This window comes from Bufo gargarizans, chromosome 4, assembly GCF_014858855.1.
Source record: "Bufo gargarizans isolate SCDJY-AF-19 chromosome 4, ASM1485885v1, whole genome shotgun sequence".
In the NCBI taxonomy this organism is placed as follows: Eukaryota; Metazoa; Chordata; class Amphibia; order Anura; family Bufonidae; genus Bufo; species Bufo gargarizans.
In genome coordinates this window covers 276,982,016-277,432,396 of record NC_058083.1, presented here as the reverse complement: position 1 = coordinate 277,432,396, position 450,381 = coordinate 276,982,016, and the positions used below count along the sequence as shown (strand labels likewise).

Sequence of the window (450,381 nt, the reverse complement as noted above, 5' to 3'; positions counted from 1 at the left end):
TTTCACACTAGCATTTGGGGCTCCGCTTGTGAGTTCCGTTTAAAGGCTCTCACAAGCGACCCGAATGCATCCATCCAGCCCTAATGCATTCTGAGTGGATGCGGATCCGCTCAGAATGCATCAGTCTGGTGGTGTTTGGCCTTTGCTCTGCAGGCGGACACCCGAACCGGCCGTGCGGAGGCAAACGGATCCGTCCAGACTTACAATGTAAGTCAATCGGGACGGATCCGTTTGAATTTGACACTATATGGCTCAATTTTCAAACGGATCCGTCCCCCATTGACTTTCAATGTAAAGTCTGGACGGATCCGTCTGCAGCTACTTTCACACTTAGAATTTTTTCTACAATATAATGCAGACGGATCTGTTCTGAACGGATCCCATCGTCTGCATTATATGAGCGGATCCGTCTGGGCAGACCCCAGACGGATCCGCTCTGAACGCAAGTGTGAAAGTAGCCTAACTAGTGCTCTGTAGAGCGGCATGAGCACCTCCCTCTCTACTGGTAATTCCTCTCCCTATACACCCAAGCATTCTGCTAGCATTTCCTGCTGGTCTATGACATTGTCTGCCTACCTTTAAAAGATAACTGTCACATTTAGACCCCAATTTCAATTTTCATTTATGTAGTTACTAATAACATGATATTCCAGAATCAGTTACTATTAGACTGACTTACCCCATATTTAATAAGATTCAGCCCTTAGCAACCAGTCTGCATAAAACTGCAATTTCACTATTCAGTTAAGATGGCCGCCACTTCCCTCACCCTGAGGCTAATCGCGCCTGCCCTCACTAGCCAGTAACAATAGCCCCCAAAAGTGTCAGTAACCAGAGCCCTCCCAACTAAAAGGTTAATCTCCTGCAGCACAAAGGGGTCCTCTTACCACATGTTGCTTTCATTTATACACTGAGCAGATGGTAGATCTCCCTTCCCTTGTCTGCGCTGATTCAACTCTGCATTCTCCAGCTCTGCTGAGTGAGGGAGCGTCTGCCAAGCGCAGGGACAGGGAGAAGTGCACACAGACCAGGCACTTAGCTGCTGGGGAGGACCTGGCTTTAATCATTTACTTACAGTCCCTGGCTGTCAGTAATGTGACCTTGCACGCAGCGTGCTCCGTCCTTCAACAGAGAGACAGACCATGCATAGCAACCCTATTTTAAGCACAGGTAAAAGTAGGCAGTACAGGGAACAAAAATGTGGAATGAAGGGGTAATTGAATACACAGTGAAAAGTTGAAATACGGCCACCAAGGTGATATTAAATCACCACAATCCAATGCAAAAATAAATAAATTTTTATATATATATATATATATATATATATATATATATATATATATTTATTTACATACATACACACACACACGACAGTTATACTTTAAGTCTTCTGAAATAATGACCCCTAAATCCCTAAGATACTGAAGTTAAGAATGTATCACTGATTTTATATTCTGCTCTTGGGTTTTTATGCATTATCTTGCACTTATCAACATTAAATTTTAGTTGCCAGATTTTTGACCATTCCTCCCATTTATAATTTTTATCCTGCTTCCCACCACATTGTATGCAACCATCAATAGTGCCATTAGAAAGGACATCTTGCGCTGCAAAAAAAAAAAAGCTATCATACAGCTATGTGAACAGAAAAAATAAAAAATAATTAAAGTTATGACGTTAGGGGGCTCGGAGTAAAAAATGAAAAAAATAAAATAAAAAATAAAATAAAAAATAAAAAAAAATAATCACTGGTCATGAAAAGGTTAATGAGTGTTTGTCTGTTCATGGGCGGTACCTTAACACAGGGCAATTCATTGGAATGAGTGTTTATACGAATGCATGTTCCCAATAATTCCAAATGTAAAAAGGGCCATAACAAGTGTTATATTCAAAATGTTCCTGGCCACTATTCTTTGGATTTTCTCATGTCAAATGTTTTCTTAGTTTTCTCACTGGTAGAGAGATATAATAACCCATTTAAACAAATGAGGATAAAAAACGATCCGGTTATTTTGCAGATGGAATAGATACGAAAAAATGCAACGGTTATGTGAAAAAGCCCTTAGTTTGCCATTTCACAAGTTATATAAAACTAATCTCATAATGTGTATATTTACAGGTCTGAAATTTGCTTTAATTGATTATTAGGCCATTTCCACATTGTTTACAAGTATTAAAAAATTTCTTCCGCAGAGATGTTGAAACCAGACAACCCTAGAGCCTAAAAATGAAAAATTAAAAAACAGACTGATAAAGAAGTCTTGGCCATTTTTTACAGTTTCATAGAAATGCATACAGCTTTATACAAAATACATGGCTAAAGTCTTTACATACACAAAAAAGTTGACTTCAACATAATGTTGGATCTGTACAGGGATTTACAATAACATGAATGAACTAAGGTGAAACTCACATTTATAATAGCAGTACCTTCAAAGTAAAGGCATGTTAGAGGAGGAAAATAGAAAACCTAGAAATACAAGAGAAAACAAACTGTGCATTTAAAGGGAACCTGTCACCTGGATTTTGTGTATAGAGCTGAGGACATGGGTTGCTAGATGGCCGCTAGCACATCTGCAATACCCAGTCCCCATAGCTCTGTGTGCTTTTATTGTGCAAAAAAACCCTATTTGATACATATGCAAATTAACATAAAAGAGTCATATCTTACTTGTGTGACCAGAGAAGAGTCATATTTTCAAGCTCTGACTCATCTCAGGTTAATTTGCATATGTATTAAATATTGGTTTTTATACACAATAAAAGCACACAGAGCTATGGGGACTGGGTATTGCATGTGTGCTAGCGGCCATCTAGCAACCCATGTCCTCAGCTCTATACACAAAATCCCAGTGACAGGTTCCCTTTAAAGCTTTGTAGCACCTAGGCCTCAATTTATGGAACACTTCTTAAAGAATTGGTATATTGATCAGCTCACCAAATTAAATATTAATAAATAGTGAATAACGTAAGACCCTACCTTTAACACTGAAAAAAAAAGTGTTGAACGTCAAGATTCTACAAAAGGGGAAGCTTTACTGGGGCAATATACATACAGAATATCTGGCCAATTAAGCCTTGGCTCTGCAGAGCTTGGGTGCACAGAGAGGCTAGCGCCAAACCCTAAGGCACACGTATGGCTGATGCCAAGTTTAAGATCCTGCTGACGGATGCTCTTTAAGGCTGCTTTTCACACTAGTGTTTTTTGCGTATCCGTCATGGATCTGCAAAAAACGCTTCCGTTACAATAATACAACCGCATGCATCCGTCATGAACGGATCCGGTTGTATTATGTCTTCTACAGCCAAGACGGATTAGTCATGAACACCATTGAAATTCAATGGGGGCCGGATCTGTTTTCTATTGTGTCAGAAAAAAATGATAACTTGCATTGTGTGCCAGGATGGATCCGTCTTGCTTCGCACCACATTGCGGACAAAAAAAATAATAATGCTGCTGCTTGCAGCGTTAATCTGTCCGCGATGGGAATGCAACCAAATGTAACAGAATGCATTTTGGTGCATTCCGTTTCGTTCAGTTTTGTCCCCATTGACAATGAATGGGGACAAAACTGAACTATTGAGATCCTATGACTGATCTCAATAGCGGAATTGAAACCGCTAGCGTGAAAGTAGCCTAATAGTGTTTTATGGCTATGTTCTTGAAGCTCTCAATTTGCATCAGCCCCAACAGAAATGTTATTTGTAAATTATGATTTCTTGAATCAAGGTGACTGCCTTTGCATACTCAGACAATGGATTTAAAAAAAAAGTATGTAAATGTTAACATCAGGACAGAAAAACATTTTAAACAGTTGCTTACCATCATCATGTAACACATGTTTATACTGGAATATGTAAAGGGGTTTTTCGTCAGATATATATATATTTTTTTAATTGGCAGTATATCAATGAAAATCACCTTACCTTTTAAAAAAGTTTCCACCACTCTGATCCCCATTGGGCTTGCACCAGTCATGAGCTGTTCATCGTTGACGTGATCACTGCAGCCAATCACTGGCAACAGTAGTCACGTGTGCATAAAATGAGTAGTTATGTAAAGCAGTCACATGAATGGAGCGGGACCAAAGTTTTTTTTTTTTTACTCCGTCCAATGCTCTCTGCCAATTTTTGATAAATATTGGAAAACCACTTCAGGTAGGTTATACAAACTTTGGGGGGGGGGGGGGGGGGGGGGGACGGGGACTGCAGTTTTTGAGGCACAACCTGACGTGGATTCAAATGAAATATAAAGGAAGGATGGATACTGCTCCATCCTGCGGGATCCACTTCTTGCCTTGGCTCCAGAAACTGCAGCTTTAAAAAAAAAAAAAAAAAAAAAAAATGGTTCTGATGCAGTAAACTTACTTTGTTACAACTAATACAAGACATCTTGCCTTTACTGCAGTTGATACTAGCAAGATATAGTGACAGCATAATACAGTGACAAACTTGCCCATTTCAGCAGGCTGTCATTTCCGGGCTCGTATTCAGTACCGATAGGGTGACCCTCACATTGTGTGCCAATAGAGACGCGTGGCCCTGCTCTCTCCATAACGGGCAGGTTTCTTTCCTATGAGCAACATTAAAGAAACCTGCCAGTCATGCTCAGGAGGCGGGGAGGGTAGGGCCACAAGTCTCATCTTCCTTGCAGCGTAGGCCCGTGCTGCGAAGATCTCACCGTCAGTACTGTAAAATCAGCAGGTCTGACACTACATGCACGAGCAGCATAGTAGAGGTGTCAGGTTCCCTTTAACATCTAAGCAACCAATTATTAGTTACAAATATTACAACTTTACTAATGCCAAATAATGACCAGTTTGTCAACTAAACTGATTAATTACCTGCAAAGTTATTCATACATACAGATAGACACAAGTGCAACATAATGTGGATGCTGGAAATGGATCTGAAGCTGTCCGAATCCCTACACAGCTTCTGTTCAAGGAGTTTCCTAGAATACATATCTTACGATATTTACAAAAATCAGAAACATGTTCCGATTGTCATCAGCCAACATTTAGTCTCTTCTTTGTGTCAAACACTGGAGGCACATGAACAGGAGCATTTTCAGCTGCTGGAATTTCTGCTTTTCTTGAAGAGCTTCATTAACTGTCGGAACCGTTCTTCCACCTGAAGTTATAAAAAGCAGTGTTAGTTGTACTGTAATACAAAGCACCCAGGAACATAACATTTATTATTTAATTAGGGTCCATTCACAAGTCCGCAATTTTTTTCCAGATCCGCTCCGGATTTTGCAGACCCATTCATATTCAACGGAGCCGGAACGGATGCTATGTGCTGTCCTATTCTTGTCCACAATAGCGGACAAGAAAAAGGAGATTTTTTGTGAAACTCACCTGCAAAATCTTTTTTTCTCGTCTTTTCCATTGGGGGACACAGACCACGGGTATAGCTTAGAGGTATTAGTAGGAGGGACACTATGCAAATATAAAAGAGAGCTCCTCCTTCTCGGGCTATACCCCCAGGCTCCACCAGGAGAAACTCAGGCGTTGCAAAAGCAGTAGGAGAAGGAGACAAGAAAAAATAATGGAAGACATCAGACCAAAGCTCATGAGGTCCAACCACAAACAGAACTGAACCCCTCCTGCAACAGGCAGAATGGGTGGGAGCTGTGTCCCCCAAATGGAAAAGACGAGAAAAAGATTTTACAGGCGAGTTTCACAAAAAAATCTCCTTTTCTCATACTTTTTTCCATTGGGGGACACAGACCATGGGACGTCCCAAAGCAGTGCATGGGGTGGGAAAAAATATCAGCACCGCCAGGAGGAACGTCCAACGGTCAAACAAGAACCACAGCCTGCAAAACCCTGCGGCCAAAGACAGCATCAGCCGAAGACAGCAAATGCAACTTATAAAACTTTGTAAAAGTATGTAAGGACGACCAGGTGGCCGCCTTACACAGCTGAGACGCAGAGGCACGATTGCTCCTTGCCCAGGAAGCTCCCACCACCCTAGTGGAGTGAGTGGTAATCCGAGCCGGGGGAACCCTACCACGAGCGCGATAAGCCGGAGATAGCCGATCCATCGTGCCACAGTGACCTTGGAGGCCGCCAGACCCTTACGAGGTCCCTCGGGAATCACAAAGAGGGAGTCTGAACAGTGGACGGAGGCGGTAGCCGTCAGAGATACACCTTCAGGGCTCGGACGACATCCAGGGAATGGAGAGCCCGTTCCTTGGGGTTTTCCGGAGAAGGACAAAAGGAGGGTAGGACAAGATCCTCGTTAAGGTGGAAGGGAGAGACCACCTTGGGCAAAAAGGAGGGAACCGGACAGAGCACCACCTTATCCTGGTGAAAAAACAGAAAAGGCTCCTGGCAGGAAAGAGCGGCCAGCTCCGATATCCGCCTGATGGAAGTTATGGCTACAAGTAAGACCACTTTCCAGGTGAGAAAGTTCAGGGAGACCTCCCTCAGAGGCTCGAAGGGGGCTGTCTGGAGAGCGCGAAGGACCAAATTGAGATCCCAAGGAGGGACCGAATGCGCCACCCCCTGAAGAAAAGTCCTCAGAGGACCCAGGAGAGCAAGGGACTTCTGAAAAAAGACGGCCAGAGCCGAAACTTGACCCTTCAGGAACTCAACGACAGTCCCATCTCAAGCCCGGACTGAAGAAACGATAGCACCATAGCGGTGGAAAAACAAAGGGGAGGGAAGATCTCACAAAAGGACAGGAAGGCCTTCCAGGTACGATAGTAAATCCGGGAGGAAGCCGGCTTCCCCTCTCTGATCATGGTTCTAATCACCGAAAAAATATATACAACCATAACCACCGGAAAAAAAAGGTGTCCGGCGCCAAGCACCCCTAAATGTACAGTAGTAGCTAATGGAACCTACCATTCTACTTGCGATCCAGGCGAGGGGGGAATATCCAGTAGGGGTCTTGAGCTTTATCCTATTGGATTCCTCCCTGGTGAAGTAAGTTTGAATATATTGCTGATTTTATGGATATTTGAGGCAATTCCACAGAGGAATCATAATAAGGCCCTCCATTTAGGGTGTGTATTCTGCACCTCTGTGTTTGTTTATTTACCTTTTTGTATACATCCATATCTGCATGGTTGTTCTCTACTCTATTATTAGAGAGTTCCATTTACAATATAACAGCTTCCATTAGCTACTACTGTACATTTAGGGGTGCTTGGCGCCGGACACCTTTTTTTCCGATGGTTATAGTTGTATATATTTTTCCTGCTCTTTATTCTACCAATTGTGACAGTGCCTATACTACACACCAACCTACACTGGCAGCCTGCTATATCCCTCTCTCCTACATCCTTCTGCTTAATCTTTCATAGCACAAAATATAAAAAAAATTGTTTCCTCCCATCTCCGTCTGACCTCTGGCGCCCTTCTGTGCCCTTCATTCATGATCCTCTTATAGATAAATTTCCAGAAGAGGTAATCTGTTTGATTGTCACACTCTAATTTTTCTTTTTTTCTCATCTCTAATCACCGAATCAGAGAACCCATTCTTCCTCAGGATGGCGGTTTCAACAGCCACGCCGTTAAACGAAGAGACTGTAAATTCCGGTGGAAGAGCGGGCCCCGAGACAGTAGATCCTCTCTGACTGGAAGAGGCCATGGGACGTCCGCGGCGAGGCCAATCAGGGGCGACGAGAACGGTCGGAATCCCTTTCGCCTCGATCTTGCGTAGAACCTTCGGTAACAGAGGCTGAAGTCCTGCCACGGAGACACCAGCGTGTCCACCCAGTACGCCTTCGGATCCCGGGCGCGAGCCAGGAACACCGGGAGCTTGTTGTTGAGCCTGGACGCCATCAAGTCCACATCCGGACGGCCCCCATCTGCGGCAGACGTCTTTGAATACATCCGGATGCAGAGACCACTCGCCTGGATCCACCTTGTTGCGGCTTAGAAAGTCCGCTGTCCAGTTGTCTACTCCTGGAATGTATACCGCTGACAACATCGGAACCTGCGACTCCACCCACAGCTGAATTCTAGTCACCTCCTGCATCACCATCCGGCTGCGGGTCCTGCCTTGATGGTTGATGTAACCCACAGCCGTGGCATTGTCCGACTGAATCCTCACCGGGCAGCCCGCAAGGAGAGGGGAGTCCAATGTGAGAGGGAGTGGAAAATCTCCCTCAGCTCCAGAATGTTGATCGGGAGGCGAGATTCCGCCGCCGACCAAATCCCCTGAACCGTGCATGACTGGAAAACACCGCCCCAACCCAGGAGGCTGGCATCGGTGGTGACGATTGTCCAGAAGAACGGGAGGAAAGATCTTCCCAACCTCAGGTTCATCGGGGACAGCCACCAAGGGAGAGCTATCTGAACCTGCTGAGACAGGCGGATGCGATCGTCCAGCCCACGAGAGGTCTTGTCCCAGAGGGAAAGGATCTCCAGTTGTAGCGAATGAGTGTGAAACTGGGCATATGGAACGGCCTCGAAAGAGGCTACCATAAGCCCCAGGACCCACATGCACTCCCGGATGGAGAGACACAGGGAGCGCAGAAGATGCGACACCGACCCCTGGATCTGGGAGGACTTGGAGTCTGGAAGAAACACTTTGGCGGCCAAGGTATCCAAGACCATCCCCAGGAAGGAGAGCTTCTGGGAAGGGAGGAGAGAGGATTTTGGGAAGTTGATCAGCCAGCCGAATTGTTCCAGAGTCTGAACAGTGATCCGGACGCTATCCTCGGCCTGCGGAAGCGAGGGGGCCTTTATCAGGATGTCGTCCAAGTAGGGCAGCAAAGGAATGCCCCTGGTGCGAAGAAGCGCCATGAGCAGCACTAGAATCTTGGTAAAGACCCAAGGGGCGGTCACTAACCCGAAAGGAAGGGCGACAAACTGATAGTGCCGGCCACCAATGGCGAAGCGCAGGAATCGTTGGCAAGATTCTGCGATAGGGACATGCAGATAGGCGTCCTGGATGTCTACGGACGCGAGGAACTCCCCTGGAAGAAGAGAAACAATAACGGAGCGGAAGGATTCCATTCGAAACCTTCGCACCCGCAGAAACTTGTTGAGCAGCTTCAGATCCAGGATCGGACACACCGACCCCTCCTTCTTTGGGACCACGAACAGGTTTGAATAGAAACCTGTGCCCTGTACTTCTGCAGGAACTGGGGTAATAACCCCCCATTCCAGAAGGGAAGAAACTGCCATCAAGAGATCCGAGGCTCGGGCTAGGATCCCCCGGAACGCGAGAAGGGAAAAAAACGTTCCAGCGGTCTGGACGCAAATTCTATCTTGTAACCCGACGTTACAACTTCTAGAGCCTAGGCGTCCTGAACATGAGCCCTCCAAACCTGCTGATAAGAGAGCGAAGAGGGCAAAGAGGGAACCGATGTCCATGGAAGCCTCGCAGAGGAACTTGGAAGCCTGAGACATCTGGAGAACCAAATCTAGTGTGTCAGCAGACGTATCTTGTTCCGCCAGGTCTTGGTGGTGGCGCTGCAACCACACCGAAAGAGCTCTGGCCACCCATGCCGAGGCAAAGGCAGGTCGCAGGACGTGCCCGCCAGTGAGAAAATGGATTTGGAAAGAGACTCTAGGCGCCTGTCCACAGCGCCCTGCAGAGAGGAGCCGTCAAGGACAGGGAGGGCAGTGTTTTTAGCTAACCTGGGGGGATCCACCTTAGGGGGAGAAGACCACTTCTCCACACTGTCCACCGGAAAAGGATAAAGAGTATCGAACACGCCTCTAGATGAGGGGGGAAAGCGGAGTCATCCGAGGATGGATGCTGCCGCTCACGCTGCCTCTTAGTAGTCAGGCGTCCTTTGCGGGAACCACTGCGAGGAGACGGAGTGGTTGACGCCACAGGACTGGAAACTGCCATACATTCCAAAAAGGACATGGCTGCCTTGGCGACTAAGGCCAAATCAGCGGCCACACTAGGCATGGCGGATGCCCAAGCGGGAGCTGCAGGGATGGGGGGGGGGGGGGGGGGGGGACTGGTCTGGACAAGAGAAGGGGGAGAAGGGTGATCCTGTCCAGGGGCAGGGCAGGAGGCACAGGTAGCAGTGACAGAAAGTGGAAGAAGACACTTCATACAGGACCCTATTGGGGTCTGAGAAGAGGTCTTAACAGACTTAGGCATGATGGCAACCCACAAAAAAAGATCTAGAAGCTGCAGCAATAAGCTGAAAAGTCCTACCACCCAGGCAACAGCACAGGAAACAACACCAGAGAGGAGCAGGGGAGCAGCCACACGGCGTGGGGAGCTTCTCAGTAGACGGAGGAAAGAGCCGAAGCGAAAGGCTCCGCCCCAGGACACGTCATAGAAGCGCGAAGAGCACGCACTCCACTCCCTGCACTATATGAAAAAACAGGCACAGAACGCAGCGTAGCGGGGGTTAATGAATTGTACGGCACCCCCTGCAGTGGTGTCGGAGGGCCCCCGAGAAGCGGGAGATCCGCCGCTGGTGTGTGCTGCTGCGATTGTAGAAAGCAGCGCCGGCACCGCTCTGAGAACAGACATGCCGCATAGAAAAGTGGGAGCCAAGTGATTGAGAGTCCCAGTATGGGTAGATGCCCTCAATAAAGTGCCCCCAAAAGCCCCAGCGCCCCAGCCAGAAATACACCCAATTCCCCATTCACCCAGGCGGCCCATAGGTATCAGGCAGGGTGGGGAGGGAGGGAGGAGGGGAGCAGAGAGGATTGTAGTATACTTATCTGCTCCTGAAGTCTTCTCCCTCAGATCAATACCAGCTGGGCTCACCTCTTCAGACATCTGACTCACCTGAGTTCAGTGCTCTAGATGGAGGGCAGCAGCAGGTGACCCAGGGGCTGGTGGGATGCCGGAGCTAACAGGTCAAGCCTGGATCCACTTGTCTTCTTGGGGGAAAATGGAGGCAGCGTCCGAAAGACGGAGGCGGGCACTCCGCGGGGGACCAGGAAGGCACTATGCCTACCTGTGTCCCCATCTAGAAGAAAATAGCAAAAAGGAGTAGAATAAATAAGTGTCATCCTCCTTCACCAGACACTAAGCAAAGACCGAGTTCCTCCTGGTGGAGCCTGGGGGTATAGCCCGAGGAGGAGGAGCTCTCTTTTATATTTGTATAGTGTCCCTCCTACTAATACCTCTAAGCTATACCCATGGTCTGTCGTCGTCCCCCCCCCCCCCAATGGAAAAAAGTACGAGAAATTTCTATTATAGTGCCAGCGATGTCAGTGTTTTGCGGATCGCAAAACACCTACGGACGTGTGAATGGACCCTTAGCCTGAAACTATGCAAATATTTTACATGAATGCTTTATGTAACTGACGTCACCTTTCAATTACACAATGTCTCATCTGCTGAAGATTCCATTACTGTGGATTCCGGGCAAACATACAGCAGAATTTCTGTATCTTTATTATTACAATAAAGTCAGAAATACACAAAATATAAAGCAAACAAGTATACTACTTGTTTTTAATCAGATCCTTGTACATGCCCCCAATTCAGAGAGGTAATGCTCTATATATTATGCTAATTAGACCCAGGGCACAAAGCAGCGGAGCCATTACATCTCAGGCTCCGCTCACTTGCCTTGATGAGGCCGCAGCAGCCATCTTGATTGAAGATCCCGCATTTGGTGACACATGATGCCACCACAGCAGTCGGTGTGATGACACCACGCACTGTACGAGATTTCATGTGGAATCTTCAAATCAGGATGGCCGCGATGACCTCTTCGCGATAAGGAGAGTACTTTTTTTTTAAACCCCTGAAAAGGTCTCCATTTAACATAAGATGCTGTGATCAGCAATGAATGTGGCATCTGAGGGCTTCAATGATGGGGGGGGGGGGGGGGGGTGTGAGGCGCAATCACTATTCCCCCATCATTGCACCTGCTACTTACAAAGAAATGCGCTTGACAAAGTAATTCAGAACAAAGCTAATTTCTTTGTGAAATTCGACGAAACAGCCAAATCGAAGTTTTCAAAACTTTACTCATCTCTAGTTTATACACACCTGATGTGGATACTTATGCATACTTGAAGATAAGAAGAGAAATGTCTTTTTAGTCGGCCCAAGCCTTTGACACTCTAGGAGAATAGTACGGTCTTCATCTCTGTAATAAAAAGCTAAAATTACAGCTACATAATCAGGTAGAAGGAAAAGCAAGGGTAAGACTAGACAATGGCCCCTACTGCACCACTACAGGCTCTGGAGGCATCATGTGATATGGACACACATTAAAGAGCACCTTTCTGCAAGGTAAACCCTATTATACCAGGTATACTGCATGACAGATCTAATTGTAATCAGCAGGACCAACCCCATCTTGTGAAAATCTGTTAGCGTTTCCAAGAGGAAAAAATAATTATGACTAGTTGCAAATGAGGGCTTCAGTACAGGAAGGGGCATGGCCAGCACTGAAAAGCTGACTAGCAGCAAGAGGCAATGAAGCCCACTTCTGTCTAAAGAACAAAATGTTATTTTCTCGGGAACGCCACAAAGGATTTTAACAAAGTATCATATTAAATCAGCATGATCAACCCCATCAAGCAGTATGCTTGGTTTGATAGGGTTGACGATACTGACAGGTGATCTTTAAAAGGAACCTGCACCATATAGAGCAGGAGGAGCTGAGCAGATTTTAAGTAGTTTTATGGGAAACCATTCATTAACATGGAATACAAATGAATCATATACACTTCTCATGCTGATCTTTGATGTCAAGAAAACAGTCCTATCAGTGATTGACAGCCTTCCCTCTATGTATATAAAGAGATAGCTGTCAATCATTGATAAGATGTCATCATGATGTCATTTAACAAGCGGACTGGACTACATCACCGTTGGGAGACAGAGGGGTGGCTGTTCAAATGGGTGAGCAGCCAGACACCGGAGCTATAACCCGCTGACTGTTACAGCAAGCAGCAGCCGAGGGAGGCGGAGTTACATAAACGGCTGAGTGACTAGCGCTCCTGTTTCCATAACTGCCACGGAAAGGAATCGGAGCTATGCAAATAGAGCACGCTATGTTGTTGTACTGTCAGTTTTGCGGCTCAAAAAAGTTGCAAGTCAAGGCACCTACATCGTTTTCTGTGACATTTTGGTATTCCTCGCCACTTTTCAAAGTGGTCCACATTACACTCACCACACATATTAAGGTGTACTGGTTCATACATTTGGGGCAGGCACACAAATCAAAGACAGACTTATAACCGATACAAAACAACCACAAATGATAAATAGTTCACTAATGTCCAGACACTTTCTACAGCAAAAAGGCAGACTTGGCTGGTGATCATAAGGCTGGGTTCACACCTGAGCGTTTTACAGCGTGTTCCTACGCGCTGTAAAAACGCTCAACAGGCAAGAACCAATGATTCCCTATGGGCATGGTTCTCACCTGAGAGTTTTACAGCGCGTACGAACGCGCTGTAAAACACCCTACGCCCCAATAAGTACAGGAGATTCTTTGGGGCGTAATGTCGCGCGTTCCCGCACATGGACTTCCGGGAACGCGCAACAATGGGCGTTTGCTTGTTTTCAGAGCCGCGTATGTAAACGCCTGATAAAATCGCGCACACAGAGTACGCTCAGGTGCGAACCCAGCGTAAAAGCAAAAGACTCAGCATTTCTGTACTTAAAGGGATTCTGCTTCCACCAAAATGGTCCCCCAGAATACCTTACAGTTATGAAAAACCACTTTACTACCCCATCCTACCCCATTTACAAATCAACTGTTTGAAGTCAAGGGGGTAGCAGTCTTGTGAGCTCTCCAGTATGAGGATCTCTAAGGTGCAGAGTCAGACATAAACTGCAGAGAACCAAGCCTCGTTTTGGCAATTCCTGTACACCCCAATAGCACTCATTCATTTTGTTTTTGTCTGTGCTCTGAAAGGAATATAGGGGGGAGTTTATCAAAGACTGCCATTTTACACCAGTCCTTGACATCTCCTGCGCCACCTAATTTATGGTCATTTATGATGCCCTACCCACACTTCACCCACAACATACCCCCTTTTCAGAAAGTGGCTCGGGTGACATTCAAAACGCCACCTGCACCTAGATTTAGGCATTCAAAAAAGTCAAACACTGGGTTCGCGTTTTGTAATTTTTTTTACACCAGAAAACTGGATGATTTCTTCCCCCTATGACACACAAACCACCTCAGAAACTTGCTGTGGATGGTCTAGCCTGAAATAATTAATAGCCCTGGTATGTTAATCAATGCAGACTTTAGCAGGCAAATATGAAACAGTATACATGTTCGTTAAGTAACTGCTGACGCCAGATAATCTAGTTCCTTCAGGCCAGTACAGAAGAAAATATTTGTACTACTTGTCTGCAATCAGTGAAAAAATGAAATCACAATTGAAGGGAACCCATTCTTCCAAAGAAGAACGATGAGGATTTGAGGTTTAATGCTGCTCATTGTTGGACAATTTTTACCCCTGCAGCTTTGCTGCTGACTGTAATCTTGCATAAGCTGCAAGTGCTCTCAGAGAGACAAATCAATAATTGGAATGTATGCAATAAGAATTTATACCAATTCAAATAAAACCACAAAAAACGTGCAAGTAAAATAAACACTAGGGAACATTTACCTTGTCCAAGAAATGACTACTTCTCCTTTCTTTTTGATGACGTTCTTCGCAGACAAGTTGGTTGGAGAGACTTTGGAGGAATGGAAGTTTATAGCCCCATCACTAACAGCTCTTGTGTGTCTCTTTTTATCGGCCTTCTCTAGATGTAAGCCTTCAGTTTTATAATGCTTGGTACTTTTATCCTCATCCGGAGGCAAAGTTTTTTTACGTTTGGCTGATGGCTCCTCATCTAGCGATTTCCTTTTCTTCTTCAAATTTAAATCCACAGTGCCGGCATCAGAAGAAGTTTTTTTAGGTAATATGTCAGCAGGCACTTCTGCATTGCAGGTTTCTTCTATACAGCTTGTAACACTCTTCTCAGAATGTTCTACAATATAATTTGCTGTTCTCTTCATTGCAGCTGGGGACTCTAGGTGGCTTCTACTAGTAGGCAATTTAAATACAGATTCGTCTGGGACTGAGACTTCATCAGGTCTCATTAAATCAATTAAATAATGGTCTGCGAGATTAGTTAAATGTAAGGGATTTGGATGGAGCTGTATGCTGCCATTATGTGCTTCCGACATTGTGTCCAGTCTAGTTTCCATTTCATGTTTATTACCGTTGACAGTTTGTAAAGATTCTTGGGCAGTATTATCAGTCCCTTCAGATGAGGAGTCACAAACTGGAGAGCTAGAAGACACAGCACGCCTTATTTTAACAATAAAATGGTCATTCGATTTTTCCATTATAACTGCCTGCATGGGTTCACTTGGATGGTACTGAAAGCTGCCCGATTGACCTGTATCTTCTGAAGATCCAGTGCTTGAGTCTTCAGAATCCAAAGTTAAATGTATGTCTTGTTCAGTTGCGTCTTCATTAGTCAGTTCATCCAAAAATGAACCATCACAGTATTTTACATCAAGTTTTGACATGGGCTCTGTATCACAACATGGTCTAAGAAAACTGAGATGTGAATCTGATTTCAGAGGTGATGGAAGAGTTAAAGATACTGCAAGATCCTCCATAAGAACTGAAGAATAGGATTTCAGTCGATCCTCAGAGCCATTAAAGGTCTTGCTGGAAGAGGAACTGGTAGGAACCTCTAGCAGGCAGTTTTCATCAAAGACATCAGGGTTTAGTATGGTGTCAAGTCTAGAAAAAGTGTGCATATGTGGAGGAGAGATGGAAGACCAGGAAAAAGCCGATTTTGTTGGCGTTTTATTTTCAGACAGTGAATCCACATTCTCAAATTTCTTACTTGATGACGCAGTTTTTTTTGGAGTTTCTAATATCCACTCATCTTCTGTGTTAGATGGCAAATTATCTGAGCTGTGAAGCAAACTCTTAAAAACGTCCCCCATGTGATCATCACTCACCAAATTAAAAGACAGACCTGAAGAATTTAGTTGACTTTTGGGACACGGTGCATTAGATGCAGAAGACTTGGAGGGTGAAACATGGGGAGGCTCTGATGTTGAGCTGACGTTACTAGAAGGAATATCAACAGTCTCAGAGTTAAAACCAATTCCTGTTAACTCCTTTACAAGTTCCTTTTGCAGCACAGTGTTTTCATTATTTTGATTTGTTACTGTTGCTTGATTGTGAAACTCAAGTCGCCTTAGACAAGGCATTGATCCTGATGAAGGCAAACATACCTTAACCATATTTTTGCATCTCTTATTTCGAGAATTTTCCACAGGATCAGATTTTTGGGCGTTTGTACAAGATACTATATTTTTTTCAGCTTCAGCCTTATCACAAAGTTTTAAAAGCACTGCTTTAAGGATGTCAAACAAAGAATCAAGCTGCTCATCTACGAATTTCCACAGTCTTTTCTTCATATCAATAAGATGTTTGTGAAAAATTCTGTCTACAATCCCATTCTTTTTCAACATTTTCAGTCTGGTCTCAATGTGCTTACAAAGTTGTTTTTGCAATCTTTCTGGTAAGGAACACAAGCTGGACCAGTCTAGACTTCTTACCAGACTAACAAAATATAACGCTGCTCTTTCAATTACTAGATTGAACTGATTAAGTGAAAACTGAATCTTAAATTTCATGTATTGTCTTCTTATATGTTTCCTTATAATACGTAACATCTGTAGAACATCTTGTATACTTGATGGAGTAACAATTTTTAAAATCCCATCAAAGAAAGAATCTACACTTACTTTTTTTTGTTTACTAGTTGACAATGCTGCTTGTTTGTCAATTTTAGTTTTACTTTTAGTAGATGTTTTTTGTGCTGTAGTCAGTGTTTCTGGCTTGGGCAAAATCAGTAGTTCACTATCCTGACCAGACTGACTTTTATTCACACTTGTCACTTGGTCAGGGCTACTTTTGGACTGGATTGTTTGCTTACAAAATTGTTCATCTTCGCTGACTATCTCCCCCTCTTCAACTTCATCAGTAGAGGTCGCTGCAGGAATTTTACTGCCAAAGTCTGACGTATTATCTGGATGACAATTTTCTTTGTTTAAATCTTCAGATACTAACAAACAGGTAGGTTTGGCGTTTGTCTCTGGTAGTGATTCTAAAGTAAAAATGGCATAGATATTAGCATACTGTAACCACAGATAGACCTAAACTTATAAATGTATTTTACATAAATGTTCACAATTAACAATAGTGTAACAAATTCCCTGCGGACGCTCAGTCCATTCAATTCAGTTGACAAAGGCTGGACGGGCCAAAAAACGCATCCTTTATTGGATACACCGATTGGAATAAAAACATATGAACTGAATAGACTGAGCATCCGCTGGGAATTTGTTACACTGTTTTCTAGAGTTTGCTCCTTCTCATGCCGACGCGCACAAGAATCGAGTGCTGACCATCTTCAAAATTCACAATTAACAATAAGCATTAACAATTGTGTTTTCCCATCATGCAGCGCAAGGTCTATTTACTACTGGTGATGTACCGGGTTTCACATCACTATGCTAGGAGGAGAGCCCAGTGACATTACCGGCACAAATGGGTGGTCTATAATGCTGCCCTAAGAACTTTTGGAGGAGGGTACTATGCAACGCAGCATAGCACCCGATTCAAAAACGGTCTCTGGCAGCACTATTGACCACCCATTTGTGCCAATAACTTTACCGGGCTGACCGCTAGGCAGAAGTCTCCTCCTTGCATACTGATGTGAAAACGGGTACGTCACTGGCAGTAAATAAACAGGCAGAGCATCAGGAGAAGGAAATGTCCCAATCCTCCACTCATATATAGTGAAAGAATAAAGAAGTTAATATTTGGTAATAAGTTTAGAATGCTTTTACTTATCCAAGCAATTCTAAGACTCTTCTCGTGACAGATCGCACTTCATGTGAATTTAAAGGGTTTCTATCACCTCGTTTTGACATAATTAGCTATCAGACACTAGCGATTGCTAGTGTCTGCTCTACCAAACAATGCAATTATAATACCTTTGTGTGCAGCAGTTTGCATAAAAAAAACGAACTTTTATTGATATGCTAATGAGCCTTCCAGAGGAGATGGACGGGCTGGGCGGCATTTTGCGCGAGTAGACCGAGCTCTAGGTGCTGAAAAGACGCCCCCATAGCACCTAGAGGCACGGTCTACTCACACAAAATGCCGCCCAGCGCGTCCCTCCAGCCCGCCCATCTCCTCTGGAATGCAATCCTCCCTCTGAGCCAGCGGACGAATTCTCGCGCCTGCGCGTCTGTATTCGGCGTAGTGACCGTCAACGTCCCTGCGCCAGCATCTCCACTGCGCCTGCGCCATCTGTTCCTCGGAGCACTGACGTAATCGGCGCAGGCGCAGTGGAGATGTCTGTGCAGGGAGCGGTCAGACATTCACTGCGCCGAATACAGACGCGCACAGTAGCTGTAACAGCACCCCGATGGGGGAGCTTCCTCCCTCTGTTAACCCCTTACATTAGTGGCTGCTACTGACTGCAGCATGTAAGGAGTTAAAAGGCTGGGATCAGTGGCAGCACCCACTTCAGCAGAGTCCTCAGCCACTGCCATCACTGTGCAGTAACAGGGGTGGGGGGCTGTGATCTCCAGATTCACAAACAGAACGAAACCACAACTATTAGAGCAATACTCAAACTTGTAAGGAGTAAGTTTAACATGACAGATCTGCTTTAGCACATTAACGGTAAAACAGATCCAGCAGGATCAGTCCTTGCCAGCAATCCGTCCGGCCCCATTGACCATAATGGGTTCCGGAGAAGATCCAGCCGCAACCCGGCACATATGCCGAGGAGCAGCCAGACATATACTGCTGCACGCAACAGTTTTCATCTGGCTGCTCCTCTGCGTATTTGCAGTGTTACGGCTGGTTCTCTGCAGAACCCAACTATAGTCAATGGGGCTAGATGGACACACTGAATCAAATGAGTACATTCAAATGGGCAATTTTAAAGACTCTTTCACAGCTATGAGAGGGTGACTCATTAAATTACATCTTTAGGTTCAAATGGGCAATTTTAAAGACTCTTTCGCAGCTATGAGAGGGTGACTCATTAAATTACATCTTTAGGCCCTAATAAGGCATGAGGGGGGCTTGTCTACCATTTTAATGGATCAGATGAGATCCATATATCTTGTGCCTAAAACAGGAAAAAGATAATGTCAGAAAACAAAATCCATAATGTACCAGGACCCATGGTTGGGAGTTAACCCATTTTAACTTTTATATGTACACCGTTATGGCCAGTTCACAAGCCTCAAAATCAGCTGCTAATAAAAAAATAAAAATAAAAAAAACACCCCCCCCCCCCCCAACCTTGAAACATCCTCCCATTTTTTTTCATTGGGAAGCAGCACTTGTTTCTTTTCCACATGCAAAAAAATAATAATCAGCATGACCCATCTTGGGGCAGAATCGGCAATGAAAACACCAGCTGAAAATACAGTTTTGCAATGCACTGGTTAAAAAGAGAACATTTTAGATTTCAGAGAAGAAATTGCTGCTAGTAGAATCATTGAATAGGCATTTACACACTATTATACATGCCCCTCATAACCAAATACTTTGATTTGATGGAATGGCTCAAAGATGGTTTAACCGGACCCTGCAGCAACCTAATCTAATTAATCATATTTTACCTGTTAAATAAAGTTTCCAATATACCACATCAAAGTTGCATGGATCAGCAGCTCTGGAACCAGGTCATGTGACACTCCTCTTCAGAAAATCCTACATTCACCGACGTGCCATCCTTTAACAAGTTTCCGATCTGGTCTATGGACAGAGGAAACTTCCGCAGCCCACATCCAAAGTCGATTCGCATGAAAAACTTTTTTCCAATACTGTACGGAGCAGGAGCTCATCGGAGCCAATACATTCTAATACTGTACAGAGCTCCGGCTCTGTACAGTCTTAGAACAAAAGTGTTATGTGAATCGACTTCGGATGTTTCATCCGAAGTCAATTCGCTCATCCCTAGAAGTGACATCCCGTCAATAGACAAAACCGAAAATCTGGTAAGGGATGCGAAGTCGGCGACTGTAGGATACTAATAAGAGGACTGTCACGTGACAAGGTTCAAGGCGGCTGATACACATAACTTTGAGAGATATGACTAATTTAGCTGGGCAGCTGCATCCCAGAAAACCCCTATAAATATTTATTTACCCATAGGAATGAATATTGAAATATTGTCAGCATTGCTTTGAAAATATAAACAAAATAAAATATGGGGCAGGGTGTGTTTTTGGTTATAAAAATTGGATTTTTGTCTTACCTGTAAAATCCTTTTCTCACCGAGTTCATTGGGGAACACAGAAGACCATTGGTATAGCTGCTGCCACTAGGAGGCGACACTAAGCAAAAAAGTGTTAACTCCTCCTCTCAGCTATACATCTCCTGTAGACACTGAGCTAATCAGTTTGTACAAAAGCAGTAGGAGCAGCCAAGAGAAGCCAACAGAAAATAAAAAGTAAGAAAGCCAGAGATGGGTCCGAAACAAGAACCGGAGGGAACGATCAAGGAGAGCCAGCAATGTACTTAAAGGGGTGGGAGCTGTGTCCACCAATGAACTCAGCGTGAAAAGGATTTTACAGGTAAGACAAAATTCCTACTTTCTCGTATCATTGGGGGACACAGAAGACCATGGGACATTAAAGAGCAGTACCATGGGGAGGAAACAAGACCAGAACAAATCCAAGGCTGGTCATAAGGCCCCGCACAGAATTCTGGGGGAAGGACACACCCGGAACCCTGAAAAGGGACAGTAAGGGCCATTCCCAGGAAGGCCTGCCAGAGAGCGTTTGAATACACAGATGCCCCAGATGGGCAGAAGAACAGCCCCGGGGACATAAGACGTGGCTTGGGAGACTTTGGAAAAAGTGGAGAGCATACAGAATATCCGCAGATGGACTAGAATGAAAACAAGTCAGTCGCCAGAACAAACGGAGCGACTGTGGAATATACCGGAGAGAGAAAACATAGCCTGGGCCCAGAAGACTTCTAAGGAAAGTGATACCCAAGAACCAACACCCCAGGATAACACCCTAGAGTGATCAACAGTCACAACATAGCATGAGAAGAAAACAAACTAGAAATGGTGTCTGGATACCAAGGGCCAAAGAACTGCGGACGTGACAAGTCTTGCCCCCGCAGTAGACGTAGGAGTGCCAGAAGGCAATCCCCAACTCCATACCAGGCTGTCATAGGAGAAGAACTCTCCAGCAGAACTATTAAACAAATCAGGGCTACAGAACCTGGATGTCAGGCATGACCATGGCCCACAAGAAAAGAATATCGAGGGCGAGAAGAGACAATGCAAGGCAGTGGAAATAACCCCCAAAAAACTACAAATAAATTGGTTAGTAACCTGGTAGGAAAAGAGTGTCCTCCGGGATAAAAAAAAAAAAAAAAAGCCCCCTTTAGACTTACGGCTAAAGGGTTTGTCTCACAAGAATGTTCCTCAAGGAGAATGACAATGTGGCAAGCAGAATCATGGAGAGGAGGACCTTAAGCTCCATAACAAGATTTTTGTGAATTCACCTGTAAAATCTCTTTCTTGCTTAGTTACTTGGGGGACACAGGACCGTGGGTATGACTGCTTGCGACACTAGGCTGAAAAGTGATAACTGCTCCCTCCCCTGCCGGCTATACCCTCTCCAGCCTGGAGAGAGCATATCAGTTTGTGCCCAAGCAATAGGAGTAGGAGAAAAACCATATGGTAAACAACCAAAACCTAACCAATGCCAGTCGGACCGAACTAGAACTGAGGACCATACTGGCCCATCAACCGCCATCGTTTCGGCAAACAGAAATCACTGGGTGGGAGCTGTCCCCTCCCAATGAACTAAGCGAGAAAGATTTTACAGGAGAGTTCACAAAAATCTCGTTCTCTCGCTTGTATCATTGGGGGGACACAGGACTGTGGGACATCCTAAAGCAGTCCACGGGGAGGGAAACAAATCACACGCCCATGGAGAAAACACCCTCGAGGATGCGTAATCCACTGCTGCCTGCAAGACCTGGCTGCCCGGAGCAGCATTCGCCGATGCCTAGGAAGGCACCCAGTAAAACTTGGTGAACGTGTGCCCGGAAGACCAAGACACTGCCTTCTACAACTGGAAAGCTTCTGCATGGAGGAGATTAACCCAAGAGGCGCCGACCACTGGTCGGGTGGGCCATAACTCTGCTGGGCGGTGTATTGCCCCAGTAGCGGAATGCCCGAGCAACTGACAAACAGATATACCTGGATAACATCCCTTTGGGGGCTGCCAAGCTTTGACAAGGACCTCCAGGAATAACCAAGTAACAGTCAATACGGCAAAAAGCACTAGTCATGGAGAGGCCAAATCACATGGCTGATTGAGAGCTCGCTCTCTATAATGCGAGGGAGAAAGAATAGACACCCATGTCTGTGATGACGTGGAAGGTGGAGACTACCTTCTCCCAAAAAATACTGGGCGGAGCACTGCCTTATGTTTATGACAAAAGAAAAATGTACGTACAAGAAGGCACCATCAACTACGAAAAACGCCGGGTGGATGATCTCGCCACTCGGAATGCCGCCTTCCCAGAAATAAAAAGGAGAAGACTACGTCCTAGAGGGATGACCTGTTCCTCACTGAAACGCCAAACAACCCACAGGTCTTTTGGACGAAGCCGGCTCCTGGCCGTAACTGTGGAAGCAGAACCAAAAATCGAGGTCCACAGGATCCTCCTCTGGTGAAGAGAACGCCCTCTAGGAAGCGGTAAATTGGTAGACCAATGCCCCTAGAGTTGTAGAGGCTTGTGGTAAAACTTCTAGCAAGAGAAGCTGCTTGAGAAACCACAGAGAAAAAAAAAAAAAAAAGCCTGATACAGGCATGCCCAACTGCAGGTCAAAGAACCAATACCTCGGAGAAAGGTAGAAGTAAAGCCGATTTAGCTGGTGATGGAAAGCCCCGCCAGTGACCATATATTGACAATTGGCAACCCTGCCTGGAAGGACAGATGAGTAGGACCAAGATGAGAGAAATACTATTGCCAGGTGGAGTGCGAATAAGACATCCAACGCCCTCACCGTAGCCGAGGAACCCTGGTCACGTGAAAAAAAAGAAAAAAGAAATGCGATTCCAGAGCCGTACAACCCATGGCTACTGGTCAGCTAGAGAGAAGGGGATAAGTGGTCAGCTATCCAGCTTGAGGAGGGACCAGAAAAGAAAAGGGGTGTTCCGTTAACGAAACGCCTACCAGCGGTGGCAAGGTGTGACAGACACCCGCTCTGCTCGGCGTGGGGAGACTCTTACTCCACCCCAGGAATGAGCAGTGAAAGGAATGACCACCATCTGCTTGAGGTGGAGTAGACATCACTCATATCTGAAGAGAGGTAGCACCGATGGCATCACGGCATCAACTATTAGCACCCAAGTCCCGTTTATAATGGCAATCTAGTGGTAGACAAGTGCCGCAGGGACTAAGCTACCCAGTAGAGTGCACCCAAAGATAGGCGATGATCAGCTATAGCATTAGGCAATTGCAAAGACAGAAGGACAACAGTTGTCAGAGCAACAGCCAATTATCGGTAGTGTAAACCAGTAAGAGGCCAGGGCTAAAGCCCATTCCCATCTGAGACTGGTGCTCTACAGAATCTAGTGGTAATGCAATCCTCTGCCTGAGGAGGAGGCCATACAAGGGAAGCCACAAGAGTAATGGTAACCGGGGGCTGCCCCACTGCAGTGACCACAATCTCTAGCCCTAGTGTGAAAACTTCCCCTGCAGAGGAGAACAAGCTGTAGTAGCCACTACAGATTGCCAGCATAACACCCTCACCTAGATAAGGAAGAGCGGAGGACAAAGAATACAGTCAGTGCATCGTAATCACAATATTTTGTGTAATACTGTGCGCAATACACGTTGTCGAGGATTAATACCATGACCGACCTGAACGGTGGAGGCCCATGGGGATGGGGGGTCTTGAGGACACAAGTGTTGCTGGGTGACCCCCCTGAGAGCACAAAGGTCGACATATTTGGGCCCCGAACCAGTGCCGGAAGAAAATAAAGGATACAATATGGACGTAGCAACAGTAATACTTACCTAGATGGTTTCTGCCCACCCTGATTCCAGCAGTGTCACTGTCTTCAGTGTGCTGCCCCTTGGGGTGGGCAGCTACACTAGTAACAGGGGGGAAGGACTTCTGGAAGTAGCAGCAAGGCGACTATTCCAGAGGTGGGAAACGAGCAGCGAGCTTGAGGACCCATTGGTCTCCCCCCTCTGTGGGTAAAAACAGGTGGTTGGAGGCCGCCTGTAGTATATATATATATATATATATATATATATATATATATATATATATATATATATATATATATATATATATATATATATATGTATGTATTACACTCACCGGTAATCCGGTTTCCTGGAAGTCTCCATGACAGCACAAACTGAGATTGCCTTCCTCTGATAGGACAGGAAAAAGCACACAGAGAGGTTAAAAACCCCACCCCCACCCCTCATCGCCAGTGTATTATAACAGAACTAGGACAAGGGGTAGAACGTAAAACTAGCCAAATAGCCTCTTGACAAAGAAAACAAGGGTGGGACAAAGTTGTGCTGTCATAGAGACTTCCAGGAAACCGGATTACCGGTGAGTGTAATACTCATTTCCCCAGTCGTCTCCATGACAGCACAAACTGAGAACTAACAAAGTAACTTAGGGGGGACTACAGCACCTAGGACTTTACGTCCAAAGGCCAAGTCCTCGTCAGCAAACACATCCACCCTATAATGCTTGGTGAAGGTGTGGGCCCTCTTCCAGGTAGCTGCCCTGCAGATCTGTTCTAACGAAGCAGAGGCTCTTTCAGCCCAAGAAGTGGAGACAGATCTAACCGAGAGGGCTCTAAGAGATGGAGGAGCCTCCTTACCAGAGGCTTTATAGGCCTCGGAGATGGTGCATCTAATCCAGCGGGAAATAGAGCTCTTAGCTGCTTTCTTACCCCTATTTGGACCTGCAAACTGGATAAATACATTTTTGTCGATACGCCACTCCTCTGTGGCGTGTAAATAATGAAGAACTGAACGCCTAACATCTAAATTGTGGAATCTAGATTCCTGCTCATCTTTAGGGTTAGGAAAAAAAAGGACGGGATAACTATATCTTGCGACTTATGAAAGGAGGAGACCACTTTGGGGAGAAAACAGGGGTCTAATTTGAAAACAAGCTTGTCGTCTAGCACCTTGAGGAAGAGTTCCTGTATGGACAGAGCCTGGAGCTCGCAAACTCTCCTCTGAAATAAAAAAAACTAGGGAACCCAGAAGGGCTCCCAGCACCTCTCTGGCATTCCTTCCTTGACAGGACAGGAAAAAAACACTGGCGATGAGGGGTGGGGGTGGGGTTTTTAACCTCTCTGTGTGCTTTTTCCTGTCCTATCAGAGGAAGGCAATCTCAGTTTGTGCTGTCATGGAGACGACTGGGGAAATATATATATATTTATTTATTATTTTTTTATATAAAAATCTTTGGAAGACCTGCAGAAAAACATGTCTGCCTCCTACTGACACTAAGCTAAACCAATTAACTCAGTGTCTGCAGGAGGTGTATAGCTGAGAGGAGGAGCTAACACTCCTTTGCTTAGTGTCACCCCCTAGTGGCAGCAGCTATACCCATGGTCTTCTGTGTCCTCCAATGATACGAGCGAGAAAAACCTGTCTGAATGGGAAATTATGGGGCAAATTCATAATCGGTTTTATGCACCTTTTATGGCATAAAAAGTCTAAACAATTACAGATTAAGCACAAATGCTGTGTGGCGTGACTTAACACTTCCTGCTATTTTTAAAAAGTTTTGGGAAAGTGGCATTAGCTGGAAAGGCTTGGCCTCCAGCTACCTGGCAAAAATCATAACTTACGCCAGAACTGGCATAAACTATAGCTCAAATAGACATCAGCTCACAGCTGGCATACATTTGACTTTCTGCCACACACACACACTGACTAAAAATGTGCCCAAGTCATAATAAATTTGGTGAACTGTGCTCCAACTAAACTCTGGGAAAGTATGTGCGACTACATAGTAGTGGGAACCCTTACAATCAGGCCTCATGCACACAAACGTATTTTCTTTCCTAGTCCGCTGTTTTTTTTTTTTTTTTACGGACCGCATTCACTTTAAAGGAAAAAAAAGGAAGTTACTCCATGTGCATTGTATTTCCGCATTTCCTTTCTGCAAAAAAATAGTACACGTACTATTATTGTCCGCATTAGTACAATTCTATGAAGGGCCAGCTGGTTCCGAAAAAAAAAAAAAAAAAATACGGCTGTGTGCATGAGCCCTCAGTCGACACCGCCTTAGCAAACAAATCAAAGTATATAGTTTAGAGTCAAGTAAAAAAAAAAAAAAAAAAAGCAAAAATACCTTTATATAAAACGCTCACTACAGAAGCCTTAGCTGTGCGCTCAAGTGTATGCTGAGCTTTAGGCCGGACTGGGCTTTTCAGCGGGCTGAGGACTTTTGGAATATATCTTAGAGCGTTTAAGTCGATAGAGCCTTCATCATGGAAACATGGCTTATTCTCACGTCCTTTTGAGATTACATTTATAAAGTCATTACGTGGCGTTTCACATATACCTTTTGGGGTTTCAGCTAGATTTGATTTCAGTTTAATGGCTTTGTTGTCTGCACCTTCACTTTGATCCAAGACACTGTCGTCGTCTTCACTCTGTTCAGCAAGCACAGACACATTAGGAGTGTCAGAAGAAGGACTACCACTGCATCTGTCAATTTCTATGAATGAATCAAGATCAAAAATTTCTGAATCATCTACAAGACAGTGTGTGTCCTTCACTTCAGCGCTCACTGTATCTAGAACAGTAGACCCAACCTGTCTATCGTCTAGTGTTAATTCTGCCATTAACTCGCTGTTCTCCTCAACAGTGGAACTTGGTTGCTGCTCATTTAAACACATTATCTGGTCTACAACAGGTCCAAATTGAGACACTAGACTGGTGTCTTCTTTGGTTGTGTTGTTATCCATTGAAACATGTTCACTGGGTTTCAAATCTGTCTTTTCAGGATGTAGAGAGTCGGCACTGTCTTCAATCACACATAGCTGGGAAGAGCCTTCAGCTACTTTCCCCTCCATCTCACATTCCATACTGGATGCACCGGAGACAACTTGCTGTGTGTCAGAGTTTTTTTTAGCAGGAGAAAGTGTTAAATTAAGGGTTTCCATAAATGACAGTTTCAAGTCTTTCTGAATGCTGTCCTCTTTAGCTTTTTCTCTACTTTTGTCCTTGTCACTTATTTTAGAATGCAAGCCTTTATCTTTGCTTGGAGACAGATGCATGTCTTTATCTTTCGTTCGGTGCCCTTTATCCTTTCGATCATTTCTACTTCTAGCTTGTTCATCTCTAGATCTTTTCTTTTCATCTCTTCTATCACGATCAGATCTTTCAGTTTTATTTTCACTATTGGGTATATTTCTTGTTGAATTTTCAGACTTACTTGGTTTTGAGTCTTTGTTTTCATGTTTGGACTCGTACTCTGAAGAACGCTTATCCTTTCTTGAAGCATCACTGCTTCTTTTGCCATAGCTCAGCTCTGAAATATTTTGGGCACTATTATCCTTTTTTGAAGCATCACTGCTTCTTTTGCCATCGCTCAGCTCTGAAATCTTTTGGGCACTATTATCCTTTCTTGAAGCATCACTGCTTTTTTTGCCCTCGCTCAGCTCTGAAATCTTTTGGGCACTATTATCCTTTCTTGAAGCATCACTGCTTTTTTTGCCCTCGCTCAGCTCTGAAATCTTTTGGGCACTATTATCCTTTCTTGAAGCATCACTGCTTCTTTTACCATCGCTCAGCTCTGAAATCTTTTGGGCACTATTATCCTTTCTTGAAGCATCACTGCTTCTTTTACCATCGCTCAGCTCTGAAATCTTTTGGGCACTATTATCCTTTCTTGAAGCATCACTGCTTCTTTTGCCCTCGTTCAGCTCTGAAATCTTTTGGGCACTATTATCCTTTCTTGAAGCATCACTGCTTCTTTTGCCATCGCTCAGCTCTGAAATCTTTTGGGCACTATTATCCTTTATTGAAGCATCACTGCTTCTTTTGCCATCGCTCAGCTCTGAAATCTTTTGGGCACTATTATCCTTTCTTGAAGCATCACTGCTTCTTTTGCCCTCGCTCAGTTCTGAAATCTTTTGAGCACTATTATCCTTTCTTGAAGCATCACTGCTTCTTTTGCCCTCATTCAGCTCTGAAATCTTTTGAGCACTATTATCCTTTCTTGAAGCATCACTTCTTCTTTTGCCCTCGTTCAGCTCTGAAATATTTTGGGCACTATTATCCTTTCTTGAAGCATCACTGCTTCTTTTGCCATCGCTTAGCTCTGAAATCTTTTGGGCACTATTATCCTTTCTTGAAACATCGCTGCTTCTTTTGCCCTCGCTCAGCTCTGAAATCTTTTGGGCACTATTATCCTTTGAAAAAGGTGTTCTTTTTGACCTTCGAGGTTCCTCATTTTTGTCAGTTCTGTGTCTAGATTCTGTATTTTTTTCTTTTTCATGTGCTCTAGACTCCCTTCTGTGTGGTGATCTTTCATGCTTTTTTACTTGCTTTTCTTTAGAGTATTCCAGATCTTTCACCTGAGTCTTTTCTTTAGTGGAGCTTGAATGGTATTTGTGGTTTTCTGCCCCACAGCCAACCTCTGTCTTTAAATTTCTATTCTCCTGAGAGGATTCATTTTCCCCACATTTTGGTGATGACATGTGGGTCTTTTCTTTGAGATCAGACCTTTCATTTACTGAATTGGAAAAGCTACATCTGGGTCTTTCCTTTGTCTGACTTCTCTCAGTGTCCATAGTCTGGCTATCCAAGTCCACTTCTTTGCTATTCTTATCATTTACTTCCAACCTTGGAGATTCCAAGCTTCTTTCCTGTGAATGGTATACTGGGCTCTCCTTGGACTCTTTAGCAATAGGATTTTTTGGTGTACTTGTTTGGCTACTTTCCATACAAGTCGTCTTCTCAGAATGATTTTTAGAATTGCGACTTGTGAGGTCTTTAGATTGCGAAGTGATGGCTTTTTTTGGCAACGTTTCTGTGTATCTTATGTTGTTTGAGTGGTCATCATTATTAGATTTTGTTTTCACTGTACGCAAAGGTAGTGGATTGAGTTTGAAACTGTGGTTCCTGCCTGGACCACTCGGCCTATTAAAGAGAAGCATACTATTAAAAATGCCTTTATAAATTAAGACTAAAATAAATACAAGCTTAGGCTAGTTTCACACTAGCGTTCGTCGGTCCGCTCGTGAGCTCCGTTTGAAGGAGCTCACGAGCGGACCCGAACGCCTCCGTCCAGCCCTCACGAGCGGACCCGAACGCCTCCGTCCAGCCCTGATGCAGTCTGAATGGAGCGGATCCGCTCAGACTGCATCAGTCTGGCGGCGTTCAGCCTCCGCTCCGCTCGCCTCCGCACGGACAGGCGGACAGCCTGGCCGTGCGGAGGCGAGCGGATCCGTTCAGACTTAGGCTACTTTCACACTAGCGTTCGATCGGATCCGTTCTGAACGGATCCGATCATAATAATGCAGACGGAGGCTCCGTTCAGTACGGATCCGTCTGCATTATTTTAGCATAAAACAGCCTAAGTGTGAAAATAGCCTCGTACGGATCCGTCCAGACTTTCAATGTAAAGTCAATGGGGGACGGATCCGCCTGAAGATTGAGCCATATTGTGGCATCTTCAAACGGATCCGTCCCCATTGACTTACATTGTAAGTCTGGACGGATCCGTACGGATCCGCACGGCCAGGCGGACACCCGAACGCTGCAAGCAGCGTTCAGCTGTCCGCCTGTCCGTGCGGAGGCGAGCGGAGCGGAGGCTGAACGCCGCCAGACTGATGCAGTCTGAGCGGATCCGCTCCATTCAGACTGCATCAGGGCTGGACGGCTGCGTTCGGGTCCGCTCGTGAGCTCCTTCAAACGGAACTCACGAGCGGACCGACGAACGCTAGTGTGAAAGTAGCCTTACAATGTAAGTCAATGGGAACGGATCCGCTTGAAGAGGTCACCATATGGCTCAATCTTCAAGCGGATCCGTCCCCCATTGACTTTACATTGAAAGTCTGAACGGATCCGCTCAGGCATCTTGCGCACTTAGAAAATTTTCTAAGTTATTAATGCAGACGGATCCGTACTGAACGGAGCCTCCGTCTGCATTAATATGATCGGATCCGTTCAGAACGGATCCGATCAAGCGCTAGTGTGAAAGTAGCCTTATCTAAACCTTTACACTTTTTCAACACTGGTTTAACAGTTTTTGTAACCTTTTATTTATTAATTTGTTTCTAAAGCAAAACAGCCACCTGAAGTTGGGGTCTTTCTATAATGCTTTTTATTGCAGCACATACAGGATACGTACACTGTAGCCATATCTGCGGTGTACAGATATTGCTCCTGCAGCAAGCAAAGGACAGGTAGGAGCTCTCCTGCCTGTGCCATCTGCGCTGACAGGTCTTCATAGCACATTGGTGTACTACCGCTCCACTCAGACTAGAGTTATAGACCCCTTTTTCTCAGGATCCTGGGGCCCCACAAGTAACTACCTGCGATCTGAGATATATCACTTATGCCATGGTTAGATGATTACTATAACGAGATAAACCCTTTAAAGAGGGCCACTCTAGGTATGACTAGAGTTGCTTTATTGTTTAATTAACAATTCTGGAACAACTGTATTCCTCCGTTACTCCTATGGAGAAGCAGGTTTTACAATCTAAGGTTAAATCCTTACACATTCTGCCAGTGTTTGCATTGTCAGATTGTGTAGGAATAAACCCCATTTATAAGAGGTGACATCCATAACTGTATTTTAACACTGTGTACGGTAAAGCACTAGAGGGGATATCTGGAATGCTCAGATGGGTGAGGTAAAAAGAATCCAGAAAAGCTGGGTTCTTTCAGCAACGTGTAGTTTGCTGAGGCAAGTTTCTTTATTGTGTTTTTTGGAATAGTGAGTAGGTTGGTAGAGGGACCTGCCATTCCCTCCCACGCCAGTTACTGCGGGAATAAAGACAGGGCTGAGAGCCTCATTCAGGGTCACAGCCTGGAAGCTGCATGACTTGTTGGATGTGCAAAGCCTGTGTTGGTGTACCTAAGCGAGGTAACCTGATGTATAGTTCTAGCACTCAGACGTGCAACTAGATTAATTTTATTTATGTCATATACATGTGGATGCTCAAATGTGACTAATAAATATCTTGTGTTTGTTTACACTTTAACCACTGAAATCTGATACTCTGTTATTGCTGACCCCACCACAAGATTTATAAATATCTACAAAGAATAACAGGTATAGAACACCACAAAGAAAACAAAAACACTGCAATGATTTGGGTAAATTATATTACTGTACAGTATATAATGTAGTTTATTGTAATTTAAAACAAAATTTGAAAGTATTACCTCTGATTCAGTCTGTTGATCTCTTCTTCTTTACGTGTAATTTCAACCCTTGCAGTTTTAATAAGAGCAGAAATATTCTTTTTTAAGCACTGATTTTCATTTTGCAAGCTGGAGTTCTACAATAAATAAAAAAAAACAGCAATTATATAATAATTATTATATACCGTAATTATAATTCAAGAGCACTATTAAAAGTTTGTATGAAGTGTCAATGATTCCATTTTGAGGACATGTAAGGGGTATGCCCCAGTGACAGATTCCCTTTAAAGGTGTTGTCTCTGGCGGACTTGAGCCATGTAGTACATGTTGACATTAAACATTTGAACAGGAGACATGCAATACGGATGTGTATAGTAATTCCTCTGCACATTTTGTGACTGGTCATTGGCAGTATAAGTTGACTGGTGAGGATTTCAAGAGCTAGACTCACATTAAGGCTCCATTCACACATTGGCAATTCCATTCCGCATTTTGTGGAACGGAATTGCGGACCCATACATTTCTATGGGGCCGCACGACTAGTCCGCAATTCCAATCCCGAAAAATATAGAACATGTCCTATTCTTGTCCAATTGCGGACAAGAATAAGCATTTTCTATTAAGTGCCGTCGATGTGCGATCCGCAAAATGCGGAACGCACATCGCCGATGTCCGTGTTTTGCGGATCCACACACACGGACCTTAAATCTGCTAATTGTCGGGGCAGATCTGAGAAGTTAATTGCCTTGTGGAATCATATCTATCAGTGGCTTCTTATTAGGGCAACATAGGTATATGTTTCTTTTAAATATTTAATAGAAAATTAAAGAGACTTCAAGGTATCTTGTGGTACTTTTATCTTGATAGACTACTCCCAGGATAAGCCATCAATATCTGATTGGCGGGCTTTGACTTCAAAGATAGCAGCGCTGCAGTAACTAGCTCAATACACTACACAAGGAGCTACTGTAGAACTGCTAATTGATAGGGGTGTCAAACACCCACCGATCAGATATCAATGGCATACCTGCAGGAATATAACTGTAAAGGGGGACTATTAATTACCAATATTTATGCAAATAATGAATATTCATAAATAGGAGGGGTGGTCTAGTGATGACTCTGCCTATTTATACCTTTATAATTAACAACACTTTCACTTCCCTTACGCTAAATCACTAAACTAGCTGCAAGTTACTAAATCACTAAACTAGATACAGTAGGTATAATACAAATAATACAAGATATTTATTATCAACCTACAGTACTCAATACACACAATACAGTACCATAAATACAGCACTAAACTACACTACACAATCCCAAATTCCACCCCACACACTATCTATAATACACTCACACACACACACACTAGCAACCCACCCAACCTGGACTGGAACTATCCCTACAGGGCAATGAAGGATTAAATGCCACAGTAGCAGTGGACAGCAGTGGGATTATATGGGTTAATTGTAGGACAGCAGGGATAGGGGTATATAATAGGGGTAGGTTGGGGGTACAGGTAGTTGCTGGGATGGGGGTTAATTAGGGTACGTTGGTGGGATAGGGTTGAGAGATAAGGGATGGTATAGGGTTAAATCGTTGGTGGTATAGGGAGGGTTAATATGGGTATATATGTAGGGGGTCCGTAGGGGCTATAGGTATAGGGTAGGTATTCGTTGGTGGGATAGGGTAGTTAGGGGTTAATTATACTTCTGCTCGTCCTCCAGGGGGGTTGCTCGTCTCTAGGGGGGGGTCCGGGCTGCAGGCTCCAACCACCCTGAGTGCAGGGCTGCCCGCGCTGTGTTGTGCGCGCGCCCCGGGCAAAGACACGTGGGCCGGTGCGGTGATATGACATCACCGCACCAGCCCGCGCGTCCCTGCACGTGCACAGCAGGGCACTTGCTGACAAGTGGGAGAAGCCTTTGATCTGCCGCCTGTAACACCTGGCAGGTTTCTCCCCACTTCCTATTATGCATAATTATCTCCAGCGGCGCTGGAGAGAATTAATACAAAGGACTCCCATTCTATTGAATCGGAGTTCTTTGAAGCATACAGGATGACCAGACTCTTGTCCGGTCATTCTGATGCAATTAACCAGATGGCATCAGTGTGAATGCTTGGAGCACATTCACACTGATACCTCTGGTTTTAGGCGACATATTTCCCATCAATGGGGCCTATGGATGAGGGGATAATGATTATAAGGGGACATATACTATAAGGGGACACATATTCCCCACAGGGGCCAACAATGATCCCCCGTGGAATACTAAGGATAGATGTTGGATATATATATATATATATATATATATATATATATATGATACATGCACGCACGTTTGTGTATATATTATATATATACCTCTCTCTATATACACACACACACACACACACACATATATATATTTCAATCCTTCAACAATAAATATACTGGAAAACCCCTTTAAAATGATTGCTAATTATTCTTTACCAAAGACTGCATTTCCTTCATCTTTGCAATCAATAGTTTCATTTGTTTCTGGCAATTCTCATATTCAGCAGATAGCTGTCAAAGAAAAAACAAAAAGTTAAGATGCAAAACATGTGTTTAGTTCATATGTAGCTTTTTGCTGTCATTTTCCTGCACTTTTGCATTTTTAGTGGCTTTTTTTTATATGTAAAAACACCATCCCTAGGTGTTAGCTAATAGGTCTATGGGAAATATGAAATGCAGGACACAACAGCATTTTTTTTTTGCAACCGTTTTTGTTAACCCCTTCAAGGCTAAAGCCATTTTTCACCTTCGTGACTAGGCTTAATTTTGCAAATCTGACATGTGTCACTTTATGTGGTGATAACTTTAGAATGCTTTTATTTATCCAAGCCATTCTGAGATAGTTTTCTCGTGACATCTCGTACTAGATGTTAGGAGTAAATGTGGGTTGATAACTTACCTTTATATTATAAAAAATCCCAAATTTACAGAAAATTTTGAATAAAATTTAATTTTCTAAATTTGAATTTCTACACATTAAAAGGCAGATAGTTTTATTTAAGATTCCCTATATGTCTACTTTATGTTGGCATAATTTTAAATTTTTTTTTTTTTTTTTTAGGACATTAAAAGGCTTAAAATTTAAGAGGCAGAATTCAAAAGAAAAGGAGCAGCATCTGCATTTTCTGTGGAATTTGCTTAAATAGATTTGAAGGGCCATAGCCTTTTTATTTTTTTGTTGATTGAGCTGTGTGGGGGCTCATTTTTTGCAGGATGGGCTGTAGTTTTTAGTGGTAATGGTACAATTTTTGGGTACATACGACTTTTTGATTGCTTTTTATTTAATGTTTTGTGAGGTGAAGTGGGCTAATATTGCAATTCTGCCAGTGTTTTTTTTTTTTTTTTTTTTTTTATGAGGTTCTCCACGTGGTACATTTCATAAGATAATTTTATTCTGTGGGTTGATTCGGTTATGGCGATACCAAATTTATATTGTTCTACCACTTTTATATGATAAAATCGCTATTTATTAAACATTTATTTTTTTGGATCACCAAAATCTAAGACCCATAATATTTATTTTCCTTCAACATAGTTATATGAGGCAAGGCTCCAGATGGCGACCAAAATGGTCGCCAATGCGACTTAGAATTTAAAAATGGCGACAAGACTTTTTAGTCTTGTCGCCATTTGCGACTAGACCGGCTGCCGCACCTCTGAATACGGCGGCGGGGCACAGGACCTGATCGTTCTCTGCCCCGCCGCCGCCAATGTTCTTCTCAGCAGCGCAGTGGAGAAGGAGTCTCTCCCTCCCCCCTGTGCTGCCGCCGCCTCCGCCAATAAGAAGAGAGATGGGAGGAGGAGAGGGGGGGGGGGCTGTGGTCACTGTGCCACCAATGAAGATAACTGACGTGCTAATACAAATACAGGAGGCGGGTGCAGGAATGAAATAGCCGGCACCCGAACTCTATGACAGGGAGTGGCACCTGAGGGGTTAACTGCCACTGATCGCAGCCCCCTGTCATAGAGGCCGGGTGCCGGCTATTTCATTCCGGCACCCGCCTTCTGTATTTGTATTAACACGTCAGTTATCTTCATTGGTGGCGCAGTGCGCCCCCCCCAATATAATAAACATTGTTTGCACCGCCCCCCCCCCCCCCCCCAGTATAATAAAACATTGAGTGTGCCCCCCAGTATAATAAACATTGAGTGCACCCCCCTCCAGTATAACAAACATTGAGTAAAATAAAAAAAAATGAACTCACCTCCTCCAGTTGATCGCATAGCTGCCGGTCTCCTGTTCTTTCTTCAGGACCTGTGGTGACGTCACTGAGCTAATTACATGGTCCATTACCATGGTGATGGATCATATGATGTACCATGTGATGACCACAGTGATGTCACCACAGGTCCTAAAGAAAGAACAGGAGACCGGCATCTACGTGATCAATTGGAGGAGGGGAGTTATTTATTTATTTATTTATTTTTTAACCCTCATTGGCACTGCCCACTGCGCCAACAATGTTTATTATACTGGGGGGGGGGGGGGGCGCGCGCACTACGCCACCAATGTTTATTATACTGGGGTGTATATAATGTTTATTATATTGACCTTCTACTTAGCATTCTGTATTAAAGAATGCTATTATTTTCCCTTATAACCATGTTATAAGGGAAAATAACACATTGAATAGACTTTCATCTTAGCAACCAAGCGTGAAAATCGCACTGCATCCGCACTTGCTTGCGGATACAATGCGATTTTCACGCAGCCCCATTAACTTCTATGGGGCCTGTGTTGCATGAAAACGCACAACATAGAGCATGTTGCGATTTTCACGCAACGCACAAGTGATGCGTGAAAATCACCGCTCATCTGCACAGCCCCATAGAAGTGAATGGGTCCAGATTCAGTGCGGGTGCAATGCGTTCACCTCACGCATTGCACCCGCGCAGAAATCTCACCCATGTGAAAGGGGCCTAAGGGTGAATAGGACAAGGGTTCCAGACCCTAAGGGGGCTAATAGTAAGTAAAAATAAAACAAACAGTAAGGCTACTTTCACACTTGCGGTAATGTGATCCGGCAAGCAGTTCCGTCGTCGGAACTGCCTGCCAGATCCGCCGATCTTGATGTGACTGAAAGCATTTATGAGATGCATCCAGATGCGGATCCATCTCACAAATGCATTGCAAGAATGAATCCATCTCTCCGCTTGTCATGCGGACAGACGGATCCGTCTTGTATCTTTTTACACATTTTTACCGGCATGCGCAGACCGGAAGGACGGGTCCTGCATTCCAGCATTTTAAATGCCGGATCCTGCATTCCAGTATTTTGAATGCCGGATCTGGCACTAATACGTTCCTATGGGGAAAAATGCCGGCATTCAGGCAAGTCTTCAGTTTTTTTCGCCGTAGATAAAACCGTAGCATGCTGCGGTTTTATCTTTTGCCTGATCAGTCAAAATGACTGAACTAAAGACGTCCTGATGCATCCTGGACGGATTACTCTCCATTCAGAATGCATGGGGATATGATGGATCAGTTATTTTCCGGTATAGAGCCCCTGTGACGGAACTCTATGCCGAAAAAGAAAAACGCTAGTGTGAAAGTACTCTAAAATATTAAGTTTAAATCCCCCCTTTCGCAACTTTACATATAAAAAATATATACAATAAATAAACATATTACATAGCTCTGCGTCCGAAAAGTCCAAACTATTAAATTATTAAAAAATATCTCCTATGCGGTGAGCATTCGCCATTTTTATGTCACCTTCTCACCCCAAAAAATAGGATAGGACTGTTCTATTATGGGCCGAACGTTTCATAAAATGCGAAATGCACGTGGCTTTTTTGCGTGGTATTGAGTATTTCAATACTTTTTTATGGTGACGAAAGCGAACCAAAATTTTGGCATTGAAACAACCCTACGCCTATCTGATCGGCGTAGCGTTGTCACAATACCAAAATTTTCATTCGGTTTCGATTTGGCGACTAAAAATTTAATTTGGCTCCTAAATTTTTCAGTTCAGGAGCCAATGGCTACTAGGTATTTTTTTTAGTCTGGAGCCCTGTGAGGGCTTAATTTTTGCGGGATAGCATGTAGTATTTAATGATATTATTTTGGTATGCATATGACTTTTTGATCACATTTTATTAATTGTTTTGGGGAGGAGAGGCAATAAAATGCAATTCCGCCATAGTTTTTTTTATTTTTTTAGCATTTACCATGCGGGATTAGTACCATAATCATTTTATAGATCAGGTCATTATGGACGCAGTGATACGCAGTTTGTTTTATTTGTTTAATCTCTTATAAATGAGTGGATATATGTGAAAAAGCTATTTATTTTTATTTTTATTTATTTTTTAACATATTTTTTTTACCCTTTTTTTTTAAGTCCCACTTGGATCTTAAAGATCCAGTGGGGCTGCTGGCTGTACTATACTTTGCATTGCAAAGTATAGTACTATAAGGTTTCCTGGTAGATAGCAACATGTCCGGTTGCCATTGCAACCATCTTGCCAACTGCCATTTCTCAGTGCAGATCAGAGCCCGAAACAGGCATTTTAACACTGCCGCACTCAGATTGGTTAGTCTGCACAGACTAATCAGTCGGAGTGATCGCCGGCAAGGGACCACTCTAATTGGTTCCTTGCCAGCATTACTGTGCTCTGCACTGTCACTGACAGCAGCAGAAGCTTTAATCCAAGCGCTTTGATTAAAGAGGTGCCATAACATTTATATACGGTACGTGCTATCTGCACTGGGTATGTATATAGCCGTATAGAAGTCGTGAAGGGGTTAGTTAGATAGTGTTTTGTTTTCATCTGGCCTCTTTTTTACAAAGTTTTGTTACAGATCAAGCCACTGCAACAATTTTGCTGATTGAGTATAGCAGGAATATGATGCTCACCGATTTAGCGCCGTCATATTAGGTAAACCGGTTGTCAACGGCAAGCAGTAATATATATATTTATTTTTTAATATTTTAGGAGGTAGGTGTTTTAGAGGAATACACATTTTATTTACTTTATGTTCAGAGTCGGACCTTATGTTAAGTACAACTAATAGGACAGATCTCTGCCGGAAGTGATTAATGTGTTTAACGTAATGAAATAATTCATACATCATTGAATGAAGCTTCTTTAGCAGTTCCCTCCTCTGTTAATAGTTCTTCATAAAGGTCCAAACAGTTTCTTGAAGGACTGCCCGTTTCAGCTACTTGATCTGAAAGAACAAAAAGAACTGTTTTGAAGTGTAATATGTGAATATAGGGTAATCAGGGCTAGCTATTTTGACTTTTACAATTTAATTATTTAGAATTATGACCCAAGCATGTGCTAATGTTTTGTTTTTAAAAACGAGATTTTTGTATAACTTACCAGTAAAATCTCTTTCTCGCTCTTTCCTTGGGGGACACAGAAGACCTTGGGTATAGCTCATCTCCATAGGAGGCGTGACACTAAGTGAGAACTGTTAAGCCCCTCCTCCACAGCTATACCCTCAGCCTGGAGAGAGAGACTGCCAGTTGCGTGTCCAAGTAGTGAGAAAAGGCAAAGTCCAAAAGTGGAACCAACAAGCCAACTACCCAACGGGTAAAACAAACTCGGAAACAAAGAATGGGTGGGTGCTGTGTCCCCCAAGGAAAGAGCGAGAAAGAGATTTTACTGGTAAGTTATACAAAAATCTCGTTTTCTCGCCCAATTTCCTTGGGGGACACAGAAGACCTTGGGACGTTCAATAGCAGTCCAAGAGGGGAGGGACCACAGCACCAGGGCAAAGCACCCGAAGGCATCAAGAAACCGCCGCCTGCAGACCAGGCGGCCCAAGGCAGCAGACGCCGAAGCCCCAGCGCGCACCCTGTAGAACCCAGTAAGGTGTGCAAGGAAGACCAGCGACCGCCTTGCACAAAAGCATGGCCGAAGCCTAATGCCTCCGGCCCAGGAGGCACCGACCGCTCTGGTGAAATGAACGGTGACACCAAAAGCAGAACCCTGCCCTTGGTGCGGTAACCACAGCAATAGACACAGAGAGCGAAGGAAGCCACCCTGGAGGCCGTCAACCCTTTGCGCGGACACCCTGGAAACACAAGAGACCGAACGCCGACAAGAGCCGGAGATCTCCAAGGAATAACTGCAAACCCAAACAATCTCCAAGCGGTGAAGCGCCCGTTCCCGGAGACGGGAAGGGGATGACCAAAGCCTCGTAGATAAGAAGGCAGATACCACCCTCAGAAGGAAGGGACGGGATGGAGAAACAGCCCCGTCCTGGAAAAGGACAGAGGGCACAGAACACGAAGGGCCACCCATCAGGCACCCGTCAGACATGATGGCAACAGAAAACACAACTGTACAGGACAGCAGGAGTAGGGAGAACTTCTACAACGGCACCAAGGGAAAGAGTGGAGCGCCAAGAGCTCAGTGTGTAGTTCCCAGGGCGGTACCAGGGAACGGTACAGAGGAACCAAAGAGCCACTCTGTGGAAGAAGGTCATGACAGGCCCAGGAGGGCCAGAAAACGCTGCAAGGGGAAGGACAGCGCCGACACTTGACACTTCAGTAACAGAGTCCCAGTCCCAGGCCGGACTAGAGAAAGACAAAACCAAGGGAGAGAAAAGCAGAGTGGGGGAATGCCCCACTTACCACAAAACCTAGTCAAGAACCCTAAGTCCGACAACCGAACCCGGACGAAGCACAGTCGGGAGCGAACACTAGCGCGCTCGCAGGAATCGCCTGGCAAGCGGGAAAAAAACCCAATGTGATCAGGCGCAGACCAGTAACACGGCCCAAGGGTCGGAAGAAAACTCCCGTCGGCCCCCGAACAACATAGTCCCGTATCCAACCGGAGTGGGTGAGCAGAAGGACAGACGGAAGAAACCGGAAGGGTCCGCCCAGCAGCCGACAGATGCCAGGACAAGACAGGCCAAAGTCCAAGTCGACGTAGCCACCACAGGAAGGAGTTCTACAGTCCTGGTGAGGGAAAGTCAAGGACAACCGTGACCGAAGGGTAGTCCTCCCAAGTTACCGAAAAGGTAAGTCCAGCAGGACCATATGCCCAGAATGGAAAGGCAATCTGCACCCAGCGGGAGGACAGAACGCAATAGGCCTGGCAAACAGGCACACAGCTAGTACTGCCAGCGAAAACGAGGGAGACGGTACGAGACCACAAGTAACACCGGAACCATCCAAATGAACAACCATGCTCACCCCCGAAGGGGAGGGGGCAATGACGAAACAGCCTCTGAGGCCTGGCCGGTGCAGAAGCCACCTCGGAGTGACAAACTCAGAAAGGAAGCCAAAACAACCGAGCCGCCGAGGAAAAGCAGTCGAGACAGAGGTCGGCATAACACCCTCCGAACCGAAAGGAGGAATGGCAAACAGGGAAGCCACAGGACAGTTCAAAAGCCGAAAACCTGCTACTCTGTGAGACGACCTGCACATCGCCTCGCAGAAGGCGAAAACCCGGAAGAACCCAAAAGTGGAGGTCCCTCAGACCTGGATAGACTAGCACCCAAGAGAAGTTGGGTGACCTACCCGAGAGGAGCGGTCTGTTCCTGGTAGCAGATCAGACTGAAGTGCAGAAGGCGCCAAAGACAACGCTCTCGACCCGACGGCTTGTGCGGGGAAGCAATGTCACGGGAGGACGAACGGGTACGCATCAAGGTACCCCGAACACCCCCAGGTGGAAGGGCCAATGAACATGGCTGGTGCAGTCACAACGGGACCACACCAGAGAATGAGTGCCACCCAGCTCGGTGCAGTAGCGAGCCAGCAGAGCCCGTCTACATATATACAAGGTATACAGCGGTGAATACATTGGGCATTCATTTGTTGTGTGTTGGACAACACCTTAGGCTCATACAGGTGGACAGAATGACCTCTTCAGAAAAGAGTGCAAAGCTAGCGACAAGCAGCCTCACCCCAAGAGAAAAAAAAAAAAAGTATGTCGCAGGAGGAAGGGAGGCATACGTACTAGCAAACCGCAGGCAGCGAGAAGGCCAACCCACCCACGGGAGGAGAAGGGAAACACGGCCCAAACAACGCAAAGAGCGCACAGCCAAGCATCCCACAGTATCCATGGAAGTGCAAAGTGCAACCCGAACGGGAGTAATGCACAAGGCTAGTACAGGGGGCATGCTATGGAACGCAAGCAGTCCGCCCAGAAAAGGGGGAAGAAAGGCACCTGGCAAACTCTGCAGACGGCAAGAGTGCAAAGGCCCGCACCAAAGGACCTAGTGAAGGGGGAAGGGCACGCACAGGATTATCCTGGCATTAAATTATTGTGCAATAATCCAACCAACACCGAATTTTGTGAGAGTGCAACGAGTAGTTCGCCAATGAAAGGGAAACGTCCAGTACAGCATATAGAAGGACAGCCGTGAATCTCATGAGCGCGCAAATTACCGCCCACGGAATAAGAAGTGGTCATGCACAAGGCCAGCACCGTTTCCAAAGGGAGTGCAAGCAGCGCACCCATGTTTAGAGGGCCATGCTCCCGGCCAGCAACGTATTCGGTGAGGGTGCAATGAATCGCACACGGCAGCATCGCATCCCAGGAGAGCGCGAGCACCCCGCCACGGACGGGGCCATGCACATGGCCAGCAACGTACTGGCGCAAGAACAAACACCGTCAGTGAAGGTGCATGTATGTCGCCTGAGGAGAGGAGGCATGCCCATGCCGGCAGCAAAGCCAGCGAGAGTGCGGTACACCGCCCAAGGAAGGGGGGGGGGGGGCCATGCCTATGGCTGGCAGCGGATCCGGTGAGAGTGCAAGCACCCCACCATGGAAGGGGGTCAAGCACGTGGCCAGCAACCTACCGCGAGAGAACAACCCCAGCCAGGAAGAGTATGTATGCCGCCCGAGAGAAGGAGGCATGCTCAAGGCCGGCAGCGAAACCAATGAGAGTGCAGCCTACCGCTTATGGAAGGGAGTCATGCACAAGGCCGGCAGCGAATCCATTGAGAGTGCAGCGTTCCGCTTATGGAAGGGGGACGTGCACATGGCCGGCAGTGAACCCAATGAGTGCAGTGTTCCGCATATGGAAGGGGGACGTGCACACGTTTTATACCCATGGCCGACAGCGAACCCAGTGAGAGTGCAGCGTACCGCCATAGAAGAGGGTTACACACATGGCCGGCAGGAATCCAGTGAGAGTGCCGTGCTCCTCAAGGAGGGGGGTCGTGCACATGGCCAGCACCGTATCCGGTGAGAGTGCAATTCTTCTGCCCCAGAAGGGGGTCATGCACCTGTCCGGCATTAAATCCAGTGAGAGTGATGCACATGGCCAACCTGTAACTGGAGAGGCGACGTTCTGCCTATAGACGGGGCGCTTGCCCTTGGTCAGCGCCGTATCCCGGGAGATGGCAAGGGTCCGCCTAGAAGGGGAACATGTAGCTGGCCAGAACCGCAGCCGAGGAGCGCAACATGCCGCCTACGGAAGGGGGGCATAGCGTGCGGCCAGCACTACTGCATCAGGCTGCAGCGTCCTGCGCAACCATTCCGTTATTTATTAACTTTATTCCTTATTTTTTTTTTTTTTTTTAAAACACAGCCACTCTGAGGCAAAAAAAAAAAAAAGGGGCCACCATACAGGGGCACAATCTCACACAGGCCCACCAGGAAGCCCAGAACATAGAGGGTGTCCTCTAGATGGGAGCCGGCCCCTGGTGGCCGGTACCCAACAGGTTAACAAACCTCCGGCCTAGGGGGCGGCGCTGCGATCCCCTGGGGGCGGGGGACCTCCAGGCGGGAAGAATTCGCGCCGCGAGAAGTTCCCGCCCCCTCCAACCGAGGCTGGAAGTTTGTGGCCTAGTAGGCCGTGAAGCCGGGGCCTAGATTTTCGCGGCGCCCGGCCGACCGGGAGTACCGGCGGTCGGCCGGGACCGGGAGGGAGCCGGCTGACGCATGCACTAACGGCCGCGGGTGCCCACCCCGCGGGCCGGCAGAGACAAAGGGCCGGATTGCGGCCGTGCAGGCCGAAGCCTGGGTCAAAAGTTTGCGGCACCCGGCCGGGAGCCGGCTGACGCATGTACTAACGGCCGCGGGTGCCCACCCCGCGGGCCGGCAGAGACAAAGGGCCGGATTGCGGCCGAGCAGGCCGAAGCCTGGGTCAAAAGTTTGCGGCTCCCGGCCGACCGGAAGCCTCAACAGTCAGCCGGGGCCTGCCGGAGCATCGCGCCCAGTACATGCAGGCCGTGAGGGCCTTGCGTCCGGCAGCTTCTGGAGCGCAGCTGGAGCGGCCCTGGCCCTAGACACCGGTAAGGAGAGCGGGGGGGGGGGGACCCTGAAGTCCAGCACTGCACCCCCTGCCCTAACGGACCAGGGCAGTCAGCGCGGGCCCCCTGTACTGAATCTGCGACCGGTAAGGGGGAGGGCCGGCATAACCCCTGTGTCAGAGGCAGCTAGGAGCCGGACTCCGGTCCTAAAGCAGATTCCTCCACAGCAATCCATTGCTCACCCCTGTGCAATGCCCTATGAAGGGGCAGTGTATAGTCGCCCCGCGGTCACCAGTATGGTGGTGGTGTGGGGCTTGGGCAACAGCTGGACATGAGAGACAGCCCTGGAGCCAGAAACATGGCTGTTCCCAACGACACCTCAGGGGCCAGCCTAGGTCCAGCAGGGACCAGTATGGGGGTCCAGCACGCAGGAGACCGGGGAGGGAATGAGGGGAACGTAGGGCTGGAGAAGCCTCTCTCTTACCACAGCCGTCTTCACCCTCGGTCCGTTCCAGCAGGGTCGCCCCTTCAGCTACTGGCACCGTAGTGGCAGGACGCTGGAAGAGGGGCTTGGCGTGCGGGCGACCCTTGCGCTGGCGGGATGCAGGGGAGCTGGGCTGCCCTGGTCCACCTTGCCTTCTGTGGGGGAGGCAGCAGTGCGGATGACCGGCACTGGCGCAGCTCGACCCCGGGAGAAACAGAGAGGTCTAGTGCGTCTCTGTTGTCCCTGATGATCTGAAGAAAAAACAAAAGCAAAAATCAAAACTAAAAACCAAACAGGAGAAAAACAGCCCTGCAGTAGCAGGGAGTGTCTTGCCTCCTTGGACACTAAGCAAAAACTGGCAGTCTCTCTCTCCAGGCTGAGGGTATAGCTGTGGAGGAGGGGCTTAACAGTTCTCACTTAGTGTCACGCCTCCTATGGAGATGAGCTATACCCAAGGTCTTCTGTGTCCCCCAAGGAAATTGGGCGAGAAATATACATTGCCTTGGAAAAGTATTCAAATCTCCGAACTTTTCCACATTACACCCACAAACAAAATGTTATTGGCATTTTAGGAGATAGGCCAACACAAAGTTGCAAGTATGCATGAAGTGAAACTAAAATGATACATGGTTTTTAAAATTTTAAATAAAAACCTGAAAACTGTGGCATTTGTATTCATCCCCTGTACTTGGATTCCCCTAAACAAAATCCAATGTGTCCAACTGCCTTCAGAAGTCATCTATTAATAGAGTCCACCTGTGTGTAAATTATTCTCAATATAAGTACAGATGTTCTGTGAAAGCCACAGAGGTTTGTTAGTGAACATCAGTGATCAAACAGCATCATGAAAACCAAGGAACACACCAGATAGGTCTGGGATAAAGTTGTGGAGAAGTGTAAAGCAGTGTTAGGTTACAAAAATAAATAAATGAACATTTGCAGTTCAATCCATCATCCAAAAATGAGAGTATGGCACAACTGCAAACCTACCAAGACATGGCAGTCCACCTAAACTGACAGCCCAGGCAAGGAGAGCATTAAATTAGAGAAGCAGCCAAGGGGCCCATGTTCACTATGGAAGAGCTGCAAAGATACACAGCTCAGGTGGGAGTATTTGTCCACAGGACAACTATTAGTCGTGTACTCCACAAATCTGGCCTTTATGGAAGAGTGTCAAGAAGGAAGCAATTTTTGAAAGAAAACCATAAGTAGTTCCCATTTGCAGTTTGCCACAAGCCATGTAGGGGACACAGCCACTATGTGGAAGAAGGTGCTCTGGTCAGATTAAACCAAATTTGAACTTTTTGGCCCAAATGCTAGATGTTAGAATGGCCCAGTCAAAGTCCAGACCTAAATCTTATTGAGAGTCTGTGGCAAGGCTTGAAAATTGCTGTTCAGATGCTCTCCCCATCCAATCCGACAAGCTTGAGAAATTCTGTCTCTATATGTGCAAGCAAAAGGTGGCCCTGCTAAGTATTGACTCAGGGTGACTGAATACAAATACACCCCACACTTTACAGATTATTATTATAAATTTCGAAAACCATGCCTCATTTTTTGTGCAAACTCCCTGTCCCTTGAATATTCCCTGTGGTAGCGCTGCAAGGAGCCGACCACTTACTGCAAGGTTCTCCCACAGATTAGAGATGATTGCTTGGGAGTCAAAAGACTAACAAGTAGGGATTGACCAACGGGGAGAACACCTTGCTTAAAGGAAACCGGTCACCTGGAATTTAGCAAAAGAGCTCTGAGGACCTGGGCTGCTAGATCGCCAGCAATATCCAGTCCCCATAGCTCTCTGTGTTTTTATTGTGTGGAAAAAAAAACCACAATTTGATATGCAAATTAACCTGAGATGAGTCCAGCGTGAAGGTGCCCAGCACCTTCCCGCATTCTCCGAATCTCCTCCTTGCTCCCAGACGTCAGAAAGCTAGAGCGCCGTGATCTCGCAATGCGCGAGCTAGCGTATGCGCAGTGTCAGCACAGTGTTCCTTCCCTGTGTTGGCATCAGCCTCAGGGAACGAACTGCGCATGCGCTAGCTCGCGCATCGTAAGATTACGGCGCTCTAGCTTTGTGACGTCAGGGAGCAAGGAGGAGATTCGGAGGATGTGGGGAGGTGCTGGGCTCCTTCATGTTGGACTCATCTCCGGTTAATTTGCATATCTATCAAATCATTTTTTTCACACAATAAAAACGCAGAGAGCTATGGGGACTGGATATTGCGGATGTGCTAGCGGTGACCTTGCAGCCCATGTGTTCAGCTCTATTGCCAAATTCCAGGTGACTGGTTCCCTTTAACCGCCTCCGGACCGCCTAACGCAGATGTGCGGTCCGGAGGCGGCAGCCCTGCGCACGACGACGCATATACGCGTCATCTCGCGAGGGCCGGGATTTCCTGTGAACGCGCGCGCTCACAGGAACGGAAGGTAAGCGAGTGGATCTCCAGCCTGCCAGCGGCGATCGCTCGCTGGCAGGCTGGAGATCCGAATTTTTTAACCCCCAACAGGTATATTAGACGCTGTTTTGATAACAGCGTCTAATATACCTCCTACCTGGTCCTCTGGTGGTCCCTTTTGTTAGTATCGACCACCAGAGGACACAGGTAGGTCAGTAAAGTCGCACCAAACACTACACTACACCCCCCCCCGTAACTTATTAACCCTTTATGAACCCCTGATCACCCATGAACACCCCATATAAACTCCCTGATCACCCCCCTGTCATTGATCACCCCCCTGTCATTGATCACCCCCCTGTCATTGATCACCCCCCTGTCATTGATCACCCCCCTGTCATTGATCACCTCACCCCCCTGTCATTGATCACCCCCCTGTCATTGATCACCCCCCTGTCATTGATCACCCCCCTGTCATTGATCACCCCCCTGTCATTGATCACCCCCTGTCATGCTCCGTTCAGACGTGCGTATGATTTTTACGGATCCACGGATACATGGATCGGATCCGCAAAACACATGCGGACGTCTGAATGGAGCCTTACAGGGGGGTGATCAATGACAGGCAGGTGATCACCCATATACACTCCCTGATCACCCCCCTGTAAGGCTCCATTCAGACGTCCGCATGTGTTTTGCGGATCCGATCCATGTATCCGTGGATCCGTAAAAATCATACGGACGTCTGAATGGAGCCTTACAGGGGGGGTGATCAGTGACAGGGGGGTGATCACCCTGATCACCCCCTGTCATTGATAACCCCCCTGTAAGGCTCCATTCAGACGTCCGCATGTGTTTTGCGGATCCGATCCGTGTATCCATGGATCCGTAAAAATCATACGCACGTCTGAATGGAGCCTTACCAGGGGGGTGATCCGGGAGTCTATATGGGTGATCACCCCCCTGTCATTGATCACCCCCCCCGTAAGGCTCCATTCAGACATTTTTTTGGCACAAGTTAGCGGAAATTTTTTGTTTGTTTGTTTTTTCTTACTAAGTCTCATATTCCACTAACTTGTGTCAAAAAATAAAATCTCACATGAACTCACCATACCCCTCACGGAATCCAAATGCGTAAACATTTTTAGACATTTATATTCCAGACTTCTTCTCACGCTTTAGGGCCCCTAAAAAGCCAGGGCAGTATAAATACCCCACATGTGACCCCATTTCGGAAAGAAGACACCCCAAGGTATTCCGTGAGGGGCATGGCGAGTCCATGAAAGATTGTCATTTTTGTCCTAAGTTAGCAGAAAGTGAGACTTTGTGAGAAAAAAAACAAAAAAAAAAAAAAAAAAAAAAATCAATATCCGCTAACTTATGCAAAAAAAAAAAAAAAATTTCTAGGAACTCACCAGGCCCCTCATTGAATACCTTGGGGTGTCTTCTTTCCAAAGTGGGGTCACATCTGGGGTATTTATACTGCCCTGGCTTTTTAGGGGCCCGAAAGTGTGAGAAGAAGTCTGGGATCCAAATGTCTAAAAATGCCCTCCTAAAAGGAATTTGGGCCCCTTTGCGCATCTAGGCTGCAATATAGTGTCACACATCTGGTATCGCCGTACTCAGGAGAAGTTGGGGAATGTGTTTTGGGGTGTCATTTTACATATACCCATGCTGGGTGAGAAAAATATCTTGGTCAAATGCCAACTTTGTATAAAAAAAATAGGAAAAGTTGCCTTTTGCCAAGATATTTCTCTCACCCAGCATGATTATATGTAAAATGGCACCCCAAAACACATTCCCCAACTTCTCCCGAGTACGGCGATACCACATGTGTGACACTTTTTTGCAGCCAAGGTGGGCAAAGGGGCACACATTCCAAAGTGCACCTTTCGGATTTCACAGGCCATTTTTTACACATTTTGATTGCAAGGTACTTCTTACACATTTGGGCCCCTAAATTGCCAGGGCAGTATAACTACGCCACAAGTGACCCCATTTTGGAAAGAAGACACCCCAAGGTATTCCGTGAGGGGCACGGCGAGTTCCTAGAATTTTTTATTTTTTGTCACAAGTTAGCGGAAAATGATGATTTTTCTTTTTTTTCTTTTTTCCTTACAAAGTCTCATATTCCACTAGCTTGCGACAAAAAATAAAAAAAATTCTAGGAACTCGCCATGCCCCTCACGGAATACTTTGGGGTGTCTTCTTTCCAAAATGGGGTCACTTGTGGGGTAGTTATACTGCCCTTGCAATTTAGGGGCCCAAATGTGTAAGAAGTACCTTGCAATCAAAATGTGTAAAAAAATGGCCTGCGAAATCCGAAAGGTGCACTTTGGAATATATGCCCCTTTGCCCACCTTGGCTGCAAAAAAGTGTCACACATCTGGTATCGCCGTACTCAGGAGAAGTTGGGGAATGTGTTTTGCGGTGTCATTTTACATATACCCATGCTGGGTGAGAAAAATATCTTGGTCAAATGCCAGCTTTGTATAAAAAAACTGGAAAAGTTGTCTTTTGCCAAGATATTTCTCTCACCCAGCATGGGTATATGTAAAATGACACCCCAAAACACATTCCCCAACTTCTCCTGAGTACGGCGATACCAGATGTGTGACACTTTTTTGCAGCCAAGGTGGGCAAAGGGGCACATATTCCAAAGTGCACCTTTCGGATTTCACCGGTCATTTTATAATGATAATAAAAAAAAAAAATCATCATCATTTTCCGCTAACTTGTGACAAAAAATAAAAAGTTCTATGAACTCACTATGCCCATCAGCGAATACCTTAGGGTGTCTACTTTCCGAAATAGAGTCATTTGTGGGGTTTTTCTACTGTTTGGGAATTGTAGAACCTCAGGAATCATGACAGGTGCTCAGAAAGTCAGAGCTGCTTCAAAAAGCGGAAATTCACATTTTTGTACCATAGTTTGTAAACGCTATAACTTTTACCCAAACCATTTTTTTTTTTATCAAAGACATGTACCACTATAAATTTAGCGAAAAATTTATATATGGATGTCGTTTTTTTTGCAAAATTTTACAGCTGAAAGTGAAAAATGTCATTTTTTTGCAAAAAAATCGTTACATTTCGATTAATAACAAAAAAAGTAAAAAATGTCAGCAGCAATAAAATACCACCAAATGAAAGCTCTATTAGTGAGAAGAAAAGGAGGTAAAATTCATTTGGGTGGTAAGTTGCATGACCGAGCGATAAACGGTGAAAGTAGTGTAGTGCCGAAGTGTAAAAAGTGCTCTGGTCATGAAGGGGGTTTCAGCTAGCAGGGCTGAAGTGGTTAAGGACTGAGCTGGGTTTTTCATTAGCGTTTGGCATCCACAAATCTAGTGGGTGAGGATTCCCAATGGGTATATTACTTATATTATAGTGAGACACTTATCCAGGGCGGGATTCCAGAGTTTCCTGTCAGAAGATGGAACTTTGTACTATCTGGTAAATATGCAACATTTTTTATTGTTTCCTGACTACCTCGGCAATAGCATGACAAATGTATGCAATTAAAAATTACAGAAAAAATAAATAAAAAATAAAAATGATTACCTGTTGACGTTCCCATGTCCAATCCATCATATATATCAACTGAGCTTGCATCACTTTTTGCAGGAGAAGCTGTAATAAAGAATTGCAATTCCATAAGTGCCAAGAAGATGCTAACATAAGGCCGTCACCTCAGTAGGATGTCACCATTACTGCATCAGTCTTACAGGTCCGTACTACTTATGGGCTTTGGTCTAAGGAGAAGACTGAATTACACAAGACAAGCCCTTTGAATGTTAATACAATGGGGATGACAAACAGATGCAGCCATATTTTTTAAGCTCTCAGACTTATATGGGCGTTTTTTCCATGCATGGATTAAAGGGAACCTGCCATCAACTTTATGCCGATCTCACTGAGGGCAGCATAAAACAGTGACAGAAATGCTTATTTCAGCGGTGTGTCACTCATGAGCTCATTGCAGCCCAGGCCTTGAAAATAGTCAAATCTACCTGAGAAGAGTCCTGGTTATTCATAATCTCCTGCATTCTCACCCATCTGAAGATAATTGTCAGTTCTCTCCTAGAGAGAAAGGGAGAAAACTAGGTAGAAGCCTGCCAGTCATCAGCAGGTGGGCAGGAGTTGATGAATAACCAGGACTCTTCTCAGGTGGCCGGGACTCTTTTACAGGCTCAGTCTGCAATGATTGTGATGTTAGTTCTCAGCAACCATTTACTTTTAACTTATAAAGGACAGACCGCTGAAATCAACTCCCCTGTCTCTACTTTATGCTGCCGTTAGTATGGGCAGCATGAAGTTGATGACAGGTTCCCTTTAAACTAGTGCATCCTTTATACACTTGAGTAAACAGTGACAAAGACCATCATTAGCTCTGTCATTACTACAAGGCCCTGAGTGAGAGAGGCCTAACTTTGGTGGTTACTCATACCTATATCAGGTCCGGAGAATGGGGACAGGGAAGTATGGTTGCCACAGCATGCACTAGTGCTGGGCTTCACCAAATGTAAGGTCAGACAAGAGAGGAAAGTTACAGTAATTCCAGATATTAGCTGGCTATTAACGGAGTTAAACCACTGCAAACATTTCACTGCCATACACAGAATATTTTACTTTCTAATGGCACCATTTAATAATGCATATGAGGAGCTGGGGAAAAAAAAAAAAAAAGAATTACAAATGTGGTGGAATTGAAAAAAGGTTTTCCATTTTATGGGTTTCATTTTTACGGCATTCCATATGTGGTAATACTTTCCTGCATTCTTTGGGTCAGCACAATTACAGTGATAGTACATTTACATTGTTTTGCTTGTGTTTTAATACTGAAAAAAAAAAAAAAACTTTTGAAAAAAATATTTTTCTCTTTTCATCACCATATCTGATCCCCATAACTTTTTTTGTTTGTTTTATGAGGGAGGTGAAGCAAAAAATAAATAAAAATAAAAATTTAAATCAGCCTTTTTGATTTTGAGGGGTTAAATGTCTGTTCACTTATCACCAATCGCAGACATTAGCCCCGAGTCTCTGCTGCGCGCTTGACATCATTAGAGATCCGACTTCCACCACACACATGTACAGCGACAGTCAGGAAGGTGTTAAGGTAAGGTCAACATTAAAATAAAATATGCTTTTTATCATATTTTGAAGCTTTACAATCCTAACAGACTGCAATGCTGATAAGTATTCCATCCTGGAGCCAGTTCCCCCCCCCCCCCAATCAATCTTATAAAATAAAAACTAATTGTTTACCGGAGACCGGAGCAGTGGATCGGCGACGAGCTGGGGGCGTGTAGCGGCAGTGACTAGAGTTAAGTGAACCCGAACCGTAAAGTTCAGGTTCGTACCGAACTTTACGTTTTTGGTACACGGACCCGAACCTGGACTTTTTCACTGAAGTACGGGTTTGGTGTTCGGTTTATTTTATTCTAATATAGATGCGTTCCCATGGTGATGGGGACACTTGGAGTTAAAATATACCGTCGGATTAGAGACAACTCCGATCCGATGGTACATTCTAAAACCGAGGCGTTCCCATGGTGATGGGGACACACTTCTGACAGGGCGCTGCCATCCGCAGCACCTGAGGGGTTAATTGCGGGGACGGCAGCTCCCTGTCAAAGGTCAGGTGCACAGGATCGCAAGGCACATTATGCCTGCAGTCCAGTCCAAATAAAATGGTGCAAGCAGCATTTTGACCGGACCTCAGGCATAATTGTGCCTTGCGATGCCGTGCATCCGATCGCCTGCGGCTGTGGCTACGGTGCCATTCACTTCAATGGATCGTCACGCCCCCTCCTGCACCACAACATAGTAAGCCGGCCGCGATGTAGTGCATTCTGGACAGAATCATCAGGTGTGAATGAGGACTAAACTTATTGTCATTTTCATACCACAAAGTGCAGTCAAATGGTGTGCCAAATAAGCACTCCACAGTAACAACATTAACCCCCTCAGGACCCTGCCGTTTTTAGCAAGTTTGAGATGTTTCACTTTATGTGGTGATAACTTTAAAACGCTTTTACTTATCCAGGCCATTCTGTGATTGTTTTCGCGTCACACATTGTACTTCATGACACTGGTAAACGTGAGTCAAAATATTTCATTTTTATTTATAAAAAAAAAAGCGGAACTTGTGGGTGTACCCGGAGCTACTCTGACAAAGTTTTTATATTTTTATGCTATACCTTGCCCGTTTGCTAGGCAGGTACAGGCGGAATCTAACCCTCCCTTGTAAAAGTAATAGGGACTCATCTACACTAACATTTTTATCAGGGTTGTACACCTCAGCAAACCTGGTGTGAAAAGCAGTCAATGAAAGGCCAAACCTTGAACAGACAGTCAAATGTCGGGTCATTTTGGGATCGGCACTGTGCATTGTCATTATAGTGTAGGAATTTCCAAATTGACTCCATTCGCTTCCGGGTCATGGTCTTACTGTAAATTGGAGTCTGGTGAAAAAAAAAAATGTCTGTTTAACGTTAGTTTTTTTTTTCTTTACAACGCCCATTTGCAGCAAGAGTCCCCAAAACGTCAACATCTCTGCTGCACTTACTGGGGTCCAACCAAGGGTCTAGCATATGGCGATGTAGAGTTCTGAGCAATGAATTGTTGGGCGTATAAATTGGTTTGGGCCACCATTACATTCACAAAATCTTCAGAGAAGAAGATTTAGAAAAAAAATCTAGCTCAGTGAAGCCCGCCCTATCGTAATTCTGGCCTCAAAATCCAGAATTTGGGGCTGATAATAGTCAGGGGGTTGAGTCCATAAGGATTCACTGTGGGGGGCTGCCTCCGCTGCTACCCTTGGGGCACCTTCTAGAGGGTCCCTCATCACCTGATGATGATGATGATTAGGGGGTTGAGGAATAGAGGAAAGTGGCATTCTCTTCTCCCTCACTGGCAGACTCAGTATCGGATGCAAGCATGGCGTATGCCCTTTCAGCCAAGTAATACTCGTTGGGATGGACTGGCCATTTTTATTTTATTGGGGTGTGATGTGTGAAAACTTTTAATTTATTGTGATGGATGTGTAAGTTGTGTTTTCACACGTGAAGGGGCTTGTAATAAATTTGAAATACAGAGAAAAGGAGTAGAAAAAAAATAATTTCTGGATGCACGCACAAGGATGTTGTGTGCATGCAAAAACCTACACTAACACTATTAGCCGATATAAACGATATGCGATAATATAGTCAATTTGGCGGACAATATAGATGTTTTATCGCCATATCGCAATAGATGACCACGGAGTGAATTAAAGAGGCTTGTCACTCACCGCTCTGTGGCCTCCCGACTCTGTACCGCGCTGTAGGGCCTTGCATTCACACATAGTCAGCTCGCTAGCTGACGCTGTGTGTGACGTCCGGTCCCTCCCAGTGCATGCTGGGAAGACGACTTGGCCCGTCTCACCTCCTGCGGACTTGTGGTGCATTTTCATAAATGTACAATGTATCTGATGATACTATATTCAATATGGATGATCATTGCCTTTAACAGCATGTGATCAGCATGAACCTAAAAAAATCCAAGAAGGGTTCATGGCAAGTTCAAATGTGTTAAAAGTGAATATATAGAGAACATTATACTTTTAATTGTTGTTTAGAGACATGGATCTATAGGGAATGTAAGGGTTTCTTCTAAACATGTCTATCTGAAGAACAATACGTGTTTCATGGGTGAGCCATGATCTAATAAGAAGGGATATCCATAAGACATATCTGGTGTGGAATACATATCTATTAATATATTCTCACACACACACACACACATATATTCCTGTGTACAATTATTTAGCGTTTGAACTTATTAATGATTCATATATAATATACAATATTGATATAGTTAATCAAATATTGTTAATGTATATTTTATACCTTGTGTATCTCAATAAGTGAATATATAATCTTAGGAGACGTAGAAGAGCATTTAAGTTGAATTTTCCTAATAGGATCCACTCAGAAGAGCTGATGTTAGGGGTGTGGCCTGACCGGGGATGTGAGCGGCTGCAGTGAGTGTCTGCTCCCGCTAATATTGCTCAAATAGCCTGCTCCCTGGGCTTTGTTGGCGGCACAAACTTATCCAAAGGTATCCTCTGCAAGAATACTCACCCTGGTCCGCATCTGAAAGAAATCCCATGGCCGGAGGCACTGGTAAAAAGCACAAGGAGGCGGCTGGTGGTGCCAAATGGGAGACACAATGTGGCGCCGGCACACTTCCAGTAAAGAGGCATAGCAGGGCGGGAGGTATTCCGGCTGCAGCACAGAGTGCGATGACCTCCAGGGCTCCACAACAAATGCCGGAGCTGAAGGGGCCGCATATGGAGGAGGAGGAGGAGAGGATCCCTGACCTGGAGACAGTTTCTGCAGGAGGAGATCATGCTGATATGGAGGTGGTGCAGCGGTGGTTGTGACGGCAGTGGTAGCAGAGGAGGGGGACCTGTCTACCCATAGTGCAGAGCCCACATTGAAAGACGTTTTCCAGGCCGTTACTAAGTGTGGAGTGACCCTGACTGCACTACAACAGCAAGTGGGGTCCCTAAAGCAAGAGCTGTCCTTTATACGTCATGACCTACAGAAAGGTAATTAAATAATAGGGGAGGTGGAGGGCCGTGTAAGTAAGGTGGAGGATAAGCTACCCCCTCTAACCTGGGCGACCCGCATCCACGAACAGCAAATCTCAGAACTAATGACCAAGTCTGATGTTTAAGGCCTCTTTCACACGGGCGTTGCGGGTGCGTAGCAGGAAAACACGCACGATTTTTCCGCACGAGTGCGAAACATTGTAATGCGTTTTGCATCCGCGTGAGAAAAATCGCGCGTGTTTGGTACCCAAACCCAAACTTCTTCACAGAAGTTCGGGCTTGGGATCGGTGTTCTGTAGATTGTATTATTTTCCCTTATAAACATGGTTATAAAGGGAAAATAATAGCATTCTGAATACAGAATGCATAGTAAAATAGCGCTGGAGGGGTTAAAAATAAAAATATATATTTTTTTTTAACCCACCTTAGTCCACTTGATCCCGAAGCCGGCATCTCCTTCTGTCTGTCTTCTGTGCAGGAAAAGGACCTGGGGTGACGTCACTCCAGTCATCATATGGTCCATCACATGATCTTTTACCATGGTGATGGATGGATCAAGTGATGACTGGAGTGACGTCACCACAGGTCCTGTTCCTCCACACAGCACAGAAGACAGACAGAAGAGATGCCGGGCTGCGCGAGCAATTGGATTAAGGCGAGTTAAATTATTATTATTGATTTTTTTAACCCCTCCAGTGCTATTGTACTAAGCATTCTGTATTCAGAATGCTATTATTTTCCCTTATAACCATGTTATAAGGGAAAATAATAATGATCGGGTCTCCTTCCCGATCGTCTCCTAGCAACTGTGCGTGAAAATCGCACCGCATCCGCACTTGCTTGCGATTTTCACGCAACCCCATTCATTTCTATGGGGCCTGCGTTACGTGAAAAACGCACAAAATAGAGCACGCTGCGATTTTCAAGCAACGCATAAGTGATCCGTGAAAATCACCGCTCATGTGAACAGCCCGATAGAAATGAATGGGTCGGGATTCAGTGCGGGTGCAATGCGTTTAACTCACGCATCGCATCCGCGCGGAATACTCGATCGTGTGAAAGGGGCCTTAGAGAACCGTCTTAGATGCAATAATGTGCGGCTTCTGTGGAAAAAGCCGAGGGGCAAGACCCTACATCATACTTTGAAAATTGACTTAAAGAAGTATTTGGCACTGAGGTGCTTTCACCGTTGTATGCGGTAGAACGGGAGCATCGAGTTCCCACCAGACCGCTGCCGCCAGGAGCGCCCCCGCGTCCTGTTTTGATTAAACTACTTCACTACCGGGACCGAGATGCCATATTACGGGCAGCCAGAAACCCTCCTGACATTGCTATCAATGGGCAAAACGTTGCGTTTTTTCAGGACTTTTCCTCAGAGGTCCAAAAGAAGCAGAGCCAGTTCCTAGATGTCAAACGGTGACTTTGTTCCTTACAAGTGTGCTACTCTATAATGTACCCGGCACGTCTGCGGGTGGCTGCTTTGGGATCTGTTCATTTCTTCAATGCACCGAAAGATGCGGCCACGTGGATCGACCAGCATGAACGTCAGGAGGAGAGATGATGGTCGTCCGTTTATTTCAAGTTTTCATCCTTAGTTTTTACTAGGTGACCTGTTGGAAGGTTATCCCTCTACTGTTCCACTACTGAACTGCCCACGGAGCACGTGTATCCTTTTATGGCAGGGGACAATCTCGCTCAGCAGAAGTAGAGAGGTTGTAACGTTACTGTTCTACCCGGTTTCATGGAGGACTTGTGCCTCAACCTGTTAGAAGACGCAATACAGGCATGATTTTTTGGTTCCAGTTTTTACAAATTTTTTGTTTTGGGGATTATTTACAGTATATCTGTGTTGATGCTCTGTATCTGTGATATCATGCCTGCTTGTCGGTGCACTATTGCCATAGTATTGTTTGTACCTACAATACCCACGTTACGTTATTAGCTGGGTCATGTTCCTAATATTTAAATATGGCTAATGTATTTAATATTATGAGCTGGAATGTGCACGGCCAGGGTGATCCGTCAAAGCGATTTGCCGTGATGGATTATCTACGCCCGCATTTTGCCACTATTATATGTTTGCAGAAAATCCATTTTCTGCAGGAAGGGGCACAGGCATTCCATAGGTCATGGAAGAGCCATACATTTCACTCAGCGTTCTCTGGCCATTCCCGTGGGGTTAGTATCCTGGTTCATAAGTCAATTCCTTTTCAGGTCCAGTGTCGACTCTGACGGCCGCTTTGTGTATACACTGCACCATCTACACGCAGGAGTACCTGCTGGTATCACTATATATACCTCCACCTTATAGTAGTGTGGCGTTAAGAGGTGCCCTGACATTTATTAATAGTAACCCTGACATTCCAGTTATTATGGTGGGGGACGTCAATAACACTATTCACCCCTACTGGGATAGATATGGGGGGGGGGGGGGGGGCGCAGGTGATTGCTGAGGGTCCCGTTTCATCATTTGGTAGATTGCTGGAGGAAGTGGCCCTGATAGATTCTGTCATCCCAAGGTGCGTCAGTTTTCTTGCTATACCAGATCACATGAGGCTTTATCACGCATTGATCTGGAGCTGGGATCAGAGTTGGTGTGTAGGCTAAATACCTGGCTGGGGCTCCGTCTGACCATTCTCCTCTGCTTTTGCGTCTGTCCAACGCACCCGTGGTTCCGGTCTCTCAACGGTTGTGGACATTTAACTCTTTAGGTACAGGTGATTGATTGTCCCCACCTTAGCTCCACTATACAGGAGTGTTTTACTCTAAATGTAGGCTCAGACGCAAGCGGGGTGGTATGGGACGCCATGAAGGCCTGTCTAAGGGGGAATGCTTATTCAAGGGATTAGTAGGGACAAGCTTAAAAGCAGAAAATTTGGAGAATTTTTGAGGGATTGGGTGGGGGTGACTGAGGCGCAATATGTGGAGAAGGGTGATCAGTTATCTCTATCCGTATGGAAGGAGGCACAGGATGCATATAACTCACACGTTGTGGAACTTGCACGCACAAAACAATCCTTTCAGCGACAGAAGTATTATGATGAGGGAGAGAAGGCGGGCCACCTACAGGCCATTGTGGCTAAGGCGCAGTCCGCGTCAGCATATGTTACAGCTTTACAGGGGGAGGATGGGAGGGAAATAGTGGATAGCCAGGCCATAGTGTTGGCGTTTAGTGCCTTTTATGCCGATTTGTATCAATCACGTCTAGATTATAATAGGGAAGATATATCAAAGTATTTGCATGGGGTATCCTTGCCTAAGTTGTCAGACACAGATAGTGCATATCTCAATGGCCCGCTACAATTACTGGAAATCAAGGAGGCGGTGGCTTCTATGGCAAATAAATCACCAGGTACTGATGGGCTGCCGGTAGAAATCTATAAGAAGTTTGGAGACATCTTACTGCCCCAGCTGCTGAAGGTTTACCAGGAGGCCTCAGAGACAGGGTCGCTTCCTGCATCAATGCAAGAGGCTATTATTGTGGTTCTCCCTAAACCAGGGAAAAATTCGCTTCTTCCGGATTCCTACCACACAATCTCATTGTTAGGCCTCATGCACACAACCGTTGTTTCATTCCGTGTCCGTTGTTCCGTTTTCCTGCGGACTCATTGACTTTCAATAGGTCCGTTGAAAACTCGGCTAATGCACCGATTATCATCCGCGTCCGTGATCTGTGGTTCCAGTCCGTCACAAAAATATAACCTGTCCTATATCTTTTCACGGAAAACGGTTCGCGGACCCATTCAAGTCAATGGGAACGTGAAAAAACGCGGAGGCACACATGGACATTGTCGTCCGGGTCCGTTTATTTCCTATAATTTGCATGGCAAACTTGACTTAGACTTTTTTTTACTTTGCTTCATGTCTGGTGATCCTCCAAAAATAAAGGAAGACACACGGAAACGGATCACGGAACCCCATTTTGCGGAACGGAACACAACAACGGTCGTGTGCATGAGGCCTTACCCACAGATATAAAGATATTGGCTAAGGTGCTAGCTTTGTGCCTTTCTAAGGTCACCTCCTCCATTGTACATATGGATCAGTCAGGATTTTTACCGGACAGATCTACAACGATTAACATCCGACGCCTCTACCTTAATATGCAGATTCCGGTAGATAACCCAGGGGATAGAGTCATCTGTTCCCTAGATGCCGCTAAGGCGTTCGATAGTATTGAGTGGGAGTATTTGTGGGAGGTACTGGAGAGGTTTGGTTTGGGGGATAACTTCATAGCATGGGTACGGTTGTTATATGGTGGGCCTACAGCTCGAGTACGGGTGAAAGGATGTCTATCAGAAGGATTTCGGCTTTATAGGGGAACTAGGCAGGGCTGCCCCCTATCTCCGTTGCTATTTGCCCTGGCTATCGAGCCATTAGCGGCTATTGTTCGGAGCCATGCTGGCATCATAGGGCTTAATCGAGGCGGGTCTCAGGAGAAAATAGCATTGTATGCGGACGATGCCTTACTGTTCTTGGCCGAGGCTAGAAAATCCCTACCAGTAGTTATGGATGTGATTGGCATTTTGGGCGGTACTCTGTCCCGGTTATCAATTGGAGTAAATCGTCCCTCCCTATAGATCGTGTAGATCACTCTGCGGATTATGCTCAGTCAGGATTACAGGTGTTGAGTGAATTTAAAGAGGACCTTTCACCGATTATTACACTGTGAACTAAGTATACAGACATGTAGAGCGGCGCCCGGGGAAGTGTCAAAACGTTATCCCTCCTAATTGATCTACGTTGGGAAAGGTTAAAGTTTAAGTTGTGTAATGAAGCCATTTGTGTGTGTTAATTCTTAAATGTCTGAAATCATTATGCGGTACAACAGTGCCATCTGAAGGTAGATGTATAATAGTATGTCATTTTCACCAGTATTTCAAGGGTTAAAATGACGTCATTGTTATCTGCATACAAATACACCCACCTTGTCTTATAGGAAATCCCTAATCTAATTCCGCCCGGCAGTGTGTTCAGTGACGTCACCGGCTCTGATGGGGGGGGGGCTTTAGCGCTGCCCTAGCCGTTTCACTGGCTAGAGCAGGGCTAAAGCCCACTCATCAGTGCCGGTGATGTCACCGGGCTCCCTGAGCAGCCGGAAGAGGAGGCTTCAGCGCTCCTGCAAGGGACCCCGTACGTCACCGAGTCTAAGAAAACTTCACTTCCGGCTAAGAATTTCCTAAAAGAGAACGGGGCTTCAGAAATATGTGGAAAAGGTAGGACATGGATGTATGTTATATGCATGTCTGTCTTGTACTAATGGAACAGTCCTCAAACCCAGACAACCCCTTTAAGAGTTACCTGCAGGCACTGGATGTAGAAGAAGTTGACCCACTGATGTGGTGAAAGGCTGCACCAGGCTAATTTTCCCAGGGTGGCAAGCCAAGCCAAGAAATAATACCTTTGCATTCCTGCCACAAGTGCCCCCTCAGAAAGGGCATTCAGCACCAGTGGCAACATAGTAACATGCCACCGATGCGTACTGAAGCCCGAGACTGTGGACAAACTTGTGTTCCTGGCGAAACACCTTGTCTGACGTGCAAGATGTTTATTCACAGCACGCAAGGAGCATAAATACTGATGTTGTTCAGTCATGTTTATTTGCACTACATACTGCAAACAAATTTGATGTATATTTACAAAGAACCTGTCATCAGTTTTAGGCTGACCTAGAGGGCAGCATAAAAGAGTGACAGAAATTCTGATTTCTGCGGTGTGTCAATGATTAGCTAAAAGTAAGTGGTTGCTGAGAACCAGCATCATAATCATTGCAGCCCAGACCTTGAAAAGAGTCAAATCTACTTGAGAAGAGTCCTGGTTATTCCTAATCTCCTGCATTCTCACCCATCTGCTGATGGTTGGCAGTTCTCTCCTAGACAGAAAGGGAGACAACTAGGTAGAAGAGCAGGAGATCATGAATAACCAGGACTCTTCTCAGGTGGCCGGGACTCTTTTCCAGGCCCAGTCTGGAATGATTGTGACGTTTGTTCTCGGCAACCACTTACTTTTAAACTTATAAATGACAGACCGCTGAAATCAACTCCCTACTTTATTCTGACGTTAGTATGGGCAGCATGAAGTTGATGACAGGTTCCCTTTAATGGAAAAGAAACCTGTTGAACTTGAAGGGTTTTTAGTTCAAATATGTGCAGCTATTTTTGTGCAATATAACTAACTAAGGCTACTTTCACACTTGCGTTGAGAGCAGATCCGTCTGGGGTCTGCACAGACGGATCCGCTCCTATAATGCAGACGATAGGATCCGTTCAGAACGGATCAGTCTGCATTATAGTTTAGAAAAAATTCTATGTGTGAAAAGTTGCTCAGACGGATCTGTTTGAAAATTTAGCCATATTGTGTCAACTTCAAACTGATCTGTCCCCGTTGACTTACATTGTAAGTCTGGACGGATCCGTTTGCCTCCACACGGCAGGCGGAAATCCGAACGCTGCTGTCCGCCTGCTGAGCGGAGGACAAATGGTGCCAGACTGATGCATTCTGAGCGGATCCGCATCCACTCAGAATGCATTAGGGCAGTACGGATGCGTTCGGGGCCGCTTGCGAGAGCCTTCAAACGGAACTCACAAGCGGAGCCCCGAACGCTAGTGTGAAAGTAGCCTTATCAGGACAGCAGGAAGAAATGGAATGTTTATTTTTTACATTTTGCACTTTATTTTAAACAATTTTGTGTTTTACTAACACTTCATCTTTACATTGTAAAAGATGAAGATCTGTTACACAATACACATCAATTTCTTGAAAAGTGTTGTAATTTGTATACATACAGACGAAAATTATATATCGTGATATATCGTTATAACGCACATGCTTTAACCGCCTAACGCATGGTCGCGTTCCAGAGGCGGCTAAATCAGGCACCTTCACGTGCCGGCACGTCATCTTGCGAGACTACGCTCACAGCCGGCCCGCGCATGCGCTTCGCGGCCCGGCAAAAGTTAGAGGACACGTTCGTCATCAGCCTGCCAGCCAATGATCCTTGCTGGTAGGCTGATGATTTTCAAAAAAACGAATCAGAAGCCATATAACACCTTATATCTATAAAGGTGTTAAATGGCTGCTGTGCTCCTCTGCTGGTTCCATCAGAGGAGCACAGTTCACAGTGAGTACACACCAACAGTACACTTAGCCCCAGATCACCCCCCATCACCCCAATTAACCCCTTGATAGCCCCTGTCAATCACCTAGTGAAAGGGAAAAAAGTGATCAGTGTAAACTGTCACTTTTTTTTTCACTAGTATTGACGGTTAGGTTTAGGATAGTTTAGGCCCCTTTGTTAGGCAGTTGGCGTCGGTTAGGGCCCAGCCCACCGCAGTCACTGATTCGCTGATTAGCGTATCGCTAATCAGCATTTGTACTTTTATAGTATCTGTAAGTGATCAAAACTGATCACAGTCAGATCTATAATAGTATTAGTGTCACCTTAGCTCGCCCTCCACCCAAAACGCAGTGTTTGCCCGATCAGGCCTGATCGGTTGCCCACATGTGCGTTCACCCACGCCCGCCGCAGTGACAAAATTTTTTATTTTTTTTGATCACTGCACAATCACTTCACAAGTGCTGCGGCGATAAAAAAAAAAAAAAAAAAAAAAAAACAGTTTTTATATTTTTATCAATCAGAGCAGCTTCTGGTACTTCGCTAGCCTCCCATTTGTAAGACAGGCTTGCTTTTTTTTCTTGGGTAGTCTCAGGGAATACCCCCTAAATTTAGTTGACCAAATGGCAAATAAGGGGTATTCTTCTGAAGAGGCCTACAGGCTTCTGACCCAGTCGGATGAGGAATGGGAACCCTCATCTGACAAATCCAGCGGGTCAGAATATGAACCTGTAGAAAGCAGTAGCAGTCTGACCCAAAGTTCGGACGAGGAGGTTGAGGTCCCTGATACCACCAGGCGTACCCGGCCCCGTGTTGCTAGACCACAGGTTATATATAAGCTTCTTATATTAAAAAAAGAGCCCAGGTGCTGAACAGTGAAGTACGGACCGATCAGCACTTGGCGTTCACAGCTTGCAAACAGAAAAAGTGGTGCAGAGCAGGAAAAAACTAAAACAAAAGAAAACAAAAAAAACGGGTTAGTGACAAAAAAAAAGTAGCAAAATCAGATGGTGGGGGGGGGGGGGGGCGAGAGATAGGGACAGGGATTAGGGATCTGGAACTTCTGCTGCAAAAAACAAAACAAAAACAAACACTGCAGCAGATGTTCTTTCTTCTTCTTTACAGGAGCAGTAGTAGTCGCTGTGGTGGTGAAACACAATTCCCAGCAAGCCAACAAGCAGCACAGAACCTCTCCGCATGCAGTCACTAGCTAGAATGGCTGCATGCAGGGAGGTTCAGCCCTTTCCTATGCTGTTACAGCGCTGCCATTGGCTAGAGTGGTTTTCCAGCCAATCGCAGCGCTGGCAGGGGACGCCGAACACTGGAGTCCCCTGCCTGACCTCAGAGGAGACAGGTGCTGACCAGTTCAGCACCGTCACTTTCCCCTGACCTCCCCGGTACCCACTGCAGCTCCATCCTGCTTCCGGCGCTGCGATGTGCCAATCTTCACTGACAGGCCAAACGCAGCGCTTGGAGCTGCAGGTGGGCGGAAATACGCAATACTGCTCTTACCAGGCACGGATGCCTGCCAGTAAAATCAGCCATCGTGCTCCGATTCGCCCGCGATCCTTGACCCGTAGATGTACTGCGCTGGTCCTTAAGTCACGTCCAGCAGTGTTGATTATAGAGGGTATTTTTGACAGCAAGAACAGTGCAGTCTACAGTGGTAGACATCAGAACAGACAGATCTATTTTAAAGTCAATAACTAATATAGCTGCATCGTACCATGTGACTGTTCTGTGGGCGATATCTATCCACCAGTAGAGCTCTATTATGACATCATATTGATGCTCTAATGTTAAGAGTAGTGATGAGCGAAGCAAGCTTCGGAAGCTACACCTGAAGTCGCTTTGTTCAAAACTTCGGATTAATACGGTATGGAGATCCGTCTCCGTACAGTATTAAAAAGTATGCGCTCTGATGATCCGAAGTAAGTTATTCGCTAGGTCGCGCGTGACTTCATTGAATAACTTCAGTATTTGATTTTTAAAGTGGAAAACCACTTTCAAACTTGAAACCGAACTCTGCTTCGGTTCCGAGGTACCAGGTTGCTTCGCTCATCACTAGTTAAGAGGTCTGTGATGTGATCTCTTATGATCTAGGTTAGAATGCAACTATCTATTCTGCATGGACCACTTACCAAAAAAATCCTGGAAATGCATTCTGTTCTCATTGCCGTATTCTTCTTTTAATGCCATCTCTCCATCCATCTATAGAAGGAAAAGATTAGAATTAGTTCACCAAAATAACAATGACACGGCCAACAAAACTATATGGTTCCTGTCAGGTAAAGAGAGCACAAAAAAGTAGAGCACTGTGGGCTCCTCCTTCATCGGCCTTGACACAGAACATAACATACAATGGTTGGGGTGGGATACATTGCTGACACAATTTGGGGAGGTAAAGTCTAGAGTTGTTGCCATACCAAATTTTTTATTCGATTTCGATACCATAAAAAGTATTGCGATACTCGATACCATTCGATAACACGCTTAGAAAATAAACCAAAAAAGCCAGGTGCATTCCGCATTTTTAAAAAAATGGCGAATCGTGCCACCCTCCAAGCACAAGGGGTTGCCCGCTTTTTTAATATTGACGACCTATCCGAGCGCTGCTTCTCTTCATTGTTTACCTGCTTGCCGTTGCAACCGCAGCAGTGAGTAGTGCAATTACACCTAAACCGTCCCTATCACTTCAATGGGACAGCTCCTTCCGGTTCAAGTGAATACTACAGAGCCATCCCATTGAGTGAATGGGACGGCTTAGGTGTAATTACACTTCTCACTGCTCTGGTTGCAACGACGAGCAGGTAAACAATGGATACATTTGGCATGCTCTTCAAAAAGAGCTGATCTGTGGGGGTGGCAGGTGTCGCCGAACCCCCCCCCCCCCCCACCCTTTCCCCCGTTCATCTGATATCGATGACTGAGGTTAGGTCATGAGTATTATTTAAAACACACACAAGCCCTTTAACCATGGGGACCCCAGGGAGAAGGTAGGGACAGTTCCCGGGGCCGGGTGAGTGCAGGAGCTGACGGGTCTTCCACAGACCTCGATCAGCCCTGCACTGAGGGTAGGGGTGGGCGGTATAGGCGATATAGGCGATATGCGATATGAATTTGGGCCACGATATGGATTTTCGCCATATCGCCGGACCGCGATATGATCGCGCGCACCATGTTCTGAGCCGGCCGGCACAGTGGAGGGAGGAGGAGGGAGTCTCTCCCTCCCCACTGTGCGCGGCTGCCGCTGAACACCAATGAGGACAGAGTAGGAGGAGGAGGGGAGGGACTGTGGCCACTGCACTACCAATGAATGTGCCGGCCATATCCCTCAGGGTCCCCCTCCTCCCCCCCATCATTGGTGGCAGTTTGCAGTTCCGATCGGAGCCCCAGCAGTGTAATGCTGGGGCTCCGATCGGTTACCATGGCAGCCAGGAGTCACGCTGCTGAAGTCCTGGCTGTCATGGTATGTTAGTGAGCAGAGAGCAGCGCATTATACTCACGTGCGCTGTGGCTGCCGGTCGCTCCTTCTTCTGTCTGTGCGGCGGATAGCTAATGCTTACAGCATTAGCAATGCGCCGCACAGACCTATGAGAAGAAGGAGCGACCGGCGGCCACAGCGCACGTGAGTATAATGCGCTGCTCTCTGCTCACTAACATACCATGGCAGCCAGGACTTCAGCAGCGTGACTCCTGGCTGCCATGGTAACCGATCGGAGCCCCAGCATTACACTGCTGGGGCTCCGATCGGAACTGCAAACTGCCACCAATGATGGGGGGGAGGAGGGGGACCCTGTGGCCACTGCCACCAATGATTAATACTGGGGAGGGGGGGTTTGCGTTACCAGAGGGGGCAGATCAGAGGCTGGGGAAGGGAGGCAGATCAGAGGCTAGGGAGGCAGATCAGAGGCTGGGGAAAAGGGGCAGATCAGAGGCTGGGGAAAGGGGGCAGATCAGAGGCTGGGGAAAGGGGGCAGATCAGAGGCTGGGGAAGGGGGGCAGATCAGAGGCTGGGGAAGGGGGGCAGATCAGAGGCTGGGGAAGGGGGCAGATCAGAGGCTGGGGAAGGGGGCAGATCAGAGGCTGGGGAAGGGGGGCAGATCAGAGGCTGGGGAAGGGGGGCAGATCAGAGGCTGGGGAAGGGGGGCAGATCAGAGGCTGGGGAAGGGGGGCAGATCAGAGGCTGGGGAAGGGGGGCAGATCAGAGGCTGGGGAAGGGGGGCAGATCAGAGGCTGGGGAAGGGGGGCAGATCAGAGGCTGGGGAAGGGGGGCAGATCAGAGGCTGGGGAAGGGGGGCAGATCAGAGGCTGGGGAAGGGGGGCAGATCAGAGGCTGGGGAAGGGGGGCAGATCAGAGGCTGGGGAAGGGGGGCAGATCAGAGGCTGGGGAAGGGGGGCAGATCAGAGGCTGGGGAAGGGGGGCAGATCAGAGGCTGGGGAAGGGGGGCAGATCAGAGGCTGGGGAAGGGGGGCAGATCAGAGGCTGGGGAAGGGGGGCAGATCAGAGGCTGGGGAAGGGGGGCAGATCAGAGGCTGGGGAAGGGGGGCAGATCAGAGGCTGGGGAAGGGGGCAGATCAGAGGCTGGGGAAGGGGGGCAGATCAGAGGCTGGGGAAGGGGGGCAGATCAGAGGCTGGGGAAGGCAGGCAGAACACAGGCTGGGGAAGGGGGGCAGATCAGAGGCTGGGGAAGGGGGGCAGATCAGAGGCTGGGGAAGGGGGGCAGATCAGAGGCTGGGGAAGGGGGGCAGATCAGAGGCTGGGGAAGGGGGGCAGATCAGAGGCTGCCGCCATGGTCAGCTCCCTGCTGTTGTGTGCACTATGCACAGGGCAGCAGGGAGAGTGTAAAGTCCTCTATAGAGCTCTATTAGGGTGAATATGACAAGGGTTCTAGCCCTTAAGGAGGCCAATAGTTAATAAATAAAAAGTAAAAAATAAATAAAATTTAAACACCCCCCCCCCCAATATAGAAAACAATATATCGCAATATATATCGCATATCGCACATGCTTAAAATTATATCGCAATATAGATTTTAGGCCATATCGCCCACCCCTAACTGAGGGTGTACAGCGTTGTATTCTGCTGTACAGCCCCTATGGGGGCTTTATTTCCACTAACTGGGGCTACTATGTCAGCCCCAGTTACAAGAGAAATCAATAGTGAAAAAAAAGTTAAGCTAAATGTCCCCCAGAGGTCTTGTATGACCTTATGGGGGACAAAAATGTGTAAAATAAAAAGGTTTCATATGTTAAAAAAAAAAAAAAAAGACGAAGTCATTTTATGTTTCAATCATTTTTATTGAATATTTTCAACACAAGCGATAATAAGACACCATCAGATACAGAAGGCAGTTGGTCATACATACAAGTACACATAGATGGCGGTGCATTACAATCAGCAATAGGTAATCTAATACAAGTAAACAAGTATTAGAGAGCAGAAAATAATAATAGAAAAACAACAAACAAAAACAGAAAAAAAGTCATTGCCTTTCATATGGAATAACATTATAGTCATACAGAGTACAGACAACATCATAGAGATACGTCATAGGGCTGGCCCTGGACCCTGGGCAGGAACTGCATCCACGACCCCCATTGGTACAAGAACCTATCCACTCTATGTTCCTTATAAGCCATAATTTTCTCATATGCACAATTGTTATGGACTCTAGCTACTTTTTCAGCCTCACACGGGATAGAAGCTGATTTCCAATATTTAGTTAGCGTTAATTTAGTGACCAGCAATAAATGCGCTACTGGGATTCTGCACTTAGATGGGACTTCACGTATACCCCTGAAAAACAAAGCCGTGAACACACTTTTATTGACCGTGAAACCACAGAACTTAGAAGCTATCTCGAATATGTCAGCCCAGATTTTTAATATCAAGGGGCACTCCCAGAGGATATGCAGTAACGTACCAGAGTAACCACAACCACGCCAACAAAGAGGAGACGTGCCAGGGTACATTTGGCTCAGTCTGTCAGGGGTATAGTACCACCTCAAACATGACTTAACGGCCGCCTCATACAAGGATGTGCTCCGAAAAGTCTTGGAGATGAAGTTGAACGTTGCTATCCACTCTAACTCAGGGATAATTACATTTAGTTTCTTATCCCATGCTTGAAGTGGTGCAGATTTAGAGAAGGTGGATTTCAAGCCAAGTGCTTGATATAGAGATCCAATCCCTTCTTTGCGGTCATTACTAGGTGGCCGGGCCCATATCTCAAAAATCCCCTTATGTGCAATCACTTGGTAAGGTGGTTTTGATTGTAAGAGGTGTCTAACCTGCAAAAATTTAAAGAAGTCTCCCCTGGGGATCTCAAATTCCTCTTGCAGCTCGCTAAAGGATTTTAAAGAGCCATTATTATATAGTTGACTAAGCGTGTTGATACCTAAGGGGCTCCATGTTGATAGATCTAACTCAGGAATATGTAATTCCACTAATTGCAAAGGTGCAGTTTCTAACAGTGAGAGAGGATTCGGCTTACAGTTTTTATGAAATAAACACCAGTGATGTAGTGAAGTCTTCATTACAAGGGGTAAAGGCAGAACCTTAGATCTGGAGATAGGCTGTCAATCAGAAGAGCTTTGAGATGGCCACTTGGGGGTTGATGCAGCTTCTATCTGTACCCATGGAGTATGAACGTCTAACAGGGCTCCAGATGGCGACCAAAACGGTCGCCAATGCGCCTTAAAATTTGCAGATGGCGACCAGACTTTTTAGTCTTGTCGCCATTTGCGACTGTACCGCCGCGATCCTGCGCAGCCTATGTTCTCTTCAGTAGCACAGCACAGTCAGTGGAGAAGGAAGGAGTCCCTCCCTCTCCACTGTGACGCGGCCGCCACTACCACCAATGGGGAGATAGCAGGGAGGAGGAGGGGAGGAGCTGTCGCCACTGCGCCACCAATGAATGTAAAACATAAGTATAGGCAGCGGTATCACAGACCCGGCACCCGGCCTCAATAACAGGGCATGCGATCTGCGGTAATTAACCCCTCAGGTGCCACAGATCGCATGCCCTGTTATTGAGGCCGGGTGCCGGGTCTGTTATACCGCTGCCGACAGGAGTTAAAGAGGACCTTTCGTGGGTCCAAAGAAGAAAAGAAAAAACAACTCCCTCTCTCTGCGCTGTGATTGGTCAGCGCTGCTGTCAGGGGGAAGGACAGACACTGGCGTCTCCTCCTCCTTGCTCTGAATGTTGAAATTACCGGGGGCCACAGCGGGTGAACGGAGCGGCGCCCAGGACTAATAGTAAGTGCACTTAGATCCCTGGGCGCCGCTCTATGTAGCCTACTACTAATAAGTTAATATTCTTTGGACCCACGAAAGGTCCTCTTTAATTACATTCATTGGTGAAGCAGTGCGCCCCCCCCAAAGCCTCTCCCCCCCCCCCCCCCATTATCACTGGCCACAAGCCCCCCCCCCATTATCACTGGCCACAAGTCGTCGTCCCCATTATTATATGGTGGCCACAGGGCCCCATCCACTCCATTGGTGGCAGTGGCAGATTACACTGCTGGAGCTCAGATCGTTACCAGGGCAGCAGGGAGATGTGTGAGATCCTATTCACCCTGATAGATCTCTATCAGGGGGAATAGCACAAGGGATGAAAAGATCCAGGTTCTAGTCCTAAGGGAAGAAATTGTTATTAAATAAAAAGTTAAACAAAAAAAACACCAAAATACTAAAAAAGTTTAAATAGCCCCCTTCCCAGTTTTACATATGAAATTTACAAACAATAAAGAATTAACATATTACATATCGCCACGTCCCAAAAAGTGTGAGCTATTAAAATATAAAAAAATATTTCCGCTCGGTGAAGGCCGTAACAGAAAAAAAATAACTCTAAACCACGCAATTCGCCAATTTTTTTGTCACCTTGTCCCCCAGAAGATGTCCCTGGATGTGAGAGCTATGTGGTGCTGTTTTCTCCTATATGTAGTGCTGGCTCACTACTGTGACCTGCGTCTCATCTTCTCAAAGTCCTTTATTTTTAAATTATATGCATTTTAAATTTGGCGACTAAAAAATTTAATTTGGCTCCTAAATTTTTTTGTTTAGGAGCCAATGGCTCCTGGTCATTTTTTTTTTGTCTGAAGCACTGTCTAATGTCCACCTTTTCTTCAGCACCTGGATTTGGGTGGCCAGGAAGTAATCCCTAAGATCTGGAAGATTAAGACCTCCATTGATTTTACTTTTTGTGAGAGTACTTGTGGCAATCCGAGGCCTACTTCCAGACCACACAAAGTCACTGAGCAGGCCTTGTGCCTTCTTGAAAAAGAAGATGGGGACTTTAATAGGGACCATTCTGAAGATAAACAGAAGCTTTGGCAGGATAAACATTTGGAAGGTCGCAATACGTCCAACCCAGGATATTTCATATTTGCTATATGAAGCAAAGTCACTCAATCATCTCCAGCAGGGGGAGATAGTTAATCTTGAACAGATTTGGAAGAGACGGAGGTAAGTTTATACCCAGGTACTTAATGCTATCCTTTCTCCAATCAAACGGGAAGGTAATCTTTAGGGATTCTACCAGGTTGCTCGAAAGGGGACACCCCTGACGTATTCCATTAGTTAAGGGAAATGACCCAGATAGTGCCCCATTAATAAAAACTTTAGCCGAGGGATTAGAGTAAAGGGCTCGCACTGCCTCTATGAACGCCTCCCCCAGCCCCATTACTTTCAACACAGAGAAGGCGAACGACCAGTTCAGTCGGTCAAACGCCTTCTCTGCGTCTAGGGCTACCAGTAGCGCACTAGTCCCACTACGATTAATAGTATCTATGATGTTTAGAATCCTGCGGGAGTTATCAGTGATTTGACTACCTTTGACAAATCCTGACTGGTCAGCAGATGTTAGGAGTGGTATAATGTCTGCTATTCTAGTGGCTAAGATCTTAGCATAAGTTTTCAGGTCCGTGTTCAACAGAGAGATAGGTCTAAAATTTTGGGGTCTGTCTGGCGTTTTACCTGGTTTTGGCAGAGCTATTATGGTAGCAGACAGCATCTCGGTTGGAAGTGAACCCTCTGTGAACGCTTTATTAAAGACCGGCAAGAGGTGGGGAATAAGTTGGTCTTGAAAGGTCTTAAAGTAAATATTGGTTAGACCATCCGGTCTTTTTCTGCATTCCGTATACGGAACCATTCATTTCAACGGGTCCGCAAAAAAATAAAATAAAAATGAATGCACTCCGTATGTATTCCGTTTCCGTGTTTCCTTATCTTCGGTCAAAGATAGAACACCTATATTTGGTCGCAAATCGCGTTCCGTGGCTCTTTTAAAATCAATGGGTCCGCATAAAAGAAAAAAAATATATATATAAAAACACGCAATGCATACACAAATGTAGGGCTGAAACGATTATTCGAATAACTCGATTAAATCGAGTCAAAAAATTCATCGATGCAGTTTCCCTGCATCGAGGAATCGTTCAGATCACGTGATCACGGAGCGGGAGTGAAATTAAGCGTCTCACTCACCGCTTCCGTGTCCTCCGGAGGCCAGAGAGGCAGGACTGAGCCGGCCAGCACAGCGGAGGAGGAGGAGGGAGGAGGAGGGAGTCTCTCCCTCCCCACTGTGCGCGGCTGCCGCTGAAGACCAAGTAGGAGGAGGAGGGGAGGGACTGAGTAGGAGGAGGAGGGGAGGGGAGAGACTGTGTCCACTACGCCAACAATGTATGTGCCGGCCATATCCCACAGGGTCCCCCTCCTCCCCCCCATCATTGGTGGCAGTGTCAGTTCCGATCGGAGCCCCAGCAGTGTAATGCTGGGGCTCCGATCGGTTACCATGGCAGCCAGGAGTCACGCTACTGAAGCCCTGGCTGCCATGGTATGTTAGTGAGCAGAGAGCAGCGCATTATACTCACGTGCGCTGTGGCCGCCGGTCGCTCCTTCTCATAGGTCTGTGCGGCGCATTGCTAATGCTGTAAGCATTAGCAATCCGCCGCACAGACAGAAGAAGAAGCGACCGGCGGCCACAGCGCACGTGAGTATAATGCGCTGCTCTCTGCTCACTAACATACCATGGCAGCCAGGGCTTCAGTAGCGTGACTCCTGGCTGCCATGGTAACCGATCGGAGCCCCAGCATTACACTGCTGGGGCTCCGATCGGAACTGACACTGCCACCAATGATGGGGGGGAGGAGGGGGACCCTGTGGCCACTGCCACCAATGATTAATACTGGGGAGGGAGGGGGGGTTGCGTTACCAGAGGGGGCATATCAGCGGCTGGGGGAGGCAGATCAGAGGCTGGGGGGAGGGAGATCAGAGGCTGGGGGAGGGGGGAGGCAGATCAGAGGCTGGGGGGGAGGCAGATCAGAGGCAGGGGGGGGGAGGCAGATCAGAGGCTGAGGGGGGGAGGCAGATCAGAGGCTGGGGGGGGGGGGAGGCAGATCAGAGGCAGGGGCAAGCAGATCAGAGGGCGGGGCAAGCAGATCAGAGGGCGGGGCAAGCAGATCAGAGGGCGGGGGCAAGCAGATCAGAGGGCGGGGGCAAGCAGATCAGAGGGCGGGGGCAAGCAGATGGAGAGAGAGTGGTTAATGGAGGCTGCAAGCACCACCTTGGCATGTATAAAGTTATTGGTTTAGAGAGGGGTTAATGAAGGCACCTCCAAGGTGCTTTCATTAACCTCTTCAGACCAATAACTTTATACATGCCTAATGCCAAGGTGCTTCCATTAACCCCTCCAAACCCAATGGGCATGTATAAAGTTATTGGTTTGGAGGGGTTAATGGAAGCACCTTGGCATTAGGCATGTATAAAGTTATTAACCCCTTCAAACCAATAACTTTATACATACCTAATTACGTACGTTACTTTAAGTAGCTTTTTCTTATTAGATTACTCGATGAATCGAGAAATATAAATCGATAGAATACTCGATTACAAAAATATTCGTTTACTGCAGCCCTACACAAATGCATCCGTATGTCTTCCGTATCCGTTTCCTTTTTTTTGCGGAACCATCTATTGAAAAGGTTATGCCCAGCCCAATTTGTTCTATGTAATTACTGTATACGCCATACGGAAAAACAGAACCGAAACAAAAAAAAAAGAAAAAGAAAAAAGAAAAAAAAAAAAAAAAGAAGAAAAAACTGAACAACGGATCCGTGAAAAACAGACTGCAAAACACTGAAATAGCCATACGTTAGTGTGAAAGAGGCCTAAGGGTGATGTCACACACAGTTTTAAAGGGGTTATCCGAGACTAAAAAATGTCCCCCATATGCCCCGGCCCCTCACAATTTAATCTACTTTTCTGGCTCCCTGCACTGCTGCCTCTCCCAGTGAGAGGATGAAAACATGTCAGGGTGGGGTGTGGGGAGAGCAGCCAATGGCAGGATGAGATGGGGGAAGGGGCTCCCTAGCGTCACCAGCTATGCTAGGGAGGCTCATTTGTGTCTGCCATTGGCTCTAACCCCCCGACCCTCCCAACACCAGATGTTTTCATCCGCACACAGAGAGAAAGGCACCAGGAGCGGCGCGGGGAGACAGGTAAGTAGATTCAGTGTCATGGGCCCAGCATAAGGGGGGACATTTGTCAGTCTCTGATAACCCCTTTAACCACTTCAGCCCCCCTAATGACCAGACCACTTTTTACAATTCTGCACTACACTACTTTCACGGTTTATTGCTCGGTCATACAACTTACCACCCAAATTAATTTTACCTCCTTTTCTTCTCACTAATAGAGCTTTCATTTGGAGGTATTTCATTGCTGCTGACATTTAAAAAAAAAATAAAAAAGATATCTAAATTGACATTTTCACTTTCTGTTAAATTTTTCAATTAAAACTCCATTTCTATATAAATTTTTCTCTAAATGTATTGTTCTACATGTCTGATAAAAAAATGCAATAAGTGTATATTTATTGGTTTGGGTTAAAGTTATAGCGTTTACAAACTATGGTGCAAAAAAATTAATTTACGCACTTTGACTTTCTGAGCACCTGTCATGTTTCCTGAGGTTCTACAATGTCCAGACAGTAGAAACACCCCACAAATGACCCCATTTCGGAAAGCAGACACCCTAAGGCAGGCATGTCCAAACTGCGGCCCTCCAGCTGTTGCAAAACTACAACTCCCAGCATGCCCTAATAGCTGTAAGCTATCCAGGCATGCTGGGAATTGTAGTTTTGCAACAGCTGGAGGGCTGCAGTTTGGACATGCCTGCCTTAGGCCTCTTTCACACGACCGTTTTTTTTTTCCGTTTTGCGGGCCGTTTTTTGCGGTCCGTATACGGTCCGTATACGGAACCATTCATTTCAATGGTTCCGCAAAAAAAAACGGAATGTACTCCGTGTGCATTCCGTTTCCGTATTTCCGTTTTTCCGTTCCGTTTAAAGATAGAACATGTCCTATATTTGGCCGCAAATCACGTTCCGTGGCTCCATTAAAGTCTATGGGTCCGCAAAAAAACGGAATGCATACGGAAATGCATCCGTATGTCTTCCGTATCCGTTCCGTTTTTTGCGGAACCATCTATTGAAAATGTTATGCCCAGCCCAATTTTTAATATGAAATTACTGTATACTGTATTTGCCATACGGAAAAACGGAACGGAACAACGGAACGGAAACGGAACCACAACGGAAGCAAAAAACGGAACAACGGATCCGTGAAAAACGGACCGCAAAACACTGAAATGGACATACTGTCGTGTGAAAGAGGCCTTAGGCTGGGTTCACACCTGAGCGTTTTACAGCGCGTTCCTACGCGCTGTAAAACGCTCAACAAGGAGAAACCAATGATTCCCTATGGGAATGGTTCACACTTGGGCGTTTTACAGCGCGTACGATCGCGCTGTAAAACGCCCGACGCTCCAAAAAGTACATGAGCGACTTTTGGGGCGTTTGTGGCCATAGGACACTGTAGTGAATCACACAAACGTGCGTCAAACGCGCGTTTACTATTACAAAAACGCGCATAAAAATGCGCGTCAAAAACGCGCGTTTGCGCAACGCTCAAGTGTGAACCCAGCCTTAAGGTATTCGCTGATGGGCATAGTGAGTTCATGGAAGTTTTTATTTTTTGTCACAAGTTAGCGGAAATGGATATTTTTTTTTTCTTCTTACAAAGTCGCATATTTCACTAACTTGTGACAAAAAATAAAATTTTACATGAACTCGCCATGCCCCTCACGAAATACCTTGGGGTGTCTTCTTTTTAAAATGGGGTCACTTGTGGGGTATTTATACTGCCCTGGCATTTTAGGGGCCCTAAAGCGTGAGAAGTAGTTTGGAATCCAAATTTGTAAAAAATGCCCTGTGAAATCCTAAAAGTACTCATTGGAATTTGGGCCCCTTTGCGCACCTTGGCTGCAAAAAAGTGTAACACATGTGGTATCGCCGTACTCAGAAGAAGTAGAGCAATGTGTTTTGGGGTGTATTTTTACATATACCCATGCTGGGTGAGAGAAATATCTCTGTAAAATGACTACTTTGTATAAAAAAAAAAAAGGGAAAAGTTGTCTTTTACAGAGATATTTCTCTCACCCAGGATGGGTATATGTAATAATACACCCCAAACCACATTGCCCTACTTCTCCCGAGTACGGAGATACCACCTGTAAAACTTTTTGGCAGCCAAGATGCGCAAAGGGGCACAAATTCCAATTAGTACCTTTAGGATTTCACAGGGCATTTTTACGCAATTGGATTCCGTGAGGGGTATGGTGAGTTCATGTAAGATTTTATTTTTTGTCACAAGTTAAGCTACTTTCACACTTGCGACGGATCCGCTCATATAATGCAGACGGTGGCTCAGTTCAGAACGGATCCGTCTGCATTAGGCCTCTTTCACACTAACGTTTTTTTTTTCCGTTTTGCGTTCCGTTTTTTGCGTTCCGTATACGGAACCATTCATTTCAATGGTTCCGCAAAAAAACGGAATGTGTTCCGTATGCATTCCGTTTCCGTATTTCCGTTTCGTTGAAAAGATAGAACATGTCCTATATTTGGCCGCAAATCACGGTCCGTGGCTCCATTCAAGTCAATGGGTCCACAAAAAAAACTGAACACATACGGAAATGCATCCGTATGTCTTCCGTATCCGTGTTATGCCCAGCCCAATTTTTTCTATGTAATTACTGTATACTGTATATGCCATATGGAAAAACGGAACGGAACAACGGAACGGAAACGGAACCACAACGGAAGCAAAAAACGGAACAACGGATCCGTGAAAAACGGAACGCAAAACACCGAATTCAACATACTGTAGTGTGAAAGAGGCCTTATAATTGTTAAAAAATGTAAAAAGTAGCCTGAACGGATCCGTCCAGACTTTACATTGAAAGTCAATGGGGGACGGATCCGTTTGAAGATTGAGCCATATTGTGTTATCTTCAAACGGATCCGTCCCCATTGACTTACATTGTAAGTCTGGACGGATTCGCTTGCCTCTGCACGGCCAGGCGGACACCCGAACGCTGCAAGCAGCGTTCAGGTGTCTGCCTGGTGAGCGGAGCGGAGGCTGAACGCTGCCAGACTGATGCATTCTGAGCGGATCCGCATCCACTCAGAATGCATTAGGGCAGTACGAATGCGTTCGGGGCTGCTGGTGAGCCCCTTCAAACGGAGCTCCCAAGCGGACACCCGAACACTAGTGTGAAAGTAGCCTTAGTGGAATATGAGACTTTGTAAGAAAAAAAAATATATATAATATATATATATATATATATATATATATATATATATATATATATATATATATATATATATATATATATATATATATATATATATATATATATAGAGATAGATAGAGAAAGTGTGGGCAGCACCACTATCTGTAAGGTATATGCGGAGTGCCAGCGGCTGGGTAGGCGATCCACCTCCAAATGTATAAAAATAAGAAATTCCGCAGCACATCCAGGTTGTAAGAAAGTAAAAAAAGACTTTATTCACCAAGCATGCGACGTTTCAATCCTCTCAATGGGATTTTCCTCAGGCAGTGACTGAGGAAAATCCCATTGAGAGGATTGAAACGTCGCATGCTTGGTGAATAAAGTCTTTTTTTACTTTCTTACAACCTGGATGTGCTGCGGAATTTCTTATTTATATATATATATATATATATATATATATATATATATATATATATATATATATATATATATATATATATATATATATATATATATATATTTCTGCTAACTTGTGCCCAAAAAAAAAAAAAAAGAAATCTATGAACTCCCCATGCCCCTCACTCAAAAGTGATCTTTATAGCGCCGCAGCGATTTTACGGTGTTTTTGCAGTGATCAGAAAAGAAAATTTTGCGGACAAGAAAAGGCATTTTCTATATAGTTCTGGCAATATGCGGATCCGCAAAATGCGTAAAGCACATTGTCGGTGTCCGTGTTTTGAGGATCCGCAAAACACATACGGACATCTGAATGGAGCCTTACAGGGGAAAGATCAGGGAGTCTATATGGGGTGATCAGGGGTTAATAAGTGACGGGGGGGTGTAGTGTAGTGTGGTGTAAGTAGCACCAGTGTCCTCTGGTGGTCGATCCAAGCAAAAAGGGACCACCAGAGGACCAGGTATATTAGACGCTGTTAACAAAACAGCGTCTAATATACTTTTTTAGGGGAAAAAATAAATAAATAAATAAATAAATAAATCACATCTACAGCCTGCCAGCGAATGATCGCTGCTGGCAGGCTGTAGATTAACTTCTCAGCACGTTCACGCGAAATCTCAACTCTCGCGGGATGACGCGCCGCGTCAAGGAGGAATAACCCGGCCGCCCGCAGGACGCATCCCTGCGTTAGGCGGTCGGGAAAAGGTTAAAGCCAAAGCGAGAAGTGGGTTGGAGGGAGTAAGTAATAGAAGAGGACATTCACATGACAGCTGTGGAACTTCGGAATGGACAGCCGTGCTGAAATTCCGCCAGCGTCGAGAGTTCCTTCTGCCTCCAGTCCTTTTCACTGGGATGCAGTGCTGAGGATGGCAGAGCAGTGGCTTAAAGTGAACCTGTCACCGGGATTTTGGGTATAGAGCTGAGGGACATGGGCTGCTAGATGGCCGCTGGCACATCCGCAATATCCAGTCCCCATAGCTCTGTGTGCTTTTATTGTGTAAAAAAAAGCGATTTGATACATATGCAAATTAACCTGAGATTAGTCCTGTATGTGAGATGAGTCAGGGACAGGACTCATCTCAGGTTAATTTGCATATGTATCAAATCGTTTTTTTTTCCATAAAAAAAAGCACACAGAGCTATGGGGACTGGGTAATGCGGATGTGTTAGCGGCCATCAAGCAACCCATGTCCTCAGCTCTATACCCAAAATCCTGGTGACAGATTCCCTTTAAAGGGAACCGGTCATCAACTTTATGCTGACCTCACTGGGGGCAGCATAAATTAGTGCCAGAAATTCTGATTTCAGCGGTGTGTAACTAACGAGCTAAAAGTAAGTGGTTGCTGAGAACCAGCATCATAATCATTGCAGCCCAGACCTTGAAAAGAGTCAAATCTACTTGAGAAGAGTCCTGGTTATTCCTACTCTCCTGTATTCTCACCCATCTGCAGATAATTGTCAGTTCTCTCATAGAGAGAAAGGGAGAAAACTAGGTAGAAGCCTGCCAGTCATCAGCAGGTGGGCAGGAGATGATGAATAACCAGGACTCTTCTCAGGTGGCCGGGACTCTTTTACAGGCCCAGTCTGCAATGATTGTAATGTTGGTTCTCAGCAACCACTTACTTTTAACTTATAAAGGACAGACCGCTGAAATCAACCCCCCTGTCTCTACTTTATGCTGCCGTTAGTATGGGCAGCATGAAGTTGATGACAGGTTCCCTTTAAAGCTGTAGCTCTCTGGAGAAACATGTCCCTACTCAGTTTGGCCATAGGCCGCCGTTCTGCGATAATTAGGACCGCCTCCCATTGAAAAAACAAAATGTAAAAGCCGTTGTGTGAACGTTCCTTTAACCCCTTAGGGACCGGGCTCATTTTCACCTTAAGGACCAGTTCTGCAATTCCATGCACTGCGCCACCAATTATACTTACCCCTTAATACAGGAGGCGGGTACTGCCAAATCAGTGGAGGTTAACCCCTCAGGTGCCGCACCCGAGTGGTTAACTGCCGCTGATCGCAGCTCCCCGTCAGGGGCAGGGTGCCGGCAATGCGATTATGTGTTAAAGACTGACTACTTTATATGGGACTCCAGATTTTAAGTATCAGGCTACACAGAGCAGCGCCCAGTGATGTCCCAGCACTTACCATTATTCCTGGGCGCAGCTCCCTTCGCCCGCAGTACTCCATTACTGTCTCCTCTCTTGCTCCATATGCTAATTACTATCGGAGCAATGGGGAGGAGACATCAGCTTCTCTAGTGGGCTTCGATAGTAATTAGCATATGGAGCAGGAGAGGAGACAGTAATGGGGCACTGTGGGCGAACGGAGCGGCGCCCAGGAATAAAGCTAAGTGCTGGGACATCGATGGGCGCCGCTCTGTGTAGGAAGAGTCATTGGTGGCGCAGTGCGCCCGCCCCTCTCTCCGTTCATTGGTGGCAGCAGCAGCACAGGGTTGGAGGGAAAGACTGCTTCCTTCTCCCCGTGCTGCTGAGGGTTCCTAATATGTAGCGATACCCAATAGGTAAACAAATAATCATGTAATCATGTTTTAGTGTTTCCATAGTCTAAGAGCCATAGTTTTTTTCAGTTTTTGGGCGATTATCTTGGATAGGGTATGATTTTTGCAGGACGAGATGATGGTTTGATTGGCACTATTTTGGGGTGCATATGACTTTTTGATCGCTTGCCATTACACTTTTTGTGATGTAAGGTGCCAAAAAAGATGGTTTATTTAGCACAGTTTTGATTTTTTTACGGTGTTCATCTGAGGGCTTAGGTCATGTGATATTTTTATAGAGAAGGTTATCACAGACGCGGCGATACCTAAAATGTATACCTTTTTTTTTATTTATGCAAGTTTCACACAATAACAGCTTTTTTAAAACAAAAAAAAAAAAAATTTTTTACTGTCTCCATAATCTGAGCCATAGTTTTTTTTTGGGCAATTGTCTAAGGTAGGGGCAAATTATTTTGCGGGATGGGGTGACTGTTAGATTGGTACTATTTTGGTGGGCATACGCATTTTTGATCGCTTGCTGTTGTACTTTTTGCCATGTAAGGTGACAAGTTTTTTTTTTATTTAGCACAGTTTTTATGGTGTTCATCTGAGGGGTTAGGTCATGTGATATGTTTAGAGTCGGTCAATACGGACGTGGCGATACCCAATATATTTCCCCCTATTTCTTACCATTTTTTTCACTTTATTTGGGGAAAATTAAGTTTTTGTTTATTTTTACTTGAAACGTAATTGGGGGGCTTTATTTTTTCAATTTTTCTTTTCACTTAATTTTTTTATCACACTTTGGGACTTCAACTGTTGGGGGTCTAATCCTTTACAATGCATTCCAATACTAATTACTCATACAGCTTCCGGCCTGTGAGATCCAGGGGGCTGGATCTCACAGGCTCGTCAGAGGAAAGCAGCGCCGATGCCTCAGGAAGGCAACGGGTCCCCCTTACAGCCCCACAAAAATCCGATGGTACTGCCGCCGCATGTACAACATTGGATTTAATTACAACCAAAGCAAAATGGAAATCCCTCCTGCTACGTGCTGCAATCGGGAGACTGCACTGCAAAACACTGCGTGTGATGGATTTTGGTGGAACCCAGCCTTAGGCCAGACACACAAAAGCAAGTTCTATTCGAGAAACTCACAGCTTGTCAGTGACAGGATCGCACCGCATTATAATGAAATATAATGCTGTGTAACCCTGATGGTCCTGAAATGTATTGAATTAGGCTACTTTCACTCTTCCGGCAGAGGATTCTGGCAGGCAGTTCCCCCAGGAAATAGGGGGAAATATATCCAGCTTTCTGGCCATCCGTACGCAAACTGATGGCATTTGTCAGACGGATCTGGATCCATCTGACAAATGCATTGAAATACCGGATCCGAAATGGATCCAGTATTATTATTTTTTTTGCATTTTTAAAGGTTTGCGCATGCGCAGACCAGAAAGCTGGATCCGTTTTGCTGCAACACTTGGGGCCGGATCAGGCATTCCAGCAAGTGTTCAGTATCTTTCGCCGGAGAGAAAACCGCAGCATGCTGCAGTATTTTCTCCACCCAAAAAATGTAAGAGGGACTGAACTGTTGCATGCTGAACGGAATGCTCTCATTTAGAATGCATTAGGATAAAACTGATCAGTTCTTTTCCGGTATTGAGCCCCTAGGACGGAACTCAATACCGGAAAACAAAAACGCCAGTGTGAAAGTACCCCAATTCTGACATAATGCCGTCAACACAATATCTGTAAAGAATAAATCGAGGCAACTGGACTTACTGTAGATTTCTTGAAAACGTTTCACTCGTTATTCCAACGAGCTTTCTCAATTCTGAGTGACTATACAAGAATTTTCTGGGAATAAATACGTTGCTGATCAACATCTGGTAATTATACCCAGCATGGGGTCAAAGGTGTTGATTCCATTATCCTAATTGGAGTCAGTAAGTTCCAGGATTCACAGGGATACACAGCATTATAAATCATGACGCGGTGCAATCCTGTCAGAGGAGGGGAGGCCAGAACGAGACCTGTCACTGACACGCTGCGAGTTTCTCGAATTGAACTCACTTCAGTGTCTGGCCTAAGGCCACTTCCACAACGACACCTATTTTTGTTAGCCATTAAAAAGGTACCAAACCTGCAATACTCTTGTTTCTCTTAATGAGAGCACTAGACACCCATGACAAAACGGTCATCTGTGAAGGACCCGTGTTTGGGCCATGTGTCCGTTTTTTTGCGCCCTGTGTGACAATTACACTGCTTGTCTGAAAATGGATTTCCAAAGCATCTCTCCTGCCAGTAGTCTGTGAAAACCACTGGCAGGACAGTAGCCTAGAGACAGCTGCCAGGGGCAACCACTGTATTTGTGACTCAAGTGACAGAACTTGGAATCTGAATGACAACAGTCCTCATGAACTTCATGGCAGTCCCACAAGCCACCATTTAGAGTCCCTGTGCAAATAGAAGCCAATGCCCAGTCACTTCTCGCCTGAACGCTACAATGTGACACACTAGAGCAGAAACATGTCTACCTCTGCAGCCTAGTGCTTTGTGCGCCAAATGCTCACGGCCTTCAGCTCCCAGAGCACTCACCGTATTTCATGCCCCACCAACCACGACAGGTGGAGGTCCTCTTCCGCTTTCCGTCATCGGTCAGCTGTCCCCGGTTTCGCCCACCCCCGTACTCAGACCCGCTTACAGCAACTTCCCCCCCGGTATAACCGACATCCCCCTCTCAGTCTCACACTCCGCCATCCAACCAGAGAGGACGCAATTACGTTCACGGAGCTACGTCCCTTAGCCACGCCCACCCCGTGCAGTGTCTTTGGCGGGAATACTTTTCGCCAGGCACACAGAGGCGGCGGATGGTGTGCTGCAGTAGGTTGCTCTGTGGTGTGGTGCTGTTAGGCGACTTTGTCCTTTAAGGTGTTTATACCTACCTAGCGGTTAGGTGGCGGTTTGTTATACAGACGCTGTTATAAATGAGAATTCGTGATATTCCCAGCCACATTTGCATTAACTTTGGGGGCGAATTCACACCTGAAGTATTTGTTCTAGCGTTTAAGTTGCAGAATGCGCAAAGATGTTCTTCAACAAAATACAGTATAATGTAGTAAATGGGGCTTTAAAGGGGTTCTCTAACTTCAACAAATAGCATTTCGCATGTAGCGGAAGGTAATACAAGCCACTTAATGTATTGTGATTATCCATGTTGCTTCCTTTGCTGGTGATAGGGTTGAGTGAGTCGGGTTCGAATTGCTGTATCCGAACCAGATTCTTATAAAAACGACGTTAAGAGTATCAGCTCGGTCCTACTGTAAAATGTATTGATTCCGCGTAGGTAGGGTTACCACTCGGCCGGTATTTTGGTGCCAGAATTTTTTTTTCTACTGGTAATATTAATTGCCACTATTTTTCTATAAGGCCTGTTAATAACTGAGCGCCTCACCTCATCCATTTGATAGTGCTGCGGATTGGATGTGCTAGATAGGACCTGCAAGACGTCCTCGCGCTGGAGCGCAGGGCCTGTACTGTGCACATCCAGTGGGCAGTTGTGTTCACAGCGGTGAGGGCAAATGGAGGAGTTGAGTTTTTTTGTTTTTGCAGAGAAGGGGGCACTATTAATTCTGGGATGCTCTAATGGGGGCACTATTAATTCTGGGATGCTCTAATGGGGGCACTATTAATTCTGGGATGCTCTAATTGGGGCACTATTAATTCTGGGGTGCTCTAATGGGGGCACTATTAATTCTGGGGTGCTCTAATGGGGGCACTATTAATTCTGGGGTGCTCTAATGGGGGCACTATTAATTCTGGGGTGCACTATTAATTCTGGGGTGCTCTAATGGGGGCATTATTCTTACTGGGGGCATTATTAATTCTGGGGTGCTCTTAATGGGGGCATTATTCTTACTGGGGGGCACTAATGGGGGTATTATTCTGGGGGGGCAGTATTGATATCTGCAATGCATGTCAATTTCTGCACAGAAAAAAGTGTACATGAGATTTGTGCAATCTCATATACTTTGCTGATACTGTAACACACTGCGGTTTTTCTGCACAATAATCTGAGTGGAAAAAACGTATTTCGCAACGTGTACAGGTGGACTTAGAGGCATGACATGCTACACGCACTGCTGGTGTCTGTTCATGTGCCCAATTTGCTGCAAAGGGCATTTTGTACAAAAATATCTAAACTTTTTATATTTCTCTCTACTTAAAGTGGGTGGAGCTTAGTGAAATAGGGTGGGGCCAACACATTTACAATAATTTACACTGATGAGCAAAAGGGTAACCTTGGACTTTTGGGCTTCATATCAGGCTCCACTACAGCTTTGAACATGAGACTACCATCATTTTATAGACAATCATTTTGCCTATTCTATAAATTGGACTATTTAGCACATGATCAGTTATGCAGATTTATGTCATGTAACTGCATTGTTAGGCCTCTTTCACATGAACATGTGTCCCCCGTGGCCGTGCTGCGAACTGCAAATTCGTGTCCACAATGCATGGGCACTGACCATGGACCAGCTGCACGCGGATCGCGGACCCATATCTTTTTGCGGAACGGAACCCCACAGAAGCACTCCGTAGTGGTTCTGTTCAGCACTGCATCTCCGGATTTGCGGACCCATTCAAGTGAATGGGTCTGCATCCGTGATGCGGAATGTACATGGCCGGTGCCCCGTGTATTGCGGACCCGCCATATGAGAGCTGCAATATGGCCATGGGGGACACACGGTCGTGTGAAAGAGGCCTTAGGCCCCTTGCAGACAAGCATGAGCGGATTATGTCCGGTTTCGTATGCGGTCAGTGAAAACTGCGCGATTTCGTAAGCAAAAGGAAAGACATGGTTTTTGGAAAGCAGATTTTGCTGGACTGGTTTTTTGACACCATGTCCCATTTGAAGCCCCCCTGATTCACCCCTAGAGTAGAAACTCCAAAAAAGTGACCCCATTTTGGAAACTACGGGATAGGGTGTCAGTTTTGTTGGTACTATTTTAGGGTACATATGATTTTTGGTTGCTCTATATTAGGGATCGACCGATATTGATTTTTTAGGGCCGATACCGATAATTTGTGAACTTTCAGGCCGATAGCCGATAATTTATACCGATATTCTGGGAATTTTCATTTTTGAAAAAAAAATAAAAAATTCCCACAAATCTGCTGAAAATTAATGTTTATTTTTTATTTTTTTTGTAAATCTTTCTTTTTCATTTATATTGAATATTTTGATGTTTTTATTTTTATTACTTTTTTTTTTTAAACTAACTTTTAGCCCCCTTAGGGACTAGAACCCTTGTCCTATTCATCCTGATAGAGCTCTATCAGGGTGAATAGGAGCTCACACTGTCCCTGCTGCTCTGTGCTTTGTGCACACAGCAGCATGGAGCTTACCATGACAGCCAGGGCTTCAATAGCGTCCTGGCTGCCATGGTAACCGATCGGAGCCCCAGCATTACACTGCTGGGGCTCCGATCGGAGGAGCAGGGGAGAGGGAATCCTGTGGGGGGCGCACTGCGACTGGGGTGGGGGAGGGGGGGCGCACTGCGCCACCAATGCTTAATACTGGGGGGGCTTGGGGGGGGGCGCACTGCGCCACCAATGCCTAATATTGGGGGGGAGGGGGGCGCACTGCGCCACCAATGTCTGATACTGGGGGGCTCGGGGGGGCGCACTGCACCACCAATGAAGCTTAATCTCACATTTATTCGTATACAGGAGGCGGGAGCTGGCTGCAGGATCACATAGCTGGCTCCCGACCTCTATGAGCTGTAGCTGCGATCCGCGGCACCTGAGGAGTTAACTACCGCAGATCGCAGCTACAGCTCATAGAGGTTGGGAGCCGGCTATGTGATTCTGCAGCTCCCGCCTCCTGTAAGTATATGAATTAATGTGAGATTAAGCTTCATTGGTGGCGCAGTGGCCATAGCTCCTCCCCTCCTCTTGTCCCCTGTCCTCCCATTGGCTGGAGCGGCAGCAGCAGCACAGGGGGAGGAGACACTGCTTCTTCTCTCCTGTGCTGCTGCTGAGGGAACACGGAGAGCGCTGTCAGCAGCGCGATCTGTGTTCCCAGGACGTTATCGGAATATCGGCAAAATAAATGCCGATACCGATAACCTTCAAAATCCTGAATATCGGCCGATAATATCGGTAAATCCGATAATCGGTCGATCCCTACTCTATATTACACTTTTTGTGAGGCATGTTAACAAGAAATTTTTGCACCTTTTTTATTTGCAACATTCATCTGACAGGTTAGATCATGTGGTATTTTTATAGAGCATGTTATTATGCGGCGATACCTAATATGTCAATTTTTTATTGATGTACGTTTTACACAATTATTTCATTTTTGAAAACAAAAAAAATCATGTTTTAGTTTCTCCATAGTCCGAGATCCATATATTTTTCAGTTTTTGGGCGATTATCTTGGGTAGGGTGTGATTTCTGCGGGGAGATGACGATTTGATTTGCACTATTTTAGGGTGCGTATGACTTTTTGATCGCTTGCTATTACACTTTTTGTGATGTAAGGTGACAAAAAATGGCCTTTTTTACATTTTTTTTACGGTATTCACCTAAGGGGTTAGGTCATGTGATATTTTTATAGAGCAAGTTATTACGGACACGGCAATACCTAATATATGTAGTGCATTTTACTCTTTTTAATCGGTGATAAATGTGTTTTTATTTTTACACTTATTTTTTTTTTTTTACCCAGACCCACTTGGTTCTGGAAGATCCAGTGGATCTGATGTGTGTGTATAATACAGTACAGTAATTATATAGTGTACTGTATTTTCACTTTACACTTAGACTGATCAGACTTCTGCCTTTAGCAGAAGTCTGATCAGCACCATAGAAAGCCGGAAGCCTATGAAGGTGTCCGGTTGCAACAGAGCAGCGGGTGATGGGGAGGGAGGGGGGCCCCCTCCCTCTGTGATCCTTTCAAGAATCGGGGGCTGAAATGGCACAGCAAGCCCCCGCAGGGAGAGGGGAGGGAACTCCTTCCCTGTTAACCCCTTCCATACAGCGGTCCCTACAGACCGCGGCATGGAAGGGGTTAAACGGCTAACATCACAGCACAGATGTCAGCCATTTCAAGCGGAGTGTCAGCAATGTGCTGACACTCTGCTTGCTAACTGCTCGGCCATCCTGGAAATGAGAAGGGACGGGCGGAATGAATCCACTGCCTGCACCCCCCCCCCCCCCCCCCCCTCCCTGCACCGCCCGCCGGCAGATAACAATGAGGGCTGCAGCCTTTAGTAGCTCTTCTCTGAACTCTCTCCAAAGTATCAATATCCTTCTGGAGATATGGTCTCCAGTACTGCGCACAATACTCCAAATGAGGTCTCACTAGTGCTCTGTAGAGCGGCATGAGCACCTCCCTCTTTCTACTGGTAATGCCTCTCCCTATACACCCAAGCATTCTGCTAGCATTTCCTGCTGCTCTATGACATTGTCTGTCTACCTTTAAAAGGGGTTCTGCACTTGCATTTAACTGATGATCTATCCTCTGGACAGCTTCTGATCGGTGGGGGTCCGACACCCGGGACCCCCGCCGATCAGCTGTTTGAGAAGGCAGCGACGCTCCAGCAGCGCCGCGGCCTTCTCACTGTTTACCGCCGGCCCATTGACGTCACGACTAGTATCAACTTGCGTGGGCGGGGCTAATCTCTGTTCACTTGAATGGAGCTTAGCTAGTTGATACTAGTCGTGACATCAGTGGGCCGGCGGTAAACAGTGAGAAGGCCGTGGCTCTGCTGGAGCGCCGCTGCCTTCTCAAACAGCTGATCGGCGGGGGTCCTGGGTGTCGGGCGCCTGCCGATCAGAAGCTGATGTAAATGAAAGTGCAGAACCCCTTTAAGTTTTCTCAAATAATGACCCCTAAATCCCTTTCCTCAGATACTGAGGTTAGGACTGTATCACTGATTTTATATTCTGCTCTTGGGTTTTTATGCCCCAGGTGCATTATCTTGCACTTATCAACATTAAATTTTAGTTGCCAGATTTTTGACCATTCCTCTAGTTTTCCTAAATCCTTTTCCATTTGGTGTATCCCTCCAGGAACATCAACCCTGTTACAAATATTTGTGTCATCAGCAAAAAGACACATCTTACCATCGAGGCCTTCTGCAATTTCGCTGATAAAGATATTAAACAATATGGGTTCCAGAACAGATCCCTGAGGTACCCCATTGATAACAAGACCACGGTCTGAATATACTCCATTGACTACAACCCTATGTTGTCTGTCCCTCAGCCACTGCCTAATCCATTCAACAATATGGAAGTCTACGTACAGCCTTATTCTAATAAAACTAATCTTTATTTCATGATGGAATAACCTTTGGATGGTAATATATTTTCCTCAAAAAGCATTTTATATTTAAAAAAAATCCGATTTGAAATAAAAAAAAATCCGATTTGAAATAAAAAAAAAAATCCGATTTAAATCCAAAAAATCCCCCCAAATTTTTTTAATCATTGATTTTTATCTACCCTGGCTGCAGGTCATTTTGAAGTTTCTGATCTTCGCGGTCATGGACCGCGGGGATCAGAAACTTCCGAAAGCGCTGCAAACCACAGGTCTGAATTGACCTGCGGTTTGCAGCGATCGCTGATATGGGGGGGGGGGGTCGGGGTCACTTGCTTTTTAGTATAGCTGTTGCGGGACGGCTCTAACTGGGTGTAGGCAAAGTGCTGGGTGGGTGACTACTCCCCACGTTCCAGTCTTGTGCCAGGCTGGAAGCCAGAATCCGGGAGGACTGCTCTGTCCTGTGCTATGCCGACTGGGTGTGGATTAACACCCAGGATAAAAGGTGACTCTTTTTGCTGTATGAATTGTCTAGGTGTGAATGAACACCAAAACTGCAAATGGACTGTCGTACTGTTTTGTTGCCATAAGTGTGAATAAAACACTGAAGTTTTTGAGTTACAAGCTGGTCTTTGCCTTTATACTGCTTCCGCTTGTCCTGTCTACAAGAGCGAATCCCCACAACTGGTGGAGGATGCGGGCCGAGCAGTGAGGTTGGCGTGAACGCCGATATATTTTGGTTTCTGCATATTTTTTTTTCTGGCACGGTTGTATGTCGTACATTAAACCAGCTGTATTACAACCAGTGCCCCACGACAAAATGGAGACTGTTGTGAAGGCCCTCGTGGAGGCTAATCTACAGCAGCGGGAGACAAACCTGTACCAACGAAAGGCTAATAAGCAGCAGCAAGAGACCAACCAGTTGCTGCTATAACATGTGATGGCTTTGCAGATAGCAGGAGCAACTGTGAGTGTCCACGATGCCCGGAAGGCAGTCCGCGCAGCGTTTCCTAAGATGACACTAGCAGACGATGACGAAAACTACCTGGCGATATATGAGAAAGTGGCCACAAGGGAGAAGCTACCCCAAGACCAGTGGGCTGAGGTCGTTTCTCCATTCCTGGTGTCCGATTCCCAGCGAATATATTTTGACTTGCCGGACAATCAAGCCGCCGACTACCAAAAAGTAAAGGTTGAGATTTTGGCCAGACTGGGGGTGAATGTGTTGGTCCGGGCCCAGCGGGTACATCAGTGGGGGTTTAAAGGGGTATTCCCATCTTGTTCATCATGTTTGATTCAATTATATACCCCCCAGTGAGCCTTCCGCTAAATATAATGTCTTTTTAAATTCCTAGTTTTCTTCTAAAATCGGAAAATCCCATTCTATTGTTTATGTTCGCTGCCCATGGATACGGTCACCGATCATCGGCCACATCCATGGGCCATGTTTGCGCAGAGCTTACCCTGGTGATCCAGTGGCCGGCCTCTAACACTCAGGGAGCGCGCACGTCGGGCCGATGCGCTTATGCATTTTCCTTCGTGCCGCGGCTCCAACGCAGCACAAAGGAAGATAGTTTAGTGCATGCGCGGCCACCCGAACACTTCGTGGGAGGAAGAGACGAGTCCGGACAGCGTCAGAGAGCCAGCTGAGGACCGGGACACTACTTCAGAAGGGGTGAGTATTTTTACATGCACCACCAATTCCACCAACGTTTGGGGGCTGATGGATGTAGCAGTGCTGAATATGCTGCTGTTCAGCCAAAGTTCTAGTGGGAAAGGGAATAGACAGATGTAGCAGAGCTGTATATGTGGTGGGTCAGTATCAATGCTAGTGGAAGAGAGAAACAGATGTGGCAGAGCTGAATATGCGGCTGTTCTGACACAGTGCTGGTTGAAGAGATGAACAGACAGATGTAGCAGAGCTGTATATGAAGCTTTTCAGACACAGTGCTAGTGGGGGAGTAGAATAAAGATGTAGCAGGGCTGTATAGAAAGCCAATCAGCCAAAGTGATGTTAAGGGACTGGAGAAGACACATGTAGCTGAGCTGTATATGCATCTATAAAGATACATAGTGTAAGGTTTATACAAAACTGGAGTACAGCTGTAATGGAAACAAATCTGCATCAGTGCTGGTGGGTGGGGGTTGGTCAAGCTTTTGAGCTAATGTATAATATGGAATTATCGTTTTTGATGCACAGAATGGATTTGTAAAAGATCAGACTGAGATTTTGTGTGTAAAACTGTGCAGAAGAGACTTGTGTTAGTGTACATTGAGCTCACTTCACATGGCCTTCTGATTCCCCAGCAAGGGGGGGGGGGGGACCTCAAAGACACTGCAGGCTGCCAGACTGATGAGTCATAATTGTCACATGAACTAGCAAGCAAGGACTGAGTTCTCAGTGTGATGTCATAAGGAGGTGTGGCCGGCCTTCACTCAAACAGCCTAAGCCCGCCCAGCCTTAGCAGCAGAAAACCAGGAAGTGAACAGCTAGCTGGCAGCAATTGAGGATGAAGTAGCAAGATGAGAATACCCCTTTAAGCCGGCTGAACCTGCGAAACCCCAATATTATGACTTACTCCACCTTTTGCAAAAGTGGCTACAGCCTTATGTGCCGAGTCTCACGGCTATGTTGGATAGACTATTGCCGATATCTTCTGGAGGGCACTGCCATCCCCTCTCCAGCATTGGATCGGCCAGGTGGCAATGCCTTGGAGATGGTGGACCAGGTAGAGCGCTACAAGGCTACTATGAATTTTAAGGAGGGTTCTTTCGGGAAGGGGGCAGTCAAACCCCATAAATCTCCACCCCAGACCAGGGGACTTGTGCCAACCAAACCCGCCCGGGATGTACCCCCTATGGACCTGGCTCGGATGGTCTGTTGGCCGTGTCAGGAGCCTGGCCACGTACGAGCTGACTGTCCCCATCAGGTGAAACCAATGGACACAAACTATGGCTTCCATCATTTGTTATATGCCAGGAAGATGTGTGCAGCAGGCACCCCAGAAACGCTAAATCACTTGTACCGGGTGGAAGTGGGAGACACTTAAGCGGCCCTGATGGACTCGGAGTCTGGTGTCCCTAGTAAGGGCTGCCCTGGTACGGTCCGCTGAGTATACTGCCACAAACTTACACTACGAACTTATAATAGGGAGAGACTTTCCTGGCACTGTGGCCTGCTACAAAAGTGACTGAGAACCATGAGACGAGGTAGCCCCAGCAGAGTGGCCTTGCTCCGGGGGGAGGCCAGAACCCTGGAAACCCGAGGCCGAAGGGCCAGCGGTAGGGGTGACAGCCACTTCGGTGGAAGAGGGGGAAGACGACCCCACTGAGTGTAATCGTGGGAGATGTGGAGGACTTGTCACCAGGGCCTGAGCTGGCGGACCTCAATGTCTCCAGGGATAATTTTGGTACTGCGCAACACCGAGACCCCACCCTACCCTGAGCCTGGGAAAATTTATTATTAGTAGATGGTGAACCTTGGTGTTTCCCCCGTTTTGTGGTTCAGCAGAATATGTTGTTTCGAGTGAACCAGCTGCAGGGTGAACCCATTGAACAGTTGGTGGTGCCCCAGGCTTAGCGCAAACTCGTGTTAGTTAGCCCACCAACATGTTCTCGGGGGTCATCTGGGAATGCAGAAAACACAGAAGCTGATACAACGGTTTTACTGGCCCTGTGTGATTAGGGAGGTGGATGAATTCTGTAAGTCTTGCCTATTTATATCCAAATCAGGTGATTGGTGTAGGAATTACAATAGTTTGCATATGTGGGAGATTCAGCCCGCACAGCCCCTAGCAGGTGCAGATTGCTAAGGCGAAATACAGATATAAATGTAAAAACACAAAATGCAATCGCACACTGCAACCAGCACTCTGCCCTGCCTTTATGCTGGATGTTAAATAAGGCATTAGTGTACATTTTGGCCAAAGCGTAATAAGCCACTCACCACGTCAACGTCGCCTTCATGAGTGGTCCCTAACACTAGTTCCTACCTTTTATGGGCCATGACAGGCACATAAAGTCCAGGGAGCGCAGGTACAGCATGCACGCCAAGCACACTCTGCTTTTAACCCCGTCCGGTGCCATGGACTTTATGTGGCAACTGTCTTCAGTTTCTGCTTGTTCTTGGGGAATTTTCCCTTCAGTTTTGTCTTCAGCAAGTGAAATGCATGCTCAATCTGATTCGGGTTAGGTGATTGACTTGGCCATTGCATAACTTTCCACTTCTTTCCCTAAAACTCTTTAGTTGCTTTTGCAGTATGCCTTGGGTCATTGTCCATCTGCACTGTGAAGCGCCGTCCAGTGAGTTCTGAAGCATTTGGCTGAATATGAGCAGATAATATTGCCCAGAATTCATCCTACTGCTTTTGTCAGCAGTCACATCAATAAATACAAGAGAACCAGTTCAATTGGCAGCCATACATGCCCACGTCATGACACTACCACCACCATGCTTCACTGATGAGGTGGTATGCTTAGGATCATGAGCAGTTCCTTTCCTTCTCCATACTCATCTCTTCCCATCACTCTGGTACAAGTTGATCTTGTTCTCATCTGTCCATAGGATGTTGTTCCAGAACTGTGAAGGCTTTTCTAGATGTCGTTTGGCAAACTCTAATCTGGCCTTCCTGTTTTTGAGGCTCACCAATGGTTTACATCTTGTGGTGAACCCTCTGTATTCACTCTGGTGAAGTCTTCTCTGGATTGTTGACTTTGACACACATACACCTACCTCCTGGAGAGTGTTTTTGATCTGGCCAACTGTTGTGAAGGGTGTTTTTTTCACCAGGGAAAGAATTCTTTGGTCATCTACCACAGTTGTTTTCCGTAGTCTTCCGGGTCTTTTGGTGTTGCTGAGCTCACCGGTGCATTCCTTCTTTTTAAGAATGTTTCAACTTGTTGTTTTGGCCACGCTTAATGTTTTTGCTATCTCTCTGATGGGTTTGTTTTTGTTTTTTCAGCCTAATGATGGCTTGCTTCACTGAAAGTGACAGCTCTTTGGATCTCATCTTGAGAGTTGACAGCAACAGATTCCAAATGCAAATAGCACACTTGAAATGAACTCTGGACCTTTTATCTGATCACTGTAATTGGGAAAATTAGGAAATAACACACACCTGGCCATGGAACAGCTGAGAAGCCAATTGTCCCATTACTTTTGGTTCCTTAACAAGTGGGAGGCACATATGCAAACTGTTGTAATTCCTACACCGTTCACCTGATTTGGATGTAAATACCCTCAAATTAAAGCTGACAGTCTGCAGTTAAAGCACATCTTGTTCGTTTCATTTCAAATCCATTGTTGTGCAGAGAGCCAAAAATGTTAGAATTGTGTCAGTGTCCCAATATTTATGGACCTGACTGTATATGGCAGACATCCTTGTGGTTTGTTGGACGTAGCCAAAGAGGCGTGGGAACAGCAACCCACTCCACATAAGTGTCCTTAAGTATGTTACCAAGATGCAACAGCGTATAGAGACTGTTTTGCCTCTTGTCAGGGAGCATATGGAGACCGCTCAGCGAGCCCAGAGTCTGATCTATAAAGCGGCAGTCTCGGGTCTGGATCTTTAACCCTGGTGATCAGGTTTTGGTTCTGGTGCCGACAGTGGACAGTAAGTTCCTGGCCAGGTGGCAGGAGTCCAAGGTACTTCAAAAAATTGGAGAGGTAAATAACATGGTACACTAGCCAGGAAGGCGAAAGCCAGAGCAGGTGTACCATGTGAGTCTACTGAAATCATGGAAAGATAGGGAAACCTGTATTGAAGACAGCCCACGGCCGGATTTTCTAGGGGAAGCGGTTTTGGCTCCTCCCTGAAGTAACAGGAAGCTGCTGCCACAGTAAGAATTGCTGACAGTCTCTCTAAGGAGGCCAGGGAGTTTATTGGCCGGAACACGGATGTGTTTTCGGATCTCCCTGGACGCACTTCCACAATTCGACATGACATTGTCACTGAGCCTCAGGCGAAAGTCTAGCTTAAACCATACCTGGTGCCCGAGGATCTACGACAAGCTATCTCAGAAGAAGTGCAGATGATGCTGAGACTAGATGTCATTAAGGAATCTAAAAGTGAGTGGACTAGTCCTATAGTGCTAATACCCAAGCCGGATGGGACACTCTGGTTTTGTAACGACTTCCGAAAACGAAACGAGATCTCTAAGTTTGATGCATATCACATGCCTCGGGTGGATGAGCTTATTGAGAGGTTAGGCCAAAACCTCACCAAAGGGTACTGGCAGGTACCCTTGATGGAGGCTACCAAAGATAAAACTGCCTTCATCACACCAGAGGGGCTGTACCAATATAAGGTGTTACCCTTCGGTCTGCATGGCGCCCCTGCCACTTTTCAACAGCTCATGGACATTGTGCTGCGTCCACATCGTCAGTACGCTTCGGCTTACCTGGCCGATATTGTCATCCACATTACCGATTGGGAAAGTCATCTACCCAAAGTGTAGGCTGTGGAGGATTCCCTTAGGAAGGCTGGACTGACCGCTAACCCAAAGAAATGCCCGATGGGGTTAGAGGACTAAGTACTTGGGGCATGTCATTGGGAGCGGAGTGATCAATCCCCAAGTGAATAAAATAGAGGCGATTAGGAATTTGGCCCTGACCTGTCACCACGAGTCAAGTAAAGTCATTCCTAGGAATTGTGGGGTATTATGAGGTTCGTTCCTCATTTTGCCACTTTAGCGACTCCGTTGACTGGGCTCTTGAAGGGACGGAAGTCCCTGATGGTCCGCTGGAATGACCAGGGGAAAGAGGCTTTTTGCTCATTGAAGTCGGTCCTGGGCAGGTCACCGGTTTTGGTGACGCCCGACTTCAAGCGGGAGTTTGTGGTACAGACCAATGTCTCTGAAGTATGCCTCGGAGCTGTACTTTCTCAGGAAATCAATGGGGTGGAACATCCTTTGTTTTCCTGAGCCACAAACTCGCCCCAGCAGAGACCAGGTACAGTATAGTGGAGAGAGTGCCTGGCCATCGAGTGGGCACTTGAGTCTCCGCTAATATCTGTTGGGGAGACGGAAGGTATGTGTCACGAGGTTCCTGGCCTCGGTGGAGTAAGAGACAGTTTTCATGTGTCAGCAGCAGTTGCTGTTTGACACCTTGCTATTTAGTATAGCTGATCCTGGACGGCTCTTACTGGGAGTAGCCAAAGTGCTGGGTGGGTGACTACTCCCCACGTTCCAGGCCGGGTTTTGAGAGGCCTATAAAAAACAGCCAGCAGTGTCAGGTAGTGGTGATGATCTCTCTCTGACATTGGAGCTCTTGCAATCTCTGTGGAATCTGAGCCTTGTGCCAGGCTGGGGGCTTGAATCTGGGAGGACTACTCTGTCCTGTGCTATGCCGACCGGGTGTGGATTAACACCCAGGATAAAAGGTGACTGTTTTTGCTGTATGAACTGTCTAGGTGTGAATGAACACTAAAACTGCAAATGGACTGTCGTACTGTTATGTTGCCATTAGTGTGAATAAAATAATGACGTTTTTGAGTTACAAACTGGTCTTTGCCTCTATACTGCGTCCGCTAGTCCTGTCTACCAGAGCGAATCCCATATATATATATATATATATATATATATATATATATATATTATAGTGTACACACCCCTGTTAGAATGTCATGTTTCTGTGCTGTAAAAAAATGAGACAAAGATAAATCCTTTCTGAACTTTTTCCACCTTTTGATGTGACCTATAAACTGTACCACTCAATAGGTCGAGGGAAGAAAACCCTCGTATTACTGGGGATGTAGCTGTCATGCATTTTCATAAGTGTACAGTCTTATCTGAAGATATTATAGTATAAATATCAATACTCATTGCCTTTAAGTGTAAAGTCAGAATGAACCAGAGTCTAAAATCTTTCTGTAGGATTGAAATGGGCCGAGATGAGTTCATGCTGAGTTCAGTTTGGGTAAAATGTTTGTAGCGAACATAGTGTATTTGTCTCTTAAAAATTATTGGGAGCAGATGTAGTGTATCTGTTAATAATATAATGGGTCCTACAGACATGTGTCTGTGAGAGATAACTATTTAAAGGGCTTCTACCACCAGATTTTGACCCATTTAGCTGCTGACACTAGCAAATCGCTAGTGTCAGTCAGTACCTAACCGTGTTCTTTTATCAACTTTGTCTGCTGCCGTTAACCTTAAAAAGTACTTTTATTGATATGCAAATAAGCCTCTAGGTGCTATGTGGGTGTCTTTTCAGCACCTAGAGGCTCCTTCCACTAACCATTTCTGCTGCCCATCGCGTCCCTCCGGCCCGCCCTGCTCCTGTTGATTGACGTGAAACTTCTAAGTATTTTGTACCAATTCCTGCGCCGTGCGCTTCTGTATTCGGCGCAGGCCCAGTGAGTGAATGCCGCGCTCCTGGTGCCGGCTTCCTCACTGTATATTTTATGCCGTATGCATCTCAGTGATTGAATATAGCCTTTTTAAGGTCTAAAAAGTATTGAAGTTGTTTTCCTACTAATTGGATTTCATGAGGAGAGCTGAATGTTACTAGTCATCCATGTGGACAAGTTAGCTATATGAACCCGGATGCCAAGTAAGAAGGCCCATTGTCCATAGTGTGTATCCTTTTTATATTCAATGTTGTATGATATACATTTCATTGGTCTTCGGACAATGTTATGCTGGTGAGAAAGCAATAGTGGGTCACACCACCATCAAGTGGTGGTTTGTTGGTACTGCGTCAATTTGTCCATCCATTTATCTTATGTCTGTTTTGTATTGGATTTTACTCATTATAAATAAATTATTACATATATTTTTACATAAATATCTGTCCCTCGTTTCTCTGATTGCACAAAACGAATTAAGATTTCTTATCAAAGAACTTAGAGGTGATATGTCAGCCTAGAGCAGTGTTTCCCAACCAGTGTGCCTCCAGCTGTTGCAAAACTACAACTCCCAGCATGCCCGCACAACCAAAAGCTGTCCGGGCATGCTGGGAGTTGTAGTTTTGCAACAGCTGGAGGCACACTGGTTGGGAAACACTGGCCTAGAGGATCCGATCATTTTTATATTTTATTTTTCTGAGATCTTCTCTTTTATATGAAGATTAATTTTATATAGAAGATAATTCGACATGGCTGTGTTCAGAATTAAGCAATCACATTCAAAATCATGTTAAATAGGAGTCAACATACACCTGCCATCATTTAAAGTGTCTCTGCTTAACCCCAAATAAAGTTCAGCTGCTCTAGTTAGTCTTTTCTGAAACATTCTTAGTTTCATCCCACAGCAAAAGCCATGGTCCACAGAGAGCTTCCAAAGTATCAGAGGGATCTCATTGTTAAAAGGTATCAGTAAGGAGAAGGGTACAATTTTTTTTTCCAAAGGCATTAGATATACCATAGAACACAGTGAAGACAGCCATCATCAAGTGGAGAAAATATAGCACAACAGTGACATTACCAAGAACTGGACATCCCTCCAAAATTGATGAAAAGACAAGAAGAAAAAACTGTTCTGGGAGGCTACCAAGAGGCCTACAGCAACATTAAAGGAGCTGCAGTAATATCTGGCAAGTACTGGCTGTGTGGTACACGTGACAACAATCTCCCGTATTCTTCATATGTCTGGGCTATGGGGTAGAGTGGCAAGACAAAAACCCTTTCTTACAGAAGAAAAACATCCAAGCCTGGCTACATTTTGCAAAAACACATCTGAAGTCTCCCAAAAGCATGTGGGAAAAGGTGTTATGGTCTGATGAAACCAAGGTTGAACTTTTTGGCAATAATTCTAAAAGATATGTTTGGCACAAAAACAACACTGCATATCACCAAATGAACACCATACCCACAGTGAAGCATGGTGGTGGCAGCATCATGCTTTGGGACTGTTTTTCTTCAGCTGGAACTAGGGCCTTAGTTAAGCTAGAGGGCATTATTAACAGTTCCAAATACCAGTCAATATTGGCACAAAACCTTCAGGCTTCTGCTAGAAAGCTGAACATGAAGAGGAACTTCATCTTTCAGCATGACAAGGACCCAAAGCATACATCCAAATCAACAAAGGAATGGCTTCAACAGAAGAAGATTAAAGTTTTGGAATGGGCCACCCAGAGCCCAGACCTGATTCTGATTGATAATCTGTGGGGTGATCTGAAGAGGGAGGGCTGTGCACAGGAGATGCCCTCGCAATCTGACAGATTTGGAGTGTTTTTGCCAAGAAGAGTGGGCAAATCTTGCAAAGTCAAAATGTGCCATGCTGATAGACTCATATCCAAAAAGACTGAGTGCTGTAATAAAAGCTGCCTCAACAAAGTATTAGTTTAAGGGTGTGCACACTTATGCAACCATATTATTTTATTTTTATATTTTTTTTTCTTCCCTCTACCTAAAAGATTTCAGTTTGTTTTTCCCTTTCATCCTCCATGACGGCATACCATGAGAGATGACCCGCCTCCAACCAGGTAGGGACAGGAAGTATAAATTTGACTCTCCTCCGGCTCCTCCTCAGTGTCTTCCTGTCCCTCCAGGTAGGAGATAGGGTTTTCCCTTATGGTCGCCGACCATAAAGAAAGAAGGATTACCATGTGAGGAGGCAGCAGAGTCCGGGCCCTGAAGACCTGTCTCTTACCTGCTGCTAGCACGGGCAGACAGGTCCACGTGGGACTGGACACTCAGGGAGTCCCTCCGGTCGTGTGTTAAACTCCACACTGCGATCCGGCATGGCCGGCGCTCACAGTGTCGTCACCGGAAGTGGACGCGCTCCATGCGTTCCACAGGCTTACTTCCGGTACGGGGCCTGAGAGCACTTCCGGGCGGCGGATCGCATGCCGGCGGCGGCGGGAGATTCAAGATCGCGCAGGATTATGACGGAGGTCGTCCTCTGATCTGAGGTCTTAAGGTAAAGCTATTTAAGGGGGAACAGTGAGCTGGCTTGTTACCCTAAAATCATGCTGGATCCATGTGACGTTATGGAGACCACTCAGGGATCCGTACCAGTGAGTAATGTCACCAGGACAAGGGTAAAGGCAGTATATTCTGTTATTTAACCCTTATGTATTTTCTTTTTTTCTGTATGTGTGCAGAGTGAGAAAGAGAGTGCTCAGAAAGCAAAATATAGTCAGAGGGCAAAAAAGTGCAGTCTCTGTTCTGTTAAACTTTCAGATTCCTCTACTAGGAAAGTTTGTAAAAAATGCACTGACAAGATTTCTAAGGAATTAGTTCCGTCCCTAAAAGAAGAACTTAAAAACACAATTAGGGAAGAAATCAGGGCTGCTATGTCAGATACCTCATTAATCCCTTCCTGCTCCAAACAGGCGCAGGGACCAGCGACAAAAACGTCTGATTCAGAATTAAAGGAGGATTCAGAGTCAGGAGAACTCGGGTCTGAAGATTCTGGATCTGATTCAGAATTTAAAAACTATCTCTTTTCATCTGAGGATACCAGAGAGTTAATTAAGGCAGTTAGGGCCACTATGGATCTTTCTGACGAAAAAATCTGCAGATCAGTCCATGACGAGATGTTCAGTGGATTTGAGCAGAGGTCTAACCGAGGCTTTCCGGTACATAAAAACATGCACGATCTAATTAAAAGGGAATGGAGATCCCCGGATAGGAAACTGTTCATTCCTAAGACAATAAGGTGACGGCTCCCCTTTTCTAGTGAAGATGAAGCTCTTTTAACAACCTGTCCTAAGATAGACGTTTCCCTATCTAAATTAGTGAAGGGTCCAAACGCCTTACCATTTGAAAATATGGGATCATTAAGGGACCCCATGGATAAAAAGACGGATCAAACCCTCAAAAAGACATGGGAAGCTTGTGCGGCCCTGTTTAAACCAAACCTAGCTGCAACATCTGTATCCAGATCACTAAAGAAATGGCTCACGCAGTTAGAATCCTTACTGAAAAGCGGAAATGCATATGGTAATCTAAAATATTATTTTCCGCTCTTAATTAAAGCTGTGGATTTCCTATCAGACTCCACTGCGGAATCTGTCAGGATAGCAGCAAAGGCATCTGGGTTAGCGGTCGCGGCAAGAAGGTCCCTCTGGTTAAAGTCTTGGTCAGGTGAAGTCAGTTTCAAAATTAAAGTTATGTACCTTGCCTTTTTGTGGTAATTTGTTGTTTGGAGAAGATTTAGAGTCCATCCTAGAAAAGGCTTCCGACTCAAAGAAAACCTTTCCCAGGGATTCCGGGAAAAGGAAATTTCCCTTTCGGAGGGTTAAAAAAGGGACCCCCTTTCAAGCAAAGAAAACGAATAGGGATTCAGGCTGGTCAAGGGGAAGAAACCAGAAGAGTAGAGGGTACCTGTTCTCTACAAAGAATACGGAACCGTCAAAGCAATGACGCCAGTGCTCAGGTAGGAGGGAGATTAAGTTTTTTTCTAGACTATTGGGAAAAGATTACAACAAACCCTTGGGTCTTAAATATAATATCAGAAGGCTACAAAATAGTTTTCCGTCTTCCTCCTCCCTTAACCTCTTAAGGACATAGGGCGTACAGGTACGCCCTTGTGCCCTGGTACTTAAGGACACAGGGCGTACATGTACGCCCTGTGCATTTTCGATCACCGCCGCACGGCGGGCGGTTATCGGAACCCCGTGCCTGCTCAAATCATTGAGCAGGCACTTGGAGCAAATGCGCCGGGGGGTCCGGTGACCCCCCCATGTATGCGATCGCAGAAAACCGCAGGTCAATTCAGACCTGCGGTTTTCTGCGTTTCCGGGTTATTCGGGTCTCTGAAGTCCCGATAACCCGGAACAGGATGGTGATGGTGGTGTGATTTCACTCCACCAATCACCATCCAGCGATCCTGAGTGGTGATGGTGACATCACCACTCAGGATCGCTTTCTGATTGGTCTGTGGGCAGTCCGGCGGCAGATTCAAAAGAGGCAGGCGCCCCTCTCCTCCTCCTTTTGTGTTCCGGAGGAGAGAGGAGCTGCCTGCACGTGTCTGCTGCACCCGATCTGTGCCCCCCAGGACCCGATCTGTGCCCCCCAGGACCCGATCTGTGCCCCCCAGGACCCGATCTGTGCCCCCCAGGACCCCATCAGGTACATAGGGACAGCTAGGGAAAGTTTGGTTTAGGCAGGGAAAAAAAAAGGGAAAGTTCGTTTTTGAACTTTGATTGCATCACCCTAGTTAGGGTGTCTGGGGTCCACAGCACAGCTGTGTGACCCTAGACCCCCCAGGGGTGCTGCCACTTGCCCCCCCCCTGCCCCCCCCCCCCCACCTTTTTTGGGGTGCATATTTTTTTTTTTTCGTGTACGCTGACTGTGGCCGGCACTTAGTGTCCGGCCACTGTTAGCGCATCGCACACCCCACCGCTGATCAACTTCGGACGGTTGATCAGCGGTTTTGAATTTTTTTCCCCACATTTTTTGCCCTTTTTTTAGTTAGTTTATTTTATTTTTTTTCTGTTAGTTTTAGGGTGAGTTCGTGAACACCCGTGCCCCCACACACACGCACACAAAATAAAGAGTTACACACACGCACATATACACGCAGACACACACTCCCCTATGGCCCGCCGGACGTTCTCGGCCGAGGAGGCATACGCCCAGATTGCCTCTGACTCCGAGAGTCCCAGTGAGGATGAGGATGACCCCACATTCCTGTTGTCATCCGCATCCTCCTCATCATCTAGCGATGATGATGAGCCCCCAAGGCGGCGGAGACGCCGCCAGGCGGAGCAAGGGGACCGCCATGTTAGGGACCCTGTGGCCCACACTAGTACGAGCAGCTCTGGGGCTCGTACTGGTTTCCCGGCCCACCAGTTAAATCCACCGGAGCCCCCTGCCGGTGAACTTGTCTGGTGTAGCCCAGAGCGATACGAGCCTGTGATTCCTGATTTTGTAGGCCAATCAGGAATCCAGATTTCCACAGTGGGCTACACTGAATATGACTTTTTTTGTCATTTTTTCAGTGACCCACTGGTAAATCTGATGGTGGAGCAGACGAATCTGTACGCCCAACAGTTCGTCGCTCAACACCCGGGCTCCTTTTTGGCCAGGCCCGGTGGCTGGACGCCGGTCAGTGCAGCCGAAATGAGGACATTTTGGGGCCTCGTGCTGCATATGGGCCTGGTCAAAAAACCCAGTGTCAGGCTGTACTGGAGTGGGGACGTCCTATACCAGGCCCCACTTTACAGTACAGCCATGACACGCTCCCGGTTTGAGGCCATCCGGAAATGTCTGCATTATTCCGATAATGCAGCATGTCCCCCCCGAGGTGATCCTGCCCATGACCGTCTGTACAACATACGGCCGGTCATCGATCACTTTGGGGCCAAATTCATGGAGGCCTATGTACCTGGAAGAGAGGTCGCGGTTGATGAGTCTCTCATTGCGTTCAAGGGGAGACTCATTTTCCGCCAGTATGTGCCCTCCAAGCGGGCGAGGTATGGCGTGAAGCTATACAAAATTTGTGAGAGTACCTCAGGGTACACTTACAAATTTCGTGTATACGAGGGGCGAGATTCCCGGATTCAACCCCCAGAATGTCCCCCCACTCTGGGTGTTACCGGGAAACTTGTGTGGGACCTTATGTACCCACTGCTGGATAAGGGTTACCACCTTTACGTGGATAACTTTTATACCAGTATCCCCTTGTTCCAGTCCCTTGCCGCCAGATCCACGTCCGCTTGTGGGACCGTGCGGAAAAATCAACGCGGCCTCCCTGCCCACCCCCTCCAGGTACCTATCCCCAGGGGTGAGACCCGTGCCCTTACCACTGGAAACCTGTTGCTGGTCAGGTATAAGGACAAGAGGGATGTCCTTATGCTGTCCACAATTCATGGTAACGGCATCACCCCTGTCCCTGTGCGAGGTACCGCGGCAACGGTCCTCAAGCCCGATTGTATCGTCGCTTACAATCGGTATATGGGAGGAGTTGATCTCTCTGATCAAGTCCTCAAGCCATATAACGCCATGCGCAAAACCCGGGCATGGTACAAAAAAGTTGCGGTCTACTTGGTGCAGGTTGCCATGTACAACTCTTTTGTACTATCCCGAAGCGCTGGCAGCACAGGGACATTCCTCCAGTTCTATGAGGCAGTCCTCAAGGCTCTGATCTTTTCGGACCGGGAAAGAGCAGGCCGGAGTACCTCGAGAACTGTAGGTGCCCGGATCGTCCCTGGCCAACACTTTCCAGGTGTGGTCCCCCATACTGGAAAGAAGGGACGAACCCAAAAAAAGTGTAGAGTGTGTCGCAGGAGGGGGATACGGAAGGACACGACTACTCAGTGCGACACTTGCCCCGATCATCCGGGCCTCTGCATTGACGGTTGCTTCAGGGAGTATCACACTTCCATGGAGTACTAAATTTATATCCCAATTTAGCACTGACATCGGATAAAAAAAAATGGTTCTCAGACTTGAGACACCCAAAAAAACTAAAATAATTTATTAAAAGTAGACATAGGTATTGCCGCATCGGTAATAATCTCCTCTATAAAAATGCCCCATTACCTAACCCCCCAGATTAACACGGTCCAGAAAAAAAAAAAAATGGTGCAAAAAAAGTTTTTTTTTGTCACCTTACATAATAAAAAGTTTAATAGCAAGCGATCAAAAAGTCATATAGCCCCCAAATTAGTGCCAATAAAACCGTCATCTCATCCCGCAAAAAATGAGCCCCCACATAAGATAATCAGATAAAAAAAAAAATAGAAAATGACTCTTAGACTTTAGAGATACAAATTTTTTTTAGGGTATCAAAAAGGATAATATAGTCTAAAACCTAAATAATTGTAAAAAAAGTTGACTTATTAGGTATCGCCGCGTCCGTAAGAATCTCCTCTATAAAAATACCCCATGACCCAACCCCCCAGATTAACACAGTAAAAAAAAAAAAAAAAAATAGGTGCAAAAAAATATTTTTTTTGTCACCTTACATAACAAAAAGTTTAATAGAAAGCGATCAAAAAGTCATATAGCCCCCAAAATAGTGCCAATAAAACCGTCCGCTCATCCCGCAAAAAATGAGCCCCCACATAAGATAATTGGCTAAAAGAAAATAAAAAAAATGACACTTAGACTTTAGAGATACCCAAAAAAAAATGTTGTATCAAAAAAGATAATATAGTCAAAAACCTAAATTATTGTAAAAAAAAAGTAGACTTATTAGATATTGCCGCGTCCGTAAGAATCTCCTCTATAACAATATCCCATGACCTAACTACCCAGATTAACACGGTTAAAAAAAAAAAAAAAAAACGGTGCCAAAACCGCTATTTTTGGCACTTTTCCATTTCAGTCCGTTTTTTCCGGTAACAAAACAAGGGTTAACAACCAAACAAAAGTTAAAATTTATTACCCTGATACTGCAGTTTACAGAAACGCCACATTTGTGGTCGTAAACTGCTGTATCCGTAAAAGGGAGGCCGCAAAAGGAAAGGACCGACATGGTTTCTGGAAGGCCGATTTTGATGGCCTTTTTTATTGACACCATATCCCTTTTGAAGCCCCCCTGATGCCCCCCTAGAGTAAAAACTCCCTAAAATTGACCCCATCTAAGAAACTACACCCCTCAAGGTATTCAAAAATGATTATACAAACTTTATTAACCCTTTAGGTGTTCCTCAACAGTTAATGGCAAATGGAGATGAAATATCAGAATTTCTATTTTTGGTAACCTTGCCTCACAAAAATGTAATATAGAGCAACCAAAAATTATATTTGCCCTAAAAATACTCCCCCAAAAAATGCCACCTTATCCCGTAGTTTCCAAAATGGGGTCACTTTTAGGGAGTTTCGACTCCAGGGGTGCATCAGGGGGTTTGAAACAGGACACGGTGTAAATAAACCGGTCCATAAAAATCAGCCCTCCAAAAACCAAACGGCGCACCTTTCACTCTACGGCCACATATTGGGTGTTTCTGTAAACGGCAGAGTCAGGGTAATAAAGATACAGTCTTGTTTGGCTGTTAACCCTTGCTTTGTTAGTAGAAAACATGGGTTAAAATGGAAAATAAGGCAAAAAAATGAAATTTTCCAATTTCATCCCCATTTGCCAATAACTCTTGTGCAACACCTAAAGGGTTAACGACGTATGTAAAACCAGTTTTGAATACCTTGAGGGGTGTAGTTTCTTAGATGGGGTCACTTTTAGGGAGTTTCGACTCCAGGAGTGCATCAGGGGGGTTGAAACAGGACACGGTGTAAATAAACCGGTCCATAAAAATCAGCCCTCCAAAAACCAAACGGCGCACCTTTCACTCTACGCCCCGCTGTGTGGCCGTACAGTAGTGTACGGCCACATATTGGGTGTTTCTGTAAACGGCAGAGTCAGGGTAATAAAGATACAGTCTTGTTTGGCTGTTAACCCTTGCTTTGTTAGTGGAAAACATGGGTTAAAATGGAAAATAAGGCAAAAAAATGGAATTTTCAAATTTCATCCCCATTTGCCAATAACTCTTGTGCAACATCTAAAGGGTTAACGACGTATGTAAAACCAGTTTTGAATACCTTGAGGGGTGTAGTTTCTTAGATGGGGTCACTTTTAGGGAGTTTCTACTCCAGGGGTGCATCAGGGGGCTTCAAATGGGACATGGTGTAAATAAACCAGTCCATAAAAATCAGCCCTCCAAAAACCACACGGCGCACCTTTCACTCTACGCCCCGCTGTGTGGCCGTACAGTAGTTTGCGGCCACATATTGGGTGTTTCTGTAAACGGCAGAGTCAGGGCAATAAAGATACAGTCTTGTTTGGCTGTTAACCCTTGATTTGTTAGTGGAAAACATGGGTTAAAATGGAAAATAAGGCAAAAAAAGAAATTTTCTAATTTCATCCCCATTTGCCAATAACTCTTGTGCAACACCTAAAGGGTTAACGACGTATGTAAAACCAGTTTTGAATACCTTGAGGGGTGTAGTTTCTTAGATGGGGTCACTTTTAGGGAGTTTCTACTCCAGGGGTGCATCAGGGGGCTTCAAATGGGACATGGTGTAAATAAACCAGTCCATAAAAATCAGCCCTCCAAAAACCATACGGCGCACCTTTCACTCTACGCCCCGCTGTGTGGCCGTACAGTAGTTTGCGGCCACATATTGGGTGTTTCTGTAAACGGCAGAGTCAGGGCAATAAAGATACAGTCTTGTTTGGCTGTTAACCCTTGATTTGTTAGTGGAAAACATGGGTTAAAATGGAAAATAAGGCAAAAAAAGAAATTTTCTAATTTCATCCCCATTTGCCAATAACTCTTGTGCAACACCTAAAGGGTTAACGACGTATGTAAAACCAGTTTTGAATACCTTGAGGGGTGTAGTTTCTTAGATGGGGTCACTTTTAGGGAGTTTCTACTCTAGGGGTGCATCAGGGGGCTTCAAATGGGACATGGTGTAAATAAACCAGTCCATAAAAATCAACCTTACAAAAACCATACGGCGCACCTTTCACTCTACGCCCCGCTGTGTGGCCGTACAGTAGTTTACGGCCACATATTGGGTGTTTCTGTAAACTGCAGAGTCAGGGCAATAAAGATACAGTCTTGTTTGGCTGTTAACCCTTGCTTTGTTAGTGGAAAAAATGGGTAAAAATGAAATATTAGACAGAAAAATGAAATTCTCACATTTCATCCCCATATGCCAATAACTCTTGTGCAACACCTAAAGGGTTAACAACATATGTAAAATCACTTTTGAATACCTTGAGGGGTGTAGTTTCTTAGATGGGGTCATTTTTGGGTGGTTTCTATTATGTAAGCCTCGCAAAGCGACTTCAGACCTGAAATGGTCCCTAAAAATTTAGTTTTTGTAAATTTCAGAAAAATTTCAAGATTTGCTCCTAAACTTCTAAGCCTTATAACATCCCCAAAAAATAAAATATCATTCCCAAAATAATTCACACATGAAGTAGACATATGGGGAATGTAAAGTCATCACAATTTTTGGGGGTATTACTATGTATTACAGAAGTAGAGAAACTGAAACTTTGAAATTTGCTAATTTTTCCAAATTTTTGATAAATTTGGTATTTTTTGGTGCAAAAAAAAATATTTTTTTGACTTAATTTTACTAGTGTCATGAAGTACAATATGTGACGAAAAAACAATGTCAGAACGGCCTGGATAAGTCAAAGCGTTTTAAAGTTATCAGCACTTAAAGTGACACTGGTCAGATTTGCAAAAAATGGCCTGGTCCTAAGGTGTAAAAAGGCTGTGTCCTTAAGGGGTTAAATATTTTCAGGGTAACTCCTATTCAAAAAACAGCTGTTCTCCAAAACAAATCTGGAAGAAGGGATTCGGAAGCTACTGGCTCAAAAAGCCATAATTCCGGTTCCCTATTCTCAAAAAGGTCAGGGATATTATTCAACCGTTTTTCTAGTTAAAAAAAAAACAGACGGGAAATTTCAGTTAATAATAAACCTAAAAAACTTAAACAAGTTCATACAGTACAACAAATTCAAAATGGAAACAATAAGATCAACCGTGAATCTGCTGAAAAAGGGAGACTTCTTAGCCTCCCTAGACTTAAGAGACGCATACTACCATATTCCGGTATGCAAACTGTCGAAAAATTCCTGCGGATAGCGGATTTTTGGGGGAAAGATCTGCTCCATTTTCAGTTCCAGGTATTACCCTTTGGGATAACCTCGGCCCCCAGGGTCTTCACAAAGGTGATGCTGGAGCTAGTGGCCCACTTGAGAAGGAGAAACATCCTGATTATTCCTTATCTAGACGACCTACTGATAGTAGGCGAGTCAAGACAGTCACTGGAGAACAATCTCTTAGTGACTTGCCAGACGCTGTATCTAGCAGGATGGCTGATAAATTGGGAAAAATCAAAGCCAGTCCCGTCCCAGGAAATAGTTTTCTTGGGTCTCTCCCTAGACACCACTCGTCAGAGTACGTCTCTTACAGAGCAAAAAGTCTCGGGAGTGGAAGAAAAGGTCTCAGGTTTTCAGAGTCATCCATCTTGTTCGATACGAGAGGCTATGTGACTACAAGGGACCTTGACCTCTTGCATCCCTGCAGTAAAGTGGGCTCAGTTCCACTCTCGAACTCTGCAACATTGGACATTAGCCTGCTGGGACAGAAACCAAAGTTCATTGGAACAAACAGTGCTGATTCCCTTTACAGTAAACCAGTCTCTTCTGTGGTGGAAACAAGTAAGTCACCTATGCCAGGGAATTCCATGGAATTCGGAGGAACAGGTGTTCGTCACTACAGATGCAAGTCCTTGGGGGTGGGGAGCGCATTACTCTCATCACTATTTCCAAGGGGTCTGGGCAGACCACCAGAAGACTTTGTCCTCAAACCAAAAGGAATTGATGGCAGTTTGGGAGACTATAAAAGTGGCGAGTCAATACATAGAAGGAAAAGATGTCCAAATAAGATCAGACAACACAACAGTGGTAGCATATTTAAACCATCAGGGTGGAACAAGAAGCCAATGTCTGAGCCAAATAACAGAAAAGATTTTTTCCTTGGCAGAAGGAAATATAAGATCCCTTTCAGCAGTCCATTTAAAAGGAAGCTTAAACGTAAAAGCAGACTTCCTAAGCAGGGTCAAAATAAATCGAACAGAATGGAGTTTGAAGTTTTTCACCAAATAACCAAAAAGTGGGGGGTTCCTCAGATAGACCTCTTTGCATCAGCCACAAACGCAAAAGTAGGTCGTTTCCTTTCCCTCAATTCAAGAGACAAAAGCGAAGGCATAGATGCCTTTTCAATAAAATGGAATTTCCATCTAGCTTATGCCTTCCCCCCCTACAACTTTCTCGAGTGATAAAGAACATAAGGCAAGACAGGGCTCAAGTTATTTTGATAGCCCCCTTATGGCCCAAAAAAATCATGGTTTCCTCTATTGAAGATCATGTCCATCCAAAGTCCATGGATCCTTCCTTGGGATCAGGATTTGTTGTCGCAGGGTCCACTTCTCCATCCCGAGGTGGAAAAGCTGCATTTGGCAGCCTGGAACCTGAAAGGTTGATCTTAAAAGCTAGAGGCCTGACAGATCCTGTCATCAATACTATGTCTGCTAGTAGAAAGGAGACAACCTCAAAGATCTATAATAAAGTATGGAGAGCCTTTAATACCTGGTGTATAAAAGCGAAAGTATCCCCTGAAAAATTTTCAGTCCTTTCAGATCTAGGTTTTTTACAATCTGGGCTGGAGAAAGGTCATCGTCCCAATACACTGAGGGTTCACGTACCTTTCTGTGTTATTTCTTCAGATAAAATTACGTTTATATTGGATAACTCCTTCCTTCCCAAAGTTGTCTAATTTCCACAGGCAAGAAGAAATATTGGTTCCCTCGTTTTGTGACAACCCGAAAACAAAAGGAGAGGAGAGGTTTCATAAATTGGATGTGCGGAGAGCAGTTCTAATATATTTAGAGGCCACGAAGGCTTTCAGAAAGATGGACTCCTTATTTGTTCAGTTTCTTGGCACAAATAAAGGGCAGAGAGCGACAAAAAATACTATTTCCAGATGGATGAAAACAGCGATTTTAGAATCATATAAAGCGCTTGGGAAATCGCCTCCTGAAGCCTTTACAGCCCATTCTACAAGATCAGTTTCTGCCGCTTGGGCAGAAAGGGCTAACGCTTCACTAGAGCAAATCTGTAGGGCGGCCACTTGGTCTAGCCCTAACACTTTTATCAAACATTACAGAATCCATGTTAAGGCAGGTCAAGATCTAGCCTTTGGGAGGAAAGTCCTTCAGGCTATAATCCCCCCCTAAGTGGTTTAATATGTTATATCTCATGGTATGCCGTCATGGAGGATGAAAGGGAAAAACCAAATTACGTACCGGTAATTTCCTTTTCATGAATCCTCCATGACGGCATAGGGGTTTTCCACCAAAAAAAAAAAAATATATATATATATATATATATATATATATAAAAAATATATAAAAATATATATAATGTATATACGTTCATAAGAATGATAGGCCTACACATAGGTGATGGTGTGCAAAAAAAAAATAAAAGGTATAAATGAAAAAAGATTCGAAAGAACACTCTCTAGGCTGTCGATCCAGAAAGACACTGAGGAGGAGCCGGAGGAGAGTCAAATTTATACTTCCTGTCCCTACCTGGTTGGAGGCGGGTCATCTCTCATGGAATGCCGTCATGGAGGATTAATGAAAAGGGAATTACCGGTACGTAATTTGGTTTTTCAATTGAGTTGTACAGTTTATAGGTCACATAAAGACCGGAGTGCTGCCCTCTTTTCATCGTTTCTAGTCTACTGTTCCTGGTCCACGAATTATTGTGGGACTTGCACCTGGCATACCTATAGAGTGCTGCTGTTTTGTTTTTCTTTTTCATATATATATATATATATATATATATATGTATCACTTTTAGTTAGGTAGTGTTAGTGTAGATTTTTGCACGCAACATCTTTGTGTGTGCATCCTGCAATTTTTTTCTACTCGATTTCTCTGTATTTTACATTTATTACAAGCCCCTTCATGTGTGAAAACACAACATACACATCCTCACAATAAATAAAGGTTTACACATTTCACACCCCAATAAAATAAACATGGCCGGTCCGTCCCACCGAGTATACTCAGCTGAAGAGGCATACGCCATTATTGCCTCGGATACTGAATCTGCTAGTGAGGGAGAAGCGGATGCCACTTTCTTCTACTCCTCTAGCCCCTCATCATCATCCGCTGATGAGGGACCCTTTAGAAGACACCCCAGGCTAGCAGCAGAGGTAGCTCCCCAGAGTGAACCTTTATGGACCCCACCCCCTGACTATTATCAGCCCCAAATTCTGGATTTTGAGGGCAGCTCTGGAATACAGAGATTGTGCAGACTTCACTAAACTAGATTTTTTCAAAATCTTCTTCTCTGAAGATTTTGTAAATGTAATGGTGGCCCAAACCAATTTGTACGCCCGACAATTTATAGCTCAGAACCCTACCTCGCCATACGCTAGACCCCTAGGTTGGACCCCAAGGTCAGCAGAGATGATGACATTTTGGGGATTCGTGCTGAAGATTGGCTTTGTGAAGAAGCCAAACGTTAAACAATATTGGAGTTTGGACATTTTCTACCAGACTCCAATTTGCAGTAACACCATGACCCGGTAGCGATTTGAGTCAATTCGGAAATTCCTACACTATAACGACAATTCACAGTACCCACTTTAAAAGGACCCGACATTTGACCATCTGTTCAAGGTTAGGCCGGTCATTGATCACTTTAACACCAGGTTTGCTGAAGTATACAACCCTGATTAAAAATGTCTGTGTAGATGAGTCCCTGTTACTTTTCAAAGGGAGGGTTAGATTTCGCCAGTACCTGCCTAGAAAACGGGCACGGTATGGCATAAAGATTTACAAACTTTGTGAGAGTACACCCACAAGTTTCGCATTTACGAAGGGAAAGATTCCAGCATAGAACCCCTAGAATGCCCACCCCCCCATCCTAGGAGTTAGTGGGAAGATTGTGTGGGACTTAGTGCACCTACTGCTGGACAATGGTTACCACCTTTATGTGGATAACTATTATACCAGCATACCCCTATTCATGTCCCTAACTGCCAGAGGTACTGTGGCTTCTGGCACAGTGCGCGAACATCATAGAGGCCTCCCTAGATCCCTGGTAGGGCAGCCACTGAGAATGAGTGAAAGTAGGGCTCTCCTTTATGAGAACATGCTGGTGGTTAAGTACAAGGACAAGAGGCACGTCCTTGTACTGACCACCATTCACACTAACACCAGCTCCCCTGCCCCTGTACGTGGTACTACAACCACTACCCCCAAACCAGTTTATATCCTGTACTACAACAGGCACATGGGAGGGGTGGATCTTTAAAATCAACTTCTGAAGCCCTACAGTGTAACATGGAGAACGAAAGTGTGGTACAAAAAGCTGGCCGTACACATTGTACAGATGGCAATGTGTATGTGCTATTTAAATCTGCAGGCCACACAGGAAATTTCCTTCAGTTCCAAGAGGTGTTTATCAAGGCACTCATTTTTCAAAGCCAGGCCGGGGAGAGTCTCAGTACTTCAGGAAGTCATGGTGCCAGTGTTGTACCAGGGCAACATTTTCCAGGTCAAGTCCCCCAGAGAGCAAGGAAGGGGGGACCCAAAAAGAGGTAGGGTGTGTTCCAAAAGGGGGATAAGGAAAGACACCATTTACCACTGCGAAACCTGCCCTGAAAAACCTGGCCTGTGTATGCAAGAGTGTGTTAAAATCTACCCCACATCCATGGAGTATTAATTAAATTTCATCCTTGATGTTCCCTTTAGTTTTACCACCTTATATCTCTGATTTAGTCTGCATAGCTTACAGATCCACCTTTCACCAACCAGTACATATTCATTTCTGTGAAACACCTGTTAGGTCAAAAGTTCCCTTTCCACCCCTTTAAAATATTTCATACGGGTGTGCACTTTCCAAAATGGGGTCACTTCTTGGGGTTTTTAATTTCTGGGGGCCTCAGGAATTTTTTAACTGCGACATGGCACCTAACATCAATGTCTGCCAATCCAGGTCAGAAAAATCCATATTTTGCTGTTTGAGTCTAGAGCCCCGCTGTGCGCCCATACATCATTTTTTGAGCACATATGGGGTGTTCCGTATGGGGGATGAAATGGGGAATAAAATGTGGCGTGCATTTTGTCCTGGGAAAGGGAAAAATGTGGGTGTAAAGCAACTTTTTTGTGAAAAAATAGCCATTTTTAATTTTTACTGCCAAGTGTTTTCTAATTCTAGGAAACACCTTTGAGGTCAAAGTGCTCACTACACACCTTGAGGGGTGTAGTTGCTAAGGCTACTTTCACACTAGTGTTGCGCATCAGCGGATGCAGATCCGTCTGACAAATGCATTGCAATACCGGATCCATCTCTCTGGTGTCATCTGGAAAAGCGGATCTAGTATTTATCTTTTTAACAGATTTAAAGGTCTGCGCATGCGCAGACAGGGAAACCGGATTCGTTTTTCTGGAACACTTGGTACCGGATCCGGCATTAATACATTTCAATGGAAATTAATGGCAGATCTGGCAATCCGGCAATTGTCCCGGAATTTTGGCAGGACATGCTGCGTTATTTTCTCCGGCCAAATACCGGAAAAGGGACTGAACTGAAGACATCCTGATGCATACTGAATGGATTGCTTTCTATTCACAATGCATTTGGACAAAACGGAAGCGTTTTTTTTCCTGGTATTGAGCCCCTATGACAGAGCTCAATACCAGAAAACTTTGACGCTAGTGTGAAAGTACCCTAAAATTGGGAGTGTTCATATGCGACATAGCTCCCAATTACCATTCCAGCTAAATCAGCTCTCCAAAAGCCATATGGTGCTCCTTCCACTCTGAAGCCTGCTGTGTGCCCATACATCAGTTTTTGAGTTCCAGAATCAGGGTAAAAGATTTTGAGTTTTGTTTGGCTGTTAATCCTTGATGTGTTGCAGGAAAATGGATTACAATTTAAAATAATTCAATAAAAAGGAAGGGAAATTTTGAAATTTCATTCCCATTTTCCTTTAATTCTCGTGGTACACCTAAAGGGTTAACAAAGTTTGTAAAATCAGTTTTGAATAGCTTGGGGGATGTAGTTTCTAAAATTGGGTGATTTATGGGTGGTTTCTTATATGTAATCCCCACAAAGTGACTTCAGACCTGAACTGGTCCTTAAAAAATTGGATTTTGGAAATTTTCTTAAAAATTTTAAGATTTGCTTCTAAACTTCAAAGCCTTCTAAGGTCCCAAAAAATTTCATTTTCAAAATGATCCAAACATGACAGACATATGGGGAATGTAAAGTAATAACTATTTTTGGAGGTATTACTATCTATTTTAAAAGTTGAGAAATAGAAATTTGCTAATTTTTCATTTTTTTTGTAAATTTGGTAATTTTTTTATAAATAAAAATGAAATATATTTACTCAAATTTACCACTCTCATGAAGTACAATATGTGATGAGAAAACAGTCTCACAATGGGTTGGATAAGTAAAAGCGTTTTAAAGTTATCAGCCCTAATTTACATATGAATAAAAGTCAGTTTTTGCCTTGGGAGAACTTCACAAGCAAACATCAAAGGTACCATTAGAATCATAAACTGCTATGCTAGAGCGCTATGTGAGCGGTCTATAAGGTCACAATCTGGTGACAGACTCCCTTTAAGTTGTTTTATTTACTTTTTTGTCTGATATAACGCCTGAGGAAGACTGGGGGTCTGATCTGAGGCCTGAAAAGGAAGCTCCACGTGGGCCCAGGCTGCTACTCCCACCCTCAGTCTGTCACAACATGTTGACCGGCTCTACTGACTGGGTATGAGAGAGCGCCTCAGTCAGTTTTAAGGTGCAGGCAACGATGACTGCAGTGTAAATTCAAACATGGACTACAAGTAGCAGCACACTGCGCCATGTGCAAAGACACATACAAACACTGGAGACATGAATAAAATAAAGCTGCATTACTGCTATGCTTACTGAAAATTATAAGTTCAAAATTGTGTTAGGCCCATCTGCCAAGTATGTTTCATATAGTACTGTAAGTATAGAGGTAACTTTATTGCCATACACTGTGTGTGCATATATTGTTACACTCTAATGTGGGAGGGAAACCCCACACCAAACATAGGAGGGAAAGGGGAAAGGAAATAAGGCCTGAAAACTAGGGAAGGAAGATGGACACCTTTTAGTGAAAACCCTAACCAAAGCCCTGACTGACTACCGGAGTACCTAAAGTCCTATCTAACCCTAAAGGACCCTGGTAGTAATGACAGGAATGAGACAACTGTTCCTCCAAAAAGAAGGGTGAACTGGAGTCTCCCTAAAGCCTAATACAAAACAACAAAGAAGTGCAACACACAGAAAAGTCTAAATAAAATACAAAGGGAACGGTAACACTTAACGTCCAAGAAGCTATGGCAGCACCAGGAACATAACTGAGATCCAAACACCAGCTATCCACAGGTCCAACTGAAGCTATAAACCGCACAGCACAGAAATAACTATAAATAGGGAAAGTTAAATGACCACAATAGCAACACCTGGAAGTTAAGGGTGTGGCCAGAAACAGCACAGACGCCTATTGATCCACAAAGTAAACATGTCAAATCAAACCACATGTTGCCAGTCTCAAAGATCTCCTTTCACTCACTGTATCGGGGACGTCCGTATGTCTGGGGACGTCCGTATGTCTCAGTACGTCCGTGACATATATACAGTGTATATATATATATATGTCGGACTGGGGTGCCTGGGGCCCTCCAGTAAAATTCATTCTGGGGGCTCACTGTTAAGCTACATACAAATATTATCTGCTCACACAGAGGCAGCAGCAAGATGCTATAAGATGATTATGGGAACCCCTGCTGTAACTTTTAGAGGACCCCTGGAGAAAGAAAATACTGGTGGACCTGCCTCTGTGCCAAGAAGTCAGCCACCAGACGCATCTGTAATAATAAGTGTTTGTGTATGTCTTGACGTTCGCTGAAAGCAGACAAGGGGGTGGGTAGGGACTTAAAGAGAACCTGTCACCAGGATTTTGGGTATAGAGCTGAAGACATGGGTTGCTAGATGGCCGCTAGCACATCTGCAATACCCAGTCCCCATAGCTCTGTGTGCTTTTATTGTGTAAAAAAAACTGATTTGATACATATGCAAATTAACCTGAGATGAGTCCTGTACGTGAGAGGAGTCAGGAACAGGACTCATCTCAGGTTAATTTGCATATGTATCAAATCAGTTTTTTTACACAATAAAAGCACACAGAGCTATGGGGACTAGGTTTTGCAGATGTGCTAGCGGCCATCTAGCAACCCATGTCCTCAGCTCTATACCCAAAATCCCGGTGACAGGTTCCCTTTAACCCCTTAAGGACACAGGGCGTACAGGTACGCCCTTGTGCCCTGGTACTTAAGGACACAGGGCGTACATGTACGCCCTGTGCATTTTCGATCACTGCCGTGCGGCTGGCAGTGATCGGAACCCGGTGCCTGCTCAAATCATTGAGCAGGCACCCAGGCTAAATGCGTGGGGGGGTCCCGTGACCCCCCCATGTCGGCGATCGCGGCAAACCGCAGGTCAATTCAGACCTGCGGTTTGCTGCGATATCTGCAGTTTATGATCCCCGCGGTCCCTGACCGCGGGGATCAGAAACTTTAGGATTCAAAACTTTGTCCAGTATTCCTCCCCCTGCACCCCTGAGTTATTTGGGCACGGTGGGAGGTGCAGGGGGAGGGTTGCGGGCGGTGCGGGAGGCGGGCGGTGCGGTAGGCGGGATCGCGATCCCCGCCCGCCTCCCATTGCATAATCGTTGGCGTCTAGTGGGTATACCAGGGTGCCAGCACATTGCTGGCACCCTGGTATAAACGGCTGACATCGGTGATGCGATGTCAGCCGTTTAACCCTTTCCATACAGCGGTCCGTACGGACCGCTGTATGGAAAAGGTTAACAGTAAGAGGGAGCTCCCTCCCTCTCCCATCGGGGGGCTGCTGTGCCTTTGCAGTCCCCCGAATGGAGAGGGAGAGAGCTCCCAGGCAGCCCCCCCAAGCCCCGTCCTTACCCTTCCCCGTCTGCGCAGCTCTGGCCACTACTGAGCAGACGGGGAAGGTTCCCATGACAACAGGACGCCTGCTCAGGCGTCCTGCTGTCCATGGTGCTGAACAGATCTATGCTGAAAGGCATAGATCTGTTCAGACAAAGTGTAAAATACAGTATAGTACTATATATTGTACTGTACTGTATTATGTAGACATCAGACCCACTGGATCTTCAAGAACCAAGTGGGTCTGGGTCAAAAAAAAAGTGAAAAAAGTGAAAAAATAAAGTAAAAATCAAAAAACACATTTATCACTGATTAAAAATGAAAGAAATAAAATTCCCTACACATGTTTGGTATCGCCGCGTCCGTAACGACCTGATCTATAAAACGGTAATGTTACTTTACCCGAACGGTGAACGCCATAAAAATTAAAAATTAAAAACTATGATGAAATTGGAATTTTGCCCACCTTACTTCCCAAAAAAGGTAATAAAAGTGATCAAAAAAGTCGCATCTATGCCAAAATTGTAACAATCAAACCGTTATCTCATCCCGCAAAAATCATACCCTACCCAAGATAATCGCCCAAAAACTGAAAAAGTTATGGCTCTTACACTATGGAAACACTAAAACATGATTTCTTTTGTTTCAAAAATGAAATCATTGTGTAAAACTTACATAAATAAAAAAAAAGTATACATATTAGGTATCGCCGCGTCCGTATTCACCGGCTCTATAAAAATATCACATGACCTAACCCCTCAGATGACCACCGTATAAAAATAAAAATAAAAACGGTGTAAAAAAAGCCATTTTTTGTCATCTTCCGTCACAAAAAGTGTAATAGCAAGCAATCAAAAAGTCATGTGCACCCCAAAATAGTGCCAATCAAACCGTCATCTCATCCCACAAAAAATGAGACCCTACTTAAGATAATCGCCCAAAAATTTAAAAAACTATGGCTCTTAGACTATGGAGACACTAAAACATTTTTTTTGTTTTAAAAATGAAATTATTGTGTAAAACGTACATAAATAAAAAAAATTGTATACATATTGGGTATCACCGCGTCCGTGACAACCTGCTCTATAAAATTACCACATGATCTAACCTGTCAGATGAATGGTGTAAATAACAAAAAAAAAAAAAACGGTGCCAAAAAAGCAATTTCTTGTTACCTTGCCGCACAAAAAGTGTAATATAGAGCAACCAAAAATCATATGTACCCTAAACTTGTACCAACAAAACTGCCACCCTATCCCGTAGTTTCTAAAATGGGGTCACTTTTTTGGAGTTTCTACTCTAGGGGTGCATCAGGGGGGCTTCAAATGGGACATGGTGTCAAAAAAACCAGTCCAGCAAAATCTGCCTTCCAAAAACCGTATGGCATTCCTTTCCTTCTGCGCCCTGCCGTGTGCCCGTACAGTAGTTTACGACCACATATGGGGTGTTTCTGTAAACTACAGAATCAGGGCCAGAAATAATGAGTTTTGTTTGGCTGTTAACCCTTGCTTTGTAACTGGAAAAAAAAATATTAAAATGGAAAATCTGCCAAAAAAGTGAAATTTTGAAATTGTATCTCTATTTTCTATTAAATCTTGTGCAACACCTAAAGGGTTAACAAAGTTTGTAAAATCAGTTTTGAATACCTTGAGGGGTGTAGTTTCTTAGATGGGGTCACTTTTATGGAGTTTCTACTCTAGGGGTGCATCAGGGGGGCTTCAAATGGGACATGGTGTCAAAAAAACCAGTCCAGCAAAATCTGCCTTCCAAAAACCGTATGGCATTCCTTTCCTTCTGCGCCCTGCCATGTGCCCGTACAGCAGTTTACAACCACATATGAGGTGTTTCTGTAAACTACAGAATCAGGGCCAGAAATAATGAGTTTTGTTTGGCTGTTAACCCTTGCTTTGTAACTGGAAAAAAAATATTAAAATGGAAAATCTGCCAAAAAAGTGAAATTTTGAAATTGTATCTCTATTTTCTATTAAATCTTGTGCAACACCTAAAGGGTTAACAAAGTTTGTAAAATCAGTTTTGAATACCTTGAGGGGTGTAGTTTCTTAGATGGGGTCACTTTTATGGAGTTTCTACTCTAGGGGTGCATCAGGGGGCTTCAAATGGGACATGGTGTCAAAAAAACTGTCCAGCAAAACATGCCTTCCAAAAACCAAACGGCGCACCTTTCACTCTACGCCCCGCTGTGTGGCCGTACAGTAGTTTACGGCCACATATGGCGTGTTTCTGTAAACGGCAGAGTCAGGGCAATAAAGATACAGTCTTGTTTGGCTGTTAACCCTTGCTTTGTTAGTGGAAAAAATGGGTTAAAATGGAAAATTAGGCAAAAAAATGAAATTCTCAAATTTCATCCCCATTTGCCAATAACTCTTGTGCAACACCTAAAGGGTTAACAAAGTTTGTAAAATCAGTTTTGAATACCTTGAGGGGTGTAGTTTCTTAGATGGGGTCACTTTTATGGAGTTTCTACTCTAGGGGTGCATCAGGGGGCTTCAAATGGGACATGGTGTCAAAAAACCAGTCCAGCAAAATCTGGCTTCCAAAAACCATACGGCGCACCTTTCACTCTACGCCCCGCTGTGTGGCCGTACAGTAGTTTACGGCCACATATGGGGTGTTTCTGTAAACGGCAGAGTCAGGGCAATAAAGATACAGTCTTGTTTGACTGTTAACCCTTGCTTTGTTAGTGGAAAAAATGGGTTAAAATGGAAAATTAGGCAATAAAATGAAATTCTCAAATTTCATCCCCATTTGCCAATAACTCTTGTGCAACACCTAAAGGGTTAACAAAGTTTGTAAAATCAGTTTTGAATACCTTGAGGGGTGTAGTTTATAGAATGGGGTCATTTTTGGGTGGTTTCTATTATGTAAGCCTCGCAAAGTGACTTCAGACCTGAACTCGTCCCTAAAAATTGGGTTTTTGTAAATTTCTGAAAAATTTCAAGATTTGCTTCTAAACTTCTAAGCCTTGTAACATCCCCAAAAAATAAAATATCATTCCCAAAATAATTCAAACATGAAGTAGACATATGGGGAATGTTAAGTCATCACAATTTTTGGGGATATTACTATGTATTACAGAAGTAGAGAAACTGAAACTTTGAAATTTGCAAATTTTTCCCAATTTTTGGTAAATTTGACTTTTTTTATGCAAAAAAAAATATTTTTTTAACTTTATTTTACCAGTGTCATGAAGTACAATATGTGACGAAAAAACAATCTCAGAATGGCCTGGATAAGTCAAAGCGTTTTAAAGTTATCAGCACTTAAAGTGACACTGGTCAGATTTTCAAAAAATGGCCTGGTCCTAAGGTGTAAAAAGGCTGTGTCCCTAAGGGGTTAAGGTCTCTTTAAACAGGTCAATACAGCAGGCGATTGTTAAGAGGCGATTGCTCGTCAGCACTGCATTTACATGTAGCGTTCTCCTCCTCAGTATAGGAAGGAACGATTGCTAATACCATCACTCTTACCAATGCAGACTCTTATGCCAGCAGCAGTGTTTACACAGCACGATCTGCTGCCGGCAAACAATGAATTTTGTGAGGGCATCTATTACCTGATGAATGGGCCTTTCACTCTTTCATCAGCGGCACTTTTACAGCGCCAGATAATAATTCCTATGAACGCTCTTACAGAAACTCGGACCGTGCAAAGGGCCCTTCAGGGAGCAGGAAACAGGAACTGCTGCAAAGGAACAATAAAAAATACTTTCAATTTTCCTTTTTTTACAGGAACACAGTAAATTGCAGTGGTGGTGCACAACAAGTCCCTGCAGGCCACATCAATTGAAGTGGCAGTGTGCAGTAAGGCTCTGAGTATGCTGTATGCCCCTCTAGTACTGCAATTGGCTGGTATAGCATAGTTTTTCTTGTGTTTTAATACTTAAAAAAATAAAAACTTTGAAAAAAAATAAAATCTTCCCATTTCCAAATTCAGACCCCCCATAACTTTTTTATATTTGTGTCTACGGAGCTATGTGAGGGCTCATTTTATTTTGCAATCAGTAGTTTTCAGTCGTACCATTTTGGAGTGTGTATGCCTTTTTATTTCATTTTTTGGGGAGGTGACACAAAGAAAAAACGGAATTTGCTATTTAGATTTTTTTACTTGTTATGACGTTCACTGTACTTTTAATAGTTTTGCCATTTTGGGACGTGGCATTGCAAATGATGTTAATTTTTATTGTTTATTTTTATTATGGGGAAAGGAGGTGATAGGAACTATCGCTGTGGTAGCCTTGGAGCAAGGTTACCACAGGGAACAAATAGGTCCCCCAGTCACGTGCTCGGATGAATTTATCGGGCCCAGGGAGTGCAGTATCTGAGGGGTTAAATGTCCGATCTAAGACATTACTTCTGGGTGTCTGCTATGTGAAACAGCAGACTGGCAGGAGCAGGACAGGTGCAGTGATGCTGGAGGAGGGAATGTTTTTCTCCTGTATTTCTTCTCCAAACACTCAGTGGGTGAAGGACCTGTGATGATGCCTTTGCAGGTCCTTCAGTTATTCTAACATTAGAACTACATTGATATTGTAAGGTTTGCATTATCAGAGCATTCCTGCTTAATCATATCAGACTTCAACCTGAAAGACCAACACATTTGTACTGACCTGTATAATAAGGTTTGTAATGTCATTAGCGCATAGTGAACACCGTAATAATAAACAAAACTAAGCAAAATTATGTTTTTTTAAAAGAGCATAAAAAAAATAGGTACTGTCGTTGAAAGCAATCTGCTTTGTAGCCTGAGTGGAATGATTTAGAAAACATTTATTGAAAAGCATTAAACTATCCATGTCTCTGACCAAAATTGTCCGGCTTACAATAGGTAAAAAGGAACCGCAGGTAATAATGTTTCAAACACCCGCTTTTATAAGGCAGCAGGGTATATCTGTGTGCATCCACTGTGATTGGACAGCTCACAGCCAGAAAGAAGGAGACGCCCCCTAAGCAAAGCTGTTGTCTCCTCCTCCCTGTACCAATGTTATTGATTAGCATATGGGTCAATGGAGCACCGGATCAGAAAAAAATAGCGATATCACATCTAGTAAACCGGCTCTACAGTGCCAGGTATGGATATTGTAAGGTCAGAACAGGTGAAAGGTGAGTACAGCACCGTCAGGGGCTAAATAGTATTAGAACAGTACATTCAGTAGCAGTGTAACCAGACACATACACCCTGGTGCAGAAATGGGCAGGATGGATTTTGGGGATAGAATTATGTAATTATTGTTCAGTTTAGGTAAAGGTGTGATTGGAAGTAAGAGTGCGTCTTATAGGAGTGGGGGAAACATTATAACCTGCAACTCCTTTCTACCCTCTTTACTCCCTATTGTCAGCCTATGTTTGGTCAGGAAGAGGAATATTTTAACACTTTTCAGGCTAGATATTTCCAGTTTTTTTAAAATTTCACCCAACAAAGATTTTTTTCCCCCAAATTTCCAAGATATGGTAACTATAAAGGTGCCATAAAAATGCAACTTGTCCCACAAAAAATAAGCCCTCATTTAAATGTAAAATTGAAAAAAAATGGTGGCTCTTAGTATGCAGGTGGGGAAAAAACAAAAACTGCCATGGTCCTTAAGAAGTTAAAGGGGTTGTCAAGGATTTTGATATTGATGGCCTAGCCTTACGATACGCCTTCAATATCAGATTGGCAGGGGTCAGTATACTTAGTTGGTAAAATTAGGGCATCTAAGCCCCGCCCCTAGGAACGCCCTGACCCACCTAGGAACACCCACTTACAGGCGGGGTTTGAGTTAGCACCCACCCACTTTAGGTCTGGGACAGCGCAAATTTGCTGGGGCAGTTGGCAACTATGGGTGAGACACCCAGCACCCCTGTTGACCTGCTGTTATTTTATAGGAAGTTGACACTGGAACTGCACAGCTCCTTCATTGTGTAGTGGGTGGAGCTATTGAAGAATAACTAAACTTTGTAAAAATGTTCTCTTAAACTATTCTAAATAGCCCAAATCATTTTTGTAATATACTTTATTAATTATGATGTTTTAAAAAGGACCCAAAGTCCTGTATTGTACAGGTTTTTAAAACCATTCTGGTACAGCGCTGGCTTGTCAGTGCTGCATCGGTGTACGGATTACTGGCTGCTGTGTAGAACTCTGCACAGATCACTGCTCCTGCCTGCGCTCCCCCCAAGCTAATTCTGGCACAGCACATTGGTACCCCGAACTGATGTGCTCTGCTAGGTTTTAGCTGATCGGAGCGGGCTCCTGCCTGTGCCCGTTCCCTCCAGCTCAAGGCTTCTATACCAATGTGTAGAGCCTTGAGCTGAGAGGAGCAGGCACAGGCAGGAGCCCCCTCCCCTCAGCTTAATCCTAGCAGAGCACATCGGTAAATGGTACCGATGTTCTGTGCCAGAATTAGCTTGAGGGAAGCGCAGGCAGGACAGCGATCTGTGCTCCGCCCTGTGCAGCGCTCTCCACGGCAGCAGCCACAATTTTTGGGGGGCTATTTAGAACAGTTTAAAAGAAATATTAAAAAAAGGTCAATTTTCTCTTTAACCACCTAACGCAGGATTGCGTCCTGCAGGCGGCCGGGTTATTCCTCCTGGACGCGCCGGCGCGTCATCTCGCGAGAGGCGAAATCAACGAGTGGATCTACAGCCTGCCAGCGGCGATCATTCGCTGGCAGGCTGTAGATGTGATTTTTTAACCCATAACAGGTATATTAGATGCTGTTTTGATAACAGCATCTAATATACCTGCTACCTGGTCCTCTGGTGGTCCCTTTTGCTTGGATCGACCACCAGAGGACACAGACAGCTCTGTAAGTAGCACCAAACACAACTACACTACACCCCCCCCCCCCCCCTGTCACTTATTAACCCCTGATCACCCCATATGGACTCCCTGACAGGGTGGATTTGATTTAAATAAAACCGATTTAAATCACTAGTCAGTAAGGCTTGATATAAATCATAGTTTTTTACATAAAGATTCATATTTGGACAATTTTTCTGTTGTACTTAGGAAGGAGAAAAATAATCATTACCTTAATAATAACAATTTAAATAGGATTTATTCTACTGAAACAATAACATTACAGCATGTTATTTGCTTAAACATCCATGTTTGTTAACTAATTTGGCTAAAGAAAATATATATATATTTTAAGAAACTTAGACTGTCAGCCCAGACTACACAAGAAAAGCTTAATAATGTCCTCTGTAGCTCACTCGTCATCTTCTTCTTTGTTCATAATCTGGAAAAGAAAAACAAGCTTTCCTGCTTTATCGGGACCCAAACGATTTCTTAATTTAGAATGAACGAGTCCAAAGGAAGAGAATATTCTTTCAACGCCCGCAGAAGAAGCTACTGCTGTTAAAAGTGAAATCATTACTTGAACAGTCTCTAAATCCAAGTGCTTAAGTGCCTTCCACCAGTTCACTGGTGTGACTTTCTTTAAAATATCTTCAGCAAACATATATTTCTTGAATGGTTCCCCCTTGGCTTTGAAGTTCATTATAGTTGGCATTACAGATGGATGATTGCTGGATACCCATGTCATAGCTAACTCCTCTTCCTCAGCACTTAAGTTTTGACCCTGATACTGGATATTGACAATATTTTCCCAAAAATGAGCTGGAGACAGTGCTTGTCCCATTCAATTTTTTAATGCTTGTAATTTAATTCTGTCCATGTGTAGTTCTGTTTTTAAGTGTTCACTCAGTTCCTTCCAAATTTCAACAGCATCAGCAATAAAACAGCTGAATGGATTAATGGAATTTAACAAAAAATTAATCATATACAGCCCTATTCTACATAATTAAAAAAGTAATCTTTATTTCATAATGAAATAACCTTTGGATGGTAATATATTTTCCTCAAAAAGCATTTTATATTAAAAAAATCTGAATTAAATAAAAATAATCAGATTTAAATTAATAAAATCTGATTTTTTTTATTTATTTTAAAAAAAAATCATTGATTTTTATCCATCCTGCTCCCTGATCACCCCCCTGTAAGCTCCATTCAGACGTCCGTATGTGTTTTTCGGATCCACAGATCCACAAAACACGGACACCTGCAATGTGCTTTCCGCATTTTGCGGATCCGCACATTGCCAGAACTATATAGAAAATGCCTTTTCTTGTCCGCAATTGCGGACAAGAATAGGACATGTTCTATAGGCTCTACAAAAAACGCAGTGTTCGCCCGATCAGTCCTGATCTTGTGCGCACACTTGCGTTCAGTCCGCCCCACCGCAGTGACAGAATTTTTCTTCTTCTGATCACTGCAAAAACACTGTAAATCGCTGCGGCTCTATAAAAAGATCACTTTTGAGGGGCAGAAGTTAGCGGAAATTGATTTGTTTTTTGTTTTTTCTTATAAAGTCTCATATTCCACTAACTTGTGACAAAAAATAAAATCTCACATGAACTCACCATACCCCTCACGGAATCCAAATGCGTAAAATTTTTTAGACAATTATATTCCAGACTTCTTCTCACGCTTTAGGGCCCCTAAAATGCCAGGGCATTACCCCACAAATGACCCCATTTCGGAAAGTAGACACCCCAAGGTATTCGCTGAGGGGCATATTGAGTTCATGAAAGATTTAACTTTTTGTCACAAGTTAGCGGAAAGAGAGACTTTGTGAGAGAAAAAAAATATATATATCATTTTCCGCTAACTTGTGGCAATTATATTCCAGACTTCTTCTCACGCTTTAGGGCCCCTAAAATGCCAGGGCATTACCCCACAAATGACCCCATTTCGGAAAGTAGACACCCCAAGGTATTCGCTGAGGGGCATATTGAGTTCATGAAAGATTTTCCGCTAACTTGTGGCAAAAAAATAAATAAAAAATCTTCTATGAACTAGCCCTGCCCCTCACGGAATACCTTGGGGTGTCTTCTTCCCAAAATGGGGTCACATGTGGAGTATTTATACTGCCCTGGCATTTTAGGGGCCCTAAAGTGTGAGAAGAAGTCTGGAATCCAAATGCCTAAAAATGCCCTCCTAAAAGGTACTCATTGGAATTTGGGCCCCTTTGCGCACCTATGCTGCAAAAAAGTGTCACACATGTGGTATCACCGTACTCAGGAGAAGTAGGGCAATGTGTTTTGGAGTGTATTTTTACATATACCCATGCTGGGTGAGAGAAATATCTCTGTAAAATGACAACTTTGTATAAAAAAATGGGAAAAGTATTTTACAGAGATATTTCTCTCACCCAGAATGGGTTAATGTAAAAATACACCCTAAAACACATTGCCCTACTTCTTCTGAGTATGGTGATACCACATGTGTGACACTTTTTTGCAGCCTAGGTGCGCAAACGGGCCCAAATTCCAATGAGTAACTTTTAGGAGGGCATTTTTAGGCATTTGGATTCCAAACTACTTCTTACACTTTAGGTCCCCTAAAATGCCAGGGCAGTATAAATACCCCACAAGTGACCCCATTTTGGAAAGAAGACACCCCAAGGTATTCTGTGAGGGGTATGGTGAGTTCATGTAAAATTTTATTTTTAGTCACAAGTTAGTGGAATATGAGACTTTGTGAGAAATAAAAAAAAAAAAAAAAAAAATCATTTTCCGCTAACTTGTGACAAAAAATAAATCTTCCATGAACTCACTATGCCCATCAGCGAATACCTTAGGGTGTCTACTTTCCAAAATGGGGTCATTTGTGGGGTGTTTCTACTGTCTGGGCATTGTAGAACCTCAGGAAACATGACAGGTACTCAGAAAGTCAGAGCTGCTTCAAAATGCGGAAATTCACATTTTTGTACCATAGTTTGTAAACGCTTTAACTTTTACCCAAACCAATAAATATACACTTATTGCATTTTTTTTAATCAAAGACATGTAGAACAATAAATTTAGAGAAAAATGTATATAGAAATGTAGTTTTATTTGAAAAATTTTACAACCAAAAGTGAAAAATGTCATTTTTTTGCAAAAATTTCGGTAAATTTCAATTAATATAAAAAAAATATAAATTTCAGCAGCAATGAAATACCACCAAATGAAAGCTCTATTAGTGAGAAGAAAAGGAGGTAAAATTAATTTGGGTGGTAAGTTGTATGACCGAGCATTAAACTGTGAAAGTAATGTAGTGCAGAAGTGTAAAAAGTGGTCTGGTCATTAAGGGGGTTGTCCGGGTTCAGAGCTGAACCCGGACATACACTTATTTTCACCCCGGCAGCATCCCTGAGCCTAGCATCGGAGCATCTCATGTGTGTTCGGTGACGTCACCGGCTCTGAGGGACGGGCTTTAGCTCTGCCCTAGCCATTTTACTGGCTAGGGCAGAGCTAAATCCCGCCCTCCAGTGCCGGTGACGTCACCGGGGTTCCTGTCAGCCCCTACTGAACTCCTAAAAATGCCTTTGCCCTGCGTGATTTAGCGCAGGGCAAAGGAGAGCATCGGAGCATGAACTGCTCCGATGCTCATGTCAGGGGGGCTGCCGGGGTGAAAATGGAGGGATATCCGGGTTCAGCTCTGAACCCGGACAACCCCTTTAAGCTAGGGGAGCTGAGGTGGTTAATAGCAGGGCTGCTCCAATTCACTTCAATGGCAGGAACACTGCAGTAATCTGGAGCAACGGTACAAAGGCTGGGTGGCAGGGACACGGGGTGTCAGACAGTGATGGCCTGTGCTGCGGACTGTCCCGTCCCTCAGTTATAAAGGAGTGGACAACCCCAGTATGGTTGGATCTATAGAGACAGTGACGTCTATGGTGTAAACCGCTATATATAAGGCGCAGAATCATACATGGGGCAGATTAAAAAATCCACACAGCAGGTCAATACTACATGGAAAAAATGTGCAAAGCGTCCATTGGATTTGTGAAATCACATTGATCCTGCTGGTACTGTAGTATTAGGGTACTTTCACACTTGCAGCAGAGGATTCCAGCAATCTGGACACAAACGGATGCATTTATAAGACGGATCCGGATCACAAATACATTGCAATACCGGATCCGTCTTTCCGGTTGTCATCCGGAAAAACGGAACCAGTATTTATTTTTTTCTCATTTTTAAAGGTTTGCACATAGGCAGACCGGAAAACCGGATCCGTTTTTGCGGGAACACTTCTGGCATTAATGCATTTCAATGGAATATCCGGCAAGTGTTCAGGACTTTTGGCCGGCGAGAGAACCGCAGCATGCTACAGTATTTTCTCCGGTCAAAGAACGTAACAGGGACTGAACTGATGCGTCCTGAACGGATTACTCTCCATTCAGAATGCATTAGGATAACACTGATCAGTTTTTTTCTGGTATTGAGCCCCTAGGACGGAACTCAATACCGGAAAACTGAACATAACCTTACACTGCACGGGAATCCAGGCTATGTGCAGGCCTGGGAGATGGACATGTCATACTACAGCTGGTACTCTCAGCGCTCAGAATAAAATACTAACAATGAAGATGTTTTTGCACTGTTCACACTATAAACCAGTTTCCGACCAAGGAAGGAAACAAACAGAACGAACACGTGAGCTCTCCCCGTCCCGCCTCGGCCAGCTGCTGGAGGATGTCGCGCCGCTGATGACGTGCGGCGCTCCCGGAAGTGCTCCGTTCCGCGGGTGTCTTCCCCACGTGTGGAGCGCTGCTGGTGGTTGCTGTCCGGCCTCTTCCAGTCAGCGGTGCCCCCGGAGATGGAGCACTTCCAGCTCAGCCTGTCGGCGCTCGGCGCTGTCTCTCAGAGGAGCGGCGGAGACCTCAACCAGTACCTCGCCAAGCAGGTGAGAAAGACAAAACCATCCTGCTCAGCCCGAGGCCCAGAGAGCCGCTCCATTGTCTGCCAGTGTGAACGTGTGCAGTCAGGAGCCGAGGCGCCGTCTTCCATGGGCGCCACAAAGCGACGGCCTGACGATGGGCTCAGAGGTAGCTGGGCTCCATTATGTGCGGCTCTAGGCTCAGGGTATATATAACACAAGCAGGCTGACTACACAGCGGGTCACGTGGTCTGGGGCAGGGAGAGCACCTGCTGGTCTACAAGCCACATAGCCTGCACCTACTGGAGTACATGCTGATTGTTCCTATCATGTCTTTATGTGGTGTTCCCCAGGGAATGACAACCATGGAGACTTAGAACTGGCAATTTAGAACAATAAACTTTATATGGTGCTTAGAAATAAATCGGCCACTGAAAGTCGATGCCACCCATTGTGGGGACACATTGCTTTCACAAGGTAGCGCTTCGTTCTCAATTTAGTCATAACAGCACAAAGTTGTGAAAAATTATACCTCAGAATGACGTCATGAGGAAGGCCATTAAAGGGGGTATCCAGCTGAATAAAAAGTGATGGTGGTGGGCTCTGAGGGGCTTATAAACATGAAAGGAGAGACCCTGAATGTTCCAGCGCTGTTGTCGACTTCCTGTCTGTGACACATTGGACGTACCAGGAGGTGACCCACCTCAGCCAGTAATGTTCTAGTTTGGGTTGTTACAGACGCTTACTTAAAATAAAGCTTTTTTAATAAGAACTTTTTTTACTTTTGTTTATATATTTTAAACATTTTATTTAGCGAATCACATGTAGCACTGATGACAGATGTCCTATCTGCCTCGCACCGGTCCCAATAGGTATACTAAGATGGCTGCCTTGAGGGCCATAGGTATTCTTCTAGCTGCCATAGCAAATTATCAGTAGTTACATCATAGGGAGACGACGAGGGAGCCCTTGCCCTGAGTGCTTAGATACCACAGTGCCAGTGTGGATAGTTGCCTAAACCCCTTGGTGGTTTGTGTGTGTGTATGTGTGTGTATATATATATATATATATATATATATATATATATATATGTTGCTGAAGGGGTCAATTTTCTTTAAAAAAAATTTCTGGAAGTACTAGTATATTTTTTTTACTGTTGTACTATGATGGCACCAGGAGAGAGGGTCTGCCTACCAGCACAGGAAATTTGATATAAAAAAAAAGAGGATCCTCTCCCTCATTTAGTGGTTTCCTGTCATAGTAAAGGACCCCTGCAGGTATCTGCAGTGCCAGTGTGTACTTGGGTGTAGGCAAGAAGGGAGTAGTTTCTCCCCAGGTATATATGTGACTGGCTGGGCAGATGTGAGTTTCCCGCTCCACAAGCCTTGAAGATAGGGGTTCGCGACTTACGATTATAGAAGGAACCAAGCGCAGGGCAAAAAAAGCGTATGGATGCGGAGGAATTGACTAAAGACGAATTTCATATTATGAAGTTTGTTCATGCTTTGTTTGGTGGTAAAAGCAAAATTGCGTTATGCATTCAGTTACCACAGACCATAACGCAATTCGATGACTGAGTGCATAACGGAATGCCTTTAGAGACACTCCGTCATAATAATGCATTAGAGGACTCCCCTGCATGACGGAATGAATAACGGAATGCGTCATAGAATTGCGTTATGGTCCGTAGTAACGGAATCCATATCGCAATTCTGCTTTCACCAGTAAACTAAGCGTGAACAAATCTAGAAGTGACGCTGTAATATCACGAGACCTGCGCGACCCATCAGTCTTCTCTAAGGACAAGTTGGAAGACTCAGCCGAAGACTTTTTAAAAAGTCCTATCAGTCAGCCATAAGATCCCTGTCAGGCAGGTCTGCATCCAAGGCAAACAGGTCATCTAATACGACTTGGAGGGGTCTGGCGAGACTCAGCAGGACCCCTCCAAAAAGGCTGCCGCAAAGATATTGCATAAAGAATGTGGGTTGTGTAAAGTCAAGCAAGCCCCATGTTATGTTAAATTGCTCTGTTCATGCATTGAGAACACTATTGTATCTATTCTATCATGAAGTGTAAGAAGAAGATAATTAGGGAACAGGTCAGTAGTGCCCTGAAGTCCTAAAAAGAACCTCCTCATTCCAGGCATAGGCACTATATTATTTGGATATTTCTAGTTCTGAGGAGGAGCTGGAAAGCGGAGAGGTTGATATAAACTCCTGATGGAGAAAAGGGTGGTAAACAATTTTTTTCCAATTCAAGATGTGGACCAGGTATTGAAAGCTATTGGGTTGACCATGAACTTTGAAGAACTTAGAGGTTCAGTCAGTCCAGTTTGTATGCTTAGAAGGGAGATAAGATCCATATAATATTATTATTATTTTTTTTTTTATAAAAATGTGCTAGTGCTGCTTACTAGGGAAGAGACTGGATAAACCTTTTATACCAAGTTCAGTCAAATGGAAATACCCCTTTTGAGGAGGCTGATTGTTGGGACCGAGCCCCTAAAATAAATGTCCCTCTAGACATAGGTATTACGTGGAACTTCCCTCCCTTTTGATGATCTGGGGCAGCTGAAGGATGCCACTGATAGGAAAGCTGATAACTTAGGAGTCTATTGGGGCTTCATTTAAACCCACATTGCAGGGACATGTACATCCAGGGCTCTTATTTTGTTGGTTAAACAGTTGGAAGCCAAGATTAGAGCTATAGCCCCTAGGGTTTCGTTGCTAGAATCCCTCCCAGCCATATCAAAGGCAGTGGGTTTTTTGGCAGATGCCTTTGCGGATGCGGTTAAAGGGATTCTGTCACCTCCCCTAACCCAAAATCCGATTTTAAAACAGTCATGCAGCACAGCTTACCTTGAATAGGCTGTGCTCTTCTATCTTGTAATCCGCCCAGTAGTTTCTGTAAAAAACGACTTTTATGGTTATGCAAATTAGCCCTGAAGGTGCCCAGAGGGGCGTTTTGTTCCTCTTAGTGAGCCCAGTAACGCCCCTCTTACAGTGCCCAGCCCGCCTTCCTTGCGACTGTCCTTGCAGTCACTAGAGGAAGTTCAAGTTATTGAGGAGGAATTCTAGGTTCAAGTTAGAATTCAGACTTGCCCCTCCAGAAAGATTTATGATTATGAGGGTAGAAAAGGGTACACAGCAGGCTCTAGAACAGTAAGTATTCCTAATTCTTCAAAAATGATTCCAAATTCATTGCTTAAGAGCAGTGGGAATGAGATTTTTACTCAAGAGTAGAAGGAATGAGATTTAATTCCATGCTTTTCTTAGTAAAAAAACAAAACAAAAAAAAAATGGATGGCACAAGATCGTAATTTAAAAAAGGCTTAAACAGATTTCTGGCATACAAGAAATTAAAGACCGGAACAATGAAAAACAGTCGTATGTCTTCTCTACAAAGATTGCTTAACCCCTTCAGGACCTTGGACGAGTATACTCGTCCTGGAGCAACTGTACTGTAGTATACTCGTCCTGGCATTAAACTGTTACCATGTCTGCAGACATGGTGACAGCGCTGAGTGCCGGCTGTTACACACAGCCAGGCTCAATGCAGAGGGGGGTCCTGTGACCCCCCCCCCCCCACATATCGGCAATCGCTGCAAACCGCAGGTCATTTCAGACCTGCGGTTTGCAGCGCTTTATGTAGTTTCTGATCCCTGCGGTATGGTAAGGGTAAGTCAGGGAGCTCCCCCCCCCCCCTCTGCCATCGGGGGGCTGCTGTGCCTTTGCAGCCCCCAAATGGATGGGGGGGGGCAGAGGGAGGGAGCTCCCCTCCTTCCCCTTCCCCGTCTGCTCAGTTGTGGCAGACGGGGAAGGTTCCCATGGCAACAGGACGCCTTCTCAGGCGTCCTGCTGTCCATGGTGCTGAACAGATCTATGCTAAAAGCATAGATCTGTTCAGTGTAAGTAAAATACAGTACAGTACAATATATACAGACATCAGACCCACTGGATCTTCAAGAACCAAGTGGGTCTGGGTCCAAAAAATGTAAAAAAAAAAAAAGTGAAAAACAAGTAAAGATAATAAACACATTTAGCACTGAATAAAAAAAAATATACTACACATATTAGGTATCGCCGCGTCCGTAACTACCTGATCTATAAAACTTTCTTCGCACGGTGAACGCTATAAAAATAAAAACTATCAGGAAATTGACATTTTGCCCACCTTACTTCCCCAAAAAGGTAATAAAAGTGATCAAAAGAGTCGCATGTACGCCGAAATAGTACTAATCAAACCGTCACCTCATCCCGCAAAAAAGGAGCCCAAAAAATAAAAAAACTATGGGGACACTATACTACGATTTGTTTTTTGTTTCAAAAATATTATTGTGTAAAACTTGCATAAATAAAAAAAGTATACATATTTGGTATCGCTGCGTCCGTATCGACCAGCTCTATAATATCACATGAGCTAACCCCTTAGATGAACATCGTAAAAATAAAAAAATAAAAACTATTCTAAATAAACAATTTTTTGTCACCTTACATCACAAAAAGTGTAATAGCAAGCGATCAAAAAGTCATATGCACCCCAAAATAGCGCCACTCAAACAGTCATCTCATCCCGCAAAAATCATACCCTACCCAAGATAATGGCCCAAAAACTATGGCTCTTAGACTATGGAAACGCTAAAACATGATTTTGTTTCAAAAATTAAATCATTGTGTAAGGGCTCTTTCACACCTGCGTTATTGTCTTCCGGTATAGAGTTCCGTCGTCGGGGCTCTATGCCGGAAGAATCCTGATCAGTATTATCCTAATGCATTCTGAATGGAGTGAAATCCGTTCAGGATGCATCAGGATGTCTTCAGTTCCCGACCGGAACGTTTTTTGGCCGGAGAAAATACCGCAGCATGCTTCGCTTTTTGCTCCGGCCAAAAAAACTGAAGACTTGCCGCAAGGCCGGATCCGGAATGAATGCCCATTGAAAGGCATTGATCCGGATCCGGCCTTAAGCTAAACGTCGTTTCGGCGCATTGCCGGATATGACGTTTAGCTTTTTTAGAGTGGTTACCATGGCTGCCGGGACGCTAAAGTCCAGGCAGCCATGGTAAAGTGTAGCGGGGAGCGGGGGAGCAGCATACTTACCGTCCGGGCGCCCCAGGCGCATGGATGACGTGATCGCATGGCACGTCATCCATGCGCATGGGGCGCTCTGACGTCACTCTGGAGCGCCCCGGGAGCCGCACGGATGGTAAGTATACCGCTCCCCGCTCCTACTATGGCAACCAGGACTTTAATTTCGTCCTGGGTGCCATAGTAACACTGAAAGCATTTTGAAGACGGATCCGTCTTCAAATGCTTTCAGTACACTTGCGTTTTTCCGGATCCGGCGTGTAATTCCGGCAAGTGGAGTACATGCCGGATCCGGACAACGCAAGTGTGAAAGAGGCCTAAAACATAAATAAAAAAATATACATATTAGGTATCGCCGTGTCCGTATCGACCGGCTCTATAAAAATATCACATGACCTATCCCTTCAGGTGAACACCGTAAAAAAATAAAAACAGTAAAAAAAGCTATTTTTTGTCATCTTATGTCACAAAAAGTGTAATGGCAAGCGATCAAAAAGTCATATGCGCCAATCAAACCGTCATCTCATCCTGCAAAAATCATACCCTACCCAAGATAATGGCCCAAAAACTGAAAAAACTATGGCTCTCAGACTATGGAAACACTGAAACATTTTTTTTGTTTCAAAAATGAAATCATTGTGTAAAACTTACATAAATAAAAAAATTGTATACATATTAGGTATCGCCGCGTCCGTGACAACCTGCTCTATAAAAATACCACATGATCTAACTTGTCAGATGAATGTTGTAAATAACAAAAAAAAAAGGTGCCAAAAAAGCTATTTCTTGTTACCTTGCCTCACAAAGTGTAATATAGAGCAACCAAAAATCATATGTACCCTATACTAGTACCAACAAAACTTCCACCCTATCCCGTAGTTTCTAAAATGGGGTCACTTTTTTGGAGTTTTTACTCTAGGGGTGCATCAGGGGGGCTTCAAATGGGACATGGTGTCCAACAAAACTGTCTAGCAAAAGCTGCCTTCCAAAAACCGTATGGCATTCCTTTCCTTCTGCGCCCTGCCGTGTGCCCGTACAGCGGTTTACGACCACATATGGTGTGTTTCTGTAAACTACAGAATCGGGGCCATAAAGAGTTTTGTTTGGCCGTTAACCCTTGCTTTGTAACTGGAAAAAAAATTGTAAAATGGAAAATTTGCCCAAAAATTTAAATTCTGAAATGTCATCTCTATTTGCCAATAACTCTTGTGGAACACCTAAAGGGTTAACAACGTTTGTAAAATCAGTTTTGAATACCTTGAGGGGTGTAGTTTCTTAGATGGAGTCACTTTTATGGAGTTTCTACTCTAGGGGTGCATCGGGGGGCTTCAAATGGGACATGGTGTCCAAAAAAAACTGTCTAGCAAAATCTGCCTTTCCAAAACCGTATGGCATTCCTTTCCTTCTGTGTCCTACCGTGTGCCCGTACAGTGGTTTACGACCACATATGGGGTGTTTCTGTAAACTACAGATTTGGGGCCATAAATATTGAGTTTGGTTTGGCTGTTAACCCTTGCTTTGTAACTGGAAAAAAAATTATAAATGGAAAATATGCCAAAAAAGTGAATTTTTGAAATTGTATCTGTATTTTCCATGAATTCTTGTGGAACACCTAAAGGGTTAAAAAAGTTTGTAAAATCAGTTTCGAATACCTTGAGGGGGTGTAGTTTCTAGAATGGTGTCGTTTTCGGGTGGTTTCTATTATATAAGCCTCACAAAGTGACTTCAGACCTGAACTGGTCCCTAAAAATTGGGTTTTTGAAAAGTTCCGAACAATTTCAAGATTTGCTTCCAAACTTCTAAGCCTTGTAACATTCCCAAAATATAAAATATCATTCCCAAAATGATGCAAACATGAAGTAGACATATGGGGAATGTAAAGTAATAAATATGTTTGGAGGTATTACTATGTATTATAGAAGTAGAGAAATTGAAACTTGGAAATTTGCTATTTTTTTTTACAAACTTTTGGTAAATTTCGTATTTTTTTATAAATTAAAATTCATTTTTTTTTACTTCATTTTACCAGTGTCATGAAGTACAATATGTGCCGAAAAAACATTCTCAGAATGGCCTGGATAAGTTAAAGCGTTTTAAAGTTATCACCACTTAAAGTCACACTGGTCAGATTTGCAATAAATGGCCTGATCCTTAAGGTGAAAATGAGCCGGGTCCTTAAGGTTCTGGATATTAAACATGCCTACTATCATCTTCCAATATTTCCTGATCACAGGTTTCTGAGGGTGGCAATACATTTCCTGGGTCAGCTGAGGCATTTTCAGGTACTACCGATGTCTTCAAGAATATTCATGAAACTGATACTTGGAAATAAGGGGGGGGGGGGGGGGGATTTTTGGGTAAAAAATATTCTATTTGTGCCGTACCTAGATGATTGTGAGTTGTGTGTCTTAGCTGCAGCAGGTGAAACAGATTCTGTAGTCATTAGGTTGGTTTATGAACAGAAAAATCTAGACTAATTCCCCAGAGGGCACAGTGGTTTCTAGGAGTATTACTGGACTCGGAAGTTGTGGGACCTTTACCGACCACAGACAGGTTCCTAAAAGTAAGGTCAGTGGTTCAGTCTCAGAGAACCCTTATGTTTCTATAAGAAGGGGGGTGTCAGTTCTAGGAACACTAACATCTTGCATGCCCGCAGTTCAATGTGCCCAGGCTCATTCCAGAGCATTACAGTCAGAGATTCTTCAGTCCTGGACAGGAGAAGTATCTAAACAGGAAGGTTGTAATATCCACCCAGTCGTGTCAGTCTCTAGATTGGTGGCTATGTTCAGAAACCTGGTACAAGGAGTCCTGTGGAAGACTATAGACCCATTAGTAATAACAGATTCCAGCCCGACAATGTGGGTATTTAATACTGGGGAGAGACTACTTCAGGGTTCTTGGGAAGAGTCAAATGTGGAGCAACTGATGGTATTTTAGGCCCTGTAGACCAATCTTTCCCTACTTCCCAAGTGACACTTAAAGTGTAACCGTCATGTTTTCATAAAAAAAAAAATCTAATTGATCAAATGTTACTGCTGTAGCAACATTATGCATAAAGCAATCTTGAGTTTCTTTCTTCACATACCACTGTTTTCCTTTAGTTGTACCCATAGTACGGCAATATGAGGACCTTCTCAAGATGGCTCCTCTGCCAGTTCTGAGACCAAAACTGCTTTCTCTCACTTAACATACACACTTGCTGTAGCCAGCAGTTCCCTGCCAGCGAATCTGATTGGATTACTGATACATGCCTCCTCACTCTGAAGCCTAATGCAGGCATGCAATGTGAAGGACCACCCCTCCATCTTCCTGCCTAAGCCATAGCCACGAGGGATAGCAATGGTCTTTTAAAGGAGCAGTGGAAAGGGACAGGGGACATTAATGAAAGCTGTTATAAAGTAATTACAGATCTTTTGACAATCATTGACAGACTCTTTCAGGTATACATGCCTAGCTCTAATAACCTAGCAAAAATAAATACAAAAATACGATTGTTACACTTTAAAAGTGTTATCAAGACAGCAGTTCCGTAGTAGCATATCTGAATTGGCAGCTTGGATCTTTTCCCTAGTGAAAGGAATGACTTTATCACTGTCAGCTCTGCATATCAAAGGAGTAGACAACTGGAAGGCAGGTTATTTGAGTCGTCAGAGGCTACATCAGAAGGAATGGTCTGTGTCGGAAGGTGTTTTCCCAGATAGTTCAGCCTCTGGATGGATCTCTTTGCTGCGAGAGTAAGCCGGAAAGTGAGAATTTTGTTTTTCTGATCCGGGCTGTTTAACCCCTTACATGCCACCGGCAATAGCATCCACTGCATGTAAGCTGTGACAGGGAGCGGATAACGCAGCGTACTGGTTAATATCAGTATAGCACTGACAATAAAATACAATGTACTATAGGGATCAGGGCTCCAGATGGCGACCAAAATGGTTGCAAATGCGACCTAGAATTGCTAAATGGCGACAAGACCCGCCGCTGCTCTGCCGCTTTCACAAAATGCCATGTTCTCCTCAACAGCACAGGGGAGAAGGAGGCAGTCCCTCCCCCCTGTGCCGCTGCCACCAATGGGCTGATAGAAGTGAGGGGGGGGGGGGGCTGTGGCCACTGCACCACCAATGAATATAGTTTATGCTTAATACAAACGCAGGCTGCGGGTGCCGGACATATCCCATACCTGGCACCCAGCCTCTATGATTGCGTGCTGCAATCCGCCGCTATTAACCCTTCATGTGAGGCACCTGAGGGATTAAGAGCGGCGGATCGCAGTGCGCAGTCAGTCTCCCGCAGCCTGCGTTTGTATTAAGCATAAACGATATTCATTGGTGGTGCAGTGCACCGACCCCCACCCACCCCAGTATTATAAAGTAAAATCATTGGTGGCGCAGTGTGCCCCCAATCCCCCCCCTCCCCCCTAAATATTATATTAATTGGTGGCAGAGGCCACAGGGTCCCCTCTCCCCTCCTCCTCATTGGTGGCAGTGGCAGTTCCAAACGGAGCCCTAGCAGTGTAAGCCTGGGGCTCCGATCGGTTACCATGGCAGCCAGGACGCTACTGAAGCCCTGGCTGCCATAGTCAGCTCCCTGCTGCTGCTGGGTGCACAAAGCACAGAGCAGCAGGGACAGTGTGAGGTCCTATTCACCCTGATAGAACTCTATTAGGGTGGATGGGACAAAGGATGAAAGATCCCAGGTTCTAGCCCCTAAGGGGGGAAATAGTTATTAAGTAAAAAAAAAAAAAAAAAAAAAAAAAAAAAAAAAAAAAAGGTAAAAAAAACCCCCACCAAAATATTAAGTTTAAATCACCCCCTTGCCCAATTTAACATATGTAATTTTTTTATTGTTTATATATTTTTATATCGCCACACCCGAAAAGTGTGAACTATTAAAATATAAAAAAAATATCTCCTATGCGGTGAACGCCGTAACAGAAAGAAAAATAAAAATGTGTAATTAGCCATTTTTTTTGTCACCTTGTCCCGACAAAAATTAGGTTAGGACTGTTATATTATGGTCCAGACATTCCATAAAATCTGGAATGCACGCAGCTTTTTTGGTGTTGGTATCGTGACAACCCTAGGTAAGTCGTGTGTGTGTGTTTTTTTTGTATTTTTTATTATTAAACCGTGTATCGTCTAGCACCTAACGGATCGCCTAGCTCCCCGACCGGGTTCCCCTGTTGATAGATGCTCCTAGTGCTTCCAGAGGACTCCAAGCACTCCACTTGACACAGTCAGCGCTGCAGACCCCACAAACCTCCGAAGCTTGGTGGAGGTCTCGCCGTCTCCTACCCACCCTGGACCTACGACAAGGCTCCAGGCTCCAGTGGGTGAACCTCTCCTAAATGCAGAGACAGGAACAAGCTCTTACAAGAGCTTATACTCAGGGGAGTATTGTGATATAGCAATCCCCAAGAGTGTAGTTATCGCATTCCCCAAACATGAGCCAAAAACTTCATGAAGGTATAAAAGCAGCCTCTGACTGTACCTGCACGTACAGCCTTTTATTCACAATCCACAAACATAGTACTGCCCACAGGGTTTTGAAATACAACCAATCAATATATTACAACACATACAATGTAAGTACAGCAACCAATCAGACACAGGACAGATATGTAGCAATTCAGGATACAGACATCACACATCCCCACAATGCATCATGGTTTCCTCCTCTCTGCCCTGGAGACAACCGAGGAGCAATCTAATTATCTCTCAGGACAAAGGGAAATCGCCAATACACATGTGGAGACAACAGGACAGAAATCGCCATTTAAACACCCAATGGGACAATAGAAACACACCCAGCATATTCCGCCCCTCCGTCTAGGAGATAATTGAGTCAATTTCTGTATCTACTCAGCTATCTCCTACGCTGAAAAGTTACACTTCTTATAAATTGTTACAACTTTGTGAGTTTACATTGTACATACATATAACTTATATCAATTTAACCAGTATAACTTGGGGACAAACCTATCCAAAATTCACTTGAATAGGTTCAGGGGTTTAAAAGTTAGTAAAAGTATCTTAAAAGGCCATAATCCTGAGGCAAGAGGCTGGTAAACAGGCCTCTCTAAAACCCAGTGGCGAGGTTGGTTTCCCCACATACCGTAATATGTAGTTTAAATTTGGCGACAAAATTTTTTAATTTGGCTTCTAAATTTTTCAGGTTAGGAGCCAATGGCTCCTTGATATTTTTTTTTTAGTCTGAAGCCCTGGGTATAATGCATTGTATTTTTAAAGCAATCAAAATATTGCCTGTTATAGTCCTCTTAACTTAAGTGGTAAAAAAAAAAAAAAAAAAAAAAAAAAACTTTATTTAAATATAAAAAAATTGTAATAAACTCTTTTCTATTCAAAATATGCTTTTCAATGGTAAACAAAAATTGCAAAAATAAAATCTCCCCCAGATGTTTGGCATCACCACATCAGTAATGACCCTCACTGCACAAATCATGTAAATTATCCCCTATGGTGCACACTGTTAAAATTTGACAGAATTGCTCATTCATTCTTAGTCACCACCAAAAAAACTTGTTACACTTTTTGACCACTTGTTATTATCACAAGACAATGCCAATGTAAAGTCATCCTCCAAAAATCAAGCCATATTACAACCCCTTAGAAAGAAAAATAAAAAAGTTATGGGTCTTGGAAAGCTGCGGTGCAAAATGATTTTCTTCCTTTAAAAAAAAAAAGGGGGGGGGGGGTTTATGTCACAAAAGTAGTAAAACACCAAAAAAAAATCCAGAAATTGTTAATATAACTTAATCAGAAAGTTGTGTACCCCAAAATGACACCATTAAACACTACAACATGTCCTGTAGAAAACAAGCCCTCATACAGCTACATAGAAAAATAAAGTTATAGCTAGTGGAAGGTGACGATGGGAAAAAAAAAATAAACGCTTGGTCAGTAAAGCCCAAAACAGGCTAGTCACAAAGGAGTTAAAAAAAACAGAAGCTATAAACGTACAAGCTAGAAAGTACTTTCCAATTACCGGAAAGTGTGGCTTAGATTGAAAGGCAGCGTCTCTTCTCTGGGTATATATATATATATATAGCAACACACATCATCATCTTGTGATCCAATTGGAACAGTGGGTGTTACAAAATTAGCATACACAACAATAAAAAAAAATACATCAGAATATACAATGTGCATTACACATTAATAACAGTGTAGCTCTGGTCATACAATTATTGTGCCATAAAATATAATCTGATGTCTATCTAAACATGTGATCATAACAATCACTAATTCAAATGTTGACCATAAAAAGTGACACATGGGGAGGACCGAAACAGCTGACTTACCCAGGCAATGCGGCACACGATCCACACACCATCCCGGCGTTTTATACTATCCAATGTGCCTGCTCCGGGGAGTGCCAATCAGGTGCACTGCTGAACACGTCCTGCATCAGAGCAAAGAGCCTGCGCGGGCGCATTCCCCTTCCGCCGTTCTGCTCGCTACAAAATACTGTACGCATGCCCAGTTTGAACAGAACGCACCTGCGCCACCTTGGTTCCTGGTCAAATGCCCAAATTGCATATACCAATACTATTCATATCGGAAACCAGCCGTATAATAGAGTATAGAGCCGCAAAGAAGTAGGGGCAGACCCCTTCACAGGGCTGCAACCCTACTCTTCTATGTAACAACCCGAAGACCACCACATATCCCGTGGCTATCTGGGGGTAGTAACATCAAAGTAATGCAGGCTTTCTTCTACTCGAGGGATCTCCCCAGGCCGATAAATCACTATATATAAAGGGCAAAATAAAACGCTTAACAGATGTGGGCTAAACACATAATTTATTTTTTATATAAAAATAGCTTTGTCACTTCAACTCCTCAATAATTTTTTTTTACAAAGTTGCACACACTTTAAAATGTTATCACTAAAAAGTACAGATTGCCCCACAAAAAATAAGCCCTTAACACAGCTCCGTACACATAACTACAAAAAAAGTTATAGGGGTCAGAATATGGTGATTAAAAAAATATATTTTTATTAAGGCTTTAATTTTTTTTTCCAGTATTAAAACGCAAGAAAAATTCTACAAGTGTGGTATAATTGTAACAGTACTGACCTGGAGAATGAAGGTGACAGGTCAATTTTACCGCATCCTGAACAATGTAAAAAAAGTAGAACTTATCCTGCAAAAAAAAATAAGCACTCATAAGTAGAAACTTAGAAAAATAAATAAGTTAGGACCATGGGAAGGCGGGGAGTAAAAAACAAAAACGCAAAAATGAAAAATCACAAGGTCCTCTAAGGGTTAAAAAGGCCACAGTGTTGGGACTGCCAGCAGAGGGAGGGCAAAGGCACCCCAGTATGTTCCTACTCCTCGCACATTTAACCCCTTAGTGAGCCTTATTGACCTCCCGTTTTTCTTAATTTTTTTCAATGTCGCATTTCAATAGCTGTAACTTCTTTATTTTTCCATCTATATAGCTGTATGAGGGCTTCTTTTTTTCAGGACAAGTTGCAGTTTTTAATGGTGCCAATCTTTTCTGAAACTGAGATGGGGGGGGGGGGGACAGCAATACTGCCACTGAGTTTTAATGTAATAAATTTTGCGGCATTCATTTTTTTAACTACTACTTTTGTGCAATAAACCCCCCTTTTTTTCTATGAGTTGTATGAGGTCTTGATTTTTGTAGGATAATCTATCGTTTTCATTGGTATCATTTTGGGGTAATTAACACTTTGGGGGGGCGGGGGGGGGTTTTCAATACGGAAGTGGCAATATCAAATGTGTTTTAATTATAAGTTTTGTATTATTATTATTTTTTTTATAACCATTTATTGAGGACCTGTCACTGCTCCTGACATGCCTGTTTTAATAGCTACATGCATTCCCCATGTAATAACAATTCTGGAGCCTCTATTCTTATGGCTATATGTTGTGCCGTTCCTTCATTATCTCCAAAATCACAGGCTATTACTCATAAAATATAACTTTTATTAGGTATATCTAAAAAACAACCCAAAATTAACTTATGGATAGGATAGTGGTCCGATGTGATTATGGTATCCCGTATAAACGGCAGGGGTCAATGTACTGTAAGTACCTGGCAGTATCCCTAGATCTGACCCCAAGACTGGAGACCCTGCCTAAATAAACAGAGTAGCCGCCCCGATATCAGGAACTTCCTGAAGTCCCTGATTCGGGACAAACCTATAATGGAAAATGGCTTATCACTTCTGGTATGACCCAACTCATATTTATACTTATCATAGATGCATGAAAATAATAATTGTGTAATTGTGATAAAAAAGGTGTGTGTGTGTGTGTGTGTATATATAATATACACACACATTCTGTATATTTAGTACCAGCTCTATCGGTATAGTGACAAGTAAAATATCAGTACATAGGTGGTTTTAATACTGGTTGGTTAGAATACGGCATAAGGTCTCAATATTTCAAATACAGTATGTTTATAACTAGTTCCAACACATTTCGCCCTGCTTAATATAGGGCTCCTCAGGGGACAGCAAAGCAGTACACCAAAGTCGGTGTTACAAACACAGATTCAAAATTGACCTGATTAGTATTTGATTGAGTACGGTCTGTTAGTACTTTAGCAGTATAAGGTAATCACATGCTGAATGTATACATATACCTCGGTCAAGTAAATTAATATTAGAAATAAATTGGTAAAAACCAAATAGATTGCATACTGGTTATATATATACACTGATTGTATGCCAAGTACAAATCTCCATCAACGTTGGTCACATGGATTTTATATACTCATTGCACACGGGGTATATGCTGTGTGTGTGTGTGTGTATATATATAAGATAGAGAGATCTCTCTCTCTCTCTCTCAAGTGACCTAAAGAGTATTTAAAAGGTCAATCAATTGCTGATCAATAGTCTCATCAGTTCTGTTATCAGCTGGATCCAATGCAATGGTAGATACTGCTAGATTCCCTTTGACCAGCTAGCTACATGTTAGTTGCACACATCAAGTTAGAAGCGTCAGGCAGACACAAGCACATGCATGGCAAAGACAGCTGAGAGATAAAGCCGTGGGAGAAGTTCGCCATGTCAATAAGCTCACACGCAGACAAATAATTATAGTGAAAATGAGTCCAGAATGTGAATAGAAGTCAAGATTCATTGACTCAAACCAGTGTCAAATAATGCCAGTCACGGCCAACAGGACTGAACACTTGCGTGACGCCAGAGATGAAAACTTGATGTTAAAGCGGACCCATAAACCGCAGATGTCAATAATGCAGCAAAGCTGCCGGCATGACGATAGTGTCTGTTTACAAGATAGATGGATGGACAAGGCAGCCCCGAGTGTTTTTAATAAAAGAAAAAAAATTCAAGTAGGGCTGCAGTAAACGATTATTTAATTTTTTTTTTAGTATTCTATCGATTTATTAATTATGATTAATCGAGTACTCTAATAGGAAAAAATTAATTGACTGTTTTCCTTTATAAAAACTTATCAGACCCCAGTGCCATCAGCTTTTCCCCACCCTAGTGCCATCAGCTCAGCAGGGATAGTGTGCTCGGTGATGTCGGGGTGCAGGTATATACCCGCATCAGAGATGGGTTTAGGACTGTTGACACTTCCCTTCCCCCACATGCTTCAGTAGGTTGACATGTAAGGTCACCAGCAACCTGAGGCAGCAGAGGAGCCCTGTGAGGGAGCCAAGCAGAGAATAATATATCGGGTTATAAGGACTAAAAGGAAATAAAACCAAAACCGCCCTGAACCAGCCACTAACGACAGGTGGTGCTCTAACACCCTATGTTACCAGTCATCAGCCCCTCTGAACAAGACCAGTGAGCACTACTACCCCTATCATCCTCTGGCCATACCAGCACAGGTGACACAGCTCTAACTAGAAGTCCCTGCTCCACCACTGGGCGGTAAACGTGTTATCATAGGGTTTCTCCGGGTCGGGACACTCATAGCGAGCACTAATCACCCAGTGCCCCTCCACACATGCAGCCACTTACGAGCCTTCCGCCGATAACCAACAGCTCTCATCTGTACTGCCACTCGTGCCCCACCTCCTCCGCTGCCAGTCGCTCTGCACACAGTCACATGACAAACGAATCCTCGATGCAAAAAAATTTGCATTGAGGATTGTCTTGTGTCGAATTACTCGATTCAATCGAGTAATTGTTTCGGCCCTTGTTTCAAGTAAAAATAGAAAAAAACTCCCCTTTCCCCTGATTTTATAATAAAAACTAGAAAAAAAAGCACACATTAGGTATCACCGCGTCCGTAACGACCGGCTCTATAAATACTTTCATGCGTTTTTTTTTTTGTTTTTTTTTTATATTAGGGGATATATATATATATATATATATATATATATATATACACACACTACACACACACATACATACATACATACATACATACATACACACACACACACACACACACACACACACACACACACACACACACACACACACACACCTGTCCAGCCCCAAACCAAATTTATGACTATCATGAAGTAGAATGTGTCACGAGTAAACAGTCTCAGAATGGCTTGGATAAATAAGTGTTCCAAAGCTATTACCACATAAAGTGACATGTCAGATTTGCAAAAAGTGGCCTGGGCAGAAGGGGTAAAAGGGGTTAATGTCAGTGCTATATTGACATTGACCAACGAGGCGCAGCCTGCTGGGGAACACTCGTATGACTTCACAAAAGCTGAATTGAAAAATAATTTATTTTTTCTCTATTAATGGCCAAGCCCTACCCCAGTGTTTTCATTGTACAATAAATATAGTTTATTTGAATACATATTGAACCTCCTATAACTATTTTTGTTAATATGGGACAGTACATCACACTCTAATCAGCCATTTCTGGCTGAGAAGAGTAATATTAGCAATCTGATTGCTGTCTGCTTTTACTACTGTCATATTTCAGCTGGTCTTCTATGTATCAATGGTGATTTTGGTGATGATCTGCACAGAACTGCAGAAATAATGCAGGATGCCGCACATAACTGACCCGAACAAAGCCAAACAGATCCCTTTGACTATAATGCTGAAATTAAAGGGCTGTCTCACTTCAGTAAATGGCAGTTATCATGTAGAGAAAGTTAATACAAGCCACTTACTAATGTATTTTGATTGTCCATATTGCCTCCTTTGCTGGCTGGATTCATTTTTCCATCACATTATACACTGCTTGTATCCAGGGGTTGCGACTACCCTGCTTTTCAGCAGCAGTAGCCATGCTGTACACTAGAATAAATGCCATCCTGTGTGCTTTCCCACATTCCTGGCCACCAGAGAGGTCCGCTCCTTTTTCTATAGCGTTCAAGCACGTCAACCACTGCTGGATTGAAGGCTGGTTGTAACCCCTGGAAATGAGCAGTGTATAATGTGATGGAAAAATGAATCTGGCCAGCAAAGGAGGCAATATGGACAAACCTTAAATTAACTTTAGTTTAAGCGAGACAACCCCTTTAACTGCAGTTTTTTGTGAAATCTTCAATTGAGGCCCCAAATGGAGCCTCTGACACAAGTCCTAAGTGGTTTCACATCCAGTGTCTTTTGGAAAAACACTGGATTTTTTGTGGAAGTTTTTGATTTTAGGACAATGCATCTTCCTAGGACTGTAAATTGGTCACTTGGCTTAGTTGCAGCTCAGCCTGTTTAAGTGAATGTAACTGAGCTGCAATTCCAAGCACATATGGTGCTGTGCTTGGAGAGCTGCCGGAGCTCCGGTGAGCTCAGTGGCTCCTTGAAACAGCCGATTGTTTGGGGTGCCGGGACTCGGACCCAGCTTATGTCGTTATGATGACCTATCCTGAGGATGTCAAAACCTTTACCTCTTTAAGCTAAAGCCGGATGATTTAAAAGGAATGGGAAGGGAAATATATAGGAAGGAATTGATTCCAATTTGGTTAACCTGTTTGCTACCAGCGCTGGAGTCATAGGCAAACATGGAGCCCCCCCCCCCCCCGTTTCAAACAGCAGAGACCTGCCGCTAATTACAGTGTCTGGCAATAATGCCGATCGCAGTAATTAAAGGCTTTAGATGCCGTGATCAAGTGGTATCTAAATGGTCAAATTAGGGCTGCAGCTAACGATTATTTGAATAATCGATTAGTTGCCGATTAATTTCTACGATTAATCGATTAATCGGGAAAAACGACAAAATTACAAAACAGAGGTTTATATGATCTTACTTGAAAAATTATGTTCAAAGGCCATATTAAAACAAATTGTGGACGACACTTATGTGGGATCTGTGGACGACACTTATGGGGGATCTGTGGACGACACTTATGGGGGATCTGTGGACGACACTTATGGGGGATCTGTGGACGACACTTATGGGGGATCTGTGGACGACACTTATGGGGGATCTGTGGACGACACTTATGGGGGATCTGTGGACGACACTTATGGGGGATCTGTGGACGACACTTATGGGGGGATCTGTGGACGACACTTATGGGGGATCTGTGGACGACACTTATGGGGGGATCTGTGGACGACACTTATGGGGGGATCTGTGGACGACACTTATGGGGGGGATCTGTGGACGACACTTATGGGGGGATCTGTGGACGACACTTATGGGGGGGATCTGTGGACGACACTTATGGGGGGATCTGTGGACGACACTTATGGGGGGATCTGTGGACGACACTTATGGGGGATCTGTGGACGACACTTATGGGGATCTGTGGACGACACTTATGGGGGATCTGTGGACGACACTTATGGGGGATCTGTGGACGGCGTTTATGGGGGATCTGTGGACGACACTATTATGGGGGATCTGTGGACGACACTATTATGGGGGATCTGTGGACGGCGTAGTTATGGAGAGGGGGATATGTGCACTGTTATGGGCATAACAGTGCACAGATCCCTTTCCTCATAACAGTGCACAGACCCCCCTCCCCATAGCAGTGCCATACACAGACCCCCCCTCCTCCCCATAGCAGTGCTATAGACAGATCCTCCCCCCTCCCCATAGCAGTGCTATACACAGACCCCCCTTCCCCCTAACAGCCCCGGCGCTTGCATCTTTATTTTACCTTTTTACAATGACGCTCCCGCTCCTGTAACAGCCAGGCAGAGCGGACGGCGGCGTAACGTCACTCAATCACGTGACGCGCCTGCTCCGCCCACTTCATGAATGAAGGAGGCGGAGCAGGCGCGTCACGTGATTGAGTGACGTTACGCCGCCGTCCGCTCTGCCTGGCTGTTACAGGAGCGGGAGCGTCATTGTAAAAAGGTAAAATAAAGATGCAGCGCCCGCCCGCATAGCAACGAATCGGCGATTATTCGATAACTGGATTCGTCGACAACGAATCCAGTTATCGAATATAATCGATTACATCGATTAATCGTTGCAGCCCTAGGTCAAATACTTTGAAGCTTGCGCTTATGGGCTTCCTACCGACGCCCCCTGCGGCCAATGGCCAATTGCTTTTAATGCTGTGAGTCTTGCTGACGAGACTTGCAGCATTCATGCTACAATTCTTGTTTTGGCCAACATGCCAACATAAGAAATGAGCAAATGACAGTAAGTCATTATAAAAATACACTATGTTCAAAATTAAAAAACTGATTTTATAGGATCATATATGAGCATATATGAGAAATTATTACAAAAAATGTCAAAAGTTAAATATATTAAAAAGTTTAAATCGCCCCCCTTTCCTTATAATAAAAAAAACCTTAATAAAAAATATAAATATCATAGGTATCACCGCAACTAAAAATGCCCGTACTATTCAAATATAAAAACGTAAAAAAAAGTATCAAAATGGCCAATTTGCCATTTTTTTCATTGGTTCTCTTACCCCAAAAAATGTATAAAGTGTGATCAAAAAGTTACACAAACTCCAAAATGCTATCAATATAGAGTACAGATTGGCCCACAAAAAAAATTAGCCCCTATATAGCTCAGTAGACCTAACAAAAAAAAAAAAGTTATAGGGGTCAGAATATAGCGAATTAAAAAAAGTTTTTTTTTTTTTTTTTTTTTTTTTTTTACATTAGATATAAAAAAACACTTAATTTGCCCCTATTTAGCTTTCAGACACTAGGATCCGCTAGTGTCTGCTGTACCAAACAATCCTAATCTAACAGTTTTTTGTCCAGCCGTTTTGCTAAAAAAAAGAACTCTTATGGATATGCTAATGAGCCTCTAGGTGCTATGCGGGCGTCTTTTCAGCATCTAGAGGCTCTGTCTACCTTCACATAATGCCGCCCAGCGCATCCCTCCAGCACGCCCATCTCTGATGGAATCCGAACCTCTCTCTGTTCCAGCCGTACGAAATCTCGCGCCTGCGCCGTGCGCGTCTGTAATCGGCGCTGGCGCAGTGAATGTCTGACCGCTGCCTGCTCAGACATTTCCGTGGAGATGTCTGAGCAGGCAGCGGTCAGACATTCACTGCGCCTGCGCCGATTACAGACACGCACGGCGCAGGCGCGAGATTTCGTACGGCTGGAACAGAGGGAGGATCGGATTCCATCAGAGATGGACGAGCTAGGCGGCATTATGTGAATCTAGACGGAGCCTCTAGGTGCTGAAAATACGCCCGCATAGCACCTAGAGGCTCATTAGCATATCCATTAAAGTTCTTTTTTTAGCAAAACGGCTGGACAAAAAACTGTTAGATTAGGATTGTTTGGTACAGCAGACATTAGCGGATCGCTAGTGTCTGAAAGCTAAATAGGGGCAAACGAAGTGGTAGAAACCCTTTAAGTTCCTAGAGTTAAAAATATATGGAATACTAGAAGATATGGCAGCTCCATCTGTGGATTTGAATGGGATGCTCCCTTTCTTAATCTGTGACGGAATTACATTTTGTAGTACCATATAATCATATAGAGGTGTGGGTTGTTCACAAATTTCACAAAGTATGGGGCCTGTGGTGCTCATCGTCTTCTACTTTGTACATAGCTGATTCTCTTTTGGCCTCCTTAAAGGGGTTCTATGGGATCTACATATTGATAAACTATCCTCATTTTAGTTTATCATTATGAGATCAGCTCCGTTGATCAGCTGCAGTGCTCGCCAGAGCCCTGGTGTGTGCCTCCGTCTCATTGCAGTTTACCGAGCGCTGCACCGTCCATTTAATCTGCTGTGCATGGTACTGAGCCTGATATCTCCTAGGAAGAGGCCTATGTGCTGAAAGGGGTTCTCTGGGAATTAAGAAAATGAAAATACTTAAATATTACTTTATTATAAATATATTCCCAAATGCCTTTCATTAGTTATAATGGCTCATTTTGTCTAGGGTCAATCTCATTGGGAGAAATAAAATGGTTGCCGTCCTATTAGTGCACACAAAACCTGTCCTAATCACACAGGAGGAGAAGTTACTTCAGAACACTGCGCTAAAGAGCTGCCTCATCCTCCCTTCAGCTCTACTTGTTAGGGGTTATGATCCTGAATACAGTTAAATATGATCTTCAGCTGAATCTCTGTAGGAATGGAGTTCATGAGGAGATATGAAGTACAGAGAGGATGGACAGGACAGATTTTCATAATGTGGGGTTGTGATGATGGAGACTGCGTACAAGTGCTGCTGCCTATTAGCCATATCCCTACCCTCCTTTCTGTACTCCATGTCTCCTCCTGAACTCCATTCCTACAGAGATTCAGCAGAAGATCTTACCCTCTATAATCGGGATCATAATCCCTGACCAGTAGAGCAGAGAGGAGGATGAGGCAGTTCTTTGGCTCAGTGTTGTGAAGTATCTTGTCCTGTCGAGTCATTAGGACAGGTTTTATGTGTGCTAATAGGAAAGTGGCCATTTTATTTCTCCTAATGACTGCTCCCCTAATGAAAGGTATTTGGAAATAAATTGATAAGTATTTTCATTTTCTTAATTCCTGGAGAACCCCTTTAACCCTTAGGATACCGAAAGTTTTTTCATTTTTCTTCCCTATTTTTCTTGAGCCATAACTTTTTTTTGTTACTGTTCACATAGCTGTATGAGGGCTTATTATTTGCGGGACAAGTTGTACTTTCTAATGCCATCATTTTAATATGGCATACAATGTAGTGGGAAACGTGAAGAAAATGGGGTGGAATTGGGGGGGGGGGGGGGAAACGCAATTCCTCCACCGTTTTACAGGTTTTGTTCCCACTGCGTTCCATTAACAGCAAAACTGAAAACTATAATAAATGTACAGGTTTTTTGTGTAGTGTAAAAATAAATGTAAACTTTGAGAAAAAAATGATTTTTACGTCACCATATTCTGCCACCTTAACTTTTTTATAGTTATGTCTACTGTGCTGTGTCATTACGCCATTCACCATATTGGAAAAATATTTTTATATTTTAATAGTACGGGTGTTTTCAGATGCAGTAATGCCCTTGATGTTTTATGTTATTTATGTATTTTTTTTATTCTACAAAAAGGGGGGTGATTTCGACTAAAGTTTGTATTTGAGCCTACAAAACCCCCTTTTTTTATTTATTTTTTTATTCTGAACCCTCATGGATCTTTTAGACCCATGATTTGAGGAGAATTGCTCATTTCTTATGTTGGCCTGCCACCTGCTAGCCAAAGTAAGAATTGCAGCTTCAGAGAGACCCAGCATATTGAATTCAATTAAAAACCGCTGTGGCCTCTTCATACATCTGGTCGGCAGCCCTCCCATGAGTCAGACCCCTGCCTATTTAATATTGATGACCCATTTTGAAGATGGGCCATCAGTATGTAAATCCTGAAAAACACCTTTAAAATTTGTTTACCAGGTAAATATCACAGGCTGCCTAGACACGGAGATTCATGCCTTTTGTTATTCTTATGCAATTGCTGAAGCAGCATCGTATTATGTTTTTGCTGTATAACGTATGGGAGAGTTTCCCTATACTCCTTCCTTTATATAGTATTTCTAAACTATGTGGTAGTTTATCATTCTTTCCATGTCAGTTCTCTGGTGTAAAAAAGCCGCAAATCCTGTGTTAGCGACTTTTTAACCCCTTAGCGACCAGGCTGTTTTTGGCCTTACTGTGTTTTTTCTTCCTTTTTTCATTGTTTCCTTCCAAGACCTATAATTTCGTTGTTGTTGCTGTATGAGGGCTTGTTTTTTCCCGAACAAGTTTTGGTTTTTAATAGTGCCATTTAGGGGTACACATAATTTTGTGATTAACTGTTATTAACTTTCCTCTATGAGGAAAAAACATCAGTACTGCCACTTGATGATTGTGTAGTGCATGTTACAGACACGGCAATACCAAACGTGGGGGAGATTTTCTTTTTGATGTTTTATTTTTTATTTTTTTTATTTGAAAAGCATTTTTTTTTTCCATACCACTTAAAAGGGAGTCTTTTTCAACTATACTGACCATTATAGAACACTTAACACCATTATCAGCATTATCGTCCCCATATTGGAATGCTACTTTACTGTTCAGCTGTCTGTCGCTTATTTTCTTTATTTTTTTTTATTCAATATGCAAATTAGGTCTCCCGATGCCATGGCCCCTTGCCGCTATTCATATGAAACCCTTCCCTTTTACCCCTCTGGCCTGCCCTAGGTTCTTCATAAATCCAGCGCCAACGCTGTTCACAAGCTTCGCCGCGCCTGTGCACTTAATTCCCCATTATGGGCAGAGGCACAGGAGCGTTTACTGCGCCTGTGCCGGAATGGGGGATGAAGTGCTCAGGCGCGGCGAAGCTTGTGAACGGCGCTGGATTTCTGAAGAATGGTCAGTATAGGTGAAAGACTCCCTTTAAAGGGGGTTATCCAATACTACAAAAATGTCCCTCATACGCTGGGCCCCTCACAGTGAATATACTTTTCCCGCTCCGCTCCTGGTCCACGCACTTCTCAAAGGATGTGGTATATCAAGAAGGGTAACTACTTGGCTCGAAGAACACTGGCATTAAATGGATGGATAATGGATAAATCTTCTTTATCAGGGCTCATTCAGACGGCCGCATGCTGTCAGCAAAAATGCGGATCCTTTTTTTTGGGCGGATTAGCTGCTTTCTTCCATTGCACGGCTCATCATAACAAATTAAACATGTCCTATACTTGTCAGTGAAAATCAGGACATGGCCCAATTGAAGTCTATGAATCAGCAAAAAAAAACGTAATGCAATCCGTTTTTTTTGCGGACATGCTTAACTGTCCACAAAAAAACGGATCCACATTTTTGCGGACAGCATACGGCTGTCTGAATGAGCCTTTAGTAAGATTTCAGCATAACAGAAACAACGCGTTTTGGGGATACTCCAGTCCTCTTCATCAAGTTAAGACTTAGCCTGATTATCATACTAAGGATTTCAATTCTGAACTACAGGTCAAATTAGGCTGCAGGTTTTCTCGGTGTCAATGACCTTTCTTAATCTTGTCTACATTTTAGTGCTGTAAAATGCAGCAGGTTTGCTCAGCCAAATCCACGGTACTACTTGCAGACATATCGTAACTGCAGTTCACAGCTGTACATTGCCAATAATTTTCTTTTTTCTTTTTTTCTTATTCAAATGTTTATTAAGACCAGTACAGCAGGGACAAGAATATACAATGTAGGGTAACAAAACAGAAACATTGTCCAAAGTACACATGCTTGCAGTATCAGAATACGGGTGATCCTTGAATACAGTGTTATGTCAATGACATGTCAGCCCAGTCTCATGAATAGGAGTGAGGAGAACCTCAAAGCAAGAGGACAATGAAAGAAAAGAAACAAAGAAATAAACTATGAAAAAATAATAATCAGTAACTCCCAGTCTCTCCAATGCGGAGTCTAGAGGTATACACTGCCAAATTTGATGTGAAAACAATGCCCTGTATAACTCGTGTCAGGTGCAAAGTGGCTCTCTAAAGTAGCCTTCACTGTCACATCGGCTGAGTATCTTGAAATGTGGATTTATTTTATTTACTGTTCTAAATTTTTTTATTTTTTTTTTTGCTGTCTTTCAGATATGGACTCCTCAGGACAGAGAATCCATTTTGAGCTTGCTTGCACAGTTGCTCCTAGACAAGGAATGCACCCTGCTGATTGGGCGACAGCTTCGACCTTTGCTTTTAGATCTTCTGGAGAGAAATGGGGAATGTATCAAAGCTGGAGGTCAGGTGAACCACGATCTTCATGAAAGGTTGTGTGTTGCTATGAGCAAATTGGTTGCCAGCCACCCTGATGCCCTTCCGTGAGTATCAAGCGTAACTATGAATACTGACTTTAAAAAAATAAATAAATGATGGGATTGTAATACAATATTCCAATTATACGTCCTTCTATAATGTTCAATCTATATCAAGTCTTTTGGATTGGGAAGCATGATGGCTCAGCGGTTAGTGCTCCTACCTTGCTGCAAGGGGGTCTTGGATTCACATATGACCAAAGCCAACTTCTGCATGAAGTTAGTTTTTCTTATTTTTTTTGCCAGGCTTCAAATGCATATTAATATTTAATAACTTTTGAATACAGTTTGTGTGCTGCAGTGGAGATGGGGACAGAATGTTAGCGCGATATAAAAGAGTAAAATACATACTGTATTTTTGGACTATAAGACGCACCTAGGATAAAATATATAAATGATCCTCAGAACCCCAGATGAGACAGAAAAAATTAAATAAACTTGACTAATCTGGTTACAATGGAACATTTTCAAGCTACAGCGTCTCTATAGGATTCAAGTCAGGGCTTTTGACTTTGTCACTCCAAAATCCTAAAGGCATACAAGGCACATACTAATGTATTGTGATTGTCCATATTGCCTTCTATGCTTGCTTCATTCATTTTTCCATTATATTATGCACTGCTCGTATCCTGGGGTTATGCCCCCACCTCCCTCCCCCTGCAGCTCATTAGTGGTGGCCGTGGTTTACACTAAACGGAAAAGCATCTGCCTTTCTGATGGGCAGGACTGCAGGAGTGCGCATAGACACACATGAGCAGCAGCTCCTGGGTTGGCCGCCTTGTATCCACGCTGCATCGGTGGCCGTAACCCCTGGAAATGAGCAGTGTATAATAGTAACATAGTATATAAGGCTGAAAAAAGACATTTGTCCATCCAGTTCGGTCTGTTATCCTGCAAGTTGATCCAGAGGAAGGCAAAAAAAAAAAACTGTGAGGCAAAAGCCAATTTTCCCCACTTAAGGGGGAAAAATTCCTTCCCAACTCCAATCAGGCAATCGGAATAACTCCCTGGATCAATGAAGCTATAGCCTGTAATATTACGCTCCAGAAATACATCCAGGCCCATCTATGCCCCTTTTGCTGCAACCCATTATCTTATTGGCCTTGGCAGCAGCTGCCTGATACTGGTTTTATATGCTTAGTTTGCTGTTTGTTAAAATTCCTAGATCCTTTTCCATGTCAGTGTTACCCAGTGTTTTACCATTTAGTATGTACGGGTGACTTGCATTATTCCTTCCCACGTGCATAACCTTACATTTGTCAGTGTTAAACCACATCTGCCACATATCTGCCCAAGCCTCCAATCTATCCAGATCCCTCTGTAGTAGTATACTGTCCTTTTCTGTGTTACTTTACACTGTTTAGTGTCATCTGCAAAAATGTATATTTTACTATGCAAGCCTTCTACAAGATAATTAATAAATATATTGAAGAGAATAGGGCCGAATACTGACCCCTGAGGTACTCCACTAGTGACAGTGACCCAATCTGTGTGTACCATTAATAACCACCCTCTGTTTTCTATCACTCAGCCAGTTACTTACCCAAAGGCCTCATGCACACAACCGTATTTTGTTTCTGTGTCCGATCCGTTTTTTTTTTTGTGGCTAGGATGCGGACCCATTCATTTCAATGTGTCCGCAAAAAAACGCGGACAGGACACTGTGTGCTGTCCACATCAGTATGTCCGTCCCGTTGCTTCGCCAAAAAAATAGTGCCTGTCCTATTTTTTTTCTGGTTTGCGGACAAGGATAGGCATTATTACAATGGATCCGCCAAAAAAACGGATGCCATAAGGAACGACATTCTTTTTTTGCGGACCGCAAAACACATACGGTCGTGTGCATGTAGCCATATACAGATGTTTTCTCCCAGTCCGAGCATTCTCATTTTATATACTAACCTTTTATGTGGTACAGTGTCAAATGCTTTCGAGAAGTCCATATATACGACATCCATTAATTCGCCGGTGTCAAGTCTAGAATTCACCTCCTCGTAGAAACTGATTTATATAAGTTTGACATGACCAATCCCTCATGAAGCCTTGCTGATATGGCATTATTTGCTTGTTTTCATTGAGATCCTCCAAGATAGAATATTATCCCAAATATCTTGGACGTCATCTACATATTTTTGGTAAATGCAAGATGAACCTTTTGGGTTACTTTTTGATGAACATTGGTTTGCGTCTTGTAGCGCTGACACACGTGTCATTTAGCCCAGTTTCTTTCTTTCTTGTGGAATTCTGTACATTAACTGAAGCAAGTGAGGCCCATGGTCCGTTTGATGTTCATCTGGACTGTTTTGTGACCGTATTTTTGGTCCGCATCCGATCCGCATTTTTCACTATGTGCTGTCCACGTCCGTATATCCATTCCACAGTCCCGCAAAAAAAAAAAAAGATAGAATGTGTCCTGTTTTTTTTTTTTTATTATTCATTTTGCAGACAAGAATAGGGTTAATTACTCTTAGGCTACTTTCACACTAGCGTTCGGAGCGGGTCCGTCTGATGTTTCATCAGACGGATCCGCTCCTATAATGCAGACGTTTGCATCCATTCAGACTTTACATTGAAAGTCAATGGGGGACGGATCCGCTTGAAGATTGAGCCATATGGTGTCATCTTCAAGAGGATCCGTCTCCTTTGACTTCCATTATAAGTCCGCTCGCCTCCGCACGGCCAGGCGGACACCCGAACGCTGCTTGCAGCGTTCAGGTGTCCGCTCACTGAGCGGAGGCTGAGCGCTGGCAGACGGATGCATTCTCAGTGGATCCGCCTCCACTGAGAATGCATTAGGGCCAGACGGCTGCGTTCAGGGCCGCTCGTGAGCCCCTTCAAACGGAGCTCACGAGCGGACACCTGAACGCAGGTGTGAAAGTAGCCTTACCGGTAATTGGATTTTCAAATGGCCTCCACAACAGCACTCAGGAGGGTGTCCCCGCCTCCCCAGGACGTGAAACAACACAGAAGCTCAAGTTTAAAAGGCACCCTCCCTTTACCTGCTTCAGTTAATGACATAGGACTTGTTAGTAGAGCCATAAGTGTATTGAATATTTAACAATATAACACAACATAATTTACATGAAATAATAAGGGTTGGGAAGCCCCAGTACCGTTGTGGAGGCTATTTGAAAATCCAAGTAACAGTAAGAGTAATTAACCCTTTTCCCTGGCGCCTCCACAATGGCACTCTCAGGAGGAGTAACAGAGAAACAAAAGTCTTTTAGGGTGTGACTACCGCAGATAATACTTTTCTGGCAAAAAATAAATTGTGGTTATGGAGTACATCCAACTTGGGCCTCATGCACACGGCCGTTGTGCGGCAATTGCGGTCCCCAATGCACAGGCAACATCCGTGCAGCGGGCCGGACCCATTCAACTTGAATGGGTCCGTGGTATGTCCACACCTCGCATTTTTTTTGCGTTGCGGAACCACGGAAAGAAACACCACGGAAGCACTCCGTAGTGCTTCCGGTGTTCCGTGACTCCGTTCCACATCCTCGGAATTGAGGACCCATTCAAGTGAATGGGTCCGCATCTGTGATGCGGAGTGCACACGGCCGTGGATTACCGACCCGCCATTTGCGGGCCACAATACGGCCACAGCCGTGTGCATGAGGCCTTAGTGTTTGAAAAAAGTATTTGGGTTTGCCCACGTGGCTGCCCTGGAACAGATATGTTCCACCAACGCAGACACATTTTCTGCCCATGAGGCCGACACCGCCCTGGTGGAGTGAGCTTTAATCCTCATATGGGGGAGTGAAGTCTTTGTGAAGATGGCAGAGTTCTGTGGTATTTCTGATCCACCGTGTGATGGTACTCTTGCTTGCTGCTGATCCTTTATGATGACCTTTATATTGAACAAGAAGGTGATCTGAGCTCCTGAACTCTGGAGATCTAAAGGTATGTTAATATACACAGTCTTACGTCCAGTTTATGGTATTTTTCCTCCATTTTTGAAGATGGATTTGGGCAAAAGGATGCAATTTTGAAGCTACCTTAGGTAGAAACATAGTGGCATGTCTGAGAAAAATACTGTCCTCCAACACCGTGAGGTAAGGTGCCTTACAGGAAAAGGCCTGGATCTCCCCCACCCTTCTGGCTGATGTAATTGCCAATAAAAAGGTGTTTTTTAAAGGGAACCGGTCACCGGGATTTTGTGTATAGAGCTGAGGACATGGGTTGCTAGATTGACGCTAGCACATCCGCAATACCCAGTCTCTATAGCTCTGTGTGCTTTTATTGTGTAAAAAAAAATGGTTTGATACATATCAAAATTAACCTGAGAGGAGTCCTGTCCCTGAGATGAGTCAGGGGCAGGACTCATCTCAGGTTAATTTTGATATGTATCAAATCGTTTTTTTTTTACACAATGAAAGCACACAGAGCTATGGAGACACTGGGTATTGCGCATGTGCTAGCGGGCATCTAGCAACCTGTGTCCTCAACTCTATACACAAAGTCCCGGTGACAGGTTCCCTTTAATGTTAAGTTTTAGTGGGATAGTCTGTAAGGGTTCAAAGGGCACATTCATCAGAACTTTCAGCACCAGGTTCAAATCCCAAGGTGGAATAGTGCAATGAACAAACGGGAATTTTCTTGTTATACCTTTTTAGAAATGTCTATCAGAGGTAGATCTGCCAGCTTTATTTCTAAAATAAATTGCTTAGTGCCTAGATTTGCACTTTAAGGGTGTTTGGTCTGAGCCCCTTGTCTAGACCGGACTGAGGAAAATCCAATACAGGTCCTTCTAAAAAAAATTAGCATATTGTGATAAAGTTCATTATTTTCTGTAATGTACTGATAAACATTAGACTTTCATATATTTTAGATTCATTACACACCAACTGAAGTAGTTCAAGCCTTTTATTGTTTTAATATTGATGATTTTGGCATACAGCTCATGAAAACCCCAAATTCCTATCTAAAAAAATTAGCATATCATGAAAAGGTTCTCTAAACGAGCTATTAACCTAATCATCTGAATCAACTAATTAACTCTAAACACCTGCAAAAGATTCCTGAGGCTTTTAAAAACTCCCAGCCTGGTTCATTACTCAAAACCGCAATCATGGGTAAGACTGCCGACCTGACTGCTGTCCAGAAGGCCATCATTGACACCCTCAAGCAAGAGGGTAAGACACAGAAAAAAAATTCTGAACGAATAGGCTGTTCCCAGAGTGCTGTATCAAGGCACCTCAGTGAGAAGTCTGTGGGAAGGAAAAAAGTGTGGCAGAAAACGCTGCACAGCGAGAAGAGGTGACCGGACCCTGAGGAAGATTGTGGAGAAGGACCGATTCCAGACCTTGGGGGACCTGCGGAATCAGTGGACTGAGTCTGGAGTAGAAACATCCAGAGCCACCGTGTACAGGCGTGTGCAGGAAATGGGCTACAGGTGCCGCATTCCCCAGGTCAAGCCACTTTTGAACCAGAAACAGCGGCAGAAGCGCCTGACCTGGGCTACAGAGAAGCAGCACTGGACTGTTGCATGTCATTCGGAAATCAAGGTGCCAGAGTCTGGAGGTAGATTGGGGAGAGGGAAATGCCAAAATGCCTGAAGTCCAGTGTCAAGTACCCACAGTCAGTGATGGTCTGGGGTGCCATGTCAGCTGCTGGTGTTGGTCCACTGTGTTTTATTAAGGGCAGGGTCAATGCAGCTAGCTATCAGGAGATTTTGGAGCACTTCATGCTTCCATCTGCTGAAAAGCTTTATGGAGATGAAGATTTCATTTTTCAGCACGACCTGGCACCTGCTCACAGTGCCAAAACCACTGGTAAATGGTTTACTGACCATGGTATTACTGTGCTCAATTGGCCTGCCAACTCTCCTGACCTGAACCCCATAGAAAATCTGTGGGATATTGGGAAGAGAAAGTTGAGAGACGCAAGACCCAACACTCTGGATGAGCTTAAGGCCGCTATCGAAGCATCCTGGGCCTCCATAACACCTCAGCAGTGCCACAGGCTGATTGCCTCCATGCCACGCCGCATTGAAGCAGTCATTTCTGCAAAAGGATTCCCGACCAAGTATTAAGTGCATAACTGAACATAATTATTTGAAGGTTGACTTTTTTTTGTATTAAAAACACTTTTCTTTTATTGGTCGGATTAAATATGCTGATTTTTTTAGATAGGAAATTTGGGTTTTCATGAGCTGTATGCCAAAATCATCAATATTAAAACAATAAAAGGCTTGAACTACTTCAGTTGGTGTGTAATGAATCTAAAATATATGAAAGTCTAATGTTTATCAGTACATTACAGAAAATAATGAACTTTATTACAATATGCAATTTTTTTTAGAAGGACCTGTATAAGGCAAAATGCACACGAACGGCCGTGTGCATTCGGCCTTAGGGGAATGTCGGGTTCTTGACTGAGATTCCATCTATCCCTTGCAAATCTTAACGTTTGCCATGTTCTTGAATAGATTTTGGAACTTACTTTTTTACTATATAAAAGTGGAAATTGCCTGTTCTGACAGACCTTTTCGTTTTAATAGAATTTGTTCATTCTCCAGACTGTTAGGTGCAACTGGTATACACTTGGATGAAACATTGGGCCCTGACGCAGTAGACCTGAATAGGATGGCAGGGACCAGAATTCACCCCCCCATCCCCCACCCCCGAACAGGAGAGGAAACAAAAACAAGGACCTTTTCATTTTCGGCCAGAAGGGGGCGATCAGTATCAATTGCGCCTTTTTCTCCATTGCCATCATCAATACCCTCGGAATTAGGCTGAAAGGCGGGAAAGCGTAAAGAAGGCCCTTTTGGCCATGGGGAAGAGAGAGCATCTATTATCAGAGGCTTATCCCAAACCGAGAGGGAACCGCATTTTTCGACCCGTTTGTTTTTTCGATCCGCAAAAAGGTCTATAATCGGGGTTCCCTACTCTTCTGATATTTGTTTGAACATTTCTGGATCTAGCGACCATAGAAACATAGAATGTCTCGGCAGATAAGAACCATTTGGCCCATTTAGTCTGCACAATATACTGAATACCACTCTCCTTCTTTCAGACTTTTCCTGCTGATATAGTCTGCTACTGTGTTATCCTTGCCTCTTGGATTATCTGCTGTCAGGGTCTTTATGATCTTTCCGGCCCAGCAAAAAATTCTTCTTCTTGAAAGATCTTGCAGCGCCTTGCTTTTTGTACCCCCTTGCCGATTTAAATAAGCCACGTAGTGGCGTTTTCAGACAGAATTTTTACATGTTGAAATCTTACGGTTGACTGTAGAGAAAGTAGTACTTTGTATATACAGCCATGAGTTATTTTAGATTTGATGATGCTTCTGCCATCTTTTGACTCCAAACACCCTGTACTTGCTTGATCTTGGGTGTGGCCTCCCCAACCTCAACCGCTGGCGTCGGTTGTAATAACTATTTGAGTTGTATGTCACCAGAACACACCTCTTTGAAGACTCTTCTTTATAATCCACTGAAGGAGAGACTGTTTTACACTTAGTGATTTTTTATTCTATTGTCTAAAGCAGGGGTGCACAACCTGCGGCCACCAGATCCATGGTTTGTGGCCCCCGTCCTACTGGGCAGAAACACAGCTGATCGTGCGATCAGATGTTTCTGCTCGGAGCCGCACAATTGCAGGGTTACAGCTCCTGCAGTGTCAGACAGCAAGTGGCCCGAGGAGATGGCAGAAGCAGTGTATGAGCGCTTCTGCCTTCTCCTCACAAAGGTGAGCGGTGTACTGTGCAGATTAGATCCAGTGATCTCGTGATCATCAGGTCTCAGGGGCAGAGGACTGCAGAGCCTCACCAGCTCTGCCCTGTACAAAGCCTCGCCAGGAGGCTGGTTTTCCCTTTAACTGGGGCTCCTTTGGATGCTCCAGTTACAGTGGAAATAGTGAAAAAAAAAGTTGTCTTCCCCAAAGGTCTTTTATGGACCTTTTGGGGACAAATTGTGGCAAATATATACAGTACAGACTAAAAGTTTGGACACGCCTTCTCATTCAAAGAGTTTTCTTTATTTTCATGACTATGAAAATTGTAGATTCACACTGAAGGCATTTAAACTATGAATTAACACATGTGGAATTATATACATAACAAAAAAGTGTGAAACAACTGAAAATGTTATATTCTAGGTTCTTCAAAGTAGCCACCTTTTGCTTTGATTACTGCTTTGCACACTCTTGGCATTCTCTTGAGGAGCTTCAAGAGGTAGTCACCTGAAATGGTTTTCACTTCACAGGTGTTCCCTGTCAGGTTTAATAAGTGGGATTTCTTGCCTTATAAATGCGCTGTGGAGTTGCGCTGTGGAGAAGTCAGGTGGATACACAGCTGATAGTCCTACTGAATAGACGGTTAGAATTTGTATTATGGCAAGAAAAAAGCAGCTAAGTAAAGAAAAACGAGTGGCCATCATTACTTTAAGAAATGAAGGTCAGTCAGTCCGAAAAAATTGGGAAAACTTTGAAAGTAGCTCAGATTAGAGACCAGGTCAATGCCACACAGTGTTCTAGCAGCAGACACATCTCTAGAACAACTGTTAAGAGGAGACTGCGTGAATCAGGCCTTCATGGTAGAATATCTGCTAGGAAACCACTGCTAAGGAAAGGCAACAAGCAGAAGAGACTTGTTTGGGCTAAAGAACACAAGCAATGGACATTAGACCAGTGGAAATCTGTGCTTTGGTCTGATGAGTTCAAATTTGAGATCTTTGGTTCCAACCACCGTGTCTTTGTGCGACGCAGAAAAGGTGAACGCGTGGACTCTACATGCCTGGTTCCCACCGTGAAACATGGAGGAGGAGGTGTGGGGGTGCTTTGGTGGTGACACTGTTGGGGATTTATTTAATATTGAAGGCATACTGAACCAGCATGGCTACCACAGCATCTTGCAGCGGCATGCTATTCCATCCGGTTTGCGTTTAGTTGGACCATCATTTATTTTTCAACAGGACAATGACCCCAAACACACCTCCAGGCTGTGTAAGGGCTATTTGACCATGAAGGAGAGTGATGGGGTGCTGCGCCAGATGACCTGGCCTCCACAGTCACCGGACCTAAAACCCAATCGAGATGGTTTGGGGTGAGCTGGACCGCAGAGTGAAGGCAAAAGGACCAACAAGTGCTAAGCATCTCTGGGAACTCCCTCAAGACTGTTGGAAGACCATTTCAGGTGACTACCTCTTGAAGCTCATCAAGAGAATGCCAAGAGTGTGCAAAGCAGTAATCAAAGCAAAAGGTGGCTACTTTGAAGAACCTAGAATATGACATATTTTCAGTTGTTTCACACTTTTTTGTTATGGTGTTCAATAGATTTTTATTGAGTTATAACAATTGAGGACAGCACAGTTTACAGAGGCGCGAATAGCGCATTCACAGCATTACAAGTAATAACAACAGAGTGCAAAAGAAAAGAAAAGGCGTACATTGGAAAGCAAGTGCAGCACATCCTGAGTTCACATATATGAAGCAGCACATCCAGTGAGAACTACAATGGCAATGCAACTCTATCAGAGTATAGAAAACGGTAGGGGGGTGGCATAACTGCTAGACAGCCACATGACCCACTGATTATGTATGCGTATTCTGGAGCATACATTCTCCGCAAAAACCATTTCACAATGCATATGCTCATTAACAGATTGCACTACCGCGGCTACCTCCGGGGACTGCGCCAACTTCCACTGGCGGGCTATAACATTCCTGGAGGCGCTGAGTACATGTGCTAAAATCCCCCTTATCTTGGGAGGGGAGTTATCTAATCCGATGCCTAGAATTGACAGTTCAGGAGAGAGAATTATTTGTGTGGCGGTAATTTCTCTAAGGAGAGATCCGACACTTGACCAAAAAGTGGTAACTGAGGGACATGACCACCACATGTGCAAGGGAGTACCCACCATCCCGCAACCTCTCCAGCAGAGGGGGGAGTAACCCGGAACCAGGTGGGCCAGTCTATTGGGCGTCAGGAACCAGCGTAATTGAATCCTCCTAGCCTGCTCCACATGGTTAATACATCTGGTGGACTTGTAGGACCAGTGTAAGGCTGCGTTCCATTCCCGTACAGAGAATATTTTCCCCAGTTCCAATTCCCATCTGTGGGCGAAGGGTTGCTTAACCTTTAATTCCGCAGGGAGTATGGCAGCATAGAATGTAGAGATTTTAGGTCTAAGGGGGCAAGACTTCCTAATAAAGAGCTGGAAGGAGTTAGGAGGTGGGGGGTGACGGTCAGGCAATGAGTTTAAAAAATGTCGGATTTGCAAAAATTGATAAAAACAGAAGTTTGGTAGGGCATACTTGGTGTGCAAGGTGGCAAATTCCACTAGAGCATCCCCAGAGTACAAGCAGCCCAGACATTCAATACCCTTAGATCTCCATGTGCCTAGGGACAGATCAGGGACATGATATTCCAGCGCAGTCAAAGGGGCAACATTTAGGGGCACACTGAATAATTGAAAGGAATCAATAAGCTGCTTCCAAATATACATCATAGCCCGAGTGGTGTAGAGTAAAGGGGAGAACTGAACAGCTTTCAGACTACAGGCTGCAAGCAAAGCTCTCAGAGAGCGGGCTTTTACTAAGGATTCTTCTATCCCATGCCATTTTTGAGGGGAGGCGGGGGACCACGCTTCAAATGCCTGTTCCGCCAGGTTTGCGAGATAATATTTGTATAGATCAGGTACTCCCAATCCTCCGTTTCTGATGGGGGGGTGCAATGCCTCTTTGGATATTCTGGGTTTTTTACCACCCCAAATAAACGTCATAAGGTCTCGTTGGAGCTGAGTAATCTGGGCCTTGGGGACCAATATTGGTAGGCACCTTAAACAATACAGTATTTTAGGGAGGGATAGCATCTTAGCAGCATTAATTCGGGCTATCCACGATAAGTGGATTTGGGACATCTTCGCATAATCCTTTTTGAGATCAGCCCTCAGATTGGACAAATTAATGGAGAGGGATTTGGGGACAGAGCGTGCCAGCTCCACCCCAAGATAGGTAATTGAAGTGGCGGCCCACTGGAAGGGGAATCGCTGTTGAAGGACAGATCTGGTTTTATCATTAACATGAAAATCCAGAACATTGGTTTTCTTCTCATTTAGTTTGTAATAGGAGCATTGTGAATATAGTCGGAGAACATCCGACACAGCAGCTAGCGAGTCTTCTAGGTTTGTTATGGTCAGGATTACGTCATCAGCGTAGAGCCCTATGACATGTGAGGAATTACCGTCTGAGACTCCTTGAATTTGAGGACAGGTGCGTATATGAGATGCTAGGGGCTCTATAACCAGAGAGAATATAAGCGGGGACAAGGGGCACCCCTGGCGAGTACCATTCGTTATTGGGAATGGGTCGGAGATGAAACCAGAAGCCAAGACCCTTGCAGAAGGCTCAGAGTATAATCCTAGAATCGCCTCATATATAGGTCCGTGAAACCCAAATTTACCTAGGACTTGCTCCAGGAACCCCCAATGCACCCTGTCAAATGCTTTTTCTGCGTTGAGGGAAAGAAACAATGTGGGGCTCCTGGAACTGCCCGCAAGTTGAATCAGGTCTAGCATTCTTCTGGTTCCATCCCGACACTGTCTCCCAGGAACGAAGCCCACCTGATCCGGATCTACTAAACACTGGAGGTAAGTATTAATACGAGATGCCAGAATTTTAGCAAAAAGCTTTAAATCTGTGTTTAATAATGATATAGGTCTAAAGTTTGCCGGTTCATCAGGAGTTTTGCCTGGCTTCGGGATGGTTACCACCGTAGCGACCAGCATTTCTGGGGGTATACCTCTAGAGGTGAAAAAACTATTAAATAGTGAGGTCAGGTAAGGTGTCAGCTGTTGCTTAAATATCCTATAATAATTAGAAATGAAGTCGTCCGGACCAGGGGCCCTACCCAGGGGAGTATTGCGAATGGCAAAATTAATTTCCTCCCTAGTAATGGGCAAGTTCAGTGAATCTCGCAGCTCTCTGGTTAACGCAGGTAGGTGAACTGAGTCCAGGAAGGTCTTTATTATATCAGAGGAAGGCTGGAAGACAGAAGGATCATCCGCTAAATTATATAGTCGTTTATAATACGCAGCAAATGCATTAGCTATCTCCTGAGGATGCGTGTGGGTGACATTATCATGACATAACTTGCCTATCCTGGACTCAGCCACTCTGCGGTGTAACCTGCGCGCCAAAAGTGCCCCCGCCCTGTCGCCCATATGGTAAAAGGAGGTGCGAAGTCTCCCTAACGTCCTCTCATGCTTGTAGAGAAGGAGTGACTTCACCACCGAACGGGCATCTTGGAGGGCTTTTAGGTTTGCAGGGGTAGAGACCTTCTTACACATCTGGTCTGCCGCATTCAAAGCAGATAAGGCCGCTGTCAGTTGTTGGTCCCTACATTTCTTTAGACGAGCAGCTGATTGTAATAGGATCCCTCTCATATACGCCTTGTGCGCCAGCCACAGAGTCGAGGGGGAGATTTCAGGGCTTACATTCAGTGCAAAGAAATCACAGATTTTGGATCTAAATTCCTCAACTCTCTGCTCACTTTTAAGTAGGTAGGGGTTAAGTCTCCACTGAGCAGGAGAGCAGCCGGGAAGCCCCGAGTCCAATTCCAGGGTTATGGGGGCGTGATCGGATCAGGTGGCGCACCCAATGTCAGACTTGATTGCCTTATGCAGGAGGTCCCTAGATATCAGAAAGTAGTCAATACGAGAGTGGGACAAGTGAGCAGAGGAGACATAGGTAAAATCTCTCTCATCTCCGTGATGATACCTCCAAATATCATGATAGGGCAAAGTACTTAGGGTGGACCTTAAATCATCCTACTTGACCCCCGGGGCCGTGTGACAATCAATATCCGCATTTACCGGTATGTTAAAATCGCCTCCTATAATTACTGCACCTTTCGCCACCTTGCTGAGCTTTCTAAAGAATCTGTTGAGAAAGGCTTTCTGTCTGACATTGGGTGCGTACACTGAGGCAATGGTGTATAAAACATCATTAATAGAGCAGATCAGAATAATAAACCTACCATGTGGATCTGATACAGAGTGGTGAAGGGTAAATGTTACCGAGGCTCTGACCCCAATAAACGTACCAGCCTTACGCCGTTTAACTGAGGGAGAAAAGAACATATGAGGAAAGAGCCTGTGAGCGCATCTATGCTGATCCTTCTCCAACAGATGACTCTTGTATCAGAACCACATCACAGCGAGCTTTTAGTACATCAGACCATAATTGAGAGCGTCTGAAGGGAGAATTCAGACCCCTCACATTATTAGAAAGGAACTTTAGCCCCATAGTACTCGGTTGTAGTATACAGTGTGAAACAAAGGCTGACTGCTGCTACATAGGGGTCCAATATAAGAGCCCCATGACTGCAACTGTTCCAGGGATAGTACGCCATAAAACAAACAAACAAAAAAAAAAAAGAATAGAAGAGTACAAGTACAACTTAAACATTTGAAAACCAAAGCGGGTGGATCCCGCAAATAACCTCGGTGTCCATAACTGTTAACATAGCGGTCTGCGGAGATGGTATGGCAGATTTCGGGGGGGGAGAGAAGTAAAAATGCGGATGACAATCTCGCATGCGTACCGCTTCCCCAGTACCCTAACGTGACAATAGGGACAGGACATGAAAAGATTCAGATAGTGTCCCAATCAGAGGAGATCTTATCTGGTTTGTTGGAGTCACCTTTCCCTCTCTGCTGGAAATCCGGTATTAGACCCCATTTATGCAGAATGAGCGCCGCTTCTTGAGGAGAGTTCCAGAGATACTGGGCGCCTTTATGCATCACTATTAATTTTACTGGGAAACCCCATCGGTAGCGAATTTGCTGGTCTCGCAGGACTTTCGTTACTTGAGAGAACTCCCTCCTCTTAGCCATGGTGGCTGCTGATAAATCAGGGTAAATTGTGATCCCTGCAAAGGACGAAGATGGAGCGGGGTTCTGCCGCAGTGCTCTGAGAAACTGATCCTTGATGTGGTAAAAGTGAATCCTTGCTATCACATCACGGGAAAGGGATGGATCCAGATTTTTGGGTTTAGGAACCCGGTGGATACGGTCCACAATAAGATCTGCTTCTGAGGCATCAGGTAGTGCTTCTTTGATCAGACCTTTAAGAAGGGGGCCCAATCCCTCAGGACCTACTGCCTCCGGAACACCCCTGATTCTCACATTGTTTCGCCTGTGGCGATCCTCCAGGTCTTGCATCTTTGCTCTCAGGGCTACCACCTCTTCCTCAAGCGCTTCATGGGCATCTATTAATGAGTTATGCGAGGTGGCAAACTCAGACATTTTTCCCTCCATGTGCGCAGTGCGATCTCCCAAGCTGTGGAGTTCGCGCCTAAACTCTTTCAAGGCGCGGGAGATGTCCTCCTCCGTTCCTCCAGCATGGTGCGCATGAAGTCGGTGGTCAGAGGCTCGGTAGGAGGAGGAAGTTGAGGGGATTCAGCATGGCCCAGGGAGGCTCTCGAGGATGATGCCGGAGAGGAGGCTGCAGGAGAAGACAGGGTCGGCGCACTTACTTGTGCCGGGCTGCATGGCGCCGCCAGTGAGAAGAATTCTGTAAGTTTCTTCGGCGCCTGCCGCTTCCGTAGTTTGCCCATGATAGCAGCGCTGCTGAGGGACTCTGTGTGTCACAAATGCCGTCCAGGTAGTCGCTGTGGAAGCCGGTGTAGGGTGCTAGGAGCGGAGCTTCAGCTCTAAGCGTCCGGCACCATTAGCGAGCAGGCCACGCCCCCACACTTTTTTTTGTTATGTATATAATTCCACATGTGTTAATTCATAGTTTAAATGCCTTCAGTGTGAATCTACAATTTTCATAGTCATGAAAATAAAGAAAACTCTTTGAATGAGAAGGTGTGTACAAACTTTTAGTCTGTACTGTATATTTTATTAAAAGTAAAAAAAAAAATTTTTTAAACACAATAAAGACCTCTTGGGGGACATACAGTGCTGCAAAAATATATAAAAGTTAAAAAAAATTGGGAAAAAGATGTAAAATAAATTTTAAAATACAAGTAAAAGAAAACTGTAAAAAGTGCTATAAAATTGTTCACCGTCATATTATGTGGCAAAAATAGATTTTAAAAATAGTGATAAAAAATTAAAATATATAAAAGAAAATGAGCAAAATAAAGTATGTGTCCCCAAAGGTCTTTTTGTAACAGAAAAAATAAATATAAAATTATATATACGGTATATTAAAATACACAAAAGGAAAAAACACCCGCACCAACCAAAACCATTACAATTATCACCCCATTCATGTGAAACTATACATATTGTATAATAAAACGATCCAACACATATTGGGAACTAATTATAATAATTTGCATATTTAAATAATGAGCTAGAGTTTGAATAAAAATGACTTAAAAAAATATAAAATTGTACAGTTTCTCCCTAATAAAACAAAAAAATATATATCTGTGTTATGTAATAAAAAGCTGCAAAAGTTATGTTGGTAGTCCCAAAAATTAAAGGGACTGGTCATTAAGGCTTTTTCAAGGGTTAACCAATAAGTGCTAGTAAGGCCTCATACACACGACCGTGCCTTTTTCTTTTGGTCCGCAGGACACCAGCCATGTGTGTTCTGCATTTAGCATAATGGAGTAACAGATGCAGACAGCACATGGAGTGCAGTCTGCATCTTTTGCGGCCCATTTGAAGTGAATGGGTCCACATCCAAGCCACATAAAATGCGGCTCAGATGCGGACTAAAACAATGGCCGTGTGCGTGAGCCCTCAGGGGTTCTTACTGGTATATCTGGGTGTGCAGGAGGCGGTAATTGAGCGCCGTCCTCTGCAGTGAAGTAAAGCGCTCATTTGTGAATAGGAGGCATGAAGGAAATGTTGCCACTTAAGAGTTTCCTAGTTAAGGGCTCTTTCACACTTGCGTTCTTTTCTTCCGGCATAGAGTTCCGTCTGCGGGGCTCTATGCCGGAAGAATCCTGATCAGTTTTTGCCTAATGCATTCTGAATGGAGTGAAATCCGTTCAGGATGCATCAGGATGTCTTCAGTTCCGGAACGGAACGTTTTTTAGGCCGGAGAAAATACCGCAGCATGCTGCACTTTTTGCTCCGGCCAAAAATCCTGAAGACTTGCCGCAAGGCTGGATCCGGAATTAATGCCCATTGAAAGGCATTGATCTTGATCCGGCCTTAAGCTAAACGTCGTTTTGGCGCATTGCCGGATACGACGTTTAGCTTTTTCTGAATGGTTACCATGGCTGCCGGGACGCTAAAGAGCAGGAAAGTATGAATCTTCTGTTTCAGGCCTATGCTGCAGGAACATGTTAAAAATCTTTTTTTGCCAGAAAATCTCTAAGCCCCTGTTACATGGCACGATATTCAGGACAATTACTTATCAGCCGATAAAGAAATCGCTCGTTTATCAGGATGAAAGATGTATGATTATGGTCAGCACATCTCACAGTGTAATCAGGAATGTGCTACCAATAATCGATAGAAGTGAATGAGGGAGGAATGACTGTGGTAGTGATCATGCCTCCCCAGTCACTTTGCATTAGCCTGTGTATTAGGCTGATGCAAACAAGCGCTGTTTAACTTTCTTGCGGCCCCTTGAAGTGCGATGCGAAAAATGCGGCCCCCAGACCCAAAAAAAGTTGTGCACCCCTGGTCTAAAGTCTCCTGCTTTCCATCCCAGGTCTTTAGGAGGACAATCTGTAGCATTCTTGTATGATGCTGGGCCCATTTCACTGCAGGGATTGCGGAAGTTAAATGGCCTAACAGCATCATGATATCTCTGATGGACACTTCTGGACTCACAGAATAGTGCCACTTTTTGAGAGAGAGGTTTGCTTTTCTTGCGGGAGGAAGGACATAAGATTGTGGGAATCTAGCATGACTCCCAAAAATACCTTTTGTTGACTGGGAACTATGTTTGACTTCTCTTCGTTTATTAACCAGCCTAGTTCCAGTATTTTTTTCTTTCACAACCCGTTAATGAGCTTGGAGATCTTGGAGGGATGGAGCTGCCACCAGAAAGTCGTCCAAATATGGAAAGATTAGTATTCCCTGGAGATGAAAAGAACTAGTTACTTCTGCCATAATTTTTGAAAAGACCCTGGGGGCTGACGACAACCCGAAGGGAAGGGCCTGAAACTGGAAGTGATATTTTCTCCCCTTAAAAAAAAAAAATCGCAATCCTCAGATATTTTTGATATTGTCTGTGTATGGGAACTGGGAACATGATGATATGCGTCGGAGAGATCCATAGTTACCATGTGGCAATCGCAGGTCAAGAGATTTACTGTCTATTTTATCGTTAACCATTTAGAATTTCTTGTAAGATATGTTTTTGTTGAACTATTTTAGGTTTATTATTACTCTGAAGGATTTGTTTGGTTTTTGGATGAGAAAGATGGGTGAATAAAACCCTGTTCCCTACTGATCTCTTGGAACCGGGATTAAGACATGTTTTTGTAGGAGAGCATATCTCGGATTCTAGAGCATGTTGTTTTTCCTTCTGAAGTGATGGTTTGTTGAGCATGAAATAATTTGGAGGAGGTGCACTGAACTCGAGCTTGTAGCCTTCTCTTACGCGCTGTAAAACGCTCAACAAGGAGAAACCAATGCTTCCCTATGGGAATGGTTCTCACCTGGGCGTTCTACAGCGCGTACGATCGCGCTGTAAAACGCCCGACGCCCCCAAGAAGTACATGAGCTTCTTTGGGGCGTCTTGTCGCGCGTTCCCATACATAGACTTTCGGGAATGCGCGACAATGGGCGTTCGCTTGTCTCTGTATGCGCAATTGCAAACGCCGGTACAATCGCGCATACATAGCGCTCCTTTCAGAACGCTCAGGTGTGAACCCAGCGTTATAGTGCCTATTACCTAAGGAGAGCTAGTAATATTTTCCCAGGCCAAGACAAATTTTGTTAGTCTGCCTCCTACCTGAGACCTGGCGTCCTTGTGAGGGTTTTGCAGAGGTTTCTGGGGTGTATAGGAATCCTCTTCCCTTCCCTCTAGAGCTCTCTTTGCTCTTCTGGTCAAATCTGGGTCTCCCTTGGTTACGAAAGGACCGTCTGTTGATAAAATTTTGAATCTGACGGGAAACCTTTTTTCTTTTGTCTGATGCCTTATCCAGGATATCATCCAGGACTGAGCCAAATGGCTTATCTCCTTCACATGGAATGGAGCATAGACTACTCTTAGAACTGTCATCCCCAGACCAGGACCAGTCCATATGGCTCTCTGCGTGGCATTTGAAAGGGCAGAGAATCTAGCCAAGAGCTTTACAAGATCTACTGAGACATCAGAAACAAAATATTTGAGGCCTGTTTCATAACAGGAATGGAGGCCAGGTTGCCACTATACCCGGCCTTAACATAGCTGTGTTTGGTTCCCATGCACGTTGAGAAGACCCTCATATTTTTTGTCCATAGGGTCTTTTAAGAAGCCCATATCTTCAAAGGGCAGCGAAGTCTTTTTTTGATACGTAGCCAACAGGGCCATCTTTCTCGGGAGTCTTATCCCACAAAGCTGAGTCTGAATCCGCAAAAGGATATTTCCTCCTAAAGGCATTTGGGATTGCATACCGCTTCTCAGGATCTTTTCATTCCTTTGCGATTTAGCATTTTTATATAGTTATGAACAGGAAAAACTTTTCTTCTCTTTTCACCCAGTCCCTTGAACATTCTATCTTAAATAGACTGGGGCTCTTTAACTTCTTCAATTTTCATAGTGGCTCTTATAGTTCTCAATTTTTGTGTCCTGAGGGCTACAGAAGGGCTTCCCTAAATCATCCTCAGAGGACTCAGAACCTACCGTATTCTTTGCCTTATAAGACGCACAAAAGTGGGGGAAAAATGGCACTGCGTCTTATGGGGCGAATGCGGCAATTTTACAGTGATACATTGCTGCTGCACAGCGCGGCCGGCATATGTATCAGCGGGAGGGAGGAGGGACTGGAGCCGGCATCTTGTTTTGTAATGGCAGCGGGGCCCTGTGCAGTCACTGTATTCTACTACATAGGGCCCCGCTCACTGTAGTAATCATATAGGCAATGTTAATTCAAACTACTATCCAGGCTTTAGTACGGTACTTACTACTAACTTGCATAGCAGGCAGGACGCCGGGCGAGTGGGCGGACGTCGGCAGCGTAACTCACTACGTCATAAGTGTGCCATCCACAGACCACCGTTAATTCAAAAGCGCACCTTTTGGTTCAAATTTTTTTTCCTTATTTTCCTCCTCAAAAACCTAGGTGCGTCTTATGGGCCGGTGTGTCTTATAGGGTGAAAAATACAGTACATCAGAGAATATTTCCCTATAATCAGTCAGGTTTAACTTGGAATTCCGACGTCTGTGATCTTTGAGAGGTGGATGGTTGGGGTAAAGGAGAGGAAGGAGACTCTTCAATCACCACTTTGTACATCTGGGACAGGGTGCTTTTTCTTTGACAGCACAGATTTTTTGCAGATTGCAAATTTATTGCCCTGATTCTCCTCCAGAGGATTTAATGGTGCTGGTAGCATAATATTTGGAAGGAGGCTTACCGGGCTCTGGGCGGTGGCAGAAGATTCCACAGGCTTGTGGGACATATCTGGCACTTCCAGTGGAGCTGACATGCTGCACGTGTCAGGAAGACACTGGGACTGCAGCGCTCCTTCCTGCAGACATATCCTCTGATGTCCTCCAGGCCTCTGATGTTGTGCGCTGGCGGAAGTGATGCACAGGGGCCTGGCAAACGGAACTCTCGGCCCTATAGAGCTCTGGCCTGTTTTTAAAGCCAAAGTGGATTGAAAAAAGCAATGAAGTTGTATCTGCCCTTAATACCTTCTCTACCGTTATAATCCACTCCTGATTTTGGATTCAAAAACTGCATCACAAAGCCTGAATGTGTGGCAGCACCCTTAGGCCTGTTTCACACTGCCGGCAGACTGTTCTGGCATAGAATGCAGGGAATCGGCCAGACCCCACTATAGTTCATGGGGCTGGATGTCATTCTGGAATAGCCTGCTGGATCAGCAAACACAAGTGTTTGTACATGTCAAAAATGCATGAATTGTCCTGGTTACAAAAAGTTTAAAATGTGTTAAAAATAAAGTAAAAAAAACCTCTGATAGCAAAACAGTTAAGGCCTTTGTTAATATATTATAAAGTGTACATTCAAATTATTTTGGCAATTTTGTAATGTTCTTAGAGTTTGTGGCATTGAAAATAAGTGATTTTTTGCAGCTACCAGTCTTTTGTCTTCGTTACTAATAATACAACCATCTGCATCCGTTAAGAACTGATCCGGTTGTATTATCTTTAACATAACACAGCGTCATGAACGCCATTGAAAGTTAATGAGGGACTAAGGATAATACAAGGCCCATCGTGAAAAGTCCTTCAGAACAGGACTCAACGGATTGAGGCACAAAATGTCCAAAACATTCATTTTTGTGGATGTAAAAAAAAAAAAAAAAAACCCTGTAGACCCATCTGACGTGTTGCAGCAGAATGTGCATAAAGCACTGATGCAAAAGTTGTATCTGCAAGATGGACACTAAAATCTGTCTATTACTGCACTTTGAAAGTTGAACTAATAATACATTTTGATTATTTCTGTGGAAACTTGCTTATTTTCATTCTCGTATACATTTTTGTCTGGACAGATTTGCACTTCGGTATTTCCAGAGTGCTCCACCGGTGTTTAATAGACTGTTCTTGGAGAGCTGTGACTCGAGCACTGTTCGTTATGGCCGAAGACGAATGAAACTGCGAGATCTAATGGAAGCAGCCTACCGATTTCTGCAACAGGATGAGCTTTCCTTTAGAGAAATATGGGACTGGAGCGTCTGTGTGCCTTTGCTGAAAAGTCACGATCTAGCTGTTCGCTGGTGGGTTCCTTTTTTTTTTTTTTTTTCTTTTTGTCAATTCATTTTTCTCATTTCAGCAGAGTGAAGTTAAGATGTTTAGATTTTCACTGCACTGTGAGGTTTCTGTCTTTTTGTAGGATGGAGGACTTGACTCTATACAGCCTCTGAATGGCAAAGTGGAGCTTTGGGCCAGGAACAGCAAACTGATATGCTTGTTTCACTCTTTTGCTGCTTTGTTGATTTGCTGGTCCATAGAACACAACTGAGGAATCTATTAATCATCTATTTTTGTCAGTAATTTGCCAAAAGCCAGTATGAAGCCTGGTAAATTGGCTAATTCAACTTAGAGGTTCTCTGCGAATTAACAAAATGAAAATACTTAAATATTGCTTTGTTATAAATATATTCCCAAATACCTTTCATTAGTAATAATGGCTCACTTGCTCCCCAGACAAATTAGGAGAAATAAAATGGCCACCATCCTATTGGTACACACAAAACCTGTCCTAACCACACAGGACAGGTTACTTCACAACACTGAGCTAAAGAGTTGCCTCAGCCTCCTCTCTGCTCTGCTTGTCAGGGATTATGATCCTGAATACAGATAAGGTCTTCAGCTGAATCTCATTAGGAATGGAATTCATGAGGAGACATAAAGTACAGAGAGGATGGACAGGACAGACCGTGGTAATGGAGACTGCATACAAGTGCTGTTGCTCATTACCCCCACCCTCCTCCCTGTACTTAATGTCTCTTCATGAACTCCATTCCCACAGAGATTCTGCTGAAGATTTTATTTAACTGTATTCAGGATCATAATCCCTGACAAGCAGAGCAGAGAGGAGGCTGAGGTAGCTTTTTACCTCAGAGTTGTGAAGTAACTTGTCCTGCTTTGTGATTAGGACAGGTTCTGTGTGGACTAACAGGATGGCGGCCATGTTATTTCCCCTGATTGCTCCTCAGACAAAATGAGCCATTATAACTAATGAAAGGTATTTGGGAATATATTTCCAGTAAGGTGGTAATTAAGTATTTTCATTTTCTTAGTTTCCGGAGAACCCTTTTAATGAGCAGCAAATTAGTGGAACAGGCATAATTGCTCACCACTAGTCAGGAGCTTAAATCTAATTTCTTATAGAGAGTTATTTTATAAGCCGTGTAGTAAGACTTCCCTGTGTACTGTAGTATTTCACTCAGCTAAAGGAAGTGAATATTGCTGCATGTAGAGGTAAATATATGGATCACCAGATACACCCAGAACCAAAACCAGTGGCCACTCACTGAGGAGAAAGTACCATAGAGCGGTTGCATTGTGCTTTTTCTTTTCTTTTTTTTGTCCCAGAATTGTATATCCGCGCAGCTTGTGTAAAGTCTGTGCAGTCCCTGCTGCCTGTACTATTAATCTTGGCGTGGCAGCAGGGACTAAACACACCCCACATAGACTCCAGATAACCTAGGGAGCCTGACACTGAATGAAGCTAGGCTCCCAATATATCGGCCGGGATCAGAGATAACACTGATCCTGGCTGCTTAATCATCTATATGCTGTGATCAATAGTGACCGTGGTATCTAATCTCTTAGGAGAAGGGGAGAGGAGGCTCTCTGTCTTAATTGACTAACCTTCAGTTCTTAAAGCTGATGCTAGCTCAAAGGCAAAAAGCATGAAGTGATTTTGGGAGATGGCAGCATGAGGATCGCCAAAGAAACTGCAAGCCAAGAGTTGTATGAACTGCACAGAATAATTTTATTAAGTTATGTGCACATTGGACAGATTTGTTGCAGACGTTTTTTGTGAGTGAAATTGTTTCTCATACATCAGAATAAAATGGATTCTTTACCTTTTGCATGGATGCTTACATACCACTTTTTGATGTATGGGGCGGTCACAGAAATGTTTTTACAATATGCTGCTTGTAGACATACAATTGTACTGCTAAACGTAGTATTAAGACAGACCATTTCTTTCAGGTACACGTCCCATTGCTTGGCTCTGGTTACTTGTATGTCAGATGAGAACAGACAGAGCTTTCTGAAGAAATTGTTTGTTACAGATGAATTAATAAATTTCAAACTTCAGTAAGTATCCATTTCTCTGCCTCAGCTCTATTAATATTTTTCCAGAGATCATCTCTGACAGCTGCTTTTTGTTTCAGATTACTGGATGAGCTGCATAACCAGAACGTAGAGCAGGCTCTCCTATTAACCAATCCAGAGACTTCCTTGTGGTGTAAGGACAAAACCCAACAATATACACAGGGCCAAATTGTGTCTGGAGATCTGTGTTCACATGTAGTACCGGTCTGCGGAATAACTCTTACAAAAAAAATGCTTAAAACCAAGGAGCAGGTAATTTTCTTATTTTTATTTATTTTTTATTTACAATTTTTGTTAGTACACATCATCATGAGGGTACACAGACCCTAAAATAAATAAACATTTTGCAGTACATCAGTGGAACTAAAAAGTAGGGTACACAGACACCGACATTTGCATTTCAAATAGAAGAGGTAAAACATCCTCAAACATAATGGCACAACTTCAGGGTACATCTCAGCATATCATTGGAGTACTTGAACAAAAATGAAATCCTACTTTTTTTTTTTCAAATAAAGACACGGGTAATTTCTTGTATGTAATAAACAAAGCGCTTAAAAACCGTGCAGAGCAATGCATTAATGAAGTGACTTTTTCAATAACTTTACAATTAAAATGTAAACTTTAAAGCAGTTATTTGAGCAGGCTTAGGCTACCTTTCACACTTGCGTTCGGAGCGGATCCATCTGGTGTCTGCACAGACGGATCTGATCCTATAATGCAGACGATGGGATCTGTTCAGAACGGATCCATCTGCATTAGACGGATCCGTTTGAAATTGAGCCATATTGTGTCAACTTCAAACTGATCCGTCCCCATTGACTTACATTGTAAGTCTGGACGGATCCGTTTGGCTCCGCACGGCCAGGCGGACACCCGAACGCTGCAAGCTGCGTTCGGGTGTCCGCCTGCTGAGCGGAGGCCAAACGGTGCCAGACTGAGGCATTTTGAGCGGATCCGCATCCACTCAGAATGCATTGTGGCTGTACGGATGCGTTCTAAGCCGCTTGTGAGAGCCTTCAAACGGAACTCGCAAGCGGAGCCCCGAACGCTAGTGTGAAAGTAGCCTTAAATGGACTGGCCACATCATGAAAATCCTAAGTGCTCCTAAGCTGCTTGTTGTCACACAGTAAATGGTGTAGTTGCTTTTCCTTTAGCCTAGCAGGTCATTAGAAGCCCCCTGGCTTCCTGTCTGCACGCCATGTAAACAGTGTGGAGCTACGGTTCTGACATTCATAACAAGATGGCGGCTGCAGTGTGTTTTACCCACATGGCGCTTGCTCGACGAGAAGTATGGTGTCCCCATTCACTTCTGTGGGATGGCTGTGTCTGTTCAAGTGACTACTACAGAGCCATCCAATCAAAGTGAATGAGTATCCAATACTTGTAATTACACCCGCTCACCACTGCAATTGCTGGTGTATGAACGCAGCCTTCTCTTTAAACAGTTGATCGACAGAGGTGCCTGGACTCTGACCCCTACCAATCTGATATTGGTGACCTATCCTGAGGATAGGTCATAAATGGTAAAAAGCGGACAGCCCTTTTAATGTGCATCTGGAATCAATGGGGAGTACATGTAAATCCACAGATATGCCAGACCCTTCCGAGTGGAGCACTTTTTGTAGCCTCTTGCCAGTATGCCGATCAAAGAATATTTAAAGGGATCCTGTCACCAAAATCTAATGTAATCTGCGGGCATCTTGTTATAGAGCAGAAAGGAGCTGAGCTGATTGTATAATTTTGTCTGAAAATATGAAATATATATTTTTAATTTTCTGCACTTTCTGAGCTCGAGATGGCCCATTCGGCTATTATCAGTAACTGATAGCATTCTCTGTGTACGTGCATGCAGAGATATAGCTGTCAGTCACTGATTCCATGGCTCCCATGTAAAACTGAACTCAGAAGAAGCTGAGACTTAAATGGACACTTCTGTCAGTGTTTTTTTTATTTACTTTTTTATTAATTCTTAGAAAACTGTTTTTTAGAATTTGACTGTTTTTTTTATTTTTCCCTTTGGCAGTACTATATCATTATAAATTAAATAAAAACAATTTTCTATCTGTAGCAGTCAGGACACAGATGTATAGATAAGTAACCCAGTTTTAGTTTCTGGTTTCTATAAGGCAGGGGTCAGCAACCTTTGGCACTTCAGCTGCTGTGAAACTACAACTCCATCATGCACACTTTGCAGTTCTTTCAACTCCCATAGAATTGAAAGGATGATTCTGGGAGTTGTAGTTTCAGAACAGCTGGAGTGCTGGAGGTTGCTGATCCCTGCTATAAGGGAAAGATAATGGGGCACTTTTATTAAGACCAGCGTTTTAGACGCCGCGCTTAATAAAGCCCAAAGCTGGCGGTGGATCTTCTGGAGTTATGAAGACTTCAGCGGCTCCTCCACAAGTTCTAAATGTAAGACACCTAATTATAGATGTATAATAGATGTAGAATCGGGTCGCAGATAGAGTATTTGTACTTAGTAACGCTAGGATGATGGGCTGTATATGAAGGTGCATTGCTCCGAATTGATATGCAAGTGTCATGTAACCCTTCATTTGACTGTCATGTTGACAATGACTGGATCTGTATTTTCTGTTGTATTTTTTTTTATTGGCTTTAAACTCAGAAAATAAAGTATAAAAAATAAATAAAAAATTGGGGTAGCACTATGACAGCTCAATTGGTCTTTTGATAGCCTGAGATAGAGATTCCCACGGTATTGCACTTATCCGTGTGATGCTATAATTGATGCACTCATCCCTTCCCCCTCTGGTCGCATTAGATTTGCCAGGTCAGGAAGTGACAAAATGATATCCAAAACCCATCCACCAGTGTTTTTTTTTTTGTGAAAAACAAAATTACATAAAATATTCACATGTAGGCTATTAATTTGAGAACAAATGTTTGAACGAGACTATTTAAATGTATAAATTGCAAGATTTGTTGAATATTTTCCCTGCAGACTGCACTGCATTTCATTGTAACGGGTCATGTAAAAAAAAAAAAAAAATATTGCAAAAACTATTTTGTCAATTCTCAGTTTATTGTGAGATATATTGGTTTCAAAGTTACAACATGTAATTATATATATTTTGCTGTTTAAATGTCCTTTTGTAGGAAGTTAGCAGTAATCGGCTAATCTTAGTGGAAACGACTTGCAGAAGTCTCCAGAGTCTTGCTCATGCAGTCACCTATCAAAATGCTGTGCTTTTGGAAGGGCCCATAGGATGTGGGAAAACTGCTCTGGTAGAGTACTTGGCCAGGGTAACTGGACGCTTAAAACAACCTGATTTATTGAAGGTGCAGCTTGGGGATCAGACTGATAGCAAGGTAAGGAAACCAATGCGTGGATCTCTTCGTGGGGGTGGGGCATTTCCAAGTAAATATGCTGGCGTAAAATGCGCCAATTTTATTAATGGGCATCTTTGGTGGTGCTGCTGTCTGACATCAAGGGGGACCCACATGGTTGCCCAGTTTGTGTATTGTCCAAAACCACCCTTGGTAGCCAGAAGTGACCTTCTGCTATCACACATTTGTTTCCCTTCTTGTAGTTAACACAAGTATTTCAATGTTCGTTTTGGGGCTTTTATGTGTGCTTTAGAGCTTCATTATGTGTTATAAATCCAATTATGAATCTTATACAGGTCCTTCTAAAAAAAATTAGCATATTGTGATAAAGTTCATTATTCTCTGTAATGTACTGATAAACATTAGACTTGCAGATATTTTAGATTCATTACACACCAACTGAAGTAGTTCAAGCCTTTTATTGTTTTAATATTGATGATTTTGGCATACAGCTCATGAAAACCCAAAATTCCTATCTAAAATTTTTTGCATATTTCATCTGACCAATAAAAGAAAAGTGTTTTTAATACAAAAAAAGTCAACCTTCAAATAATTATGTTCAGTTATGCACTCAATACTTGGTCGGGAATCCTTTTGCAGAAATGACTGCTTCAGTGCGGCGTGGCATGGAGGCAATCAGCCTGTGGCACTGCTGAGGTGTTATGGAGGCCCAGGATGCTTCGATAGCGGCCTTAAGCTCATCCAGAGTGTTGGGTCTTGCGTCTCTCAACTTTCTCTTCCCAATATCCCACAGATTCTCTATGGGGTTCAGGTCAGGAGAGTTGGCAGGCCAATTGAGCACAGTAATACCATGGTCAGTAAACCATTTACCAGTGGTTTTGGCACTGTGAGCAGGTGCCTGGAATAAATTGAAATGATATATTGAATATACGCCTATAAATACAATAGAGCAAATAACATGGGGATAGGCGCTAAAACAAAATAATAATGTCTTTATTAATTGTCTGATTAAGAAATAAGGGGTATCAACCGTCAGTATAATGTGCAAAACTGACTTTAACAATTGTGAAAACACTGATATATACCAAATAGCACCACCATCTCGATTGCCAGTGTAGTCTCACAAGCTACTAGCATAAGGGGCTCATTCAACCACAGGGTTCAAGATGTGTATCCCAGGGTGAAAGGTATCAAGGGGATGTATTGGTATGGGAATTTCACCAAACACCACTCCAAAACAGTGAGAGCCAGCGCGCAGACTCTCACTGCACTAATAATCACAGGTGCTGGACTATGGCAGAGCAATAGCATTCACTCCAGGTGGATTAAAGGAGCAATGGTTGCCCTGACATATCCCTTATTTGCAACAGCTCAACGCTGCGTTTCCATGCATTGGGAATGCATTTCATCAGGAGCTATGTGCACCAGGTTAATACTAGAGCCCAGAGCCTCAGTGTTGTTTTAATAACCGAGGTAATGGACAAACAAACAGTCAGTGATAGAGATCCCTGCCTAGCACCGTTTTCCTCTAGTGTGAGGTACGGAGCTTTACAAACAGTCACTATCCTGCCTGAGCTAGCAACCTCTAGGCTGAGGTGCTGCGTGCTAGTGTGCATGTAATCCGGCACTGTGATGGCCGCAAAGCGGCCCACAGAACACCGAGCTTTACAGGGTGAAACCCCGCCCTGTTAGACACGCCTCCGTCAATCAGCCAATCCGGCCAGGAGGCACGGCACAAGGCAAACTAAAGGCTGAAGGGTGGAGGAACAAGGTGAGTCACAGGGAAAGCGCAGCAAGCGCCACATAAACAAAGCAAGGAATTTACAAAGCGGCTTTATATATTTATCGCAGCATGGACATCTTTATTATAATATACAGTGAAGGAGAGTCACTCCAAGAGAAGTGTGTAAAAAAGGACAGACACATAGATTCATGTGTGTAGCCACTTGTATCAATGATCACACACATGAATCCACTTCTCATAGTGCATTGTACAGTAACACAAAGAAATCAGCCTGGTCACTAGATGAACGGGACGTATGAGATCGCATCATTGAGGCCGGATGGTTTGATGGTATTCAGAGAAAAAATCCATCTCGCCTCTTTTTGCAACAATATGCGATCATAATCACCGCCCCTTGGTGACGGCTTCACAGAGTCGATCACTTGAAATTTGACCGAAGATGTATCCCCCCTGTGAAGGTCAAGAACATGACGAGCAATTGGCGTATCTTTGAGATTGGTAATATCCAAAATATGCTCCCCAATCCGTCTTCTTAGCTCTCTGATGGTTTTACCCACATATTTGATGCTGCATATACATGTCATTAAATACACAACACCAACTGACTTGCAATTGTGGAAAGACTTAATGAAGAACGTTTTATCCGCAGTGCTGTTAGTGAAGCTTTTGGATTTTTTAATGAACCCACAAAATTTACAGGATCCACAAGGAAACGTACCTGTAAGTGGGTTTCGCAGCCATGACTGCGGACGGGGGCTGATGTACAGACTATGTGTCAACATATCACGTAAATTATTGTTGCGGCGATAAGTGACTGAAGGGTTGGCTGAAATCATCCCACCAATATCCGGATCGGATTTCAAAATGTCCCAGTGCTCGTTAAGGACATGGCGCACCTCGTCATGGGCGCCGTCAAAAGTCCCAATGATCCTCACAATATTCTCACTATTGTCCCTCTTTTTCGGAGACAACAACCGATCCCTGTTAGTACTCATTGAGTGCTGGTAAGCCTGCTTTAGACACTGCTGAGGATAACCACGACACTGAAACCTCTGCTGGAGATCTTTAGCAGCCACCCTAAAATCACTGAGATGAGAACAATTCCTCCTAACCCTCAAGTATTGGCCCTTAGGGATTCCTCTCCTAAGGGCCACAGGGTGCGCACTGTCCCATTTCAAAAGGTTATTGGTAGCTGTGGGCTTTCTGAAAACGTTGGTACTAATATGCCCATCAGCAGACAATGAAATGGACAGATCCAGGAAGGAAATGTTCTTCAAATCCATTTCTGAGGTGAAAAAAAGTCCCACGGTGTTGTTGTTGAGGACCGCAACAAATTCACGGAACAATTCACTATCGCCCCCCCACAGGATCAGCACATCATCGATGTACCTGATCCAGAGGGGGACAACATCCGTGAATCGCTCCATATCTTCACAAAACACTACCTCCCTCTCCCACCAGCCCAGGTAGAGGTTCGCAAAAGTCGGGGCACAGGGACTGCCCATTGCGACCCCCCTGAGCTGGTGGAAGATAGAGCCATCAAACAAAAATACATTGTGTGTGAGTATGAAACTCAACAATTCCATTACAAAGGCATTATGGGCCCTATATTGTTCACCCCTCTGCTGAAGGAATGTTAGGATCGCTCCACAGCCCAATCCGTGAGGGATTGAGCTGTAGAGCGCCTCCACATCCAAACTGGCCAGATAGGTACCACTGTCACATTGGACACCATCCAAGCGTCCCAGCACATCCATAGTATCCCTTACATGTGAGGGCAAGCTGTTAACAAATGGACGCAGGATGGTATCAACATAAGTACTGATATTGGCTGTCAAACAATTGTTTCCAGACACTATCGGCCTCCCCTTTAGAGGTTCATACCCCTTATGAACTTTGGGGAGACAATAAAAGGCCGCAGTGACTGGGTGTGAAGGTAACAAAAAGGCCAATTCAGTCTTGTCAATGAGTTTCTTCTCAAGGGCTTGGTTCAAAATACAGGACAATTCCACCTTATAAGTTGGCGTGGGATCAGACGGAAGTAGTTCATATGTAAGCTTGTCCCTGAGCACGCTCATACACATATTACGATATTGTTCGTGCCCAAGGACAACAATATTTCCGCCTTTGTCTGATGATTTAATCACCACTTCTTTGTCCTGTTGCAATAACCACAAGGCCCCTCTTTCTTGGTCATTCAAATTGTCACTGTTAAGTCCATGCATGTCAATCTGACTCAACTTATTAGACACTATAGACACAAAAGTATCAATTGGGGTGCAATCACCAATAGGTGGCATTTTTGTTGAGGGTAATCTAAGCTTGGTGAACGGACCATCACCTGGATCCCTTTGTCCCTCAGCCAGAAGATCTGATAAGATTTGGACATCTGGCAAGTCTGATATATCAATTCCTAGCTCTTCGCATTTCCTGCGGTCATTATTGACAAAAAATTTTCGCCACTTGAGCTTACGCGCAAATAAATTCAGGTCTTTGACCCACCCAAAACAATCAAACCTGCGCATCGGGACAAATGAAAGGCCCTTTTGCATGAGCAGGTGCCAGGTCATGCTGAAAAATGAAATCTTCATCTCCATAAAGCTTTTCAGCAGATGGAAGCATGAAGTGCTCCAAAATCTCCTGATGGCTAGCTTAATTGACCCTGCCCTTGATAAAACACAGTGGACCAACACCAGCAGCTGACATGGCACCCCAGACCATCACTGACTGTGGGTACCTGACACTGGATTTCAGGCATTTTGGCATTTCCCTCTCCCCAGTCTTCCTCCAGACTCTGGCACCTTGATTTCCGAATGACATGCAAAACTTGCTTTCATACGAAAAAAGTACTTTGGACCACTGAGCAACAGTCCAGTGCTGCTTCTCTGTAGCCCAGGTCAGGCGCTTCTGCCGCCGTTTCTGGTTCAAAGGTGGCTTGACCTGGGGAATGCGGCACCTGTAGCCCATTTCCTGCACACGCCTGTACACGGGGGCTCTGGATGTTTCTACTCCAGACTCAGTCCACTGCTTCTGCAGGTCCCCCAAGGTCTAGAATCGGTCCTTCGCCACAATCTTCCTCAGGGTCCGGTCACCTCTTCTCGTTGTGCAGCGTTTTCTGCCACACTTTTTCCTTCCCACAGACTTCCCACTGAGGTGCCTTGATACAGCACTCTGGGAACAGCCTATTCGTTCAGAAATTTCTTTCTGTGTCTTACCCTCTTGCTTGAGGGTGTCAATGATGGCCTTCTGGACAGCAGTCAGGTTGGCAGTCTTACCCATGATTGCGGTTTTGAGTCATGAACCAGGCTGGGAGTTTTTAAAAGCCTCAGGAATCTTTTGCAGGTGTTTAGAGTTAATTAGTTGATTCAGATGATTAGGTTAATAGCTCGTTTAGAGAACCTTTTCATGATATGCTAATTTTTTGAGATAGGAATTTGGGGTTTCCACTTCATCACCACGACGGCTACAAGGAGATTGACCCCTGACCTCTGTAGGGGCAGGAACAGAGAGAGGGTTTAAATCCCCCCCTCCCACCACCAGCACCAGTGTTTCCTGTCCCTACAGAGGACAGGGGCAGAGAGAGTCTCCCTGCGGGGAGATGAAGATGAAAGCGGAACTTCCTGACACCTACCGGGTGTTCCCCCTGCCCTCCTGCGGTCTCCGTACTAACGCTGGGCAGGGGCGAAGGAGGGAGGCCTCGCTCCATTATTATATGTGAGCCTGCTCCCGGTCGCGATCTCCCGCCGGGCCTGTTTGGCTATCGCCGGGTGCGCGCCTAAGCGCTTCAGGATAACGGCCGTCGTCACTTCCGGGTGCCGAAGGAAGTGACGTCATTCAGAAGCGTCTCCGAGTCAAATTTTCGCGCGCAGCAGCGCCGAATGTCTCAGTGTACCGGCGTACATCGGAGCCAGCGTGCAGTCATGTCGGCTGAACCCCGCTCCCCTGGAGACCCTTCTGTGCCGCCTGTAGTAAGTCCCCTGTGGGGAAGCGCTTCTTCCTTTACCCTGTACTTGTCTATACACTGTACCAGGTTGCTTGTTCCTCCTCCTCCACATCTCTGGCTTGGGGCTATAACCTGCTGTTGGCATGTGTACTTACCATAGCTAATAAGGGTTGTTCTCCCCAGGTCACTAAGGAGGCTCAGAAAAAGATCAAAAAACAGTCCAAATGTGTGTCCTGCCTCAAACGGCTACCGGACGACTACCGTAAAAAGCTTTGTAAGGACTGCATATCTAATGTGATCGCCGAGGAACAGCCTTCTTTCCTTAAAGATCTAAGGTCCATGATCCATGAGGAAGTTAAAACCTCCTTATCCCAGATACCTTTACCTAGGGATGCACCCCCTTCAAAAAGACATAGGGGCCCATCCCCTTCCCTATCTGATCCAGAGATTATAGAGGAGGAGGCCTCGTCCTCCAGAACACGGGAGGACGAGGCGGTCTCCTCTGATCTTGAGACTTCAGAATCAGATCAAAGATTCTGCTTCTCCTTGGACGAGATGCCAGACCTGCTAAGGGCAGTCCGGGCCACTATGGGGGTCGAAGAAACCCCTAAAGCACACTCAGTCCAGGATGAGATGTTTGGGAGACTCAGGGTTAAAAAAACCCGGGTGTTCCCAATCAATGAGAACATACGGGATATGGTGTTGGACGAGTGGTCCAACCCAGAAAAGAGGTTGGGGGTGTCCAGGTCCTTTAAAAACCGGCTGTTGTTTGACACGGACGAAGTTAAAATCTTCAGTGAAACACCGAAAATCGATATTCAGGTCGCAAAGGTCAATAAAAAGACTGCCTTGCCCTTTGAAGACACCTCTCAACTGCGTGATCCCATGGACAGGAAGGCAGATAGCCTCTTAAAAAAATCATGGGAAGCAGCGATGCTTATCTTAAAAACAAACATCGCAGCTACCTCAGTTGCAAGATCCATGAAACTGTGGCTAGAGGAACTGGAATCTCGTATCAGAGATAATACTCCTAGGGATGAGATCTTGAGATCCCTCCCCCTGTTAAAATCCGCCACAGCATTTATGGCTGACACCTCAGCGGAATCGGTCAGATTCGCTGCAAAGGACGCGGGACTCTCCAATGCGGCCCGTCGCGCCCTATGGATGAAAAGCTGGTCGGGTGACAACACATCAAAGATGAAGCTTTGCTCCATCCCGTTCTCAGGGGAATACGTCTTTGGCCCCGTCCTAGACCGTATCCTGGAGAAAGCGGCTGACAAGAAAAAGGGATTCCCAGAAGAGAGACCCTACAAAAGGAAATATCCCTTTCGGGCCCCCACTAGCCAGAACAATCCCTTTAAGGGTAAAGGGAAGTCAGGACGCTGGAGTTACCCCAAAGGGGGCAGGGGTAGGAATAACCCCTCCTCCTCCCAGAGTAAACCCTCGGATAAACAATGACGTCAGAGTGGGGGGGAGATTGAAGAATTTTCTGACTCCTTGGGAGTCCATTACCCCGAACCCTTGGGTCCGGGACATCATAAGATCCGGGTACCGGATCGAACTCTCTTCATCTCCCCCAAACCGCTTCATTGTTACCAACCCACATTCCCCCAAAGTACGCGGAAAGATTCTGGAAGGAATTCAAAGCCTTCTGGCAACGGACGTAATAGTACAAGTCCCGCCAACACAGCAAAAACAAGGTTTCTACTCAAACCTGTTTTTGGTAGAGAAAAAAGAAGGCTCTTTCCGTACAATCATAAATCTGAAAGCCCTGAACAAATTTGTCATCTATCGAAAGTTCAGGATGGAATCCCTGAAATCCCTGATTCCGTTGATAAAGAGGAATGCCCTGATGTGCTCAGTAGACCTTCAGGACGCATACTATCACGTCCCAATTCATCCAGAGTCACAAAGGTTCTTGAGGTTCGCCATCCAGGACCACAAGAGGGTAACCCGTCACTACCAGTTTACGGCCCTTCCCTTTGGGATATCATCTGCACCCAGAGTGTTTACAAAGCTGGTAGTCGAGATGATGGCCTTCTTGAGACACAAGGGACTGGTGATCATACCGTACCTGGACGATTTCCTCCTAATTGGCAATTCAGAGAAAGAACTCAGAACAGACCTACAAACCTTTCTGTCTCTCGTTCAGGATCTGGGTTGGTTGGTGAACTTGAAGAAATCAAACCTGGTGCCCTCCAGCACTATCCAGTTCCTGGGTGTTATCCTGGATTCCCGAACACAACATACCTTCCTTCCGCCAGACAAGGTCAGAAACCTTCAATTAAAGGTCCGACGATTCCAGCACAGGAGGTCCTGTCCTATAAGAGAAGCTATGAGCCTCCTGGGTCTTCTCTCGTCCTGCATCACGTCCGTCCCATGGAGCCAGTCCCACTTCAGATCCCTCCAGTCGTGGATCCTCAGAGCTTGGAACAGACAGCAGGCCTCCTTGGATCAGAAGGTCCTGATCCCTCTGGCAGTAAAAACCTCCCTAGATTGGTGGAAAAACACAAGCAATCTGTCCTTGGGGGTCGTTTGGGAGAAAATCCCCTACATTCAGGTACTTACAGACGCAAGCGAGAAAGGATGGGGAGCGACAGTGGGAGACCGTTGGTTTCAAGGTTCCTGGACCCCAACTATCCGCTCTCAGTCCTCCAATTTCAGGGAACTAGAAGCGGTCTGGAAAGCCCTGAAAACCGCAGAGATACTTCTGAGGGGTCAACACGTAAAGATTCTTTCAGACAACACGACGACGGTGGCGTACCTATCTCACCAGGGAGGCACGAGATCGGAGAAACTGATGTCTATTACAAGGAAGATCTTCAACTGGGCAGAATCCCACGTGAATTCCATCTCCGCAATCCACTTAAAAGGGATACTGAACGTGGAAGCGGACTATCTCAGTCGCCAGTCGATAGACCAGACAGAGTGGTCCTTGAATCCAGAAGTGTTCCAGCTACTGGCAGAAAGATGGGGCACTCCACAGGTGGATCTGTTCGCATCCAAAAGAAACGCAAAGGTACCGACGTTCTGTTCGTTAAACCCACGGGACAATCCCTGGGCGTTGGATGCGCTCACAATTCGTTGGGACTGGGATCTCAGTTATGCGTTCCCACCATTGCCTCTACTTCCCAGGATAATCCAGAAACTCTACCTAGAAGATACGACACTAATCCTGATAGCTCCCTATTGGCCGAAGAGGAGCTGGTTTCCTGCTCTAAGGAATCTATCAGTAGAGGACCCATGGCCTCTTCCTACCAGGAGGGACCTGCTTCACCAAGGCCCAATACTACATCCAGACCCAAGCTTCCTCAAGTTGTCAGCTTGGATCCTGAGGTCCAGAAGTTGAGGTCACAGGGGCTCTCGGACCAAGTGATAACTACCCTTAAAGCGAGTAGGAAGAAGGTTACCTTCTCAATTTATCTAAAAATTTGGAAGAGATTCTGTACATGGATGGGGAACCCGGCCCCAAACTTAGAGCCGCCCAATTTCTTGAAGATCTTGGACTTCCTCCAGCAGGGACTTGAACTAGGTCTCAGACCCTCTACCCTAAAGGTACAGGTCTCGGCACTAGCCTGCTTCTTTGATCGAGATATAGCCAGTCATCACTGGATCAGGAGATTCATGAAAGCTGCCTCCCGTCTACGTCCCTCTCTAAAATCTAGGATCCCCAGCTGGGACCTTTACGTGGTACTCACTGGCTTAACTCTCGCTCCATTTGAACCCCTATTTGATTGTTCCATCAAACATCTGTCGTTTAAAACTGCTTTCTTGGTGGCCATCACGTCCGCAAGAAGGGTAGGCGAGATCCAAGCATTATCGATACAGGAACCCTATCTCCGTATCACCGATGATAGGATTATTCTTAAATTGGATCCGGGTTTCTTGCCTAAGGTAGTATCGGACTTCCACCGAAACCAGGAGATAGTCTTACCCTCCTTTTGCAATAATCCCTCTAACGATAGGGAATCTAACTTCCACTCTCTAGACGTAAGACGCTCTGTCTTACGGTATCTTGAAGTGTCAAAAGGTTTCCGTAGATCCAATAACCTGTTTGTCCTCTTCTCGGGGAAGAATAAGGGTCTAAAAGCCTCCAGATCCTCTCTAGCACGGTGGATAAAAGACTCCATTTCCATTTCTTACGAGTCCCAAGACCTGTCTTGCCCCTCAAATTTAAGAGCTCACTCTACCCGGGCTATGTCCTCCTCCCAGGCAGAACGGGCCGGAGCTTCCCTTGAAGACATTTGTAAAGCCGCTACGTGGTCTAACATCCACACCTTTACAAAACACTATAGGTTAGACCTATCTAGCTCAGACTTGTCTTTTGGACGAAAAGTCCTTCAGGCGGTCGTCCCCCCCTAAGCTATAATTTTTTATATCTCCTTGTAGCCGTCGTGGTGATGAAGTGGAAAGCCGGAATTAGACTTACCGGTAATTCAATTTCCACGAGATCACCACGACGGCACATATATTCCCTACCCTTCCTTTAGCCTTACCTGGGAGGTTATGAAGTAATACCCTCTTGGTTTATTATGTTTGTTCTCACCACCTTTTTTCTGTCTCTGTAATTTTGGACACACTGGTGCTGGTGGGAGGGGGGGATTTAAACCCTCTCTCTGTTCCTGCCCCTACAGAGGTCAGGGGTCAATCTCCTTGTAGCCGTCGTGGTGATCTCGTGGAAATTGAATTACCGGTAAGTCTAATTCCGGCTTTTCATGAGCTGTATGCCAAAATCATCAGTATTAAAACAATAAAAGGCTTGAACTACTTCAGTTGGTGTGTAATGAATCTAAAATATATGAAAGTCTAATGTTTATCAGTACATTACAGAAAATAATTAACTTTATCACAATATGCTAATTTTTTGAGAAGCACCTGTATAATGATTCATTTTGTTTGCGTCAATTGCAACAAAAATGAGATATTTGCAGTGTTTATTATAAAGAAGCACTGTTATTAACTGAAAAAAAGCATGCACAACTGTGGCATACTATAGGAAATTCACCTTGGCACCTCCTAAAAAATGTAGATTGTTGTACAGTTAACTATTCCATTGTGTGTTCCTCAAAGTCAGTCCTCTAACATCAACTTTATAGCTTTTAGTTTTTGGAGAATCATGTAGACCCATGGTGCAGTCAAATCAGCAGGCATTTTTCAAGAAGACATGGTATACCCATAACCTATAATTTTCTGTTCTATTTTTACCTCCTTAGATGTTGCTTGGGATGTATCGCTGCACAGATATTCCAGGGGAGTTTGTGTGGCAGCCAGGAACCTTAACACAAGCTGTTGCCAACGGCCACTGGATTTTGTTAGAGGATATTGATTATGCACCACTTGATGTGGTAAGGAAATGTCATTTCTCCAATACTATTTGTCTTTTATATGCTCTGCAGTATTAATGAAATAAATACATGTACGTGGGGGAATGTTGTGCCTTACTGATCACGTACATGCACATGGGAATGTGGTAACAGCCGGGCCCCTGCTGCATGTTTTGGCATCACTGTATGCGGTGATGCCGGCAGATTAACCCTTTTACTTGCCACGGTCAACAGAAAGCCCAGGAGATCCAGCCTGAGGGCTGGGTCTCCTAGGCAACTGTCAGCGTCTTACTGTGTAAGAAGCTGACAGTTCAGTATTCAGTACAAAATAGAATGTATTGTACTGAATTAAAACTGCGATCAAACCCTGAAAAAGAGAAGTCCCATAGTAGGATAAATATTAAGAGTGAAAAAAAGTTTTTTTTTTTGTTTTTTTTTTTATAGGGAAATTAAGAAAAGTAGACATATTGGGTATGGCTGCGTCCTTATCGACCGGCTCTATAAAAAATACCACATGATCTAACCTGTCAGAGGAAATTTGTAAATAACAAAAAATAAAAACTGTGCCAAAACAGCTATCTTTTTTTTACCTTGCCTCACAAAAAGTGTAATATAGAGCAACCAAAAATCATATGTACCCTAAACTAGTACCTACAAAACTGCCTTAACCCGTATTTTCCAAAATGGCGTCTTTTTTTTGGAGTTTTTACTCTAGGGCTGCATCAGGGGGTCTTCAAATGTGAACTTAAATTTATCCCAGTGAAATCTGCCCTCCAAAAACCATATGGTGTTCTTTTCCTTCTGCGCCGTTTGCCCGTACAGCAGTTTACAGAAACACCCCATTTGTGATAGTAAACTACAGAATCGGGGTAATAAATATTGAGTTTTGTTTGGCTGTTAACCCTTGCTTTGTTACTGAAAAAAATGGATTAAAATGGAAAATCTGCCCAAAAAGTAAAATTTTGAAATTCTATTCCCATTTTCCTTTAATTTTCTTAATTTCGTCGGGCACCTAAAGGGGTTAAGAAGGTTTGTAAAATCAGTTTTGAATAGCTTGATGGTTGACTTCAGCCCCAGAAAGTGACTTCATAACTGAACTGGTCCTGAAAAAATTGGTTTTTGGAAATAAAGATTTGTTTCTAAGCCTTCTAACGTCCAACCAAAAAAAATGTAATATTCAAAATAATACAAACATGAAGTATGGGAAATGTAAAATAATATTTTTTTGGCGGTATTTCTATCTATTATAAAAGTAGAGAAACTGAAATTTGGGAATTTGCTAATTTTTCAAAATTTTGGGTAAATTTGCTATTTTTTTAATGAATAAAAATGAAATATTTTGACTCCGTTTAACCACTGTCATGAAGGAATGGCCTGGATAAGTAAAAGCGTTTTTAAAGCTATTACCACATAGTGTCACATGTCAGATTTGCTAAGTTAGGCTGGGTCCTGAAGGGGTTAAAAACAGTCCATCTTTATTGAAGTCAAATGATTAAAAACCACATTGTGTCAGTTTAGCAGTAGTCAGTGCAGAAAATGCAGCCATCACAGGGTTTCATAGACTGGCACGTGCTTGTCTGAAATCAGCCTAAACGTAAGTGTCTCAAATCTGGTAGATTTGCAATAATCTTTCTCGTACATTCCATTGGGGGACACAGACCATGGGTATAGCTTAGAGGTATTACTAGGAGGGACACTATGCAAAACGAAACTCCTCCTCCTCGGGCTATACCCCCAGACACCTCCAGGAGGAATTCAGTCTTTGCTTAGTGTCCGTCCAAGGAGGTGACGCTTATTCTTCTCCTGTTTGTTATTTTTTTCTGTTTTCAGATGGGGACGCAGGTCAGCATTGCGCTTTCCTGGCCCCCGTGGAGTGTCTGCCACCGTCTTTTGACGTGTCCTGGCTACCTCCCATCCCCCCACAGAAGAAAAGTGGATCCAGGCTCAACATGTCAGCTCTGGCATCCCACCAGCTGCTGGGACGCCTGCCGCCTACCCTCCTCCAGAGCACTGTTCTCCTGGATTGGAGTCAGAAGTCTGAAGAGGTGCATCCCTGCTGGTCTGGACATCGAGGGAGCATGCTGAGCAGATAAGTATTGCCCAGTCCCTCCCCCTCCCTCTGTGTCTGTTTGTCTGTGGCTACCTGGGTGAGCTTGAAGAAGGATCCTGATGGGCATCTCTTCCCCCTTAAACTTCCATCATAACTGTGGGCTTCAGCGCTTCTCTCTTCGGGCCTTGGCTGCTGCGCTCTCTCAGCGCCCGCCGGCAGGCCGCTCCTCCATGGCCTCATTAACCCTTGCTGCGGCGCGTGAGGGGAGACGGGGTGTGTGTTCAAATCGCGCTTATTTTCGCGCGCGCGCTTGTTTTCCCGCGCGCGCCTTTTTCGCGCCATGATGACGCGTTCGGGGGGCGGAGCCTCGGCATGCCGCTCTGACTCTCCTTACACCGGAGACTCTGTTTGCTCACGGCAGTGCAGCTCCTCATCTCTCTACACCGGAGACTTCTGCTAGCGTTGCCTGGGTGGTAGGATAACAGCTTGCTCTGCTCCTGATCTTTGCAGCAACTGGTAGGAGATCTTTTACTGTGGGGTTCCATCATGCCAAAGCCTGGGGCACTTAAATCTGCCAAGGCCTCCTCTCAGGCTCTTTTGGGGTCATGCAAGGTGTGCCTTCTGCCTTTTTCTGCCTCTGGCACCTGTGACTCTTGCCCTGCTCCTGAACAGGATCAGCCTCCTTCTCTTGCTCAGCCCAGTCCTCCCTATGCCCCTGCGGAACCGGCGGTACCCGCCTGGGCTTCCGCCATGTCTAGTGCGGCAGCGGATCTGGCCCTAGTTGCCAAGGCAGCCATGTCCTTCATGGAGCGTATGGCAGCTACTACTCCAGTAGCATCCACCGCTCCATCTCCTCTCAGTGATTCTCACAGGGGGCGTCTGACGTCTAAGAGGCAGCGTGAGCGGCAGCATTCCTCGTCGGATGACTCCGCTTCTCCCCCACGCCTTGAGGCATGCCCGGTTGACTCTCCCTCTCGTGGGGAGCGCAAATCCGAAGGGGAATTGTCCGGATCGGACGAGGCCACGGAGCGGGAACCCCTGCCTAAGCTTTCCACCATGGTATCCGAATTGGTGGAGGCTGTCCGTGACACTTTTAATATCCACGGAGATTCCACTCCCTCCACTAGTCGGGAGTTCTCCCTCTTTCCGCCCAAAAGGCCCGAATCCGCGGTGTTCCCCGTTCATGAGGAATTCACAGCGGTCATATCAAAGGCTTGGGACCGACCCAATCAGAAATTTTCGGCCACCAAGCGCATGGATACGCTTTACCCTTTCCCCTCTGACTCGGTGGAAAAGTGGACTTCTTCCCCTAAGGTAGATCCTCCGGTGGCCAGGTTGGCCAAGAACACGGCCCTCCCTGTCCTAGACGGTTCCTCCCTGCAGGATGCGGTGGACAGACGCCTGGATTCACTTTCCAAGTCCATCTTCTCTCTGGCGGGCGCTTCCCTGCGACCGGCTTTTGCGTCGGCTTGGGTTGCCAGAGCCCTTACGGCGTGGTTGCGGCGCCACCACCAGGATCTGACGGAACAGGGCGCCCCTGCAGACACTTTGGAATTTATTCTCCAAATGTCTCAGGCTTCTAAATATCTCTGTGAAGCTTCAATGGATATCGGTTCCCTATTTGCCCGTATTTCGGCCCTCTCGGTCATTCAGCGTAGAGAGGTTTGGTTGAAGGTGTGGGATGCTGATGCTTCTTCCAAGCGTTCCCTCGCTAACCTTCCCTTTGAAGGATCTAGGCTCTTTGGAGCCCAGTTGGACAAATTCATTTCTGCCGCAACGGGGGGCAAGAGTACGCATCTGCCTCAACCCAGATCCAAACGGCCCTTTCGATCTCTGGCTTCAGGGTTCCGGGTCCAGTCCTTTCGTCGCTTCTAGACGGCCAGGGCGTCTTCGTCCTCGTCGGCTGGGGGATCCCAGGAATCCTGCAAGAAGCCTTTCTTCAAACCCCAGCCCTCTTGGCGACCACGGGCACAGTCAACCCGTCCCCCTGCTCCCAAACAGCCCTCCGCATGAAGGGGTGCCCCCACCCCTCGTGGTGGGGGGCCGTTTGCTCTCCTTTCAACAGGTTTGGAGGGCTCACGTTCAGGACGCCTGGGCTCTGGAGATTGTGACGTCCGGTTACAGTTTGGAGTTCGCGTCCTGCCCGCCGGAACGTTTTTTCCCGTCTCGCGTTCCGGGGGATCCAGCCAGGGCCTCGGACCTCCTTTTGGCGGTCTCCTCTCTTCTGGACCGGGGTGTCATTTTTCCCGTTCCCCCGGAGGAACAGGGAACAGGTTTTTACTCAAACCTGTTCGTCGTTCCGAAAAAGGAGGGGTCGGTGCGCCCGATACTGGATCTGAAGCTTCTGAACAAGTTTCTACGGGTGCGGAGGTTTCGCATGGAGTCCCTTCGCTCCGTTATTGCTTCTCTGCTTCCAGGGGAATTTCTCGCGTCTGTGGACATTCAAGACGCCTACTTACACGTCCCGATTGCGAAGTCTCACCATCGCTTTCTGTGTTTTGCCATCTGGGGTCGTCATTACCAGTTCGTCGCCCTGCCTTTTGGGTTGGCGACCGCCCCTCGCGTTTTCACCAAGGTTTTGGCGCCTCTCATGGCGCTTCTTCGCACCAGGGGCATCTCGTTGTTGCCCTACCTGGACGACATCTTGATAAAAGCCTTGTCTCTTCCACAGGCCGAGGACAGCGTCCGAATTACCGTTCAATCTCTAGAACGGTTCGGGTGGCTGATCAATCTACCAAAATCCTCTCTGCACCCTTCCCAGAGACTCTCCTTCCTGGGGATGATTTTGGACACCTCGAGTTCTCGGGTGTTTCTTCCGGATTCCAAGTCCTCTCAGATTCGGAGGGCGGCGTCGCTCCTTCTACAAGCTCCTCGTCCCACCATTCGGGAGTGCATGCGGGTTCTGGGCCTTATGGTCGCCTCCTTCGAGGCGATTCCGTATGCCCAGTTCCACACTCGACCGTTACAACAGTGGATTCTTGCCCTATGGGACAAGACCTCTCGGGGTCTAGACGCTCCCGTCCGCCTGTCCCGGCAAGTTCGGATGTCTCTCCCTTGGTGGCAGGCCTCCCCGAATCTCTCATCAGGGAGGTCCTTCCTTCCGTTCTCCTGGACGATAGTCACCACCGATGCCAGCCTCATCGGTTGGGGAGGCGTTCTCCGGAACCTCACAGTTCAGGGGGTCTGGTCGACGGAGGAATCCCGTCTTCCGATAAACGTTTTGGAACTAAGGGCGATCTTCAACTCCCTCTCCCACTGGACTTCCCTCCTTGCGGCTCGGCCGGTGCGTGTTCAGTCGGACAATGCCACGGCTGTGGCCTACGTCAATCATCAGGGCGGAACGCGCAGTCGGGCAGTGATGCAGGAGGTGGCGAGGATCCTCCTATGGGCGGAGTCTCATGTTCCAGTGTTGTCGGCGGTGTACATTCCGGGCGTCGACAACTGGACGGCGGATTTTCTGAGCCGCACCAAGGTGGATCCGGGAGAGTGGTCCCTACATCCGGAGGTGTTCGAGGACATCTGCCGCCGATGGGGCCGCCCGGACGTGGATTTAATGGCGTCCCGGCTAAACAACAAGGTGCCGGTGTTCCTGGCCCGCGCTCGGGACCCAAGGGCGTTCGGAGTGGACGCGCTGGTGTCTCCTTGGCCGCGATTCGACCTCCTCTGTCTTCCCTCCACTTCCTCTGTTGCCGAAGGTGCTGCGCAAGATCGAGGCGGAGGGGATACCGGCCATTCTTATCGCTCCGGATTGGCCTAGCCGCGTCTGGTTCTCCAACGTCCGAATGCTAGCGGACATTCCGTGGCCTCTTCCCGACAGAGAGGATCTTCTATCTCAGGGGCCGCTCTTCCACCAGAATTCACGTCAGTTGCGTTTAACGGCGTGGCTATTGAGACCTACATCCTGAGGAAGAGAGGCTTCTCTGATGCAGTGGTAAGAACCATGATCAGAGCTCGAAAGCCGGCTTCTTCGCGGATCTATTATCGCACCTGGAGGGCCTATCTAACCTTTTAGTGAGAAGTCGGGTTTTCCGCCGCTTCGTTTCTCTGTTCCGGTGGTGCTGGCCTTTCTACAGTCCGGCCTTGAGGTGGGGCTGTCGCTCAGTTCTTTGAAGGGTCAGGTTTCGGCCTTGGCGGTCTTTTTTCAACGGTCTATTGCCTTTTTGGGGCCTGTGAGAACCTTCCTGCAGGGGGTGGCGCATTCGGTTCCTCCGTATGTTCCTCCCTTACCCCCCTGGGATCTTAACCTGGTCCTGCGCGCCCTTCAGGAGGCACCTCTGAGGGAGGTCTCCCTAGTCTTCCTCACCTGGAAGGTGGTTTTTCTGGTGGCTATTACCTCCATCAGAAGGGTTTCGGAGCTGGCCGCGCTTTCCTGTCAGGAGCCTTTTCTGGTCTTCCACCAGGATAAGGTGGTGCTACGGCCGGTTCCTTCTTTTTTGCCCAAGGTGGTTTCCCCGTTCCACCTTAACGAGGATCTTGTCCTGCCCTCTTTTTGTCCTTCTCCGGCGAACCCCAAGGAACGTGCTCTCCACTCCCTGGACGTCGTCAGGGCCCTGAAAGTGTATCTGGGGGCCACCGCCTCCTTTCGTCGTTCGGACTCCCTCTTTGTGGTTCCCGAGGGGTCTCGTAAGGGTCTGGCGGCTTCCAAGGTTACTGTGGCGCGGTGGATCCGTTCCGCTATTGCTGTGGCCTATCGCGCTCGTGGTCAGGTTCCCCCGTCGCGGATTACCGCTCACTCCACAAGGGCAGTGGGAGCTTCCTGGGCCAGACGCAATCGCGCCTCCGCCTCCCAGTTGTGTAAGGCTGCCACTTGGTCGTCCTTGCATACGTTCGCAAAGTTTTATCAGTTGCACTCGCTGGCATCGGCTGATGCTGTCCTCGGGCGCAGGGTATTGCAGGCCGTGGTGCCCGTTTAACGGTTGGACGTTTTTTCTCCTGGCGGTGTTGGTTTTTCCCACCCCATGGACTCCTTTTGGACGTCCCATGGTCTGTGTCCCCCAATTGAATGTACGAGAAAAGGAGATTTTTGTGAAACTCACCTGTAAAATCTTTTTCTCGTCTTTTCCATTGGGGGACACAGCTCCCGCCCACTTTTTTCGTTTATGCTCAGGGTGTGTTGGTGTGATGGTTTCCACTGTGGTTTTTTCAGTTCTCCTTCTCCTACTGCTTTTGCAACGACTAAATTCCTCCTGGAGGTGTCTGGGGGTATAGCCCGAGGAGGAGGAGTTTCGTTTTGCATAGTGTCCCTCCTAGTAATACCTCTAAGCTATACCCATGGTCTGTGTCCCCCAATGGAAAAGACGAGAAAAAGATTTTACAGGTGAGTTTCACAAAAATCTCCTTATCCCAGTGCTTTCATTAACTTGTTACATGTATTATGTGTTGTTAAAACATGGTGCTTTTGCTCATTTCTCTCTAATATTGCTCTTACATTGGCATTTGCACTTATATGTTTTAATGTAATCTTATATTTCTAATTTTTTCTCTCCAGATATCAGTGTTAATCTCAGTTTTGGAAAATGGTCAGCTGCTTATTCCTGGAAGAGGTGACTGCATCAAAGTATCTCCGGGTTTTCAGCTATTTGCTACTAGAAGGTTAGGAATTCACGGCTAACTTTTTACGACTGTTTTTGACGCTATTAATGTTGGCCATTGCATGAACTGCAAAAAAGTGCGTATGTTTTTTCTGGCATATGTAACACCCCTTCCTGTCCCAGACTAATCTGTTAGGCTCCATTTACACGTCCGCAATTCGTTTTCGCGTTTTGCTAAACGGAATGGCGGACCCATTTATTTCTATGGGGCCCACATGATGTACTTTATGGATCCGGAAATGCGGATCTGCACTTTCCGATCCGCAATTCCGTTCCCGAAAAAATAAATAAATAGGACATGTCCTATTGTTGTCTGCAATTGCGGACAGGATAAGGCATTTTCTATTAAGTGCCAGCGATGAACACTATATAAACCTGGGCATAGTCTTGTATGCTTCATACTTGCATTGCCATTCCTTTTTTTTTGCTCCATATATTGTTTTAGCATGTTAACAAATGAAACCTTAATTTAGCTATTGCCGGGAAATAATGATTTATTTTGTTCTAGGTTACTAACTTCCAATTCTGGATTATGGTACAGACCACAGACTAGCCATGCTTCATTGCTTGACAAATATTGGACAAAAATACATCTTGATAACATGAACCGAAGTGAGCTGAAAGAGGTACAGTAGAAATGTAAAGATGTTGCTGACAAGATGCCACCCTTAAAGTGGTTGTCTTACTTCAGCAAGTGGCATTTATCATGTAGACAAGGTTAATACAAGGCACTTACTAATGTATTGTGATTGTCCATATTGCCTCCTCCTGCTGGCTGGATTCATTTTTCCATCACATTATACACTGCTCATTTTCATGGTTACGGCCACCCTGCAATCCATCAGGGGTGGCTGTGCTTGCACACTATAGGAACAAGCTCTGGCCTCTCTGGTGGCAGGGACTTTGGGAGCATGCACACATAGGCTGGTGCTTTTTCCTGTAGTGTGCAAGCATGACCACCACTGCTGAATTCCAGGCTGGTCATAAACATGGAAATGAGCAGTGCATAATGTGATGGAAAAATGAATCCAGCCAGCAAAGGAGGCAATATGGGCAATCACAATACATTAGTAAGTGGCCTTTTTCTAAAGTTATCTCCATAATAAATTCTATATGCTGTAATGAGACAACCCCTTTAAGCAACAATCGCGCATACAGAGACAAGCGAACGCCCATTGTCGCGCGTTCCCGAAAGTCTATGTACGGGAACGCGCAACAAGACGCCCCAAAGAAGCTTATTTACTTCTTGGGGCGTCGGGCGTTTTACAGCGCGATCGTACATGCTGTTTAAAACGCCCAGGTGAGAACCATTCCCATAGGGAAGCATCGGTTTCTCCTTGTTGAGCGTTTTACAGCACGTAGGAACGCGCTGTAAAACGCTCAGGTGTGAACCCAGCCTGAATCTACCTGAACACACATTATATACCATTAATGTCTAGTTACACTTCTAGGACTCCCATCTAATGGGAGAAATACATGAAAAATACATGTGAGCAGCCACAAGACATAGGCATACATGTCTGTTACCAGATGGTTGGGGGCCGCACAGAATGGTATCAAGGGCCGCATGTGGCCCCCGGGCCGCAGGTTGTGCACCCCTGCCTTAGACCATATAACACAATATCCTAGGGCAGTGGTGGCGAACCTATGGCACGGATGACAGAGGCGGCTCTCGGAGCCCTCTCTGTGGGCACCCACCATCCGGAAACATTCTATTGTGTGCCAATATACCTTAGACTATTCCTGTGATTAATCAGCACAGGGTGCACTATGTACAGCACAGGCAGCGGATTAAATGTAGGCAGGCTAAAAAAAATGTGGGGTTTGGATTACAGTTTAGGCACTCAGTCTGTAAAAGGTTTACCATCACTGTCCTAGGGGGCTAGTCCATAATACAAGAGCACCAATAGTCGAACCAACCAATAGCCCCATACAAATACACGTGAAACACAATACATAAAATGTAATACAAAAGTTTATTGAGCATATATTAGTACATATGTACTAATATATGCTCAATAAACTTTATTACATTTTTATATATTATGTTTCATGTGCATTTGTATGGGGCTATTGGTTGGTTCGACTATATCGAGAGAGAGCTGCTGGTCCGCTTATCTCTTGTCTGCTTGATGTCTTCCATAGTAAATATCTACTTCCTGTTTAATAGCATTGAGTAACAATTATTATTTTTTTCCAGGTTCTTCAACAATTGCACCCTAATATGGACCTTGCCATAGACCGATTACTTGACATCTACATCCAGCTTACCGGCGATAAGCACCAGTTGTTGCCCATTGACAGCACTGATACACAGCTGAATATGCCTGGCACGGAAGGCCTGAAATTATCAGACAAAAGACCTAGTCTTGAAGGGAGAGGCTTATCATTACGGTAGTTAATTTATTATGTTTTACACATGCATTGTACTTCAATGCAGAATTTTTATTTGGATGTACATTTTTACTTTATATAACTATATACTGCAGTATGAGGTTATCCTTATATTGTTTAAAGGTTTTTCCCACCCTTCAGTATTTTCTTCCACTGCCTCACTTTTTCTCCTTTATCTGCTGTGCTGTTGTGTGAGCGGGGTTATGCTGTTGGCAGGTGACAATTATGAAACCCTGCCAGACTCTAGGTATGCGTCTTCTATACTGCTATACAGTAATGTATGCAGCATCAGGAGTTTGCAAAATGTGAATATGGTGACTGAACAGGGAGTACTAAAAGTGGCCCCGTTTTCTAGTCTGGTTCAAATTGATGGAAGGCACGGCCAGCAATACCATATTGTGGCACAATATACCACCCCAACAGAACCAAATACAACAGCCAATCACAAAATACTGCTAGCAGCACAAAATACATCCCCCAAAACTTCCACTGCCCGGCCATGAGGAGGGCTCAGGTGGCCCCCTGGGCATCGGCTCACCGGGTAATTTCCCTGTAAGGTCTATGGCCAATCCGTCCCTGGTATAGACAGTGCACATACAGACACAAAATACTTTAGTCGCTACATCCGAGCCCTAGCGCCAAACCTGAAAAGAATTCCCCAGCTGCCTCATTCTGCTGAGTCCAGTACCAGGGATGGAAGTGTTTGGCACAGAGTGATGCTGTGTTTCATTCTTCCCATTAACCTAGTATATATCGCTGCTTGCTCAGAAGTGTTAAAACAGCTGCCTATATATCACAAGTATGACAACTGCCTGGAGGACACTCTGGTACAGTGCATATAGCTAGGTAAGAGAGGCAGCACTGATTGTGGTGTGTGAAAGACCAATTATTGGGACATCTAAGGCTAGTTTCACACTACCAATTTTCCTGCCTTCTACCATTGCCGGAAGCTACCCCATTGCTGTGTGGCCCCATCCACTAAAATGGAAATCGGCAAATAACCGCAACCCTGATGAAATACTGATAACATTGTGGCTTAAATAAGTGTTTGACCTCTTAGTAGTTTAGAGATAAGGTTTTTTAGATGAGGAAAGTGAAAGTACCAGCCACACAGCTAGAAAAACAGTTAACCCTTTGTGACAGAACAGCTCAATATTAATAAAGCTATTAATCCTATTGAAAAAAAAAAAGAAAAGATTTTTAGCCAAAAATGACTAACATACAATCATAAAAAAAAAAATTGCATCTGAAGGTGTACAGAGCCTTTTATATTCAGCAGTTCTTGGGTACTGAATTGGAATTGTTACAAAGTACAAGCATATAATGTTCATCGCCAGTCATTTTGTCTGTGAACCACTTTAAACAGCATGGAGGCTTAGTGCTTAGCACTGTTGCTTGGGTCAGAACTGTAGAAGCCTCAGTGTAGAATGGCAGAAACCTATTAACAAATCAGGCGCATCTTCCCCCAGGTGTGTGCCAGAAAGTCATAGTAAATGCGGCGGTAGTGCCAAGACACGCCCCCTTCCACAAAGTTGTGTGCAACTTCAATGTAGGGCTACAACGAGTACTCGATTAAATCGTGTTTTTCGACACAAAAAATCCTCAATGCAAGTTTTTTGCATTGAGGATTCGTTTGTGTCGCGTGACCAGCTCTGGCTATTACTCCCGCTCCGTGGTCTCCCGCTGGCCCGCAATGCGCTCTGAATACTCACCTTTCCAGCAGGGGGCCTCTGGACACTCCACGTCCATGGTCCTGCGCTGCACTGACCTCCTGGCGTCACTGACCCACGCCACGACCTGATGCGCTGTGTGGCATCAAGCACAGAGCAGCGCGGAATGATGGAGTGTTGGCCGCGCCCCTGCTGTAAATGTGAGTTGGTGACACCGAGGGGGTGGGGGCACGACTACGGCCGGACGCCCGGAGTGCACGGCGTCATAGCAACTAATGACGCTGTGCACTTCGGGTGTCAGGAGGATGGCAGGCTAAGCTTTCACGGACCATGCGTCCGTGGTTTAGCTGAAGTGTCTGGCCTTAGGGGAGCAGAGACTGACACAAGGGGGAGAGAGCTGATGGCTCTGGGGTGGGGGAGAGAGCTGATGGCTCTGGGGTGACGAAGGGTGTTAGGGACTGATGGCAGGGGGTCTGAGTTTTTATAAAGGAAAACAGTCTAATTCATTTTTTCTTACTAGAGTACTTGATTAATCGTAAAAATAATTGGTAGAATACTTGATTGGTAAAATAATAGTTAGCTGCAGCGCTACTAATATGTCCCCCACTGATTGCTTAACTGGCTTCCTGTGAAATTTGCTTTACTGTGTGTCTGATGTAGGGAAATTAGATTGTGACAGAGCTTTCTGTATAATTTGAAACCTCTCTACAGAACTGCAGCATACAATGCTGTTATATAATAAGCCGTGAAATGTGTTAACCATGTACTTTTTTCATTTTTTTTTTTAAATAGAGATTTACTGAAGTGGAGCAACAGAATTGCGTATAATTTTGATAGCTCCTCAGCAAGCACTGCTTTAAATATATTCCAAGAGGTAAAATATTTTTAAAAACTTTTCTATTTATATGACCTTTGATTGTAAAGTAAATTGCATGTGGATACTTATTTCATACTAGGCACTGGACTGCTTCACTGCAATGCTGTCATCACCAGCGGTCAGACTTAAGATGGCAGAAGTAATTGGCAGCAAACTGAACATTTCCAAGCAAAAGGTGAGCTGCATATTTTGATTGATTTTATTTTTCCTCTTCATGGTTTGTGTTTATTTTTATGTCACTATTTCTATAATTAGAAAATACATTTTGACGGATTGCAGATTGCATTGGCTATTGTGCCCTTACAAAGGGATGACACTTCTGCTCTGTAAAGGATTCTTTAGCTGTTCTGTGTTCGCTGGTATCAGGGGCTTCTCAACATAAGCAGCATGCTGGGTTAAAATGAGTGTTACGTCCTCTGTTATAATGCTGAAGGTAGATCATAAAGAATCCCACCACTGAAAATATGATGGAAATTTCATCACCTCTGCAGAGTCATTTCTGCACATCATAGAGCATACAGTGCTGATCATAATTGCCTGATCCTCCCTGCTGGGTTCCGGCTCCATGGCCACTTCAGCAGGTACCAGGTCCCTGGAATTAACAGCCTGTTGATGGAGGTCATGTGTCCGCTGCAGCCAATCATTGGCCGCTGGGGTAACCTGTCACCCATTTGGTATGTCCCTGGGTCACATGCCGCAGGGCAACAGGTCACTGCTGCCAGTGATTGGCTGCAGCAGTGATCTAAACTATGTCAACCGTATGTTGATTCTAGAGAGACTCGAGCCTTGCATGCTCGCCACACTCTTTCATATAAGTCAGCAGTTAGTTTAGTAGCACATAAAAAATTCTATACATGTGCAGCTCCTAAATTTTCTGTAGGGGTAGTGACAACCATTTCCAGAATAAAAGTACAATGTCCTACAGTCCTCTGGTAGCCACCAAAAAGCAAGTGTTCTCCAGTATAGATGGGATGGGATCTTCCTAATTCATGCAGAGAAGGGGGAAAGAAGCCCCCTCCAACCTAATTCATGCAGAGAAGGGTGAAAGAAGCCCCATCCAATAGGTATCTTTCACACAAGCATATTGAACCCGGTCCATATTCCAGCTGTGATATATGCATGGGTTCCGTATTGTCAGACAGTATTGCATCAGTAATGCATCTTGGTTTACATGCTTATTACTTTCTTCCTGCTTCTTTTTATGCACTTTCATAGGCTGTTAAGTATATATTTTTCTCACTTGTATAGCACGGACATAATCTGCTGCACTTTGCAGACATTATGATGGGTGTATTTGGAACAAGCGCTGCATATAACTGCAGTGTTTCCTGATGAGCAGGCAGTTATCAGAACTGAATGGTTCTTTCATAATAATTGCCTGCTCGGTTGGACTTGTGAAGGGATCAGGTTATGGTTACAGTAGAAATTCTGAGATAGTCTTAGACAATTCCCATGGGCAATCTGTGCTGGCGCTTTATTTTCTTGAATTGACATGGACAGGTTGAATTTTTGTCTAGATAATATTTAAATAAAGTTGCACCTTTATGTTAACTGCTGTTTTTACTACAGGCAGAATTTTATTGTCAGCTTTATAAACCCGAGATTGTGGTGCGAGAACTGGATGTCTCTGTCGGTAGAGTTGAGATGCTTAGAAAGCAAACTGAGAGCATTCGAGTTCACAGGTATGTCGTAGCATTGTTTCTCTCGATATTATGTATAACAGTGAATTTTTAAAGTTAGGGTAAAATACACTCTGAATGTAAAGTCTATCCTATGAATCTTCTCATTCATTCTCAGGCATTAATGCTTTGTTTAGTAACTGTAAAGCACAGCTGTTGTGATATTGATTCGATAAGTAGGAGGTTGAAACAGTGGGGATGCTCTTGGCCAATTCTTTAGTCTTTTGTGCTATTGCAACATTGATTAGAGGAGAACTGACTGACATGAGTCGTCTCCTGAAGCATCTACCGTGTGTCTTTTTAAGAACTGTGAGATGTGAGAACAGTGTGCAGGACTGTACAGTTTTGGCCACTGTCTTAAAGGGGTTATACAAATATAAACTTTTTTTGTTTAACAGACCTCAAAGCGTGGCCAGAGCCACGGTGGTGATCATACTTACCTGGTCTCCACCGCTGGGTTCCAGCTCCCAGGCCCTGGAATCGACAGCCTGTTGACGGAGGTCATGTGACCGCTGCAACCAATTGCGGTCACCCATTTGGTATGTCACTGGGTCTCATGCTGCAGGGCGATAGGTCACCACTGCTGCCAGTGATTGGCTGCAGCAGTCATGTGAACTATGTCAACAGGATGTTGATTCCAAAGAGACTCAAGGCTTGCGGAGATGGCCATGTAGCCAGGACACAGCAACAGGACCAGGTTGATCACCAGTACGGGTCCAGCCATAGGTCTGCTTAAAAAAATAAAATAAAGTTGCACAACACCTTTAAGCACTTATGGTTGTTTTACTTATGTCATAGCAGTGGTTATTTAATAGGGATACAAAATTGGAGCAGGCTCTTGATGATGGCAAAAGGTAATTATTATAAAATATACTTAATAAAAATCACAATTATTTACTGTTGTAATTGTAAAATAATAAAATTCATAAAATTAATTGCCCACTAAATAGAAGACATGTCTTAGAAGTATATCAGAATAGCATAAATATATGGGTATTTTGAATGCGGAGCTCACGCATATACCCAACTAGCAGGAGTACTCCAAAGGGATAATAGGACCACTTGATTATGCTGTGTGGTATCGGTCAGTAGCGCATTGGATCCGTACTTTAACAATGTTCAGATGGTTATAGAATAACTTGCTAAATGTTCAACATACCAATCGGTAAGTAGATATCCACCCTGCGGCCCACGGAATGTTCTTATAGTAACCAGAGGGTACTTTGTACCTGTTCTCGTAGCGGTGTCTGCTAGCTACCTCCTGCCACGAGGTACAAGCACCGCTTCTCCTTCTCGGCGTCTCACGTGACCTGACCTGTAGATGGTTTTACTTGGTCGGTGATGACATCCACCTGCGCCTGTCGGAGTAGCGGGATATAGCAGAACTATACCGGTACGGGATTCGACTCCCCTTCACAGGGACTGTTTAGGTGGTGGTTCAATCAGTCCTCTTTAGAGATTAAGTCGCTGCCGTTGCCGCATAGATTTTTCTCGGGTGGTTCTAAATAGTAAATAGCACGGATCCTTTTTTGTGTGCTATTTACTATTTAGAACCACCCGAGAAAAATCTATGCGGCAACGGCAGCGACTTAATCTCTAAAGAGGACTGATTGAACCACCACCTAAACAGTCCCTGTGAAGGGGAGTCGAATCCCGTACCGGTATAGTTCTGCTATATCCCGCTACTCCGACAGGCGCAGGTGGATGTCATCACCGACCAAGTAAAACCATCTACAGGTCAGGTCACGTGAGACGCCGAGAAGGAGAAGCGGTGCTTGTACCTCGTGGCAGGAGGTAGCTAGCAGACACCGCTACGAGAACAGGTACAAAGTACCCTCTGGTTACTATAAGAACATTCCGTGGGCCGCAGGGTGGATATCTACTTACCGATTGGTATGTTGAACATTTAGCAAGTTATTCTATAACCATCTGAACATTGTTAAAGTACGGATCCAATGCGCTACTGACCGATACCACACAGCATAATCAAGTGGTCCTATTATCCCTTTGGAGTACTCCTGCTAGTTGGGTATATGCGTGAGCTCCGCATTCAAAATACCCATATATTTATGCTATTCTGATATACTTCTAAGACATGTCTTCTATTTAGTGGGCAATTAATTTTATGAATTTTATTATTTTACAATTACAACAGTAAATAATTGTGATTTTTATTAAGTGTAATAAATGCAAAAATACTGTGAGCCAGTCTAATTGTGTTTCAATATATTTTTGGTTCTCAGCTGGTATCTGAAAGACTGGGCTCCAGTAGGTTGCTGGTGAGCTCCTCTAAATTGTCTATTATAAAATATAAATTGGAACAGTGCTGTAGTAGCGAGCTCCCTCAATTACAGTGATGAGTGCTGTGTAGCTCTGGTGATGACTTCTGTATAGGCCTTCACTTAAAAATATAAGCTGGACAACCCCTAATGATATAGCATCCAAAGACATTTTAGAGAAATGTATGCTTTTAGCTTTGTGCCAATAGTTTGGAGAAAGCCTTTCCTGTGTCTGCATGGCTGTGCCGCAGTACACAAAGCAGGATCCTTATAGGCATGGTTGGGGGACTTTGTTGTGAAGATACCTGAGTGATCCACTTAGAGCCCTGACCTCAACTCCTTCAAACAACTTTGGAATTAATTGACATGCCAATTGCGAGCAAGGCCGGCTTGTACAATATTTCATGTCTGTTCTCACAAATGTGCTTATGAGAAACCTTCCCAGAACAGTAGACTCTGTTATGGTGCACTACATTGCAGCTTTGTTTCTGTGTGTATTGTATCTTTAATATACATTTTATGATTTATGCCTTATTTTTGTTGATTTCACTGTCTATGTATTTTTCTTTCTGTACAGGGACAGAATATCTTTTGCTGCTACAAGACCATCTTCAATATTAATTGAACAAATTGCAGTGTGCGTTAATAAAGCAGAGCCTGTCTTACTTGTTGGTGAAACTGGCACAGGCAAGACCTCCACCGTTCAGTATCTTGCTCATGTTGCAGGTATATTGCCACATTTGTGTTTATTAATAATTTTCATAAGAATAAGCTTAGCATTCTATGTTCTTAAAATCTAGACAAACAAAATCTAGAAGAGACTACTTTGTAACCTGTCATAAAATTGGATAGTGTTACCTCCCCGTTATAAAGCTAATATGCTTTGCCCTGGTGGCTGTCAAAGAACAGCTTGTTGCCCCAGGAACAGATATGGGAACCTGTCAGAAGCTTCATACTGCCCGAACCACAGCAGTTTGAGATCCTTAGGAGTTACAGACATTTCAGAGAAAACATGGTTTAAAAAATGAGCTGAAAACAAGGGTGAAGCGTCGAGGGCGGCTGCCAGCCTGGGTCAGTTTGATTGACAAGTCTCCTCAATTGCTGTACAGGTAGACACCTGTCAATAAGGCCGAGCTGGGTGGGGACAAGCAAGAGTGAATCCTCCCCATGATGTCTCTCCCTGTTTTTGACTTCTTTTTAAATGAGTTTTGCTGCAGTGTTTAAGACAAAAAAAATATAGTGGTGCTGTCTGTGGTTTGGGCAACATGAACCCGCTGATAGGCTGTTTTTGAACAGCTGTACATGATCATTCATGTGCACGTTTTTTTGTTTTATGCCTTAAAGTATTTCTTGGATTTGCAAGGGGAAGTAAAATCATTGTTTTATGTATTAGTTCATGGCTGCCTTTGTGTTTTGACATATTGTTTTAATAAACGTTTTTATTAAACTGGACAGGTCAGCGCCTTCGCATCGTCAATATGAACCAGCAGAGTGACACCGCTGATCTCTTAGGCGGGTAGGTAGATTGTGCAATTGGCTCCGTCTATGTAGTGGTTCCTTAAACTATGGTGGCTAATGTTCATGCCAATCTTGAGTTCAAACACCGGGGTACATAAAGTAACTTGGACGCATACTCATTGTGTGTGTTCCTTGTCCTTATTTCAAAGTGGTTGTCTCATCTTGGTGAACCCTTTCTTTGTGTCCTGTTAAGGCATTTGGGCATCATAGGGCAGTCCATGTATTAGCTGTTCATTTGAAGTAAGTACTACATTTACCCATTGAGATGCTACTGCAGTATAAATGACCAGCTGGGGTAACTTCTGTTAAAAACCCTTTAAATAGACTTTAGAATTGTTCAGATATGTAGAATTTTAAATGCCTAATTTAGAGAGAATTATAGAGCCATTATACTTTAAATAAACTTTACTTAGATCAGCTGTACAAATTGTACATTTTGTAATATATTAAAGTAAAATGCCTCCACCTCCACTTATCAGCCTATGGCATTTCAATTGCCGATTTGTTCAGTTTCCCGCAGTGCCTCCGCAGGGAAATTGAGTGTTAAACATTGGCCATTTGTTTGTGTAGTGCAGACAGGTCCTCCTAAATGCACCTGATTTCTATTTCTGTGTCAGAAGTAAAACTGACCACTATGACAATATATTAAGAAATATAAAAAAGGTAGACATTAATTTATTGTTCTCCTTTAATCGAAGTAGAAATGTATTTGTATTTACCAAGAAATAGCCATGTTGTAGGATCTTTTCATAGAGATTTGCATTGTCATTTCTCTTGATGTCTGAATGAATTGACCACTGGGTATTACCTTTCTCTTTGGGGATGTCTATAGAGCACTTGTTAGGGTAAAGGTGAATTCACACTCCACAGATTTGTTGCAGACATTTCTACAGCTCTCCATGGGCTTGCAGATGAATGGAACTGATTTTCAGCCATAGAAGTTTCTGCAATGATGTTGCAGTGTGTGAAGGTTACAATGTGGACCTCAGTACAGACATAGAGGAAATTATTTGGTAATACTGTAGAGTATGTTGTCGGTATATATATTTCAATAACACACATTGTGTATTTGCAGTGTAAAGAATTATACTTTTCTCCAAATGAATGATGCTTAGTGGAAAGTGTTTTTTATTTGCTTGCTTTAGGTACAAGCCTGTGGACCACAAACTTATATGGCTGCCTTTGCGTGAGGGCTTTGAAGATCTTTTTGCACAGACATTCTCAAGGAAACAAAACACTGCATTTTTGGGTCACATTAACACATGCTATAAAAAGAAGAGGTGGCAGGATCTCCTTAAATTAATGCAGCATGTTCTTAAAAATGCCATGACTAAAGTTCAGACTGGAGACACAGGTAAGCTATTGCAATAATTACTTTGTGTGATTACGTCCTTGGTTTTCAAATTGCCAACAACATCCTTTCCCCACTTACATTAGACAGTTCTTTTAATTCTTGCTTACTTCGTGTTCCCTTTAGAATTCTTGTTAAAAGAAAAATGGGAAGCGTTTTCTCTGCGTCTTAATCAAGCCCAGCAGCAAATGAGGATGACGGAAAATGCTGTGCTTTTTGCATTTGTAGAGGTATGTTTCTGATACATTTTGTTTTATATCCCAAATTGTTACTATGATAAATTTGAAATTCATACTTCGTTTCAAGTTGCTTCTGTGCGTTAAATAAAGACAATAACACTTGAGAACATATCTTTTTAGAAGGGTTTAAAATGAAACCTTTAAGATTTAATCCAGGACAGTGTTCCACAATGTTCCTTAAGCCAAATACTCCCAGAAATTCTGATCTGAAGAACTTTGAAGCCTACAATTAGTTATTAATAGTTCTATAACTGAGGCATAAAAATGATGGAGAACATCGCTGAAATGGACGAATTGCTCTCGTGGGAGATGCCCCAACTAGCATTGTAAAAGGAAAATCTTTTCTTCAATCCTACCTTTGCACTGTTCCCCTTATGCTTCTCAGAAATGTATGAATAAGGCTACTTTCACACTAGCATTAAAATTTTCCGGTATTGAGTTCCGTCAAAAAAAGTTTGTTTTGTCCCCATTCATTGTCCATAGGGACAAAACTGAACGGAATGCTCCCAAATGCAAACAGTTCCATTTAGTTGCATTCCGATACCGGAGAGCAAACCCCAACTTGTATTTTGCTTTCCGTCCTGGGAAACTGATCAAGACGGATCAGTTATGACCCACAATGCAAGTCAATGGGGACGTTTTCTCTGCCACAATAGAAAACTGACTTTAGAGTTCAAAACGGATCAGTTTTGGCAATGTTAAAGATAATACAACCGGGTCCGTTCATAACGGATGCAGATGGTTGTATTATCCGTAACGGAAGCGTTTTTGCTGAACCCTGCTGGATCCAGCAAAAACGCTAGTGTGAAATTAGCCTAATTTTACAGCTGGGTGTGTTAACAGTTCAGGTGTATCCTTACACAGAAGGGGACACTAACCTGACATTTGGCTGCAGTCACACGACTTTGGAAAAAAAAAAAAAAAAAAAAAAAAAAGCATTAAAACGGACACACTATCAGTTTCTCACTTGATTCAAATTCTGGCTGTTAGTTCGTATTAATTGCGAATTTACAATTAAATCAGGCCTTTAAAAACACCCATAAATAATATATATATATATATATATATATATAATTTTTTTTTTTTTTTTGCAGTGCCCTCATTGTAAATAATAGCCACCATATTGCCCCCAGTATCTATAATGGCCCACTCTGTAATGCTGCACTGTCCCTTGTATATAAAATGCCCTACAATTGTGCCCTCCAGTATAAATATTGCCCCCAATAATACCCTCCATTCTGCCTGGTCCAACCCCCCAAATAAAGAGTAAAAAAAAAAATCATCCACTTAACCTCTTAAGGACATAGGGCGTACAGGTACGCCCTTGTGCCCTGGTACTTAAGGACACAGGGCGTACATGTACGCCCTGTGTATTTCTGATCACTGCCGTGCGGCTGGCAGTGATCGGAACCCGGCGCCTGTTCAAATCATTGAGCAGGCACCTAGGCTAAATGCGCCGGGGGGTCCCGTGACCCCCCCATGTCGGCGATCGCGGCAAACCGCAGGTCAATTCAGACCTGCGGTTTGCTGCGATTTCTGCAGTTTCTGATCCCCGCGGTCCCTGACCGCGGGGATCAGAAACTTTAGTATTCCTAAAATGCATCTGTATCCCTCCCCCCTGCACCCCTTAGTGATTTTTGCCGGGTGGGAGGTGCAGGGGGAGGGTTGCGGGCGGTGCGGGAGGCGGGCGGTGCTGCAGGCGGGATCGCGATCCCCCGCCCGCCTCCCATTGCGTAATCGTTGGCGTCTAGTGGGTATACCAGGGTGCCAGCACATTGCTGGCACCCTGGTATAAACGGCTGACATCGGTGATGCGATGTCAGCCGTTTAACCCTTTCCATACGGACCGCTGTATGGAAAAGGTTAACAGCGCAGGGAGCTCCCTCCCCCTCCCATCAGGGGGCTGCTGTGCCTTTGCAGCCCCTCCGAATGGAGAGGGAGAGAGCTCCCAGGCAGCCCCCCAAGCCCCGTCCTTACCCTTCCCCGTCTGCGCAGTTCTGACCATAACTGAGCAGACGGGGAAGGTTCCCATGGCAACAGGACGCCTTCTCAGGCGTCCTGCTGTCCATGGTGCTGAACAGATCTGTGCTGAAAGGCATAGATCTGTTCAGACAAAGTGTAAAATACAGTACAGTACTATATATTGTACTGTACTGTATTATACAGACATCAGACCCACTGGATCTTCAAGAACCAAGTGGGTCTGGGTCAAAAAGAAAGTGAAAAAAAGTGAAAATAAAGTAAAAATCAAAAAACACATTTATCACTGATTAAAAAAAAAAAAAAATGAAATTCCCTACACATGTTTGGTATCGCCGCGTCCGTAACGACCTGATCTATAAAACTGTCATGTTACTTTACCCAAACGGTAAACGCCATAAAAATAAAAAATTAAAAACTATGATGAAATAGAAATTTTGCCCACCTTACTTCCCCAAAAAGTTAATAAAAGTGATCAAAAAAGTTGTATGTACTCCAAAATTGTAACAATCAAACAGTCATCTCATCCCGCAAAAATCATACCCTACCCAAGATAATCGCCCCAAAACTGAAAAAACTATGGCTCTTAGGCTGAGTTCACACGGGCGAGATTTCCGCGCGGGTGCAATGCGGTAGGTGAACGTATTGCACCCGCACTGAATCCGGCACCATTCATTTCTATGGGGCTGTGCACATGAGCGATTTTTTTCACGCATCACTTCTGCAATGCTTTAAAATCGCAGCATGCTCTATATTCTGCGTTTGTAACGCAGGACAGGCCCCATAGAAATGAATGGGGCTGAGTGAAAATCGCAAGCATCCGCAAGCAAGTGCGGATGCGGTGCGATTTTCACTCATGGTTGCTAGGTGACAGTCTATTCACTGTATTATTTTCCCTTCTAACATGGTTATAAGGGAAAATAATAGCATTCTGAATACAGAATGCTTAGTACAACGTCAATTGAGGGTTAAAAAAAATAAAAGAAATTAACTCACCTTGTCCTCTTCATCGCGCAGTTCCCGGTCTCTTCTGATGAGCTGTCGGCTAAAGGACCTTTGGTGACGTCAGATCACATGCTCCAATCACATGGTACATCACCGTGGTGATGTACCATGTGATTGGAGCATGTGATCTGACGTCACCAAAGGTCCTTTAGCAGACAGCTCATCAGAAGAGACCGGGAACTGCGCGATGAAGAGGACAAGGTGAGTTAATTTCTTTTATTTTTTTTAACCCTCAATTGACCTTGTACTAAGCATTCTGTATTCAGAATGCTATTATTTTCCCTTATAACCATGTTAGAAGGGAAAATAATACAATCTACACTACAACTAACCCAAACCTGAACTTCTGTGAAGAAGTTCGGGTCTGGGTACCACAGTCGGTCTTTTATCACGCGAGTGCAAAACACATTGCACCCGCGTGATAAAAACTGAACATCGGAACGCAATCGCAGTCAAAACTGACTGCAATTGCGTACCTAATCGCGCGGGTTTGCCGCAATACACCGGGACGCATCCGGACCTAATCCGGACACGCCCGTGTGAACCCAGCCTTAGACTATGGAAACACTAAAACATGATTTTTTTTGTTTCAAAAATGAAATCATTGTGTAAAACTTACATAAATAAAAAAAAGTATACATATTGGGTATCGCCTGCGTCCGTATCGACCGGCTCTATAAAAATATCACATGACCTAACCCCTCAGATGACCACCGTAAAAAAAAAAAAAAAAAACGGTGTAAAAAAAGCAATTTTTTGTCATCTTACTTCACAAAAAGTGTAACAGCAAGCGATCAAAAAGTCATATGCACCCCAAAATAGTGCCAATAAAACCGTAATCTCATCACGCAAAAGATGAGACCCTACTTGAGATAATCGCCCAAAAACTAAAAAAAACTATGGCTCTTAGACTATGGAGACACTAAAACTTTTTTTTGTTTTAAAAATTAATTCATTGTGTAAAACTTACATAAATAAAAAAAATTGTATACATATTAGGTATCGCCGCGTCCGTGACAACCTGCTCTATAAAATTACCACATGATCTAACCTGTCAGATGAATGTTGTAAATAACAAAAAAAAAACGGTGCCAAAAAAGCTATTTCTTGTTACCTTGCCGCACAAAAAGTGTAATATAGAGCAACCAAAAATCATATGTACCCTAAACTAGTACCAACAAAACGGCCACCTTATCCCGTAGTTTCTAAAATGGGGTCACTTTTTTGGAGTTTCTACTCTAGGGGGGCATCAGGGGGGCTTCAAATGGGACATGGTGTCAATAAAACCAGTCCAGCAAAATCTGCCTTCCAAAAACCGTATGGCATTCCTTTCCTTCTGCGCCCTGTCGTGTGCCCGTACAGCAGTTTACGACCACATATGGGGTGTTTCTGTAAACTACAGAATCAGGGCCATAAATAATGAGTTTTGTTTGGCTGTTAACCCTTGCTTTGTAACTGGAAAAAAAAATATTAAAATGGAAAATCTGCCAAAAAAGTGAAATTTTGAAATTGTATCTCTATTTTCCATTAAATCTTGTGCAACACCTAAAGGGTTAACAAACTTTGTAAAATCAGTTTTGAATACCTTGAGGGGTGTAGTTTCTTAGATGGGGTCACTTTTATGGAGTTTCTACTCTAGGGGTGCATCAGGGGGGCTTCAAATGGGACATGGTGTCAATAAAACCAGTCCAGCAAAATCTGCCTTTCAAAAACCGTATGGCATTCCTTTCCTTCTGCGCCCTGTCGTGTGCCCGTACAGCAGTTTACGACCACATATGGGGTGTTTCTGTAAACTACAGAATCAGGGCCATAAATAATGAGTTTTGTTTGGCTGTTAACCCTTGCTTTGTAACTGGAAAAAAAATATTAAAATGGAAAATCTGCCAAAAAAGTGAAATTTTGAAATTGTATCTCTATTTTCCATTAAATCTTGTGCAACACCTAAAGGGTTAACAAACTTTGTAAAATCAGTTTTGAATACCTTGAGGGGTGTAGTTTCTTAGATGGGGTCACTTTTTTGGAGTTTCTACTCTAGGGGTGCATCAGGGGGGCTTCAAATGGGACATGGTGTCAAAAAAACTGTCCAGCAAAACCTGCCTTCCAAAAACCATACGGCGCACCTTTCACTCTACGCCCCGCTGTGTGCCCGTACAGTAGTTTACGGCCACATATGGGGTGTTTCTGTAAACGGCAGAGTCAGGGCAATAAAGATACAGTCTTGTTTGGCTGTTAACCCTTGCTTTGTTAGTGGAAAAAATGGGTTAAAATGGAAAATTAGGCAAAAAAATGAAATTCTCAAATTTCATCCCCATTTGCCAATAACTCTTGTGCAACACCTAAAGGGTTAGTGAAGTTAGTAAAATCAGTTTTGAATACCTTGAGGGGTGTAGTTTCTTAGATGGGGTCACTTTTATGGAGTTTCTACTCTAGGGGTGCATCAGGGGGCTTCAAATGGGACATGGAGTCAAAAAAACAGTCCAGCAAAACCTGTCTTCCAAAAACCATATGGCGCACCTTTCACTCTACGCCCCGCTGTGTGGCCGTACAGTAGTTTACGGCCACATATGGGGTGTTTCTGTAAACGGCAGAGTCAGGGCAATAAAGATACAGTCTTGTTTGGCTGTTAACCCTTGCTTTGTTAGTGGAAAAAATGGGTTAAAATGGAAAATTAGCCAAAAAAATGAAATTCTCAAATTTCATCCCCATTTGCCAATAACTCTTGTGCAACACCTAAAGGGTTAACGAAGTTTGTAAAATCAGTTTTGAATACCTTGAGGGGTGTAGTTTATAGAATGGGGTCATTTTTGGGTGGTTTCTATTATGTAAGCCTCGCAAAGTGACTTCAGAGCTGTAGTGGTCCCTAAAAATTGGGTTTTTGTAAATTTCTGAAAAATTTCAAGATTTGCTTCTAAACTTCTAAGCCTTGTAACATCCCCAAAAAATAAAATATCATTCCCAAAATAATTCAAACATGAAGTAGACATATGGGGAATGTAAAGGCATCACAATTTTTAGGGGTATTACTATGTATTACAGAAGTAGAGAAACTGAAACTTTGAAATTTGCAAATTTTTCAAGATTTTTGTTAAATTAGGTATTTTTTGGTGCAAAAAAAAATTTTTTTTTAACTTCATTTTACCAGTGTCATGAAGTACAATATGTGACGAAAAAACAATCTCAGAACGGCCTGGATAAGTCAAAGAGTTTTAAAGTTATCAGCACTTATAGTGACACTGGTCAGATTTGCAAAAAATGGCCTGGTCCTAAGGTGTAAAAAGGCTGTGTCCTTAAGGGGTTAAGATTGAGAGAACACTGGCTCTGCACTCTTTAGTGCAGAACCAGTGTTCTCTCGATCTTAAGTGGATGATTTTATTTTTTTTTTTACTTTTTATAAAGTAGGACCGGTTGCTCCCAGCATGGTTTTGACAAGTGACGTCATGGCGCTGGGAGAGTCAGGTCCTGCTCCCTCAAGTGAAGACCCAGTGTTCCTTAGCATTGAAGTGAATGAGTTGAGTTTAATTTTAACTCCTTAAAGGCACTTCTACCAGTTTTTTTCTTTAGCATTCAAGTGATATGCCATCAATGTTCCAGATGGGAATACTCATATTGTTCACTTTATTCTTCCTGTTACCCTATCATATCCTGTTTTTCCCTTAGGGTACTTTAGCTCAGGCTGTAAAGAAAGGAGAGTGGATTTTATTGGATGAAATTAACTTGGCAGCTGCTGAAACACTGGAGTGCTTGTGTGGTTTACTTGAGGGCTCATCAGGTTCACTTGTTTTGCTCGACAGAGGTGATACAGGTATTGTACTTTGGCTTCTTTTACACCTTTTTATGTTTGCATTTAAATCATCAATAACTTTGTTTTAAACTTCAAAGATAACTAGCATTACTATAAACTAGTAGTTCCCTCCATGTCGGTCATCTTCAACACTAATTGCTGTTGAGCAAATTGAAGTGGCTTACAAAATGGATGGTTTTCAGGCAAAATCTTAGGACTTAATTTTAATGTAACAGCCCTCTCAATTTAAATCTGAGAGCAAAAGAAAGAGCTGCTCAGCTAGAAGTGCTTTTAAAGGGAATGTGTCATCAGAAAATGACCTATAGTTTAAATCATGTCTGTGTTAAACTATATTTTTAAATTTATGTTAGTTATTTTTAAGTTTTGGCACTGGCCGCTAAGCCTAATAGGCGCAAGTTCTTAGACACTACAGATCACTTTATTGCAGTTATCTGCTTATCATTACAGGCAGGATTACTATGACAGATATGACCTATATATACATGTAATACCAGATCCACCATTCCCAATAGGCGACCTGCACAGGTCACACAGCATGCCTAGAAAATTCTCCCACAGAAGAGGGGTTAAATGTCCGCGATCGGCATTAATGCTGGTTGCGGACATTAGCCGCGGGTGTCTGCTATAAGAAACAGCAGGCCACCCACGGCTATGGCACTCGCTTTGCTCAGGAGCGGGCACCATCTTTAAAGACCTGGCCAGCATACTATTGTGCTCCCAGATCTGCTTTGGAAAAAATTTCATTATGCACACTTATTTCATTGCACCTGCACCCTTGGACACAACATCTAATTAGTAATGCTGAGAATAATATATTGCACGCTCTGCCTACATGATTAATAATGATTCCGGAGTAAGGCCTCATTCACACATACGTGGATTTTCATGGACCACTGTCTAGGATAACCTGGCCTGCCGTCCTGCTGAGTGCACGAGCCTCATTGGTTGATATGACGCCGTGCACTTCGTGCCTCCGCCACTGTACAGTAATACACTTGTGTGATCATGAATAAATAAGATTAAAGTGGGGCACACTCTTTAAAGTAAAGGGATCTTTAATGGTCTATACAATAATACACAGTAAGTTGATAATACAATGATGAATAAAAAAGATGAATAAAAAAAAGTGGTGACTTTATAAGACTAAAATAAAATAAAATTAAATTGAATTACAATGAATAAGACATAAATCCCATTAAATATGCTAAAATATTCATATAATATTCAAAAAATAATCGATGTAAGATATATAATAGCAATGAAATCCTGCACTGATAATTATAAGTGCATCTGAGAAAAGTGAATCTTGATTAAAACCAGTCTTTTGTATCTCTATTGGAGTTATCTCCAATAGAGATACAAAAGACTGGTTTTAATCAAGATTCACTTTTCTCAGATGCACTTATAATTATCAGTGCAGGATTTCATTGCTATTATATATCTTACATCGATTATTTTTTGAATATTATATGAATATTTTAGCATATTTAATGGGATTTATGTCTTATTCATTGTAATTTAATTTTATTTTAGTCTTATAAAGTCACCACTTTTTTTTATTCATCTTTTTTATTCATCATTGTATTATCAACTTACTGTGTATTATTGTATAGACCATTAAAGATCCCTTTACTTTAAAGAGTGTGCCCCACTTTAATCTTATTTATTCATTTCATACTTTCAGACTGGGTGTTGTCTGATAGTGGGAGCACCTCTTATTGGATTCCTACCTCATTCGAGTGCGACATTACCTTATACTTGTGTGATCATGCAAGTGTATTACTGTACAGTGGCGGCACGAAGAGCATGACGTCGTAGCAACCATGACTCCTTGCGGTCGTGCACTCAGCAGGACAGGTTTTCATGGACCGTGGTCCACGAAAATCCGCAAATGTGTGAATGAGGCTTAAAGGGGTTGTCCGAGTTATGAAAAAAAATAATATAGCATTGAAAATCTGATATATAACTGAGCTAAGCAAGTTTTATGCAAAATATATATATATATATATATATATATATTTTTATATAATATATACACACACACTACAGACCAAAAGTTTGGACACACTTTCTCGCCCATATTCATTGGGGGACACAGAGACCTTGGGTATAGCTATGTCCTCTAGGAGGCGTTGACACTAGTAAAAGCTGTTGGCTCCTCCCCTGGCAGCTATACCCCCTCCAGCCTGGAGAGAGAGCTTCAGTTTTTTCTAGTTTCACTAGGAGGCAAGACCTCCCTGCTCTGCAGGGATCTCCTGAAGATTTTATTTTTTTCTTCCTTTTCAGATGGGACAACAGTGGTCGCCTCGCCTCCCTGTTCTCCCGGGGTCGAGTTGCGCCAGTGCCGATTCCGCACTGCTGCCTCCCCCACAGAAGACAAAGTGGACCAGGGCAGCCTCGCTCCCCTGCATCCCGCCAGCCAAGGGGTCACCTAGGTCCGCCAAAGAGAAGACCCTCCCGCCATACCAGACGCCTGCCACTCCGGTGCCAGCTGCTGAGGACGTGACCCTGCTGGAGAAGGTGACCTTGAGGGTCCACTTAGGGAGGGTGAAGAGAAGAGGATGAGAGAGGTGAGTACATGGGACTAGGTGAGTATGAAGACCTCTTCCCCCTCCCTCCATCTTTGAAAGTCTGGGTGACGGCCAGGGGGCTTTATTCAACTATGACAAGACCCCTAAAGAGAGAAGGGGTTAATCCGGCGGGCGCCATGCGACACGCGGCCCCCCTCTCACTTGCCCTCTAGGCCGACTGCTTTCGGCTCATAGAGGGTTAATGTATCTTCTCCCCGGGCACCTCCGGCGAAAGACTGGAGCGCAGTCCGTCTCCACTTGTTTTTCTGGCGGCAGTATCCTTCATTTTACTCTTTCGGGAGCAGGCGTCAAGCACGCAGCTCCGAAAGGGTTAATGCCCCTGGCCGATCGCGGACATCTGACCCCTTGCGGTAGTCTCGCGCCGCGGGGCACTTACTTAACATGGTCCTCCGGCTGTCACGATTCCGGCCGCGGGGTGAACATCCCGGTCCTCCGGGCGCCGCTGAAAATTTAGGCCCCGGCTTCTCTTGGGGCCTATAGGCTTCCTTCCCCTGTTGTCATCCCGGCCGCGGTGCGGCTTCTCAGGCGGGATGTGTGTCGCGCTCCGCTCCGGGTCCCTCCACCCTCCGGCTGACTTACAGTACAGAGGGGGAGGGTCCGGGGTGGCTGAGCATCGGAACTTTAGGCCCTGGTTTCGCGACCTGCTAGGCCGCGACCCAGAGGGGGAGGGTGGCGGGCGGGCGCGAATTCTTCCCGCCTAGCTCCCGCTGCCCCGCCCCCATCAGCACCGCCCCTGGACTTAAAGTCGTTATTGGTTAACCCTTCCCGGCCAGCCACTTCTGTTGGGCCAGCTCCGGATTATCAGGGGTTAGATGGCCTGGAAAAATTGCTTATTGCACTGTTAACCCCTTCCTGCCTCTTGTCCACTTGAGGCTAGGCAGACCAGTTTAAAAAAATAAAAATAAAAAAAATAAATAAATGAAGCTGAAAATAAATGTCTACCTCCATTCAGGCCCTACTCCCCTCAGTCATGTCCACTCTGACTGTGCGGCACAAAAATGGGCCCGTGTCCTGCCCCGGACATGTGACGACCTCTCTTACCGTAGTTTCCCACTCCGCCCTCTGGGCCGTTTGGTTGATAATCCTCCTCCTGCGTAGACCAGTGGAGGACCTCTGACAGTTCCCAACCCACCCTCAGGGGGAGCTTTGCTCCACCCTCCGGGGTCGTTGGTTCATAATTCTCCACCTGTTCAATACAGCGGAGAGCCTCTGGAACTCCCATTCCACCCTCCGGGGTCGTTTGGTTGATAATTCTCCACCTGTTCAATACAGTGGAGAGCCTCCGCAATTCCCAATTCACCCTCCGGGGTCGTTTGGTTGATAATTCTCCACCGGCTCAATACAGCGGAGAACCTCTGGAATTCCCATTCCACCCTCCGGGGTCGTTTGGTTGATAACTCTCCACCTTCGCAACTCACAGGAGGACAGCTGAAGTATTCCCGTAATTCTCCACCTGCGCAATTCAGTTAAGGATCTCTGCGGGATCCCAATCCGTCCTCCGGTGCCGTTTGGTCGATATTCTCTACCTGAGCCATACTGTGGAGAACCTCTGGAATTCCCAATCCACCCCATGGGGTCGTTTGGTTGATAATTCCCCGCCTGCGCGATTCCAGTGGGGGAAAACTGGACATTCCCAATCCACCCTCTAGGGTTGTTGGGTTGATAATTCTCCGCAGGTTCCTTTTGTATACAGGACCTCTGTTCCCAATCCACCCCCAGGTAGTTTGGTTGATAAGCCCCCAACTGCGCAGTCCGCAACTGCTAAGGGCGGTTTTCTAATGCGTATACCTGCGCGCAAGCGGACCACAGCAGGTCGTCTTCTCCTCGATATCTCCACACCCCCTCCCTTCCTCCCAGGGTCACGCTCAGGTGCACCCTCTCTCACGGGAGTGGGTCCGACCAAGGGAGGGGGGGTGAGGGGAATCACTGATTCGGGCCTTGACGTGAATCCGAATCAATCTCCTTAGGTTGCGTCTACGGTGGCCAGTAGCACTCGTCGGGGCATTTCCCCCTTCCTTAGGCGGTATAATTGCACTACTACGATACGGTTTTCACCTTTATACTTTGTCCCCTGCCATAGGTGGACTAGGTACAATAACACTATTTTCAGTGCGTTCCCCCTTCTGTAGGTGGCGGAATTGTACCTCCACTGGGTTCAGTACCTGCCGTATTCATTAGCTCCTTCCATTGGTGGAGCGATTCCATTCTCACTGGTTACAAGGGGTACTGTATACATTTCCTCCTTTCTCGGGTGCTAATTGCTCTCCCATAGGGTACAGGATTGCCATATGCACTTGTTCTCACCGTGGGTATTAACCCCCCTTCTTGGTGGGGTGTCTGCCTGTGGCACCAGTTTGGATACGGTCCGACTGTCGCACTATCCTTCCTTAGACGGAGTGTTGCACGTCACTGTTCTTACTACTTGCCTTACCCTCTTTCGCTAGTGATCACTAGCGGGGGAGTATCTGTACATCTTCAGATTCTGCAATTCAACTGCGCCACGGCTCTAGGTGCCTGCGCTTATTTCATTAGGGGGCGTGGCAACAGTCGGTACTTGACGGTGCTCGGTACGCTTACTCTAGTACTATATGAGTCCCGCCAGTGCATACGGTGGCTATTCCTCATTGTGTTCCTTTGGGGCTGGTTTTGGGCAGGATTATAACTCCTGCCCAAAACCACTTGTGTCCTAGAGACTCCCATCTCTATGGGTTTCCATTGTCCCAGTCGGTAACGGTATTGTCCGCGTCAGTAGTGGTGCGTACACCATTGCACATATATGGTGATTACGTGCCAACGGGCCAAGTGTTACACTGACTCCTTACTCTCTTCCACCATTCCTGATGTGGGAAGTGTTTGGGTTGGCACTCTGGTTTAGCTTTGCAGCCTGTTGAGCCTGTGCGGGTACTAGCGTTCGCAGTCGCTACAGTGGGGCATTCTATCAGATAGGGGTTCTACCCTGACGCTTGCTGGGCGGTTGTTCCTGTTCAGCGCCATTCCCGGGTGGAGCGTTTAAAGTTAGCTCTCCTTCCCTGGGGCGGTATGGTACCGTGGCTTCTACCGGATTGCTCTACGGTATGGGGGTCCTGCAGTAGCCGTTGCGTAATCTGGCTCCTCCTGTACGGCTCCCTCGTCAGTTGATGGATTCTTCTGTCTCCGTATTCGGTGGCGTACGCTGCGTAGGCTCCTCCTTTGGCGGAGTATGGCATCACTGCTATCATCCGGTGGCTACTTCTGTATACTGCTGGTCTCGGATGGGGAACGGGCTTCGTCCTTCTCCCTTTCTCTTTCCGTTCTTCCTTCTCTGGCTCGGGGTTCACGGCCATTCCGCAAACCTTGGTGGTTCCTCTGTTGCTACTCCCCCTCATCTATGTGATGCAGGGTTTTTTGGTTCTGTGTTTTTTTTTTTTTCGGTCTCGTTCCGGACCGACTATTGGCCTGTGACTTTTCCTATATTCCTCCTTCTACAGGTGACTTCTACCGTTGGTCCTGGGCGCGCTACCAGTGTGTACCACTACCTCTCTTGATACTTGACTGGTGTCGGCATGTCTGTCCGATGTAGTCATGCCTTTTCACTGCGCATTCCGTGACTAGACTGTGAGACTCCCCACGCCAGGATGTGCGGGGGTGCTGTCGCGTCTGTTGATGGAGTTTTGTTCCTGGAACGGGACTCCCCTTCTATTCTTCCTCCTTGAGGCAGAAGTTTTTCTCTCTAATCTTGTTTTGGTTGTTTGCTTCCGTCAAGCGGTTTTGCTACACCGTCGATACACGGTCGCTAACGGAATTCTTCCGTCAATGATTCTCATGTCGTCACTACTTTGACTGTCCAATGGTTGATTCCTGGCTTGCGGTTGGACATGCCTCATTCAGGCAGCTTCTCAGTCTCCCGTTAAACCTGGTCGGCTCGGGGGGACATTGGTGGACCACTTCCGTTTCCATGGAGCGCTTCCCCTTAGCAGGGGTGGATCCGGGGTTTTTTGCTTGGGCTTTAGTCTTGGCTGGGTTGGTTCGGCACTGTGTGGCCTTCCAGCGTCCTCTGACCCACCCGGGGTCCACAATTCCTTCCTACAGGGAATGGCCGTACGGTTCCTCCATGCCGTCCTCCTTTTACCGCCTTGGGATCAGACCTTGGTCTTTTTAGCACTCCGGAATTCTCCCCTTGAACCTGTCCTGGTTCTGCCAGGGGTAGGAGCTTCCCTGGGGCCGTTCTTCCTTTCTCCCGACGGTGGTCTCTGATTTTCATCTCAATGAAGAATCTGGCCTTCCATCACTGCGTCCCTCCCCTTCACACCCTGGGAAAGGGAGTTGGGTCATTTGGCCGTTGTCAGGGCTCTGACTGTTTATTTGTCAGCCTCCAGTTCCTTCCGGCGTACGTGCTCGCCTTGTTTTTGTCTTTCCGGAGGGTCCTCGCATAACATTGGCGGCCTCCAGGGTGTCAATTGCACGTCTGCATTTGTTTGAACTTTCTGTCCCCGGGGCAGGGTTCCACCCTTCAGTGTTGCGGCTCCTTTCACCAGAGGGGTTAGCGCTCTTGGGCTCGGATGGTTCAAGGTTCGGCCGTGCAGTTGTGCGGGGCGGCTACTGCCCTCTTTCCGCTCATTCACAAAGATTTGTCAGGTGCATACTTATGCATCGGCGGGCACCGCCTCTGGAAGCTTGGTCTTGCAGGCAGCAGTTCTCTGTTGCCTGCAGGGACGCTGGCTCCATGGGTCTGTGTTTCTTTCCCCCCCCCTTGTGGACTGCTCTTGGACGTCCCAAGGTCTCTGTGTCCCCCAATGAATATGGGCGAGAAAAGGAGATTTTTGTATAACTTACCAGTAAAATCTCTTTCTCGCTCTTCATTGGGGGACACAGCACCCACCCAGTATTGTTGTTTGGTCACAGTTGTGGCAGTTGATGGTTTGAGCCCGTTGGGTCCTTTGCCATGGTTGGTGTTCCGTGTTTTTTCTTAGCTTGCTTCTCCTACTGCTTCTCACAAACTGAAGCTCTCTCTCCAGGCTGGAGGGGGTATAGCTGCCAGGGGAGGAAGCAACAGCTTTTACTAGTGTCAACGCCTCCTAGAGGACATAGCTATACCCAAGGTCTCTGTGTCCCCCAATGAAGAGCGAGAAAGAGATTTTACTGGTAAGTTATACAAAAATCTCCTTTTCTCATTCAAAGAGTTTTCTTTATTTTCATGACCATGAAGACATCAAAACTATGAATTAACACATGTGGAATTATATACATAACAAACAAGTGTGAAACAACTGAAAATATGTCATATTCTAGGTTCTTCAAAGTAGCCACCTTTTTGCTTTGATTACTTTGCACATTCTTGGCATTCTCTTGATGAGCTTCAAGAGGTAGTCACCTGAAATGGTCTTCCAACAGTCTTGAAGGAGTTCCCAGAGATGCTTAGCACTTGTTGGCCCTTTTGCCTTCACTCTGTGGTCCAGCTCACCCCAAACCATCTCGATTGGGTTCAGGTCCGGTGACTGTGGAGGCCAGGTCATCTGGCACAGCACCCCATCACTCTCCTTCATGGTCAAATAGCCCTTACTTTCAAAGTTTTCCCAATTTTTCAGCTGACTGACTGACCTTCATTTCTTAAAGTAAAGATGGCCACTCGTTTTTCTTTACTTAGCTGCTTTTTTCTTGCCATAATACAAATTCTAACAGTCTATTCAGTCGGACTATGAGCTGTGTATCCACCTGACTTCTCCTCAGGTGGTCCCAACCCCATATATAAGGCAAGAAATCCGACTTATTAAACCTGACAGGGCACACATGTGAAGTGAAAACCATTTCAGGTGACTACCTCTTGAAGCTCATCAAGAGAATGCCAAGAAGTGTGCAAAACAGTAATCAAAGCAAAAGGTGGCTACTTTGAAGAACCTAGAATATGACATATTTTCAGTTGTTTCACACTTGTTTGTTATGTATATAATTCCACATGTGTTAATTCATAGTTTTGATGCCTTCAGTGTGAATCTACAATTTTCATAGTCATGAAAATAAAGAAAACTCTTTGAATGAGAAGGTGTGTCCAAACATTTGGTCTGTACTGTATGTTTCCTCATTTCCCTGATTCTTTTCTGGCCCTTTGTTTACATGCAATAAAAACTCTGCCCCTGCACTGCTAAGGGAGTGAATAAAAGTGCTGCCCTGAGTGACATGTCTGCCTGTTGGGAGAGACTGCAGCATGTTGTATGTGTAGGACTAAAAGTCCAAGCTGTATAATGACACTGCTAAGGGAGTGGATACAAGATCTGCCCTGAGTGCTGGGAGAATTAACAGCAACTTGTAAGTGTAGAACTACATGTCCCACCTGTATAATGACACTGCTAATACACACAGGATCTTCCCCCTACCTTCTTGTGCAATGCTCTCTCTAGTATGTCAGCTCAAGTGCCCAGCATTGTCTCCTCACTGCCTGCAGAGCTGTGCAGCTGAAGGGGTTAAAAATCCTAGCAGAGAGTAGACGTCTCGTTTACAGGCTTGTAAACGACCTTTATCAGCGCAGGGAGAGAAGCTTACATCACAGGTCATGTGATCCTCAGTGAAATGTGAGAAACCAGCCACTGGAGATAAAGTGAGTTAATTGGAAAGCTGTTACATTTGCCTAGTTAGGAACATAGAACAAAAAATAACTTTGATAACCCCTTTAAAGGTTTCAGATTCGTGTTTTTTTTTAAATATTTTATTTTATTTTTTTCTACTTTTACACAGAGCCTCTGATTCGACATCCTGACTTTCGATTATTTGCTTGCATGAATCCTGCTACCGATGTGGGCAAGAGAAACTTACCACCTGGATTAAGAAATCGGTAAATATTTGAAAAGTTATACTTGTATCCTGACCTTGACAAAAAGCACTTATGAGCTATACATTGAATAGGTGTTGAGTTCCTCCCCGGTTTCACAACTTAAGCTTTCATTCACAGTCTGATACTGATGGAAATGGCAAAGCACAGTGATGGGGGAAACTAGGAAGTTACCATCAGTTGGACGTCCACCGGTCTAACATTTCACATATGAAATAGGTGTTAAATTCTTTTGCCTGTAATACCTAATTTAAGGCTACATTAACAATTGTAGCATGGCTTCTATTTATAACAGATGTCATGTTGTACCAGATCAGATGTCAGTTGGATCCAGATGGTGGGGGTACCCTGCTGGGTGTTACCAGTCAGGGGTGTGTCCCTGCACAGTGTGACACTAGCAGTACTAATCTAATAGTCAGACACACCTGTTCCTGGTAACACCCAGCAGTACCTTTGCAGCAGACTGCTAGCTATTTATTAGTAAACCTCTAGAAGCAACAATAATGGAATGGAAAGCACAAATGGGAAATGCAAGCAGTTACTGAGGAGAGGTGACAGGTCCCCTGAACTCCAGAATCCTGTCTTGTATATTTGAAAGTTTAATATTTCATATTATTGTTAATAAGTTAACTTGGGTACAGCTTTCACATGTTCAATAATTTTTTTCACTCTAATAAAAACGTTTATAAATCCATAGCCTATTTTTTTTAGTTTTCAAATTTCCAACAAGTTTTAGAGGTGCGAATGTGTTTAAAAAAAAATTATATTTAATTGAGAAAAATTTGAATGTGTGGGCAGTCAGCATAGTCCGCTTGTTGAATCTGCAACAGACACATTTAATTTCCAAGCACTACCTGGAAATAGATTGGGAAACCAACAAGGAAAGACAAAGTTTAGGAGTTATAGGATAAATGGGAGACATTACCTTGGATGATGCACTGAGGGACCTGGTGGGAAGAACTTGAAACGCTATGATTGAAGACAAAGAAGACAACCAAGTGGCAGTAGTCTAATGATGGAAAAGTGGCTTACCAAGAAAGAGAGCACTGATCAAAAGGGCGATCAGGATGCAAAACCAATATGTGAGGAACAAAAAACATCAGTGGACTGCAATTGAATCCAGTCAAATCAGTCAGGTCTTCCATAAAAATAAGATGGGGGATATCTTCATACCCCTCTTTAGGGTAAAGGGGATGACAGTTTTAGCCAGGTGGCATGTGAGGATCCTATTTTCTATAGATCTGTCAGGAACCTAAAAATGAGGACAACCTCCAGGGTCCATCGGAGATGCCTATTACGATGCTATGCTCCTGAAACTCTGATTTCACATTTGAGTCTTATCAGTGTTTTCGAAAATATTGTAGTGGGGGTGGGGGGGAAGTACTATCTCTCTTTACAGAGAGAGCGCCTTAGTCAGTGTGAGGAGACTTATAGGCCATACATGCTCCTCTAGAATTCTGGGAAGAAGGGGATGTAAATTAGCTCTTAACAAGCTCTGTTTCTTATGCCACCAGATGTGTGTTATATCACACAGATGGATGCATTCACCACTGTACAGGTCCATATAGAAGAGCTGTGTGCATATGAGGTATTCAAATTTTTGTACTGTTATGAGTTGATTTTTACATTGGGTTTTTCTTTTATAGTTTTACTGAACTTTATGTGGAAGAACTAGAAAATGAAAAAGATTTACAGATACTTATCATGGACTACTTGAAAGGTCTCAATGTCGATAAATCTGTTGTCCTAGGAATAATCAGGTGAAACAAAAAACATTTATTATCTTTTATTTAAAATACGCTATGAAATGTTCCATTAAACACTACGGTTGTTGGTTTACTAAGTTTGTAGATGGTGTAAACTTAAAAAAGCCAGTTTAACTTTAGACATGCACCATATTTATCACAGTGGCTCACCCTGAATGATAAATTTGATGCAGAGTTAGACATGGCTGTCTAACGCTAGTTAGTTGGTTTACTTTTATTTAGGGATTGACCTTTTTATCTGATTTACCGATATTATCGGCCGATATTCATGATTTTCGTCCCATAAGACGCACATCCCCCACCCCCCGGTATCAGCTGGAGGGAGGAGGGGCCGCTGCGGTCACTGTACTCTGGCCCCGCCTCTCACTCACTTCCTTAATGCCTAAATCTTTTATAATAATAACTTTTTCATTGAAGTTCCGATCCCCAGCCCCATCTCTACTACTTACTAAATGTCCTGTAGCAGGCAGAGCAGGATGGGTGGCCGGCGGTAACTCGCTGATGTCACGTGCCTGCACCGCCTACGTCATTCATAAAGTAGGCGGCGCAGGCACGTGACATCAGTGAGTTACGGCCGCCCGCCCTGCTCTGCCTGCTACAGGACATTTAGTAAGTAGTACAGATGAGGCTGGGGATTGGAACTTCAATTAAAGTTATTATTATAAAAGGTTTAGGCAATAAAGCAGTGAGTGAGCGACGGGGCCGGAGTACAGTGACCGCACCAGCCCTGCCGCATTTGCATGCCTCTGACACCTCCCACAGGTTTAGCTCTGGTATATTAGGGCATCTGTGGATGCCACTATTATGGGGTGGGGGATATGTGGATGGCTCTGTTATGGGGTGGGGGGGGGATCTGTGGGTGACACATATATAGCAGTGCCATCCACAGATCCCCCTCCATAACAGTGCCATACACAGATCACCCCACCCCCTTAACAGTACCATCCACAGATCACCCCCCCATAACAGTGCCATCCACAGATCCCCATAGTAGTGTCATACACAGACCACCATTAGTTCAAAACCCACCAAAAGCACACCTTTTTGGATAAAAAAAAATGTCTTATTATTTTCCTCCTCAAAAACCTAGGTGCGTCTTATGGGCCAGTGCATCTTATAGGGTGACAAATACGGTAACCTGGCTGATATGCCAATAATGCGTCCAGTGCTGCTCGCTTATGAGAAAACATGGCGCTTGGTGCGCGCCACCATGTTCAGTGGCCAAGGCGAGTCAGTGGAGAAGGCGGGATGGAGGGAGGGAATCCCTCCCTCCTATGATATGGCCACTGTAGAGCCCAATAAAATGAGCAGGCTCTGAAGCTGCCCGCACCACTGCCACCGATTGAATGTCTGGCTAATATTAAAGCAGGAGGAGGGACAGGAGAGCGTTTACCGCTGCGCCGTCTCAGCTAGTGTGCTCGGCGAACGGCAGCAGCCTCCTCCTCCTGTGTGTCCTCCCCAGAGTCAAGCAGCCTGCATAGCAGGTACCTGGCTACTGTGCCACCAATGATCATTTTAATACAAATACAGGAGGCAGGTGCCGTCTGTACCCGCCTCCTGTATCTGTATTAAAGGTTACTTATCATTGGTGGCGCAGTTCGCCAACCCCCCAGTATTAGTCATTGGTCACAGGGTGCGCCCCCCCCCTCACCTAAGTAATTTCATTAGTGGCAGTTCTGATCGGAGCCATGCGTCTGCTCAGTTAGGCCCCTTGCAGACGAGCGTGTGCGGATTAGGTCCTGATGCGTTGCGAATGCATTCAGTGAAAAATGCCCGTTTTTGTAAACAGTCATTCAGTTTTGTCTGCGATCGCGTTCAGTTTTTGGCGTGAAGCAGTCCCACTGAAATGAATGGGTCCGGATTTTGTGCGGGCATAATGCGTTCGCATCACGCATTGCACCCGCGTGGAATACTCCTCGCTTGTGTGAAAGGTGCCTTATAAAAAATCCATCCAAGTTGGATTTATGGGCGACTTTCACATTTCCGACACCATTGACTATCGTTACAAAAAATGTTGTGTGAGTTATGCTATATAGTTGCATGCTCTTGTTAACCTAAAATTATTTTTGTTTAGGTTACCTGCACATGGATGTGGGTAGACTTGCCCAAATTATGCACCAATTTCCCTGCAGATTTCTGTGCGTTTCCGCACTAGATCCTCATCAAAATCCATATGTGTTACTTGAAGTTTTTAATGCAGATTTGATGCAATTTTGTCACAGATCTCACTCTTCTGTTGAAGAGCGTGAAATCTGCACCGAAAATCTAATCTTGTATACTTTGCTTGTGCTGCATTATGTATTATGCTGTATTTTATTCACCCAAGAATCTGCACTGAAAAAACGTACTTAATCCGCAATGTGTGCAGGTAGCCTTAGTGTTTGGGTAATAGGTTGAACTGGATATATGTATGTATTTTTTAAGCCACACATGGCAGATTTGTTGCAGAAGTCCATTGCATAATCTCGATTAATGGGTTTGTAGCCTGTGCACTGGATTTTTACAAACCCATTCAGAAGTTTGGAATGTCAGTAATAGCATTGCATACCAATGTATGCCCTGGTATAGCTTCTCTAAAATTGAAGATTTCATATATTTTTTTTTTTTTTTTACTTTTATAGAATACCCCAGGAGCTCTAAAGTCATTTCCACCATCTACAAATCTTGTGCCATTTCATTTCCCCCAAACATATTCACTATTTTCAGCTTTTAGGTTTACAGTGGAAAGCATTAATAGCTTTGTGTAAGAGACTGGAACCTAATTTCTTATTTATTTCTGTATTTTGTGTTTAGCTTTTATTTGACAATTCGAAAGAAATCTCTTGTAGAGCTTGTGGATGGCACTGGTCACAGACCACATTTCAGCTTGCGTACATTGTGCAGAGCCCTGCGGTATGCAGCTTTAAATCCATGTAACAACATACAGCGATCCCTTTATGAGGTAAATTTATCTGCATTTTTATTATTTTTGCATGCTTTATTACTTTATAAGTTTTTCTTTTAAGTGGTTTAAGAGGAAATAAAAATATAGAAAAAGAGGTAAGAGGGCTGTGGTTGGCCGCAGCGGTCACAGGGCTAAGCGGCGTACTGGTTTTAGGGGGACCAGAAACGGCCAGGAACAGGGTAATGTCAGGGACCTGGACAGATGAGTGGGGTTTGTTATATTCAGGGGACAGGAGAAGACCCAAGGGGCTGATTTCCTTTTTCACTGTTAATTGTTGAGTTGTGTTGTAACACGCAAAACTGCTCTTCCGATAACAACAATGACAAAAACTATGACTTTGTTGAATACCGCTGTGGTTAGCATGACCAGGTGGTTCTCTAAGGCTGGGTTTCCATGCTGCAGGGCCTTAGTGTGCTACAAAGCCAAGAACTGTGTAGCAAAACATCTTCTTGTTCTCCACAAACTTCTGCGTTCTGGAACAAGTACAAGTTAGGCCTCATGCAGACGACCGTTGTTTGGGTCGGCGGCTCGGATACATAACCCAAAATATTACTCATCCCATAAAAAATGAGCCCTACCCACTCCTATGTAGATTGAAGAAAGAAGGAAAAAAAAAAAAAAAAAAGGTAATGGCATTGCAAAGAAAAAAAAAAAAATGTAAGCAGTAAAACATAATATAAAGAATATGAATTTGTTGTCATACTGACGCGCAAAAAAAGGCTGTAATTTCATTTTTAGCGCACCATGAAAGCCACAAAAAAAAAAAGTGGCTGAATTGCATTTTTTTTTTTACCCCACAAATAATTTTTTCCCATTTTCCAATACAAGCTGTGTCAAATTGATTAATGCCATTAAAAAAAAAAATGCAGTTTGTCCCCCTAAAAATACGCCCATATATGGCTACATGAATGGAAAAATCAAAGAAGTTATAGCTCTTGGGAGGCATGGAGTAAAAACGAAAATGCAAAAGCTGAAACTGACTGCATCCTAAACACTGGTGTTCTGCACAGCAGAAATAATCAAAATGATTTAAAGGGCTTTTGCAACTTCGAGAGGATAGTGCCGTTGACAAACTTCTCCCCTCTTGGGCGGACCTGCGAAGAGAAGCATACTTACTTGCTTTCTGTCCTGCCCTTCTCTTCCTGGCCTTTGCTGCTGCTAGAATTTAAACCTCCGTTTTGACACCACTGCAGCCAATTTCCTGCCGCAGCGCTAACCTGTTCCCCTTGCTTCATGTGACCATTTGACATGATGCAAGAGGAGCAGTTCATCACTGCAGCCAGCGATTGGGAGTGCAGCTGAGCTCAGGGAGAAAAGGAGTGGGAAGCCACCACTGGAAGGCAGGTAAGTATGCTTCCCTTTGCTGGTCTGCCCAAGAAGTGTGTTTGTTATACCCCCCACCCACCCCACCCCCAAAGGTGCGCAAGTAATCGTAGCTGGCTAAATTCTTTAACTACATTGTAAATGCGTGTTTGATGCACCCAAACTGTACTGTGTGCCGGCAACCTAAGGTGGCGGCCCTGGCTACACTGCGGAATTGGATCTAATGACTCAATGGTGTTGCAGTGTGGCATGGACTTTTACTCTGATTTTAATGTAAACAACGTGCAACATGTGACTTTTTTTCTTGGCTTTTTGCAGATAAATCACAGCTCTAAAATAGTCTCGTGAGAGCCAGTTGCAGATCTTATATTTTATATTTTTTTGTTTGGCGCTACTTCTGCAACTTTTTGTTGAATGACAAATGTCGCTGTGTAGCCCCAGCGTAAAAGACAGATACTACCTCTCACCATTTTTTTTAAATCCTCTACTCCAAAAACTGGATGAGAAAATCGAAATGTGTAAACCCAGCCTTTATTTCCTTGACCTTTGTACAATCCTCCCCCCCCCCCCCCTGCTTTTGTAATATGTTTTTTAGTGTTTTTAATATTTGACATTTCATTATGCCAGGACCTGTAATTTTATTTCCTTTTTTTTTTTGTCTTTTAGGGATTTTGCCTCTCTTTCCTAACACAACTTGACAGAGCATCTCATTCTAGTGTGCAGTCATTAATTTGTCGCCACATTGTGCCTGGGAACATTAAACAATTATTGAAGCAGGTATATGCACCATAGCTCTTTGTTGCTCAGCTTTTGTCTCTAGGACAGCTCTATATGTTTACTATGGTTCACACAATGCAGCAAAATCAACAAATACTGCTTTATTTCCAGCCTCTTCCTGAGCCTCGTGGAGGCAGGTTTGTCCAAATAGAAGGATACTGGATTCCAGTGGGAGATAAGGATCCCACCATAGATGAAAGTTACATCCTAACCTCGTCAGTAAAATTGAATCTTCGAGACCTTGTGAGAGTTGTCTCTGCGGGGTATGTAATTGATGAATATTTTATGTGCTTAACTTGCTTGCTTTGTTTTATAATTTTTTCAATTGATGTAATTTTCTGCAGTGGAGAATTCTGGTAGATTTGTTTTACTTCCTCTGATACACTACCATATTTTGCAAATGAATTTCTTTTAGTTTTATTGGTTACAAAATAATGCAAACATTTGAATTGCTTTGTTATAAACAACCATCCCTTCCGTTTTGTATACCATCCCTCTAAAATAAGCCTCGCCTGCCCCCTCTACTAGCTTGCACTAACAGCCTTCTGGTAGTGGTGTACAGTGACTGTTTTTAGTAAAACTGTTAGAGGGGTGGCATTTATTACCAGTGATGGTCAGTTCGCAGTGTTCACCGGCTGCTATCTTCACTCACCTGTCCGGCGATGCACAGGTAAGCCCTTACCTGTGCCGAGTGCCGGTCTGAAATCAAATGCGGTCACTGGGAGCAGGCAGTTCCGAGAACAGACGCCGGGGCCTTCATCGGGCTGTTCTTGGAACTGCCTGCTCCTGGTGACCGCATTTGATTTCAGACCAGCTCCCGGCACAGGCAAGGGCTTATCTGTGCATTTCCAGATGGGTGAGTCAAGATAGCAGCCCGCATGTGTTTACTGGCGAACACTGCGAACTGACCATCACTGTTAATTACCTGCCCACAGGAAACTTAAGATTTCCCACTGATCATGAGAACGGTGATCCCCTCTGTGAAGTGATTGGTAGTGCTGAGACTGGAGATTATACAATCTCTGTATCCATTAATGTAGTGCATTTATTAATCCCTGGTGTCAAATCAATTTGGAGACTTCACTTAAAAGTTCCATAAGTAACCCTAAGACACTTTGAGACATGTATTCATGTAGTGTCTTCCTCAGTGCTGCATATATTTATCTACACAGCAAGAATTGTTTCTTCAAAAATGACAGGTTTATTCTTGCTACAAATGACGTTGTTTTTTTCAGGAACCACCCAGTGCTTGTCCAGGGAGAAACCTCTGTTGGTAAAACTAGTCTAATTCGATGGTTGGCCTGTGCTAGTGGCAATCATTGTGTAAGGATTAATAATCATGAGCACACTGACATCCAGGAGTACATTGGCTGCTATACTTCAGATGCGTCCGGAAAACTTGTATTTCAGGAAGGTAAATTTGTGATTTCTACAAGTTGATTTTGCTGCTGGCATGTAGTGTTAATATTGTAGAAAGGTGATGTTTTAAGCTACCTCTTATTTTACTTTAGTTGCATTTGGTAAGCTCCCCCCCCCCCCCCCAAAAAAAAAGTCACCTCTCTATCAATTTATTGGCCCATGGGTGAGATCTGTCAAGACCAACGTATCCTCTTGATATTTCCTGTGCTGCTGGAGGATGAGCTTAACTTATGGTGGGGCGCAGCCCTTCTTCTAAATTAAGTGCATCTTCCTGTAGTCCTTGCTTCTAAACAGAAAGCTACAGATTTCAGTCTTCAGTCATGCCAGAAAACGGGTGTAAAAGAAGATAAATGTGCATGGTCCTCTGGCCCCACCCTCTCCCAGCAAGTGGCACAGGTGGGATTTCTACGCTTCCCTCGCCACTTTCTGGGAAGGGGGTGTGAGAAACGGCACGTACGTAGGGAGATGATAATCTCCCACCATGTGTTTTCTATATTGGTGATAAATAATGAAGTCATTGTTTAGAATGGTTTTATTTAAACTCTATCTTAAAGGGAACCTGTCACCTGGATTTTGTGTATAGAGCTGAGGACATGGGTTGCTAGATGGCCGCTAGCACAACCGCAATACCCAGTCCCCATAGCTCTGTGTGCTTTTATTGTGTAGAAGAACCGATTTGATACATATGCAAATTAACCTAAGATGAGTCAGAGCTTGAAAATATGACTCTCTTCTCTGGTCACACAAGTAAGATATGACTCTTTTATGTTAATTTGCATATGTATCAAATCGGTATTTTTTTTTTTTACACAATAAAAGCACACAGAGCTATGGGGACTGGGTATTGCGGATGTGCTAGCGGCCATCTAGCAGCCCATGTCCTCAGCTCTATACACAAAATCCAGGTGACGGGTTCCCTTTAATTACCTTGTAAATTAAAATTGTTTTTGAGTTATCCTGCCATTGGATCTACAAATTATTCGTATTTTAGATTTTTGGGGTTGTAGATTGTCATTTTACAATGATGGATATAATAGCATTACTTTATTACTTTACTGTGCATGAAATATTCTCCTGATCATATTTGCTCTTCAACAAATACATTGCTCTTCTGTCACTAAGATTTTTATTTTAATTTTTTTGCCATTAGGTGTTTTAATTCATGCCATGAGGAAAGGTTACTGGATTATACTTGATGAGTTGAATCTGGCTCCTACAGATGTGCTTGAAGCACTCAACCGTTTGTTGGATGATAACCGAGAGCTTTTCATTACTGAAACCCAGGAAGTGGTTAAAGCACATCCAAGGTTCATGCTTTTTGCAACCCAGAATCCACCAGGCATTTATGGTGGAAGAAAGGTTTGTTTCTGATTTAAGGGGAAAAATACTAGAGACAGGGGTGGATATTCTCACTGTATCATGCACTCAGTTTTTTTTGCATTGCTAACTAGCGAAGAAGGCTACACTATATAGTCCCGTTAAAAAATAATATAAATCCTATAAAATGTATAAGTTAAAGAGTTGCTAATATATGGTGCGACCCCAGTCGTAAAGGGGGTGCTCGGTGGCATAATATTGCTGACCTATCCTCAGGATAGATAGGCAGTTACCAAGCATGTATGTGGGTTCGGATGATATCTGTCTGCTGAACAAGCGTAGGGCCGACAGAGGTTTCAGTGGTATGGGCATCTTTTAACGGTTTCCATGTCAACATTTTATGGCTCCACGCATGGAATTCACTCTTCATCTTTACTCTTCATGAAGTTGTAATATGAATGTAAACTAAGCCACAGAGATGGTGTAACTATAACTTATCCAATTCCCATTTTGTGCATTAAAATATATTTATTTATTTTTATTTAATTTTTTTGCTTTTAACAGGTATTATCCAGAGCTTTTCGGAACAGGTTTGTGGAGCTACATTATGATGAATTACCAAGTGCTGAACTGGAAACCATATTGCACAAACGCTGCTGCCTGCCTCCATCATACTGTGCCAAGTTGGTTGCAGTGATGTTAGAACTGCAGGTAATGGTTATTTTTATAATATGAAGACTCATAAAAGTACTGTGTCCCATTAACGAACTTTGGACTCCCTCGTTCTCTAGTCACACAGAAGAGGATCCTCCGTCTTTGCAGGAAAGCATGGCTTTATTACACTTCGAGATCTTTTTAGATGGGCTGAGCGATACAGATTATCAGAACAAACAGAAAAAGATTATGACTGGCTTCAGCACTTGGCAAATGATGGTATGAACATTTCTTCCATTGAACAGAACCATTAATGTTGGCGACGAGCGAAATCTGACCTGTGTGTTTTTTAACAATTTGTTTAGGTTTCTTGCTCCTAGCTGGTCGAGTTAGAAAACAGGAGGAGGTAGATGTAATCTTAAGAGTCTTAAAAAAGTGCTTCAAGAAGGCAGTAGTGCCGGAGGTCCTCTTCTCCAGAGAAAATATGCAGAAGCAGCTGGGTAAGTATACAAGTGCCAGGGCATGAAACTATTCCCAAGAACACTGCTTGCATAAGTCTCAAACTCTATTGCATCTGTTTTCATTTGCTTCTATCACCAGCACCCCGCTCTGTCCTATGTAACTTTTTTTAAAAGATGGTCTGTGATATTGGAAACAGTTGTTTCCGACAGCATCTTGCAAGGATAGGAACTGGTGGGTAAAAACTCATCCATGGGGCTATATATGGCTTCAGTCTCTGCATCTCCCGCTCATCTCCATGAGTTGACCACATGCCCAAGGTGCAAAGCTCCCTCTGCTGGTATGTGGCATGGTCTTTGGACTTGCCCGCAGATCACCTCATTATTGATGATATTCCAATCTGTAACGGCAAGCCTTCTAGGGCCCACTCACAAATCATGTAAGGTCCCTCCATTACTCCAGGTCATCTTCCTGGTGGCGAAGTTCTGTGTCTTAAAAGGTTGATTCTCCTTCGCTATCCCATCTATGGAAACCCTGACCTCCCAACTACACAAACTTAGCGTAGAACGCTTAACCACAGTCAGATGTCAAGAATCCCTGACAAAGTGGAAACCCTTTATTTCTAAATTTATGATAATGTACGAAACTCCTAGAAAATATAATGGGCACTCTAGGCCCTTCCGCTCCGGGACACTGAATAACCTGGGAGAGGGAACGACTTTTTGGGTCGACTATTATTGTATTCAGAAGGGTCTTGCCGATGGAGAATTGGTGTTCAACAAGGAAAAATTATGTGAGAACACGTTTAGCAGGAGACTGCATCTTCCCACTAACCTTTAAAGCATACCTTCACACACCTATAAGTGATTGTATGTTTTATGTTCCCAGTGTTACTTTTTCTTTTTTCTATGTTACAAAAATGTTAAAAATCCAAATTAAATGTTTTATAAAAAAATCACAGGACTCCTTGCGCTGTCTGGAACTTCCAATAAGTCCTTTTTAAATGTGTTAATGGAGAGGAGGCAAAATGTTTCCCGCTTTGGTGACAAGCCTGGAGCCCTCCTGCTGTTATGTACAGCTGTAGAGTTTCACTACTGTAGCCTGTTAAGGAAAAACTGTCCTAGCTCCAAAGCCAAAAAACACAGTACAGAGCATCGTGTGGGAGATTTATCTAGATCGGTGCTCTCCACGCTGGTCTTGATACTGCCTGCACAGCGCCTAATTTATCGCAAGATAAAGTAACTTTTTTTAAAAGATGGTCTGTGATATTGGAAACAGATGTTTCTGTCAGCATCTTGCAAGGATAGGAACTGGTGGGTAAAAACTCATCCATGGGGCTATATATGGCTTCAGTCTCTGCATCTCCCGCTCATCTCCATGAGTTGACCACATGCCCAAGGTGCAAAGCTCCCTCTGCTGGTATGTGGCATGGTCTTTGGACTTGCCCGCAGATCACCTCATTATTGATGATATTCCAATCTGTAACAGCAAGCCTAGGGCCCACTCACAAATCATGTAAGGTCCCTCCATTACTCCAGGTCATGTTCCTGGTGGCGAAGTTCTGTGTCTTAAAAGGTTGATTCTCCTTCGCTATCCCATCTATGGAAACCCTGACCTCCCAACTACACAAACTTAGCGTAGAACGCTTAACCACAGTCAGATGTAAAGAATCCCTGACAAAGTGGAAACCCTTTATTTCTAAATTTATGATAATGTACGAAACTCCTAGAAAATATAATGGGCACTCTAGGCCCTTCCGCTCCGGGACATCTTCCCACTAACCTTTAAAGCATACCTTCACACACCTATAAGTGATTGTATGTTTTATGTTCCCAGTGTTACTTTTTCTTTTTTCTATGTTACAAAAATGTTAAAAATCCAAATTAAATGTTTTATAAAAAAAAATCACAGGACTCTTTGCGCTGTCTGGAACTTCCAATAAGTCCTTTTTAAATGTGTTAATGGAGAGGAGGCAAAATGTTTCCCGCTTTGGTGACAAGCCTGGAGCCCTCCTGCTGTTATGTACAGCTGTAGAGTTTCACTACTGTAGCCTGTTAAGGAAAAACTGTCCTAGCTCCAAAGCCAAAAAACACAGTACAGAGCATCGTGTGGGAGATTTATCTAGATCGGTGCTCTCCACGCTGGTCTTGATACTGCCTGCACAGCGCCTAATTTATCGCAAGATGCAGGCCTCGTCATATATTGGGCGTATCATCTGCCAGTCCGTGCACCTAAACAGAAATCCATGGAAGCTCTGAGCTGCTGTTTGATTTCTGGCCTAATTTCTGCAGGGGCTGGCCACTGCCCCTATTTGAAATTGTAACAATGGCAGCGTAAAACACTTGTGACTGTACACTAAAAAGTCAGAAATACAAGTGTGCGTTTCTTTTTTTTTTTTTTTTTTTTTTTTTTTTAAACACCACTTTTCTGCCACAAACTGATACATCTCTCCCTGTGTGTTCACTGCCACCATAGAGACACAGCTTGGTTAAACACGTCCAAAAGCAACCGTAACCAACCATACGGGTCTCAGAGGATTTACATGTGAATTTCTGCATAGACAGTTTTTTGAATATTCATTTCAATTATAAAAATGCTTAACTTGGGTGGAGGCAAAGCAGTAAAATATGGGTGTCTATGATGAGACTTTTTACACACCACATGCAATTTCAGGGCACTGGTTTCACATATAGATAAACATGACCTGATGTTTTTTTTTTGGTTTTTTTTTACAGAAAAGTTATCTGTTCTAAGTGGCGGAACAGATAAAAGTTTTTCACATGTTGTATGGACTGCAGGAATGAGAAGGCTAGCTGTTCTTGTGGGTCGAGCATTGGAGTTTGGAGAGCCTATCTTGCTTGTAGGGGATACTGGGTAAGTCTAGATATTTAGTTGCAATTTGTTCTGCTTTGTCTGACGCCACCCTTTTCATAATCATTTCTCTGTATTTGATAGATGTGGCAAAACCACCATTTGCCAACTGTTTGCAGCTCTGCGAAACCAGAAATTATACTCTGTTAACTGTCATCAACACATGGAAACCTCAGATTTTTTGGGAGGGCTGCGACCTATCAGACACAGCTCCAAGGACAAAGTACGTTTTTAATCTTGAAAGCATAGATTTTTCTCACTGCTGTGCTTGCAATAGTTATCATATTTTTATATTTAGGTTGATGATGAAGATGAGAGTTCAAAGCTGTTTGAGTGGAATGATGGTCCGTTGGTTTTGGCTATGAGGGAAGATGGATTTTTCTTGTTGGATGAAATCTCTCTAGCAGATGATTCCGTTTTAGAGAGATTAAACAGGTAAGACATCTGTGGTTGGCTGCCGCTCAGTTGTGTAATTTAGACAGTTAAATTATTTTACCATTTATGTTAAAGTGCTGGCTTACACTAAAAGGAGTGCATTATGGGTATGTTCGCACAGCAGATCAGCTAAGACTCCAAGCTTTAAACAAGCCCCAGTATCTGCAGATATTACTCCCATCCTGATTTTTAAGGATTTGCTCTCATGTCTAGCTGCTATACAGCCCAAGGCCTCATGCACACAACCATGTCAGTGTTTTGGTCCACAAATACAGATACCTTCTATGTGTGCGCTCCACTTTTTTCTCACTCCCATAAATAGTAAATAGTTTTTTTTTTTGTGTGCTTACCTTTCCTTTTTATGCTGAGATCATTGGGGGCACTGAAGACCATGGGTATAGCTGCTGCCACTAGGAGGCGACACTAAGCAAAAAAGTGTTAACTCCTCCTCTCAGCTATACCACTCCTCCAAACAATGATCTAATCAATTTGCACAAAAGCAATAGGAGCAGCCAGGAGAAGGAGAGCTGGAGATTGGTTACAACCAAGAACAGGTGGGACCCACCAGAAAGACCCAGCAATGTACTTACTGGGTGGGAGCTATGTCCTCCAATGAACTCAGACAGAAGAGCATATTAAAGGGAAGCACCCAAAAAATATTTTCTCGTTCGTATCGTTGGGGGACACAGAAGACCGTGGGACGTTCTAGAGCAGTACTATGGGCAGGGAACAAAAGACCAGAATAAATCTAAGGCTGGCCATAAGGTCTTACACAGAAGCACCGGAGATGGATGTACAGGAAACCCCAATGAGGACATGCAGAGAATTCTAAAGGATGGTCAGCCAGAGAGGGCGCGTAGAATACGCATTGTCTTAAGCTGGGCACATAGAGGATAGCCCTGCTAAACGAAGCCAAAGGGTTTGGGTGACTTCAGATGATGTGAATAGCAGCACAGAATATCCACAGGAACGATGAGTATGAAGACGAGTCAGACGTGAGAAAACAGACTACAGAAAATGTAGGCGAGAGGAGAAATGGCAAGGGCCAGAAGACGTAGCAAAAACCGATACCAGAGGACTGGAGCTAGGGGGAGCTAGGGGTGGGCGGTATAGGCGATATGCAATATAAATTTGTGCCACGATATGGATTTTGTGCATATCGCCTACGGAGCGGCAGTTCCGATCGGAGTCCCAGCAGCAGGAAGGAGCCGGAGCGCTGAATAGGCTCCGCCCCCCGATTGCGATAGGAGCACAGAAAGAGCGCACGCTCCGCTCTCTGTTTAAAGAAGGGAAATAAAATGGCCCCCGGCGCTGCTCAGCGTGGCAAAAACTAAAGTAAGGCGTCCCCAGCAAGGGGGATGACAAGCCCAGAGAAGCGGAAACCGGAGGGGGAAGTGTGCTGCTTGTGAGATAAAGCGGTGCCGCTCTATCATATGTACAGTATCCAGTGGTGGCGCAATTACTCTGCCTGAAAGGTGTTATTTGATAGGACGTACAATTTCCAGTGTTGGTGTAATCACTCCACCTGCAGAAGAGGGGAATTCCGGTAGAGAGGACTGCATCTGGAGGTCACCAATACACCACCTGTAGAAGGGGTTAAAGCGCACCAGGGGTTACATTTTATTTATTTATTTATTTATGGTTCAAACTTTGTTTTATTAAGGCAGAAAAATATATGATACAGCAAAGCATATCAAAATACAAAGATACATGCAGGGTACAATTATTGGCTAAAGATAAGACTAAGGCTACTTTCACACTAGCGTTCATGGGTCCGTTCGTGAGCTCCGTTTGAAGGAGCTCACGAGCGGACCCAAACGCCTCCGTCCAGCCCTGATGCAGTCTGAATGGAGCGGATCCGCTCAGACTGCATCAGTCTGGCGGCGTTCAGCCTCCGCTCCGCACGGACAGCTGAACGCTGCTTGCAGCGTTCAGCTGTCCGCCTGGCCGTGCGGAGGCGAGCGGATCCGTTCAGACTTACAATGTAAGTCAATGGGAACGGATCCGCTTGAAGATGTCACCCTATGGCTCAATCTTCAAGCGGATCCGTCCCCCATTGACTTTACATTGAAAGTCTGAACGGATCCGCTCAGGCTGCTTTCACACTTAGAATTTTTTCTAAGTTATTAATGCAGACGGATCCGTACTGAACGGAGCCTCCGTCTGCATTAATATGATCGGATCCGTTCAGAACGGATCCGATCAAGCGCAAGTGTGAAAGTAGCCTTAAAAGTACCAAAAAGACAGAATAACCTATACCGGATATGACAGTACAGAAAATTGACTGTTGGTACCAGTGAAGGGAGTATAGATAGGGCACGTACCCTCAAATAATTGGCCTAACGTATATACATTTTATTTATAAGTATGGCTTCGCCTCTGCTCTCTCTCCCCCTTTCCCTCTCCCTCTCCCTCTCCCCTTTAAAAAAACATAAATTAAATACCTATGGGCCGCCTGGGTGAACTGGGAAATTGTGTGTTCCGTCTGGGGTTCTGGGGCAGGAGGATTCTCACTGGAGGCACTTTAATTCTGGTCTTCCTTACTAGGACCGGCCCCCTGCTTTTCTCTCATGCGGCATGTCTGTTCAGAGCCGCTACCTGCCATCCATCTGCACCCCTCAGCAGCTGGCCCCCGCTTCTTTCGGGGCCCTCCGAGACCACCTCAGGGTACTGGGTAAGCAGGGTTTGCCACATCTCGCGTCTACCTGCCGTTCTCTCCATATACTGGGGTTGTATAGTGATGGCGCACGCTTATTCTGCAGTCATTAACCCCCGCTACGCCGCGTTCGGTGCCAGGGGCCGTTTCACATGATTGCAGGCACTGGATCATGCGCTTTTTTCTCGCCACTATGACGCGTCCGGGGGGTGGAGCGCTTCGCTCCGGCTTCCTCCTCCTGCTTGCTGTGAAGCTCTCTCGCTGCGTGGCTGCTCCCTGCTCCTCTTTTCTTGGTGCCGTTGCCTGGGTGGTAGGATTTTTCAGCTTCTGCTGCAACTGTTGGACACCTTTTTGTGGTTGCCATCATGCCAAAACCTAAGTCGGCTAAGACCTGTTTGGAGTGTCTTTTACCACTTCCTATTAATGGTACCTGTGCCTCCTGCCCTGCCCCTGGACGGGGAATCACCTTTCTCCCCCTGTTCTTGCCCAGCCCAGCACTTCCGGCCCCCCCCCCCCCCCTTCTTCTGGCGGAGTCTGGGGTCCCCGCTTGGGCATCCGCCATGTCTTTCATGGAACGTGTCACAGTTCCCAATCCTGTGGCACCCACCACTCCGTCTCCCCGCAGTGGTTCCCACAGAGGACGCCTGACTACCAAGAGGCAGCGTGAGTGGCAGCATCCCTCCTCGGATGACTCCACTCCCCCCCCGTCTAGAGGCGTGCTCAGATGACTCCCCTTCCCCAGGGAGCGCAAGTCTGAAGGGGAATTGTCCAGTTCAGACGAGGTCAGGGAACGGGATCCTCCGCCTAAGCTCTCCACCATGGTGGCTGACTTAGTGACGGCTGTTCGTGATACCTTTAATCTCGAAGGGGACTCTCCTCCTCCCTCTAGGAGGGAATTCGCCCTTTTTCCGTCCAAGAAACCGGAGGCGGCCGCGTTTCCTGTCCATGAGGAATTTTCCGCGGTAGTCTCCAGGGCCTGGGACCGCCCTAACCAAAAGTATTCTGCCACCAAACGCATGGATATGCTTTATCTTTTTCCGGCTGACAGTGTGGAGAAGTGGTCGTCTCTCCCTAAGGTGGATGCCCCGGTGGCCAGGTTAGTCAAAAACACGGCCCTCCCGGTCCTAGACGGCTCCTCTCTGCAGGGCGCTGTGGACAGGCGTCTAGATTTTCTGTCCAAATCCATTTTCTCACTGGCGGGTACATCCCTGCGACCTGCCTTTGCCTCCGCTTGGGTGGCCAGAGCTCTTTAGGTGTGGTTGCAGCGCCATCACCAAGATCTGGCAGACCAGGGTATGTCTGCTGACACTCTGGATTTGGTTCTCCAGATGTCTTAGGATTCTGCGTTCCTCTGTGAGGCTTCCATGGACATTGGTTCCCTCTTTGCCCGCATTTCAGCCCTCTCTGTCATTCAGCGCAGAGAGGTCTGGTTGAAGGTTTGGGACGCCGATGCTTCCTCCAAGCGTTCTCTGGCTAACCTCCCCTTTTGAAGGTTCCAGACTTTTTGGTGCTCAACTTGATGAGTTTATCTCTGCCGCTACTGGGGGCAAGAGTACTCATCTCCCACAGCCTAGGGTCAAGCGCCCCTTTCAGACAGGTCTTCCGGTTTCCAGCCCCAGTCCTTTCGACGCTTCTCTTCTAACAGGACGTCGTCTGCTTCCTCTGCCGGGGGGTCACAGGACTCCCACAAGAAGCCCTCCTTCAAGCCCCAGCCTTCCTGGCACCCGAGGGTACAGTCGGCCCGCCCTGCTGCTCCCAAGCAGTCTTCCGCATGAAGGGACGCCCCCACTCCTCGTGGTGGGGGGCCGCCTGCTCTCTTATCAGCAGGTTTGGAGGGCTCATATTCAGGACGCTTGGGCTCTGGAAATTGTAACATCGGGTTACAAGATAGAGTTTGCGTCCAGGCCGCCGGAACGTTTTATCCCTTCTCGCGTTCCGGGGGATCCGGTCCGAGCCTCGGACCTCTTGACGGCAGTTTCCTCTCTTCTGGACCGAGGTGTTATTACCCCAGTGCCCCCAGAGGAACAGGGCACAGGTTTCTACTCAAACCTGTTCGTGGTCCCAAAGAAGGAAGGGTCGGTGCATCCGATCCTGGATCTAAAACTGCTCAACAAGTTTCTGCGGGTGCGGCGGTTTCGAATGGAATCCCTCCGCTCCGTTATTGTTTCTCTTCTTCCAGGGGAATTCCTTGCATCCGTGGACATGCAGGACGCTTATCTGCATGTCCCGATCGCAGAATCTCGATCCTCCGTATGTTCCTCCGTATGTTCCCCCTTTGCCTCCTTGGGATCTCAATTTGGTCCTTCATGCTCTACAGTTGGCCCCCTTCGAACCTCTGAGAGAGGTCTTTCTGACGTGTCTCACCTGGAAGGTGGTCTTCCTTGTGGCCATAACTTCCATCAGACGGGTGTCGGAGCTAGCAGCTCTTTCCTGCCAGGAGCCCTTTCAGTTTTTTCACCAGGATAAGGCCGAATGCACACGGCAGTGTTTCACGGCCGTGTGCGGGCCGTGGAACCGCGGCCTGGATCCCTGCCGAGAGCAGAAACGCATGGCGTCATTGGTTGCTATGACGCCGTGCGCTCCCTGCTGCCGCCGCAATACAGTTATACACTGGTATGATCTATACCAGTGTATTACTGTACTGTGGCGGCAGCAGGGAGCGCACGGCGTCATAGCAACCCATGACGCCGTGAGCTCCTGCTCTCAGCAGGGATCCAGGCCGCGGTTCCACGGCCCGCACACGGCCGTGTGCATTCGGCCTAAGGTTGTGCTCTGTCCGGTTCCTTCCTTTTTGCCTAAGGTGGTCTCTCCCTTCCACCTTAACGAGGATCTTGTCCTGCCCTCCTTTTGTCCTTCTCCGGCAAACCCCAAGGAACGTGCTCTACATTCCCTGGATGTCGTACGGGCCCTGAAGGTGTATCTTGCGGCTACTGCTCCCATCCGCCGTTCAGTTTCCCTCTTTGTGATTCCTGAGGGACCTCGTAATGGTCTGGCGGCCTCCAAGGTCACTGTGGCGCGATGGATCCGCTCGGCTATTTCCGCGGCTTATCGCGCTCGTGGTAGGGTTCGGATTACCGCTCACTCCACTAGGGCGATGGGGGCTTCCTGGGCAAGGCGCAATTGTGCCTCTGCGTTTTAGCTGTGTAAGGCGGCCACTTGGTCGTCCTTACATACCTTTACGAAGTTTTACCAGTTGCATTCTCTGGCTTCGGCTGATGCTGTCTTTGGCCGCAGGGTTTTGCAGGCTGTGGTTTCTGTTTGACCGTTAGATGTTCCTCCTGGCGGTGCGGATATTTTTTCCCACCCCATGGGCTGCTTTAGGACGTCCCATGGTCTGTGTCCCCCAATGGAAAAAGTACGAGAAAAGGAGATTTTTTTTTTTTTTTTTTGTGAAACTCACCTGTAAAATCTTTTTCTCGACTTTTCCATTGGGGGACACAGCTCCCACCCATTCTGCCTCTGAGGGGTTTTTCAGTTTAGTTTCTGTTTATGGTTGGCCTCGTGGGCTTTGGTCCGATTGCTTCCATTATTTGTTCTGGTCTCCTTCTCCTACTGCTCTTGCAACGCCTGAGTTCTCCTGGTGGAGTCGGGGGGTATAGCCCGAGGAGGAGGAGTTTCGTTTTGCATAGTGTCCCTCCTACTAATACCTCTAAGCTATACCCATGGTCTGTGTCCCCCAATGGAAAAATCGAGAAAAAGATTTTACAGGTGAGTTTCACAAAAAATCTCCTTTTTAAAATATGCCGGCTGTTTCGCTAGCTACATGCTACTGTAATACCCACAACAATTCTCCCTAAACAGATGGAAAAGATTTTTAACAAAATAGACATTTTCACTTGTTGCCATGGGCGATAGTTTTCAATTTGTTTTGCAAAACCCATCAGTATGGCAAACTGGGCTCCTGCGTAGGGCCGCTAAAGACATTACAGCAAACTGTGTGGTGCTAATCTAGTTTGTGAAACCACTCCCATTCTGCAAATCCATCCTAGTATACTCTAGATAAGACTTGCAAATTGTCTCATTGTCACCTCAGTATGTGGTGGAGAAGGGCCTCACATTAGAGGCCTCCAATAAATAGACTCTTGCGTACTTTTGGAATCCTTAAATATGTTGGCCCCATCATCTGTTACTAGCTGCACATAAGCTGAGAACAGCACATGCCTGCAGCTAGTAATAAGCATTATTGAACTATCGGCACCCATGTCCGATAGTTTAATATGACTAATTCATTTTTACATGCAGGCCCACTCACTTGCTTTCCAGAGGCACCCTCTGAAAATGTCCCCTGATGGAGGGTTTTGTCCATCAGCAGCCTCCGTCACTTACACTGGGGTAAGACAAGTTAACTAGCGCATGCACAGTCCGTCCCCAGTGAAAACAAATGGAGGCCACTGATTGATGGAACTCTACGTCTGCGCCGTTTTTTTTTTAGAATTATGTATATTAAACTATCAGACATTGGTGCCGATAATAATTTAATAATGCTTATTTAGCTGCATGCATGTGCTGCTTCCTGCACAAGTGTAGCTAGTAATAGATGCTGACCAACCCCTTTAATCCAGTAATGCATGTGGTGTTGCCTATTTAGTGGCGTATGATTATGCTCACTGTATTGATATGAGTCCATAGTACGCCTTGATTTTTATTTTTTCTTATTAGTTATTTGAGAACAGTAATATTTAATCTCTTGTATTTTAGTGTCCTTGAAGTGGAGAAGACACTGGTATTGGCTGAAAAGGGAAGTAGACAAGATGACGATGAGGTGGAACTTTTAACAGCTGGGACAAAGTTTCGAATTTTGGCTACTATGAACCCTGGTGGAGACTTTGGAAAGAAAGAGGTATGCAGCTTATGAAAACTGGTAAAACTGATCAATATCAGATTGGTGGGAGTTCCATTCTCGCCACTTCCACCGAGAAGCTTGTTTGAAGGCGCCGCACCGCTCTGTTTTTTACCTAAAAACTGTATAGTAGCAGCAGTGTAAGTTATTGCAGCTTATTTCCATTTAAAGGGATTCTGTCACCGGATTTAACCCCATTAAGCTAGCTGACATTAGCGATGTGCTAATGTCAGCTAAAGTGAACTAGCCTATTCCTACTTTTATCGAAGCCAGAAATTGAACTTTTCATAATACACTAATTAGCCTATAGCGTTGTTCCTGCTCCTAGAGGCTCCGTTCTTCCACCTTTGTCGCCTCCCTCCAAGTCCTGATTGACGGGGCCAGGCAGCGCTCGCATCTGTCTGCCAGCCTTGTGCTCTGGTGAAATCTCGCGCCGTTCAGCATTTGGAGCAGGCACGGTGAGGGAAAGACACTCGCAGGCTGCCAGCTTCCTCACCGCTAGCTTAATAGGATAAATCTGGTGACAGAAACCCTTTACATGAAGTAGCATGCAGGTAAACAGCTGTTCAGTGAGGGGTGCGAAGAGTTGGGGCCCCCTCTGATTTGATATTGGTAACCAATATTGATAGGCCACCAATATAAGATCGGATAACTTCTTTTAATACTATTTTTAATAATTTTTAATTTTACTGTGAACCATTTACATCCGCACAGGATGGTTTTACATCCCAAAAAATTTCTGCATCAGATGAGCAGTTCTTCAAAGGAAACAGTGTGAAATCCACATCAAATCGTGCAGTTTTGGTGTGCATTTTTTCACAGATTTGATGTGGCAAATGGTGCCTTTGTTTTTGTTTAGTTTTTTTCAGCATTTTTTTTTCTTTCTAAATTGCAATGATATTGAATAAAGGTAGACCTCAAAAAGGAAGAATTTGCAAAATCTGATAATTCTGCAACAGCAATTGTCATGTTGTGAATTATAATATCTGCACGTTAGTTGTGTTTCATTGTGTATAGGATTTCTTCAGATGTCCATTCAAGAGAATAGTTTATTATAAAAACACATGAGACTGTACAGGTGATAGTATAAACACATCCTGACTGTCACCTCAGATTGGCAGGGTTCCACCTCCCGGCACCTGACTGATGCACTGTTTGAAGAGAAGTCAGCACTCGTACGAGGGCCACTTTCTCTTCATTGTTTACCTGCTCGCCATCGCAACAATGAACAGTGTGATTACATCTCAGTCATGCCATTCACGTAAATGTAACGGCTCCTTCCTGTTTAAAGGCTATGTACACCTTTTGGAATCAAATTATTTTTTTTATTTGCGTAGATTTTTTGCAAAAAATCATATTTTCAATTGTCCTTTATTAAAAATATTGAGCTTGAGTCACAATTGGCTAACTGTTTTTCTAACTGTACTAATACTTTCACTTTGTGCAGTCATTTAATAACATTTATCTCTAAATTACTGAGGTCAGAGGTTATCAGTAAGATAAGAAATTAGTGTTTATAACGCCAGAGAGCAGAAAAATCCAGAGGCAGCTACTACAGCATGTCAGCTCTGTACACGAAAAAGGATTCCATATTGTTAATAAAGACCAATTGAAAGTGATTTTTAGCTCAAAATAAGTATAATGTAATAAAAAAAATTGGCCCCAAAGGTGTACATGGCCTTTAAGTGATAGGATGGAGCCATCCCGTTGAAGTGAATGGGACGGCTTAGGTGTAATTACACCTGCTTACTGCTGCAGTTGCTATGGCGAGCAGGTAAACAAAAGAAGGCGGCGCTTGTATGAACACAGGCTTCTCTTCTCAAACTGCTGATCTGCTTAAGAGACAATTGCATATCTAAAATCAAAGATTGAGGTGGGCAAATAATGTCCCCAGCACCATAGATTTCTACAAATGTCATTCGCGTTGCTCATACTGCAGATTTTCCGACAGAAAATCCATACTGAACATCAGCAAAAATCCTGTATGGATGAGTCCTAAATGTGCATAGTTATGCGTGTGGTCACTTGTTAAGTCTGCTTTTGCGATTCGCAAAACACGGATATTGTCCATGTACATTCCACATTTTGTGGAATGGTCAGCCCCTTATAGAACAGTCCTGTCCTTTTCTGTAATGCGGACAAAAATAGAAGTTTGAAGTGAATGGGTCCGCATGCCAACCAAAAATACATTTGTGTGCATGAGCCCGAAGAGACTTAAGATTTTAAAATTGTGCTTTGAACAAACTGTTCAGCCTCATTTAATGATAATCATTTGTAGGGCTGCAATGATTAATCAACGTTATCGATAATATTCGATAACTGGATTTGTTGTCGACGAATCCCCTTATTGAATAATCGGCTGATTTGTTGCTATGTAGGCTGGAGCGGGTGGTCAGGCGTTATGCCTGCGGGTCCTTGAACTTTAAATCAGCGCATCAGCGAAGGTCCAGTAACAGGCTGAGCAGGCGGTGGCGTAACGTCACTCACTCACATGACACGCCTGCTTAATTCATAAAGTGGGCGGAGCAGGCTAGTCACGTGAGTGACGTTACGCTGCCGCCCGCTCTGCCTGTTACTGGGGCTTTATTGTAAGTTAATAAAGATGCGCTGATTTAAAGTTCAAGTAAGAGTTACTGCCATAATAGTCTACTGCTGTGAGCGGCGGGGCTGGGGTTGTTATGGGGAGGGGGATCTGTGCACTGTTATGTGGAGGGGGATCTGTGGATGACAAATATAGCATAAGATGCTATGTAGTGTCATCCATAGATCCCCCCCCCCCAATAACCGTGCCATCCACAGATCCCCCCTCCCCATAACAGTGCACAGATCCCCCTCCCCATAACAGTGCCATCCACAGATTGACCCCCCCACAATAACAGTGCCACAATTTGTTTTAATATTGCTTTTGAACATAATTTTTCAAGTAAAATCATATAAACCCCCTTTTTTTTTTAAATCATTTTGGTGTTTTTCCCAATTAATCGATAAAATTATCAACAACTAATCAATTATTCAAATAATCATTAGCTGCAGCACTAATCATTTGGAATGGTTTTGTTTTACAGCTTTCACCTGCCCTTCGCAACAGATTTACAGAGATTTGGTGTCCACAAAGTAATGATCGCCTTGATCTTGTAGAAATTATCAAGCACAATCTGAATTCAGAAATGTCTCTCACCTTCTCAGATGACTATGGTGGGTGTCCATCTATAAAGTGTTCAGAACAAGCATAGTAATAAAACATTCCCCTTGTTTTGTTTTTAAAATGAAATGTACAGATAGCCATTTGGACTCTATACTATGGAGCTGTAAAACCTGCCTTCTCTTTTGGGGGGAAAAAAAGGTCCATTATCCAGTCTTAATTCATAAGTGGTCTGAAATCTGATGTCCAGTAGGTTTCATGAATTTATATACAAATACACATTATTGCAGTAAAACATTCCTATTCTAAAATATGCCACCAGTAGTTCTTAATTTCATTTTCTGCTCCCATTTGCCTTCGTAATGGCTTGCAAATATTTGTGATCACTGCGGATGAATCCCTTTATTTTATCATAAATAATACTGCCCGTTCCTTATGGCAAATCGCTTTCACATTCTGGAAATTCCTAGGTTGCCCTAGTATGAAATTCCTAGGTTGCCCTGCATCCAATGAAGGGTCATCTTGGCCTTATGTTTTTGATCAACCTTCAAACATTTCACTACAATGCATATCCTTTCAGGAATGGTGTTATCACTAAATTTTGGTAATTCTTTCTTCAGGTGCTGTTTTAGCGGATGTGATCATGGATTTTATTGAATGGTTGACAAACCAAGAATTTGGTCGTTGTTGCATTTTCAGTATTCGAGATATACTTTCCTGGGTGAACTTCATGAATGTCACTATAAAAAATGACATATCAGAGGCTCAGTATGAAGGAACTAACCTCGATACCATCACAGCTTTTATACATGCAGCTTGCCTTGTGTACATCGATGGCTTGGGATCAGGTAGGTAGGCTGGCTTTCAGGGGCATGTATACTGTAATATAAACTTTGTTTTGCAAACTTTTCTTATCCTAGGAATGTAGTCATTAATATCAATAATGCTTGTTTTATGCAAAAAAATGGTTTGTAGTAATTGTAATTCTGCTTGCTAATTAGTGATGGGAAGTTCGGATCTTTGAGCTGAATCGGTTCATTTGAATCAGCTCATTCATGAATCGGATCTTCGGTTCACTTGCAGAGTCGGCTCTCAAGTGAACCGAAGGTCAGGAGGGACTGGCTTCTGGCAAACACAGCTCTGCTGCAGTGAGCAGACTGTGATAATTGAGACTTTTAGTTAAAAGACGGACGGACTTACTTAGGGAGCCGCAGAGCAGGGAGCCTGGCAGGGACTCGGTGACTCACGGCTCTTTTTAACTCAAAAGAATCGAATGAGTCTCTGACTCATTCGATTCTTTTAACTAATAGACTCAGCCGATTCTCTGAGTCCCTGCGACTCCCCCTGTGCTGGGAGTCAGTGCTGCGGCCTCTGATTGGTTGGAGGGCGGGGCGGGGCTAGCGTCCCCTGGAGGCTCCTATTTCACTGCCTGCTGCTGCTTCTATGCTGATCTGACTGAGCCGTTTCATTCGGATCGGCTCAGTCAGAGGAACCGACTCTTCCGGATCAGTGAACTGAATCGGTTCAAAAGAACGATTCGTTCATGATCCGGACATCACTATTGCTAATCTGAAACATAGAATTACTTTCTCGCCCATTTTCCTTGGGGGACACAGACCTTGGGTATAGCTCAGCTCCCTAGGAGGCGTGACACTAAGTAAAACTGTTAAGCCCCTCCTCCATCAGCTATACCCTCAGCCTGGAGATAGAGGCTACCAGTTTTAGCTTAGTGTCCAAGGAGGCAAGACACTCCCTGCTACTGCAGGGCTGTTTTCTCCTTGTTGTAATTTTTTCTCTTGGAGGTCCTATCTGAGCCGGTCCACCATCGACCCGGGAGAATGGTCCCTGCACCCAGAGGTGTTCGAAGCCCTTTGTCTTCGCTGGGGTCGCCCCGACGTGGACCTCATGGCTTCCAAATTCAACCACAAGGTCCCCCGATACCTGGCCAGGGCACGGGACCCGAAGGCGTACGGCGCCGACGCGCTCGTCCTTCCGTGGCGCGAATTCTCCCTTCTGTACGTCTTTCCTCCTTTCCCCCTCCTGCCACGGGTTCTTCGGAGGATCGCGGCAGAGGGCGTTCCCGCGATTCTGATCGCCCCGGATTGGCCCCGCCGGTCTTGGTACGCCGACCTAATGTTGCTGTTGGCAGACGCACCGTGGCCACTGCCCTCCAGGGAAGACCTTCTCTCTCAGGGACCGATCTTCCACGAGCATTTAGGCTCGCTACGTTTGACGGCGTGGCTATTGAGACCGCCGTCTTAACGCGACGGGGTTTCTCCACGGACGTAGTCCGCACCATGATCCGTGCTCGTAAGCCCGTGTCCTCTAGGATCTACTATCGGGTTTGGAGGTCCTATCTGGGGTTCTGTGAGTCCCGGAGCATCCCACCTCTCCGGTTTTCTCTTCCCACGATCCTGTCCTTCCTCCAGTCGGGTCTGGACCTGGGGCTGAGCCTCAGTTCTCTGAAGGGACAGATTTCGGCGCTGTCTATTCTTCTCCAGCGTCCCCTGGTCCCTCTGGGGCCAATTTAAGACCTTCTTACAAGGGGTGGCTCACTCTGTACCGCCGTACCGCCCTCCAGTTCCATCCTGGGACCTGAATGTGGTGCTCTCGGCGCTCCAATCAGCCCCCTTCGAGCCTTTACGGGAGGTCTCCCCTCGCCTTCTGTCCTGCAAGGTCATCTTTCTTGTGGCCATCACATCTCTCCGACGGGTGTCGGAGTTAGCGGCTCTTTCTTGCTCCGAACCTTTCCTGATCTTCCACCAGGATAAGGTTGTGCTTCGGCCTGTCCCGTCCTTCCTGCCAAAGGTGGTCTCCGCCTTTCACATCAATGAGGACATCGTCCTTCCGTCGCTCTGTCCCTCTCCTTCCCACCCCAGAGAACGGGAACTGCACCGTCTGGATGTGGTCAGGGCGTTGAAGATTTACCTGGAGGTCACCGGATCCTTTCGGCGCACGGACTCCCTGTTTGTGGTTCCGGAGGGTTCGCGCAAGGGTTTGGCGGTCTCCAAGGTGGCTATTGCCCGTTTCATTAAACTGGCGGTGTCTGAGGCTTATCGAGCCAAGGGTAGAGCTCCGCCTTTCAGCGTCACTGCTCATTCCACCAGAGCAGTCGGGGCTTCCTGGGCGCAGAGGCATCGGGCCTCGGCTGAACAGTTGTGCAAAGCAGCCACTTGGTCCTCTCTGCACACTTTCACAAGGTTCTATAGAGTGCATACGCATGCATCAGCGGATGCTGCTTTGGGCCGCCTGGTTTTGCAGGCAGCGGTTTCCTGATGCTCCGGTGGTGGTCCGCCTTGGGTTTGTGGTCCCTCCCTTCTTGGACTGCTCTTGAACGTCCCAAGGTCTGTGTCCCCCAAGGAAAATGGGCGAGAAAAGGAGATTTTTGTATAACTTACCAGTTAAATCTCTTTCTCGCTCTTCCTTGGGGGACACAGCACCCACCCTTCTGTGTTTGGTTACGGGGTTATGGTCTGGCGCCCCGTTGGGTTGCTGGCTGGTTGTTTCCATTGTTGGTTGTTATCCTTTCACTACTTGGACACGCAACTGGTAGCCTCTATCTCCAGGCTGAGGGTATAGCTGATGGAGGAGGGGCTTAACAGTTTTACTTAGTGTCACGCCTCCTAGGGAGCTGAGCTATACCCAAGGTCTGTGTCCCCCAAGGAAGAGCGAGAAAGAGATTTAACTGGTAAGTTATACAAAAATCTCCTTTTTTCTATTACAAAATTACGTTCTTTCATGACAAAGCTGTGATTAAGCAGCTTAAAGGGGATCTGTCAGATTTGTACCTATGAAACTGGCTGACCTGTTGTATGTGCACTTGGCAGCTGAAGGCATCCGTATTGGTGCCATATTCATATGTGCCCAGCATTGCTAAGAAAAATGATGTTTTAATACATGCAAATGAGCCTCTAGGGATATTGCTGTTAAGCCTAGAGGCTATTCTCTGCAACTGCTGTGCCCTCTTGGGACAGGGTCAGGCATGGTGATGATTTCACTGCCTGGCCCGGTCAATCAAATTGCAGAGGGTGCAGCAGTTGCAGAGAGAGCAGATCCTCTCTGTGTAATGGCAGTGCCCCCGTTGCTCCTAAAGGCTCATTTACATATATTAAAACAATTTTTATCAGCAATTCGGGCAGAAATGAACATAGGATAAACACAGATGACTAAAGCTGCCAAGTGCACATGCAACAGGTCACCTAGTTTCACAGGTGCAAATCTGGTGACAGATTTTACTAACTTTAGGACTGTACAGAAAAAAAAGGGAACAAAGTCTATAATTCATAATGGGGGGCAGATTTACTAATGAAAATGCCCTAGACTTTCGGGTGGGCTGCCCAAAAGTGTTTGAAACCTGGGTAAACCATTTAAGCCTTCTACTTTAAGCTTTCATTGCATCTGTTAACTTCCTTCTTTGTAGGAACTACCTTTTGTTCCGCTGCTTCTGCAATTTCTGCCAGACAACAATGTATGCGTTTTTTATATGAGAAGCTCTCTGCTATTGTCCCAATTACTGAGGATGTGCAATTAGACCTACAAATGTATGAGAAATCTAAAAAGCGGAAGATAAATTCATTGGAAAACTTGTTTGGAATCCACCCCTTCTACATAACTAGAGGTAATTGACATGTTAAAGCTGTTGCAGTAATTTAAATATCAGGATTTTCTGGGATGTAAGAATATAGTTTAACTTCCCAACAGTCACATCAAAACTGGAAAGACCCTCCCAAAAATGCAACTTTTTTTATTGTAGATTTTGAATTCATGTCTCAAATATAGTTCAACAACACAGGTGACTGAAGTGCCTTTTCTTCCCTTTTTTTAAAGAAGATAACTGTAAGATAACTATCCGGACATGTAGAGCGGCGCCCCGGGATCTCACTGCACTTACTATTTTTCCGGGGCGCCACTCCGTTCTCCCGCTATGTCCCCCGGTATTTTTGCTGACTTGGTAACACTGGGAGGAGACTGCCCTTTTTCTCCTGGGCATTCCTTCTCCCAGGCTGTAGCGCTGTCAGCCTGAAAAAGAAGTCGTTCGACAAAAATCAAGCCCTAACACTACTCCATAGAAAGAGAAATAAAAAAGTTTATGGGTCTTAAAGCATTTTTTTTCTTTAAAAAATAAAAATAAAGTAGTAAAACATAAAAAAACTATATGTATTTGGTATCACTGTAATCCTACTGACCCAGAGAATTAAGGTATTAAGTTATTTATACCGAAAAAATGAATGCTGTAAAATTTAAACGTAAAAACGCAGTGGCAGAATTGCTGTTTTTTCCGATCTCTCTCCCAGAAAGAGTTAATAAAAGTTAATCTGAAATCTGTGTACCCCAAAATGGCGCCATTAAAAACTACAACTCTTCCTGTAAAAAAACAAGCCCTCATACTGCTATATAGATGGAAAGATAAAGTTAAAGCTTTTGGAACGCGACAATGAAAAAAGGAAACAAAACACTTGGTCAGTAAGGCCAAAAACAGGCTGGTCACTAAGGGGTTAAATAAGACCACATTCGTAGTGCTAGGTGAACAAGATCGAGAGATGCAGCCTGTTAGAAATCCGGTCAGGAGGAAAAGCTGCAGACGTTCAACTCACTTGGACCCATTTCTAAGAGCTGTAACTTAGATATAGTGGCTAGCGCCATGGTCTTGGCCTTGTTTAAAAACGTAGGTTTTTAGATTATCTGCTGCAAAGCAAGACCAAAATTGTGGCTGTAGCTTAACCCCTTCCTGACACATGACGTACTATGAAGTCATGGATGCCACTGCATTCCCGCAATTTGAAGTAATAGTATGTCACGGTGATCGGGTGGGCACCGAAGCGGTGCGTGCCCGATCACTGCAGAGGGCCCGGCAGTCCCTGGTAGCAGTGCCCCTGCTGTATCCGCCAGCATTGCTGTAAAAGCCAATGCCGGCAGATTAACCCCTTCTATACCACAGTCCACGCTGACCGCGACATAGAAGGGGTTTGTGTCGGGTGAGGGAGCCCACTCTGCTGGGGCGGGGATTCGATGTGTCAAGAGGCAGCCTGATGCCATGCAGAGGCTGCCCAATGCCTTGCACGGCATCGGGATCTGCCTTCTACGGGTACCCAGAAGATCCAGCCTTAGGCTGGGTCTCCTAGGCAACCTGTTAGTGTTCTACTCACTGTATTGTAGATGTATTATAATGCATTGCAGAGGGGATCGGACACCCAAAAGTGATCAGAAAAAAATAAAATGTTTTTAATAAAATTAATAAAGTTTTTAAAGGGAATCTGTCACCTATTTTAAGTATATAAAACCGTTAACATAGCAATGTGCAATAAAGTACCTTCATTCCAGCATGTGTCTTTTATTCAACTTTTCATTTAGATGAAAAAAGCGATTCTTCTGATATGCTAATTAAGCCTCAAGGTGCCCAGAGGGGCATTATTACTCTCCTCTAGTGCCCAATAATGCCCCCCTGCAGTGCCCAGCCCGCCTTTCTTCCAAGCCCAGCACGCCTCTTAAGAAATAAATTTACGCCCACATCCTTTCCGAACTGCGCTGCCCCCTCCACTACGTCATGTAATTTATTCACCCCACCATCCTTGCATCCTCATTTCTTGGCCTCTGAAATCCCTGCGCCTGTACTATACTCCTGGTCATGATGGCAACAGCGCTCTGATTACGTCACTGGGCTCGGCGCATGCCGAGTGACACTATTGAGGCTGTTGCCCTCAGGACCAGGAGTATCGTACAGGCGCAGGCAGTCAGCGATACTGCGGCTGCGTGGGATTTCACAGGCCAAGAAAGGAGGACGCAAGGATGGTGGGGTGAATAAATTACATGACGACGTAGTGGAGGGGGCGGCACAGTTTGGCAAGGATGTGGGAGTAAATTTATTTCTTAAGAGGCGTGCTGGGCTTGGAAGAAAGGCGGACTGGGCACTGCAGGGGGGCATTATTGGGCACTAGAGGAGAGTAATAACGCCCCTCTGGGCACCTTGAGGCTTAATTAGCATATCAGAAAAATCGCTTTTTCATCTAAATGAAAAGTTAAATAAAAGAAAGAAGACCCATGCTGGACTGAAGGTACTTTATTGCACATTGCTATGTTAACGGTTTTATATGCTCAAAATAGGTGACAGATTCCCTTCAAGTAAAAAAAAAAAGAAGAAAAAAAAGCCCCTTTCCCCTTATTTTATAATAAAAACGAAAAAAAAAAAAAATCACACATATTTGGAATTGCCGCGTCCTTAATGACCGGCTCTATAAATATCACATGATCCACCCCGTCTGATAAACACCATAAAAAAATATAAAAAAAATAACCCTAAGTTCACACCTGAGTGTTTTGCAGCGCGTTCAAACGCGCTGTAAAACGCTCAACACGTGAAAACCAATGCTTCCCTATGGCCCCGGTTCACACTTGAGTGTTTTACAGCGCGTTTGAACGCGCTATAAAACGCCCGACGCATAAACAAGTTCTTGAGCTTTTTTTGGGGCGTTTGACTGCAGTGTTGTCCAATGAGTCTATGGGCCAAAACGCGCAACAATCACACAAACGCACGTTTACTATTGCAAAAAACGCGCGACAAATACGCGCGTAAAACGCGCGTCTCAGAAACGCTCAGGTGTGAACCCAGGGGAAAAAAAAGCTATTTTTGTCACCTTAAATTACAAAAAGTGCAACACCAAGCGATCAAAAAGGTGCATTTCCCACAAAATGGTGTCAATAAAACAGTCACCTCATCCCTCAAAAAATGAGATCTTACCTAAGACAATAGAATAAAAAAGCTATGGCTCTCAGACTATGGTAACACTAAGGCTGGGTTCACACCTGAGCGTTTTACAGCGCGTTCCTACGCGCTGTAAAACGCACAACAGGCAAGAACCAATGATTCCCTATGGGAATGGTTCTCACCTGGGCGTTTTACAGCGCGTACGATCGCGCTGTAAAACGCCCGACGCTCAAACAAGTGCTTGAGCTTTTTTTTGGGCGTTTGTCGCGCGTTCCCGCACATAGAAATTCGGGAACGCACGACAATGTGTGAACGCCAGTCTCTGTATGTGCGATTGTAAACGCCCGTACAATCGCGCATACAGAGCGCTCGTTTCAGAACGCTCAGGTCTGAACCCAGCGTAAAACATCATTATTTCGGTTTAAAAAATGCTATTGTGTAAAACTTAAATAAGAAAAAGTAGACCTATTAGGTATTGCCACATCCGTAAAGATCTCTATAAAAAAAGTCACATGTCCTAATCCCTCAGGTAAACGCTGTAAAAATAAATAAATAAAAACCGCCAAAATAACCAATTTTTTGGGTCACCTTGCCCCATAAAGTGTAATAATGAATGAACAAAAAAATCATATGTACCCAAAAATGGTCCCAATAAACATCAACTCTTCCTGCAAATAAAATGAGCCCCTGCACAAGACGATCGGCAGAAAAATATAAAAAATAGGGCGTTCAGAAAATGGAGATACAAAAACATAATTTTTGTTTTCAAAAATGCTTTATTATGTAAAACTAAAACAAACATAGAAAGTAGACATATTTGATATCATTGCGCCTGTAACAACCTGTTCTATAAAAGTAGCGCATGATCTAACCTGTCAGATGAATGTTTAAAAATAAAATCTGTGCCGAAACATACATTTTTTTTGATTACCTTGCCTCACAAAAAAATTAATATAGAGCAATTAAAAAGCATATGTACCCCAAAATAGTACCAATAAAACTGGCACCTTATACCTTAGTTTCCAAAATGTGGTCACTTTTTTGAGTTTCTACTGTAGGGGTGCATCAGGGGGGCTTCAAATTGGACATGGCATCTAAAAAACAGGTCAGCTAATTCTGTCTTCCAAATACTATATGGCGTTCTTTTCCTTCTGCGCCCTGCCATGTGGCTATACAGCAGTTTACGACTACCTTTGGGGTGTTCCTGTAAACTGCTAAATCAGAGTAAAAAATATTGAGTATTGTTTGGCTGTTAACCCTTACTTTGCTACTGGAAAAAATGGATTAAAATTAAAATTCTGCCCAAAAAGTGAAATTCTGAAATTTCATCTCCATTTTCCATTAATTCTTGTGGAACACCTAAAGGGTTAACAAAGTTTGTAAAATCAGTTTTGAATACCTTTTAGGGGTGTGGTTTCTAAAATGGGGTCATTTATGGGTGGCTTCTATTATGTAAGCCCCACAAAGTGACTTCAGACATGAACTAGTACTTAAGTAGTGGGTTTTTGAAATTTTCTGAAAAATCTCAAGATTTACTTAGCCTTCTACCGTCATCAAAAATAAAATGTAATATTCAAAATGATCCAAACATGAAGTAAACATATGGGAAATGTAAAGAAATAACTATTATAGGAGGTCTCACTATCTATTATAAAAGCTGAGAAATAGAAAGTTGAACTTTTGGGACTTTTTCAAAAATGTTGGTAAATTTGGGACCATCAATAAAGTACAGTGTGTCTTGAGAAAACGATCTCAGAATGGCTTTGATAAATAAGTGTTCCTAAGCTATTACCACATAAAGTGACAAATGTCAGAGTTGCAAAAAATGCCCTGGGCAGAATAGCGAAAACTGGCCTGGGGTAGAAGGGGTTAATGACAGACCCACCTTCTGCACCTACAGCACTGAATGGTGTTTGTTCAAAACGGTATTGTGCTGGATGATCAGTGAGGAAGGAGCAGAAGAGTTAAAAATCTTAATTGCTTTTTTTTAAACTGTTTCTGCTTTTCTCACAATTATTAGTTCTTTTCAAGCTGTATTTCATAACACCTTCATTATGATTTTATTAATTTTACAGTTTTTGAATCTAGAGCTATATAAAAAGCCTGTTGGGCGTGTTATCTTTGTTTTAAGGTCCTGCATTTCATGAAGAATCTTTGACTGAATATGCACTTGATTCTGAAACCACATCAATGAATGCACAGAGGCTACTGCGAGCAATGCAACTTAACAAACCCATCTTATTAGAGGGTTCCCCAGGTGTTGGCAAGACCAGCCTTGTCACTGCTTTGGCCAAAGCTTCTGGAAATCATCTTGTTCGGATAAACCTTTCTGAGCAAACGGTATAGTTCTGTGAATATTTGCCATGTCCTAAAGATGTCAGTTGTTCACAATATTTTAACCAGGTTTGAATTACCAGTATTTCAAGAACTGGTTACAGTATATGTCAGTTTTTGGTTATGTTGCTGCTGTAGACTAATACGTTGGTCAGCATTCCTAATGTGGATGTTTTTAATATGCCACAATCTATACTTTGCATTGTCAGCTGCTGTACATTAAAGTGATGTGTACAATGTCATTTCAAGATGTTTGGTAGCTTAAAGCATCATCCCTGCAATATCTAATCCAGGGGAGCTAAGTGCCCTAGGTTCTAGATTTGTGTTATGTTTTGATGCTTTATTTTTAGGATGATTAAAAACTGACATTTACCAATGGTCATGCTACAGATTGCCCTGGCTTCTGTTCTTTGAATTGGTAGAAAGCATAGGTGTGCGCAGCCTATTGCATTAGGGTGTGCACCCTAAAGCACAAACACACACCCCGCTCGTGTATGTATGTACAGCACAGACCAAAAGTTTGGACACACCTTCTCATTCAAAGAGTTTTCTTTATTTCCATGACTATGAAAATTGTAGATTCACACTGAAGGCATCAAAACTATGGATTAACACATGTGGAATTCTATACATAACAAAAACGTATGAAACAACTGAAAATATGTCATATTCTAGGTTCTTCAAAGTAGCCACCTTTTGCTTTGATTACTGCTTTGCACACGCTTGGCATTCTCTTGATGAGCTTCAAGAGGTCACCTGAAATGGTTTTCACTTCACAGGTGTGCCCTGTCAGGTTTAATAAGTGGGATTTCTTGCCTTATAAATGGGGTTGGGACCATCAGTTGCGTTGTGGAGAAGTCAGGTGGATCCACAGCTGATAGTCCTACTGAATAGACTGTTAGAATTTGTATTATGGCAAGAAAAAAAGCAGCTAAGTAAAGAAAAACAAGTGGCCATGATTACTTTAAGGCTGCTTTCACACTAGCGTTCGGGTTTCCGTTCGTGAGCTCCGTTTGAAGGAGCTCACGAGCGGACCCGAACGCAGCCGTCCAGCCCTGATGCAGTCTGAATGGAGGCGGATCCGCTCAGACTGCATCAGTCTGGCGGCGTTCAGCCTCCGCTCCGCTCGCCTCCGCACGGACAGGCGGACAGCTGAACGCTGCTTGCAGCGTTCGGGTGTCCGCCTGGCCGTGCGGAGGCGTGCGGATCCGTCCAGACTTACAATGTAAGTCAATGGGGACGGATCCGTTTGAAGATGCCACAATGTGGCTCAATCTTCAAGCGGATCCGTCCCCCATTGACTTTACATTGAAAGTCTGGACGGATCCGTCCCAGGCTATTTTCACACTTAGCTTTTTTTAGCTAATATAATGCAGACGGATCCGTTCTGAACGGAGCCTCCGTCTGCATTATTATGGGCGGATCCGTTCAGAACGGATCCGCCCGAACGCTAGTGTGAAAGTAGCCTAAGAAATGAAGGTCAGTCCGAAAAATTGGGAAAACTTTGAAAGTGTCCCCAAGTGCAGTCACAAAAACCATCAAGCGCTACAAAGAAACTGGCTCACATGCGGACCGCCCCAGGAAAGGAAGGCCAAGAGTCACCTCTGCTGCGAAGGATAAGTTCATCCGAGTCACCAGCCTCAGAAATCGCAGGTTAACAGCAGCTCAGATTAGAGACCAGGTCAATGCCACACAGAGTTCTAGCAGCAGACACATCTCTAGAACAACTGTTAAGAGGAGACTGTGTGAATCAGGCCTTCATGGTAGAATATCTGCTAGGAAACCACTGCTAAGGACAGGCAACAAGCAGAAGAGACTTGTTTGGGCTAAAGAACACAAGGAATGGACATTAGACCAGTGGAAATCTGTGCTTTGGTCTGATGAGTCCAAATTTGAGATCTTTGGTTCCATCCACCGTGTCTTTGTGCGACGCAGAAAAGGTGAACGGATGGACTCTACATGCCTGGTTCCCACTGTAAAGCAAGGAGGAGGAGGTGTGATGGTGTGGGGGTGCTTTGCTGGTGACACTGTTAGGGATTTATTCAAAATTGAAGGCATACTGAACCAGCATGGCTACCCCAGCATCTTGCAGCGGCATGCTATTCCATCCGGTTTGCGTTTAGTTGGACCATCATTTTTGGGGACAATGACCCCAAACACACCTCCAGGCTGTATAAGGGCTTTCTCGTGCTTTTTTCCATTGGGGGACACAGACCATGGGTATAGCTTAGAGGTATTAGTAGGAGGGACACTATGCAAATGAAAGAGCTCCTCCTCCTCGGGCTATACCCCCAGACTCCACCAGGAGGAACTCAGTCTTTGCTTAGTGTCTGGTGAAGGAGGTTGACACTCTCTGATTCTACTCCTTTTTGTTATTTTTATTCTAGATGGGGACACAGGTCGGCATGGCGCCTTCCTGGTCCCCCGTGGAGTGCCCGCCGCCGTCTTTGGGACGTTGCCTGGCTGCCTCCATTTCCCCCCAAGAAGATAAGTGGATCCGGGCTCGACCTGTTAGCTCCGGCATCCCACCAGCTGCTGGGACGCCTGCTGCCTACCCTCCTCCAGAGCACTGTTCTCCTGGATTGGAGTCAGAAGTCTGAAGAGGCGCATCCCTGCTGGTCTGGACATCGAGGGAGCATGCTGAGCAGATAAGTGTTGCCCAATCCCTCCCCCTCCCTCTGTGTCTATTTGTCTGTGGCTACCTGGGTGAGCTTGAAGAAGGATCCTGATGGGGCACTTTCTTCATTTTGGCACTGGAGTACTGGCATCTCTTCCCCCTTAAACTGTGGGCTTCAGCGCTTCTCTCGTCGGGCCTTGGCTGCTGCGCTCCCTCAGCGCCCGCCGGCAGGCCGCTCCTCCACGTGGTGTTTGTTTAAATCACGCGCGCGCTTATTTCCGCGCGCGTGCGCTTATTTTCGCGCATATTTTCGCGCATATTTTCGCGCGCGCGCATATTTTCGCGCGCTTTTTTCGCGCCATAATGACGCGTTCGGGGAGGCGGAGCCTCGGCATGCCGCTCTGACTCTCCTTACACCGGAGACTCTGTTTGCTCATGACCGTGCAGCTCCTCATCACTCTACTCCGTTTTGTGCCAGGCAAGCTGGTAGCTCAGTGGTACTGCTGCTGCTGCCCCATGTCCAGGCTTTCTGAGTTCAAAGCCCCTTTCAGCCTTCAAAAATTGTTTATATTATTCTAGATGGGGACACAGGTCGGCATGGCGCCTTCCTGGTCCCCCGTGGAATGCCCGCTGCCGTCCTTGGACGCTGCCTGGCTGCCTCCATTGCCCCCCAAAGAAGACAAGTGGATCCGGGCTCGACCTGCAGCTCCGGTATCCCACCAGCTACTGGGTCTCCTGCTGCCACCCTCCACCAGAACACTGCACTCCTGGACAAGGAGTCAGAAGCCTGATGAGGTGCATCCCTGCTGGTCCTGGAGTCGAGGGAGAAGTTCTGCAGGAGAAGTTCTGCAGGAGCAGATAAGTATTACCTGCATCCCTGCCTTACCCCCCTCCTCCACCCCTCCTCCACGTCCCTGGGGGCCTGCGGTCCCTGCTTTGGCATCTGCCATGTCCAGCGCGGCCGCTAAATTGGTCTTAGTCGCCAAGGCAACCATGTCCTTTAATCCTGTGGCGCTAACGACTCCATCTCTCTCAGTGGTCCCCACAGTGGGTGACTGACTACGAAGAGGCAGCGTGAGCGGCAGCATCCCACCTCGGATGTCTCCGTCTCTCCGCCCCCCTCACCTCGCCGGTGGCGCTTGCGGACTGCTCTTCCCCCTCCCTAGGGAGAGCAATCCGAAGGAGAATTATCCGGCTCGGACGAGCCAGGTCCTTTTTGGACTATAGGGCATTTTCAAATCCTGTGACGCCAACCACCTCTCTAAGTGGTTTTCCACAGAAGACGCCCGACTACTAACAGGGAGCGTGAGCAGCAGCATCCCTCCTCGGATGGCTCTGGCTCCCCCCCCCCCCCCCTCGTCTAGAGGCGCGTTCGGGCGACTCTCCCCTCCCTTAGGGAGCGCAAGTCTGAAGGAGAATTTCCGGCTCTGATTAGGTCATGGAGCGGGACCCCTCGCCTAAGCTCTCCACCAGGGTGGCTGACTTAGTGGTGACTGTCCGAGACACCTTTATTCTCCAAGGGGATTCTCCTCCTTCCACTGGTCAGGAGTTCCCCTTTTTCCGTCCAGGCAGTCGGAGACTACCATGTTCCCGGTCCATGAGGGATTTTTCCGCGGTCATGTCCAGGGCCTGGGGTGGTCTTAATAAGGTTCTCGACCACCCAGCGCATGAATATACTTTCCTTTCCCTGCTGACGGCGAGGAGAGGTGTCTCCTCCCCCTAAGGTGGATCCTCCGAGTGGCCGGATTAGCCAATTATGTGGCCCTTCCTGTCTTAGTCAGTTCCTCTTTCCAGGATGCTGTAGACAGACGCATAGACTCTCTTCCAGGTCCTTTTTTCGCTGGCAGCGCGTCCCTGTGACCTACCTTTCACTCAGCAGGGGTAGCCAGTGCTCTCTTGGTGTGGTTACAACACCACCACCAGGAACTGGCGGTACGAGATGCGGCTACTAACACACTGGAGTTGGTTCTCCAGATGTCTCAGGCTTCTAAGATTCTTTGCGAAGCTTCTAGGGACATTGTTTCCCTCTTTGCCCGCAGGTTGGCCATCTCTGTCACTCAGCGCGAAGAGATCTGATTGAAGGTGTGGGACGCTGACGCCTCCACCAAGCGTTCCCTTGCTAATCTCCCCTTTGGGGTTTCCAGACCTTATGGGGATCAGCTGGACGAGTTCATCTCTGCATGCCTTTTGCCGTTTCTCATTTGGTAGGCCGTCGCCTGCTTCCTCCGCCGGGGGTCTCAGGTCGCCCGCAAAGAGCCCTTCCTTTGCACCAGCCTTCCCGGCACTAGAGGGCCCAGTCAGCCCGCCCTGCTGCTCCTAGGCCTATCACATGTCCCGATTGCGGAATCCCACCATCGATTCCTGCGCTTCGCCATTATGGGTCGACACTGTCAGTTTGTCGCCCTTCCTTCGGGTTGGCGACCACCCCGCGGGTCCTTGCCACGGTCCTGGACCGCTCATGGCGCTTCTTCGTACCAGGGGCATTCCTTTGCTGCCCTATCGGGACGATATCCGGATAGAGGCCCCCCTCTCTACCGCAGACCACGGACAGCGTCCGGATCACTGTTCAGACCCTGGAACGGTTCGGCTGGCTGGTAACTTTCCCAAACTCCTGCCTCTTCCCGTCCCAGAGGCTCTCCTTCCGGAGGGTGATTTTGGACACCTCGGCTGCCTAAGTATTCTACCAGCCTTCAAGTCCTCCCAGGTCCAGGGGGCAGTGTCGCATCTGCTGCGCTCCCCGTGCCTCTCCATTCGGGAATACTTGCAGGTCCTGGGTCTTATGGTAGCCTCTTTCGAGGCCTTCCATATGCCCAGTTTCACACTCGCCTGGCGCAACAGGAGATCCTTTACCTTTCAGCGGGTTCGGGCAGCTCTCCCTTGGTGGCTGTTCCCAAAGAACCTGAGGTCGGGGAGTTCCTTTCTCGCATTCTCCTGGACGATCGCCGCCACCGATGCCAGCATCCTGGGTTGGGGGGGGGGCGTTTTCCAGTCTCGCACGGTTCAAGGAATTTGGTCGGCGGCAGAGTCTCTCCTTCCAATCAACTTTCTGGAACTGAGGGCGATTTTTTCCGCTCTCTCTCTCCTATTGGACCTCTCTCCTTGCGGGCCTCCCAGTGCGGGTTCAAACGGGCAATGCCGCGGCCGTGGCCTATATCGACCATCAGGGCGGGACCCGCAGCCGGATGGTGATGCAGGAGGTGAAGAGAATTCTGACGTGGGCGGAGACGCACGTTCCGGTGTTGTCAGCAGTTTGCATTCCAGGAGTGGACAACTGGACAGCGGACTTTCTAAGCCACAACACGGTGGATCCAAGCGAGTGGTCTCTGCATCCAGAAGGGTTCGAGGAAATCTGCCACAGATGGGACCGTCCGGATGTGGACTTAATGGCGTCCGGGTTCAACAACAAGATCCCAGTGGTCCTGGCTCGCGCCCGAGATCCGGAGGCGTACGGATGGATGCGCAGGTGTCTCCGTGGCAGGACTTCAGCCTCCTCTGTTTTCCTCTCCTACCAAAGGGTCTACGCCAGTTCGAGGCGGAAGGGACTCCGACCGTTCTCATCACCCCAGAGTGGCTTCGCCGCGCGTGGTTTTTTCGGACGTGGCTCGGTTGCTGGCGGACGCCCCATGGCCTCTTCCCGACGGACGGGACCTACTGTCTCAGGGACCGTTCTTCCACCGGAATTTGCGGTCTCTTCGTTTACCGGCGTGACTGTTGAAACCGCCATCCTGATAAAGATGGGGTTCTCGGATTCAGTGGTTAGGACCATGATCAGTCCGGGGAAGTCTTCTTCCTCCCGGATTTACTATCGTACCTGGATGGCCTTCCTATCCTTTTTTGAGGGTTCGGGGTTCCCTCCCCTTCGGTTTTCCATCTTGATGGTACTGTCTTTTCTTCAGTCTGGGCTTGTGCAGGGACTGTCGCTTAGTTCCCTGTAAGGTCAGGTTTCGGCGCGGGCCGTCAGAGGTCCCTTGCTCTTAAGGGTCCGGTGGTGACCTTTCTTCGGGGGTGGCGCATTCGGTTCCCCGTATGTTCCCCCTTTGTCTCCTTGGGATCTCAATTTGGTTCTGCGCGCTCTGCAGTCGGCCCCCTTCGAGCCTTTGAGGAGGGTCTCTCTGACTGTTCTCATCTGGACTTCCTTGTGACCATAGCTTCTGATACAGCTACATAGCGTAGTGATTAAAGTTCTGGGCTATTATGCAGTGGCTGTGAGTTCACGTCCCATCACGAGCTTTTAAGTCAGACTGGTGTCGGAGCTGGCCGCTCTTTCCTGTCAGGAGCCTTTCTGGTTTTCCACCAGGATTAAGTTGTGCTCCGTCCAGTCCCCTTCTTTTTGCCCAGGGTGGTCTCTCCCTTCCGCCTTGATGAGGATCTTGTCCTGCCTTCCTTTTGTCCTTCTCCGGCTAACCCCAAGGAACGCACTCTGCATTCCCTGGATGTTGTACGGGTCCTGGAGGTGTGTCTCGCGGCTACTGCTTCCGTCCGCCGTTCTTGGCGCTCTGGATCTGCTTGGCTATTTCCGCGGCTTGTCACGCTTGTGGTGGAGTTCCCCCGGCTAGAATTGCCGTTCTCTCCATTGGGGCGGAGGGGGCTTCCTGGGCAAGACGCAGTCGTGCCTCTGCGTCTCAGCTGTGTACGGCGGCCACCTGGTCGTCCTTGCATACCTTTGCAAATTTTTGTCAGTTGCATTCACTGGCTTCGGCTGATGCGGCTTTGGCCGCAGGGTTTTGCAGGCTGTGGTTCCTGTTTGACCGTTGGGGCGTTCCTCCTGGCGGTGCTGGTATTTTTTCCCACCCCATGGACTGCTTTTGGACGTCCCATGGTCTGTGTCCCCCAATGGAAAAAAGCACGAGAAAAGGAGATTTTTGTGAAACTCACCTGTAAAATCTTTTTCTCGTCTTTTCCATTGGGGGACACAGCTCCCACCCATTATTCCTGTTGCAGGAGGGGTCTTTAGTTCAGTTTTTCTGTTTCTGGTTGGACCTTATGGCTTGGTCCGATGGTTTCCATGATTTTTTTCTTGCTCCTTCTCCTACTGCTTGTGCAACGACTGAGTTCCTCCTGGTGGAGTCTGGGGGTATAGCCCGAGGAGGAGGAGCTCTTTCATTTGCATAGTGTCCCTCCTACTAATACCTCTAAGCTATACCCATGGTCTGTGTCCCCCAATGGAAAAGACGAGAAAAAGATTTTACAGGTGAGTTTCACAAAAATCTCCTTATTTGACCATGAAGGAGAGTGATGGGGTGCTGCGCCAGATGACCTGGCCTCCACAGTTACCGGACCTGAACCCAATCGAGATGGTTTGGGGTGAGCTGGACCAAAGCATAGTGAAGGCAAAAGGGCCAACAAGTGCTAAGCATCTCTGGGAACTCCTTCAAGACGGTTGGAAGACCATTTCAGGTGACTACCTCTTGAAGCTCATCAAGAGAATGCCAAGAGTGTGCAAAGCAGTAATCAAAGCAAAAGTTGGCTACTTTGAAGAACCTAGAATATGACATATTTTCAGTAGTTTCACACTTTTTTGTTATGTATATAATCCCACCTGTGTTAATTCATAGTTTTGATGCCTTCAGTGTGAATCTACAATTTTCAGTCATGAAAATAAAGAAAACTCTTTGAATGAGAAGGTGTGTCCAAACTTTTGGTCTGTACTGTACACACACACATACATACCCTCTTCATATGTACATACAGTCCCGCACCCCCAGCAGCCTCATATCAGCCCCCAGTGCCCCCATCAGCCTAAAAAAAATAACTAAATACTTTGCATTCGTGCTCCTGGTGCCGCCGCTCCTCACCGCCTCCCACTCGGTAGTCCTCTTGTACAGTCTGCTGTGTGGACGCACACAGTGTGAGGTCACAGCGCGGACTCGCACACTGCGCTGAGGACCAGGAAGGAAGAGGTGAGTATAGCGCTTCCCGGTCTTGACAGAACCTCGAGTTGCCTTGATTAGAGTGTGCCCACGCACGCCCCATGCGCGCGCCTATGGTAGAAAGATAGTTCAGGTCATGCTTGTTCCTTTCTGATATGATACATAGTTAATATGGTTAAAAAAAGACATAAGTTCATCAAGTTCACATGGTTATAGAATGTAGAAGCCCCATGTAATGTAGATGCCCACCTTATTTTTAATCCTGCAATGAACTGGATCATTTCATTGGAGAATGGCACATTATTGGAATTCTAGTAGTCAAAGACAAGTTTAGTGGTATTTCATACATGGTTACAGGAGCTTTTAATAACCAGTTATAGTTATTATATTTGTGAAGTAAATTGTCCTATTTTGGTGTGAAAAATTTTGCAGACTAAAATCTGTAAAATGTTTTAGCCGTTAGGTGGTGCCAGTAGTTTCTTGTTTCAGTGTATACATTTTAAAAGTAATTTTACTAGACATTTCAGCTACTAACTTAATTTAATTATTTTTTTATTGAAGGATGTAACAGATTTATTTGGCACTGATCTTCCTATTGAAGGAGGAAAAGGTGGAGAATTTGCTTGGCGTGATGGACCACTTCTTTCAGCTCTAAAGGGTGGGCATTGGGTTGTACTGGATGAAGTAAGTTTTGTTACTCTAACAGCCTTTTACTATACTGCTCATATTTATCAAAATGTAAGATCTGCGATAAGTCATGCATAGTGGTATCTACTTATTTATTTTTATATTCTTTTACCAGCTTAATCTGGCATCTCAATCTGTACTGGAAGGACTCAATGCTTGCTTTGACCATCGTGCTGAGGTGTACATTCCAGAACTTGGCATGCACTTTCAGGTGCAACATGAAAAAACAAAGATATTTGGATGCCAGAACCCTTTCCGTCAAGGAGGTGGTCGAAAAGGACTTCCACGATCTTTTTTAAACAGGTTCACACAGGTTTGTTGTTTTTTATATTTACTTTTTTTTTAAATAATTTCTACTGGTCTCCAGTTACTGTTCCCATCTTCACACACAGAAAATGGCAGAAAACGCGTACTCAACCAAATCACTGGTTTTATCTTGCCGGGCAACTCTTTTAATTATTAGCATTTTGTAATATTCCACTTATAATTACCATTTATCATGCAACTGACCAAACAGAGAACTCGGTTAGCAATACATCAAAAAGGCTTCTATTAATTCAATATCACAAGTGCGTTTGTGCAAGGTAGATGTATTCCATCAAAATTCACTCTGCAGTGCTCAGTGACTAATAGTCTGGATACAGCATAATTCATGTAGAGTAGATAAAATTGAATATATACACACATACAGTGTTCACTAATATATCATACCCATTAACAATGTCAGTTATGGACAAATGACAGAACTTTCTCTCAATATAATTTGCAGAAAATATTCCTTGGGTCATATTGTATAAGGTAAAATGTACTGTGTTAAAAAAAGCTTCATTTGTTATTTTTTGTCTTTAGGTTTTTGTGGATCAGCTATCGCCATCTGACATGCAGTTCATAGCCAATTCTCTTTTTCCTACCTTGGGTGAAGAAATAATTGGAAAAATTGTGGCATTTAATAACCAGGTATGTCTTTTTTATTTTATTTTTTATTTATTTTTATGGCAGATGGTGGCAGTGCATTTAGTTTGATGCTTCAATAGGCCCATACTGCTGAATTTAGCTAATGAACTGTTGATAGGTTGGTAAACAAAATAAATTTTCTCTGATCTGCCTACTGCACTGCAAGCTATCCACTGTGGCTTTTGTCACCAAAATGATACACATTAAGCCTTGCCCTTGCTTTAGATTGACTTGGAAGTTGTGGCTGAAAGAAAATGGGGTCAGAAAGGAGGACCGTGGGAGTTCAATTTGAGAGATCTGTTTCGGTGGTGTCATCTTATGTTGCACGATCAGTCACCTGGAAGTTATGATCCATCCCAGCATGTTTTTCTGGTATACGGAGAGCGGCTGAGAGCTAAAGAGGATCGACAAAAGGTTAGTATAAGCAGTCATGAAAAATGGCTGGGTGAACCAGATGGTTTGCACAGGTTTAGACAAACCTGCTGTCCAATGTTTGCTGCTGCTATTTTTGTTAGAAGCTTCACTCATGTTCAGTCTGGTAGTCCCTACATTTTTAGGTAGCATCTTTAGAAGTGTCATCTATAAGGTTCTTTTTTTTTTTTTTTTTTCACGAAATAGAAACTGTAAAAAAAAATCTAACTTTTCTGTTACTTTTATTGTAGCTTATTTCTGTTTATCAAGAGGTGTTTGGTGAAGAAAATACTCCTTACTTGGGAAGCCGACATTTTCACATCAATCCTCAAAATCTACAGGTAAGCTGGTAGAGTAAATTTGCCACTTGATTCTTGGATTGTGCAGGTGATTGTGGCTGTTTAGACCAGGAGACGGGTATTGCAGGATACGTCCTGTTTTACTTGCCAACAGTTGTCTGTAACTTGCTGTGAGGAAAATATTTCTTGAAGAACTAGCATTTGTAAAATACATGTGCTTGTCAAGAATTATAGACTGGAACTTAGAGTGTAGTTGTTATGGAGTAAACTTATGTCTTTAATTTAACTTTTTCATCAGGTTGGCTTTTCAGTTCTACCCCGTGGCACTAATTGCCCATCAACTACACGCCGACACTTGTCTCTCCTTCACCACTCCCTTCAGTCTCTTGAACCACTCATGAAGTGTGTAGAAATGGGCTGGATGGTAATCCTTGTAGGCCCTGCAGCTGCTGGGAAGACCACCCTTATTCAGCTTTTATCTCTTTTGACTGGAAACAAACTCAACGTTATGGCGATGAACAGTGCTATGGACACTACAGAGCTTCTTGGCGGATTTGAACAGGTGCAAAGACAATTTTGTTTCAATATATCTTGTAAATTACTTTTGAAATGGTTTTGGTCTATTTATTTGGGCAATTTTCATATGTATTTAGCTTGCGAGTATTTTAATTAGCAGAGGTCAAACGTGATGAAATGGGGTATATTTTTATATATATATATCTCTATCACTCGGCTAGGTTTAGTACATTTATGGTGTTTAAGTAGTAGTTTCTCTTTGAAGGTTATAGTCACCTTTGCAGAGTGGGTGTATATTATTTGGCCACTTACATATGATATATGGGCAGTTTTTGCCAATTTTGGACAACTATCGTTTGAAATTTTTGCCAACCACAAAAAAAATTCAATCTTCTGCAAATATGATCCATTTGGTAAATTTCAGCCATGTTTGGCCAGAAATACAAGTGTATGGCATGAGAACTAGTTATTTGCTATTTTGTACAAACCTTCTGTGCCTTTTCCCTATAAAATTACACCCTGACTGGTTTCGTCTGCTATGTTCCTAACATTTAGACACATTGACTGGTTTAGTCCATCACATAGCTGCTGATGCTATGAATGACATAAATCCACCAGGCCACTGCCTCTCTATTTCTTTCTGCTTCCCCCCGTCCCCTTCTTTCTGCCAGAGACTGTAGCAGGCAGAAGGCTGGATAACACAAATGTGTATGCAGAAGGGGGAATGAATCGAAGCGGGGCAGCTCACACTGGTTGTAGATTGGGAGGAAAGCACATACAAGGTAGTTTTCCAGGAGAAGACTGAGATGGTAGACTTTGTGCATGGAGATTGTAGACTTCGTGCAACATTCTTTTCTCGCCCAATTTCCTTGGGGGACACAGAAGACCTTGGGTATAGCTCATCTCCCTAGGAGGCGTGACACTAAGTGAAAACTGTTAAGCCCCTCCTCCATCAGCTATACCCTCAGCCTGGAGAGAGAGACTGCCAGTTTTTGCTTAGTGTCCAAGGAGGCAAGACACTCCCTGCTACTGCAGGGCTGTTTTCTCCTTGTTTAAATTTTTACTTTTTCCTTTCTTTTTGTTCCAGATCATCAGGGACAACAGAGTCGCACTAGACCTCTCTGTTTCTCCCGGGGTTGAGCTGCGCCAGTGCCGGTCACCCGCACTGCTGCCTCCCCCACAGAAGACAAGGTGGATCAGGGCAGCCCAGCTCTCCTACATCCCGCCAGCGCAAGGGTCGCCCGCACGCCAAGTCCCTCTCCCAGCGTCCTGCCACTACGGTGCCAGTAGCTGAAGGGGCGACCCTGCTGGAATGGACCGAGGGTGAAGACGACTATGGTGAGAGAGTGGCTTCTCCAGCCCTACGTCCCCCACCCCCCACCCTGGTCTCCTGCGTGCCTGACCCCCCATACTTGGACCCTTCGGTCACTGCTGGACCTAGGCTGGCCCCTGGGGTGCTGCGGGGCGACATTCCACTCCCTGCTCCCTCCCCTCCCTTCTGGCCCTCATGGGACATTTTAGCAGCAGAATGCTGCGAATAGGCAGCCACATCGCCTCCCTTCACATATCAGCGTCCCTCCTGGAACGCTGTGCTCACATCCTCACGGGCACCCGGTCTCAGGGTCCCCCCATCCCCTCACCGATGCGCTGCTCTGGACCGGGGGCCTTTTCCTGACGGCAGTGCTGCTTGGGCGACCGCACCTCCGGCGCTTCTTCCCGGCCTGCTGGGCCGCACCTCCGAGCTGGGCCACACTTCCTCCCGGCCCCCGACTGTTCCGGCCTGCGGGGTAGACTCCCGCGGCCGGCATTGGCTTGAGCACGATGCTCCAACGATTCCGGCCGGCCGTCGGCGACTTCCGGCCGGCCGGGCGCCGTAAATTTTGGTCCAGGCTTCGGCCTACTGGGCCGCATTCCGGCGCTCCACCCGGGCCCCTGACTTCCGGTCCGCGGGGTGGGCTTCCGCGGCCGGTTTGTCCAGGCAGTCCGCTCCGGTTTCCTGTGCGGCCCCGGTCAGCCGGGTGCCGCAGAAAATTTAGGCCCCGGCTTCACGGCCTGCTAGGCCGCAAACTTCCGGCCTCTGTTGGAGGGGGCGGGAACTTCTCCGGGCGCGAATTCTTCCCGCCTGGAGGTTCCCCGCCCCCAGGGGATCGCGGCGCCGCCTCCTCCTCCCTTCCAGGTTGGTGGCTGTTAACCCTTCGGGTACCGGCCCCCGTGCTTCTGTTTGTTTTGCTCGGCTGATGGGCCTATATGGCTGGCGCACCCCCCCCTCTACTTCTATGCTGGGCACCTGTATGGTGGCACTTCTTTCTGCCTCAGTGAGGCTATTTTTTATTTGGGAATGCATAACATGGTTAAGCTAATGGATTTCTTGTGCGCTGCGCAGGACGCTGCAGCCTTGTCTCAGTAGCGCCGCCTGTATGCGTACTCCTTCCATGAGCGGCATGGTGTCGCACTCCCCGGCTGGTGCATGCTTCCCTTCTTTAGCCCTCTCCGGGATGCAGCGCTGGCCAAGTGCATGCGCCCTCCAGCTATGGTAACTGCCATGTGCAGACAACCCCTTCCTAGGCGAAATACTGCACTCTCTCGGGATGCAGGCTTGCCTGGTGCATGACCCCCCGCTTAGGTGGAATACTGCACTCTCACCGAATACGGTGTTGGCCATGTGCACGAGAACGCTGCACTCGTTGGATTCGCTGCAGGCCATGTGCACAACCCCCTTCCATAGGCGGAATGCTGCACTCATTGGATTCGTTGCCGGTCTTGTGCATGTCCTCCTTCCATAGGTGGACTCTGCACTCTCGCCAGATACGGTGTTGGTCTGGTGCACGACCCCCCTTCCATAGGGGACCGCTGCATTTTCACTGGATTCACTACCGGCCATGTGCGTGATTCCTTTCCATAGGCGAAATCGCTGCTCTCACTGGATTTGATACCGGCCATGTGCATGACCCCCTTCCATAGGCGGAATGCTGCACTCACTGGATTCGCTGCCGGTCTTGTGCATGACCCCTTTCCATAGGCGGAATGCTGCACTCACTGGATTCGCTGCCGGTCTTGTGCATGACCCCCTTCCATAGGCGGAATGCTGCACCCACTGGATTCGCTGCCGGTCTTGTGCATGACCCCCTTCCATAGGCGGAATGCTGCACTCACTGGATTCGCTGCCGGTCTTGTGCATGACCCCCTTCCATAGGCGGAATGCTGCACTCACTGGATTCGCTGCCGGTCTTGTGCATGACCCCCTTCCATAGGCGGAATGCTGCACTCACTGGATTCGCTGCCGGTCTTGTGCATGACCCCCTTCCAGGGGCGGAATGCTGCACTCACTGGATTCGCTGCCGGTCTTGTGCATGACCCCCTTCCTCTAGGCGGAATACTGCACTTCATTGGTTATGGTGCTGGGCAGCCGGCCATGTGCATTACCCCCTTCCATAGGCGGTATGCTGCATTCTCATTGGATTCGCTGCCGGCCTTGGGCATGCCTTCTTCCCTCAAGCGCCATGCATACACCCTCACTGACTGGGGTCGTTCTCTCGCTGATAAGTTGCTGGCCGCGTGCAGGACCCCCTTCCATGGTGGGATGCTTGCAACTCACTAAATCCACTGCCGGCCATATACATGTTCCCCCTTCCGTGGGCGGTGTACGGCACTCTTACTGGATTCGCTGCCGGCCATGGACATGTCTCCTTTCCTCAGGCAACATACACACACTCTCACTGACTGTGTTTGTTCTCTCGCCAGTGTGCTGCTGGCCAGGTGCCTGACCCCCATCCATGGCGGGGTGCTCGCATTCTCCCTGGTTGCAATACTGGCCATGGGCATGGCTCCCCCTTCTGGGCAGCATACTGCACTCTCACCAGATACGTTGCTGGCCTCTAAGATGGGTGAAATGCTTGCACTCCCATTGGATACGGTGCTGGCCTTGTGCGTGACCACCCCTCATTCCATGGGTGGACTTTTTGTACGCTCACAGGACTCACACCTGTCCTTGTATGTGCTGTGCTGGACTTGTACTTGTCCCCATTCATTGGCGAAGTAGTTGTACTCTCACAAAATTCGGTGTTTGGTGGATTATTGCACACTCACTTAATGTTAGGATTACCCTGTTCATGTCGCCTTTTCACTAGGTGGACGTCCTGCTGGATGCGGTGTGGCCATGTGCATGGCCCTCTTCTGGGCGGAATATGGTATGTCTTCCTTCTCTGAAGTAGGTGCTGGTCTTGGGCATCACCCCCTTGTTGGGCGGGCTTTGCACGCTTGCTGCCCGCACTGTTTGCCAAGTACATTGCCCTCTCTTCTGGGCAGACTGCTTGCGCTCCGTCGCATGCCATACTAGTCTTGTGTGTGTCCCCCCTTCCGGTTGCACTTTGCACTTCTGTGGGGCTCTGTGGCTGGCCCTCCTTGCTGTATGACTATTTCGCAGTGGGTGGACACTCTTGGGGGCTGCTACTCTGTGCGTTGTTGGGCCGTGTATGCCTTCTCCTTCCGTAGGTGGGTTGGCTTTCTCACTGCTTATGGGGCTGCTTGTACGTATGCCTCCATTCTTCCTGCGACTTGTCGTTTTTCTCTTGGGATACGGTGATTGCCGCCGGCCTGGCACTCTTCTCTGAGGAGATCTTTCTGTTCACCTGGCCTGGATGGGCTCTATTGTTCTCTACTGCAGCGAGCTGGGTGGTATCCGTTCTCTGTTCGGAGGGTATATTTGGTGTTTCCGTTGTGACGGTATCCACCATATTCGTTGGCCCTTCCGTCTGGGGAGTGTTTGTGGTTCCTGGATGCGTACCCATTAGTTACCCTGTGGCGTTGCTTCCCAGCGCAAGCGGTCACATGGTCGAGAGTGCTGTCTCCAGCGTCCCTCGCAGTCTACGTTGGCTCTGGCCGGATTACGGTTCCCTCGCCTGTTGCCATTCCTCCTCTTGGATGCGTTTTGGTTTGAGTCCTTCCTGTTGGCACCCTCCGTGCTTCAGTTTGTTTGCTACCAGGTTCTAGCCGCTCTTTTTGAGCAGGTCGCCCAACTTCTCTTGGTTGCTCGATTACCGAGGTCAGGGACCTCCACTTTCGATTCGTTAGGGTATTCGCCTTCTGCGAATTGGTGAGCCGGACATCTCGGAGTAGCGGAGTTCTGCTTTTTGAGCGGTCCTGTGGCTTCCCTGTTGCCCACTCCTCCTTGCGGTTGGAGGGTGTCATCCGTCTTCTCGGCTATTTTTTCTCTCGACGGCTCTGTTTTGGCTTCTCCTGGGTCAGTTTCACTCCGATGTGGCTTCTGCCCCGGCCAGGCTTCAGGGGCTGTTCCTTCACTGCCCTCCCCCCTGGGGAGACCATGGTTGTTCATATGGATGGTCCCGGTGTTCCTTATGACCTCGTACTGTCTCCATTGTTCACACTGGCTGTACTAGCTGTGTGCCTATTACCGGGTTTGCCGCATTCTGTCCTCCCGCTGGGTGCAGATTACTTTTACCATTCTGGGCGCTGGTCCTGCTTGGACTTTACCTTCTCGGTAACCTGGCGTGCCTACTTTCTTCTGTCAAGATTACCCTTCAAGCCCCCTCTTCGGGTCTGTAGAACACCTTCCTGTGGTGGCTACAACGACAAGGACTTTAGCCTGACTTGTCCTGGAGTCTGTTGGAAACTGGCCGGGTCCCTTTCGGTTCCTTCAGTTTGTCCATCTGCTCCCCCACTCCGCGTGGATTCGGGACGGCGTTGCTCGGGGGCCGACGGGACCAGTTTTCCCAACCTTTTTGCCGTGTCACTGATTTGCGCTTACTCGCATTGGATTTCCTCCCGTCTGCCCAGACGAGTCCAGCGAGCACACTAGTGTTCGCTCCCGGCCGTGCTTCGTCCAGGTTCTGTTGTCTGACTTAGGGTCTTCCCTGGGGTTCTTTAGGAAGCTGGGCATTCACCCAATTCTGCCTTTCTCTTCCCGTGATTCGGTCTTCTCCAGTCTGGCCTGGACCTGCGACTGGGACTCTGTTACTTGAAGTGTCTGCAGTTTTTTGCTTGGACATCTCCGACTCTTGTCGACTGCTCGGTCTCTTGTTTCCAGGAGGTCCGCGCCAAGGTTCACGGCTCCTGGGTGCTTTCCTCCGCTTAACCACATGGCTATTGCTGTGGTTACTGCTCAAGGGCAGGGCTCTGTTTTTTTTTTTTTGGTGTCACCGTTCATTTCACCAGAGCGGTTGGTGCCTCCGGGGCTGGAGGCATGGGCTTCAGCCATGTCATTGTGCAGGGTGGCCACGGTCTTCCTTGCACTCTTTCCCAGGTTTTCCTGGGTGCGTACTCTGGCTTCGGCGGCGGTTGCTGCCTTGGGCCGCCTGGTTTTTGCAGGTGGCATTTCCTTGCTGCCTTCGGGTGCTTCGCCTTGGTGCTGTGGTCCCTCCCCTCTTGGACTGCTTTTGAACGTCCCAAGGTCTTCTGTGTCCCCCAAGGAAATTGGGCGAGAAAACGAGATTTTTGTATAACTTACCAGTAAAATCTCTTTCTCGCTCTTTCCTTGGGGGACACAGCACCCACCCATTCATTGGTTTTTTTCTACACGGTTTCCGAGTTTTGTTTACCCGTTGGGTAGTTGGCTTGTTGTTTCCACTGGTTGGACTTTGCCTTTTCTCACTACTTGGACACGCAACTGGCAGTCTCTCTCTCCAGGCTGAGGGTATAGCTGATGGAGGAGGGGCTTAACAGTTTTCACTTAGTGTCACGCCTCCTAGGGAGATGAGCTATACCCAAGGTCTTCTGTGTCCCCCAAGGAAAGAGCGAGAAAGAGATTTTACTGGTAAGTTATACAAAAATCTCGTTTTTAACTGTTTAAACCCAAGTTAACTACGTTTAAAAAAAATTCCCATGTTAGAGGTGACCATAGCTTTTGATCTACCAGAATATAACATTATCTTTTGATATTCTCTTAGTTTACTGACTGATGTAACATTTTAGGCTGATATCAACAGACCATGGCAGCAGCTCCTTGAGCAGGTATGGAATGCAGTGATAACCTTGGTAAGAGACAGTCTTCTTGCTACTGATATATCTCCGGATGACACAGAAAGTTTGATGCGTTCTTGGAGCAACTTAAATCTTACTCACAAGCCCAGATCTATGGTTGATGGAGGACATGGGATTTCTACAGAGGTGCTGAACAAACTAGAAACCGTCCTTTTGCAAATTCAGAGACTGAATGGAAAGCTAAACTCCTTTACAAAAGCAGGTGTGTGAATTCCCTAAACTAGGTCCTTATTATTTTGAATTTACATGTTCTGTTGAATCTTAAATCTTTAGTTAAGGTGGGGGTGGAAGCAGAAATGTATTATTTTTCTTATGCCTGAGGATTATTTATTGTTTGAATGTGTTTTTATTGTCAGAATTTGCTGCGATTTTGGAAAGTTTGCGCAATTTTAAGGACCAGCTCCTTCATTCTGTAGAGGGGCAGACCAGTGGAACATTTGAATGGGTTGATGGAATGCTGGTGCAGTCTTTGCAAGCAGGAGACTGGCTTCTGATGGACAATGTCAACTTTTGTAGGTATGTCTTTAAGTGGAAACAGTGATGTACTAGATATGCACATATAGTTGACATGAAAGAAGTGTTCATTGTAAACATGCGAGTCCGTTTGATTAATTATTTTTATTTTTTTTACACAAACCGGTGTATTTTATTGCATACTACAAACCCAGGAATCCGATGGAATCTACTGCCCCCTATAAATTATGTAGTTTACATGAGAGAGAGAAAAAAAAACAGGCTTTGTTGTGAGTAAGGTGGCAGTTTGTTCAGTTTTACTCTAAATTGGAATGAGAGGGCATTAAAAAAGGTTGGCCACTTTCTGGTTACTTGTGACCAATGTATTTGTGAGGTGTCTATATGTTACTTAATAATACAGGCACATCACCTCCACGTGATGTCTCCTCCATTAAAATATACTGCATCTGCCGTCTGCACTTGTCTCCTACAGTCATGGCCAAAAGGTTTGAGAATTACATAAATATTGGAAATTGGAAAAGTTGCTGCTTAAGTTTTTATAATAGCAATTTGCATATACTCCAGAATATTATGAAGAGTGATCACATGAATTGCATAGTCCTTCTTTGCCATGAAAATTAACTTAATCCCAAAAAAAACTTTCCACTGCATTTCATTGCTGTCATTAAAGGACCTGCTGAGATCATGGTGAGAATGTTGACTAGCACAAGGCTGGAGATCATTATGTCAGGCTGATCGGGTTAAAATGGCAGACTTGACCAGTTAAAAGAAGGGTGATGCTTGAAATCATTGTTCTTCCATTGTTAACCATGGTGACCTGCAAAGAAACGCGTGCAGCCATCATTGCGTTGCATAAAAATGGCTTCACAGGCAAGAATATTGTGGCTACTAAGATTGCACCTCAATCAACAATTTAGAGGATCATCAAGAACTTCAAGGAAAGAGGTTCAATTCTTGTTAAGAAGGCTTCAGGGCATCCAAGTAAGTCCAGCAAGCGCCAGGATCGTCTCCTAAAGAGGATTCGGCTGCGTGATCGGAGTGCCACCAGTGCAGAGCTTGATCAGGAATGGCAGCAGGCAGGTGTGAGCGAATCTGCACGCACAGTGAGGCGAAGACTTTTGGAAGATGGCCTGGTGTCAAGAAGGGCAGCAAAGAAGCCACTTCTCTCAAAAACACACATCAGGGACAGATTGAGCTTCTGCTGAAAATATGGTGAATAGACTGCTGAGGACTGGGGCAAAGTCATATTCTCCGATGAAGCGTCTTTCTGATTGTTTGGGGCATCAGGAAAAAGGCTTGTCCGGAGAAGAAAAGGTGAGCGCTACCATCAGTCCTGTGTCATGCCAACAGTAAAGCATCCTGAGACCATTCATGTGTGGGGTTGCTTTTCATCTAAGGGAGTGGGCTCACTCACAATTTTGCCCAAAAACACAGCCATGAATAAAGAATGGTACCAAAACACCCTCCAACAGCAACTTCTTCTAACAATCCCACAACAGTTTGGTGAAGAACAATGCATTTCCAGCACGATGGAGCACCGTGCCATAAGGCAAAAGTGATAACCAAGTGGATCGGGGACCAAAACGATGACATTTTGGGTCCATGGCCTGGAAACTCCCCAGATCTTAATCCCATTGAGAACTTGTGGTCAATCTTTGAGGCGGGTGGACAAATAAAAACCCACTAATTCTGACAAACTCCAAGAAGTGATTATGAAAGAATGGGTTGCTATCAGTCAGGAATTGGCCCAGAAGTTGATTGAGAGCATGCGCAGTCCAATTGCAGAGGTCCTGAAAAAGAAGGGCCAACACTGAAAATACTGACTCTTTGAAAAAATGTCATGTAATTGTCGATAAAAGCCTTTGAAACGTATGAAGTGCGTGTAATTATATTTCACTACATCACAGAAACAACTGAAACAAAGATCTAAAAGCAGTTTAGCAGCAAACTTTGTGAAAACTAAGATTTGTGTCATTCTCAAAACTTTTGGCCACGACTGTACACTAATCACCTGGAGGGGATTTGTTTGGTCACGTGACCTTCCATCAGTGGTCATCTTATGGACCAGATCTCTGTGTGGATAGCACAAAAGACGTGGAAGCATGGAAGTAAACATAAAAGCATACCTTATGAAATAGTGCAGAATTTCAACAAAGGCTATATAAGTAAGGGCCATGTAGACACCTTAAAACACATTGGTCAACAGTAGCCAGAAAGTGGCTAACCCCTTTAATTGCTAGTGCAGTAACAGATCTACAACGACCCCTCGTTTTACCTAAACAGCAAGATGACCAGAAGAAAAGGACAGAACACAATAGATAATAGTACAAATAAAAAGTTACTTTTTATTTTAGGAGTCTTACAGTAAATAAGGATTAGATAAAGCAGAACAAATTGATAATGAAGTCTTCAGAGGCAAAACATTTTTATGATTGCATTTTACTCATTTTGGGCTAAAAATCATTTTTCTCGCCCATTTTCCTTGGGGGACACAGACCTTGGGTATAGCTCAGCTCCCTAGGAGGCGTGACACTAAGTAAAACTGTTAAGCCCCTCCTCCATCAGCTATACCCTCAGCCTGGAGATAGAGGCTACCAGTTTTAGCTTAGTGTCCAAGGAGGCAAGACACTCCCTGCTACTGCAGGGCTGTTTTCTCCTTGATATTTTATTTTTCTAATTTTGTTATTTTACTTTTTCCTAGGGATACCAGAGACGCATGGACCTCTCTGCTCTCCCGGGGTTGAGCTGCGCCAGTGCCAATTTATCTGCACTGCTGCCTCCCCCACAGAAGCAATAGGAGGATCTGGGCAGCAATGGCTCCCCTACATCCCGCCAGCTAGGGGGTCGCCCGCACGCCAAACCCCTCTACCAGCTTCCTGCCACTGCGGTGCCAGTGGCTGAAGGGGCGACCCTGCTGGAAGGAACTGAGGGTGAAGACGTCGTTCGGTGAGATGGCTATTCCAGCCCATACCCCGTCCCTATTTGCAGCACCTACCCCTCTGGGTAAGGGGGGCACCCGTGGTCGCTTATTCTGAGCGCTCAAGCAGACCCTCCCCAGCTCCCCTCAGGTTATCCTCAGCAGGGGGGCCGCCTTCCTCCACGCCGTTCCCCCCACGCTGCTTTCTTCAGCCCGGCATTCTCTCTCCCTCTCTCCCTTCCCGCTCCGTTCCGATCGGGGGGCGGGGCTTATGCCCAACACGGGCAGATCGCGGCGGAGCTTGTTTCTCGGCGAAACAGGGGACTTGGTGGCAGAGGGTCACCCACCTGGGCAAATCGCCGCACTCCAGGGGCCTGCGGGCCCTTTATTTTCTGGCATCTGGCTTCTTCTTAGCCCTGAGAGCATTTTCGGCAGCAGGGGGCGTGGCTTACGCGCGTGTCCTGGAGGGGGCGGAGCAAGCGCTGGAGGGGGCGGGGCTTGTTTTCCCCGCGATTCTGCTGAGATTTCCCGCGCTTCCTCACTCCTGACAGGAAGCTGAGACACGGTGGGGGACTCTAAACTCCTGTGTACATCGCTCGGCTTCTGTGGGCGCTATCTGCTGGCTCACTGCTGCTGATCTGCTCCATCTCTACTCCTGACGTTCTTCTGAGGCACTGGTAGGACAGTTAACCCTCTCCTAACCCTCCTGGTCATAGCTGCTATAACCCTTTGTGGTCTCTGTATTAGAGTACAACCACCTTTCAGCATGTCAGATCCCACGGGTGCCCCCAAACCCTGGTACCATGCCTGTACCGCCTGTAAGGAACTTTTTCCGCGTGGACAATCTGAGCCGCATTGCCTTGCATGTCAGGCCCCGATGCAGGGCCCGCTTCCCGCTGCGACCCCCGGTGCCTCTGAACCCCCTGACTGGGCTAGGTCTCTGTCTCAGGCAGTGGAAAGCCTTACACACGTAGTGGGCCGTCTCGTGGATAGACCGCCTCTCCCGCAGGCTGCCACAATCCCTGTCGCACCCGCTGGGACTACCGTTTCTGCCGCCCCCACTGGTTCCCTGCCTCCCAGCGAATCTTCCAGGGCCCGGCATACTCAGAAACGTTCAAGGGTTGAGCGCACATCTTCTCCAGATGCTTCGCTCTCTCCGCCATGCGTGCGAGCTCAGTCGAGTCTATCCTCTCAAAGGGATACGCTTTCTGAGGGAGAACTGGCGGATTCGGACGTGGACATGGACTCAGAGCTTCCGTCCAAATTGGCGTCCGCGGTGGGGCATCTTATCGCTAGCATCCGTGATACCTTTCAGATACACGATGACCCCCCCAGCTCCGAACAGGCCGGCGTGTCCTTTCTCCGCCCCAGACAGGCCTCCAAGGTTTTTCCCATACACGCTGATTTTTCTTCTGTGGTATCCAAGGCTTGGACCCGGCCTAACGTCCGCTTTATTACACCCAAAAAGCTGGACATTTGCTATCCCTTTCCAGCGGATTCTGTGACCACGTGGACATCCCCGCCTAAGGTTGATCCTCCCGTGGCTCGCCTGTCCAAAAGCACTACTATTCCGGTACAGGACGGATCTTCCCTCCAGTCTGTTGAGGACCGTCGTACGGAATCCCTCTCCAAGGCCATATTTACTGCCTCTGGTTCGGCCCTTAGACCGGTCTTTGCCTCCGCCTGGGTTGGTAAAGCGGTCTCTGAATGGGGTTTGCAACTGGAACGGGAGTTAGGGTCGGACGTCCCTGTTCAGGACCTCCGCTCCTTAGCCCAACTAATTGTTCAGGCCGGAAAATTCGTCTGTGAGGCCTCCCTTGATGCGGGTGCCCTCATTGCCCGTTCCTCTGCCCTGGCAGTTTCTGTCAGGAGGGAACTCTGGCTGAAGGTTTGGGCGGCGGACGCCGCTTCCAAACGCTCTTTGGCCGGCCTACCATTTACGGGTTCCCGCCTGTTTGGGACCCGTCTGGACGAACTTATATCAGAGGCCACGGGTGGGAAGAGTACTCTCCTCCCCCAGTCCAGGCCAAAGGGCGCCCCCCGTGGTCGCGCTGGTTCGTCCCGGTTTCGGTCCTTTCGCAAGACCACCGGGTCTAGACCCGCGGCCAGTTCTTCTTCCTCTGGCCCAGCCCAAGATAGGCGCAAGAAGCCGTTTTTTCGGACGCAACCTACCTGGCGCAAGTCCCAGCCTGCACGGGCTCCCACAGGCCAGTAGCCCTCTGCCTGAAGGTGCGCCCCCACCCACCCGGGTGGGGGGCCGCCTTCTCCTGTTCAGGAACGTATGGCGGGCCCACATCTCAGACGCATGGGCGCTCGAGATTGTATCTTGCGGATACAAGATCGAATTTGCGTCCATTCCGCCAGACCGTTTCTTCCGATCCCGTCCTCCGCGGGATCCCGTACGAGCGGCCGCCTTCTTCGCGGCTATTCGCTCTCTAATGGACAAGGGTGTCGTCGCCCCCGTGCCTCCGACGGAAAGGTTCAGGGGGTTCTACTCAAACCTCTTTGTGGTTCCCAATAAGGAAGGCTCAGTGCGACCGATCTTGGACCTAAAACGCCTGAACCGTTTTCTCCGACTACAGAGATTCCGGATGGAGTCTCTCAGGTCCGCAGTGGCCTCCCTGGAAAGAGGGGATTTCATGGTTTCGATCGACATTCAGGATGCATACCTCCACGTTCCGGTTGCTCCATGTCATCACCGCTTCCTGCGCTTCGCGGTGGGGGACGATCACTTCCAATTCGTCGCCCTTCCCTTTGGTCTGGCGACGGCTCCTCGGGTGTTCACCAAGGTCCTGGCCCCTGTCTTGGCCCTTCTACGTTCAAGAAGTGTTTTTCTTCTCCCATACTTGGACGACATCCTGGTCAAGGCACCCTCCTTCTCTCAGGCATCCGGCAGTGTGGACCTCACCCTGGAGACCCTGACGCGGTTCGGTTGGGTTATCAACCACCCCAAGTCTTCCCTTATCCCCTCCAGACGGCTGATCTTCCTGGGGATGCTCCTGGATACAGAGTTGGCGGAGGTCCGCCTCCCGTCGGACAAGCGTCTGGCCCTTCGCGGGTCGGTTCACAGTCTCCTCCGTCATCGCCGCCCTTCCCTCAGATCCAGCATGCGGTTGTTGGGAAAGATGGTTGCCTGTTTCGAAGCGGTGCCGTTCGCACAATTCCGATCCCGCACCTTTCAGAGGGCAATTCTGTCGGCCTGGGACAAATCACCGGGGAGTTTGGACAGGACCTTTCTTCTGCCTCCCCTGGCTCGGGCTTCCCTCAGCTGGTGGTTGCATATCCCTCTAAGGGGGAAGTCCTTCCTCCCACTGAACTGGCTGGTGATTACCACCGATGCCAGCTTACGGGGGCGGGGGGGGGGTTTCCCTCCCCGGTCCGTCCAGGGCGTTTGGTCTCTATCGGAGTCCAGACTTCCAATCAATATTCTGGAACTGAGGGCGATTTTTCTGTCCCTCAGACACTGGACCCATCTACTGAAGGGCCACCCTGTTCGGATCCAATCAGACAATGCCACTGCTGTGGCATACATAAACCATCAGGGAGGCACTCGCAGCGCTGCAGCGATGCAAGAGGTGACCCTCATTCTCCTCTGGGCGGAGACGCACGTGCCGGCCTTATCTGCGATTTACATCCCGGGGGTGGACAACTGGGCGGCGGATTTCCTCAGCCGGTCCACCATCGACCCGGGAGAATGGTCCCTGCACCCAGAGGTGTTCGAAGCCCTTTGTCTTCGCTGGGGTCGCCCCGACGTGGACCTCATGGCTTCCAAATTCAACCACAAGGTCCCCCTATACCTGGCCAGGGCACGGGACCCGAAGGCATACGGCGCCGACGCGCTCGTCCTTCCGTGGCGCGAATTCTCCCTTCTGTACGTCTTTCCTCCTTTTCCCCTCCTGCCACGGGTTCTTCGGAGGATCGCGGCAGAGGGCGTTCCCGCGATTTTAATCGCCCCGGATTGGCCCCGCCGGTCTTGGTACGCCGACCTAATGTTGCTGTTGGCAGACGCACCGTGGCCACTGCCCTCCAGGGAAGACCTTCTCTCTCAGGGACCGATCTTCCACGAGCATTTAGGCTCGCTACGTTTGACGGCGTGGCTATTGAGACCGCCGTCTTAACGCGACGGGGTTTCTCCGCGGACGTAATCCGCACCATGATCCGTGCTCGTAAGCCTGTATCCTCTAGGATCTACTATCGGGTTTGGAGGTCCTATCTGGGGTTCTGTGAGTCCCGGAGCATCCCTCCTCTCCGATTCTCCCTTCCCACACTCCTGTCCTTCCTCCAGTCGGGTCTGGACCTGGGGCTGAGCCTCAGTTCTCTGAAGGGACAGATTTCGGCGCTGTCTATTCTTCTCCAGCGTCCCCTGGCCCCTCTAGGGCCCATTAAGACCTTCTTACAAGGGGTGGCTCACTCTGTTCCGCCGTACCGCCCTCCAGTTCCTTCCTGGGACCTGAATGTGGTGCTCTCGGCGCTCCAATCCGCCCCCTTCGAGCCTTTACGGGAAGTCTCCCTTCGTCTTCTGTCCTGCAAGGTCATCTTTCTTGTGGCCATCACGTCTCTCCGACGGGTGTCGGAGTTAGCGGCTCTTTCTTGCTCCGACCCTTTCCTGGTCTTCCACCAGGATAAGGTTGTGCTTCGGCCTGTCCCGACCTTCCTGCCAAAGGTGGTTTCCGCCTTTCACATCAATGAGGACATCGTCCTTCCGTCGCTCTGTCCCTCTCCTTCCCACCCCAGAGAACGGGAACTGCACAGTCTGGATGTGGTCAGGGCGTTGAGGATTTACTTGGAGGTCACCGGATCCTTTCGGCGCACGGACTCCCTGTTTTTGGTTCCGGAGGGTTCGCGCAAGGGTTTGGCGGTCTCCAAGGTGGCTATTGCCCGTTTCATTAAACTGGCGGTGTCTGAGGCTTATCGAGCCAAGGGCAGAGCTCCGCCTTTCGGCATCACTGCTCATTCCACCAGAGCAGTCGGTGCTTCCTGGGCGCAGAGGCATCGGGCCTCGGCTGAACAGTTGTGCAAGGCAGCCACTTGGTCCTCTCTGCACACTTTCACAAAGTTCTATAGAGTGCATACGCATGCATCAGCGGATGCTGCTTTGGGCCGCCTGGTTTTGCAGGCAGCGGTTTCCTGATGCTCTGGTGGTGTTCCGCCTTGGGTTTGTGGTCCCTCCCTTCTTGGACTGCTCTTGAACGTCCCAAGGTCTGTGTCCCCCAAGGAAAATGGTCGAGAAAAGGAGATTTTTGTATAACTTACCAGTTAAATCTCTTTCTCGCTCTTCCTTGGGGGACACAGCACCCACCCTTCTGTGTTTGGTTACAGGGTTATGGTTTGGCGCCCCGTTGGGTTGCTGGTTGGTTGTTCCTGTTATTGGTTGTTTTCCTTTCACTACTTGGACACGCAACTGGTAGCCTCTATCTCCAGGCTGAGGGTATAGCTGATGGAGGAGGGGCTTAACAGTTTTACTTAGTGTCACGCCTCCTAGGGAGCTGAGCTATACCCAAGGTCTGTGTCCCCCAAGGAAGAGCGAGAAAGAGATTTAACTGGTAAGTTATACAAAAATCTCCTTTTTTAATTGGTCTTTATTAAAAATATGAGCCGTTTCGTCACAAAGGGTTAACTTTTGTCTAGCTGTGTGGATTGTACTTTTCACTTTCATTTTGTGCCAGTCCTCTAAGGCCCCATGCACACGGCCGTGTTTCACAGCCGTGTGCGGGCCGTGGAACCGCGGCCTGGATCCCTCCTGAGAGCAGGAGCGCACGGCGTCACTGGTTGCTATGACGCCGTGCGCTCCCTGCTGCCGGCACAGTACAGTAATACACTGGTATGATCTATACCAGTGTATTACTGTACTGTGCCGGCAGCAGGGAGCGCACGGCGTCATAGCAACCAGTGACGCCGTGCGCTCCTGCTCTCAGGAGGGATCCAGGCCGCGGTTCCACGGCCCGCACACGGCTGTGAAACACGGCCGTGTGCATGGGGCCTTATAATCCTGATTGCTAATTTACTGAGAGGTCATAAACACTTATTTAAGCCACATTCTTATCAGTAAGATAAGAACTGAGCTGTAATGAGTGTTTATAATGGCGGAGAGCAGAGATAAGGAGCTTGTCAGATTAGGCTACTTTCAGTTTCGTGTTTGTGGATCTGCACAGTCGGATCTGTTCAGATAATACAACTGCATGCATCCGTTCAGAACGGATCCGTTTGTATTATCTTTAACATAGTCAAGACCGATCCGTCTTGAACACCACTGAAAGTCAATGGAGGACGGATCCGTTTTCTATTGTGCCAGATTGTGTCAGTGAAAACGGATCCGTTAAGCTCAGCGTTTTGGTGTCCGCCTCCAAAGCGGAACCGAGACAAACTGATGCATTCTGAGTGGATTATTTTCCATTCAGAATGCATTGGGGCAAAACTGATCAGTTTTGGACCGCTTGTGAGAGCCCTGAACGGATCTCACAAATTGAAACCAAAACGCCAGTGTGAAAGTAGCCTTAGCCGGCTGACGGAAAAGAGAGAAAATTCTGATCTCATTAGAGCATCTCCGCCTTGTATAGAAAAAATGGTTCCTTATTTGTAATAAAGATCAATTGAAAAAAAGATTTTATGTTCCAAATGAGTACATAGCAACATCCAAACCAAAATTTCAGCTGGAGTCCTAACTACATCCAGAATGAAGATACAAGGTAAATCAAGTAAAACAAAATACATCACTGATTTATGTAGTTTCAGCATACTACATCCAGGCCTACACCTTGGCTGGGAAGTCCCTTTTGAGTCTAGCCAGGTGGCTCTGATAATCGGGAAATTCTGAGCAGTGCGCACGTCCACTCCGCTGATGAGGCTTCCGACATGACTTCAAGAAATTCCTTATCTTATCTTGTACTTCAGTAAAGCTTCCACCAATGTAACTTTTTTACATTGGCCATAAAGTTTCGATCAGAGTTGACGTGTTTAATATTTAAGTTTAAGGTCAGACCATCCATGACTACTGGCCAGGTGATCCAAATAACTTCCTAACTATTAACCAGATAGAATATCATATCTGCCTGGTGGAAAGCGCTGAATTACCAGATGGATATCTCTTCCTAGGAGTACCTTCAGGATTGTATACACCCAACATGGCAAATAAGCATGGCACATTTATGCTGCCATTACACTCCTGCATCACCAAACTTGATTCAAGGGGTAATAGTGCTATGCACACGGTGTGTTTTGTTCTTTCTGCTTAGCAGACTGCCTTACCTGGAGGTGAGGGTGAGATTTAGTGTTCTGCATAGCATCCCTTTACTATCATTGTGCAAGAATGGGGGATGATTGCAACCCCCCTCTCACTCCACTTGGCCGGACCTGTAAAAGGAAGCTTAGTTACATGCTTCCCGACGCTGGCTTCCCACTCCTTATCCCAGCCTGCAATGCACCGTTCGGCTCCCTCGCTGAAAACATCCGGTTTGACATCAACTGCACCATCCACTGTCTACAGCGTTGATCCGCTCGCTCCCTTTGCGTCATGACAAATGCACTATATATATATATATTTATTTTTTATTTATTTTTTGTCAGGTCCATAAATATTGGGACGTTGACACAATTGTAATATTTTTGGCTTTGTACAACACCACAATGGATTTGAAATGAAATGAGCAAGATGTGCTTTAACTGCAGACTGTCAGCTTTAATTTGAGGGTATTTACATCCAAATCAGGTGAACTGTGTAGGAATTACAATAGTTTGCATATGTGACTCCCACTTGTTAAGGGACCAAAAGTAATGAGACAATTGGCTTCTCAGCTGTTCCATGGCCAGGTGTGTGTTATTCCCTCATTATCCCAATTACAATGAGCAGATAAAAGGTCCAGAGTTCATTTCAAGTGTGCTATTTGCATTTGGAATCTGTTGCTGTCAGCTGTCGAGATGAGATCCAAAGAGCTGTCACCATCAGTGAAGCAAGCCATCATTAGGCTGAATAAACAAAACAAACCCATCAGAGAGATGGCAAAAACATTAGGCATGGCCAAAACAACAGTTTGGAACATCCTGAAAAAGAAGGAACGCACCAATGAGCTCAGCAATACTTTAAGACCACGGAAAACAACTGTGGTGGATGACCGAAGAATTCTTTCCCTGGTGAAGAAAACACCCTTCACAGTTGGCCAGATCAAGAACACTCTCCAGGAGGTAGGTGTATGTGTGTCAAAATCAACACTCCAGAGAAGACTTCACCAGAGTGAATACAGAGGGTTCACCACAAGATGTAAAACATTGGTGAGCCTCAAAAACGGGAAGGCCTGATTAGAGTTTGCCATACGGCATCTAAAAAGCCTTCACAGTTCTGGAACAACATCCTATGGACAGATGAGACAAAGATCAACTTGTACCAGAGTGATGGGAAGAGAAGAGTATGGAGAAGGAAAGGAACTGCTCATGATCCTAAGCATACCACCTCATCAGTGAAGCATGGTGGTGGTAGTGTCATGGCGTGGGCATGTATGGCTGCCAATGGAACTGGTTCTCTGTATTTATTGATGATGTGACTGCTGACAAAAGCAGCAGGATGAATTCTGAAGTGTTTCGGGCAATATTATCTGTTCATATTAAGCCAAATGCTTCAGAACTCTTTGGACAGCGCTTCACAGTGCAGATGGACAATGACCCAAAGCATACTGCAAAAGCAACTAAAGAGTTTTTTTTTAAGGGAGAGGAGTGAATGTTATGCAATGGCCAAGTCAATCACCTGACCTGAATCCTTGAACATGCGTTTCACTTGCTGAAGACAAAACTGAAGGGAAAATGCCCCAAGAACAAGCAGGAACTGAAGACAGTTGCAGTAGAGGCCTGGCAGAGCATCACCAGGGATGAAACCCAGCGTCTGGTGATGTCTATACGTTCCAGACTTCAGGCTGTAATTGACTGCAAAGGATTTTTAATCAAGTTTTAAAAAGTGAAAGTTTGATTTATGACGATTATTCTGTACCATTACTTTTTTGTTCCCTTAACAAGTGGGAGGCACATATGCAAACTATTGTAATTCCTACACCTTTCACCTGATTTAAATACCCTCAAATTAAAGCTGACAGTCTGTAGTTAAAGCACATCTAGTTCGTTTCATTTCAAATCCATTGTGGTGGTATATAGAGCCAAAAATGTTAGAATTGTGTCTATGTCCCAGTATTTATGGACCTGACTGTGTGTATATGTATGTGTATGTGTGTATATATATATATATATATATATATATATATATATATATATGTATATGTATGGGTTTTTGCTTTCTTCTCCCTCTTGGCATGCAGAAAATGCTCAGTCGGAGATTGCAGCAGTAATCTGCCTATGCCAGTGATGGCTGCATGTAATTACCAAAATTGAGTGAGCACCACCTACTCACTTAAACAATTAGCCAGTTATGGAGTGCCTGCATTTGCCTAAAGCACAACACATCCACCAAGAAAAAGCGCATATATGATGAGGTGTGCCTCTTATATGTGCGCTTTTTTTTTTTTTTTTGGGTGGATAAGTGATATAACTAGAGTAGACATTTCCTGCATGTCGGGAGGGACCAAGGAGACAGAGTTGAGGGGCTGGTAAATCAGAGGAGTGGGAGCAATGGTTTATCAGAGAGTTAAGTACTAACTTATTTTAAACTGTAGGGAACATTTAAAAAGTTTCTGCAGCTGGTCAACCTCTTTTATTGTTTTATGTTAATTAGTGATACATACAAGTAAACTTTGCGTAAGGTTCCCAATAGAGATAAGCAAATTTCATATTTTGAAATTCGTTCACGCTTTGTTTACTTGTAAAAGGTTAATTGCGTTATGGATTCCATTAACACGGACCATAACGCAATTCTATGACTGAATGTATAACGGAATGCCTTTAGAAGCATTCGGTTATTCATTCTGTCATAATAGAAGTCTATGGACTGTATTACGGATAATTTCTGTTTCCATTATGCAGGGGAGTCCTCTCTTGCATAACGGAAACGGGACGGATCCGTTTTGTAGCCCATAGACTTCTATTATGAAGGAATGAATAACCGAATGCCTCTAAAGGCATTCAGTCATAGAAATGCGTTATGGTCTTTGGTAACAGAATCAATAACACAATTCACCTTTTACCAGTAAATGAAGCAAGAACGAATTTCATAACCTGAAATTCGCTGATCTCTAGTTCTCGGCTTCAAATAAAAATAAAAAAAGCAATTATAGTGTATTGAAGTGTATATTATAGTGTGTTGGAGCATATATTATGCTATGACAGTAGCATTCTCAGTTGAAACATTGTGTAACCAGTGTTGGTAATAGTCTTCATTTTTATTTTTTATTTAATTACAGTTCCTCTGTGTTAGATCGTCTCAATGCGTTGCTTGAACCTAGTGGTGTTCTTACAGTCAGTGAGCGAGGAGTCATTGATGGGACCACTCCCACTATAATGCCTCACCCAAACTTCAGGTAAATGAGTAGTTTTGTTATTCCATAATATATGTTACTAAAAAAAAATTGGGCAGAAATTTTTCTAAATTGCCTGTGTCTTGTCATGACTGGTCTCACATATTCTTTAATGTACAGTTCTCAAGTTCTCATAGTCTCGAGTCCTTTCTCCCTTCGATCTGTCACCAGAAATCAAACCTCTAAAAAGGGAATGTTTGACCTTACTACATCCTCCTCTAGGAACCAAATCCATTTTTTTTTTAGATGGAAGAAAATTAAAGGGTGATTTATTCTTGACAACTGATGCTAAAATCGGGGTGGTATATCACTTTGGCACCATCATGGTGCCAAAGTTTTATTCTGTTTTTATTCTGGAACTCTGTAAATAGATTTGGTTAAATTTAGTGAAATTTTGTTCTTTGTCTTGTCTATGATGAATATTTTTATAGGTTGTTTATGACAATGGACCCTTCTCATGGGGAAATCTCCAGAGCTATGAGGAATCGTGGTGTTGAAATCTTCATGCCTGAAGACTGTGGTGACTCTCTTCTGGATTGTTATGACATTAAGACTTTATTGAACAGTCTGGGTGTGATTGGAGACAATGTATGCAATGCTTTGATAGATGTCCACAAAGAGATCAGGGAGACTGTAATTGGTAAGTAGAAGAGACTGATGCATATGAGCTATCATAGAGCAAGCGTATCATTTTGTTTTCTTCCTCGTATCATTGGGGGACACAGAAGAACATGGGTTATAGCTGCTGCCACTAGGAGGCGACACTAAGCTGAAAAGTGTTATCTCCTCCTCTCAGCTATCCCCTCCTGCAGACACTAAGCTAGTCAGTTTTTTTAGCTTAGTGTCTATAGGAGGCAGACACCTTTTTCTATGCAGGTCTGCCAAGATCTAATTTGATGACTGGCCTACAGGCCACCTCTGGAAGGCAAGGAGGAACAGCTGATCTACAAATCTGCTGTTAACCGCCAGTGATCGGGTCACCTTAGAAACTCCTTCAAGAAGTTCCCCCTGTTACTGGTGTAGCTGCCCTCCCCATGGGGCAGTACACAAACAGCCCAGTTAACCCCTGGTTCGTTTTCACCCCTTCTACAGGTGGTGTATTGGCGACCACCACATTCGGTACCTTCTATCGCACGGCAGCCCACCCCTCCCCTTCCACGGTTGGAGTAATTGCACAAACTGGATATTGTGCATCCTGTCACCTTACCCCCCTTCCACAGGCAGAGTGATTACATTACTCTGGATGCTGTTGCATTACCCTCTTTCACAGGCGGTGTAATTGCACTACCACTGGATGCTGTATATGCCGTCTCATAACCCCACTTCCACAGTCAGAAAAATTGTACTACACTGGATACTGTACCTTCTGTTGCACTACCCATTCACAAACTGAGTAATTGCACTAGATGCTACACATGCTATCACATTAACCCCTTCTACAGGTGGAGTAATTGCGCTACACTACATACTGTACATGACTGGATGCGATACATGCTGCTGCATTACCCCCCCCCCCCTCCACAGGTGGACTAATTCCACTGCCATTGGATACCATGCGTACTGCCTCATTACTTCACTGATGCGCTGTGTTAAAGTAGCCCTAAATTAGAGCATTTGATATGCACTCTGGTGCAGAAAAATATTGTAAACTGGGATTCAATAAAACGTAACCTTTACTAGGTCATTTGAAATAGTATATCGCACTCGGTGAGAGACGACACTAACAACAATAATCTCCTCCACTGTATCAATTCATATATTATTAAAGATATTAATATTAAAATGAAATGAAAAAAGGGTGGCTCTCACCTCGTCTGGGCGGGGTCCACGACCATGGAAGATGGCCCAGGCGGTGGTGTTACCTTTGACCGGTGTGACCGGATGCTGATGTGGTAATTGGCACGGTATTCACTCCTGAAACGCAATATTATGGCTTTCCTGCCTGTCTAGGGGTCAAGGGGCTGTTCTTATAGCCTGCCTACCACAATGGAGCACCCGCCCAGACAGGGGTGACCCCACACCAAACCTTTCCCTCAGTATGGGTCTCAAGTTCTATCAAGCCCTAACTACAACGCCCTACAGCTCACCCAAATCACTGTTATTTGTGGTGAGACATGGACTGACATGGGACACTTCCCCTGTAACAGTGAGGACAAGAGTTACCCATCATCTTGTCCAAGGATACAAGGCTAAAATCTGCTTGATCTCCATTACCCTGGAATATACATGTGATGTCTGGAAAAGACAGAAACATGGCATGTAGGGCGTTGTAGTTAGGGCTTGATAGAACTTGAGACACATACTGAGGGAAAGGTTCGGTGTGGGGTCGCCCCTGTCGGGGCGGGTGCTCCATTGTGGTAGGCAGGCTATAAGAACAGCCCCTTGACCCTTAGACAGGCAGGAAAGCCATAATAGGGAGTTTCAGGAGTTAATACCGTGCCAATTACCACATCAGCATCCGGTCACACCGGCCAAAGGTAACACCACCGCCAGGACCATCCTCCATGGTCGTGGACCCCACCCAGACTAGGTGAGATCCACCCTTTTTTCATTTCATTTTAATATTAATATCTTTAATAATATATGAATTGATACAGTAGAGATTATTGTTGTTAGTGTTGTTAATGTCGTCTCTCACCGAGTGCGATATACTATTTTAAATGACCTAGTAAAAGTTATGTTTTATTGAATCCTAGTTTACAATATTTTTCTGCTATATTTGGGTGTAATTACATACCATGTACATAAACCAGTAAAGGTGGTATATCTAATTAATTTTTACATGCACTCTGGTGCTCCAAAGCAATGTACCCCCAAGGGGTTAATATCCACGCGTGGTTGAGAGACTTGACACTGACACAGAAGTTGGTCAAAGCAATCTCTAACTTTTATTACACAGAGTAAGTGGTATATATATCTTCAGAAAAGAGCAGTACTTTCTGAGGCCCAGGCATTATTTCATTGGCTCAAAAGGAAGAAGAGATTGAGAGAGGAGATAGCACCCTGGATTCTGGGCACTACTTTGGAATGTGAACTAATGTAAACATCTGGTTATCGTCGCCATTTTGTAATGGCATTTATCCTAACAATAATACTGCATATGTCATATGTGACACTTCAAGGAGGTGCTTCTCTATAGGCAGTGAATAATAGGTATATATCATCAACCCATATGATTGGCTTATGCATTCCTCCACAGTCTATATGACTCCCTTGGGACACCTGTACAAAGGTGAGAAAACGGACACTTCTCACAGCACAGCCCTTTGCCTGCCCCCCCCCCCCCCCCTCTCTTCTCCAGTCTTGAAACAAAGAGGGGGTGGGAGGCACTTGAAGAAGAAAAAGTTAACTCATTACAGTCCTAGAGATACGAAATATAGAATAAAATTCACACATCTTTAACAGCTGGATGGGTGAGCAGAGACGCAGAAAAGAAAGGAGGACTGGCATCTTCTCCAGCCATGGTACCTTTTAAAGGGGGGGTGGGTTCCATGTCCATTCCGTTTTTCTTGCGGACCGTATACAGAAGCATTCATTTCAATGGGTCTGCAAAAAAAAAAAAAAAGGAAGTTCCGTGTGCATTCCGTTTCCGTATGTCCGTATTTTCTTTCCGCAAAAAAATAGAACATGTCCTATTATTGTCCGCATAACTGACAAGGATAGTACTGTTGAATTAGGGGCCAGCTGTTCCTTTCCGCAATAACTGATGCACACATACGCCATCCGTATTTTTTGTGGACCGCAAAATACATACGGTCGTGTGCATGAGGCCTAAATCCAAGAATGCTGTCACGGAGATGAAAAATAAGTACCGTATATACTCGAGTATAAGCCGAGGCCTCTAATTTTACCCCCAAAAAATGGGAAAAATTATTCTCTCGAGTATAAGACTAGGGTGGGAAATGCAGCAGCTACTGGTAAATTTCAAAAATAAAAATAGATACCGTACCAATAAAATTACATTAATTGAGGCATCAGTAGGTTAAAGGTTTTTGAATATTTATTTCAAAGAAAAACAATATGGTATCAACAATAACTTTAACAGTACAAAAACCAACTAAAGCGAATATTAGATTTTTGGGAAAATACCAGTTCATGCAAATTTTTATTTATTTTTTGCGAATTTTCGCAATCAAGACCTAGACTCGAATATAAGATGAGGGGGCTTTTTGAGCACAAAAATGTGCCAAAAAACTCGTCTTATACTCGAGTATATACGGTAAATGCTCTTTACCCTTTGATTATGAAAATAAGTTGTCATCTATGCATAGACAAAACAGTGACAGAGGAGTCCCCTTCTTAAGTGTCTACGGGCCCTGGTAAAATCTGCGGTTAACAGTTCCCTGAAAAGAAAAAAAAATTGAGTTGTAAGTGCTTAAAGACTGTCAGATTTCATCATATTTGGAAGATGAGGTAATGGAGGACATACGTTCTTTAGTAATATTTTCTCCTCCTTCTGGTGATAAGGAGTGGGGAAGTCTATGCTTCCCTATCGACGATAAAAATAAGCTGTTGAAAACAATCAGGTCAACTATAGGTATTGAAGAAACCAAAGAATCCAGATCATTGCAAGACATCATGTTTCGTGGTTTAGAATCCAGACACCACAAAGCCTTTCCTGTGCATAAAAATGTATTACCCATGATTAAGAAGGAATGGAAAAAAAACTGAGGTTTTCATCTAAAAAAAAGTCTTAAATATCCCTTTAGTGAGGAAGATTGTGTTACTTGGAATAAGGCCCCTAGGATTGACAGCAATATTTGAAGTCTCTAGGAAAATGGCCTTGCCCTTTGAGGACATGGGGATCCTTAAAGATCCCTTTGATAAAAAAGCAGCAACTTTTTTTTCCATGGGTTGCCTCTACTTGTACTGCCAAATCCCTTATTGTTTGGCTATCAGAGTTAGAAAACCAGAGTAAAAATGTCCCAGGGAGGAAATTTTAGCCAGTTTCCCTATTAGGAAAGCAGCAGATATTTTTGACTGACGCACCTGCAGGTTCAGTAAGGTTAGCAGCTAGATCTTTGGCTTCACCAAACTCTATGTGGAGTCCCGTATCAAGGGGAATATCTTTTTGGTCCAGCCTTAGATGAACTATTAGAAAATGCAGCAGATAGAGATTCCTAGGTTTTCAGTCTTTTAATCCTTCTTGTGCTAAATTCAGTTGTTACTTTCGGCCCTTTAGGAGGTATAGAGAGAGGCACAGAAGAGATAGAGAAGATGCATATTCAAGGCACCAAAAAAGGGAGGAGGAAGAGGTTTTTTCTTCAGTTATTTGGATACAAAAATAAATCTAAGCAACAATGATGCCAGAAGTCATTTTCTAATATCAAACAGTTCATTGATTTTGGATATTATAGAACAAGGCCTAAAACTGGAATTTCAGGTTCTTCCTCCTCCAAGATATGTGATAAAATAAATTCAACCTTCAGGACAAGGGATATCAGCTGTGGAAGAGGTGTCAAAGCTAATAGGTAAACAGGTGTTAGGTCCCAGTTCTAAGAGAAGGGGAAGGTTTGTGTTCTTCCGTTTTTGGTAAAGAAACCGGATGGTTTCTTCAGGACAATTATAGATAAAAAAAAAAAAAGTGTATGTATATATGTATGTGTGTGTGTATGTATGTGTATATATATATATATATATATATATATATATATATATGTGTGTATAAAATTTCAATAAAAAAAAAAAAATTGCAGATGCAGACAATGTCAGCAATAAGTCTACTTTTTTTTTTCCCCCTTCGCTTCATGGCATTTTCGACCTCAAAGATGCTTATTACCATATATCCATAAATCATTAACACCAAAATGTTTTGAGGGTGGCAGTGGAGGTAAAAAAATGTGTACATCTGCAATTTCAGGACTTTCCTTTCAACCTTTCCATGGCCCCAGGGATCTTTACAAAAATTGTGGCGCAAATGGTGGCCCACATAAGGGGGGGAAGAGAGATATACTATTCATTCCTTATTTAGACAATTTTCTGTGAGTAGCAAATTCAGAAAGGGGTTGTCTGGATGCAGTAGACTAAGGGCTCTTTCACAAGCGTTCTTTTCTTCCGGCATAGAGTTCCGTCGCCGGGGCTCTATGCCGGAAGAATCCTGATCAGTTTTATCCTAATGCATTCTGAATGGAGAGAAATCCGTTCAGGATGCATCAGGATGTCTTTAGTTCAGGACCGTTTTTTGGCCGGAGAAAATACCGCAGCATGCTGCGCTTTTTGCTCCGGCCAAAAATCCTGAACACTTGCCGCAAGGCCAGATCCGGAATTAATGCCCATTGAAAGGCATTGATCCGGATCCGGCCTTAAGCTAAACGTCGTTTCGGCGCATTGCCGGATCCGACGTTTAGCTTTTTCTGAATGTTACCATGGCTGCCGGGACGCTAAAGTCCTGGCAGCCATGGTAAAGTGTAGTGGGGAGCGGGGGAGCAGTATACTTACCGTCCGTGCGGCTCCCGGGGCGCTCCAGAGTGACGTCAGGGCGCCCCAGGCGCATGGGTGACGTGATCGCATGGCACGTCATCCATGCGCATGGGGCGCTCGGACGTCATTCTGGAGCGCCCCGGGAGCCGCACGGACGGTAAGTATACCGCTCCCCACTACTACTATGGCAACCAGGACTTTAATAGCGTCCTGGCTGCCATAGTAACACTGAAAGCATTTTGAAGACGGATCCGTCTTTAAATGCTTTCAGTTCACTTGCGTTTTCCGGATCCGGCGTGTAATTCTGGCAAGTGGAGTACACGCCGGATCCGGACAACGCAAGTGTGAAAGAGGCCTAAGTATCTCAAATCCTGGAGAAAATGGGTTGGATTTTGAATTGAGAAAAATAAAGACCAGACCCTTCACAGATCCAGACATTTTTGCGACTAATTCTACACTCGGTGATCCAGAAATGTTCTTTGCCCAAGGAGAAAATTTTCAGGGTTAATAGCGGTTTATAGGTCTATAAAAAAAAAAAAAAATCCTGTGACATCTTTGAGAAAGGGAATGATGGTATTGGGATTCTTGATAGCATGCATTCTGGTGGGGACATAAGCTCGGTTGCATTCTAGAGCTATCCTATGGGAGATTTTTTATTTTTTTTCCTGGGAAGGGAGCGAGTGGCCTCTGTAATCAAATGTGAATATTCCGTCAGAAACCCTCCAGAACCTAGCTTGGTGGCTAAGGAAGGAAAACCTAGTTCTAGGAGTTCCTTGGAAAATAGCAGATTTAGTGTGTCTGATCACAGATACAAGTACCTGGGGATAGGCTGCCCATGTTCATAATGTCTTTTCAGGGTCTTTGGCTAGGCAGCATTAAAGAGGGGTCTTCTAATCTGAAGGATCTTTCAGCAGTAAAATGTGCTATGTTGGAAGCTCTTCCAGTTGTAAGCAGTCATATAAGAATTATGACAGACAACAGGACGGTAGTATCTTACGTAAATCAGCAGTGACGTACAAAGTGCGAGAGTTTCAATCTCAACTGTTCATATCAAGGGGACAGAAAATATCTAGACAGATTTTCACAGTCTTCATCTGAAGTCACAGGGAGAATGGGTCCTGAACCAGTCAATTTTCAAAAGAATTAGTAAATTGGGGAGTTTGAAAAAAATCTAAATCCTCTATGCCCAGCCTCTGACACAGTGTATTTTATGCTCTCTCTCTCTCTGGTTGGCCTTCCTGTTATGTGCTCTTCCTTCTCCTGCATTTCCGTGTGGGACCTTATCGCCAGCCGTAGTTTTATTGCGGTCTTTTGGTTCCTCCCCATGGTACTGCTGTAGAACATCCCATGGTCTTCTGTGCCCGTGATAAAAATGAAGAAATAGGATAGTTTATTTTATTTATTTTTTATTTTTCTTACCTGTAAAATCCTTTTCTGGCTGAGTTCATTGGACGACACAGCTCCCACCCCGTAAGTACATTACTGGCTCTTCCATCTCTAGCTCTTTCTTAGTATTGTTTTCTGTTTTTCCTGGCTGCTTTTACTGCTTTTGTACAAACTGATGAGCTCAGTGTCTGCAGGAGGGGTATAGATGAGAGGCGGGGTTAACACACTTCAGCTTAGTGTAGAGTCCTCGTGGCAGCTGCTATACCCTTGGACTTATGTGCCCCCCAATGAACTTGGCGCATAAGGTACCTGGGGTTATAACTTGGCACATAAAGGATTTTACAGGTTAGCACCAAAAATCCTATTTTTAAGTTGATTCTCAAACCTGAAAATACTATAGCTTTTATATATTATTAATATACTACTATAGTGTGTGACTAGCATTTTCTTTTTCTTGCAATCACGTTTAGGTTCTCCATGCAGTTCTCTTTCTTATTTACTTCATGCTGCAGTTCTGATATCCCAGCAGCTTCAAAGAGGAGTTGACCTAGAACAAGCTTTCCAGAAGGCCTGTGGAGAAGTGTTTGTTCACTCGCAGCCCACAGCTGTGGTTCAGCGGGTAAGTTCTGTCAGTAAGTGTTAATTTTAGTACACTTTGTAGTTTCGGTTTGCATTAAAAAAAATACTAAACTTTGGTGCCAAGTTAACTTAGTTCTTCTCATAACTTTGGCTTACAGAACAACACAGTGCTACCCAGCAAGCCAGGATATGTGCCCATCTTTGAACCTCAAACACCATTTTGCAGTTTACATGTGCTATATAATTTTGAGTTAGTCTAGAACTGCACTCCAACTGTGTGTCCTCTTGGCTTGAAATCGCCAAATACTTGTGTAAATGTCGGCTGATTTTCATTGTAAGATGTGTTGCCACCAGTTGACTACTGCAGTATAGCAAACCCTAACCTACACACACATTTGCTGTGTGTAAGAAAAAAAATGACAAGATGCCACCTACTGTATTTATTATTTTTTTTGTAAAGTTTTTATGCCGTTTTCTAAACTGTTTGAATCATGTTGTTTAGAGCTTCATGTAAAAAAAAAAGTGACCCAAAAATAGCCATCTAATTAAAGGGGTTCTGCAGTTTGTTTAAACTGATGATCTATCCTCTGGATAGATCATCAGCTTCTGATCGGCGGGGGTCCAACACCCGGCACCCCCGCCAATCAGTTGTTTAAGAAGGCAGCGGCGCTCCAGGAGCGCCGTGGCCTTCTCACTGTTTACCGCTGGCCCAGTGACGTCACGACCAGTATCAACTGGCCTGAGCGGGGCTAAGGTCTGTTCACTTCAATGGAGCTTAGCCGTTCCCGAAAAAAATTGAACATGTCCTATTCTAATAGGCATATTCTATGTTTTGCGGATGCGCAAAACACGTTACGGACATGTGAATGGAGCCTTAGGGTTGGAAATAACTAATTCCACTTTCTGGCATATGATACAGTACACCTGATGGCCTGCGCTAAGCCCTGCAATCTATACTCGCCACATCAGAAAAGTGGTGATGTTACATGATACTTGTCGTGACGTCACTGGGCCAGTGGTAAACAGTGTTGGACCCCAGCCGATCAGAAGCCGATGATCTATCCAGAGGATAGATCATCAGTTTAAACAAACTGCAGAACCCCTTTAACTAAAATGCCAAGTTACCAAAAATGCTTTTGTGTTGGCATCTGCATTTTGTTTGTAGTATTTTTTTTTTGGGTCGTTTGTTTTTTGCTCACAGTGGGTGACATTTACTAAACCTTTATGCCACAATATGCATAAAGTAGCAAATTATGGTGCATGCTATATTTGCTACTTTGTAACCTCACCACTTTTGTGATGTGAGTAAAGATTGCAGGGCTTAGCGCAGGCCATCAGGTGTTCTGTATCATATGCCAGAAAGTGGAATTAGTTATTTCCAATCCTTAGGCTCCATTCACATGTCCTTAACGTGTTTTGCGGATCCGCAAAACATAGAATATGCCTATTAGAATAGGACATGTTAAAAAAAATTCGGGAACGGGATTGCGGACCCGGAAGTGCAGGTCCGAAATTCCGGATCCGGGCAGCACATCGTGCTGCCCCATAGAAATGAATGGGGCCGCAAGTCCGTTCCGCAAAATGCGGACCGAAATTGCGGATGTGTGAATGGGGACTAACTGCCATAGTTTCCTTTGCACAGAGGGGCAGAGATGCAACTAATTTATTAACAGACCTCTTCCTTTTAAAGGGGTTGTTCGGGTTCAGAGCTGAACCCGGACATGCCTCCATTTTCACCCAGGCAGCCTGTCGGGCGGTAATAATTCAATTAAGAATTATTAATTTATGGTCATAAAATAGCTAATCATGAAAAAAAAAATGTATTAAATTTGTCATAAATTCTTGAAGTCATGACCTGGTGAATTGTAGACAAACTAATCGATACAATTTATATCTGAGTCCGACTATTTCCTCAGATAATAAGTTATTTTTGACGTGAGATGACGTTAATGATAAAAATGTAGTTCTGCATTATGCAATAATACACAGTTATTATAAAGATATGCACATTTATTGGTTACAAGATTATAAACCTATATAAGTAAATAAACACAATGATACATGCAAATGAATATATTCAGCATTGATATAAAGCTTTACAAGCTTAACAATACATGCGAGTGGAAATAACTTGTCACAGTATAACAAAGCTATTATTAGGTTAGGATATCAAAATAGGAACATAAGTTTATATATATTACTTATGTTCAGAGAAAACCTCATGATATCTGGATGGGCATGTCTAATTCTAGACATCAATATAGAATGCTAAATACATTCCGCCCCATTCTAACCTTGGCAGATGGGCAAATGGGCAAATCCATTCAAGGATATAACTTAGAAGAGATAACTGTATCCTTCCGCCCCATCCTGGACTATTTTCACACATATGACTTTGGTAAGACTATTAAGACAAATAACAGGGATCTAGGATCTTTGCTAGACCATATCTTAAATGGGAAGGACTTGAAACAAGCCCGCTGATGTCACCAGCACTGATGGGTGGGCTTTAGCACTGTCCTATACAGTAAAACGGCTAGGGCAGTGCTAAAGCACCCCCCTCAGAGCTGGTGACATCGCCGAACACACTGCTGGGCGGAAGCCTCCGCCCAGCAGGGTGTTATTGTAAGGGAGCAGTCACACGACCGTGTTGGTTTTGCGGTCCGCAAATCACGGATCTGTGTGTTCCGTATGTCTTCAGTTATCTTTCCGTTCCTTAAGTCCGTATAATACGGACGTGGTGCTTCCGTGTGTCATCTGTTTTTCACGGTCCGCAAAAAACTGAAATGGGGTTTTCTAGACTGTTTTCAGTCCAGGGGTCCGCAAAACACGGATGACATACGGATGCATTTCCGTGTGCTATCCGTTTTTTTACGGACCCAATGACTTTCTATGGGGCCACGGACCGCAATTTGCGGCCAAGTATAGGACATATTTTAATTATTGGTATAAAAACAAAATATTAGACACGTAAAATTGAGTATAAACTATACATATAAAATATAAAATGTGTTAGTCGAGGGCATTAAACATCAGTAGTTTGAACGAATGGTGTTCAAATAGCAGTAATATAGAGGAAGGACAAAGTGCATTAGTTACAGTGGAGACTATATTGATTTAACAGCCTGTAAAGAATGGTAATAGTATCTATTGCCTCCGCAGTGTTGGTGTATCCACCTAAGAAAAATAAGGAAAATAAGGAGACTATGTTGCTATATAGCATGCACAGTGTTTGTGTATCCACCTGTGGAGAATAAATGAACAGTTTGTAGCATGCACAATCCTCGATGTATCAAAAGAGGGGGGATTTAAAGTGCCGCCAGTATGGTCCTTCAGTTGGATATTCGTTAGGTGTAAATCGACCGTACACTATGCCAAACAAACAGCAAATACACAACCATGTACCTGATCTAGCGGCGTCCCGCTAGCTGTCAGGATTTGGATTAAGGTACTGTGTCGACTTTGGCTGGACTACTATACCGGCTTTACAAATGTGAACAGTCTTACCGGTACGGTGGATCTCCGGTCTTGTGTGCCGTTGGTTTTTTCTGTCCAGGAGAGGCTCGCTCAGGTGCCTCCTTTCGATTTGGGAGGTATCGTTTTTCCAGCGCTAGATGTTTGCTCCACGTGGGTTCGTTTGTGTGCGCATAGACGCTGTGTTAGGCTACTTTCACACTAGCGTTCGTCGGTCCGCTCGTGAGCTCCGTTTGAAGGGGCTCACGAGCGGACCCGAACGCAGCCGTCCAGCCCTGATGCAGTCTGAATGGAGCGGATCCGCTCAGACTGCATCAGTCTGGCGGCGTTCAGCCTCCGCTCCGCTCGCCTCCGCACGGACAGGCGGACAGCTGAACGCTGCTTGCAGCGTTCGGGTGTCCGCCTGGCCGTGCGGAGGCGTGCGGATCCGTCCAGACTTACAATGTAAGTCAATGGGGACGGATCCGTTTGAAGATGCCACAATATGGCTCAATCTTCAAGCGGATCCGTCCCCCATTGACTTTACATTGAAAGTCTGGACGGATCCGTACGAGGCTATTTTCACACTTAGCTGTTATATGCTAAAATAATGCAGACGGATCCGTTCTGAACGGAGCCTCCGTCTGCATTATTATGATCGGATCCGTTCAGAACGGATCCGATCGAACGCTAGTGTGAAAGTAGCCTTACCTTTACCTTTCAAGCTAAAGCTTCTCGCTTGATTTCCGCAATATCCTTTACTTGATCCGATGATGTGGTGCACTCACATAGGTTCGGGGGTCTGACCAGACGCGTTTCGGGGTTGGGGTATCCCCTTCCTCAGTGGTCACTGAGGAAGGGGATACCCCAACCCTGAAACGCGTCTGGTCAGACCCCCGAACCTATGTGAGTGCACCACATCATCGGATCAAGTAAAGGATATTGCGGAAATCAAGCGAGAAGCTTTAGCTTGAAAGGTGAAGGTAACACAGCGTCTATGCGCACACAAACGAACCCACGTGGAGCAAACATCTAGCGCTGGAAAAACGATACCTCCCAAATCGAAAGGAGGCACCTGAGCGAGCCTCTCCTGGACAGAAAAAACCATCCGCACACAAGACCGGAGATCCACCGTACCGGTAAGACTGTTCACATTTGTAAAGCCGGTATAGTAGTCCAGCCAAAGTCGACACAGTACCTTAATCCAAATCCTGACAGCTAGCGGGACGCCGCTAGATCAGGTACATGGTGTGTATTTGCTGTTTGATAGCCCGTTCGCAAATTGCAAAAAACTATTGATCACTAACGGCATAGTGTACGGTCGATTTACACCTAACGAATATCCAACTGAAGGACCATACTGGCGGCACTTTAAATCCCCCCTCTTTTGATACATCGAGTATTGTGCATGCTACAAACTGTTCATTTATTCTCCACAGGTGGATACACAAACACTGTGCATGCTATATAGCAACATAGTCTCCTTATTTTCCTTATTTTTCTTAGGTGGATACACCAACACTGCGGAGGCAATAGATACTATTATCATTCTTTACAGGCTGTCAAATCAATATAGTCTCCACTGTAACTAATGCACTTTGTCCTTCCTCTATATTACTGCTATTTGAACACCATTCGTTCAAACTACTGATGTTTAATGCCCTCGACTAACACATTTTATATGTATAGTTTATACTCAATTTTACGTGTCTAATATTTTGTTTTTATACCAATAATTAAAATATTTACTAATTAAAGTAAGTGATCCCATTCATATTTCTTTGTTCCATTCAACAGTGGGGTGACACTGTGGGACTGTGAGCACCCTTTTTGGAGGATCAACATTCCTGTGCATCTTCTTCACCACTTATTTATATTAAGTATAGGACATGTTTTAAAATAAAAGGAACCGAAACACCGAACGGACAGCACACGGATGACAATGAAAGGCATTCCGCAATTTTTCATTAAATGAATACATACATATTATATATTTAACTTCATTAATAAATACCTAATTGAATAGGTCTCACCAGCTGCTTCTTATCTTATCTCCCGTCATAAATTTATTAGTAGACAAGGAGTATTCTTTTGTGGACCCAAAGAAATGAATGGGTCCATGCATTGTCCGCAAAAATTGTGGAACGGACACGGAAGAAAAACAGTCATGTAAATATGTGAATGCTCCGTAAACAAAAGATCCCTTCCCTGCGCGAACTAGCGCAGGGCAAGGGAGTGCATCGGAGCATGAGATGCTCCGATGCTAACATGAGGGGTGCTGCCTGGGTGAAATTGTGTATGTCCGGGTCCAGCTCTGAACCCGGATAACCCCTTCAATTAGGCACATCGTACTCCTGCTTCCCCTGGCGTATGGGAACTCTAGTATTCATAAATGTCCCTCCCTGTGTCTTTATACTAGCATTTTCTTTCTTGCCTATTCATTTTAGAGAAGGTGTCAAAATGCCTGGGAACACAAGAAAAGCTCAAGCATGCTGTGTTTTTTTTTGTTTGTTTGGTTTTTTTTTATAAAAAAGACGAATATTGGCACCTAATAAAATCACCAGCGTTTTTATACTTCCCGTGGACCTTCAAACATGTTGAACTGACTTTTTTAAATCCCAAAATTGAGCAAAAACTCAGCTGCAGAAAAAATGCCAGGAAAAATGTGTGGAAAGTGCCCTAAAACTGCAAAAAATAATAATTTCCTTATTTTCTGCCTTCTAGTTCAACAAATACAATACATTATGTAGTTGTTTTCCATAAAAAGTCAAGAAACCCTTTAAATACGTATGTGTTTCTCGTCTTGCACTAAACCAAACTGTAGCCTGTTGTAGCCCACAGTCCATCAACAGGCGCATTGCTACTACTTTTATTACCGTAGGTTGAGTTCACAAATAGCATTTTCAGGCTGGTGGTAGATGTGAGGACTCCTTTTTCGTTTATCTAGGATATTGGAGTGGTCAATTTATATAAATGTCAGTGCGGTATATATTAAGGAATTGCTTTGCATACACTTGTTTAAAAGAATGGTGGCCCACTGTAAAACAACCAAGGAGTGCAAGCAGTGCTAGACCCCCAGGGCCTCCATCCCGACAATGAACACTAGTTAGTCTATGTCGAAGAAGATTGTGCAGCTCCAGTCTCTCTGAACTGTGAGCCTATTGTCTGCTGTGTGGAGAAAATTGAGTCCTATGGTTACTGTGTGATAGTCCCTGGCTGCACAGCTTGGGAGGTCTGGTCACAAGTATGAATAAAGTCCATTTCGTGATCAAATCTGTGCAGTTCTATATCAAATCTTTTTCTGTGCAAAACCGAATAGTAGAACAGCCAAATAGTGAAATAATTTATCACCTTGTCATAATTACATTAACTTTGCCTTCTTTTTTGGAAGGTAACTTAATATGTTCGTCATCACTTCCATCAGGATAGTTTCCGCATTCCTAAATAATAATTCTGTAACCACTGATGCATAACCGTGTTCAGTTTGTCTCTATATACACTGGATGATTTTCTTTTTTTCAGAAAGTGCAGGACATTATTCAAAGTCAGACGTGCACTCTCAAACCCACACAAGGAGGCTGTTTGTTATCTATTGGATTGTGGCCTGATAAAGTTCCTGATGCCGTCCTTTCTGCTGAGGACTCTATTTTATCGACCATTCTGAGAGATGGACAAGTTCTTTCTTATATCCTGAACAGACATTGTTTGAAGAAAACCAGGTAATGCCAGATGTAGCAAAACTTAAAGGAAACGTGTCATCAGAAAATGACCTATTGTTTAAATCCCCTTTTTATATGAGATATATATGTATATATATATATTGGGGCTGCACGATATATCTTGCAAAATTAAGTAAGAGGAGCGTTACTAAGTGACGTCAGTCGCGCCGGCTGCTTGCTGCCACTCGCTGCAGTGCTTTCATAGTACTGTGAAAGTGAGTACAGAGGCTGGCCATGTTATCAGTAGGAGAGAGCTTGTTTTACACAGTAGTAAAATACTTTACACACAAAGCCAGCTATGTGCGCGGTTTAGGACACATAGGGCCATGAGGGGGACCAGCATAAGATGCTATATGTGCGTCTTGTGCTGGCCCCCCTCATGGCCCTATGTGTCATAGCACACATCCCCTATAACAGTGCCATCCACAGATCCACCCCATAACAGTGCCATCCACAGATCCACCCCATAACAGTGCCATCCACAGATCCACCCCATAACAGTGCCATCCACAGATCCACCCCATAACAGTGCCATCCACAGATCCACCCCATAACAGTGCGTCCTCCGCAGATCCACCCCATAACAGCGCGTCCTCCGCAGATCCACCCCATAACAGCGCGTCCTCCGCAGATCCACCCCATAACAGCGCGTCCTCCGCAGATCCCCCATAACAGCGCGTCCTCCGCAGATCCCCCATAACAGCGCGTCCTCCGCAGATCCCCCATAACAGCGCGTCCTCCGCAGATCCCCCATAACAGCGCGTCCTCCGCAGATCCCCCATAACAGCGCGTCCTCCGCAGATTCCCCCATAACAGCGCGTCCTCCGCAGATGCCCCATAACAGCGCGTCCTCCGCAGATCCCCCATAACAGCGCATCATACCCAGCCGCGTCAGCGGCTCATATGGGAAAATCCAAGCAAATAGACCTCTAGCACAATTCCCTTAAAATATCGCATCGCATATCGTTATTGCAATTTTTACCGTCCTAAACGCAATCGCACAAAATTCCCATATCGTGCAGCCCTAATATATATCTATATATATATATCTCTATATATATATATATATATATATATATCTATCTCTCTTTATAGCGCAATATAGGTGTAATGTGACGCAATGGGTCGGCTAAGATCAAAGTGAAATGGATTCACCCAATCCATTCAGCAAATGACAGTATAAAGAACAAAAATACTGGGCACTGATTTTGCGACCAATATTGAATTTATTAATTAGAACTATGTGCTAGATAAATGCGAATAGAAAACTAGTGGACATTGTAGCCTCCTAGAGGGGCTACAAAAAAGTAAAAAAATTAATTATATCCCACTCCTTTCCTTAGAATACAAAAATATAAACATGGGCATCACCATGTCTGAAAATGCCCGTACTATTAAATTATAAATATATTTTTCTAATGTGGCAAGTGGCGTAACAGAAAAAAGTTGCAAAATATCGGATTTGCTAATTTTTTTCATTGCTTCTTTTACCCAAAAAATATATATATAGTTTTACGAAGATGCAAGTAGCCCTTTTGTCTATTGAAAAACATTTTATATTTTTATCTAGCATATTTCATAACTCTGCATTCCTCATTATTCCTCCAAGCAGTTTAACTATATTGACAACAGTGGTGTACCATTCCCTTGTCCCTACATAGTCTGACTAACTAACTAAACTGTAGGCATGTTATTTGAATCAGATTTCTGTGCAGGAACTCTGTTTTTCTTACTCTATAATTTGTGTTTCAGGAAAACGGGCATGCTCTTTTAGTGTTTCTTTCCACCATACCCAACATAATTCATCTTAATTTTTTTTTATTCCATTCATTACAGAAAAATTCCACTCGCAATGCAAGATCTTCAGTTGATGGCAAAGTCAAATAGTACAGACAATCTCAATTTTAATGCTTTGGAAATGGAAGATGTTTGGATGGATGACTCTTCCGTCATTCAGAATTCTGTCCAGCTGATCATTGAGAAAGCAAGTTCATTCGATTGGATACTAAGGATGCGCTGGCTTTGCCATTTATCAAAACAGTTGCCATCTGAACTGGGTGCGTTACTGAAGTGCCTTCCTACATTGAAATCCTTCAGTTGTTGTGGTCTTAATTTAAGGCCCAATTACATTGCTATATATAGCAGACGATTGTCGGGAAAGAAGCATTCCTTTCCAGCAAGCACCTGTGCGTCCATGGAGGTGACCTCTGCATTTACATGCAGCAATCTCCTCCACAGTTTGGGGAGGATCAATCACTAATTCCATCGCTCGTCCACGTACAGAATTATTGTTTGCCGGCAGCAGAGTGCTGTTTAGATGGCACGATCTACTGCGGCAAACTATTTAGATGACCTCACAATCAGTTCTATTACCCAATAAATGAGCATTTCGCTGGGTAATCGGCAACACCTTTACAGCGGCAGATAATCGCTAATAAACGCTTTCCTACAAATGCTCGTTAGCGATTATCCACCCAATGCTCTGCCAGTGTAAACTGACCTTTAATCTCTTTCCAAAAACATGCAACTAAGGCCTCATGCACACGACCATTGTTTTGGGTCCGCAAACAGCGGCTCGGATGCGGACCCATTCACTTCAATGGGGCCGCAAAAGATGCGGACAGCACTCAGTGTGCTGTCCGCATCCGTGGCTCCGTTCTGCGGCCCCGCTAAAAAAATGTAACCTGTCCTATTCTTGTCCAAATAGGCATTTATATTGCTGGCGCCCGTTCCGTAAATTGCGGAAGGCAACACGGGCGGCATCCGGTTTTTGTGGACTGCAAAAAATGGCACGGCCGTGTGCATGATGCCTAAATCGGACGTATTCACAAGTTGCTAACATGTATTTAAACTGAGCACTATGGTAATGGTAATATTAATGGTTAATATAAATAACTTTAAAATATTTAAAGAGTTATTTCTATCCAAGCCTTTCATTGCTCTTACTGCTCCTATTCACTGCTATGGGAATTGTGTAAACAGCATACAACCTGCTTGCTAGACAGTTTCTGTTACTCCAATTGCCGTCTTTTTCTTATGAACAGATCATATACGTATGGTGATTGATGCTGGGGCGCATGCTTTGAATCTGTTCTACTCTAGTCCACTGTCTGAAGAAATGAATAGTGCTATGAAACTCTTCTACACTTCAAGATTAGGTAAGAATTTTGTCATGGCTTTTAACACATTGCCAAAATAAAGTTCTATGAATGGTCCTAAAACCCTGGGTGGGGTCCTGTATATCCATTGTCCTTACAGTGCTGAATTTAGTGCACCCGTGCAGAGGTTGCCTCACAGATAGTACATGGTCACTGTCCACTGAGAAAATTGTACTGCCCGCCTGTTCTTAGGTTTGAAAAGGGATGGGGTACTTTATAATGTTTTGGCAAAACTCCCTTTTGTATGAATTGTTTTCACAGCCTGGACTCACCACTTGCATTACTGTTTTGCTGTTGAATCTTTGACCGTAGTAGCCAGCTTCTGTGTCAGCTGGAATATTTCAGTTATATTGACCTTTTAAATTCTAATTATTTTATTTTTTCTGATTTTAAGAGGATCTGTCACCAAAAAATTCAGTGCAATCTGCAGGCCGCATATTAAAGAGCAGGAGGAGCTGAATAGATTGATATAGAGTTTTGTGGGAAATAATTCAGTAAAACCTGAATTTATAGATTTATATATTTGCTTTTTTCGCTTCCTGTGAATACCTATCAGTATGGGGGTGGGGAATTTCACTAAAGACTAGATTAGTAAGTGCCATATAATCATCTTAAAAAACACATTGGTCAACAATAACCAGAATGACCACATCACTGAAAAATAGTTATGGCTCTTGAATGCAGCAAAAATCCTGTGGCCAGCGCCTATAGATTTTAGATATTTTGTGCTATTATGTTTATATAAAAAAATGTTTTGCAGCTGCAGAAAGGTGTTCACTAACAAATAAGTCAGACTGGTTGTCTGATGGTCTCTACTCAGTCATCTCCTGAATGACCTTTTAAGTTAATTTGTGGTTAAATTAATGTGAATCTTTGTTTTCTATAATTTTTATATAAGTTTTTTTTTTTTTTTTATGGTTATGTTGGCTTAATTCTCTATTTGTACATGGAACATATTAATGTTTTTCTTTATAATGTAGGAGACAATAGTGTCCCACTTGATCCTCGCTGGAATATGCAATTATTGGACATTATGAAGCATTCCCTCACATTCGATACTGGCATTGAACCAGATATGGAAATATTTACCCAGCTGGATAGTATAGTAAACAGGTAAGATTTATTATGTGCTGCATAGCATTTGTCAGGCTCTTGGACCTGTCACCCCTCCTTACATGTCTGCTTTATTCAATAATAAACACACAAAGCTAATGTAAAGTAGAACTAAAACCAACACTGCCCATCAATACTAGTATACCTAACAGGGCACCTCTCTTCCAAAGCACCGCGGCGTTATAATTATTGTAGTGTTTTTATTTGCAGCTTTTTAATTCAGTCGGTTTTGGAATTTACCGCTTTTGTGAATGGGGATAACATGCTTTTGTTGTCTTACCTAAACATGTTAGAAATAGACAGCTGTGGTAGATTTTCAAATTACCAGTAGATCATAAAGTGGTATCCCTCTGTTTCAGTGGAAAGTAATCCACATCTGCTATCAGCAAGAGCCTAGTAGCACTCTGGAAAAGCTTTTAAAAAAAAAGAAACCATTTCCCATAATTGTTTATACCTTATCTGTATTGGTTTGTTAGATCATGGTCCCTAAAATGCTTGACTATTTTCTGAACTCCCATAGAAGTGAATAGAGGTTGGCCATGCTTTTTTTAGTGAGCTCTCATTCACTTTGGTGGTAGGTGGGTGGTCTTTCCCCTAGAACCCACACATGTCTGACATTGGCATATCCTAGCGATATGCCACCAAGGTCCCAGATAAGGCATCCCCTTTAATAAACCAGTATCCAGCAGGAACTAATGCCGGGCAGCAGCAGAGTTGTCCCCTGTGTACACATGCTGCACACTAGCTGTCCTCTTTGAGAACATTCTTTAGTGCTGCAGCTCTTAAAGGAACAGATATTTTATATCACAATTGGAGATAAATGTTTAAGGTTTTTCAAATGATATAAAGAGTTTTTATATTTTGGTTCTCTTATTATTTCATGACTTTTCCCAGGAAGTGGGAGTTCCTGTTAAGCTAGGAGGTAAGCTGTAGTATGATAGAGTGAGGGTTTAAAATTACAAAAATTATGTAACGTATTACATGTTTTCTTGACAGGTCAATTCTTCTAATCAACCGACAAAAGCAATCTTTCATCGAGACACATGTGTCCAGGAAGCCAAAAAGACAAAGTGCTTTCAAAATTGCTGTTGAATTTCACAAAGGTATTTTTATTTTTTTTTGCTATCCAAATCTAAAAATTTTGGTTTTCTGCATGATCTGTGTAACAATCTATTCAGCTTCTCAAAATGAAAAACCTCAATTGACTCTTGCTGCTTTGACAGCGAATGTATAGGGCTCATGCACATGGCTGCAAACTGTGGATCCACAAAACACGGATACCGGCAGAGAGCCTGCAGCCAGTTTTTTGTTTTTTTTCCCCCACTCCTTCACAACTGTCCTATCCTTGCTGCAAAACTGACAAGAATAGGACATGTTCTAATTTTTGTTTTTTTTCAAGGGGCCATGGAATGGACATGAGGATGCAGACAGCACACAGTATGCTGTCCACATCATTTTTTGGCCCCGTTAAAGTAAATGGGTCCATATCCGATCTGTAATAAAAAAAAAACAACAAGGTCGTGTGTATGAACCCTTATAACTCTGAATTCATGACAGCTCATAAACACTCATTTGGAGAGTGCCCTCCACTGAAGCTGCAGAAATGTCTTCTTCTTTTTTTTTTACACCACTCCTAGGCTATCCTGCTATAATTTTGGCACCATATATGTTAATGCAGAGCATCGGTATAGGGAGGAGGAGACATCAGCTTTTCTCAGTGGCAGTCTCCTTCTCCCTGGCTGGCCAATTGTGAAACTGATAATACATCTGATGATGATCTGATTCACAAATGTTCTGCTATTAGCAGTACACTTACAGTGGGAAGTTTTTATTCCAGGCTTTCTCTGGAGTCTAACACCAGAACTGTATTATGTAATATGGAGTTCAGTGGAGGGATGTCCACGTATTTCATAGGTCATATAGTACTGTATGTATAATGATGTTAATTATATAACGCAATTAAATGTGCATATGTTCTCTATATATGGAGTGTGGGCCCTCCTCTGATGAGTTTAATGAACCCCAGTCTGACACTGAATGCTACAACCTCATGAAAAGAGACTATTATATTTTTATTGACCTTTGTGATTAGATCCAGCTGTCCATCAGGACCTTCCTCATCCAGTGGTAGCCCATCTTGCTGCCTTTTTTGACCTCTGGGACATGCTTGTGTATGAATACCTTGAGTCTAGCTTTTCTCCATTGACAGATGAAACGACTAATAAGGTAAGATATAATTTATATGTGCATTGTAGTGTTTATTTGTAAAGAGAACTTGAAGACTGGGTCGAGCCTCCCTAGCATCTCGGGTGATGCTAGGGAGGCTCGTCCCCGCCTGCCATTGGCTGCTCCCCTCCGACACCGGATGTTTTCATCCGTGTACAGGGAGAAGAAGCAGTGGCGGTGCAAGGACCAGGTGCGGCGCAGGTTGCAGGGCAAGTATCTTCCCTTTGAGGGGCCTGGAACATGGGGGTCCGTTTGTGAAATTGGATAACTCCTTTAATTTCTAGGACTATTGACTAGTGAGTGGAATGAAAGAGGAACAGTACAACGCTGAGTTCTATGAACAGATGCAATAATTAGTACAGAAATGTCAGGAGCTGACGGGTCCTCTTTAAAGTGGTTCTCTGGGAACTAAGAAAATGAAAATACTTAAATATTAATTTATTCCCAAATACCTTTCATTAGTTATAATGACTTGTTTTGTCTGGGGAGCAATCATTAGTGGAAGTAAAATAGTCACCATCCTGCTAGTACACACAAAACCTGTCCTAATCACACAGGGGGACAAGTTACTTCAGAAGACTGAGCTAAAGAGCTGTCTCATTCTATTCTCTGCTCTACTTGTCAGGTATTATGTCTCCTCATGAGCTCTATTCCTACAGAGATTCAGCTGAAGATTTTATCAGCTATATTCAGGATCATAATCCCTGACAAGTAGAGCGTAGAGGAGGATGAGGCAGCTCTTTAGCTCAGTCTTCTGAAGTAACTTATCCTTGTGTGTTCTAATACGATGGCGGCCATTTTATGTCTCCAAATGATTGCTTCCTGTGCAAAATGAGCCGTTATAGCTAAATCATTGGGAATATATTTATAATAAGATAATATTTGAACTTTTTAATTTTCTTAATTCCTGGAGAACCCCTTTAAGAACATTGTTTAAAAACTGATCCAGTTGGATGCTAGTCCTGTATTTTTTTTTCTAACTGTTCTAATCGTTAACACTTTACAGTTTTTTTGTTTTTTCCCTAGTTTATGAAAATGTCCAGGTTATTTTAAAATTGCAGCTTTACAACATTTGTCATTGTACAATAGTAAACCGCTTTGATGACAGTCATAGGAGTATAATTAGATGCCACTGTCATTTAGTCTTTACTTGGCTGGATTTACATGAGTAGCATGACAAAACCGCCTGCTTTTGCCAGGGTGTTGCGATGTGTTTTTTATTTTTTTAACTGTGCTACCAAAAACTGCTTCACAAAACCATTTCAAACACGTGTGGTTTTGCAGTGATGCACTCCGGCACCGTGTAAACTGTGTTCAGTTCACTTTTTATAGTGAAACAAGTTCAGACCATACGTTGATCATGTGGCTGAATTGTATCTGATCATTGCATTGTTAAAGAATCTGTCACCACCTGTAACCCCTATAAAACAGCTAGAAGTAATGCACAGTGTGACACTGATTTTAAATAGTTTTCTATTAATCAAACTCGCTTGCATTCCCCCACACTTGGTAGAAAAGGTTCTGAGTTGTACACATCAATCGTGAGTAAACCACAACTTCATCCCTTCGCTCTGCCCCATGTCTTGAATATTTATAATCGGCAGCTTATGCACATCATTAGGAGGAATCATCAGGACGCAAGGGGGGGATGATTACAGTATCGCAGTGGAAGTTAGTTGGGGAGTTTTACGAAAGGAATTACATCTTCAGAAGCAGAGCTCTTCCAGCTTTACAGCAGTGGTATTAGCAGGGGGTATCATAGTATGGTGTCAGATCCTCTTTAAAGGGTTTGTCAGCATAAAAATAGGTATTAACCTGGCTGACATTAGTGATGTAGTAATGTCAGCTGAACATAACTATATTAGTGCCACCTCACTTCGTGCTGCTGTTATTGAGAAAAAAAGAACTTTTATATTCTGCAAATGGTCCTCTAGGTGCAGGAGGGGGGGGGGGGGGGTTTGCTCCTGCTCCTAGAGGCTCCGTTCTCCCCCCATTCTGGCTGCGCCTTGTTACACTTGATTGGCCAGGCCAGGCAGCGTTGGTCTCCGCTTGCCAGCCCGGTCTCCTTTTGGAAATCTGGCACCTGCGCCGCCCCGTTCAGTATTCGGCGCAGACGCGAGATTTTCGCAAGAGACAGGGTCGGCAAGCGGAGACCAACGCTGCCTGGCCCTGTCAATCAAGAAGTGTAGCAAGGCGCGGCCAGAGGTGGGAGAACGGAGCCTCTAGGAGCAGGAGAACCCCCCAAAGAGGATCATTTGCATGTTTGTTTGTTTTTTGTTTTTTTTTCCTCAAACGGCGGCACGCTGTGGGGTGGCACTAATGTACTAATGTCAGCTGAACATAACTATACCGCTAATGTCAGACAGGTTAATACTCATTTTCCTGCTGACAGAAACCCTTTAAAGGCAACCTGTCAGGTTGAACATGGTTTTTGAGCCAGCCTGTTAAAGAGCAAGAGAAGCTGAGCAGGTTGATTATATATTTTTGTGAGAAAATATTCTATACAAACTGTATTAAAGTGATATCCGTTTTCATTCTGGGCTTTGAAGTCAACGAGACGGTCCTATCAGTGATTGACAGCTATCTGAATGCAGAGTCATAGAGGGAAGACCTCCTCCCTGAATTTAAAGCCAAAAATGAGCAGGAATTTAAATGAATAAAATACAAGTTTTACTGGATCATTTCCCATAAAACTATACATCAATCTGCTACACTTCTCTAGCTCTATAACACACTGCCTGTTAGTTTTATTGTATTTTTATGGTGACTGGTTCCGTTTTAAAGAGAACTTGTCAGCAGATTCCCTCTTCCATTCAGTCTTCTCCTCACCCAGCTTGACCAGAGCGTCAGATCTTTCTCTATATGCAAGTAGCTATGTGCAATTAATTGAAATATTATTGTACTGCTTATTGACGTGGATTTGTGGTACGGAATCTGCACCTCAAATCTGCATCAATTTTGGCATTGCCGTGTCTGTGCTTACCCTAAAGTTGGGGACAAAAAATATAAAACACAGGCAAAGAACTTTCAATTTAAGGAATTGCTTAGTTTTCTTCTTTTCTCAAGTATAACGTACTTGCTGATTCCTGCTTTGTAGGTTTTCTCCTGCCTGAGGTGGCGCGATAGATTCAGGCTGGTGTCTGAAAATGTTGGCTTAAAGCATGGTGATCTAGCTGTGCTAACTCTTCACTGGAACTGGGTTGCGAAGCATTCCGTAAAACAGATTTCAGAAATCTTGCTCGGACATGAACTTCACAGGTTAGTGTTAGAACAATTGTTTTAAAGGACCTATTTCATTTTCTTTGATTAAGGGTACTTTCACACTAGCGTTTGTCTTTTCCAGCACTGAGTTCCGTCCTAGGGGCTCAAATCCGGAATAGAACTGATAAGTTTTATCCTAATGCATTCTGAATGGAGAGTAATCCGTTCAGGATGCATCAGGATGTCTTCATTTCAGTCTTTTTGACTGATCAGGCTTTTCAGAAAACCGTAGCATGCAGTATTTTTACCTCCGGCCAAAAAGCCTGAACACTTTGACTGAACGCCGGATCAGGCCTTTTTCCCATTGACTTGCATTAACGCCGGATCATGCGCCGTGTGTTCAGTCAAACCGGATCCGGCTTTTGCATGTTAAACCCGAAAAATGGGAAAAAAAAGATAGTCCATAAATGGCGGATCCGTTTTTGCCAATGCATTTTTACATTGTGATCAAAATCCTGATCAGGATTCAAATGTAATCCGGTGGGCAGTTCCAGTGTTGGAATTGAACGCTGGATTTAAACAACGCTAGTGTGAAAGTAGCCTAAGAGAGTCTGTTCCTTCTTTATCATAGGTTTAGTAGCTTCTACAAGTCTTCATTATAACTTTCAGCCTTTGTGTCAGTTTTGTTAGTACATGTACCACCTGGAGAGGGTAACTACTAAAGTTTGCTATTGTCCATGCTGCTACTTTTCATGCACAAGTTAACCATGTTGCCATGTCAAATTAATTTTCTTTCTAGACTTTCCGAGGAAGTCCAGTCCTTATCTGTGACTATTCAGGAGTGTCTATCATCTTCTCAATCACCTGCTAGCATAAAGTTATTGCAAAAAGTTCTTGTTAGACCGCTACCATTCAAGGTATTTATATTCAGTCCATGACATTGTTACCATTTAGTGTTACATATATCCACGTAAAGTATCAATACCCTCCATAGTATTTACTGAGGATAATTTGCATGTATAAAATGTTGTGCATTATTAGGCATTTTCTAGCTTTCCATCTTTTGTATTGTAATATATCGTGACTGTAAAATGGATACAATCTCAAACAATAGGGTAGAATATTATTCAGCCCTGGTGAGGCCTTATTCACATGTCCATATTCATTTTTTTATCCATGGGGGAAAAAAAGTCAGTTTTTCATTGATGACAATGTATGCGTTGCATCCATTTTTGTTCTGTGTGCATTTTTCTCACTTGTCTCATTGGCGAACACAGGACCAGGAGTATAGCTTCTGCCACTAGGAGGCCAACACTATGCCAAAAGTGTTAACTCCTACTGCCAGCTATACCCTCTCTTACTGGGAGAGAGCTAACCATTTTTAGCTTGGTTTCTTTTGGAGGCTTTTTCTAATGTCATTTACATAATTATTTGAGTGGGGGGAGTGTCACATTCTGGGGTATGTATTCTTCCCCTCCACCTCGTTTCCTATCTTTCTCTTGGGTTCCTGGCAGATGTTTTTCGCCAACTCCACCCCCCCCCAAGCCTTCCTCTGGATCAACTTGCAGGATAACAGGCCGAACTGGATGGACAAATGTCCTTTTTCAGCCTTATGTACTATATGTATGTACTATGTTACAGTCCAAGCGTCCTGGTGGCTGAAGGAGTCAAAGCTCTCGATCAACATCTTGGAACTTTGCACCATCTACTTATCCCTTCTTTAAAATTCTTGTCATTTTTCTGACCATGTGGTAAGGACCATTATTAAGGCCAGGAAACCTGCTTCAGCTAAAATCTACCTTTGGACCTGGAAGTCTTTTGCCATATAGACTAGACCTCGGCCCCAGACTCGGTTCCATCAAAGGCCAGGTGTCTACCTTCTCTTTTTTTTTTTTATATAACTTCTATTGCCCTCAAAGGCTCAAATTAGGTCTTTTTTTGCAAGGTGTAGCTCGCTTTGTTCCCACCTATCGTCCCTTCTCATCATTGTGGGGTTTGAGCTTAGTTCTTGACTCCCTTCAGTAGTCTCCATTAGATTTTGCTTTTCTCCTCTCTTGGAAGGTAGCCATTTTGGTCACCATCACTATGATAAGGAGAGTCTCAGAATTGGGGGGCCCCTTCCTGCAACACCCCCTTCCTGCTGCTTCACCAAGATGACGTGGTTCTCCACCCTGTGCCATCTTTCTCCCAAAGGTAGCTTCCTTCTTTCATCTTAACAGGGACATTGTGCTTCCTTCCTTTTGCCCTTCACTAGCCTATCCCAGAGAACACTCTATCATCTGGATGTTCTCCAGGTATTACGGTTTACTAGTCCGTAATGACCCCCAGAAAGGTTCAACAGCCTCCAGAGCCACAATCAAGCAGTGGATTTGGTTGACTATTGTTGAGGCCTATTTCACCAAAGACGAGGCACACCCTCTGAGTCGCAGCACATTCGACAAGAGCAGTTAGGGGCTTCTTGGTCAGTGTGGCACTGTGCTCTCCAAGTGTGTAAGGCGTCTCCATGGTCGTCTCTTCACAAGTTTACAAAATTTTACCAGGGGCATATCTTTGCATCCACATATGTTTCACTGGGCCGAAAGATGCTGCGGACCACTGTGCCCTAGACACTCCCCATTGGTGTGACTTGCCTCCTTAGGCGTCTCCTGTTTTTTCCCTACTCTGTTGACTGCTTTTGAATGTCCCATGTGTTCCCCAGTGACGCGAACATGAAAAGGAGATTTTTTTTTTTTTGTATACTCAGCTGTTAAAATCTTTGTCACAGAGTTTATTGGGAAACACAGCACCCACTTAGGTGTGAATTGTTTTTCCATTTTTTATTTATATATTTTTTTTTCCCCCTTCACTGTATGGGTTGTGAGTTGCTAGGTTCCAACCTGTCTCAGATTCCTACACCCCCCCCCCCCCCCCTACTTTTACTGCTTCTCTTTTATTGCTCATACTGCTAGTGTAATAAAAAATAAAAAAAATTGTAGGAGGATTGCCTCCTACAGACGATAAGCTCAAAATGGTTAGCTCTCTCTGGGTAGAAGGGGATATAGCTGGCAGGGGTTAACAATTTTTGGCTTAATGTCCGCCTCCTAGTGGCAGCAGTTTTACCCATTGTCCTGCTTGCCCCAAGGAACTTTTCGAGAGAGATTTTATTGGCGAGTACAAAAACTGCCTCCTTTTTTTGTCTCAATGTGCCATCTGGGACTTGACCAATTTGTAGCAACAATTGACCGAACACTGTGTGCTGTCCATGGTTTTCACAAACCCATACACTTGAATGGGAATGTTTGCTCCAAAACAAACTGACCAACAAGTAGCACTTGCTTCCACCTTCATTGGTCTGCAGAAAAAAAAAAATGCTTCTGAATGTACCTTTTGAATTCATTGGATCCATGTGCTATCCATGGAGAACTTCACTGATGTGTGAATAAGGCCAAAATCCAGAACAACAGATTGTGTGCAGAAGTACTGCAATTATTTACATTCATACTTTTGAGCAAGGAGAACAGTTTTCTATTGAATCTTGGGATAATCTGAACTGTTAACCTTCCAGATATCTAAAAAATTTCATCTTTTAGAATGTGCAAGATCTACAGTGGGATGCGAAAGTTTGGGCAACCTTGTTAATCGTCATGATTTTCCTGTATAAATCGTTGGTTGTTAGGATAAAAAATGGCAGTTAAATATATCATATAGGAGACACACACAGTGATATTTGAGAAGTGAAATTAAGTTTATTGGATTTACAGAAAGTGTGCTATAATTGTTTAAACAAAATTAGGCAGGTGCATAAATTTGGGCACTGTTGTCATGTTATTGATTCCAAAACCTTTAGAACTAATTATTGGAACTCAAATTGGCTTGGTAAGCTCAGTGACCCCTGACCTACATACACAGGTGAATCCAATTATGAGAAAGAGTATTTAAGGGGGTCAATTGTAAGTTTCCCTCCTCTTTTAATTTTCTCTGAAGAGTAGCAACATGGGGGTCTCAAAACAACTCTCAAATGACCTGAAGACAAAGATTGTTCACCATCATGGTTTAGGGGAAGGATACAGAAAGCTGTCTCAGAGATTTCAACTGTCTGTTTCCACAGTTAGGAACATATTGAGGAAATGGAAGACCACAGGCTCAGTTCAATTTAAGGCTCGAAGTAGCAGACCAAGTAAAATCTCGGCTAGACAGAAGTGACGAATGGTGAGAACAGTCAGAGTCAACCCACAGACCAGCACCAAAGATCTACAACATCATCTTGCTGCAGATGGAGTCACTGTGCATCATTCAACCATTCGGCGCACTTTACACAAGGAGATGCTGTATGCGAGAGTGATGCAGAGGAAGCCTTTTCACCGCCCACAGCACAAAAAGTGCCGCTTGAGGTGGGCTAAAGCACATTTGGACAAGCCAGCTTCATTTTGGAATAAGGTGCTGTGGACTGATGAAACTAAAATTGAGTTAACTGGCCATAACAAGGGGCGTTATGCATGGAGGAAAAAGAACACAGCATTCGAAGAAAAACACCTGCTACCTACAGTAAAATATGGTGGTGGTTCCATCATGCTGTGGGGCTGTGTGGCCAGTGCAGGGACTGGGAATCTTGTCAAAGTTGAGGGACGCATGGATTCCACTCAGTATCAGCAGATTCTGGAGACCAATGTCCAGGAATCAGTGACAAAGCTGAAGCTGCGCCGGGGCTGGATCTTTCAACAAGACAACGACCCAAAACACTGCTCAAAATCCACTAAGGCATTTATGCAGAGGAACAAGTACAACGTTCTGGAATGGCCATCTCAGTCCCCAGACCTGAATTTAATTAAAAATCTGTGGTGTGACTTAAAGAGAGCTGTCCATGCTCGGAAGCCATCAAACCTGAATGAACTAAAGATGTTTTGTAAAGAGGAATGGTCCAAAATACCTTCAACCGGAATCCAGACTCTCATTGGAACCTACAGGAAGCGTTTAGAGGCTGCAATTTCTGCAAAAGGAGGATCTACTAAATATTGATTTCATTCCTTTTTTGTGGTGCCCAAATTTATGCACCTGCCTAATTTTGTTTAAACAATTATAGCACACTTTCTGTAAATCCAATAAACTTCACTTCACTTCTCAAATATCACTGTGTGTGTCTCCTATATGATATATTTAACTGACATTTTTTATCGTAACAACCAACGATTTATACAGGAAAATCATGACGATTAACAAGGTTGCCCAAACTTTCGCATCCCACTGTATATATCTGTACCCGGCATTAGCATCATTATAGATTGAGTTATTGGATTGTTCCTGTTATTTCCCTGTGGTGTGTTAGTGAATTCTCTTTTTCATGCTTCAACATTTTATTTTGCATTATACAGGAAGATGCTATAATACAAAGTGTGCAGAAGTTAAAAGAGCTCAGTGCTCCGCTTAATGTCACAGAGCTGAGGCCGGTTAAGCAAGAAAGCACATGGGAGCTGGAGATCTGCAAATTAAAAGCCGCTTGCTCATCTTGGGAAACAAAGTTCAGTTTGCTGAAAGCTTGGGCCTCTGTCCTTCAAGCAAATAATCAGGAAGACATTAATGCTGGTAAACTGCATTCATTAATAACCGCATTTAGTATTTGTATGGTATATTTAGGTATACAACAGGTTATCAGCATCTTTGTATTTACAGAGATTTAATGATGTAGGCTTAGGCTACTTTCACACTTGCGGCAGAGTAATCCGGCAAGCGGTTCCATCGGATCCTGATCAGTCAGAAAAACGCATTGAAATGCAGGATCCGTCTTTCAGGTGTAATCCGGAAAAAACGGATCCGACTTTTTTTTTTTGCATGCGCAAACCAGAAGGACGGTTCCGGCATTGCGGTATTTTGACTGCCAGCTCCAGCACTAATACAGTTCCTATGGAAAAAAATCAGGATACAGCATTTGGGCAAAGTCTTCCGGTTTTTTTGGGGGGCAGGAGATAAAACCGTAGCATGCTGTGGTAATATCTCCTTCCTGATCAGTCAAAAAGACTGAACTGAAGACATCCTGATTCATCTCCATTCAGAATGCATGGGGATAAAACTGATCAGTTCTTTTCCGGTATAGAGCCCCTAGGACGGAACTCAGTGCCGGAAAAGAAAAACGCAATTGTTAAAGTACCCTTATGCTGTATTATTGGAGATATATAGTAAAACATTTAGCTTGTTAAAGGGGGGAAATTCCCTTTTAATTCATTGTCCGTTCTTGAGAAGTATTCAGAAGGTAGAAAACCTTCATTTGAGTATCCAAAGCCAAGGCCCAGTTTACATGGGAAATGATTGGGAACAAACCGTTTTGCCTGTTTGTCAGGTGATCATGCTACCTTTTACATAGGACATGTATCAGAACAAGCTTTTGTACAAATTGTCTGTATCCTCAGGCCGTACAAATACCCTAAAATGCTAGCCTAACATTTTCTGCCGATTCCAGATATTTCAGTTCTTTGACAGCAACCATTGCCATTGGAATATCTTATTTAAATGCTGACGTCAAGGAGTTTATTTTACTTCATCTATTTTTACTTCACGACTTTCTGTATTATGTCTGGTTTTAAAACAAATTGTTGATTCTTAATCTTTTTTTCAAATGGCCGCGCCCTACTTTACAAGTAACCATACCTTATTGTGTCCTTAATTTAAGACCACCTAATTGAGTCTGTGGAATTACTGAGGTTACAGTTGCAGAAACAAGGAGTTCTTCTTGGTCCTGGAGACCGGAGTCAGGAAGAGAGTATGTGTACACCACTAAACCAAGAATGTTTGCCAAAGCTTTCAAGTCGTGTTCAAATGTGGCCTGGAATGGAGTACCTCATGCTCTTGTGGCAGTACAAAATGATTACTGACCTGTTGTCCCATTCTTATTATGTTCGGTGAGTAAGTGGCAAATGTGTATTAGGAAACAGTACATATAATTATGTCAAGTGATTGACCACTTGTCAATCTCCTCCTCCACAGGAAGAACATACAGTCAGACCTAAACCAGTTGGTTGCATTTTGCCTGGAACATACACCAGTTTCTGTAGAGCATCTTCGAGCCTTCTGCTTTCTTAGCCAACAGCCTGAGGTATTACTATGTTAATGAACAGAGGCATTGTTAGACATCATGTGCGCATGGAACCTGTACAGCTGTACGCAAAGTAATCTAGTTACTCAATGTGCCACCAGTAGGGATAGTCTGCCCTAGATGCAGTTGTTTGCCTGAACTCATTATACTCCTTTCAGTAACCTTGAAAATCACCGGATTGTGCTGTGATTTTATGGCAACTTTGTTGCAGACTTTATCTTTTGTGTATATATTTAAAATCACAGCATGTCCTCCAATCTAGACTCATTCCCTTATATTGCACTGTACCTACTTGTAGTTTTTCTGCAGAGTTTGCACCATGATTCAATTAGGTTTGAATGTGGCCTTATAGGGGTTGTCTGGTTTCAGCAGAATTACTTGTTTCATTTAGTAGATCCTTTAGTAGTTATTTAGCGGGTCTTTAATCTACCAATGTACTTTTAGGGCTAGTTCACACAGAGCTTTTTTCTTATAGAAGTTAGTGCAGATTCCACACCAGAAAACGCAGGTAAAATGCACGGTAAGGGTCCATTCACACGTCCGTAGTGCATTGCACATCCGCTAATTACGGATTCGCAATACAGCTGGCCGGCGGACAAGAAGAGGACTTGTTCTATTTTCTTGCTGAGTCGCGGACGGGAAGACCGACGGCGCGTTCCGGAAATGCGGATGCGGATAGCACACTGTGCTGTCGGCATCCATTCCTGCCCCATAGAGAATGGATGGGCCCGCACCTGTTCCGCAATTTAAGGAAATTATGCAGAGTCTGCAGACCCATTATTACGGATGCTTGAAGGGAACCTAAATGCCTCCCATTATTTTAAATGGGAGGCTGCATTGCTGTTCTTGTGACCACAGTTTATCTTCTGTGACAGTGCCATGAAGGGATTTGTCAATTTTTGGCACCATTTACACACAGTGCTAGAAACTGCGGTGAGTATCTGATTGCAATTTAACTCCATTCAGTGAGGCTAAACATGCAAGCCAGTCTGCCGCATTCAAATTGACGAACCACAGCAGAAGCTAGCAGAAATCCACATGTGAACTAGCCTTTAGATACATTTTCACACTTGTTGATTTAGTAGTGATGTAGTAGGCACTTTATCTTTAGCCGATATACGTTTAGCATCAATGTAACTTTTCTTTATTGTAAGGTAAAAAATTACCTGGATTTAATATGCACTTAAATGAGGAATTTTCATTATAGGTTAATTCTGGTGATGTTGCGTTATTGTGGTCAGAGTTGATCAGCAGCGTATTGTCATCGTTCTGGAATAGCACTGTAACCACTGATCCAGACTATTGGGCATCCTGGAAACTGCACATCTGCCCAGATGATGCAACCATTCCCCAAACTCTCATGGAGCTTTCTATGAAGGTTTGTAAGCACTGCACTTGACAAATTCTGTAATATTGTGGCGATAAGTGTTTCTCACTGTAAATTACTTATTTATAAATTTAACTAAAGTATTAACTGGTATCTTGACGTTTGTTAAATTTGATAGTATATTTTTTGGTTGTGTGAAAAAGACATATAAAGCTATATTAAGCTTTACCACTTAAAGGGGTTGTCCGGGATTGGGAAGATTGGTGTGTCTGGATAAGTGTCCTAAATTTTACACTCATGCCTCTCCTACCTTTACCAGACAATTCCTTTTCCACTTTTGCCATTGAGAAAATCCCAGCCAAAGTTCCGTTCATCTTACAGTCAGTGATGTACTGGGTCCCTTTCTGCCGATCGAAGCCTCTTCTTCCACCCAGCAGTGAGCCCGGTGATGTCACCGGCTCTGATGGGTGGACTTTAGCGCTGCCTTAGCCAGTAAAACCCCTTTAAGTACAATGCACATACAAACCAGTGCTTCCAATTGAACCATGCCATTATATATTTTGATTAATAAAGTCATTCTTTTACAGGGTCCTGGTATTTTAAACAGAGCTGTGCTTTCAAAATGCTTCTGTGAAGTTCTGACAGGCAGCAGCAAGGCACCATTGTGGGAAATGAAAGGGCTTCCAGATCTTCTGTCTTCACGTGTGAGTCTTGGAGAAGGAGTAGAGAGACTTCAGCAGCTGCATGAAATCAGTTCCACGCTTTGGACGAATATGGCATTCTCTTCCTTGGCAGGCTTTAGGTATGGAACCATAGCATAATTTCATGCTGGTCTCGATGAGCCCTGTTGCTCTGGAGGATGCATTTAATTTGAGGAGGTGAACAACTTGTCATAGTTGAAATACATCCTCCAGAAGTTGATCCGCATGACTGAAATCTACACCAGCTCATAGCTGGCATAGATTTCAGTCATCATTTATACCACCTTCTGGCATAAATTATTATAAATGTGCCTGGGGCCAATGGCCTTCCCTATGCCCTATCCTCACCATACCCCCTTTTTGGAAACTGATGAGGGTGGCAAAAGCACTGCAATTGCAAATAAATTTAATCGCAGGGGCATTTAAAAAAAAAGTTGCCAAAAACTGGTTTTGTGACCTTGGATACATCTCCAACTTTGAGGTAAATGGGTAAAGTAAGTTAGTTATGACTTTTAAGGGTGCATTCTCACGACCATGGAATGGCTGTTCTTTTGCTTTTTTATGAGATAAACATATACACTTGCAAAACTCCCCACTTCTGAGTGCTGACTGAGGAAGTCTGCTGTAATGTTTTACGTTCTATTCATCTAAGTGGCTAACAGTCAATCTTTCAGCCCATTGGAAGATTTGTAGAGAAGTTTTTCAGATAAGGTATCTGGTTCCTTCCTGGTGTCTTAAGAAGGCTACTGTACCCATGTTATCTGACATTACTTTCACACATCTATTCAGAACATCTCGAGTCTTTTTGATTGATAACCACACTACACTCAGCTCGTGATAATTGACTTGAGCTCCCCAGCCTGTTAGACCGGCCTCCCTCATCACTGTAATTGACAGACAGATTCCAAAGGATTTCTTTCCATGGGAGGAGCCATCAATCTGGAGCAGAGGATCTGATGAGGTAGAAGAACCTTCTGTCACAACTGGATAGAATGTTGTTTTGGGTTTTGTTTTGAGTAAGAGTATGAAATTGACTCAATTAATACAGGTTGTGGATAGAGCATCCTTGCTTCGTTAAAGTGATATCCTGTTGTTTACACAATTTTTTAAGCTTCTTAATCCCCACCAATAAGGGTTGTGGCCTAAATCTTGCTGCATTTTTGTAGCAAAACTACACTACCTTATAGGTAAACTTAGACTAGACCAGGCATGCTCAACCTGCGGCCCTCCAGCTGTTGTAAAACTACAACTCCCACAATGCCCCACTGTAGGCTGATAGCTGTATGCTGTTCAGGCATGCTTGGAGTTGGCGTTTTGCAACAGCTGGAGGGCCGCAGGTTGAGCATGCCTGGACTAAACAGTTTTTTTGGTGCACGGACGGAATTCTAGAGTAAATATGGCACAGAATTTATGGTAGTCCAAATTTATAAAGGTCCATGCTCCAAAATAGTAAATTTCTCTAATATTAAGGCCCCATGCACACGGCCGTGTGCGGTCCGTGGAACCTCGGCCTGGATCCCTCCTGAGAGCTGGAGCGCACGGTGTCACTGGTTTCTATGACGCCGTGCGCTCCCTGCTGCCGCCGCAATACAGTAATACACTGGTATGATCTATACCAGTGTATTACTGTACTGTGCCGGCAGCAGGGAGCGCACGGCGTCATAGCAACCAGTGACGCCGTGCGCTCCTGCTCTCAGGAGGGATCCAGGCCGCGGTTCCACGGCCCGCACACGGCTGTGAAACATGGCCGTGTGCATGGGGCCTAAGACTGAGATTTGTTTTCTTAGACCAGGCATCCTCAAACTGCGGCCCTCCAGCTGTTGTAAAACTACAACTCCCACAATGCTCTGCTGTAGGCTGATACCTGTAGGCTGTTCGGGCATGCTGGGAGTTGTAGTTTTGCAACAGCTGGAGGGCCGCAGTTTGAGGATGCCTGTCTTAGAAATTCCTAGAAACACTTTCTTGTGACTTGGGATCATATCTGTCTTGATTGATAATCAAATCTAACTCCTGCATTTGAGATATCAGTACTGAGAGATCCTCTACTATTTTCTATTTTGAGTCTGCAATCAATAGGAAATTGTCTAAATAGGGGACAATGCTCATGTCTTGCTTCCTTAGAAAGACCACCTCCAAGCTGGAGTAGGTTTGTGATAGAATCCCATAAACGATTGAAGACTCCATGTGGCTTCATTAGATTCATGCCACTGTGCCATCTGGCCCCTCTATGTTGTGAGGTATAAGTAGGAAGAAGCCAACTCTTTCCTTTGTAGAATGGAGGAAATTCCACCGCCTCTTCCAGACACCGCTCCATCCCATAGCCGTCATAACGCAAATGCAAGCTGTGCTCATGCATGTAACATAGTACATAAGGCCGAAAAAAAGACATTTGTCCATCCAGTTCAGCCTGTCATCCTGCAAGTTGATCCAGAGGTAAGCAAAAAAAAAAAACCCTGTGAGGTAGAAGCCAATTTTCCCCACTTTAGGGGAATAAAAAATTCCTTCCTGACTCCAATCAGGCAATCAGAATAACTCCCTGGATCAACGACCCCTCTCTAGTAGCTATAGCCTGTAATATTATTACACTCCAGAAATACGTCCAGGCCCCTCTTGAATTCCTTTATTGTACTCACCATTACCTCAGGAACATGTCTCCAAGCTCCATGATGCTATTACACATGCACTAGATATGTCTTCCTTGTATAATGGCTCTAGTAAAACTAGTCAAATATGTTAATTTTTTTTAAGAGGCACACCCCTCTTAATACATTAGGTGCATCTCTGACCCTGTGTGTGCCAGAAAGTCAAATCTACACCACCCTATAATTCACTCCAGATTCTAAGCCCTGCTCACACCTCTTTTGGGAAAGTGACAAGCGTGGCATAAAATCCTAAAAATCACACTTTTTTAAAAAAAATTTAAATTTTTCCTTTTCTTTTCTTCTGCAAATTATACGTTTCTGAAGTCACTTTAATGGCCACAGGGTTGATAATTTCCACCAGTGTATCCTTGCAGCCCAAGATAGAGGTATCCTTTAGAGTGTTGTCTTCCTCGCCTTCCAGCAGTTGGTAATTCCCATTTAAAGGCTATGGACACCCTCAGGCATTTTCTTTAGTTTTTTTTTTAATTTATATAGATATATATATATATATATTCACATTTTGGGCAAAAATAATCTTTTTTTAAATTGGTCTTTATTAAAAAAAATATATAATAAAATGAAAAAAACTTTTTGTGATGAAAGCGGTTAAGAATCAGTGTATTTGCAGACTGTCACTCCTGAGTTCCGTCAGCTGACAGCCCATGTGTAGCCTTATCGCTGGTCTCCTGACCTCAAACACTTCTAGCTCATCAAACTGATAAGAATATAGCTTAAAGGGGTTGTCCGGGTTCAAAGCTGAACCTGGACATACCCATATTTTCACCCAGGCAGCCCCCCTGATTTTAGCATCGGAGCATTTCGTGCTCCGATGCGCTCCCTTGCCCTGCACTAGATTGTGCAGGGAACGGGCTCTTTTGTTTACAATAACACCCTGCCGGGCGGAGGCTTCCGCCCGGCAGTGTGTTCGGTGACGTCACCGGCTCTAATGGATGTGCTTTAGCTCTGTCCTAGCTGTTTTACTGGCTAGGGAAGCGCTAAAGCCCGCCCATCAGTGCCGGTGACGTCACCGGGCTTCCTGGCAGCCCCATTGAGAGCCCAGTTTGTCACCGGAACTCCGGAAAATGCCTTTGCCCTGCACAATTTAGCGCATGGCAAAGGAGAGCATCGGAGTATGAACTGCTCGGATGCTCAAGCCAGGATGGCCTGCCTGGGTGAAAACTGAGGTATGTCTGGGTTCAGCTCTGAACCCGGACAACCCCTTTAAATTAAACAAGTGTTTGTTTGAGGTTAGAAGATCGGTGATGAGAGCTCTGCATGAGCAGTCAGTTGATGGAGCTCAGGAGGGACAGTCTGCAAACAGACACATTTTTACTGCTAAAAAATATTAATAAAGACCAATTGGAAAAAATTTTTTGGCCCAAGTGAGTAAAATGCAATTATAAATGCCCCAAAGGTGTCATAGGCGTTTAAAGAGCATCTGTCAACAGATTTGTACCTATAAAACTGTCTGACTTGTTGCATGTGCTCTTGGCAGCTGAAGGCCTTACTGGTCTTCTAACTCTCAGTAAGTATTCATATACGCTTGTTTTCCCAGAAAATCTGTTCGGTATAGCAGTAAGTACTAGACGTGAGGGAGGGGAATCTGTAGTACTGTCTCTTCCCCAGCATCTAGTGAACGACTCTTCCTGTGAAAGCAAGCATATTGCTTATATTCTTCCTAGAAAAATGTTTAGACAGAAATTGTGCAGTATGCAGGTCGGACACAACTTTTGACAACTTTACATTTATAGTCTACATCTGCCAAGAAAAGATTGGGATTATATATTTATTTGTTTTTACAGAAACACTGATGCCAGACTTCAGGGTCTTCTCTTGTATCATCATTTTGTGGCTCTGAAGGACCTTGTACCAGAAAGTCTTCAAGAGGAATTTTTACAATATTGTGACCACCTACCGATGAAGGACCTCTCTGCATTTCACTATATCCAGGACATCTTGGGAGGCTGGTCTAATGAGGAAAGGTTACCTGGAAACATTGTTAAGCTCTGGTTGACATGTCTACAGCAGTTTTATGCTGATGTCGATGATGCAGTTCAAGCCTCTGAAGCAGCTCATCGGGGTTCTCTGTGGATTAACTTGGGTTTACTGCAGATTCACCTTTGGCTGCCACAAACCAACTTTGACCCAGCAGTAAAAAGAAAATATAAATTACAGTATGCTGAAGAAGAGGTAAGAGTATTGGATTAAAATAAATCCTTTGGTTAAGGCTTTTTTCACTTACTTTTAAGGTTGTGTTATGTTCAGCATGTGCGGGGAAAGCTCCTGCAGCATATTGTTATATGTTTCATTAGACCCTCATTCACTCAACCAGAAGAGTGTTGCATAGTTGTCTGTCAGGCTTGTTTATACATTTTTTATTTTTCGCGCCCATTTTCCTTGGGGACACAGAAGACCTTGGGTATAGCTCAGCTCCCTAGGAGGCGTGACACTAAGTGAAAGCTGTTAAGCCCCTCCTCCAACAGCTATATCCTCAGCCTAGAGAGAGAGACTGCCAGTTTTTGCTTAGTGTCCAAGGAGGCAAGACACTCCCTTCTCTGGGCTGTTTTCTCCTTGTTTAATTTTTGATTTTTACTTTTTCTTCCAGACCATCAGGGAGAACAGAGATGCACTAGACCTCTCTGTTTCTCCCGGGGTTGAGCTGCGCCAGTGTCGGTCACCCTCACTGCTGCCTCCCCCATAGAAGGCAAGGTGGACCAGGGCAGCCTAGCTCCCCTGCATCCCGCCAGCGCAAGGGTCGCCCTCACGCCAAGTCCCTCTTCCAGCGTCCTGCCACTACTAGTAGTTGAAGGGACGACCCTGCTGGAACGGACCGAGGGTGAAGACTGTCAGGGCTGGCTTCTCTAGCCCTATGTCTATCCGGGCCCCTGACTCTTCCGGCCCGCGGGTGCCCACCAGCGGCCAGTATGTACATGCGCCACTCTGGCTCAGGTCCCGGCTGGTGACTCAAATACTTCATCAAAGGCTTCACGGCCTACTAGGGATCGCTGCGCCGCCCCCCAGGCCGGATCCCTGTTAACCCTTTGGGTACTAGTCGGCTCCCAATGGGCCTGTATGGCTGGCCCCTTTTCCTGCCTCTCAGAGAAGCTGTGCCCCTGTATGGTGGCCCCCTGCCTGCCTCAGAGAGGCTGTGTTATCATAAAAAAATTAAATAATAATAAATGGATAAATAACTGATTTCTTGTGGGCTGCGCAGCACGCTGCAGCCTCATCTCAGTAGTGCTGCCTGCATGCATGCCCCCCTTTCATAGGCGGCATTTCGCGCTCCCCGGCTGCGGCGCTGGCCAGGTGAATGTTCCCCTTCTAGGCGGTTTCTTGCCCTCTCCCGGGATACGACGCTGGCCAAGTGCATGCGACCCTTTCTATAGGCAGAATTAGTCACCCTCTCCAGTTATGGTGCCTGCCATGTGCATGACTCTCCTTCCTAGGCGGGATACTGCACTCTCCCTGGCTGCGGGCTGGCCTTGTGCATGACCCCCTTCTATAGGCGGAATACTGCACTTTCACCGCATATGGTGCGGGCCATGTGCACAACCCCCTTCCATAGGCGGAACGCTGCACTCTCACTGGATTCGCTGCCGGCCATGTGCGTGACCCCCTTCTATAGGCGGAACGCTGCACTCTCAACGGATATGGTGCTGGCCATGTGCACGACCCCCTTCCACAGGCGGAACGCTGCACTCACTGGATTCGCTGCCGGCCATAGGCATACTCCCGTAGGCAGAATTCTACGCTCTCACTGGATTCACTGCTGGCCATGTGCATGACCCCCTTCCATTGGTAGTATGCTGCACTCTCATTGGATTCACTGCCGACCTTGGGCATGCCTCCTTCCCTCAGGCGGCATACATACACTCTCACTAACTGGGGTTGTTCTCTCGCCGGTAAGTTGCTGGCCATGTGCATGACCCCCTTCCATGGCGGGGTGCTTGCATTCTCACTGGATCCGCTGCAAGCGGTCACATGGTCGAGAGAGCTGTCTGCAGCGCCCCTCGAATTCTGCGTTGGCTCTGGCGGGACTACGGTTCCCTCGCCTATTACCATTTCCTCCTCTTCGGATGCAGTGTGGTATGAGTCCTTCCTATTGGCGCCCTCTGCGCTTCAGTCTGATCTGCTACCAGGTTCGGGCCGCTCTTCTTGGGGAGGTCACCCAGCTTCTCTTGGGTGCTCGATTATCAAGGGCCGGGGGACCTCCACTTTGGGTTCTTCAGGGTATTCGCCTTCTGCGAGGCGGTGAGCCGGGCGTCTCACAGAGCAACGGGGGTTCTGTTTTTGAGCTGTCCTATGGCTTCCCTGTTGCCCACTTTCGATTGGAGGGTGTTATGCCGGCCCCTGTCTCGATTGCTTTTTCTCACCGGCTCTGTTTTGGCTCCCGCTCTGGGCATATCACTCCGATGTGGCTTCTGCCTCGGCCAGGCTTCAGTGGCTGTTCCTTCACTGCCCTCCCCTCTTGGAGATCCGCGCAAAGGTTTGACGGCCTCCAGGGTGGCTTTCCTCCACTTCACAGAATGGCTATTTCTGAGGTTACCGCACCAAGGGCAGGGTTTCTGCCTTTGGTGTCATCGTTCTTTTCACCAGAGCGGTCGGTGCCTTCTGGGCTGGAGACATTGGCTTTCGGACATGCAATTGTGCAAGGCAGCCACCGGTCTTCCTTGCACGCCTTACCAAGCTCTACAGGGTGCATACTCTGGCTTCGGCGGATGCTGCCTTGGGCCGCCTGGGTTTGCAGGCGGCGGAACCTTGATGCCTTCGGGTGCTTCACCTTGGAGCTGTGGTCCCTCCCCTCTTGGACTGCTCTCGGACGACCCAAGGTCTTCTGTGTCCCCCAACGAAAATGGGCGAGAAAACGAGATTTTTGTATAACTTACCAGTAAAATCTCTTTTTTGCTCTTCCTTGGGGGACACAGCACCCACCCATTCATTGTTTTATTCTACACTGTTTCCGGATTTGGTTTACCCCGTTGGGTAGTTGGCTTGTTGGTTCCACTTGTTGGACATCGCCTTTTCTCACTACTTGGACACGCAACTGGTAGTCTCTCTCCAGGCTGAGGGCATAGCTGTTGGAGGAGGGGCTTAGCAGTTTTCACGTAGTGTCACACCTCCTAGGGAGCTGAGCTATACCCAAGGTCTTCTGTGTCCCCCAAGGAAGAGCGAGAAAGAGATTTTACTGGTAAGTTATACAAAAATCTCGTTTTTTATTATTTACTGTATAGAGCATCCTACTAAAAAAATTGAATATTTTTAGTTTTACAAGGATGAGTATATAGACAACTTTATACTTCAGGAGTACATCAAATACATATACCTCGCACTAAAAGCTCAAATGCTATGTGGGCAGATGTGATTTTATCTGTAAAGATTGTATGTTACGTATAAACTTTTAATATGCGTATTTGTTTGGTTAATAATCATGGAATGTGCAGTGTGTTTATATATGCGCATCACTTTGTGGTGCTTAAAGGGGTTGTCCATCATTGGGACATTAACTGTGGAAAGCAGCTTTGTTAAACCTGTTATACACCTATCTGTTCAGAGGATAGGTCATCAGTAGTAAAGTCTCAGAAAACTCCTTTAACTTTTTTTTTATCTTATTTTATCTTGGAGTTGATTTAACAAAACTAAATGTTTGCATATTTGTTACCTATTTCTTTTTCAGCTGCATGAACTGGACCTCGAATGGAAGACACGCAATTTGTCATGCAGTCTGCTTACAGGAAAAGAGCTTAATGATGGTGCATTGCAAAAACACATGCACCCTCATATAAGGTGAGCTTGTGATGTCCTACCATTAGGGTACAGATATGCAGCGTATGTTCCACAGCAGAACTGCATGCGGAATAGCAGTGGTATATACAGTAGCAGCAACGTGGATGTAATTATTTAAAAAATAAAATAGTATTGTAGTGTATTATATGGGCAATCAGAAGTTTATATTTTCGAGTACTGTATATTGGGGAAATATTTTTTTTTTTATTGTATCTTTAACTAGTATCTTGGTATCTTTAACAATTGGTATTGCCGCATCTGTAATGACCCACTATAATGTTATTTATCTTGTAAAGTGAACCACATTAAAAATTTAATGGTTCATTCCACCTCCTAAACAACGCAACGCAACTCCCCTGCACATATCAGACATTGTAAAAATAAAATTATGGGTCTTTTGACACTGATGACACATTGCTTTTAAAGGGAACCTGTCACCCCTGTTTTGTACCAATTTCTAAAATATTACCCGAGTACTACTACAGAGATATAGAGAGTCCAGGTCACTATTTTATATTTTCATTCTTCCACTGTCAGCTCTCTGAACTGTGTTGAAATACATTTGTCAGCACTGCTGTACAAAAAGTGTTCTGGATTCCTTATGTGCATGTATTACTGTAGATAATAGTCCAAAATCAGGGTGACAAATTTCCTTTGAGGGTACAGTTCCAGTTAGTCGATTTTGCGAAGATTCTTCTGCAGATTTAATATAGATTTTGCTGTGGATTTCACACTGTACATTGGAGAGGATGAAATCTGCAGTGAAAGTTCCGGCATAAAATGAAACGTGGATTTAAAATCCTTATTGTATGCCGCAGATTTATTTTTCACAATGTGTGGATGCCATTTCTTAAAATCTCATCCATATTGCTGATACTGTAAAGTGCTGAAGGTTTTCTTCATACTAATAAGCCGCAATTACGCCATGTGTGAAGTTACCATTGATGATTTCATCTTTAGCATATGTGATATTTATTGTTTATTTTTTTTACTTCTTAAAAATATTTTTTATGTATGGTTTGATATTGATGGTAATACTCTTTAAATAAAAGGTCTAGGAATTACCAGTATGTTTATTATATCATGGTTTGTTGTGTTCAGAACCATATTGACAATAATGAAATAAGTACCTGAACGTACCTGGGTTGAGGAAACATCTAGGTGCTATAGCTGCAGATTTGAATTAGTATGGGAACATGGCAGACTAACATGTATGCCTGAATGTATAAAATGGCTGCTGGCTGAAAGGAATGCCAAATGAACATTATTAAAGGGGATGTATCCTTAGAAAATGACCTATTGTTTAAATCCTGTTTTTATGCTTAACATATTTATTTTTTGATATCATCCTTAACCCGTAGAGGACCCGTGCCGTACACGTACGGCGCAGATGTCTGTGACTTATGGACCGGCAGGAGATGCACCCGCCCAATCCGCGGCAGGGGTCCGGCAGTCACTGATAGCAGGACCCCTACTGCATGTGTCGGCATCTGTGCGCATTAACACTTGATGTTCCGCGATCATTGTGTAAAACTTGCATAAATAAAAAAGTAGACATATTATGTATCGCCGCGTCCGTAATAACCTGCTCTATAAAAATACCACATGACCTAACCCCTCAGGTGAATACCATAAAAAAAAAAAAAAATGTTTCAAAAATGAAATCATTGTGTAAAACTTACATAAATAAAAAAAAAAAAAAAAAAAAGGGCGTTTATTCTACCTTACTTTGAAAACAATAAACAGATTTAGAAAAGAACAACTCAGGCAAGATGGCTGCCCCCATAATTATGTTCATGAAATAGAATAAATCTGCAGTCAGAAAATAAAAACTAATTAGAAAAAATGTGTTGCTAGCTACATTTAACTGGCAGATAACGTTTCTTTTAAGGTAACTGCATGTTATGGTTTGGTTGGTTTTATAACAGATTTTTATGCAGCCAGTGTAAATGTAATTTGTTTTAGGATAAGCCTGTTTGGTCCTAGTTTATCTTTTACAGTTATATGTTCTAAATTACTAACTCTTAAGATGAGCCTTCATAGTGTTTGTAGCATGTACTGCACAAAATGGCCAAATTGTGCAATTTTGATCATATACAGTATTGTGTTGTCAAGAACTAGTGATTGCTTCTTACAACAGCTGCAAATTAGATGATGCCATATCACCAACATATTATTCATTTACATAGAACCTACTCATTGTTCAGAGCTTTGCCGAGTTTGTCCTCACTAACGTAGGTACTTGTCCCCATAGTGGATCATAATCTAAATTTCACAGGCTGTAGCGTTAGCCTCTTGCCCCTTATCATTGTGTCCCTGTGACTGCAGTGAATGATTATTTTAGTAATTAAGTATTCTACAGATTTTTTAATAATCGTGTGATGAGCTCAAATGCATCAGCTCCCCTCAGTGCCTTCGGCTCTCCACTCTCCCACCCCAGGGCCTTCGGCTCTCCACTCTCCCACCCCAGGGCCTTCGGCTCTCCACTCTCCCACCCCAGGGCCTTCGGCTCTCCACTCTCCCACCCCAGGGCCTTCGGCTCTCCACTCTCCCACCCGCAGCGCCAGTGAACTAAAATGTACTGACTATGTGTGTATGTCAGGATCCAAAGCAGCGTTGTGCGAGCAGGCGGGTGACCACAGTGCGTGAGTAATAGCAAGCTCTTCAATCACACTCTGTAGTCACATGGCACAAACGAATAGATTCGAGGATTTTTGTGTGTCGAGTTAATTGTTTAATTCAAGTAATCGTTTCAGCCCTACTTGTGACTATTCTGTAATTACAAAAACCTTGTGGCATGTGGAGTGTCCTGAAAGCACTCGCGTTAATGATGGAGATGAATCTTGTCAGCAGGTCCGGTAATCTGTACTTAGGTGTGTAGGTTGATTGCTATCCTAATGATTCCATGGTCTCCAAAACCTAGATCAGAAGAAACTAGATCATTTTTAGACCTCTAATGAGAAACTCATCTGTGTTCTAGACTGTAATAGAAGAAAAGTTTTAAAACAAACTGTGCACGGATTGGGTCTTTCTGCACCCTGTTTTTCCGGCAGACTCATTAATTGAAATAAATGGGACCTGTGGGGAAAAATGGACAAATATAGAAAATGTTGCAGCACAGACTGATTTTATAACTCATGTGCAGATAGCAATTCATCTGAATGACCAATAATCTGTCTAAGCCTAGATTTCAAGCTATGTTTGCAATGCGTTAATGACCTCTGTTTTACGTACATGATCGTAGGATGTTAGTGATTTATACCACTGTATATGCATAGACTTATATTCCAAAATCATGAACAGGTTAAAACAAGATGATTTGCTTTAACTTTGAAGGTTTATGGTAATTTTAGTATGATTTTTTTTTTTCTCTTCTTCAGCTACTTTTAAAGAACCTTGTCTCTCTCCACAGGGCTTTGCTGCACAGAATTCAGAGGCTGAAAGCAATCATATATAATCTTTCCAAAAAGCAGGCTTGCCGCCCCACAAGTCCCACTTACAACACCTTGTACCAGGATGTTCACAACTACCTCAACAGCATTGGCAAGATGTCTTCTATCCAGGATTTTTCTACACGACTTTTAAAAGCCCTCAGTGGGAAGGGTAACAAGTCAAGGCAGAGTATTCTCAATCTGCTGTCTGAAGAGGTCACGTGGCAGCGATCCCAACACCAGTTTAGAAAGCGTCTTTCAGAGGAGTATTCCCTGTATCCAGACATAGTAACTCCTCTTCAAGCCGCCATTTTGCAAGTGCAACATGGAATGAGAGTAATAGCCTCTGAGCTGTACGTCACAATGAACAGTGCTTTAATTTCCCCACCCAAGATAACCAACCTGATAGCTTCCCTTCTCGCTTTTCCATCTACGTCTGAAGCGTTTCCCACGTACTTTTCACATGCCGACAGCTTGTGTTCAGTTGGTTCCCTTGACATCCTCAAAAGCCTTAAAAAACTTTCTCAAAAGTATCCATGCAAAGACCGATCATTACAAGGAAAGGATTTAAGTTGTTGTCTAACTAAAGAGCAGCTGCTTGTCAATGGGTTACTTTATATACGCTCTCATATTCTTTCAAAGGGGGAAATGGATCAAAAGTCCCTGGAGCTCTTCAGACATATATGTCAGGTCAGTGTTTCCTCACTTAGTTTAGCATTTTAGAGCCAAGAAATGTGTGTTGACTTGATGGACTGATTTTTAGAATGCATGTTTGTTTTAGGTTATTATCAATGAGTGGGATGAGCAAGAGCAGAGTGCTAGAGAGCAGGAAAAGCAAGAAAGCAGCCTCTATAAGTATAAGAGCAAGAGTCTTGGCCCCGGTGTTACAGAAGAGGAGGAAGAGGAGAGAGAGTTCCGCATGCGGTTTCCAGTATATGATCAGGTATGATCTTTGCTAGTAGAATGATTAAACATCCTATTCTTATATTATAACACATTCTTTGTTGACAAATATATATTGTCAAACAGTGTTTTTGTATTGAAAGTTTCTAGAAATGTATTAACACATTGCTGTTTAGTGGTAAATATGCTAGAAGAAATGAAGAAAAATTTCCGCTGCCTTTTTTTTTTTTTTTTTTAACCAAAGATATAGGAGATGAATGGACAGACCATACAGGAATATTATCATTTGAGTGTGCTGCATGTGTTGGTCTTTTTACTCAGCATCTCCATATACTATATCTAGGCTTCTCAATGTTTTCGACTTTAACTTCACGAGCAAGAACAAAAACTTTAAGTTGTTTCATTTTAGCTTTTGACACCAGGAAAATCACAGTTAAGCCATGCACAATGTCTTGTAGGGCTAGCTCAGCTGAGTGTAATAATACGAGGTGGCCCATGATAAAGTAGCCCGCCTCCAGTCAGCAACCAAGTCCAGTAATTTACGTGTTTGGCTTTGTCAGACTTTCAGTTCCTGCACACGTTATTCGGTGCGGTTTCAGGTTCAGAGATTTCGGCACTCGCTGACATGTTGTTCGTGATACACCAACTTACTGAGATAGTCTTCGAGTTGATTTTTGAGGGCTACTTGCTATCCGCCGCTGAGTTTCATGCATAACTTCAACTGTCCTGATCGATGGAGACCTTTGTTTCTTCGTGTTTGCAACAGAGGCAGTAAGATGCCATTTCTGAACCAGACTCTGAATACAACATTTAGCTGGTGGTTTTGTTCCTAGGTACTTGTCGGCAAAGGTCTCCTGCGTTTCCTTAATCGATCTGCTTAGCACATAGCCTTCCAGAATCGCTGTTTCGGGGAGAACACCTTCTTTCTAATACAATAGGCCAATTTTTTTTTTTTAACTGAATAGTAAATCAGTATTAGTTGCCCCTAACAACCAATCAGACCTCAGCTTTCAGTTCCTACAGGGGTCTGAAAAAATGTAAGCTGAGCTTGGATTGGTTGCTATGGACAACTAAGGCTACTTTCACACTAGCGTTCGGGCGGATCCGTTCTGAACGGATCCGCTCATAATAATGCAGACGGAGGCTCCGTTCAGAACGGATCCGTCTGCATTATTTTTAGCATAGAACAGCTAAGTGTGAAAATAGCCTAGTACGGATCCGTCCAGACTTTCAATGTAAAGTCAATGGGGGACGGATCCGCTTGAAGATTGAGCCACATTGTGGCATCTTCAAACGGATCCGTCCCCATTGACTTACATTGAAAGTCTGGACGGATCCGCACGCCTCCGCACGGCCAGGCGGACACCCGAACGCTGCAAGCAGCGTTCAGCTGTCCGCCTGTCCGTGCGGAGGCGAGCGGAGCGGAGGCTGAACGCCGCCAGACTGATGCAGTCTGAGCGGATCCGCCTCCATTCAGACTGCATCAGGGCTGGACGGCTGCGTTCGGGTCCGCTCGTGAGCTCCTTCAAACGGAGCTCACGAGCGGACCAGCGAACGCTAGTGTGAAAGCAGCCTAAGTCAGATTTACGATGAGGTAGTTTGATTTGGAGATATTGGAGGCGGGCTACCTTTTCGTGGGCCACCCTGTACCTTTCACGTAGTGATCCGTTTCTTTATTTGGGAGAAAGTTCTTTCTAGCTCTAATCCATGTGAAAGGGAGCGGTTAAGTGCTCTGAGGCGGGGCTCAAGCTTCTCTCTGCACCTTTGCTCAGCCTGCTTCCTCTGCCAGCCCTTCCATCCATCCTTCCTTCCTTCCTTCCTTGATTGACCCTGACATGTTATCTACAGATGAAAACTGAAAAGCAAGGGTGCATAGAATGGCTTTGGTACAGCCTCAGTGCACTTAAAGGGGTTTTCTGAGACTTAAATACTGATGACCTATCTTCTGGATAGGTTATCAGTATCTTATTGGTGAGGGTCCGACATCCAGGACCCCTGCCAATCAGCTGTTTGAGAAGGCAGCGCCGCTTGCAGCACCACTCCAGACTTCTCTCGGCTTTCCCTAGGCCAGTGACGACACATTAGTCAGCCTTAAGATGCTGTACAATGTACGGCACTGTGCTTGGGTGACCCCATATAAGGCCGCAGTGCTCACAGGAGTGTTTTGTGGTTATCTTTAAAATGAACATAAATTGTTTCTTGACGTGCTTATTTGATTACTTACAGGATTTTGCAGACATAACAGAACAACTCAGTCTGGATGAACCTATGAAGACAGAAGGCGGTGATAGTAAAGCAGATGATCAGACAACGCTCGTGTCTCAGAGTTCAATGCATACTGTGATGCTCATTCATCAGCAGCTCTGTCTAGGTGTTGCCAGATCTCTTTGGTATCACCAGAAGCCACCGCAAAATCTAACCAAACATTACCTGAGTGTGTTCCTCTCATGTTACCAGACCAGTGCTGCCCTCATAGAGTCCCTTTACCCTCTCATAGGTATGACAACTGTTTTTTATTATATTGCTAACATTTAGTGGTGGAATGGCTGGCTTTATTAAATGTGTGAATAGGCTAATATAGGCAACTTTATTTTAGAACTGTTAGGAGTAATGTCATCTATAGGCAGAAAATAGACGACATATTTTTTGTATTGTAAGACATACTTTTTATCAAGAAAAAAAAATCTTTTTATTCTCTGCAGTCAGGGTGGGCCAGAGGTGCCAGACCTCCCCCACGGCTTCCTTAATGATCCATATAAGTACCTATAAAAAAAAAAACTACCAGACCGCATGAAGGCAATAATAGACTTTATTTGCAAAATTTATAAAGAAAAAATACATATATTAAAAACAAGTGCAGGGAAATGGTGGCATCAACCGGAAGGGGGCACCAATGGTAACAATTCATACTAATCCAACAAGATGAAATCCAAGTTAAAGTGCAAGTTTCAGCACCCAGACGCCCGTCGGGGTTAGCGCCATCCCGGAGGAGGCACACTATGGGTAATTGATTCTGTTCTTTATATACTTGGAATATATTTTTTGCACTTTAACTTGGATTTAATCTTGGTGGATTAGTACAAATTACATAGTTAATACGGTTGAAGAAAGACATAAGTCCATCAAGTTCAAGCAAGGGATTGGTGGGGTACACGAATCGCAGAAGGAGTTGAAACTTAGATTTCTACATGTTTTCATAAGCATTAATGTTGTTTTCTTTTAAGAATTCATCTAAAACTGTTCAGATTGTACAGATTCACAGGTCTTACAGTAAAGAAGCGTTGACGCTTTCGGATACTGAACTTTTTCCTCTCCAATCAGAGGCAGTGCCCCCTTGTCTTTTGAGCGCATTTTACATGCAACAGTTTTTCACCATATTTTTTGTATGGCCCATTTATATACTGGTATAGGTTAATCATGTCCCCCCTTAGACGTCTCTTCTCAAGACTAAAGAGGACCTTTCACCTGTAAAAACCTCCCAGACTGTGAACTGTGTGCTGCGATTGGCCATTGCTGCACAGTGCCCCCGTCCACGGGCGCCCCCATAACAGTGCCCCCGTCCACGGGCCGCCCCCTTCCACGGGCGCCCCATAACAGATGGCCCCGTCCACGGGCGCCCCCATAACAGTGCCCCCGTCCACGGGCGCCCCCATAACAGTGCCCCCGTCCACGGGCGCCCCCATAACAAGTGCCCCCGTCCACTGGGCGCCCCATAAACAGTGCCCCCCGTCCACGGGCGCCCCCATAACAGTGCCCCTCCGCCCCCATAACAGTGCCCCCGTCCACAGGCGCCCCCATAACAGTGCCCCCGTCCACAGGCGCCCCCATAACAGTGCCCCCGTCCACAGGCGCCCCCATAACAGTGCCCCCGTCCACAGGCGCCCCCCATAACAGTGCCCCCGTCCACAGGCGCCCCCATAACAGTGCCCCCGTCCACAGGCGCCCCCATAACAGTGCCCCCGTCCACAGGCGCCCCCATAACAGTGCCCCCGTCCACAGGCGCCCCCATAACAGTGCCCCCGTCCACAGGCGCCCCCATAACAGTGCCCCCGTCCACAGGCGCCCCCATAACAGTGCCCCCGTCCACAGGCGCCCCCATAACAGTGCCCCCGTCCACAGGCGCCCCCATAACAGTGCCCCCGTCCACAGGCGCCCCCATAACAGTGCCCCCGTCCACAGGCGCCCCCATAACAGTGCCCCCGTCCACAGGCGCCCCCATAACAGTGCCCCCGTCCACAGGCGCCCCCATAACAGTGCCCCCGTCCACAGGCGCCCCCATAACAGTGCCCCCGTCCACAGGCGCCCCCATAACAGTGCCCCCGTCCACAGGCGCCCCCATAACAGTGCCCCCGTCCACAGGCGCCCCCATAACAGTGCCCCCCGGCGTCCACAGGCGCCCCCATAACAGTGCCCCCGTCCACAGGCGCCCCCATAACAGTGCCCCCGTCCACAGGCGCCCCCATAACAGTGCCCCCGTCCACAGGCGCCCCCATAACAGTGCCCCCGTCCACAGGCGCCCCCATAACAGGGCCCCCGTCCACATGCGCCCCCATAACAGTGCCCCCGTCCACAGGCGCCCCCATAACAGTGCCCCCGTCCACAGGCGCCCCCATAAAAGGAGATGAAAACTCTAAGTAAAAGACCTTTATGATTTCACCAATGGGAGGACCCAAACCAAGAAGAGGATTGTTAGTTTGTATTAAGGTTGAGATTAGAAGGGAGCCTACCTTTTTATTAAAGTTGTGTGTGTATGTAATATACATACTGCAGGGCTGTGTGTATGCAGTAGAGTTGTGTAGGTGTGTATGTAGCAGAGGTATGTGTGTGGCTGTGTATGCTTGTGTGTGTGTCTAATGTCATGGAGAGTGGGAAATAAGTAATCTAGCAGAATACGTATTGGCAGGACACTACAAAAATGCGCAAACGCTAAAACTGCAAACAAATTTGTGACTTTTTAATAGAGCATGCAACTTTTTTCGTAAGGACGTGCGACTTTTGTAAAGCTGCTTACTGACGGATAAACTGCTACCGTCAAGCCACATTTATTAGTCTTAAAGGGATGATCATAAATCTGACTTGGCTAAAACTGACTTTAGCCATATGTGAAAGTGGAGTGAGCTGTCCGAGTAATGATAAATCTGGCCCAATGAGTTGACCAAATGCACCATTACAGTTTTGTTAAAATGGTAAGCAGATGACAGACTAAGCTTAACAGGAGCTGACTAAAATTATTAACCCCCTTTTAGTGTGAAAATATGCTAACTATTTTGTGCTGAACAGTCGTCATGTCATACTTGTCCAGTTGAGTTTGGTAAAACCACTTCGCCCTGTTCACTTCAAAGAGCTGAGCTGTAATACCAGACCACCTATAGATAAGTGTTGCATGGTTTCTGGTGGAAAGCAGTTATACATTTCTCATCCTTTTATTAAAGGTCTGTTGTGATGTAAACTGTAGACAAAGTATAGTCACTAGGCATAGCATAGTGACAGTTTCACACGTTTTGGTTTTTAGGAGGTAAACTGAACACAATGTTAAATTATATATGTTATTTGTGTGATGAAATGCAATTCTGGTGAGTGACACTCTCAGATTTGAAATAAACAAATTTCTGGTGAATTTTAATGTTGGGCAAATTTAGTGGGTTGTATAAGAAACTATTCTTCCTAGATTATAGCCTGCATTTACCACTTAACTGAATTTAATCTTTTTCTTTAGTTTGAAGTCTTATGTTTTTATTTAACTTCTAGGGGCTGACTTAAATGATCATCTTTCCAGCAGCCATTTGCTGGCTAGCACGCTCATGCAGAACACAATATTGGGAAACAGTACCTCTGACCTTGTAGTGCAGCACGAAGGCCCTTATGACTTTTATCAGCATCCTAACATCCAGCAGGTTAGACAGTGCCAGTGTGTGCTGAGTTGCTTCAGAGAAGAAGTGAACAAATTGCTGGGAGATTGGCCAGATCACCCTGCTTTGGTTCAGGTGAGGAAAGCATATTGGCAAGTTCCAATGGGTCCTTGAGAAAAACTGTTTTAACAGTACTCAGAGATGCTAGGCCTACCTCTTGGTGCTCCGGACACCTAATTAGTGCCGATTTCTCTATAACGTCAATGAATGATTTCAACTGCTCAGAGGTTGCTTAAAATGTTATTCCAGTTGTTTAACATTTATCCCCTATCCTCAGGATATGGAATACCTGTTAGATCGGTGGGGGTCTTGATCATGAGAATAGGTGCCCCTTACTCCTCAAAGCCCCCGAAATGAACTGCTCAGTCAGGTTGTGCATGCGCACTGCTGCTCTATTCATCTGTATGGGAGTTCTGAAGAATACCAAGTACAGCACACAGCTATTTCCAGAACTCCTATAGAGATGAATGGAGTGGCAGTGGGCCACTCCATTCGAAGGTTTTTTTCTTGAGACTAGTGAGGATCCCAGTTGTACGAACCACACCCATCTAATAGTTAACCCCTATCCTGTAGAGGGGGTGACATTTAACAATCAGAATATTCCTTTAACTCGACATGATTAGCCCCAGCAGGCAATATGCCTGGTTTAATAGGATGGATCGCGCTGGGTGATGCTATATATATATATATATATATATATATATATATATATATATATATATATATATACAGTACAGACAAAAAGTTTGGACACACCTTCTCATTCAAAGCGTTTTCTTTATAGATTTACACTGAAGGCATCAAAACTATGAAGTAACATGTGGAATTATATACATAACAAAAAAGTGTGAAACAACTGAAAATGTTATATTCTAGGTTCTTCAAAGTAGCCACCTTTTGCTTTGATTACTGCTTTGCACACTGTTGGCATTCTCTTGATGAGCTTCAAGAGGTCACCTGAAATGGTTTTCACTTCACAGGTGTGCCCTGTCAGGTTTAATAAATTGGATTTCTTGCCTTATAAATGGGGTTGGGACCATCAGTTGCATTGTGGAGAAGTCAGGTGGATACACAGCTGATAGTCCTACTGAATAGACTGTTAGAATTTGTATTATGGCAAGAAAAAAGCAGCTAAGTAAAGAAAAACAAGTGGCCATCATTACTTTAAGAAATGAAGGTCAGTCAGTCCGAAAAATTGGGAAAGTGTCTGTAATTATATATATATATATATATATATATATATATATATATATATATATATATATAAAGAAAGCTTGCTGACTGGCTGCAGCTGCCACTGTATAGAGCTTGAGAGGTAACTCTGTATACGGTTATCCATTGCATTCAGTAGTAATGTGTAGACTCCCATACTCCCCCTAGTGGAGACTGCATGTTGGCAGTATGTTAAAGGGGCTTTCTGGGATTTTGATACTGATGACCCTTTAGGATAGGTCGTCAGTATCTGATCGGTAGGGGTCAGACACCCTGAACCCCCTCCAAACAACTATTTGAGAAGGCACTGTCACTCCTATAAGCGCTGCGGCCTTCTCCGTGCTTACCAAGCACTGTGACATGCAGCAGCTGTGCTTGGTAAGCACAGAGAAGACCGGGGAGCTCACAGAAGTGCTTGTGCATTCTCAAATAGCTGATAGGAGGGTGTCCTGGGTGTTGGACTCCCACTGATAAAAATTCCAGAAATCCCCTTTAAAGGGAATATGTCGCCCCTAATGCTCTTGATCCCATCCTGATTGTTGCCAGCATTTTGGAGAATTTTGTTTTCTATATGCAAATTAACTGTTCAGTACAAAGAGGGGGTCACTGTTGCACCTTATTAGACTCAAAATGACGCTTTTCCCCGGCACCTCCACAATGACACTCTCAGGAAGGTGTCCCCGCCTCCCCAGGACAGTAAACAACGTAATTCAGTTGTTTCCTGTCCTCTGGATCTCATGGAAGCCGCTCCTGCAATGTCAGGAGTTTCGCTTTAAAGCGCACGGCCCTGTTGGTGTTGTCCCATATGGGAGGGCCTGTTCCATTTCCTTTAGCGTAAGCCCATCGGGGAAGGCAGCCTCGGGCATCCGTTCAATAGTCACAGTATACGGCGGGGAATAAAGGATCGCGCGCATGCGCAGACAGGCCAGAATTCTCTGAGTCGAGAATTCAGTTTGCCATGCCTCTGCTTGTCACTTCCGCCAGCACATGTCAGAGGCCTGGTGGATATCAAGGGGGGAGTGTCTGGATGCAAGGAACGCAGCAAGTCAGCGTCTCCTGACGTGCAGTATGTCAGCTCTTTTAGAATCCCCTTACATGCCCCGCAAGCCTGTAGATCCTTCTGCCGCCCAGAGCCCGGTAAGCCTCCTTCCAATCTTGTGCCTGATGCCCTTACCTCTTCTAGTTAAGAGGGATTGGGGGGCACTATTTTTATGTATGGTGTTTGTGCTGGACCCTATTTTTAGCCTTTTGCTATATTAGCCCTGATTTATATTACCTTATAGGGTAGAGAGGCCAGCACCATAAAGTCATCTGGCGGAAAAAATGTGCAGTTTGTAAGAAAACTCTGCCGTCTAACACTGAAAAGGCCCTTTGTCCCAGCTGCACGCATAAAGTAATGACTGAAGAATCCCCTTCCTTCCTAGAATCCATAAAAAAAATCTAATTAAGGAAGAAGTAAAAGCGGTAATAGACTCAAAATTACCGCCGTGTTCTCTTCCCCCCCCCCCCCCAACCATCAACCTCACAAAAATAACAGATGTTGAGTTTTCAAGGTGAACCAGACTCTGATGATGGTGAAATATTTTCAGATGGAAATTCTGAAGACTGTTCAGGGAAACCTTTCTGAATCCCTGAGGATACGAAAAAATTATTAAAGAACATAAGAGCCACTATGAAGATTAAGGACGAAAAAGATTCAAGATCAAATGTTTCAGGGATTGGGAGAAAAGAAAAGAGTTTTTCCCGTCCATAATAACATAAAAATGCTAATCGCTAAGGAATGGAAAAATCCTGAAAAGCGGAATACAATTCCAAATGCCTTTTAAGAGGAAATATCCCTTTGCAGAATCAGATTCAACTTTGTGGGATAAAACTCCCCAAATTGATGCCCCAGTTGCCCGCATATCAAAAAAGACTTCTCTGCCCTTTGAAGACATGGTTCTCTTAAAAGACCCGATGGCCAAAAAATTTGAAGGTCTTCTCAAACAGCAATGGGAGACAAACACGGCTATGCTAAGACCCAGTATAGTGGCTACCTGTACTTCCAGATCATTATCTATCTGGTTAACTCAATTGGAGGAACACTTGGCAGCAGGTACCCCCAGAGAGGAAATCCTAGCCTCCATCCCTATTCTGAAGCAGGCCTCAAATTTTTTGTCTAATGCCTCTGCAGATCTAGTAAAACTCTCTGCTAGATCCTCAGCTCTCATAAATGCCACACGTAGAACAATATGGCTCAGGTCTTGGTCTGGAGATGCCAGCTCAAAAATTTGACTATGCTACATACCGTGTGAGGGGGAGAAGTTGTTCGGTTCAGTTTTAAATGATATTCTGGACTAGGCATCAGACGAGAAAAAAGCTTTCCTTCAGACTCTGTTTTACCAATAGAGACTGTCCTTTCGAAATCAGAAAAGAACCAGATCGGACCAAAGGAGAAAAGAGGGCTCGGGGAAATGGCAACCCTAGAGGAAAGGGGAGAGATTTTCTGTTCACTCCAGAAACTGCTGCAAAATCCTCACAATGACGCCAAATTTCAGGTAGGAGGCAGACTAAAAATGGTTTCCTTGGCCTGGGGAAATATTTCAACATCTCCTTGGATAATAAGTACCAAAAGCAAAGGTTACAAACTGGAATTCATTGCCCCTCCTCTTGATTTCTACACTTACAACAGGCCTTTACTTCCAATAGAAAAACAGGGAGCTCTAGAATCAGAGATGCTGTCTCTTCTGCAAAAGCGAGTTATAATCCCGGTTCCAAAGGATCAGGAGGGAACAGGGTTTTATTCACCCATCTTTTTAATCCAAAAACCGAACAAGTCTTTCAGATTAATAATATATCTGAAGAGGTTAAACAAAAACATATCCTACAAAAGATTCAAGATGGAGACAATCAAGTCGACGGTAAATCTTTTGGACTCATGATTGCTACATAGTAACCCTGGATCTCTTCGATGCATACTACCATGTCCCCACACACAGGGACTATCAGAAATTTCTCAGGATTGCGATATTTCTGAGGGGGCAAAAACTTTGCTTCCAATTCCAGGCCCTACCCTTCGGGTTGTCCTCAGCCCCCAGAAAATTATGGCCGAAGTGACGAGTTTTCTACATCTTCAAGGAATATTAATCAGTCCCTACAAGATGTCCAGTTTTATTTTACAAATTGTACAAACGAAGTTGTTGGAATTGGGCTGGTTGATAAACAAAAATCAGGACTAGTTCCCAGCTGGGAAAAAAAATGTTTGGGTGTTATGTTAGACTCCCACAATCTTATGTCTTTTCATGACCCTGTTAGACTATTTAACTTCCTCAATTCCAGCAGTCAGATGAACACTACAGACGTTTCTCCTAAAAACCTGGGATAAAAATCTAAACACTCTAGACAAAAGAATAAAGGTTCCTCTAAAAGTAAAACAGTCTCTCCTTTGGTGGAAAATAAAAAAAATATTCGAAGAGGAGTGTTCTGGCGACATACAAATAAAGTCGTTATTACAACCAACGCCAGCAGTCGAGGATGGGGGGCCATACCAAAAAAGATTTAGTACAAGGTATTTGGGGTCAAAAGATGGCAGTAGCGTCCTCCAATTTAAAGGAACTGATGGCAGTCTCCAAAATACTTCTCTCTCTACAGTCGACCATAAGATCCCAACACGTAAAGATTCTGTCCGACAACTCCACCACTGTGGCCAACCTAAACTAAATCGGCAATGAGGGACAAAAAGCAAAGCTCTGCGAGATCTGTCAGGAATTACTTTTTTTTTTTGTTGGGCAGAAAGGATCTTGAATTCTTTGACTGCCGTCCATCTAAAAGGCAAGGAAAATATAGTGGCAGACTTTCTCAGCAGGGAAATTTTGAAAAAGAATGCACTACTGTGCATGTGCAGTCGTTTTTGGAATTGGCACATTCACAGGACAGCCCTGTTACTTGCTAGGACTGAAGTATTCTATACGGATTCCCAAAGAGACTGCACACGCATGCACTGTTACAGATTACTTCAGCCCTGGCAAGCAACAGAGCTGTACTGTGTGAGGTGCAAAGATAATGCCCTCATTACACCGACCACTTAATTTGCATATGAGAGAATTTCTCCAACATGTTGGCAACAATCATGGTGTGATCAAGAGCGTTTAACTCGGGAGACCAGCACACATGTAACAGTTAGATTGATATGAAGTTATGTGGTGACAGATGCTCTTCAAAGCTTCTGACTGAACAGATTTAAAGTGCTTTATATCAGAAATTGCGAATGAACAGCCCACCATAAAGACTCCTTTACTCATCCGTGTTCGGTCATGTGATTTCCATCAGTGATTATGAGCCAAAACCAGTTGCGGCTCTAAATGCAGAACAGGTGCAGATCTTTCCCTTATACCTTATGTCTGTCCAGTCCTAGTTTTGGCTCACAATCACTGAGGCATAAAGATTATATTAATGGTGATAAAACATGGAGATTCACTTAAACATTGGGGGATATCTATCGTTGTCTTTACGGCACACTAGTGGCGTACAAAAGTCGCAGTCTATGGGACTTGAAAAAGGTCTCAACGCTTCTCAAAAGTGGTCGGAATTACTATAAATTACCCCAGGAAATGGGTTGTAGTTCAGTTATAGATCAAGTCTGTGTTAGCTCCTATCTGGTGTAGACCTGAACTTCTGGTGCACAGAGTGCCAGAGATGCGCCTGACTTGTTAAGAGATGAGCCTCTTAATAAGTTAGGCGCATGTCACTGCAGTGCAGGGAGATTAAGACTTGCATATGGGAGCACCAGTCTTGATAAATCTCACCCATTATATGTACAGTTAGTTTTGACTGAGAAAAATATCCTTCCTCCTTGGCACAACATTTTCAATACTTTTTAAAATTCAACTCCAGCATTGGATTATCTAGCATATTGCCATTAATTAGTCAAACTGTGAAGATTATTGTAATGTAGTGTGATCAACTCACCCTGCTGCTGTGCAGTCTGTTTTGATTTGTACTTTACCTATTTATCTTTTTATTTACAGCTTGTCGTTATAATTGATAGAATTCAAGGATTTCCACTCTCCAGCCCTCTTTCCAAATTTCTAAACGGGCTGGAAATTCTTTTAGCGAAATCTCAAGTAAGTACATGTGCAAATATATTTTATTACACACAAACATGTTTGCTTTCTCCTAGCTTTCAAATTTTCTTCAAATGAAAATTGATCTGCAAGGAAATTATGGCAGAGTGAGTTGTGGGGTTATTTCTTATATTTTGTGGACTAAAAGACTTTTTAAGTGAGAAAAAACCTTGCTAAAAAGTTCTTGCATTTTATAGACAGCAGTCATTGTGTTCCAGCAGTGCCAGACCTCGCTAACTGCTTCCTTAACCCCTTCACGACCTTTGACGTAATGTTACATCATGAGAACCACTGAGTTCCCGCAATTTGACTTAATAGTACGTCATAGTGATCGCGCGGGCACCGCAATATCACTGCAGGGGCCCGGCAGTCTGTGGTAGCCGTGCCCCTGCTGTATCCACCGGCATCGCTGTAAAAGCCGATGCCGGCGGATTAACCCCTTCTTTGCCGAAGTCCGCCCTGACTGCGACATAGAAGAGGTTTGTGTCAGGTGAATGATTGCATCGGGTCCCCGCGCTTCTGTGGCGGGGACCCGATGCGACACAAGGCAGCCCGATACCGTGCAGAGGCTAAAATATGGACTATTGTGTACAATTCTGGTCTCCTTTGCACAAGAAACACACGCAGAGCTAAAGATGATTCAGAGGTGGGCAACTAAAGTAATAACTGGAATGGGTGGACTACAGTACCCAGAAAGATTATTTCCCAGAAAATTAGGGTTTAGTGTAGAAAAAAAGACTGAGGGGAGATCTAATAATTAATAATAACTATGTATAAATATATCAGGGGTCTTTACAGATATTTCTCCAATGATATATTTATACTCAGGACTGTGACGAGGGGACATCCTCTACTTCTAGAGGAAAGAAGGTTTGTACACATAGTGAAGGATTATTTACGGTAAGAGCAGTGAGACTATGGAACTCTCTGCCTGAGGAGGTGGTGATGGGGAGTTCACTAAAAGAGTTCAAGGGGCCTCAATGTATTTCTGGAATGTAGTAATATTACAGGCTTTAGTTACTAGAATTTTGGAGAAGGGTCCTTGATCCAGGGAGTTATTCTGGTTGAATGATTGGAGTCAGGAGGGAATTTTCCCCCTAAAATGAGGACAATTGGCTTTGACTTCATGAGGGTTTTTTGCCTTCCTCTGGATCAACTTGCAGGATAACAGGCTGAACTGGATGGACAGATGTCTTTTTTCAGTATTAAACGATGTTACTATGTACAGTTGTGGCCAAAAGTTTTGAGAATTACATAAATATTGGAAAAAGTTGCTGCTTAAGTTTTTATAATGGCAATTTGCATATACTCCAGAATGTTATTAAGAGTGATCAGATGAATTGCATAGTCCTCCTTTGCCAGGAAAATTAACTTAATCCCCAAAAAACCTTTTCCACTGCATTTCATTGCTGTCATTAAAGGACCTGCTGAGATCATTTCAGTAATCGTCTTGTTAACTCAGGTGAGAATGTTGACGATCACAAGGCTGGAGATCATTATGTCAGGCTGATTGGGTTAAAATGGCAGACTTGACCTGTTAAAAGGAGGGTGATGCTTGAAATCATTGTTCTTCCATTGTTAACCATGGTGACCTGCAAAGAAACGCGTGCAGCCATCATTGTGTTGCATAAAAAAGGCTTCACAGGCAAGGATATTGTGGCTACTAAAATTGCACCTCAATCAACAATTTATGTGATCATCAAGAACTTCAAGGAAAGGTTCAGTTCTTGTTAAGAAGGCTTCAGGGCGTCCAAGAAAGTCCAGCAAGCCCCAGGATCGTCTCCTAAAGAGGATTCCGCTGCGGGATCGGAGTGCCACCAGTGCAGAGCTTGCTCCGGAATGGCAGCAGGCAGGTGTGAGCGCATCTGCACGCACAGTGAGGCGAAGACTTTTGAAAGATGACCTGGTGTCAAGAAGGGCAGCAAAAAAACCACTTCTCTCCATAAAAAAAACCCATCAGGGACAGATTGATCTTCTGCAGAAAAAATTGTGAATGGACTGCTGAGGACTGGGGCAAAGTCATATTCTCCGATGAAGCCTCTTTCCGATTGTTTGGGGCATCAGGAAAAAGGCTTGCCCGGAGAAGAAAAGATGAGTGCTACCATCAGTCCTGTGTCATGCCAACAATAAAGCATCCTGAGACCATTCTGATGTGTGGGGGTTGCTTCTCATCCAAGGGAGTGGGCTCACTCACAATTTTGCCCAAAAACACAGCCATGAATAAAGAATGGTACCAAAACACCCTCCAACAGCAACTTCATCCAACAACAGTTTGCTGGAGAACAATGCATTTTCCAGCACGATGGAGCACCGTGCCATAAGGCAAAAGTGATAACGAAGTGGCTCGGGGACCAAAACGTTGACATTTTGGGTCCATGGCCTGGAAACTCCCCAGATCTTAATCCCATTGAGAACTCGTGGTCAATCCTCAAGAGGCGGGAGGACAAACAAAAACCCACTAATTCTGACAAACTCCAAGAAGTGATTATGAAACAATGGGTTATCATCAGTCAGGAATTGGCCCAGAAGTTGATTGAGAGCATGCCCAGTTGAATGGCAGAGGTCCTGAAAAAGAAGGGCCAACACTGCAAATACTGACTATTTGCATAAATGTCATGTAATTGTCGATAAAAGCCTTTGAAACGTATGAAGTGCGTGTAATTATATTTCACTACATCACAGAAACAACTGAAACAAAGATCTAAAAGCAGTTTAGCAGCAAACTTTGTGAAAACGAATATTTGTGTCATTCTCAAAACTTTTGGCCACGACTGTAGAACTGCTGATCAGCAGTGATGTCCTAGGATGGCCTATCCTGTGAAAAAAAACTAAGGCTACACATAAAATATAACTTTGCTACCGATCCACCACAGCTCCGTTCCATTGTGTCCCAGTCCCCTCCATTTTTTACTTACTAGTTTTTCTCTTGAGACACAGGAAATAAATGCTAAGCCATTCAATGGCTGAGCAGTCATTTCCAATGTGTTGCGAAGAGCCAGGAAGTAGATACTGGCGGAGTGGCAGTGGTGGGGTTTCGGTGAGATTTTTTATTTTTTTGTTTTTGTTTTTTCCACCAATTATACTTTAAATTTTTGGAAAAAAAGATGTTAAAATGATGATTTAACTTGCAGATTTATTGACCTCTTCAAAGGTATACAATTCCCATTGCTAATATCAAAGTTCTAACTGATTGACAAGACATTAGTTTCTTTCTAAGCAAATATTTTTAGAATTTGGGAATATTAATATATTATGTGGTACTTTATGTACTTCCTAGTCCCTCTCAACATACAGGAAACTTTTACTCAGCCAATCACTGGCTGAGGTGAGTCGTTGCTGTGGCTAGTAATTGGCTGAACGCTTATTTTCTGTGTGTCGAGAAGGACCAGGAAGTAGAGACTGGTGTGATGACCTTTAAGGTGAGTATAACTTATTTTATAGCATGTGGAGGTTTCTGAATAGCCAGTCAGCCTCTTAATAAAGACCTTTGTTCTCTGAAGTCTAAAACGGTGTCAGAAGGTCAATTTTGTAGTGGGTTGTTTACCGTGGATTTTATTTTATTTCCTTTAGTAGAATTTATAACACATAATGTTTTTTTCCTTTTTCTATAGGACTGGGAAGAAAGCGCCAGCCGGAGTGTGTCTCTGAGAAAGAACCTAGATGAAATTACACAGCTTATTATCCAGTGGCGTAAACTTGAACTTGGGTAAGGTTTTTTTGTTATTATTTCGCTAGTTACATCCATTATTATGACCCTGCTGCATTAAGATTTATACTGGTTGTTACCAAAAACCCTTGGCAAACTCTGCCTTTACTGAAATGTCAAGGGACAAATGAGAAAATATCAGTCAGGATGGGACTTAAATCAGAGCCAAGAATTATGTGGCTTACAGAAATCTTATCAATTGTAAGTTTACTTTTAACAAAGCTGACAGAAATTAAGAATAGTAAGTTTATAACATACTGTACTGTGATCTCAGTTGATTTCTTGACAATGCTGCTCTATCATAAACTAAATGAGTGAATTTCTTTCTTGGCTCGCAGCTGCTGGTCTTTGAGTCTTGACAACGCTATGAAGAGACATGCTGAAAAATCCCATAGACACTGGTTTTCCATTTATCAGTTGATTGAAGATTACCTGCAAGTGGAACAGGAGCAAGGTGATGTATAATGCACACGCATAGTGCCCCAGGCCGTAATAATTATCCCTTGGTGCTCTAGAGAGTTAAATATACTACCCTTTTGTACTCCACAAAGTAACAGCGCCCTAACTGCCCACATATTAATAGTGTCCTGCACCAGTGAGTTACCGTGGCCTTCATTAGGTCACAGGCCTGAGAGTGAATGGGGGTGATCTGTTTCCTTAGGATTCAGATTTATTTGAAAATGGCATAATTGACGAGCCCCCTCACGATCATTATGCCAGTAAAAAATGTTTGTCATTGCAGGGTACAAAAATGATTTCTTTGACATTAGCTTGTGTGCTGGTTTATATTTGCAGAGAATGGACAAGAGCAGTCATTGCAGTCTGTTACAAAGACACTACAAGCATTTATTGAAGGATCCACTTTGGGTGAATTCCCCTCTCGTCTCCACATGATGCTGGTTTTTCACTGTCATGTCCTGCTTGTGCCACAAGCATCCAGGAAAGGTAGGCCATTGTTTTAATTATGAAAAGAGGTTACATCTGATCTTTTTATTTTTTTCTCAAGTCACCCCTGAGAGAAGCTTAGGAGCCTACTGAAGGCAGACTTACTTTGACTTCAGAGTAAACTGTATAAATCAGTATGCAGTATACGTTCCATAGTAGGGTGTTGACAAATTACAGCTATAAGGGAGATTTGGAGCTTCTGAATTAGAAAACCGAGACCCAACTCTTGTAGTCATATAAACTTAATGAAGAATATATATTTTTTTAAACTGGGTTGAAAGGTTAAAATGACAATCAATACCTCACTAATCCCCCCCTCGGCTCTGCTGCTTTGGTTTGTGCTTCACTGCTTCCTGGTGTTGGGTTTGACAGACCAGAAACCTCCGTCATAGATTGGTGTCCAACCCCAGACCAGGAAGTGGAGAGGAGCTGGAATCTGAAGTGTGTAATTTTTTATTTTATTTTCAAACTCCTTCTGACCCTATTTTTGGTTTTGGCTGCAGTGATCACTTGTTGTGACATCACTGCTGCAGCTGGGTAAATAGAGTACAGGCAGAGCAAAGTCTGCCAGGTAAAAACATATTTGTTCTTTGTCAGGCGGATCCTGGGGGTTCCCTCCTGAAACCAGACAACGCCTTCAAGAGTGATTTCATGTAGAGGTTTTGATTGGCATTTTGTACCTGCATTTTTTTTCAGTAAAAGCACAAGCTCGAGATGTTAGCTGAAGGTCTATGGGGGGCATGCAATGCAGGACAAATGTTTTTGCTTAGTAGGTCGTGTTGTCTTTCTGCCTCCTTTTCAAAAACGCAGCATGGCATTTTTCAGGTGTTTTGTTTTGTTTTTTTTTGCTTCCTCCACTATAGGGAAAAAAAGCTGCAAAAAAGTCTCAGTTCACACAGACATTTAAAAAAAAAAAATACAAAAAAGCTGCAAAAACTGCATCAAAAAAAAAACAAAAAAACAATGAGCCAAAAAAAAAAAAAACAGCTAGATCCAAATTTGTGTGTAAGGTCCCTAACACATGAAGTGTAAACAACATTTCATTTAATTGGTCCAATATAGTTACTTTTAATATACAAATGGATTGCTCTTTGATTGTAAATCTATATGCATTAGGAAGTTAATTTTAAAGGGAATCTGTTACCAGTTTTCTGCTGCCCTCACTATTAAATCCTAACAGCTCCAGTGCATGCCAATGAGTCACCAGGTGGGCAGAGAGAGCCCAGGAGCTCAGGAATATTCAGGGATCATCAGTATGCACTGGAACCATCAATCAAAGAATTTGACAAGACAGCTTGGTCAATTAAAGAAAGTGACCCAGCATTTTGACAGGTTCCCTTTAAGAAGAGTTCAAGTTAACTGAATAATCTAATAAGCGGCTGAAGAAAATTATGTAATTGAATTTCCTTTAAGGGAACCTGTCACCTGGATTTTGAGTATACAGCAGAGGACATGGGTTGCTAGATGGCTGCTAGCACATCCGCAATACCCAGTCCCCATAGCTCTGTGTGCTTTTATTGTGTAAAAAGAAAAAGATTTGATACATATGCTAATTAACCTGGCATGAGTCGGAGCTTAAAAATATGACTCTTCTCTGGTCACACAAGTAAGATATGACTCTTATGTTAATTTGCATAAAAGGCGGGAAGTACAAAAATGCATAATACTTATTGAATTCGTCTGCAAATGAAATTAAAGGGAACCTGTCATGTGGATATTTGATTATAATCTAACTAATTATATACAATCATTAACTACTAAAAAGTACCTTAGATGTATTCACTTACTGGTGTGACAGATGGTTACCTCATAATATACACACAAAGATGCCACATGCTGCATGCTAATGAGCTGATTTGAGTCCAGCGTGATGTCAGTGAGTCCAGCGTTTATTTAATTTAGAGATATAGCCACTCCCCTGCCCACCTGCTGCTGATTCATATGGAAAAAACTGTCAATCAACAGCAGGTAGGCAGTGAGAGTCAGGAGCTCATAAATATTCACGACTCATCATTATCAGCTGGAACTTTTCAATACAAGATGTTGGCAGATTGACTGGGTCAATTAAAGAAAGTGACCCAGCATTTTGCTAAGAGAATCAGTCACTTATATATGTTGCCCTCAGTTAGGACACCATAAAACTGGTGACAGGTTCCCTTTAAAAGTGTAATTTCTATGTTTAGGGTAACACAATGAACATTTAGAAACGCTCTGTGAGGGTAGCATAGTAGAGGTGACAGGTTCACTTTGCGTTTCTGTCCGTTTTAACATTACTGTCTGTAAAATTGGTTTAATTAGTACAGCATGTTGGTTTTAAGGCTATGCTCGAATTAGCCTTGTTGCTTCTATTTATAATGGGCGCTGTGCTGATTCTGCTGAAGTGTCCGTCATATTGGCAGAAACCATCTGCAGTGAAGCTTCAAGTGCAGATGTGAATAGAGCCTTCCACTGTTAAAATTTTGCACAGATCTTTGGTACATGCTGTATTTTTACTTTGGTGTTGCAGATTCTTTATGCAGTCTTCTCTGGAATCTTTACCATTATTATAAGCAGTTTTTGCCCTCTGTTGAAGCAAGAATTAATGAATTGCGCAAGCCTGTGGAGAAAGAGCTGAAAGTAAGTATATGTGTATTCTGTAACGCTGGTTATCCTGTGGTATAGATTAGTTGCAGTCGCCACTAATAGCAAAATGATGATACTATTAAAGTATCATCATTTATTCTTTTTTTTTTTTTTTTTTTTTGTAGATTGAAACTAATAGAAGTTGCTTAATGAGCAAATAAATGAGTAGCTTTTATTTCTCCACTTGGTAATCGATGGGGAGAGGCATAGGCTGTATATTACTTATATAAAGTGGTACCTTACAACACAGAAAACGTTTACTCTTCCTGATGTTTTTACAGTCAGTTTTTTATGTTACCATTTTATTCTTGTAGGATTTTGTGAGTATATCCAAGTGGAATGATGTCAGTTTCTGGGCTGTAAAACAGTCTGTGGAAAAAACCCATCGGTAAGACAGTATTCATAGGCCATAGATTCAATTAGATGATTATTGGGCTTGTACTATACATTGAAGAACGAGATCAGCTTATTAATGAAACTAGATATAATGTATATCAACCCAGCACACTAATTGCTTTCTTGTTGAGTTTCATTAAGTGTAGATTCCTGGATTCTTATTGGTCATGCTTTCCTTTTAGAACACTCTTTAAATACATTAAGAAGTTTGAAGCCACTCTGAATGAAGCCTCCACTTCAGCATTAGTGGAAAGTGTCCACGAGGATCAGCCGGATTTCACCAACACTGCAGTAGACTTGAAAGTCAAAAGAAATGCTGTGCAGCACCTCGCTTCTGTACTGAGCTCTGCCTTATCTGGAGGGCGCAGTGTACCAGTAAGGCAATAACGGAGCTATTAAATTCTGTTATGCCAAACTCTTTTTATTCTTGTTTGGCCAGTGTTTATAATTAACATTTTGAAATATGTACTGTTTATTTATTTATTTATTTATTTATTTTAGTTCTAGTTTTATTTCAAGATTAAAGTATTTCATTTATTAAAAGTAGGCTGAAGGAAATGTGAAATAGGCTTCCATGGCAAGCAATCAGATTCCACCTCCTATGTTTCAAAGGCCCTTTTTGAAACCTGATTCATTGCCATTGGCAACTACTTTGCTTTTAAGTAGATGACATTTTATGCATCAGTTTTACTAAATGCCAGTTTTTCTATGTAAGATTAACCACATAATAGTTACATTAAAATTGGAAAAACCCTCGAGCTTTCAAACAAGACCAGGCCCATATCTCTAGTTGCTACCAATCCTGAAATATAAGCAGCTAAAGCAGCTGTCACCCTGCTGTCTGAGCTCTGTTCTGGCTGAACTGTTAAAAGGGAACCTGTCACCGGGAGTTTGTGTATAGAGCTGAGGACATAAGTTGCTAGATGGCCGATAGCACATCCGCAATACCCAGTCCCCATAGCTCTGTGTGCTTTTATTGTGTAAAAAAACAGATTTTTTTTACATATGCAAATTAACCTGAGATGAGTCCTGTCCCTGACTCATCTCGGGTTAATTTGCATGTGTATCAAATGCTGTTTTTTTCAACAATAAAAGCACACAGCTATGGGGACTGGGTATTGCGGATGTTCTAGCTGCCATCTAGCAACCCATGTCCTCAGCTCTATACACAAAATCCCGGTGACAGGTTCCCTTTAAGTACTTTTCTCAAAGCCCAACTGTTAGGTGGTTAATTCATCAGCATGTAGTCATTTTTTTATATTTTTTTTTAATGTGGGCTTATGTTTTTATTTTAAGTCATCAGCTTTAAAGCATTAATATATTCTGTTCTTCTAACAGCTAAACTATGGAGAGAACATTTATTCAGCCGAGTCACTTCAGTGCCGTCTTCCAAAGCTGACTAAAAGAATGAGACACTTGTGCAGTTCTTTCATAAAGAAGAGCCAAATGCCAACCTTGTTTGAAAACCTCAATATGTTGACAGGTAGGAAGAACTACAGCACACTTCCATATTTGTGTCACCCAGTGACAAGAAATGTAATTTTCTCGCCCAATTTCCTTGGGGGACACAGAAGACCTTGGGTATAGCTCATCTCCATAGGAGGCGTGACACTAAGTGAGAACTGTTAAGCCCCTCCTCCACAGCTATACCCTCAGCCTGGAGAGAGAGACTGCCAGTTTTTGCTTAGTGTCCAAGGAGGCAAGACACTCCCTGCTACTGCAGGGCTGTTTTTCTCCTGTTTGGTTTTTAGTTTTGATTTTTGCTTTTGTTTTTTTCTTCAGATCATCAGGGACAACAGAGACGCACTAGACCTCTCTGTTTCTCCCGGGGTCGAGCTGCGCCAGTGCCGGTCATCCGCACTGCTGCCTCCCCCACAGAAGGCAAGGTGGACCAGGGCAGCCCAGCTCCCCTGCATCCCGCCAGCGCAAGGGTCGCCCGCACGCCAAGCCCCTCTTCCAGCGTCCTGCCACTACGGTGCCAGTAGCTGAAGGGGCGACCCTGCTGGAACGGACCGAGGGTGAAGACGGCTGTGGTAAGAGAGAGGCTTCTCCAGCCCTACGTTCCCCTCATTCCCTCCCCGGTCTCCTGCGTGCTGGACCCCCATACTGGTCCCTGCTGGACCTAGGCTGGCCCCTGAGGTGTCGTTGGGAACAGCCATGTTTCTGGCTCCAGGGCTGTCTCTCATATCCAGCTGTTGCCCAAGCCCCACACCACCACCATACTGGTGACCGCGGGGCGACTATACACTGCCCCTTCATAGGGCATTGCACAGGGGTGAGCAATGGATTGCTGTGGAGGAATCTGCTTTAGGACCGGAGTCCGGCTCCTAGCTGCCTCTGACACAGGGGTTATGCCGGCCCTCCCCCTTACCGGTCGCAGATTCAGTACAGGGGGCCCGCGCTGACTGCCCTGGTCCGTTAGGGCATGGGGTGCAGTGCTGGACTTCAGGGTCCCCCCCCGCTCTCCTTACCGGTGTCTAGGGCCAGGGGCCCGCTCCAGAAGCTGCCGGCTCCAGAAGCTGCCGGACGCAAGGCCCTCACGGCCTGCATGTACTGAGCGCGATGCTCCAGCAGGCCCCGGCTGACTGTTGAGGCTTCCGGTCGGCCGGGAGCCGCAAACTTTTGACCCAGGCTTCGGCCTGCTCGGCCGCAATCCGGCCCTTTGTCTCTGCCGGCCCGCGGGGTGGGCACCCGCGGCCGTTAGTGCATGCGTCAGCCGGCTCCCTCCCGGTCCCGGCCGACCGCCGGTACTCCCGGTCGGCCGGGCGCCGCGAAAATCTAGGCCCCGGCTTCACGGCCTACTAGGCCACAAACTTCCAGCCTCGGTTGGAGGGGGCGGGAACTTCTCGCGGCGCGAATTCTTCCCGCCTGGAGGTCCCCCGCCCCCAGGGGATCGCAGCGCCGCCCCCTAGGCCGGAGGTTTGTTAACCTGTTGGGTACCGGCCACCAGGGGCCGGCTCCCATCTAGAGGACACCCTCTATGTTCTGGGCTTCCTGGTGGGCCTGTGTGAGATTGTGCCCCTGTATGGTGGCCCCTTTTTTTGCCTCAGAGTGGCTGTGTTTTAAAAAACAAAAAAAATAAAAAATAAAAACAAAAAAAATAAAAATAAAATAAAGAATAAAGTTAATAAATAGCGGAATGGTTGCGCAGGACGCTGCAGCCTGATGCAGTAGTGCTGGCCGCACGCTATGCCCCCCTTCCGTAGGCGGCATGTTGCGCTCCTCGGCTGCGGTTCTGGCCAGCTACATGTTCCCCTTCTAGGCGGACCCTTGCCATCTCCCGGGATACGGCGCTGACCAAAGGCAGGCGCCCCGTCTATAGGCAGAACGTCGCCTCTCCAGTTACAGGTTGGCCATGTGCATCACTCTCACTGGATTTAATGCCGGACAGGTGCATGACCCCCTTCTGGGGCAGAAGAATTGCACTCTCACCGGATTCGGTGCTGGCCATGTGCACGACCCCCCTCCTTGAGGAGCACGGCACTCTCACTGGATTCCTGCCGGCCATGTGTGTAACCCTCTTCTATGGCGGTACGCTGCACTCTCACTGGGTTCGCTGTTGGCCATGGGTATAAAACATGTGCACGTCCCCCTTCCATATGCGGAACACTGCACTCATTGGGTTCACTGCCGGCCATGTGCACGTCCCCCTTCCATAAGCGGAACGCTGCACTCTCAATGGATTCGCTGCCGGCCTTGTGCATGACTCCCTTCCATAAGCGGTAGGCTGCACTCTCATTGGTTTCGCTGCCGGCCTTGAGCATGCCTCCTTCTCTCGGGCGGCATACATACCCTTCCTGGCTGGGGTTGTTCTCTCGCGGTAGGTTGCTGGCCACGTGCTTGACCCCCTTCCATGGCGGGGTGCTTGCACTCTCACCGGATCCGCTGCCAGCCATAGGCATGGCCCCCCCTTCCTTGGGCGGTGTACCGCACTCTCGCTGGCTTTGCTGCCGGCATGGGCATGCCTCCTCTCCTCAGGCGACATACATGCACCTTCACTGACGGTGTTTGTTCTTGCGCCAGTACGTTGCTGGTCATGTGCATGGCCCCGTCCGTGGCGGGGTGCTCGCGCTCTCCTGGGATGCGATGCTGCCGTGTGCGGTTCATTGCACCCTCACCGAATACGTTGCTGGCCAGGAGCATGGCCCTCTAAACATGGGTGCGCTGCTTGCACTCCCTTTGGAAACGGTGCTGGCCTTGTGCATGACCACTTCTTATTCCGTGGGCGGTAATTTGCGCGCTCATGAGATTCACGGCTGTCCTTCTATATGCTGTACTGGACGTTCCCCTTCATTGGCGAACTACTCGTTGCACTCTCACAAAATTCGGTGTTGGTTGGATTATTGCACAATAATTTAATGCCTGGATAATCCTGTGCGTGCCCTTCCCCCTTCACTAGGTCCTTTGGTGCGGGCCTTTGCACTCTTGCCGTCTGCAGAGTTTGCCAGGTGCCTTTCTCTCCCCTTTTCTGGGCGGACTGCTTGCGTTCCATAGCATGCCCCCTGTACTAGCCTTGTGCATAACTCCCTTTCGGGTTGCACTTTGCACTTCCATGGATACTGTGGGATGCTTGGCTGTGCGCTCTGTGCGTTGTTTGGGCCGTGTTTCCCTTCTCCTCCCGTGGGTGGGTTGGCCTTCTCGCTGCCTGCGGTTTGCTAGTACGTATGCCTCCCTTCCTCCTGCGACATACTTTTTTCTCTTGGGGTGAGGCTGCTTGTCGCTAGCTTTGCACTCTTTTCTGAAGAGGTCATTCTGTCCACCTGTATGAGCCTAAGGTGTTGTCCAACACACAACAAATGAATGCCCAATGTATTCACCGCTGTATACCTTGTATATAGGTAGACGGGCTCTGCTGGCTCGCTACTGCACCGAGCTGGGTGGCACTCATTCTCTGGTGTGGTCCCGTTGTGACTGCACCAGCCATGTTCATTGGCCCTTCCACCTGGGGGTGTTCGGGGTACCTTGATGCGTACCCGTTCGTCCTCCCGTGACATTGCTTCCCCGCACAAGCCGTCGGGTCGAGAGCGTTGTCTTTGGCGCCTTCTGCACTTCAGTCTGATCTGCTACCAGGAACAGACCGCTCCTCTCGGGTAGGTCACCCAACTTCTCTTGGGTGCTAGTCTATCCAGGTCTGAGGGACCTCCACTTTTGGGTTCTTCCGGGTTTTCGCCTTCTGCGAGGCGATGTGCAGGTCGTCTCACAGAGTAGCAGGTTTTCGGCTTTTGAACTGTCCTGTGGCTTCCCTGTTTGCCATTCCTCCTTTCGGTTCGGAGGGTGTTATGCCGACCTCTGTCTCGACTGCTTTTCCTCGCCGGCTCGGTTGTTTTGGCTTCCTTTCTGAGTTTGTCACTCCGAGGTGGCTTCTGCACAGGCCAGGCCTCAGAGGCTGTTTCGTCATTGCCCCCTCCCCTTCGGGGGTGAGCATGGTTGTTCATTTGGATGGTTCCGGTGTTACTTGTGGTCTCGTACCGTCTCCCTCGTTTTCGCTGGCAGTACTAGCTGTGTGCCTGTTTTCCAGGCCTATTGCGTTCTGTCCTCCCGCTGGGTGCAGATTGCCTTTCCATTCTGGGCATATGGTCCTGCTGGACTTACCTTTTCGGTAACTTGGGAGGACTACCCTTCGGTCACGGTTGTCCTTGACTTTCCCTCACCAGGACTGTAGAACTCCTTCCTGTGGTGGCTACGTCGACTTGGACTTTGGCCTGTCTTGTCCTGGCATCTGTCGGCTGCTGGGCGGACCCTTTCAGTTTCTTCCGTCTGTCCTTCTGCTCACCCACTCCGGTTGGATACGGGACTATGTTGTTCGGGGGCCGACGGGAGTTTTCTTCCGACCCTTGGGCCGTGTTACTGGTCTGCGCCTGATCACATTGGGTTTTTTTCCCGCTTGCCAGGCGATTCCTGCGAGCGCGCTAGTGTTCGCTCCCGACTGTGCTTCGTCCGGGTTCGGTTGTCGGACTTAGGGTTCTTGACTAGGTTTTGTGGTAAGTGGGGCATTCCCCCACTCTGCTTTTCTCTCCCTTGGTTTTGTCTTTCTCTAGTCCGGCCTGACCCTGGGACTGGGACTCTGTTACTGAAGTGTCAAGTGTCGGCGCTGTCCTTCCCCTTGCAGCGTTTTTCTGGCCCTCCTGGGCCTGTCATGACCTTCTTCCACAGAGTGGCTCTTTGGTTCCTCTGTACCGTTCCCTGGTACCGCCCTGGGAACTACACACTGAGCTCTTGGCGCTCCACTCTTTTCCTTGGTGCCGTTGTAGAAGTTCTCCCTACTCCTGCTGTCCTGTACAGTTGTGTTTTCTGTTGCCATCATGTCTGACGGGTGCCTGATGGGTGGCCCTTCGTGTTCTGTGCCCTCTGTCCTTTTCCAGGACGGGGCTGTTTCTCCATCCCGTCCCTTCCTTCTGAGGGTGGTATCTGCTTTCTTATCTACGAGGCTTTGGTCATCCCCTTCCCGTCTCCGGGAACGGGCGCTTCACCGCTTGGAGATTGTTTGGGTTTGCAGTTATTCCTTGGAGATCTCCGGCTCTTGTCGGCGTTCGGTCTCTTGTGTTTCCAGGGTGTCCGCGCAAAGGGTTGACGGCCTCCAGGGTGGCTTCCTTCGCTCTCTGTGTCTATTGCTGTGGTTACCGCACCAAGGGCAGGGTTCTGCTTTTGGTGTCACCGTTCATTTCACCAGAGCGGTCGGTGCCTCCTGGGCCGGAGGCATTAGGCTTCGGCCATGCTTTTGTGCAAGGCGGTCGCTGGTCTTCCTTGCACACCTTACTGGGTTCTACAGGGTGCGCGCTGGGGCTTCGGCGTCTGCTGCCTCGGGCCGCCTGGTCTGCAGGCGGCGGTTTCTTGATGCCTTCGGGTGCTTTGCCCTGGTGCTGTGGTCCCTCCCCTCTTGGACTGCTATTGAACGTCCCAAGGTCTTCTGTGTCCCCCAAGGAAATTGGGCGAGAAAACGAGATTTTTGTATAACTTACCAGTAAAATCTCTTTCTCGCTCTTTCCTTGGGGGACACAGCACCCACCCATTCTTTGTTTCCGAGTTTGTTTTACCCGTTGGGTAGTTGGCTTGTTGGTTCCACTTTTGGACTTTGCCTTTTCTCACTACTTGGACACGCAACTGGCAGTCTCTCTCTCTCCAGGCTGAGGGTATAGCTGTGGAGGAGGGGCTTAACAGTTCTCACTTAGTGTCACGCCTTCTATGGAGATGAGCTATACCCAAGGTCTTCTGTGTCCCCCAAGGAAAGAGCGAGAAAGAGATTTTACTGGTAAGTTATACAAAAATCTCGTTATTTTTTATATATTTTTTTTTCTTAGAGGGAATCTTAGAATCTGTGCAAGAGCTCCGGAATCTTACCGTAGACCAGACTGCAGAAAAAGAGAAGCAAAAATCGGAGGCCAAACACATCTTGATGCAAAAACAAAGGGCACTTGCAGATCTTTTTAAAATGTTGTCAAAAACAGGTATACTGTGTGTAGTTAGCAATACATTTTTGTACTTATTTTACATTTGTCCCATACTTGGTATGGTACTGTTCATTGCATCATTGTGTAATAACAAAAATTCTTTAAAATGGGGAAATATCATCACTTATAGGTTTGTCTTATCGTCGGGGAATTGCATGGATGCGTTCTAAGGACAATCAGGATATCCTCTGCCTCCATCCTTTGGACGTTCGCAGTGCTTTCACCGTCTCAAGTAGTGCCCTAGACACCAATTCTGAGTATGAATATTATTTGTTTTCTAGAATAGTTACAGCCTTGTCTATTTTAGTTCATAAGCGTACTTAATCTGCTATTCATTTGAATTGTTGACTAAAACAAATCCATTTCCATTTGTAGTGTTACACTAGATCTGTATGATATCCTGTCATGAGAACATCTATAAATCTGCCCTTTTTTAGTCCTGGAAAACAGTTTTCATTTATTAGCACACAAACATTTTAAGTTTTTTACCTTGTTTGTGGGCAAGTGCCACAAGCATTTAACAATGCGAGAAATTGCATTACTAGGGGTACTTTCACACTAGCGGCAGGGGACTCCTGCAGGATGTATGCAGTACTTTTTGTCTGGCTGCCTCTCGGCATATGCTGCTGCCGGAACTCCACCCCCGCCCCCATTATAGTCAATGGGTACGGAGCGGCAGTCCGGGGGCACACGTGAACTAGCGTCAGGGCAGATTCGACAGGCGGTTTATCTGCCGGAACAGCCTGCCAGAGTCCCCTGCCGCTAGTGTGAAACTAGCCTAAGTCAACCGATAAACTGGTACTTAAGCATTGAACAATTTTTTTCCACAGGCTGCTTGCAGAAATCGCCACCACTTGGGATGGGTGCCAGAAGTATTTCTACAGATCTCTTGCACGTAATGCTAGACTGGAGACTGCATTGTTGAATCCTGTAAAGGTAAGAGATACTGATGGATTTCGATGTGGACACTGTATAACTTGCAGTGAATATATGCAAGCCTGGAGGCTGAAGACTGGGTGTGTTCACATGGGGAGTACATGCTGCCAATTTTGCACCACAAAACAACTGTGGTAGAGTTAAATCCATAGTAAATTCATGTGTAACTCGTGCAAATTCATGGAGTAGTCACAGACTTTACTTTTACATAACTGAAATTATGATTTGCATCATAAGGATCTTAAATGAGCATATTTAACTTTTAAGTCCAAGTTCTGTAAATATCATCTGACCTGATGAAAATACAAATTAATATTAATGAAGCTGTTGACATTTGGACATATGGTCTATATGGCCGTCAGTACCATCATGTGAACTCCCCTCTTAATTATTACGTTCACACCTATCACTAACGGCTGCCTAAAATCCTGCACATAGTCATAGTATACCGTATTTTTCGCCGTATAAGACGCACCGGCGTATAAGACGCACCTAGGTTTTTGGGGAGGAAAATAAGAAAAAAAATATTTTGAACTAATTGTGGTCTGTGGGTGATGCACTGTTATGGGGATCTGTGGATGACGCACTGTTATGGGGGATCTGTGGGTGACACTTATAGGGGATCCTCTCTGGATGGCGCTGTTATGAGGATCTGTGTATGACAGTTATGGGGGGGATCTGTGGATGACACATATATAGCATCTTATGCTATGTGTCATCCACAGATCCCCTCCATAAGTGTGGGGGTCGCATTTGCTTTTATAATGGGGGTGGGGGTCGCATCTGCATTTATAATGACAGCGGGGCCCGTGCAGTGACTGTATTCTACTACACGGGCCCCGCTTACTGTACAATCATATCCCTAATACCGTAGTTAATTGTTGTGTGCACTGCATGTAAAAGCATAATGAGCGATGATGAGCGCTATTACTTACAATTAGAAGCGCTTGCCGTTCGGAGCAGGGAGGAGGCAGGAGGCAGGCCGGGAGGACGGGCGCTGGCAGTGTGAGTCATCCGTCATGCGCCCACGCCGCCTGCTTCATTCATGAAGCAGGCGGCGCAGGCGCGTGACGTATGACTCACACTGCCAGCGCCCGTCCTCCCGGCCTGCCTCCTCCCTCCTCTCTGCTCCGAACGGCAAGCGCTTCTAATTGTAAGTAATAGCGCTCATCATCGCTCATTATGCTTTTACATGCAGTGCACACAACAATTAACTACGGTATTAGGGATATGATTGTACAGTAAGCGGGGCCCGTGTAGTAGAATACAGTCACTGCACGGGCCCCGCTGTCATTATAAATGCAGATGCCGCCCCCAGCCCCTCCTCCCTCACAGCTGATATACCCGCCGCACGGCATCGCGGCGGGTGTATCATTGAAAACTAAGCAAAATCGGCTACATTCGCCGTATAAGACGCACTGCTATTTCCCCCCCACTTTTGGGGGGAAAAGGTGCGTCTTATACGGCGAAAAATACGGTAGGTCATACTGAAGAGCTCAGTGACTTTAAACTTGGAACTGTCATAAGTGCCACTTTGGCCGGGAGGGAACTTGCAGCAAATGTCAGATAGCTAGCGGAGGACACCGCTGCAATTACATGAAGCCATGTCCTGCATAAAATTTCTGATCTGCCCCGGTCAACTATCTGCTGTGGTTAACTGAAGTCCTTTTATTGTGAAAGAAGCTGCTTCTATAAGTATCAGCTCAACATGTATCTGGAAGTAACATCCACACTGGAACTGTGTGTCAGACGCTTTCCTGAAATGGGTTTCCATGGTAAAGCAGCTGCACACAAGTATGAGATCAGCATATGCAAAGCGAACAGTCAGCCGAGGGGCTGTAACACCTTGGAATGAGTTAAAACGACAATTTGAAGCCAAATCTTCTCGTTCCAACATCAGTGCCTGACCTCACAAATGCTGTTTCGGTTGAATGGGTCCATATTCCCACAGCCACACTCCCAAATTTTGTGGAGAGCCATCCCAGATAAGGGGAGACCAAAATTTTTTTTTATTTTTTTTATTTTTTTTTATTTTTTTATTTTTAAACTAGCTCATATATAGACATATTGGTCAGGATCCGACATATGTTTGGCCATGTATTGTGCATATTGAGCATTTTTTCCCTTTTTAAATTAATTACCATATTTTTCAGACTATAAGATGCACCCCGGGATAATTAAAAGGGTTTTTCCAAGACTTAAAAAGTAATGACCTATCCTCAGGTCAGGTCATCAGTATCTGAACAATGTTGGTCTGACACCCGGGACCCCACTGATCAGCTGTTTGCGAAGGCACTGGCGATCCTGTCAGCGCTGCTGCGTTCCCAGTGCTTGCCAAGTGCATTGCACTCAACCCCATTCACTATTTTAGTCTAGGTCATTTCTAAAGTCTCATAAAGCCCCTTTAAGGAAGCAGTCAGGGAGGTCTGACACTGCAGGCGATTAAGACACTTTTAAGCAAGATGTTTTATTGATAAAAAAATATATATAATGTGCATGTTATAGTCCAAAAATACAGCACTTTATATCTTTGCTTTTTAATTTTACTTGTGGAATTCATTCTGTTTCTCTTTATGGTTTTGCGTTTAATCTTCCTGTGTTTTTTTTTTTGTGTAGGAACTTGGTCTAGGGAACATTGAGCGATGCAAAGGTTTCTCTGGTCATCTTTTAAAGACCATCCTAAAACAGAGAAGCTCCCTTACTACTGTAACCGAACAGTGGATTATTCTCCGGTAATGTACAGATACTGTTTTCATTATTTCTTGGATAAGGGGAAAAAAAATCATTTTTTGAGCAATCATGTTTTTACATCCAAAGTCTTGGGCATTGCTTTTTTGTTCTTTCTTAAACCATATTGTATGCTGTATTTAAAAACTGAGACAGTTAAAGATCTCTGCTTCCCAGTAATTTCTGTTCTCCATATTTTTTCATATTTTACAGAAATTTGTTGAGCTGTATGAAGGAGATCAACTGCCGTGTGGGATCATCTGATGAGTACAAGATTGCCTTCCCACCACAGGATGGGGTGCAGCAGTGGCTGGACAGATTGCAGCACCTTGTAATGCAGTGCAGCATTGTACTTGAACAATTATCTTGGTTATTGGAATGCTGTCCTGTAAATAATAAGAAAAGTGAAGATACAAGTTGTGAAGATGCCAAGCCTTGGACAGCAGCACTGGATGTTCCTTCTCCAGCCGCTGCAGACTGGCTGCCAAAATTATGCACTATCCGCAGATCAGACAGTGATTGGCAGCAGTTGTATGAGACAGTAACAAAGATGTTAGCCGATATTAAAGCCACAAAAACAGCTGTGGACACAATTCGACTGCAGTCTTGTGAGACTCTGTTTTATTCTTGGTGAGAGCTAATTTAAGATTTACTTTACAAATTGCTAAACACAACAATGTGCATTTACTGAAGTGTTTACCCGACTATTGTGACGTAAAAATGTCACAAGTTATGAAGTAGCGATGAAGGGGGCGGGGCTTAGCAGAAGAAAGCTGGACTTTGAGGATTTATTACGTTATAGCTGAAGTCTACACCATCTCCTAGCAGGTGTATACTTCAGTTTCTGGCTTATGGACTACCAGAGATGCTACTAATTTATTAAAAGGCATCTCACAATGGCGCCTAATGAATCAAGGTTGACTTATGGAAACACCTAGGCCCCTTTCACACGGGCGAGTATTCCGCGCGGATGCGCTGCCTGAGTTGAACGCATTGCACCAGCACTGAATCCCGACCCATTCATTTCTATGGGGCTGTTCACATGAGCGGTGATTTTCACGCATCACTTATGCGTTGCATGAAAATCGCAGCATGCTCTATTTTGTGCGTTTTTCACGTAACGCAGGCCCCATAGAAATTAATGGGGTTGCGTGCGCAAGCAAGTGCGGATGCGGTGCGATTTTCACGCACGGTTGCTAGGAGACGATCGGGATGGAGACCCGATCATTATTATTTCCCCTTATAACATGGTTATAAGGGGAAATAATAGCATTCTGAATACAGAATGCATAGTACAAAAGCGCTGGAAGGGTTAAAAAAATAAATAATTTAACTTGCCTTAATCCACTTGCTTGCACAGCCCGCAAGTGGGAGAACAAAAACATTGGGTTAAAAAGGTTCACTTTGCCCTTTCCTTCTCTCCACAAACATCTTCTCTCAGGGGTAGATGAGAACTCCCTGCACACTTTAGACACTCTGGGTTTGGACGACAATGCACTAATGTGTATAGGGGCCTTTTGAGGTGGACCTGGATGCAGCAGCGGATCATTTTGGGTTCTCAATAATCTATATTTCTCGCCCATTTTCCTTGGGGGACACAGACCTTGGGTATAGCTCAGCTCCCTAGGAGGCGTGACACTAAGTAAAACTGTTAAGCCCCTCCTCCATCAGCTATACCCTCAGCCTGGAGATAGAGGCTACCAGTTTTAGCTTAGTGTCCAAGGAGGCAAGACACTCCCTGCTACTGCAGGGCTGTTTTCTCCTTGTTGTAATTTTTTCTCTAATTTGTTATTTTATTTTTGTTTTTTCCTAGGGATACCAGAGACGCATTGACCTCTCTGCTCTCCCGGGGTGAGCTGCGCCAGTGCCAACTATCTGCACTGCTGCCTCCCCCACAGAAGCAATAGGGGATCTGGGCAGCAATGGCTCCCCTACATCCCGCCAGCTAGGGGGTCGCCCGCACGCAAAGCCCCTCTCCCAGCTTCCTGCCACTGCGGTGCCAGTAGCTGAAGGGGCGACCCTGCTGGAAGGAACTGAGGGTGAAGACAGGTAAGATGGCTTTTCCAGCCCATACCCTGTCCCTATTTGCACTGGGTTTGGGGGGGCACCCGTGGTCGTCATTTGAGCGCTCTGTAGATCTCCCCATCTGCGGCTGCTTCCGCTCCCCAATGGCTGATTCCCCACGCTGTTTATTGGGCCCGGATTACTCTCCTGACATCCTTCTCCCTCCCCGCCGCCGCCGCTCCGTGCGTGATCGGGGGGCGGGGCTTAGGCCCGACATCGGCGGTTCGGGCTCGGCGGGGGACATTGTGACAGAGGAGGCTCGGTGAGGTCACCCACCTGCATATCGCCGCGCACTTGGGCCTGCGGGCCTTATTCTACGGACATAAACCTGAGAGTCACGGCAGCAGGGGGCGTGCTCTTTTTTCGCGCGCGCGCGCGTCATTGGGGGCGGGGTTACGTTCTCCTTCACAGGAGACATTCAAACGTGTAGGGGGCGGAGCTTCTTCCCGCGCCTCTGCTGAGGTTTTTTGCCGCGCTTCCTCACTCCGTTCTGGAAGCTGAGCCACGTGGGAGACTCCTGGTGCATAGATTGCGTTCTGGGACGCACGCTCTCTGCTGTTGCTGCCTTTCTGCAGCTGTTGATCTGGACTTCACTCCTGACGTTCTTCTGACACTGGTAGGACAGTTAACCCTCTCCTAACCCTCCTGGTCATAGCTGCTGCAACCCCTTGTGGTCTCTGTATCAGGGTACGACCACTCTTTCAACATGTCAGATCCCACGGGTGCCCCCAAACCCTGGTACCATGCCTGTACCGCCTGCAAGGAACTTTTTCCGCGTGGGCAATCTGAGCCGCATTGCCTTGCATGTCAGGCCCCGGTGCAGGGCCCGCTTTCTGCTGCGCCCCCCGGTGCCTCTGAACCCCCTGACTGGGCTAGGTCTCTGTCTCAGGCGGTCGAAAGCCTTACACACGTAGTGGGCCGTCTCGTGGATAGACCGCCTCTCCCGCAGGCTGCCACAATCCCTGTCGCACCCGCTGGGACTACCGTTTCTGCCGCCCCCACTGATTCCCTGCCTCCCAGCGAATCTTCCAGGGCCCGGCATATTCAGAAACGTTCAAGGGTTGAGCGCACATCTTCTCCAGATGCTTCGCTCTCTCCGCCATGCGTGCGAGCTCAGTCAAGTCTATCCTCTCAAAGGGATACGCCTTCTGAGGGAGAACTGGCGGATTCGGACGTGGACATGGACTCAGAGCTTCCGTCCAAATTGGCGTCCGCGGTGGGGCATCTTATCACTAGCATCCGTGATACCTTTCACATACACGATGACCCCCCCAGCTCTGAACAGGCCGGCGTGTCCTTTCTTCGCCCCAGACAGGCCTCCAAGGTCTTTCCCATCCACGCTGATTTTTCTTCTGTGGTGTCCAAGGCTTGGACCCGGCCTAACGTCCGCTTTGTTACACCCAAAAAGCTGGACATTTGTTATCCCTTTCCAGCGGATTCTGTGACCACGTGGACGTCCCCGCCTAAGGTTGATCCTCCCGTGGCTCGCCTGTCCAAAAGCACTACTATTCCTGTACAAGACGGATCTTCCCTCCAGTCTGCTGAGGACCGTCGTACGGAATCCCTCTCCAAGGCCATCTTTACTGCCTCTGGTTCGGCCCTTAGACCGGTCTTTGCCTCCGCCTGGGCTGGTAAAGCGGTCTCTGAATGGGGTTTGCAACTGGAACGGGAGTTAGGGTCGGACGTCCCTCTACAGGACCTCCGTTCCTTAGCCCAACTAATTGTCCAGGCCGGAAAATTTGTCTGTGAGGCCTCTCTTGATGCGGGTGCCCTCATTGCCCGTTCCTCTGCCCTGGCAGTTTCTGTCAGGAGGGAACTCTGGCTGAAGGTTTGGGCGGCGGACGCCGCTTCCAAACGCTCTTTGGCTGGCCTACCATTCACGGGTTCCCGCTTGTTCGGAACCCGTCTGGACGAACTTATATCTGAGGCCACAGGTGGGAAGAGTACTCTCCTCCCCCAGTCCAGGCCGAGGGGCGCCCCCCGTGGTCGCGCTGGTTCGTCCCGTTTTCGGTCCTTTCGCAAGCCCACCGGGTCTAGACCCGCGGCCGGTTCTTCTTCCTCTGGCCCAGCCCAGGATAGACGCAAGAAGCCGTTTTTTCGGACGCAATCTACCTGGCGCAAGCCCCAGCCCACACGGGCTCCCACAGGCCAGCAGCCCTCTGCCTGAAGGTGCGCCCCCACCCACCCGGGTGGGGGGCCGCCTTCTACTGTTCAGGAACGTATGGCGGGCCCACATCTCAGACGCATGGGCGCTCGAGATTGTATCTTGCGGATACAAGATCGAATTTGCGTCCATTCCGCCAGACCGTTTCTTCCGGTCCCGTCCTCCGCGGGATCCCGTACGAGCGGCCGCCTTCTTCACGGCCATTCGCTCTCTAATGGACAAGGGTGTCGTCGCCCCCGTGCCTCCGTCGGAAAGGTTCAGGGGGTTCTACTCGAACCTCTTTGTGGTTCCCAAGAAGGAAGGCTCAGTGCGACCGATCTTGGACCTAAAGCGCCTGAACCGTTTTCTCCGACTGCAGAGATTCCGGATGGAGTCTCTCAGGTCCGCAGTGGCCTCCCTGGAAAGAGGGGATTTCATGGCCTCAATCGACGTTCAGGATGCATATCTCCACGTTCCGGTTGCTCCATGTCATCACCGCTTCCTGCGCTTCGCGGTAGGGGACGATCACTTCCAATTCGTCGCCCTTCCCTTTGGTCTGGCGACGGCTCCTCGAGTATTCACCAAGGTCCTGGCCCCTGTCTTGGCCCTTCTGCGTTCAAGAAGTGTTTTTCTTCTCCCTTACTTGGACGACATCTTGGTCAAGGCACCCTCCTTCTCTCAGGCATCCGGCAGTGTGGGACTCACTCTGGAGACCCTGACGCGGTTCGGTTGGATCATCAACCACCCCAAGTCTTCTCTTACCCCCTCCAGACGGCTGATCTTCCTGGGGATGCTCCTGGATACGGAGTTGGCGGAGGTCCGCCTCCCGTCGGACAAGCGTCTGGCCCTTTGCGGGTCTGTTCGCAGTCTCCTCCGTCATCACCGCCCTTCCCTCAGATCCAGCATGCGGTTGTTGGGGAAGATGGTTGCCTGTTTCGAAGCGGTGCCGTTCGCACAATTCCGATCCCGCACCTTTCAGAGGGCAATTCTGTCGGCCTGGGACAAATCACCGAGGAGTCTGGACAGGACCTTTCTTCTGCCTCCCCTGGCTCGGGCTTCCCTCAGCTGGTGGTTGCATATCCCTCTACGGGGGAGGTCCTTCCTCCCACTGAACTGGCTGGTGATTACCACCGATGCCAGCTTACGGGGGTGGGGGGGGGTTTTCCCTCCCCGGTCCGTCCAGGGCGTCTGGTCTCTATCGGAGTCCAGACTTCCAATCAATATTCTGGAACTGAGGGCGATTCTTCTGTCCCTCAGACACTGGACCCATCTACTGCGGGGCCACCCTGTTCGGATCCAATCGGACAATGCCACGGCTGTGGCATACATAAACCATCAGGGAGGCACTCGCAGCGCTGCAGCGATGCAAGAGGTGACCCTCATTCTCCTCTGGGCGGAGGCGCATGTGCCGGCCTTATCCGCGATTTACATCCCGGGGGTGGACAACTGGGCGGCGGATTTCCTGAGCCGGTCCACCATCGACCCGGGAGAATGGTCCCTGCACCCAGAGGTGTTCGAAGCCCTTTGTCTTCGCTGGGGTCGCCCCGACGTGGACCTGGGGTCGCCCCGACGTGGGCCGACGCGCTCGTCCTTCCGTGGCGCGACTTCTCCCTTCTGTACGTCTTTCCTCCTTTCCCCCTCCTGCCACGGGTTCTTCGGAGGATCGCGGCAGAGGGCGTTCCCGCGATTCTGATCGCCCCGGATTGGCCCCGCCGGTCTTGGTACGCCGACCTAATGTTGCTGTTGGCAGACGCACCGTGGCCACTGCCCTCCAGGGAAGACCTTCTCTCTCAGGGACCGATCTTCCACGAGCATTTAGGCTCGCTACGTTTGACGGCGTGGCTATTGAGACCGCCGTCTTAACGCGACGGGGTTTCTCCGCGGACGTAGTCCGCACCATGATCCGTGCTCGTAAGCCCGTGTCCTCTAGGATCTACTATCGGGTTTGGAGGTCCTATCTGGGGTTCTGTGAGTCCCGGAGCATCCCACCTCTCCGGTTTTCTCTTCCCACGATCCTGTCCTTCCTCCAGTCGGGTCTGGACCTGGGGCTGAGCCTCAGTTCTCTGAAGGGACAGATTTCGGCGCTGTCTATTCTTCTCCAGCGTCCCCTGGCCCCTCTGGGGCCAATTAAGACCTTCTTACAAGGGGTGGCTCACTCTGTTCCGCCGTACCGCCCTCCAGTTCCATCCTGGGACCTGAATGTGGTGCTCTCGGCGCTCCAATCAGCCCCCTTCGAGCCTTTACGGGAGGTCTCCCTTCGCCTTCTGTCCTGCAAGGTCATTTTTCTTGTGGCCATCACATCTCTCCGACGGGTGTCGGAGTTAGCGGCTCTTTCTTGCTCCGAACCTTTCCTGATCTTCCACCAGGATAAGGTTGTGCTTCGGCCTGTCCCGTCCTTCCTGCCAAAGGTGGTCTCCGCCTTTCACATCAATGAGGACATCGTCCTTCCGTCGCTCTGTCCCTCTCCTTCCCACCCCAGAGAACGGGAACTGCACCGTCTGGATGTGGTCAGGGCGTTGAAGATTTATCTGGAGGTCACCGGATCCTTTCGGCGCACGGACTCCCTGTTTGTGGTTCCGGAGGGTTCGCGCAAGGGTTTGGCGGTCTCCAAGGTGGCTATTGCCCGTTTCATTAAACTGGCGGTGTCTGAGGCTTATCGAGCCAAGGGTAGAGCTCCGCCTTTCAGCGTCACTGCTCATTCCACCAGAGCAGTCGGAGCTTCCTGGGCGCAGAGGCATCGGGCCTCGGCTGAACAGTTGTGCAAAGCAGCCACTTGGTCCTCTCTGCACACTTTCACAAGGTTCTATAGAGTGCATACGCATGCATCAGCGGATGCTGCTTTGGGCCGCCTGGTTTTGCAGGCAGCGGTTTCCTGATGCTCCGGTGGTGGTCCGCCTTGGGTTTGTGGTCCCTCCCTTCTTGGACTGCTCTTGAACGTCCCAAGGTCTGTGTCCCCCAAGGAAAATGGGCGAGAAAAGGAGATTTTTGTATAACTTACCAGTTAAATCTCTTTCTCGCTCTTCCTTGGGGGACACAGCACCCACCCTTCTGTGTTTTGTTACAGGGTTATGGTCTGGCGCCCCGTTGGGTTGCTGGCTGGTTGTTTCCGTTATTGGTTGTTTTCCTTTCACTACTTGGACACGCAACTGGTAGCCTCTATCTCCAGGCTGAGGGTATAGCTGATGGAGGAGGGGCTTAACAGTTTTACTTAGTGTCACGCCTCCTAGGGAGCTGAGCTATACCCAAGGTCTGTGTCCCCCAAGGAAGAGCGAGAAAGAGATTTAACTGGTAAGTTATACAAAAATCTCCTTTTTTTAATTTATTCCTTAGTTTGTATCTTCCTCTTTTGAAGCTATTTTACAGAATATACATTATGGGGAATTTCCTTTCCCTAATATCATACTGTTAACAAATATGCAGTATTGATCCAAAAATGGCATGACCCCATGGGGATTTTAAATATATATTTTTTGTATAATATAGTTGGACCGCACACCAGGATCTTTATTTTAATTATTGCTTCTTTTATTTATTTCATTTCAACATCAGTAGTATGCAGTGCAGTGTGCTTACTGTAGGATGCCGATGTTGGTACACATGAGGGTGGCTGGTGCAAAACCCTGATATTTTTTTTTATTTTACATAGCAAGGTATTATAGAATTTCTAGTGAACCCTTTAACTTGTTATAGTCTGTGAGGGCTGTACAAAGGTGTTACTGCCTTTATAATAAAAGTATAGTACAGCAGTCACTAGTGCAGCAATCTATAATTTATTTATTTATATTTTTTTTTTAGGAAACATTTTGAGGCTTGTTCTTCAGCACTAGATACCATGCAACAGATGGCCCAGGACTTAAGAGACGTAGAGTTGCTATTTGTCCTCCCTGAGAGAGAAGTAAAAGAGGCTGCACAACACATGACTTTTCTGAAGAGTATCCACTACATCAGAGAAGAAGTTCGTATAGCGGTCAGAGAGTTCACTTTGTGGAAATCCCGTCTACAGGCAATTGGAAGAGCAAAGAGTAAGAACTACCTAAACTAGATTAAGCTGAATGGTTTATTCGCTGTTTGTAAAACCTCAATACCTGAATCTCTACATTGACAGTAAGGTGGCCATACAAATTAGACAGCTGTCAACTCAATGGCTGTTCTCTTCCCACTACTCCCATATACTTCAGCTGGTTGGCAGGCCTCTCTAAAATTAGCCACCATCTAATATGCATCTAATATGTATGGGCAGCCGTAACTCAGGCTTTTTTATATATATATATATATTTTTTTGTCTATAAAAATAAAATGGCATATAGCAAGTTTTAATATTGCATTGTCGCCTTTACCCTTTTATCACACCATTTACATTTTCAAGATTAACAGACATGGAAACGTTTTTCACATATGAAACCTATTGGAAATGCATATATATTTTGCTTTGTAGACAATGTGTGCTCTACCAGTACCATATGAACAATCATCATATTTTCTGATGATTCATCCCATTATAACTTGTGTATTGGGAGAGGACCTTCTACAAAATGATGCAATTATTTGCTGTATTTGGTGTCCACAGTAACTAGGCTCTTTAAAGACCTAGTTAAAAAAACAAGCTTACCAGTAGAGATTTGTATATTCATTACGTGTGGCCTGTTTTTGTGAATTTACTCTCTATTGAAACCTTTTACATTTTTTTTTTAGGTTTTGTAGCTGAAAAACATCTAGATACTGTCAATTTACTATCCTGTAGTACTTAAGCGGTCAGTGTCCCTGCTTGGCCTATATAAATTTGCAAGAAAAAGTATGTGAACCCTTTGTAATGATATGTATTTCTGCACAAATTGGTCATAAAATGTGATCAGATCTTCATCTAAGTCACAACAATAGACAATCACAGTCTGCTTAAACTAATAACACACAAATAATTAAATGTTACCATGTTTTTATTGAACACACCATGTAAACATTCACAGTGCAGGTGTAAAAAGTATATGAACCCCTAGACTAATGACCTCTCCAAGAGCTAATTGGAGTGAGGTGTCAGACAACTGGAGTCCAATCAATGAGATGAGATTGGAGGTGTTGGTTACAGCTGCCCTGCCCTATAAAAAAACCACACACCAGTTCTGGGTTTACTTTTCACAAGAAGCCTTGCCTGATGTGAATGATGCCTCGCACAAAAGAGCTCTCAGAAGACCTACGATTAAGAATTGTTGACCTGCATAAAGCTGGAAAGGGTTATAAAAGTATCTCCAAAAGCCTTGCTGTTCATCAGTCCACAGTAAGACAAATTGTCTATAAATCAGCACTGCTGCTACTCTCCCTAGGAGTGGCCGTCCTGTGAATATGACTGCAAGAGCACAGCGCAGACTGCTCAATGAGATGAAGAAGAATCCTAGAGTGTCAGCTAAAGACTTACAAAAGTCTCTGGCATATGCTAACATACCTGTTAGCGAATCTACGATACGTAAAACACTAAACAAACATGTATTTCATAGGAGGATACCACAGAGGAAGCCACTGCTGTCCAAAAAAACATTGCTGCACGTTTACAGTTTGCACAAGAGCACCTAGATGTTCCACAGCAGTACTGGCAAAATATTCTGTGGACAGAAGAAACCAAAGTTGAGTTGTTTGGAAGAAACACACAACACTATGTGTGGACAAAAAGAGGCACAGCACGCCAACATCAAAACCTCATCCCAACTGTGAAGTATGGTGGTGCGGGCATCATGGTTTGGGGCTGCTTTGCCGCGTCAAGGCCTGGACGGATTGCTATCATCGAAGGAAAAATGAATTCCCAAGTTTATCAAGACATTTTGCAGGAGAAGTTAAGGCCATCTGTCCACCAGCTGAAGCTCAACAGAAGATGGGTGTTGCAACAGGACAACGACCCAAAGCATAGAAGTAAATCAACAACAAAATGGCTTAAACAGAAGAAAATGCGCCTTCTGGAGTGGCCCAGTCAGAGTCCTGACCTCAACCCAATTGAGATGCTGTGGCATGACCTCAAGAAAGCGATTCACACCAGACATCCCAAGAATATTGCTAAACTGAAACAGTTTTGTAAAGAGGAATGGTGAAGAATTACTCCTGATCGTTGTGCATGTCTCATCTGCCGCTACAGGAAACGTTTGGTTGAAGTTATTGCTGCCAAAGGAGGTTCGACCATTTACTAAATCCAAGGGTTCACATACTTTTTCCACCTGCACTGTGAATGTTTACATGGTGTGTTCAATAAAAACATGGTAACATTTAATTCTCTGTGTTATTAGTTTAAGCAGACTGTGATTGTCTATTGTTGTGACTTAGATGAAGATCAGATCACATTTTACGACCAATTTGTGCAGAAATCCATATCATTCCAAAGGGTTCACATACTTTTTCTTGCAACTGTGTATTGAGCTATCCCAATTCTTGGTTGCCTAATGGGACTATTGCTTACCAGGTCTCTGGATTTAATGTTGGGTTATTGATGTACGTAGCCACCCTGTAGGAATGTTATCCACGTCCCGGGCAGTCTAGTGGGATTAGACACTCGTCAAGGAAAACTACAATTTACGTTGCCAATCAAAGGGGTTTAAACTGGATGCATCTGGTCCTTTGCCACAAGCACTGTTCAAACCAGTAGTCTGAGCATACAATCCTAGTAAAAAGAATGGATTGATACTTTACAATTAAGATGTCATTTCTTGTATTTTGCTTGTAATTGTTGTGTTGTGTTTATCACAAGGGAACCAAGAGTCAGATGAAAAATATGTAAAAGATTACTCGGATCATGTGGAGACCACCATCAAGAGTATTTTATATGCCATTCAAAAACTTTCAGATAAGATGGAGCAGAAGAAAACACTTGAACCTGTGAAAACAGAGGATGAAGGTAAAAACAGCAGTTATAACCCTTTCCGTCATTATTATTAATATTGTAAATCTGCTGGTATTTCTTGTTCGTATTGTTTCTTCTGGCAATTTACCTTGTGTTGTTTAGTAAGAAAGCTGTGCTGTAATTGTAGCACATTGCGCCACAAAAGGGCAATCCATGCACCAAGTTGTCCAAGTTTGCACTTCCCTCAAAAGTTTTGAGGGAAGTGCAAAAAAAGGTCAAAAATTGCTGTGAAGCTAGTAATATGTCCTCATTTTTTTAGCAGCTGTGCACTGCATGGCAGCCATGAGGCGGCATAAGGAAAATAGATGCATCATTCCTCATGAGCAGTTGTAATGTATTTGGCACCATTTGCACAACATCATATGATTTTTAGTCTGATAGAGGGAAACGTGACTCACGCCACATTTAGAGCAGCTCAGCTATGCTGTTTGGCTTATTTAAGCATATTCTTTGTTTCCTATGACGAAGTAATGCAGAGTTGCTCATCTTTGTACGTACATTTTACACTCGCCAAAAGAATTATTAGGAACCCCTGTTCTATTTCTCATTAATGTGATTATCTAGTCAAACAATCACATGGCAGTTGCTTCAATGCATGTAGGGTTGTGGTCCTGGTCAAGACAATCTCCTGAACTCCAAACTGAATGTCAGAATGGGAAAGAAAGGTGATTTAAGCAATTTTGAGTGTGGCATGGTTGTTGGTGCCAGACGGACCGGTCTGAGTATTTCACAATATGCTCAGTTACTGGGATTTTCACGCACAACCATTTCTAGGGTTTACAAAGAATGGTGTGAAAAGGGAAAAACATCCAGTATGCGGCAGTCCTGTGGGCGAAAATGCCTTGTTGATCCTAGAGGTCAGAGGAGAATGGGCCGACTGATTCAAGCTGATAGAAGAGCAACGTTGACTGAAATAACCACTCATTACAACCAAGGTATGCAGCAAAGCATTTGTGAAGCCACAACACGCACAACCTTGAGGCGGATGGGCTACAACAGCAGAAGACCCCCACCGGGTACCACTCATTTCCACTATAAATAGGAAAAAGAGGCTACAATTTGCACGAGCTCACCAAAATTGGACTGTCGAAGACCGGAAAAAGGGTTTCTTGAACATGACAATGAGTTTACTGTACTAAAATGGCCCCCACAGTCAACAGATCTCAACCCAATAGAGCATCTTTGGGATGTGGTGGAACGGGAGCTTCGTGCCCTGGATGTGCATCCCTCAAATCTCCATCAACTGCAAGATGCTATCCTATCAATATGGGCCAACATTTCTAAAGAACACTATCAGCACCTTGTTGAATCAATGCCACGTAGAATTAAGGCAGTTCTGAAGGCAAAAGGGGGTCCAACACCTTATTAGTATGGTGTTCCTTATAATTCTTTAGGTGAGTGTATATAAACTGTAACATGGTTCTCAAAGATCCAGGTAACACTAAATGTAAAATTGTTCAGCTTTAAAGGGGCTTTCCAGTCCTATTCTATTAATGGCCTATCTTCAAAATAGGCTACCAGTATTTGGTAGGGGTCCAAAAGCCCCACACTCCAGCCAATCAGCTATTCTGCATTAGTTCCAACACCAGAAGTCTATGCCATAACTACAGCTCCAATCATTGTGTGTAGTTACTACAACTCTATTCCCATCAACCTGATTGGAAGCAGCACTGCAGTAACTATTTCCATCCACTACACAGTGGGTAGAGCTGTGCATTTCTAGTGCTGGATCTACTACAAAACAGCTGATGTTCCGGATTGCAGGGCAACTCACTCCTATTAGCTATTGATAGCCTGTCCTGAGGATAGTCCATCAATACAAAAGTCCTAGAAAAAACTCTTATTGTGAAAGTCCTTCACATGGTAATCTTTGAGTTTAGTGTGTGTTTTAGCCAGAAACCCTCCACTATATCTGAGTTATCAGGAATATCTCTATCAATTTTTGTAGCAGTTTGTATTTTATTCTTGTTATAGCTGAAGACGACACAACATGGAACGATGTTCAGGAAGGCCTCATTACCAAATTGCTGACTGAAGATCTCTGCTATGATTTAAAGGCTTTGGACGTGCAGGCCATAATATCTGCCGTTTCAGAGCTCCTTGAACGGCTCAAAAGCTATGGGGAGGACTGCATAAAGGATAAACACACGGTAGGCCTACATCTGGCTCATTTGTGTACAAATGCTCAACATACTGTTTTAAAACGTTTTTCTTGATCACAACTTACAGTATTTTTTAATGATTTTATTTTATTAAATTTTTTTCAGTTCTTCAACCAGTGCTGTGGCTTGCTTGTCCGACTCTTACCAATAGTATCTTCCTATTCTGACCTTCTTCTGTTTTACCTTACTGTGTCATTGGCAACACACAGGGCTACAAGCAAATTACTCTCAATCTTGACTTACACGTTTACTGAACTTGCACAGAAGGTAAGAGTTTGGTTCGGCAGATAACATGGTTTAGGCCCAGAGTTCTTAATCTGTCTGAGTTTTTCCTTAAAAAATAAATACACCGATATCCACAGAAATGACTTCAGTAAGTTGTGTTCCTTTACCAGTTGAAGTGTAATGGATAAAAGTGGAATATATAGACTGTAGAAGCACTAAGGAAGGTGGTGAATGAACTGGTGGCCAACCAGACATTAAAGGGAGTGGCTTTCAAAAATACATCACGGAATTGTGAGGTGGATCATCAGTCGAGAAACACAACCCAAGCCGAAGGGAGCCAATACTAAAAAAAACAAACATTGATATACGATCTCGGAAAATCATTTACTCACTGTTTTACTTATAGTTGGGCAACTTGCATCACTGACCTTTGCTAATTCCTATGTTGTTTTATGTAGTATGATAAAACAGTTAACTTGTTGATAGTTATTGCCAGATATTTCATTTGCGGCATGTTGACGTCAGTTGCACATCAGTGTTTTATCAATGTTCAGGTATGGATTTTCACTGAAACGGGGAGAAGTCCCATGAGAAGTACTCTGTACTGTTGGGAACGCTTCTTGATTCCTAGTTTGATATCATTTAGAAATTAGACAGTAAAACCTCTGACATCTAGAGGCCTTGTCTCAGGGCTGAGGGACAAACTTTGATACATGAATATATACTTTGAGGAACATCTAGACCATTCTCACACTTTGGAATTCATGTTCAGATAGGAAAAACAATAAAGCCTCAGAATCTGCAGGTGCGGTGTATCTTCTAACTTTCTAAATGTATATATATTGTTACAATAGCACTAGCTTTTGAACAGTACAGTAATCTTCTCATGGACTTACTTCGGCCTACATGAAAATCCATACAAAACTGTGAATATAAATCAACATTGCTCTTAAAGGCAATGAATACCCATTATAACTAAAATAAGTGAGTATAACTGTTTAGACTTATGAAAAAGCACAACAAAATCCCCCTTCATTACTCTGTGGGACTGCTGCAGATAACGGAGTGGCTTGCACTCTATCTCCAGCAGCTGCATTCAGTTAAATGGAGTTGCAGCATGCATGTCCACCGCTCCATTAAAATTCAGAAACATGAGTTCCAGTGGTCTGGCCCTGCCGATCCAACACCTATGCACTTTCTAGTGGATTTGAGATAAGTCTTTGTCGTGGGACCACCCCTTTAAAGTCAGTAAGCTGCATGTGAGAGAAGTTTAAGGTATAAAGTGTTGTGTAAACTGAAATAAGTATTTTGGCTACAGAGGATTTCCACCCAAAACTATAAAAAATGGTCCTTTTAGTAGTAAGTCAGAAAAATGCACCTATCTCATTGAGGAAGGGTTAAGAAATTGGTGGGTTCGTTAGAAGTTGCTTTAAGAATTAAGTACTTTTTTCACTATGTTGTAAAAGCAGTTTTGCATTGTGTGAGGAAGCCATTTTAACATTGCTGAGAATTGTCTTGCAGGTCCACACAGTTTCCTCTATGCCGCATTGTTTTGTCTTGTTGTGAAATGTGTCCAAATCTTTAAACCAATCGTCAATTATTAAATTCATTTAAAATCCTATAGGGATTCTGCCTCCCCAAAGAACTGATTGAAGATTCTGCCGGTGATGGAGCGACAGAATTTCATGATTATGAGGGAGGAGGTATAGGGGAAGGGGAAGGCATGAAGGATGTGAGCGATAAAATTGAAAATGAAGACCAGGTATGGATATTAGTTCTGACATACATGTTAATGTACTATGTTTTGGCTGATATATAATGAACACGTATGAATTATTATTATTATTATTTTTTCTGGCACATTTGAAAGGTTGAAGATACCTTAAAAAAGGGTCAAGAAAAAGACGAGGATAATCCTGAAGACAAGCCTGATGTGAAGGCAGAAGATAATGCTATTGAGATGTCTGACGATTTTGATGGGAAAATGCATGATGGAGACCAAGAAAAGCAAGGTATATGAATATTATCTAAACCTTTTAGTAACTTCAGTAAGAAGAAGTGAAGTCATATCCTTGTATAGTGAAATGCTGCTCCGAAATTCCTTGGTCAAAGTGTAGATCTTAAAAAGTGCCCATGCACAGATTCTTAAGCAGCATAGTGGGTGCTGGGACGTTCAATGAAGTACTTACTGGTGGCATTGCCTTTCTCAGTGCCAATTGTAATATAATTTGGGCTCTTGGAAGTACTATGATATGTACGGTATACTTTTATGTGACGCTTCCCCAAGTGGAGTTTTGTTTCATTGTTTTGTATTATTAGAACTGCTAAAAACCCCAATTGCAGCAAGTACACTCATTTGCCCCTGTTCATGTCAATGCAGAGAAACTCTAATACAAATGCTACCTAATCACTGTTATGGGTGGATGCGGGTGAATAATTCAAGTATTTGTGTCATTTATTATAATTGTTTTTACTTAAGATGAAGATGATAAATCCACCAGTGAGGAAGATGACCTTGATAAACAAATGGGAGATCTTGGTGATGGGGATGCAGACAAACTTGATGAACGTCTTTGGGGAGATAATGATGACAATGATGAAGGTGATGGTGATGAAGCAGAAGAGACTGGGCCAGGAATGGATATGGTGAGTTTATTTGCCCTAGTTCTGCTCTGATGAGTAGTGAATACACGTACCCACTCTAGGCAATGTTTTCTAAGGTAAATAGGTTAGCAGCAGCTGCACAAACTAGCTAGTTTGTTATACTGTATTAAACACCTAGAACACCCCTAATAGGACCATTTAATCAGGTAGAGGAACAATGCTTTATTAATTCTGCCACACTATCCAAATTACAAAAATGAATGTTGTAGGGATGTTGAGGCAGGATGAGTTTACACTAGTCCAGGGATCAGCATCCTCCAACTCTCCAGCTCCCAGAATCCTCCTGTCACTTCTGTGGGAGGTACAAAACTAGCTGAGTAAGTGTGCATGTTGGGGGTTATAGTTTCAAAGCAGCTGGAGTGCCGAAGGTTGGCCGATACCTGCACAAGTTTTTACATACATGTATCGAAAACTTGATATTGCAGTTCTCACCATAAGTAATAGAAAACTGGCTAGTCCCAATACGCTATAAAAAATGCATAATACTGTGCAATCACAAAGGGTAAATGAGCAATATGCAGTCTGCAAGCAAAAGAAATAACCAACTAATCTTGGACATCTGTAGATGTATGGGATTTAACTCCACCGCAGACCTTTTAACGTTGGTTTCGCATGTTCATATTCATTGACGGCAAAAAAAATAAAAATAATAATAATATATAAATATATATATATATATATATATATATATATATATATGTCCTTCTAAAAAAATTAGCATATTGTGATAAAGTTCATTATTTTCTGTAATGTACTGATAAACATTAGACTTTCATATATTTTAGATTCATTACACACCAACTGAAGTAGTTCAAGCCTTTTATTGTTTTAATATTGATGATTTTGGCATACAGCTCATGAAAACCCGAAATTCCTATCTAAAAAAATTAGCATATCATGAAAAGGTTCTCTAAATCATCTGAATCAACTAATTAACTCTAAACACCTGCAAAAGATTCCTGAGGCTTTTAAAAACTCCCAGCCTGGTTCATTACTCAAAACCGCAATCATGGGTAAGACTGCTGTCCAGAAGGCCATCATTGACACCCTCAAGCAAGAGGGTAAGACACAGAAAGAAATTACTGAACGAATAGGCTGTTCCCAGAGTGCTGTATCAAGGCACCTCAGTGGGAAGTCTGTGGGAAGGAAAAAGTGTGGCAGAAAACGCTGCACAACGAGAAGAGGTGACCGGACCCTGAGGAAGATTGTGGAGAAGGACAGATTCCGGACCTTGGGGGACCTGCGGAAGCAGTGGACTGAGTCTTGAGTAGAAACATCCAGAGCCACTGTGTACAGGCGTGTGCAGGAAATGGGCTACAGGTGCCGCATTCCCCAGGTCAAGTCACTTTTGAACCAGAAACAGCGGCAGACGCGCCTGACCTGGGCTACAGAGAAGCAGCACTGGACTGTTGCATGTCATTCGGAAATCAAGTTGCCAGAGTCTGGAGGAAGACTGGGGAGAGGGAAATGCCAAAATGCCTGAAGTCCAGTGTCAAGTACCCACAGTCAGTGATGGTCTGGGGTGCCATGTCAGCTGCTGGTGTTGGTCCACTGTGTTTTATCAAGGCCAGGGTCAATGCAGCTAGCTATCAGGAGATTTTGGAGCACTTCATGCTTCCATCTGCTGAATGGAGATGAAGATTTCATTTTTCAGCACGACCTGGCACCTGCTCACAGTGCCAAAACCACTGGTAAATGGTTTACTGACCATGGTATTACTGTGCTCAATTGGCCTGCCAACTCTCCTGACCTGAACCCCATAGAGAATCTGTGGGATATTGGGAAGAGAAAGTTGAGAGACGCAAGACCAAACACTCTGGATGAGCTTAAGGCCGCTATCGAAGCATCCTGGGCCTCCATAACACCTCAGCAGTGCCACAGGCTGATTGCCTCCATGCCACGCCGCATTGAAGCAGTCATTTCTGCAAAAGGATTCCCGACCAAGTATTGAGTGCATAACTGAACATAATTATTTGAAGGTTGACTTTTTTTTGTATTAAAAACACTTTTCTTTTATTGGTCGGATGAAATATGCTAATTTTTCTAGATAAGAAATGTGGGTTTTCATGAGCTGTATGCCAAAATCATCAATATTAAAACAATAAAAGGCTTGAACTACTTCAGTTGGTGTGTAATGAATCTAAAATATATGAAAGTCTAATGTTTATCAGTACATTACAGAGAATAATGAACTTTATCATAATATGCTAATTTTTTTAGAAGGACCTGTGTGTGTATATATGTGTGTGTGTATATATATATATATATATATATATATATATATATATATATATATATATATATCCTTTTAAAACACAATAGCGTGATAGAGTGAAATACAATGGCATGTTGTGTTTACTAGTATTAGTGTTATTTAGTTTTTTTTTGTCCTTCCTAGTGACATAAATTTGTAGGATATCAACCCTTTTGAAAAAAAATAAAATAATTACTTTTAAAGAGGTTATGCCACGAATGATGCAAAAAATGTCATCGTATCATGCCAATCTTTCTAACAAAGCTAGAATCAGTTCTGTACCTCACATGGATCCAGAGGCCTCCCCATTCATATCTACATATGCTCTGCTAGATTTATTTCAAGCTGGCAGTTCATCATGTGTACATTCTGCTGCAGCCCGCTCCCTATCACAGTGGGGGGCATGCCTTGCTGCAGCTCTTGTAACTCACGGCTTATTTCAAAAGCTGAGCAACTGGAGCGTTTTTGTAACCAAAATTAAATTGCTAAAGTAACTTGTTTTTCATGCTGCATTCAGCATTTATTAATGGCACAATATTTCACCCACATACATGACTATGTATTTTGCGGTCTGCAAAACATGGATCCGCCAAAAATATGGAGGTTCATTTTTTTATTTATTTTTTATGATCCGCGTAACGGACAAGAATATGACAGGTTTACATTATAAAAAAGACAGCTGAGGCTGAGATCTGGGATGCTCTTGTGAGGGATAATCGCATTATTCTGTTTGAGAAGTGTTCCACCCAGGTCTTATTTTTCTGATTTGCCAAAATAGCAGCAATACCAGGTCAAATAAATCCATAATCATCTTGGTCCTCTAGCATTAGGCATTCTCACACTAAAGGAAGAGAAATGGGATATTTTGTAAATATAAGATAAAAATAAGACTGAAATATGATTTCTTAAAATGTTTTGTAACGATCATTAAGATGATATTGTCCTTGTAGTTTCTGTCTGTGTTTTACACTGTCTTGCAATTTTTTTAGGGTGAATCTGAGATGGTTGCTAAGGATGACAACCAGAATGTTGAAGAACCAGGAAAAGATAAGAAGCAGGACCCAAAAGATGAGACTAAAGAGGAACAAGGGGAGGAAAATGAGAAAGACAAAATTCATGAGCAGCTTGATGAGGTAAGCTGAAATTATATTAATTTAAAAGGGGTTATCAGGATTTTTATGTTGATGGCCTGTCCTTGGCATAGTTTATCAGTGTGGGTTTGGCATGCGTTTGCCTCCCTGTATCCCCGCGGATCAGCTGCTTTTATGCTGCTCTGGTGCCGGAATTAGACCTCAAAACTGCACAGCTTCATCCACCATGTAGTGGACTGAGATGGTTTGGTTACCGAGGGCTGATTGGCCATAGACCCTACTGGAAACCTCCCGGTGAGCCAATGTCCAGGGGGGGCACTTGAGCCCCACTCACGGCCACCAGGTTCATAGAGCTAATTAACTGAGAGAGTCTAGTACTTGTGTATCAGGCAAACGGGCACAGGTGCACTCCTGAATTCAACTGTGCCATCCTAGCGTTTGCCATCCTTACTGTTTGCCCACTAGTGTTTTCTTCAGGTAGTCTTCTCCCTATAGAGAAGGTGATGTAAAAAAGGGCCAAGAGCTACACAGCATGTTGCATTTTTGAAAAGGAGCCACAGTGACAAAACGCCAAATTAATAACGCCACGAGTAAAAAAGTATCTTGTGTGGCATGCTTTACATATTTAAGACATTCAGCTAACATCTGGAGCTGGACGTTTTTTACCGCAAATGATGTAAAAAAAATAAACTAAAAACTCCAGTTAAAACACCCTCGAGCTGTAGGATCTACCGTATATTCCCTGTAACCACTCTCCCAGCTATTGTTCACCTTTTTTATTTTTTATATTAAACAGAATAGTCAGTGGACATGTTGTCCAGAGGCTGCTCACCTTAGATAGAATTGCTCAGCTTGTATGTGCAGTGAATTACCAGTATTGAGAAATTGCACATAATGCTTCACTAAAACATAATAAATATTATAACAACGCTGTTTGATTTGGACCTCAACGTTTTTTTCTCCAAATGTAATATAAATGATTATTATAATTTTTTTTTCACATTTCAGCGTGAATACGATGAGAACGAGACTGATCCTTATCATGGAAAACAGGATGCTAATCAAGAGCCAGAAGCCCTTGACCTTCCTGACGATCTGAATCTAGAGACTGACGAGGGGAAAGCCAGTGGAGATGAGCAAGCTGAGGAAAACGGTGAAGGTAATAACAAAATGGTATTGGAACATCAGACTTCCACAAGTTTGAAGCTATTTAAGCCACAACATGTCCCGGTTATCTGTGGTTGTTACTGCATTATTTATGGATGTATATCCCATAGAGATGCCCATTGTGGTTCTTGACCCATAGTAGTCTTGCTCTCCACATGAGTCCCAACAACACGGGGAAGGAGGTACTGGCTGTACAAATGTTGGAACCTCGTGTTAATGGTTGACTACTTGACTGCATCATCTTTTATATATTGAGCCCAATTTCCTCTATGCATGGCTCTATGTATAAAGATGAGTATTAAAAATGTACCGGTTTTGTTTTCTAGCTTAATTGCTTTGCCTTTTACACTTCCTGTGAACAGCTATCGGTACAGGGAGGAAGGTGTTATCTGGATTGATAGCATTGTGTGTATAAGTGTGCATACAGAAATAGCTGTCAGTCACTGACAACACCTCCCTCCTGTACCGATAGGTGTTAGAAAAAGCAAACATAAATTTATAAAATACAAGTTTTACTGGACTTTTTCCCCCCGCAAAAATGTTTCTCAATTTTCTCAGCCTCCCCTGCTGTATAACATGGTTCAGATTGCATTGCCTTTTGTAGTGCCTGGTCCTCTTTAAATGCAGTAAGACCACCCAGCCTTATCTGTAATCAATACTATTAGTGTGCATGTAAAGGCCTCTTTACACTGCTCGATGGAGCAGATAATTGTCGGGAAGTGTTCTTTCCTGATAATCGCCTGCTTATCAGTGAAGGAGAACGTGGCATGTGAATGCAACAATCTCCTCCACAGTATGGGGAGGAGTGATCGCTAAAGCCATCACTCGTCCCCTATACAGAATCATTCTTTGTCTGCAGCAGAGTGCTGTTTAAACAGCACAATCTGCTGCCAGAAAACAATGATGCAAGTGACAACACCAATGATCCTATTACCCGATAAATGAGCGTAATCTGTGACACCTTTATACTGGCAGATTATCATTAACAAGCATGCATAGAAACGCTCATTAGTGATAATCTGCACGAATGTCAAGCAGTGTAAAAGGGTTGGTCCATCTCACACATTGGTGGCATATTACTAAGATATGCCACCAATGTCTGATAGGCGCGGGTCCCTCCTCTGGGACCCGCACCTATCTCTACAATGGAGCCCACTAAGTGAATGAGAGAGGAATGGTGCATTCCCGGCCACCCTCCATTCATTTCTATCAGTGTGCTGAAAATAGCTGAGTGCCGCCCATATTCCCATAGAATCAAATAGGAAGCGCACTGCTCAAGTACGGCTACAACTCCATTCACTTCTATGGGGCTGAAGGTCCTATAGAAATAAATGGAGGTCAGCTGTGTGTGCACTGTCCACTCTCCTCCACTTTGTGGTCTCCAGTCTAGAGAGAGGTTTGAGTCCCAGAGGTGAGATGGGCCAACCCCTTTAAGACAGAATCCTAGGTGTATTTTTACACCTTAGGAGTGGCCAGAGGACACATGCTTGCGGCTCGTCTGCTGTAACATGCAGGCAAGGTAATAGTGTATTATTTTTTTGGATGCGCTGGTTAATTGCCCCCTATTGGCTTTCTCATTACCTGTAATGCCTCCAACTATAAATTTGCAAATCAATTTTTAATGATGTATTGTTGCAGAGCAAAATCCCTTTGATGTAGAAGAGAAGCCAATGGACATAAAGGAAGAAAATAAAGGTGAAGAGGAGGTTGATGAGGAGAAACCAAATGCAGAGGACCAAGAAATGAATGAACCTGACCAGGAGAATGAGGACAAGGATAAGCAGGAAGAAATGGGCCCACAAGAAGCAGAGGAAGAGTCTGCAAATGAGGCTGGAGAGAATACCACAGAGCTTGCAAATGAGGAGTTAAAACCAGAACCAGAAAAAGAGGATGAAAATGGATTGCAAACAGACAGTGGACTCCTGCCTCAGGTAAAATGTCAGCTTTTTAGAGATTCATATGTAGCTTCAAATGTAAGTGTTGCAAAGCAATCTTTGCCCCATTTTGCAGCTTATGTTGTAGATTATATGGTGGTATATCTCTAGGATATGCCACTAAAATCAGATAGGTGCAGGTCCCCCATGCTTGTAGACAAAAAGTATATCCATTGTCAGATACATACAATAAATGTAGTACAAAACATGAATACATAGTCAAGTGATATATTCAAGCATAGAGTCTTACAATATAAACACCCTTAAAGTGGTCAATAAAACCTCCCATTAACAAGTAACCCCCCCCCTTCTCCCCTAACCCTACAAGAGCAGGACACAGTTATGGTAATCCCATCAATTCCTTCTGTGATATTTAGAAATGACAACCGTGAATAGCGCAAGGCCCTCCACTATTAGCAAGTTCCAATTCTTTCATCTCCTCCCCTGGGGTGTCTGCACCGTAAACCTCACTAGAAATCCACCACACAACACTGTCCTCCAATTACATACATGGGAAGACAATTAATATTGCTCCAGTTTATCGCCTAACATGCAATAACATATAAATCAAACAGTAACCACCTATGAGCAAGATATAGGTTTTTTTTTTGTCACTCAATGGGACTAGGCACCATACCAAGCACATATCAAGCCGCTGTGCTTGGAAAGCTGCCGTGAGCTGGCTGTCCTCACCAGAGCTTCGGGAGGTGCCAGGACCCAGACCCCAGGCAATCTGATAATGATGACCTATCCTGAGGATAGGTTGTCATTATCTACCTCTGGATAACCCCTTTAAAAGAAATGAATACAGATAAAGACTGTCAAAATTTAGTATTATTCCCTCTCTTCCTGCCTATGCTATTTTATAGTGTGCATTTGATTCTGTGACCTCATCCGTACTATGTCCCTGGTACCATCCCCATATAGAGAATTTGAGAGAGCAAAAATTATCAATTCTGAAGAACTTTCAAAGGAAGTTATTCTTCTTAAAGGAAGATTATCACCATGTTGGCGTAATGTTATAGGGAAGGATCTATGCTACCAGTCAGTGCATGCTGATGGACGTTTGTGTTTTTTTAACCGTATTAACTATGTAACTATGCTATGGACTACAGAGCCCAGTATTGTCTATGTTCAAAGCTATTCAAGCTTCAGAGATGTAGACATGCTAACATCTATGTTTTGTTGTCAGAATGAGGAGGAAGTAAAAAATGGTGACGATGAGGAGGTCCCTGACTCTGCACATAGAATGGAACATGAGACTTGTGGTCAAACTGCAGAGGACAACATACAGAGTGACAGTGCTGCTGAACTGGCTGGTGCAACTTCCGAAAGGGATGAAGCTAAGGAGGTGACTTAATGAATATGTTCACGAAAGGTTTATTCTCAAAAATATAATTTCTGCAGCTGGCAACTCTGATCATTTTGGGGGAAATATGTTTTAATCGTTCTATTGTAGTCTTTTTGCCTTGCAAATTCATCAGCTTAATACTTCATTATATCTAGGATCACGGTACCGGATCTGCAGATGCAAGTCAGTCTGAGGGGCATGAGTCGAAACTGATGGCACGCATGGCTTTAGAGAAACAAAGTGCCCGTCCTACACAGGTAAATTGTCTGTAGAAAAACACGTATATTTTACCACCTATTTTATGTTCAGCCTCCTAATTTATCTGAACATTTGCAGTTCATAAGTTCACTGGCCCTAATTTACTATTTAGGTCATTGGCCCTAATTTTACTATTTAGTGTCAGCAATGTGACTAGGCCTTGATAATACTCACTGAGTACAGGGAATAGTTTGCCTGTATTTTCTGTACAGTTCTTTGGAAAATGTAATGCTACATAAATAAGCATTAGTAAGAAGTAAGTGATAAACCATCCATAATTGTGGTTGGGGTCAATAAAGTAGAGATGTTTCATTGGTATAATGTTTCAAGGCAGAGACCTATGAACAAAGCTATATATTCTAGTCATTTTAGTAGGAAGGAACACCTGAATGTAAAGTGCACAGCTTACATACTAAGTAAAAGGAGTGCTGCTAATACCATTCATAAATAAGCATTTACTATCCTGAACTGGCTATTTACCATTAACAATAGGTTATAATGTCCACCAATGTAGATACAATAGATGTTTAGGCATCATGGCTTCTTAAAACTGTGGAGTTTTAATTTTTCAAAATAGTAAATGTAAGTTTGTTCTTGACTAGGGATGAGCGAACCCGAACTTTACTGGTTCGGCGTTCAGGCAGTGGAGGTATCCTGTTATAAATTCCCTTATAACGGAATCCATAACGGGATTCCTCCACTGCCTGAACCTGTAAAAGTTTGTGTTCGCTCATCCCTATTCTTGACTTAAATCTATCTGATATGCATTGTAGAGCATCAAGCGTAAACCAGGCCAATCAGATGACAGCCGCACTTTGGGGGATTTCACTGAACAAGTCCACAAAAGGCTGAAGACCATGGAATCCAGCAATGAAATGGAAGACAGTGACAAGCAAACTGAACGCCAAGCACAAGAAGCTGATGCTTATGAGCACATCAAGCAGGGAGCAGAGTCTTATGATGCACAGACATATGGTATATACAATGTTATCAGCTGATTTATACAGATCCAACATATTAATGCTCATATACTGGACTATAGATAGATGTATAACATTTGTATTACCGGCGTATAAGTACTTTCTAACACTAGAAATTATTTTCAAAAGTCGGGGGTCATCTTATATGCTGGGTATACTCAGTGAGATCATGAAAACTCAAATCCGATGGTATATTCTAACCCCCAGGCGTTCCCATGGTGACGGGGACTCTTGCCTGGGGGTTAGAATATACAGGGTCCCGCCACTCACAGGAGTATACATTTATTAACTGTAATCCGTAACTTTAACTTTAAATCAGCGCTCATCTCTTTACTAGGGTACCTTACTCTCAGCTCCGGTAACAGGCAGTGCGGGCGGCGCAGGCAGTGCTCCTCCCACTAGGCGGAGCAGCCGCGTGACATCGGTGAGCGCCACCCGCACTGCCCATTACCGGAGCTGAGAGTAAGGTACCCTAGTAAAGAGATGAGGGCTGATTTAAAGTTACGGATTACAGTTTATAAATGTATACTCCTCTGAGCGTCATCCACTGATTCCCCTCCCCATAACAATGCCATCCACAGATCCCCCTCCACTTCCCATCTGTCCAATTTTGAGCCCATGATCTTGTGCATACCTGAGCAATTTCTTCCTTTCAAAGAATTTGGGTTTTCTTACAGTGTTCTATCACTGCATGACAAGAAACTGAAGACATACTTAGAGGTTGGCCACTTTCTGGTTATTGTTGACCAATATGTTTTGTAAGATGATTATATTGTGTTTACTAGGTCTTTTGTGCTGTCCACACACAGATCCTGCCCATAAAATGGCTGCTGATGGAAGGTCAGGCAAATCACTACCACGTGATGTCTCCTACATTCAAATGCACTGTGCCTGCCATCTGTACTTGTAATGTTGGGAGTTTAGTACAGGTGCAGTGTGTTTGAATGCTGGAGACATCACGTAGAGGGGATTTGCCAGGTAACCTAACCCTCCACCAGTAGCCATTTATGGTCAAGACCTTTGTGGGACAGCACAAAAGACCCAGTAAACAAAGGGGCATACAATAAGAAATATAGCATTTTCACAAAGCCTATGTTAAGTGCCATATAATCATCTTACAAACATATTGGTCAACAATAACCAGTGGCCAACCCCTTTCATGATCACCATTATTCTGAGTAACATCTGCTAATGCATGTAGTTGGGACATGTAGTGCCACTTGAGTGAAATACACAATAAATGTAAAGTGTCCTATTTTAGTGACCTTCAATTTGACTTTTTATATATTTTCCCTTAAAATATAATGTTCATATGTGGTCTCTGATGTCTTGTATTTGTGTTAAAGATACAGCCAGTAAAGAGCAAGAGAAATCCATGCAGCCTCAAAAGGAAGAAAAAGATGACCGTGCTGCACAGGAAGATGTGGAAATGGAGATACAAGAAGATGAGCACCTTGAATCAGTTACTGTCGAACAGCTAAAGCCAGAGCAACCAAAGTCAAAAGAGTCCATTGCACAAGGTGAAATATCCAAAATTGTGCACCTTCAATAAAAAAAAGCCTTTCTCCCTCCTTGCAATGCTTTGATATTGACTTTTATATTTTTATGAACCTTCCAGCAAATTTATAATTTACTATGTTCTATAAAGAAGTTTAAATATATAACTTGGTGCTGAATACACAATGACTTAATTCTAACTCCAATGTGTGGCCTGTTTCAAATACAGGGCCCATGGAACCTGAACTAGAGGTGCAAGGTGTAACTACAGAAGATGAGATACAGATTCAAGAATCTGAAACCACAAATGCAAACATGGAGAAACCTGAAAGAAGCCTAGAATCCACCATACATACTGCCTGGGATCTTTTACGAGAACAACCTGTGCAGGTATTACCACTGGGGTTCAATGCTGTATATCTTGTTTTTTGCACACTTCTCCCTGAAAGGCTGAACCGCCAAGAAGTCATTAGATTTGTCCAGCTGCAGGAATGCCATGTGTGTGACTAGTATTAATAAATGCTATCTAAAGGTAGCTGCTTTGAGATTTCAGGACTGTTTTGAATGTAAATTTCTATGTGTTTCTACTATGCTTGCCAGTACTTTGACAATTGTTTTAAAGGTTTTAAGCTTAATTTACTTCATGTATATGAGTGTTAATAGCATGCAAATAAACCTTATATTATACTCTGTTCTCCATTTTTAGCAGTCTCCTCAAGATCTTGAAGTGCTTAGGAAAGAACTTGAAAAGCAGCTAGAAGCATGGTATACACATGGTGATGCTGAAGATGTAAGTATTTGAACCACAGCCTCCTCTTACTTAAGCTACAGTATGTTACCACTCAATATATAGAGTTCAGAGTAATTGAAGTTCCAAGGTCCTGTGATCCCAGTAAAACTTTTTTCCTATTCTTCACTTATTGGTCACCTGCACTTTTTCTGTTAAATACCCCTGTCTGCTCATGATTTCCACATGTAGGCTCTGTGAACTCGACAGTACTTTGCTCCTACAATACTCATTCTACCTTCCTTTTTTTTTACAAATAGCACCACACAACTGTTCCATGGTCTCATCATATTTAATCAGTCCACTATTTCATCCTAACATTGGCATACGAAAATGTAATTGTGGTATTTGAACTGTATGAAATACTAGCAGTCATTTCTCATTCTCTTTCAGAAGGCTGCAGCTGAAATGTGGCAGAGTTACCTCCTTCTCACTGCTCCCCTATCTCAGCAGTTATGTGAACAACTAAGACTTATTCTAGAGCCGACAAAGGCAGCAAAGCTCAAGTGAGTTTAGTGCTATGCTATTGTTTCCAGTTTAGGATTATAGTCACTTGTCATAGTAGCTTTAGAGACTGATATTGACGTATATTATTTAAAATGAGCTGAAAAAAAGTCCCTGACGACAATGTATTGGTATCCTTTGCAACCGATTTCTTAGTCTCCTTTTTCTTTCACTGTTGCAGAGGGGATTACAGAACTGGAAAGAGACTGAATATGCGAAAAGTCATTCCATACATAGCCAGTCAGTTCAGAAAAGACAAAATTTGGCTGCGCAGAATGAAGCCCAGCAAACGGGAATACCAGATCTGTTTAGCCGTAGATGATTCCTCTAGTATGGTTGACAACCATTCTAAGCAGGTTTGAATTTGCATTTATTTAATATCCAAAAATCTGATTTGTTCATCTAGTTGAAATGAATAAAATGAAATTGCTTTTATTTTCCAGCTTGCCTATGAGTCGCTGGCAGTGATAGGAAATGCATTGACACTCCTAGAAGTTGGCCAAATTGCGGTGTACAGGTATGCTACTTTTGCTGTATCTTCAAACCTTGTTCATTACGACAGGAATGTTATCATTGACCCCTAAAGCACCCCTTTGTAAAATTGTCTTGTAATAAATGTACAAAGGGGGGTGGGGTGGTGCTTCTTGCTTTTTCTGCCCTTGATACCATTCGGAAAGTCTGCATTTGCTGTTGAAAAATCAGAGGCAATTTTCTATCGTCTAGCTTTTCTAGATTAGTCCCTTTTATGCAGACGATGTAATTTGTGACACTATACTTCATGTAGATACTGCTTGTTGTATTACTATAGTTCAGATTACCCTCACCAAGTTGGGGGCCCTTTTCTGTGAGGCTCCATTCTGTTTTTCAAGTGTTCATAAGCCCATGTCATCTGTTCCTACCTTAGTTTTGGAGAAAATGTCAAGCTTTTACATCCTTTCCATGAACAATTCAGTGAGCAGTCTGGATCCAGAATACTTAGTCAGTGCAAATTTCAGCAAAAGAAGACACTGCTTGCTCAGGTAACCAGTTAGATCTAGATCTAATTCACGTTTGTGACTTTTCTACGCAAATGTGATGTTTAATTTCTTTTCATTTTTTTCCTTCAGTTCTTAGAATCGTGTGTGCCAATGTTTGCTGCAGCACAACAGATGCCTTCAAGCAGTAATCCAGGTAGGCAGAGACGTGTGAAAGGTTAAAAACAACCTGTCATCATGAAATGCAGTATAATCTGCAGGCAGTGTGTTATAGAACAGTAGAAGCTGATCACATTGATATATAGTATTGTCGGAGAAGATTGAGCAAAATGTGTTATTTATACCTTTACATCTCTGCTCAGAGTTCAGTTGCCCATATAAGCCACCCATTTTTCGAGCAGGACGAGTGCCGATTGACAATAAACACTTCCATTGGCGCTCGCTTGCATCGTCTTATTACACGCTCCGATAGAGAGTGAATGGGGAGGAATGATCACTACTGCAGTCGTTCCTCCTTCATTTAGTTCTGTTGATTATCAGCAGCACATCATATTGAGAGATGCTAATGAAAGATGCAAATTAGCCGACAAACATGTATTTGATCATTTACTGGCTGATCAGAGGCGACCCGAAAATCATTAGGTCTCATAGGGCCCATATCAGTCACTGGTAAGACTGCCCAATTGCACAAGTAAGCTTAGAAAGAGCAAAGATTTGGATGTTTAACCCTTTCATGACCAAGGGTCATTGATGCCCCAGTGTCCAGGTCAAAATTTACAAATCTGACATGCGTCACTTTATGTGGTAATAGCTTTGGAACACTTTTACTTATCCACGCCATTCTGAGATTGTTTTCTCGTGACACATTGTACTTCATGATAGTCATATATTTGAGTCAATATATTTCACCTTTATTTATGAAAAAATCCAAAATGTACCAAAAATTTTGAAAAATTCACAATTTTCCAAATTTCAATTTCTCTGCTTCCAAAACAGAAAGTGATACCTAATAAAATATTTATTACTTAACATTCCCCATATGTCTACTTTATGTTGGCATCATTTTGGAAATGTAATTTTATTTTTTTAGGAAAAACTGATTTTACAAACTTTGTTAACCCTTTAGGCGTTCCACAAGAATTAAAGGAAAATGGAGATAAAATTTCTAAATTTCACTTTTTTGGCAGATTTTCCATTTTATAATTTTTTTTTCTTTAACACATTGAGAGTTAACAGCCAAAGAAAACTCAATATTTATTACCCTGATTCCGCGGTTTACATAAACACCCCACATGTGGTCGTAAACTGCTGTACGGGCACACGGCAGGGCGCAGAAGGAAAGGAATGCCATACGGTTTTTGGAAGGCAGATTGTGCTGGATTGGTTTTCTGAACGCCATGTTTTTTATTTTTCTGCCGATCGTCTTGTGCAGGGGCTCGTTTTTTGCAGAAAGAGTTGAGGTTTTTATTGGTACCAATTTTGGGTACATAGGATTCTTTGATCATTCATTATTACACTTTATGGGGCAAGGTGACCCAAAAATTTTCTGTTTTGGAACAGTTTTCATTTATTTATTTTTACAGCGTTCATCTGAGGAGTTAGGTCATGTGATTGTTTTATAGAGAAGATCGTTACGGACGTGGCAATACCTAATATGTATACTTTTTCTTATTTATTTAAGTTTTACACAATAATAGCATTTCTGAAACCAAAAAAAAGATGTTTTAGTGTCTCTAGTCTGAGAGCCAAAACTTTTTAATTTTTTGGGCGATTGTCTTAAATAGGGTATCATTTTTTGCGGGACAAGGTGATGGTTTGATTAGTACTATTTTGGGGGTCATAAGCCTTTTTGATCGCTCGCTGTTGCACTTTTTGTGATGTAAGGTGAAAAATATAGCTTTTTTGGCACAGTTTTTTTTATTTTATTTTTATGGTGTTTATCGGACGGGGTCTATCATGTGATATATTTATAGAGGCGGTCGTTACGGACGCGCTGACACCTAATATGTGTATTTTTTTATTTATTTTTTTCATTTTTTTTAAAGGAAAAGGCAATTTCTTTTTTTCAATTTACATTTTTATTTATTTATTTATTTATTTATTTTTACTTTTATTATTTTCACTTTTTTTATCAGTTCCCTCTTGGATCTTCAAGATCCAGTGGGGCTGATGGTTGTACTATACTTTGCAATGCTCTTGCATTCCAAAGTATAATACTTACAGATGTCCTGTAGGTGGCAGCACTGGACACCTTTCCATGGCAACAGGACGCTTTTGCAAAGCGTCCGGTTGCCATGGCAACCATCGGGTGCTGCAATCACAGCGCTGCAGCCCCGATGGTGGAGAGAGGGAGCTCCCTCCCTCTGTTAACCTCATGGATGCCGCAACCGCGGCATCTATGGGGTTACAGGAGAGTGTCAGCATAGAGCTGACACTCTCTGCTGATGGCGGCGGCTCAGTAATGGAGCCGCCGCCATCGCACACAGCAGGGGGATCGGGGGGGGGCAGCGCTGGAAAGGTGGGGTGGGGGGGGATCGGGGAGGCTACAAAATGACTGCGTGGGTGGGGGGGGGGGGGGGGGGGGATCGCCGAGGCTACTAAATGACTGCATGGGGCGGGGAGGGGGCGGACCAAATCACGGCAGCTAGTAGGAGAATGAGCTGCAGGCAGCACAAGGGGGGGCACAGCCACAGATCGGGGCACAGATCGGCGGGAGGGGGGTTTATTACCCGAGGTCACATTACCTGATTTCATGCTCTGATCTGCAGAGCGCAGATCAGAGCATGAAACCGGCATTTTAACACTGCCGCGATCCGATTGGTTAGTCTGCACAGACTAACCAATCGGATCGATTGCCGGCAAGGGGCCACTCTGATTGGTCCCTTGCCGGCATTACTGCACTGTATGCTGTCCGTGACAGCATACAGGGCAGGGGCAGAAGCTTTAATCCAAGCGCTTTGCAGCGCTTGGATTAAAGAGCTGCCAGAACGTTTATATACGTGGTAGCTGCACACGGGGTATGTGCAGCTATCACGTATATATACAGATTGCGGTCGTGAAAGGGTTAAATTAGAAATTTTGCTATATCTTTTGCCACCTTCTCCATAACATGCTGCCTGCAGATTGCTCTCCATTATCATGGTTCTTTGCATTGCATAGCACGTTATGATCATTATACCAATGTAACCAACAGACGTGTAAACTAATATATTCTTGATGTCTAAAGGAATTCATGAATTAGTATTTATCCGTTATGATCTTATTTCTGCCTTTCTAAAGATGAATGTAATCTCCCTCAGGCTAAAAGTTTTACTTATCTCTTTGAAATTAGTATTTATTTCATTTATTTTGTGCCTTCCCACTGTAGCATTTTCTTGTATTATGTTACTTCTTTTGTTATATGCTGGCTTGTTGTAACTTAAATTGCACTGGATGACAAAACCAGTTATGTTTGTTTTAACTGTAATGTCAAAGACCTTTTGCTTTTATAACTAGAAGACTTGCAACAGAATGGAATCCACTACAATGCCTGGTATTCATAAACTATAGTATCTTTTTAGCTGTACATGAATTTATGCCCCCAAAAATGTACATTTACAAATTTTGTAATTACTGCAGTTTAGCACAAATGTGTGCAGAGCATTTGAAAAGCAGCCCTGGCAAGGGAGTCATTAAGACACTATTTGCTGCAGATATGTGGCATAAAATCCCCTGCATATCTGCCCTTTATGAACATAGTAAAAACATGCAATTTTTTTAAACTTGTTTTTAAAAAAAAATTGAGCGTTAGAAATGCATGAAACAGTTTTTCTCATTTTTCTTCCATTATTTTATATTTGTTTCCATCTACTTCCTGGAATCGGTTCTCAATTGCACAGTTTAGTCATCAAATTATGGAGAGACTGGACCGTGACAACATCAGCCCAATAAGGAGATGTATTATTTTAGATAATGATTCCTAATATATTATATTTTGTTTCAGAAACTGCTCAACTACTTATAATAGTCTCTGATGGAAGAGGATTGTTTGTAGAGGGAAAGGACCGTGTCACAAGGGCAGTAAAGGCAGCTCGCAATTCTAACATATTTATTATCTTCATTATTTTGGACAACCCTACATCTAAGGTAAATTTTAAGTTTTGCAATGGCTCTTTGCTAACGTAGTATTTCCAAATTTACCATATTCAATTAACCCAATAATATAAACTTTTAAGACCGCCATGTCGATGAAAAATGTTAATTTGTTTTATATTCTGTATCTAACTATATATTATATTATTCATAGAGATTTTTCTAGTTGACATGTCACTCCAGTGCTTAATGAACAAAGGGGCAGATTTCTAAGAACTGTATCAATGTTGCGTATTAAAACACAGTGCAGCATTCATTTTTGAAGAGCACTGTAAAAATTTAACGTTAGGCTGCCATTGTTCGCTATGGGCAACATTTTTATTTCTTTTTTTAACTCTAAATTCTTTTATGATATTGTAGAGACAGGTTTGCTTGAGTTTTATTATTATTTTTTAAACTAGACTGGGGCATATCTTTTCAAATAAAGGTGTTCCTTAATGTAAGGTAAATTACATGTAATTACACTGAACAAAAATATAAACACAAAGAAGGAAAGGGATGGCACTCAGAACATTTGTGTTGTATGGGTAAATAGATTAATATATTTATTAAGGGGTGGCTAGATATGCCTTATGTAGTAAAATATGATAGGAGGTTGTATCAAAGTAATAAAATTACATACATAAAATAGCAGTATGAATAAAGCACATTAGAATAACAACATGTTGATTCTATAAAATCCTGTTAAATAAAGGATAAAATGGATAGAAGTCTGTATAAAAATGGATCTATTTAAGAAAATTCAGTCTTTGGATAAAAGGAGTTGATAACGTATCCTCATATATAATGTCACTTGTCCTGATAGATCATAAATAACATAAAATATCAATTAGTGAAAGAAATCCTGTTGAGGAAGGGGGAATAATAGGAGATGTCTTGTAGACCCTCCTGGTGGCCGTCATGGATCGGGGCCGTCAGTGGATCGGGGAGCGGCTCCTGCCTGCAGATTGGCGTCCACGTGTGTTCTTCGCGCCCGCTGTGTAATCCGGCCGTTGGTTTGCTGTTGCTCTTCGTGACAAAAATATAAACACAACACTTCCGGTTTTGCTCCCATTTTGCATGAGCTGAACTCAAAGATCTGAAACATTTTTCTACATACACAAAAGACCCATTACTCTCAAATATTGTTCACAAATCTGTCTAAATCTGTTAGTGTAACAGGCGGTGTTTCTCTGTAAAAAAACACAAAAGGCGCACCATAGGGTAGTACAGTCCAGTTAAGTGAATACACAAAAGATACTCCGAAATGGAGGCTCATCTTTATGTGTTGTGCAATAAATAGGCACAACACTACTGAAGGCTTGAAGGGGATAATAAAATGTCCCCAAGGTAGATGGTCATGCAGCCACGGGCGTACGCACTTCCGCGTAGGGATGCTTGGAATCCCCAAGAAGGCGAATGGATCCAAGTGAAGAAAAGAAGTTCCCACGGCGCAAAAACCAATCTATCCCTGACAAAGAAACGCGAGTGTTTCGAAACGCGTTGAATGGTCTTTTTTCCCCTTGTGGTGTGACGTCACACAGGATTTGTTCTGGGACCCAGTTTTTTTCAAGCTTCCCTGCTTCCACTGTGTTCACAGGTGCACAGCTGCTGCTGGTTGTCATTAGCAAACTAGCTTCTCTGGTGCCTCCTCTCCCTTCCCCCCCACCCCTCGGCCGGTAGCTAGCGTGGGAGCAGGGAAGCTTGAAAAAAACTGGGTCCCAGAACAAATCCTGTGTGACGTCACACCTCTAGGTACGGATAGCTCAGGGGGAAAAAAGACCAACCAACGCATTTTGAAACACTCGTGTTTCTTCGTCAGGGATAGATTGGTTTTTGCGCCGTGGGAACTTCTTTTCTTCACTTAAATCTGTTAGTGAGCGCTTCTCCTTTGCCAAGATAATCAATCCCACCTCACAGGTGTGGCATATCAAGGTGCTGATTTGACAGCATGAATATTGCACAGGTGTGCCTTAGACTTCCCACAATAAAAGGAAAGTCAGAAATGTGCACAGTTTTGCCTTACTGGGGGAACTCTGAAAACCAGTCAGTATCTGGTGTGGCCACCATTTGCCTCAAGCAGTGCAACACATCTCTGTCGCATAGAGTTGATCAGGTTGTTGATTGTGGCCTGTGGAATGTTGGTCCACTCCTCTTCAATAGCTGTGCGAAGTTGCAGAATATTGGCAGGAACTGGAACACGCTGCCGTATACGCCGATCTAGAGCATCCCAAACATGCTCAATGGGTGACATGTCCGGTGAGTATGCTGGCCATGCAAGAATGGGATGTTTTCAGCTTTCAGGAATTATGTACAAATCCTTGCAATATGGGGCCGTGCATTATCCTGCTGCAACATGAGGTGATGGTTGTGGATGAATGGCACAACAATGGGCCTCAGGATCTAGTCAAGTTATCTCTGTGCACTCAAAATTCCATCAATAAAATGCACCTGTGTTCGTTGTCCATAACATACACCTGCCCATACCATAACCCCACCGCCACCATGGGCCACTTGATCCACAATGTTGACGTCAGCAAACCGCTCACCCACTTGACGCCACACACGCTGTCTGCCATTTGCCCTGAACAGTGAAAACCAGCACTCATCCGTGAACAGAACGCCTCTCCAATGTGCCAGACGCCATCAAATGTGAGCATTTTCCCACTCAAGTTGGTTACGACAACGAACTGCAGTCAGGTCCAGACCCCGATGAGGACGACAAGCATGTAGATGCACTTCCCTGAGATGGTTTCTGACAGTTTGTGCAGAAATTCTTTGGTTATGCAAGCAGATTGTTGCTGTCTGGATGGCTGCTCTCAGATGATTATGGAGGTGAACATGCTAGATGTGGAGGGTCCAGGGCTGGTGTGGTTACACGTGGTCTGCGGTTGTAAGGCCGGTTGGATGTACTGCCAAATTCTCTGAAACACCTTTGGAGACTGCTTATGGTAGAGAAATGAACATTCATTGCACGGGCACGTTCCCTCAAACGTTGTGACATCTGTGGCATTGTGCAGTGTGATCAAACTGCACATTTCAGAGTGGACTTTTATTGTGGACAGTCTAAGGCTACTTTCACACCTGCGTTTAGGTGCGGTCTGGTATCTGCACAGACGGATCCGCACCTATAATGCAAACGCTTAGATCCGTTCAGAACGGATCCGTTTGCATTACCATGAACAAAAAAAAATATATATTAATTTTTTTGTTCATGATAATGCAAATGGATCCGTTTTGACTTACATTGAAAGTCAATGGGGGACGGATCCGTTTGAAAATTGAGCCATATTGTGTCAACTTCAAACGGATCCGTCCCCATTGACTTACATTGTAAGTCTGGACGGATCCGTTTGACTCCACACGGCCAGGCGGACACCCGAACGCTGCAAGCAGCGTTCGGGTGTCCGCCTGCTGAGCGGAGGACAAACTGTGCCAGACTGATGCATTCTGAGCGGATCCGCATCCACTCAGAATTAGTGATTAGCGAACTTCTGTTTTAAGTTCGGCGTCTAAAGTTCGGCTTCCGGTTAGCGGAGAATCCCGATATGGTTCCCGATATGGATTCCGACTTCCGTTGTGGTCCGTGGTAGCGGAATCAATAATGGCCGATTATTGATTCCGCTACCACGGACCACAACGGAAGTCGGAATCCATATCCGGATCCAGATCGGGATTCTCCGCTAATCCAAACCAGAACTTTAGACGCCGAACTTAACAGAAGTTCGCTCATCTCTACTCAGAATGCATTAGGGCAGTACGGATCAGTTCGGGGACGCTTGTGAGAGCCTTCAAACGGAACTCGCAAGCAGAGCCCCGAACGCTAGTGTGAAAGTAGCTTTAGGCACACCTGTGCAATATTCATTCTGTCTAATCAGCACCTTGATATGCCACACCTATGAGGCGAGATGGATTATCTCGGCAAAGGAGAAGTGCTCACTAACAGATTTAGACAGATTTGTGAACAATATTTGCGATTAATGGGTCTTTTGTGTTTGTAGAAAATGTTTCAGATCTTTGAGTTCAGCTCATGCAAAATGGGAGCAAAACCGAAAGTGTTGCGTTTATATTTTTGTTCAGTGTATGTACTTAGTAGAGTTTTGCATCACTTTGACCATTAGAGTGCTGCCTTTTCTTCTGATTTTGTAATTTTTACTGTACCTGTTAAAACTCTTATATTGTTTTTAGGATTCCATCTTGGATATTAAAGTGCCAATTTTTACCGACCCCAAAGAGATGCCAAAAATGATATCTTACATGGAGCAATTTCCATTTCCATTCTACATTATCCTTCGAGATGTAAACACTCTTCCAGAGACCCTGGGTGATGCCCTCAGGCAGTGGTTTGAGCTGGTGACTACCTCAGAACATGTTTAGATCATGTCTGGATACATGCACAACCGCCTGCACACTCTCAGCAGGAGAATGGAGAGATGACTGGGAAATACTTACTGAACAGTGGAATAGAACAGCATGTCCTATGGCTCAGGTCAAGTCATTTCAGTGAAGCAGGAAGCTATGCAACGTACCTCCTAAGTAGAAAATGGCATACGTTCAAATATGTGATAGTACCTACCCACCAGCCATTCTCGTGTATAACGTAACAAGTTTATGATAAAACGAAGCAGGAAGCTTCTAGCAGTACACAAGCAGATGGACACGTGGAAGGAAAGATTGTAAGGCATAATATGTAGAGATGTAGGACGTTTGTATTTTTTTCCCAAGTAAAACAAATACAAAAATCCAAGGTTTTATTTTTGTATTAAACCAAAGTTCTCTTAAAACCGTTTAATCTGAGAATCCAAACATTTCTATTCTTGTTGTGGTCTAACTTGTTTTCCATACTCTGTATTGTAAATCATAACATTATACTGTGAAGCCTGAACATTTTGTACTATATTGTTAGGACATATGTACAAGTTATTTGTCTGTCACACTTGTCTTTTTTTTTTTTTTTTTTGTTACCCCCCCATAGCTATGCAGATTAATAAAGATCATTCGTAACTGTATCATTCTGGTTTATTAAAGGAACTGTCCACTGTTAAAATATCCGTTCTAAGGAGCCTTAACGATGCAAAGATTTGGCCATAATACAACAAGCATTTACTTTTTTTTTTCCTGTAGTCCAGTTGTTCAGGTGCTTCTGGAAATTAAAATGAGAATGAAGAAATGCATATACATAGGGGGGAACTTATTACACACCACCCCACACCTGGCCTTTCTATTTACCTGGGGAGGAAGGCTGGTGTCTGTCCAAAGGCCTCCCTGGACACAAACTTGTATAGAAATGTAATTATATATGAACAATTTTACCAGAAAAAGTTAAAAATACACTATTTTTTTGATTAATATCAGAAAAACTAAAAATCTCAGCAGCAAATACCACCAAAAGAAAGCTGTATTTGTGAGAAGAAAAGGAGGTAAAATTCATTTGGGTGCCAAGTTGCATGACCAAGCAATAAACCGTTAAAATTGTGAAGTACAGATTTGTAAAAAAAAAAGGGCCTGGTCACTAGGGGGGTATAAACCTGTGGTCCTTAAGTGGTTAATGTATGATGAATTACATAAAGTCCGGTTAAACACTGGTGCTGTCTTGCACTGGATACTGTATATACTGTTGCAATACCTCCTTCGACAGACTGAGTAATCGCACTACCGCTACATACTGTACGTCCGGTTGCACTACCTGGCCTCCATAGGCAGAGTAACTGTACTCCCACTGGATGCAGTACACCTTGTAGCTTAACCCCCTTCCACAGGCAGAGTAATTGCACTACTGTCTGATACTGTACATCCTGCAGCATTACCCTCTTTCCACAGGTGGAGTAATTGCACTATCACTGGATGCCATATGTCCTGTCATATTGTCCTCCTTTCATAGGCAGAGTAATTTGACTACTACTGGATGCTGTACACACTGTCGCATTACCCTCCTTCCATAGGCGGAGTAATTGCACTGCCACTGGTTCCTGTACAGCCTGTCGCATTACCCCCTTCCACATGTGGAGTATTTGCACTACCACTGTATGCTGTATATCCGGTCGCATTAAGTCCTTTCACAGGTGGAATTTATTTCACTGCCACTGGTTCCTGTACAGCCTGTTGCATTAACTCATTACACAAGTATAATAATATTACTGCCATTGGACAGGTTGCTAAATAATTATGCTACTACTACCGCAAATCATATCTCATTACCTTCTTCCACAGGTGTAGTCACAGTATGCAATGGTAGTACAATTACTTCAACGCCACAGTGAAATAGTGCTACCAGCATCGGATGCGGTCCCCCAAATCATATTCTTCCCCTTTCACAGGTGGAGTGAGATCATTACCACTGGATAGCATATATCTTCTCCCATTACCTCCTTCCACAGGTGGAGTTAATACACAGACATTGGATACTGTGACTAATACACCACAGTGAAGTATTATTCCTAGCTTCGGCTCCAATACTTCCTGTCCTGTTCCTCCCTTTCCACGGATGGAGTATTTGCAAGAGACTGTACCTACTCTTGCCTTATCCTCCACAACAGGTGGCACTGGATACTGAGCTACTTCCACATTATCCCCTTCATTAGGTAGATCTTTTGTGTGTTGGTGTTGAGCACCTACATAGCGGCTTCTGCCTGCTACAACACAACTATTTTTTGTACTTTAAGTTCCCGATTGGAAACTGATATATGATGTTGCATCCAATAGGTCAAGCATCCACTCTGGAACAGAATACAGTGGTTACTTCCACATTCAACCGGTCAGCTGATCGAGTATTTCACTGATTCTGCATACTGTATCCATGGCCAGCTCTCCTTCTCAGGTGGAGTAATTATGCTAACACTACATACCTTGACTACTACTGCATGGCCTTCTCCTTAGGTGGAGTATATACGCTAGCACTAAATTCTGTGGTTACTACTGAGGGTCCTCCTCAGCTGGAGTGTTTACACCAGTACTACATTCCATGGCTTCTACGATATGGCCTCCTCCTCAAGTGGAGTATTGTGCTGGCCCTAGCCACTGTGGCTGCTACTGTATGGCATCCCTTTCGGATGGAGTGTTGCACGAGCACTAAATGCTGTGATCTCTACTGTGTGGCTCCCTTCTTGGGTGGAGTATTTGCATTAGCCCTAGGTTAATGTTTGCGATGGCTAAACCCTTGGTGGATTCATGGGGGTCCATTCCCAAGGTGGACATTGCTATTGCCAAGTGCACTCTGGTCCCTGCAGATGATGGGTCTAGTCTGCAGGATCCCCTTGACAGGACAGCAGAGTGCACCCTAAGATGGGGTTATACGGCAGCTGCGGCTTCCGCTTCCACAGCCATAGCGACTTCTGAGGTCTCTTCTTTCCTCCTGGTCTCACCTGAATCAAATTCAAGTCGACGTGGACCAGAGGGTTTCCCAGGACGAGATACTGGCTGCCTTCAGGACTATCAACCTGGCTTACAGACTTTTTGTGCGATACCGCACAGCAACAGTTGAAGCTAGCAGACAAATCAATGGCCCTGATGTCAGCGGCCCGTAGGCCTTTATGGCTTAAGCCTTGGGTCGCTGACAATTCCTTGAAAAATAGTTTATGTGGCCTCCCATTTGAGCCCAACCGTCTGTTCGGAGCTGGATAAAATCATGGAGGGCCTTTCAGACAAGAAGGGGGAGAGCCTTCCCCAGCAGTCCTTTCGAGGGCGGGGCAGACAAGACCACGGAGGTAGGTCTGGCCTGCAAGCAAGGTCTCGAAGGGACTGGAGAGCGCAGCAAAGGGGTTCGAGGTGCTCTTGTGGAGGAGCCAAAGATGGAATATCCACCTCCTGACTACGGGCCACTTTGAGGTTCTTGGATAAGTCCCATTACTCCTGCCATCCTCCCAGAAACCTTCCCCATTCCTCTGCCTCATCTACCTGTCGGGGGTCGTCTCTCCCACTTCAGGGAAGAGTGGAGCCAAGAGATCTTGTATCCCTGGGTTCTAAACATCCGAGGGATATCTAATCAACCTCTCCTCTATTCCTCAAGACAGGTTTGTCAAGACTAACCTTCTACAAGCTACCAGGCAGGCGATCCTGGAGTCCTACATTCAGGACTACATCTGCAAGGGTGCTCTGGAGGAGGTTCCGGCAGGAGAATGGGGCCTAGGGATCTATTCACCAGTTTTTCTGCTTCCCAAAGCTTCAGGAGATCTCTGGATGATTATCGATCTGAGGTATTTCAATTGGTTCAAAGGAAGGTGAAGTTTCGTATGGAAACTCTCAGGTCAGTAGTTCATGTCCTCAATCCTGGGGACATGATGGCAACCCTGGACCTCAAGGATGCATATCTGCACATCCCAATCAACCCTGCTTCCAGGAAATATCTCCAGATCGCGGTCCAAGTTTCTGGGGTCGTCGGGCATCTTCAGTTTGTTGCCCTTCCCTTTGGCATTTCTTCTGCCCCTCACACTTTTACCAAGGTGGTGGTTTCTGTGGTGGCGGCTTTGAGTAAGATATCTAGGCTTCATAATCGACTCCGCTGGGATGTCTCTCCAGTTCACTCAAGAAAGAAGATCCCGGATTCAGAACACGGCAGAATTCCTTTCCGTTCCCCCGGCGAGTCCCAGTCCGGAATTTCATGAAGATGTTTAAGGCTCATGTCAGCGTCTGTGGATGCAGTCCCTTGGGCTTTATGGCACCTCCGTCCTCTACAGTCGGAGGTCCTCTCCAAATGGGGTGGCAGCCCTGCCGGGCTAAGCTCCCTCTGCTCTCTGTCTTGGCGAACTCTGTATTCTCTCAGCTACTGAGCTACTGGTGAAGGTGCGCCGCTTGTGTGCACATTTCCGCAAGTCATCGACAGCTTCAGTCGGTCTGTCAACGCTGCAGCAGCTCTTGAAATTGCCAGCTCACCGGCTGTTGTGTGTCGTGAGCACGTGCTGGAACTCTGTTAGACATGTTGGCCAGGCTTTGTGAGCATCAGAGGGCAGTAGTGGAATACCAGCTGCAACATGATTGTCACCTTTCCAGTCAGCTTCCCTATTCACAAGTGAGGAGTGGGCATGGATGTCTGACCTCTGTGAGGTTTTAAGAAACTTTGAGGAATCAACACAGATGGTGAGCGGCGATAACGCTATTATCAGTGTAACCATCCCACTTCTGTGTCTACTCAAACGCTCGCTGCTCACAATTAAGGACAATGCTTTGCATGTGGAAGAGGTGAAAGTGTTGGAAGACATTACATAGGGTGATAGCCAGACCACTCTCAGTTCGTCGAATTGGACGATGAAGAGGAGGGAGGAGCAGGAGACAGTGGCCTCTGCTACAGAGGGTAGTACCCATGGAAGTTTAATTCCATCTGTTCAGCGTGGGTGGGCAGAAGAGAAGGAAGAGGATGAGGAGATTAAGAGTGAAAATCCTGATGATGACAGCAAAGTCTTGCCTGTTGGTACTCTGGCACACATGGCTGACTTCATGTTAGGCTGCTTTTCCCGCAACCCGTGCTTTATATGCATTTTAAAGAAGACGGATTACTGGTTGTTCTCCCTTCTTGACCACCGCTACAAAGAAACCTTCTCATCTTTCATTCCTCTGGTGGAGAGGACGAGCAAAAAGGTGCAATACCAGAAGATCCTTGTGGAAAAATTGCTCCAAAGATTCCCATCTGACAACACTGGCGGCAGAGTCTATAGTTCCTTGGCCAACCGAGGAGGGGAGACAAGAGGAACACACAGCAGTTCCAACAGAGGCAGGAACTACAAGAGGAACTACTCAGACAATATCGTTCCCAGCAGCGACCTGGGAGTCCAAGATGCATCCAGACATGATCCCCATACTGTTCCAGAACTATTTCAGTGGTGTTTTCTGACCTTTTCCTATGAACCAGGCACCCTCCCCTCTTCAGAGCAGGGAGTGCCTGGTTTAATGCTCGGCTTCTCCCATTGACTTCCATTATACTCGGGTGCTCGATAGAGCACCTGAGCATCCTGATGTGTTCGGCCTGAGCACCCGAGCACTTTGGTGCTCGATCAACACTACTAATAAAGATAATAAAATGTTTCCTGTAACATGTGCAGAAGTAATTGAGTAGGGGTAGATGAATAGATAACGTTTGACCATCACCTGATGTGATGGTGGATCCTGTTATCTATAGATAATTGTTATCTGTAATTGTAACCCTGGCTGTGATGGCAATGGGGTGACTACTAAAAAGTGCAGCACAGAAAGTGGCCGGCTAGGCTTAAAGCTGTATTAGACAGCCGGATGTGGCAGATGATTGTCGGGAGGGAGGTATTCCCTCCACGAAATCGGCTGCTTGCTAGCGGAGACCGCTACTATTGCATGCAGCGATCTCCTCTGCAGCATGGCAGGGACAGATCGCTATGCCATCCCTCATCTCCATGCTGTATACTGGTTTGCCAGTGGCAGATCGTGATTATACACCACAATCTGCTGCCTGCAACTGATCATTTTTGAACATATGAAAAGATTTGGATTGCCCGATGAAGCGTTTGCTCATTCAGTATTAAACTGCAAGATGATCGCTCCTTAATGAACATCTGTTGAAATATCGGCAGGTGTAAAATAGGCTTTAGTGACCAGTTTGAAAATTGAAGGTTTTTAATATATATATATATATAGAAAAATGGCGGCACTGGCTCAACAAAGAAAAAGCAGGTGCACGTCCCAAAGGGAATGGAATAATTTCCCTATTGAATATAGCAAGAAAAATGAGCGGCACTCCAAGAGGTAAGTGGTGAATCCTTTATTCACACCAGTGGTGCAACGTTTCGGCTCTAGTCGCGAGCCTTCCTCAAGCAAAGACACAACTCAAATGACTGTGATTATATAGAAAATGCAAATCATGTGATAACAACCCAGTGGGTGTGTTTAACAGATCATAAATATGTGACAATAGTGTACATTGAATCAACATAATACCTGTAGTGTACAACACATATGCTGGTCATCATCAATAAAGAATCCCAAATATAAAACATATGTGCAAATCAAGTGCATAAACCTGATCATATAGTGTACCGACAGTCAGTGTACATAAATATAAAAAGGGGGAGGAGCAATGAAGTGTTATCACGAAACATACTTAACAGGCAAGGAGGCTCATTCAGTGCCGTGAACTCGGCGTTCCAGATGTCCGTCTGCGCAGGCGTGGCAGCGCACCAATGACAGGTACTCGGCATGCTGGACACGCTGCGCGTCATCACACTGGCGCTGCGCGTCATCTCGATAGGCCGACCCTCCTCCGTCACAGTATGAGACACAGTGTGTTGTCCTGGGCGCATGCTCAGTAAGGAAACGAGCTGTAAGCGCCATCTTTATGACTGGAGAGCTGCCCATTCATACCAACTGTGCAATCGCATCCAACCACAGACAAAAAACGAGCATAGGGGGCCAGAAAAGGGTACAAGGAATCCCATGGACAGGGTACCAATGTGCCCCCCCGACGGAAAAACCACAGCAGCCACGGAAAACCGCGGCAGCTGCAGGAATAGCGCCAGGGATTCTAACGTTCCATACTGCCCGTGAGGGATCTCCTCCAGTGGTGCACAGATGCTGCAGAGTGTACATGGTTCAGCTCCCAGTATCAAAGAATGGGATATGTGACAACAGAGGAATATATAAAGTGTCAATGAATATCAACACCTGGTGCCTGTCACGCCTAACTATAACAGAACTAAATCAAACCTAATATATAAAGATATGTAAAGTATGCGTGCACTCCAATCGTATGATCCACACCCCAAAGTGCAAATTGAGAGTGATCTGAAAAAAGAAAAGAAAGTTAAAATAGGAATAAAATGAGTTGTATAACTCTCTAAGTGTGTACACAATTAGCAAAACAGTATCCGGCAAAGCACCAGGGGCAAACAACCCTCACAAGACCTCCCCAAAGTTGTAATCAACGTTTAAGCCCTTTGGCTTCAGGCTGTCCAGCTTGTGGATCCAGCTAAGCTCTCTACGTTTGAGTATCCTGGATCTATCCCCACCACGCCATGGCTGGGGTATATTATCCAGGATCCAACATCTCAAATCGCCTTCTTTGTGTGTGGCCTCAGTGAAATGTTTAGATAGTGGTAAGTCCATACGTTTTTTGCGTATGCTGAGACGATGATTGTTGAGGCGTGTCTTCAATTCAGTTGTAGTCTCGCCCACATAAAGCAAATTACATGGGCAAGACAACACATAGATGACATAGTTGGAGTCACAAGTCAAGTGAAATGCAATGCTATAGGACACCCCGGTATTGGGATGTACAAAGTATCTTCCCTTACGAATGTATCTGCAGTTGACGCAGTTTAAACAAGGAAAACAGCCTAAGCCAGACTGAGTCGATTTAGTTTGTTTCAAAACTCCCCCGGGGCCTATGTCAGCCTTAACCAGCTGATCACGTAGGTTCCGGGATCGGCGATATGATGATAGTGGTGGACGTGAGAACTCGGGGATATCTTTGAAGCATGTACCCAATAGACCCCAATGTTTATTCAAAATCTTGTTAACTGACGGGCTCAGTTCAGTATATACTGAAACGAACGGAATCCTGGCCTTGTTCTGGACAGTGTTCCGTTTCGTCAGTAACTCCGTTCTATCAAGCGTTCGTGCTCTGTTCATATGTTCGTCCAGCAGTCGTTTGGGATAACCCCTGTCCCGAAACTTAACTGCCATGGAGTCTAGAGTTGCATCAAGTTTACTCTCATCTGACACAACACGCTTGACGCGGAGAAACTGAGAGAACGGCAACGACCGAATCATTCTCCGAGGGTGTGAGCTATTGTAACACAAAAACGTGTTGGTATCAGTGGGTTTCGTGTACAACTCAGTATGTAATTCACCCTCATAGAATGTGACTCATGTATCCAAGAACTGGATCTCAGTTCGAGAATGAACAAGGGTGAACTGTAGGTCGGGATCCTGGCTATTCAAAAAACCATGGAACTCGGCCAAGTCGGTCTCAGTGCCGGTCCATATGAGGAAGATGTCGTCGATATATCGCCACCACCTCAGCACCTGGCTGAAGTGGTGGGACAGATAGACGACATCCTCCTCATAGCACCACATAAATATATTTGCATACGTGGGGGCCACGTGAGACCCCATGGCCACTCCACGTTCTTGCAAGTAAAATTCGTCCCTGAAGAGAAAGTAGTTGTACTGTAACACAATCTTAAGCAAATCGATGATAAATTCAGAGGCCTGAGGAGTAAAGGCTGATGTCCCCAGCATTTTCTCCACAGCCCTGAGACCCCTGTCATGGGCAATTGACGTGTATAACGAAGTAACATCGAATGATGCGAGTAACACCGAAGACACCTGGGTTAAATCAACACTTTGTAGTTTAGTCAAGAAATCAGACGTGTCTTGTATATAGGATGATCCCCCTATTGAAAATTCCCGCAGTACTTTGTCTCGGAAAACAGCTATGCCGCTGAAGATGGAATCTGAACCCGAGACAATGGGTCGACCCGGCGGATCGATGAGGGTCTTATGAATCTTGGGCAGCACATACATCACCGGAGTGACAGGATGTGCTACCTCAAGAAAGTCACTAAGACCCCCATCGATGATACCTGCGGCCTTAGCCTCCCTGAGACACCGGCGGATAATATCCGCTATCATGAATTTGGGATCAGAATCCAAAATCCTATAAACCTGAGGGTCATTTAATTGTCGCATGATTTCTTGTACGTATTTTGTGGTGTCCATTACCACGACCGCACCCCCCTTGTCAGCCGGTTTAAGGGTGATGGTGGGGTCGGATCTAAGGGACTCCAGGGCTTCGATCTCAGTAGCAGTCAAATTGGGATATCTGAAATCCCGGCCTCCATGTGTGAGCTCAGAGATTCCCAACTTGACTGCACTGATGTATGCATCAACAGATGGCTCATTGATAACAGGTACAAAGTTGCTTTTTGAAAATAGGTTGAGGGAGCCCAGGGTGAAATCACTCATCTGGGGTCTCGCAGCCACATTCCTCTTATGGAACCAAATCTTCAACTTAATACGTCGAAAAAAAGAGAACAGGTTGGATTCTAGTTCAAACCAGTCAACTGGTGCATTGGGGCAGAATGAGAACCCCTTGGACAGGACACTCACTTGAGAAGCAGTCAGTTCCTTAGAAGATAAATTGACCACAGTCACTTCTTCTTTTCTGAAGTTGGTTTGACTGCCATTGACCTGGTCTTGCTGCTGCGTGCTCCGCCTGGCCCTCCTGTGTCCACGACCACCTCTCCTGATACGCCGTCGCGTCTCTCCGATGTCTGTGGACCCTTCTCTAAAAAAGACTGCTCCACATTAGAAGAGGCTTGAGTTGTCTTTCTCCGTCTCTTATTATCACGCTGTTGCATGTTGAGTTGTCTATCGGTCTGCCAGTTGTAGATATTCCCTTTCCTGTAGTCATCAGCGTCCCTACACCATTTCACCCTTTTATTTTCTTCAGACTCAGTTTGAAAATTCCTCATATGGGTGGACGTATCCTCCATGTACTTAGTGAGATCTTCAGGAGATAGGAGAGATTGAAAACCGGCCTCAATGTCGCTTTTTTCACACTGTAAGATGGACAGTTCATGTTGCAGGTATTCAATGTTAAGCAAAATAAATCATCGATTTGCTTAAGATTGTGTTACAGTACAACTACTTTCTCTTCAGGGACGTATTTTACTTGCAAGAACGTGGGGTGGCCATGGGGTCTCACGTGGCCCCCACGTATGCAAATATATTTATGTGGTGCTATGAGGAGGATGTCGTCTATCTGTCCCACCACTTCAGCCAGGTGCTGAGGTGGTGGCGATATATCGACGACATCTTCCTCATATGGACCGGCACTGAGACCGACTTGGCCGAGTTCCATGGTTTTTTGAATAGCCAGGATCCCGCCACATCACAAACCTGCTTGGCAGTAAATAAATCTAAGGGAAGAATAATTGAATATATACTGGAACACCTTCCCAATTAAAATATACCTTTTAATAATATTCTATTAAAATCTGGCCTACAGCCGGACTACACATACAAGGAAAGTCGACAAACAATGTCCTATTATGGCAAAAAAGGAATGGCTATAGTTACACCTATATCAAGGTAAAGATACACGACTGGTAAGCAATCCTGGGGATTTTGATTACCCCTGCACAAGGTACTCTTAGTGTAAGGCACAGTTGAGGACCAGAAAAGATTGTTAAGGAAACCAATATATTGTAGTTCACTATTAATCCTATTGCATAAGTTCACATGGTACACATTCCGTTATTGTTCACGGTTAGCTGAAATAAAATACACATTCCGTGATTGTTCACGGTTAGCTGAAATATGATACACATTCAATAATTGTTCACGGTTAGCTGAAAATACTGAGTCTGTATATCGTGAATATTCACATATTGAAATACCAGAACAGATGGAATCAGATGGTTACTCACGATTGCTAAAATACCAGGGCAGATGGAATAGGATGGTTAGCTCGGTCGTCAAGGGGTGTAGTGCTCCATAACTAGACGGAGATCTGGTGCTGGTAAAGGAAGCGTTATGATGATTATTTTGCACTAATGATGATTGAGGTGGTCTGTAGGTCGTGATGGCAATAATACAGCTCACAAATGTGATATCCAATAGTAGAAACAATAATCCTATCCTATAAATGTCCCTTCATGACCCTACATAGACTCAGCCCAGGGACACCCCTTAATGGTAGAGGCTCCCTGTCCTCGTGCCTATACTGGCTCTCCCTTTATCACCCTATCCTAATTGCCAAAAGGCTAGGCATATAAGACACACTAGAAAAACAGATATAAACATACAAATCCCAACGCTACGTTTCCCCAGTCCAAATATTTTCCGACTGGTTCGTCAGGGGAAGTGGAGACCAATCCTCCATCAGCAATATCTCATGATAGAGATTTTCAGATTCGGCGTCTCTCAATCAAGACCCTCCAGGAATGGAAGCCCAGATGTAGGCAAAAAATGACCAGTGTCCCCCTACAGTTCACCCTTGTTCATTCTCGAACTGAGATCCAGTTCTTGGATACACGAGTCACATTCTATGAGGGTGAATTACATACTGAGTTGTACACGAAACCCACTGATACCAACACGTTTTTGTGTTACAATAGCTCACACCCTCGGAGAATGATTCGGTCGTTGCCGTTCTCTCAGTTTCTCCGCGTCAAGCGTGTTGTGTCAGATGAGAGTAAACTTGATGCAACTCTAGACTCCATGGCAGTTAAGTTTCGGGACAGGGGTTATCCCAAACGACTGCTGGACGAACATATGAACAGAGCACGAACGCTTGATAGAACGGAGTTACTGACGAAACGGAACACTGTCCAGAACAAGGCCAGGATTCCGTTCGTTTCAGTATATACTGAACTGAGCCCGTCAGTTAACAAGATTTTGAATAAACATTGGGGTCTATTGGGTACATGCTTCAAAGATATCCCCGAGTTCTCACGTCCACCACTATCATCATATCGCCGATCCCGGAACCTACGTGATCAGCTGGTTAAGGCTGACATAGGCCCCGGGGGAGTTTTGAAACAAACTAAATTGACTCAGTCTGGCTTAGGCTGTTTTCCTTGTTTAAACTGCGTCAACTGCAGATACATTCGTAAGGGAAGATACTTTGTACATCCCAATACCGGGGTGTCCTATAGCATTGCATTTCACTTGACTTGTGACTCCAACTATGTCATCTATGTGTTGTCTTGCCCATGTAATTTGCTTTATGTGGGCGAGACTACAACTGAATTGAAGACACGCCTCAACAATCATCGTCTCAGCATACGCAAAAAACGTATGGACTTACCACTATCTAAACATTTCACTGAGGCCACACACAAAGAAGGCGATTTGAGATGTTGGATCCTGGATCATATACCCCAGCCACGGAGTGGTGGGGATAGATCCAGGATACTCAAACGTAGAGAGCTTAGCTGGATCCACAAGCTGGACAGCCTGAAGCCAAAGGGCTTAAACGTTAATTACAACTTTGGGGAGGTCTTGTGAGGGTTGTTTGCCCCTGGTGCTTTGCCGGATACTGTTTTGCTAATTGTGTACACACTTAGAGAGTTATACAACTCATTTTATTCCTATTTTAACTTTCTTTTCTTTTTTCAGATCACTCTTAATTTGCACTTTGGGGTGTGGATCATACGATTGGAGTGCACGCAACATACTACGGAAGGAGTCTATTTTTATCATACTTTACATATCTTTATATATTAGGTTTGATTTAGTTCTGTTATAGTTAGGCGTGACAGGCACCAGGTGTTGATATTCATTGACACTTTATATATTCCTCTGTTGTCACATATCCCATTCTTTGATACTGGGAGCTGAACCATGTACACTCTGCAGCATCTGTGCACCACTGGAGGAGATCCCTCACGGGCAGTATGGAACGTTAGAATCCCTGGCGCTATTCCTGCAGCTGCCGCGGTTTTCCGTGGCTGCTGTGGTTTTTCCGTCGGGGTGGCACATTGGTACCCTGTCAATGGGATTCCTTGTACCCTTTTCTGGCCCCCTATGCTCGTTTTTTGTCTGTGGTTGGATGCGATTGCACAGCTGGTATGAATGGGCAGCTCTCCAGTCATAAAGATGGCGCTTACAGCTCGTTTCCTTACTGAGCATGCGCCCAGGACAACACACTGTGTCTCATACTGTGACGGAGGAGGGTCGGCCTATCGAGAAGACGCGCAGCGCCAGTGTGATGACGCGCAGCGTGTCCGGCATGCCGAGTACCTGTCATTGGTGCGCTGCCACGCCTGCGCAGACGGACATCTGGAACGCCGAGTTCACGGCACTGAATGAGCCTCCTTGCCTGTTAAGTATGTTTCGTGATAACACTTCATTGCTCCTCCCCCTTTTTATATTTATGTACACTGACTGTCGGTACACTATATGATCAGGTTTATGCACTTGATTTGCACATATGTTTTATATTTGGGATTCTTTATTGATGATGACCAGCATATGTGTTGTACACTACAGGTATTATGTTGATTCAATGTACACTATTGTCACATATTTATGATCTGTTAAACACACCCACTGGGTTGTTATCACATGATTTGCATTTTCTATATAATCACAGTCATTTGTGTCTTTGCTTGAGGAAGGCTCGCGACTAGAGCCGAAACGTTGCACCACTGGTGTGAATAAAGGATTCACCACTTACCTCTTGGAGTGCCGCTCATTTTTCTTGCTATATATATATATATATTTTTTTTTTTTAATACACAGTTGATAATACACATTATTTTAATACACATTATTATGACAGAGTAACTGTCTTGTGCAGCACGGACAGCAGCTAGACAGGCTGGGAGTGACTCAAGGTCCTGGAAGGTTGTCACAGGTATCTGGAGCCATGCTGGCTGCAGTGCATACTACAGTTGCTGGATGGTACAAGGGGGAGGATCCATAGAGCAAACATAGTGGTACTACAGATGCTCATTTGGGTTTAGGTGTGGGGAATTAGGGGGCCGGGATAGTACTTGGAAGTGTTGGTCATGCTCTTCAAACCAATGGCAGACATTTCTAGCATTGTGATGGCACATTTTATTGCTGGAAGATCCCTTCCACCCTAGGGAAGACAATCTGCATGCATGAGTGTACATGATCTGCAAGGATAGTCATACCCAAATAGCTTGACAGTGCCTTCCACATGGATGAGTGTGTTCAGAGAATGCCACTACCACCACCAGCTTGTGTTCTTCCAGAAATGGTTGCAGGGTGCTCTGTAACTGACATTCACCTCTCACATCAATGGCACGTGGTGCTCTGCAGTTTCCACATCCTTATTTGAAATGGTGCAGTTTGTCTACTCATGATACACTTTCACCACAGCAGCATGCTGTTTCAAAAATACTGCTACCATTGGCCCAAAAGCCAATCATCCATTTTTTTGCAACTGTGAAAAGTTCCCTCTTATCCATGATAGCAACGAGGGATATGTGTGCAGACGGCCTATTTTACACCTTATATACCCATTAAGCCAGCTCACAACACATAACTTTCTTCATGAGCTATGAGCCGAAATGTTGATAGTATGAAGTGGTCATAATGTAACTTGATCATGTATATTGTGACATGAAAAATTAAAAATAACATCAAGCGTTCTTAAAAAATGTTCAACATAAATCTTGATTTAAATAAAGACCATTCCCTTTAAATAATATTTTCCCCCTATATTATAACAATTTTAAAGCATCTTTTCTTGAATGTCTTCCGTGACAGCCCCACTAGAGGCTGCTCCTCTGGGACTTTGTAGGGACAAAAACACAAGAATCTGGATTTTTCAGTCCGACAGGCTCCCTAAGGATGCAAGGTGTAGCTGACATCACATACTTAGATGATTGGCAGGTAAAGACATCCTCCAAACAGCTTCTGATGGATCTGCACATGACCATGCAGCTGTTAAAAGATAATGGCTCCCTGATTAATGGCAAGGAGTCACAGATGGAACCAACTCAAGCGTTGAAATATCTGGTTTTGTCATAAATTGTCTTAAGCTAATGATAAAGTTGTCTTCATAGAAGAGAGATGCCATCCCAAAGTGTCCATTTGCTATGTAATGAAACTGCTGGATCTCCTATCTTCATCATACATGCAATACTAGGGGCCATGTTTCATGTAAACTTCCCCCATGACAATATACACTTCTTGGAACAGATGTCTCGAGCCTACATAAGAAACTTTTGCTTGTATCCAAGCATCTGCTATGTGCAAATTTCTGATTCCCTGGCCCCCAAAAAGTCTTTGCAACTTGGGTACACATGTAGAAAGATTGTGGGTCCATAAAATGTGGCACAAGAAGAAGGGATTGTCACCCAACCTGAAAGATCTCAGGGCTGTCAGACGGGCCTTATCTCACTTCCAATCTTACCTTCACAGCCACCAAATTCTTGCCTCAGTCAACCTAATTTACCAAATAGTTAATTTCAATAAACAGGCTGCAAGGAGTGGAACCTGAACTTTACAATCTTCTCTCGGATATTGTGAGGAGAAGGGGGGGGGAGGGGGGCAACAGAGAGGGAAAGCTAAGATATCCAAATTTGCTCTCTTTATTGCACTCACCATGTTCTAGCATCAGGTGGTCTGTAGATCAGCTGGGAGGAGAAGCTGGTGTATATATATATTCTAATAGCTTCTCTTATTGCTGAGTGTGCTCAGGAAGAGTCAGAAGGAGCTTACAGAAGTCATAGGCTTTCTCCCATGAAGGTCTCATTTGGCATGGTTCCCGTTTCTGTAGTCACTCACGAAGGACAGTTACTAGAGTCTGACAGATATTTCAGACATTCTCTTCCAAAAGGGGTTGTCTTTGTCTTCATCCATCTTGTGGTTGTCTATAGCGTTATCTATGCAAGATCAACTTGATATTTGTCATCACCTTTACAAGGTGTATTAGTGAACTACAGGATCCGTACATACAAGTGACTTCATCTCAGAGATTTAGAATCCACAAGGTCAGGAGCAGGAGGAATGGTACACTTTTGAGATATATATATATATATATATATATATATATCAAAAGGTCAGATGCCTTCAGAAAATCTGAGGCCCTATTTCTTCGGAATCAAGGACCTAATAAGTGCTAGAGAACAAGTAATGCCACTAGCTCAGTGGATTAGGAGATCTATTGAGAAATGCTACCAGTTTCATTAGTCAGTCTACCTGCATTACTGCCATGTCCTGGGCTGAACTGGGCACATACCACAAACAAATTCACAACTCTGCCACATGGTCAACATCTTCGCCCTTGCTGAAGGATCACAGGCTGGACATACTTATGACACAGGCTTCTAATAAATCAGGTCTTCTGTCCCACCCACTTGAACACTGCATTAAATTTTACATGCCTACATGAAATTTTATTTTCCTGTAGTCTGTAGGCAACACAACTTTCCCTCCCTTTAATAATTGTAATATTGCTTTACAAAAATACACTGGCTCCTTCTTCCTGCACAGCTTTATAGAGGCCATAGTGATTGGTTAATTGATTGAGTGATTATTACTGCTTATTAACTTGTCTGTCTAGTTGTACCTCGGTGGCTTTAACCCATTCATGACTGTGCTGCCTACGAACTACAAAGAATTTCAGGTAAATACATTTTCTTTATTTTAGTGCATCAACAACAGCAGTGCATATTTTACCACATAAACTATGCAATTGTGTTTTATTCCCAAAAACCTGCTGCAAAGTTTCTATAGTTTATAAGTGTACTTACAATAAATATATTTTCCAGTGTAACTGCAAGTTAATATTTTGGCTTTTTCCCCGAAAACGTGTTGCAAAGCTTCTGCAGTTTATAAGATTGCAAATTTTAGTACTTCAACATCAGCAGCGTATATTTTGCAGAAGAGGTTAGCAATTGTACTTTTTTTTTTTTGCCAAGCTTCCGCAGTTTATAAGTGCACATACAAAACGCTGATTGTCCAGTGTCACTGCAGTCTATATTTTGGCTGCAGAGGTTATTCAAAAACGTGTTGAAAAGCTTCCTCATTTAATAATCAGTGTACCAAACCTATGACTTTTCATTGTTTAATTAAGCTTTATAATAAAATGTCTGGTAAATAAGAGTGGCAAGGTAATGAAAAACAAAAGACCCATGCAAAGTTATCCGTGAATGAGAATGTGGATGGTTGTAGTAGTGCAAGCAGTAGCAGCACGGTCGTCACAAGCCGTCTCGCCAGTAATATTAGCAGCAGGCCATGCTTCTCCCTTGCTTCAGTTAAGCAACAGATTATTTTTGAGAACAAAATGATATGGACTGGATGGCTCACTCATCATCTTGGTCACAGCAGGATGATGTTGATACCACCTCTGAGTCCGACACCATGCCTTTGAGCCAGATTACAAGAGCTTTGGAGCCGGACTGTACAGCCTTAACCAGCTCGGATTGGTAAAGTACTGGTTTTGATGTTCTATCCATTCTTGTACAACCAATCTGAATATATTAACCTAGCTCCAATGTAGTGACTTTACTTAACCCTGCAGACAGAAGTAATCTGTATTACAGACACCTATATACTGGAAGACTACCTTGATTTTACCCTTTTCTTCTCCAAGCATTATTTAGGTGGACTCTGTTTTTCCATTTTGTTTCTGTGTTTTTTTGTTTTTGTGTGTGAGGGTCACACCCCATATCAATAGGGGGCCTTCTGAACTTGGACTGGGGTCACAATATAACCCCGTTGAGGATTTATACAGAGGGACATATGAGAGTGAATGACTCATGCCATCATATGTAAAGATCATATTTTAAAGTGTTTATGCTGCTATTCTTTTGAGGACATATCTGTACATTTTATCAATTTCTTATCTACGTATTTCCTAGTTTTATCCAACTTAGAATAAATAGTTTTATTTACTGTCTATTAGTCATTCGTTTTATTTGCTGTCCATTAGTGGTCAGCTATATAGTGCCCCCCACTGTCTATCCAATACTCACTCCTTCGATTTCGGTACTGAAGGTACCGCGGGGTGTGCACCTGGTCATTTTCTGTGATTTTGGTTGAGCCACTTACCAGTATACATTTTTACAACTAATGCCACTAGCTCAGTGGATTAGGAGATCTATTGAGAAGTGCTACCAGTTTCATTAGTCAGTCTACCTGCATTACTGCCATGTCCTGGGCTAAACTGGGCACATAACAGGATTTTTTGCCAAGCTACCACAGTTTATAAGTGCACATACAATACGCTGATTGTCCAGTGTCACTGCAGTCTATATTTTGGCTGCAGAGGTTATTCAAAAACGTATTGAAAAGCTTCATCATTTAATAATCAGTGTACCAAACCTATGACTTCTCATTGTTAAATTAAGCTTCATAATAAAATGTCTGGTAAATAAGAGTGGCAAGGTAATGGAAAACAAAAGACCCATGCAAAGTTATCCGTGAATGAGAATGTGGATGGTTGTAGTAGTGCAAGCAGTAGCAGCACGGTGGTCACAAGTCGTCCAGCCAGTAATAGTAGCAGCAGGTCATGCTTCTCCCTTGCTTCAGTTAATCAACAGATTATTATTGAGAACAAAGAGAATGATATAGACTGGATGGCTCACTCATCATCATGGTCACAGCAGGATGATGTTGATGCCACCTCTGAGTCCGACACCATGCCTTTGAGCCAGGGTTCAGTTCAATCCTCCTGCTTCTCCTCCTTGCTACCCCAGAGAAACCTTTCACTTGCGTTATAATTTTTTTACTGCCCCTAGTAGGGTGCCTTCTTTTTTCATAAGAAGAGCCAACAAACCCCATGTGCTGTGGAATATACTCGAGATAGTCTTCCTGTTGATAAGTTTTGTGAGAATAGTCAGTGTTTGAGGAAGTTCAGGCAGGGGCAGGGTAACTGATGACTTAAATTCATAGGTGTGTTGCTGGTGGTAGTAGTAGTGGCACTTGTAGCCATGGTGCTGTTAGGGGCACCTTGGAAATACAAAGAAGAGAATCGTTAGGACAGGAGGAAATCCATGACCTATCACAGTCTGAGCAGAGTGTCAGGGAGGAAGATGACTATGATGGCTTGTAGTCCAGGACCTGAGTGACCATTTGGCCAAATACAAAAACTGTCAGGGCCAGATCTGCTTTTACTGTGGTCAGCCTGGGAACTGGTGATGCTGTTGATACTGTTTGTTCAAGCTCAAAACTGTTAGACCTAGGCCAAGCTGGGCTGTTGGTAGCTCTGGGCAGGTATCTCCCATATGCCAAGTTTTCTCCCCAGTGCCTGCAGACCAAACTACTGCCGTCATGAGTGTTCAAACACCAACATAGGCACCACTGCTCTGTTGCAGAACATGAGGTGGCATCACCAGATACAGTAGAGAAAATAAAACTGGCAATCAGAACAAGATGGATGTCCTCCTACTATTCGTCTTTCTAGCAGCCAGGCCGCATCCACAAGCAGTACAGTGTCTTTGTTATCATCATTGCAGGCTACTGCTTTCTCCTGTTCCAAATACTCCTCCACTTCATCCTCTGCTCCGTTATCAGTCATACATAATTTAATATGTGGCCATCAATCTGTTTCTTTGCAAACCAAACTGTCACCTGGCCAAGTTGTTGGTTGTGCAGTTGCTACTATACCACTTAGTGGATTCCACTGCCTAGGGAACCGATGGCATGTGTTCAGCAAAGAGAGAAGGTACCTAGCTGCCATAAAAAAAGCCATTCTTGCATTGTATACTCATGTGAGAGAAGGTGGCCAGCTCCTTGGAACTGTCGCTGTGGCAAGGTTCACACCACCATCGACACCTGGAGCAACGGTTACAGGCAGTGTCAGTAAAGGTCTTTCACAACCCCAGGGTTAATATTTTGTGTTGCAGCAGGTGACACTACACAGCAATAAGGCCAGGTCCTATTGACACCTCTGCATTTGTGTTGGCCCAATTCCACCAGGTGCTTATCCACTTAGTCCATGTTCTCCTCAATGGACATCCCGTCTGCAACATAAACATAGCAGAGCATTGCGTCCATTCCCCTCTCCCTTTTTTTCATGTGTAAGCTAAACTGTTATCATGCCATCTTAGAACTGATAAGCTTGAGCATGAGGCCACGCAATAGAACAGTTGCTAATTTGCATCAAGCAGCAAATTTCCCTTTGGATGTCTCCCCACCATCTGCAACTGGGCAAGGTGTTTAGTTACAGTGGTAAGAACATCATAGCTGCACTGTATTTGGGGAAAATAACACATGCACCCTGCATTGCGTGCGTGATACATTTAGAGGTACAACACTTTTTAACAAAGTATTGTGACTTGCAGAAGGTGGTGGCCATGTCCAGGAGACTGTGTGTGCATTTCAGACTATGTGCTAAGAAGGCCCTCTTGGGCTTGCAGCAACAGAATGGTTGTCTTTGCACTGCTTGATCTGCAAAATTCCAACTTGCTGCAATATCCACCTGTCATTTGCTGGATTGTCTACACAAGACCAATAAAACAGGAAGCATGTGTTATTTTAAGGGGAGGCAGTGGCAGCTCATCAGGAATGCATGTCACGTGCTCAGGCCCTTCAAAGAGGCCACCTTATTTGTGAGAAGAGACAACCGCATCATCAACAATGTCAATCCCGATATTTATATTGGAGCTAACGCTGATGCAACCAGGGATGGTGGAAGAACAGCTTCTGCATCTTGCTTGCTGCCTTGTAGGTGTTGGGGACCCGCATGGATGAAGTCGCATGGAGGGGAAGAGTTGGTAGTACAAGGGAACATGGAGTTTTCTGAGTCACACCTAGGGGATGAGGCTGATGATAAATATGACAATTAAGCTGGCCATGACCAACCATCTCACTATGCAGCGTTGCTGGGTCCTGAGGCATGCTGGCAAGCACGGCAAGTTTCATGTGTGGTTGCTTATTTGCTGAAAAGTGTATAGTTAGCACCAAGCAAAGTGATGACTACTGAATAATCATGCTTTTAGACCCTCGCTATCAAAGCAAATTGGGAGAATGTTTTCTTGATGGCGAAATGGAGGCAAAATTGTTGCATTACCAGTATATGCTGTATACACAGGTTTCATGGACCAGACGCCTACTGCCCACATATCTAACGAAGAGACCCTCTCCTTCCCCTGCCGAGTCACAGACCTCTCACCATGTCTGCTACAAGAAGCAGAAGCAGCAGCAGCCAATTCCTGTTTGATGAATATTATTTTAGTTTTTTCAATTGCTGGTAAGATAGTAATCTAGTTAGTAAAGCTGAAAAAAGACATCTGTCCATCCAGTTCAGCCTGTTATCCTGCAAGTTGATCCAGAGGAAGGCAAAAAAAAGCCCTGTGAGGTAGAAGCTGATTTTCCTCATTTTAGGAGAAAATAATTATTTCTCAATTCCAATCAGGAAATAAGAGACTGCCTGGATTAACGACCCTTCTCCAGAAATCTAATAACTATAACCTGTGATATTATTACACTCCAGAAATACATCCTAGGCCCCTCTTGAGCTTTTATTTTAGTGATTTCACCATTACCACCTCCTCAGGCAGAAAGTTCCATAGTCTCACAGCTCTTACAGTAAAGAATCCTCTTCTATGTTTGTATAGAAACCTTTTTTCCTCTTAAAGGGTTTCTACCACTTAGGTGTCACATATTTAGCTGTCAGACACTAGCGATCCGCTAGTGTCTGCTCTGCCCAACCATCCTAATATAATTGCTTTTGGGGCAGCCGTTTTGCTAAAAAAAGAACTTTTATTAATATGCTAATGAGCCTCTAGGTGCTATGGGGGCGTCATTAGCACCTAGAGGCTCCGTCTACCTTCAGAAACTGCCGCCGCCCAGCGCGTCCCTCCAGCCCGCCCATCTCCTCCTGAATGCGATCCTCCTTGTGAGCGTATGTATTCTGCGCATGCGCAGTGAATGTCTGACCGCTTCCTTGCTCAGACATCTCCACACTGCGCCTGCGCGATGACGCCATAGTGCTCCGAGGAACAGGCGCAGTGGAGATGTCTGAGCAGGGAAGCTGTCAGACATTCACTGCGCATGCGCCGAATACAGGCGCTCACAAGGAGGATCGCATTCAGGAGGAGATGGGCGGGCTGGAGGGAGGCGCTGGGCGGCGGCAGTTTCTGAAGGTAGACAGAGCCTCTAGGTGCTAATGACGCCCCCATAGCACCTAGAGGCTCATTAGCATATTAATAAAAGTTCTTTTTTTTTAGCAAAACGGCTGCCCCAAAAGCAATTATATTAGGATGGTTGGGCAGAGCAGACACTAGCGGATCGCTAGTGTCTGACAGCTAAATATGTGACACCGAAGTGGTAGAAACCCTTTAAGACAGACGATGTCCCCTCGTCACAGTCACAGTCCTGTGTATAAGTAGATGATGGAAGAGATCTCTGTACTGACCTCTGATATATTTATACAAAGTTATTAGATTTCCCCTCAGTCGTCTTTTTTTCTAAACTGAATAACCCTATTTTGATAATCTTTCATGGTACTGTAGTCCACCCATTCCAGTTATTACTTTAGTTGCCCTACTCTGAGCCCTCTCCAGCTCTGCTATGTCCGTCTTGTTCACAGGAGCCCAGAACTGTACACAGTACTCCATGTGTAGTTTGACTAGTGATTGGTAAAGTGGCAGAACTTTGTTCTCATCACGGGCATCTATGTCCTTTTTGATGCAAACCATTATCTTATTAGCCTTGGTGGCAGCTGCCTGACTGGTTTGTACAGTTTAGGTGTCTGTCCACTAACATTCCTAGGTCCTTTTCCATGTCAATGTTACCCAGTGTTTCACCATTTAGTATGTTCTAGTGACTTGCATTATTCCTTCCCATGTGCATAACCTTACATTTGTCAGTGTTAAACCTCATCTGCCACTTATCTGCCCAAGCCTCCAATCTATCCAGATCCATCTGTAGCAGTATACTGTCCTCTTCCGTGTTAATGACTTTACAACAGTTTAGTGTCATCTTCAAAAAATGTTATTTTACTGTGCAAGCCTTCCACAAGATCATTAATAAAAATATTGAAGAGATGAGGGCCCAATACTGACCCCTGTGGTAATCTGTTAGTGACGGTAACCCAAGTGTGTACCTTTAATAACCACCCTCTGTTTTCTATTACTGAGCTAGATACTTACCCACTTACACACATTTTCTCCCAGTCCAATCATTCTCATGTTATATAATAACCTTTTATGTGGCAAAGTATCTAATGCTTTAGAGAAGTCAAGATATAGGACATCCATTGACTCACCCTGGTAAAGTCTAGAACTTACCTCCTCACAGAAACTGATTAAATTAGTTTGATATGACCAATCCCTCATGAGGCCATGCTCATACAGCGTTATTCCCTTATTTTCATTGAGGTAGTCCAAGATAGCATCTCTTCAAACCTTCAAACAGTTTACACATGACAGATGTTAAATTTACCTTTTAATCCTACTTGCCTATTCTCAAGATGGATTCAGGATTTTTAGCAGTGTCTGTTAGAATGGCTACAAGAACCTCAGGCCTAGTGAACTCAGTCAGAACACTATCCTTGAAAAAGCAGCAGACAGGAAAAAGGGGTTTTCTGAGGTAAAAAAACCAAACATGTCATTTAGGCACAGATACCAGTACCAACCTAGATCTGAAAAAGGTAAGTCGGGTAGGTGGAGCTTTAGGAAAGGGAGAAAAAGTAGACCCTTTCTGCTTACCGAAATCAAACCTCCTCATCTAAATGACGCCAAAAAGGTGGGGGGAAGGTTACTAGAATTTTTTGGTCAGTGTGAGAAAATAACAGTTGGATACTAAAAATACTCAAAGAAGGTTACAAAAAAGAATTTCATTCAGTTCTGCAAGAAAAAAATCAGGTTAACTTCCCTGCCCTTTCAACACCTTCAATCAGAGTCGATAGGAAATATTCAGGATCTTTTGTATTTGGAAGCAGTACAGGAAGTTCCTAGGGTCACTATTCTTCCCTATTCCTGGTAAAGAAGCCAAATGGGAAACTGTTTAATAATAAATCTAAAGCATCTGAACAAGTACATTGTCTACAGACAATTCACAATGGAATCATCCCATTGATTGCAGCAGGCCAGGGGCGTAGCTAGAACTGACTGGGCCCCACAGCAAATTTTTGTACTGGGCCCCTCCCAAACTTAATGGGCGCACTCATACACACACTCGCCACATACATGGACGCACTCACCACATACATGGACGCACTCATACACGCACTCACTACATACATGGACGCACTCATACACGCATTCACCACATACATGGATGCACTCATACACGTACTCACCATATACATGGACGCACTCATACAGGCACTCACCACATACATGGACGCACTCATACAGGCACTCACCACATACATGGACGCACTCATACACGCACTCACTACATACATGGACGCACTCATACACGCACTCACTACATACATGGACGCACTCATACACGCATTCACCATATACATGGACGCACTAATACAGGCACTCACCATATACATGGACGCACTCATACACGCACTCACTACATACATGGACGCACTCATACACGCATTCACCACATACATGGACGTACTCATACACGTACTCACCATATACATGGACGCACTCATACAGGCACTCACCACATACATGGACGCACTCATACAGGCACTCACCACATACATGGACGCACTCATAAAGGCACTCACAACATACATGGACTCACTCATACAGGCACTCACCACATACATGGATGCACTCATACACTCACCACATACATGGACGCACTCATACACGCACTCATACACGTACTCACCATATACATGGACGCACTCATACAGGCACTCACCATATACATGGACGCACTCATACACACATTCACCACATACATGGACGCACTCATACAGGCACTCACCACATACATGGACGCACTCATAAAGGCACTCACCACATACATGGACGCACTCATAAAGGCACTCACAACATACATGGACTCACTCATACAGGCACTCACCACATACATGGATGCACTCATACACTGACTACATACATGGACGCACTCATACACTCACCACATACATGGACGCACTCATACACGCACTCACCACATAAATGGACGCACTCATACAGGAACTCACTACATACATGGACGCACGTATACAGGCACTCACCACATACATGGAGGCACTCATACACTCACCACATACATGGACGCTCTAATACAGGCACTCACTACATACATGGACGCACTCATACAGGCACTCACCACATACATGGACAGACTCACATACGCACTCACCACATATATGGACATATATACTGTGTATATATATATATATATATATATATATATATACACACACACATTACATACACATGAACTTACAAGTAGTTATACACCTATTTCTACAGACAGACACTATTTCTACAGACAGACACTTACCTTTCCTGTAGACAGCTGATGTCTGGTCCTCACAGGCAGCCTGGAGAAGTAGGTGCCATCACCCCTCTGTGCCATCCAGTGACAGCAGTAGTAGGTTTTAGGCGGGACCAGTCTCCCTCCATAGTCCCACTCCCAGTACCTCCTCCCCACAGCAGGACAGGTAACAACCCCCCCCCCCAGCCTGGCCCCGCCCCCTCCACCACCTGAGTCCGCCTCCTACTAACTAGAGGGACTGGGTGGGAGGACTCAGGAGGCGGACTCAGGCGGTGGAGGGGGCGGGGAAATTCATTCCTTTCCTGCACTGCGGTCTGCTGGCGGCGCTGGTGCCAGCCTGGCTCCGCCTCCACTACGCCCCCGTTCCGGCCCCCTCCACTGCATCCGCCGGCCTACCTCATGTTGGACCGCCCGCGCCCCGCCCACTACACTGGGCGGGCGGTCGGCCCTGGCTGCCTGTGAGTGCTGTGTGAGTGCTGTGAAAAAAAAAAAATAATAAATGATGCGGTCCGGACGGGCGGGCCCCCAGTGGCGTAGGGCCCCATAGCCACTGCTATGGTTGCTATGGCGATCCCTACGCCACTGCAGCAGGCGCAAACATGGTAACACTAGACCTAAAGGATGCTTACTTCCATTTTCCCATTCATCAGGACTTTGAGGTTTCTAAGTTTGTTGTCTAGGTATGAAAGGAAATAAAACATTTTCAGTTTGTCTGCCTTCCATTTGGGATATCATCCGCACCCCACCTATTTACAAAAATTATGGCAGCTGTTTCCGAAGCTTTGAGGCTTCAGAGGGTGAGGATAATAACCAATCTGGATGATATTCTGATGATGGAAACTAGAAAAGAGAATTTTTTTGTTGGATAGTGAAGCAAGAAATTTCTAGTTCTCATTTTAGAGGTTAATCAAAAGACAAACAACTTTTGCTCCCTAATTCCAAGAGATCACCCCGTAGCAACCAGTAAAAATGGTTGATGAAAGTATTAGGGTTTGACCATTTAGCGGCATTGCAAATCTGGTCCAATGGAATATACAGTAAGCTGCTTCAGCCCACAAAGAAGAAACTGATCTTGTGTAGTGAACCTTGATTCCAATAGGGCACTGCTGCCCTGCTTCCTGGTAACATTTACTGATTAAGCTTCTATCCCATTTAGGCAGGGGACTGGCTTTGTTGCCTTTATTTTGGCCTTTGAATAAATAAACAATGCTTCTGAGTTTCTGAAGTTCTTTGCTCTTTACCAATAATATAGTACATATCTGCGGACATCTAGGAAGAGTAGGCCATCGTCTCCAGACCTCCCTTCACTTGATGTGAGAAGTGGAAGAATTACTTTCTAGTTTAGGGCCAACTGGGAAGCAACCTTTGGAAGAAATCCAGGCATTGATCTCAAGGCCAGAAAGTACTAGAGATCTCTAAAGTAAGGATGTCTACAAGACAACTCTAGGATTTCACTTATTCGATGTGCGGATGCAATAGCAACAAAGATTGTTTTTCATGACAGCAAGTGTAAAATTATATCTTCCACTGGTTAAAACAGAGGAGAAGAGAGGAGTTTGAGAACTAGTGTCAAATCTCCTGATGCAGAAAGATGATATATTTGAAGAATTTGAAATCCTTATTACTAATCTTCTGATGAAGGCGTTATTGAAAAGGCCCCATTAAGAGTCTATAGAGCTAATGAACTGGGTGAAATGGGTGTTAGATTTGAGACCCTTCTGAAGTCGATTCTGGAAGAACTGTAAAAGGCTAGGAAGAGCTGTAGGCAGAAAATTCTTTGTACTAAATTATGATGAGAAGGTGTTCCATTCTCTGTCATAGGTCTTCTCGCTTGTCTTAGCGTCTGAACGACTTCTTCCGAGAAACCTTCACCTAACAATCTCCCCCTCAGCCACCACGCCATAAGGTGTAACCATGCTGGGTCTGGATGAAGGAATCCATTCTGTGACAGGAGATTCCTCCTGATAGTTTCTGGAATTGACCTTGTGACATTGACAGGAGGAGATGGGACCAGGGCCATCTGGGACAAAATAGAATTATCACAATAACAGATGCCTTCTCCTGTTTGATCTTTCGAAGGACTCTGGGAATCAGGGGCAAAAGGGTAATCACATACAGAAACTTGTGCTCCCAGCTGACAGAAAGAGCATCCAGGGTCAGAGGCTTGTCCTCCTTGTTGAGAGAGTACAACAATGGAAGCTGAGCATTCTCCCTAGTCGCCATCACCTCTATTTCTAAAATTCCCATCCTGTCTATTACCAACCCGAACACATGCCTGTTGAGGGTCCATTTTGAGGTCTGTACTGGGTGCCTGCTCAATCAGTCTGCTTTGCAACTGAGTACACCCTTGAGGTGAACCACAGACATATTCAAGAGCCAGTCCTCTGCCCACTTCATCAGCTGGGCACATTCCCTGGAAGAAGGGTACTTCTTATCCCACTCTGCTTGTTTAAATTGTACACCACAGCCAAGCTGTCTGACTAGACTCAGACATTCTTGCCTTTCAGAAAGTTCTGAAGATAAAGAAGAGCGAGTCTCACTACCCTCAATCCCTTCAGGTTGGATGGAAGACTCAACTCCTTCTGGAACCATTTCTCTTGTACCCACTGACCTACAGTATGTGCACCCAGTTGGAGCCATCATTGGCTTCTTGAGCCACCAAAGAAGTTCCTCCTTGGTCTCCAGATCCAGAAACATCAGCTTCTTCAGGGAGTGTCTGGAATGAGACCGCTAACTCAGGATGGAACATTGAAGTTTACACACATGAGCTTTCGCCCGCAAAACTACCTCTATGGTCATGGTCAACATCCTCAGGACAGACATTGCCTTTTGCACAGGAATTTTGTGATGATTTTTCATAACATGAACTGCTTTTTTGAGCTTTTGAATTCTTTGACTGGACAGATTTAGGGGCATTTCTTGACTATTTATTACAAATCCCAAAAAGTTATTTACTGTATCTGTAAATAGAGATGATTTTTCCTTGTTTTATGATAAAGCCATGATGGGCCACAAAGTAAAGAATAACTTGAAGACACGCTTTCAGCAATGTTTCTGAAGATGCCCTGACCAGCTAGTCGTCCAGGTACGGGACAAAGAAGATGTCTTTGAGGGCCAGAGCTGCTGTGAGGACTACTACAATTTTGGAGAAGACTCTTGGTGAAGAGCTCAAACCAAACAGCAAGCAGGTGAACTACAAATGGAGCATTTGATTGTCTTGAAAAATCGCCAGACATAGGTATTTTCTGTGTCTCTTAAGTCTATGGAAGCAAGAAAAACCCCTTCTGAGAACAGGGCCAAAACCAATTTCCTCACCTCCAACCGGAACTACTTCTTCACCATAAACGAATTGTGGAAGCATAGATCTATTACGAGACACCATTTCCCTCCAGGAACACTCTTGAGAATATTTCTCTTTCCTCTTCGGATATTGGAACCATATGCAAGGCTCCTGTCTTGACAAATTCTTGAACCAGTTTTGCCACCGTAGGACCAAAAGGCTTGTTCAGATAGAACCTTTCTGCAGGCTGACCCCGAGTTCTAGAGAGAAACCTTTGGTTATTGTTTGAGACTACCCAGGGACCTGAAGATATTATGGACCAGGCCTTGTGAAAGAATGCCAGCCTGCCTCCCAGTTTTAGAGGCCTGGCTTTAGGCATCCTGTTAAATCTCCTGCTTGCCTGGACTCTTTTTCTGTCCTCTTTTTGGGCGATTTCTGAAACTAGAGCAAAAGGACATCTGATTCTGAATCTTTATCTGGGGAAAGAGGACCCCTTATTTTTATTAAGGGACTCCAAGATGGTTTCCAACTATAGTCCAAAAGGCTGTCAGGCTAGAAGGGAAGAAAACAGAAATGTTACTTGCGAGAAATGTCTCCAGACCATATCATTCTGCAAAATTTACTACAGCTAGGCTTTTTGCTGAGAATCTCAATACATCAATAGGATAATCTGCCATGAATTCAGAGGCCGACTTCATAAGCGAAATATTTTTAAAAATATCCTTCCTAGGTACGCCATTTTTAAGATCTTCAGAAAAGCTGGCTGAGCCACACATGGAGTGCTCTGGCTACTGGAACTGCACCAGAGAAGACTTCATAGAAAAGGCACCAGTGACATATGGTTTAACTAAGTCTTCTTTCACACTCGCGTTTTGACTTTCCGTTTATGAGATCCATTCAGGGCTCTCACAAGCGGTCCAAAATGGATCAGTTTGCATTGTAATGCATTCAGAATGGAACAGGATCCGCTCAGATTGCATCAGCTCAGTCTCCATTCCGCTTTGAAGACGGAAACTAAAACTCTGCTTGCAGTGTTTTGGTGTCCGTCTAATGAAACTGAGTTTTTACTGCCACAATTGAAAACGGATCCGTCCTCCACTAACTTTCAATGGTGTTCAGGACGGATCCGTCTTGGCTATGTTAAAGATAATACAAACGGATCCGTTCTGAAAGGATGCAAACGGTGATATATCTCAAAAGAAAGAAAGGTGGTCCAGCTTCACTGAAAAATACTTGAGGCTTTATTCAATCCCGTGCAGATAAAAACCAACATACAGCAATGAAGAAAATCGACTGGTTTCGGATCACTATAGATGCGGATCCTTAGTCATGATGTGCACGATCATGACTAAGGATCCGCATCTATAGTGATCCGAAACCGGTCAATTTTCTGCATTGCTGTATGTTGGTTTTTATCTGCACGGGATTGAATAAAGCCTCAAGTATTTTTCAGTGAAGCTGGACCACCTTTCTTTCTTTTGGGATCCGCTGTGCGCCCAAGGTTCAGGGCGAGGTCCGGGCTCCTGGCTTCCTGTGGATGAGCGCGGCATTTTCCAGTGTTGCTCCGTGATATTATATCTGAACGGATCTGTCCATGACGGATCCGCACAAAACACGAGTGTGAAAGTAGCCTAAGGAATACATCTTGTGGTCTATTAGGTCCCGCAGCAAGGAAGAGTGCTTGCAGAAAATAGAGAATTTCTTGAAAGTTTGGAAGCTGCTAAATTTTATTTAGGGGCAAATCTCACATTTCTGTGGACTTGGAATCTATGCGGTAGACAGACTTGAACCTGGCACCTGGATCAGTTATCTTTTCAGGGGGGTTTTTTGTCCCCCAGTCTGCCTGCAGTAAATTTTCTAGTACTGGATGTACTATGATTTCTCTTTTATAACAGAAAATAATACAAAACTTTCTTTTTCAGACTTATTAATCTTAAAGGTCTCTTTGACCATTATTTTTTTTATTTTTTTGACTGATTATGAAGGATTTGATCAAAAGCCCATGACAACTTCCACCTAAGAAAAGTAGTGTTGCGTGGAAACACTAAAAGGACCAGGGAGGAGGCACCAAAATCCCTAGGATCTAGGACTTGGATCGTGAAGATCCCTAAAATAGAATCTATGGAACTTATAAAAACTAGTAGAGTAGCGATACTTACACACTCTTAGGATGTATACACCCTCAGAATCAGAACATATAAAATCAAATAATGATGTAAATAATAACGTCTAAAATCAAAATAATAGTGACTCACTTCACCCAGGAGGGTAATGTGGTTATCCCATGCAAATCGGACAATGACCACTCCAGAGTCTTTTATTCTTTTCCTTTTATTCCAAAGCCAGGGTGGGGGAATAAAAGGAAAAGAAAAAAAGACTCTGGAGTGGTCATTGTCCTATTCTGACATCTCTACGGGCGACCCAGGCGCAGGAGGTGTGATGTGGGTGTCTTGAGCTTTATCCTACATTACCCTCCTGGGTGAAGTGAGTCACTAATATTTTGATTTTATACGTTATTATTTACATTATTTGATTTGATATGTTCTGATTCTGAGGGTGTATACATCCTAAGAGTGTGTATCGCTACTCTACTAGTTTTTATAAGATCCATAGATTCCATTTTAGGGATCTTCACGATCCAAGTCTTAGATCATAGGGATTTTGGCGCCTCCTCCCTGGTCCTTTTAGCGCTTCCACGCAACACTACTTTTCTTCCCTATCACCTACCTTGAGGTTATCAAGGTTAGGTTGAGACCATTGGCAGCCTGCCCTTCTATTTTTATATTTTTGTCCAATATAGTAGAACCTTCCTCTTCCCTTTTTTACACTGTCTGCCTTCCTTTTGGCGCCCTGTGAAGTTATTCCCGGACCCTCTTTTTGAAGGTCCAGCGACTAACACTCTCTTTTTCTTCTCCCGTCTCTAACTTCCACCTAAACCAGGTGAAAAACTGGTCTGCTTTAGGAGTCTTGCAGGGAAGCACAACCCAGACATACATCCCCTTCACACTAATCAGGCAGCAACTGGGCACAAGATGAACACATCCTATGCCTGTCTACTCAGCTCCTCTTCCTGCTTCCAGCCTAGATATCTAAGGTAATACACATAATATAAACATCAGTAGCTGCAATATGCATCCCCATTTATGAAAGGACGCCGTACGCGGCACCTACTGTGACCACAGCAGACTTGGCTCAAGCGCAGAGCACAAGCATTTGTGCCATAAACCTCCAAGATCCCACGAGAGCTCCGCCCCCTCTGTATGCCAGGATACACTGCCCTAATTCCAATGGTGCCATAACTATGGGTGAATAGAAAGCATAACTGCTTTACAGCACAGCTTCTTCTTCAAGGTATAAACCTGCGACAAATAAAACACACTACAGTGTACATAGGGCAGAGAAACAAGGACATTGAACTCCGCAATATTTGCAAACCGCAATTATAAATTGCAACACTCCCTGAAGCAGGCTTACTCCAGGCTAGGGAGAGGGAATCCAACTGAATTCTTCTGATCTTAATTCCACAGAAGAAGAAAAAACACGTGTGGTCGTCTATTGTGACCTTTTATAGGGAGTCTGACTTGTGTTTAATTGAATCTAATTATTGTTCTGTTCTTCTGTCCACTAGGGAATGTCAAAACTTAACCCATTGTGCTGCCTGAGGATGACCAGGGCACATTTATTAAGACTGGGCGTTTTAGGCGCTGCACTTAATAAACCTCGAAGCTGACGGTGGCTCTGCCAAACTTATGAAGAGACACCGGCCTCTAGATAACTTCGGCGGATTCTCTGCCAGTTCTAAATGTAAAACAGCTTCCGAACTCTTACATTTAGACCTTTTTCTATGCTTGAAACAGGTGTAGAGAATGGTAAATGAGATGGGCCTCCTGGGCCATCCCCTACCCACGCCACAATTTAACACCTGGCGTAAGCGGGGAGAAGTGAGAGATTGCGTCGTCTGCACCTGAAATATGCCTAATATAGGCGTATTTCAGCTTAATAAATGACCCCCTTATTTCTTCACTTTTTCGGCCAAAGGCAAGAGAGCAGCTAAGAAGTTCAATTGCTAGATGGATTAGGCAGAATATTACTGTAGCTTACAATTCTCTAGGTAAAGAGGTTCCACAAGAGTTAAGAGCTCATTCCACTACAGCCATGGCAACGTCCTGGACAGAGAAAGCATCTGCATCTATGGAACACATATGTAGGGCAGCAACATGGAAAACTACCCATACCTTTACAAACCATTATCGCCTGGATATGCTATCTCAGATTTGGCCTTTGGATGCATGGTCCTCCAGGCAGTAGTCCTACCCAAATTCTATTATACTTTGGTATTTCTTAGTGGTGCCATTATGGAAACGACTAGGAAAAAGTGCAATTGCACTTACTGGAAATTGGTTTTCCTGGAAGTCACCACGATATTTCATTATTCCATGGTTCTTGTCAAATCACTGAGAAGATGGAGGGGAGAAAAATGTGACCTCTTCGAATGTTTTCCTAGCAGAGGCGGAGCAGGTAGTCTCAGTGGTGCCGTCAAGGAGACTTCCAGGAAAACCAATTACCGGTGAGTGCAATTGCACGTCTCTGTCTCTACTTTGGCTGCTTTTATTTGTCTTTTACATATTCTATTTTTTCCTTATAGTTTTTCAATGCTTCCTTGCTACGCTTCTGTTTTAGTAATTTAAATGCTTTCTTTTTGTCATTTGTTGCTTCCTTTGCATTTCTGTTTATGCATATAGTTTTTTTCTTGTTACTTACCCTTTTATTCCCATAAGTTATTTACCTCTCACAATTACAGTTTAGGATGGTTTTAAAATATCCCATTTTGTGGCTGCATTTTTATTTTTGAGGACATTGTCCCAGTTAGTGAGGCCAATTGACTCTCTTAGCTGGTCACATTTTGCTTTTTTGAAGTTTGGTATTTTTGTGCCTAACTGAAGAAACACTCTTTTGAATAACAATTAGAAGGTTATTATTTTATGGTCACTACTTCCTGTCAGGTCTATCGGTTAGTACTAAGTCCAGTATGGCCGTCCCTCTAGTCGGGTCTTGAACCTGCTGGGAAAGGTAATTTCTTTGGTTATTGCAAAGAACCTGTTTCGTTTATGAGATCTACAGCTTTCAGTTTCCTAGTCTATTGCCACATACACACGACCGTAGGTGGCCTATGCCTATATTGCGGCCCACAAACAGGGGGTCCACAATATACGGCCACCGGCCGTGTGCGCACAGTATCAAGGATGAGGACCCATTCACTTGAATGAGTCCGCAATCCAGAAGATACAGTAAGATGTGGAATGGAGGCATGGATCAAAAGACCATGGAAGCATTGGACTGGGCTTCCAACTTGCTCACACACAGTTCCGCAGATTGGGTACCTGTGGATACTAAGAGCACAACTATAACCCCAAGAGGGATGCACATTTCGGTAGTTCAATAAATATTTGTGCAGGCGCTGGTACTCAAATCTCTCCTGGTTTTATCCTACCTCCTAGTTCCTATTACTAAACTCTGGTCCCTTGATATCTTGCTTCATGGACTGTCTTTTCCAACTTATGTAGTATTTTTGGACACATAAACCTGGACTACTCTTCAACTTACAGTTCTTTGTAATGTAATGAACCCCACGGTGCACAGTACCTTGTTCCTTTACAGCCCACACCTTCAGGCCACACAGCAACACAACATGCCACTTCATTTCCACACTCATCAGTCTCCTTTAACACACAAGAATCACACTAAACCTAGGTTTCAGACAACCCATCCATACATTGCTCCACAGACAAGGCTGTTCTTTGCATCCTGAGAATTCATGACCCCCAAATCTTTCTCTTTGTATTAGTAGATGATCATTCATATAGTGTAGCCTTGCGTACTTTATTTAAACTTACTGTATTATGGTTAAAACAACTTTTATTTAATTGGAAGCATCCTAAAAAACCTACTAAATCTGCCGGAATCTGGGAAGTTAATAAAGTGCTTTCTTACGGTATACAGACGTGGACAAAATTGTTGGTACCCTTTGGTCAATGAAAGAAAAAGTCACAATGGTCACAGAAATAACTTTAATCTGACAAAAGTAATAATAAATTAAAATTCTATAAATGTTAACCAATGAAAGTCAGACATTGTTTTTCAACCATGCTTCAACAGAATTATGTAAAAAAATAAACTCATGAAACAGGCATGGACAAAAATGATGGTACCCCTAGAAAACACAGAACATAATGTGACCAAAGGGACATGTTAATTCAAGGTGTGTCCACTAATTAGCATCACAGGTGTCTACAACCTTGTAATCAGCCATTGGGCCTATATATATGGCTCCAGGTAATCACTGTGTTGTTTGGCGATATGGTGTGTACCACACTCGACATGGACCAGAGGAAGCAAAGGAAAGAGCTGTCTCAAGAGATCAGAAAGAAAATTATAGACAAGCATGTTAAAGGTAAAGGCTATAAGACCATCTCCAAGCAACTAGATGTTCCTGTGAGTACAGTTGCACATATTATTCATAAGTTTAAGATCCATGGGACTGTAGCCAACCTCCCTGGACGTGGCCGCAGGAGGAAAATTGATGACAAATCTAAGAGACGGATAATCCGAATGGTAACAAAAGAGCCTAGAAAGACTTCTAAAGAGATTCAAGGTGAACTTCATGCTCAAGGAACATCAGTGTCAGATCGCACCATCCGTCGTTGTTTGAGCCAAAGTGGACTACATGGGAGACGACCAAGGAGGACACCATTGTTGAAAACGAATCATAAAAAAGCAAGACTGGAATATGCCAAACTACATGTTGACAAGCCACAAAGCTTCTGGGAGAATGTCCTGTGGACAGATGAGACAAAAATCGAAGTTTTTGCCAAGGCACATCAGCTGTATGTTCACAGACGAAAAAATGAAGCATATCAAGAAAAGAACACTGTCCCTACTGTGAAACATGGAGGAGGCTCTGTTATGTTCTGGGGCTGCTTTGCTGCGTCTGGCACAGGGTGTCTTGAATCTGTGCAGGGTACAATGAAATCTCAAGACTATCAAGGAATTCTAGAGAGAAATGTACTAGCCAGTGTCAGAAAGCTTGGTCTCAGTCGCAGGTCATGGGTCTTGCAACAGGACAATGACCCAAAACACACCGCTAAAAACACCCAAGAATGGCTAAGAGGAAAAAATTGGACTATTCTAAAGTGGCCTTCTATGAGCCCTGACCTCAATCCTATTGAGCATCTTTGGAAGGAGCTGAAACATGCAGTCTGGAAAAGGCACCCTTCAAACCGGACACAACTGGAGCAGTTTGCTCATGAGGAGTGGGCCAAAATACCTGCTGAGAGGTGCAGATGTCTCATTGACAGTTACAGGAAGCGTTTGATTGCAGTGATTGCCTCAAAAGGTTGCGCAACAAAATATTAAGTTAGGGGTACCATCATTTTTGTCCATGCCTGTTTCATGAGTTTATTTTTTTACATAATTCTGTTGAAGCATGGTTGAAAAACAATGTCTGACTTTCATTGGTTAACATTTATAGAATTTTAATTTATTATTACTTTTGTCAGATTAAAGTTATTTCTGTGACCATTGTGACTTTTTCTTTCATTGACCAAAGGGTACCAACAATTTTGTCCACGTCTGTATATACCGATAAATTTGACACAATTTGGGGCCCTTGGTTAGCTAGTTCTGCCACCAATTCAGAGTTATTGACCTCAAAAGGCCCTCTTTTGAATATTCTCTCCCTTCTTCTTTCCTAACTTCTCTATTTCTTTTTGGCGGTTACTCTGTCCTTTCCATCCCTTTACTTTCCTCATATATGTCCTCCCCTTTCCATCTGCCCCTCTTCACCCCCCCTTTTTCTCTAATGTTAGAATTATTTTTTCCAAATTTTATTAATTCTCTTGATATAGTATAAATGTGTAAGAATTTCCGTTGCAGGGGCACTCTGTGTTGAAATAGCTTCTGCAGGTTCACTGCCATATAGTATATAATCTGTACCCCAAGCATTCTACTGAGTTTGTGTCACAGTCCCTCCAGTGACATAGGTTAGAAGATCTGAGAGACTGGCTGCACGTTAGGTCATCTGACAGCCTATCTGTTTTCACTTGTTGCAGTGTTGTTGTGGGCAATGACTACACCTCTTGTCTCAGGTGTAGCTTGTGGTCATTATTGCTCCTCTATTTAGTCTGGACTCATACTTCATACCTTGTGGTTGATATTCTCTGCCTGGAGTTGGAAGAGCTGATGTGTGGTCCTCATCTGAGTTTCTGCTCATCCATTTTCTATTGAAGATAAGTGTACTTCTCTTGGTATTTTGTTGCTCCCATTTGCTTGTTGTTTACTAGGCCTCAGGAAGTGACAACTTTATTCGGTTCAGGGAGCTGTGCAAATTATATTTCACACTACGTCCTAACTCTTCTGGGGACGAGAGTCAAAGAGTGGGTATAATCATTTCATTACTTAAAAGTGACGTTCAATCTTGGGCTTTTTCGTTGCCGACCGGATCACAGTCGCTCCAGTCAGTAGATGAATTTTTCAGAGCTCTAGGTCTTATCTATGATGACCCAGATCAGATCTCCCTGGCCGAGACTAAGTTGCATGGCTTACAGCAGGGAGAGCGTTCTGCGGAGACCTATTGCTCTGAATTTAGGAGATGGGCTATGAAAACGGAGTGGAATGATCCAGCTCTCCGTAGTCAATTCTGTCAAGGGTTATCCGAGAGCCTGAAGGATGCGTTGGCGTTTCATGAATATCCTAAGTCATTGGAAGCCGGCCATGTCCCTTGCTGTATGTATTGATAGTTGCCTGAGGGAGAGCTCTAAGGTTCCTCACTCTCAGGACGTACTATCATATAAGGTGGCGGCCTCCTCCGACACGCTGGGTAGAGAGACACTTGAGTTCATGTCTGGTGATGAACCAATGCAGCTGGGAGGAGCTATTCCAGGACCTAGTGATAAGAACTTTAGGCTTAAGAAGAGACTCTGCTCTTTCTGTGGAAAAAGGGGACATTTTGTTAACGTATGTCCTTATGTTCAGCGTCAAGGTCAAAAAGGAAAAAAATGTTTAATCCTCATCTCACTCTTGGTGGTGTGGGTGGGGAATCTGAGAATTTACTTTTGCCATTTGCTGGTAGTGCCCGATTTTCTCCTGTCTGCCGAGGTGGCGCTAGATTCCAAAACTGTGGGAATTGAAGTGTTTATTGACAGTGGGGCAGGGATTAACCTAGTTTATGGTCAGTTCATCTGTATGCATGGGTTGACAACAAGTGCATCAGACAAAAATATTTTGGTGTTTGCAATTGATTCCGCTCACACAGAAATGTTTGTCACAAATGGTGCAGGACATCCGTTTAAAAGTGGGTGATTTTCATCAAGAATCCATTCTGTGTTTTGTGCTGGTGGGTCTGCCTGCTCCCTGGGTGCTAGGTTTACCATGGCTAAGCAAACATAATCCTACCATCGACTGGCAAGCGAGACAGATTCTTGATTGGAGTGATTATTGCATAGACAACTGTCTTAGCACATCGCTTTCTGTTGTAACTACTAAAGTTGTACCTTCGTTTATTTTAGCTATATTATTATATACCATATAATCTGGTAAGGATCAAGGAGGGAGACGAATGGAAGACGGCCTTTAATATCCCTGAAGGTAATTTTTTAGGTTAACCAGTGCCCCTCAATTACATCTTTCATCAACTGGTGGGCAGGTTTGTGGTGTATCTGGATGATATTCTAATTTATTCTCCTGACATAGAGACGCATCAGGTTCACATGAGACAAGTGTTACAGATCCTAAGAGAGAATAAATTGTATGCTAAGTTGGAAAAGTGTATTTTTGCAGTTCAGGAAGTGCAATTCCTGGGTTACCTACTCTCACCTTCAGGTTTTCGTATGGATCCAGAGAAGGTTCGTGCTGTGTTGGACTGGGATCGACCCGAAAATCTGAAAGTGCTTATGCAGTTTTTGGGTTCACCAACTACTGCCGTAAATTCATTTTGAACTACTGGACTGTGGTTAAACCTTTAACGGACATGACTAGGAAAGGTTCGAATGTCTCAGTCTGGTCTAATGAGGCATTACGAGCCATTTCAGTGGTGAAGGAATGTTTTGCTTCTGCTCCTATACTGGTGCAACCGGATGTGTCACAGCCATTCATTGTGCAAGTTGACGCATTCCGAAGCAGGGATAGGAGCAGTCTTGTCGCAGGGCCCTTCACCTAGTAGATAGCGCCCATGTGCTTTCTTCTCTGAGAGGCTCTCAACTGCTGAAAAAAATTATAACGTAGGTAATAGAGAGTTGCTGGCCATTAAGTTGGCTTTTGAGGAATGGCCTCATTGGTTGGAAGGAGCGGTTCATCCTATTACAGTAATTACCAATCACACAAATCTGGCTTACCTGGAGTGGGCTAAACTTCTGAACCCAAAGCCGGCCAGATGGTCGCTGTTTTTTTACCAGATTAAATTTTGTTGCCACCTATCGCCCTGGGGTTAAGAATGTCAAGGCAGACCCTTTGTTGTGTAGCTTTCCTGGGGGGTGGGTGATTCGGAAGATCCTGGTCCAATATTGGCTAATGGGATGGTATTATCCGCCCTTTATCCCAACCTTGAGGCAGAGGTGTGGGAGGCCCAGGGAGATGCACCGGAGTCCTGTCCTCTGGAGAAGTTGTTTGCTCCTTCCGAATTATGAAGGTGTACGAGGAACATCGCTGTACAGTTATTACAGGACACCTTGGGAGCAGAGCCACGGTGGATCTCATTTCTCATAGATACTGGTGCCTGCGTTTACGTAAATGTGTTGAGGGCTATGTGTCAGCTTGTGGTACTTGTGCACGTGCTAAGGTACACATACTCGGTCTTCAGGATCTCTACTTCCGCTGTCCATCCAGTCCCGACCTTGGACTAATTTGTCCATAGACTTTATCAACAGATTTGCCGAATTCCTCAGGAAAAACAGTGATTCTGATGGTTGTTGATCACTTCAGCAAGGTGTTGCACTTTATAGCATTATCAGGTCTACCTAATGCTAAAACTCTCGCACAAGTGTTTGTCGATAAAATCGTGAAGCTACATGGTATTTCCTCTGATGTGGTGTCCGATAGGGGGACTCAGTTTGTTTCCAGATTCTGGAAGGCTTTCAGTACTCGCCTGGGGGTACAATTGCCCTTCTCTTCGGCCTTTCATCCTCAGTCGAAACAGACAGACTGAACGCACTAACCAGAATCTGGAGACCTATTTGAGATGTTTTGTCTCAGAGAATTAGGAGGAGTGATCTTCATTTTTGTCTTTGGCCAAGTTTGCCATAAATAACCATAGGCAGGAGTCCACTGATAAGTTACAGTTTTCGGGGATATATGGGTTTCATCTGTAGTTTGGCACATTTTCTGGTACTGAAACTTCTGGTATACCTGAAGAGGAAAGATTTTCCTCTTCTTTGTCATCTATTTGGTGGAAAATTCTAAATAATAAAAAAAAGGGCAACAAGTATAAACAAATGGCTGACAAGAGACGTATGAGTGGTGCGGACCTAAGAGCAGGGTGAGTCTTTGTGCCTGTCCACAAGAAGTTGAAGGTACCTTCTTGGAAGTTGGGTCCAAGGTTTATTGGTCCATATAAGCCATTATTAACCCAGTAGCCTTTCATCTTGAACTTCCGCAGGCTTTAAAAATGTATAATGTTTTCCACAAATCAATGCTGAAGAGATATGTCGAACCTACTGAACCGTCCTCCTTGCCTCCCGCTGCTGTCATGGTGGACAGAAATCTTGAATTTCAGATTGCCATGATAGTGGACTCATGAATTCTCCATAGATCCCTTCAGTACCTCGTTCACTGGAAGGGTTATGGTCTAGAGGAGAAAATGTGGGTTCCAGCGGCCGACGTTAATGCTAGTTGCCTTGTGAAAGCCTTTTACAGGGACCCATCTGGACAAAGTCAGTCCTGGGTGTCTGGAGGTCACCTGTAGAAGGGGGGGAGGGGGGGGATAGAAGATATGAGAGACTGGCTGCATGTTAGGTCATCTGACAGCCTGTTTTCACTTGTTGCAGTGTTGTTGTGCAACAACCTCTTGTCTCAGATGCAGCTTGTGGTCATTACTGCTCCTTTATCTAGTTTGGACTCACACTTCATACCATGCGGTTGATATTCTCTGCCTGGAGTTGGAGGAGCTGGTGTATGGTCCTCATCTGAGTTCCTGCTCATCCATTTTTTATTGAAGATAAGTGCACTTCTCTTGGTATTTTGTTACTCCCATTTTCTTGTTGTTTACTAGGCCTCAGGAAGATGCTGGTTCGATCACCTGGGAAGCAACCAGTAGTCTCAGACGCTGTCACTAATCCTAGGGCTTTTTCAGGGTTACTAGAGCCTAGGTTTATGGTCCATGAATATTCCCAGCTTCAGGGTCTATTCATACTGACAGGAGTCAGGGCTCGGTTTGGGGTTTCCTTAGGTGGTCTCCATTTCCCTTTCCCTAGCCTTAAGGCCTAGTTCCTGGTCATTTTCCTTCTGTTGTCATTCTGGTGTTCCTACCCTCCCCCTACACTGTGACAGTATGCTTCTCTGCAAAATTTCTGTGTTACATTTGTGTGCTCTGACTGTACGTTATTTATTTGTATTTGCACTTCTATTCTTGTATTATCTATGGCACGGGTGTCAAACACAAGGCCCGCGGGCCGAATCCTGGCCCGCCAGACCTCGTCATGTGGCCCGCGTAGCCGCTGCCGGCCGCCAGCCTTCACCTTTTATTATCACTTCCTGCAGGCGGCCCCCGCTCCTCCCGACTCCTGTAACAGGTGTATCGCATAAGGAGCGTTGTGTATTACCGGTACTTAC

The 450,381-nt window shown here is 44.6% G+C and overlaps 2 protein-coding genes across 4 annotated transcripts; one reads left to right on the top strand and one right to left on the bottom strand.

Annotated features, from left to right (window-relative positions):
• Positions 1-2,121: 2,121 nt before the first annotated feature.
• Positions 2,122-82,500, bottom strand: CASP8AP2 (caspase 8 associated protein 2). 3 transcript variants are annotated; one of them, XR_006388639.1, is made up of 11 exons: positions 82,355-82,500; positions 64,302-64,371; positions 50,012-50,080; positions 38,484-38,584; positions 33,847-33,921; positions 31,395-31,510; positions 26,341-29,138; positions 14,529-17,043; positions 11,941-12,040; positions 4,845-5,133; positions 2,122-2,221 (listed from the first exon to the last, which is right to left on the bottom strand). XR_006388639.1 is itself a non-coding variant. In XM_044289489.1 (10 exons), the coding sequence occupies exons 2-10, from the start codon at positions 64,369-64,371 to the stop codon at positions 5,071-5,073; spliced, it is 5,907 nt and encodes a 1,968-aa protein (XP_044145424.1). In that variant the 5' UTR covers positions 82,355-82,500; the 3' UTR covers positions 4,185-5,070. The 3 variants fall into 3 exon arrangements, 2 of the variants coding, with proteins under 2 accessions (XP_044145424.1, XP_044145425.1); XM_044289489.1 differs by lacking the exon at positions 2,122-2,221 and having other exon boundaries at positions 4,185-5,133; XM_044289490.1 differs by lacking the exon at positions 2,122-2,221 and having other exon boundaries at positions 4,185-5,133; positions 26,554-29,138.
• Positions 82,501-128,060: 45,560 nt separating this feature from the next.
• Positions 128,061-409,452, top strand: MDN1 (midasin AAA ATPase 1). The gene is made up of 102 exons (XM_044289668.1): positions 128,061-128,260; positions 153,235-153,461; positions 174,040-174,264; positions 176,213-176,320; positions 176,398-176,590; positions 179,459-179,671; positions 190,551-190,682; positions 198,200-198,303; positions 198,811-198,928; positions 200,503-200,696; positions 203,159-203,240; positions 203,323-203,418; positions 204,813-204,925; positions 207,779-207,927; positions 208,657-208,717; positions 209,865-210,073; positions 210,197-210,300; positions 216,952-217,096; positions 226,396-226,492; positions 228,136-228,249; positions 231,049-231,196; positions 233,189-233,299; positions 233,411-233,562; positions 234,535-234,713; positions 235,869-236,077; positions 236,600-236,746; positions 236,827-236,968; positions 237,055-237,189; positions 239,884-240,022; positions 240,104-240,242; positions 240,318-240,454; positions 247,809-247,950; positions 251,016-251,145; positions 251,713-251,940; positions 255,513-255,710; positions 260,926-261,134; positions 270,177-270,299; positions 270,418-270,615; positions 271,152-271,259; positions 271,482-271,670; positions 271,919-272,008; positions 272,265-272,528; positions 279,410-279,680; positions 279,835-279,994; positions 293,204-293,320; positions 293,749-293,957; positions 301,594-301,742; positions 308,678-308,874; positions 310,711-310,931; positions 311,919-312,032; positions 313,013-313,145; positions 314,142-314,248; positions 315,238-315,371; positions 318,469-318,629; positions 319,372-319,489; positions 323,921-324,131; positions 325,213-325,441; positions 325,527-325,635; positions 326,843-327,013; positions 327,550-327,764; positions 332,108-332,495; positions 335,980-336,089; positions 339,502-340,210; positions 340,302-340,463; positions 342,650-342,920; positions 346,172-346,407; positions 352,551-352,646; positions 356,258-356,352; positions 356,691-356,806; positions 357,148-357,297; positions 359,804-359,913; positions 360,234-360,307; positions 360,498-360,690; positions 361,654-361,798; positions 367,614-367,760; positions 367,894-368,020; positions 368,594-368,699; positions 371,316-371,431; positions 371,640-372,056; positions 379,429-379,655; positions 382,358-382,504; positions 384,485-384,660; positions 384,778-384,939; positions 386,522-386,659; positions 386,768-386,909; positions 387,377-387,543; positions 390,805-390,948; positions 391,915-392,065; positions 393,712-394,004; positions 395,200-395,358; positions 395,514-395,615; positions 396,390-396,591; positions 397,943-398,116; positions 398,323-398,483; positions 398,800-398,883; positions 399,274-399,386; positions 399,566-399,740; positions 399,828-399,901; positions 400,289-400,403; positions 400,491-400,554; positions 404,341-404,483; positions 408,657-409,452. The coding sequence occupies exons 1-102, from the start codon at positions 128,174-128,176 to the stop codon at positions 408,843-408,845; spliced, it is 16,584 nt and encodes a 5,527-aa protein (XP_044145603.1). The 5' UTR covers positions 128,061-128,173; the 3' UTR covers positions 408,846-409,452.
• The last annotated feature ends 40,929 nt before the right edge of the window (positions 409,453-450,381 follow it).

Coding starts and splice junctions, on each gene's coding strand:
- CASP8AP2 (XM_044289489.1), bottom strand. CDS start 64,371: ATGGATGGAGAGATGGCATTAAAAGAAGAATACGGCAATGAGAACAGA. Junction 50,081..64,301: donor GCATTTCCAGGATTTTTTTG/GTAAGTGGTCCA, acceptor TCTTTATTACAG/CTTCTCCTGCAAAAAGTGAT. Junction 29,139..31,394: donor ATCAACAGACTGAATCAGAG/GTAATACTTTCA, acceptor TCTCTTTAATAG/GCCGAGTGGTCCAGGCAGGA.
- MDN1 (XM_044289668.1), top strand. CDS start 128,174: ATGGAGCACTTCCAGCTCAGCCTGTCGGCGCTCGGCGCTGTCTCTCAG. Junction 203,241..203,322: donor CTTTAAATATATTCCAAGAG/GTAAAATATTTT, acceptor ATTTCATACTAG/GCACTGGACTGCTTCACTGC. Junction 342,921..346,171: donor GTCCCTTTACCCTCTCATAG/GTATGACAACTG, acceptor TTTAACTTCTAG/GGGCTGACTTAAATGATCAT.